Below are 410,645 nucleotides of genomic sequence, written 5' to 3'. Positions count from 1 at the left end.
TAACCAAGGGATCAAGGTTAAATTACCAGTAATAAGTCATTTTGAAGTGATGTAGGCAAAATGGCAGAGTAAGGAACTCCAAAAGTCGATCCCTTCATAATAGCAACAAAAAATGTGGCAAAAACTGTCAGAATCAACTCTTTTTTTGGGGGGGGAGGAAGATTGGCCCTGAGGTAACATCCATTGCCAACCTTCCTCATTTTTTCCTTTTTTCTCCCCAAAGCCCCAGTATATAGTTGTATGTCATAGTTGTACATCCTTCTAGTTGCTGTATGTGGGACGCTGCCTCAGCATAGCTTGATGAGCAGTGCGTAGGTCCGGGCCCGGGATCCAAACTGGCAAACCCCAGGCTGCCAAAGCGGAGAGTATGAACTTAACTGCCACCTGGCTGGCCCCAGAATCAACTTTTTCAGAACTCTGGACACTAACCAAAAGCCTGCAACAACCAGGGGAAGGCTTTCAAGAAAAATCAGCTGAATCTTAGTAAGAACAGTAAGCTTTGTGGTGTTTTAACTTACCCTTGTCCCGTCCCCCAATCCCCAGGTCAGCGGTGGCCTTGAAGAAAGTAGCTGCATTCCTGGCACAGGTACCGTTAAGGAGCAGGTACCTGTAGAGGAAGCAGAATGGACCTCATTCTCAAGGAATTGTGATCGTTTGTTTTGACCTGGCTGGTAGCTCCTTGAAAGACCAGCTCAAGGGTTTGCCTTTATCTTGTCTAACTTGAAACTCTCCACTACTGAGGTAGCTATCCACAGAGCATTTGATGAAAACATTTATAGGCAAATGTTTTAGTCTCTGCTGCCTGGGGCAATGGATAACAGTTGGGGCAAAAAATAGGTTAATCTAAAGCTTGGTAGGAAAGGCTGGGGAATGAGATGCTCTTGGAAATAAAGGCTATGAAAAACTCTGACATATTTCTGGGCAACTAGAAAGCCACATGCATGCCCAGGGCTATGCACATGCTCAAGAAAGACCTGAGAAGGCCCTAAGCTCTCACTTCTGGCTGACCTTCAGGCTCTGCACAAGCAGGAAGTAAAGGCTAAGGCAAGACTGCAAACTGTTTGGCTGAGTGTTAAAGGCATGCCCCAGGGCCGGCCCCATGGCTTAGCGGTTAGGTGCGTACGCTCCGCTGCTGGCGTCCCGGGTTCGGATCCCGGGCGCGCACCGACGCACCACTTCTCCAGCCATGCTGAGGCTGCGTCCCACATACAGTGACTAGAAGGATGTGCAGCTATGACATACAACTATCTACTGGGGCTTTGGGGGAAAAAAAATAAGTAAATGAAATTATTTAAAAAAAAAAAAAAAAAAGGCATGCCCCAAAACACACAGAGCCCATCTGCAAAAACTGGGAGTTTTTTTGGTTTCAGGCATTTAAGGAAATCTGTACTAGATTACTAGCTGAGCATTAAGCTAACAGAAGAGACTTCAGTGGCCACACACAACAAAGAATACAGAATTTACAAAATTATTTCAAAAAAGTCATCAAACAAGCAAACAACAAAAACTACAACAAGCAGCAACAACAAAATCTAGGAAAGGGGGAGAATCTGATTTCCAGTGTTGCCACATTATATTAAAAATGTCCAGTTTTCAATAAAAATCACAAGACATGCAAAGAAACAAGAAGGTATGCCCCATACATGGGACAAAAAGCACTCAATATAAACTGTCCCTGAGGAAGCTCAGATGCTGAACTTACTAGACAAAGACTTTATTTTATTTATTTATTTATTTATTTATTTTAAAGATTTTATTTATTTTCCCCCCAAAGCCCCAGTAGATAGTTGTATGTCATAGGTGCACATCCTTCTAGTTGCTGTATGTGGGACGCGGCCTCAGCACGGCCGGAGAAGCAGTGCGCCTGTGCACGCCCGGGATCCGAACCCGGGCCGCCAGCAGCAGAGCGCGCGCATTTAACCGCTAAGGCACGGGGCCGGCCCATAGACAAAGACTTTAAATCAGCTATTTAAAGTATGTTCAAAGAATATCAATAAAGAGATAGAAGTTATAAAAGGAACCAAATAGAGATTCTGGAGTTGAAAAGTACAACTGAAATGAAAAATTTACAAAAGTGGCTCAACAGCAAATTTGAATAGGCAGAAGAAAGACTCAGTGCACTTGAAGATAGGTCAACTGAGAGTATCGAGTCTGAGGAACAGAAAGAAAAAATAATGAAGATAAATGAAGAGAGCTTAAGAAACCTTCTCGAGTTTCAGAAGGAGAGGAGAGAGAGAAAGGGATGGAAAGAATATTTGAAGGAATAATGGCCAAAAACTTACCAAATTTAATTTCAACACATCCAAGAAGCTCAACAAAATCCAATAGGATAAACTCAAAGAGAGTCATCAAGACACATTATAATCAAACCATTATAAACCAAAGACAAAGAATCTTGAAAGCAAGACAGAATTAGCTTATCATATACAATGACATTTCAATAAGATTAACAACTGATTTCTCATCAGAAACCACGGAGGCCAGAAGGCAGTTGGATGACATATTCAAAGTCCTGAAAGAAAAAAACCTGTCAACCAAGGATTCTATATTCAACAAAATTATTTTTCAAAAATGAAAGGGAAAAAAGGAGAAATTAGCACATTCCTAGATAAACAAAAACTGACAGAGTTCATCACTAGTAGTTCTACCCTAGAAGAAATGCTAAAGGGAGTCCTTCAGATTGAAATGACACTAGACAGTAATTGGAAACCACATGAAGAAATAAAGAATACCATTAAAGGTAACTCCATAGGTAAATATAAAAGACAGTATTATTTTCTCCTATCTTATTTAAAAGATAGCTACATGGAGTAGTGATAATAGTAAATCTGCATTGAAGGGCACACAGTGTGTTAAGATGTAGTCTGTATGACAATAATAGCACAAAGAAGAGAAGAGGAACAAAGGTATATGGGAGTAAAATTTTTGTGTAATATTGAAATTGGATGGCATTAATCAGAACTAGATTGTTATTAGTTAAGATATTAATGGTAATTCCAATTATAATTGTCCAGTTGTACATCATCCAAGGACAATGACTAAGAAATGAACTCAAAACATACAGTGAAAAAAAGACAAAGGAATTAAAATGGTACACTAGAACATGTCTTTTCAACACAAAAGAAGACAGTAATGGAAAAATAGAGTAACAAAAGATGTAAGACATATAAAAAACAAATAGCAAAATAGCAGTTATAAATCCTACCTTATGACCAATTACATTAAATGTAAATGGATTAAACATTCTAATTAAAGGGCAGAGATTGCTAAAATGGATTTTTAAAAAATGATCCAACTATATGCTATCTACAAGAGACTCACTTTAGAGTCAAAGTCACAAATAGGTGGAAAGTAAAAGGATAGAATAAGATATTCCATGCAAACAGTAACCAAAAGATATCTGAAGTGTCTATACTAATATCAGACAAATTAGACTTTAAGACAAAAATTATTACAAGGGACAAAGAATGACATTAATAATAATGATATAAAGGTTAATCCATCAAGAAGATATAACAGTTACGAAAACATATGCACCTAACAATAGAGCCCCAAAATAAATGAAGCAAATATTGATCATATAGAAAGAAAAATAGTTCAACAATAGTTGGTTTTGTTTTGAAAAGTAGAAGAGATATGACCTTATTCCTTACGCCAGTGATGATGCTTGTTTCAGGTCATGCTGGTTACATAAATTAAAACTGGGCTTCTGAGAAACAATTGCTTCATATCTTTTGTCATTGTTTCTTTCCCTGTTTCTTTGGAGACCGGGACTAGGATAGAGGAAAACAGGAATCCTAAAGTGAATAGAGGAGCCCTTATCCTTCAGAGAGGATCCTGTGTATCTTAGTTTTCTGTAAAACGGGACCATGCCCACTTCCTCTCATCACAGGTACACGGTTTTCTCATCATTTGAGACAATTTACTTCCCACCCTTTCCTTCCTTATTGCTTCTTCTCAGTTCCCACAGGTGGACACACAGTGAGTGTTCTGTAATAAATGTTTAGTGACCCATCATTTCTGTTGCTCAGATAATCCATCCTATTTCATAAGAATGAATTTATTCCTGCTCTGGGAGCTCATGATTAGTGACTCGATGCATTTAAAGTGTTTCTTGGACATGCAGATAGTGTCAGGATCTAATTCAAAGGCTTTCCTGTCTCTGTGTCTTCATTAAGAATAATGTATTCTCTCTCTGTCTCATAAAAATAGGTTCAAAGTAATAGATTATAGCTACCCATTTAGAAAGTTACTCAGAATTAGGGCTCTTGTGATAATTACAGAAATAGTCTCAGACTGAGCTTCTGTCCAGCCTTGTGCAAAGAACAAAGGTTTATTTTTCTCTCCCAATTTTTTGTTATAATTCTGTATTCTGCTTTTTAAAAGTTTAACTTTTATTTCATGTTTTTAATGTTGCTATACAGTCCTAAAATATTTTTTTATTTATTTTTTGTGTGTGTGTGAGGAAGATCAGCCCTGAGCTAACATCCATGCCAATCCTCCTCTTTTTGCTGAGGAAGACCAGCTCTGAGCTAACATCTATTGCCAATCCTCCTCCTTTTTTTTTTTTTCCCCCCAAAGCCCCAGTAGATAGTTGTATGTCATAGTTGCACATCCTTCTAGTTGCTGTATGTGGGATGCCGGCCTCAGCATGGCTGGAGAAGTGGTGCGTTGGTGCGCGCCTGGGATCCAAACCCGGGCTGCCAGTAGCGGAGCGTGCACACTTAACCGCTAAGCCACGGGGCCGGCCCTAAAATATTTTTTTAAATATTCACAATTTTCACTTTTAACAGCTGCATTATGGCCCATCAAGTTGACGTAACTTTAGTCATCCCTCAATAGCTAGACATTTAGGATTTTTTTGTTGTCTAATTTTTACCATTATAAAAAAACATTGCAGTGAATATTTTTTCCATTTTTCTTCTTCTTTTCAGTTATTTACTTAAGGCAGATTCCCAGAAGCAGGATGACTGTATTAAAGTGCATAGACATACCTATAGTTCTTGCAAAATTGTTTTCTATATTGGTTGTGCCAATTTATCACTTGGAATTTATTAGTGTATTTATTTTACCATAGCCTCACCAACATGGAGCATTATAATTTTGAAAGTTTTCTAACTAGACTATATATTTTTTATTCCCCAATTTTTATTTTGAAATATTTCAAATCTTCAGAAAATTTCTAAGAGTAGTACAGTAAAGGCTAGATGCCGTTCACTAGATTGAATTGTTAACATTTTACTGTATTTACTTTAACTCTCTATATAGACTATATATTCATACATTTACCTTTTCCTAAAACATTTGAGTTAGTTGTAGGCATCATGACTTCACTCGTAAATACTTTAGCAAGTATCTCCTAAGAACATGGGTGTTGTCTTACATAGCCACAACATAATTATCACCATTGGGAAATTTAACATTGACACGATGCTATATCTAATATACATCCATATTCAAATTCCCCCAGTTGTCCTTTATAGCTGTTTTTGGATCATACATTGCATTTGGTTGGTATATCTCTTCTATCTGCTTTAGTCTAGAACAGTTCTCTAGTCTTTTTTTGGTATTTTTTACATTGATATTTCTCAAACATCCAGGCCAGTTGTTTTGTCTTTGATTCTTCCCTCACGTTTGGATTCAAGTTAAACACTTTTGGCAGGAATATTACATAGATAATATTGTGTCTTTCCTATGTGTATCACATATGGAGGCTAGTGATATACAATTACTATTTCCTAGAAAAGACAATACCCTCCAAGCTACGGCCTGAGAGGAATCAGGCTCTGTTTCAAAAGGGAAGTAAGAAGGAAGTAATACCAGTTGAGTACTTACTCTTTTCGAGGCACCATGCCAAGGGTGTTTACAGAATTAATCCAATTAAACCCTCATAACAACCCACGGGTTATTATCCACATTTCACACAGAAGTAGCTGGGAGGCCCGAGATGCTGCACGTTTCTTGGCTACCACCAGGGGGCAGTATGGCCCAACAGCTTGGAGCTTCAGTTCATTTAGAAATTTAGTTTCTGAGTTCCTGTTTTATGCCAGGAGCTGAGATGGGAACTTAAAAGTATTTATTCACCAATGTCAGGTTCTAATGTTTGTAGAGTGCTTTGCATGGAGGTTGTAATGTACTTTTCTCTTGGCAGTCTCATCTAATACTTACCCAGCGTGATCCCCAAGTATTAGCTTTGGCCCCATGTAGAAATTGATGTTGAAGGTTTTAAGTGAATTTTGTTGTTAGTGCCATGGAGTCAGTTCTGTTACCTCCCAACGTGGGACCTTCTGCTCGCCGCAAGACATGCCAATAGTCAAGAGGCAAGGTGGTAGGAGAAAAAGGACTTTTTTATTACAGTTTGCTAGCAAGAGGGAAGATGGCCGACTCATGTCCAAAAGAACCATCTTAAGGGGACACAAAATCTTACAGCAGTTCTATAGGCCATTGGGTTACTGGGGAGGGGGTTAGGAATGTTGACCTTCTGGTGTTACAGACTGGGAGTGCCACATTAGATCTTTCAGTTTTCACTGATGATGGCTATCAGCATAGATTCTCTGTTGGGAGGTCATCGCATTCCTAAGGAACTCAAAAAAACAAAGTTATCATCTTATCGCAGCTGGGAGGTACATCCACAAGCAGGGGTCGTAAAATCTACAGAGCAGTTAGATCTCCTGGAGGATGCATATCCTGCTGGGTTAGTTTGTCAGAGGTCATTCAAAGTTACAATAGAGTTTTTCTTTTCTACAATATGGCTTCCCTTATGTCAACCTTGTCTTGAGCCGGTATCACTTCTGACTCCTAGTGGCCCTGTGTACAGCAAAGGGGAACCCCCTCTGCCTTTGGCACCATCCTCTCGCCTTCCGGCACTGTATCAGACAATGCTCCACTGCTATTTGTAGGGTTTTCCTGGCCCGTTTTTTCAGAAGTGGGTGGCCAGGTCCTTCTTCCTAGTCTGTGTTAGTCTGGAAGCTCTGCTGAAACCTGTCCACTACGGGTGACCCTGCTGGTATGTGAAATACTGGTGGCATAGCTTTCAGCATCAGAGCAATACGCAGCCACCACAGTATGACAACCAACAGACGAATGGTGTGGTTCCCTCACTGGGAATGAACCCGGGCCACAGCAGTGAGAGCGCCGGATCTTAACCACTAGACCACCAAGTAAACCAAGTGAATTCACTAGACCACCAAGTGAATTTAAGTGAGTTGTTCGAGTTCAAACAGACTGTGAGGGAATCTTAATTTGAACCCAGGGCTATAATCTCCATCCTGTGCCCTCCACTACAACCTATAGCCTTTTGTCAAGGAGATAGGAGCATAAACATATTTAACATAATAATAAAAGTTATGTTAATAATTATTGAAAACCGATGGCAGAATTTCCATTTCAGAAGATGGAAAAATTCTGGAGATGGATGGTGGTGATGGTTGCACAACAATGTGAATGTGCTTAATGCCAGTAAACTGTACACTTAAGAATGGTTAAAATGATACACTTTATGATATATATATGTTACCATGATTTAAAAAGACCAACTACTATATAACATTTATTTATAACAATAGTTAATGTTATATATTAATAGCTGTCTTTTCAAAGCACTTATGAATATATTAATCATTTAATTTAATTCTCACAACCACCAATTGAGTTAGGTATTATTATTATTCCCATTTAACAAATAATTTCATCACTTTGTCTGTCCTTACTCCTCCCCCTGCCCTGCAACGACTCCCGTATAGGCTGTGGTCTGTGCCTAACTGACCCTTGGTTGACCAGCACTGTGAAGTGTGATGGAGTGGAAAGACCATGGTCTTTGGAGCCGACTGACCTGGAGTTGATATGGGCTCTGCTGCTTTACCAGCTGAATGTTTTTGGGCGAGTTACTTAATCTCTCTGAGCCTTAATTTTTTCATTTGTGAAATAAAGATAATAATAGTACCTACTTCATAGGGTTGTTGTGATGAGCAAATAGTATAAATGTAAAACACTTAGGATAGGGCTGGCCTGGTGGCGTAGTGGTTAAGTTCACACGTTCCGCTACAGAGGCCCAGGGTTCTCGGGTTCAGATCCTGGGTGTGGACCTACACACCCCTGGTCAAGCCATGCTATGGCGGTGACCCACATATAAAATAGAGGAAGATTGGCACAGATGTTAGCTTGGGGCCAGTCTTCCTCACCAAAAAATAAAAAATAAAAAAAATAAAATGCTTAGCATAGTGCCTGGTACATAGTAAGCACTTGAAAATGATGGCTGTTCTTATTATTTGTACGTAGTAGTGTGCTCAGAAAATACTAAATAAATGGAAGGGTGTGTCTTGAGAGTACCTGAAATAGTTCCTGGCCCTTCTGGGGGCATTGGAGGGAAGAGTTACACAGCAGAGGGTTTTCAGCCCCAATCAGCTTAGCTCATGAAATGATAGGACTGGATAAGGTTCTTTGAGTCTAACTCTCATTTTACAGAAGAAGCCGAAGCCCAAGAAAGGGAGTAGTTTTGTGCAAGGTCACCCCTTCATGCCAGTCAACCAGGAAGTGACCCTGGGAAGCATCTGGTGTGGTGAGAGCCCCTCCCTGGGAGTCAGGCCTGGGTGGTGATGTGAGCTTCACATTAGCTGGCCCCGGGCCCCTCCCAGGAAAACAGGTTATTATCAATTCCCTTTCGGCCTCAGATCTGTTCTGAGAGGTGTTCACCTCTGCCCTTTTTCTGAAGGAGCAGCCAAGAGGATCATAATACCGGGAACTCAACAGTTTCTCCTAGCTTCTAAGGCAGGGAGTAAGGGGAGAAAGGCAAGGGAAGGGGTCCTGGTCACCTGGCCTAGCAGTGCCTTTGGTTAATATTTATTTTTTCTTCTTCCTTGGCCTGGAAACCAAGGGTAAACCAAGTAGCAGCTTGTGAAGCAGGCTCTCAGGGTCTGTGAGAAGCTTGTTCCTGTGAGAGATGACTCAGCACAGCCTCAGAACCACAGGGAGTGTCCCCCATCCTGGTTCCGCATAGGCCCGTGCTTGTCATGTGGGCCACCGTGGCTGCTACTGTTCATCTGCTCAGGGGAGATTTTGTCTCCTAGGAACCCCAGGATGTCCTGGCCGCCCCTAGGTAATGAGTAGATGGTAGTGTCAGGGTCCTTGTTATGGTTTCACCTCTGAATAATACACTTTCCCTTGAAGAAACACCTCGTGTCTTGCCTGGATTCAGAGACCCTCCTTCTCTCCAGGCTCTCGTCAGTACCTCTAGACCGGACTTTCTAAAACAGATGTCATCAGAGCACTCCCAAAGGGTGCCTCACTGCCTATAAACTGAGCTCCAAACTCTTTTTTTTTTGGTGTGTGTGAGAAAGATCAGCCCTGAGCTAACATCCATGCTGATCCTCCTCTTTTTTGCTGAGGAAGACCAGCTCTGAGCTGGTCTATTGCCAATCCTCCTCCTTTGTTTTCCCCCAAAGCCCCAGTAGATAGTTGTATGTCATAGTTGCACATCCTTCTAGTTGCTGTATGTGGGACACGGCCTCAGCATGGCCGGAGAAGCGGTGTGTTGGTGCGCGCCCGGGATCCGAATCCAGGCCGCCGGTAGCGGAGCGCGTGCACTTAACCGCTAAGGCATGGGGCCGGCCCTGAGCTCCAAACTCTTTAGCAGCATGTGGTCCTGACCAAAATTTCTGCCTCATCCCAACCCTCTCTCCTTCCTCCCACCCTGTACTCTAGCCCAGGGTTTCCCAGTGTGGTCTGTGGACCATCTTCTTCAGAGTCATTGAGGACACTTTTTAAATGTTCAGGCCTACTGAATCAATTGCTCCTGGAGCCTGGGAATCTGCATTTTAATGATGCCAAGGATGATTCTTGTGCAGACTGCTGTTTAAGAACTACTGCTCTGTCAAAGCAGGTTGTTAAGTTTCCTGACTGTCCCTGGGCCCGCAGTGCCCATTCTTATGCTGTTCCTCTTCCTAGAATGCCCTTCCAACACTTCCCAGCCTGGTGTACTCTGCTCCTTCTGTAAGGTTCATCTCACCTGTCAACTCTTCTGTGCTGCTTCCCCCAAATCTAGGTTCCTTTCTTTGTGTTTGCACAATCCTGCTGCACTTTCTGCCTACCTCTGCTCTAGAATATTCATATTGTATCAGGGTTGGCTCCTGTACTTGTTTGTGAGCTCCATAAATATCATAGATGGTTCATTTTTTTTTTTTTTTTTTTTGGTGAGGAAGATTGTCCCTGAGCTAACATCCGTGCCCATCTTCCTCTACTTTGTATGTGGGACGCCTGCCATAGCATGGCTTGATGAGCGGTGTGTAGGTCTGCACCCTGGATCCAAACCTGTGAACCCTGGGCCACTGAAGTGAAGGATGTGAACTTAAGCACTATGCCACTGGGCTGGCCCCTAGATGATTCGTTTTTGAATTATAGGGCCTACCAAAGTACCTGGCAGAAAGAAGGCATGTTTGCTGAGTAAGTGAATGGATGAATGAATGGATGAATGAATGGAGACCAGGTTCCAGTCTAACTCAGAAAGGTAGATTTAACCCATTTTGTAGTTGACAGAGCCAGGATTTATTGTGCATGTTCCTGCTTCACAGTTTCAGTCTGTTACTTGATCTAAATGTTTGGTCTACCTTTGAGGAAGCTATGGATTTACGTTGTGGCAAGAAGTATTTAGGTTTTCGATGAGTTAAAAAATCCCCGAATGTGATTCTTTGGGAGGCCAAGGAACTGGTTTCTCTTGATCTCTTTGAGGATAAAAACTACCAGACTTTTTCTCTGCCCCAGATCTGTTCCTGAGGATCATTCATCTTATAATTCTTGACCTTTTAACTCTAGTGATGTAACTGCCACCTCAGCCAGGCACACCCTGGACCTTCTCATGACTGCTCCAGCTCAGAAATGCTGACATACCAGTTCTGGCCAGAACTTCCTTGCTTTCGGCTTGCTCACTTCCCCCACTTCCAGTTCACCTGCTCTCTGATGTCATGGCTCCCTGGATCTCTTTTCTAAGCTCCAACCCATGAGTGGCCTCTTCTCTTCTTCTCCGTCCACAGGGAGCTCCCCCTCCTCCTGTCCTAGACCCATGCCTCACATGGGTGCTGGACTTCATCCCTCCCAGTCCCTTGGCACTTTGCACCATCATCCTCACCTCCCTTTCCTCCATCTTCAGTCTCTCCTCTGGCTCTTTCCCTACCATACATAAACGTAGGCAAGCTTCTCTCACTTTTATGGCTACCTTCCTCTAGCTATTAGCCAATTAAAGTTCTGGGACCAATTTCAGTGTGTGGAGGTTTCTCTACACCACAAAGCAATTCTTGGACACCAGCTGGATGTCCTGTGATTCAACTCAATTCTGACACTACCTACCTAGAGATAGCATCAGATTCCACAGGTTAAGGGCTCAGTCCCACAAAACTGCCCTCCACTTCAGATGCCAATCTCAAGTCCAGGTTGTTATCTGTACTGAGGACCTACCAGCTATAGATTGGAGGTTCCTACAACCCCCTCCTTGGGTTCAATTAATTTGCTAGAGCAGCTCACAGAACTCAGAGAAACATTTTACTTACCAGATTACTGGTTTATTATAAAAGGGTATAACTCAGGAACAGCCAAATGGAAGAGATACATAGGGCAGGGTTTGGGGAAAGGGCAGGGAAGCTCGATGCCCTCTCAGAGGGCTCCATTCCCCCTGAATCTCCAAGTGTTCACCAATCTGGAAACTCATGAACCCAGTCCTTTTGGGTTTTTATGAAGGCTTCACTACATAGGCATGGTTGATTAAATCATTGGCCATTGGCAATTGATTCCACCTCCAGCCCCTTTTCCTTCCCCAAAAGTCAGGGGTGGTGGGACTGAAAGTTCTAACCCTCTAATCATGTGGTTGGTTCTCCTGGCAACTAGCCCCTCCTTAAGTGTGGTCCAGAAGTCACCTCATTAACGTAACAAGACACACTCTCATCTCTTAGGAAATTCCAAGAGTTTTATGAGCTCTGTGCCAGAAATGGGGATGAAGACCAAATAAATATTTCCTTTTTTTTTTTTTTTTTTGCTGACAAAGATTTGCCCTAAGCTAATATCCATTGCCAATCTTCCTCTTTTTGTATGTGAGCCGCCACCACAGCATGGCCACTGACAGACGAGTGGTGTAGATCCACACCCAGGAACCGAACCTGGGCCGCTGAAGCAGAGTGTGCCAAACTTAACCACTAGGCCACCGGGGCTGGCCCTGAATATATATTTCTTATTATAAGTCACAATAACATACCAATCTTCCAAGTTCCCTTCACTGCATAGCTTATCAAAAGAGTAGGCTCCATTTGCTACTCACCCACTCCCAACCCCATTTCTGTCTTCATCATTCCATGAGTTCTTCCCAAGGCCACAGCAGCCTCCTAATTGCGAAATCTAATAGCAGTTTTCACCTGCTATTTGGCATGCACTGTGTGTGGCATTTGACACCATGAGCCCCTCCTTTCTTCTTGAATCTCCCTTCTTCCTTAGTTTGCAAAGCACTCTACCTACTATCTTCTTTATAGGGCCCTCTTTCTATTTTCAAATGTCAATCATCCATACTTTTCCTTGTGTAGCCTTTTTATCTTGTTTTATTTGCTCCTTCTGATATAGCTCATATAATCTAAAGCTTACCACTTATTAGGCAAGACATCTGATATCTCTGAGCCTTAGTAACAGGGGAGTGGTCATGAAAAATGCACTTATACACATAGAGGGCCCAGCAAAAAGCCTGCCATGGAATAGAGGCTCACTAAGTGGTAGTACTTTGTATTATTATTGTTAATAATAAAATAATGTCTTTATCTCCAGCCTATATGTCTATATCTCTCGTTATTTTTTAAACTTTTATTATGGTGATTTTTGAACTGTCTCCAAAGTAAACAGAATTGCGTAATGAATCTCCATGACCCAGCCCCAACAACCATCATCCCATGGCCAACTCTGCCTCATTCACTCCCATCCTCTATAAAAGATAGAAACTTTAAAAAAAACCTGTAATGCTATCATACTTTTAACAAAAATCCAATCTTCTGAGTTGGATTTGTGTATCTAATTCCTGTGAGATATTGCCACCTGGATGTTTCCCTGGCACTTCAAACTCAACTTGTCTGAAGCTGAACTCATGTACCTTCTCAGAAACCTGTTCCTCCCCCATCAACCTTGTGATTCCTGTCTTGGTGATGGATACCACTGTTCATCAGTCCCTCAGATCAGGACTTTGGGAGTAGCCTTTGGCTCCTCATTCTCTCTGACACCTCATCCAGCCATTCACCTCCTAAAAATCTCTAGTCTCTGTCGCCTACATCATCCCCTGCCACTCTCTTACATTATCAGCCTCTTATTGGGTCTTTGCCCCAGGACATTAGCTTTTTACTCAATGGTGTCCTCATTGAATCTTTCACCTCTCTCTGATCTATTAACGTTATTGCCAATAATTTTTCCCCAATAACTTTTTTTATTGTGGTAAAATACACATAACATAAAATTTACCATTTTAACCTGTGTCAACCTGCAAAAACAGAAACCAATTTAAGAGGCGAAGCATTTATTTGAGATCAAAGAACTGCAATTCGGGGAGCACAGATTCAGGTAGAAACCCAAATAGTGTCCTGCAAGGAGTTTTTAAAGGCAAAGAAGGGAGGTTGTGTTACAAAGAATATAATTGGAGTTGGAGGCAGAGAGTTACTCTTAGCTAAACATTGATTGACTGTTGATTCTATCTTTAGAAAGTCCACAATCTTCAGTCTTTGTGACCAGGATGTCCATTCTTCTGCTGACTTCTCAAACAATTGCTTGTAAAACAATTGCCCATTTGGCCCAGTCCAAAGGTTTGGCCCAGTTGAAAGGTTTGGCCCAGTCCAAGGTTCAAGACAGCAAGGCAGTTTCTCCAGAAGGCAGCTCCAACTCCATTGTAAAATGGCTCCACTAGTGTCAATTTTGACATCTGTATATTTCAGTGGCATCAAGTATATTCACATTTTTGTGCAATTATAACTACCATCTATCTCTAGAACATTTTTATCTTCCCAAACTCAAACTCTGTACCCATTAAACAATAACTCTTTGTTCCTCCTCTCCTAGCTCCTGGCAACCACCATTCTACTTTCTATCTCTATGAATTTGACTACTTTATGTATCTCATTTAAGTGGAATCATACAGTATTTGTCCTTTTGTGACTGGCTTATTTCACTTAGCATAATAAGGTTCAAGGTTCATTCATGTAGCATGTGCCAGAATTTCCTTCTTTTTGAGGCTGAATAATATTCCTTTGTATGTATATACCATGTTTTGTTTATTCTTTCACCCGTCACTTGGGTTGCTTTTACCTTTTGGCTATTATGAATAATGTTGCTATGAACTGGAGTGTAGAAATATCTCTCCAGGATCTTGTTTTCAGTTCTTTTGGGTATACACCCAGAAGTAGAATTGCTGGATCATATGGTAATTTTGTTTTTAATTTTTTGAGAAATTGCCTTACTGTTTTCCACAGCAGCTGCACCATTTTACATTCCCACCAGCAATACACAAGGGTTTCAGTTTTTCCACGTCCTCGCCAACACTGTTATTTTCCGTTTTTTTTTTTTTTACAGCCATCCTACTGGCTATGAGGTAGTATCTTGTTGTGGTTTTGATTTGCATTTCCCCAATGATTACTGATGTTGAACATCTTTTCATGTGCTTATTGGCGATTTGTATATCTTCTTTGGAGAAATATCTAGTGAAGTCCTTTGCCCATTTTTGAATCAGGTTGTTTGTTTTTTTGTTGTCAAGTTGCAGGAGTTCTTTATATGTTCTGGATAGTGACCCCTTGTCAAATATATGATTGGCGCATATTTTTTCCCATCCCACGGGTTGCCCTTTTACTCTGTTAATAGTGCACTTTGATGCACAAAAGTTTTCAATTTTGATATAGCCCACTTTATTTTTTCTTTTGTTGCCTGTGCTTTTGGTGTCATATCCTCCAGTAATCTATTAAACACACAAATTTATGTCTTTCACTGGCCAGTTTATAATCCTTCAATGGTTCCCTCTTTCAGACTCTTGAATGATCTGGTCTCTGTACTTCAATCTCACCCCTTCCTAATAGCTCCACCCAAATGTACCTATCAAGTCATTCTGAATTACTACATAGCTCTGAGCATTCACCATGCTCTCTGACGTCACCCTGTCTTTACATTTGCTAGTCCCCCTTCCTCTCCCTCCTTGCTTGTCACTAAACTACCTTTCATTCACTCTTTAAGACTCCCTTCAAGTACCTCCTCCTCTGGAAAGATTTTTTTTGACTTTTCCCGGAGCTGGTGACTTCCATTGTTATAATGCTTATCAGATTGCATTTTAATTGTTGTTTCACCTGTTTCCTGTCCCTCCAGCTAGACTATAAATTCCTTAAGGGTAGGGGCCTTATCCCTATCTTGTCAACTGCATGCTGCTCAAACTTAGTTGAACAGTTGAACTGGGATCTCTGCCACTGTTTAGTTACTTTGACCTTGAGCAAACTAGTTAAACTCTCTGGGCCTCACTTTTCTCATAAGATTATTGTGAGGATTAACTGAGATTATGTTTGTAAAGTGCTTATTGCTTACTCTGGCCCAGAGGAAATGCTCAACAAAAATGAGCTGTTATCATCAACTTGTTGAATTGACATCTCAAACTCTAATCAGTTGTATGACTTGGGCAAAAATTCTTAAACTCCTGGGGCCTCAGTTTTTCCTTCTGTGAAATGAGTCCTTTGACTTGGATCATCTGTAGCCGTGGTTCTCAAACTAGGCTGCACATTGCAATCATCTGGGGAGCTTTAAAAATCCTGATATCTAGGTCCTTCCCCCAAAGATTCTGATTTAATTGGTGTGAGGTACAGTTGGGCCTGGGTATTTTTTAAAAGCTCCCCTGGTGATTCTAATTTTCACCAGAATTGAGAGCCACTGATCTAAAGTTTCTTCAAGATATAACACAGTAGGGCCTGCCCCGTGGCTTAGCGGTTAAGTGCGTGCGCTCCGCTACTGGCTGCCCGGGTTCGGATCCCGGGCGCGCACTGACGCACTGCTTCTCCGGCCATGCTGAGGCCGCGTCCCACATACAGCAACTAGAAGGACGTGCAACTATGACATACAACTATCTACTGGGGCTTTGGGGAAAAAAGGAAGGAGGAGGATTGGCAATAGATGTTAGCTCAGAGCCCGTCTTCCTCAGCCAAAAAACGAGGAGGATTAGCATGGATGTTAGCTCAGGGCTGATCTTCCTCACAAAAAAAAAAAAAAAGATGTAACACGCTAGAAAGTTGAGCTGCCAGGATTCCCTGGAGGCAGGAGAATGGAATGTCTCTCGGCATTCTTCTGTTATCACCCTTTGTTAGTTTAGCAGGAAGCATTATTGAACAGGCCCACTAAGCTGGAATTCCAAGAGTATTTGCGGATTCCTGAGTGTTTAATGCTAAGCAGCTCACTCCATTCTGGAGAGATCTGGGGGACCAGGGCTCTGAGCAAGAGAAAAAATGGGCTCTTCCCTACCTCCACAGCTCTAAGCCAAGGCCTAGGAGTCTACCCTGCAGGGTTGTACTGTGGAGTCCTAGTCAGGCTGAAGGAGAGGGTGGAGGGAAGGATCCTTTGTATAAACTTAGTAGAGAAACCTGGGGCCCTGACTAGAAGGAGATGGGGCCTGAGAGTTACAAATACTCATTCTTCTACAGTGCTTTAACACGGGATTCACCGCTGTTACTTATTTGGTTCCCCAAACAACCTTGAGGAGTGCAGAACAGTATTACTGCCTCCATCTGAAGAAGAGAAAAACAAGTCTCTGAATGGTTAAGGGCCTTACCAAAAACTACATAGTGGGTTAGCAGCAGGGGCGGCATGACAACCCCTGTATCCTGACTCCCTGTCCTGGGCTCTCACTGTGTCTGGGAAGAAAAACTCTGCACACCTAGTTTGAGATAATAGGAAATCAAATAGGAATTTGGAAATATATTTCCTAGAAATAGGAAAGTATATTGGTCTCTTTCCCCAGTTTCTGGCACAGAGTTCCAGGTAATTTCCTGGGTGATAGGAGTGTGTTTTGTTCTAATGGAGTGGCCCTGGGTGGCCTCCTGGATGAGGGCTGGTCACCCGCAAGACAAGCCATGATTAGAAGCTTGGAATTTTCAGCCCCACCCCCCATTCTCTTAAGAAGAGAGAAGGGCTGGAAATGAAGTTAATGATCAATCATGCCTATGTGAGGAAGCCTCCATAAAAATCTCAAAAGTATGGGGTTCAGGAGCTTCAAGGTTGGTGAACACATCCATGTACCGGGAGGGTAACACACCCAAACTCCATGGGGACATAAGCTGCTGTGCTCAGAACCCTCCTATACCTTGCCTTGTGTATTTCTTCACCTGGCTGTTCATCTGTGTCCTTTATCATATCCTTTAATAAACTAGTAAATGTAAGTAAGTGTTTCTGTGAGCCACTCTAACAGATAATTGAATCCAAGGGGGAGGAGGCCATGGGAACTTACGATTTGTAGCCAAGTCAGATAGAAGTTGGATCTACTACTTGCAACTGGCATCTGAAGTGTGTGTGTGTGTGTGTGTGTGTTGGGCGGGGGGGCAGTCTCCTGGGGCTGAGCTCTTAACCTGTGGGATCTGACGCTATCTCCAGGTAGTGTTAGAATTGAGTTAAATTGTAGGACACCCCACTAATATCACAGAGAATTCCCCACTGGTATGGGGAAAACCCCCACACATTTGGTGTCAGAAGTTTTGTGAGTGTGGTAGTAGTGTGAGAGTAAAGAAAAACAGCAGGAAGGACTGTGAGTTTTTTTCTGAAACACTGGTAGCTCAGAGTTCTTGGCTCCTTGGAATTGGTGCCAAGGTTTTAAATGTCCCCATCAAATGCTATAAGGAATGACTGAAATAATTCCTCCCAATTCCCCTGTGGCCCATCTACCTCTGAGCATAGCAATGCTCTCTGGGATCATTAATAAATGCCTTCAGTTTCGCAAAGTTTGGAGTGTTCAGTACTAGTTTTGAGGCTTAGACATTCAGGGAGGTGTTTAGTTATAATGCCCAGTGTGTCCAGGAACACTCAGAAGGGCCTGTAGAGCAATGTTAGCCAAATGCTGGGTCAAAGACAGGGTTTGGCCCTTAGCCACTGGCTCAAGATGAAATTTACTAAGCTCAATTTAATTTAAAGCCCTATCTTTTATTCTGAGATTAAGTTCTTCCTACTGTTTTAGTGTTAAAATTGCCTTTCATGAAATAGTAATGACAGTAGATGGCAGTTTATTTTAATGTCCTGAATGGCATAGTTAAAAGATGGCCACCCTATGTGAATCCCCAAAATTACTTTTGAAATGTTATTGATCCAAAGAATTCCAAATCTGGTAACCGCTTACCATTTTGGAGGGCCATGTGACCCCAACTGCTAGGGGTGTGGGAGGCCACAGAGAGAGCCTCACCTTGAGAGTGGTGGTAAAATATGGAACAGTAAAAGAATTAAAATGCCTGGAGTTGGGCTTTGCCACCCATAAGTTCATGTAGAAAGAAAAGTTTGGTTTTATTTAGCAAACATTTATATAGTGCTTACTAGATGCCCAGCCCTGTCTCAGATGCTGTACAAACATGATCTCATTTAATCCTCATCAAGCGATGAGGTAGATGCTATTATTATCTCCGTTTTAAAGATGAGGAAACCAAGACAAGAGAGTATTGAGAAACTTGCCCAAGGTCACAGCTAGTTAGCAGCAGAGCCAGAAGTTGAAGCTAGGGCATCGGGCTCTGGAGTCCGTGCTCTTAATCCCTAAACCGTGCTGCCTAGTTAGAAGCAATTTAAGACTTTTGTGGCATGTAATGATCTATTTTCAGCCTCTGATTCCATAGACAGAAGCTACCTGTGGACTAAGCTGCCTGATCTGTATTGAGCTCCTGTCAATGATCTCTTTTGAGTCCTTTCCACAGCACCACTGAGAGAATCAGAGAGGGCGAATGGCCGTTTGACAGAGCCTGGCAAGACGACAGCAGCAAAGGCAATGAACTTTGGATAAGGTTAGCAAGCCCTGATAGCTTGGAACCTGAGTCCATGCAAAGGACTCTGACTTCCGAGAGGTCCTCTAGAGCCAGGACTGGTAGTTTTCAATTACATTTTTTTAAAGCAACCACACCCTTTTTTCAAACAGAGACATATGGGCAGTTAATACACACACACACACACCCCTGTGTGGAATCCCTTCTTAAAACAGATAAAAGTGGAGGTGTGGGATCCAGTTGACTTTACTCTCATCCTTTATGCAGTATTAAGTCACTATCTGGGACCCTAGAGCTTTGAGGAACACAGTTTGAAAACCATTGCTCCAGACCAGGGTTTCCTGAAGCATGTCTTATAAAACATTAGTTTCATAAGACGCTTTGTAGAAAAAAAAATTTCATAGTCAAATACACTTGGGAAACTCTGGATGGTCTATCTTTGCTTTGAGATTTACAGTTACTTATAAGCAGATAAAGAGTCTGAGAAGTCCTGGAAGGGGATGAAACCACTCTTAATCCACATTTCTCCTTTTAAAAAAATGGATGAGTTGTGTTATATTCATACAGTGAAATTCTATAGAACAATGAAAATAGACAAACGATTGCTACATATGGATGCATGTTACAAATATAATGTGAAGCTAAAGAAGCCAGACACAAAGGCATGCATACTGTATGAGCCCATTTATGTAAAGTTCAAAACAGGCAAAAATGCTCTATGGAATTGGAAGTCAGTAGTGATTATCCATGGGAAGTGAAGTAGAGCCTGGTGGGGAGCATGAGGTGAGTCTTGAAGCTTCTAGTTGTACTTTATATCTTGATTTGGGTGGTGGTTACATAGGTCTGTTTAGTTTGCAGAAATGATTTGTACATTGTATATATGTATATAGGTTATCTTTCACTAAAAAAAGGGAAAAACAAAACACACCAACATTGAAAGGATCAAAAAAGCAAAGTACATGAATTTGGCTCATCAAAATATAATTTTTTTTTTTTTTTAATCCAGCAGGTTTTCTGAACCAGGTTACCTGGTTCAAAGACAATGCTCCTGGAAAACTCGTAGGATGAAGGGTTTTCCCTGGACCACCACTAGAGAAAAGGAGTATGGCGCTGAGCAGGGAGCGTTTGTTTGACTCTCGGGTGTGTATCTGTTTCTGGCCTTCTTTCCTAATCCCTTGTGTATTAGTTTCCTATTGCTGATGTAACAAATTATCACAAACTTAGTGCCTTAAAACAACATAAATATGTTATAGTTCTGGAGGTCAGAAGTCTGAAATGGGTTTCAGTGGGTTAAAAGCAAGGTGTCACAGGGCTATGTTTCTGCGTTCCTTCTGGAGGCTCTAGAGGAGAATCACTTTTCTTGCCCTTTCCAGCTTCTAGAGGCTGCAGGTATTCCTTGGCTTGAGGCCCCCTTCCATCTTCCTGGCTAGCAACGGCCAGTCAAGTCTTTCTCACATTGCCTCACTCTGACACTTGACTCTTGTCCTTCCTTCTTCTACATTTAAGGATCTTTGTGATTACATTGGATCCACCTGGCAAATTCAGGCTACTCTCCCTATTTAAGGTCAGCTGATTAGCAAACTTACTTCCATCTGCTACCTTAATTCTCCTTTGCCACCGTCACTATAACATAGTCACAGGTTCTGGAGATTAGGCCAGGATTCTGTTTACCACACCTGCTAAGGGATTAGATGCAGATCCTAGTACTTAACCTATTCTCTCTCCTATTATGGATTTTCTTTCAGATAGTATCTGCTCAAAAAATTAGTTGCAAAAAACTCTTTTGGGTTTGCTGAAAGTAAAAGTAATAAACTCAACTATTCATCACTCAAATGAGAGAAGATTTATTTACTTTTAACCTAATAGGACACTTGTTACAAGAGTACCATGGGGGCCGGGTAGCGGAGGACCTCAGCTTGTGGCAGCCTTGGAAAACTCGGTCTCGGGGACTGCACCCTATTCATGCCAATGAAGTGCAGTTATTGAGGGCTAGTATCTGATGTCTGAAGTGGAGCTAAGAAAGGGTATTAAGAGACTGATGCTCTGAAGGTGAGGTGACGTAGGAATTTATAATCCCTGATCCTGCAACCATGAGTCAGTTTATTTGTTTCGGTCAATTGTATGGTTTCTGCAGTATCAGAAAACTGTTGTTCACAATGGCTCCTTGGCCTAGCAAACAAGGAAGAGACCCAAAAAGTCAGTTTTTGCTTGGACAGCAGGCAGCAGGAGGTGGCTCAGATTGGCTGCTGCCAATCTGGCATGGCAACAGTGATTACTGTCATAAGCAGGCATGAGGTAGATAGATAGCATTGTCAGAGAACACTTGGACCACCTGTATCAGAATTAGCTGGGGAGTTTGTTTAAATTTCAAATTTTGAGGCCACACGGCCAGAGTTTGGAATAGGGTCTGGAATCTGCTTTTTAGAAAGCTCCTCAGGCAACCCTTATTCCTGGTAAAGTTTGAGAACCATTGATTGAAGAAAATAATGCATCTCTGTTAGAAATCCCTCTATAAACCCCTAAAAAGTCCATAATAGGAGAGAGAATAGGTTGGATGAGGCCTCACCTCTTTGGTCTGAGAATTAGAGCCACTCTCTTGCTTACAAAGGCCCAATTTTAAAAAGACAAAGTGGATGTGCTGTCCCAGGAATTTATAATGACAAATATCCAAGTTTTGCAAGTGCTAAGAGTTTAAATAGGCCTTTCATGATTTCTGCAAGAGTGGAACTTTTTTCCCAAGAAATATCTATTAACACGTCACAGAACTAGTCATAACAAAATATACTTTCAGACTCCCAAAGTAAATTTCCCAAATTGGGAAATGCTGTTCACTATCATTGGGAAGGCCTAGAGTGAGACCCAAACAGGAGTCAGCATGAACCAGGACTGAAGAGGGTGGTAGGCCTGTCTCTGAGGTAGATACGACTGAGAGATACCATTCTCTCTCTAGGAAGGTAGGACTGCAGTACAATAATGAACACGGCCATGAATACAGGCTTCCTGATGTTTCTAAGAATCACTGCTGTCCTGAGCCGCTGTTGCTGATGAGGGTGTGTTCTTATCCCTTATGTGGGTTAAAAACAAATGGGTTAGTGGATGTGTGGAATTCAAAGTGTTTTTGTATTTCTCTAATACTACTTGTAACTCAAGGTCTGGGCAGATTCTGGTTTGCTAGTTGTATGAACACTCTTGACTGCCTACCTACCATCCATTCCCCACCCCTTCTCCTGATCAAAAAATCCCAGTTTTGCTCAAATATCCTCTTCATCCCCCAACCCAGGGACCAAAATCTGATTAATCAGTGTATGGTCCTTCCTTGGCAAGCATTATTGGTCCAGGGGGTCTGCTGTGTCCTAATTCATGCCAGTTAGGTTGAAGGGAAGGACTTAGAGTCAGTGGTGGAGGAGCGGGGTCTCTGTCTTTTGTTGACATGAACAAGGAAATTTGTAGCCATCCTACAAGCATGAGGGGGACCTGTTTTAGGATGAAGGCAACTCTGAAGGCTGCAGGATAGAGAGATGAGACCTGTTCCTAGGGCAATGTCGATTACTGAATTATGTACCCTGGAGTCTACTATACCTCTGGACTTTATTGTTTAAGTCTGTGTTAACTGGGTTTCCTTTTCCTTGTGATCTAAAGTCTCCTAACGTCTACAGTCACTGGTTTGCTTTGCACTCTCTGGTTTATGCATTTTATATGTAAAATGTAAAAAAGTAAAAAGAGAGAAGACTAGATTGTGGGCTGAGAGAATCAATGGTCTGTTGGACAAAATTTGTTTCTATAAAAGCTGTTGTGAGTGAGTTGTGTGCTTCTTCCTCTGTTGTCACATCTTTCGTTTCCCACAAGTGTCCACATCCAGAAGGTAAATTAATTAAATCAGCTTCTATTTGCATTTCTTGTCTCAAAAATAATTATATATTTGCTTAGCTTCCTTTTAGCACGGAAAACTGTTTCCTGAGGTTGATGTGGAATGCCACGATGGGGAAAATTCAATCAGTTAGGAAGTGCTTTCACTGACTAATGGCAGAAAGCCTAAACTTACCCGTACTCATCAAAGAATTGGCCTTCCAAATAGACAAGTAAATGCTCTCTCTCCTTCTGACATACTAATACATAGTCTCCTTAGTCTTTAGTTCTAATATGGGCGCTGCTTAACCAAACGTGAGAAATGCTCAGGTGGGCTGCCCTGCTTTATAGGGGGGCTGCCAGTTCTGGTGCCACAGTGAAGAGGTGTTCCATTTTCAGTCCAACAACTTATCACTTATTTAGATGGAGATTTAGAGACCAAGGTTGGAACGGTTGGTGATATATCAGATCTACCTGGAAACAAATTGTATTAGTGTCTCACTCAGGTTCCCGCTCCAGGGGACTGCTGACGACTTCACAAGGGAGAGCACAGGGATGTAAGAATGAGAGCCCAGGTGTGTGTCTTAATAATTGTTTTGTTTTAATAATTTAATAAAACTTACAGCATTGTAAAAGGCATTAAAATAAAATCCACTCACAATCCCACCACACATTCATTTAGTTATTAATTAATTAGTTAAAAAATATATATGGAATCCCCAACGTGCCAGACCCTGGGCGAGGTACTGTATCCCTCAGTGGACAAGACTGACCCTGTCCCAGTCCTCCTGGAGCGTAGTACAGCCTAATGAGGAGGCAGATGTTAAAGACATGTGCACACAAATACTTATTTAATTGCGATTGTGGGAAGAGAAGGGAAGGTACAGGACAGCATGAAAGAAAATACTGGGGTCGGGGGATTGGGAAGGCCTCTTTGAGTGACATTTGAGCTAAAGCCTAAAGGATGAATACAGTTCGAAAAGTAAAAAGAGCTTTTCAGGCAGAGGAAACAGTATGTGCAGGGACATAGGGACCAGGAACTGAAAAGTGACATTTTGGAAGGAGCCCAGTGAACATGGAGGAAATGTATGTATTTGATTTCTTTTTTAAAAGTTTTTTGAATTTTTTTTACTATAGTAAAATATAGATAACATAAAATTTGCCATTTTAAGTATACGTGGCATTAAGTACATTCACAATGTTGTGCAACCATCACCACTATTTTCAAAATTTTTTCATCATCCCAAACGGAAACTCTGTACCCGTTAAGCAATAACTCGACATTCTTTTCCTCCCCCAACAGCCGCTGGTAATTTCTAATCTACTTTCTGTGTCTATGAATTTGCCTCTTCTAGATATTTCACATAAGTGGAATCATATAATATTTGTCCTTTTGTGTCTGGCTTATTTTGCTTGGCATAATGTTTTCAGGATTCATCCATGTTGTAGTGGATACCAGAACTTCATTCATTTTTACAGCGAATAATATTCCATCGTACGTATGTACCATATTTTGTTTATCCATGTGTTGGTGGACACTTGGGTTGCTTCCATCTTTTGGCTACTGTGAATAATGCTACTATGAACATTGGCATACAAGTATCTGTTTGAGTCCCTGTTTTCAATTCTTTTGAGTATATACCCAAAAGTAGAATTGCTGGGTCATGTTATAATTCTATGTTTAGCTTTTTGAGGAACTGCCAAACTGTTTTCCACAGAGACTGCACCATTTTATATTCCTACGAGCATGCAGGATGGTTCCAACTTCTCTACATTCTTGCCAACACTTGTTATGTTACTTTTTTTTTTTTAGTTAGAGCAATCCTAGTAGGTGTGAAGTAGTATCTCTATGTATTTGATTCTGACTCTTCTGTATCCTTAGGAATCCATCTCTCCTGAAACTCTGAAGCTCTTTGGGGTCACTAATCTGGCATTGGGCTTATAATGACCTGCCTTCATGTTTTACCCAAGTGTCTAATTTCCTAAATAGATGTTCAGCAACTCCGGGGTAAAGTGTGTGTGTGGGGGTCAATTTGGCTCTCCAGTATTTACCACCAGGTAGGTGTTCAATAAATAGAACAATTGTGATAAAGGATGCAGATCTTGTCTCTCTCATGTTGTAAACACCCAATGGAAATTTCCAACAGGTACCTAAGAGATTTTTGCTTGATTCAAATGAATTAGTTTTTGTGAATGTATGAGGCAATTGATTGGTTGGTTACATTCCATTTGTTTAAACTGTGGATCGGATCCCTCCACTCCTCTGCGTTATGCCCTCAGTTCCTCTCCACTGCACTTACGGTGAGGCTGCAGATCATTTATATGGTCTACAGTGCCCTGCGAGATCTGGCCCTGCCTCCTTCTGGGACCATTTTTTGCCACTTTCTCTCTTTCTTTGTCGCTTCTGATCATTCTGCAGACACACAAAACTCATCTCTACTTTAGGCCCTTCGTACCTACTGGTCCCTCTTTCAGGAATTCTCCACTCTACCAAGCAAGTCCGTCTCTCACTTTTTTGCTTAAGTCCTACTCATCCTTCAGGTCTCAGCTGAGATGTTGTTTTCTCAGGGAAATGTTTCTTGACCCTCTCCCTACCCCTAAACCCATCCCCTATTTCGTTCTCCCTCATAGCATCTTTTACTTTTCCTGCATAGCACTTACCAAAATTGTGGTAAAATAATTTTTTTGTGTATTTAAAGCCCATCTTCCCAAGTAGTCAGAAACCTCCAGGAAAGCAGAAACTCATCTCTCTGTTGATCAGGGTTAGGCACATGGTGGGAGCTCAGTGCATAATTTTGAAGAGATGTAGGTACTCCTGAGTCTTGCGTGGATGTCCTGCCTCTCAAGTTTGACTAGATGTTTCTAGCTAGACGAGATGTTTTCTGGTTAACTGTCTCCTCGCATAGTGCCTGTACTGGGCTCCTATCACAGTTAAGTGCTGACCCTATGCTGTTAGAGAAAGAGAGATGAAAAAGAGAGGAGACCTCTGAGGGGGCTGATTGGAACTCAGATTGCACACTTCCTCGGAGAAAGATTTCTGGGCAGCAGGAGGCTATTTCTAGGCCCCAGGCCAGGGTGTTGAGAAATGCTTTCATTTTTCTGAGAGCTGCTGCCAGGAAGCAGAAAACTGATGAGTGACCTGTGAATGCTGCTCACATTCTGGGTGACTCAGAGTTTATGGTATTCTGGGGAAAACAGTGTTGATCAGAGGGATAGAACATCCATGTAGGGGCTTGGGCAAGAAGTCTGGTGAGAGGCCATCGAAAACCACAGTGGGATGGCCTCTCTTGCCATGCAATGCTGGGGCCGTTCAGCCTGAGTCAAGTTAGAGACCCCAAGCAAGCCCCTCATGGCTCCTCATTGTTTCCTCAGGCTCCCCAACCCTCTCTTAGAAGGTTGTTTCATAGCTGGCATGGCTTGTCTTACCCCTGAAAGTCATGAGGCCAAGTGTCCTATCCTTTTCTTTCTTTTGCATTTAAAAAAAATAATATTTTGTTATAAAAGCAATACATGAATACATTTATCTTCTAAAACATTAAAACTAAAGCTAATACTTCCTTTAAACATCACCCCCAATCTCAGTCCTTTATCCCTATCTTTAGAGATAATCTTTGATATGAGTTGGCATATAGCCTTACAATCTGTTTAAAAAATCTTTTACAAACTTAATGTGTGATTGTCTTAGTTCAGGCTGCCGTAACAGAATTCCATAGACTGGGTGGCCTATAAACAACAGAAATTTATTTCTCACAGTTCTAGAGGCTGGGAAGTCCAAGAGCAAGACACCAGCAGGTGAGGTGTCAGGTGAGGGCCTGCTTCCTGGTTCAGAGACAGCCGTCTTCTTACTATGTCCTCACAGGGCGGAAAGGGCTAGGATGCTCTCTGGGGTCTCTTTTATAAGGGCGCTAATTCCATTTATGAGGGCTCTGCCCTCATGACATAATCACCTCCCAAAAGCCCAACCTCCAAGTACCATCACACTGGGGATTAAGTTTCAACATATGAATTTAGAGGGAACATAAACATTATCTATAGCAGTGATAATAGGAAATAGTGGTATTTATGTCTGTGTTTTAACTTTTTACTTTGAAATAATTTTAGATTTACAGAAGAGTTGCAAAGATAGTATAGAGAGTTTCAGTATATCCTGCTCTCAGTCTCTCCTAATGTTAACAGCTTCTATAAGCCTAGTTCAATAATCAAAACTAAAAAATTAACATTGGTACAATACTATTAACTAAACTAGACTTCATTAGAACTTTACCAGTTTTTCCACTAATGTCTTTTTTCTGTTCCAGGATCACATCCAGGATCCCACATTGCATTTAGTTGTCTTGTCTCCTTAGTCTCCTCTGATCTGTGACGGTTCTCAGTCTTTCCTTGACTTTCAAGACCTTGACACTTTTGAAGAATCCAAGTTAGGTATTTTGTAGAATATCTCTCAATTTGGGTTTGTCTGATGATTTTTCGTGATTAGACTGAAGTTATGCATTTTGGGGAAGAATTTTTTTAAAATATCAAGACTATCTATATAGATCTATATAGATCTATATAGATATATAGATATATATATCATGCTGAAACTTGCTGTTTTCATTCAACAATATGATTTTGAGATAGATCTACATGAACATATAGATCAAGGTCACTTCTTTTAAAATCTCCACAGAATTCTATTATATGAGTATTCTACATTTTATTTAGCCATTCCTCTATTGGTGAGTATTCAGGCTGATTCCAAATTTTCTGTTAGCAATATTGTAGTAATTAACCTTGTACATACCTCCATATGCACATGGAGTTATGGTAGATAACTATAAGTGGCATTGCTGAGACATGGATTTAATAGATGTTGTCCAATTGCCCTCTAAACCTGCTGTGCCACTTTACATTCTTTTGATATTATTAAGCTTGAAAATTGTTGCCAATCTCAGTTTTAATTTTCATTTCCCTGGTTAATACTGAGGTTGGTCATCTTTTTGTGTGTTTATTGGCAATTTGTATTTCCTTTTCTATGAACTGCCTGTTTATATTTTTGCCTATTTTTCTAGTGGAGTTTTTTTTCCTCATTGATTTGTTGAGTCCTTTATATGTTCCAGATACAAATCCTTTGTTTTATATATTACAAATGTTTTTTCCTAGTCTGTTATCTCTTTTTTTTTTTTTAAAGATTTTATTTATTTATTTTTTCCCCCAGAGCCCCAGCAGATAGTTGTATGTCATAGCTGCACATCCTTCTAGTTGCTGTATGTGGGACGCGGCCTCAGCATGGCCGGAGAAGCGGTGCGTCGGTGCACGCCCGGGATCCGAACCCGGGCCGCCAGCAGCGGAGCGCGTGCACTTAACCGCTAAGCCACCGGGGCGGCCCTGTTATCTCTTAACTTTGTTTCCGATTGTTTTCTTTGTTCTATCTCTCAGATTTTTTGAATTATTTTTTTCTGACTTATTTTTTTGAAACAAAGTTCATGATTATAAAAGTAATATAAACAATGTAGAAACTCTGGGAAATTTATGGAAAAGTATAAAGAAGAAAAGAAACCACCCCAAGTCTGATCACTGAGAGAAAACCACTATTAACATACTCAGTACATATTCCCTTCTAGTCTTTTGTGTGTGCATGCACATTTTTGTGCTCAGTTGAGATCACACTGCATACATATATATATTATTTGCTCAGTGCCATGGTCTTTAGAAACAAACCTTGGCCTTTTCCCAAATGCACTTGGTTTAAAGGTGATGTTAGACTAACTTCCAACTCCTATTCCTTTTTTCCACATATCCTGAAAAATGTAGTACGTGAGAGGCCCATGGCCTGTCCTCTACTGACCTGAACTGAAGTTGGCTCAAAAACACAAGAGAGAGTACAAATGCTCCAGCAGAGCACTTATTAAAAAGTCTTAGAGGGGCTGGCCTGGTGGCGTAGCGGTTAAGTTCACGCACTCCCCTTCAGCAGCCCAGGGTTCGCCGGTTGGGATCCTGGGCGTGGACCTACTCACTGCTCATCAAGCCACGCTGAGATGGCGTCCCACATAAAAGAGCTACAACTCTACAACTATGATATACAACTATGTACTGGGGCATTGAGGAGAAAAAAGGAAAAAAAGAGGAAGATTGGCAACAGATGTTAGCACAGGGCCAATCTTCCTCAAAAAATAAAAGTCTTGGAGGTTTTAGTTGACTGCAAGCTCAATGAATCAATAGTGCCAAGGTGCCAAGAACCTTAGTGCATGAATGCAAGGCAATAAGTCCTATAAGGAGGAAGCTACAGTCCTGCTTTGCTCTGATGGTACCACAAACATTTGGTTCAGTCTTGGGTGACATACTCTAAAGGAGCCACAATCAAACCAACTAGGTACTTGAGGAGAATGAGGACAAAGACCCTCAAAACCAGGGCAAAGGAGGAACAATGGAAGGAATGGGAGATACTGGTCTCAAATAAGAGAAGACCTTAGGCAGAAGTCAAGTATCTGAAAAGTAGAAGTTGGAAGAGACATTAGACCTGGTTGTTCTCTGAGGCTCCAAGGGATAGGACTTGGGCCAGAGAGGGGAAGCTTCAGAAACACTTGCTAACTCGTCAGAAGCTGCTGAGACCAAGGAATGCATTGCTTCGTAAATAGTGGGCTTTCTGTCACTGAGGAGTCTTCTTTTAGACAGGAGTTGGTGGCGGGTGGGTGCCGGGTCCATACAGTAACTAACATTTATTGAGTACTATGTGCCAGGACTGTGCTGAGGACCTTCCCTCTATTTTATTTCATCCTGTCAACACTCTATGGGGTAGGAATTGGGTAGAATGAGGTCAGGTAACCTGCCTAAGGTCACACAATTTGTGAGTGGCAGAACTGGGATTCGAATCCGTTCTGACAAACTCCAAAGCCAGTACTTTCAGTCATCAATGGGATTCATGCGTCGTATGGGGGTCTGGACCAGAAGGGCCTTGAGGTCCGTTCGACTAGAAGATTCTGTGACTCGGAAAAATGATGTCCCCACCCCGCTAAGGGAAAGCGTCGGAGTGTAGGCGGAGAAGCAAGCGCGGTGAGGTAGTAACGGGCCTCGCGGAGGGGCCCGGGCAGGAGGCCAAGGGATGGAGACTTAAAGGACACGGAAGGGTTGTCAACGTGCGTCACCCCACAGCTCGACAACAACCGATGTTCTGTTGTTTGAAGATCCTCGCGCGAGGGACCGAGACGCAGGCCTGTATCGCGGCTCCCTTCTGGTAGCGCAGCCAGGGAGTGTCGCGGCGGCAGGGTTCTGCGGCGGAGCCGGGGGACGGAACGGCGCGCCGATCCCTGGCCGGGCGCGAGCGGGGGGCGGCGCCGGGGTGGCGGGGGCGGGGAAGGCGCGCGCCGGCGGCTGCGGCAGTTGCGCGCTGGGATTGCTGCCGTGCGGCGGGGTCGGTGAGTGCGGCGGGCCCTGCGGGTGGGGTGGAAGGAGCGGGCGAGCGAACGAGGGAGGGAGGGTGCGCGGCCGAGCGCGCGACCTGGGCAGGGGCCGCGGCCTGTCCCCGCTGCGGCCCCACCCGGCTGCTGCGCCCCTCAGGCCCCTCTCCTCCCTCCGGGCGCGTACCTGCGCGCCCGCGGACTCCGCGCCCGCGTCTCTGCACGCCCCGGGTCGCCCCCGCCTCAGAGCAGCCCCTTCCTGCGCGCCGCGGCGACGCCCCCAGCCCCACGTCACGCCCCCGCCATTGTTTCCCGCTGTGGGCTCGCTGGGACCCGCCTCATCCTAGGAACGCGGCCCTTCGCCTCCGCAGAGCCAGCCTCGCCGCGTTCCGCCCATTCCCCCGCCTTTCTCTTACGCTGGGGCAGCCCCCCTCCCGCCTCAGGCGGACACCCCTTTACTGAGGTCTGCGTGTTTTTTTCCGGCCGACTGCGGGCTTCCTGCGCTCCGCACCCGGGGCCCGCCTTTCTGCCCCTCCCATGGGCCTCCCCACCCCCTGCGTGTTCCCGGTACAGCGTGAGGAACTAGCGGGCGGCTGTGGTAGGATGCAACGGTGACAGCGGTTTAGCAGGAGCCACAGGAAATTGCCAACTTGATAGCCCACATGCCAGTTTTGTGTTTTCAGCGCTTTCTGGAAAACTCACGTGGAATTGCAAGCCTCACCCAAAAACCTGCTTGTTATTTCCAAATGGCTCTCGAGCTGACAGGGGTCAGCTGTCTGGTGGCAGTCTATTCCTTCCCTTTCCTTCTCCTGGGGACCCCTGAAGCCGGTGAGAGCCGAGAGTGATGCAGATCTGAGGCCTGAACCATTAGTTGTAAACAGAACGTTTGAGGGGTTTGACTCCGGTAGAGGTCAGCTCGGTGTCAGATTTAGTTTTCCCGTGCGTGTGTTGCGGGATGTAGGTAGAGTACAGCGCTCTGCAATGACTAGTCACCATTCTAGGGTAGTGTGTATGCGCGCGCATATGCGGGTCCGGATGCGGACAGGTTCTTCTGGATTGAACTGTACTTGTTTTATAACGTCTACACACTGTTCATTATGCTTCTTAAAGCAGCGGATGCAAACTCTGCTAACTGTAATGTGAAAGGGAGAATACTGAAACCATGGAAACGTAATGTTATTGAGGTCTTTTTAAATATTTGCCGCGACACTTCAACAATAGTTAGAATTTATCCAGATGAAGACATCCAGGCCTGAAGAGGTTAAGTTTAAGAAGACACAGCTAGTTAGTGGTTAGAACTCCACATGTTGGGTTGATGTTAACACACACAGACTTTATTTCTGAAATGCACTTCCATTGCAGTATAAGCCACTACTTTTCAGCAGTATAGGTTGGCGCATTTACTCTCGGTAATCTAAAATTTAGATTTTTGGAATTTAGTAATCAACTAATCTGTTAAATGAAAGGGCTGAAGGAGATGTTCTGCAACGTTTCATTCAGTTCTAAGATTTGATTCCGTTGTATGAAAATTTGCAATCAGCTACGAGTTTCCAAAAGTTTATAGTTGGAAGATTTATAGATATTTACGTATGGTATCTGCGAGCCGTGGTGGTGACATCAGGTGTATCTTCCTAAAGAAAGCCAAATTACAGTGGAATATTGAGGAGGGATGTCCATTCATCTGTTTCTAGTCTGTTTCTACTCTTTTATGGGGGAAGAAAGGAGCACACAAGACATGGTTTATGAAAAATAACTTCTTTTTATTCCTCAACTCGCTTACCAAAAAGCTTAAGTTAATGAAATTGTAAAAAAAAAAAAAAACAAAAAAAAACCCGACCTAATCATATTGTATTTATGACTGTGCTCTTTTCCAGTTCTTATCTAACCATAATTTTTATGTAGTTATAATTGCTGTTTAAAATTAACAACATATTGTTTTTAGTTTTGCACTTACCCACATTTCTGGAATGTTCATGTATCTAGAGAATTCATCTACTTTTCATTTGTAGAGACTGTGTAACATGCTTTTATGTCCAGTAGTCAACAATGCCTGGCACACAGGTCCTCAGTAAATTTTAGTTGAATGAATGTAGTATTTTGAACTACTTAGACAACATCTACAAACACAAAATGTTAAATATCACAGAGCATATGTTAAGTGACATGTGAGCAGTAAAGGCAGTCAGTCTTTGAGCCAGGAGACAGCATCACATATGTTTAAGGGCCTAGGTTTTGGAGTCTGGGTTTGGTTTGAGACCTGGCTTGCCACTTAACCATCCATGCAACCTTGGAGAACTTAACCGTAACTTAGAGAGTCTCATTCAGTTTCTCTCACCATGAAAAAGGGGAAAATAGAACACATTTCACGAGGTTGTGTGGATTAAATGGGATAATTCCGTTGAAGCACTACTGGCATATCTTAAGTTCTCTATAAATGTTAGCTATTACTGCTTTTGGTTCAGAGTGGAGAGATTACTGTATGTTGTGGGATCAGGGAAAACATAGAGAAGGTGACACTTCAGAGTAGGGAGAAGATGTGAAAGTGCGTATGTTGCGAGTTTAATGAATAGATTGCTCTCACTAAAACAAAGGGTTTGGTAGAGCCAATCGTGTGAGATAAAGCTAGGGAGAGTAATTCTGGTAAACTGTGTACAAGATATGCTACAGATAGAGCAGAATTAATGAAGTAAGATAGCTTTTTGTTTTTGAGTAGTTGGTGTTTGTTTTGTTTGTTTTTTAGGTTCAGACCTGAAAAATTATTGGCTTTAAAGAAGTTGATAGCAAATTGTTATGGAGTGCTAAGGTGTTTGTCATTTGACACAGTAAATCTTATGACTTTTTACCATTTGCAGTTCGATTGTGTTCTATGATTGGTTACCAAAGTTTGCAGTGGCTGTTTCTCCTTTTTTCTTTTCTTTTTATGGAAAACAACTTTAGCAGCAAACGAATAAAAATAGCAAAATTGCCAGCAGAGCAGCAGAACTGCCCTGTTTTTAGGCGGAATACAGAATCAGAAGGATTAAAGTGACTTGGAGAGTGTTGAACTATTTGTTCCTACCCTTTGTGAGTCTTTCTTGGTTGGGAAGCCTCATCAAGAGTGTGAGATGAAAAAGCCTGCTATGTCAGGGTCTGCTTAGAAAGAGAAGACTGAAATCTGGTGCCTGAAGTTTAATGGCTAAAAAAATACATACATATACATATACATATACACGTGTATGTATGTATATGTGTATATATATACATATACATATACACACACACCAGTAAGTTTGCTAGGTATTAGTATGTTTCCGTTTCAAATGTGCAGTGGAATATATGTTCTTAAAAGCTTCTTGGGGCCGGCCCTGTGGCTTAGCGGTTAAGTACACGGGCTCTGCTGCTGGCGGCCTGGGTTTGGATCCCCGGCGCGCACTGACACACCGCTTCTCCCGCCATGCTGAGGCTGCGTCGCACATATAGCAACTAGAAGGAAGCGCAGCTATGACGTACAACTATCTACTGGGGCTTTGGGGACAGGGGGGATGGTGGGAAAGCTTCTTGGTTCAGTTTAATGGGGTTTCTTTAGTGTTTTAATTTAAATTTATTTTAAAAGATGAAATATTTCAAACATACAGAAAATAATGTAATGATCATTTAATCGTAGACCATCATATTTACTTTGGGTTTTTTTTTCCATTTTCTAATTGTCTGCTCTCCCTTTTCAATATATATTTTTCAAAGGGATAAACTTACGGATGTAGTTGAGGCCTGTATGAATCCTTGCTGATCCTGTTCCCCTCTTCTAGAGATAGAGTCATGAATTCAGTAATTATCATTTCCATTATATTTTTATACTTTTAGTAATATATATATCCATAAAAGTACATATACTCTTGTTTAATATACATATGATTCTGCAACTTGGGTTTTTGTTCAACAGTTGTTTTTGATATGTATTCATGTTGATAGATGTATCCTTATTTCATTCATTTTAATTGCTCTATAGTATTGCATTATATGAAGAAACCAGTTTGTTAATGGATATTTAGGTGTTTCTAACTTTTTTGCTGTTATTAACAATACTGTAATAAACATTCTTGGGTGTGTCATCTTGTTTACACGTGTGAGAGAGAATTCTAAGCCTAGGGAATTCTTAGGTCATAGGGTGTGAGGATCTTCAACTTTATTAGATAATGCTAAATTATTTAGCATATCAAAGCATATTATTATTTCCAAAGTACTAAATACCCATCAGCAGGTTGTGAGAGTTTCCATTTTGCCATATCCTTACAAACATTGGTATTATCAGACTTTTAAATTTTAAAATGAAAGTAAATTTCATTTTAATTTGCTCTTCTCTGATTGTGAGGTTGAGCTTCTTTACATCCATTTTTGTAAGTTTTCCTTTTCTGTAAATTGCTATTTATATCTTTAATTCTTTTTTCTGTTGGCTTGTTTGCTTTTCCGTCATTAGTTTGTAGCTCTCTATGTATACTTTATACTAATCTTCCTTCAGTTATGATGTTGCAAATATCTTCTCAGTGTTTGGTTTCTCTTTTTGTTATGCAGAAGTTTTACATTTTTGTTCCAATTTTTTATTTGAAAATTTCAGTTCTACAGAAAAGTGCAATAATAGTTCAGTGAATACACTTACACCTTTCACCTGGATTCACCACTTGTTAACATTTTGCCACATTTACTTTGTCTTTCATTTGTACATTTTTTTTCCTGAACCATTTAAAAGTTAGTTGCAGACATCATGACAGTCCATGCCTCAAAAGATCTACTTGAATATCCTCCTAAGAGCAAGGATGTCCTACAAAATTACAATACAATTATCACATTTAACACTGATGCAACATTATCTAATATCCAATGCATATTAAAAATTTCTCAACTGTCCCAATAATGACCTTTAGAGCTATTCTTCAGCCCCACCCCTGGTCCAGTATCTAGTCAAAGATCATGAATTGCATTTACTTGCCATGTCCCTTTAATTACTTTTAATCCACAACAGGTCCCCAGCTTTTTGTTTGTTTTCGTAATATTGATACATTCAAAGAGTCCAGGTCAGTTGTTTTGTAGAATGTTCCTCAGTTTGGATTTGTCTGATCATTTCCTCGTGTTTAGATTCAGAGTAAATAAGGAATAAGCTTCAAATTTTAACATAGTCAAATTTGTCCATCTTTTCCTTTATGATTTATCTTTTTTTCTAAGAAAGCTTTCCCTAGCTTCATGTCATAAGCCTCTTCATCTCTATTTTCTTCTAAAAGATATATAGTTTTGCTTTTCATATTTATGTTTATAGATGCTGTTAATTTTTTCTGCTTAGTCTACCTTTAATATGGTGTTCAATTTTAGCATTTGTGTTACACATTGTTTTTCTACTATTGTGTTTGTCATGAAATTACTCTCTGTAAATTCCTAAGGACAGGACAGCTTTTGTTATGCTCTAAATTTGGGTGAGGACATTGTGGAAAGTGAAAATTTTGAGTTATCCATTATAGTCTAAATGTTTTACACTAAAGATTTCCATTACTCTACAGTATTTTGTCTGAAGTAATTTGCCTGTAAAGTGTATTGCATGTATTTGACTAGTTATCCTTGAAAAGCATTTTGCGAACTTTTTAAAAAACTAGTTATATTAGAATCTAGTTACGCATTTGTGTATTTCTAGGTTAAGTTTTAGAGCTGCTGAGTAAACAAGCTAAAAGTATATAGGTTAAAATAGCTCAAATATTCTGTATCAGAATTGTAAGAATTTTAAGATATATCTATAAGAATTTAACTGGTGCCATGACATAAATAAGACCAAGATATAACTTGGAAACTTTGGAATCTTTCACATATCTGAAGTCAGAAATGTGGTATTTCCAGCCTGAATTATTTACTTTTGCAGTGGGTTTGATGAGATAATTCTATGGGGAACTAAGAGCTTTCAGGAAAAAAGAAACAAACCTGTAGATAGTAATTAGATTTAGGATACTTAGATTGACATAAAAAAATCTGTGAAATTGTATAGCCTTTGGCACATAATGGGCACTCTGAAGTTTTGACTCTGGAATTAGAAACCTATTATAATGTTCCTCCAAACGTAAAGTACTACATTGTGTAGAGGCTGCAAGTATTAAATGTTATGGGCTCTAGCGTTATAAATAATTTATTAAGCACTATGTGTCAGTCACTGTTCTTAGCACCTAGCACTTATTAATGCGTTGAATCCTTGTTCCAACTCTGACCATTTGGAATGGAAGAAACTGAAGTTATTGTATAATTTGCTGTCCTAGAGCTAGTTGTTGTTGGAGCCAGGTTTTGAACTCATTGTGGCTCCAAAATCTGCACTCTTCACCACAAGTATAATTCTGTGACCTTGATCAAATTATTTAACTTCTCTATGCAGTTTTCTTTGTATAATGAAGATAATGGTATCTAACTCATATGGTTGCTGTGAGAAGTCAATTAGAAAAAGTATGTATAGTGCTTAGAAAAATACATGGAAAAAAAGTGAGCACTCAATAAATGTTAGCTATTACTATGTTAGCATTATTAAGGCATTGAACTTATGCATATCTCTGAATTTTTACCAAATAAATGGACTAAGCCATAAATGTGAATTTATATACGGAAAGGTAGAAATAACTGTGGTGATTATTTGTGTTTCTGATTTTTATTTCTTTATTATTTTGTAAGAGCAAAGATGGCTGCTAAAACAAAGTTGGATGGTGAGCCAGAAGGAGCTCATTGGTAAGAGAATGAGTTCTTTTTGAAATAAATCAGAATTTTTAACCTGCTTTTTAAAGAATATTCAAGAATCATTCCTAAAGGTGCAAAGTATTATGTATTGACTGAATGTAAAAACTGTTCAGCTTTGTTACTTTATGCTTTTGAAAGACCTTGGTTAATTATAGCAATGTTTTGAAGAAATAAATGGCATACTACGTATCCTCAAGTTCAACCGTTAAAAATTTTTTTTTTTGCATGCTTTCTTGTTTGTGTCAATAACCATGTTGTTGTTGAAGGTCTGGTATTACTCAAAACATTCAGTTAGAAGCACCCTTTATATGCTGATGTAGAACAAATATGTAGCATTCTGTGTGATATGGCAGAGGTAATGGAATTCTAGGAGTAGCAGGAGTATAATGTTCAGGAGAACATAACAAAATTCAGGTCTTTTTTGTATGTTTTTGAAACATTAGGAGCATATGAAATAAATTTATATTTTCCAGTTAGAGTTTCAGACTAGAGATTGGAGCATGTTGTTGCTTGAAGAAGAAAATCATATTGTCAAGGCAACAGGTACTGCATTTCTCACTTCACAAGATCTCTTAGTTTTGTTATTTCCCATCAGAGAACAAGGAACCTTTTGTTCCAAGACCTGATGTCAGAATGTTAGCAAAATAGTACATTAATCAAACCAAGAATCTTAAACGTTTCTGAACCAAGAGTAAGATTTCACAAAGATTCATTTAGAGTGTTAAAAGGAACTTGTGAAATATTCTTGCATTTTCAGGTTTATGCAAGAATTAGCTTCTGAAAAGTATAGAAGTGCAGAGGTTTAGGCATTCATCTATTTCTGCCTGTATGTATCAAGTCTACTGCTTAAGGAACTGGGAATACAGCAGCAAACAAAACAAGTTTCATCCTCATGGAGCTTACATTTTAGAGAAAGGAACTGACAGTACGCAAACTGTCAAATATGTTATGTCTGGGAGTGTTAATGTGCAAAAAAGAAAAGTAAAGCAGGGTAACAGCATAGCAAGTGATACGTGTGGGTAGGTAAGTGCGATTTTATTAGTTGGAGTTTGTTAGTCATCTACAAACTATGAATGTGTGCCTTTTACGGGAATGTATAGTACAGCTTGGGGCAAATGATATAAAGAACTCTGAATGAAAATAATGAAATGAAAAATGAACAAAAAACTGTTTGTCATGAACTCGTTAAAAGAGAAGAGGTAATGAAACATTTAGCACAGTTTACACACAACATAGTTTTAAGAAGTCTTCCTTTTTGGGAAAAATTGACATTCCTTCATCTTAAAATATTTTATGTGATTATGTCCTTCCATGTATTACTTTTATAATTAGAAGGAGCAAAATTTACAAAAATACTTTCAAAGCTGTAGTTTATTTCAGAATGCTGTGGTTTTTTGAGTTAGAGGTGACCCTGTTAACTACAGATATTGTGATTTAGATTTTCAGCAGTATTGTTAGAGGAATTAATCTAAACTTGGATCTGACTTCCCTTGTTTTCCAGGGAATGTAATTTGTAAGTAAGTTGGTTTGTGGTCGTATTACAGAGGGGACTCTTGACCGCAACATAATGATAAAACCAACCGACTTACCATGTACTTCACTGGTTTTACTTTGCTCATTTGCCAAGGATTAGGGTTATCAAGGGCTGTGTGTAAAATGTGCCTGCTTTGTATGATACCAGGCATACAGAGAGAGGATATAGCTTTAACTTTTCTTTTTCCATAAAGTACACTAGTTTAATATGTGTAATATGCAATTAAAGTTGTATTTATGAAGATTAAAATAAATTTCAGTCAGGTGAGAAAATCTGAAGAAACTGTTCAAAATTATCCTTTCCATTCACGTTTCAGGGCAGTGTTCAGTGTTCTTAGAATGAGAATGGTTGATTATAAAACTTAAAATTCCAACTTTTGTATTTCGAACACAGATTGCAATGAATTTTAGTAAAACACTGAATGTACATATTTACTTACTGTTATCATTGCCCTATTATCTATATTGACACACTTATTTCATTGAAAAATGAATATTTGATTAAAACTGCCGTGTATATTAAACTCTTTGCCTGATAGACCTGTGCCATTGTGTTTAAGTGCCACTCATGTTTTTCCAAGTGAATTACTGACATGACCTGAAACAGACACGTAAAATGATTTTGCTAACTGGGCTACAGATTGCTAACCAGGCTTCTCCTACAGTTTCAGTTACTCTTTGCTTCCTGTTTTTAGCAGTTGCCTAGAGCTGTTGGGGCAGCTGGTTTCCCTTTCTTTGGGGGAGGGTGATGTTAGTGGTGAAGGGAATTGCGTACATTTTGCCTATGAAATATTTTTAAAGTGTGAAACTACAGTATTTTAAGTGCTTGAGAGTTCATTTCAGTTGTAACTCTTCAGGTACAGCTACTTTGCAGGCTGGATATTTTATATTGAAGCAGAATTATCTAATTGTACCACTATTGTTTGAAGAGAATTAAAATTTGAGCTTTTTATTCAGTATTAGTCACTGTGTTACCACACAGAATTGGGGTTCTCTGCCCAATGTGCATAAAGAAGCCAGTTAATCATGGCATCAGCCTTTGGGAAAAGAGATCAGCTTTATTCTGCGAGATCAATCTGCAGGGAGCACAGGGGGCATGTGCCCTCAGATCTCTCTCCCCGATTCAGGATTTAGGGCAAAATTTAAGAGGTTAAGGAGAACAGGCTGGCACACAGAAACACTGGCGGGACAGGTTTTGACTGATGGGCTTCAAGCATTTATGGTAAGGTTTTAAACATTTATGACAGGGTTCTAAACATTTTTGGTGAGATGGGGAAGGAATTTTAACACTGGATCTTCCTGAATGAGGGACTCCTTGTTTCTGATAAGAGTCCGACTTGCAAGTTCCGGTCCTGTCCCCATCCTTGGGTTCCATGGGAAGGAGGATCTTTGGTTCCGCGGTTGTTTCAGGTCATGATTTCTTCTTCTGTGCATTCCCTGGTTACGTGACTTTGCAGATTTTCTGAAAGGCAATTCTTAATCACTCTGTTGGTAAGAGATGAGGTCAGTTGAACTGGTCCTGGAGGGCCCATGGTTACAAATCCCCCCTTTTTGTTGTTCGTACCTCAGTCTTGAGGTAGGGCGACCACTGCTGTAGGTTCTTCCTGCTGATAAGGGGTGTAGGTTATTCCATCTCATTAAACCAGTCTCTTAGTAAGATGGTGATGCAGGTGGGCTCCCAAAGTTAGGCATATGTTATATAAGTAAGTAACTAGATATTTAATAAGAAGTATTTCTAGAGAAACAAAAAGAAAAACAAGATTAATGGTTGGAGCAAATTATAAACCAGTTTTTGAGCCCAGGGACCAGCCAGTCAAAGGATTTCTAGAGTCAGAGTCGAAGGGTCTTTTGCAGTTTGAAATGTCTCTGATGATGTCACGGAGTGTTTAGGTATTTTTCTCAGTGGCTTGCATAGCAACAGACGTGAATCTCTCTTAAGTTTATATCAAGTTGTCCAGCTTCAGTTTGCAGGGCTTCAGGAAAAAGGGCAGGTTCAGTGCTCAGTGATTCCAAATGAAAATGATGGAAAAAAGTGGGAGGGAGAAAAAAAGATAAATGGGTCAATTCTGCTTGCAAAGATATAATTTACCAAGTTGCTGTAAGTCATAGTTAGCTAAGGAAAAAAAGATTTCCTTAAATCTGCAAAAAACAAAATGTTAAAAAAATCAGCAGTATCTCAAACGAAAAGTCATAAAAATTATAATTATCCTCAAAGTTCATTCAGTCCTGTGTAATTGATTCTTTATCGTAATCTTCTGTTAGCAGTTTCGTGAAGTCATCAGTTTCTCCGTTAGAGTTCTGTAATTTCTTACTCACTTCAGTTTTATGACCTGAAAGTTTATCATAAACCTGATTTCTAGAGTAAGTGTCAGAGTCTTTTCCATGAATCTCTCTGAAGATAAAACATATTTGCAAAAACATCAGAGTGAAACAACTGCAAATAACAAAACACTCAAAAATGGCAATTGACAAAGACACTTGGCTATTTCTGTGACATACAACACTTCAAGATAATAACTAGAATTATGGCTGACAAGCAGGACAGATCAGAATTTTAGGAATATTATATAATTTTTAAAACACTTAAATCAATAACATTTACCCACATAATATCATAGGTCCCTATGAAACAAAGTTTAGTTATCCATTTAACCATGGTGACAAAGATTTTCGGGCCAATGCAGAAAATTAAATAGCTATAAGAAAAACCTTAGCACCTATGATTACAGACCTGATAAAAACAATACAGGAGGGCCGGCCCCGTGGCTTAGCGGTTAAGTGTGCGTGCTCCGCTGCTGGCGGCCTGGGTTCGGATCCCGGGTGCGCACTGATGCACTGCTTCTCTGGCCATGCTGAGGCCGCGTCCCACATACAGCAACTAGAAGGATGGGCAGCTATGACATACAACTATCTACTGGGGCTTTGGGGGAAAATAAATAAATAAATAAAATTATTAAAAAAAAAATACAGGAAATTTATTTTGATAAAACAAAATCCCAACCCTTCTGGTAGGCTACTCAAAGAAAAACCCTGTCATAATCTCTTTATCAAGAGTAGACTCAAAGTTGAAGAAAATTATCCTTTTAAGAGAGAGAAAACCAAATTCTAATTTTGTACCAGCTTTTGACGTTGAAACTCATTTACTTAATTAGATTTACTTCAATCTTAGCCAACTTGATCATGCATAAAACTGTTTTTAAGGGTTCCTCTTCCACAAACCTTCTGTAACTTTTTTTTTACATTCAGAATTTGTCCCATGCCTTCTTTCTTTTCCCTCCTAGTACTTTAACAAATTTATCTTTCTTAACAAACAAAAATATTTCCATTCTTTACCTTCTTTACTGAAAACATACATCTTTCCTTGAATACAAAGATGTTTTCATTATTAATTTTTTAGTAGCTTTAATTACTTATATTATTTAGATTTTTTTTTTTGGTGAGAAAGATTAGCCCTGAGCTAACATCTGTTGCCAATCTTCCTCTCTTTGCTCTGGAAGATTAGCCCTGGGCTAACATCCGTGCCCATCTTCCTCTACTTTATATGTGGTATGCCTGCCATAGCATGGCTTGTTAGGTGGTGTGTAGGTCTGTGCCTGGGATCCAAACCTGTGAACCCTGGGCTGCCAAAGCAGAGCACGTGAACTTAACCACTACACCACTGGGTCGGCCTGTTTTTTGTTTTTTGTTTTTTTTGAGGAAGATTAGCCCTGGGCTAACATCTGATACCAATCCTTCTCTTCTTGCTGAGGAAGACTGGCCCTGGGCTATCATCCGTGCCCATCTTCCTCCACGTTATATGGGATGCTACCACAGCATGGCTTGACAAGCAGTGCATCGGTGCGCACCCGGGATCTGAACCCCTGGCCGCTGCAGCAGAACGCATGCATTTAACTGCTATGCCACCAGGCTGGCCCATTTTAATTAGAATTTTTAACTCTTATAGGCCTTACTTTTTAGTGAAAAGTAAGCAATTACGAACTGTCTTTTACATTCACGTTCTATGGTTTGGCAAGTTTATAAACACATGCTACTTCATAGTACAATTTCCAATAAAATACAAGACATATTTACTAATAGACTGAAACATCTTTTAGTTTCTTTGTAATAAGAAGCCAAAAGTAGATAAACTTAGACATGTTTAGTGATAATGTTTCAGTATATTACCTTATTTGAAAATGACCTAGATGCTCAATGAGTTTTTTTATTTATCATTTAATTTCACCTAGCAAAACATCAAAGTTTCAAGCTACTGGAGAGATTTTGGAAGTTATTTTAAATATACATGCCATAACACATAATTATTGTTAAAAAGTTCACCCAACACTTTTATCTTTTTTCACATCTATTTAGTTTACTCATTCCCAATAATTATTTAGATTGCTTATAAAACTTCATGAGACATTAGACAAAATTGACTATCATTTTAAGTGATTATTTTTGCTAACCAGTTTTGTAATAAAGATAACATCAGCTTATTTGACCAATAAATGTAGAATGAAGGCTGCATGTCTGCATCATATCCAGTGCTAGCAGCTTTGAGGACATGTCCATTTTAATCAAACCAACAATCTTAAGTAAGCTTTCATTTACCAAAGATTAATTTATATCGTGTTAACTTGAAAAACGTTTGGGTTAGTTGCTATTACATTTAGAAATAATCTGTATAAGTGCTTACTTTAAGCCAATTGAATAGAACTCTTTAGAAATTATACTATCTGGAGGTAAGATATCTCACACACACGCAACACACACACACACACACACACACACAGAGATACCACAGCTATTGTTTTAAAATTACTTCCATGAATCAAGTACAGTAATACAAGGCTCCCTAGTTATTAATCCAAATTTTGTTTTAAGCCTTTTTACTAATATTTGTGGAGAAGACACTCAAGATGCTAGATTTTGGGCGAGGGTGCTCTTATGGCCATTTTTATTTTCTTTTTCTTCAGTCCTAGGAATTAGTGATGGGCTAGGTAGTCCCTGGAGGGTTTGCAAGCTCTTTGAGATGAGGGAAATGGGTGGAATCTCAACTGCCTCTGGAGCTGCACTTCCAGTCTTGCAAGGATAAAAGAGATTGACCCACACTTTCAGCTACATTTTTTCAGTTTAGAAGTTTTTCCAGTTTAAAGATCCATCCTCTAACCATTGGCGAGTAGGATCTTAATAGTGACTCAAACCAATAAGCGTTTATGGCTTAACTTTGGACGCAAGAGGTGTTCCTAAAAGAGAGTGCAAAAGAAGCAGCCCTCACAAGATACAGAAAGTTGACTCCCAAAAATAGTCCAAGAAAGCAAAGATTTCTGCTGCACAGGTTTCTAGTGCACTAACAAGCAACAAAGGTTGAGATGACAAAAGGGCCCCGATGGACTGAGACCCCTCATGACAAACCCCCCGAGAGCTGATACAGCCAGACAAAGAGAATGCATCTCGGAACCCCAGTCTACTCCACTAGCTGCCGAGATGCTTGCTGATATGTGCATCCTCCGGATGGTGGAGACCAAAGAGATCACAAAGCCAAGCTCTCAAGACATAGAATAAGACAAAAGAAAAAAAAACCCTCATCTTATATGCACATTAATAGCTTATCTATGCTTTGGGTCTCTCAGAGACAAGTTAATACCTAGGAGGGAGGCACTGTGGGTTTGGGGATTGTGTATGCTTTACACAGTATCTCATTGCACGGATATTTATTTGAGGTTGATGGGGAACCTGTCGTCATCTATCCCGTTCTATGACCAACTTATCCTATCACAGGAGTCTTCTTGAAGTGGCAAGTGCCCTAATGGCTCTTAGCTGCTTGACCTATACCCACCAATTTTGCAGCCTTTTTTGGCTTCCAAGGTGTCCCTTAGCAACAGCTTCCACCTTATGTGTATGTCCATAGGTGGGCCCTACAGTAAAGTTTACTGTGGCGCGCCTGGACAACAGGCTTGTGGAGATGCCTGCGTCTTGCCCTGTGGTTTTTTCGTTTTGTGATAAATGACACAAAAAAACAGACAAGGAAAAATAGTGACTATCTCTGGGAGGAGAAGATCAATAAACCAATGAATACTCAGTAGCTCGTCCTACGTACTCATAGCTAAAAGTCGCCCAATTTGGGAAAATGCAGCCTAAGGGGCTCCAGGTGGGGATTGAATTTGCGTTTCCTATTGTTTCAGAATTTAGACATGGCTGGTCAAGAGTATATGCTGCAGCTAGAACTGGATCATGAAAATTTTGAGCGTCCTCGAAATCAAAACCCTCACAATGAAGGCCAAGCCAAGCCTTCCTTCTGATGGCCCATGTAATTTCCCTCAGGCTGACAGCAGTTTGGTAGGACCCTTAGCCACAAACAGGAGTGCAGTCTGCATTTCTGTTTGACCATCTCTGACTGCAGAATGGAGTGCAACTGTGTTTTTGTCCCACCATAGTTTTGGGACCCCCCCCACCCCCACAACCTGACGATTATCAAGCTAAGCCCTCAGGACACAAGGGCTTGGTGAGATTCTGCAGTTCTTTGTAAACATTTACAGTTGCTGAAAGCTTTAGGTTGAAAGGTGGAGCCCTTGACTCTTTAAATTTTTTTTTATTTTTTAATTTTTTTCCCCCAAAGCCCCAGTAGATAGTTGCACATCCTTCTAGTTGCTGTATATGGGACGCGGCCTCATCGTGGCCGGAGAAGCGGTGCATCGGTGTGCGCCCGGGATCCGAACGCGGGCCGCCAGCAGCGGAGCGCGTGCACTTAACCGCTAAGCCACGGGGCCGGCCCCCTTGACTCTTTAAATATTTCTTTGTTTCTTGGTTCGAAAGCTCAGAAGGAGCCCAGAGTGGCAACTGTAATTTTAAATTGTCCTGGGTTATCTTGCCAGCTGTTTACATTTATCCCCATTTCAGGGGGCTTTTCCTAAAGTGGCTACAGCAAACAAGGTAATTTCTTTTTGCTTTTTCTTTTGGTGAGGAAGATTGGCCCTGAGCTAACATCTGTTGCCAGTCTTCCTCTTTTTGCTTGAGGAAGATTGTCCCTGGGCTAACATCTGTGCCTATCTTCCTCTATTTTCTGTATGTAGGATGCCACCACAGTATGGCGTTATGAGTGGTGTGTAGGTCCACACCCAGGAGCTTGAACCTGCAAACCCTGGGCTGCTGAAGTGGAGCATGTGAACTTAACCACTACACCACTGGGCCACCGCCACAAACAAGATAACTTTTTTTTTTTTTTTAATTGATATTTTAATGGTTTCTAACATTGTGAAATTTTGGGTTGTACATTTTCGTTTGTCCATCACCCCATATATGACTCCCTTCACCCCTTGTGCCCACCCCCCACCCCCACTTCCCGGGTAACCACAGTCCAGTTTTCTCTGTCCATGTGTTGGTTTATATTCCACATATGAGTGAGATCATACAGTGTTTGTCTTTCTCTTTCTGGCTTATTTCACTTAACATAATACGCTCCAGGCCCATCCATGTTGTTGCAAATGGGACGATTTTGTCTTTTTTTATGGCTGAGTAGTATTCCATTGTATATATATACCACATTTTCTTAATCCAGTCGTCAGTCGAGGGACACTTAGGTTGCTTCCACTTCTTGGCTATGGTGAATAATGCTGCAATGAACATAGGGGTGCATAAGCCTCTTTGGATTGTTGATTTCAGGTGCGTTGGATAGATTCCCAGTAGTGGGATGGCTGGATCATAGGGCATCTCTATTTTTAATTCTTTGAGGAATCTCCATACTGTTTTCCATAGAGGCTGCACCAATTTGCATTCCCACCAGCTGTGTATGAGGGTTCCTGTTTCTCCACATCCTCTCCAACATTTGTTGTTTTTTGTCTTGGTGATTATAGCCATTCTAACGGGCGTGAGGTGGTATCTTAGTGTTGTTTTGATTTGCATTTCCCTGATGATTAGTGATGTTGAGCATCTTTTCATGTGCCTATTGGCCATCTGTATATCTTCCTTGGAGAAGTGTCTGTTCATTTCCTCTGCCCATTTTTTGATCGGGTTGTTTGTTTTTTTGTTGTTCAATTGTGTGAGTTCTTTATATATTATGAAGATCAACCCCTTGTCAGATGTATGTTTTGCAAATATTCTCTCCCAGCTGGTTGGTTGTTTGTTCATCTTGATTCTGGTTTCATTTGTCTTATAAAAGCTCTTTAGTCTGATAAAGTCCCACTTGACAAACAAGATAACTTTTAAAGAGAGTTTGTTATAACTACCAAGGAACTCAGTCCCCAAAACAGCCAATTTTAACAAATAAAAAATCAGACGTAGACAAATACAAACAGACACCGAAATCCAGTACCCTGGGACTCTAACCCAGGGTACTCTGAGACCCTACTCCAGAGCTCGGGACTCTAACCCCATCCTTTTTAGTGTCCCTCTGGCTGTAACCCTTTTACGTTGTTTCCTTTAAACCCAGAATCCCAGCCTAGGGACTTTACCCCAGCAAAAAATCTCACCAGTGGGGCCTCTAACCCACAATCCTGAGGAGATATTAGACAATGTTAGGTACAGCTGTGTTTTAACGAGGTCACTCACCCAAAAGACATCTGATCCTGCAGCAGTTTTCTTCTCTCAAAGGTAAAAAAAAAAAAAAAACAACACCTTGAGGCCTGAAGCGCTGCGGCAGGGAGATGGGAATCCAGTCAGTTGAACCTCTAGATGAAATGGTCTAGGTGGCTGCTTAGAGTCGATGAAGAGACTCCACCCCTCACCGGGGATTCCAGAGCCTCGGGCAGGCGATCACAGGACCTTGTCCCTTCATAGTCGCCCGGTGTTACCACACAAAATTGGGGTTCTCTGCCTGATGCACATAAACAAGCCAATTAATCATGGCATCAGCCTTTGGGAAAAGAGATCAGCTTTATTCTGTGAGATCAATCTGCAAGGAGACGGGGTGGGGGGGGCATGTGCCCTCAGATCTGTCTCCCTGAATCAGGATTTGGGGCAAAATTTAAGAAGTTAGGGAGAACAGGCTGGCACACAGAAACACTGGCAGGACAGGTTTTGACTGGTGGGCTTCAAGCATTTATGGTAAGGTTTTAAACATTTATGACAGGGTTCTAAACATTTGTGATGGGGTTCTAAACATTTGTGATGAGATGGGTTAAGGAATTTTAACACTGGATCTTCCTGAATGAGGGACCCCTCACTTCTCATAGGAGTCCGACTTTGAAGTTCCGGTCATGTCCCTGTCCCTGGGTTCTGTGGGAAGGAGGCTCTTTGGTTCCACGGTTGTTTCAGGTCACAGTTTCTTCTTCTGTGCATTCCCTGGCTACATGTCTTTGCAGATTTTCTGAAAGGCAATTTTTAATCACTCTGTTGATAAGAGATAGGGTCAGTTGAACTGGTCCTGGAGAGCCCACTGTTACAACTGCTGTACGTTACTGGAAAAAAACTACTCTTAAGCTTGACACTGGAAACAGGTGACAAATGAAATGTTTACCTACTTATTGGAACTCTCTTTTTTTTGACAGATGATAAAGAATCATCATCTTTAATTTTATTGTCACGTGAAATATAGTTAAGCGTTAGATAGACTGACTCTGGGTAGAGTTCAAAAGTCTGTCATGGGGCCAGCTTGGTGGCGTGGTGGTTGAGTTGGTGTGCTCTGCTTCAGCAGGCTGGGGTTGGTGGGTTTGGATCATGGGCGCGGACCTACACACCGCTCATCAAGCCGTGCTGTGGAGGTATCCCAAATACAAAGTAGAGGAAGATTGGCGCAGAGATTAGCTCAGGGAGCATCTTCCTCAAGCAGAAAGAGGAAGATTGGCAACAGGTGTTAGCTAATGGTCAGTCTTCCTCACCAAAAAAAAAAAAAAGTCTGTCATAGTAATGCTGTGTTAGATAAAATCATAGGAAAACTGTCATATGAAGAGTTGTTTGTAGATGATGATATGAAAATCTCACCCCTTTACCTTCACATAACTGTATAGACTTCGTGGCAGATTCTATCCCATATTAGTGATAATATGGTTATTTAATAATTTATGTTTACATTTTTTAAAAATTTTTATTTATTTATTTTTTTCCCCCAAAGCCCCAGTAGATAGTTGTAGGTCATAGCTGCACATCCTTCTAGTTGCTGTATGTGGGACACGGCCTCAGCATGGCCGGAGAAGCGATGTGTCAGTGCGCACCCGGGATCCGAACCCGGGATCCGAACCCGGGCCGCCAGCAGCGGAGCACACGCATTTAACCGCTAAGCCACGGGGCCGGCCCATATGTTTACATTTTTAGTTGAATAAAGTTTTGTGTGACCTTTTCTGAAACTCTATGACTTGAATTTTTAAAATAAAATATATTTTGTTTAGTCCGTGAGTGAACCAAGAAAGTGCTTTGAATTTTTCCCACAAATAATTTGAAGAAGGTAATAAAAAAATAAAAATATATGGGATAATTACTACCTCTAAATTGTAAGGAAAGAGAAAAAGAAGTCTGACTTTATGAAAACAGTTTTATTGAGGTATAAATACGTACAATAAATTGTACATGTTTAAGCAGTTACCATAAACAAGGTAATGAAGATATTGCCTCCAAAAGTTTCCTTGGATCTCTCCCTGCCTCACCCCTCCACTGCAGGCAATCACTGATTTGCTTTCTGTCACTGTAGATGGGTTTGCATTTTTGAGAATTTTATATAAATGGAATCACATAGTATATATTCATTTTTTTGTCTGCTTTCACTCAGCATAATTTTGAAATTGATTCATGTTCTGTATCAAGGTTCATTCCTTTTATTGCATAGCAGAATTCCATTGCATGGATGTACCACAATTTGTCCATTCATCTGTGCATAGACATTTCGGTTGTTTTCAGTTTCTAGCTATAACAAACAAAGCTGCTGTGAATATTCATGTACAAATCTTTAGTATATGAATATATGCTTTCATTTCTCTTGGATAATTACTTAGGAGTAGAAAGCTTGGAACATAGAGTAGACATATGTTTAACTTGTAAAGAAATGGCAGAATTTTCCAGAGTGCTTGTACCATTTTTATATTCTTACCAGCAGTGTGTTAAGAGTTCTAGTTGCTGTATATCCTCACCAAATTTGGCATGGCCAGTCTTTTTAGTTTTAAACGTTCTGATAGTCATGTAGTGGAATCTCATTGTAGTTGTAATTTGCATTTCCCTGATGGTAAATGATGTTGAGCATCATTTCATGTGCTTATTTGCCATCTATATATCTTTTTTGATGAAGCATCTGTTCAGATCTTTTATCTCTGTTTTAATAATGGGATTATTTGTTTTATTGCATTTTGAGAGCTCTTTATATATTTTGGATACAAGTTCCTTTATCAGATGTGTGATTTGCAAATATTTTCCCCCAGACTGTAGCTTATCTCCCCCTTCTCCCACACAGGAGAAGAGAAAACATTTTAATGGAAACAGTGTGAAAATAGTTTTGTTTTGTTTCGCTTTTAGACCTCTGTTAGCGTGAAAAGGGACCTATAACAAGTTCAGTATACAAACAAGATTGCAGACATAATATTTAATTTCCTAAGGGAATAAAATATTTTAAATATTTTGCATCACTCAGATACATATAAATCATAATGTGCAAAACAGATTAACATGGCTTGTAATGCCAACCTTGTGGTAAATTGATTTGTTTGTTTTATTTTATGTATCAACCCCTCACTTGACTGAGGTGTCTGAACAAATATTACCTCCTCGTAGAGGCCTTCCAAGGTTTTCTTACCTACAATATGACTGTTGTCATCCTTTATTTCTTCACTTTATTTATTTGACTTACACCATGTAGCACATTTCACTGCCTGACACAGTATTATATTTTTGGTTACTCTCTGACTCCTCCACTAAAATATAAGTTCCATGAGGCCAGGAATTTGTCTCTTTTGTTGGTAGCTTGTCTTTTCCTTCTAACGGTGTCTTTTGAAGAACAGAAATTTTAAATTTTGATAGAATCTAATTTATCAACTTTTTTTCTTTTATCGATTGTGCTTTAGGTGTTGGAACTAGGACATTTTTTTTCTTTGCTGAGGACGGTTCACCCTGAGCCAACATGTGCTGCTGGTCTTCGTCTTTTTTGCTTGAGGAAGATTTGCCCTGAGCTAATATCTGTACCAGTCTTCCTCTATTTTGTATGTGGGTTGCTGCCACAACATGGCTGCCAATGAGGGGCTTAGTTCGTGCGTGGGAACTGAACCCCGGGCTGCCGAAGCAGAGCACGCTGAACCCAACTGCTAGGCCACGGGGCCGGCCCCAGAACTAGGAAGTTTTCATTAACCCAAAGCTCACAAAGCCTTTCTCCTATGTTTTCTTTTAGAAGTTTTATAATTTTAGATTTTACATTCTGGTCTATAGTCCATTTTGAATTAATTTTTCTATGTACTGAGAGATGCCTGATTGTACTGGCTAGAACAGAACCATCAGTACAGTGTTGAGTAGAAGTGGTGAGAGTGTACATATTTTTTTCCTAATCTTAGGGAGAAAACATTCAGTCTTTCACCTTTAGTATGATGTTAGCTGTAGGTTTTTGGTAGATGTGTTTTATCATACTAGGGAAGTTCCCTTTTATTCCAGTTTGCTGAGAGTTTTTATCAGGAAAGCATATTGGATTTTGTCTTAAACTTTTTCTGTATCTATTGAGATGATCGTATAGTTTTTCTTTTTTAGATTGCTGATATGGTGAATCACATTGACTGATTTTATTTTATTTATTTATTTATTTATTTTTTTTGTGAGGGGATCAGCCCTGTGCTAACATTCGCCAATCCTCCTCTTTTTTTGCCGAGGAAGATGGCCCTGGGCTAACATCCGTGCCCATCCTCCTCCACTTTATATGGGACACCGCCACAGCGTGGCCTGCCAAAGCAGTGCATCGGTGCGCGCCCGGGATCCGAACCAGCGAACCCCGGGCCGCCGCAGCGGAGCGCGCGCACCCAACCGCTTGCGCCACTGGGCCGGCCCCTACATTGACTGATTTTAGAGTGTTAAATCATCTCAGCATTCCTGGAATCAACTCCACTTGGTCATGATGTATTATTCTTTTAATGTATTGTTGGATTTGATTTTGATTTCTGGGTGGTCATTGATAATGTCCTTGCTTTCATCTGATTCTAATTATTTACGTCTTATCTCTTTATTTCCTAGTCATTCTAGCTAAAGGTTTGTCAATTTTGTTGGTCATTTCAAAGAATGAACTTGTAGCCTCATTGATTCTCTCTGTTTTTTTAATTCTCTATTTTATGTATTTCTGCTCTGATCTTTGTTATTACCTTCCTTCTGCTAGGCTTGGGTTTAGTTTGCTCATCTTTTTTTGCTGTTCTAGTTCCTCAAGGTGTAAATTTAGATTATTGATTTGAGATGTCTGTTCTTTTTTAATGAAGGCATTTACAGCTATAAATTTTCCTCTGAGCACTGCCTTCACTGCCTCCCATAAGTTTTGGTACGTTGTGTTTTTGTTTTCATTTGTCTCTATTTTATAGTTTTCCTCGTGATTTCTTCTTTGACCCATTGGTTATTTAAGAATGTGCTGTTTAATTTCCACATATTTGTGAAATTTATAGTTTTTCTTATGTTGTTGATTTCTACCTTCATTACATTGTGGTAGGAGAAGATACTGTGTATGATTTCAATTTTATAAACATTTATTGAGACTTGTTTTGTGGTTGAACGTATGGTTATCCTGAATAATGTTCCATGTGCACTTGAGAGGAATTGTGTATCATTTTGCTGGGTGGAGTGGTCTATATGTCTGTTAGGTCTAGTTTATAGTGTTGTTGAAGCCCTCTATATCCTTATCAATCTTCAGTCTTAGATGTTCTGTCCAATATAGCGAGGTATTGAAGTCTCCAGCTATTATTGTAGAACTGTCTATTTCTTCCTTCAATTTTGTCAGTGTTTGCTTCATATATTTTGTGGCTCTGTTCTTGGGTGTATATATGTTTATAATTGCTATATCTTCTTGGCAAATTGACCCTTTGTCAATATATAATGCGTTCCTTTGTCTGTTTAACAGTTTTTGACTTAAAAGTCTATTTTGTCCAATGGTAGTGTAGCTACTCCAGCTCTATTTGGTTACTGTTTGCACAGAGTATCTTTTCCTGTCCTTCCATTTCCAACCTGTTTGTGTCTTTGGATGTAACGTGAGGCTCTTGTAGACAGCATATAGTTGGATCTATCTTTTAAATCTGTTCTGTCAACCTCTGCCTTTAAAGTAATTAATGGTAAGGAAGGACTGATTTTTGTCATTTTGCTGTTTGTTTTCTGTATGACTTATATTTTTTTTGTCCCTTATCTTCTCCATTACTTCCACCTTTTTTTAATAGTTGATGTTTTTAGTGAACTGTTTTTATACCCTTCTCATCCACAAATTTTAATAATGTTGTATTTTTATTTTAAGTTCAAAGTAATATCTAATTTCTCCTTTGATTTCTTCTTTGACCCATGGGTTATATAGTAGTGTGTTATTTAGTTTTCAGATATTTTGGAGATTTTCCAGATATCTTTTCTGTTAGTTATTTCTAATTTAATTCCATTCTGGCCCATGAAGATACTTTTTTTTTTTTATAATTTTATTTATTTATTTTTTCCCCCAAAGCCCCAATAGATAGTTGTATGTTATAGCTGCACATCCTTCTAGTTGCTGTATGTGGGACCCAGCCTCAGCATGGCCAGAGAAGCGGTGCGTCGGTGCGCGCCCGGGATCTGAACCCGGGCCTCAGCAGCGGAGTGCGCGCACTTAACCGCTAAGCCACGGGGCCGGCCCCCTGAAGATACTTTTTAAGACTTGATTCCTTTTAAATTTGTTGAGACTTGTTTCATGGCCCAGAATATGATCTATTTTGGTGAATGTTCCATGTGTACTTGAGAAGAATGTGTATTTTGCAGTTGTTGGGTGGACTGTTTTATAAATGCCAATTAGGTCAAGTTGGATGATAGTGTTAGTTCTTTTCTGTCTTTAACTGATACTCTGTCCACTTGTTCTCTATCAGTTATTGAGAGAGTATTGAAATCTCCAGCTATAATTGTGGATTGTCACTTTCTCCTTGCAGTTCTGTCAGTTTTTGGTTCATGTGTTTTGAAACTCTTTTATTAGATGTGCATAAGCATTTATGATTATGTTCTCTTGATAAATTGACCTGTTTATCATTAAGAAATGTGCCTCCTTATCCCTGATAATATTCTTTGATGTGAAATATACTTTGTCTAATATTAATATAACCACTCCAGCTTCTTTTTGATTGGAGTGTTTAGATATTTTAAATTTAATGTTATTTTTTATGTGGTTAGTAAAATTCTACCACCTTGCTATATTTTCCTGTTTATTTCATTATTCTTTTTTTTTCTTTTTCTCTTTTTATCTCTTATTTTGGGTTGATTATTTTTTGTTTCCATTTTATCTCTTTTGTTACCTTATTACCTCTCACTTTTCTGTGTTATTTTGGTAATTGCTTTAGGGCAAAGAGTATGCATCTATACTTTATCACAGTCTACTTTCAAGTGATCCTACACTACTTCATCTATACTATAAGAATCTTCCAATAGTATACTTCCAATAGTATAGCCCAATAGGTAGGTAGGGATACTACCTACATGTTAGGCTATTGCTGTTATACATTTTACTTCCTCTTTTTAAAAATTTTTGTGACGAAGATCAGCCCTGAGCTAACATCTGATACCAATCCACCTCTTTTTTTGCTGAGGAACATTGGCCCTGGGCTAACATCTGTGCCCATCTTCCTCTACTTTATATTGGACGCCACCACAGCATGGCTTGACAAGCAGTGTGTCAGTGCGCACCCAGGATCCGAACCTGTGAACCCCGTGCCGCCAAAGCAGGGTGCGCGCGCTTAATGGCTGCACTGCTGGCCCGGCCCGCATACATCTTCTACATATGTTATAAACCTCACAATACGTTGTTATTACTTTTGCTTCAAATGGTTATCTTTTAAAAAGATTTACTAATAGGAAAAAAAACCTTTTATATTTATCCATTCCTTTATGTAGATTGATTTCCATCCAGTATTGTTTTCCTCGTGCCTGAAGACTTCCTTTAAAATTTCTTTTAGTTTGCTGGTGATGAATTCTTTCAGCTTTTGGTATGTCTGAAAAGTCTTTATTTCATCTTTATTTCTGAAAGATATTTTTGTGAGATTAAGAATTCTAGGTTGACAATTCTTTTCTTTCATTACTTGAAAGATGTTTCTCCACTTTCCTCTGGCTTTTCTGCTTCAGATGAGAAATCTGCTTTTTTCTTATATATAATGTCTTTTCTCTCTAGCTGCTTTTTCATATTTTCTTTTTATCATTCTTTTTAAGGAATTTAATTTTGATGTCCCTTGGTGTAGTTTTCTTGTGCTTAGGGTTTGCTAAATTTTCTTGGATCTGTGGATTTATAGTTTCCATTAAATTTGGAAAATTTTCACCCACTATTTCTTTAAATATTTTTTTCTGTCTTCTCCCTTTCTCTTTTCATTTGTGGACTCCAATTACACATATATTAAGCTGCTTGAAACTGTTGCACAGCTCTCTGATGCCCTTGTTAATCTTTTTAGTCTTTTGTCTGTTTTACTTTGGATAGTTTCTGTTGCTATGTCTTCAATTCACTAATGTTTTCTCTAATGTCTAATCTGCCTTTGAGCCTATTCAGCGTATTTTTCATTTCATATATTGTAGTTGTCATTTCTAAATGTTTGATTTGGGTCTCTTTTTTTATCTTTCATTCCTGCACTTAACATTTTCAGTCTTCTAGTTTTTTGAATATATGAAATATGTTCAATTATAAATTACATATTGAATGATATATTATTTGAATTATGTATTATATGAATTGAATTATGTATTATATATTGAATTTTGTTACATTGTAATGACATTTTTGAGTACTAATTCAATCATCTGTCTGATTTATGGGTTTGTTTCAATTGATTTTTCTCCTCATTATGTGTTAGATTTTCCTGTGTCTTTGAATGCTGCTCATTTTTGATTATAAATTTTACCTTGTTGGGTGCTGGATATTTTTATTCCTATGGATATTCTTGAGCTTTGGTTTTTGACATGTTTAAGTTACTTGGAAGCAGTTCGATCCTTTCAGGTCTTGCTTTGCTAGGCAGGACCAGAGCAGTTTTTAGTCTAGATAATTTTGCCCAACTACAGACACAAACCCCTTCCAACTACTCTACTTAATATGGTATAAATGATGAGGTTTTCCACCTTGGCTGATTGGGGCCAGGAACTTTTCCTAGCCTATGTGAGCTTCAGAGATTGTTCCCTCTAACTCTTTGGCTGGCTTTTTTTCAGGCCTCAGATGGTTTTCTCACCCACATGTGTGCTAATCAATATGCTAATGAAGATTAGAGGGTTCACCCTTTGCAGATCTCATTAATTTTTAAAAAATAAAAAGTAAGAGGTAGACTCATATGAATACTGTTTGAGACTTTTAAAAGTTGGAATGTACCTAAGGTCGTAACGATAAATACATGAGTTTTATTTCCTATGCTTTACCATATGAACTATAATTGCAGTAGAACTCAAGTTGAAGTCTTTCTTTAATGGTGTGACTATTCTGATTTCTCTTAATTCATCACAGAACACAAATTTCACTTCCAAGTCTTATTTAAACTTATGTAAGATATAGTTATGGTTCTTCTCCCAACCCCCACCAAAAAACAATCATTGAAGTTCCATTATAATTCTTTGCTTTCAAAATTTCTCCCTTTTTTGGTTCACAAAATAGTCTGGATTCGCTACAGGATTTTTTAAAATAAAAAAACCCCTCATAGTATATCTAGATTCAGTTATATAATCTAGCAAATAACTTCTCTCAAGTTAATTTTGTATTTTAATAAGATTTTAACTAGAATCTTTTGCAAATACCAGTGCTTTTGTTCTGTAAACAATGTCTGGAAATCTTGATTACTTCAAAAACATTACAGACCTAAGCATATGTCCAAAAGAATTAAAAACTAGTACTCAAGCAAATGCGTTATACATACTTGTTCATAGAAGCACTATTCACAATAGCCAAAAGGTGGAAATAGTCCAGATGTCCATCAACGGATGAATGGATAAACAAATTATGGTCTGCACATACAGTGGAATATGTATTATTCAGCCATAAAAAGGAATGAAGTATCTGAAACATGATACAACGTGGATGAAACTCGAAAACATTATGCTAAGTGAAAGAAGCAAGACGCAACAGGTCACATATTGTATGATTCTATTTATATGAAATACCCAGAATAGATAAATCCATAGACAGAACCCAGATTGGTGGATGTCAGGGGCTGGGGGTTGGTGGTAATGGGAAGAAACTGCTTAATGGGTAGGGGTTTAACTTTGGAGTGATGGAAATATTTTGGAACTAGATAGAGGTGGTGATTGCATAACGTTATGAATGTACTAAATGCCGTTGACTTAATCACTTTAAAATTGTTCATTTTCTTATATGAATTTCACCTCAATAAATTATTTTAAAAAGCTACAGAGATGGTTTATTTAAAAATTGACTTAATGTCATAAATGATGTTAGTATTTTCAAAATTGGAAATAAGTTAGACTGCAGATGTTTTCACAAACATTGGTATTTTAATAAAATGTTCATAAGCTTGTTAACTCTAAAGGGATATTTTTCATCCTTATTTAAAACTATTTACAGATGAAAATTTCAAAAACAGAAGTGAAACCTAGAATAGTACCTAGTGTTAAAGTACTTAAAGACACTTAGCTGCTTGCCTCATTTTAGATGTTTTTTTTTTTTTTTTTTGTGAGGAAGATCAGCCCTGAGCTAACATCCATGCTAATCCTCCTCTTTTTGCTGAGGAAGACCGGCTCTTCAGCTAACATCTATTGCCAATCCTCCTCGGTTTTTTTTTTCCCCCAAAGCCCCAGTAGATAGTTGTATGTCATAGTTGCACATCCTTCTAGTTGCTGTCTGTGGGACGCGGCCTCAGCATGGCCGGAGAAGCGGTGCGTCGGTGTGCGCCTGGGATGCAAACCCCGGGCCGCCAGTAGCAGAGCGCGTGCACTTAACCACTAAGCCACAGGCCGGCCCTAGATGTTTATTCTAATGAGATGAAATGTTTTAGTTTATTTCATAATCTTCTGGTCCCTAGCCTTTAATACTAGCTGAAAGTTTATAGAAAAATATAAAAGCATGATGTAATTAGAAATAAAACATTCATTACTTATATTTGTACCACCATTTATTGAGCTTAGTATGTTGATCAGAATTAAAAAGTTGCTTACTTCACACATTTTGAAACATATATATACTGGAAATTATATATTTTCACAAATCTGTGGTCTTAGTCCCTTTTCTAGAATCTGTGATTAAAGTTAGTTATTATTGGCAGTCATGCTTAATTATTTGAAAGGGATATATGTGATCTTTATGGATAGAAATTATCATATGAAATTACTTTCCTAAATTTACATAGTTTAGAAGTGTTGGTATATTTTTATATTTACCATATTCAGTATGGTTTTCTTTGTGTGTGTGTGAGGAAGATCAGCCCTGAGCTAACATCCATGCTAATCCTCCTCTTTTTGCTGAGGAAGACCGGCTCTGAGCTAACATCTATTGCCAATCCTCCTCCTTTTTTTTTTCCCCCAAAGCCCCAGTAGATAGTTGTATGTCATAGTTGCACATCCTTCTAGTTGCTGTATGTGGGATGCGGCCTCAGCATGGCCGGAGAAGCGGTGCATCGGTGCGCGCCCAGGATCCGAACCCGGGCCGCCAGTAGCGGAGCACAGGCACTTAACCGCTAAGCCACAGGCCAGCCTTCAATATGTTTAAGTAGATAATTATAGTAGGCAATTGCAAGCTAGAGTTTTTCTAAGTTTTAAAAAAAATCAGATATCAGTATACAGATATCAGTATTAAGCTACTAAATTACTCATTTTCTTTTCTAGAATTCAGCATACAATTAAAATAAAATGACTTCCTGGAGTGATCGATTACAGAATGCAGCAGATATGCCTGCCAACATGGATAAGCATGCCTTGAAAAAGTATCGGCGAGAAGCCTTTCATCGGTAAGTATTTTGTCTATTTAATGCTTAAAACAGCTCTATAAAGTGGGCACATATTATCATTCATTTTACAGATGATGAAATTAATGTATAGAGAAGTTAATTTAACCTAGATTATATAGCTAGTTCATGGTTCAAACTCAGTCAGAAGTCTAGACTTTTACCTGCTAGTACACCATACTGCTGCTGGTGCTTTTTAGAAAAATTTTTTTACTTTACTAATAAAAGTTCTTAAGAGCAGAAAGTCTTCAGCTGCTAGAAAATTGCATCTTAGTTAATAAGAATTAAATTCTTAATTGACATTTACCACAAACTGATTATAATTTTTAAAGAGATTTTTAAAATTGTGTCTACTGGCTACTGTGTGTTAGATTGAATGTGGGTAACTCTGGGTATTAGCAACGTTTTCTTATATTGATGTAAGACTTTAAAATTTTCTCTAAATTGCTTTTCCTTTAAAAGTTTAAAATGTAAGTATTTTCAATTTATTTGCCACTTTTAATAAATTCAATTAAATGGCTGCTTCTACCTAAATCTTAAGTAGCTAAGATACTTGGAACTAGATACTGCATTTAGGAATGATTTGTTTTTAGACAGAAATTAGAAGCTTATGCTTTTAGTGATTTTATAGTAGAAAGATCTGGGCCCTACTAGATCTCTCTCTGCCTCCCATCCTGGGAAAGCCAGGAATAAGTAGAAATGCTGGTGTACTAGGAGTGCTAAAAAGTTACATGGGAACTCCAGGAAGTCTACAACAACTCATAATTACTCATCTGTTTCTGGGCTAGAGGAAGGAGGAAATATTACTTTTAAAATCTTATTGAAAGATGGTGAAACTAGTTTATTTTTTATTTTTATTTTTTTATAATTTTATTTATTTATTTTCCCCCAAAGCCCCAGTAGATAGTTGTATGTCATAGCTGCACATCCTTCTAGTTGCTGTACGTGGGACATGGCCTCAGCATGGCTGGAGAAGCAGTGCTTCAGTGCATGCCCAGGTTCTGAACCCGGGCTGCAAGCAGCGGAGCTCGCGCACTTAACCGCTAAGCCATGGGGCGGGCCCGAAACTAGTTTATGCAGATAAGTTTTTGTAAGCAGACAAAAAGTAATTCTGATTCCATTATTCTCTTTGTAGGAAAGCTAGGTCAGAATTAGGTAACATTTTAGTGTTTCAGTAAGCATTAATATTTTGAAGAAAACAGTTACTTGATATAATGTTTTGAAAGTAAATTAGTGTATCAATAGTTGGTTTTTAAAGTAGGCTGGTGATATTTGCCTGATGGTCAACTCACTATGTAGCTTTTATTTTTGATTTACAGCAATAATTTTTAATGATTTCATTATGAAAAATTAATATAAGGATGAATGTTGTAAATACTACTTGTCTATGTAATAATCATTTGGAAACATATCAAGAGCTAGTTCAAGATGAAAAATTAAAAACTGATTTTCAAAAGCAAAAAGCTTTGTATTCAAATCAATTCATGATATATACAAACTGTTATCACTTTTAGGTGAAAACGACACCTTCCTGCCAACCTGTGTCACATTCCTAGAAGTATGCAAAGGGTGAACCCTGAACCTCACAAAATGTGCTAGTTTTTATACGCTGTGTTTAAAACATGGATACTGCCTTTTCCAAATTCCAAATAATCTTTTATTTAGCTTTTTCTTTTTGCTTGTTATGTTCATTGGGAACACTCGTACCTTCTACATTCTTGATTCGGTTTGATCAAAGGGGTTTTGTGTTCTCTTACCGTCCAGAACAATTTCCAGTATTTGTTGAATGGATTGAACAACAGCTTCATGCAATGGAACCCATCCTTTTCTATCACCTTCATCCAGTGAGTATTTATATTTCACATACTCCTGGAGCTCAAGAATATGACTTAAATTAAGCACATGTGCTAGCAACAAATCTCTGTCTTGGGAAGGTGGAATCTCCAGTCCATCCCACTGTAGGCAGTATACCCATTTACCTTGTTTTATGGCCTTTACAGGTTTTCTATTTTGATCACTTGGTGGTACAAATCTAGCAGACAAAGGAAAATAGGCCATATTTTTACTAGTGGTGTACTTCAAGGAACCAAAAGAATTATATTGAGTTTTTGTTCATAATTTTAATAATCAAGATCTACAAGAAATACACACAACTGATTTTGTCTGCTTTAAAAAGTATAAAAGTCTAAGAGTCAGATACAGAGTATATTTATGATATGCTCAGCCTAGGGACATTAGTGAAGATGACAAAATACAAGATTATAATGCTGTCTCTGAAATCAGTTCTAAGCAGTGAAAAAGGAGTAAACAGTTGGAGTCAGAGTCAGAAGAGCTGGGTTCAGGTTTTGTGATATTGTGATGCTGGAGAGGCCAGTTAGCCTCTCTGGGTGATGGTTTCTTCATCTGTAAAATGATGGGATTAAATAGGAAGATCTCTAAGGCTTCTTCCACCTTTAAAAACTCTATGCTCAATAAATGTTTGTTGCTTTGAACTTAATTTCTAATTAATAATTGCTTACTTGGGAGCTTATGATCCACATTGCATGTGAGAGTCTTCAATCAATTGATGCACAAATGAAAACAGGCTGAGCATTTACTGAGCCAACTCCCAGTCACTGGCCCAGCAGGTCATGATTTGAACCCTGATAGCAATTCTCTGGTGTGTGTTTATTCAAAGGAAACAAGGTATTTCATTACAAATTGATTTAACTCTAGTAAGCAGAAACATCTGCTGACTATGTAACTTTTCTAGATGTTTAGGCTGCTGCTGTTCCTTAACCTCTGAAAAAGTAAAAACGTTTCAGGTCCCCATCAACGTCAGTTAGTGGGTACGAATGATCCTCTGCAGTATGTGGGACATGTTGCTAGGTATGCATAGGAATTAAAGTGTAAAACAGAGTGTTTATGTGTATCTGTATTAATAAAACACGTAACATATGCATTTGGAAGAGATTATATAGAGGTGTTTTATACTTTTCAATTATTTGCTTAGTGTTTATGCTATAAAGTATATATCTGATTATGATATACATACTTATCAGTGGAAACAAGCACTAGAATTATGCAATGAAGAGAGATCATCTAGTAAACATAAAGGCGCCTAATTCTCTTTAATATGTCATAGCCTGAGTGTACTTCTGACTCATTTGGAATGATGTTTCCTGCAAGATTTTAGACAGGCCCTGCACCCTACCTACGTTCTTCATGTAGTAGAGTGCAGTCTGAAATAATAGAAACAATAGAAAAAGCATCTTCAAGGGTTTGAAATTTTAGATCCTTTAAAACTTTTTTTCCTTTTTTCTTTTTTTTATTGTGGTAAAGTACACGTAACATAAAATTTACCATCTTAACTGGTTTTAAGTGTACAGTTCAGTGATATTAAATACATTCACATTGTTGTGCAGTCATCACCACTGTCCATCCCCATAACTCTCTTCATCTTGTAAAACTGAAACTCTATACTTATTAAACAATAACTCCCCATTCTCTCCTCCCCCCAGCCCCTGGTAACCAACCACAGTTATACTTTTCTGCCTTTATGATTTTGACTACTCTACCTACCTCATATAAGTGGAATCATACAGTATTTGTCTTTTTGTGACTGGCTCATTTCACTTAGCATAATGTCCTCAAGGTTCATCCACGTTGTAGCATATTGCAGAATTTCCTTTTATTATAAAAAATTGGGTTCTCGAACTCTTGCAAATATTTGCTTTTGTTAATTAAAAATTTTCAATAGAAACCATTTAGAAGAAACTTATTTTAGCTTTCTGTTCAATTTGTAGAGTATTCTGTTTCCAGGGCTTTTTATTAAAGACATTTATTAGACTTGGTAATTTATCAGTTAAATTATGCAGACTGTGATCATTTATCATAAACTGTACTTTGATGCTTTAGAATTCCTTTTTAGAAGAAGCTAAATATTTTTAGTTAAGTAAATAAACATCTAACTTTCAGCTTTTTTCTTGCTTAATATTAGTCTTCTAAATTTCAATAAGGAAATGATGGTCATGTATCATTATTAAGAAATGTATGACGACTTCAGAACGTATGATGACTGTTGTTCTCCCATTTCCTTATTATGGTTGTTGAGTCTTCTAGGCTGGGGATAATCATCAGGCCACACCCTTCATTGGTGTATGTTTTGCTATATGATCAGAAGATAGACTGAGCTGCTCAGACGTTATAGTGGCTTGAAGGAGGCAGATTAGACAATTGTGTACCTCTTAAATAGTTCCTTGTTTAACACCTAGAATATCATAGAGATCAGTACAGCTCAGAATTTGTATCTGTCAAATCCAAGAATGGAACAACTAGATTTTTCATCTGCTCTCGATGTTGACTGTACCCAGGATGCTGAAGTCAGGTATTTGGTTTTACACTTTTAAAGTTTCAATGGTTACAGTACAGAAGAATTTCTGTAAGTGAATTGGCTCTTTCTTTATGAACATAGCTTATGAATTCAGCAGTGGTTTTTATCATGTTGAACTGAAATTTGATAAGAAATTGGGATTGTGAATTTTTGGTCAACCAGTTGTTTACCTTATTTTTAAAGACATTGCAATCATTTTGTCATTGAAGTTCTTTGTATATTTATCTGAAATTGTTTTTTTTAATTGAAATTTAGGCCTCCCAAGCCACACCAGTCTTTATTTAAACCTGTTGAATAACAATTTCTTTTCCAGTCAAAATAAAATTTATTACATATGTTTAAAGAATAAAAAAATTTGTTTACATACATAAAATCATTTTGTAGTACCTGTAGCTTGGCACACTAGTAGAATTAGAAATGTTTATGATTTTTTTTAACCTCAAATTAAAACCAGGTATCAAGTTTTAAGCAGAGACTGCTAGGTTGATGTTTTAATTTTTTTCTCACTTAACTGCTTATGGATATCACATGAATGTCATTTAGCTGTTTAGTTTTGTCATCAATCAAGCTGAATTGTCATTTTAGTGTGGGTTCAAATATTCAAATGGGTAAGTTGTTAAAATTTCAATAGCCATTTTATAAGTTGAAAATCACATAGAAAATATAGGTGTGCCAAGGAGCCATGTTCCTTAAATAATATACAGATGGCATATATCTTGTCAGAATAAGAAGAGTGAGGTTGAGCATCAGAACTGTGTTAAATTTTATTTATTTATTTATTTTTCTCTCCCAAAGCCCCAGTAGAGATAGTTGTATGTCATAGCTGCACATCCTTCTAGTTGCTGTATGTGGGATGCGGCCTCAGCATGGCCGGAGAAGTGGTGTGTCGGTGTGCGCCCGGGATCCAAACCCGGGCCGCCAGCAGCGGAGTGCGCGCACTTAACCGCCAAGCCACGGGGCCGGCCCCAGAACTGTGTTAAAATTTGTTTGTTAGTATATCATTCTAATGCTTTGATTAGTGTTTCACGTTCCTAAGGAATGACAGATGAGGATTCAGGGACTGGTAAGGTGTTTTTAGCCTATTTATTTCGCCCAAAACATTTGTTCTATAGAATACTATTCAGCAATAAAAAGGAATGAACTGTTGATTCACACAACTTCATATAGCTCAAGAAAATTATGCTGAGTTAAAGCTAATCTCAAAAGGTTACATACTGTATGATTCCATGTCTGTATAACATTTTTGAAATGACAAAATTATGGGGATTGAGAACAGAGTAGTGGTTACCAGTGGGTAGAGACTGGGGTAGATGGAGGGAGGTGGGTGTAGCTATAAAACAGTAGCACAAGGAATCCTTGTGATGGAACTGTTTTGTATCTTGACTCTAGTGGAGATTACATGAATACACACACACACACGACCACAAATGAGTACGTATAAAACTGGTGAAATCTCCATAAGGTTGGTGAATTGTATCAATCTCAATTTCCTGGTTGTGATATTGTACTAATTTATGCAAGATTGGGGGAAACTGGGTGAAGAGTACAGGGGATCTCTGTATTATTTCTTACTACTGCATGTGAATCTCCAATTATCTCAACATAAGTTTAATTTAAAAATTATCTCAGTGACATACCTTTTCTTAATCATAGTAGGTATTCCTTGTTTGTTCTAGATGGAAGTGCTTTTTATAATATGCAGTGATACTACGTTATGAAATACAGATTCTCTAAACTTTATTTTTCAAAAGATTATACTGGATCCTGAAACATTCTCAGTTTGTTTCTCTGCCATCATTCCCTTTATACTTACTCTAAAAACAATATATAGCTAAAAGTAAAAGAAAAAAGAAAAGCCATCGTGGCAAGGAAGAGAAAGAATAAAAGATAGCAGATCTTTGACTTAATGAAGTCCTGTAATGCGAATCTCAGGTTGAAGAACTGTTGTTTATATTTAGGTAGCATATTTCACCTTTAAGGACTCTTTTGTGTATGGCTTCTTTTATTCCACGTAATGTCTGAGAGGTAGATTCATCCATGTTGTTGTGTGTATCAGTAATTTTTTCCTTTTTGATTAGTATGTGGCATTTCCCTTGTGTCAGTGTACCATGGTTTATTCATTTTCTGTTGATGGACCTTTGGATTTTTTTCAGTTTTTAGCTTTTAAGTATAAACCTGCTACAGACTGAGAAAATATTTGTAAATCACACATCTGATAAAGTACTTGTATCCAGAATGTATAAAGAACTTTTAAAATCCAACAATATGAAAACAACACAATGAAGATGGGGCAAAAGATGGACATGTCACTACAGAGGATATATGGATGGCATAACAGCATATGTGTAACATCAGTAGCCATTAGGGAAATGCAGATTAAAACCATGATGTAGGGCTGGCCCCGTGGCTTAGCGGTTAAGTGTGCGCGCTCTGCTGCTGGCGGCCCAGGTTTGGATCCCGGGCACGCACCAACGCACCGCTTCTCCAGCCATGCTGAGGCCGCGTCCCACATACAGCAACTAGAAGGATGTGCAACTATGATGTGCAACTATCTACTGGGACTTTGGGGGAAAAAAATAAATAAATAAATAATGAAAAAAAAAACCATGATGTACATGCCTATTACAATACCTAAAATAAAAAATACAACACCAATTGTTGTCAAGGATGTGGAGCAGCTGGAACTCTCATACATTGCTGGTAGAAAGACAAAGTGGTACAGACACCCTGCAAAACAGTTCTGTAGTTTCTTATAAAGTTAGTGACACTTAGCATATGACTCAGAAATCTTATTCCTAGATATTTACCCTAGAGAAATGAAAACTTATATTCACACAAAAAACTGTACATGGGGGCTGGCCCCGTGGCTTGGTGGTTGGGTGTGCGTGCTCCACTACTGGCGGCCCGGGGTTAGGATCCCGGGTGCGCACTGGTGCACCGCTGGTTGGGCTATGCTGAGGGGGCGTCCCACGTACAGCAACTAGAAGGATGTGCAACTGTGATATACAACTGTCTACTGGGGCTTCGGGGAGAAAAAGGGAAAAAAAAAAAAAGGAGGAGCATTGGTAATAGATGTTAGCACAGGGCCAGTCTTCCTCAGCAAAAAGAGAAAGATTGGCATGGATGTTAGCTTAGGGCTGATCTTCCTCACACACACACAAAAAAACTGTACGTGAATAATGTTTATAGTATCTCTCTTTATAATTGCCTCAAATTAGAAATAACTCAGATATCCTTCAATGGGGTGAATGCATAAACAAAATGCAATACATACACATAATGAAATATAGCTCAGGAAAAAGGAACAAACTATTGATACACAGAGCAACTGGGATGACTTTCAAAGACATAATGCTGAGTCAAAGAAGCCAGTCTCATAAGGTTACATACTGTATGATTTTGTTTATGTGACATTCTCAAAGACAAAACTGTAGTGATGGAGAACTGATTGGGTTCTAGGAGTTGTCAGAGGAGGGGAAGTGTGACTACAAAAGGATAGCAAGAGAGTTTTTTGGGGTGATGGAATTGTTTTGATTCCAGGTTGTGATTATTACACAAATCTATAAGTGTGTTAAAATTCTTTGACATGTACACCCAAAAAGTTCAATTTTACTGTATTTTAACTTTGAAAAAATAAGACTAATACTGCTATAACTATTCTTGAACAAGTCTTTTGGTGGGTATATGCCCTCATTTCTTTTGGTTTCTACTCAGGAATGGAATTGCTGTGCCATGCAGTAAACATAAGTTTAGCTTTAGTAGATACTGCAAAACAGTTTTCCCAAGCGGTTGCTCTGATTTACCGTTCTACCTACAATATATGAGAGCAGTGTCACCAGCACTTTAATATTAATCTTTTAAATTGTATGTTTAATTTAAAAGTTATTCTAGTGGATATGTAGTGGCATTTCATTTTGGTTTTAATTTGTATTTTTCTGATGAATAATTAGGTTGCATGCCTCTTCATATATTCACTAGCTATTTGGATATCCTCTTGTGACTTGCCTATTCTAGTCATTTGCTAATTGGGTTGTCTTTTTTTCTTATTGATTTGTCTTTATGTATATGCTTTTAAAAAAAAGCGTTATTGAGATATAATTCACATAACGTAAAATAGTAGTATACAGTTTAGTGGTTTTTAGTATATCGATGGAGTTGTGGAACCATCACCACTAATTCCAGAACATTTTCATCACCCCAAAGAGAAATAGAGTACCCATTAGTAGTCACTCTCCATTCCCTTCTCTCCCCAACCCCTGGCAACCACTCATTTATTTTCTGTCTCTATGGAATTGCCTGTTCTGAACATTTCATGTAAATGGAGTCGTACAATATATGGTCTTCTGTGTCTGACTTCTCTCACTTAGCATAATGTTTTCAAGGTTCATCTATGTTGTAGTATCTATCAGTAGTTCATTCCTTTTTATTGAAATAATACTCCATTGCATATATATATCACATTTTGTTTCCACTGATGGACATTTGGGTTGTTTCCATTTTGGGGCTGTTATGATTAATGCTGCTGTGAACATTTGTATATGAGTTTTTGTGTGTACGTATTTATATACATTGTGGACATGAGTTATTTGTCAGATATATTTATCATTATCCCAGTCTTTGAATGCCTTTTACTCTCAGTAATCTTTTGATGAACAGATGTTCTTAATTTTAAAAATTTAATTATTTTTTATTGAGATAAAATTCACATACCATATAATTCACCCTTGTAAAATGTACAACTCAGTGGTTTTGGTATATTTACAGGATTGTGCAGTCATCATCACTAATTCCAGAACATTTCATCAACCCAAAAAGGAATCCCTTACACGCTAGGAATAATTCTCCATTTCCTCCTACTTCCAGCCCTTAGGAACCTCTAATCTACTTTCTGTCTACATGAAATTGCCAATTCTGGACATTTCATATAAATAGAATCATATAATATTTGATCATTTTATGTCTAGCTCTTTCACTTAACATATGTTTTCAAGATTATCCGTGTTGTAGCATGAGTCAATACTTAATTCCTTTCAATGACTGAATAATATTCCATTGTATGGATATACCACATTTCATTTATATATTCATCTGTTGATTAATATTTGGATTGTTTCCACTTTTTGGCTGTTATGCATAATGCTTCTACGAACATTTTTGTACAAGTTTTGTGTTGACGTGTTTTCAATTTTGGGGGCTATATATCTAGCAGTGGAATTTGCTGGGTCATATGGTACCTTTCTGTTTAACTTACTGAAGAATTGTCAAACTGTTTCCCAATGCAGATGCATCATTTTACATTCCCTCCAGCAATGTGTGAGGGTTCCAGTTTCTCCACATCCTCATAATAGCACGTGTTGTTGTTATTATTTTTTAATAGCCATCCTAGTGTGTGTGAAGTGGCATCTCATTGTGGTTTTTGATTTGCATTTCCCTTATGGTTAATGTTGTTGAACATCTTTTTATATTCTTATTGGCCGTTTGTATACCTTCTTTTGAGAGATATCTGGTCACATCCTTTGCCCATTACTTAATTGGGTTGTCTTTTTATTGTTGAGTTGTATAAGTTCTTTATATATTCTAGATACTAAACCTTTGTCAGATATATGATTTTCAAATATTTTCTCCCATTCTGTGGGCTGTCTTTTCACCTTCATGGTAGTGTCATCTGAAGCACAAATGTTTTTTAATATTGATGAAGTCCAAATTATCTGTGTTCTTTTGTTGCTTGTGCTTTTGGTGTCGTATTTAAAAAACCACTGCTTAATCTAAGATCACAAAGATTTATACCTGTTTTTTTCTGAGAGTTTTATATTTAGGTTTTTGATCTGTTTTGAGTTAATTTTTGCATATGGTGCAAGATAAGGGTCCAAATTCATTTTTTTGCATGTGAATATCCAGTTGTCCTAGCACTATTTGTTGAAAAGACTATTCTTGACACATTAAATGATTTTGATAACCTTGTCAAAAATCGGTTGGCCATAGATGTGTGTGTTTATTTCTGGAATCTCAATTGCATCCAGTTGATCTGTTTGTCTATCCTTATGTCCATACTACACAATCTTGATCGCTGCAGCTTTGTATTAAGTTTTGAAATCATGATGTGAGTCCTCCAGTTTTGTTCTTCCTTTTTAAGATTCTTTTGACTATTCTGGAGCCCTTTTATATACATAAGAACTTTAGGATCAGCTTTTCAATTTCTATAAAAAAGCCAGGTAGAATTTTGATGGAGCTGCATTGAATCTGTATATCAATTTGAGGAGTATTGCCATGTCAACAATATTAAGTCTTCTGATTGATGAATATGGGATGTCTTTTCGTTTATTTAGATCTTCTTTAATTACTTTCAATAGTATTTTGTAGTTTTCAGCATATAAGTCTTACACTTCTGTTGTTAAATTTATTCTTAAGTATTTTATGATTTCTGATGCTAAAGTAAATGGAATTGTTTTCTTAATTTCATTTTTGGATTGTTCACTGCTGGTTTATGGAAATACAAGTGGTTTTGTACGTTGATCTTGTATTCTGCAACTTAAGAATTCGTTTATTAGCTCTAATAGTTTTTTTGTTTGTTTTTTGTGGATTCTATAGGGATTTCTATAAGATCATGTCTTCTGCAAATATAGTTTTACTTCTTTTCCAATTGGGAGGCCTTTTTTCTTGCCTAATTGCCTTGGCTAGAACATCCAGTACAGTGCTGAATAGAATTAGTGGGAGTGGACATCCTTTTCTTGTGCCTGACCTTAGGAAGAAAGCTTGTTGTCTATCCTCATTACATATGATTTCCTCATTACCTATGATCAGCCCTGAGCTAACATCTGATGCCAATCCTCTTTTTTCTGAGGAAGCTTGGCTCTGAGCAGGTTTTTCATAGCTGCCCTTTATCAGGTTGAGGAAGTTCCGTTCTATTACTAGTTTGAGGTTCCTTTCTGTTCCTAGTTTGCTGAATGTTTTTATCATGAAAGGGTGTTGGATTTTGTCAAATACTTTTTCTATGAGTATTGAAGCGATCATGTGGGTTTTGACCTTTTAATGTGGTTTATTATCTTTGTATGTTGAACCAACCTTTCATTCCTGGGATAAATCCCATTTGGTCATGGTGTATAATCCTTTTATTGGGCTGTTGGATTTGGTTTGCTAGTATTTTGTTGAGGATTTTTGTATCTGTATTCATAAGCAATGCTGTTCTATATTTTTCTTTTCTTTTAATGACTTATCTGGTTTTAGTATCAAGATGTAATGACTGGATTCATAGAATGATCTGAGAAGTGTTTTCCTCTTCTATTTTTTGAAAGAGTTTGAGAAGGGTTGGTGCTAATTCTTCTTTAAACATTTGATAGAACTCACCAGTGAAGCTATCAGTTCTCAGCTTTTCTTTTTGGAAGTTTTTTGATTACTGACTTAATTTCTTTACTTATAATAAATAGGTATATTCGGACTTTCTATATTTCTTGAGTTAGTGTTGGTAGTTTGTGTGTTTCTAGGTATTTGTTCATTTCATCTCAGTTAATATATTGTTAATATGTTAATATGTTGGCATACAATTGCTTATAGTATTCCCTTATATTTCATTTTATTTTTGTAAAATCTATAGTAATGTCTCTGCTTTCATTCCTGGTTTTAGTAATTTGAATCTTCTCTCTTTTTTCTTCATGAATCTAGCTAAAAGGCTATTTTGTTGAAACCAACTTTTGGTTTCATTGATTTTTCTCTAGTGTTTTTCTGTTTTGTTTATCTCTGCTCTAATCTTTATTGTTTCCTTCCTTCTGCTTGCTTTGAGTTTAATTTGCTCTTCCTTTTTTTTTTTTTTTTGTGAGCAAGATCAGCCCTGAGCTAACATCTGATGCCAGTCCTCCTCTTTTTTCTGAGGAAGCTTGGCCCTGAGCTAACATCCGTGCCCATCTTCCTCTACTTTATATGGGACGCCACCACAGCATGGCTTGACAAGCAGTGCGTCGGTGCGTTCCCGGGATCTCAACCAGCAAACCCCAGGCTGCTGCAGTGGAGTGCACGCACTTAACCGCCTGCGCCACCAGGCCGGCCCCTGCTCTTCCTTTTCTAATTTCTTACGGTGAAGGCTAGGTCATTGATTTGAGATGTTTCTTCTTTTTTAGTATATGCATTTAAAGCTATAAATTTGGGCCGGCCCCACGGCTTGGTGGTTAGGTGTGCGTGCTCCACTTCTGGCAGCCCAGGTTCGGATCCCGGGCGCATACGGACACACCGCTTCTCCGGCCATGCTGAGGCCGTGTCCCACATACAGCAACTAGAAGGATGTGCAGCTATGACATACAACTATCTACTGGGGCTTTTGGGGGGTGGGAAGGAAAGATAAAGCTATAAATTTACCTCTGAGTACAGCTTTAACTGCATCCCATAAATTTTGGTATGTTGTGTTTTTGTTTTCAATTATCTCTAAGTATTTTCTAATTTCCCTTGTGATTTCTTTTTGACCCATTGGTTATTTAGGAATGTGTTGTTGAATTTCCACATATTTGTGAATGTCCTGAGTTGTCTTCTGCTGTTGATTTGTACCTCATTTCATTGTGGTTGGGGAACATATTTTGTATGATTCAGTCCTTTTAAATTTATTGAGATTTGGTTTATGGGCTAATAGTCTATGTTGTATAATCTTCTATATGTACTTGACAGTATTATAGGTGTATGCTGCTTATTTTGGGTGGAGTGATCTAGAGATATCTTTACCTTTGTTTGTGAAGTTTATTTTCACTGGGTGCACATTCTTATACATATTTTAGAAATCATGAGTTCATACGATCATTCCAATTCCAGTGTATCCCAAAAAGGTTCTTTCTTGTTTACTCCCATTCTGTGTTTGTGTATCTCTTGTTCTACAGTGAGAACCCTGGCTCCCAACAACATCACATATTTACTCATTTGCTCACTCTAATAATACATCTAAAATAGTTTCAGAATTGATTCACCCATAGTATAACAAACAAACCTAAAAAAAGTTCAGGATTTGTTTGCAATACTTCTACTCTCTTACCCTACCCTGCCAGTGGCTAAAGGTAGATAGTCAAATACTGTTTTTTTTAGTTATTTTTTATTAGTTCTTTCTTGCTATTTTTTCCACACAGTGTGGTTGGAATAGTTGTATACAGTGTAATTAAGTTCATTTGTTTGTTTGCTTTCAGTTAAGTGGTTTTTTTCTTTTTTCCATTCTTACTGATTTAATTGTATTATTTGTTATTGTTTAACATAACATATAATGTTATTACATAGTAATACATCCTGTTTCATAACACTATTATTATATATATTATTATATATAATAGTAACGTGCTTTCAAAAGTCAAAACTATGCAAAAGACGTATCAGAAGAGTCACTCTCACTCATATTCCTCCCCAAATTGGTAGGTGATAAACTTTGGATTTCTTTTTATTTATCTTGTTTGGGATTCATTGTCGTTCTTGATTCTATGCTTGTCTTTAATGAGTCTTGTAAATTCTCAGTCATTATTTTTTCATATATTGTCTCTGCTCTATTCTCTTTCTCCTCTCCTTCTGAAATCTAATAAACATATGTTAGACTTGAGCCCTGTGTTCTCTCTTCTCTTATCCTTTTATATTTTCCATCCTTTTTTCTCTCCATGTTATATTCTGGAAGGTTTTTTCTGACCTACCTTCCAGTTTACTAATTCTCTTTTTAGTTGGGTCTGAGCTGAATCTAATCATCACATTTTTAATTTTGGTTTTTATAATTTTTTATTTCAGAATTTCATTTTGGAATCTTTTTTCCAAAATGCTATGTTACTTTTTATAGTTTCCAGTTACATATTAAACATTTATTTAAACCATAAGAACTTTGATTTGAGTCAGAAGATCTGAAGTACTTTCCTGGCTCTATTTCTACCTACCTCCTTTTCAAAGCTTTTTAAAAGAGAACTTTGTTACTACATCCATTAGCATTAGGAAGTTAAACTGTCTCTGAATATGACTACCATAGATCCAAGAAGTAGAGAGTAATACAATCATCAATCCCAAATTGTAATCTCTTAATTATTTTTTTAAAGTGTTTAAAATTATTTAGGTAATACATGAGTAAATTCTTATTACTGCCCCCCCCTCCCCCCGCCCCGTTCTTGTTGATGAACACCATCGGTAGTTTGGAGGTCATTCTTCAGGTCCCTTTTCAATACATTTAAGCATATGTGCACACACATACTCGCATGGATGTGCATGCTTTAATACGAACCTCCTGATCATTTCTAGGTTCTAGCCTGTTCTTTCCATTCCTGATATCACTAGTCCAGGCTCTGGTCGTCGCTGTCCTGGATTACTATAGTAACCCACATTAGGTCTGTCTGCCTTCATCCTTGTCCTCTTCAAATGTGTCTTTAAATCATATTATTACTCTGCTTAAAACTGTCAGTGGCATCACATCCAGCATGCTATAGGATGAATTCTAAGCTCCTTAACTCAGCATTCAAGGCCCTGTGAGACTGATCCTTTCCACTTTCATCTTGAGCAGCTCCCTTCTTCAAACTGTATTCTGTCAGTTCTGAACTGTGTCTAGTTTTTTTTTCACACATCATAATTTCTGTGTCACTCTGCCTTTCATTCATAGTTCCTCTTCTGTTGAAACGTTCTTCACCCCCTCCTTTCTTCCTCGCCTGATTAGAGCTTGGGCCTTGAGTTAGCATTTTGAATTATTCCATTTAATTTCTTTAGAATTACAGTATTTAACTTCTGTAACTTTTGTCATCTACGAAATTCATATAATTTCTACCTCATAGAGTTATTCAAAGATTAAATGAGATGATAGATAAATAAAGTGCTTACTAGCACAGAGTTAGTTTAAAAACAACAACTTGGTCATCCTGTCTTTCAGTAAGACTCAGCCAAGAGAATATAGATGCACTTCTCTGTTGTGCATATCTCTAGCACAGTTACACACTACTTTTTGACTTTTAACTGGACCTCCTCCATTAGACTTTGAACTTCTTAAAATCAAGGACTGCTGTGTTTGTATTACTGGTACCAGGCACCTAGAGATTCAGTAAGTATTTTTTGAATATATGAAGGAGTTTAAAAGAGCTAATCGTCTTCAGACAATGCAGTATTTTTTGCGTAGGAAGCTCATGTAAGTGTGTATACCCTCTGTTCAAGAGAGAAATTTTGTTTTCCTTTCTCTTTGCAAATAGTAAAGTCTTAAAATAGTAATTACGTTTATTTCCACCACACTGAGCTGTGATGCCACAAGCTGAAAATCCAGGGAAGCCATGGGACATTGGCACTCATAAGGATTAGATCATTTTTCCATGTTCAGTTTGTATTCTTATATTTATGGAATTTGGTTTGAGGCTAGTCAGTGAAAGTCCTTCATATTCATGTACAGTCTGAGAATTGGATTTTGTAAAATATTTCCCAAGAGATATTTTGGTGAGGTAATGCTCGACAATCCAGTTGCTTCCCCATACCCCCACCCGCCATGTTACAATAGTTCTTTGAGTGCTTACAAATGATAGACAGTAACCTTACCAGATGTTATCCGTCTTCTATGGATAAAAAATATCAGGCATAGGTTAAGTAACTTATTCAAGGTTTCAAAGCCAGAAAGTGGAGAAGCTGGGATTTAAACCTAGTTGCTCTGGTGCTCATTCTCTTTCTGTTAAAATACATAAATAAACCAAAAATAATTTTAGTTTGAATTTATAGTATTTAATAGTGCTTTTATTTATTTGGTAACTATTTAAACATTTTAATAACTAATAGAGAACTTTATGGTAAGATATTTTGGTAGTATTTAAAGAGAGAAAGTTTTTTTAAAATTGAAGTTTTAATTCAAGTAGTATTTCTTTAAGGTGCGTATATATTTTATTTTTAGTAAATCACTAGTAGGAGGATTTATTTGTCATATCAGTGTTCTTAGATTTTAGCACACTTGTTTATTTCTTCTCCTGTTGCGTAATCCCTATGCATTATATTGGCCAGGAGGCAGGAATGTGACAGATGTTTTTCTTTCAAACTTCAGCTTTCTCTGAGATTTGGAATTAACCTTTAGAATGTTCTGGATTCATCCCCCATATGCCAAAGATCTGTAAATTTCTTTTCACATGAGCTGAAATTTTCAGGTGATTGAGTAAAATATTTGTGAACACAGATGTTTTCCTTAAAGGCAGTTAATGATAAGAAAAAAAGACCTCAGTGTGGAAATGCTTTAGGTTCCTCCTATAATATGATCGGCACATAAATACTTCCTTCTCTTGTAGTTCACATTGTTCATTTTCTAAGGGAAGGAAATAACTAAACTGATACTTAAAACATATTATTATTTATTTTGTTGATTTCTCTTTCCTCTCCCAGAGTAAACTAAAAATGATTTGGACTGACTAGGGCTGCTGCATTCTGTGAAACACACATTGTTTGCGTACTGTTGGCGGACCTCATTAGGGGGTAAACTTGGTTTTTGTGTTTGTTTGCCAGTAACGAGTCCTGTCTCTTATGGGAACTTGCCATTTGGATTGCCTCCTTCCTAAACTGGCTAGTCTTAAACAGTTCAGACTATTAGTTATTTTTCCTGTTCTCCAGTTTTTTTATATTATTCTTAGGTTTTCAAGTATTTAAAGCTGAGGATATTGGTCACTGAGATATTGCCTGGTTAGGGTTCGGCATTGTGCCCGAATGTGTTGGGCCTCTCAGGGCCTTGAGTTCTCTGTCCTTAAACAAATGAGCTACAGTTCTCAAGAGATCAGTGAAGCTTGTTTGTTGATCCTGTATTCTCATCCACAGGAAGTAGATCTTTGAGAATGTCTAAGGAGGGGTAAGTGAGTTTATTATGCTTTTTCTCTCATTTTTCTCAGCAAAGAGATGTTCTAGTCATCTGAGTGAATTGGAAAGATTAATAAGCAGTGCTACTAGACCGAGAGTGGAGATAGAAGGAGAGATTGAAAGAAATTCAGCTGAAAGCGTACGTTATTAACAAATGTTTCATGTGTAATCTACTGTAAAGTTACTGTTGCTATTGTGAAAGACAGCATTGAGGATGGATAATCTTAATAGGAATTTAGTGATAAATAGCACTCTGTTTACCCTGTGGTATATGTTTTGTTGTTTGGTAGAAAGTGTTTATGAAGATTGGAAGCAAACAGTGGTTCCTTACCAAAGAATTTTACATAGAAATGAGTGAAGTTGAAAAATTCAAAGCCATTTTTTAATAATTTGTGCCTTTAGAAAATGGTGTGTAAGACTGAGCAAAAAGCAGCTTGGGATTTTGTTTCTTTCTGGGTAGTGTAGGCAAAAAATAATTTCAGGTAGAACCCACTATTTCTCTTTACTTTGCAATATAAAATAGTTCTGTGTTAGGTTTTTTTATTGTTTTTATATTATTTTCTTTTATGCTTCAGAGTCTGAATTGTTACTGATATTCTTTCTGTGACCACTATAAGAAGTGACATATAAGTTAATGACTGTATACTGTTAATTATCTCATTTCTAGCCTTCAAGCATAACTAGACCTGGTTAATTTCAGAGAGACATTCCCTGTGATTAAATAGGACATAGATCTCTCAAAAAAATCTTCAAAAATACAGTAAAATTTTAATTTTGATTTTTCTGGAAGCTCTTTTTCTAGTTCTTTGTTCTATTAGAAATTTTGAAGTAGTTTCAGAGCCTCAAGTTTATCATTTATTTTAATCTAATCATATATTGATTATGAGCAAAATAAAATTGGCCCACTTTACGGCTATTTTTAAATATCATTCTTGAATGAAGAGAACAGCCATGTGTATAAATAATTCTGTATTATTTTTAGACCTCTTATGACATCACTAGCATTTTGATGTTTCTTTAAATGTGAAAATTATGAAAGGACTGCCTCTTTAGGATTGTATGTTTTCTTTCCTTCCAGCACTAGCTACAAATCTGCAGTTTTTAAACAATTTTTATGATAAAGATTATCAAAGATGCTGATAATATTTGTCAGTCTTGTACACATAGTTTTTTATAAAACTAGTTTGTAGATTTAAGAACTATATTTCTAGATGCAATTAGAATTCTTGGGAAGTAATTAGTACTAATTTTTCATCTATGGTAAAGCATATGTTACCTAAAAAGAGATCTGCATAAACCAAAGGACATTATAAGGGCTGAGATATCTTTTAGCTTTATTTCTGGGGGCCCCTGGGGCAGTTCTTGTACTGTATGAATAAGTAATGAGCAAGTGAGTTTGAAATGCATGGATCATATAAATGAAATCACTTAGCTTTTATTCTCCTTTGCTATCTTTAGAAATAAGTGGATAAATTTTGTACTTTGGGGTGAAAAGAATACTTATATTCATAATTTTCGTATGTGTGATATTTTGACATGCACGTAGTACAGTCTATCATTTGATATCTATGAAATATTTCCCTAGTAGTAATAGGAAGGGATTGTTATTAGAGTTAAATCATCAAAAATTATACTTAAGCCCTATGTAGACCTATGGTAATCGAGACGGTGTGGTATAAGGAAAGACATATATAAAGTATGAAGCCTAGTAGGGAGTTCGTAGACCCACACAGGTATAGTCAATTGCTTTGCAGCAGTTAGGCCAAGGTAATTCAATGGCAAAAGGTTAGTCTTTTTAACAGATGTGCTGGAACAACTGAGCATTCATTTGAAAAAAATGAACCTCGGCCTTTACCTCAAACCGTATATAAAAGATAACAGAGAATGGATCATAGACCTGAGTATAAAAGTTAAAGTGTGGGTGAAAATCTTTATGACCTTGAATTAGGTAAAGATTTCTTAGATAAAACACATAAAAACATGAAAGACAAAATTGATAAATTGGGCTTCATCAAAATTTAAAAAAGGGGGGGGAGGGGCGGCCTGGTGGTGCAGTGGTTAAGTTCATGTGCTCCGCTTCCATGGCCCATGGTTTGTAGGTTCAGATCCCGGGTGCGGACCTATGCACTGCTCATCAAGCCATGCTGTGGTGGCGTCCCATCTAAAGTAGAGGAAGATGGGCATGGATGTTAGCCCAGGGCCAGTCTTCCTCAGCACACACAAAAAAAGAGGAGTCTTGGCAACAGATGTTAGCTCAGGGCTAATCTTCCTGGCAAAAGAAAACAAAAACCTTTGCTTTTTGAAAGACACCAAAAAAAAAATGAAAAGGCAAACCACAGACTGGGAGAAAATGTTCTCAATACATATGTATCTGATAAAGAACTTATATCCAAAATATATGAAGAATTCTTACAACACAATAATAAGACAAACAACCCAGTTTAAAAATGGGCAAAAGAGGGCCAGCCCCATGGCTTAGCGGTTGGGTGCGTGCGCTCCGCTACTGACGGCCCGGGTTCGGATCCTGGCGCGCACCAACGCACCGCTTCTCCGGCCATGCTGAGGCCGCATCCCACATACAGCAACTAGAAGGATGTGCAGCTATGACATACAACTATCTACTGCGGCTTTGGGGGCAAAAAAAAAGGAGTTTGGCGATAGATGTTGGCTTAGAGCTGGTCTTCCTCGGCGAAAAGAGGAGGATTGGCATGGATGTTAGCTCAGGGCTGATCTTCCACACACACACATACACACACAAAAAAAAATGGGCAAAAGATTTGAATAGATATTTAAGACACAGAAAAGATATGGCCAATAAGCACTTGAAAATATGCTCAACATCATTAGTCATTAGGGAAATACAAATTAAAACCACAGTGAGATACCACTGCCCACCCACTAGAATGACTGAAATTAAACACACTGACAATGTGGAGCAATGTAGAACTCACATGTGTTGCTGATGAGAATGCAAAATAAAAAAACTAAACATACACTTACCAAATGTCCTAGTAATTCTACTTTTAGGTATTTGCCTAAGAGAAATGAAAGCATATGTCCACATGGATTTGTATGTGACTGTTCATAGCAGCATTATTTATAGTAGTCAAAAACTGGAACAACCCAAAATGTCCATTAACTGAATGGATAAATAAATTGTGGTACATCTATACAATGGAATAGTACTCAGAAATAAAAGAACTAGTTGTGATACATGTAACAACATGAATGAATCTCAGAAGTATTATGCTAAGAAGCCAGACACAAACTACATGATGTTTGATTTGAAAACTATAGTGACAGAAAGCATAGCTCACTGGTAGCTAGGGTCAGGGGTTGGGGAGGGTTGGGAAAAAGACGTGAAGGAATATTTTGGATTGGTTGTGGTAGTTGTTATATTAGTGTATACAATTACCAAAACTCACCATACTTGACATTTAAAATGGGTGAATTTTATTTTAAGTAAATTATACCTCAATAAAGTTGGTGGGGGAATGAGACTTCAGAAACTCCTCAACTTGCTTACTTAAAATTCTTTTCAATAAAAAGGTTATTTTTTTATTCATTTTCAAGCGAATATATTTGGGGAAGTACAGGTACGCTAGGATGTGTAATGTAGGAAAAATTGCACTCTCCTTTCAGTGTCGTGATTGAACCCTAGTCCTCTTGAGTTGTTAGTATGCCTTTTATTACTAGAGTTGCTGTCTTTTAGGTAATAGGCCAAAGTGAGTTTTACCATTTGCTTTTATTTTAAATTCTGTATTTTGACTTCTCTTTTCCATTATAGGCACAGTCAGTATACTTGTTAATTTGGCTTAATGATAATGTGGATAATCGTATTTTCTTCTCTAATACTTACCCCACAGGATTCAACCTTAATATTTTGCTGCATTTTATAAACTTATTTTTTATACGTTGGTCTTTAAAAAATTGGAGAGAAAAAGTGAGAAAAGAATTTAGAGAAAAATAGGAAAAAGTCATTGGAAAAGGCTGTGTTTAATTAGACTGATGTTTTAGAACAGTACATTTATTTTCAGAAGTACTGATACTGTCTCTGGTTTCTCCTTAATTTGTGCATTGTTCATTTGTTAGCCCTCTCTTTTATTCCCCACCATCCTGCCCTCATTACTGCAGTTTATTCATTTGAGAGTGAAGGTGAAGGGCATTTTAATGTCTCTTCCTTGAGAAGATTCTCCTTAAATATGCTTTGAAATCTTTGGTGGAAAGATAGTATGATCAATACTCTTAGTATTTTATCACTTGTAAGATACACATTTTTTCATATGTAGACATCTCTGAAGTTGGGCTGCATCTAGCAGTATATCACCTAGAATTAGTTCTTCCAAAGGATTTCATTTCTTTCAGTCACCTAGGGGCAATATTAACCATCCTAGTAGTGTAAATTTAGACCACAAGCCTACATGACTTACTAGTTCAAATTCTCTAGGAGGTTCCCCCTCCCTGTACTCAGTGGCAGGGCTGAGATGTGGAAATTTGTTTGTGTGCTCCTTCTCTGTTGCACATTTATTTCTCCTTTTTCCTTGTATTTCAGGTATAGCCCTTTGATATCCTAGCTTTATGAGGCTCTGACTTTTCTCGGGCATTTTTCTTCCCTTTGTTAGTGGCATATAATATGGGTGAGTTTTACAATTGATGGCATCTTCAATTTTAATCATCTTTAATTTTGTTTTTATGCATGCCTGCCTATTCACTGCTTGTCACTGGAACTTTTTTATATTGAGTATTTGAGCGAGAAAATGAGTATTATAATTAATTCGTGTTTTATTTTAGAAATACTAATATGCTTGTTATTCAGACTTTTAAAGCATAGGCTGCTGTTCTCCTGGCACAATCTGATAAACAGAATGTATCCCTCCTGAGAATGTTCCTCAGAGAAAATATTCAGACAAATTAGTAAGAAGTTGCTGGCTAGAATTTATGAAAAAAAAAACTAATGCTGCTAAATGACTTTTGCTTTTATAATCTAGTCGAGAATTTCTTATCGTCTCTGTATGTCCATGGTATTTGCACTTTCTATTTTTAAGAATCCATTTCATAAATTAGAAGGCTCTTACCTGTATTTTTTTAGATCACTAAGCATACTTTTCACTGAAGGATGGGGAAATAACAGCAGACTGAGGTCTTACCATTACATTTTAAAAATAATAGCTTTATTGAGATATAGTTCACATACCATTCAATTCACCCTTTTAAAGTATACAGTTCAGTGGTTTTAGTATATTCACAGAGTTGTACAACCATCATCACTATCTAATTTTAGAACATTTTCATTATCCTCAAAAGAAACCCTGTACTTATTAGCAGAAGGACTCCCCATTCCCTCCTCCCACTGGCTCTGGCAACCACTAACTTCTGTTAAGTTTTTAGTTTAATTTTTAGTTCAGTTAAATATTGTGTCTGCTCTTTACAAGGCCCTGTGCTAGATGCTGGGAAGGCAGTAAATCCTGGTCTCAAAGTTTATAATCCAGTAAAGAATAAGAGAACTACCCGCATCTTTTATGTATATGACAAAATATAGTAAGTCCCAAAATAAAGGATTTTAAATATTCAGACCTCTCACATGGATCACAACTTTATAGAATTTTAGTTGTTGGTGAAACCTCTTCATTAAGTAGAAAAGGAATCTGAGACTCAGAGGCATCACTGTCACATAGTTCTGTGGCACAGCCAGAATAGTTTCTTGAAGAAATCACTTGAGATTGCTGGGTCTTGAAAGATAAGAGATAACTGAGGAGGACATTTCAGGTATAGGGAACAGCATAAACAAAGCCTCAGGATACTTTTAGGAAATAGCAAGTAGTTCATTTTGATTATTAGAGCAAAAGATGCATGATGTGGAGCAATGTGAGATAAAACTGTGGAAAGATGATGAAAGGCTTTGAACTCCTTGAAGATACAAAAATTTGTAATTTATTAGTTTGGGTAGGTAAAGAGGAATGTCTAAGGATTAGTAAAGCAGGCGAGCAATGTGATTGGACCTGGGCTTTAGGACAGTGCTTCTCAAATTATCTATGATGGAGGACCAGTTTTTAAAAAAAATTCCAATCTGTTTCAAATTGATACACTTGCATAATAAAAATGAATTACTAGAAAAATGAAGTGACATAAAATGTAAGTCTATTTTTTATTATTACATTCAACAGACATAAAATTTCTCTGTGAAATTGCTAAAAAGTTGCTAAATACTTGTGATTTCTGTATGTGTCATGTAATGGGTTAGTAACAACTGTTTCCAGTGTTCACAGACCAGCATTGGTCTGTAGATTACTTTTTTTTTTTTGGTGAGGAAGATTGGCCCTGAGCTGACATTTGTTGCCAGTCTTCCTCTTTTTGCTGAGGAAGATTGGTCCTGAGCTAACATCTCTGCCTGTCTTCCTCTATTTTGTATGTGGGACGCTGCCACAGCATGGCTTGATGAGTGGTGCATAGGTCCACACCCCAGGATCCGAACCTCTGAACCACAGGGGTGCCTAAGTGGAGTGCATGAACTTCACCACCACCCCACCGGGTAGGCCCCCTGTGGGCCATATTTTGAGTAGCACTACTTCAAAGCAATTAGTTTGGCATTAGTGTGCAAGCAGAGCAATTGGGAAATGATTGCCAAAGAATTCATGAGGACCTGGACAAGTTGTTGGCAGTGTGAACCTAATGGAAGATCTGGATTTCAGAGACATGTGGAGATTTAAATGAAGGCAAATTAGATGATTGTGAGATGATGTGGATTTGAGGGAAAGGAAATAATCAAAAGATATTAACTAGATTTTAGACTTGAGTGGGAAAAGGAGAGTGCCAATAGCAGAAATGCAAACTAGTTTGGGGAGAAAGATAACTAAATTAGGCTTTCAACAAAAATCAACATTATAGAATTTTTCTATTAAATAAAAACACACATAGACACAGAGAAACATCATTTGGTTCATAATATAAATTTGCAGTTTCACAAAAGCACTTTTTCTTCTCTTTTTTATAACAAAATTTGAGTATAGAATTACACAAACCCATAACCAAAACATGCTCAAGAAGATTTTATACTTATATCCTTAGTCTCATTTGTTGTTGCAGTAACTATTGTTGGGCACTTGGCCAGGAAATTGTGACTCCTAGGCAAGAGGAGGAGCTCGGGATAAAGTTCACCATTGCCAAAGAAATTCTATTCCAAATGGATTTGTGCGGAGCAACAGTGATATCCAATGACGAGTTAAATTAGACACAGAGGGGTTTTCTCCAACACTGTCTCAGAAGATACATGCTGCTGAGGAGCCTGGTTCAGACTAAAACAGTCTTTTTAAAGTTAGGTTAAAGTCACACACGAAAAATTATACTAGAGAGTTGAAGAAGAATTTTGTTATGTGACTTCAAGAATTAGTTGACTCATAGTTTCTCACTTTGCAGAACCGCAACCAGTGACAGATGAGGTAATGCTGCTTTGATTTATGAGTTAAATCTCAAAATCATTAAGAGTTTGCTATTTATGAAATTCCAAATTTAGTAAATTGCATGTTCATGTTCGTTAGAATATTAGATCCCTATTCTTAAAGCACATCATATTGATAGTCTTATTTCTTATGGTTAATATCTGTATTTATTTGGATAGAATTCTTCAAATTTCATGCCTTACTGCAGTGGAATATGATAGTAAAAGCTGTTACATTTGTCTTTGTGTTGCAGTCTGTGCCTGGTTTTATAGTGTTCCTGTGTCTGTCTCCTAACGATTGTTTCTCTTATTAATGCTCAAATCTGTATCTTGCAAATAACTTAGTGTATAGGAATTTCTGGCTGATAATTGCATTTTAAGGTTGGATGCTTAGTTCGGTCCTGCTTTCTAGGGTGGCAACTTTGTGCTTTATTTAAAGCAGGCTTTGGAAAGTTGCACATATGTATACAAGCTCTTGCAGATAGAGGTGGAGTATGTTCCATTGGTTAATAATTTAGAAAAGTGACATAAGTAAACCAGAATTGACAAAAATAGAGTCAAGGTCCTGGGACCAATAGAAATTTTTGGATTCCCCAAGCAGATAAGATCTTTTTGTTTTAAATGTATGGTGGGACAGGAAGCCAGTCTTTTAATTGATATAGTACCTAACACTTTATTTTGTTACAACAGTAAAGAGTGGTCATTAGTTTGAGGCCAAGAGATTAGTTTCTCTTGAAGACTGTATCCTGGAGACATGGTATTTCTGGCTCAAGGCTGCCTCTCTGCTGAAGTCAGTGCATACTGTCAGCATTTGGATGTTTATTATCTTTGTAAATCTTAGCATATATATTATTACAGTTCTCCATAATGCAGCTGTTCTGTTTTGTCATTATAGCTTTGCTTATGTACTTTAGATATTTGCACACGAATTAGATTTTATTCCCTATTGCCCCCTCCTCCCATGTTTTATAGCATAAATTAGAGAAAGAAAAAGAGAGATGAGAATATATGTGAGATTTTTCTTTTTGTTTCGTAATAGGAATGAATTAGAAGGGGAGGCAGGAGTGATTGTCTCTTTTTTAAGTTCAGGATTTGCTTCTGTGGATGAGGGTGTTTAGTTTTGAATGAAAATGAAAAGATAAAGGACATTTGGTAGAAAATCTTCATAGGAAAACATCTTATTTCCTAATTTTAGGTATCTAGAAAGTCTTTCCTAGCTCTGGCTACTGCCTGAAGGACAGCTTCTGGAATATATGTCACAAAATGGTACATGCTTTGTAGTAGGCATTCAACAAATGTGTTGATTGGATAAAGTGACTAATTATAGAAGGGTGCGATTTGATGGATACTTAGCAGTGATTATTTTGACAAAAACAATAGATTTCATATTTCTGATGTCATCCCTAGAGTTTGTATGAATAATACCTGAGGTGCATTATGATCTTTATATCCTTAAAAAATATATGATAAGGAGTACAGGCTTAATCTCTCTTCTGGCCAAGAGAGAAACGGGTAACCTATCTTGCTGGGTCTGTTGATAGTTTCTTTCTACCTTTAGCACTGATTGAATGATATTAGCACAGTCTCTTTTTTCCTCTGATTTTAGCTGTGCTTGAAATCAACCAGCTCGCATCATTCTTCTGTCAGAATCAAAGCTGTTTCTTTTATTATGTGGTTCCTTATATATCTCTCCTGGATTGTATCACAAGGAAGAAAAATCTTCCCAGGCCATTCCTGCCTGAATTCCTGTAGAATATTTTAGGCATGTCAGCTGTTTGGGCTCTGATTAAGGATTTGATCCAGTTGGCCCCCTAGCTTGAATTGCGAATGTGTTTGAAAAGCCTAAGCTTCAGTGGTAACAGTTTCCAGAGTTAGAACCATTACATTGTGTCTTTTCGCCCTCTTGTGCCTTCAAAAGGATTTATGTAACTGGGAAAAGGTGATGATAAAGTAGATGCTCTTATCAGTAAAAGCAATGTTAAGTTTGCTGAAGTGGTAGAAGGGTTGTGGTGATATATTTGGTGTTGTAGGATGTTTTGAGAAAGATTTGGGTGGGTGTCATTATCCTCTAATTCCTTGTGTCTTTCAGCTATCCACTACTCTTTTTCTGTCTCTCATCCGTTATTAACCCAAGACAAAGTAAATATTGATATTCCAGAAGACCAGGTTTTCTTAGGGAAAGAAAGTATAAATATTTTATTTTATTTTACTTTTTTTTGTGAGGAAGATCAGCCCTGAGCTAACATCCACGCTAATCCTCCTCTTTTTGCTGAGGAAGACCGGCTCTGAGCTAACATCTATTGCCAATCCTCCTCTTTTTTTTTCTCCCCCAAAGCCCCAGGAGATAGTTGTATGTCATAGTTGCACATCCTTCTAGTTGCTGTATGTGGGACGGGTCCTCAGCATGGCCGGAGAAGCGGTGTGTCGGTGCGCGCCCGGGATCCGAACCCCGGGCCGCCAGCAGCAGAGTGCGTGCACTTAACCGCTAAGCCACAGGGCTGGCCCCTATAAATATTTTATATAACATATCTCTCAGGGACTAAAAGTTTTACAGAGCTAGTCTAGTGTGCATAGCACACTATGAGATATGTAATGATTTTCCTATTTTTCAGAAGATAACAGTTCCGGATTCAAGGGTGTATTGATTTTAAGTCTTGGATTAAAGTATTTTTAAGAAAATATTTGATTATTTGTCTGCATTTAAAATTGGTGCATACATTCTGAGATGAGAGGGAAAGTTTTCTATTAAAATTTAAAATAGTAATATATGAGTTGGTGAAGAGTTTAAGAGCAGAAATAAATGATATTGAGACCAAAAAAACAGTAGAAAGGATTAATGAAACAAAGAGTTGGTTCTTCGAGAAGATAAACAAAATAGACAAACCCTTAGCCAGGCTAACTAAGAAAAAAAGAGAAAAGGCTCAAGTAAATAAAATTAGAAATGAAAGAGGAGAAATTACAACGGATACCATGGAAATACAGAGGATTATAAGAGAATACTATGAGAAATTATATGCCAATAAATTGGACAATCTAGAAGAAATGGATAAATTCTTAGACTTATACAACCTCCCAAAATTGAACCAAGAAGAAATGGAGAATCTGAATAGACCAATCACAAGTAAAGAGATTGAAATAGTAATCAAAAACCTCCCAAAAAATGAAAGTCCAGGACCAGATGGCTTCTCCAGTGAATTTTACCAAACATTCAAAGAAGATTTAATACCCATCCTCCTCAAACTATTCCAAAAAATAGAGGAAGATGGAACACTTCCTGAATCATTCTATGAGGCCAACATCACCCTGATACCAAAACCAGACAAAGACAATACAAAGAAAGAAAATTACAGGCCAATATCGCTGATGAACATTGATGCAAAAATCCTCAACAAAATATTGGCAAACCGAATACAACAATATATTAAAAAGATCATACACCATGATCAAGTGGGATTTATACCAGAGACGCAGGGATGGTTCAACATCCGCAAATCAATCAACGTGATACATCACATCAACAAAACAAAGAATAAAAACCACATGATCGTCTCAATAGACGCAGAGAAGGCATTTGACAAGATACAACATCCATTTATGATAAAAACTCTCAATAAAATGGGAATAGAAGGAAAGTACCTCAACATAATAAAGGCCATATATGACAAACCCACAGCTAACATCATACTCAACGGGGAAAGACTGAAAGCCATTCCTCTGAGAACAGGAACGAGGCAGGGCTGCCCATTCTCACCACTCCTGTTCAACATAGTACTGGAGGTTTTGGCCAGAGCAATTAGGCAAGAAAAAGGAATAAAAGGAATCCAAATAGGTAACGAAGAAGTGAAACTCTCACTATTTGCAGATGACATGATTGTATATATAGAAAACCCTAAAGAATCTGTTGGAAAACTGTTAGAAACAATCAACAACTACAGCAAAGTTGCAGGGTACAAAATCAATCTACAAAAATCAGTTGCATTTCTATATGCTAATAATGAACTAACAGAAAGAGAGCTCAAAAAGATAATACCATTTACAATTGCATCAAAAAGAATAAAATACCTAGGAATAAATCTTACCAAGGAGGTGAAGGACCTATACAATGAGAACTACAAGACATTATTGAGGGAAATCTACGATGACATAAAGAAATGGAAAGAGATCCCATGCACGTGGATTGGAAGAATAAACATAGTTAAAATGTCTATATTACCTAAAGCAATCTACAGATTCAATGCAATCCCAATCAGAATCCCAATGACATTCTTCACAGAAATAGAAAAAAGAATACTAAAATTTATATGGGGCAACAAAAGACCCCGAATAGCTAAAGAAATCCTAAAGAAAAAGAACAAAGCAGGAGGCATCACAATTCCTGACTTCAAAACATACTACAAAGCAATAGTAATCAAAACAGCATGGTACTGGTACAAAAACAGACACACAGATCAATGGAACAGAATTGAAAGCCCAGAAATAAAACCACACATATACGGACAGCTAATTTTCGACAAAGGTGCTAAGAACATGCAATGGAGAAAGGAAAGTCTCTTCAATAAATGGTGTTGGGAAAACTGGACAGCCACATGCAAAAGAATGAAAGTGGACCATGTGCTATCGCCATTCACAAAAATTAACTCAAAATGGATCAAAGACCTGAAGGTGAGACCTGAAACTATAAAACTCATAGAAGAAAATATAGGCAACACACTATTTGACATTGGGTTTAAAGGAATCTTTTCGGATGACATGCCTACCCAGACTAGGGAAACTAAAGAAAAAATAAACAAGTGGGACTTTATCAGACTAAAGAGCTTTTATAAGACAAATGAAACCAGAATCAAGATGAACAAACAACCAACCAGCTGGGAGAGAATATTTGCAAAACATACATCTGACAAGGGGTTGATCTCCATAATATATAAAGAACTCACACAATTGAACAACAAAAAAACAAACAACCCGATCAAAAAATGGGCAGAGGAAATGAACAGACACTTCTCCAAGGAAGATATACAGATGGCCAATAGGCACATGAAAAGATGCTCAACATCACTAATCATCAGGGAAATGCAAATCAAAACAACACTAAGATACCACCTCACGCCCGTTAGAATGGCTATAATCACCAAGACAAAAAACAACAAATGTTGGAGAGGATGTGGAGAAACAGGAACCCTCATACACAGCTGGTGGGAATGCAAATTGGTGCAGCCTCTATGGAAAACAGTATGGAGATTCCTCAAAGAATTAAAAATAGAGATGCCCTATGATCCAGCCATCCCACTACTGGGAATCTATCCAACGCACCTGAAATCAACAATCCAAAGAGGCTTATGCACCCCTATGTTCATTGCAGCATTATTCACCATAGCCAAGAAGTGGAAGCAACCTAAGTGTCCCTCGACTGACGATTGGATTAAGAAAATGTGGTATATATATACAATGGAATACTACTCAGCCATAAAAAAAGACAAAATCGTCCCATTTGCAACAACATGGATGGGCCTGGAGCGTATTATGTTAAGTGAAATAAGCCAGAAAGAGAAAGACAAACACTGTATGATCTCACTCATATGTGGAATATAAACCAACACATGGACAGAGAAAACTGGACTGTGGTTACCTGGGAAGTGGGGGTGGGGGGTGGGCACAAGGGGTGAAGGGAGTCATATATGGGGTGATGGACAAACGAAAATGTACAACCCAAAATTTCACAATGTTAGAAACCATTAAAATATCAATAAAAAAAAAATATATAAGGCAATAATAAAAAAAAAAAAAAAAAAAAAAGTCATTACCTACATCAGTGGTTTCCAAACTCTTGAGTATTCCATCAGTTAAAATATGGAACATTCGTCCCTGTATGTGCTTATTTATAAATTATACTACTGGGCTTATTTATATATAGTAGAAAACATACAAAAATTAGACATTTTTAAATAATGAAATAAATATAAGAAGATTTAATGTTTTCTTCTTGTATCTCAGTGGAGTCTTCTGCATCCCCTGGTGCAGTTACTCCTCTTTGGAGACTCATTGAACTAGATCATTAGTGGGGGAGCCTAGCTCAGGCATCCTTATTTTTAACAAGTTTCCTAGGTGATTTGTAGCATTCTTATTTCTCGTAGTTACTTATAAAATGAAGGCAAAGAAAAGATTTGCTAATAAGAAGCTAAACCATTTAGTAATTTTGGCCACCAAGCTGGGGATCAGATAGAAAGGGTATCCTTATTTTTAGAGATGATTAAAACTTACCCCAAAACACCATCATGTGATGATCTACCATACTATTACATGTTTAGTTTTTCCTGTGTCTTCATAGTGGTCTTTCTGAAATTTGAATCTGATTATTTCATTTCCTCAAATGTGATAGGGCCAGCCCCAGTGGCCTAGTGGTTAAGTTTGGTGCGTTCCGCTTTGGCGGCCTGGGTTCAGTTCCTGGGCACAGACCTATACCACTTGTCTGTCAGTGGCCATGCTGTGGCAAGAGCTCGCATACAAAAAGAGGAAGATTGGTGCGGATGTTAGCTCAGGGTGAATCTTCCTCAGGGAAAAAAAAAAAAATCTGATAATTTGTTCTTGCCTGCAAGATAAAGTCCAGACTCTCTAATATGGCATACAAAGTCTTCATGATTTTGGTCCCTGCTAACCATTTTAGCTTCATAGCTTTTATTGCCCCCCCGCCCCCAAACCTCCTTTTGCAAAAACACACAGAAAAGCAAAACCAAAGAAAACTCCTCAGGTCCAACCACAGTAAATGTTTTATAGTTCACTATAAACCTTGTCCTTGCTTGGTTATTCTGCCTGGATTGCCTTTCTTGCTTTGTCCTGAAAAACTTCTGATGGTTTAAGATTCAGCTCAAACATCTTACTGGTCTCTAGACAACTGGTGCTCTCTCCTCCGTGTTAGTTGATAGCATTTACTGAATTGCTGTAATTATTTGCTTATAAATCTCTCTCCTGCTAGGCTGAATTCCTCAAGAATAGAGATTGTGAGTTAAAATAAAAGTTCCATGGGCTGGCCCCATGGCTTAGCGGTTAAGTGTGCGCGCTCTGCTGCTGGCGGCCCCGGTTTGGATCCCGGGCGGGAACCGACGCACCGCTTCTCCGGCCATGCTGAGGCCGCGTCCCACATGCAGCAACTAGAAGGATATGCAGCTATGACATACAACTATTTACTGGGGCTTTGGGGGGAAAATAAATAAATAAATAAAATCTTTAAAAAAAAAAACAAAAAGTTCCATGAGGGCAGGTACTCTTTTGTTCCCTGCCATATGGCAGTACCTGGCATATAGTAGACACTCAGTAAGCGTTTGTTGAATGAATCTATTTATATTTATGTCTTTCGTATCTGGCATATGGTAGGATTTAAGTGAACCTCTGTTTATTAAATAAATTACAAATGAATGAGTGAATGAATTGTAAAATCTCAGAAATAAACTTCTTTTATGGGGTCAGACATAGAAAAGGAGAGTGATTCTTTGAAATCTTGAGTACATGGCATTGTTAATACCAAGACATGATAAAAAAATCCACTTATTTTCGTATAATGTCTGATTTCACTTATGGTATAAGAAGGACTTGAATAATTTTTGTTGTGAATCTTAATATTGGTATTTAAATGAGAAGATCTAGAAAGATAGCCATATAATTACATTAAACACAAGAATTTTGTTCTGTTTCATTGTTAATTGAGATATCATTTCTTACTCTTTTCTTTAGGGTGTTTGTGAACCGAAGTTTAGCCATGGAAAAAATAAAGTGTTTTGGTTTTGATATGGATTATACACTTGCTGGTGAGTAGCACTTTCCAATTGCTTAAGAATTACTGCTTTGGATGTAACACCAGGGGTCCATAGAAGGCAATTAATAAACACTTCTTGATTTAATCAAGAGCCGCCAGAAGCTCTTGTTATCAAGCTGCTTCCATTGAGATTTGTGTTTACTGAAATTACCAGATATCCTTGAGATTTAGATTGGCAGAACAGTGCTAAATTATTTTAGAGACCCTGGTAAGAAATGATATGGTAGGGGCCAGCCTGGTGGTGCAGCAGTTAAGTGCATGTGCTCCGCTTTGGTGGCCTGGGGTTTGCAGGTTTGGATCCCAGGCGCGCACTGATGCACTGCTTGTCAAGCTATGCTGTGGCGGCGTCCCATATAAAAGTAGAGGAAGATGGGCACGGATGTTAGCCCAGGGCTAATCTTCCTCAGCAACAAAAAAAAAAAAAAAAAAAGGAGGGTTGGCATCAGATGTTAGCTCAGGGCTGATCTTCCTCACACACACACAAAAAAGAAATGATAACGGTGAAGTTATATATTACTGTATATATTTGGGCCCTTTTACTGTCTTAAGCTGTTCTTCAGGGGTGGAATTTTGTATCGCTTCCTCTACCACAAGGTATACTTTTATCAGTTAAAAATTTTGATGATGTTGTTAACACAAATGGAAAATGTGTTCGTTTTGCATCAAAATGATTGCACACATCCTATGTAAAGACTTTTTAAAAACTAGAGGTATTAGCTTTGTTCATTGTAAAATAGACCTTAAACATCATCACTGTGCTGTTTTTCCCTTCCTATCTCTGAGATACATTTGAAATATTCAATGTATTAGTCAATAGCTGCAACATTTTCAGAACTTATGAAGTTTTTATTAAAATATTTGCAGTCTGGTGAAAATGTCATTTAATTTAAGAAGTAGTAGGGATGAAGGACTGAGTTGAACATGTGTGCATATATGTATGTGCATGCACGTGTGTACAGCTATGACACTCAGAAAAGAATCTTTCAGAAATTTTCTGTAAAAAATACTGTAAGTACATAAAAACTTTCAAATGTATAAATTCACTTATCTTCAGAAACCTTTTTTATAACAGTATTAGAAAACTGACTTCTGTCTCAAATTAGACAAATCTCAATTTGATGTTCAATTTAGGCTACAAATATAAATGAATAATATAGATGTACAAAAATGAACACATGCAGTTTATGGTTACTTGCCACATCGATGTGGCCATGATATTTACCAAACAAGTTATATATTAAAAATATAAACTGACTTGATTTGAATTTCTCTTTCTTCCCCCCATACTGTTATTTATTTGGTTTTCTATTGCCTTAAAGTTGTTTTTCCTGCATTTTGATTCTTTTATATTTCCCTAATTGGACACAGACACTTTTAGGAGCACTTGTCAGAAAGCAGGTGGAAGCACTGTACTTTCTCAGTGTAGATCTTGCTGTCCAAATTGGGAGAAAATCCTACAATCTTTCTCCTTTCTAGAATTCTAGTTCTCTAGGGAAAGGAATGGTGAGGCAGTTCAGTAGCTGGAAGAGATATTATCTAAAGCAGAAATAGAAGTTAATAGGATCAAAAAGTGACAAACTTTTTCCCCTTGGTTATTAAGACAATCTCCTTGTATTGAAATACTTCAATTCAATAAGTGTTTATTGAAAACCTGTAATGTGCCTGGCACATTTTGTCACTGAGCGTTGAGATAACTATATATTCTCACAGAATAAAGAAAAAATGAATTCTCTTGTTTAGTGAAAAAGCCACTGGGTCTTAGTCTCTACACTGTAAAGATACCTTATGGTTTCTTCTTTTTATTTGCTTTTTTGTTTTTTTGTAATCTCACTTCATATTTTATACTTACTCTTAGTCTAGACACTAATATACTTTGCTTATATGTAAATATAATAGTGACTATTAACATTTATTAAGTGCTTATTATATGCCAAGCCCTGTTCTAAGAGTTTTACATTCATGGATTACATGTGATACATGGATTATCTCATTCACACCACTTATTTAATATTTACAAAAACTCTATGAGGCAGATACTACTATTATTGTCTTCATTCTACAGATGACACTAAGACATTAAGGACTTTGTCCAAGGACATTTAGCTATGATATAGCTGAACTAAGATTCAAACCTAAGCATACCTGTATATATATGTACATAATAAGTTTCAGTTCTCATTTTGAATAATGACAATTTATACTGAGGTATAATTTCAAAGTAATAAGCTTCCCCCCTTAAACAAACAAACCAGAACTTAAGCACTCGAAAGGGCAAAGCCCTTTAAAGTAGTCCCCTTGAGAGACTATGCATTATCCCAACAATTCTATGTTGGATGAAAAACATGGTAACTCTTCTTGTGGCGTTGCCTTCACTTTGTAAAGCACATAGGAAAACTATACTTTATACTCTCACCTGTTTTCCAAAATCATATTCATTAAATTTATCTATGAATAACTTTTGGTTTTTTAAAAACCAACCACACCCTTAAGTGCTAAGGACTTTTCATCAGAAGAACGTGCCATGAAGTACAGAGACAAGACTAAAAGAAGTGTTTTATGAAAGCTTTGAGTATTTGGGATAAATATTCCTGGAATAAGTGTAATAGCCTCACAGGGTAAGTTCTTGAAAAGGGTCTGTATTCTTTCTGAAGCCTTCTCTGAGACATTGTCTTTCTGCGCAATCCTGACACCTTGGTACATCATTCTCTCAGAGCAATTTATTTAATTAATTAATTAATTAATTAATTTTTGGTGAGGAAGATTGTCCCTGAGCTAACATCTGTGCCAATCTTCCTTGTTTTGCTTAAGGAAGATTGTCCCTGAGCTAACACCTGTGCCAATCTTCCTCTATTTGTATAGGACGCTGCCACAGAATGGCTTGATAAGCAGTGTGTAGGTCTGCACCCGGGATCCAAACCTGCAAACCCTGGGCCACCAAAGTGGAGTGTGCGAACTTAACCACTACGCCACTGGGCCACCCCCCACCTAACATTTTTTTTTAACTTCTTATTTTGAAATAATTTTAGACCTATGGAAGAGGTGCAAAAATAATAGTTTGCCTTTATTCTCTCTTAATGGTAACATCTTACTTGACCATAGTTGACCATAGTACAATTACAAAAACTAAGAAATTAACATTTAGTATAGTACTGTTAATTGAACTTTAGACTTTATTTAGTTTTTACTGGTTTTCCCACTAAAGTCCTTTATTCCAATCCAGGATCCAATCCAGAATCCCACATTGCATTTAGTTGTCATATTTCCTTTGTCTCTTCTGTTAACAGTTCCTAAGTCTTTCCTGTCTTCCATTGCTTTGATGCTTTTGAAGAGTACTGGTTATGTATTTTTGTAGAATGTTCCACAATTTGGGTTTGTCTGATATATTTTCGTGAATGGATGCATGTATTATGAATATTTGGGAAAAATACCACAGAAGTGATGTGCCCTTTTCAGAGCATAATACCAGGGTACATAATGTTCATAAGTCTTATTACTAGTGATGTTAACCAGTCAATATTATGAAATTTTCCTGTTTCTCTTTAAACTTTTCTTTTTTTGGAAGGAAAGACCAAGTAATAGTCCATTGTATGGGTATACCACAATTTGTTTATCCATTTATCTGTTGATGGACATTTGGGTTGTTTCTAGTTTGAGGCTATTATGAATAAAACTACTGTGATGTACAAGTCTTTTTGTGGATGCATAGTTTTATTTCTTCTGGGTAAATACCTGGGAGTGGAAATTGCCAGATTGTATGTTTACCTTATAGGAAACTGAGAAATGGTTTTTCAAAGTAGTGATACCATTTTAAATTCTCACCCAGCAAACATGAGAATTCTAGTTGCTCCACTCCTCACCTACACTTGATATTGTCAGTCCTTTGAATTTTAGCCATTCTAGTGAATGTGTGGTGTTATCTTATTATGATTTTACTTTGTATTTCCCTGATAACTAGTGATGAAAATCTTCATGTGCTTATTGGCTATTTGTATTTCTTTTGTGAAGTGCCTGTTCAAATGCCCATGTTTTAATAGGGTTGTTTGTCTTTTTATTGTTGAGTGTAGAAGTTCTTTATATATTCTGAACACTGGTCCTTTGTCAGATATATGTGTTGTGAATATATTGGCCAATATGTGTTAGTCTGTCTATTGACATTCTTTTCCACTGATGTAAGTGAATATCACATGATCTTGATTGATTATTGTAGGGTAATAGTCTTGAAGTTAAGTAGTGTTAAGTCCTCTATCTTTATTCTTTTTTGGAGTTGTTTTGATATTCTAGATCCTTATATACATCTCTATATAAACTTTAGAATCAGCTTATCAATTTTTAAAAAGGCCTGCTGAGATATTGATTAGAATTATATCAATTTGTGGAGAATTGACATCCTAACTACATTGCGTCTTCCAGTCCATGAACATGATACATTGTTCCATTTATCTAATCTTCTTTAGTATCTCTTAGCAATGTTTTATGATTTTTGGTGTAAAGGTCTTCCATATATTTTGTTACATTTATCTGTTAAATATTTCATGTTTTTTATGTAGTTTTAAATGGTATTTTTAATTTCATTTTCTATTTTTTTGTTGCTAGCATTTAGAAATACAGCTCATTTTTGTATATTGGCATTATATCCTGTGACTTACTAAGTTCGCTTATTAGTTCTAGTAGCTCTTTTGTAGATTCCTTAGAATTATCTACATGTATGATCATATTGTCTGCAAATTATTTACTTTTTCCTTTCCAATCTGCATATATTTATATCTTATGTTATTTTATTAAAAATTTTTTTGCCTATTGCACCGACTGAAACTTTAGTACCATGTTGAATTAGAGGTGTTGAGAATGGATCTACTTGCCGTATTTTTGATCTTAGGGAGAAAATGTTCAGTTTTTCACCTTTAAGTATGATGTTAATTGTAGCTTGTTGTAAATGCTTTTCACCAGGTTCAGGAAATTCCCTTTTATTCTTAATTTTCTAGGAGTTTTATTTTTAACTTGAGTGTATGCTAAATTTCATCAAATGTTTTTCTGCATCTATTGAGATGATTGTATGGCTTCTCTTTTTTAGTGTAAGGGTGAATTACATTGATTTCTGAATGTTAAACCAACTTTGCATTCCAGGAGTAAATCTCACTTGGTCATGTACTATTCTTTTTACACAGTATTGGCGAATTTGATTTGCTGATATTTTATTGAGGGTTTTGCATTATGTTTATGAGGGGTATTGGTCTGTAGTTTTCTTTTCTTGTAATGTCTGTCTAATTTTGGTATTAGGGTAATTCTGGCCTCATATAATGAGTTGGGAACCATAGCTTTTTCCTATTTTCTGAAAGTTTGGGTAGGATTGGTATTATTTTTTCCTTAAATATTTGATAGAATTAACTAGTGAACCCATCTGAACCAGGAGTTATCTTTGTGGGAAGGTTTTAAATTCTATATTCAACTTTTAAACATAGATATAGGGCTAGTCAGAGTTTTTATTCCTTCTTGTATTTGTTTTGATAATTTGTGTCCATTTCATCTAAGTTTTAAACTTATTGGCATAAAGTTGTTCATAATATTCTTTTATTATTCTTTTTATATCTGTAAGATCTGTGGTAATGTTCTCTTTTTCATTCCTGATATTGGTAATTTGTTTCTTTTTTTTTTTTTTCCTTCCTCAGTCTAGCTACAGGTTTATCAGTTTTATTGATTCCTGGACCCCAAAAAACCAGCTTTGGGTTTCAGTGAATGCATGAGAATAAGGGAGCTTTAAATTTAAAGGTGATTTTAAAGTAGTTATTTCTAAGTATGAAGTTATAACCTGCTTTTATGATAATTGCTGACTATAAAAAAAGTAATTACTTATAAAATTAATATAGTAAAGTACTATCCAAATACTCCAGGCACCATTATCTTTATTTGGTTTATATTTTGTATTAGGACCTAGGGCAGTAAGCACTTTTATTTCTAATTATAATTTTTAAGTTTGTTTTGCTTCTGGGTTCTAACTCTTAGCACCATTAACATTATTTTTTATGTTATTGACCTACTTCCAGTGTTTATGGAAAATGCCAATTTTCTGTGCAGAATGAAATGTGGCACAATGTATTTTCTTTCATTTTTTTCTCTTGTATATTTTGACTTTAGAATTTGGAGGATTCAGAGAAGAATTGGTTTCTTAATTTTTTTCGGTATTAGCTCAGTATATATTAAGTGCTTAATAAATTGTAGCTGTTATAATAAATAGCAACCTTTTTTGTATAGTACTACTATTCCTAATATAAAGAAGACATTCAATAAGCATTTGATTTTGGGGGGAGGAGGAATAAATCAGTAAATGTTACTTTTATTTGAAATGAAATGATTAGATATGCTATACAACTGATACCTAGCATAATCTGTGAATTGGATACTCTGGCAAACAATATTTTGAGTGATACGGAGTTAACCATTTACAGCATAGATGGATTACTAGTTTTCAGAGTTAGAATGTAGTGAAATGGATAGTGAGGCTAGGATTGATGCTTCTGAAGTGTCTGGGTAGGACATCACATCTCAAATGGCATCATGTTTTGGAATTGTACATTCATTGAGAGAAGGTGGTTATTGGCTCAGGGCCTTACCACATTGTAAACTTTGCCTAAATTTGTTCTGAGAAAACAGCTACATAGGTTTCCTTGCAGTTTTTTTTCCCTTGTTTTCAAATGTGGAAAATGTATATGACTTTTTCATGGAAAGTGTAGGCGATAGGATCTAATTTTGGAGATTTAAGCTATTTTCATAAGGGAACAGCTCTGTGTTTGTTCATCTAGAAAATGGCCACAGAAGACCTTCTTTAAGGGGTGGGGTGTCATGGTTTGGTTTGGTTTTGATTTTTCACCTTTTTTATAGTTTATATTTATTGATAAATAAGAAAATTTGCTTTGAATAATCCCAATGTTGTGAGAATGCAGTTCTTCATATCACATGTTGGGGTTGATAGAATTAGTGGTGAATAATCATTTAAAACTTCGATTTGTCACTGATGCGTAAGGAAGAGGATAATTGAGGCAAGAATACATATGTGGACTCTAAGAATGTTAAGCTGTATATATAATAATTTTAAACTTGTAATTTTCCAAAAGTAAGCTATCTAGACCTTTGGCAGAATGAAGTTAATTTGCAGGGGAGGGGAGTTGTTTTTTTTTTTAGTTTGTTAAAAGAGAAATTGATGGCTTTACTCGTATTAATTTTTAAAAATTTTGTGATTTTGCATACCATTTGGTACATTTCTTCCCCTGAATGAAGTGTGTCACAGTGTTCAGTAACGTGATCCATTCTGATGGGAACCTCATTATCTTAATCTCATCTCAATGCCAGCCTCATATCTCAGTCAATTTTTCAGAGAAGATCCCTTTATCATCCGCTGTCTCTGAAATAAAGTGAGCCAAACATTTTTATGTTTTTTTAGTATATTTACAGGGTTTCTATGTAAGATTGACATTTTTATGGAAAATAAAAAGAAAAACCCCACAACAGAAAACTTGTCTATTGACATAAACTAATTTTTCCTGATTGTCTCAGTCCCAAATCAGTTTTTTTTTTTTTTTTTTTTTTGGTGGGGAAGGTCAGCCCTGAGCTAACATCCGTGCTAATCTTCCTCTTTTTGCCGAGGAAGACCGGCTCTGAGCTAACATCTATTGCCAATCCTCCTCCTTTTTTTTCCCCCAAAACCCCAGTAGATAGTTGTATGTCATAGTTGCACATCCTTCTAGTTGTGGTATGTGGGACACAGCCTCAGCATGGCCGGAGAAGCGGTGCTTTGGTGCGCGCCCGGGATCCGAACCCGGGTCGCCAGCAGTGGAGCGTGCGCACTTAACCGCCAAGCCACGGGGCTGGCCCCCCAAATCAGTTTTAATTGTGAAATCTGCCTGTAGAATTAATGCCAGTATTGGTATTTAGCTCCTTATCTCTGTAATGCTGTAGATTAACACTTTATTTCTCTAATGAAATTATGTGCATTACTTATGCTTTAACCAGTTTTTCTACTAAGTACAAATGAGTTTGTATATGAAAATAAGTGTTTAGAATCTAGGTAATACTGAGTCTTGTATATTAGCTTTGCCACTGACCAACAGTGGACTATGTTTTATATAAAAAGTACCTGTCAGGCCTATTTATAATTCCTCTCTTATCCCAAATTACCTTAGCAATGTTCCTTGCACATGATGTATATCAGAAATTGGTCCTTTGCATTTTTGGCTTCCCCTGCTGATATGTGTTTTTCTCTTCCTTTTTTGTGAGGCTTCTTTTTCCTTTAATTAGACCTGTTAGGTGCTCTGGTTTCCTATTTTATTAAGTTACCCTACTGGGGGTCCTTTCTAGACCCCAGTTTTGTTTATGATCTTTATCTGAGATCCTTTTTTTTTTTTTTTATCATGTTCATAATTTTGCTTTTTTTTTTTACATAGTTGTGTATCCTAGTTGTAGGTCCTTCTAGTTCTTCTATGTGGGACGCCACCTCAGCATGGCTTGATGAGTGGTGAGTAGGTCTGCACCCAGGATCCGAACTGGTGAACCCTGGCCGCCAAAGCAGAAGCTGCGACTTAACCGCTGTGCCACTGGGAGGCCTTCTGTCTTTAGCCTTTTTATACTTATGTGGGACAGACAGATGGGTCAAACAGATAAGTGCATTCTCCAACACAAAACAAGCCAAAAAAGATCTTGCAAGTCAACTTAAGATTAGGTCTTCGGATTTGTAAGAGAGCAAGCAAGTTGTTTTTAACGCAGCTATAGTCACGTACTGTATAACGATGTTTCAGTCAATGACAGACTGCATATATGAGGGTGGTGCCATAAGATTAGTACCATATAGCCTAGGTGTATAGTAGGCTATAACATCTAGGTTTGTGTAAGTACACTCTATGATGTTTGCACAATGATGAAATCACCTAATTACACGTTTCTTGGAACATATCACCATCATTGAGTGATGCATGACTATACTTTCTCTCCACACGATGAAGGGACCAATCTATACTATTTGTGAATTTTGTTTGTTTTGTTTGCATAGAAGACTGCTAGAAATGTTATATTGCTGAATGTATTGTTACCAACAGTGGACAGTAGAGTGAAAGTAGAAAACAAAGGGAGAATTGGTATTTTTAGGTTGTTTAGTGCTTTTTCATTTTTCAAGTGGCACATAGGCATAAACAGACCTGTGTTTTCCATTACTCTTAATATTTTGTTAGTTTTGTATCATACCCAGAAATTTATTGCTAAGATTTTTTTTGTTTTCTGCTGAGGAAGATTAGCCGTGAGCTAACATCTGTGTGGATCTTCCTTTACTTAAATGTGGGTCACTGCCACATCGTGGCTGATGAGTGGTGTATGTCTGCACCTGGGATCCGAACCTGTGAACCCGGGCCTTCCAAGTGGAGCACACCGAACTTAACCACTACCCAAGGGGGTGGCCCCCTGCTGAGGTTTTAAATGAGAAATTCTTTTCTGATTAAATGAAGATATAAAGTACTTATATCACTTCCTCATGGTTATAGATCACTATCTGATAGACTGCTAATCTACAAAACGTGCTTTCTTTAACAAGCAGAATGTTAGCCAGTAGCTGTTTAGTGAGAGTAATTTGGGCGTAAAAACTGATTTTAAAAAAAAGCCAGAATAATCCTCTTTCTGTTTCAGAGATCAAGTCCTATATACTCTGAGGTTAGGCCCAGTCTTATTTTTATCTTTACTAGAGACTGTGTGGTTGGAGAAAAAGGCAGAAACCTCAGAGTGTGTTAGAGCTAGGTTTGGATCCCAGCTCTACCTTATACTAGCTCTGGGCCACCAGCATGTTACTTAACCTCCCTGAGTCTCAGTTTCTTCATTTAATCCAAAAAGGGGGGTTGTGGTGGGGATCGACTATTGGTATAAGTTTAAATGAAATAATGTATATAACATGATTAATGCAATGAAAGTAGTTCTGTTGCTCTTACTGATGATACCAAAGTATTAGTATACTGAACTTGAGCTGTAAGGGAAAAATCTAAGGAATGAGGAGAAAAATATCAATATTAAATTCATTTACACTTCAATATATTGTGGAAAAATCTGGAATGCTAGACAGATGGCAGTGAAATATTTAATCACTTTTGTTTTTGAATTTTCTTTTTAAATATTGCAAATGGTCATGAACTTAACAGATAAAGTTCTTTTCTGAGTAGATTTTTAATGACAAGGTATTTGACATCAGATTATGTTTCCATAGAAATTAATCAGTTTTTCCCATGAAGAGTTATTTCTTAGCAGGATCATTGTGAAGGAGTAGGTTTCTGAGAAAAGGTCCTTACTTAAATTAAAAAATTTTTCTTTATGACAAAAATATCACTGCTATGCTTCTAATAAGTGTTAGGGGAGTTATTTGTTTTTTGAAACAATAAGAACTCTTTTAAGTGGAAGGCAGTAGTTGACCTTTGGGTTGCATGAAAGACTGAAATGTGCAGTAAGTTCTGTGGCATTAACGTTGAAATTATATATGTAGAATAATTAAATTGTCAGAAGTCTTTACCCCAAAGGAGAGTAGGGCAACATTTTTGGGTGGGGGGGTGGGTTTATTAATATTTACTTCATGTACTTCACAAATATAGAGTGACTCTTGGTTTAAGATATGAAAATGTATTATTTCTAACTTGATTCATTTAGGAAATTATCTTGATTTTTCAATTAAGAAGGCTGCTTTTTTTTTGGCCCTCTTGGACTCAAAGATCCGAAAAGAGACATCCTGACTTTTTTCCAGCTCCAACACCTGAGCCATTTTGATAAGTACAGCAGTAAGTTCCTTATTTCTGTTACCATTTCAGAACGAGTGTCCAGTCCCTCCCATTTTTCTGAGAAACTGTCAGGAGGAAGAGAGCAAACATTTATTTAGCATATACCATTATGTGCTAGAAAATGTACTTTGTGCACAGTGTGCCTTTTAATCCTCACAACAGCCCACTGAGGTAGGGTATACTAGCTCCATTTTACAAATAAGCCTACCAAGTCAAGAGGTAAAATGACTTGTATGTAGCTAGCAATTGACTTAAGACTCATAGCTAGAATTTAAACCCAGGTCAGTCTCCATTTCTCATGCTGCTCCCAGCTATCGGAGGAACAGAAATTATTTACTAACTTCTAAATGGAAAATCAATAAGAGAAAAAAGCTCAAACAAAAAAGATCATCCTTCATTTTTTTCCAAAAATAGAAATCCTCCGTAGGGCAAAATGCATTTTTCTCTTGCTTTTGAATGTAGTCCTTATCCTTGGAACATAGATAGTTTTACACAATTTTTTTTTGTTTAATTTTTAGAAATAATCAAGAGAATCAAGCCTAAAGAGTACTGTATAAATGCTCTATTCCAAGTGTTGTTAGAATTCTAAAATTGTGCTTTTTTTTTTTTAATGAAAAAATCTTGGGAGGGATTGAAAATATATTTTGCTCTCCTCCCTTTTGAATTTTTCTTCCCTCCTCTCCTTTCTAGGCCATATCATTAGCCACCAGGGATGAAATCCAATTATCCCAGATCTAAGCACTTTGCATTAACAAGCCTAAAGTAGGAAGAGAAGATAGAATAAAGCTATTAAGAGTACCAGGGAAGAAATTAAGAGAAACTAGTTCTTGGTGTTGATAAATCAGAGGGTTGTCCTGCTACTAGCAGAGGCATATCAGGACCTTTGATATCTCATCCTATCCTCTCATGCATAGTAGATGCACTCTGATCTTGTTTTATTGTTACTGGAATTGACACAACTCACTTGACGTAAATGAACATTTTTTGCATGGTATTTACTTGGACTGAAGTTCTGGGCACTCAGATCATGTTTCTGTCAGCTATTGTATATCCTCACCAACTGATTGGCATTAGAAGTATTTAAAGGGGTGAGGAAAAACAACTTAAGTAAAAAGTATTGTACAGTATTGGTGTACTGTCACTGAAGACATCTCAAACAAGGTAAAACACCTTTTTTCCTCCTTTTTTTAAATTGTGGTAAAATATACCTAATGTAAAATTTACTATTTTATCCATTTTTAAGTGTATAATTGAGTGGCATTAAGTACATCCACCATGTTGTGCAACCCTCACCACTATCCATTTCCAGAACTTTTTCATCATTCCAAACAGAAACTCTGTACCCATTAAGTGATAACTTCTCATTCCTTCCTCCCCTCAGCCCCTATAACATCTAATCTACTTTTTGTCTCTGTGAATTTACCTATTCTAGATATTTCATGTAAGTGGAATCATAAAATATTTGTCCTTTTGTGTCTGGCTTATATCTCTTAGCATAATGTTTTCAAGTCTCATACATGTTGTAGCATGTATTAGAATTTCATTCCTTTTTAAGGCTGAATAATATTCCATTATATGTATATACCACATTTTGTTTATCCATCATCTGTCAATGGACACTTGGGTTGTTTCCATCTTTTCGCTATTGTGAATAATGCTGCTGTGAATGTTGTACAAATATCTGAGTCTTTGCTTTCGGTTCTTCTGGGTATATCCTCATTGGAATAGAATTGCTGGATCATATGGTAATTCTGTGTTTAACTTTTGGAGGAACTGCCAAACTGTTTTCCACAGTGGCTGCACCATTTTACATTCCCACCAGCAATGCATGAGGGTTCCAGTTTCTCCACATCCTTGACACCATTTGTTATTTTTAGGTTTTTGTTGTTGTTGTTTTGATAATAGTCATCCTAATGGGTGTGAGTTGGTATCTCATTGTGGTTTTTTTTTTTTTATAAGTTTTATTTATTTTTCCCCTAAAGCCCCAGTAGATAGTTGTATGTCATAGTTGCACATCCTTCTAGTTGCTGTATGTGGGACGTGGCCTCAGCATGGCCGGAGAAGCGGTGCGTCGGTGTGCGCCCGGGATCCGAACCTGGGCCGCCAGCAGTGGAGCATGTGCACTTAACCACTAAGCCACGGGGCCGGCCCTCATTGTGGTTTTGATTTACATTTCCCTAAAGGCTGGTGATGTTGAGCATCTTTCATGTGCTTATTAGCCATTCATATATCTTATTTGGAGAAATGTCTATTTAAGTTCTTTGTCCATTTTTTAATTGGGTTGTTTGGTTTGTTGTTGTTGAGTTGTAGGAGCTCTTTAAATATTCTGGATGTTAATCCCTTATCAGGTATATGATTTGCAAATGTTGTCTCTTGTTCTGTGGGTTGTCTTTTCACTCTCTTGATAGTGTCTTTTGAAGCAGAAAAGTTTTTAATTTTGTTGAAGTCCAATTTATCTATTGTTTCTTTTGTTGCCTGTGCTTTTGCTGTCACATCCAAGAAATCATTGCCAAATTTAGTATAATGAAGATTTTCCCTTATGTTTTCTTCTAAGAGTTTTATAGTTTTAGCTCTTATGTTTAGGTCTTTGATCTGTTTTGAGTTAATTTTTGTATGTTGTGTAAGGTAAGGGTCCAGTTTCATTCTTTTGCGTGTGGATATCCAGTCTTCTCAACATCATTGAAAAGACTGCCCTTTCCTCACTGAATGGTCTTGGCATCCTTGTCAAAATCATTTGACCATATATGTGAGGAGAGCACTTTTTTGTTGTTGTTGTTAGGAAGATCAGCCCTGAGCTAACATCTGCCAATCCTCCTTTTTTTGCTGAGAAAGACTGGCCTTGGGCTAACACTCATGCCCATCTTCCTCCACTTTATATGGGCCACCGCCACAGCATGGCTTGACAAGCGGTGCGTCAGTGCACACCCAGGATCCGAACCCGCGAACCCTGCGCCGCCGCAGCAGGGCGCGTCCACTTAACTGCTTGTGCCACCGGGCTGGTCCTGAGAGCGCTTTTTTTTTTTAATGAAACATATAATAATGTAAACTTTTGTGTCTGTTTCGATGTTTCTTCTTAAAGGAAGATGAGGCTCTTTGCCATAGTGATGAATTAAATTAATATGGAACATCAGCTGAGTTGAACTTATCGTGGAAAGTGTAACTGGATGCATTAACTGGATGCATCTATTTGAAGTTCTTAGTGTGACAACAGGGTCTCTTAAAGGAGCATATTTCTTGAAAAGTTTTTGGTACAAACCAAGGAAGAAGATAACTTTCATCAGAAAGGTCAGAGAAATTCTCATTGTCCCAAGTCATGAGACAGTACTCAGGGCATCCTTCTCACAACTTGGAAAATGTAGAACTTGCACATTACCTTACTTCACGGTCCTCTACACAGATTGTCTGTATGCAAGAATTTTTAGTTTTAGGGAATGAGCACCTCCACATCAGTGCAAGTTATTAACCTATATATATCCTCTTTCTTATTCTAGAGGGATTTATCAGTTTGTGAATGGATCAAATGTGTACAATTGAAGATTAAAGGAATATAAAAATAGATGTAGTTTGATAAGTAAAATGCATTTGTTATCCCCCTTAGTGATCTTTTTTTCTTAAAAGAACTTTTGAACTAGATTTTTTGTTTCTCTTTTTTCTGAAACAGTAGAATAAGGGGATAAGATGAGTGTTTGAACAGAGAAGCTAGAGTAACATAAAAAGAAGAAAAAAAAGTCTCTCCAAAAAGCGATGATCCCTTTCCAAAAAGAAAAAAACTAGGATTGTGGTTGATAAAATTATTAATAAAAATTAATTGGAAAACACCCTCATAAAACCAAACAAAATAAACATCTAATCAGAATATATAATGAGGACTAAATCCACAAAGGAGAATTGTGACGATGAAAAGTGATAATTTAGTTCTAGAGTCCGATCAGTGATTTGTATCAAGGATCCAAGCTTATTAGAATAAGCTGAATTTGACAGGGCCTATGGTTGAATGGGTTTTTGTGTAGCTGGAAGGTTCATTACTTATAGTTTTAACTATAAAGCCATAAAATTTACTTTTATGTAAATCCCCTTAAGAGATTTGAGGTGACGTGCAAAATTGAACACACATAAAATGGGTCAAAACACTAATTTTTATAAAAGAAAGCCCATGAGAAAATATGATTCCAAACAGCTGTTATCCTTCATATATAGTCACCTTATTAGAGAAAACTTATTCCAATATCGCTGTCATTTCTTAGACATTTTAGGAATTCTTTTGGAATTGTTTTCATAGCCAGTTTATAAACCCACAATAAAACCGGCTTCATTGCTTTAAGTAGTCACACCTGTTTTTTAACCCAGCTTGATATCCCCTCTTATTCACTGGTTGCTCTGAATAACATTTTTCTCCCCTAAATTAAATTTATCTGTTGAGAAAGTGTGCCATCAGGGAGGATATCTAGAACAATGTTTTGTAGACTCTGAAAATCGTTTTGAAAGAAGAATTTCAAATATGTTTTGAGTAACGATTGCATTATTGGAATAAGTATATGTTTCCTCAGGAGTGATTATTTTGAATGGGAGAAAGGCTCACTTGGATGAGTAAGTTCTGTTTGTTTTTAAAAGGCATTATTTGGGGAAGAGGTGGGAAAAATAAAAGGCATTATTTTATGTTACGTCTCATAATATAGTTTGATTGTTTTCATTTCAGAATTGGTTTTTTTTTTCCTGTTGTTTTGGGGTAGTTGTCTTTTAGAGACAGAGAACTTATTTGGAATAAATCCAGTGATCCTTAGATAAAAATACTTGTCTTCTTTTTTAGTTTGCTTTTTTAACTGAACTAAGTAAGCTATTTTTTTTTATTTAATTTTATTTATTTATTTTTCCCCCAAAGCCCCAGTAGATGGTTGTATGTCATAGCTGCACATCCTTCTAGTTGCTGTGTGTGGGACGCGGCCTCAGCATGGCAAGCGGTGCGTCAGTGCGCACCCGGAATCGAACCCGGGCTGCCAGTAGTGGAGCGCACGCACTTAAGCGCTGAGCCACCAGGCCGGCCCTATTTTTTTTTAAACTAAGCTATTGTTGATGGCATCCCTAATTTAAAAATTTTCTCACATGTTTACAGTTTAATTTTCTTTGGCCCAACACATCATCTTATGTGTTAACTCTGAATTCATAAGAGTATTAATACATGATAATACTAAACAAGTTCTATCATACCAAAAGATCAGTGCTTTTAGTAGAATTAGTTTTATCAAGACTATAAAATTTACAGCCTTAGTGTAGTTAAAATATTTCTGAGCCTTAATTTGGAAGGCTCTTATTTTAACTTATTGCTGATAAAAGCCCTACTATTGCGTTGTCCTCTAAATGGGAATGATATTTAAGCAGTAATTAAAGGATCACCTGAACTAGTTAATGAAATAATTCTGTATGTGCCTATATATGATACTTGTATACACTTGTGTTATTTAAATATTCTGTGAAAGATGTTTTAAAACTTTTTGATCTGATAAAAGTTATTAAATTGAGGGAGAATAAATTAGGGAGGCTAGATGAAACAAGAATCCAAAATAGTGATAATTGTTAAAAGCTTTGGTGCTGAGTTTAAAGCAGCTCATTTAATATTCTCTTGACTTTTGTGTATAATTAAAAAATATCCCTAGTGAAGTTAAATTAAAAAGTCAGGTGGAGGAAATGGACAAAATGCCAATGAAGTGATTTTTTTTTTAAAGGCATTTAAATTTAAAGGTCTTTAGTCTTTTCATTTCTATTTGAGATACAATCTTTATTTTAGCTCTTCTGCTTTTTCTTAAACTTAAGGATTTTCTTACACTAGCTCCCTCAGGAAATGAAGTACTGTTTCTACAACCAAGCATACTTTTGAGGTCGTCTCTCTATGTTAGGAAATAATTTAAAAAGAAATAATACTCCAGTGCATTATCTTACGTGTGGATATAAGTTCTTGTATTAGTTGAGATAAATACCTTCAAGACTATCATTTTTAGATATATATTTATATTTCATATATATTTCCTATTTTAGGTATATATATTACTTTCTGGAAGCTGTATTATACATATACAGGTCTACACTTAGTTTCCAAGCTTTGATTCACTTCATGTCATTTCTGTATCCCAGTTAGAGTTTTCACTAATTTTAAATTCATCTGTCTGAATTGCAATAATATGAGGTTTGTTCTTAGATTATTAGGAAATTTAAAAGATTGCTTAACAAAACCCAGTTCCATCTGCTGCATTACATGGTGAGTGATAGAAATAATCAATTAGCAGTGTTTATGATCTTTACTTTCCATTGCCAGTCATAAAAGCATTCAAATGTAAGCCAGATTTTTTTTTTTTGTGAGGAAGATTAGCCCTGAGCTAACATCCAATGCCAATCCTCCTCTTTTTTTGCTGAGGAAGATTAGCCCTGGGCTAACATCCGTGCCCATCTTCCTCCACTTTACATGAGACGCCGCCACAGCATGGCTTGAAAAGCAGTGCATTGGTGCGTGCCTGGGGTTCCGAACCTGTGAACCCTGGGCTGCCGAAGCGGAGCGTGCGCATTTAATCACTACGCCAACCGGCCGGTCCCTAAGCCAGATTTTTTTGTGAATAAATGTCATATATTATTATTAGTTGCATCAGTAAAATTACTAAAATGAATCCTTTTTTTTCTTTCTAACATCCCAGGTTATTTTCAACATGGATAAATTTGTTTTCAAAGTAGTCCTAACATAATAGCTACCTTTGATTCATTATCTCTTTTCTGCTTACACATTCTCTGAATGTTTGCTTTATCATGGGGATAATGGCCACTGAGAAAAGGACAAATGATAATGAAGTCAAGCTGTGTAGCGCAGATTTGGGTTAAACCTTATGGGTAAAACCTGCCGTGTCAGGGAACTCTAACAGCTGGTTACCTAGGCAGATCGTGAGGTGATTGTGATTCTTTCGATCATTGGGAACATTTGTTTTGTTTGACAGTCATGCAGAGGAATCAGATTCAGATAATTACTATTGTTGTGACATAATTGTCATGGCACTGTGGTAGGGGACCAAAGTAAGTGACTACATAAAGGTTCCTTTATTTCCTAAGTTTTTTATCCACCCCTTCAATTTTTCCTTGAGATGAATAGAATAACTAACAGCATTATCTAGGACACTCTGTGGTTATTGAAGAATGAATTTATTTCCACCTGGATTTCCAGATCATTAAGCACTAAATTCTGTTTACTTCTTGAAGACTCTTTGAAGAAGAGAGTTATAACATTTCATTTAGATGGGAGAACTTATGTGGAAGTATCTGACCTCAAGTATACACTAGAGGTTGCACACTGGTGGTCCATGGACCCAACTCAGAACACCATAGTTTGGCTCAAATAGAGTTTGTTGGGTTTTTTAATTGAGTCAGAAGTTAAAAATTGAGAGATTACAAGTAAAAATCTAGCTTGGCTATTTTCACACAGTTGGCAACAGTTGGTTGTCATTCTCTCAGGGAAGTCAGCTACAGCTGAATAGCTACTTCCCCCGTTAGGCAAGACTTGCTCAAAGACTTGAGGCCATTTCGCACAGTAATTGACTTGCCTGACCCTGACATAGGTTTGGGAATATATTACCTGAATCTGAGGCTCAGAAAGTTTGGTCAACTTTATAGTACCTTGAGATATTGGTTATAAAAATGAATTATTTGTATAATTATTTGTATAAGCCTGTATAAATCATACATAGTTTTAAGAAAACTTGCTAGGCTGGAGTACTTGGCCCCTTTTCTGTTCATCTATGCCTCCTTAGTCACATTATATTATTGATCTTCTAAAATTTATTATAAATATCTAATTGTATATCCTTGTAGTGTACTATGAGCTCCTTCAGGCCAAGGACCATGAGTTATTTTGGTTTTTGTTCTCAGCATCTAGTACCTGGTACACAGTAGGAATCCAAATGTTTGTTACGTTCCTCTAACTTTAGTACAGGCATTTGATGACCTGTTCTTATTTTTGGAAAAAAAAAATTACATATTAGCTACTTCAATTTTTTTTTATTACAAGCAGCTCCTTTCGTTAAAGAGGATTTTTTGAAGTTATTATCTCAATAATTTTTAGTTTTCTTGTTTTAGATTGAAAAAATACACTAAAGACAAGTTCCTAGTAAATATACAGATTCTCAGAGGGAAAAAATTTGTTAGGTAATTTTTTTTCATTTTATTTTAAAATAAACATTCTTCTAATACTCTTAGTAATCTTAAATAAATTTCATAATTACTATTTAATTTTGCTTTTGCAATGAATTGAAGTTGGTAGTTGAATTTCAAACTCTGTTTACTTATTTACATATCTAGCCATTTGGGAGTTGGTTTTCGTTCATATTGCTAAAAGTGTTGCGTAGTACCTAGCTTTTATATTTTAAGTAAATTAAAATTGAGATAGTGTTTAGAAATTTTCAGTATTTCTTAGATCATTTGTGGTCTCTTGGGTTAGAGATAAAATTTTCGACTATGTCTGTTATTGTGTTAGGGTTCTCAAATAGTTTTGAAAAGTGGGAAAAGTCCTCTAGTATCTGTTTATATGAGAATTGGAAAGATTTTATTTAAAATTTCCTTAACGAAAATGTGAATTATTACCTTCCCTAGTTACAGTCTCAGAGAACCAACATCACGTAGCCTAAACAACTAGAGAATGTTGATGTTGATCACATTGACAGCATAAAAGCAAATAACTATTCTTGGGTGGTTGGGTTGGATTTTTAGTTTTCATAGTGATTGGTGGCGGTGGTTTCTCCTAGTTGTAAGGTTTTTTGGACTTGTAGATATTATACTTGGTCATTTCTGCTCTTCTGTTCAGTACCATCTCCCTTTCACAAAAAACTCGAAAGTTAGAGGAATCTAACCATATGTTTTCAAAAACTAAATGTCTCTAGGGAAAATGACTCCCTATAAAGTTAAACATAATGCACATCTAAAAAGTCAATATCTGTAAAGGATGTATGTACTTTATGAAAGTAGAATAATATAATTCTGCTTATGGCAGGCAAATATCCACTGACAGAATCAAAATAAAAAATTTTCCTTCTATTCCACATTTACACATCTGGTTAGATTTTTAGCAGCATGAAGTTGGTTCTTGTCTATATCAAGATGACAAATTTAGGTGTTGGAAGGGTAGAAAAATAGGTAGATAGTTAGATACATGCAGGTAGACTTAGTTTAAATGGGTACTTAAAAGGCAGATGAGACTGCTCTGGTTTATCCTTTATTTAGTCTGTTTCACTTACTATAGTTCAATTTTAAACACTTTACCAGCTGCATTCAGTCATATAAACCTGAAATGTGCTAGAGAAAATTAACTAAGACAAAATAAATTCATTTTCCTTTTTGTGTTTTGACTTAACATTTCAGGATCAGACTTGGCTTGTATTCCAGGCTCAGGGTGCCAGAAAAGTAAATAATGCACAATACGTAGGCTTATCTTCAGTACTGTTGTTTTGCTATGGCCAATTAGATGAATTTTAGTGATGGTCAGAGGCTTCTAAATAGGAGGAAGGTAACTCCTTTAAATACCAATTTCCAAATGGTGTCTCTGTGTTCCAGCCCATCACAACAGTTTTAAAACCAGTTTTTGTTTTTGTTTTTGTTTTGTTTTGTTGCTTTGTTTTGTTTTTTAACAGGAGAGCCAGTGTAACTCCTTCAAGACTGGAGTGACACTCTGCATCTGCGTCTGCCTCATGTGAGTTCTCATTTTGGCAGCAGCACTCTGCTAGGCTGGAACCTCTGTAGAGGTTTGCCCTTTCTTTTTCTAAAATCTATAAACTACTATACACAGTGTGTCTTGGTGGCAAAGGTAGAAAGTGTATGAGAATTCCAGACTTCCTTGCAGAAAATTTTCAGCTCATTCCAAAGGGACTATCAGTCTCCTCTAACATAGGTTCTATCTTGTCTGTATAATATCTATTCAAAACAGAGCCCTCAACTTTCATCCCCACAACATGCAGTTGATATTTTTTGAAGAGCTGTTTTTTCCTTGCAGATTGTGAAGTAAAGAATATCTTTAAATGCTGTCAGTAGCTTCAGCTTTCAAAGCCTTGGTTGTTCTCTTTATAGTCTAGTTACGTAACCTGAGAACACTGTGTGCTGCCCTAGTGGCTGAAGTAGTCCTCTTTTTTGGACTCTGGCCCTTAAAATAACTTCTTCCTTTGTCTTTGGATATTGGGTAAATTAGGATTGGCCTGAGGACTCTCTCGAAGAAGAAATAAGCAGTGAATGTGTCAGGTTGTGTTTATTCTGAAGCTATTGCCTGTGTTTTGGAAAGTCAGTTGTAAGAATTGAGCTTGAAGCTATGCATCATTTACTTGCCAATTTTGAGAGAGAAATTGAAATTGGAGCCTTTGCAGCTGTGGAGAGGCATAGAGTTCTACAGTCTGAGGTGTTATATATGGTTCCTCACAGATGTTGAGGCTAGTTTTGAAGGGCCTCATTGATTAAAGAAGGAATTTTGCTTTTTATTTATTTGTTTTTCAAGGAATTGTGGTACTTTGAAGGCTTCAGGAATAGTGATTTTTGCCACCAGCTCAGAACAAATTGTGATATTCCGAAGGGACACTTAGAACAAAACATCTAAACTCATGCTTTGTGCAGCTGCAGTTCTGCTTTACCAGCCCTGGTTGTATTATATACCTAGTTGTCTAGCAGATGATTTAGTGACCTGGGAGTTCATATTACTGAAATGATTATCCTGGAAGCTTATGAGAAAATGTCAATAGCTTCTAGGTCTTACTGATTAATATAGAGCTTAGTGAAATAGATAGTGTTGTCAAAGTGGAACTTGGACTCTCTGCCAAATCCATTCCCACCTGTGACTAGAGCAGTTTATTTTGGATTAGATGAAAGAAATTGCAGAGAGAGTAGTGTGTTTTAACACTCAAGGTTTAAGTTTTGATGGCCTCTGTAATCCAGAAATTCATGTTAACAGTGGTGGTATACCCTCCACTGGGGTACCCCACAAAGAACTTGGGGTGAGACTCAGGGAGACCCAAATTATGGCTTCAGCTGATGTTTGTACTTGCTATGTAACTTCAGGTCAGCAAATGGGGAAAATACATCGTATTTTTGGGAAGTACCCTAAACTTAATGAGAGAAAGGAAATTGAAAGTATTTCTTTCTGAAGGTGGAATTTCTAGAAAGTCACCTCAGTTGAACACTTGGAAAGTTCTGCCGTGGAGTAAAGACAATGTGGCAAGTGTATAGTGTTGTATTTTCTGTTATTCTAGGGTTTGTGCTGGCAAAATGGGGATTTGGGATTCCCCCCTCCCCCGCCCCCGTATTCTTTTTTTCCACGAAAAATTCTGAATAAATTGATTTAGGTTTAATCCAAATTGTCTCATAGACATAGATTTTAATCACCATTACTCCATCACTCTGTAATTACCCAATTCTCTAACTAGGGAAAATTACTCATGTAGGAGTGAGCCTGGGTGGGAGTGATTAAGGTTTGTTTTTTGTCTCCTATTGTTAAGGTATATCCAGCAAATTATCCTTCCGAAAAGTTAATAATTGAAAATGTTTTATATGGGCCAAATCTTATAAGAATGAATGTCAATGAATTATTCAAATTACTTAACTATATTGGAATTTTGTTTCATTAAATATTGTTTGAAATAAGTGGGGCTTTGTTAAGATTGAGAAATAATTTTTGTTTCATGGAAATTTTGTTAAAATGAGATTCGCTTTCGGTTGGGGTGAAAGCATGAGATGGGGTGAGAAATGTCATTTTATATTCTTAAAATAGTTCAAATTGACATCAGTGAATACCATGCTCTCCTGGTTGTGTGATAATATACCAGTTCTTACTCTGTTAGTGTATATGAATATATAGCACTTCTTTACCACAGTGTACATCATCTAGATTTAAGAATTCCACACTTAAGCCTTCAAAAGGTTATTTTGGCAGGGGGAGGGGTGAGGATGGGGCTGGAATTGAGGGGAGGAAAAAAATATAGCCAGTTTTGAAAATATTAGCTGGGGTTAGCATTAGCATTAAATTATTGTTACCCCTGAGACAATGAAAGAAATGACAGCTGCTTTTGGCATTGTTCTGATGAGATGAGACTCAAGCATCTCCTGAAAGGACCTTAAAAGTTTTAGGCTTTTTAAATATGACAAATGTTTATTAAAGAATTTTGAAAGCTTACATTGCTTTTAAAAATTTCAATTTAATTAAAGAGAATAGATAAATACATTAGTATGTTACAAGTTTTAAAGGTACAGAAGAGGTACATGAAAATCTCCTTCCTTCCCCGGTCTCTTAGCCACTCAGTTCCCTTCTGTGGAGGCAGCCAGTATTACTGGTTTTTTGAATCTGGTATTTCCAGATATATTCTAAAGGATTGCTTTTGGAAAGGGAAAGTTGAATTGTACTCATTAAAATTTAGCAGTAACTTGGATAGGCAGACTAATTGCAATGAAAAATCCATTTGAGCCATAGGGTATATATTAATTGTAGATAGCAGAACTATAATATTATAATAATAATAGTTGCATTATTGTGAGATTGTAACAAAAGAATGGATTTTTTTTGCCTCATTTGGTATCTAGCAAGATTGCAGGTCTTGTTATTTTTTATTTCTATTTTTAATATGGCTTACCTGCTCCTAGAGACTGATGGAAGGATGCTTACCTAAACATTTCATTTAGAAGAAACCTATTTAAAGGAACAACATTTTCTTTATGCTGAACTGCAGTGATGATTCTACAAAGTTTTTTCATCAGAGAAAATTTCAGACATTACAATAGTAGAGAGAAACTCCCATATTCTAAAATCCATTTTATTTCACCTATAACAAACTCAGTATGCTTCTTTAGCAGATAATATTATACATACACTTGCATATTCCCCTCCTTCCATAATCACATATAATAAAATTAGTCACAATTCTTTAATGTCTAATTCCCAGTTCACATCCCGATTTCCCTAATTGTCTCAGACTGTCTTTTTATGGTTGATATTGCAGTAATAACTTGTAAAATGCGATTTTGATGGCTGTAATATTGTTAGGGCTGATAAGAAAACAAGTGAATCCTGATAAACAGAATTATGCTGATCGGAGAAGTAGTGTAAAGCAACTAACTACCAAGCCAAGCAGGAATTCCAAAAATAGAGTGGTTTTTTAAAAAAGCTCATTTTGAAGGATTCCTACACCAATTAAGCACATCAGTGAAGCCTTCAACATATAAGGACCTCTCTACCTTATTTTCTATTTACTTATATTCTCATGGATAATATCCCAGCCATGCATATTAGGGTTTTTTTTTTTTTTCTGCCTTTAGGTTGTGGGAATGAAATAATAGATAAAGAGAAAAAAGTGTTTGGATAAGGTTTCCTAAGAATGAAGGAACTATTCTGAAATGTCTGATAGTTCATCTTGTTGCTGCTGCTCCTACTATAATATGACCTATTTCCACAGACTAACAGTTGAGTTCTGTGATTACTTGGGGCAGTACAAAACATGGAGTTTGAGGGAAAAGAAGAAAAATGGCAGATTTAGGAAGAAGGAGGAATTGGGAAAGTAGAAATTTGCTCATTTGTCTTCTATTTTAACTGGCTATTCTTTTAATGAAAACCTCCTCTTTGTGCAGTGTACAAGTCCCCGGAGTATGAGTCCCTTGGCTTTGAGCTTACTGTGGAGAGGTTAGTTTCTATTGGCTATCCTCAGGAGCTGCTCAGCTTTGCTTATGATTCTACATTCCCTACCAGGTAATTTTTCAAAATTTTTTTGGATTAAGACCCCTCCCTCTATGCTCAAAATTAGTAATTCCAAATGCATCCCTGACCAAAAAAGAAAAAAAAATACATCAAAAGGTTCTTTGGGGTTTCTCTGTTTGTTTGTTTTTTGTTTTTTTTTTGGTTGCTGATGATTCTAAAATTACCATAGACTTTTCATGTACACCATATCTTTTGTGTTCTTGAATTGAACTTAGTTTATTGTTATTGAAGAAGATCTATTTATAGGAAAGAAAAGGGATTATTAAAACTGATGGGCAGTAATCACAGATGCTCCTACCTTTAGCTATTGGAGAGCAGTTACATGTTTTGCTAATACACTTACCTTGGTAATCAGGAGCCTTCTTGGCAGTTTGCATTTCTGGATTTGATAAGAAAGATTTAAGATTAGGAAAGATGATGTTTATTTGAGATGCCATTGTATATGTACCATATACATCTAGTAGAGGGAAATACAAGCCTGCTCAGTTGTCCAAGGAAATTAAAAGACTCTGTTTTAGAATGGAACCAGCTGTATTAAGAGGAATTATAGTTTATACTTTGATTATAGAAAACAGTTGTGATTATTTATCTGGACAGTAAATAATTTTTAGTTGCTCTGTGATTAGTTTTTAAGATTTTATTCACTAACTTTAGCCTCTAGGGTTATATTGTTTGCGGACGTACTTGAGTTGCCATAAAGCTTGAATAAGATGAGGTTGGTTCATGGTGATTGAGTGATACTACCTAAGATTATCTATTGCCTGTGTTAATTTGCATTATTGATAATGTCTTCACTTTCACATAGGGGACTTGTCTTTGACACGCTATATGGAAATCTTTTGAAGGTTGATGCCTATGGAAATCTCTTGGTCTGTGCACATGGATTTAACTTCATAAGGGGGTGAGTACAAAGAACCTTTAGCCTCTTTCTAGTGTTTTCATAGTCAAACAATATGAAAATGACATCATCTCCCTAAAATGTAATATCCTTTCCTATTCCCTCATCATTAAAGAGCAATTCCTTTATATAAGGCTGCTTAATAGTTATTTATTAGGCAGTTAGGACCCAAATGGACTTATAGTTAGCAGTTACATTTTGTTTAAATTAAGTGCCTTCTAATTATACAGCATCCAAAAAACTAATCTTGAAACTTGCCCAAAAAGAACTATAGTGGCCTTGACTTATTTGAAATTCTAAGATTTTTATTTTCTCCTTTTTAATACAGTTCTCAGGTAGCTGCTCAGAAGAGGTATGTACATAAAAGTGTTTTGAAAAATTTAAAACTATAGCAGTGTAAATGACTAAGATTTTTAAAAGCTAATACATTATTTTTTATATTCTAATGAGTAGCTTCAGATCTTTGATCACGTGGTTAAAATTTTTTAAAACATGGGGTTAAAAATGAATACAGGATGATAATATGTAAAACAAATAAGGATAGGCTTTATTTTCATAATCAGAATATTTCCACTTTTCTCACTAATTTGGACTTTCCACCCTAGTAAACAGCAGATAAAATTTAGTATGTACTATTTTTTGGTAAAACATTCTAATTTTTTCTTTAAAAATCACAATGCCACAATTTGACGATTTCTGTAATTGTGGCTTTATGATTATACATTTTCTCTACTATTATACTACCTAATTTACTACCAGCACTCTATTAGGGTCAGAGAAACTCTTAAAACCAAAATAGGATACATGTCAGTCTCTTGTGTAACTTTTCCATATATTATTTATTCTCAATGGCAAAGTAGTAAAAACCACTGTCTACATTTAAATTGTTAGAGACAGTGTCATTTTGGTAAATACCTTTTGTGATAAGAGGCACAGATTAACTGAAACTGTACCAATTTTCTTTAAATCTGAGGTCACAGCAGTGCCCTACTTGGAACTGAAGTATCTGATCCAAAACTCTTCAGCTGTCATCACGCAGGCTCAAAGATGCCCAAATATACATAGTGAGAACAGTGTGAAGTAAACACCTCACCTTGACACGTCTGGGCAGGCCATGGTTATATCTGCCTTTCTTTCACTGTTCATCTCGTGAGGGGTTTGTTCAAGATCCACAAATATCAGGAGGCAGGATTTAGAACGTGAAGTGATTGCAGATAGTACTAGCAACCTAAGCTATTTCATATATGGATATTGTCACTATAATTCAGAATCCCAATGATGATGAACCAAGATTCAATTTATTACTGTCAGAAAAGGAGTTTTTATGTTATGGAGGGAGGGGTAGTCAGAGAAGAAAAGGAAGAGAATCACTTCTATAAATTAGTACTATAATTAGATTTACTAACTCAAGATCTACAGATCTCCTTTCTTCCCCCAAGTAAGCCAATGAAGTTTCCAAATAGCTCCTTTGGAAATACATTTAATAGTGTTTCAAAAATAAGTCATTTATGAGTTAATGCAGAATCATTCAAACAGCACTTAGCACTGTACAGTCTTTTGAGTCAAAAGGAAAAGCCCATGGAGAAAGGAGACTGAGGAGGGAGGGAAAGAGAGAGTTACTGAAGTGTAGTGGTGGTCAAGGCTGGAGGGAAGTCAGGGCTCTATCAGGCATCACCTTACATGCCTTGCTAATGATTTGGGACCTCTTTTTTGGACAATGGGAAAGTCTTTTCAAGTTTTAGAATAGGATAACATTGAGTTCAAATCTTTATCCTCTGCATCGCAGAAAGTTAGCAGTAGTCTGTACTATAACTTTTCCTCCCAACTCCAAATCTAGCATTCCTTCTTTGATGATACATTACCTCCCCCGAATTAATTTTTAAATTTTTAAATTTTATTTATTTATTTTTAAAATGTTCCCAATAGGCTGAATGCTAGCAAGGTAGCAGGAAAAAAACGTAATGCGAAATTTCTTTTCTGGTCATGTCCATGGCAAATGAGAAACTGCATTCTAAAAGCCTAGGTAATGACCAAATTTTTATCTTAAATATATACTAATATGATTTGACACTTAATTTAAACAAAGCGTAATTGCTAACTGTATTTATAAGTCAGTTTGGGTTCTAATTGCCTAAAAAATAGCTGTTAACCATCCTTATGTAAAGGAATTACTCTTTAATGAAGAAGGGAATAGGAAAGCATATTATATCTAAGGGGACAATGTCATCTTACTAACCTGACTGAGGAAAGCATATCATTACTATTTCCTTCCACCTTAATTTTCATTACAGAGAACCTTGCAAGGCTAGCAGATGAGATATTCTACAAAGTTATTCTTTATTGGGAACTCTTATTTCAGATGAGTGACTTAAGACAGGGAGCTAATGTGATTTTACTGGAGTTTATGCCGTTTGTAGTTAACAAACTCAAGCAGGAATTTACCCAAGTTACTCTGAGTATGAACTTTAAATTGGATGTCCTCTATTTAGATTAGTTAATCTCAATATATTCACCATGAAAATTGTGTATTTTTATATTTTAGTCTTTCTCCTTTTTGATTTCTCTATAATACTTTTATTAATACTATCCCCTTCTTCCTCTTGCAGTGCTTCATTTCACTCTCCAAGCTTCTCATGCATCTCTAACAACTTCTATCCATTTCACTGTTTTTTTTTCTTTTAAACCTTAAATGTTCTCTGTGGTTCTAGTCTCAGTCTTCTCTTCCTTCTCTGCACTCTTAAGTGGCCTCATCTACTCTAATAGTCTTCTTGACTTCTTCTATTACCTGGGCATAGATGATCCCAGTTATCTCTCAAGTCTGAATCTCTGTTTGAAGTTCTTGACTTTTGTTTCTAATTGCCTATAAAAATCTGTTAATTTTGAGCTTAATGTATCCAACATAAACCTCCTTTACCTCTACTTCTTATCTCGTTTTCATATTTCCGTTAATGGTACCACTACCCTCTCAGAGACAACTTAGTGTGAGCATCATCATCTTGGACAATTATGTCTTCTGTCTGCCACGTCCAATCATTGCCTGATCTTGTTCATTTTACTTCGGCAATCTCTCGTGAATACATTCTTCCCTATAATAATTTCCTTTGCCACCACTCTAGGACAGGCCCCTACTGATCTCATCTGGACTACTGCAGTAACCACCTAACTGATTTCCTAGTCTTTTGTCTCTGTGTCAGTTAGCTTTTGCTGCATAATAAATTACTTCAAAACTTAGTGGCTTAAAACAATGAACATTTTATTGAGCTCAAAATTCTGCGAGTCAGCTGGGCAGTTCTGGGGTTGCTCAGCTGATCTAGAATGGCCTTGCTCACATGTCTGGCAGTTGGCAGCCTGTTGGCTGGGGTGCCTCACTGCGGCATATAGCCTTTTATTCTCCAGCAGGTTACTTCTCTCTCATTCACATACATAGTAGTCTCAGAGTTCCAAGTGCAGCAAGAGTAGGCAAGCCACAATACAGTGTTTTCTCAGTTTCTGCTTGGATCCCATTTGCAGCTGATCAAGTCTATACTCAAGGATGGACAAACAGACTGAGCCTCTTAATCAGAGGAACTGCAAAGTCACATTACAAAGGGATAGGAAGAATTTGTAACACATTACATTTCTTTCTCCATTTTATCTAAAACTGCTACTAATTTAATATTTTTACACTTCAGCTCTGATGGTTTTAGCCTCTGCTTAAAAACTGTCAGTGGCAAGACCCTGTCTACAAGAAATACTCAAGAAGGCCCTCAGGCCTGAAAAAAAGAGAAAGGGAATACAAAGCTTGGAGCAAGGAGAAAAATAGGTAGATAAACTCAGAAAAATAGTAGATCTTTACTGGAATAGGTTAGCAACCACTTAAATACTAAAATCAAAGATCAAAGGAAGGAATTCACCAAAAATAAATTTAACCTCATCACTGTAAACACACAGCCACAACACAAGATAGAATAAGGTATAACAAGAACGACTTAGGAAGGGGAAGAGGAAAGTGATTGAATTGACTTAGTATAAGGAAATAGGAGGCCATCAAATAATGGAATATCTCATACACAAGATTTTTTACACAAACCTCAAGGTAACCACTAAACAAATAATCAAAACAAAACCACATATGATAAACAAAAAGAAAACTAGAAGAGTCATAAGACAGAACAACCAAACTGAATTGGCAGTCCGAAACAAATGGGACAAGAAACAAAGGAAACACAAAAGTGACGAAACAGCAACATTAAGCCCTCATATATCAATAATTACCCTAAATGTAAATGGATTGAACTCTCCAATCAAAAGATACAGAGTTGCAGGATGGATTAAAAAGCAAGACCCAACAATATGCTGCCTCCAGGAAACACATCTCAGCACTAAAGACAAGCACAGGCTCAGAGTGAAAGGATGGAAGACAATACTCCAAGCTAATGGCAAACAAAAGAAAGCAGGTGTTGCCATACTCACATCAGACAAAGTAGACTTCAAGATAAAATAGGTTAAGAAAGACAAAGAAGGGTAATATATAATGATAAAAGGGACACTCCACCAAGACGACATATCACTTATAAATATATATGCACCTAACATAGGAGCACCAATGTACATAAAGCAACTATTAACAAACCTAAAAGGAGACATTATCAGCAACACAATAATAGTAGGGGATCTTAGTACCCCACTTACATCAATGGATAGATCATCCAGACAAAAAGTCAATAAAGAAATAGTAGACTTAAATGAAAAACTGGACAAGATGGACCTAGTAGACATATACAGAGCACTCCATCCAAAAACAGCTGACTACACATTCTTCTCAAGCGCACATGGAACATTCTTAAGGATAGACCATACGTTGGGAAACAAAGCAAGCCTCAATAAATTTAAGAAGATTGAAATCATAACAGGCATCTTTTCAGAGCATAATGCTATAAAACTGGAAATGAACCATGAAAAAAAAACTGGGAAAGTGACAAAAATGTGCAGATTAAACAACATGCTACTGAACAACCAATGGATCATTGATGAAATTAAAGGAGAAATCAAAAACTATCTGGAAACAAACGAAAATGAAAATATGCCATACCAAACCATATGGGATGCAGCAAAAGCGGTCCTGGGAGGGAAACTCATAGCGATACAAGCCCACCTTAACAAACAAGAAAAAGCCCAAATAAGCAACCTTAAATTACACCTAACAGAACTAGAAAAAGAAGAACAAACAAAGCCCAAAGTCAGCAGAAGGAGAAAAATAATAAAAATCAGAGCAGAAATAAATGAAATTGAGACCAAAAAAACAGTAGAAAGGATTAATGAAACAGAGTTGGTTCTTTGAGAAGATAAACAAAATCGACAAACCCTTAGCCAGGCTTACTAAGAAAAAAAGAGAAAAGGCTCAAGTAAATAAAATTAGAAATGAAAGAGGAGAAATTACAACGGATACCATGGAAATACGAGGATTATAAGAGAATACTATGAGAAATTATATGCCAACAAATTGGACAATCTAGAAGAAATGGATAAATTCTTAGACTCATACAACCTCCCAAAACTGAACCAAGAAGAAATGGAGAATCTGAATAGACCAATCACAAGTAAAGAGATTGAAATAGTAATCAAAAACCTCCCAAAAAATAAAAGTCCAGGACCAGATGGCTTCTCCAGTGAATTTTACCAAACATTCAAAGAAGATTTAATACCCATCCTTCTCAAACTATTCCAAAAAATAGAGGAAGATGGAACACTTCCTGAATCATTCTACGAGGCCAACATCACCCTGATACCAAAGCCAGACAAAGACAATACAAAGAAAGAAAATTACAGGCCAATATTGCTGATGAGCATAGATGCAAAAATCCTCAACAAAATATTGGCAAACCGAATACAGCAATACATTAAAAAGATCATACATCATGATCAAGTAGGATTCATACCAGGGATGCAGGGATGGTTCAACATCCGCAAATCAATCAACGTGATACATCACATCAACAAAACAAAGAATAAAAACCACATGGTCATCTCAATAGATGCAGAGAAGGCATTTGACAAGATACAACATCCATTTATGATAAAAACTCTCAACAAAATGGGAATAGAAGGAAAGTACCTCATCATAATAAAGGCTGTTTATGACAAACCCACAGCCAACATCATACTCAATGGGGAAAGACTGACAGCCATTACTCTGAGAACAGGAACGAGGCAGGGCTGCCCACTCTCACCACTGCTGTTCAACCTAGTACTAGAGGTTTTGGCTGGAGCAATTAGGCAAGAAAAAGCAATAAAAGGAATCCAAATAGGTAACAAATAAGTGAAACTCTCTTGGGCTGGCCCCATGGCTTAGCGGTTAAGTGCGTACGCTCCGCTACTGGCGGCCCGGGTTCGGATCCTGGGCATGCACCGACACACCGCTTCTCCGGCCATGCTGAGGCCACGTCCCACATACAGCAACTAGAAGGGTGTGCAGCTATGACATACAACTATCTACTGGGGCTTTGGGGGGAAAAAAAATTAAAAAAAAAAAAGAAGTGAAACTCTCACTATTTGCAGATGACATGATTTTATATATAGAAAAGCCTAAGGAATCCGTTGGAAAACTATTAGAAATAATCAACAACTACAGCAAAGTTGCAGGGTACAAAATCAATCTACAAAAATCAGTTGCATTTCTGTATGCTAATAATGAACTAACAGAAAGAGAGCACAAAAAGATAATACCATTTACAATTGCATCAAAAAGAATAAAATGCCTAGGAATAAATCTTACCAAAGAGGTGAATGATCTATACAGTGAGAACTACAAGACATTATTGAAAGAAATCGATGATGACATGAAGAAATGGAAAGATATCCCATGCATGTGGATTGGAAGAATAAACATAGTTAAAATGTCTATATTACCTAAAGCAATCTATAGATTCAATGCAATCCCAATCAGAATCCCAACGACATTCTTCACAGAAATAGAAAAAAGAATACTAAAATTTATATGGGGCAACAAAAGACCCCGAATGGCTAAAGCAATCCTAAGAAAAAAGAACAAAGCAGGAGGCATCACAATCCCTGACTTCAAAACATACTACAGAGCAATAGTAATCAAAACAGCATGGTACTGGTACAAAAACAGACACACAGATCAATCAGTGGAACAGAATTGAAAGCCCAGAAATAAAACCACACATATACGGACAGCTAATTTTCGACAAAGGTGCTAAGAACATACAATGGAGAAAGGAAAGTCTCTTCAGTAAATGATGTTGGGAAAACTGGACAGCCACATGCAAAAGAATGAAAGTGGACCATCTGCTATCGCCATTCACAAAAATTAACTCAAAATGGATCAAAGACGTGAAGGTGAGACCTGAAACTATAAAACTCATAGAAGAAAATATAGGCAACACACTGTTTGACATTGGTCATAAAGGAATCTTTTCAGATGACATGCCTACCCAGACTAGGGAAACTAAAGAAAAAGTAAACAAGTGGGATTTTATCAAATTAAAGAGCTTCTGTAAGACAAATGAAACCAGAATCAAGATGAACAGACAACCCACCAGCTGGGAGAGAATATTTGCAAAACATACATCTGACAAGGGGTTGATCTCCATAATATATAAAGAACTCACACAACTGAACAACAAAAAAACAACCTGATCAAAAAATGGGCAGAGGAAATGAACAGACATTTCTCCAAAGAAGATATACAGATGGCCAATAGGCATGTGAAAAGATGTTCAACATCACTAATCATCAGGGAAATGCAAATCAAAACAACACTAAGATATCACCTCACGCCCGTTAGGATGGCTATAATCACCAAGACAAAAAACAAGTGTTGGAGAGGATGTGGAGAAACAGGAACCCTCATACACAGCTGGTGGGAATGCAAACTGGTGCAGGCTCTATGGAAAACGGTATGGAGATTCCTCAAAGAATTAAAAATAGAGATGCCCTATGACCCAGCCATCCCACTACTGGGAATCTATCCAATGAACCTGAAATCGACAATCCAAAGAGGCTTATGCACCCCTATGTTCATTGCAGCATTATTCACCATAGCCAAGAAGTGGAAGCAACCTAAGTGTCCCTCAACTGACGACTGGATTAAGGAAATGTGGTATATATATACAATGGAATACTACTCAGCCATAAAAAAAAAGACAAAATCGTCCCATTTGCAACAACATGGATGGGCCTGGAGCATATTATGTTAAGTGAAATAAGCTAGAAAGAGAAAGACAAACACTGTATGATCTCACTCATGTGGAATATAAACTAACACATGGACAGCGAAAACTGTATTGCGGTTACCAGGGGCAGTGAGGGTGCGGGGTGGGCACAAGGGGTGAAGGGAGTCATATATATGGCGATGGACAAACAAAAATGTACAACCCAAAATTTCACAATGTTAAAAACTATTAAAACATCAATTAAAAAAAAAAAAAAAAACTGTCAGTGGCACTGTATTGTCCCTGAATGAAGTAAGAGAACAATAGCATGATCTGCCTCAATTCATCTTTCTAGCTTTTATTTTTCTCTGCTCCCCTATGTCTACCCAAATTGGACTCATTTCTGAATTTGTTGACTTAGCCTTTAAGGACCGGATCATATGCCACCACTTTCGTGAATCCTTCCTAGATTTTCCTCTCCTCACTTCCACATGTACTTCTCTCTGCCCTGTGAATTGAGATAGTCTCCCCTTCCTCGGTTTTCTCATAGCTCTTTCCACCTTTCTTGTGGTAGTGATTATTTTTCCTTGTTATAATTGTCTATGTGACTCACCTCCTTTACCAGACTGAGAACTTTTTAAGGGCTGGAACCCAAACCTTATTCATCTTCATAGCTACTCACGTGTAATATTTTGAACCCTGCCTTGCATGTAGCCACCAAAATATTTTTTTTTTTTTTGCAGCAACTAATTTATTCTTTTTTTTTTTTTTAATTTTTTTAATTTTTTGTTTATTGCAGTAACATTGGTTTATAACATTGTAAAAATTTCAGGTGTACATCATTGTACTTTCTGCATGGACTACATCATGTTCACCACCAAAATACTAATTACAACCCATCACCACACACATGTGCAAAATTATCCCTTTCACCCTCCTCCCTCCCCCCTTCCCCTCTGGTAACCACCAATCCAAAATATTTGAATGAATTTTTCAATGACGAATATTTCTCACAGTTATTATAATGTAAATTTTTTGAATGTCAGTTCATTTTAAAATTTTTCTTTCAGACCAGAAACTAGAGAGCAGTATCCAAATAAGTTTATCCAACGAGATGACACTGAAAGATTTTACATTCTGAACACACTGTTCAACCTACCAGGTAGACTCATTCTATGCTTACATATACTGATGCTTTTCCTTCTTTCCATGATCATTTGTCTTTGCTCAAGGGAGATAATGAAATAAGTTTGAATTATCTCATTTATAGCTTATGAATATCTATTCTTCATTTTTTCAGAGACCTACCTGTTGGCCTGCCTAGTAGATTTTTTTACTAATTGTCCCAGATACACCAGGTATGTATATGCTATAATTTTCTTTTTCCAATTGATTTTTTAAAATTAATGTGCAGGGTTTTAGAGAACTGGCCATTGTAGGTCTTTTCTGCTTTTCTGAAGTGAATTTAGTGCTAGTGAGAGATGCAACATTGCCAGCCTGAGAGATGGGACAGCACCAGCAGCTCCATGCAGGCTCTCACCTCCCACACGGCCCCTCTCCTTGCCAGTGTGCTGCAGCCATGTTTGGAAGGGACCACTTCTGATTGGCTTCTCCTGGGAATGAAGACGGCCAGCAGAGGTGCTAATTGTGACAACTGAGTGGGAGGTTTGTGTGATGATTATCTGTCCAAGCAGAATTACACTAAAACCCCCCAACTCATTTCACAGCAGCTACCCAGGAGCCATTCAGGGATGATAATTTAGTTTCATTACCAGGCCCAGCAAGATTTGGTTGTGGAATAAATACTGTTTATCTCCCTGAAGTAAAATTTTGCTTAAGTCTTCAACAAGTTATCCTCTCCTTTTTAGGGGAAATTGTATGCTGAAGGTTTAGCCATATATGCCAGTTTGCTAACTTCTTATCCTCTGTAGGCATTATCCACTTCAAGGCACTAAATTTGGCAGAGTATTAAGTCACTGAGCTAAATAGAAGATAGGCAATACCTTTGTACCTACAGACAACATCAGAAAAGTCAGAGTGGAGAGGACCTAAATTACCAATTTTAAGTTTTAAATGATTCTTTGATGGGAATTGGTTTCTTAAAAGTGACGAATAAAAGAACTTGATATTTTTGGAACTGGCCTTTTAGCTTCCATTCAGTATGTTCTTCTATCACTTTGTATTTGTTCACAATTATTGTATTTCATTGAATACTAGTCATTTCTGGTCGTCAAAATGGATTTTCATTAGGGAGTAATTATTTTCCTAATTAGACACAGCCTTTATCCATGTGATAATGGAAACTTTGGGTCCCCTGGGAAATTCTGATATCATTTTATTTACCCTCTTTTGGATTCTCTGTCATGTTCTTTTCATCTTTCTGTAGCTGTGAAACAGGATTTAAAGATGGGGACCTCTTCATGTCTTACCGGAGTATGTTTCAGGATGTAAGAGATGCTGTTGACTGGGTTCATTACAAGGTACCTAGGAGCTGCTTCTTCACCTGCTCATTCTCTGGCATGTGTTTCATGGTCTGGCATTAACTTTCCAAGTGCAAATAGAGCAGATTTTTTAAAAATCTGTTTAAAAAACAGATTTTAAAAAAAAAAGGATTCGCCCCCCCTAGTGCTAGCTCTCTAGAATACTTTTGTTCTTGTCCTTGGCTGTCCTGCTTTCAGAGGTAATGCTGATCTTTCCTCAGTGGTGGTGCTTGACTTGTAGCTCTTATTTCAGTTTGCATTTCCCAAGGTCACTTAGATGAGATTTAGTGTTAAGATTATATTTACCACATCTTTTGAGGATGATTATGGTCCATTTGTTTTTTCCAAATACCTCTCACTTGACTAATAACATTAACTAATATTACATTTACTATAAATTTTACTGAATAAAATATGAAATGCCTTTTGATTTCTAGTTTAAAATAAAAATAGTTTTATGTTTTGAATACATTTTGAAGGTAGAGTTGTAGCAAATCATACCTGCTGCTTTATTCTGGCCTTCTCTAGTTTATCTACTTTTCCATATTGGTAAATACTTAAGAAATGCATTTGGATTGATAGTAGACACAATTTTTCTTATCAACTGTTAAAAACTGATTTTGTTCTTTTCTTTCTTCCCCTAGGGCTCCCTTAAGGAAAAGACAGTTGAAAATCTTGAGAAGTATGTAGTCAAAGATGTAAGTAATAAGGGGAAAATGGACCTGCATGGTAGCTTATTTTACCTATTAGGGAAATGAATAACAAGCATATTTATAATGAAATGGACAAGGGAAGATATTTCTTTGTTTTAGCGTAATATGTGCTGAGTATAATCACCAAGAGTTTCAGCCAGAGCATAGGTTTTAGTACAGTTTTTCCTGTTTGTTGATAGGCAAGAAGACCCAGTATTTCATTTGTCCTTTTAGCTCCAATTATAATAATAGCAGCTAGAGTGGATACTATGTGCACACATCACTGTGCTAAGTAATTATATGCATTATCCTATTTAATCTCCCATATAACCCTGAGTTAGGTATTATTACCTCTGCTTTATAGATGAAGAAACTGAAGAATAGAGAGATTAAATAACTTGCCTAAGTTCATACAGTTAGTAAGTAGTAAAGCCAGGAGTCACAGCTAAATGTAACCCAAATCATAATCACAACACTAGATCATCTAAAAAATGAACATACATACGACTGTTATTTAAACTGTCTTTAACCTATCAACAGGGAATGATGAGGAAAGCTTTAAAATACCTTAAAAGACATCAGTGGAAAACATAAAATTTTTAAAAATCTGAGGGCCGGCCCCATGGCTTAGCGGTTAAGTGCGCGCGCTCCGCTGCTGGCGGCCCGGGTTCGATCCCGGGCGTACACCGACGCACTGCTTCTCCGGCCATGCTGAGGCCGCGTCCCACATGCAGCAACTAGAAGGATGTGCAGCTATGACCTACAACTATCTGCTGGGGCTTTGGAGGAAAAAATAAATAAATAAAATTAAAAAAAAATTTTTTTTTAAATCTGTAGTTTAGTTAATAGCATTGTGCCAATGTTAATTTTTTAATTTTTATAATTGTACTGTGGTTATGTGAGATTAAGATGTTAATATTAACGGAAGCTGGATGAAGAATATATGGGAACCCTCTGTACTATTTTCAGAACATTTCTGAAGTCTGAAATTATTTGAAAATAAAAAGTAAACACACACACATACACACACAGCCCTAAGATGAGATAATTCTTCCTTTTCATACAGAGTAAAAGTAGCAGAATGCCATATTTTCTCAAAGTACTTTGGTAAAGATTTCTTATTGTTTTTAGTCGTTGTGCCTCCTGTTTCCCCTCCACTCCCACCTCCATCCTTGTTGTTTCAAGAAAGAGCACTGAGGAGTTCAGGAGTGGTCCAGGAGAATTTGAGTGAAGGAATCAGTTTACTGTGGGAGAAGGAAAAGCTGTTTTTTTTTCTGGTCACATCAGGAATTAGAATTTCCTCAAGTATCTGCAGGTGTGTCTGGGCATTTCTAGGTTTCATCCCACACACGTCATTTCATTCTACAAGGTGTTTTATAGAACAAAAGTATACACAATGAAGCAATATCTAATACTCTCCATGTAGAGTATTTTGTGGGTGATGTTTAAAATCAGCTTCTCCTGGTCTTTAACATATCTAATTCACATACTTTAAGAGATTACAAGATAATTTAAACTCTTTCCTGAGGCAGACATAGGAAGGTAGAGATTTTTTTTTAATAAGCATATAATCATTTATATGTATCATTTTGTATATAAATCTATATGTTAAATATACCATGTATACTACATGTGTTATTACATAATTCATGCATAGTGATAGTGTGGTCTTTTAAATGGAAAATTCTGAAACAAACCAACTAACCCTTAAAGGGCATCTCCTATTCCTACTTCAGTGGACAAAAGTCTAGTATATGACTATTCCACAGTGTAAATGAAAATATATTTGTGTTTTAGTGTTTTGCTCATAATCATATTACATTTCAGGGAAAACTGCCTTTGCTTCTGAGCCGGATGAAGGAAGTAGGGAAAGTATTTCTTGCCACCAACAGCGACTATAAATATACAGATGTAAGTGCTTAATATTCATATTGGTTTATTTATACAGAGGAATTATTTTGGCCTAAATAACTGTGAAGATAATGAGGAGGATAGTAGTTCATTAAGTGAGGGTAGATTTTCTTGATTTCCTTTTGAAAGCAGAGTGAAAAAAAACAAAAATATGTAGGATAAGGGCTATATCAGAGTGGTTCTGAAATTTTTCTAAACATTTCTTTTGACTATTGTCCCTGCTTATAATTGGCTACTTGAAAGTTTTAATTTTGGAGTTAAAACATTTGCGCTGATTCAAATGGCTTCTGTGTCTCTTTAGTGCATCATTTATATAAACTTGAGCAGTCACACCCTTTACTGCACATGTGTACCTGCCCTCCCTGCTGTTGAGAATCAGACAGCAGTAGATGGTACAAAGATGTTTTGACTCTTGCCATCAGAATTTACTACCTCTTAACTTAGATTTTTCTTGCCATGATTAAACCATGTAGAAAAGCCGATTTAACTCCTTAACCTCATCTTCCTTTTGCTAAGATGGTTACAAGTTTCTCAGTGCTCCCCAATCCTCTTTATGTAAAATGTTGATTTAGAAATCGATGCCCCTTACCTCCAAATATGTGTTCCAGTCCACTAGGAAAATTGGATAGGGATATATGGATGAATCTGTACAAAAACATTGCCTGGAAGAAGCCTGTGCCCTGCTGAGAATGTCAGAAACTTTTGTTTGTTTGTTATAATGAAGCATTAATTTCTGGCTTCCACTGTCATGATTTCATAAACTTTAGAGGAAACAAGAATGTGATGAATCCTATATTGAAAAAGATATGTCTTATAAAAAACTTGCGTGTGATTTTTTTAGGTGTTATATATCTCTTTTGCAGTAGTAGTATATGGACCTTATGTTGGATGTTTTTTTTCCAGAAAATTATGACTTACCTGTTTGATTTCCCACATGGCCCCAAGGTACTATATGAAACTTAATAGACCATTGTTTTAGTAATAATGAATGCGTTTAACCGTCTTGGAATATTGAGGGTAAGGAATTGGTCAGGACTCATCCAGAAATCTTCATTAACATTAGAAGTAATGCAGGAGCTAGTATAATTTAAAGTCACTAGCAATTTGAAAACTTAGTAGACAGAAATAAGAGATTTCACGTGGTATTTAGTAGGATGGGATCAGAATATTTTATGCCCAACAAGTTCTATGCAGCATTGTTAAGTTTGTGTGGCAATGAAAGGAATTTTCAGGTTGAGGAACATATCTGATTAAAAGAAACAGAGAAAATGTGTATATCCTTGACAACTTCTAGAATCTGCTGTTAACTTACTGCTGAGTTTTGTGCCAAGAGAACAGTTAACCTTGATATTTAGCAGAGAGGTCTTCATTCCTGCAGTATGGCTACTCTTAGGTTTAAGGAATACTCACTGAACTTAGTCACATACTTGTGGAATTTTAGTCCTAGGCTTCTTTGAATAAATGTCGGTAAATGTCCCTGTTTTGAAATCACCTGAAAGCACAGTATGCAGTGCTCTTTAGCTTGACCTTAGAAGGTGAATGCCATGGTTCCATTTCAGGATGGAAATACTTTTAATAGGCATAACTTCTACATTAGTGCTGTGATGAGCCTGCAATATGAGCCAAAGGCCATTGTGTACGTAGAGCCATCATTCTGAGAATATAAACAGTAAAATTTCCTAATAGTAGTTTCATGTTAGTTTGTATACTTCACTTATGCTGATCTGCCTCTTTCTTAATCTATCTCTTGAGTATTGATTTGTATCTCTCCTTAGCCCTTTTGAGTGGGAGCAGACTTTCTTTCATATATTAAAGCTGTGAAATAAGTTAATAAGTAGTAGATGAAATGATTTAAAAATGTAGATTGAATCATTATTTACATTTTTAATAAGACAGTATGTTTTTAATAAAATGGTAGGATCTTCTGATTGTGCTTCATATTTCTACATACCTTGAGTGAGATTAAATAATTAGTGCCTTAAGGTTAGGAGTGATGTTTTGGCTTTTGCTGTTTCTGCTTCATCAGCCTGGGAGCTCCCATCGACCATGGCAGTCCTACTTTGACCTGATCTTGGTGGATGCACGGAAACCACTCTTTTTTGGAGAAGGCACTGTACTGCGTCAGGTGGATACTGTAAGTTGAGAGGATGATCTATCTGCTAGCACATTGTCCTTCATGTTTCCCCTTGCCCCACTCCTACTTTCCCTAAGGACACAGGTATTTTTTAACTTATTAGCCATATCTCTCTTTTGAAATTAAGAGTTTTGGTCTTAATTGAGATAGTCAGATAATTCAGAAGAATATAATTCAAAAGTGCCGCTCATTTGGCTACCTAGCCCAGTAGCATTTTGGGTGGAGATTGTGATAGAATGATAAAGTATTACAAAGTCCATATTCTCTTCTCACAGAAAACTGGCAAGCTGAAAATTGGTACCTACACAGGCCCCTTACAGCATGGCATTGTCTACTCAGGAGGTGAGTCACAGACTTCCCTATTTAGTGTCTTTGCTCAGACCTCACTATGAAAGCTTTGGTGTCCTCCTGGCATAATGCCACATATATTTTTTAGTATTCTCTAGATATCATCTACTGAAGGTAAATACTTGAGTCACCTACTAATGTTATAGGAGTCACGGAGAATAAGTTTGAGTTGTTAGTATGTCCTAATGAATATTTGATTTTCACTGAAAGGATCAGTTTTTCCCCATCCTTCTTTTACCTATTTGAGGCCTTTTCTCAGTGTCCTGGAATCATTTGGGGTGGTTCAAAGGGGTTTTCAAGGAGCCCCTATGGACACAGACACATACTTTGTTGGAGTGAGAAACAGTTGAACAAAGCCAACTTAAAGGAAGATCTTTGATAAGAAATGGTGGTGGTACTTTTGAGGGTTATATTCGCTAAGTTGAGATGTAGTTTTGTTGTTCTTGGATTTGGTGATCAGGAACTCTGATCAGGACAATGGAGCTGAAGGCCTTGGCTTAAAGGCAATAAAAGGAATGATGAAAAAACGACAATAGTGGGTCTCTGTCTTTAAGAAAGTTGAGCCCTTTTTCTAGTCTGTTCCTCGCATAATTATAGGAATAAAATTAATCAGCACAGTATTTAATGGTGTTATGGTACTTGGAAGACTGGTTTTTAATATGGAGACATTTTTGTTTTCTCATTGTTCATTCCACTGTTTCAGGTTCATCTGATACAATCTGTGATCTGTTGGGAGCCAAGGGCAAGGACATTCTGTATATTGGAGATCACATTTTTGGGGACATTTTAAAATCAAAGAAACGACAAGGGTGGCGAACTTTCTTGGTGATTCCTGAACTTGCACAAGAGCTGCATGTCTGGACTGATAAGAGTTGTAAGGAGCCATTACTCTTATTTTATAAATCTTTGACATAGCTAGTTTGTATCTAAATGGCCAGCTGTGAATCAATCCTCTTTGAAGAACCATCACTTTGTATGCAGGGGGGCAGAGGTAGTCAAAAGAATGGCACCTGATATTTGGATACCTCCTTACCATGTAGCTGGAACTCCAGAATTTGAAGAAATATGGAGGTTATCTTGTTCAGCCTTATTCTTGAACCCCATCAAGGATAAGTATAGAAGGTTACTGTCCTGAGTTATATTACAGCAGCAACTAAACTGTGAATTCCACTTTTGTCTGTAGTCCCACATTTGTCCAACCATGCCTGCTAGTTCCAGTCCCTCTGCTACCCCCCATATCTGTGATTCTGGGGCATTGATGGCTCTGAGTGTTAATCACCTCCTGCTGTTTTTTATTTGCTCTTCTGAGAAGTACAGAATGAGGCCAAATTGCATTCTCTGCACTGAGCTGCACTGCGTACACTGAATTGAGCTGTGCATCTAGTCATGTAAAGACGTTTGACACATAAGTTCTCCAACCAGTCCTTTCCTAGCTAGCATCACCTGTAGTGTGGTGAAAGGTACTGCCTCCAGAAACTCAGCCTGCCTCAGGTAGTTAGCCTGGCTCCACCTCTTAGTATCTTCATGTCCTTAGGCAAGTTACTGAGACATCCTGTGCCGTAGTTTCCTCAAATGTAGAAATGAGGAGGATAATACCTGCTTCATAAATCTGATGAGACTTACCTGAGGTAATGTGTGTATAAAGAAGCTAGAAGTAACAACCCTTGTCAACCAAGGCTCCTCGTCTGAACCACAGAACACAGAACATGATTGGAATGACTCTCAGTTCTCCCAAAAATGGTAGACAATAAAATTTGTTATATACAATGGATATGTTAGGGCTTAATTCTCTTTGGGGAACCCAGGTTGAGAAGGACTGGAACACATAGAAAGCATACAACAGATGTTGGCTGTTGCTATTGTTTGTACTTATCAGTGGGATTTTCTGGCTAGCCTTTCATCCACATTTTCAACTTTCCACCTATGAAATTTTAGAAATCTAGGTGATTTGGCTCTAATTCTTGGACTTGTGACTCTGGACAAGTCAACCTAATTCTCATTCTTTCATCTGAAAATAGAATTAACACTTGCTTTGCTGATACACCTAAGTTGGGGTGTGAATTGGCACTTTGTAACAAAAGCTCAGAATCAGCATCCAGTTGGAAGAGAGAGTTTTAATCAGTGGTGTTTAAGTAGGAGGAAAGGCAGTTAAAGAGGAAATTGCGTTCACCTGCTGCCAGACTCAAAGCAGGTCATCAGTGGGTTTTCTGAAGAGGGAAGAGGAAGTCATTTTATACACTTATAACTTTACTTTTCAGTCATGTTTGTAACCTTTTAATTTAGTTTCAGCAGCAATTAAAAACTGGATGCTTTTTATTTGATTTATTTAAAACATTTTCTTTTCCTTCCAAACCTTAACTAGCACTTTTCGAAGAACTTCAGAGCTTGGATGTTTTCTTGGCTGAACTCTACAAGTAAGTTTCCTAATTCTAAAAATTTCTTCCCTAAAAACCATCTACCTTTTTGGGAGTCAATCTAGGTGTAAGAGATGTCCTTTCTAGAGATTCATTGGATTTTTCTTTTGTCTTCAGGCACCTTGACAGCAGCAGCAATGAGCGCCCAGACATTAGCTCCATCCAGAGACGTATTAAGGTATCCAAATGGGATTTGGGAGAAAACTTGGAAAATAAGTTTAAGTGATTTTCATAGTTTTGATTTTATTTGGGGACTGGCCCATAGCCAGTGCTCAATAAGTATTTGTTGAATGAGCTGAGACTCAATCTCATTCTTTGTTTTAGAAAGTAACTCACGACATGGACATGTGCTATGGGATGATGGGAAGCCTGTTTCGCAGTGGCTCCCGGCAGACCCTCTTTGCTAGTCAGGTGATGCGCTATGCTGATCTCTATGCAGCATCCTTCATCAATTTGCTATATTACCCATTCAGCTACCTCTTCAGAGCTGCCCACGTCTTGGTGAGTTAATCCAACCTTAAGCTACTATTTACAGTTAAGATACACTCTTAAGGCTGAGATCTGCAACCAGCTTTGTGGGATGGCACAGGAGGTTTTAGCTCATTTCTTTGTTTTTTTGTGTGTGTGTGTGATTTTTTTTTTTTTGGTGAGGGGATCAGCCCTGTGCTAACATCCGCCAATCCTCCTCTTTTCTTTTCTTTCTTTCTTTCTTTTTTTTTTTTTTTTGCTGAGGAAGACTGGCCCTGGGCTAACATCCATGCCCATCTTCCTCCACTTTATATGGGACGCCGCCACAGCATGGCCTGCCAAGCAGTGCGTCAGTGCGCGCCCGGGATCCAAACCGGCGAACCCTGGGCCACCGCAGCGGAGCGCGCCCTTAACCACTTGTGCCACCAGGCTGGCCCCCCCCCTTTTTTTTTTTTTAAAGGTGCCATGTAACTATTTATTTATTTATTTTTGAGGAAGATTGGTTCTGAGCTGACATCTACCAATCCTCCTCTTTTTTTGCTGAGGAAGACTGGCCCTGGGCTAACATCCATGCCCATCTTCCTCTACGTTATATGGGACACCGCCACAGCATGGCTTGCCAAGCGGTGCGTCACTGCGCACCCGGGATCTGAACTGGTGAACCCTGGGCCACTGCAGCAGAGTGCACGCACTTAACCACTTGTGCCACTGGGCTGGCCCTTAGATCATTTCTTTCTAATGTGCAAAACGTGGTTGCACAAAAAAGAGAAAGTATGATCAAGATAGAATGTTATAGAGTATAACTTTACTCTCTGAAATCTACTTATTAATAAAGTTATTTGAATGGCAAAGAACTTCCTTTTCTGTTAGTACTAATTGAGAGAAATGAGGATTTTATATTTCCGTGTTCTGATACTGATCTATGTTTCAGGACTGTTTTTTGCTGTGAAATAGAAAGTAAGAATCTCTTCTTTCCCATCTTACCAGTTTCAGGCTATAGTAAACAATCTGGGCGGAGTTTTGAGGGTTGGGAAGAGAGAAGATAGGCAGTTCTAGGTAGTTCCAGGAAGATACTTCAGTATCTAAATTGGCTTGGCCTCTGGTCCATTATACACCTTCCTCTGGATGGCCACCTAACAGAGTGAGAGGGGTTACGATTTGGGAAACAGCTATTTTGCTCCACCTGCTTTCTGAGCTTCTGATTTTGTTCTAGATGCCTCATGAATCAACAGTGGAGCACACACATGTAGACATCAATGAGATGGAGTCCCCACTTGCCACCCGGAACCGCACGTCAGTGGATTTCAAAGATACTGACTATAAGCGGCATCAGTTGACACGGTCAATTAGCGAGATTAAACCTCCCAACCTCTTCCCACTGGCCCCCCAAGAAATTACACACTGCCATGATGAAGATGATGATGAGGAGGAGGAAGAAGAAGAATAAGGAGGAAAACCAAAACTCTGAGCACCCATTAAACAAGTTTAGAGGACTCACAGGAGAAAAGGATGTTCCTATTTGGGTTCTGGTTGGGGGAGGGGAGCTCCCTCAAAGGTAGATCTGGAAAATTTCTGAAGACTTGAAAATATTCTAATCATAGGGAGATACTTTTGTTTTAGTTTGTGTGTCTGTACTCTTTGCAGATGGTTCAAAATAGTAATGGAGAATGTATTGGAAGAAAGTAAGGGTAAACCCAGGCTGAATTGCATGCAGATGGCTCCATTGTGGCTTGTGACACTGTTTCCTTGTCTTGTTTCATCATCATTATGTTGTAGTGTATCTGGATACACTAAGGGTGGTGCAGGGTCTCAGAGAAAAGCAAGGAGGATGGGAAGAGGTGATCCAAAAATACTGTTATGTTACAAATTGTGCTTTTACTCCAAAATTCATCTTTTTCAGTGCATTACACAGTATTGTATATCTGTGGTGAAATATATTGTTTCCATTATCATATGTAGTTTTCTGTTAAGGTCAAGGTTCCTTTTACAAGCCTTTAAGTGTCCTCAGTAACTCTGGTAAGGCTGCTGTCTGTCATTGGCTTTGCAGAACTGTTCTCTGCTTGCTATAGGGCTGGTCTGAAACGGACTGCAACGATTTCATTTTGAGGCAAAAGTCTTCATCCATTTCTACATTTTTTTGATGGATAGCAAAAATGCTTATGTTATCCAAAAACATTTTTTCGTCTGGGATAAATCTATAGAAGAATGTAGCTGAAAGAAGACAAGGAAGCAAGCCCCCTGAAAAGAAAAGGAGGAACCTTCTTAAATTACAGCAGAAGTGACTAAAATTCATTAGTGTGGACTACGTAGTGTGGCTCATGCTACCCCATTCCAGCCTCCTCTATCTTGTAGGGTTGATTGCTGTATTTCAGAGTGAGCATTAGAGGATGGGAAGAGGGCTCTGTAAGCCAGAACCTTACTATAAAGCAAAGGGCACAATCCGTGTGAATAAATTCACTTCAGAATCCCAAGTGAAATGACTTCTTGTTGTTTTGAACAAGAAAGGATCATTGCTGTATACTTTAGGGTATTTTAACTGCTCACCAGTACAGTGAAAGTTGTTAAAACATTTTTAACGTGGTGTATACTCTTGCTTTAAACTTCTTATATTTTTTCTGTTCTTATTGTCATTGGTCAGCGTGGGAGGGTAGATTAGCTGCTCTAGAATTCAATAAAGTATAATATTTATAATACTGATTTTGACTCCTTCCTGTAATACAACTGTAATAACTATTGTTCTTCAAGTGGGATGAGGTTTGGCTTAGTGATATCAATTTGACATTCTCTTAAAGGAAATATAGTCCAGCATGATTAATCAATGGTTAAATTTATAGCACTTAAATAGGCCTCAATTTTTTATGGAAAGTTTTGGTAGAGGACTGGGAGGTAAGGCTTTTTTTTTCTTTTTTAAAAATCACTTTATAGTAGGGAACACAACTTAGTAAGTTCGCCAAGGCCACAGTACCTCATCACTTTCAATATATATGGCTTTACATTAAGTCAAGAAACATACTTTCTAACTTGTATCTATTAGGAACATATGCTACTTTAAAAGTATCAGGTAAGAAATACTATTGCAAATAGCATTTAGATGCTGTCCCTGTTTTAAATTTTAGAGAATGTGTTTAAGAATAATTAATAGCTGGGGTGACTACATTCAAGATGGAGATGTTCCCGTTTGACACTTAAATTTTCTCAAAGCCAAATAATTTCTAAGTGACTTATTACAACTACAGAGCTAACTTATACTAGTACATTTACATATTTTCCCTTTTAGAGCAAGGACCAACATGATCACTTTGCTTTAATTTACAACAAGTTTTTTATTGTTATCTACGTAAGATCTTATCTGTGTAAGAGTTTCTTTTTAGCCAGATGTCTCTCTGGCAGTGGGTCCAAAGATTGAGACATAAAAGCACACATTTGGACTAAGTAAGAATTTCACTGCTGGTCACAGCTTTTTCAGAACTACCAAAATATATTTTAAAGAGGTAGGATTCCAAAAGAGTCTAAGACCCAGAGCAGAGTGTTGCTTCTCTGTATACTATTCCTGTTAGAAGAGTGTGCTGGGGAGTAAGTGGGCCATGGGCAGGCACTCAGGGCAGCTGTAATTGAGCTTGTTAAAACATGAATGTGAGTTTCTCTCTGTTGCCAATAGTTTAAGGAAGCCAAACTCAAAATGTATACTTTTCCTTTTTTTTTTTTTAAACCTGAGGCGTCTTAGACTGAGAAGACAGACTCCCAACTCTTCAGAATTTCTTTCCTAGGTACTTGGAAAACACCACTTATTTTTAGGCTGTGTTAGGCTCCAAGAAGGAGCACCAGGCACTCCTTCTTGGGTGGTAGACTGAACTCCCAGTGTTAGGGCATGTACAGGCTAACAGGGACCCTGCCACACCGAGCAGGTGATCAGAGGCACAGCAGACCCCAGCCCTGCTGGGTTCCCTCTGCAAGAGGACTTGCCCCACACATTCATCTCTACAGGGATAGTCAGTTAAAGCTCAGGTAGTGTGTTTCAGCAAAGCTGCTTAAAGCCAAGACAGTGTAATGTTCCCTTTAGACTTTTGGTTTTCTCCTACCATAAGCATAGGTCTGCTGAGAGCTAAAATAAGAAAGCAAGCCCTTCAACCTACCCCTTCCAAATAGAATAACTTAGAGCTGCAAATCCTTCAGTCATGTATTGTTTTTAAGCAACCACTTTAAAAAGCTACTTGCAGTTACATGTCAGATTTAAAAGTACTTTGTCCATGTTTAGCTATTTCTAAAGCAGATTTATTTAAGAAATATTTTGTCAACAACTTTAAAGCCCTGCAATTTTTCCAAGGCTGCCAGAGCATTTAAAAATACTCTGCTTATTCACCACAAATAGCCTGAGACAAACAGCTGCATATTTAAGTCTGCATTAAGGGTAGGAGCCTTGTCCACATTCCATGTTATGGAAACTATTTAACCTTTCTTTGATGGTGGGAAAAATGGTAACTATGATCTAGCTATTGCTATACAGTTAATGGCCCAGTTCCTCACTTGGTTTAGTGGTTTACGTCTCAATACTTAGGTTTCTCATGACATTCTTTCTTGCTGACCAGAGCATTGAGTTGTTCTTAAAGTTTTTCCTCAAATGGAACAATGTCAAATAATACACAGCTTTGGGAGGCCCTGAGAATGAAATCTCTACCATGGAGCTACCTGAGCAGCCTTGAAGATAGAAGAAAAAGGGTGCACTACACCCAAGAACAGGAGGACAATGCACATGCACAGCAGCCAGGAAGCAGAGCCAGGGGACTTCCAGGAACCCACACTGTCCCATCCTACACCTCTGCTAACAGTGAAGTGGCATTTCACACTGTTCTCACTGCTGAGTATGTAGAAATAGCGGAAAGCAAGTCGTCTAAAGAGAATTCATTTGCTTGCAGAATGAACAAGGCAGCTTTTCTGTTTAACCTGACAATCTCAACTATCTTTACCTGTCCTCAGACTCAGTGTCTTCATCCCAAGGCCACAACAATCTGACTTGTCCCACCAAAGGTATGTAATTTTCAAAAATAAAAATATATACAGTAGTTTAAGTCCCTCTGAAGAGCTTTAACACAAAAAGGCACTCCCAATTGAACACAGAGCATTTCGTCTCAAGCTTGCTGTTACTGCAAGTCTACTCTATGTTTTCCAATTTAAAACAAAATGACCAGTTTTTGGTCTGGTCCCTTTATGTTTCTTTGGATACCTTTGCTCTATTTTATTACTAGAAAAAAGGTGGATTAGACAGATTGCTTCATGAATCAAATTAGGTACAAATATGTCCCAAATGCTCTGCTCTCCCATTGAGCTCTTCCTAAAGCCTTGTCTGGCCAGGGCTGTACAGGAGGCCTGAAGAGTCTGCGCCAACATAAACTTCACCACACACACTGGAGTGCAAGCAGCTGGGTGCACGTTCTTCCCATGAAAGACAGCAGTAGTCCTTCCAAGTCTCACAAGTTCCTGAGATACTTGAAAAGAGGATTTGCCAAGCAAACCTTCCCAACACTGAAAAATGTTTATTAAATGTCCAGTCTTGTTTGAGAGAAGGTTCTCACCAGAGGTCATCTTTGACTTGTGGGTGTGGGTATTCTGAAGCAAGTAACTTCATTTTTGGACCCACTGCCCTCAAGTCAATGATGTAGCAGAATTGTGGTAGGGAAGCTGGCTCAATCTAAAAATTCCTCTCATGTGTTGGCCCGTTTGAGCACTTCCCAATCACTAATTCCCTTGCAGGAAAAGCACTTTGACCAAGAATTCTGGCAGCTGATTCCTCAATCATCCACCAGGGGAGATGGCATTGACACCAAAATGTCACAAAGGGCCCTATAGCTATTCCTTTGTTCTGGGACTTGCTCAAAGTAAGAGCACAGATGTGAGGATCTTGGAGGGAAAATGATGAAACAATCATACAAAGAAGGCAAAAGACTTTATTAGCCATCTATATAATTCAACTTTTTGGCTTTAATAAGGAATCATCTCTTTATTAAATTCAATTACGTTCAAAAAGCATAAAATAAGTTTTCAGAAATCAACTCCAGGTCAGTTTGTACCAGTCACTTTCTCTACAAGACCCTCTGATCACACTCTGTCCTCAGAAGTGCTGAGTTGAGAAGAGGTACTGGGGAGTAAAATTTGTTATATGAAATAGAAACCCCAGAGCTTTTTTCACAATACAGCTTAGAAATGAACCGACAGTTGGGGACCCCATGGATGCAGAGGGCAAGTTGAGGCAAATCTCATCCTCACCGTAGGAAAAATCACCTCTATTTTCCTTGGAGAATTTGTCCCAATTTGAGCTCAGGACTCATCTGGACAAAGTGAGTTAAGTAGGAAAACTAAGCAGAGCAGCCAGCTGGGAGTGGATGTGCTGCAGAAAGAAAGACTTCCTCCTCTGGTTCTGCTCTGCTTTCTGCTCTGCTTCTAAGGAAAGCAAACAGGTTCCCCAAAAGCTAACACTTCACGGGAACACAGAGCTGCCTCTTTCTACTTTTCAAGAAATCGGGGGTAATGACTGGGGAGGTGGGAGTGGTGGTTAGGTCAGACAGTGGCTCAAAGCCAATCTTGTCAGCAGTTCGTCACTGAAACGTCTCCATTCACAGGACAAGGGTAAGTAAAATAGACCACAAACACCATGGTTAAACAGTACAGTGGGGAAAATAACGGACCAGTCATCAAGAGGCTCAATTCTCAGCATGATCCTCTTTGGAATGTAAAATAGAGACTAAGAGTAGAGGAAAAAAGATGTGGTCTAGGAATGGATCCCAGAGGGGTCATGAACCTTGACCGGAAGAGCCTCAGGGTCTGGGCACGTGAGTGAGGAGGGTAAAAAGGAACAGAAGACTTGAAAAGAAGTGACGGGAGAGGATGTGGGCCACACACACTGGATTATAGGGGACGTGAGATGCCCGCTGAATCCTGAAGAGCATCTGAACATGACTCAGCTCACTCACACTTGGTGTTTTGACTTGAGGGTGAACCATCTCTGCCTGCTGCAGCCTTTCTTCTGGGCTTCACATAGCAGAGGAGGACCTACAGAGCCCTTTTCATCTCCAAGAGCCAACTGAAAGGCTTGAATGAGGCCTTTGGTCTTGCCTAGGCAAAAAAGAGCTTAGACATGTGCCCAGCTGAACTGTGTTGTATTACTGACGGAGCAGCAAATGTCTGGGGTAATTTGAGTGGATATCCTCAGTGTCCTTATCGAAAATGAACTCATACGGGACAGACTACAATCCTTGCAAAACAGAACAGCCCCCTGGAAGTGGCTGTATCGGGCTGTGAGCTGGAGGCACAGTTCTAGCACCCACTTCTCTTCTGACATAAGACTTTGTGGTGTACATCCAAAGGAAATGCCCTGATGTGTTGCCATGCCGACAACCAATCTCAGCTTTTCGATCAGTAAAGCCATACAATTGGGCAGGGGACTGAAGTTGGTGTTGCAGAGATGAAAGGGGAAAGACGGAACACACATCCGCTAGAAGGGTAAACAGAAAATCATCATTTATCTAAATAGAATAATAGAAATGAACAAAAATCTTTTAAAACAATCAAAATTTACAAATAAATTGGTACAAAATAAATAGGAGAGATTGTAAATCTACAACATCATTTGAATTATAAAACTCATTCATCATGACAATCAGCTCATGAAACCTATACATGTCAATTGTGCTTATTTAGGTTTATGTACACAGCTCTGAATACTGTGTTCAGAAAACTTCACTGCAGAAAAGCATGAAATGTACACTATGATACAGTGAGTAAAGGCTGAGGAAGATGACAATCAGACACAAAGCAGGGTATTACTTGAAGGCCACGGCAATGTTGGCATTGGGCCTCAAAACCAAGAAAAGGCATATCAGAAGCCCAGATGGGCAGGCAGCCTCCATGGCCCAGAGAGATGGATTCTGCAATCCAAGGTGGGAATTAGAGGCCATCACTGTTGTAGGGCCAGGCCACTGACCTGGCTTGAGAGGGTAGGAGTGAGGAAGGAGGCTCTGGTCTCTCAGCCATGCTGTACCACTACATAGAGAATCAACCCAGTCACCAGGAAACCACCTCTAAAGTATTTCGCGGAGGTACCTGAGAGGCCCTGCCACAAGGTAGGAGACCTGACTCCATTCTCATCCCGGACACTGGTTGTCAGGGGACGCTAGGACCAACATAAGAGCAGCAACCTGCTTAAAACAGAAACAAGAACAAAACTGCTGCCCTCTCACCCACTTTGAGACAACAGAACCCTAGGATCCATGGATGAGGGGCTCCAGAACAGATCTTGTCTTCGTCACAGATGATGTACTAACAGTAGAGGCATATGTACATAATAAATAATAATATAAAATAAAGCATATACATTTGTGGATTTAAAGGACTCCAGAAACAAGAAAAGTCAATGAACTGATACACTCCACCTACACAGTAGACTTCAGACAGGGAATAACAAATCAGAAGCTGGACTGGGGCTCTCTGGGGAATGAGAGTCCTGAGGCCTTATTCTTCCCCACTCCTTTCTGTTCCAGGAGCCTGAGACCAGCTGCCTACACCCAAGGGGCTTGGGCCTCCAACAAAAAGGGCAGGCACCCAAGCCCCACCAGGTCCACTGGATAGTTCTCTCCAGGGTTAATCTGAAGAGGACTCTAGCCCCAAAAGAATCACTTCCCGAGTGAATCCATGTTGGTCTGATGTGGGCAAATGCCAGAAGATACTCTGCCAAATGACGCAAAACAATACCCCTGGTCATTCTTCCACTTTGTTCATGTTTAATACCCAGTGGGTATTAAAACTCAAGAACATTGTGTACTCAAGTCTTTCTTATGTTGGATCTGTGTACATATAAACCTTGGCACACAAACTCCTAGAACTTTATTCTCTTGCCACTAGAATCTTTGTTTCCATGTTGCTTCAAGTACAGCCTGGTATTTCCCATCAAAAGATATTTAAAACAATTCTAGTGAGATGATGTCAGTGGCTCTAGCATATACAGAGAGAAAGCTTACTTGAGCTGAGGCAACCACAAAGATCTAAGAAGCAAAGCAGGTCCCCAGCCCAAGATGGTGGGAGGAAAGCTGCTCCAAGCTCTGCGGCTGCTATGAACTGCCGTCTCCTCCTCCGGTCCTTAGGGCTGACCAGGGACTCTGGAATCCTCAGACAGGACAGAAGGAAGCAGAAGGAAAACCAGCACGTAAGCATTTGCTGTGGGAAAAATGCCTGCACGTGGTAGAGGAGGAAGGGCCTCTGTTGCTGCCTTGAGGGACAGGAAAGTCAGCAAGCTTGGCATGGGTGCACCACTCACCCTCAAATGGAGGTAAATGAACCTCAGAATTCTCTGAACTCATCTCTCCTATCAGCCCACTTGAATGCAAAAGAAAAATGAAAAGATAAAGATTTGCAAATGGCCCTGAGGTATAAAAATCCACTGAGTAGGTTGCTCATTGATAAATTTACATCGGAAACATTTCTGAATCCCCAAATCACCTTCATATTGAACTCTCTAAATCTCTTCTAATTCTGGGTTAACCTACAACTCACCCAGATACCCTTGCTGGACAGAAGCACCACTGACTAGGCCAGTGCTCAGAATAGAACCAAACCTGATCCAGCACAAGAGCCTGTATCCTCAGTAAGAAAGTGAGCACTGGTGCCTCAGAAACCTCCACACCCTGAACTGCCAGCTCAGCCTTGGAGTTCTCGTCAAACACCTGGAAGAAAAACCTGTCTCTGGGATCAGAGCTGAGAGGGGAGTTGTTGCCGCTGCCCATGCCACCAGGAAGCATGGGTCGTGTGATGGTACCAGCCAACCCTCCCTGGAAGCCTCTTGCTTGGAATCCCAGGGAACAAGGTGAGCACCTTCCTGCGCCAGCCCAGATGAGTCCTCTGCCTGGGATCACCCCTGGGAAACACTGGAGGAATCCTGGTCTCCTGGGCCCAGGAAAGGCAAAGATGGCCACAGACCCCTGGTTGGTTTTCAGATGATGGGGTTTTGTTTTTGTTTTTGACCAGCCAGGGCCTACTTGGGTCTGTTCCTCAACATGAGAGAATTTGAGGGCAGAAGTTCATGGTCCCTGCTTAGCCTAAATTCCTGTTGCTTTATTTCCTAGGGAATGCAATTCTACTTGTATCTACCACTATTTTTCTAGACTTGTAAAAGCTGGTCCTTTAGTCATACAGCACTGAGGCTAGCACAGGTAAATATATTCACAGTTAATGTTCCATATTAGTGTGAAGTTTTGCATAAAATGTTTGCACAAAAGTTCCTTGAAATAACATTAGAAAATGGCAAGATGCCCTACTCCCTCCCACTTGAGGAAGCCAACCATATCAGCAAGGGCACGGAGCTCTCTTCTGGGAGTGAGGTGAAGAGGGAGGGAAGAACAGAGTTAAATGGGGTGCCCTTTCAAATTCAAATTATGTAAGAACCAAGGCTTAAGCTAGTTAATTAGCACCCCAAATCCATATACAAATCTTAAAGTTCTGTTTTTCTAAGAGTTTAAATATATGACTTGCCTGCTGAATACAGAGCAGAGAGAAATAAAGAGAGGGAACCTCCAAGGCAGTAGGAAAAAAGCCCCCTTCATTTATAAAGAGAAAGCAGACTATCCTGGGAACATCTGGATACTAAGGATCCAGTTACAGATGGAAACTTCGGGATGCGAGTGGCTGCTTAGGAGCCGGAGGAGGCTCCTGGTCTGGTCCCACAGAGCTGGGGCGACAGAGGCCACCGTAGAGGTGTGAGGCCCTGGTCTGACACCAAGGGCTCCATCAGAATTCAGGACCCCGGGACCTGTGTCTGCTCCACAGCCCACTCCCCTCCATGCTTACAAAGCCAGCAGCCCCAGAAGAGGACGACCCACCAGTGGTGCTAAGGACTGCACATTGAGATCTCAACTATTTGACGGTCTTTCTCTGCCTGATTCCCATTTACTTTATAGACATGAACTGCATAAACCTTCAAAGCCAAAATCATTCTGCTGCTGCCCCAGGGAAGCCATGGGCCAGCATTTCTCCTTTGACAGCCCGAAGTTAGTTTCCAGGGAAAGTGGGGCCTGGAAGAGGAATGTGGTCACTCAGACGTCGAATGTTATTTGAAGGGTCTTGAGCTCTCCCCAAAGCAGATGAAACTATAGCCAAATGTTAGCCTTCATTCCTTCAGGGACCAGACAGGAATTATTTTGGATTCCCTGTTATAAAAAAGTGTGCATAATCAAAGGTAAAGAGTGGTTTATAGAAAATAAGTACAAACTTGGGAGGCTAAAATTTCATCCTTTGGGAGCCCCACTGCAAAGCCATCCCTGCCATCTCCTTTATAGAGAGGACTTTTCAAAAAGCCACCACACTGAGCAGATAAGACAGTACTGAGAAGTTATCTGTTCCTCCCTGAAGTCAAGGAGGCAGCAGCTGGAATCCTCTCTCCACTCCCCGGACTCTTACAGAGCTTTAGGATTCCTGAAGGAATAGTGGGGCTCTGAGAAAGATCTGACACATTAACTAACTCGGATTCCAGAGGCTCCTTCCAGGAGCAAGGCACCCCAAGACAAACTGTGTGTGGAGAAGCAACCAGGAGAGGCTGATGGGGTGATGCTCCTGAAGGCCAGAGGAACCACGGCTTGGCAGGCCAGGCTCCACCAGACCACAAGAAAGGCAAGTGCTGTCCGGGCCAAGAGTGTGGCATTGTTGTTGGGGTTGTTGTGAGCCCCCTCCCGTCCCCAGGCCCGGGTTTCACCTCATTAGTGGAAATTCACTTCTGCACACCCTACAGATAGTCCCAGTTCCTGTGTCACACTGGGGTTGTGCTCAGCTAGATGCATCTTAAGAAACAGAGACCTTTTAACTTGGATGGATCTGTTTATAAAAGGGGATACTCACGGTGCAGGGTCCCACTAATGTCAAGCTACACGGTGGGGGATCCATCCCATGGCAGCAGGTTGGATGCCAGCAGCAGGCCACTTAGTCCCCTTAGAAGGCACCTCCCTGCCTCTCTACCAGGTGAGGCCAGCACTTCCCTCACTAAGGGGCTTGGCCCCTTCTGAGGAAGACACTCCAGGACTGACATCCTAGAGGAAATACTGCGCCAAGCATGCATATGACACTGGAGCCACCAAACTGCTTACCAGGAGGCAAGCCCAGCACGTGGCTGGTTATTCTCCAACCATAGCTCCCGCAGCCTGGGGTGCACCTTTCTACCTTGAGGAGGGGCTTCCCTTTGTTCACTGAGACCCAGTGGAGACGATGCTGTCTTCTTGGCTAGTGACTGGATGCAGCGTGGACCGACAATTCTATATGAACACTGTGGTCGGTATCAATTCATTTCAGTGTACGAACGTTGCCAACAAAATGTACACATCCCTTGGGCTAACACTTAAAACACAGATAAGATAGTTAAGAATTCAGTCACTCAAGAAATATCTCCTGACATTAATTCCACTACATGTGATGAATTTGGTATTAAAATAAGATAGAGACACACATGAAATGGCCACAACACACATTTGGTTTCTGAATCCCTGTTTGGGGCCAAACTGACCCTGGCTGTACAGGCAGCCTCTCTGGCGTGGGCCGCATCTGAGGCGGGAGGCACGGAGGTCCTCGGGCAGGGGACACAGCCACTGCTGGGCCCCACGGGCCCAGGGACAGAGGGGAAGAGGGACAGTTGGCTCCCTGGAAGGAGGGGCAGGGGCTGACAGTCCCCAAAGTTCCCTCCTTTAAATACATGGGTCTAGAAATGCCTTCTCGGCATGGAGCACAGAGCACAGCTGGAAGGTCCAAATCCTTTTCTGACAATGACACACATCCTGGTGGGAAGAGGAGGAGCTTGACCTCCACACCACATGTTTACTCAAAAGCCCTGTGGAAGATTTCCATTTGGCATCTGTGTAGCAGCATCTTGGGTTAATAAGAGCAAGGATGGGGAGGTGGGTGATGACACTCTGTAAGCTGGGGCACAAGGCTGGGGAGGAGGCCTGGCTGAGCCAGAGATCCCAGGCTGTAGGAATGTCAGGATGAAGTCAACTTGCCTCTTGCCAGTGATAAACCATGGGTTTAAAATTCATTAACATTCATTTTGGTGATAAAAATTCCTTAGAGTGGGAGCAAAAATCACATTCCAAGCAAATGTTAAACCTTTCTAAGGGAAAGGGGCACAGTTAAACAGTAACTTAAAACAACACTGAGCTCAGAGGCAACCGCAGGTCCCTGTAGAGGCTCCACCCCACAGAGCCGACAGACTCGGCAGGTCCGCAGCAACACAGTTTTCTTCATTCATCCTTCAAGTTCAACAGCGACACCCACTAGGGCACAGGGGAAGGGTGTCCCACCCTGGGAGGGCCAAGGAAGGCCCCTGAGGGGCAGGTCCATCCTATTAGGGTCACATCATGGGGTCACAGCAGAGTTCAGACAGAACAACTTAAAACTCTGCAAAAGACAATTTTAAAAAACATGATCTCTTGAAAAAAATAAATTGCAACAATTCTCAACTTCATGCAAATCGAGGAAGGAGGAGAGTGAGTTATGATAAAAGGTACAGCTGAAAAAATAAACATGATTCTATTCGGGTGGAAGAAGTTCATCTCCAAAATCTCGAATGCCACGCCCTCGCTGTCGATTTCACATCTCTGATTTCCATTCTTCCCCTTTCCATCCTCCTTTGCTGCTTCCAGGAAGGGGACAAAGTCTTTGGTCTCAGGATGTTGCAGGATGCAGCATGGCACACAAGCTCACACTAACGGGATTCATGGTCAGATGAAGGATGAGGCTGAGCGGCCTGGCCTGGGGCCTCGGGGTGGGAAGGGTGAGGGCTGGTGGGGGCGCCCCTAGATGGCACCTTCGTTGTGCAGGCTGTGATTGGCCTTGTTGTGCGTCACACAGTTCTGTTCATTGAGAAGGTTGGCCGTCTCATCTGGCAACCCATCGTGCAGCTCCGTAAGAGTCAATTCAATTTTAGTGTTTTCACTGTCTGAAGACTGAGGAGTTTTGTCCATCCGGGATGCCATCAAGGCATTTTGGTATTGCTGTCTCGAGATCTGGGGCCAGAAGATGGCACAGAAAACAAACCAAGATAATGCTTATTTTTAGGTTCTCTTGTCTCAACATCATATTACACATTAAATCCTTTGAGAGGCCCCTAGTAGTATCTCTAGGAGAAAAATCCTTGAGTACAAACTGAGCCAATTTTGAAAGTTCAAGTTGACTCTGGTGAACAAGTCTGTTTTTACTGATACAAGCCATTTCCAAATTTTGTCTCAAAATTTCAGAGACTGGAAAATGGAGATAGGCTTCTATCAGCTAAAGCTGGTTCGTTCTCCAAAAGACGTCTTTATTTCAGATTAAGAAAAGAACCCTGTCTCCAGGGCAGAAGATAAGCGAAGGGTTCTTCCACCCCATCTGGGCAAGTCTCCTGAGTCTCCGACCTCAGCCGCTTAGGAGCCAGAGCCACTAGCGTCGTGAGCTCATGAAAACTCACTGAAATAGGTTTACTCTTTTCCTCACCATCTCCAGTTCTCGCACCCTGAAAAAGCCACATCTGACTTGGCAGCTCGTTTGATAGAGCCAAGGAGATAAATGTTTTTCCCAACCCAAACCTTGGGCACAGGAGCCAGGGGCAGGGCACCTGCAAAATGGCAAAGGGAAAGCTCAGTGGAGGGGCTGCGGAGCCGAACAACTTGCTGTGGAAGTTGACCTCCACCAGCCAGGTCCAGCCAAGCCCCTCTCTCCTCTTACCTTAACAAACTGGAGATCAGACAGGGCTCGCACTGAGTAATCAGGGATGTAGACTTGAAGGAATGAAGAATTGAGCTGGTTATTGCTGCTCCCCAGCGTCGGTGTTACTGCGTCAATCCGGTCACTTCGACTGAGAGAGTCTGAGTGATTCAAGCCACATGGGCGAGGAGGTGACTTGTTTTCACCTGGAAAAGGAGGAGAAAAACCCAACAACCTTTTATGTGAGGTAGATACAAGCAATAAAGTCAGCTCTTTATTTTCCAAATAATAAAAAAGTAATAATTAATAGACAAGCTCAATCAACTTGTACCAGACGTCTCAGCCACAGGGCTCACCACGCAGGGCCTCCTCCGGCCCTCTCACTGGCCTCCTGTCAGCGACGGGGTCCGTTTAGTTCAGCTGCTTGGCCCTGTTCATATGAACAGACACAACCCTCCCCGAGTCTCCGATAGCAAAACCCTGGGGCTGCACCCCTGTGTCAGGAGCATCATGGAGTGCTGTGAAACGCACAGACCAGGGGAGGCGAGGCCCAGGACACAGAAGCTACTTGATACAGAACATGGGCTATGGGAAGGCGGCACTGCGTTATCTTGCCAGAAGCAAAAGCAAAGGACTCTTGAGAGTCCTTTATAAGTCAGTATATGTCTTAAAGGGATCAGAATAGTTCTGTCTGCTCAGGCTATACACCCAGCCAAACCTATTATCTTTGTCTCTGACCCTGATAAAATCTCCCTGTCAGCAGCCCGAGGATGTCTCAGGACTTCAAGATCACTAGAAGACACCAAACCCTTAAAGGGTTTGATTAAGTTCCCTTAGGTGCTGCGGGATTCTTCAGTAAGACTGACAGTAGTCTTTCATTAAAACAAAGTCAAAGGAAATTCAGGTGAGTCGAAGCAGTGTTGCTCTTAAAGGCAAGTTCACTGTAGTTTCTAACATAAATTTCATTAAAAATAATTTTTTATTTTAAAAATTCCATTTTTGCTTTTCTAATCAAATCTAATGCACAAATATTAACGGGGTGCCCATGCTGGATAGGTCCTGAATTGCAAAATGTCACAGGATTGGAGGGGACCAATTCTCCCATCTGATGGTTGGCTCCTCTTTGCAATGTGTCCCTAACACAGGCTCCCACAGAGGAGCTGGCCTTTGGCTGGTCCCAACCTTCAATTATTGGAAAGTCTGTCATCATGCCCACCAAAATCTTACTCTCAACTTCAAATGACCGTCTCCCCTCCACTCTATGGAGCTCTGAGTAACTTTCATTCCTGTGCTACTCGAAATAGCCCTTTAAAGTCTGGAGATAGTTATGTTCTCCTTCAGTCTCTGTCTCCAGGATAAATACTTCAACTGTTCCTCACCTGACGTGTTTTCCCACCCCTCACTCCATCCTGACCACCGTCTGAGATTCCATTCAGTAAATGTCCCTCTTAAAATATGACACCCAGAATCAAAACACGGTAGGTATTCAAGGAACCTCAGATGACAAGTTCACTTTCTCCTAAATTTTTCATGTCACAACTTTCTCTACAATTTTCATGTCATGAACCGATGGTTTCCACTGCCAGTCAAAACTGAACTCACAGTAGCAGTTCCTCTTGTTGCTTCCACTTATCTTCTAAGAGAACAAGGCAAATTAATAATTTATCAGTTATTTTCTATTTAGCAGAACAGAACTTTGATCAGATGACCCACCCTTGCTAAGCTTCAGATTCCTTATCCATAAAAGGCAGATAATAGTCATACCTACCTCATAAGATCTGATGACGATTAAAAAAATAATGTACACAGTGCTTAGCACAGCATCTGACACCCAATAAGTACTTGATAAATGAGCCTTGTTAACATGATATTCTTTCCTGTTGGCTTCATCCCAGCCCTCTCCACCACACCCCTGCCCTCACGATCAAGCCTTTCCGTACTTGTGATAACTTTACCCAGGCTGACAGAGCGAAGAGTTCTTTGAAACAAGGGATCCCACTGTATCCCTGGGCTTCAGCCCCACATCCCATCACCATTTGTACAGATACCTTTGAAATGGTGTTTACTTCTGTGTGTTAAAATTTAAAGGTTATAAAAACAGAACATTTAAAGAGCACTTTGTTTACTGATCAGACCCTGTGCATTAGCAGGTAGATGTTTCAGGCCTGACATAGTACTTCTGAGTCTCCTGTTACTTTCTCCCAAGAAAGATTACAGGGCAATTTCTCTGGTCTCCCAAGGTATCTAGACAACTTCTTCAGACAGCTTCCTTCCTCTCAACCTGCTGCCCTCCATTTTTGTGAGATGGGCCCTCTCCTTTGCCAGGAGCCCACTGCCTAGCGTCACAGCCACGTCTGGGGAAGCGGACCCTGTTTTCCAGGACGTCTCCTTCTGCAGCTTGAGGCGCACCCAGCATGATCACCATGCAGTGAGGTGTCTGAGTAACCACACCAGGGAGAATAAAGTTTATAAAGTTTAAGTGGCCACCCCTCAGCTCAGGTCATGTTTTGTTGCCAAATATATGTGCCAAAATTTTATGACAATAATTATGAGAAAAGCGTTCAATTTAATTCTTCTCTGCCTTCTCAGAATTGTTTTCTTTCTGCTTTTTGTCGTTTTATTCATCCCACCTAGGAGTCCCTTCTTTTTGCTAGTACGCTAGAAAGATACTATAAAGAAACATTCCCAGCCTCCTCCTTGGAACCACAAGTCACCTTTTGGAACAGGAGAAATCATTGGTTTAGATCAACTCCCATTTATCAGGTATCATATTATTGTAATGCTATCCCTGAAGGCCTGGTCCCAGAAAATGGATTTTTCTATTACTGGATCACTGGGAAGAGCTAAAAAATCTCTAAGTTCTGTGGAAAAAATAAAATGCAAATGATATTTCCATGAGCTTCATCCAAAAGTCACTCGACTACAGCATCTGTGATATTTTAAATGGACAGCAGATGCCAGCAAATAAAATGGGGAGAAAAAAACACAAACATATATACATATACATAAATACATATTTATGTGTATAAATATGTGTGTACATACGTGTCTGTGTGTATATATGTATATTCTGCCAGCTGGTTTGATTCAAATAGCCCTATGAATCATATCTTACCCCCAAATACCCCAAACTTTTTAAGATCAAAGATTTGAGGGAACATTAGCTTCCTTCTAAGACAAGTATCACCTCCTTTACCAAATATCAGCATTTTAGAGTTTTGCTGAAATTGGATTATGAAACAAATTTCATCAGTCATATTTTTAAAATATAAGCTATATGGAACAAAATAAACACAGAAAAGTTGTACTACCAAACATGAAAGCCCAGCAACTTTAATTAAAGAAAGATTAAATCTTCGCCTTTCTTTTTAGCAGCTGGACATATCAGCCAGGCATGACCAAACTCTCCTGCAGGGCAGTAACCAGCAGCTGGTTAGGAATGTACATGGTACTAATTTCAAAACAAAGAGAGGGAGACAGGAGAAGTGGGGCCACCTGCCTGACAGAAAGCAGAAATACATGCAGCCCGTTCACATGGATGCTGGAAAAAGGACCAAAGAGACAGGGATGTGTGGGCCTCTGCAGATGCAGTTCTCTTCTTATTTACCAAGAAAAGTTCATAGTCCTTCAGGCTTTTGGCTGAACGTGTTCTGTAGAAGCATCCTCAGGTTTTGAGGCCCTTGGGGCCTCTGCAAACTCCACACACCATGACTTTGCTGACGTCAGAGAAAGAACCAAAAGCAGCCGCCTTTGCTGCCCTGAAAATCGAAGGTCAGCAGTGTGTTTCGGGGGGTGGGGGACAACAACAGCTAGGGGTCACTGATGATCTACGTCAGAATCATTCCCCCTGCCCATCTTTCATCCCGTCACGTTCCAAGATTCCCTTCCAGTCTCCCAAACCCTTTCTGCATCTGTCGTGGGCTGATACTTCCCTCGATAGCTCGCTATTAAGTCATAGAAACGTGGAGTTTTAGAGCTCAAAGAAAAACTGAAAATGGCCTTGACCAAATAAAGGGAGCAGACCCAGCAGCCAGGCTTTTGTGGGATGAAGGGAGGCAATCAGGAGAACGATGAAAAGGAAGCATGCAGAATTACCTGGAGAACCTGCTGCTAACAACTCTGTTCTGCTGACAACAAAGGTACGAGACAGGGACAAAGGAACTGAAAAATGGAGAAAAACAGGGTGAGACCATATCAAAAGGCAAGAAAGGAGATCTCTGCAACAGGGAAGAGGAGTGGATACCTATTCTACCAATATGAGCATTCAATGCCGGAAATGCAAAAAGCCTCTATGATATCATGTAAACAAAAAGAACACACACTGCTTTCCAGAAAGAGGACTACAGGGAGGCTGAAATCAGGAGAAATCCTATTCATATGCTTCTTTACTAACCTAGAAATCTCTTAATCCGTTAATACCCAATTGGGGTTTGTAGCTCAAAACACGCTCTTCTTAAGGACTTAAATCACAACTAGCCACACAAAAGCGTAGCTCAATTAATCAACCGCCCCCAAGAGCATGCCCAAGCCGCCTGTGCCAGCACCCCAATACTCATTCACTGCACAGCCTACAGCATCTCTACCTGTGGCAAGCACTTAGTTATTCAATTCATTTACATTCTTAATTAGTCTGATTGTAATTCTGACCTGATGCTTGGAATTGCTTTGGAATACATTGAAATTTCAAAATAGAGGAAAGTAAAAAGAATGTCATACACAGATTTCCTGGGAATGGCAGACCAAAGTCACCCTCATCACCCCTGACTCAGAGAGAGAGCTGTAGCTCCATGTGATTGAAAAGTCTCATGGACACTGCCCTACTGGGCAGAAGTCATATTTTCTGGGCAGGTCTTGATAAATGATTGCTGTAGGATTTTTCTAGGCAATCTGCATTAATAAATAGAAACATTATCTTGAGATTACTGTACTAATTGCATCTCTCAATGAATATAACGAAATCTCAATCCTAATTGTAAAGTCAAGTAAACTATTGGGCGTTGTAATAAGTAAGACGCTATTAATGAAATTCCCTTCCTTCCTAGCATTTCCAAATTAGGTAAGGCCACTGCAGCCCTACAGGCTTTCCATACAGAAGGCCGGCTCTTGAATTCCTTTTCTGAGTGGGATTTATGCTTACACAAATCCATAGTTCAATGTGAACTGGGTTAATATTTAGGTTTCAAGAACCAGTAATCAATAAAAATGTACAACTTACTCCTCCAGCTTTCTTTTCAAAGCCACTTTATAAATCTGGTTCCGCTAACCTGGGGCTAATTTTAGGCTGGTTGTCAAACAACTATCACAGTCTCAATACCTAACTGTTATACCAACATTTCCTCTTGTGCTTTAAAGGTCACAAAGCACTTGTGGTAAGTGTCATCACATTCTATTCTTCTAAGAATCACAAGCGGTAACCTTATTATATCCTTTAATAATGAGGAAGCCAAAAGCCTTTCTCAAAGTCAGGCAACCCACATATGATGGAACTGAGGCTGTAAGCCAGCTCTTCTTGGCCTGGTTAAGAATCTCACTGTCTCCTCATTAGCAGTGAAAACAAGATGCCTTCAAGTTTACAGCAGAGTGGGGTTAGGCAGATCCATGTTCACACTGGGTGTTAGTCAGCAATTGACGATGGGGACACTGGCCCATGTGCCTCAAAAACCTGCACCAGGATAGTGAGAAGATGCATCTGGGGCAGGGGAGGTTTAGAAATGGGAGAGAATTCTTGACATTTCCCTGCCTTTCTAACTGTAACATCCTTGGGTATCTGAGACAATGCGTGGCGCAGTAGATGAGAACCATCCCCTCCCCTTTTGAGACTGGTTTTCAGAAGCGACAGCTTTCTTTTAGGATGGGTTATTTTTAAGTTTGAGGTTTGTAGAAGTTGTTTCCTAGCACAGCATGTCATCTGGCATTTTGGCCACAAGGTGGCACTCCAGCACCTCTGTATACCTGCCTGCCCTGTTCCAGCCTGGGTAAGGTAGCAAGCACATGCGCACACACGCTGTAAAGCAAGCAATGACTGTCAAGTCCCATCCCAGAGGAGAACCAGGTATCTGTGTCCATGTTCCTACTAGGACAGACACCGCTTGCTGTCATTTTATGCTCAGAGCACTTCGCCAGTACCCCACAGCACACCCACCCTTAGCTGGATGACTCAACTGGCCAGCTCTCTAGATAAGAGCTGGCTATGGGCAATAAATATATATTTTAACAACCTCATTCATCGTGAGGAAAATGCAAATTAAAAAACCTCCAGGATAGTAAACACTTAAAAGACTCAACATCAAGTGGTGGATGTAGAGCAAATGGAACCCTCGTTAGCACAGGTAAGAGTGCAAACTCTTACAGCCACTTTCAAAAACTGCTGCGCAGTAGCTATTAAAGCTGAAGATACCACGTCCTGTGACCCCGCAATTCCCAATGGAAACGCACACATGTTCACCAAAAGACATGTACAAGCGTGTTGTTCACAGCCACACAGTGCAGAGTAGCCCGAAACAGCAAATGACCCCAGTGTCCAACAGCAATGAAAAGAATAAATGCATTGTTGCATATGCACACATTGTTGTATATGTACAGCAACGAGAAGACAAAAAGTATAAGCACACACAACAATACAGATGAACGTGAAAGAAGCCAGGCTCAATATAATACATCCTGTATCATTCCATTTATATAAAGTTCAAAACTAGGCAAGACTAGGCAATGCTTAGAAGTCAAGAAATTGGTTACTTTTGGGGGATAGTGACTAAAAAGAGAGCGAGATGGTGGGGATTCTGTGGGGTTGATGATGTTTTGTCTCTTGTCTGGGTGCTCGTTTACAGGAGTGTTCAGTTTGTGAAAATTCATGGAGGTATATACTTATGATTTGTGCAGTTTTTTTGTATACAGGATATACTTCAATAAAAGTTCAAAGAGTAAATAAATAAGGTTAGCTGGCAGGTAGAGAGAGAAAGATGACAGTAGAAGGGCATTATTTCCTAAAACACAGCCCTGCCCTAAGAGGCTGAGAAGGAAACTCACCTGGAGAGGATGTAAGGGCCATTACACCATAGTATGAAAAAGCACTGGCTTCAAACTTCATACCTTCTTTCCCAGCTTCTACTTCCACTTTCCCCTGTCAAAAGAAAAGGGGAGCATTTTCAGTCCAATTACATGAACCTATTTGCACACTCTATGCAAGATTTGGTCCTTCCTCACATTTTTGTCTAAATTCCTTTTCCAACAGTCCCAAGGAAATAAGGCCTCAGATAATCTTTCCCACTTAGAATGGTAGATAGAGGAAAGGGTTAATTCATCTTAAATATGAAAATTGGATTTGGCCAGAGACACAGAGATGACAATAAAAGCGTGATGTTTCATTTCTGTGAGTCCACTTAATATTTTCCCAACATCCTTAGTTCATGGATTCTTCCCATTAATAATAAAAAGCCTTCCCAGTAATAAAAAGATGGTGTTCTTATTCCATCAGTGGGACAAACACTGAGAAGACGCTCAGTGAAGGTCACCCAAGCTGTCCTGCAGGAGCCCGAGTTGGAGCAGAGTCAGAGTCAAAGGTCAATATGGTCTGTGGCCATAGAGCAGAGATGACCAAACTGGTTCCCAGGGACAGAACTCACTCTTGTCTCATGGTGTCCTGACCCACTGAGCAGATACCTTGCAGGTCAATCCCTGGTTGTCCAGACTCCCCACAGGTGCTGCCACACCATGGTACTCTCTCCTCACTGTCTTGGAAAAGCACCTTAAGAAAGTCTCCTTCCACCAGGACAAAACCTCTCCTAAAGTTTTCCCTTTTCTTTCCTTTTTCTAACTTGTATACAATTTTTTCCTTCACTCTTTTATCAGTTCCTCTGGGATGGACTAACTACGCCTTATTTATCCCTATAGCCTTAGAATCCACCATAATCCCTTCATGGTAGGTGCTCAATCTGCATTTTCTGGGCTATTTGAAATACTCGGATAAGTGAGTTGCTCTTCTAGATTTCCAAGCCAAGAGTCAGAATGGCTCTTGTTCATATTACCTATAATTGCCTCTCCAGTGAGAGGGTACCTCCATGGCACATCCTTTATAATGGGTAAACAAAAATTAAGCTACCACTTATTGAAGAGGAACTGTGCTAACAATTCACAGTGCTTTACTAATTCATTCAATGCTCATAACTCTATGAAGCAGACACAATTATCGGCCTCCTATGAATCAGGCAAGTGGGGTACAGAAAGATTAAGTAACTGAAGAAAAAGCTCTTAATCAATATGCTACACTATGCCACCCACTAATGGAAACTCTATTATTTTGATCACTCTCTATACGATTCTACACTAAATTCCCAATTATGGAAGACTTCTCAAATCATTTCTTCAGAAAACTATCTGTTGTTTCTCTTTTTGGTTTTCCTTCACTCAATGGAAAGATTGGTTTTACCAACCCCCAACCAATTCTCTTGCTATAAGAAAGGAAGTGAAAACTCCACTCATAATATAAAAATCAATCTGCAGACAAATAGGTGCTGAAAATCCTGACCAGGCAGAGTCCCACAGGGATGCTGTGGAGCCTTGTGAGAAGACAGTCCTTGCCCTCCGAGAGCTTACAATCCAACAGGTAGAGGAGAGGACATGACAGTCAATAATACAAGGCAGTAAACCAAAATTCTATGTGAGGAAAAGGACAATAAGAATATATGGAATTCAGAGAAAAATTACCTCCTGTTCTTGTGTAAAGACAAATTTTATACAGGAAGGAAAATCTGACGAGGAGTAGGATCTGATTGAGCCAAGAGAAGGGAATGGTGTGAAGGAAGGTCTGAGGTCGGTGAGAGCAGACTGCAGGTTCACTGGGTTTGCACAGGGAAGAAGGGGGAGATGGGTTTGGAAAAGCAGTGTGGTGAGCAGGTTAGACTACGGAGCTCCTTGAATGATGATGACAGGCTAATGAGGTCAGGGTCTTGAGCAGAGGAATATGGTTTCAGAAAGATCAAGTCTAGACTTACACTAGGGTGGTAACCATAGGATTGGAAAAAGATTGCTATGAGAGAAGCTATGGACAAGGAATCATCATGATTTGGTGAAACCATTAGGGAGAAAGAAGTGTAAGGGAGGGAGGGGGAGTCAATAATCACAACAAAAGTTTGCTCAGTGACCTGAAGAAGGGACACCAGGCATGGAGATGGAAAAGTTGGGAAGGGGCTGCATCAGTGGTGGGGCTGGAAGCAAAAGACAGATTTCCTTCAAGAACAAGGCCTTTTGAAGAGTCCATCAAAAAGGCTGAAATGGAAGAACGAAGGTCAAGAGAAAGACCAGAACTGGAGATGGAGATCTGGGAGTGGATGAGAGGGAATAAGTGGAAAGAGAAAAGGACCAAACTACAGCCCATGATGGAGAGCAGGGGGAAGACCAGAAACCAGTGTGGAACCAAAGGAAGAGACAGACCAAAGCAGAACTAGACCCCTGCAACAGCAGAGAAACCAGGGAGGGGAGAACCTCATGAACAGAGGGAGGGTCAGAGAGCAACATGACTGAGGAGGCGGTGGCCTTCAGGAGTATTTTCCTGAAGAAATTGACAGCAGAGGGAAAGGCAGAACAGACAGGAGAAAGCGCAGCCATCAGGTCCACAAGGGGAGAAACAGCATCAGGGTGAGGAGGGCAGCCTTGGGGTCAGATGAAGGCTGATTTGCATCAGGGAATCCAGGGCACACGTGAAAGCTGCGAGGCAGGAAAGTCAGTATGGCGGGAGAAGAGGTGGTAACTGAGGGAGCAAAGCCAAAAGCTGGCAGGAGAGAATGGATGCAGGGCAGTGACTGACCTCAGAGGAGGCAGGGTCCCATAGGAGAGGAGAGAAGAAGAGCATGAGTAGGGATAGATAATCCAGAAATGGTGAGCAATAAACACGGAAGTGCCTGATGGTGAATATCTTCTCAATTACTTATCCATTTCTTCATGGACTAGTACCTGATTTTGTATCAGATAGTTAATACGTATGTATATGTTATTTGAAAATGTCTGCCTCTGTAGCTGTAAGCTCAAAAGTGGCTGCAAGACCATCTCGCAACTTGAATTTCTATGCAGAAAATCAGGAGGAGGAATCAAATGCAATAAAGCCTCATAATAACTTTCATCTTTATGGATATCCAGTTGACCTGGATCATTTGTTTTACGAGTTACAGGGCCTTCTGTGTTCTGTGTCCCTGCAAATAGGTGTCAGTTCACAGTTCTTTTGTGATCAACTGTCAGAACCAGCAGGGCAACCATCAGTCCCAAATAAAGGCTGTGAATAACAAACAACACCCCGTCTACCTCTTGGAAAGGACTGTTCCTGGGCAGTACTCATGACTCGGGCTCGGAACCTCTGCCCAGTCAACTCAAAGGAAGTGATCCCCAACCCTTGCTGTGCACTGGAAACAGCTGGGGATCAAAAAAAAAAAAAAAAAAAATACTGGGCCAGCCCTGGTGGCCTAGTGGTTAAGTTCAGCATGCTCCACTTCAGCGGCTTGGGTTCAGTTCCCAGGCGCAGACCTACAACGCTTTGTTAGCAGCTATGCTGTGCTGGTGGCCCACACACTAAAAAAGAGAGGAAGATTTGCAGATATTAGCAGCTCAGGGTGAATCTTCCTTAGCAAAAAAAAAAAAAAAAAAAAGACGTCTGGCGCTCGCTCCCAGGCATTCTGATTTAACTAGTATGATTTAACTAGTATGGGGTGCAACCTCGGCGTTAAGATTTTAAAAAGCTCTCTGGGTGCTGGCCCAGTGGCATAGTAGTTAAGTTCATGTGCTCTACTTCGGCGGCCTGGGGTTCGCAGGTTTGGATCCCGAGCACAGACCTATGCACCACTTATCAAGCCATGCTGTGGCAGGTGTCCCAGATATAAAGTAGAGGAAGATGGGCACAGATGTTAGCTCAGGGCCACTCTTCCTCAGCAAAAAGAGGAGGATTGACAACAGATGTTAGCTCAGGGCTAATCTTCCTCACCAAAAAAAAAAAAAAAAAGCTCTCCGATAATTCTAGCATGCAGCAAAGTTTGGGAATCATTGCTTTAAGGCTCTGTTGGTGAACAATGGCCCTAGCTCTGGAAACTCTGTGTACCCTGGCCTGTCAAGAGACTCCCCCAAAGTCACAACGGCTGTGAGTCTGCTACTTAAACAAGGACACCTGTCTGAAGATCCAAAGCTCTAGACTGGCCCTTTCCCTGATCTCTCTTCTGGACAAGACAGGCCCCAGGCAGGGGATGAGCGGCTATCTTCCTTCTGCATTCTCCCTCGTCCAGCTCCATCAGGCTACAAGGCAGATACACTAGGTCATGGGTTCCTAGATGCTTGGGCTCCAAGAACTAATAAAATGCACCTCCATCCTCAATACTGGGGACGGAGAGAAGGCTGCCAAATTTTTATTTCTTAAAATAGAGACATTTTTAGAAACACAGCTATCTACTGTTACCATTTCATGAAAGACCAGACATTTTAACCCCCCAAATATAGAAAATATACAATTTCAGAACAACAGACAGGTCTTTAAACTGAATACATATAATTTTTTATGAAGAACTCACTGCAACTGTATTTTTCTCACTTTGCCTCAAACTGGTGAAAATTTTGTCAAGTATTGGCATTCAGGAACCACTGCACTAGACTAACTTTACTTCATTTACAAAATTGCAATAGATTAAAGGATGCCTGTGGTTCTTTTAGTTCTAACATTCTATGATTCTACAATTCTAACAGTTTAAACTGCCCATCCCTCAACCCCTCTCTACGGGAGTGAAGCTTCTCTGGCAGGGAAGTTTTAGAAACATTGAGGAAACACAACTTTTATTAATTTGTGTGTGTCAACGGCTCCAAAAAGTGACCATTTTCAAATAAACCTACCTGCAAAATTAGGGCATCCACATGAAGAAATGGCTTGCCTGGCTCAAAATCAATCAGGTATCTTCTTAGATAATGAGTTTTCCCACATAAGGAAGGTGCTACGTATCAATTTTACTTTTGCAACATTCATAAATTTACTCTAGCATATCACCAAAAAATGAGGACAGGACATGATGGACTCCCAAAGTGGGCTAGAGCCTCATGCTGTTAAACTGACCAAAGAGGAAGAAGGCCTCACTGTTCTGAGTGAAATCGGCTTCCCGAGTAAAGTTATCATCACAGAATCCTACCTGTCATGGGAAGAAGGCATTAGATAACTCTTCTCAAAGTTTCTCAGTGTCCACAAAGTACTCAACAGTCTCGCGCTGTACCTGACCTCAAGACGGAAGCCTACACTATCCTAGGCAGCGCAAACCAGATCACGTGACCAACGGATGCCACGGACTCATGGAGACTTCCTCAGACACCATACACTGAGCATCTACTTGGTCTCCCGCTCACTCTTGAGTTTTTTGTTTTGCTTTCATTTTTTAAATCACCATCACAAAGTATTCAGTGGGGCTTGACGCCTGAAAGGAGGTAATGAAATGCCAGTGGTGTGAACGCCAGGTTGTGTTCACCAGCACTGCCCAGCAGTCCCAGTAAGAGAGGAAGCGTGATCCAAAGATGTCTGTGCATGACCTTGGGTGACCCTGGCGCTCAAACATCCTCTAGCACTATTTTTCAGTCTGGAGTCTGCAAATGTAGTCCTGGGACTCTGCAAGTTTGTGTCATAAATGTTTAAAGTTTGAAAAAAAATTTTTGATGGTCAAAATCTAATTTACACATATTTTGGACCATCTAGTTGACCATCTTCTAACCAAGTGCTGCCACCAGATGTCAGTGCCAGCATCTGCCCTGGTGTTCACCATCACACTGCCAAGAAGTTGCCACCCGAATCACCATGGTAAGACTTGCTACTGAATCACCTGGGAGCCTGTTAGAAATGCAGCATCTCAGACTCCACCCCAGACCTACTAAATCACAGTCTGCATTTTAACAAGATCCCCAAGTGATTCCCATGCACATCCAAGTGGGAGAAGCACTGAGCCAAAGAGAAAACAACAGAGGAGGACCAAACACATAAATAATTCAGTCACAATCAGTGGAGGCCAAATAACAGCACAAGACACTGTACAAATATTCAAAGTAGCTCAAACTGAGCAAAGGCTGGAGGGTTCAGTCATTGCTGGGCACCTGGAGACCCAGGTGTGCTGAATGTGCTAGAGCTCCCTGCCACAGTGCTGGGGCCAGTGGCGCTTTCCCATCAGCCAAACAATGTCACTCATACATTTAGAATTTAATGGTAACTGCAAATTTATTTTGGTTTATGGTTGTATATAAGAGTTGTAAGAAAAAGGAGCTTATGCCTAGTTTTATATTTATACATATTTAAGTAGCATAAAAAAAAGTAGGGTCAACCGTGGGTGTCCAAGTAATTTTTTTCTTTAAAATGGATGTGTTATCTGTACTTGACTCAAGATTAAGGATCCATTCTTCACTGGGACACACAGACCCTGCAACTCAAAAATCTGCGAGAAGGTTTGGTATTGAAGGTTTAAATTCCTCTCCTAACAGCAGGTGATACGGTATTCAGTACTGTCAAGGGCTGTGTAAGTTCTCAGATGCTACGGATGCTCTCAGAAAAGAACGGATGATTTTACTCTGTAGGGAAAAATCCCTTTCAAACCCAGGTCAGAAGTCCTAAAAAGAGAGTGTGGATGGGGCCGTTAACAACAACAAAAATCTGAGGCATGAAATCAACAAGAAAAATTAACACCAGAAAAAAAATGTATTCCTTTCTATTGATTATAATTGGCAAAGAAAAAAAACCATTCCTTTTGTTTTCTTATTATTCTTTATTTTACTAAAATCATAATCTGGTGATTTGATGTGGAACAGCAATCCCATTAGTTTTTATTTGCTTATTTAGACACTTTCCTCCCCAAAGGACCAACAAATCCTTCACTATTAAACACCAACTGTATAGATTGTATAGAGATCTATTACTCTATTTTTATTTAGAAAATGGTTTATAATAGTTATAATTACTGCGCACACACTACCTTATTTACTTGACATATTTTTGCATATGCTTTCCACGTCTTTCATTATTACATAATGATCCCTCGAAGGACCATCTCAATTTGATTAGCTTAGACGTATAGACTATTTCTACTATTTCATAATCAATAGATTTGCTATAAATATACTTGCACAGATAGCGTAATAACACAATGATTTCTTTAGATGCACAGGTGGGAGGCATTGTACGTACATATTCCCAAAAGGAGGCTGCCGGTTTAAGGACCTGAGGGCTTTTACAGCACTTTTTCTTTTTTGTTCTTGATTGTGGATTTTTACAAAGATTTTGTTTGTGTGTCTTCTAAAGTCAAGAATGGGTTGCTTAATTTTGTCAGCTGCCTTTCTGATACCTACTGATATGAGCATAAGGATATTTTTCTTTACTGCTCTCCTAATTAATGTGGCATATTTTGGTTTTGTTGTCCTTATTTTAAACCAACCCTGCATTCCTAAGATAAACCTAATTCAGTCTCAGTCACAGTGAATAAGTCTCTGGGTATGCTGTTGTCTGTTACCTGTTACCTTTTTATTTAGGGATTCTCCCACAGACTGGCCCATAACATTATCAGACTTCAGATTAAGCCCATCAGTCTTAAAGAACGCTTTTGACTGTCATACCATCTTGCTCTATTTGTATAATACAGAAATTGAGTTCTTTAAAGTTTCAATTTTTTTCAAGCAATTCCTTTGATTCTAGGTACTTTTGTGAAGAGAGGGGAGAACTTCCCATTTTGTTGTTTTCTCTTTTATCACATTCATTATGCCAATTGAATACCGATTTGGTTAATTTTTTAAAAGAACCAAATCTTGATTTTATTTATGGGTTGTAAGGCTTTTTCACGTTAAAATTTATTTTCATGACAATCTTTACGATTTAATTTGTTCTTCTTTATAGTTTGCTGCTTTGCTCTTTTCCTAGATAATTATAGATTTTTTTCTTAAGTAGTTAGATGAATAAAATTTCTTAAAATTTTGACATACTGCATATATGGTGTTCATATTATTTAACAATAGTCTTTTATGATACTCTATATATTTTCTCTTTAATTTAGTTGCTATTTAGGGTTTTTAGTTTGCCACTAATAACATTTTTTTTGGCTGAGGAAGATTCACCCTGAGCTAACATCTGTGCCAATCTTCCTCTAGTTTGTATGTGGGTCACCACCACACATGGCTGCTGATGACTGGTGTAGGTCCACACCCGGGAACTGAACCCAGGCCACTGAAGCAGAGCACACCAAACTTAACCACTAGGCCCCAGGGCTGGCTCCCCACTAATAATATTTTTAACAATTATTTATCTATTTAAATAGGTAGTACACGCACATGGTAAGAAATTCAAATTCAGAGGGAGAAATAAGTCTCCCTTCCATCCTATTCCCAGTCCTCCAAGTCTCCTCCTTAGAGGCAACCACTGTTACCAGTTTCTTGAGTAACTTTCCAGAGATACTTCATATATATGTGTGTGTGTGTAAAACACAGCTTTTTCCTTTATACAAATGAGAGCCCATTATACACTCTGTTCTTTGCCTTCCATATAAACCTTTGTAAGAGAACTGATCACAATTTTTAAATGGCTTAGTACATTTGAATTATGCATTTTATGTCTAATTTTATTTCATTATGATCTAGGCAGGTGGTTTTATGAAATTTCCTTCTTTCTAAATTTACTAGAATTTACATGTGACATAGTAAATGATCAATTTTTATGGAAGAGTCACACAAAACTTTTTAAAAAGTATATTACCCTGGCTTTATACTTAATTTTCTCCAAATTTCTGTTGAGTTTATTAGTTATGCAATTTAAAACTCTAACATTTTTTCTTGGTATGCTTGCTCCTTTATGATGGTGGAAAAAAATTTCCACCACAATTACATTCCTATCTATTTCTACTTTTATGTATTTTGTTAAGTTATTTAAGGCACGTAGAGCCAATGACATTTTCTTTGACTATTTATTGTACTTGTATCACTGCTTTTATTGATCCCTCAGTACATTTTAGTTTAAAAATCTACTTTTTCAGATACAACTTGAAATTGTAGCCTTTTTATACATATGTAGTGGGAGGTACACGCCTGGTAACTTATAGAATACTCTTTTTTTTTTTTTTTTTTTGTGAGGGAGATCAGTCCTGAGCTAACATCCGTGCTAATCCTTCTTTTTTTGCTGAGGAAGACCGGCTCTGAGCTAACATCTACTGCCAATCCTCCTCCTTTTTTTCCTTCCCCAAAGCCCCAGTGGATAGTTGTATGTCATAGTTGCACATCCTTCTAGTTGCTGTATGTGGGACGCGGCCTCAGCATGGCCGGAGAAGCGGTGTGTCGGTGCGCGCCCGGGATCCGAACCCGGGTCGCCAGTAGCGGAGCATGTGCACTTAACCGCTAAGCTACCGGGGCGGCCCTAGAATACTCTTTTAATTAATCTTACTTAAATGCTTTGCTTTGAACAAAATAAACTTTATTTCAACTCGGGTTTAAACTCAAAGTGATGTGTTTCTATTTATAATTATATTCCAAACATCAATGACTTAATAAAAGAGGTTTTTCTAGCGTCTGCAGAAGAGGGCAGCTCCCAGGCACTGGGGCCAGGAAGGAAAGGCAGATCTTGCTGCTTTCTCCTGATTTAATGCTCTTGAAATGCAGTGGAACATGCTCAATAACCTGGCATGAATTTCCAGTGTTGGATTAGTGACATTTTAGGGTGGAATATGCTTTGTGAGTGATGAGAGCTATGCTGGGTTGACAGGGTATTATGGTATTTCATTTTGTTATACTCTGGATACTTCAGGTAACTGGCTGGCCTGCAAGAACATGATTTTCACCCAACTCTATAGTTTAAACACCTCCAAAAAGCCCTTTTAATCTAGCACGTACACTGTTTATAAAAAACCCCATGACATCGTCAGTTCAACAATTCAAAAAACCTGTCACGTTTATATAAATATTAACATGACATAGGTATTCAAATACAGGTACATATACATAAATGCCTTATCCAGAATATCTTTATTTTAAAGGCTTACTTGTAAATGGACAGGGATTATCAAGTCCCTCTTCCATAAAATCTATTTTTAGGTCCACCAGATAGAAATGGCTTTATATACCAATAGAGCACTACTGAATCACAACTTCATATATGCGAACTACATAAAAAACTGACAATTAAAAGCCACATAGTTTCTAATATTACTACTGAAATTAACAATGTCAATCCTCGAAGTTCTTCTAAATAACCATCCTTAATGTAATTCAAAGTTTGTCTAGGTTTAAGGAATATATTCACATCTAGCTTTTATGAGAAACATGAATGTTTTATCTCCTCAGTGCAGTAAATAAGCCCCCTCCAAGTTTCAAGCTTGTCTACCTCCAGAGAAAAAGAAAAACACACTTCAGGATTGAATGAGGCTAAGATTAGTAGAAGAATCAGGATACTGAATTAGAAAACCTGCCAACAGAAGTTTCCAGGAATGACGGTATGAAAGCAGCATGTAACCAGTTAATCCACGGATTTTTCTACAGTTCCTCATTTTTGCTTCCAGACGCCACAATACTGCCCAAACATGGGGCGTGAACACAGCACTTTCCAGAGTTTCTGACATCTAGGCATCTTATAAGAGTTAGTTTCAGGGGCCAGCCCAGTGGCTTAGCAGTTAAGTGCGTGCGCTCCGCTAATGGCGGCCGGGGTTCGGATCCCGGGCGCACACCAACGCATCACTTGTCTGGCCATGCTGAGGCGCGTCCCACGTACAGCAACTAGAGGGATGCGCAACTACGACGTACAGCTATCTACTGGGGCTTTGGGGAGAAAAGGGGGAAAAAAAGGAGGAGGATTGGCAATAGATGTTAGCTCAGGGCTGGTCTTCCTCAGCAAAAAGAGGAGGACTGGCATGGATGTTAGCTCAGTGCTGATCTTCCTCACACACACACAAAAAAGTTACTTTCAAATTAAAAGAAACTTCTTAATTCATTTAGATAATGGGAACTTGCTGGACTCATGTAAATTATGTGAGCCTGCTAAGTACTAATTATACTCTTTCTTATAATGATAGCTCCAACTCACATCTAGGAAGTAACCAAGAAATATGAGAACGCTTAAGGGGCTAGTATTCTTGTATTGAAATAAACTCAGATTTCCAATAAACCTAATTCTTCAATAAAGAGGTACAAGAAGTCAATAAAACTAGCACTTTATTCACTGTAATGTTCATCTTAGTCTCATGCCAAGGACAGTGTCCTATTAAGTGAAACTGTGATATAACAAGGGCCTCCTGTCAACTCAAGCACCAAAGCCCCTCAAAGAGGGTTTGGAATGAACTGACCTTCCAACCTAACACAGTGGATGATGTTATACTGAGAAGGAATTCAATTACCATGGCCAGGAGAGGCTGTGATTATCACATCAGTTCCTCTGCAAAATAGAGTCTAGTTAGTAAAGTAATAAAAACAATAATCAATCGATTATTTTGATAGTGTTAAGGGAAGAGATAGTAAGATATCTCTAGGAAGCTGTATAAGACCAAGTCCTAATGAGGGGTAGAAAAAAGACAAGATGATAAAAAGAAGACCCAAGGAACTCAAGACACAAATTTCAAATGCCCAGCCAAGATCTGGCCATGTACAGGTAATTCCCCAAACTCTTCAAAAAATGCTAACAATTGAATTCACCATTCTTCATTTGACTCAATGCCTCGGCAACCACTAAAGTGCCCTTCAGTAGTGGAAATTAAAGTAACTAATGACACTGCTTTATACTGGAACTATTTTACAGATATAAAAACAGAGAGATTAAATTCTCCCACTTATAAAGCTACCCCAGAAGTTAAGTACGTAAACCTTGACACCCATTCACTGACACCAAGTCTCCCCAGAACTGGAACGATCGGTACTCAATGAGATCAAACAACTAATGAATAACTCTTCTGACCTGCAGAATGAGAACGAAGTAGTCTACAGGTTTGTTTCGCTGGTAGAGGTAGTGTTCTGGTGCTTTCTTGTTCTTCTCATCATGCTTCAGCTCCTGGATGACATTGGGGTGCTTTAGCAGCCTTAGCAGAATCTTCTCTGACATCTGGGATGGGCTAAATGCTTCTACTTCTATAGATATAAACACAACTTGATATTACACTTCAAATGGATGGAAAAAATTTTACTAGTGATTAAGGTGTTTAGATAACAAGAATACTTAGAATCAAAGTGATACAATATGGATAACGAGACTTCCGTTTGGTGATCCACTGGGGGCAGGTTACCTGGGAAAAATTAGAAAATGCTGAATTCTCATATTTGTTTCTTTTAAATTCTTCCTTTTCAACCTGTCATTTGTTTCAGTTCTCATAAAAATACCCTAATTTTCTGACTGATAACAAATGAAAATCAACCAGAAGCAGGCTCCTTCACTGCCAGGACGCCCTTCAACAGGCCATACTAGTCTGACTGTCCGACGACAGCCAGAGGAAGAAGCGCAGGTCAGGAAGCATCAGGTGTGGGTTAGTACCAGGTGCACAGATGCAGCGCTCCACATCTCACTCTCCCACCCAGCTGCCCTGAGGAAGTCTGGGAGCAACGGAAGGCAGAGATTCGGAATAAACACAAGGCGCGTGCACACGTCAACATGCACTCCAACTTGCCAATTAAAAAAAAAAGTAATGTTGATCTGTATTTATAAAGATATCAATTTTATTTAAAATAAAGAACCCAAAATTACTGATTTAAGGGTGCTATCCTGACACTGGACTTCATGGAATCTCAGAGGCAGAGTAGGATAACATTTAGTTTTAAAGTGTGGTTCTTAAATGATGAAGACTATTATCATAGCAGAATTGAAAAAGAATAATAAGTAAGTTAAAGATATTGTTTATAGGTTTTAAAATTTTTTAAATTATGCTATATGTGAAAATTATAAATTCTGTATTAGCTTCTGTGACTTTTTTGTAATAACAAAATAAGATAGTACATTGCAGACATTTTGGAAAATACACAAAAAGAGGAAAATAAAAATTACCTATAAACCAACCACTCATAACCCTTCTGAGGAATTGGTGAGCATTTCTTTCCAGTAGGCATCTTGCCTAGGTATCTGTGCCTGTGTATACGTGTGTGTACACACAAAATAACAACTATAATCTTACTGTACACAAAGTTGTATATTTCTTTTTTCTCGCTATTAAATCATGAGTATTTTCCCATATCAGAAATATTATACTGTGAGCATTTCCATATATCTGAAAACATGATCTTAAAGAGTGTATAACATTCCATCATGTGGCTGCTGTTAGCCTTCTTTTCAAAATATCTTAAGTACACTGCATGCAGTTGAAAGGTACTGGCTGCCCATCGTGGACACAGACGTCTTCTACAGGCCACTGGGTACTTTCAGATTTTCTCACACGTCCCCTGGCCAACAGAGCTTACCCTTCACCTAGAGAGGCACTCGGGGATGTGAGAAGGATTAGTCAGTCTCTTAAGTCCATTCAACCTTGACCTCTCTGGAGCAGTCAGTGCTGGCCGGGTTGGTGGTTTTAATAATGTGAACACTTGCCTCCTCGAATGGGCCCAAGTTAACAATCTGATTTGAAGAGGCCGTCAAGAAATCCATGTTAGAGTTCTTAGAATTTCTGATTTCGTTAAAACCGTAAAAGATAGATTTAATTTTTAAAATCTATTTTTCTTCTTCACAAATCATAGCACCTGTGTTACCACTGATGTCCAACTGTTCTTCCAAGGCAAGCTGAAGAGAGAATTACTCAGCTGTCCAACAAGCAACGAGGTGGTGTCTGGTTCACACTGTCAGCCTGCTCCACCAGCTGGCTTTCCCCTGGGCTTAGCTGGAAGCAGATGACCTGGCCTACTGTTCACATGCAGTGTGGCACTAACATTCATCCTTACCTTTCAGACCAATTTTAAGTTACTGGTCCACCCCTGGTAAATGTCTCAGAGGGTTCATGCCGACACTGAACATAGGAGAGGAGAGAATTTAAAAAGAAAAAAACAAAACAAAACAAACAAAACAAAAAAAAACAAAAAACAAAACACAAAAGTGGCATTACTTATCACCCCATTTCCCAGTCTCCACCCCCAGCCCACCCCTCAGCGGTGGGTGAGAAACAGGCTCCAGGGTTGGTAGAGATTTCAAACTGTGATAAGCTGCACTTGCCTGTTGCTAGGAAACGGTGCATGGCCAAGAGAAGCTGTGGTGATATTTTAACCTTCATCTCGCTGTCTGTCTGCTTAAAGGCGGAAAAATCTTGCTTTCTTTCACGATGGGCCACTTTCTTTTTCGTTCTGTTATCAGCTGAGGGAAGAATGAGAAAAGAAAAAAGTAAGGAAATGCATTCCATTAAATCATGGCTCTTTTTAAATGAAAATGACAAAATATATCGGAAAGGCTAGACTCTCTCTCCAGATGGTGGGCACTCTGTGTACAAATACCACATGGAAAGAGGAAGGGAGAGAGAGAATCCTGATCACATCAGTGCAGCAGTCATGAGACAATCCAAAGTAAGAAATAACAGGCAACCTGATTAGTAGCAACTATAAACATACCTCATGAAGACCTTTAGAGCCCTTGGAAGTACATTATTGGGCAGCCTTGGACAGAAACCCTCATTGATTCTATACAACCACATAGCAGCAGAGTGTGTAGCCTGGAGCACACACAGTCTCCTGCTATTCAATGTCACCACACCGCAGTGAAGAACAATCTTTGTGCCACAGAAGACCCAGGGAACTGTGTCCCTGCCTTTGAGAGGCTCCTAGCCTCTACCAAAACAAAACACATCAAGAACTCTTTCAAAGAACAATATTTTAATAATAATATCTGTGAGCTTCATTTCTACCCCAGACCATGAGACCCTCAAGGTCAAGCAAATATGAAGAAAGGGATAAAGGTCAGCGAATTTCCTCTGTAAGAGGCTAGACAGTAAATATTTTAGGGTCTGCGGGCCATACGGTCTCTGCTGCAACTACTCAACTCTGCTGATCAGCAAAAGCAGCCATATGTAAACAGATTAGCATGGCTGTGTTCCAATAAAACTTTACTATGGACATGAAATTTGAATTTCATGTCATTTTCGCTTGTCACAAAATAATTATTCTTTTGTTTTTTTCCAACAATTAAAAAATGTAAAAGAAAAACATTCTTAGCTTGTGGGTCATACAAAAAGTGGTGGCAGGCACTTGTGGGCTGTAGTTTGCAAATCCCTGATCTGGAAGGTGTCTAATGCAAAACCTCTAACCAGGTTGCCTGTTATTTCTTACTTTGGACTATGTCATGGCTGCTGCACTGATGTGATGAGGATTCTCTCTCTCCCTTCCTCTTTCCATGACAAAGAAGTGGTCAACAAAACAAAACACTAGGTTAAAGACAAGACCCCAATCGCTTGCTCCTTTCCCAAGAACCACAGGTGTTTGCATTACCATTTCATGCCTAGGTCAAAATGGATGGATTACTAGGCTTGTTCTGGGGAGAAGGCAATTACAACGTATAATTTTCTTGTCTCAAATTCTTTTGAGAATCAGACAGTATAAATCAACACAAAATTTTACAATAATTTTCTAATGGCAAAGGCAGTCATCATCCCTGATCTCCTATCTAGATCAAGAATACATGTGGGCCGGCCCCGTGGCTTAGTGGTTAAGTGCGCGCGCTCCGCTGTTGGGGGCCCGGGTTCGGATCCCGGGCGCGCACTGACGCACTGCTTCTCCGGCCATGCTGAGGCCACGTCCCACATACAGCAACTAGAAGGATGTGCAGCTATGACACACAACTATCTACTGGGGCTTTGGGGGAAAAATAAATAAATAAAATTAAAAAAAAAAAAAAAGAATATATGTGAAACCACAAGTTAGCATTTCGTTATCAGTAAGTCATGGCACGCAACACTTCAGTAGGAAATCAGTCTAATGGAGGTTTAAAAGCTAACTGGAGTGCAAACGTAAGACCTCATCAATGTCTAGATTCTGTCTCCTATGCTGAGGACTACCCCTGGGGAAGCACATCAACACAGAGAGACACACTTGGTGTTAAACAGTCACCAGTTAAACAGACAGACGAAAAGAATGTAAACACACAAATAATATTCTCTATCATGAGACCTCGACCTCCTCCCCAAGTGTCAAAGGATAAAACGCATAGGCACTGGTGTTTTTTAAGAACACTATACAGATGTGAGGAAAAAATAAGACACATTTTCAGAAGCAGGTCATTAGCTAAATATGAAATTCATTCTTTTAAGGGTGCACGGAAGACTCAAATTTAAAATGAGAGACATTCCCTTCTGGTGGGACTGACTAAAATCACTCTGCTTTGGGCAAGGCCGGCTTTGTCCCAGGTGCCCCAGGCCATTTTAATGGTCTATTTCCTCCTCCAAGTCATGTTTTAAAAGCCAAACGGGACAAATAGAGCCCAGATGCTCTTTCTCTATCCCATCTTTGAGAGCCCCAAACATCTCAGGCCTTGGGCCATCTTTGGCATTTTTAAACTCTGGAAAGAGTCTGACTTTGCTAAGGGTGAGGCTGAGGAAGAAGGTTTAGGCTCCACAGTCCAACAATCCAGCTGTGTACTTTCATGAGACAGGATTCAGGTTCAACACCCAGCCCAGGATCAAGCCTACCCTTGGGCAAACAGGTACGGGTAGTCCCCAGCCCCCCACCCATCCCCCCAAAAAAGAAGGCAGAGAAGCAGGAAAGGGAAAAAAATATTCTTATTGTGTACCCTACCCTGTCCTGCCTCCTATACCCCTACCTCGCCACCACTGCCCCAACAAAACTACGCTTGTAACCTCACCTCTACCCTCGCCCATGGCTTCTGAAACAAGGGAATTGAAACAGTTGCTATCCATCAATTTAACAAATCCTCCTCACTTTTTAAGTACTTGAATTACGACCTTAAGTAGAAAAAGAAATTTATCCAAAAACAATTTACCTAGTTGTGTAAAATGAAAATTTAGTAATGAACAATTCTTCTTCCACATGTAAAATAAATGTAAAAACCAAGAGTGGAGTTTTCTGTTCAGGGCAAGTAATGCCCAGCTCAATGGTCAGAAGCAGCTGGCTTTTCAAACAAACATGCCACTTAACATTACAAGATCTGCCTCTTCCTTCTCCCCCCGATGAAGGGGCTAGAATACACTGACAGGTTGTATACAGCCTACACACATGGCACGTAATTAGAAACAGAGGCAAACAACTGGAGAGATGTCAGATGACCCACAAACAACGTGACCAAAAAAGCAAAGGTTTTGGGAAATTACACTGAGACAATGCTACTCACTGTATAAATCTGTTTCATCTAGAATCTCAGATTTGATGATTTCTTCAATCACATCTTCTAATGTGACAATTCCCAGAACTTCATAAAACGGATCCCCCTCTCCCTCATTGTTTACTCGCTGCACAATAGCCAGGTGAGATTTACCTGCAAAGAAAAGAAAACAAAGTTTAAGACGTAATTTTCTGAATTTCCTGAATGAAGCCTTATAGATGATTATGGTAAAAATAGCAGCAAACAGATACCCTATTACCAAAGTTTGCATTTCAGCATTTAAAAAATGTATGGAATGTGGAAATACCACAAACAAATGGAAAAATTTCATGAGCCATCAAAACAAGACCAGTTAAGCCAGAAGAGTGTCACCTTCTACACACACTGTCCTGCACCACATTACATTTGCTTCCTAATGGATTTGGTCTTCAGTAATGGCAGCTCTTCCTTTGTGATCTTTTAGAAACTGCTACTTTACTTTAGGAGAGCAGTTCCCAAAGTGTGGTCCGTGGACCCATAGGGATGTCCAAGACCCTTTTAGGAGGTTGGCAAGGTCAAATTATTTTCATTAGAATACTAAAACGTTCCCGGCCTTTTTCACCGTGTTGATATTGAACCAATGGTGCAGAGGTGCCGAGCACATATCAAGGCAGTGGTAGCAAACTCTACCAGTGGTCACTGTATTCTCCACGACCACGCACGGAAAGAGGGAAAAATGTTAGTTTCTCTTAAGAATATCCTTGATCAAGCAGTAAAAATTGTTAATTCCATTAAATCTTGACCCCGAATACCTGTCTTCTAATATTCTATGTGACAAAATGGGAAGTGTCATGAAACACTTGTGTTGCATTCTGAAGTCTGACAGCTGTCCTGAGGAAAAGCACGTGGGCCATTGTTTGAGGTGCAAGTGACCAGCCACTGTTTTCACTGACATGATTTTTACCTAAAAGAACGGCTTCCAAACAAACTATGGTTATTTAGATTTGGATATTTGGCAGATATTTTCTTGAAAATGAACAAACGAGCCTGTTACGTTAAGGAAACAACAGCAGCATCTGCTGCCAATGATAAAATTTGAGCTTTCAAGGGAAAATCAGAATTTTGGGAAACTTGTATCTACCATCATGAGCTTGAGAGCTTCTCAATGAAGACTTTTCTGGTGCAACAGGTAGTGATATTAACAAATGTGATTTTTTAAAACATTGAATAATGAAATGTGTTAACATTTCAAAGATCTGTGAACCAATATTTTCCAAATGACCATGGTAATGACGTTACCAAATCACGCAGGGGTAAGCGATCTAGCAGAGTGCGAGACATAACAATGGATTTTTTAAAGTAAACTTTTTATTTTGCAGTAATTTTAGATTTACAGAAAAGTGGCAAAGATAGTATGGAGAGTTCCTATATACTCGTCACTCAGTTTTCCCCATTGTTAACATCTTACATTACCATGATACATTTATCAAAACTAAGAAATTGACATTGATACAGTAAGTAAATTCTAGACTTTATTTGGATTTCACCAGTTTTTCCACTAATGTCCTCTTTCTGCTCAAGTATCCAATCCAGAGCACCACACTGCATTCAGCTATCACGTCTCCCCGGTCTCATCCGGTCTGTGAGAGTTTCTCAGTCTTTCCTGGTTTTTTATGACATTGACAATCAAGGAGTACTGGTCAGGTATCCTATAGAATGTCCTCTGATTTGGATTTGTCATGTTTTTCTCATGATTAGAGTGGGGTTACGGGTTTTCTAGTTACCTCATATCAGGGTCTACATGACACCCACATGACGTCACAGGCGATGTTCACCTTCACCACTTGATTAAGGCAGTGTTTCCCAGGTTTATCCACTGTAAAGTTACTAATTTTTTCCTTTCCCTAATTCTATTCTTTGGAAGCAAGTCACTAAGCCTAGCCCAACCCCAGGGAGGGGTGAGGGGTAAGAATTAAGCTCTTACTTCTTGGAGTGGGGGATTATCTACATATATTATTCAGAATTCTTCTGTAAGGAAGATTTCAGACCCAAGGATTTTAATGTAGCAGTGCATCAAAAGTCCACTGGTATAGTATCAAAAGAGAATATCCACGATTGTCCAAAAAGGCTATTAAAATACCCTTCCCTTTTCCAAATACATATCAGTGTGAGGCAAGATTTTCTTCACATACTTCTTCTTCCATTTAGCTAGATATCTAAAAAAGAGATATGCGAAAAGGTACACAATGCCACTCTTCTTACTATTTTTATTTTGGAAAATAGGTTTTTTTAATGAAAATGTAATTTATGTTAACCTGTAATGGATTTATTACTGTCTTTTGAAAATGAATTAATAAGTAAACAAGTAAATGTTTTAAATTTCTCAGGTTTAATTTCAAATACAGTAAATATCAAAAGATATAACCCACAGGGAAGAACACGTGCTCTGAAGTCGAACAGTCCCGGATTTGAACTTCAGCATTGCCACTTATTAGCCATCACTAGCAGTGTGATCATGAGCAACTACACAACTTTTCTAAGCCTCAGTCTCCTCATCTCTAAACCAGGCTCATAATAATGCTGCCACACAGGGCTGTTATGAATATCAGAGATAATGTTGGTAACTGGCAAAGACAGTGCCTGGGATCCACTGGGTGATCAATAAATGGTAACACATTAATTTATTAATATTCTTTCCCAATTCTAAGGCACCATCAACTTATTACCAACTTAGAGGGAAAAAACACTATATTAAATGTACACCTTGATTAAAAGATGCATCTCAATTTCAGAAAGATCTTTTAAAATATCAAATGCTTCTCTCAAATACCAATACTGGTTTTCCCAATCCAAGGCATGCGAGACATCTGAAACATACCCTTAAGTTAAGCCAAGCAGACATGATCTGGAAATTTCATAATCAGTTAACATGTATATTGTTTTTTTAAATGACAGGGTGCGGTTTTTGGGGGGAAAGGGCTGGGGGAAGTCCTTTAAATAAAGTTTACTTAAAACCTCAAATTGAGGGAGTTCACTCAGACACAACCAGCCAGACAAACTAAAAATATGCTGCAGGCCAGGTCTGATCAGGTTCCCAGCACTTACTCAGAAACTGGCTTTGGTTCTGTGGGTTTGTCAGCCCCTTTCCGCTCTGCCTCAGGCCCCTTTATAGGCAACAACGTCTGGAAGCCTAGAAGTTTAGATTATTAAACAATTAGGCATCCTAACAATTTTCATCCTTAGCATGCTCACGCTCAAAGAATGAAAATATTTTGAGTAAATGAGAGTAGGAGGGAAACTTATCAGCAATAGATATAAACATCGCATCAGGTCAAGTCAATTCTAGTTGAGTCAATTCACCCCAGTCAGTTTCTCACATCTGCTTTCCCAAGGACCCAAACATAAGCAGTTAAAAATTCTTGGTGAATGCTGTCTGTCGAAAGTTAAATTCTTTTGCTATTCCCAGCTTGTGATCATTTAAAAGGAATTTTCCAAAGCAAGGTCTAATATTAGACTCAAAATGAAGTTTCCATTCCACTGAGGCGCTATTCTCACCAAAGTAACTACCGCATAATCAGATTGTCTTGGAGCTATTCGTTTAAATGCAGATGGACATACTTGAAATACCAGCTCGATAGCACCAACGGATCTGACTGGAAAGGGCCTTACTCTAGGAGAAATTATGTGAGTTAGGCTTCTTAGATTGAAAATTCTTAAGTTTTCTTCCAAGCTCACATGTAGCCTTCTACACCCCAACCTCCAGTGTTAAAGCTTCTGCATCTGCAGAGTTACATTCTTTGAGCTTGGAATTCCTGGTGAGAAGTCCTGTTTTTTGAACCTTCTTCCTAGTAAGCAGTACAAAATAAAATGACACCCCTCTTCTCTAATCAAGCTTTTGGAGAACAGGGGTACAATGCACCTATCCCCCACTTCAACACTGACTGCAGGGAGTTCAGTTTTCAGCCTCGTCAATGGAGCAATCAAAAGGAAAATGTAAACAACTTGTCCATACAGAAATTCAAAAAATTGAACTCAAATACCATCCTCCTTAACCTGAGTATTGGAGGGATTAAGTCAGGACTGAAAGCAGAAAAGCAACTTTGGGAAACTAATAGAAAACTAAGCCAAAAACTGAAAAAGATTATGAATTGATAGATTCTTAACTTCCAAAGAGTAGAATGAAAATATAGCAATCAATACAATATGCAATTATAGGCACTAAATAACACTAAAACTTTTAAATATATACAGATTAAATAAACTTGATAAACTGTATGTAGAACAAATAAAGCATAATTGCTGTCACAGTTACGGCTTGGAGACGGCCCTTTTTGGCTAGTTGTAAGAGGTCTTGCAGTATTCCAGTCACTTCAAACTCTTCTGAAATTTAAACCCCTAGCCTCTCTCCCCCTATCTGGTCCTAGAAATGGAGGACAAAGGGATCACTAAGTCAGGCCTAAGAGAATCTAAGCAGGGATCTTCAGAGTATAGGGATCTATTAATATAGCTCTATTCAAATTCAGAATCATAAGCAAGTTATTATGAAACGTAACCTAGACTGTTCATCTTTCCTTAACTGCTACGTGCTCAAGGCAGGGCACTTGTGCAGATGAAATTACAAGAACATGTCTTCATTGTGAGATGGACTAAGTAATGAAAGTAATCTATACATGGTAAAAATGGGATCAAATTTCTGCCTCTGCCTGCTTCCACTGCTCCCCAAATCAAAGTTTATTACTGGTATATTCTCTCTGGAGAACCAGCCCAGAAGGGTAGCAAGTTGCCTCATTTGTATCTTTTAACCTTACTACAATGCTAGGCTCAAAGTTTGAATGACAGACACCATTTATATTTTGACAGGAATAATTAACTAGATAGTGATTAGACTAACAAAGGGTACCTGTAACTGCCTGATGAAAATATGGACTCATTTGCTATAACACAAGTTTGATGTCAATAAAGTGAAATGGAACAGTAGACAGACTAATTGAAATAGCTAAGGAAGAAAGCCAAGAGGGTAGATGAAATAGAATGGAATTAGGAACAATTTGACACAGCTGTGCTAATAAAAAGTGAAAGACAGTAGTCAAAAAGACCTAATAATGCCAGTACAAGGCAAACAGAGTCCATGGGGTCCTAAAATGCCACTCAAACAGCAGGAAGAAAATAAACAGAAGATTCAATAATGAGAAACTAAAGCCAAACATTTTACACTCTCCATTACTGCTGTGTTGCACAACTCCAGGGGGCACCATTAGCACAGAACGCAAGGCCTAACGGTTCCTCTGAAGTTGTGCAACACTGTGGCCCCTCATTAACCAAGGGCAGGGCAAATGAAGCATTTGATATGCCTTTGTTTTTAAAGGATTCCCAGTCTATCTAATATAAAAATTATAATAATTCAGTAAGTAGGAATCAATAAAGTTTCTAAGAGTAAGTTCTATGGGACTAGTGATAAAAGAAAAAAATACTCTATAAGCCAGAATTTAGGTCCCACATAACCAAAACAAAATGGGATGGGGGATGTATTTGAATGCGTCAAGAAAGTCAATACACTTTACTTATAATTAGAATTAAATTTAGTCTGATTTACAAAAAATGAACAAACTGATCAAGTGAGCTAATATATATGAACATAATTTATAATCCACAAAATACAATGCTATGCAAGTACCAGTGACCTATAGTCACGCAAATTCATTCATTCACTCAATAAATATTTACTAAATGCCTACCACGTGCCAGGCTCATATCTCAGAAAACAAAACAAAGTACCGATGTACACCTGAAATTTTTACAATGTTATAAACCAATGTTACTGCAATAAACAAAAAATTTAAAAAACAAACAAAAAAAATAAACTGTTGTGACAAAAAGAAAAGAAAAGAAAACAAAACAAAACAAAGTACCGGCTCTCAAGGAACATTCTAGAGGAGGAGACAGACACTAAAGGAAACAGACAATAAAAAAGCATGTCAGACTGTGTAAAATGTGCTGCGGAGAACAAAAAAGCATGGGCAGAATTTTTTTTTTTGGTGAGGAAGATTAGCCCCGAGCTAACATCTGTTGCCAATCTTCTTCTTTTTGCTGAGGAAGATTGGCCCTGGGCTAACATCCGTGCCCATCTTCCTCTACTTTATATGTGGGACACCTGCCACAGCATGGCTTGATTAAGTGGTGCATAGGTCTGCACCTGGGATCTGAACCTGTGAACCCTGGGCCGCCAAAGCGAAGTACATGAACTTAACCACTACGCCACCAGGCTGGCCCCCATAATTATTTAATATAGGATAGTCAGGTTAAGTTAAGTTCGGCACGCTCTGTGTCAGCAGCCTGGGTCGCAGGTTTGGATCCTGGGCGCGGACCTACACCACCTGTTGGCAGCCATGCTGTGGCAGCAACCCACATACAAAACAGAGGAAGATTGGCACAGATGTTAGCTCAGGGACAATCTTCCTCAAGCAAAAAAGAGGAAGATTGGTAACAGATGTTAGCTCAGGGTGAATGTTCCTCAGTGAAAAAAAAAAAAATAAATAAATAATATAGGATGGTCAGGGAAAGGTCTCTCTAATAAGGTGACATTTGAGCAAAGCTGAGGGGCTTTAAGTAGCCAAGTGAAGCAGATACGGGACTGGGTAGGTTAGTTCAGGTGGAGGGAACAACAGAGGCCCTGAAGACGGAGAGGCTTGACGTGCTTGAGGAAAAGGAGGCCAGTGCGGCTGGAACAGAGTGAGCAAGAGGGAAAGAGGCAGGCGAGGGCGGTGTGCAGATCATGTAACCATCACACAGACTTTAGCTTTTACTCTGAGGTGGGAAGTCACTGGAAGATTCTGAGCAGAAGAGTGACATGATCTGTATTGTTTTAGAAGGATCACTCTGGCTGCTGGGGTGAGAAAAGGCTTGGCAGCTGGTGGGAGGAGGAGGGCAGTGGGGAAGGGCAGCCGCAGTGAAGAGGGAAACCCAGTTGGGAAGCTATTTCAGCAATCCAAGCAAGAGGCGATGGTGGCTTGGACCAGGGGGTAAGAGCGGAGGTGACAAGAAGGACGTAGATTCTGAATATGTATTTGAGAGAGAGCCAACAGGTTTTGTTGATCGACTGAATGTGGGCAGAAGAGAAAGAAGAGTCAAGGCTGACTGTAAGGCTTTTTGGCCTGAGCAACAGGAGAAATAGAGTTGCCATTTACTGAGGGAGGACTGTGGGAGGTGCACGTTTGGAAGGGAAATCAGTTCAGTTTTAGACAGGTTAAGTGTGAGACAGACATCCTAGTGGAAATGTCAACTAGGCAGTTACATACCTAAGTCCAGAATTCAAGAGACTGAGAGAGACGTGGGCTAGAGACGAAAGTTGGGGATCATCAGAGCTTAGATGGCGGTAAAGCCGGAAACCGGATGACATCACTGAAGGAGTGGGAGTGGACAGAGACAAGATCCCAGCACTGAGCCTGGGGCAGGCCAACTGTCTGTAGGTTAGGAAGTTAAGATATAACCAAAAAGGAGACTGAGAAGGAGAGGCCAGTGGGGAAGCAGAGATAAAGAGAATGGTGTTTTGGAAGCCAAACTAAGAAAACAATTTCAAGAAGCAGAGAGGAGTCAAAAGTATCAAACGCAGCCCAAAGGTTGTGAAAGATGATTTTGGTGACAAAAGATGCTCAAGACAAGAAAGGTCACAGATGAAGAATCTAAGGATTATCATTTAAGAGCCACGCCCAAGTTCCTGTCCAGTGATTTCCACTACAGCCCTTCCTGTTGCTGACAGAGAGACATGAACCGGCCTGAGGTCGGCTTGTCCTCTCTAAAGTAACACCTCCTCCTTGAGTACCTACTTCTGGAAATGATCCCATTAGATTCCCAATCACTCAGGCTTAAAACTCTGAAGTCATCTTTGCCTCTTCTCTCCCTCATTTCTCCCCACCCTTCTTTTCTTCCTTTTTAATGAAGAATGAATGAATGAATACCTACATACAGTAAAGTGCATAAAATGCACAGTTCAGTGGATCTTTACAGATGTGTGCACTTGTGGAGCTACCACCCAGGAGGGGCTAACAGGAGTCAGGGCAAAACAATGGACTCAGGGGTGAGTGAAGCAGGAGCCTGGGGAGGGGGGCCGGGACCAGGGAAGAGGGAACAGAGAGTGACAGGACGAGTGGTAAGCAGGGTAAGCAGACTTCACATTCCAAGGCGGAAACAGGCCTACCTGTGGCCTCTCCAGTAGGACCTCCTCTGCCCAACCCCTTCTCTTTGTTGAGGCCAGGTCCCTAAAGGAAAGGGAGAGCACACGGTGGTCGAGCAACATATTATCTGATGCTGATGAAGTGGCAATACAATCTCAGAACAAGGTGATTCTCCTACCATACTTAGCCTTATCTAGAATATTGTATTCGGGTCTGGGTCTTGTATTTTACAAGAGGCAAATAGAGGAGAGAGCTACCAAGATCCTGTAAGATGTAAAAACTATGTCACATGAGGAACAAATAAAGAAGCCGGAGACATTTAGCTAGAAGAGAAACCAGAGCAGGGATGAGACATGACAGTAGCCTTCACATCTCTGAAATGAAAAGCAATCATTTGGTTCTTGTGCCTACTCACCCAACAACTTGTTCCCCACACTTGTACCTCAATTCACCACAAGGTTAATCGTCTCCTTGATTAGATCATAAACTCCTTGATGACAGGGGCCTTGGTTTTATTCATCCTTAGATTATTCCTCAGCCCCAGCCCCCAGCCCCCAGCCCCTGCCAAGTCTACACAACACCCAACACTCCAGACCCTTCCCTACTCCTATATACACAAAGGTAAAACTTATTAAACCACAACATAATCACATCATTCCATTACTCAAAAGTGCTCATTTCCCAACAACAATCAAATTAAGGAGAAAACTTCTTACAGTAGGGTTCAAAGACCATCAGAGCCTGGACCCCAACTGCCCCATCCTTCCATCTTGGGTCTCCACCTTCCTCTTCTTATGCTCCCATCATCCAGCCAATCGAATGACCTGACTTTCTCCAGTCATAACCTCCATGGTTCTACTCATCCCTTCCTCTGCTCTCCTCACTATTCTGATCCTTTTTAATCCTTTAATCCTTTTTAATGTTGCCCTTAATTTAGAACTCCACTCAAAACATCACCTTCCCCAGGAAGCCTTTCTGTGTGCCCAAAGGTAGAAATTGTCTTTTCCATTTCTGAACTCCTATAGCATTATCTGAATTTCTCTTAAGGCAGTTGGCACTTTCTGCCTTATGTTAGGTTTGTGATCTCTCCTGCTAGACTGGAAGCTCCTTGCCTATCTCCCATAGCACCTAGCTTGATGCCCACTCCACCTCCACAGAACATGCAGGAAGGAGCCTCTCCCCGGAGGAAGGGTTCAGCAATCACAGCATGCCAACTCTTGCACTCACTGCCCTAACACAACCCACTGGGCCTGCCCTGCCACAACCACACCTGGGCTCTGCCCTGGCCACACCTGAGCCATGCCTTAGCCACATCTGGCCTCTAGTTGTGCCTAGGTCTCTATACCCATGTTACTCTTAATGGCAGATAGGTCCTTTCCCTATGCATTTCCCTCTCAATTCCACAGCTGCAAAATCAAAAGAAAAACAAACCCTGAATTACAAGCCACAGTACACAAACACACAAAGCCATTTTCTCACAGATTTTTGTAAATTAATACACGAATGAATTCTTATACGTGCCTTGCAGGTCTTCAACTAATATGGTACTAGATCTAGTATTAAAATATGAGACAATGGTTAAACTTGCTTAAGGAGAAGCAATACCATTTCATTTAGGGTGCTATCACCTAGCTATATCCGCAATATTTAAAGCTAAAACGAAAACAACAAACTTCATGTGTTTTTTTTTAAGTACTTATTTTACCTTACCACCCCCACCAGGGCTAAGTGCATTTTTTCCAATTGAATTTTCCCACCATAAAATACACCAAAAAAATGTGACACAGATCTTAAAATAGTCCTATATAAACAATACACGAGTATATATATAGAAGTACTTGCTTTATATAGAAGTCACTGGTTTTAAGTGATCATAACTGTTGCTATTCTGGGAGACAAAAGCCCCCTTTTACCAAAAGTTTTACTACTTCCAAAAATTCCAATGGCTGACCAGTAAGTGACTGGCCCAAACCTCCCCGGCAGGACAGGTCCTCTACTCCAGACATGTGGGGGTCATCTCAGTCATCAACAGTCTCACTCCCAGTTAGGTCATGTCCACAAGGAGGTTTACTGGGGTCGAATACAGAATCATGGTTTCCTAAAAATCTAATTTTTTTGGCAGGGGTAGGGGTTTATTTGACACAGATAATATTTCCTAATAGGACCATTTCCTGGATAGAACTCTGAATTAATCTACTAATTTCGTAGATTATAATAGCTCTCAGGGAACAGGCCTGCTATTTTTTGGTCACTCAAACTCAGAGTAAGGAGGTAGCCACTCACTGAGATCCTCAGCCTCTAAAGGACTTTTTGTTTTTTTAAGGAGAACAAAGCAGATCCCTTCCCTGATGGTAACTGCAAAGACCTGGGCACAGTGCACGAGCCCACAGGAGTCAGAGCACACAGGCCAGGTTTCCCAGGGCCCAGCCCCAATGCTGCACCTGGAGCTGACCTCTCATTGTCCCAGGCTTCCTTCTATTTGCTATAAATATTTCTTAACATTTAAACCGAGTTTGGTCCCACCTTCCCATTCTTAACTGTAGTTCCTTATTCTATATCCCCAAAATAGAAATACCTGAAAAGGAGAAAAAAATTAAGTTGAAAATACTTTTGAAGACAATTAAGTTTAAAAGAATTATGTTTGTAGATATCTTTAAATGTTATTATTTATTTATTGTTGACTGGTTGAATTTCACTTCTCCATAAAAATCTCTCATGCAGTAAGATCAGAAATAGTATACACTGAGAAAATCCAATGCATGTGGTTCTCAGCTTTTGATAGCTACATCAGGGGAGATGTGGGGAAGGCATGGCCGCCTTTGAGAACATCACTACTTACATGTTAGGAAAGTTCCTGAAATATATTAAAACTATAGATACCTGCCGGGCACATTGTAGGCATACAAATATTTATTGAATGAGTGAATCCACAAATTTATCTAAATCCTTTATATTTTTATTTTCAATCTATACAACTTTCTAACCTAAAATATTTTATTTGTCCTAAAACTACCTCCTGCACATTTTTACGGCTTTCCTCCAGGTTTATATTTTAGATTTTTGTTTGGCATTATTTTTGAGATTATAACCATATCATCTCTCAGTCATCATCATTATAGAATGAAGACTCCATCATTTTACAATATGCCCAATATTTCATCTAAGAATTTAACCTTGATTTTTACAAAACATTTTTATATTAAACACTACACTCAACTATCACCTACTATTTTCTTATTAGGCATATCTTCTTCCACTCAATATATACTGAGTATGTACTTTATTCCCAGCACAGGGCTAAGAATATACAGATGTCTACCTCCTTAAGAAAACATGATTATTTTTAAAAAGATTAGAAAATGATTATTCACATTATGAAAGGATTCTTTGCTTTATAAAATGGATCATTTTTAAATTAGAATTTTTATTTTGAGATAATTGTGCATTCATATGCAGTTGTAAGAAATAATAGAAAGATGCTGTGTATTTTTACCCAGTTTTCCCCAAAGGTAACATCTTGCATAACTATAGCACAATACCACAACGAGGATATTGACATCGATACAGCTGTGGTAAAGAACATTTCCATCCCCACAAGGATCTCCCATGTCACCCTTTTATAGCCACACACACTTCCCCTCCCACCCCCCAAAGCAGATCATTTTAATAGTTGCTCTGGTGAAGTAAGTGCTCACAAAATGGCAATCAATAGGAAAACATTTCAGTCAACAAAAACTTATTTTACTTGCAACTTCTGAAAACTCAAGAGTGGGTCCAAGCCTAACAAGATTAGCTGACCAGGCTTCCCTGGTGAGGCACACAGCGGGTAGTTATAGAACTGTGAACGCTCAGGTAGGACTGTCTTTAGAGAGGAGTAGAGACACCAGCCTTGATTTAGTAAATGTCTGCAGAGGCACCTCTGCAACAGTATTATTTTCTAGGCAGCTCCTCTTTAGCTTCTCTCAACGTGATGGATTTTTTGATGTGTCAACTTGGATAGGTAACAGTTCCCAGTAATTCAATTAAAGACTTATCTAGGTACTGCTGGGAAGGGATTTTGCGGACCTAATTTAAGTCCCTAATGGGTTAACTTTAAGTAAGGGTGATTATCCTGGGTGGGCCTGACTTAATTAGTGGAAGGCCTTAAAAGCAGAGTGAAGGCTTTCTGAGGGAGAGAAGAAATTCCACCCGTCAAAAACGGCTGTAGACATGCCCGTGGGCTTCCAGCCTACTCATGATCTTCCCTTCCTGATGACCTGTCTTACCAACTGTGGACTTTCCTCAACAGCCCCCACAATTACATAAGCCTGTTCCTTATAATAAATCCCTTAATGAATGTTGTGTGTGTGTGTGCCACTGGTTCTGCTTGTTGAACCATGACTGACAGACTCAGGATCCACACCACAAAGGGATTCAGAAAGCTGATACCAAAAGAAAATTAGCATTATACTAAGTTTTCATTTCCCAAACCCAAGTCAATGGAAGATTGATTGTCTATGAAAACAAACTAATACTTGTGTGCTGTGCTAGAGAGACCTGTTCAAGGAACTTCCTGGTAGAAATAGCAAGTAAATAGCAAGTAATCTTTTGGAACAAAAAAATTAACCTAAACTTTGGCTGTATTTAAAAGACAAGAAGCCAAATCATTTACTTCAATCCATCCAAAGACAGCCCTTTGGTCCTCCCACCTAGGTTAGGATTCCAGGCCCCAAACAATGGATGGGCTCACATTCCCACACCACCACCAGATTATTCTCTCTCTTCCGTTTGTTTGTCAGTCTTGCTGCCAGATACTTTAGCCAGAAACCCAAGTGAGGCAATTAATGTAAGATTCCAGTCATTATGTGACTTGCTTAATGGCCCATCCAAATGATTTGTGAGAAAATCTTGTGAACCAAGAGAACAGAAACTGAAGAGTTTTTTCCATTATTCTCTCTCCCAGAGTATTTAAAGACTTGGATTTTCCCATCTTTTGGGGAAATATTTTCTTATAAATAGTGAGGCATGCCGGGCACTCCACTTCATCTTTTTTGGTGGTCTGTAACACTCACTGTACACTCACTGGAATGTTTTCCTAGTAAACGATTAGCAATGGAAAACATGGCTAAAACAAAAAGATGGCTTTCAGACTGAGATGATGGGAACCTTCCTATCTTTCCCAAGAGATAGGTAGTTCTTCTATAGAACTGTGGGTTTATTTTAGTACCAATGAGTCTATTTCTGTCTTTCCTCAGACTTGGAGTCTTCAGAAGGACAAATGAGGACTGCCCATACTAGTGAGGTAACAGACCAACAGACTAGCAACAGTCCAACATATCCAATAATAAGAGATTTTAAAAAGAGAAGTATACTTCTGCTGCTGAGGCCAAATATCAATGTTTTAATTTTATGATTTGCTCTTCCAGTACCTCCTTGTGTCTTAGTTTTTGGACCAATAATCATTTAGAACTTTGTTTTACAGTCCAAACCTCTTGATTTCAACTAAACTGATTTCTTGGATGATTTCTACAACACTAGTAGACAAGATCGGTAATTACACAAAGTCATACATAAAAACACGATCCTCTTGTGATAGTCACAGTGAACAAAAACTACCTAAGACAATGTGCTAAAAACTCCTGCAGAGCAAACCACACCATACATTTGCTTTAGGAGCAGGAAATTTAAGGACAGGAGTGAGGTCATCAGTTCTTTTTAAACCTGCTTCAAGGGGAAACTAAGGGCTAATTTTGTTAAAAGAAGAAAGACATTATCCCCTTTTCTCACTCAAGTCTCCTGTTTTCACAGAGTCCTGCCTGATGACCTCAAGGTGGAATGAGGATGTGAGATTGCCATTATACAGTGAATATAAGTTAATAATAATTATATATTATTATATAGTTAATAATCATGTGATGAGGCAACAGGGCTTTCAAAATTATCAGAAGTCACTGAGTCCTGGAGTTGGAGAGAAAAAGTCATCTAGTTCAAATTCTTATCCAATGCATTAACCCCTTCTGTGAATTTTGTGCAAATAATAATCTTGAAAAAAAACGAAAGGGTTAAAAGTATTTTGCGGTTTTCCTTATTGTCCTGAGATAAAAGAAGTCCTAGCATTTTACTCATCTGTTTCTTGTCCTTAGAAACCTCAAGCACTTCATTGTCATTATGGAGGAGAAAAACGATGTAATCAGATGACGTTAAAAACCAGACATTTTCTATTATAAATTCCTTCACAATTCCTTCTCACCATCTCCATTATCTCTCTTTCCCCTCAGTATCTCTTAAAAATGTGTTGGAGATATAAGAAAGAAGTTTTTCTATTTCTATGAGGAAAAAATCACCCCCTAAATATCCATCAATAGAAGCCTGGTTAAATAAATTCTAGTATATGCATACAATGGAACACTATGCAGCTTATTAGAAAGAATGAAAGTAGACCTACATAAACTGTTGTGAAAAGTTACCAAAAATACATTATTAAGGAAAAGAACTGGAATACTATACCTAGTATGATCCCATTTGTATAAATTGTATATACATAGAAAAATTCTGACAAGTAGTAGTTAACATTAACATGTTGACTGAAATTTGTAGTAATGTTACACGTGTGTGTCCTGCAAACAGAGTAATTCCGGTAGGTCTCCTTGGTGTGACTCTCATCAAAAAGGAAAAAAGAATGTAGATTTATAATTGCATATACTGCATGACTGTATATAATCCTAATAAGAGAGAATGTTTGACTAAGAACCTATGAGAACAGAATCCTGTCAACATCAGACACCTGTTAAGCGCTCACTTCAAAATCCTCTAGGCCCCACTGCTTACTCCTTCCACTGCCACAGCACCAGTTCCACACAGCTTTGCAGTGGCTTCATGCTCGTGCAATCAGTGCAAGCGACATCACCTCATGACACAGCTCATGTACAGCTCAATGTGCCTCTCACTTCTGCCTTCATTCTTCTCCTGAAACCCACTCTGCAGTTATGCATATGCAATCCAGAATCGGGGAGGAATTAATGCCCATAGGAGGATACTTCCCCAACTTTTGTACTTGAGCACAGTTCTGAGAGCATTTCATAAGGCTCCTCAAAAGGTCCTAGGTAGGATAGAATACCTATTGCCTATAGCCATTGCCAATGCACTACCACATCCTTGAATTTTCTCTCCCTCCTTCCCATTTCACTTTCCTTGTGCTGAACTCTGCTCCTTGGGATCCCATTTCAAATAAACTTCCCTGCATGTAAGCTTTTGTATCAGGCTGACGTTCAGGCTAAGACATCATCAGATGAATGGAAAGTTCTTCTACTAACCAGTTTCTGGCTTCATACCTGTCATCCTCTTCTATTTCCAGGATTCCAGTGCCAAATGTGTTAGGACACATCATATCTTGATACCACGCTGCTCCTGCACTTCTGTGTCACAATACTGGATAAGGTGGCACAGTGGGCAATGATGTGTCTCAATGTCATTCCGACACTGGAATGGCTAGCAGTAACTGAAGTGACTCCAAACCCAAACTAAATGTATCCCCAGCTCAACTTCCCCACAGCTGGATTCCCAAAACTGCCTGGGACATTGCAACATCACCAGACACAAGGAGAGTGAGAGGGTAATTCAAAGGGGCAAGAGAGCAAGTTTGACCAAGTGTACCTAAAATATCTGGATTTTGCCAATTTTACAAAAATATATGACCATGTAAACACATTTGCTAATTAACTTTATGGTAAATCTGCTTTTCACTATGTACTAATCAAGAAACGATAACAAAAGCAGACATAACACATAAACTAAAAACTCTGAGATCTATTTACTTGCACCACCCCGGCTAATCTTCTCTCCTAAACTTCAGATACAAAAATATCCCAATTGCCTACTTGGTCCTCTTCACTTGTCCTGCAAGCATCTCAAGTTCCACACATCCAGAACTAAATCTACCACCTTCTTTACCAAGCGGTTCCTCCACTTCCATTCCTCTTGCTGACCAACGGCCCCAGTATTTAGCAAATGTGAAATCGTGGAAGTCACCTCAGAGGCCTCCTTTTCCTCTGGTTTCACCCTGCTTGACAAATTGGTTACCAAACATTGTGATAAGTTCTAAATTTAAGACTACTTCCTAAGTATCCATTGAATCTCTCCCATATTCTCCGTCCTGGTTACCAGCTCACCCTAGTCACAGGTCCTCATTATTTCTCTTCTGAACTGCAACAACCTTCTAACTTTTCTTTTTTTTTTTTTTTTAAAGATTTTATTTATTTTTTTCTCCCCAAAGCCCCAGTAGATAGCCGTATGTCATAGCTGCACATCCTTCTAGTTGCTGTATGTGGGACTCGGCCTCAGGATGGACAGAGAAGTGGTGCCTCGGTGCGCACCCAGGATCCGAACCCGGGCCACCAGCATCGGAGCGCGCGCACTTAACCACCAAGCCACGGGGCCGGCCCTCTAACTTTTCTTTCTAACTTTAATGTAATCTCCTAAAGCCATTTCACTGATGCCATAGTAATCTTCTTAAAAAGTAAATCTGAACATGTTATTGTCCTGCTTAAAATTCTTTAATGGCTTCCAATTCCCTTTAGGATAGTTTAAACGCTTCAGTATGGCCTACAATGCCCACGATGACCTGATCCTTAGCTCTTGATGAGCCTCATTCTCCTACACCTTTGCTCATTCCACGTCAGAGCACACTGTTTGCCATTCTCCAAACTAGATACCCTACTTCATGGTTCCCTCTGCCAAGAACACCTTCCTCCCCTTAGCTCCTTTACCCTTCCTCTTCCTCAAAGACGCAATTCAATAACCTCTCCTCCTGGAAGGCCTCCTAACCTCACCTATGCCAGCTGGGTTTGGTGTCCTCTCTGTGTGTTCCCATAGAGCCTTCACTAGCTCCATCAGAGCACATATTATCGTGTATTATAATTTTCTCTCTCCTCTACTATACCATGAGATTCTTCAAGGCAAGAGTTCTCTTTCATATCTAAAGCCTCAGAAGGTAGCACAGTGCTTGGTATACAATACTCTCAATAAATGCTGAATAAATAGCTCAAATTAATCAGAAGAAAATGAGAAAGGGGATGAAGATTAGGGAAAAAATGGTATTATCTTTGCAAGCTCCCATCATAATTAGAGATTGTTTTTCTTCCTGGGACACAACGTAGTACATGAGGCTAATCAGTAACTGCTGGTTGATGATAATTTTAGCAACCATTTCCAAGAATACTGACCAATTGTTGTTAGCCAATCTAAGGCCTTGTACATAAAAGACTCTCATTTCTTATTTAATTTAATTATACTGATTTTACTATTTAACTCATAATTGGAGGCAAATTCTAGAAAAGTTGCAATAGGGTGTGTCCCCAGATGAAGCCACCTTGAAAAAACAAGTAGAAATCAAACCCTGTGCTTCTTTCTCTTGAGCTCGAGAATATCTTCAAAGAATTTCCATTGTCTTCTTAAACATACAATAGGAATTTAGCCTGGAAACTGAAACTAAGATACACAAATATGACGGCTTGCAAGTAAAAAAAGATTTGCTTTTAGCTTACTGAATGAATGAATTCTCAAAAGAACTCAATGTTCATTTGCTTATGTAAAGATCTTTAAAAATAGACCATCCTTTTGATGGATCTGCCCCTTGGTAAAAATGACAAGTTTCAAGCTTTCTGGAAATAGTTACTACAACTACAACTACCTGATAAGAACATTATTTTAGTTCCTGACATGACATTCAGAAGAACTACGTCACCCTTGGTCACTGACCCCTCACTAAAAAGTCACAGTTTGTAGAGCTCAAATATGTGTGATGGGACCCTAGAGAATACTGTCAGCGGTTAAGGACCCTAGAGAATATTGTCAGTGGTAAGTGGTTTAGCTTGAACTAAAATTAGACAGATCTGGGTTTGGATCCTTTGGTTCTGCTACATACTAGCTGTGTAACCAAGGACAAGTCATTTACTCTCTCCTGGCCTCTCACTTTAATCATCTGTAAAATAGGATAAACCCTAAGTTTACTATGAAAATCGAATGAAGAAGTTTAGAATTTAACACAGTACCTGGCACGCAGCAAGTACTTAATATGATTATATTATTGAGGTTCTCCTGGTTTTGGAAGCTAAAAATCATCTCAAATGTACATGTATAATACCTTTTCATATCTATAGAAACAGGATCTTGGAATCACTGGGATTATTTAGCTACAAGTAGCTTCTTTTAAAATATAGGTTATTAGTTTCTATTGAAGAGCATAATTTATATCATCTGAGCATTCAACCCTACGTAGGCTTGTTTTGTTCTTCAGTACAGCAACTCCGCAAATTGTTCGCTCTGTTTCTCAAAACCAAAACTCTGCAGCTAGGAGGATCAAATGGGTTATGCAGATTGTCCTCCCTCCCCTCTCACCTCTAGAAGTAGTTGCTCCTGCTTACTGGATGAGGCAGTGGGGCGGGCGGCCCATGAAGGAAGCTTGTACAGCCACTGCCTTTGTCATATTTCCTCTGTGAAGAAACAGAACACTTCAGTTCCTGGGATTGGTTAAGCTCTAGAACAGAGAACTAAGGAACTACTTTGTATTCTCCTAGGAATCTCATCTCTCTTTGTGCATAGTGCCATTGCAACAAAACTGTTAGACATTCTTTGCATCTTTGTCAGGAAACTGGAATGATAATAAACACAGGTGGCTAGCAATACACAAATAAATTGAAGGAAATTGGCACAGAGCAGAGAAAGACTCAAAGACTGAGGGAATGAGAAGAGAAAAAAACCAATGGAAGAATAAATGATATACAATGACCATACCAACTCTGACGTTTGCAAAGATATTGCAAAGATTAGTGTTTAAGATCAGAATTCACTTGAGGTCAATACTGTCTCCTCTGGTGCTCATCATAGATTCACTCAACAAACATTTTTATTGAGCACTCACTATATGCAAGGCACTATGTTAAGCACTAGGGATTAAAACAAAAACATACGAATAAGACTAGTCTTTACTGCCGAGGAACTGGGAGTCTAGTGGGGAAGAGAAGGTAAGTAAAATCACAAAATGATTTCACTCTCTCTTAAGTGATCTCCATGGAACAATTTGCTAATCCACTGACACACTCCATTCTCTCTATAAAACACACTGATGCCCAGAGCACACTACATGCTTTTAGCTAGTAGGCTACTATCTAGTACTCTGCATACTCTACTTCCATAGATTAAGTAGAATGTTTACTAAAAGTTGGTTATTTTTGTTCCCAAACCTATTTGTGACATCTGTACTTGATGCTGCAATTATGTAATTTAAATATTATAGAAACTGATGAGAATAAAAAGAGTTGTTGATTCCATGGAAACTATGATGAATCCTCTAGAAAGAATCAGTAAAAGCAAGTTGCTTTAAAACAAAAAAGGCAGAAACATATTGAATTAGCAGTGGGCAAGAGAATTATGAAAAGTAAGGAAAAATCTAGAAAGATTTGGCAGTAGCATTGCTTCAAAAATGCTCTGCAATGCTCATTCCACTTAAAAAGAAAAGAAAAGAAATTTAGAGAAGATTTAGAGAATTTAGAGAAGATACATCATGGATGTGGGTCACACACCATTATAGGTAACGCCAATCAGTGAACCCACACTCAAAGAAAATGCCTTGGTCCTATATCAGAAGAATACTATTTTCCAATGCCTGTTGAAATAAATTAATACAGGCAAAGAACAGTAATGGCTGCTAAAACCATTAGGGGAAAGGTTGATGGAGAAAAGAATATTCATGTGGTGCCAAAGTGTCGCTCCACGGATTACCATGGATTACTGCGATAATACTTGGAAAGGGGAAGACATATCTTTACAATGGAGACTGCTGGCAGTCACCACCTTAATCGAGTGATCAAATTTAATATCCTTAATAGTGGACAACCAGATTTTATGTGCCACCTGATGTGATGAACTCTGAAGTACTACATTTCATCCTCTACAAATTACTCTTGTTTAATCAAGAATTTGGATCTAACCTGCAGTGCACAGGAAATACAGGAGATAGAGAAATTAGTTAAATGATAATCATGAGAAAACAATCATAGAAACCCAAAATGTAGGACACTCTACCAAAGAACTAGCCTGGATTCTTTAAAAAGTTAATGTCATTATTAATTTGGTTGGTGTTATTATAACATCAATTTGGTTACACAAAATCTCTCTTTTTTTTTTAGAGTTACAAGGGGGTGAAATGACATGATGTCTTGAATTTGTTTTTAAAATATTCTAGAAAAGAAAAAAGATAAATGAAGCAACTATGGCAAAATGTTGAATTTACTGAATCAGTGATGGATATATTGTGGTCCATTGCCTATTTTTCTACTTTTGTATACGTTTGAAATTTACAAAAAATAGAAAACATTCAATGTCATGAAAAAACTGAGGGGGGATTATTCTAGCTTAAAAGAGACAAAAGAGACATAAACAAATGCAATGTACAGACCTCGACTGAATCCTTGTTAAAAAAAACTATAAATGACATTTTGGGAAACTTACAAGTAGAAAAATCTGAATATGGACTGGGTAACAAATGATCTGAGGGAACTATAAATTTCTTAGTGACGATGAAATTAGGATTATGTAGAAGTATGCTGAACATTCAGGGTGAAATGTCATGGCGTCTACAATCTACTTTGAAATGGTTCAGAAAAAAAATTAAGAATTATCAAATCTAGGAGATAGGTATAGGAATGTTCATTACACAGGAATATTCATTATACTAGTCTTTCAACTCTTCTGCATTTTTGAACATTTTCATAAAAGTTTTAAACATTTTGTCAAATGATGGCAAATTTTTTTTCAAAATAATATATTCAAGGTATGTATATATAATTTTTAAAATTCTATACTTCAGTTAACTTTGTTGTTTAATGAACCAACTAAAGGTCAGAGGGGAGAGGTTCCAGACAGTGGGGCACTGATAAATGTTTAACAACCAGCTCTCTGCAAAAACAGCGCTGGTTTGCAGCATTTGCCAATTTCCATGGTGTAAATATCCCTACCATGACCAACTCCAAGTTACTAACATGAGGTCACTGAACACAGAGTTGGGAAGAGATGATGAGTAACAACTGGTCTTTCAAGCAGATAGGAGTTTCAACACACCACTGGATCCAGATCATAACAGAGACACTTCAGCTATACCAGGAGAGAAAGAGAAGATGGTTTGCAGAAAACAAAGCAAGAAGCAAGGGCATCAGCTGACAAGGTGGGATGGGGGAGAAAGAGGTTTAAGCACAGAAGACAAAGTATGATAGTATCTTCCTCAAAGGGCTATTATGAAAATTAAATAAATTATATATAAAATATTCAGCACAACGCTTAGTATACAATAATAACGAACTTAACTAAGCACTTCCTACTACTATTATTTCCTAACCTGATCCATAATCTAAAAGGTCATCTCATCTTTTGAAGAAGTCATACGGTGGCTGCCTCTATGGAGGGGAACTGAATGACCCGGCAACTTGCAGACAGGGGTGGGAGGGAGACACTTCACAGTTTTGAGCCTTTTAAATTTTGAAAAATATGAATGTATTACTTAATCAAACTACAAATTAAATTCAAAGCTATAAATCTTAGGATATAAGTCTCTTGAAAAAGCTCTGCTCTTCTCTTACCTTAAGCCACTAACCTGACATGTAGGCAGTTGTGCATTCTTCCCTATCATTCCTCATATAAGAATTTAAAATCAACAAAGGCAAACCAATAAGAAAAGTTCCAGATCAGTATGCCCAGCTGACATGGTAGAAGCTGGAGTTTCACAAGTCTATTTATATATGGAGAAGTCAGAATCTTTGCTGCCTCAGGACCCATAATAAAATTCACGTGAAGTCTTCAATCACTCAGAATGCCACATTTCACTCAAAAATACATTCATTCAACAAATCTTTACTGAGCATCTCCTATGATTTTGGGCCTAGGAACACAGAAATGAGTAGAACACTCTCTCCAACCTTAAGGAGTTCTAACTTGGCCTGAGAAAGTCTCCTTTACCAGGATTTATCTTATCTTAGCCAAATATCTTCAGGCTGAAATTACTACTAAAATATACACTATATTAACAGTAGAAGCAATTCTTACTTAAATGAATCAATATTTTCTCCTAAGTTTGCTGGAAAACACATTTTGTTAAATGAATCCTGTTTTGAAACCATAAATTAGGGGTGTATTCTTCTAGGGGAAAAAGTCCATAAAATGATTCTTAGATAATTAGCAGTGGTAAGTCCAACTCCACAGGACTCCATGGCTCCACGCAGGAGTCAAGTGAAGCAGCAGAAATCAAGAGGAAATTGCAACACTTGGAGTAAGACAATCCCCCTGCAGGTCTCCTCCATCACTAAGGTCAAGTGGGAGCCCCAGAACTCTTTGTGTTTCTGGCAAGACCACTCCCCTCTCCCCCCTCAATACTCACAGGCTCTTCACCACTGCCTGCCTTGGAACCATCAGGACTAATGTCATCAGGCCCTTTATGGTGGTCATCACAAGAAGCCCAGGACTCCAAGGCCATCCCTTATTTTTTGCCAGTCTTGAGTGGTTTCCTCACACACACGCATTTAATACCCCTCTGCTAAGGACTCAGGAGAACGCCGTGCAGATCTCTGGAGCTCTCTCCTCTCTGATATTCTCTGAATTCCAGTCTCTCTGACCTCCCAGAATTCTCAACTCTGTCTCTTCAACTCAGGGAGACTTCCAGGCTCTGTTCAGGTTACCCCTCCTTGTACTACAACCTCCAGGTAGTAAGCTGTGGCAATCAGAAGGCTCACCTTCTCTCAAGGATCATTTTCCTGCAGTGCCCATGGTCCAATGTCTGAGAAGCGTTGTTTCAATACACTTTATATGGTTTTCTACCTGTTTAAGGAAGAAAGGTAAATCTGGTCCCTGTTACTGCATCATAGGCACAAATGCAAGTCTGTCTTCTAATGTTCCAATTTTCCTTCCTAACTTAATCACTTTCTTCCACGGCTACTCCTTTGACCTTGTCATTCAAAATTACTGCAACCTCTCCAGGATCTCAATTCCAAAGATCTAGTCTCCAACCACCACCTCCTATCTTTTTATATCACTCCTTCTATACCCCAATTCCAACAATCCTTTGCCTCACTTCCATTGTTCCTATCACCTTCACATCATCTTTCCCCTCCCAATCTAGTTCTAATTCATTCCACTGTCAATCATTTTAATTGGACTCTCAACAACTTGGCCCTTCTCACCTCATCTTATTTGCTTGGCTAAACCACAACCCAGGTTAAATCCAACTCACTATCCAAGAAATAATACATATTTTATATTTTCATCTTATTTGTTGTCTTCTATCCCACTAGAAGGAAAGCTACATGAAGGCAGGGATTCTCATTCACTTTGTTTATTGTTGTATTCCCAAAGCTCAAAACAGTCTCCAACACAGGCAAGATACTCATTAAATATTTGTTGATTGGTTTAAACAATAAAATCCAACACTCAAAATAAGTATTCAAATGAAAATACTAAAAGTAAAATGTATCATATCTAGAACATCAAACTGACCATTTCTTGCTGTAAAAGAAGTCATCATTAAAAAAAAAGAGAGACAGGAAATGTATATATAATTTTCATCTCTGTTTTTTTCAACCTGCCCTTTACTGATTTAACAAAAGAAAAGTTATACATGGTTCTGACAAGACGGTAAACTAGAGTGGGCTCCCAACACAATCTTGGAGATTCCAGAGACAGGTTAATGAAACTGTCACACTAACATAAAAGCTGTGAGAAAAACCTCAGGCAACAGAAGGCAGCCAGGTTTCAGCTGGAAAGAGAGGCCCATGCTAGCCCAGAGCAGATGTCATGGAGAAGACTAGGTAGGGAAGAAGTTTCTTTAGGTGTGTCTTTTTCTTTCTTCATATTGCTCATGCTTTCTTTGCCCCCACCGCACACAGCACTCTTTGCACAGTTGGCAGTAACAGCACTCGTAGGGTGGTACGCTCAAGTGGGCTGGCGAGCAGTTAAACACAGGTGCAAGCCACCGCAAAGCACTAAGTGTACCTTCCTCTCCCTGCTCACCTTCACAGCCAAAGTAAGGTGATGACAATTGTCAGAGAAGACTCTTAGAGACACAAGCCAGTGCCTAGGCTTTGCTCAGGAGTCCAGGAATCCATCAGCAGATGAGATGGCTAATGCTCCAGAGAAAATGAACTCACAGAGAAATAGATGAACTTGTCTATAGCACAACTTTATATAGAGAACAACAACAAAATCAAACTGTATCAGCCAAACTCAAGTTAATGGATCAGTATGGAAAACAATAAAGTAGTAAATATCTTCAAAGAGATAACGGACGATAACATGAAATACAAAGCAAGAACAAGAAGTTTTAAAATAAGAACCAACTAGAGTTAATGGTACAAAAATTCTAAGAGCTGAAATAAAGAACCCAACAGCTGGGCTGAATAGCCAAAGAGCAGGTTAATGACTCTCCTAAAAGACATTAGGAAGGGATAAAAAGATGGAAAACATGAAGAAACATTAAGAGATAAAGGACCGAAGTGGAAGTGTCAATATATTTATGTAATAAGAGGCCCAGAGGAAAGGCCGGGGGGGCAGAAGGAGAAAATATTTGAAGAAATAATAACTGAGATTTTCCAGATTTAAAAAAGGTGTAGGGGGGCCAGCCTGGGGGCGCAAGTGGTTAAGTGCTCGTGCTCTGCTGCAGTGGCCCGGGGTTCCCCGGTTCAGATCCCGGGCGCACACCGATGTACCGCTTGTTAAGCCATGCTGTGGCGGCGTCCCATATAAAGTACAGGAAGATGGGCACAGATGTTAGCCCAGGGCCAGTCTTCCTCAACAAAAAAGAGGAGGACTGGCATCGGATGTTAGCTCAGGGCTCGTCTTCCTCACACACACAAAAAAGATGTAGGGGCCGGCCCAATGGTGTAGTGGTTAAGTTCGCGTACTCCGCTTCAGTGGCCCAGGGTTTGTGGGTTCAGATCCCAGGCTCAGACCTACACACCACTCATCAAGCCATGCTGTAGTGGCATCCCACATACAAAATAGAGGACAAGTGGCACAGATGTTAGCTCAGGGACCATCTTCCTCAAGCAAAAAGAGGAAGATTGGCAACAGATGTTAGCTCAGAGCCAATCTTCCTCACCAAAAAGAAAAAAAAATTAAAAACAATTAAAAGAAATTAAAAAGATGTAAGACCTCAAATTGAAAGGACTCACAAAAAGGGAATAGAAAAGGGAAAAAAATTGACAACTAGTCACAGTATAATGAAATGAAAGAATAACAAAAAAAGAAAATTCCAGAAGTCTACAGAAAAAGTAAGTGATTTATAAAGGAGAAACAAGAATCAGATTACTCCAGGATTCTCAAAAGCAACATTGGTTCTAAGTCAATAGAGTGATATTTTCAAAGGTATGAAGAAAAAGACTTCAAACTTAAAATGTATACCCAGTTAAATTATCATTTAAATACAAAGGTAAAATAAATATATCTCAGGCATACACGGCCTCAGAAGTTTTGTCTCACAAAGGCCTTCTTAGAAGTATTCTAGCAAGGATAAATACATATTCTGGAATACGCTATAAAAATGGGAAGTAAGGGCAAGCAAATAACTTATTAAGTTTATTATTGTCTAAACAACGTACAAAACAAAAAAGTAAATCCACAGCAATTCCAGAACTTTTTTTTCTTTAAAAAAAAAAAAATCAAAGCACTTTTTCAGGGGGCAGGTGGAAAGGAAGGTGAGAGCATCTAAGATACTCATCCTTTTTTAAGTGTGGTGGGAGGGGATACATACATTTAAAGGTTTAAAAAAAGTCAATGGGAAAAACAAACATAAGTATGTATATTATCAAGTTAAGGGTTAAGGACAACTACCAAAAGAATAAAAACAGAATGTATAACTTTCAAACTAGGGGAATATTTGATCTATCCAACAGGAGGTAGGAAAAGAGGAAAGCAAAAAGAAACAAACAGAAAACCTGAAATAAAATGGCTAAAAAAGTCACAACACAGAAATATTTTATCATTGATATAAACGGATTGAGCTCACTGACATTATTCAAAACGACTTTTTAAAAAAGGTATAAGTAATATACGCTCACTATAGAGAAAACATGAGAAAGTAATTTGGAAAACAATTAGTCTAATGAAGAAATTAAAAATCACCCATAATCCCACCTTTCAGACATTTTTCTCTGCTAAAGTGTGTATATGTGCATACATATATGTTTATACATATAAAAATATGTATATTTTTCACAAAAAATACCCTCTTTCTGCACTTAAGTCTTGAAAAATCTTTCCACATCTATTAACATAGAACCTTATAATGATTTTTAGTGGCTAAACAGTAGTTCCATCTATGGATATAACAATTATGCCTATAAAACAATGTATGTAATTCCTCTAGGTTAGACGTTTCCAATGTTTCCTTCTTTCACATAATGTTTGATACTTGCTCCTGGTAAAACTTTTCTTCGCTGAGTGCCACCTGCACCTCTGTAGGATTTGGAGGAGGCCCACAGAATTCCATGTGGTAAGACTGCCCCCCCTCCATCACCGGGCTCTCCTTCTCTACTGGAGAAATCTCATTACCACATTAAAAGCCTGAAACATTTCCCATCTTTGAAACCAAAAAACTTCTCCAGAACCCCTCTCTCCTTCCTGCTATCACTCCATTTCTCTACTTCTCTTTATAGCAAAACCCTCGAAAGAACTGTCTCTATTCACTTGTCTCCATTTCTTCACCTTGCATTTTCTCTTAACATGTTCCAAATCAGTCTTGTCCAATGAAACCACTCTTGTGAAGATCTCCAATGATCTTTCCTTTGGCTAAATCCAATGATCAGTTCTTAAACCCTCAACTTATTCAATTTTTGATTACTCCTTTCTTGAAACACTCTCTTTACTTTGCTTCCACCACACTTCCCTGGTTTGTCTCCTTAATGGCAACTCCATCTCAATCTCCTTTGCTGGTCCACTCATTCCCCTGACCTCTAAAAGTCAGAGTACTCTTGAACGTCATTCTTGGATCTCTTCTCTTCTCTATTTGCAGCTGCTCATTTGAGTAAAGATCTCATTTAGTCTCAAAGTTTCAAATATTATCTATATGCTGATAACCCCTATTTATATCTCCATCCAGATCACTCCTCAGAATTCCAGATTTATATATCCAATTGTCTACTTAACATCCCCCACTAGGCTGTCTATCAAGTAGATCAAACTTTATTTTTCTAAATCTGTTCCTCCTTTGGTGGGGGAGGGATGAATCAACATTCACCCTGGTGCTCAGGCCAAAAATCTAGGCTTCATCCTTAGCTTTTCTCTTTCTCTTACTTCTAAACCTCTGAAAAATATCCAGAATTTGGTCTTTTCTCACTATCTCCACTTCTACCTTCTTGGTCTAAGCCACCATTATCTCTCATCTGAATTGCAACAACAGCTTACTAACTGGTCTCTCTGCCTTACTCTTGCTCTTCACAATAAATTCTTTGCAGAATAAGCCAAAGTAATCTTTTTCAGAGGTCACTAAGATTCTGTCACTCTCCTGCTCAAAAACTTCCCAACACCTAGAGCAAAAACAAACCCCTTATCATGACCTACAGGGCCTTACTGATCCCCGCCAATCTTTGTGACTTCAAGTTCCACTGCTCCGGGCCTGGCTTCCTCCTCTCCAAACGCTTCTTGCTGTACCTTTAATATGCCAAACACATTCCTGTCTAGGGTCTTTGCTCTCCCTGTTCACACTGTGGACCACTCTTCCCTGGATTTTCATGTTATTTACACCCCCACTTCATTCAGGTCTCTGCCCAAATGTCATGTCCTCATGAGGCCTTCCCTGACCCTCTTATCTAAAATAGCCCCCTCCTGCCCCAGTCAGTATGTCTTCTTTCTGTGCTACGTGTAGCACTTATCAGTACCTGATATTATATTTCATATTTATTTATTTGCTTACTCTGCTCCTCACTTAAATACAGAACACACAAAGCCAGGGACGTTATCTTAGTGACACTGTATCCTCCATGCCTAGAACACTGTCCGGCATGTAGTGCACCTAGTAAATCTTTTTTGAGTAATACTGACTGAGCATCCTCAGTCTTATCACGCATTCATCTATTAAAAGCTAATGAACCATCTTTTCCTACCCCTCCAAAATCGAGAGTCATCAGAGAGGAACAATGTTAAATATGTTATTACAAAATATTTCAGACATAAAAAACAGTATAAAATGAAACAAACATCCATGTACCTATCACCCAGTTTAAGGGATAAAATATTATAAATATAGTTGAGCCCCATGAATATCCACTCCACTGAGGCAACTTAATATCAGGTTTGAAGAAAACCTAAAGGAGAGACAAGCGGTTGATTCAACTGCTATTTTTTTTTTTACACAGAAAAAACTATTTGACAAAGCAGTAAAGAAAAACAAAAAAGGCCCGGGTTGCAGTGAGACCGGGGTTTTTGGATGGAGAAAACAAAAGAAAGGGAAGAAACAAACACTATGAAGTGGGCAGGAAGCTTCAGAGACCTAGCGGGGTATTCCCAGAGACGCCAAGAGGTGGCGACTGCAGCCAAGAGCAAGGTAACATCAGAGACTGGGGGCTGATCCGAAAGTCTGCCCTACTGAACATATGATTCCAGAACGATTACAAACGAAGCCTGGCTGAGGGATCAGGATCTAATTAGGTACATCCAATTCCATCACAGAAAGTTTAGACAATACTAATGTAATCACATAGTTTGGCATATACATCAAAGTTGGTAAGCAAATGTTGTATGTGACAGAGCGGAAACAAGCTGGTGTCTCAAAACATATGTGAGAAAAAGATGGAAAATCTTCAATGAGAATAATACTTGAAGGATTTAACAAAGTTAGAGTTAAACTGGAAACACCATGACTCATTATAAATAGATCTTTTAGAGCTTTGCCACTAAAGAGCAGTATCAGTAATCCAGCAGAACAATTTGATATGTAATCGAATCTCTGATACATCTAATAGAATCTAATACTATTCTGCCACAAAAGCTACTGGCTCCATGGAGAATGGCTGATTCTAGTCTGGTCTAGGAAAAGAATCAAGATGGGGCTGGAATATCTTGTTTTTGCCAGAAAGTCTAGAAAGGAGCCAGTTTAAAGGGTCAAATGGCAATCTGGCCATTAATTCTGTGAAACTTCATGAGTCTTAATGGTACTTAAAAGGGGAGAAATCTTATGAGCTACAGGGTTCCTGTGGTGAAAAGGACAAGTAGAGGTTAAAATCCAGCCAGGCTTAGCTAGCTGAACCTGGAGTCTTGACCTGGGGCCTTTTTGTAATTCATCTACCTAGAGGGGCAGCTTTCTCTTAATTCACAGAAACTGCTTGTGCCAGAGATGGTTCTGGGTATAGATTTATGTTGTATATGAGTTTCTGATAATATTTATAAAAAATGTTACATATCAATCAACCCAAATTACTTCATATGATTACTGGACCAAGGTCTATCAATGTAAATCAGACAGTAAAGATGCAAGTCGGGGTAGGGTCTGCAGAATCCTGTCAGCTCTAAAGTAGGTAAGAGACTCTGGTCAAAAATTGAATGAGTACAACATACAAAAAGAGGTACAGGTTTAGGGAGTCCCATCGCTGAAAAGGGGTTTAGGCCAATAAAACAAGCCTGGGCAGTTACTGACCGCATCCTATATCTCCAACCCATAACCCTACAGTAGGTTTGAAATGGTAATTCTGTCCATCTTCATTGGGTAAGTAAATGTGTAACTCCTGAATGACGATAATATGCTCCTCAGTGTACGCTTTTTAAAAAATGTTTAAAGTTCTTAAGAGACTATCCGACCTATTAAAGTCCTACCTTAAAGACTTATTTATTTATTGAGAGAAGGTTGAAGTACTTGAGGAAATCATACATTAAATTCGTAAGTATGGTTTAAAATGTTTAAGGAACTCCTATCAAGTTTATAAATGGTATTAATAAGGGAATTTCATCTGTCAAATTTAAAAGCATTTGAGCATCAATAAAAGAAGAAGATATGTTTTGAATATTAACACACAAATAACCAAATTTTAGATTTATTATATTTTAAGTTGTGTTTTAAGGTTTAAAGAAAAATTGTCTTTTAAAATCATAATTTTTGGGCCGGCCCTGCGGCTTAGCGGTTAAGTGCGTGCGCTCTGCTGCTGGTGGCCCGGGGTTCGGATCCCGGGCGCGCACCGATGCACCGCTTCTCCGGCCATGCTGAGGCCGTGTCCCACACAGAGCAACTAGAAGGATGTGCAGCTATGACATACAACTATCTACTGGGGCTTTGGGGGGAGAAAAAATAAAATAAAATAAAATCATAATTTTAATAAGCCAAACTCTGATCAAAGTATAAGTAACTCAGGGGCTGTCTGGCATAGTGGAACCAGAAGCTGCCATTCAAATTCCAGCCCTGCTATCCTACCTTAGGCAAGTTACTTGAATTTTTGTGACTCAGAGGCTTCATCCATAAAGTGAAATCATAATAGTACCTGCAACAAAGCCATTGTAAGGATTGAGGTAATATACACAAAGCACTGAAACAGTTACAGAGCAAACTGTAAGTGTTCTATAGATGTTAGCTATGATTATTACCATCGAGTGATTATCACCTGACAAGACTATGAATGCCCTGAGGACGAGAATACTGTCTTATTTGTCTTTCTATTCCTAGCATTTAGCACATTGCCTGTACCCAACGGGGACACAATAAATATTGTCTGAATTTAACTGACTAGTCTAAAATTCTAGCTATTAGGTTGTGGGCTGCAAGCTGTAAAACTTAAAGGGAATCAACATGATAAATGGCAGGAGCAAAGATAAAAGGGCCAATAAAAACAAGACTCCCAAATTTTATACAGTCAAAAAATACTGTTTCTTGGAATGGTTTTTACTTACTCTCTAAGTTTCTCAAGGTCCAAATTGTACTAAGGGAATTTCTATCAGGACTGGATACTAACAGTTGATCAAAATCTAGACCTGGATCTAGAATTACAGATTCAGTATAGAATTTGAGATTTTGCACACACTCCCCACCCCCGCCAATAAATTTAACCTAACACAGTTTACCGTAGAATGAATTACTTTAACTTTTTCCAATCACCAAAACTTGTTTCTGAATTAAAGTATAATACAGTCTTAACCCATTCAATACAGGGTGCCCTTTTTATTTTCCATTGCTCTTGGATTTTCCAGCAGTTTAGTCTCATTTGGGTTAATTACCAGTACTCTAGATGGAAAATTTCCCTGGTAGGTTGTTCCATTCACAGCCATTTAGAAAGCACTGCTTGCGTCAGACTCCACTTTCTGCTTGGCTAAAGGGGGCTGTTACTTCAAACCCTAATTTTTTTTGGCATCCCGCAGTCACACTTCACTGAGTGCACCCTGTGCTTGCCTTCTACTAATGACCTTTCAAAGCAAAATGCTTTATCTAACTGCCCAAGTTAGCATTACCTTTCCTTAGAGAACAGATCAAGTCCACACAGGCTATAATTCCAATGAACAGACATCACGTGACTGCAGTAGTAGTAACAATAATTCAGAATTATTGAGGGCCTGTCTATGCCAGGCACTGTGTTCATATATCTCATTTAATTATCCAAGAACGCCCTGAAGAAGAGATTACTAATTCCATTTTATAAATCACCAAACTAAGACTTAAAAAGGCTAACTAACCTTCCCAGAGTTTCTGTTCTCCCTTCAAAGGACTTTAGTAGATTACTCAAAACAGTTTTCTCTTGGGGCCGGCCCAGCGGTGTAGTGGTTAAGTGCGCCCACTCCACTTCCTCGACCCAAGGTTCCTTAGGGTTCGCAGGTTCCGATCCCGGGTGCGCACCAATGCATTGCCCGTCAAGCCATGCTATGGTGGTGTACCACGTAATGCAGAGGAAGATGGGCACGGATGTTAGCCCAGGGCCAATCTTCCTCATCAAAGAGAGGAGGATTGGCATCGGATGTTAGCTCAAGGCTGATCTTCCTCACAAAAAAAACCCCCACAACAACAGTTTTCTCTTAGACTAGGGCCCTATAAACTATTGTCCTCATTTCACAAATTAAGAAATTGAAGATCAAAGATTATATAGCTAAGAAGTATACAGAACTAGAATTCAGGTTGGTCTGATTCCAAAATCCATATTGTTGATATTTTGCTTTGTTATCTACACAATTTAATAAGGCCTTTCATAGAATTTCCTTCCATTCTCAGCTAAAGAATGAAAAAATCTGCCTGAAAAGGCTCTATTTATTTTGTATTGTACTTCTCTTTATATGTTTGAAGAAAGATGGGGAAAGGAAAAGAAGAAAGGAAAGGCTATGGTAACTTTTCTCTCCAAAGAGTCTGAAACTGTTATCTACAACAGCAGACTACACCAAACTGGCTTGAGTCAGTGAAATGTCATTAAGTACTGAACCCTCTAGAACATTCTCCAATGTTTTCAGAACATCAGTAAACTGCTCGGCTTGCAGCTAAATAAATTTGACCATTTTTTGCTATTCAACTCAAGATTTCTTTTTCAATAGATGTATCAAGTCATCTGTCTTTTCTCTCAAAACCCAATTATAACAGGTTATTCTATAACATGTATCATACAATGCTCTGCTCAGCTCAGTTTGATTGATGTACTTGCACTCACTTATTTTTAAAGGCTCTCATTCTATAATTTCTACTGGTAGAAAATATTTTCAGAATTCAACCTAGTATTCAATGCTCAGTTTAACTCACTTTAAATAAATTCAGCTATACCAGATTATTTCTTAACAATAGTTATCTCTAGCAACGTTTTGTTGTTTTTTGGTTTTGTTTTGTTGGAGTGTTTTTGTTTTTTTAAATGAGCCTAGAATTTAAAGTGAGAACTTCAAGGAACATTCATGTGTTTAGAAATTATCAAACTTCCATTGAGTTCAATAATTTAATGTCTCCAACAACTACAAAATTATTAAATAACCCTGACCTGAAATCTACAGCTATATATTGTAATCTAATCTTACACAAAAAAAGTACAAAAGCATCTTCATGATTACAGCTTAAAAATATTTATAAAATTGAGCCCAAATAATATCCTAATCATATAAATGAATACCTCCCTAATTCAGGAATGGACTGAGATGAAATTTACTAAGAAAATAGTTTTAGGTATTATATTTTAATAGTATTAATAAATCTACTACAAGTCTATTAAAGAACATTTAAAATAGACAAAAGAAGGTTTATTTTAGAGTTTGATACATATTGCACCAAAATGCTTGTGAGAAAGAATATGTTAACCTAAAAATAAAGAGCCAAAACGAGAGGCAAAGAGGCGTTTATTTTAATCAAAGAATTGCAATTCCGGGAGCACAGAAACCCAGGTCGTGTCCTGATTACAGGAGAGGGGCTCAGGGTTTTCATGGGAAAAGGGGAGGAAGATGAGGTACGTTGTATTAAAGAAGAGTTCGTGGGTGCTAGATGGGGTAAGGCTGGGTTTGTGCTTCATTGATTGGGGAGTGATTCAGTCATCAGCAAAGTCCAGCTCCCTTAGTCCTTACAGACAGGATATTCTTGTCCTTACTGACTTCCTGGAATGTTGTTGGCACTTTGGTCCAGTTTGGAAGATAAAGAGACAAGACGTGCAGGGCAATTCCTCTGAAATGGCTGCTCTGGCTCTATTTTAACATGGTTCCACTCATGTCATCTTTCACAAGTGCAAGACAAAGTCTATTTTTCCATACCTCAACATTGGATTTTGCCCATCTTTGCATTTAATGAAATGTATAAAATATGATGTCTTGTTTTATTTGATTACTAGGGAAATTTAACATAGTTTTTTATGTTTATTGACTACTGGTATTTCTTTTGTTCATATCCTCTATTTTTCTATTGGTGTGTTTATCCTTTAAAATTTTTTATGCAAAAACTCTTTGTAAATTAAATATTTTGTGCTGTCATTTGTTTTGCAAACATTTATCCCGATCTGTGGTTGCCTTTTAACATAGTTTATGGGTTGTCGCCAAATCTGTCAATCTTTTTCTTCATGAATTCTGGATTTTGTATAATCTTAGAAACGCCTTCCCCAATCGAGAGTATGAAAATAATGTATTCTCCTACAGCTGATCCATCTGGATTTTGTTCTGGCACAAGAAGTGGCCACCTGCTTCTTTTGAATGTCCCATATACTCCTAAATTCTAAAATTCTTAATACATGTTGATCAAAAAGTTAGTGTGTGACACGCATATTTTTCATGATTTTATAAAATTTAGTTTTCATATTCCACCCTCATTAGTTGTCATTTGTTTTTCAAAACAGGAATACTTATATCTTAGCCAAGGCATCCTCCTAACTATTTTAGTTACCCTGTTCCAGCTCAATCATGTTTTTCTTGTATTGTTGCATTCAAAACTTAAACCAAGCCTTCAGATGTAACAACATGAGATTTTAATACACGACTAGGATGGTGTCTCTGTTAGGTGTCACATTCCTTCTTAACAATGCCCAGTACTTTATCCACCAAACTATACTGAACCACTGTTTTTACAATATGGTCTACAATAAATCTTAGCTCCTATTCCTCTGACAAAAAGTATATACTTTATCCTTGTCCACACTGAATCTCATTTGTCAAGAGTTTGATCACTCACGTAGGGACATAAAAAATTCTTAAACATTATCAATGATACCTAGGAAGTTATAACATATGCAATCTTTCATACATTGCTGGTGGAAGTGTTAACTACTTTAACTTCATCGGAAGGCAGTTTGACCAAATCTACCAAAATTGCAAACACACATATCCCTTGATTTAGCAATTATATTTCTGGGAATCTATCCCACAGGTAAACTTATACAATGTAAAATGACATATGAACAGAAAATTCTTTGTTGCACCGTTAATAGTAGTAAAAAGTTTGGAAACAAATATCCATTAATAGGAGACTGGTTGAATCAATTGCGATACATTCATAGAATAAATACTGTGCAGCCATAAAAAAAAGAATGAGGATGTTCATTTATGTACCAATATGAAACTATTTCTAAGATATATTTTTTAAAAAGCATAGCAATACACATACAATATGCTATCATACGTAATAAAAAGGAGAATACACATTTTATTTGTGTATTTCTGGAAGGATAAACAAGAATTAATAACATTGGTTGACTTCAGGGAAAGAGTACTGGTAATAGGGGGAAGAAATTTCACAATATATCTATTTGTACTTTAAACATTTTTATAGGGCTGGCCCCATGGCTTGGCGGTTGGGTGCGCGCGCTCCGCTGCTGGTGGCCCTGGTTTGGATCCTGGGCGCACACCGACGCACTGCTTCTCCGGCCATGCTGAGGCCACGTCCCACATACAGCAACTGGAAGGATGTGCAACTATGACATACAACTATCTACTAGGGCTTTGGGGGAAAAAAAAAAAAAGCAGGAGGATTGGCAATGGATGTTAGCTCAGAGCTGGTCTTCCTCAGCAAAAAGAGGAGGATTAGCATGGATGTTAGCTCAGGGCTGATCTTCCTCACAAAAAATAAATAAATAAATAAATAAATAAATAAATAATTGTTTATATACTGTGAATGGATTACCCATGCAAAAGAAAAAAATTAAAACAATAAAATGTTCACCATTGCTTTTTGAATGTTCTTTTTAAACTTATTTTTACCTGACAATCACAACTTGTAGGCTTTTCAATTCATTCTCACACTATTTTTCATTACATATCCTTTGCTTAAAATAGCTTTTTTACATTGCCAATGGTCACAGAATGCTTTTATTAAGCAAAGATGAGATTCCTATCGACAAAACACCTTTCCTAAGTATGTGCAGATATTAACTAGATATCTCCTATGTGCCAAGCACTGTGCTGGATGTTAGACTTAAAAAGACATAGAGTCTCTACTTAAAGTTATGTCACTATTATTACCCTTTTTTTAAAAATGAAAATAGTTTTCCCTGATTACAAAAACATAATATAGGCTCATTGCTTAAAAACAACAACAACAAAGAATAATGGAAAACATAAGAAAATGAAAATCATGTTTAAGCTATCAAGAGACAATGATTATGAATATTTCACGTTTATCTTTCCAAAGGTTTTTTATTTCACATATATCTTTTAAAAAACAAAAATGGCGGTCATATTATACATACATAGTATATATACTATTTGGCAATGTTTATTTTACATTTGAAGAAAATATATAAAAACTTTCCTATATTATTAAATACAATATTGAAATATGTTCTAAATTGTTTTAAATCAAAGTAATATATATATGATTAAACATCTCCTGCTTATTTCTTCCAAAATGTTCCAACTTCTTTTAACCAGTTTCCTTTGGAATTATTTCCATATCTCTAATGTTTCTACCATTATTTCTTTTATGAAATTTTGTAAGATTTTAATGAAATAACCTTTATTAGTGAAGTTCAATGAGATCTTTGCATTTCATGTCTCTACTAATTGTAAAAAGTCTTAACTCTCCTCTATTTGCATGCGACAACTACAAACCCAGACTGATATCGGTATGCTGCATTGATGAAACAAATGCCTTAAGACGAATGGCTGTAAACAGTGTAAACATCCAAAATAGAGAACAGCTGTATTAACTATTTCTTGATTTATCCCTTTTAGACACGGTCTATGGACTTCAACTCAATACAGATCATTTTCATCACCTCCCATCTCTAGTCCTCCCCTCTCCCAATATGGTTTTAATCAGTAGGTGTACATTCTTTTACTGGTTACCTTCATAACTTAAAGTAATATAATTATACCTTTATTTTCTTTTCTATCATTTATAGACAATATCCTTTGACTTACCCCTTTTAAGATAACGATACTGGCACTCCTTTTCTATTTACCTCTCTTCCCCTCCTCTCCCCTCTCAACTTCTATAATCTAAATCTATTCATTTATACAATAGAGTTAACAACATCATGTCTAATGGTTGCACCACTTTCTCTTGTATGGATACACCATAATTTACCTGATTAAACACCTCTACTGAACGGATATAAGTTGTGCCCAATTTTTTACTCTTAAAAGCAATGCTGCAATAAACATTCTTATATACATCTTGTAAACATGTCCAGTTTTTTCTTGAAGACAAACTCTTAGAAGTAGAACTTTCTGGGTGAAAGGCACCTTGTCAAGGCCAAACTATCTTGAAGAAAGATTTACAGAATGAGAATATGTGGATTACTTTTAAAGACTAGCTTTAAAAATTGATTAGACGGGGCCAGCCCAGTGATGTAGTGGCTAAGTTCACAAGCTCCACTTTGGCGGCCCGGGGTTTGCAGGTTCGGCTCCCAGGGGCAGACCTACACACCACTCATCAAGCCATGTTGTGGCAACATCCCATATACAAAATAGAGAAAGACTGGCACAGATGTTAGCTCAGGGCCAACCTCCTCAGCAAAAAGAGGAAGATTGGCAACAGATGTTAGCTCAGAGCCAATCTTCCTCACCAAAAAACAAAAAAGAAATTGATTAGAAAATAATCATCCCTGAACTTTCATATCTTCTTTCATACTTCTTTTTCCCAAAATTGAATTTTATTGAAAGGTCTGGTTCTCATTAAATGTCACATAGCAAAATGTATTATTTATTTACATATATGTGCATTTGAATAATTCCTCTATTATATTCTCAAAAAAAATCACAGAAATTAAAATGTTTGGTTATATTTACATATTCTTAAAGTGGCGCTTTTGACAGTTTATATGAAAAAGCCATATAACTCTTTTTTCAAACATAAATCACAATTTTATTTCTGATCTAAGGTATTATATGATTATTAATGCCTAAAATTAGTCTCAGTAGAAAACTTCTAAATGAATCACATACTTCTCAAAATTTCAAAATTGATCAATCAACTAATTAAAACATACATACACACACACACACACACACACACACACACCCTTAATGAGACCATGTACCTTTTTTGAGCTTAAGAATACACACATTTTCTCCTGAGGATATCTTTCTTTTAAATATTGTCTCTAAAATCTAATTACTGAGCAATACTTCTCTGGTTGAATCTTAATTTTTAAAAGTCTACTCAAATGTCATAAACCAATATGAAATTTTTCTTAAGAATTATTTTTATAAGTGGTCATATTTTTAATAATTCTCAAAATCTTCCCATAGCTGAGTGTATCAGTTGTCTAAACTGAAGTGTCAGTTGTCTAAACTGACAGGCATTTAGCTAATATTATAAACTGTATTATAACTATAAATGGAAGTTTGAAAAATGTGATTTTTCAAATGCTTAGGAATATGCATTTCAGAGTCCACATTTGTGAAAGTACAATGTGAGCATCTGAAAAATTCTTTTAAGAATTTATTTCCGTTTTAATTTCTGACTTAATATTTCTAATTTAAAGCTAATCTATACACAGTGTGACAGCAGAAGTGGCTTCATGGGCATGCGACCTAGGCAGTTGCACAGGGCCCCATGATCTGAAGGGCCCCATGCTTGGTTTAATGCTCTTCTTTTGCTGTCACAAAATTCTTAATTTTTGAGCAAGATACCCCACATTTTCTTTCTGCCCTGGACCTCAAAAATTATACAGCTGTTCCTGGATGACAGTAAGCCCCCCCAATAACTTAAAGCTAAGATAAATAAGGTTTCTCTCTAGAATTTAAAACAGAAACTAGCAAAAACAAAACAAACCCAGCAGTTCTCTAACACAGGAGATTGTAAATATGTAACTGAAAAGATCTGGAACACACAACACTCCACTCAGTGGGATTTAGGAGCAATCTCAGAGAAATAGAGCAATAATGTGATTATTATTTTAGTGAAGAGAAACTTACTATATCCAGCTTTATGAACATAGCTGGAAGGGCAATCCCTTAAAAAAGAATGAGAGAGAAAAAACAAAGAGGGTAAGTTATGCATATCCAGCCATGAACTGCTCATGAGCAAGAATGCCCCCACCACTCATATATTGCTATCATTAAGGATTCATTGGGTTATCAGAGATTAAGGCCTCAAGAATAAAAATCACATAAATATCCATTTAAGTAAAAAAATATGCCATAAGACAAGTTTCAAAGGATTAAAATCTTAGAGTATTTTCTCTAATCACAGTGCCGTGAACCTACGAAGCAGTAACAAAAAGATAAGTAGAAAATCCCAAATACAGTTCTGAATTAACTATAAGTAAAAGAAGAAACCACAAGGAAATTAGAAAATATTTTAAGCTAATATTAAAAATAAGACATATAAAAACTTGTAGAATGCAGCTAAAGCTGTGTTTTAAGGGAAATGTATAGCCCTATAAAAAAGAAGGCTGAAAAATCAATAATTTAAGTACCCATCTCAAAAAATTAGAAAAAGAACAGCAAATGAAACCCAGAGAGACTAGAAGAAAGAAAATAGATAAGAGCAAAAAATAATGAAATAGAAAACATGCAATAGAAAGAGTCAATAAAACAAAAGTTGGTTCTTGGAAAAGACAATCAATAAGCACTTGGTAAGACAAATCAAGAAAAAAAAAGAGAGAAAACACAAATTACCAATGTTAGGAAAGAAAAGGGGCATTAATAACTACAGGTCTTGCAGATATTAAAAAGGTTCTTACGAACATGTTTTGAAAAATTTTCAAGTACACATTTCTGAATATTTTCACAAATACATTTGAAAATTTAAATGAAACAGAAATTCTTAGTAAAACACAAAAACTGATTAAGAAATAGTATAGTCCTGTATCTATGAAATACATTAAATTCATAACTAAAAACCTTCCCTCAAAGACATCTCCAGGCTTGGGTGCTTCACCAATAAACTCTTCCAAACATTTAGAGAAGACACAAATAATGATCTTATATAAACTCTTCCAGCGACAGAAAAAGGGGAATAGTTCCCAATTCATTTTATGAGCCCAGCATAAAATCTGACAAAGATATAACAAGGAATATCACATACCAATCTCCCTCATTAACATACATGTAATAATTCTTAATAAAAAACAGCCAACCAATCCAAAGATATATATAAAAGGGATAATACATCCCAAATTCCAAGAATAGATCAGTTTAACATATAATTCATCATATTAACAGAATAAAGGAGAAAACTCACATACAATCACTTCAATAAAAGGAAAAAGAGCATTTGACAAAATCCAACACCTAGCCATGATTTAAAAAAAACATCACCTTAGGGCCAGCGCGGTGGCACAAGTGGTTAAGTGCGCACACTCTGCTTCGGTAGCCCGAGGTTCGCAGGTTTGAATCCCAGTTGCGCACCGATGCACTGCTTGTCAGGCCATGCTGTGGTGGCGTCCCATATAAAGTAGAGGAAGATGGCCACGGATGTTAGCCCAGGGCCAGTCTTCCTCAGCAAAAAGAGGAGGATTGGCAACGGATGTTAGCTCAGGGCTGTTCTTCCTCACCAAAAAAACAACAACAACAAAAAATCACCTCTTAGCAAATTTAGGAATATAAAGAATTTTTTAATCTGATGAAGGGTATCTACACAAAAGCAAACATCATACTTAATGGTGAAATGGGAAATAAGACAAGGAAACTCACTATCACTTTTATTCAACATTATACTGGAGATCCTAAGCGGTATACTTAGGCAAGAAAAAGAAATAGAGTATAAGGTTTGGAAAGGAAAGAAACAAAACTGTCATTTGCATATGACATGATGGTGTTCACAAAAAAAAAATCCACAGGGCTGGCCCTGTGGCCTAGTGGTTAATTTCGGCACACTCCACTTCAGCTGCCCAGGTTCATGGGTTCGGTTCCTGGGAACAGACCTACACCGCTCACCAGCCATGCTGTGGTGGCGACCCACATACAAAATATAGGAAGACTGGCACAGATGTAAGCTCAGGGACAATCTTCCTCAACAACAATAACAACAACAAATCCACAAGATTCTATATACAAACAATAAAAATTACTAAGTGAATTTATCAATATGCTTGATTAAAGGTCAATATACAAAAATCAATTGTACTTCTACATATCAGCCACCAACAATTCTTAAATAGAAATCTAAAAATAAAACCATTTACAATAGCATTAACAAATGAAATACTTTAACTAGTATAATAAGACCTCTAGACAGAAGACTGTAAGTGTTACTGAAAAAAATTAAAGACCACATCAATAACAGCGGGCAATAACCCATGTTTAGAGATTTGGATATTGTAGAGATACCAATTCTTCCTCAAATTGATCTATAGAGTCAACACAGTCCCAATCAAAATTCTAGCAAGTTTTTGTGTGTGGAAACTGATACTAATTATAAAATTTAGATGAAAATGCAAAGGTCCAAGAAAAGCTGAGACAATCTTGAAAAGAAATACAAAGTTTGAGGACTTTATTAGCAGATATCAAGTCTTATATAAAACTAAGGTAATTAAGAGTGTGGTCCTGAAACAAATAGAAAATGATCGATGCAACAGAATAGGGAGTCCAGAAACAGACTCACATATACATAAACAAAGGAATCTCATACACTGCTGGTAGGAATGTAAACTGACACAACTACTTTGAAAACTGTTTGGCCTCATTTACTAAAACTGAACATAAGTACATCCTATGACCTTGCTACTCAGTGTGGTCAATACAACTGGCATCCCCTTGGGCTGTTAGAAATGCAGACTCTCAGGCCCCATCCCAGATCTACTGAAGTAGAATCTGCTTTTTAACAAGACCTCCAGGGGAGGTCACATCACAGTTTGAGAAGCACTGTCCTATGACCCAGCAATTTCACTCACTGGTATACAGCCACTGGAAATGCACACAGATGTCTCCCAAAAGACATGTACAAGAATATTCATAGTAACACTATTAATAGCCAAAAAAACAGGAAACTACCCAAATGCTGAACAAAAGAATAAATTGTGGTATAATCACAAAATGGAATACTACTCAGCAACGAGAAGGAATACTCTATAACTACAAGGCACAAATATAATGCTGTGTAGAAGCAGCAGACCAAAAGAACACATCTTGTATGTTTTCATTTACATAAAGAACAAAAACAGGAAAAACTATCAGTGTTGAAGCCAGGGCAGTAGTTATTACCTTTAGGGGACAAACAGTACTCCTTCCTACAGTTACTGTTTCTTGATATGCATAGTTTTACATGTAAGGGAAAATCCATCAAGCTGTATACTTGCATTTTGTGAAGTTCATTAAAGGGGCCGGCCCATGGTGTTGTGGTTAAGTTCGGTGTGCTCCACTGCAGCGGCCCAGGTTTGAGGGTTTGGATCCCGGGCGCAGACCTATGCCACTCGTCAGCCATGCTGAGGTGGCAACCCACATACAAAATAGAGGAAGACTGGCACAGATGTTAGCTCAGGGCTAATCTTCCTCAAGCAAAAAAAGAGGAAGACTGGCAACAGATGCTAGCTCAAGGCAAATTTTCCTCACCAAAAAAAAAAAAGTGCATTAAAAAGTACTGGAAGGTTAAATGGGTCAGCTATATAGTATATGAATTATACTTCAATCTGTTATTTTAAAAAAAGTTCTGGAAGGAAGTATACCAAAATCCTAAAAATAGTTACCTCTGAAAAATGAGATTTATAATGCTCATTTTCTTTTGTTTGCTCTTCTGAGTTTCTCATTTCTTATTTCCTTCCACTAAGGACACTAATTTAATAAATTATTTTACAAAGTTTTGTAGAGAAAAACTGGGAGATTATCCCTAGTGGTAACCTCCCAACGGTATCCAAGTCACTTCTCAATGACACTGGGGAACCATTCAAAAACTAAGTAAATTCTTATTATAACTGAACAAAAACATGTTAATTCTAAAAGCTTATTTATGGCACCTATATACAAGGCAAACTAAAACAAATTTATTCTATGAATTACCATAATCTTTTCCAGTTTTTGAAAAGTTCCTAAAGAGAATATGAACCCAGCTAGCTCAGGTAGAGAAAATACAAACAAAATTTCAATGCCTCAAGTTGAGTTCTGCAGTGTTTGAAAAAAATCTTAACCAGGAATATATATGACTTTTATCTTGTTAAGCTATAGTATCTTTTCACGTCAATCTTTTTAAACCTTATCCCTCCCCCTTTTCAAACAGCTTTGACATATAATTCACATTCTGTATATTTCACCCATTTAAAGTATACAATTCAGGGCCTGCCCCATGGCTTAGCGGTTAAGTGCATGCGCTCCGCTGCTGGCAACCCAGGTTCGGATCCCAGGCGCACACCGATGCACCACTTCTCTGGCCATGCTGAGGCTGCGTCCCACATACAGCAACTAGAAGGATGTGCAGCTATGACATACAGCTATCCACTGGGGCTTTGGGGGAATAAATAAATAAATAAATAAAATTATTAAAAAAAAAAAGAACCTCCTCAAAAAAAAAAAAATAAAGTATACAATTTAATGGTTTTTAGTATATTCACAGAGTTGTGCAACCATCACCACTATCTAATTCCAGAACTTTTTCATTAGCCCCCATACCAAAAAACACTTGTACCAATCAGCAGTCACTCCCATCTCCCAACTCCTGACTCCCACCATTAGGCAAGTACTAATTAATATACTTTGTCTTTCTAGATTTGCCTATTCTGGACATTCAACAGTTTTTTGTACTTTGCAGAGTACAAGCTTTACAATTCCTTTGTTAAGTTTATTCATAAGTATATTGTTCTATTGTAAATGAAATTGTTTTCTTAATTTCATTGTTGGATTTTCCATTGCAAAGGTGCATAGCAATACAAGTAACTTTCGTATACTGCCTTTGTATCCTCCCTGCCACTCTGCTGAACTCATTTATTAATTCTAATAGTTTTGTAGTGGATTCATTAGGATTTTCTATAAACAAGATCGTGTCATCTGCAAATCGAGATAGTTTTACTTCTTCCTTTCCAATATGGGTGCCTATCTTATCCCTTTTTTTTTTTGTGAGGAAGATCGGCCCTGAGCTAACATCTGCCAATTCTCCTCTCTTTTGCTGAGAAAGACTGGCCCTGGGCTAACATCCATGCCCATCTTCCTCTACTTTATATGGGACGCCGCCACAGCATGGCTTGACAAGCAGTGCGTCAGTGCGCACCGGGATCCGAACCGGCGAACCCCGGGCCGCTGCAGCGGAGCACGCGCACTTAACTGCTTGTGCCACAGGGCCGGCCCCTATATTATCCCTTTTTAAGGGCTATATATTATTCATTCGGTTATAATCACATTGATGTTTTAAAGACTAACCTGCCTAGAGGCAAGGCAGTATTTTTCAAGTTCTTTGAATTTGTTCACTTTGATTTAGCATATATACATGAGGAATACATGTTATTTTCTGTATAACAATATACATGTTATTTTCTGTAACAAAATAGTAGCCTGAGAATAATACACTATAGTATAATACTTACATGGAGTTACATTTGATAGCCAAAGAAAAGAGTGGAAAGTACTTATCTTTAAAAGTATTGAGTAGCTTGTCAATTATGCATATTGATATGGTTAGCCAGGCCATTCTAATTTCCTTTGCTACTGCACAAAATAAAGCTCTGAGGCGCTTCCTTGTTCTAGATGCAGGTAATACTTTGCAAACAAAAGAAGTATGCATTCACTGAGCATCCACCCCATTGCTTGAAGTCACATTTGCATTATAAGTAAGAAAGCCACAAGGGTGGCTTCAGTATAAATAGGGGACTAATCCTGCTTTTACAAAGCACGATACAAGTACCCATGAAAAGAGCCACCTATCCGTTATAAGAGCCACCTAAGTGGGTACAATTTAACGTAGCATCAAAATAGATTTTACAAACTCTCTCTAACTTAATCAGATATCCAGGACCAGGGGAAAAAAAAAAAATGTAAAAACCCTGGAATGCCGACATAAGGCTATAAATATGATATGTCCTGTCTAGTGCAAGCCATGCTAAACATGATTTTTTATTCTCAAGGAGGTATGTGCTCTAAACCTTCATGAAGTCTAGAGGTAACATCACTTTATTCTTTTATTCTTTCAATGTTTCATTCTTTTAGTTGCTACATATTATGATATGCTCAAAGTTATTTTAAAGGGGGAGGAAATGAACTATAAAATCATGTTAGAAATCTAATGGGACTCCCAAGAAAATAAAAGTAAATGTATCCTTCCTGCTTAATATTGTAGCTTTCTTTATCTCTGGACAAAACACATTACACTGATTTAACTTTGTTTCTAACTGCAGAGAAACTTCACATAGAACCCCACAATGGTACCTTTAATCTATACTATTTGGGTCTTTTTCCTGAAGTGCCTTTTCATGGAAATTATACTTTACAAATATTTCATAGACTTCATTTAAATCTAGGTGCCCTATAGCACATGAAATTCACATTTTAGACAGATGCTGCATACATAAATATTAAAATCAAAAAGCTAGACTTCACTTCAAAGCTAGAAAGCATGTCATTGTGTAATCTAGTCCAGTCTGTTTTCCCATTATTTGAATTATTCATCAGAATTTGAAACAAACTTTTACATACACTCAATATCTAGATTATAAGCCAGCTGTATTCCTAAAAATGTTTCTAAATCAATCAGAAAAAAATTTCCCACAGGAATGATAAGTTGTAATAAGATTTTTCATAAAAAGCTATTTATTAGAGTTGCTAAAATGTATTATTTAAAATACAGTATTGACTCAGCAATAAATATAGTCAATAAACTTTTCTGTGCTGTCCTAGTAATCCAAGCATTAACTATGATAACATAAAACATTATTTTTAATATTTGCTATGGGAAAAAGCAAAGGAAGTTGAAACTTCAGGAACACAACTTTTCTTCTTTACCCCCTTTAGCTATGGCTATGACCATGTGGCAAGAAATTAAGAAAACTGAAGAATGCCCGTATGCACACTGTGGTAATGTTCATGCAAGATGTTCATGAGCCACGTGCCTTTTGTACTTCAGAGTGCCCGTATTCTTTCAAATGGTATTTCAAATTCCAACAGAAAAAACATCTCTATTTTATCTGTCATTTGATGATATAGAAAATACCAATGAATTAATTGTATATGGTCAGATAAACTAAATATATTCACTATCATGAATATACTCACCTTCTTTACTTGAGGAAGACAATTATTTAATAATCTACATTTCCAAATGCTCAATGAGGTTTTTCACTCAGGTGACAAGACTTTTCATTTTTGTTCTCCAAAAAATATCAGGCTTAAAGAGAAGGGCAAACATATGTCAACATAACCTGAAACCTAGTCATTCCTTTCCCCTGGACCTCCTCTGGCATTAGGGAACCTGGATTTGCCTTGGTAATAACAGGCTATTGAGGGACCTGGTGCAATGTTCCTGGAGTGAAGGATCAGATCCCCAGGCCAGGAACAGTTGGTTCCTAACAGGGCTCATTAGCACACTCTGTTCCCTCTGACCTGTGAACCTATTGCTACTGCAGCCCTCCCAGTCACTTCCTCCACAACCTTTCTTACCAAATCCTCAACCTCACTTCTTTCTTTCTCTCTCTTCTCTATCCCTAGCCCTCAAATCTACTTACTGCTTGCCCTAAATGGATACTTTTGATTATTCTGTTTGTTTATACTTTACTACCTGTTGTTTCATAAGTGGGCTCTAGAACTAGAAAATACTCCTCAGGAACAAGGACTCACCTGGAGGTATCATCAAAATGTAAATGTTTCAATACTAAGACAAAAGTGTTATTTTTCACACAGTTATCCTAGAAACCCAGCACTGTGCTGTTAATGGGTGATATGGAGTCCAATTCCCTGCCCCTTGGGTCTGGGCTGACCCTACTGACTCACCAGTAACTACAGAATGAAGCAGAAATGATGTAATTTCTGAGACTAGGTCAGAAAAACCATAGCAGTTTCCTCTTGCTCTCCTGGGATGCTTGACCTCTGGACACTGCATCTCCAAGGCTCCCTGTCCGGACTCCCTCTCTCAGAATACAGCCACTACACTGTGAGGATTCAAGTTACATAAGAAGCCATGTGTAGGTGCTCTGGTCCACAGTCTCAGCTGAGCCCAGCCTTTAAATCATCCCAACCCTGTCACCAGACATGTAAGTGAAGAAGTCTCCAGATGATTCCAGCCCCAGCTGTCTGAGTCATCACCAGCCTTTCAAGTCTCCTCTGCTGAGGCCCTAGACTTTGGAGTACAGAGCAACCCATCCCCAGTATGCCCTGTTTGAAATCCACAGAATCTGTGGGTGTGATAAATGGATGTTTTTAAACCAGTAACTATTTGGATAGTTGGTTACACAGCAATCAATAACCATAACAGAGTTCCCATAGTTAATCATGAATTCTAGAAAGAGAAAACAGAAAGGAGAAAACTATCAAAGCAGTATTTGGAAAAAACACGCAACTTCAAACTAAAATTGCCTACCAATGGCCAATTCAACGAGTTTTAAAAGGTCTATGTCAAGACATATCATTGCAGTCTTTCAAAACATTGAATATAAAATCAGTAACCTACAACGGAACAAGAATAGGATAAGACTGGCCCCTCATCATTAAGACTGGATGCTAGAAGACAATAAAGCAATCCATAAAAATTCTCACAGAAAATTCTTTTTTTTTTTTTTGTGAGGAAGATCAGCCCTGAGCTAACATCCATGCCAATCCTCCTATTTTTGCTGAGGAAGACTGGCCCTGAGCTAACATCCGTGCCCATCTTCCTTCACTTTATATGGGACGCTGCCACAGCACGGCCTGACAAGCAGTGCGCCGGTGCACACCTGGGATACAAACCTGGCCCGCCAGCAGCAGAGCGCGCGCACTTAACCACTACGCCACGGGGCTGGCCCAGAAATTCTTTTCAACCTAAAATTCCATGCCCAACCCAACTAGCCATCATATTGACACACTGAACAAAGGAATTCAAAGTGTACTTTCTTCACATCCTTCCACAGGATGCTCCTTAAGGATATGTTCCATCAACACCAGGGAGAGTGTCAAGAAAGGAGAGGATATGGGATTCAGGAAACAACCTCATCTAGGAAAGCAGTAATGGGAATTCACAGAATGACAGCTATGAAAAAAGCCTAGAGAGGAATCAGTCCAGTTTGGAGCAACCATGGGTTCCATGAAGGTTTCAGGGAAGGGAAGGAGCACAGCACTCAGTAGAATATGTTATATAATGGAGAGTCTGAAAATAATTGAGGATGTAGTAAAGGCAAACACCTCAAACAAGAAAGGCAATTAGAAAAAAAAAAACAATAATGCCACACTACAAGAAAAAAAATATAATCAAGGTACAGTACTAGGGCATAAAGTGAACAGTATTTCTATAGTCATAATAATGTACATGATTTTCAACTTTTAGATTCAACCTATACACAAATCAAAGAAGTCTGAATTACAGTTACATTACATGATGAAATTACATCAGCTTTGATAATATAAAAGTCCTTCACTCTTTATAATAATAAGTAAAAAGAAAGATGTCAGAAGTTGGGATTATAAGACGAGAGATGAAAAAAAGGTAGAGGCACTTTACTGTTCTAACTATTGAAAACAGAAAAACAACAGAGAAAATCAGTAAAACCAAACTTTGGTTCTTTGAAAAGATCAATAAAATTGATAAGTCTCTAGCAAGACTAATAAAGAAAAAAAGACATAACACCAATTATAATATCAGGAATGAAAGGAAAAAAGGGGATTTCACTAGAGCTTAAAAGGATAAGAAGACAGCAAAAGGACAAGAGAATTTTATAAACAATTCTACATACATAAATTCAACAACTTAGATGAATGGACCAATTCCCTAAGAATTCAAAACTATTAAAACTCATCCAAGATGACATAGATAACCCGAACATTTAATGAAATTTAGTTGTAGATAAAAACCTTCTGGGGAAAAAAAAAATCTTCAGACTCAGATGATTTCACTGGCAAATTCTACCGAATGTTTGAAAAAGAAATAACACCAACTATATACAACTACAGAAAATAGAAAAGGTACACTTCCCAACTCACTTTATGAGATCAGCATTAACCTGACACCAAAGCCAGACAAAAACACTATAAGAAAAAACTACAGACCAGTATCCCTTGTAAACTTATATGCAAAATTCCTCAACAAAATATTAACAAATACCCAGTCAAACCTAAACAACAATCCACTCTGGCCATTGGAAATGGATAAGGCACACCATCCTCATAGCAAACTTTACACCACATGAGTTTATCAATGCACACAGGAAGTAAACATAATTATCAGAAATCCAACTACTATGGTAGCCTCAAAGGGGAGTATGCATCATCCATTTATTCAATTAACATTTCCTGAATATCAAGTTCTGTAAGCCAGTTACAAAAACAAGTAAGACAAGGACTATGTCCTAAAAGAACCTACCCTCTAGAGAGAAGATACAGATATGTATGATAATACTTTTAGTGAAATGGCCTCTTTCAGGAAGGCTGATTGTGCAAGGTAGAGGATAAACTGATCTACCCATTAATAGGGCAGAAATCACCTGTTTGCCACTATCAAAAATCTCTCCTAGAGCATCTATACCTGGGGAGGCTGTAATTATGATCCCCATTTTCCAGATCAGGAAATGGAAGCTTGGAGAGATTAACTTGATTTGTTCAAGACAGATCCCACAGCTGGAAAATGATAGCGCTGGGGTTCAAACCCAGGGCTGACACCAAACCCATTGCTTTTATTTTATTTATTTATTTATTTTATTTTTTTGTTTATTGCAGTAACATTGGTTTATAACATTGTATAAATTTCAGGTGTACATCATTATACTTCTATTTCTGCATAGATTACATCATGTTCACCACCCAAATACTAATTACAACCCATCACCACACACATGTACCGAATTATCACTTTCACCCTCCTCAATCCCCCCCCCTCCCCTCTGGTAACCACCAATCCAATCTCTGTCCCTATGTGTTTGTTTATTGTTGTTATTATCTACTACTTAATGAAGGAAATCATACGGTATTTGACCATCTCCCTCTGACTTATTTCACTTTGCATTATACCCTCAATGTCCATCCATGTTGTCACAAATGGCTGGATTTCATCGTTTCTTATGGCTGAGTAGTATTCCATTGTGTATATATACCACATCTTCTTTATCCATTCGTCCCCTGATGAGCACTTAGGTTGCTTCCAAGTCTTGGCTATTGTGACTAACGCTGCAATGAACACAGGGGTGCATGTACCTTTACAAATTGGTGTTTTTAAGTTCTTTGGATAAATATCCAACAGTGGAATAGCTGGATCATACTTGGAAAGGAAGAAGTGAAACTGTCACTATTTGCAGATGACATGATTTTATATATAGAAAACCCTAAAGAATCCACCAGAAAACTTTTAGAAGTAATAAATGAAAATGGTAAAGTTGCAGGATACAAAATCAACATACAAAAATCAGTTGCATTTCTGTACACTAACAACAAAGTAGCAGAAAGAGAAATTAAGAATACCATCCCACTTATAATTGCAACAAAAAGAATAAAATACCTAGGAATAAACTTAACCAAAGAGGTGAAAGATCTGTACACCGAAAACTATAAAACATTTCTGAAAGAAATTGAAGAAGACACAAAGAAATGGAAAGATATTCCGTGCTCTTGGATTAGAAGAATTAACATAGTTAAGATGTCCATACTTCCTAAAGCAATCTATAGATTCAATGCAATCCCTATCAAAGTTCCAACAACATTTTTCACAGAAATAGAACAAAGAATCCTAAAATTTATATGGAACAACAAAAGACCCCGAATAGCTAAAGGAATCCTGAGAAAAAAGAACAAAGCTGGAGGTATCATACTCCATTGCTTTTAACTACGGTGGTAACGGTGTGGCAGGCCCGAGACTCAGGGACAGGCAAGGAATCACACTCCACTCACAAGGAGGTAGACAGCGTACAGCTCCACCTCCCAGCCCTCCCCTGGGTGCATACTCCCCCTCCCATTCATTAGCATCCCATATACAAAGGAGTTGGAGCTGCTCTCAAACAACGCCATCCCCCATTAAGGTGAGTACTTGAGCAAAGTCTTTGAGCAAAAAAATATGTTTACTTTGGGAGTAAGAAGAATGCCTGGGTATGTATGTGATTCCTGCCCTCAGAGGGCTTAGTCTAGTTTATACCCAAAGATTATTTGCTCCAAGTGTCCATAAATATGTGGTATGCTCAGGGACTGTAACACATATGCACATACATATCTATGTGTGTGTGTGTAGCAGATATAATAGTCACATAAATGCACATATATACGGAGAGAAAAGCTGTAGATTTTCTCAAAAAAAAATCCTAGTATTTCCACTCTACTTAATAATGTAATAGTTCATATAGATGAGCTAAATGTACCTTTACCCTATGAGGAAAAAAACCAAGGTTCTCTTTTACTCTTTTACTCTTATTTAAGGGTATAACCAAGACTCTAAAGGTTACTGGTTAAACTTAAGAACTCTTTCAGAATAGCCTCAAGCACTTAGAAGTATCATTTACATGCAAAACTAAGGCTCAGGTAATTGCAAATTCCTTAAGGATCATACTAGGTAACATACTGTGGTTCAAGTTTTTAACGCACATATATGCAAATGGAAATGTAACATGCCTTGAAAAATACTCTGTATTTAGGATTTTAAGCAAGTTTAGACTCCCCTTCCCTCTACTCCCTCAAATATTACAAGTTAGCATGGCTTTACTATACATGGTGGAATTTGAGAAATAAAACAACCAAATTATAATTAAGCAAACCAAACATGAAAAAGTGGGAGATCACCATAATAGAGAAAATTAAATGGCACAATTCAAATCCAGAGATTATAAACCACAATTTTAAAAACTAAGTAATCAAAAAGAAATAAAAATAAATACCCATTTTAATCAATGTCTTATTTTTGTCCATTAATTATTTCCATCCCATTTTAGTTAGGAAGGATTTCATGAGGCAGGCAAAGTAAAGAAAGGGGACACACTCTTTCAAAATCAAAAATTTCCTAGAACCACAATGAAAAATATAAAAATTGGGTCTCAATCTTGGAGATATCTCATCTTACTCTCCAAGAATAATGCAAATTCTCCTTTTAGTTTGGGGATGGGGTAAAAGAAACAGGAAGGTAAATTTCCACAAAGATCTTTCAAGTTCCACACCCTCAAATAATCATTCAAGGCACTGCACAATAAAGAAGGGACAAACACGCTGCCCTCACACCTCGCACATCAAAAAGGGGAAAGGAGGGGCCAGCCCTGGTGGCTTAGTGGTTAAGTTTGGCATGCTCTGCCTCATCAGCCAGGGTTCGGTTCCCAGGCACGGACATACACCACTCATCTGTCAGTGGCCGTGCTGTGGTGGCAGCTCACATACAAAACAGAGGAAGACTGGCAACAGATGTTAGCTCAGGGAAAATCTTCCTCAGCAAAAAATAAAAGGGGGGAGGAAGATAAAGAGTATCAAAATTACACTAGAGATCACTTTGCCACATTACGAAAATCTGGATAAAGGTCAGTGAGGGGTATTCTAGATCAGGAATTAGGCTTGTTCTGTCCTCACCCCTTTCATTGGCCTTTGCCCTGTCTACTTGAAAGCTTAATGAACATGTTACAGTGTTGTTATTCAACAATACTGTTCATACAATCACTAATGACCTTAAATGAGCCAGTAGCGCTATAGTTTAGCAAATGAGTGAAGAGGACATTAAAAAAACTCCCAAGTATCTTTAAGTGCTTCATTTTCTTAGTGCAGTTAGTCATGACTCACTTCAATTAAGAATGCACATAAAGGGGCCGGCCCAGTGGCACAGTGGTTAAGTTTGGTGTGCCCAGCTTGGGTGGCCTGGGGTTCACAGGTTCGGATCCTAGGGGCGGACCTACAACACTCATCAAGCCATGCTGTGGCGGCATCCCACATACAAAACAGAGGAAGATTGGCACAAATGCTAGCTCAGGGCCACTCTTCCTCAAGGAAAAAGAGTAAGATTGGCAACAGATGTTAGCTCAGGCCAATCTTCCTCACAAAAAAAATAAAATAAAATAAAATAAAAGAATGCACATAAAGCAAATATTTTTTCTTCCTTAACATACAGGCCAAGCCTAAATAAAAATAAAAATTTATTTGCTGAAGTAGCTTCAAAAAAAAAAAAAATGGGGGAGATTAAAAGAAAAAACAAGACTATACCTAAGTTTTTAGAAAAGACAAAAGTTACTCAGTGAATGATGTGTAATTTTCTTCAGGAACTGTTCAAGACGGCTGAGAAGATAATGGAAGGTTCCCCTGCTCATCCTGACATCTTGCCAGGGCTTTAGCAACGGTAGTTTGCTTATCTATATAGACAGAAGTTACTCAGTGAAGGGGGACTGTTAAAATTACTCTTATCTACCTAACGGAACTCAATATTCACAATTAAAATTGGCTCTGTCTAGTATATAAAAAACCCAAGAGAACAAGAAAAACTCTGAACTACACAAAATGAACAGTACATTATTATAAAAGCCAATGGAATCTGACAACTAGGGTGACTATAGGCTATTACTTATTCTAAATCCTATACCCAGGACTCCTAATCTGCTTAAGTTTTTAGGAGTCAAAAACTACCCCCCTTGAAAGGACTCATTCACAGGTAACTCCTGGAGCAATTGAGAAAATCGGTCACAGAAGTCATTACAGCCTCGCTTCCTGGAGAACAACCTCATTGACCAAAGCACCATCATGGCTTCGATGCTGGACTCAAGAATCTCGTCTCTAATTATGGATGGAATGCTTACTTTTTTAATGCTACTTTTAGGTATAGTTAACAACTGCCAAAAAAAAAAAAAATGAGAATTTTATGATGGAAGAGAAGCTGAATTCACTTGATGCTCTAGGTAGGCTGCAGGATCTAGATAGCCCCGAAAACTGTGTGCCAAATGGTGTGCATGCATATGTGCATTCTTCTGGGGAAAAGGTCCATACTTTTTGTAGAATTCTCAGAAGGATATGTAAACAAAACTTTTTAAAGAACTACAGACCTAGAAGATTCCTTCGGCGTCGAATGCAAGTGCTTTCACAGTATGGGTGTCACTAACTTTCAGGCAGACCTCTGAGCTTCCACAGGTTTCAGTCCAAAAAGTAATAATACTACTGGTTACAGTTAAGGTTTGGGGCCCTGTCTTTGTCCCACACATTTTCAGTTTTCTAAATCAATTAAGTAATCTGGTGCATACAGTGGGTTCCGAACAATAGGTCTCCAGATTTATCTACTGCCTAGTTCAGGCCTTCACATTGAGGCCTCATAGAGAAGCCGGTGGACTCTGACCTTTGGCTCCTGTCTTATTCTCTCTGGAGCTTCCCTGTCCTCTAATTTAAGAAACAAAATAAGGATAATACTGGCCCGAAACATCTCATACAATTGTTGGGAGGGACAACGTTGAACTAAAGAAGCCAATGTTCACAATACACTGGGCCATCTTGATGCCAGTTTCAGCACAGTGATATAATAACACAGCAACAACAATAACACGTCCCCACAAAACAAAAACTTAAAACAAAAACAAAAACCTAGCACCTCCTTATAGGAGGCTTCTTATAGAAGCATAACACAACTCAGGGCACTGTACCTAGAAATGCTCTTCATACATCAAAATCTCATGGAGTCCCACCTCTCAAGGATACAGCCATGGATTCCTTCTCACCCCAACTAATCTGCCTCAACCTTTCTCTCTGCCAGCCTTTTTTCCCTAGAGAAAAATGCTCATCTCACTACTTTATCCACCCTCCTTTTCTGATTCATTCACCACAAACTGGGGCTAATATCACTTCCCTGGGTGGAAGGAGGGAGAAAAGGAAAATACTACTATATACTAATAATTTTCTATTTTTGCTTTTCACTGGGTCACACGTATATAGCAATGATCTCTGTAAACTTCTAAAGCCTTATAGAACTATAGTAAGGTAAATAATCACCATCAATTAACTCATGAATCGTAATAACGAATGGCCTTCCGTTGAGACTCTCTTTATCAATTATATAAAAAAATTTGTACCAAATACCCAGAAACTCTCTCAAATCCAATTTCACATTACTCACATGTTTAAGGACTTAAAGGAGGAGAGCCTTATCATTTATCTGATAACTAAACCCTACAGCTTACTATTTTCAAGACTCCAACTTTCTCATTCACACACACACACACACACACACACACACCCCATACCCATCTTTTTCTAGCAGTATCTTCAGCTCAGCCTTTCCCTTCAGTCCTACTTGCCTTACTCAGGCCCATCTGTGCATGCTCATGCTGAAGCCTTCCACTGTCACCCCAAGAAGAATCCTCTCTTTTCTATATTCTAGCACATGTTATACACTGAGATGCTGGGATCCCCTTCTTCACGGGAAGGACTCTTATTTTGAAGCTCCAGTATCTGGCAAAGGCAGGCACTCAACATTTGTTGAGCAGTGAATAAATGTTGTCTACCTACCTCTGAGACTCTGATTCATATTTATCACTCTTTTTCAAGCCTTGGCTTCAGATTCATGTTTGTCTCTGAAGCCTTCCCCAATTAACCGACTCTACACCAATCCTTCCACTACTACCAACACCATCTCAGCAATACTTCCTTCAGCAGATATTCACTGAGCCTCTATCACAAGCCACGCATTGCTCTTGGGCCTGGGAATAAAGCAATGAACTAAACAGGCAAAAATCCCCGCCCTCATGAGGAATACATTCTAATAGGGGAGAAACATCTCATATTCAGTTTGAACTTCATTATAATTCACTTGTTTTGATTCTTTATTGATTGAAGTGACTGTCTAGACTCCTATGGTAGACTATCTGTAAAGATAGCTACCAACAATTCCTCCTATCCCTGTAGGCATATGACTGCTCCTCTCATCAAGAGGTAGGGTCTACTTCCTCTCTACTTGAACCTGAGCCAGCCTTGTGACTTGTTTTGATCAATGGAATCTGCAAAAGAGACTGCTGTGGCAGTCCTGGGCCTAAGGCCTAAGAGGCCTGACAGCTTCTACTCTCTGGGAAACCAGACATCATGTAAAGAAGTCCAGGCTATTCTGCTAGAGATAGGCCATGTGGAGAAAAGGCCCTGAGGATGAGCAACCATGTGGCAAGAGAGGACTCCTGGAGGAGAACCATGGCACTCCAGCTGTCAGCCTCTGACATTTAAGTGAGGCCACCTCAGGCCTTGCAGCCCTGTCCCGCCACCAGGTGAATGCAGCCACAGGAGTGAGCCCAACAAATGCCACCTGGAGCAGAAATAAGCCATCCTTGATAAGTTCCTTAACTACAGCATCATGACCAATAAAATGGGTGTTGCTTTAAGCCACTAAATTTGGGAGTGGTTTGTTAGGCAGCAATAGATAACTGAGACATTACCTTAATGAAACTATGCTCCTAACCAAAGTCACAGAAGGTATCTTCTACATTTTTATAACCCTTCGTTATGTCCATTATGGTTAGGCAAAAAGTAAACACCTAGTCGACATTTGACGAGTGAATATTTATAAAACTAAATGAGAGAGAGGATTCTGGGAAGACAGCAGAGTAGGAAGCAGCAGGAATCTACCTCCCTACCTAGACAACAGTTGCACTGGCAGAGTCTATCTGATGTAACTATTTGGGAACTCTGAGGTCTGCTGAAGGCTTGCAACTTCCAGGGGAAGATTTGGATGTAAATCATGGTTAATTTCAGTCAATTTTAGCTCCTAGCACAGTAGCAACTACCCATCCCCCATCCCCACCCCATTGGCAGGCAACCGTACATGTGTTCCTGGAACAGCTACACACAGGTTCTGGGAGCTAGGGTGGGCAAAAAGGACCCTGTCCTCCAAATATTGGGGATTTCTAGTCACAGTGCAGACAAAGAGGTGAGCAGCCATTATTGTTGTACCTCCCCCCACATTGCAAGCCCCTCCTCTTCTTGCTGAAGTGACTTCCAGGGAATTTAAGGGCCAGAGCCCTTTTTCCCTCGTTCATTTTTCACTTTTTTCTCTTTCAGGAACCGGATATTAAAAACTAGAACATTCAAAAACAACTGCATATATGGAGACAATTAGAAAGTGGCTGTGCATGCCCAGGAAAAGGCTCAGAAAAGACCTGAGAAGACCTCACATTTACACCTCAGGCTAATCCTTAGCACAGAGACAGCCTACAACAATGAAAAACCAAAACAAAAAATAAGATAATAAGAAAAAAATGCAAATCTTGGGGCAGGGGCAAATCTGACTACCAGAGTTACCATATCATTAAATTCAAAGGTCCAATGTTCATCAAAAAATCACAAGGCATAGACACAAAGAGGAAAGAATAGCCCATTCAAAGGAAAAATATAAACCAACAGAAACTGTCCCTCAAAAACACCTAAAGGCAGATATAATAGACAAAAACTTTAAAACAACTGTCTTAAACATGCCCAAAGAACTAAAGGGAGATGCCAAGCAAGTCCAGAAAACAGCATATGAAAAAAATGGAAATATTAATAAAGAGACAGAAAACCCAAAAAGAACCAAAAAGAAATTCTGGAGCTGAAAAGTACAATAACTAAAATGAAAAATTCACTAGAGGGATTCAAAGTCAGATTTGAGCAAATAGAAGAAAGACCCAACAAACCTGAAGATGAGACAATGGAAATTGAGTCTAAGGAAAAGAAAAAGAATGGAAGAAAAGCAAACAGAGCCTAACGGATCTGTGAGACACCATAAAGTGGACCAACATACACATCGTGGAAGTCCCAGAAGGAGAAGAGAGAGAGAAAGGGGCAGAGGGAATATATGAAGAAACAATGATTAAAAACTTCCCAAATTTAATGAGATACATGAATACAAACATTCAAGAGGCTCAATGAATTCCAAATAAGAAGAAATCAAAATGACTCACACCAGACACTTTAAAAGCAAACTTTCAAAAGCTAAAAAGACAAAGAATCTTGAAAATAGGAAGAGAGAAGTGAATCATCACATACAAGGGACCCTCAATAAGATTATCAGTGGAATTCTCATCAGAAACTTTGGAGGCCATAAGACAGTGGGCTGATATAGTCAAAGTACCAAAAGAAAATAATCTGAATAGTCTTACAACTAATAAGGAAATTTAATCAGTAATCAAAAATTTCCCAACCAAGAAAAGCCCTGGAGCTGATGCCTTCCCTGGTGAATTCTACCAAACACTTAAAAAACTAATACCAATCCTTCTCAAATCTTTCCAAAAAATTAAGGAGGGAACACTTCCTAACTCATTCTATGAGGACAGCTTACCCTGATACCAAAGCCAGATAAGGACACCACAAGAAAATTACAGACCAACATCCTTTATGAACATTGATGCAAAAGTCCTCAACAAAATGCTAGCAAACAGAATTCAGCAGCATATTAAAAGGATTATACACCATGACCAAATGAGATTTATTCCTGAAATGTAAGGATGATTCACCATACAAAAATCAATGTAATATATGCCACATCAACAGAAAGAAGAAAAAAAAGAAAAAATCACCACATGATCATCTCAATTGATGCAGAAAAAGTATTTGATAAAATTCAACACTCTTTCATGAGAAGAACACCAAACAAACTAGGAATTGAAGGAAACTACCTCAACATAATAAAAGCCACGTGTGAAAAACCCACAGCTAACATCATACTCAATGGTGCAAGACAAAGCGTTTCCTCTAAGATCAGGAACAAGCAAGGATACTCACATTCAGCACTTCTATTCAACACAGTACTGGAAGTTCTACCCAGAGCAATTAGGCTAGAAAAAGAAATCAAGGCATCCAAAGTGGAAAGGAAGAAGTAAAATTATCTTTGATTGCAAATGATATGATCTTATATGTAGAAAACCCTAAAGACTTCGCAAAAAAACTATTAGAACAAATAAATTAAGTAGCAGGATACAAAGCCAACACAGAAAAATCAGTTGCATTCTATACACAAAGAAAAATTTGAAAAGGAAAATTACAAAACTTTGAAATTTCCTTTGAATTTCCTTTGAAAAGGAAATTACAAAACACTTCCATTGACAATAGCATCAAAAAGAATACCTAGGAATTAACTTAACCGAGGAGGAGAAAGACTTGTACAATGAAAACTACAAAACATTGCCTAAAGAAATTAAGACATAAATAGAAACACACTCCATGTTCATGAATTGGGAGACAATATTGTTAAAATGTCTGTACCACCCAAAGCAATCTATAGATGCAATGCAATCCCTATCAAAATCCCAACGCTGTTTTTGGCAGAAATAGAAAAATCCATCCTAAAATCCATATGGAATCTCAAGGGACTCCAAATAGCCAAAACAATCTTAAAAAAAGAAGACAAAACTGGAGGACTCACATTTCCTAATTTCAAAACTTAGTACAAGGCTACCGTGATCAAAATAGTGTGGTACTGGCATAAAGACAGACATACAGCCCAATGGAATATACTAGGGAGCCCAGAAATAAACCCTCGCGTATACAGACAAATGATTTTTGACAAGGGTGCCAAGACCATTCAATGGGGAAAGGACAGTCTTTTCAACAAATGGTGCTGGGAACTGGATATCCACATGCAAAAGAATGAATCTGGACCCTTACCTAACATCATATACAAAAATTAACTCAAAATGAATCAAGTATCTAAATGTAAGACCTAAAAGAATAAAACTCTTAGAAGAAAATATAGGACAAAGGCTTCACATATTGGATTTGGCAATGATTTCTTGGATATGACATCAAAGGCACAGGAAACAAAAGAAAAATTAGACAAACTGGACTTCATGAAAATTAAAAATTTTCTGCATGAAAAGACACTATCAACAGAGTAAAAATGCAATCCAAAGAATGGGAGAAAATATTTGCAAATCATATATCTAATAAAGGATTAACATCCAGAATACATAAAGAACTCCTAAAATTCAAGCAATAAAACAACCCAATTTAAAAATGGGCAAAGGACTTCAACAGACATTTTTCCAAAGAAGATATACAAATGACCAATAAGCACATGAAAAGATGCTCAACATCACTAACCATTAGGGAAATGCAAATCAAAACCATGAGATACCACCTCATATCATGCAGATGGCTACTATCAAAAAAGTCAAAAACAGTAAGTGTTGATGAGGATGGAGAGAAACTAGAACCCTTGGGCACTGTTGGTGGGAATGTAAAATGGTTCAGCAATTGTGGAAAACAGTATGGTAGCTCCTCAAAAAATTAAAAATAGCATAACCATAGCATCCAGGAATTCCACTTCTGCGTATATACCCAAAAGAAATGAAAGCAGGGTCTTGAAGAGATATTTGTATACCCATGTTCATAGCAGCATTATCCATAATAGCTAAAATGTGGAAGCAACTCAAGTGTCCATCAACTGATAAATGGATAAGCAAAATATGTACAATTTTATGTATATTATTATTCACTCTAAAAAAGGAAGGAAACTCTGCAATATGCTGCAACATGGATAAACCTTGAGGTCATTAAGCTAAGTGAAATAAACCAGTCACAAAAAGACAAACACTGTATGATTCCACTTATATGAGGTACTTATAGTAGTCAAAAATAATGAAGACAGAAAGTAGAATGGTGGTTGCCAGGGGCTGGGAGGAGGGGAAATGGAGAGTTATTGTTTAATGGGTATAGAGTTTGTTTTATAAGATGAAAAAGAGTTATGGAGACGGATGATGATCATGGTTGCATAACAATGTGAATGTACTTAATACCACTGAACTGTGCACTTAAAAATGATTATGATGGTAAGTTTTATGTTATGTGTATCTTAAAATAAAAACTAAATGGGAAATACATAAGCATGGAAGACGTACAGTATTTTATTTTCTAGAGCAGAGGCCTCAAACCATATTTTGCCTGTGTATTCTATCAGTTAATTATTAAGCACACCTCCCGCAATATATTTATATGTTATACACAAATATTACTAAATTAATATATCATGAAATGCCCGCAAAAATAAATTTAAGAATATATAAGTAAAACTATTTATATAATATATACTTATGTTTAAATATACATGTAAGTCCTACTGCATCCCAGTGTTTGTGCATGCAACTTACCTTGGGGACTACCGCTTCAGAGTATATAAATTTCTCTGTCATTCTCTAATTCTTTCTTCCTCCTTCAAACTCTCTCCCCTTCGCCTTTGTACCCTAAACTATTCTGGTTTTCTTTTCCTTCAGCAGTTCTACTTCCTCCTTTCACCTTTAAAATACAGGTTTTCATATGTGACGGTCTGCTCTTCTGGGTACACCCACCCTTGGCAATTTCATCTTGCTCACTGACTAACCAACAGCAGAAGTCTTCTCAGCCTGTTCTTTTTCTCTGTATTAGTCTACAACCACTGAACATTTACACCTGAACCAAACATTTACACCTGAATCAAAAGTCTCACCACTAGTATATGGTCTAGCCCACCCTACCCACACTTCAATGCCCACACAAAATCCCTACAATTGCTTATCTAGCTTCTGCTGAATCACCCTCAATACAACTCTACACATCTAGGGGCAATACAGTTTCAAACCGCTCTACTTATTGGAAATTCTACTTATATTAGGCTGAAATTGACTTCCCTGTAACTTCCATACTGGTTCTAGTTTTGGCTTCGGAGGTCTCACAAAATGCCCCACCACCACCTACACTCAAATTTAAATCAAATGCACTATCTTGGAAATCTCTGAGATTCAGTGGCAAGGCATGATGACTTCCTCTAAGTAAAAACAGGGCAGGTGAACTAGTTCATGCCCTGTAAACCAAAACAGGCACTGAACACTACAGGGGAATCAGGGCAAGTATAGAACAATGTCTAGGGGGTAAGGCACAGTTTAGGTAAAGAGATGGTAACACAGGTATAAAAAAACTATGGGTCCCCAAGCTGATGGATAATATACCAAAGTCTGAGCATGCTAACGATTATCATTTGGGAGGTCTCTCCTCAGTTGGCAGGGCATATTTGTTCTCTGTTTATAGAACTAGGAAAGTCCTCCACACTCCTAATTCTGCTTTTACTACTGTCCCTTGATGAGCTGTTGTGAACTGATGACACTGTAGATTAAAGAGCTAGCCCATCAACCCGGTCTGGTAATTTAAAAACAAAACAAAAACACATTATACTGTAGAATAAACCATAAAGTGCTTACCTAACCACCAGGAGCTTTGGGGTACTCACCACTTGGTCATGATGTTGGAGCGGTTGATGGCTAGAAGGAATGTGACTAAGAACAGCCAGTAAGACCCCAAGGAAGAATTTGAAGTACTGTAGGGTGACATGTCAGCCAAGAATATATATAGCCACAGACTACCAAAGGGAAGACAAATAAGACTGTAGTCTTCTGGCCTGTTTAGGGCTATTCATTTGGAATCAAGGGACCATCAAGACTTCTGAGATTTAGTTCTGATGATGGAAACTTGGTAGGTAAAGAAGACTTGAGAGTTCTCAGTGATGTTTTAAGAACACTTGGCTTGGGCCGGCCCCGTGGCTTAGCGGTTAAGTGCGCGCGCTCCGCTGCTGGCGGCCTGGGTTCGGATCCCGGACGTGCACCAACACACCACTTCTCCGGCCATGCTGAGGCCGCGTCCCACATACAGCAACTAGAAGGATGTGCAGCTATGATATACAACTATGTACTGGGGCTTTGGGGGAAAAAATAAATAAATAAATAAAATTATAAAAAAAACAAAAAAAAAACCACTTGGCTGTATCAGACAAAATACGAAGATACAGAGGAGGATTCCTAATTAAGTTAAACATGAGGGTGAGAAGAGGAAAAACATGTTTCAGATAGAAAGAAAGAAAGACATCAACTATTCAAATTCTTTTGGGAAATAGACAAAACAATCTAGAGCAATTTAGAATTCTCAAGGTCTGCCAAGGTTTCCTACACAAAGCAGGCATTTTGTCCAATTGCTACAGAAAGAAAAGATTTTCCCTTTCATATTTCCCTTTCATGTTAGAAAAGATTAACAAAATTCAGTCTTTTTCTGTCCTTAACAGAGACTGTAATTCAAAAAAGAATAATAAGATTATCACACAAACATATTTAAGTTATATTTTGGGCTTGGATTGTCAAAGTAATCTCTTGTTCTAGACAGAGTATTTCCTAAGCCTTTATACATACTTCTTTAAAATTACTGATAACATCAAAATTTGTTTCCTGAAAAAACCTGGTACACATAGAGACTTGGAGCCATTGAGCCATTGCTATAACTAGCATTCCCTTACTTAATGGCTATTGGGAACTATAATAATAGAAATTACTGTTATTAGTGTTTCTCTAATTCTATTAATATATAAAACTTTCTGAAGTCGTCCCACTCTTCAGCTTTCTTAAACTGGCCAATTTAGCCTTGGCTATTCCACTAATTGTATAATCACAGAAGTCTGTAACTCTCTGGTCTTCACTCTTTATCCATAATGTACATTCATTTATTCACTCATTCAACAAATATTTACTGAGCAACTAACTACTGTCAGCCAATGGCAGCCTCATAAGACCTATAGTCCAAGTGCTACAAAAAAATGAAAAGGCTAAACTAAGATGTTATTGTCCCTTTAAGATCTAAAAGTCCATAATTATATATATAACTTGTATATTTGCTACTTAATTGAAGGATCCAAAAAAAAAAACACTTGTCCTTAATAAGAAATATCAATATTTAGACCACATCTGAGCAAGGTCTGTTCCAATCCCGGGAGCAAATTTCTAGCTCTCTCACAAGTTCCAGTCCTAATGATTAAAGTCAATATCTGTGTTGAACAAACAGTGGGTCACAAAAATACGACTCTTTCCAAATTATGAAAAGGCTGGAATGATTAAATAGAACTAAACATCATAGATTGAATGGTTATTTAAATCTAAGTAAGCTCATGTTTGAGGAACAGTTTTTTAATAGTTAGTTACTGAGTTTATTTGTAGAAGGCTTTCTATCACTTAGGTTAGTTTAATTAATGTTAATTTTTCATACATTCAGAAGTTCATACTATAGTATAAGTTTACTGAATGCAATACCAACCACAAAACTCTACTGCAACTCAGTCACTGATGAACTTAGAAACATGTCTTTACTCACTCGTCTGAAATAACAATGAAAGTACTGTATTGTCATCTAATTCAGAAGTCAACAATAAACACTCATATATATCAGTAGGAATACTCTGGTTTCCAGCTGCTTGCAAGTTCCAGAGTCATAATTAATACACTGATGAAAATAATTACTTATATCTGAAAGTCCTAAAGCCACAAAGAACTAACTACTAATCAAAGCTTGACAGTCTTGATTGCACAGCAGAACGCGGCTTGGCCCAAAAAAAAACCCAAAGCGGAGCCAGCTTCTCTCTCCTGCAAATTGGTAATGTTTTCCCTCTCTTTTCTGCCAAATTCTTTTTTTTCTTTTTTTAATAAGGAAGATCGGCCCTGAGATAACATCTGTTGCCCATCTTCCCCTTTTTGCTTGAGGAAGATTGTCGCTGAGCTAACGTCTGTGCCCATCTTCCTCTATTTTGTACGTGGGATGCCACCACAGCATGGCTTGATGAGCGGTGTGTAGGTCCGCACCCAGGATCCAAACCCACGAATCCCGGGCCACCAAAGTGGAATACATGAACTTAACCACTACCCCACCGGGCCAGCCCCTGCCAAATCTTTGAAGAAGGAACACACTTCACATGCAAAGGCTCAATAAAAAGAACCTAAAAATACCTCATATTCCTGAGATTTAATCATATTTATCTGATAAATATTCATTGTGTACTTACTACTGCCAGCTCTAGGCTAATCCTCTGATAGACATGGTCCCTGTCTTCAATGAAGGTTAAGGTCTAGTGGATAGACCAATATGAAACAACCAGTGTGATAAACACTGCAAGAACAATAACAGAGTGCTAATAGAGAGACTCAGAGGAGAATCTAACCAAGGAAGGCAAAGAATACCTCCTTGAGAAAGTGATATCTAAACAGATATCTGAAGGAGGTTAAATATCTTAAATTTTTTCTCTGCACATTTCCACAGATAATTTTTTTTTTTGGTCAATAAAAAGGTTGACTCTAATTCCAAAACAGAATTTTTTTTTTTTTTTTTAGTATGCAGCTGGTATACTTAAAATATAAGAAAAGCACTTATGCATTTCTGTTTGCCCTCTGCCATCACCATGTGAAAATCACACCTTGGCCAGATTGCTGGTCCCCCAAGGAGGATGAGACACCTCAAGCAGAGCGAGGTCACCCCAGTCATGCCAGCAAAGACCATCCTAGATCAGCCAATAGCCAGCCAACTCCCAACCAAGGTCAGCAGAGCCCCCTAGCCAACCACCCCAGACATGTGACCAATAAATACTTATTGAGTACAACTGACGTTTCTCAGTTACCTGCCTTGCAGCATTATTATGGCAGTAGACAACTGATACACAAGATCTAAAAAAATTTACCATTCCCGCATCTTTTCTCTGGAAAGTACTGAAGGATAAGTTCTCCCAAGATAAATGAATAAACCAAGCAAGACTCCAATTTGGGATCCAGAAGTGAAGGATTTAACACAGGAGAAAAGATGAAGAGAATTCTTTGGTTAATTTGTGAAGGTAAGATTCAGGGCAACAGGCCAGTATGGTTCTACAGTTCTAGTCGACAGTTCTAGGAGAAATACCTCGAAAACAACCTAAAGAACTGATATATAAGCTGATGTGTTTGTTTCAGAATTCTAGCAGAGTACGGAGATAATAAGCTAGTGATGTGAAGAAGAGTATGCAAACAAGAAAATAAGAATTATGGAAAATTCCAGAGGAAAAAAAAAGTTGTTGTATAAGAAAAGACATGTGATCATAATATATTACTTGCTCCCAGTGAACAATCTTTACATTCTCCTAATAATGTGAACACAACACATTAGTTTGATATGAGAAGTTAGGGAACACTTCCCTGAGAAAGTCACATCTTAAGACACCTGAAAGCATCTCTTTAAATTTTTGATAATTATACTGGGAAGACAGGGGAAAAGAAGTATGTGTGTGTGCTGGAGGGAGGGAGGAAGTAAGGGCAAAGAAGATCCTTATCTTCTAGTGTAAGAAGCCATTAAATAAGATCTAAAACTGAAATAAAGGAAGTAGTAATTTAACAACAAATTTTAGAAATTTCAAGTTTAATAGCATAAGAAACAGCTAAAAGAGTTGAAAGTATTTAACTTTGGAGAGTGGGAACTGGGAGGTGACAGAAGGTTGTTACTTTTAATCATAAGCCCTGCGTCTTTTGAAGCTATGCATTTATTTTATAAAAATTAATTTGTATCAATTTTTAACCTCATATCTTCCATTCTCTTCAAATTCCTATTTTCACACTTTATGTCTATTACAACTACTCATTTTATGCATTAATTTATTCATTCAACTACTTATTGAGCAGTAGCTACTAATGTCACTGTTTTTGATGATAGGGATATAGCAATTAACAAAAAACAGTCTCTAGTTGGGTGGGGTGGGGGAGACAAATATATCACATACATAACATATACATAATATTTATTTTAGATATATTGAACATATATTACAGATATATATGCCAGGTAGTAAGTGAGAAGAGGACAAATAATGCAAAATAAAGGAACAGAGACGGATAGGAAGGGTTATTTACATACGCTGGTGACATTTAAGCAAGCGCTTGAATTGAATAAGGGAGCAGGCATCTGTAGATATGTGGCAGAAGAACAAAGGAGGTGGAGGGAGCAGCTAGTGCAAAGGCCCTAAGATATGTGTGCTTAGCATGTTCGAAGAAAAGTAGGGAGACCAGGTTATATAGGACCTTATATGCCATTATAAGAACTCCAGCTATTCTTCTGAGTGAGCTGATAAACTATTGACAGGTTTTCAAATGAGGAGTAATAGGAGTAAATTTTTAAAAAGATCACTTGCTAGGGTACAACCACTTTGGAAAACTGTTTAGTAAAATATAAGGCTGAACCTATACATAGTCTACAAACCAGAAATCCCACTCCTAGGTATATACCCAACATAAATGCACACATATATTTGCGAAAAGACATGTACTAGAACGTTCATAGCAGCATGATTCGTAATAGCCAAAAACTGGGAACTATATGAACGCCCATCAATAGTAGAATGGATAAATAAATTGTGGAACAGTAACACAATGGAATAGTATGCAGCAATGAGAAGAAATCAATTTCATGCAATATCATGGATGAATCTCACACACATAATGTTGTATAAAAGAAGCCAGATGCAAAAATCACATATTGTATGATTCCTTTTACATAAAGTACAAAACAGACAATAACCTACGCTCTCAGAAGTCAAGACAGTGGTCATCTTTGGGGGAATAGTGACTGGAAGGGAACATAAGGAGTTGCTGGTAATACAGGTGTGATCAGTTTGTGAAAATTCACTGCAAACTCATAATATGTGCACTTTTATGTGTGTTTATAAATGTCAGTAAAGTTCTTTTTTAAAGATAAACCTGATTGCTGTGTGGAAAATGGATTCTAAGGAGGTGAGGATGAATAGCAGGGAGACCAGTTAGGAAGCTAATCTAATTATCCAGTATAAGATGATGGTGGCTCAGGTGGTGGAGGTACAGATGGTGTCAAGTGGCCATATTTTGGAAACATTTTGAAGCTAGAGTCAGTATGATTTCCTGACAGATTATACATAAGGGTGATAAAATAGAACTAAAGGATAACACCACGATTTTTACCCTGACAACCAGAAAAACAGAAGTGCCTTAACTGAAATGGAGAAGACTGCAGCAAGTGTAGATGTGGAGAGTGTGGGAAAAATCAAGAGTCTAGTTTTGAACATTTTATGTTTGCGATGGCTCCAAGCAGAGCTGTTGAACATATAGTTGGATATATGAATCTGGAGTTCAAGAAAATCTGGGCTGGAAAATAAATTTGGGAGTTGTCAGCAAAAGCATATAGTCAGTTTTAAAACCAAGGGACTGACTACCTCAGCCAAGTGATCAAGGTTAACATCAACAGTGATTAAGTCGTGTTGACAGTACATACCCTTGATGTGAGGTGATGAGAATGGCACTTTACTTTGTGGTCTTCCTCCCAAAACTCTTAACTCCTGACAAATCATTCTACAAAATACCTGACCAGTACTCCTTAAAATTGTCAAGACCATCAGAAACAAGGAAAGTCTGAGACACTGAGGACTGGAGATTCTGTCTATAAGCATCATTCCTCCTGTTCACCTATTTTTCTCACTTCTCTTTCCTTCTTGCCTTCACACTGCCTTTCAGCTCAGAGTGACCTTGCCTCCACTCTGTTTCTCTCTCTGTTGGACAGCACTGTCCAACAGAAAGTCATATGATGATGGAAAGACATGGGCTATATCTGGGCTGTCTAATACAGTAGGCACTAGGCACATGTAGCTACCGAGCACTGACAACATGTCTAATGTGATTGAGGAACTGAATTTTTAACTTTAAGTAATTTTAATTAATTTAAATTTAAATAGCCACATATGGCTACTGGTTATCATTTGGACAGTACAGCTCTAGAGTTCAGGGTCTCTTATTTAATCCTTTCTTTTCCTGACCCTATAACCAGCCATGATACCTCTGACTCTCCATACTTGATTATCTTAGCTCTAGAATATCTTTAAACAATGTCTGAAGCCAGATTTCACTTAGTCTTGGTTCCTATCTTTCTACATCTACACAGTATGAATGGAAAAGGACAGAAGCCACATGGTCCAAATGATTTCCCTCACTAATCTGCCTGTAACTCAGGCCTCAAAGGTCACTAATAGAGATTGATTCCTATGAATTTAAGGAGAGTGTTTCTCAAATGTGAATTTTTTTTGCAGGAAAAAGAAAAAGATTCCCAGTGTTAATTATAAAACCAGATATTAAAAATTCTTTCAGGGGCTGGCTCAGTGGCATAGTAGTTAAGTTTACGTGCTCTGGGTCAGCGGCCCGGGATTCGCGGGTTTGGATCCCGGGCACCGACCTACACACCGCTCATCAGGCCACGCTGTGGCAGCGTCCCACATACAAAATAGAGGAAGACTGGCACAGATGTTAGCTCAGGGCCAATCTTTCTCACCAAAAAAACAAACAAAAACTCTTTCAAATTAAATACAAAATATGAAAATAATATTCAAATTAATGATATCAACTTAGTGAGATGGCAATGAATGTCATCCTGCCAAAACTAAACCACTATTCACAATGTGAATACGGTACCAACTCATACAGCACATACTGCTACCACTTTCCCCTATTCAAACAATTGTAAAATCTTCATTTGTACAGTGTGTCTTTACAGCCATTAGGTAGGAAGACAGCATTCTATTAAGTCCCTTTCTCATTAGCACACAACAATTATGAGAGCATAATTTAGTACTGACCCAAAAATGAAGTGCCAGGGCTCAGCGATAATGTAATCAGCCAGAAGATCCAGAGTACACATACATTAATTTTGAAAGATTATTATTGAAATAAATAATTTTTTTAAATTTTTTCACAAGGAACTCAATGATCCTGAGAGTAAGGTCTCAAACCGAGAACTCCAGTTTGAGAAACAAACTATTCCCAGCTGAAATACAAACATCCATGGAAGAGTAACTAACAAGAGCTTGTCATAATCCAGCTATCAGACGCTTTCCACCCTGCAGTCAGATGAGAACAGCTCCTCACAAAACTACTTTCACAGAGGTTAATGTCTTTATTTTTTTAATCTTTGCATTAGGGACAGAATAACATAAGTAGCCTCCCCATACCCAATACCCAATTAACCAATTACCAGCCTGCAAAGGTTAAGTTTTAATAGCCAAGACAAGTTGCATAGTAAGGTTACCAGCAACACCTCAGAGAAGTGCCAAGACAATGAAAGAGAAGGTAAAGGGGCTCCTATTTATTCACCAACAACATTTATTAAACCCTTACCATATATCCAACCAACTCTGAAAGTCCAAAAACACAAACATGGTCCCTGTCTTCTTGAAGCTTACAGTCTAGGGGGTTTGAAAACACCCAACCAATTACAAAGCAGTTTGATACATGATATAACAGCCAAAGTAAAGTACTAGGTAGGCACCTAACCCAGATTTGAAGGCTGGAGGAAGGTTAAAACATGAAGGATGAGTAGGAGTATGCCAAGGGCCACAATTCTGCCCTCCTCTTTACTACACTCTTCTTTCACTAATCACAGGACTCTACCCATGGTGCTTTTTCTCTTTTTAAATCCACTATCCCTCCAAAGATTTTGCAAACTTCAAAGAAAATTAGCACAAGCATGCATGTTTTAGTCTATACGGGGCTCAGATTGCTTTAAGATCTTCTCTCAGCTTCTAAACCTCTCAGTCTGCTCAATGACCTTATACTCATCAAATATTATTTTCATTAACCACTCTTTTCTGAATTTCTCTCTATTCTACTCTTAAGAATGTCAAGGTTGCTCAACTGAAAGGACCTAGTGAGTTTCTTTCAAGAGAAAGGAGCAGAATTTCACCTCAGACTGAAAGTGGCCCATAGTGCCACTAGAGGGATTTACCACAAGGAGATTCTCTTCTCCCCTGCGGTAAGAACATATTTCAAACCGCTGACTTCATTGTAACTATGATCCCCAAAGCTGTGGCCAAATTCCAGAGGGGCCAATTATAATCCAGCTAAATTTTCTCATAATTTTAATTGGCTACGCTTCTATTACTCCATAACCCTAAATTACTGCCTAGCATTTATTACAAGATCGTATACCAAAGAATTTTACAATTGGAAGGAGTCCTTAGAGATCATTTAGCACAATGGTTTGCAGACCATTCCAGAGAAGTACTTCACAGGCCCTGCCAACATAGACACTCAAATTTTAACATACTAAAGAATTCATTAATTCGGCTTTATGAAGACTCTGGCATAAAGCTCCTCCCTGCCTTCTCAGTGCATGTATACTTGCAAGTTCTTATAATTGTGGCAATGATGAGAAAAGGCTGTAACTCTGTGGGGGACCTTTTGTAAAATAAAAAAAAAGTTTCCACCCCACACAATCCACTCAGGTAAACCTGCTCAAGTAGCTTCACTATCCAGTTCGTTGTCACCACTCTGCTCAGTTCAACGTCATGAAAGGCTGAAGCGCATCTGCTGGCTCATGCTCTCTAAAGGCATTAGTGTCGGTTGCAAAATAAGAAATGAACTTGATAACATGTTAGGTTATGATAGTATATTAAAATTTGAGTGCCAAAATAAACAGATGTTTATTGCCTTTTCAATTTATAATGAGGAAAAGTGAGCAGTTGTTAGTGATTCAACTTAAATCCCCAGAAACATGGCTGCCAAATGATTGGTCAACCAATGCCCGTACACCTCTAGCGACAAGAAGTTTACTATCTTCCACTCAATCGTTAGACAGCTTTCACTGTAAATTATTGCTTAAACTGAGCTTTCTCCTGTGGCTTCCATCCATTGGCCTTAGTTCTATTCCCTGGTACCACAACGTACAAATCCTCTTCCTTTACAAATATTTGATTGTGGTCCCCCTACGCCCCAAGTTGTCTCATCTCCAAACCGAATATTCTTTCAATCATTCTTCCATATATGGCTTTGAGTCCCTTCACCATCCTGTATATTACCTCTGAATATACTCCAGAATCTGTATCCCAGAACTGTCCTGGATTCTACGGTTGTATCCACCCTAGTACAGAATAAAATAGAACTATCATCTCCCTTAATTCTAGATATTCTTTTTTTAATAATACACCTGAGATTTGACTTTTTTGTTGCCACATCTCACTACTGACTCACACTCGGCTGTTGACCAATGACCCAAAGTGCTACTCTAAGCCATATATCCCTCTCAACATCATCCTGTGTTTACTTATGCAATTGGTTTTATGGACCAAAATAGTTAAACTTCATCTTACAACCACTTCATCATCTTAGTTTGACAAAAACATGATTGAATTCCAGTTTGGACATGTACGTGTCCTCTTTATCCTAGACCTATTGTATTTTTTGTGCTCTTTTCTCTCCTTCATTCAAAGGAAAAGCCTGATCAGGTTACCTAGCTTCAGGCTCACACACACTAACCCACACATCATTTCCAACCCCTCCATCTCAAGCCAAAAAGAATCATTTCAAACACATCTTCACCTGGAATTCAGCTCTTCTCCAAAACCACGGTCAGCAAGAGGAAAAGGTGAGGAAACGATATTACCTGATTCCTTCAATATCTTTCTTAAAACTCCCGAGTTCCTAAAAAGTTTCCCTATTCTTTTTCAATAGTTATCTCACCTGCAGTAATTAGCAGCAGCAACTGCATGAAGGACACGGATGACACAGAAGCTGAGCTGTAAAGGATTGGTAGGATTTAAATGGGCAGAGATTTGGGGAAACGGTAGGGAACAATTCCAGGTAAGGATTCATTAAGCAAATACACAGAGGATGAAAAAATGGGATGCATGAAAGATACCGTTAGCTTAGTGACTAAAAAGGTGTACAAGAGGAAGTAAAAGGTTAGGGAGGTAAACTAGTATTTCATTCAAAAGGTCTGAAATGTCAGGCTAAAAGGTCTGGACTTTGTTACAGTTGTTTGTTATTAAAAGTTACTGCATAAAGTAGTAATTGAATCAGAATCATAGTTGGAGAAGATTAATCTGACCGCAATGTATAAAACTAATTAGAGAGGACGAAACACTAGAGGAGAAGAGACCACTCAGAACATGAAGACCAACGTTGAAAAAAATTGTACTGATGTGCTATAGATACAAAAGTGAAAACAGAAAAGTATCCATATTTCATTGAATCTAAGATGATTTTAAGATGCACCACTACCTTATGCACAACTATGAAATAAAAAATGTTGGCAAATAAACTATGATATACTATCATCCCAATTTCACAGATGTTAAAATATGGGGAAAAATGCATTTTATAATCAATAAAATATACCCTATAGTTTTGCATTTGTTTAATATAATTGGCTCAAAATCAAGAAACTTGATTATTTTTAGGGTACAATACACAACAGTTTTTCTTCTTACCAAGTGCATGAAATCTCTCCTTACTAGTTCTTCAGACCTGTCATAGGAATTCAATGAATGCAGGTGAAAGTAACCAACTAGCACCACTCCCTTCATTCTCTTAAAGAAAAAGAAATCTGCTTTCCATACTGTGATTTTTAACCAGGGTTTCACATGAGAATCATGAGGGGAGCTTCTTCCTCTCCCTTCAAAACAAAACAAAACACAGAATTGGACTCCACACCTGATCCACCAAGTAAGAATATCTTGGTTGGAAACCACAGCATATGTACTGAAACACTCTTCTAAGGTACTATGATGCACCTCTGATTAGGAATCACTGAGTTAAAAGATAGTTACACTGAAAATATTAAGGCACAGAAACCCTTTCTAAGCATAACTCCAAAACCAAAAGCTATAACTGCTTGGCAGATTTGACAACATAAAAATATAAAACTTATGTGGGCCAGCCAGAAGTGGCATGGTGGTTGGGTTTGGCGTGCTCCGCTTCGGTGGCCCCTGTTTGCAAGTTTGGATTCCGGGCGCAGACCTACGCCACTCATCAAGCCATGCTGTGCCGGCGACCAACATGCAGAGCAGAGGAAAGACTGGCACAGATGTTAGCTCAGGGCTAATCTTCCTCGCCAAAAAAAATAAAATAGAATAATTAAAAAAAAAAAAAAACTTCTGTAAGGAAAAATTCCACCATAAGTTAACAAGAAAAATGATAAATTGTGAGAAAATACTTGCAGATTATGAGTTAATGTCTATAATATATAAAGACCTCTGATCAATTAGTTAGAAGATACTAACAACCCAAAAGAAAAATAAGCAAAGCAATAAATAGTCAATTCATAAAGGTACAAACAGCTAATATATGAAAAATGTTCAGTTTCACTAAAGAAGTGCAAATTATAACAATGTGCTATTTTTCATTTATCAAATAGGCAAAAATGTTAAAGATGAATAATAACCAGTGTTAGTAAGGCTAAGTGATGCATATGAGCATCATTTGTACAAGCAAGAACCTTAAAATTCATCAATAGTTAAGTAAATTATGGCAGAATCATACAAAGGAATGCTATGCAGTTGCTAAAATAAATAAGGCAAATCTATATGTATGCACATGGAAAAATGTCCACCATATGCTGTGCCAAGTTAAAAAAAAACTTTGATTTTAGAACAATATGTATCCTATAATTTCATTTTTGTAAAAGCCACAAAACTCAACTGGGTATGTTTATAGTTGTACAGAAAAAAGTCTAAAAGTAAACAGACCAAATTCTTAACAGTGATGACCACTAAGAGTTTTGGTGAGGGGGTGGGTGATGTGGATGATGGAGAGACTTAACTCTTACTTTATATACTTTCTCTATTGTTTTAATTTTTACAATGAGTAATTTTTAAAAATTATTTTATTGAGGTCATATTGGCTTATAACATTGTGTAATTTCAGGTGTACATTATTATATATAAGTTTCTTATAGAATGCATCGTGTTCCCCACCAATAGTCTAGTTTTTATCCGTCACCATATATACATGCCCCTAAACCCCTTTCACCCTCCCCTCACCCCCTTTCCCTCTGGTAACACTAATCTGCTCTCCTGATCTACGTGTTTATCTTCCACATATGAGTGAAATCATATGGCATTTGTCTTTCTCTGTCTGACTTATTTCACTTAGCGTAATACCCTCAACGTCTATCCATGTTGTCACAAATGGCACGATTTTGTCTTTTTTTATGGCTGAGTAGTATTCCATTGTGTGTGTATATGTGTGTGTATATATATATACCACATACCACATCTTCTTTATCCATTCATCTGTTGACAGGCACTTGGGTTGCTTCCACAATGAATGTAGGGGTGCATAAATCTTTTTGAATTACTGATTTCATGCTCTTTGGATAAATACCCAGTAGTGGAATAGCTGGATCATACAGTATTTCTATTTTTAATTTTTTGAGAAATCTCCATACTGTTTTCCACAGTGGCAGTACCAGTTTGCATTCCCACCAGCAGTGTACCAGGGTTCCCTTTTCTCCACATCCTCTCCAACACTTGTTATTTCTTATCTCGTTAATTATAGCCATTCTGACAAGTGTGAGGTGGTATCTCATTGTAGTTTTGATTTGCATTTCCCTAATAATTAGTGATGTTGAACATCTTTTCATGTGCCTTTTGGCCACCTGTATATCTTCTTTGGAAAAAAGTCTGTTCATATCCTCTGCCCATCTTTTGATTGGGTTGTTTGTCTTTTTATTGTTGAGCTGTATGAGTTATTTATATATTTTGGAAATTAACTCCTTGTCGGATACATGATTTGCAAATATTTTCTCTCAGTTGGTGGGTTGTCTTTTTGTTGGTGATGGTTTCCTTTGCCATACAGAAGCGTTTAGTCTGATATAGTCCCATTTGTTTATTTTTTCTTTTGTTTCCCTTGCCTGAGTAGACATGGTATTCAAAAAGATACTGCTAAGATGGACGTCAAAGAGTGTACTGCCTTTATTTTCTTCTAGAAGGTTTTATGGTTTCAGGTTTTACATTCAAGTCTTCAATTTATTTTGAGTTAATTTTTGTGTCTGGTGTGAGATAATGGTCTGCTTTCATTCTTCCACACATGCTGTCCAGTTTTCCCAACACCATTTATGGACAACTTTCCTTTCTCATTGTATGTTCTTGGCTCCTTTGTTGAAGATTAGCTGTCCACAGACATGTGGTTTTATTTCTCGGCTCTCAATTCTGTTCCACTGATCTGTGTGTCTGTTTTTCTGCCAGTATCATGTTGTTTTGATTACTATAGCTTTGTAGTATATTTTCATGACAGGGAGTGTGATACCTCCAAATTTGTTTTTTTTCTCAGGATTGCTTTGGCTATTCAGGGTCTTTTGTTGTTCCATATAAATTTTAGGATTCTTTGTTCTATTTCTGTGAAAAATGTCATTGTGATTCTGATTGGGATTGCAGTGAATCTGTAGATTGCTTTAGGTAATACGGACATTTTAACTATGTCTATTCTTCCAATCCATAAGCATGGAATGTCTTTCCATTTCTTTACGTCTTCAATTTCTTTCAATAATGTCTTGTAGTTTGCAGTGTATAGATCTTTCACCTCCTTGGTTAAATTTATTCCTAGGTATTTTATTCCTTTTGTTGTGATTGTAAATGGGATTGTATTCTTGATTTCTCTTTCTGCTAGTTCCTTATTTAGTGTATAGAAATGCTACTGATTTTTGTATGTTTATTTTACAATGAGCAATTTTTTAAAAAATTTCTCAATTCATTAAAAAGTATTGGTTGCACATCATCACTTTCCAAACTTAGTACAAATAGTTAACATGATACCTTCATCTATAAAAGTTCCATTCCCTTCACCCTTCATTTTCTGGGAGACTTTCCTAAAAGGTCCCAGAGACTAACTTAACTCTTCTAACTAGAGCCATCAGCCAGGAAAGAGCTCATTAGCAAACAAGTATTTCAACATTTCAGTCTCTTTCCTTCCCAGGCAGGCAATAGTCTGCAAATGTCCTTGGGTTTTTCTGTAGCAAACTGGAAACCAATGCAAGAACTGAACCAAAACAACATGTCAGTAGTAAAATCTTTTCTTTGACTAGGCAACATCTGGAACAGGTGAGAGAAATTAGAGCAGAAGTCGGCAAACATTTTCTGTAAAGGAGCAGCTAGCAAATATTTTAGGTTTTATAGGCCATACAGTCTCTCTGTCAACACTACTCAAGTCTTGCCATTATAGTATCAAAGCAGCCATAGATAAGTAAATGAATAGGCTTGGCTCTGTTCCAATCAAAATCTGACACTGAAATTTGAATTTCATATACTTTTCATGTGTCACAAAACACTATTCTTTTGATTTTCTACCATTTAAAAATGAAAAAAAAATTCTTTACTCTACAGGCATACAAAAGCAGGCGGCAGGCCATAGGCAGTAGTTTGCATCAGAAGATGATTGTACAAATCTCAAAGAGAGTGAAAACAAGCAAACAACAGTCTCTAGTAAAATACTGTCTGGATTCTTTACATACAAAAATTCTCTCCAGGGTAAAATATATAGCTGGTGAACCACAGAACCAATGTCACTATTTTAAGAGGAGCTTTCTCTCAAATAGCTGACAGAATTTACATTAAAAGGGATCCCTAGTCATTAGAAAAATGCAAATTAAAATCACAATAAGATATCACTACACTCCCACTAGAACGGTTATAATGCAAAAGACTGGCGGTACCAAGTGTTGAAGATGTGGAAAAACCAGAACCCTCAAACATTGCTGGTTTGTAAAACGGTACAAGCACTTCGGAGAACAGCTTGGTAGTTTCTAAAAAGTTAAATATGTACGTACTATATGATCCAGCAATTTCACTGCTAGGTATCTACCCAAGAGAAATGAAAACATATGCCCACACAAAAACATTTATGCAAATGTCCAAAGGAGTATTATTCATAATAGCCCCAAACCTGGACACAATACAAATGTTCATCAACTAGCAAATGAATAAAAATGTGGTTTATTCATAGAATACAATTAATCAATAAAAAGGAACAAACTACTGATACATGCAACAACAAGGCTTAGCCTCAAAAACATTATGCCAAGTGAAAGAAGCCAGACACAAAAGACTATATATTATAATATTCTTCACCCAATTCCAATGTCTGGGGTTTTTTTCCCCCACACCAAGCAATTCTCCAACACTAGCTAGGTGTCCCACAATTCAATTCAATTCAATTCTGACATTATCTATCCGGAGATAGCAAGATATTCCACAGGTTAAGGGCTTAGTCCCACAAGACTGCCCCACTTCAGATGCCAATTACTAGTCCACGCTGTTATCTGTGCTTCTGACCAACTGGTTATACATCAGAGGTTTCCACCACCCCCTCCTCGGGTTCAATTAATTTGCTAGAGCAGCTCACAGAACACAGGAAAGCAGTTTACTCACTAGATTACTAGTTTATTACAAAGGATATTAAAGGATATGAACCAATAGCCAGATGGAGAGATACATAGGGTGAGGTCCCAAACAAAGGAGCTTCTGTCCTGGTGGAGTTTGGGGCCTGGCACAGCGGCACATGGATGTGTTCTGGTTCACCAACCTGGAAGCTCTCCAAACCCTGTCTTTTGGGTTTTTATGGAGGTTTCATTACACAGGTATGATTGATTAAATCATTGGCAGCTGGTGACTCAGTCTCCAGTTGCTCTCCCTTCCCAAAGGAGGTCAGGGGGTGGGGCTGAAAGTTCCAACCCTCCAATCACATGGTTGGTCCCCTTGGGCATCAGCCTTTATCCTTAAGTGCTTTTCAGAAGTCACCTCATTAACATAAACACAGCTTCAATTTGTTATGAATATCAAGACAACTTCATCACTCTTATCACTAAGGAAATTCCAAGGGTTTTAGGAGCTCTGGGCCAGAAACAGGACAAAGACCAAATATGTATTTCTTATCGTACATCACAGTGTCACATTATATGATTCCATTTATATAAAATTTCTAGAAAAGGCAAATCTATAGAGACAGAAAGCAGATCAGTGGTTGCCTGGGGCTGGAAGTGAAAGCAGGGATTGACCATAAATCAGCAGGAGGGAACTTTGGGGGAAGAAGGCAAATGTTCTAAAACTAGATGGGAGGGTGGTTGCACAACTCTATAAATTTACTTTAAAAATCATTGACTTGTACACTTACAATGGGTAGATTTTATGGTATGTAAACTATACCTCAATAAACTGTTTTTAAAAGGGGAAGGAGGGGCCAGCCCCATGGCATAGTGGATAAGTTTGGCGCGGTCTGCTTCAGTGGCCGGGGTTTGTGGGTTCAGATCCCAGGTGTGGACCTACACCACTCATCAGCCATGCTGTGGCTGAGACCCATGTATAAAGCAGAGGAAGACTGGCACAGATGTTAGCTCAGGGCTAATCTTCCTCAGCAAAAAAAAAAAAAAAAAAAAAGGTGGGGGGGAGAAGGGAGACCCTACATAGCCCAGTGGACCTACCAGTCGGCTCGCAGCTCTCTGCATGCTCCCAGGCATTTCCTGATTCTGTGCCTTTGTTCTGGGTACTCCTAGAGGGCCTCCTTAACCAAGTACCTCCTTCTGGAAACTTCTCCATCCCACCTCACTCCCAAGGAGACTGCTTCTTCCTTTGAACCTTCCCAGCACTTTGTGCTCAGCACTTTTTATCTTAGTCTCCCTTATGCATAACCTCTTAATTCTGCGATCAATTCTTTGAGGAAAGAACTGTGAGTCATTCATCTATCTATTCTTTTTTATACCCCACAAAGAGCAGGCACTCAATGAATATTTGTAATATTGAGTTACAAAATCTACGGGATTAGGCAGTTTCTAAACAAAACCCTCCTCTATGTTAGCATGAAGAGCAGCAAAAATCTAAACCTTTAAAACTACCACCCTACCTCGTACTCCCTCCAAAAAACCATTATCTAAATTGCTCCCAATTTTTCAGAAAACATTTCTAGTTTATTCATTCCAGATTTTTTCAATTTAATCAAGCAAAGACAAAAATCACAAACCACATTTCAATGCTGAGCACGAGCAAACTGTTGACAACTGAGTATGAAATCTACAAGTCGAAAAGAACTTGAGAGACAAGAAAATACGGCTCCATATACCTCAACCAAAGCCAAATTTCCACCAGCATAAAATTCCCAAACTAGAAAGAATATCATCTCTAAAATGATGGTAAAATCCTGGTTAAGATGAAGATTCTCAGCTTCTCCTTAGATCCTCAATGATAAAGGCTACCTTTTATCTTAAGAAGTTGTTAGTGCTGGTCACTCTCGCCTAAAACAGAGAAAACAGACAACACAGACACCTTGAAGCTCAGAAACGTTCTAGCAACTACACGACTTCTCAAATGCTGGACCTCAGTTTTTTTACTTCTTATATAAGGGACTTCTGAAAATTATTTGCTCTTACTTTCAAAGAGGGTAAGACAACGCAATTTCTTTTTGAAATCACAATTTGCGTCAGATGGAATTTAATTCTCCCAAAAATGATTCACAGAGATAGAGTATATAAAGGCCAAACACTGATAAGGATAAAAAAGCTGACTCAAGACTAGAAAAACAAGCTTTAAAAGAGTGACCCAGACGCTATGGGGGATTAAAAGCTATCCACTGGTAATCTTCAATGAAGAAATCACTGAGATTTTAAGAAGTTCAGTTTTCAGTGAAACAGCCAGTATTAACTAAGAAAACAGTCTGAAGTGACTACACTACCCTGGATTGGAGGCATACTACTGCAGCTACGGAAAAATGGATTTGCCACTTGTCTTTTCACTCATCTCTGCAAATAATTAGACATCTATATTCAACAGTTGTGATTTTATTAAGTATAAACTCTCTATTATTAAACATCTGTGTTTTTATGAAATAAATACTGTATAAACCATCCCAATTTGAGAGTAACAGGTTCATCTTCAAGAGGGAAAAGAAAGAATATTGAGAGTATTTTTAATTTTTCATCCTTTAATGGCTGATCCTCCAAACAAGCCCAGACATGGTGGGGAGGAACTTCATTTATTGCAAGCTATGCCTCATTTACAATATCTCATTGAATCCTCACCTGAATCCCATGACGTGTTTTAAAGATGAGAAGACTGAGAAGCAGAAAGGAGAAGGAAAACTTAACGCCCAGAGCTGGCAAGTAGCAGAGCCAAAGTTTACACTCTTCCTACTATATCACACCACCTCCCTAGGCTGAGCAGTTTGTCCAGTTAACTAGCTCTAACTGCCAGTTAGTTAATTACAGGACACTTGATACCAATACTACTCTCTTGATTTCTCCATTAAGAACATCTAATTTGGGGCCAGCCTGGCGGCCTAGTGGTTGAGTCCAGTGTGCTCTGCTTCTGCAGCCCAGGTTTGGTTCCCAAGAGCAGACCTTCACCACTTGTCAGCAGCCATGCTGTGGTGGCAACTCACATACAAAATAGAGGAAGACTGGCACAGATGTTAGCTCAGGGAGAATCTTACTCAGAAAAAAAAAAAAAAAAAGAATATCTAATTTTCCCAATTGATTATTTCTATAAGTAACTTTTATTTTTTATTTATTTTTTTTAAATTTTATTTATTTATTTTTCCCCCAAAGCCTCAGTAGATAGTTGTATGTCATAGTTGCACATCCTTCTGGTTGCTGTATGTGGGACGCAGCCTCAGCATGGCCGGAAAAGCGGTGCGTCGGTGCGCGCCTGGGATCCGAACCCGGGCCACCAGCAGCGGAGCGCGCGCACTTAACCGCTAAGCCATGGGGCTGGCCCTATAAGTAACTTTTAATATTACTTTACTTTATGTGTAAAATTACATTTCATTACAATTGGTAGACTACAAACTCCCTGAGGATAGGCTCAATAAATATTTGTAGAATACTTTTAAAAAACCATTAAGCTACTCTGAAGTTCGTTACCTAAAGGATTTGTATTGAAACATCTGCCTCTTTCCTTCATTTATCCTAAAATAAAATAAAGCATACAAACAACAGTCCATTTGTTTAATTTAAAAAAAGAACTAAGGGCACCGGGCCCGTGGCTTAGCAGTTAGTTGCACGCACTCCGCTGCTGGTGGCCTGGGTTCGGATCCCTGGCGCGCACCGACATACTGCTTGTCTGGCCATGCTGAGGCAGCATCCCACATACAGCAACTAGAAGGATGTGCAAATATGACACATAACTATCTACTGGGATTTTGGGGAGAAAAACGGGGGAAAAAAAAGAGAAAGAGGATTGGCAATAGTTGTTAGCTCTGGGCCAGTCTTTCTCAGCAAAAAGAGGAGGATTGGCATGGATGTTAGCTCAGGGCTGATCTTCCTCACACACATAAAAAAAGAACTAAAATCTAATCTAAAAAAGAACTAAAAAAATATGATTCCATGACCAGAAAAAATTGCCTCCTTTGAATTTCCACACACTTTGTGTCTGTCTCTTTAAGCCCTTATCATCTCACATGTATATTAAAATTATTTCTATGCATGCTTTATCTTCTCTACCAGACTTGAAACAAATTTAATATGGTGCACAGCATATAGCATAGCAGATGCTGAATAAATGTTTAAATGAAGAAAATTCTTTCTCTTTTTTCCTACATTTCCATCATATAGATGCTCAGAATCAATGTGGTTAATAAAAAAAAGAAAAGATTTCTACAATAATAATGAGATTCTCAGGGAACAATCAGCCCTGAATCAAAGTTGATTTCTGTCATCAGGTTCTAATTAAGAACGGCAGATAAAGCAGATGGAGAACAGCTTTAATCTTCATGCTAAGTTGATCCTACTCTGGTGAAAACACAGAAAAATTGTTTGGACAAGCCAACTGAACAAACATGATATTGGATGTCTGGAGGAAAGTCATTCTTAAAGAGTCTTCTTTCCACTAGATGGCTATCTGAGCTTTAACCAAGAGAGTCAGTCAAAGGGAAAGGGATCACTTAATGTTACTGTGCATTTCAGCTAGGCCAAGCAAAGTGGGTGGTGGTAATGGGGAAAAAAAAAAAATCCCCCTATTAAAAAAGTTTCCCCTTTTGGAACTACTTACTTAATCCTCTTCCCATTTTACTTGCTTATATCAATATAGAAGTATTTTCATAGAACTGACGAAATGGTGCCAAAGTTCTCATCAAAGGAGTTTAGCATTCACTTACACTGATTTGCCACTTGATTTCTGATGCAAGCTCTCAGGACTTTGTTTTGCCCATCTAAATGTGGAAATTTACCTACATGAAGTATTTCATTTTTTTATGAATGGCTCCAACATAAAGGTAAACATTAAATATTAAACGCTACCAAATAATTTTTCCATTAAGTATAATGTAGTGTGATCCATAGAGTAAAACTCTGGCCATATAAAGTGAACCACTTAGGGCCATTTGTTCAAAATCATTATTCTATACTAATGTTTATTCACTTCTTTCTGATTACAGAATAAATGCTCATGAAATTTGGGGAAACTTTGAAAAAGCATTTTATTTTGTTTCTCTCTAATCTTTAAAAAATTTTTCTATGCAAATATATTGATTATTACAAAACTGGTATAATATTGTAATATATAATGTATATCATATTGGAAAATTTTCCCATGTTATTAATTATGCTTTTAAAGCACATTTTAATAGCTGTATAATATTTCATCATTTGGATATATATTGTTGGACATTTGAACTGTTTCCAATATTTTTCTGGTATGAATAATACTTTGATAACCATCTCTGTGCATAGTTCTATGTCTGACAGGAAAGATGTCCTCAGGAAAGACGACTAGAAGAATAATTGCAAGAATCCCAAACACAAATGTTTACCAGAAAGGGTGTGTCAATTCCCACGAGCAGTGAGTGCCCATCCCCTCATACCGGGGTCAACACTGAATTTTACCATTAAAAAAAATTTTTTTTTGCTAATTAGGCAAACACTGGTATCTTGCTGTTTTAATTTGCACTTCTTTTATTACCAAGTGGAATTTTTCTTCACTTTTTAAATTTTAAGTAGCTTATTTCAAATCAGAAGTCTGTTTTTCATTAGTATGATTAGACAGCCTTCTTTCAAACTTTGTAATATTTCAACTGGCTCTAAAAGACTTTATTCTATACCACAACAGATTTAGCTATTCTTAGACAGATTAACCACTGCAAAGAAAGAGTAACATCTTTAAAACAGAAGTTTCATATAATCTAAGTTAACTTAATTTTTAAATCTTACCGTTGAATTTTACTATTAAAATGCTAAGCTAGTTACACTGCATTAAATCCAGGAGCTAAAAACAATGTAAAATTCCCCATTTCACAGGAAGAAAAACATTTCATTAATGTTTCCCCTGCAAAATGCAAATATTTCTTTTTATAAGATATGCTCAAAGTGAGTTACCAGAGAAATAGCCTCAGCATTGCAAAAAACATAGTTAATCCTTGAGTATAAGTAAATGCTTTTTCTTTTCATATTCCCAGCATCTTACATTATAAATGAGAGATTTCCTGGCTCATCATGAACACTTAAATATCAGTTAAAACAGCAGAATCAAATTATTCAATGATATATTACCAGAGCTTGGTGTTGCCTGTTTTAGGTTACATTATTTGATGCAGAAAGGACAATACAGAGGTAAAAATGGTCTGATGGATCTGGTAGGATGTTTCTGTGTAGCCATTTAAAATTATGTTGAGTTTAAGACATGACATTAAATAGAGGTAAAAAAAGATACAGCACTATAATCTCAATTATGTTAAAAATAAATAAAGATAAATATGCACTGGAGGAAAAAAGATACGTCAAAATGTTAACAGTAGTTTAATCTCTGTGGTAAAAACACAAACGAAGAAAAACAAATGGCATTGCTTGCAATAGCAATAGCGATGTACAACAGTACGCACATTAAACTGGAAAGTGGTACCGAAACGCTCAATATACAAAGCATCCACCATGTTTTAAATGAAATGCAAGCAAAGATAGTGTTTTTTAAAACCACTTTTTCTGAGCATTTATGTGTCAGGCACTGTGCTGAGCTCTTCACATGGATTAGTTCATTTAACCCTCTCACAACCCTAGAATACATTACTACTCTTCTCTCTCTTTATTTTATTTCTTTTTTGCTGAGGAAGATTCGCCCTGAGCTAACATCTGTTGCCAGTCTTCCCCCTCTTTTTTTTCTTTGGGGAAGATTCGCCCTGAGCTAACATCTGTGCCAGTCTTCCTCTATTTTGTATGTGGGTCACCGCCACAGCATGGCCACTGATGACTCACATAGGTCTGTGCCCAGGAACCAAAACCAGGCCGCCGAAGCGGAGCATGCTGAACTTAACTGCTAGGCCATTGGGCCAGCCCCCTACTATTCTCATTTTAAATATGAGAACACTGAGGCTTACAGAAAAGCTAAAGTAACCTGCCCAATGTCATACAACTATGAAGCAGAGGAGACGGGGTTCGAAGTCAGATGTCTGATGCTGACTCTCAGGCTTTTATAGAGAATGAGAGGTTGGCATTTCTTCACTAACTAGACTGAGAGTGTAAGCCACATCAAATATTCCAGACTGAGATTCCAGATACAGATTGTAACTTCCTGGGTTACAAACACACCACCATTTACTCTTCCACAAAAAGCTTGAGAATCCCTCCTAAACAGAATAACATATTTAGTTCACTTTTCTTGTGTAGTTTATTGGTAAATGTGGTATTTTATTGTTCTACAATAAAATGATCTCACTCAAAACTTCCAAAACAAGGATAATCACTTCTGCCTCACAACCTGACAGCACACGTTGCATTCTGGCTATCATCTAAAAAGGGTTTGTAAAAGCACCAATCTGAAATTGCTTCACAAACCAAAGCACAATGTCCAAGCTGCAAAACTGAACACAGGTTGCTGGAATTCAGAACAAGTCAATTCAGACTCAACAGTCTACACAGGAAAAGGGAATCGTTTTAAGATGAAGCCATGCCAAAAACCATTGACTTCAAATTATATTCACTTTAATTCTTTTGCTTTCCACACAATATTGCTTTTTGAAACTAAGTGTAGAGAAGAATCCCAAATTATTCAACATAGGAAGAAAACATGAAAAGCAGACCTTCTAAAATAGCACACAATTCATTACTTCCAACTTTCTCTCCCAGAGCAACTGCTATTTAGTGTTGTATTCTAGACTGTGGTAGGTGTAGGGATTTATTACAGAGAAGGAAAAAGTAACGCCAAAGTGAGCAGTCTACCAGTCTAACATAGTTCAAAATGCCAGATTAATTACTATATGGCACCTCAAACCATATCAAAATTAAACAGAGAAATTAGTCAATGTCTTAAAAAGATGGTTTTCCTCTGTCAGTGCTAGGACAAAAGTCAAGACACCTCAGACCTGTAAGAAATCCTGACCTAAAGAAAGGCTATCAAAAGAGCCATCTTTAGTGACAAAAAAAGCCGTACAACCCTAAAAACAATAGTTTGTTAATTTCTTAATATATTAAGTGACTAAGCATAACAGATGCTTGATAAATTTTAGTGAAAATATAATTACCTAATGCATAAAGTTCAAATCACTCATCCAAGCACTCAAAAACTTTCGCTTCTAGACCAGTTTACCTTTCAGGCCCCATCCCCCACTGCTCTCTCTTCCTTGCCTTTCTTTCCCACTCATCTCTCAAGAGGAAATGCCCTCTCCCACCCCTATATCTCTACCATCGGAAATCCTACTCATCTTTCAAGGTCCCCCCCCCGAAGAGGACTTCTCCTTGAAGTTCTGTCCTTCCCCAAGTGGTTCTTAACAACGTTCTTTTATCTATCTCAAAGCACCAAGTTATCCAATAACTATTGGTAACATCTTTCTCCTCAGCTAAGAGACTGCTGCTAATCCCTGGACCGAACAGGGGGCCAAGATTCCTCAGCTCTGCACCATCCACATAAGCCTCGCAGCTTCGTGCACTGCACAGTCAGCTCAATAAATACTTTTTAATAGGAGATATTAAAGGTTGATCTATATCAGGTCCCTCGCTGTCTTACAAATATTTATTAATTGATTTATGAACTTCCAAAAACTGAACTGTTAAAAAATAAACAATTTTACAAACAGAATGCACCGTGGTTAAGTGTCTTTGAGCAGTTTGAGATTCAATTCCCACTCTGCCACTTACTTACAGAGTAACCTTGAGCAGTTACTTGGCCCTTCTGAGCTTCAGTTTCCTGCCTTGTAGATTAGGAATAACAATCTCTATTTCACTAGGCTGCTGTCAGGTAAAATTAAATACCACAGCACCTGGCACATAGTAAATACTCAATACATGGAGCTACGGTTACTATTACATGAAAACTCTTCCTTTTTCTAGACAAGTTTTAAGTAACAATCTAAATAAAACCTGAAACCAGCATTTTTTATTTTTCAGAACTTTATTTCCCATAGATCTTCCCCGAGAAGTCACACATCACTATCCATGAAGTTCCATAACATAACCGGTGGGATACTGACATTTCAAAGTTCAGCAGACTGACTCAAGAGAATAATTAGTTAGTTTAACACATATCAAAGTCAAATTTTCTTCTCCTTTACACTCATCAGTAGGAAATAATTCCAAGTTTCCTTATAATATACCAATTGACCCTACGATGACATCATCAACACATGGGTCTCTCGCTGACCCTATGAGCACACCCTATGTGTTTCCAGCACAGAACCAGGAAGGCCTTCTGTTTAAGTATTGAAGCAGAATTACTTTTTAGGTACAGTTGCACTGATATATTTAAGAGGCATATAACATGCCCCACAGGGCTTCTACCAGAGGGGCATGGAATACTGCGCTGCCCTAACACCAAGGTTCCTCAGGAGACTAATCCCAGTGTTCCCCAGTGCTATGCTAATAAATCCCAACAGGCTTATCTGAAACAGTACTTATTTAACATTTTTACAAAAAGAGTATTAAGATCAGCACCCAAAAAGTTTAGACAAATAACCACAAAACACATATCAAAATAGAGGAAGATTCAGTTTGGCAAGTTCTCGTTAAAAGCATGCAGGCATGCTCAAAGCCCACAGAATGATAAGTACTTAAAAGAAATAATTTCCCATTGTCCTCAGGAGGAACTAAGATTACAGAAGGGGGAAAAAAATACGAGTATATCTTGCTTAAAGAAAGAGAGATATTCTAGGGGCCAGCCTGGTGGCGTAGTGGTTGGGTTTGAGTGCTCCACTTCGCGGGCCGGGGTTGTGATCCCAGGTGCGGACCTATACACTGCTCGTCTGGCCCTGTTGTGGTGGCATCCCATATACAAAGTAGAGGAAGACTGGCACAGGTGTTAGCTCAGGGACAGTCTTCCTCAAGCAAAAAGAGGAAGATTGGCAACAGATGTTAGCTCAGGGCCAATTTTCCTCACTAAAAAAAAATAAAGAGATATTCTAATAAAGTTTCTGTAAAACAAATACTAAGTGACTTTTATCTTGTAACTCTTGCTTTCTCATCATTTTATTGAAAAAAGTGTCCCCTTAAAATCACAGTTTTCCCCATCAGTTTCAAAGAAAAATAATCGCTTCCCGATAAAATATTAATACCATACAAAATAATCATATGGTATTAACTTTTAAAAAAGTGCACAGTAAAAAATACGGTAAAATTGTTTTTCATGGGAGCCAGCTTGGTGGCGCAAGCGGTTAAGTGTGCGAGCTCCACTTCAGCAGCCCGGGCTTCACAGGTTCAGATCCCAGGGGTGCACCGACGCACCGCTTGTCAAGCCATGCTGTGGCAGCGTCCCACATAAAGTGGAGGAAGATGGGCACAGATGTTAGCTCAGGGCCAACCTTCCTCAGCAAAAAAAAAAAAAAAATTGTTTTTCATATTATTTCCACAAGGTAATGCTTAAAGCAATTTAGCTAAGTTCTTTACCAACCTGAAACTTTAACGCCTATAACTTAAAAACTTTTCATTTTTACCTTAAATGTACTTTCCCCTACGAAATTAATCAATCAACTACTTTCTGGACATCTTGCCTGACAACACTTATACTCTCTTCTTGTTAAGGAAGTATCACCACAAAACAAATGAAATGAGCAGTATTTACTTGGGACTAACTCTCGGCCCAAAGTCCTTCCTCTGGGCTCCCCCAGCATCCTGCGTATGGCTCCACAATGGGAGTTACACTATAATCTATAATCATAGGTTTGAGTCTTCTCCCCTACTAGACAGTGAGTTCTACAGTGGGCATGTTTTAGGCATCTTTCTATAACTAAAACAGTGCCAGGAACAGTATGAGCTCAATAAATAAATATTATCAAGCAGATTGGCAAACTGTGCCTTTATTAATAGGCCTTTTCTCAACCAAATAGTTGGGATGGAGTGTGTTTCCTCATTAGAAGGTAGTAGTGATTAAAACAATATCCAGTGAGCCTGATAAAGCAATGCTCATTGTCAGATAGGAGTTTGCTGCCTAAATTTAGGTTTAATGCACAGGAGCTGAACATTTCAGTCTGTGTGGTGTCAGTCAGAGGATACCTAAGTTCTCCAAACTGAAGGTTCTGCTCCTAAAAAAGGCGGAGTGCCATAAAAGAGAGAACAAGCGGGTTTGAGGTCAAACACCTAACTTCAAGTCCCAGGTCTACTTCTACTTACTGATCAGATGATTTTTGGCTCTTTGGCCCTCAATTTCAGAGATAATACCCATATTTGCCCCTCTCTCAGTACCAGTGAAAAGAGGTTTGGTTAAGTCCTGTCTTTTTCAGCATCTTGAGAATCAGTCCGCCTCTCCCATCCCAACCACCATCTCCTTAAGCCCAGCTGTCATCATCTCTCACTGGACTTTGGCAATAGCCCCCAACTGCCAGCCTCTCCACATCCCTTCTCACTCCTCTCCAATTGGTTTTCCACACAGAAGACAGTAATTTTTTCAAAATGCAACTCTAATCAGGTCATCATATACCCCCAATACTTCAAAGGTACATTACTGCTCTTAGAAGAAATGCTAGAACCCTTAGTATGGCCTGCAATGGCTTGACTGGTATAGTCTATGCTTACTTCTCCAGCTGCATTTTCTGTCACGCACTACCCGCCAACACACACAAATTCTCTGTGTTCCAGCCACACTAATCTTTTTTCAGTTCCTTGAATATACAATGTCACCTCCCACCTTATCATATCATAATATTCTCTTTTCCACACCCAAATTTCCCCTAGTTGGCTCCTACTTATCTGTCAGATCTCAAGTCACTCAAAAGTCACTTCCTTTCCTCACCTCCCACCTGCCAATATTCTCTCACAACACCAAGCACTTTTCCTCCAGAGCACATCCCATGATAGCAAGTTTATGTGTATGATTATTTGATTCATGTCTATCTCCCCCACTAAACTGTAAGCTCCAAGAGACAGCAACAGTCCTACTCATCAATAAGAAATACAGAATATGTTTCAAAAAAGAAATGATTTTTCGAAACTTGATAATAGAAAATTATGAGACAAGTGTTTTTACTTGTGTGTTTTCAGTGTTTTTCTACATTTCTTCTTTGTAAGTATTTCCAAATATTTTAAAAATCCTGGCCGGTATCTAAAATCATCACAATGTGAAACACTCGAAGACTAACACATTTTTCTAAAACATAGAAACAAAGGCATTCCACATCAAAAGCTTTTGCCTGCCTGAACTTATTTATAGCTTTATAACACTGTGAAACATGGCTATTAAATATAAAACTGAACCTTTTATAGGTTTATTTTAAAACCCAGGAGACTATAAAAGGATTATAGCACCTATGAAGTAGTAAGAAAACGATTAAAATGTATGCCAGAGAAGGGATTACAAAACATATGACTAGGGAATTTATGGCAATGAGGTTAGTAACTATAAACTTGTCCAGAAAAGCCAGTATTTATAAGAAAAAAACCCAGTTCTTTCATGGTTCACACTTCCTGCCTTACCAACATTTACTGTTAGCAAAAAGTTCTGGTATTTGGCAAAGAGTTATTCAAAATATAAGAAGAAGTATATTTTAAAGAAAAAAAATGGACACTGATATATTTAAAATGCATGTGTTTTGTTCCTTCTCAGAACACAATATTGTTTTCTCCAAATTGCTACCTCTGATTAGCATGTTGCAGGGTTTTCTCCTTATTTGAAAAGTAAAAAGCTGGAAAATAAGTACCATGTTGAAGTCCCCAGTCGTTTCTCAATAGTGCTTAAAGCCCTATCCTGGATATAAATCAAAGTAGTTAAGTAACTCTTGCAGACTACAGAAAACACTGCAAATTCAGAATTGAAGGAACAATGCCTCACAGGTTTTCAATTATTAATGTACTTCCCCTGAGGCTTAACCTACCTAAACTGAGAGTGAAGACTTTGGGCTAAAGAGTTACATGAGTAGTGGAGAATACTTTAGCTGGAACAACGACTACCACAAGTGCTTTAAAAAGTCCTCATGGTAGAAACTGCTCCAACAAGAGACTTTTCTGGCAATACAAGTGTTCAATTAGGATCAGTAAATGGACCCTAGGTATCCCTAAAAAGCAAAATGGAAAAGACTCAGGACAGCATCTAGTGTACACTATACAGAGGGCAAAGAATCTGAAAAGCCAGTCAAATCAACTGCTCAAATTGCCCCAAACACAACTTTTCTGATTCTATGTCTTTCCCAGTATTGTTCCCTCCAACTGAAATGCTCTGACCCTTATCTCAGCCTTTGGCCTCCTTCGAGACAGCCCTAAGAACACCTCCATCCCCTCATTACTAAAGCACTTCATAATATTCCCTATAGCACCAATTAACTCATCCTGTCTTTCTAAATTTTTATTTATTTTTTTGGTATGTGAGGAAGATTAGCCCTGAGCTAACCTCTGTTGCCAATCCTCCTCTTTTTTGTTGAGGAAGATTGGCCTTGAGCTAACATCTGTGCCCATCTTCCTCTATTTTATATGTGGGACGCCTGCCACAGCATGGCTTGATAAGTGGCGTGTAGGTTCGTGCCCAGGATCTGAACTGCGAACCCCGGGCTGCTGAAGCAGAGTGTACAAACTTAACCACTACACCACTGGGCCAGTCCCACATTCTGTCTTTTTTATAACTACAGTCAGGACTTTACCCTCTATGTTCCTTGAAGACTGGCATAACATATAAAATAGCTTTTCACTTTCTGCACTGTCTTGCACATTATAGGTCAAGTATTTATGGAAGCTGTCAGAACTGGAGGGACTTGGAGGTCTGAGTCTCAACCATGTCTTTATGGTAAAGCAATCAATGATGACAGAGCCAAAATGGCTTCACTGATAAAGCAAACTTCGATTGAGCACTCTAGGTGGCAAGCCCAGAGATGAACTAAACAAAATTCCTGCCCTCAGTGAGCTCACAGTCCAATAAAAGAGAATAACTGTAAACAACAATTACCAAAAGAAAAAAAAAGATCCATACGGTGATATATGAGGTGTGAACAGGGTCCTATAATAACAAAAGAGGGCACCTAACTCAGCCTGCTGGTGGGTAGTTAAAGGCCTCCTCTGCAGAACTTAGCTCATGTAATAAAAAGAGAAGGGAAAGAGGGGAAAGCCTCCTTGACATTGGTCTTGGCAGTGATTTTTTGGAATTGACACCAAAAGCACAGGCAACAAAAGCAAAAATAAACAAGCAGGACTATAGCAAACTAAAAAGTTTCTGCACAGCAAACAATCAACAAAATGAAAAGGCAACCTAGGGCATGGGAAAAAAGTATTTGCAAACCATATATCTGATAAGGGGTTAATATCCAAAATATATAAGGAACTCATACAACTCAGCAAAAAATCAAATAACTGGATTTTAAAAATGGGCAAAGAAGACATACAAATGGCCAACAGCTCAACATCACTAATCATCAGGGAAATGCAAATCAAAATGACAATGAGCTATCACCTCACACCCATTAAGATGGCTGTTATCAAAAAGTCAAAAGATAAGTGTTGGTGAGGATGTGGAGAAAAGGGAACCCTTGTGCATCACTGGTGGGAATGTAAATTGGCACAGCCATTATGGAAAACAGTATGGAAGTTCCTCAAAAAATTAAAAACAGAACTACCATATGATCCAGCCATCTCTCTTCTGGGTATATAACAAGAAAAAATAAAATCACTATCTTAAAGAAATATCTGCACTCCCACGTTCATTGCACCATTTTTCACAATAGCCAAGATATGGAAACAACCCAGGTGTCCATCAACAGATGAAGAGATAAAGAAAATGTTATACACACATACACACAAACACACATACACACACAGAGGAATATCATTCAGCCTTAAAAAAGAAGAAAATCCCGCCATTTGCAACAACATGGATGAACCTAGAGGATATTATGCTAAGTGAAATAAGCCAGAAACAGAAAGAAAAATACTGCATCTCACTTATACGTGGAATCTAAAAAAAAAAAAAAGATTGGAACTCATAGTAACAAAAAGTAAAATGGTGGTTACCAGAGGCTGTGGCAAGAAAAGGGGAGATGTTGATCAAAGGGTACAAACTTTCAGTTGTAAGATAAGTTCTGGGGACCTAATGTACAGCATGGTGACTAGAGTTAATAATATATTGTATACTGAAATTTGCTAAGAGTAAATCTCAAGTATTCTCACCACACATACACAAAAAAGATAACTATGGGAGGTGATGGATATGTTCATTAACCTGATTGTGGTTATCATTTCACAATGTATACATATATCAAAACATCATGTTGTATACCTTAAAAACATATAATTTTTATTTGTGAAAAATAATTCTTTTTATCTAAAAAAATAAAAATAAATTTAAAACAGAAGGGAAAGAAGAAGGCAAGAGGCCAAAGGAACAGCACATAGGAAGACAGAGGTGAGAGAGCACAGAGCTCTACTTTAGGCTGGCTGGAGCTTAAAGGATATAGGAGGGGTGGGGTGGGGAGAGGAGGCTGTCTGCCTCTTTTGAATAAACGAATAAAGGAATGCATGCAAAAGAAAAACTAATACATGCTTTCTTTCTACTTGCAAAAAATTTATACTCTATTTGAGGTAATACATATTCGTTTTGTGTTTTGAATTATTGGTTAAGAGGCAGCTGGAAACAGCACTATATTAAGAACCAGGAAACCCAGATTCTAGTCCTAACTTTGTCACTAACTACACAATTGCTCTTGGGCAAAACATTCAATGCTCATCTAGAAAATAAGATGTTTGAACTAGATCCACTACTATCTCTTCCTCTCTCAAACATCTATCTTCACACTAGAATGGAAGAAGGGACAGATTACTACAGACAAAGACGGACAAGGGAGACTTGGCAGAATGACACTTTTTAAAAGGAGAGAGATGCCAAACCCATTAGATGAAAGTTTGTGGGGGTCCAGGATATGTATACAATCTCAAAATATCACCCCACAGATTACTGATTAATTATTAAGGGAGCAGGGTACTTTACAATGTATTATTCTTGCCAAAAAAAACGATTTAACCTTGATTCTAATTATAAGGGAAAAATCAGACAAACCCAGATTGTGGAACATTTTGCAAAACAATTAGCCTAGACTCCAAAAATGTCAATGTCAAGAAAGAAGAAAAGGAAAGGGAACTATTCTAGATTAAAGGAAAGCAGGTAAGGGTTGCAGTGGAAGGGCTGAAATTGTAGATAGGAAGGCCATAGGGAGCCTCACTGAAGTGATCTGAAGGAAGAAGGGAACCATAAAGCTGTCTTGGGAAAGGATGCTTCAGAGAGCGGGAACAGCAACTACAAGCGCCCTAAGGCAAGAGGACGCCTCGAGTGCCTGCAGTGTTCAAGAAAGAGCCAGGCCAGTGTGGTTGAAGCAGAGTCAGGAGAAAAGGAGTAGGAGATGCAATCAGAGAAGGGGTCCTCATCTCACGGGCCCTTGATGGCTGCACATTATCATTTTTTTCTTTTCTCTTCTTTTTAATTGTATTTTATTATGGTAAGAATTCTTAACATAAGATCTACCCTCAACAAATTTTTAAGTGTACAATACAGTATTGTTAACTACAGGTACAACATTGTACAGCAGACGTGTAGAACTTATTCATCTTGCTTTTATCATTTTTTCTATCTTGGCTATTTTGACACGTAAAAAGATCATGTATTTGTCTGCTTGGGCTGCTATAACAAAATACCACAGATGGATGGCATAAACAACAGACGCTTGTTTCTCACAGTTCTGGAGGCCGGGAAGCCCAGGATCAAGGTGCTGGCCAATTCAGTTGCTGGTAAGAGCCCTCTTCCTGGCTTGAAGATGGCTGCTTTCTCACTCTGTCCTCACATGGTAGAGAGAGGGTGATCTCTCCCTCCTCCTCTTCTGATAAAGCCACTAACCCCATCATGAAGTCCCTGACCTCATGACCTCATCTAACCCTAAGTACAACCCAAAGGCACAATCTCCAAATACCATCACGTTGGGGGATTAAGGCTTCAATATATGAATTTAGAGGGGTACACATAGCAGATAGTACCTTATTAATTATAGGCTTTTGATAAACTGGTAAGATGAAAGACATGTTTAAGGAAGAGCAGACTGGCAGAGGTATACTTGATGAAATAGACAAAATAAGGGAAGCCATATTACAAGTTTTACAATAACCAAGATAGATAGATTGATTCATTCATTCAAAATGCATTTATAGAGCACATAAAACATAGTAGGCACTGAACAAGGCACAAACAAAAGGGACTAAGGGCTGGAGTAGTAGCAGTGGGAATGGAGAGAAAACAAAAAAGGTAAGAGGCATTTTCAAAATAAGTCAATTAAATTTGGTAATAAGATATAGGGGAGGAAAAAGAGTATAAATTCACATGTATTGCAAGTTACTTGAGAGCAGGAAATATATCGAATTCATTTTTACATCCCACACAGTTCTTTTTATGATGCTCAATAAATGATTATGGATCAAAGATGAGCAAAGAAAGTTTTCTAAAGATAGGAAAAGACCACGGAAGGGAGAGATAAGGACAAAATCTTGGAGAATGCTCAATTAGAAATAGAAGGAAGATTTAAAAAAAAAAAAGAAATAGAAGGAGGAAATCAGGAACCTAACAGGAGAAAGACGGGAGTCAGCAAAACAGGAGAACCAAGACTGTGCTGTGCTGTGCCGCAAGAGCCAGGCTGGTTACAGAAGAGGCATCCTCGCCTTAGTGCCAAAAGCAGCAAAGGAGTCAAAGACGCTAGGAAGGATGACAACCAAGATGTGGATTTGGCAATAAAGGAAGTCATTGGTTGTGACAGGCTGAAGCCAGTTTCTACAGGATTAAAGGTGAAGCCAGGGGCAAGGAAAAGGAAGCAACTATCTATTCCTTAAGAAATCTTGCAGTAAAAGAAGAAAGGAAAAATAGACAGGTGATGATTCCCTAAGACATAGAACTCTGCCACAAATGCCTACATCAGCCTCTGAATGTGCAGTGAGGCTAAGCAAGCCTTAAGGAAGTATTTACAACATCTGACCTAGTTGGGAGCCTCACACAACAGGTGAGTTGAATGAATACATGCAAGATTCTATCTTTATACCATGTATGAAGAGACAGCAAATCTTCACATTTGTTACTAATAGCTGGTTTGGTAAGTGGCCTTAAGAGGTCACAGAGAAAGTAATACCTGTAGTAATAACTGCTGGTTTGCTGGATTTTAGCTAATTCGTGCTAAACCAGCTTAAGTCAATTAAGGTTCTTTTTTCTGTTTGTTTTAGTCTCACTAGGAGACTATTAAAGGCTCTCCTCAAACATCCAGAGATGTTTGGCTGTCCACTCATATTTAAGAGGCTTACACTTAAATGCTGCCTGGAAGTTCTGTGTCAACTGATGAGCTTCACTGTAGAGTAACAAACTTTTATATATTTTTAAATATCAAGGAACTGAATAAATAATAAAATTGACTGTCTAATATGTATGGGACTATTTAAGAGCAATAATGTTTTTAAGTAAAGAAAATATCAAATTCTCTTCCTAAAATGCTTAGTTTCCTTGGGAGGTTAGATAAAGGAGTAGAGGCAAAATCCATTGTCATAATTTTATGTCATTTAAAGCAGGACTTTAGGAAAGATGTCTAAATGACAGCTAACATCCTACAAATAAATATAAAGTTTCTGTATACATTCAGGAAAAAAAAAGAAAATCATACCTTTTTATCTGTCTGACATAAATGATGTATAACACATGCATAATTTTATAGGAATATAATCAAATCAAATAAATACCTGATCCTCACCAAAGTTAAAATGTCTTTATTTTAGCAAAATGTATAAGATAGTCTGGAAATTATTGAGCTTCAAGCATGTGTGGTTCCAGAACATTCCTTTTATTGTCTCCATTTAACAATCATCACTGGATTTACAGTGACGTTTTCTACAGATAAAAGAAAACATCAGTTTCCAGAATCTCAATGTGCCCAAATGAGAGATATCTTGGGATTACAACTTTATGCAAAAAGTACAAATCTAGTTGAAACTCAACTACTTCACCAATCTTTATTTAATAAGGACAATCAATTAAGTATCAAACAGCTTCATTCCAGGCAGCCCAGATACAAATCTAAACAAACTGGATTTTGTCACCTAATAACACGTTTTGAAAACAAATGCAACTCAAAAACCTAAATTCCTTTTTTTCACATGCAAAATTATTATTTTACTAAACTGTTGTGCACGCACACACACAACCACACATGCACACATATCTTATGGGCTTTAAAATCCTATTCATCGGGGCTGGCCCCGTGGCATAGCGGTTAAGTACACGCGCTCTGCTGCTGGCGGCCCGGGTTCAGGTCCTGGGCATGCACTGACGCACTGCTTATCAGGCCATGCTGTGGCGGCGTCCCACATAAAGTGGAAGAAGACCAGCACAGATGTAGCTCAGGGCCAGTCTTCCTCAGCAAAAAAAAGTGGAGGATTGGCATCAGATGTCAGCTCAGGGCTGATCTTCCTCACAAAAAAATAAATAAATAAATAAAATGCTATTCATCTTTCACCTCAAACACTAAACATTCTAATGAGAGGGATAAAATGGCACAAATGATAGCATGCCTGTACCATAACAAAATATTCCATATTTCCTAAGGAAAAAAAAGGATGAATTTCACCTAAATACACTGAATTTCACTTAAATACCTAAATCAGTGGTTCAGGTTACAAAATTTATACTTTCAATTAACATTTTAATGGATTTTGTTTCCCCCTAAACATTACAAAATACATGCTTAAAAAAAAAAAACTTGAAGCAACATAGAAAAACATACCTCCTCCCCTAAAACCCACCATCAAGAGGTAGTCATTGTTAGTTAACATTATGGTTAATATTCTTTTAGTCTTTGCAGGTAAATGTATGTATACAGGAACAAGGAAATAAAAATTTTAAAGAAAAAACCTAAGCAGATGGTCCACACGATATGATTATAATAGTACTTTATCTAATTGACTTGCTTCCAGCAGAATCTCACCCCCTGACCCCAATCAATCCCATGCCCCTAAAGTATAAGCACTGGAGCAAGAAAAATATCTCTGCTCAGTAATCAACACTACAGAGACCAAATTAGTCCTGCCACACCTTAAATCAAGGAGGTACACTAGTGACTAAAGGAAATAAATCTTGAAGGAAACAAGAGAGTATGTTGTCTTGTTCTAGCTGTTTTTAATGTTACCTCTTAAAACCTGCTCAGATATTTCCATCTCTTGCATGATTCTCAGGACTGCCTAAGCCCCAAATGCCATTCTGCAGAGGCTCCGAGTTGAGTCAGCACATTGTTTTTATGATTGCAGATGGGCAAATGGAAAAACTGAGGCTTTGCACACTCGCATAAAGATCAGATGATGCCCTCAGTCTCTCTTTGCTAGCTTGGGAAAACATTCTCCCTCTCAGATTACCAAGCCCCCACTCCCTTGCACAAAAAAAGAAAGAAAGAACAAACAAAAAACAAGCCGAGTTTTATTTCCTCTCTTCTAGTTACCTGGTACCCAAAAACCTCAAGGATCATACTGATGATGGCAGTATGAAATGCAGAGTAACTAAAAGTCAGGGTTTTTTCTAGTCTCTGTAAAAATGACCCAAAGAAGACCCTTGATAAAATGGCCTGGAGAAGAAAGGCACTACAAAACCGTTTAGATATTAAGCAAACACAGCCTTTTCTGTGCTCATCTCCTAAGCCAAATCCCAAATCTGATACAATGCCACTTTAAATAGCAGATAGAAACAGATCAACTTTGAAACTCCCAAACTCCAGCTAGTTATAACTTTGGTCTCTTTGACTGAAATATTTCAAACAGCCTATTTCTTTTTTTCCTATATCTAATCTGAGATAGAAAATTTACTCTTTCCTATCAAATTTCCTAAAGAATGACATTGTCAACAATGAACAGCAGGTGCTTCACTCTATATATATGAAACTGGCAAGTAAAATGCCTACATTTTTTTAAAGAAAAAATAAAATCTACCACACTCACATAAAAAAATCACATAAAAAAAGATAACTGCAAAAAAAAACTCACGTTTTTTAAAAGCACTTTTATATTTTGAGAAGTATTTGTTACCCAATAAACAAGTTCAGCAAGGTTGCAGGACACAAGATCAATATACAACAATCAATTATATTTCTATATACTAGCAATGAACAATCTGAAAATGAAATTAATAATTCCATTTACAATAGCATCAAAAAATAAATTTATTCCTAAGTATTTTACTTAACAAAAAGATTGCAAGTACACTGAAAACTACAAAACATTGTTGAAGGAAATTAAAGACCTGAACAAATGGAAAGATATCCCATGTTCAGGGATGAAAGATTTAATATTGTTAACACTGCAATACTCCCCAAACTGATCTACAGATTCAATGCAATCTCTGTCAAAATTCCAAGTGCCTTTTCTGCAGAAATAGACAAGAAGATCCATGAAAAATTCATATGGAAATGCAAGAGATCCTGACAATAAGGAAAAAGGAGCACAAAGTTGGAGAATTCATACTTCCCAATTTGAAAACTTACTACGAAGCTACAAGAACCAAAGCAGTGTGGTACTGGCATAAAGACAGATATAGACCAGTGGAACAGAATTTAGAGTCCAGAAATAAACCCTCATGTTTATGGTCAACTGACTTTCGACAAGGATGCCAAGCCAATTCAATGAGGAAAGCAGTCTTTTCAACAAACAGTGCCGGAACAACTTGATAGGCACATGCAAAAGGATGAAGTTAGACTCCTATCTCACACTGCATACAAAAATTAACCCAAAATGAATTAAAGGCCTAAATATAAGAGCTAAAACTATGAAAGTTTTAGAAGAAAATATAGGCACAAATCTTTGTGACTTTGGATTAGGCAATGGTTTCTTAGATATGACAATAAAAGCACAAGCAACAAAAGACACAAAAGAGATAAACTGGACCTCATCAAAATTAAAAATTTTTCTGCTTCAATGGTCACTACCAAGAAAGTGAAAAGACAACTCACAGAGTGGGAGAAAATATTTGCAAATCATATATCTGATAAGGGACTAGTAACCAGAATACATAAAGAACAATGACAATTACAATTCAACAATAAAAAGACAACCCAATTTAAAAATGGGCAAAGGATCTAAATAGACATTTCTCCAAAGAAGATATACAAATGACCGATAAGCACACGAAGACATGCTCAACATCATTAGCCATTAGGAAAATGCAAATGAAAACCACAATGAGATACTACTTCACACCCACCAGGATGGCTATAATTAAAAAAAAATAAAGGACAATAACAAGAGTTGGTGAGGATATGGAGAAATTGGAACCCTCATACATTATTGGTGGGAATGTAAAACGGTTTCCAAAAGCAGCCACTTTGGCAAACAGTATGTCAGTTTCTCATGGCTAAAAAGTTACATATAACCCGGTAATTCTACCCCTAGGTATATACCCAAGAGAATTAAAAACATGTCCACACAAAACTTGTATACCAACGTTCATAACAGCATTAGTTACAATGGCCAAAAAGTAGAAACAGTCCAAATGTCCATCAACTGATGAACGGATAAACAAAGTGTGGTATATCCATAAAATGGAATATTTTTTGACCATAAAAAGGAATGAAATACTGATGCATGCTACAACATGGATGAACCTTAAAAACATTATGCTAAGTGAAAGAAGCCAGACACAAAAGGCCACATTGTGTATGATTTCATTTATATGAAATGTCCAGAATAGGCAAATCCATAGAGACAGAAAGTAGATTAACGGTTGCCAGGGACTGTGGGAAGAAGTGAATGGAGAGTGCTTGCTAATGGGTACAGGACTTCTTTTCAGAGTAATAAAAATGTTACGGAAGTAGGCAGCAGTAATAGTTGCACAATCTTGTGAATACACTAAAAACCACCAAATTGTACACTTGGAAAAAGTGAATTTTATGAATTATATCTCAATTTTTAAAAACTTAAAAAGAACCATTTGTTTCAGCAGTAAAATGTTCCTAAGGAGAAATGGAATGAGTTCCCTAATATGAGCAAAGGTTAGTTTTCCCAAGATCAGGACTCATAATGTTCTCAGCAGATTTTAATTTTTTCCAGGTATATTATTGTACAAAGTTAACAAAGAGGTTTCTGCAAAGACTGGCTATGATCTTTCTAACCTACCACATCAAGTATTTTCACTTTTTCCACGTTCTCTTCTAGTCTGTAGACATGTATATTTTTACATGTCTATAATCTGTGCAAAATAATCAGTATAAATTTTCTCATATTGCTATACGGCCTTCAAAATTATCATTAAACGGTTGCAACTGGTTGACATCTACAATTTTCTTAACTCCTTTCCCTCCATGCCCTGCCTTGAAGTGTTAGATATTTAAGTTATTTCCAGTTTTCTACTATTTATAGGTAATGTTGCAATATACATGCAACATGAAAAGCCAACATAGCTCTTTTCTTCTCTTGAATTATATCATTGAATTAAGATTTCCAGGGGAAAAAATTATTAAACCAAAGAGCAGGACATTTTTATGACTCCTGGTTGCCTTCCAAAAGAATTACAAATCTACCTTGTTATACATGACAAAAACTTGCTATATTAGACATTACCATTTTTTATACTTTTGATATAATCAATGTTAAAAGATTTTATCAGAGTAATTTGAGATCTTCCTTTAGTCTTCAATCTCTCGTTATTTAAAGGGCTTCCAAAATTCATGACTACTTGCTCTATTTCTTTTAAACTTCATTGTCTTTTTCACTTATAGTTAAGGAGAATGAAGAATTTTTTTAAACTCAGTATTCTAACTCGAAGGAGAATAGAACATGTAATCAATTGTTCTGTTTTCCTTAAAAATATATACGCATGTGGCCATGTCATCAAGTAACAGCAACTGCTAGAAAAGTAACAAAGCCTAGAATTCAATCACAATAGAAAGGAAAAGAAAAAACCTACAATATTTAAGCACTTTCAAGATTTCAACATCCCTAACAACTATAAGCACAATGGCCTAAGGTGTATTCTTGACTAGCAATCTCTAGCCTAGAGAGAGACCAAGAACAATGAAGAGCCTATAGAATCATCATGATAAAAATAATGGTTAACTGAGCACTAAGTGCCAGATACTATTAGAAGCATTTTTACATTCATTATCACATTAATTCGAACTAAATACTCTCTGAATTAGAAAATATCCCATTTTACTGTGGAAAAAACTGAGGGCTAAAGAGGTAAATTACTTGTCCAAGGTAGATCCAGAAAGAGCACATTTTTCCTAACCTTTGCGTTGGCAGGTGGTATCCTCCCCACAGGGTGTGAATTCAAAGAGAAACATTCCTACCTAGATCTGAGAGCAAGGAGGGGTTAAGGATGAAGAAATGAGGATATCACCATCATTCCAGCAGTGTTTATGATCAATGGTAGCAGGAATGTAAAACGGGGAGTGTTAGCATGCCCATTATCTCCATCAACTCCTAAGTCAGCCTAATAAACATATTACCTACAGAGGGTTCTTGTTATTAGTCCCCTAGCTCCCCCTTCCAGAGCGTGCCACCCCTAAAATCCCTCTATGTAGACATTCTGGAGTTGCCAGTGTATGTGATGCTGAAGGAAAGAATGCTTCTTCTTGTCTCTGCTTTTCAATGTTGGAGGACTTGAAGTTTCTTGTTTGTGTGTTCTGAGAAAAAGAAGATGAAAAGATAATACTAAAATTATATTCAATCCTAGTCATCCATTTCCATGTATTTAAATTTAATAAATATTCTTTATATGCCAAGCAAACCTTACTGGAATTGAAATAGACTACCAATAAAATACATGCATTTAGAAGGAAGGGCCCCTTAGAAAGACATATACTACTTTATATGCAACTAAAGTAAACATCTAATTAGAGTCCAGAGGTTTATTCTTAAAAGTTTAAGTAACCCAAAAGCAAATAAAACCATACAATATTATGTTGGTTCAGTCTATTTTGTGGGTTTTCCTGGTTAATAATATTTTAAAGTGTGCTTAGATTTGCTAATAATTAAAATTAACCAGTCTCTTACAGTAATTCGGAATGTTTCAGAATTTAAATAAGTCTGAGGCCTTTTGTGGGGAGGGGACAGGTGCTGTGTAATCCCCATAAAAACCAAGAGAAAAAGCAGAACAAGGTCCTTTCCTGTTTCATCCACATCATACCAAGTCAGAGCTGGTATTCAACTATGGTGTCTCCTGACCTAAGAGGCTATGCTCAGGCTTCGGTGATCCTATTAACACAAATAACCTCCAAAAACCAGACACAATTCTCTGTAAGAATTTAACTTGCATTATACAAAAAAAATTTTTTTTAAAAACTGAAAAAGGACACATAGATGCATGAATGGGACACAGGCTTCAAATGTTTTGATGAATATCTCAATGGAAAATTTACAGACCTGTACCGCAAACAAAAATTAAAAGAGCCAGGGGCCGCCCAGTGGTGCAGCGGTTAAGTGCGCATGCTCTGCTTCGGCGGCCCTGGGTTTGCGGGTTCGGATCCCAGGCGCACACTGATGCACTGGTTGTCAAGCCATGCTGTGGCAGCGTCCCATATGAAGTGGAGGAAAATGGGCACAGATGTTAGCCCAGGGCCAACCTTCCTCAGCAAAAAGAGGAGGATTGGCATTGGATGTTAGCTCAGGGCTGATCTTCCTCACACACACACACACACACACACACACACACAAAATTAAAAGAGCCAAAGAAGTTTTACCTCACAGTCCCAAATCCAATCTTCATTCCTCTCATAGAAGAAACAACCAAAAAGAAAATACATCACTCAGTGACATCCAAAACAAGTTAACTGAAAAGAAACACCTTACTTAACTACCTGAGGCTTCAAGCAAAATAGATATCAATACCCATTTCCTAAAATACCCTCCTAGTCTGACCTTAGCAGAGTAAAAAACTCAACTAAAGTAGGCTAAAATAAAACGAACTCACACATTCAGACTTATTTTCTAAGAAACAAAATGCCTGTCAAAGATGGCTTGAATCCAGCATATCAAAAATATTGACATCAAAATCACGAGACAAATAAAAACCAATGGCAAACCTGAATATTTGCTTTCTCAATGATGCAGCTACCTTCAACTCTGGTCAGAGTTAAGGTACCTTTAAGTTGGGACCAGAAAGCCAGCTTGTTGGAGTGGAAAGAATTCTAGTCTAGAGTCAGGGACACGGGTTCTAGTTCTGTTGATGCTACCAGCTAGGTGAGTAGCCTTAAGCAAGTCACTTAACTTTCTCACCTTCTCAGGGTTTACTTTTCTTATTTAAGAGGTTAAGTAGACCAGTGTTTCCTAAACTCACCTAACCTCAGGTTAACTGTTAACAATATGGATTCCAAGGCCCCTTCCCTGGAGATTCTGCTTCAAGAGGTCCCTCTGAGTGAGGCCTGGGACCTATTCTTAATAAGTGATCCAAGTAATTCTTATCATCTGCTAAGTTTCGCAAACAGTGGATAGATGATCCTCGAGTCGCCTGCCTTCCAGCTCTGATTCTATACTCTGGATATTTCGTAATTGTGTTCTAAAATCACACAAAATTAGAATAGCCTGAAGTGTGTTACTGCACAAAAATAACAAACGTACAAGATCATAGAAACAAATACATCTCCCCCCATACCCAACATCACTCATACCTTTAAACACCAATAAAAACATCCTCCTAGATTCTAGGAGAGTGGAACATTTTATTCAGTGAGAAAAAAGTTTTTATTTATTTATTTATTTTTATTTATTTTTAAATTTTATTTATTTATTTTTCCCCCCAAAGCCCCAGTAGATAGTTGTATGTCATAGTTGCATAGCCTTCTAGTTGCTGTATGTGGGACGCGGCCTCAGCACGGCCGGAGAAGCAGTGCATCGGTGCGCGCCTGGGATCCGAACCTGGGCTGCCAGCAGTGGAGCGCGCGCACTTAACCGCCAAGCCATGGGGCCGGCCCGAAAAAAGTTTTTAATGTTAAACTCTCAACACATTAATGTGAAAAGATTTGTTGTGTTATAGGAAGAGACAATTGTACACCTAATGTTTTAAGTAAAAACTATACATTGCATTCTTCCCTTAAAGGACATTATCTGGTGATCCTACCTGCTCCTAGCTAAGAAAAAGCCAGGAAAAGCCTGCCTAAGTCCCTAGCAGCTATAAAACAAGCATCCTCTGTAATACTGGAATGCAATTGTTACAACACTAAAAGAAAACAAAACAAAACAACAATAACTGGTTACTAATTCTTCAAATTCAACCCCAGTGTAGACAGCTGGGTGGCTAAGAGTCCACAACGTTTGTTAGGAAGGTTTTATCAGGTAAATGGAGAGCTTCTGCACACAAGGTAGCAATCTTTAATTTTGTGTTTCTTTCCTCTACACTCTTTTAGACAGTTTTTCTAAAATTCTCATAATCCTCTAGGGGGATTTACTTTTATTCTTTTAGATTTATAAGTAACTACAAAACTAACAAAAGAGAAAGACTGATTGCATGATGCACAGGGGCAGAGCTGTAAGGATGGTCATTAGCAACCAATTATTATATAGGTGGCTACAAAAAATGTAAATAAAATCAAGATTAAAACACAAAACTGAGTTTGAGTCACCTTTGCAACAGAAACAGATAAGAAACTAAGAGTGAAACATTACTACATACCACTTTAGCTGTTAGAAAAACAGTTGCCAGGTAGTCCACTAAAGTAGCACACTAGTATACTATAACTTTAGGATTAAATGTTTCAAAATAAATCTTGATGCTTGATGTGGAAATGTGGTAAAGAGAATTCTTTAGATTTACGATCACACAGGCCAAAAAATTAATTTATTTTAATGGCAAAAGTGGGGACACCAATTGTTATGTACATCACAGAACCACTGAATTTAAAGCCATATATATGTTTAGAGGCATTTCTGTATCTGTTGCCCAACAAGCTCTGAGGCAATGTTTTGACAAAAGACCAAACCTCACACTCACTTAAAATAGAAATGTGAAAATCAGGATCCAGAGGACCAGAATACTAGAATGTGAAGAGCGCTGTCACACACACCTTAGTTAAAACCCCAGGTCAACAAATTGCTGTGTGACCTTGAACAAATCATTTAACTGAAGGCTCAATTTCCTCATGTGCAAAATTGAGATAATGCTTCACTCAGCCATTATCAGATTTAAACAAGGTGATTCATGTAAAGCATCCAGCCCTGTACCTGGCACAGAGCAAATAACTAAGAAATAATAATAATAAGCTAACTGTAAAATTAGCATAATTACTGTCTTCCAACCTCAAGTAAAGCTAAGAGTTTCCTGGAAACCAACCAAAAAGTTCTAATTGTCAGAAAGACAACATTCACATATGCTTATATAAAGGTAGTTTTTCATTTCTTTCCACATTACAGAAACTTTCCCCTCCTTAGTAAAGAATAACTGAGACTAATGATGTACAGCCATATACAGGAAGGGCTGCATGCAGACATTCTTAATTAGGAAGGGTAATTTTCAATGAGATCCGGATTAATGATCTAACCAGTTTTGGGGACTACAGTTGGTATTGTTAGGAGAAAGAGGGAAAGAGAGGAAGAAAAAGCCTTCAAACCATCACACACACCACTATTCAATAGAGAAAAATAACAGACAGTTGACTGTTCACATTATTTCATAATTGAATTAGAAAATGAAGAAAAAAATTAAGTGAAATATTTTACCTCATACAGAACAACGAACTAACACAGCTGTTAGTAAGGTTAAAGGGACCAAACTCATCAAGAAATCAAGAAAGGGAAGGTGAAATAGCAATTATTCCTATAGTTTAGTAACAATGTCCACTCTATCCCTTTAAGATCATGGCTCAAATTTTCCGTTTGCAACCGTCTTTGCCTGCTCTTCCGAATATGCCACTAGCTTGAATGTACCTTTAACTTGTACTATGTTCTTAACCAACTACATCATTCTGATTAAGGACAAAAATAAAATCCTGTGTATTATTATTCTTCTGGAATTCATGGGAAAATATTAGTAATCCAATCATTTAAAGAATACATGTCAAAGAAAATACTAGAGAGAATTTTGGGGAGAAAAAAAGTTCCTCATTAAAATAAATTAGTCCTAGGAAAATTGTTCAAGGTCAACCAAAAACAAGTTTCAAAATAATGCAAATTTTGAAATTTTGGGTTGGGGCAAGATTAATGAGTTGTGAGGTGCAGAGCTAAATTCTCAAAGAAAAAAGATGCAGAAGTGAAGAAAAGACGTCAGCAGGGAGTACACACCAGTGCTATCGATCCATCAGCAGACGTGCAAAAATTCTGAATAATAAAAAAAAACATAGAATAAGTTATCTGTATCAATATTGGGCAATTTAGCAACAGAATGAAAATAAAAGTACTATTTCAGAGGCATTTTCAAACATTTCAAGATAACTTTCTGTATTTCAGATATTACTGCAAAATGAAAGAAGAGACTCGTTAGATACTCTAATTAACAATTTAGTAGTGAAAGAACAATGACACCCCAAATGAAGTTCTGTCACCTAGAGATAATGGACATTTTCTTTTTCCTGTTTAAGAATCCGGAAGAATGTCCTTCTGCTTTTAAATGCAAATTACCAATCTTCAAAGCACATTCTGCTCTATTCCTTTATCTGAAAATTACTGCAATGTGATCCTGTTCCAGAGAGGACACCATTCAGGCAGGAAAATGGAATTAGGACAACCACATACCCTGTGAGTATGTTCAGATCATCACATCCAGTGAGCTGTCACCACTCACACATCGCCATTTTCAGTGAAGAAACCACTACTGGTGCCCAAAATTCTATTTGAAGAAGGAAAACTTAGTTTTGAGGACTATCAGGTCGTTAAAGGTTACATACACATTTTAATATGTGTGCAAGGACGAGCATCATAGCAATTCAAACACTCAGCATCCCTTGTTTTCAAATAACAACACTAGCTATTTACTGGAAACATTTTTAAAGGTAGAATATCAGTAACAATAATATGAGTTGCTATTTACCTGTTCAGTACATGGTAAAACAAACAAACAAAAACCACCACGATGCAAACAGAGGTGAGAACACCAGACTCTGCACTTCTCTTCCCTGTTATAACTCCCTGGAACAGTGAGCGCTGACTTGGAGACATACTTCAATTTCATGTACCAGGTGATTAAGGTTAAAAAGAACACTTTTAAATCCGAAAGACTCAAGAAATAAATAACCATAATAAGGGGATTCATCCCATCGTTAAAGGTTCAGGCTTTCTGCCAAAACCACACTTGATTTGGGAAATTTTACTTGTTGTCAGAATATAAACAAATAGTGAAGAAAGCTAGACAAGATAAAGCCTCGTAAAAGGTTAACTTACCTCTAGCCTTTCCAAGTTATATATTAATAACTAACTTTAGTTAAAAAAAAAAAAAAAAAACTCGTTTCTAGCTAAGGCAAGTCACATCCAAATGAGTGAATTCTTTTGGTGATATATGGCTCGCTCCATCCCCTATCCTCAAAGGCAGACCTCAATCTTCCCCATAGGTCACCAGACAACCAGGAACAGAGCTATTGAAAATGCACTTCCAATCTCTGAAACATCAGTGAATGTTTAAGGAGGAGGAAAAGGATTGTATTTGGTTTAGAAAAGCTATTTAAATGTTTTCCAAATGCCTGCGGTTAGTACATATCCACCAAATGGCAAAGCATGACATCAGCCGGCCCCTACTTGCATCTACCCACTCAGAACCCGGGCAATGAATGCAGCAGACCCCTCAAGACCAGAAGGCTGGGCAGAGCATCATGCACAGAAAACAGGAAGCCTGCTTTTTGATATGGGAAAAAGCAAGAGAAGCCAGTCTTGTGCTTTTATAGAACCTAGAAGCTCTTACTAGTTTAATCCATCCCCAAATCCACACCACCCTTTCAACTCTGCAATTAAGAGAGAGGAGAAATTCCGGTCAGCTCGCCTTAGAGGGTTGCTCTGAGGGTAGAGGGCTCAAGGAGGGAGGAGGATCGAGAGAGAAAGAGCAAGGCAACGAAAGATACCAAAATTTCCCACCTTTCTTAAATTCTTCCAGCATAGCATCCAACTTGGTGTCATTGAAAACAAAGTGCAAGGGGTGGTTATAAAATTTAGTGATGGTTTTCAGGGGAGTACAGTCATCTGGATCCACGAAGGCCAAGTCTTTGACAAAGAGGAGGTCCACGATGTTGGAGCGCTCCCCCTCAAACACTGGAATGCGAGTGTAGCCGCTCTCCATGATCTCCGACATGGTGTTGAAGTCCAGAATGGCTTCGCCGGTGATCATGAAGCAATCCCGGAGGGGAGTCATCACGTCCTCCACTGTCTTGGTGCGGAGCTCCAGCGCCCCTTGGATGATGTTCAGCTCCTCCTTTACGAGGTCGTTGTAGGGGTCGGTGACCCGGAGCATCTCCAGCAGTTTTTCCCGGTTATAGACGGTGCCTATCTCCTGGCCCAGGACGCAGTCCAGCAGCTTGCTGACCGGGTAAGAAGCGGGGAAGGTCATCATCATGAAAAACTTGGTGAGGAAGATGGTGTTGGCCCCTACAGCCAGGCCGTGTCGGGAGCAGATGGCCTGGGGCACGATCTCCCCGAAGATGACGATGCCGATGGTGGAGACCACCACGGCCACGAGGCCTGAACCGGCGATGTCGTCGAGCAGGATGGTGAGCGTGGTGTTGACCAGCACGTTGCCCAGCAGCAGCGAGCACAGCAGGTAGTTGCCCTGCCTGCGCACGGGCTCGATGCGCTTGGCGTAATTTTTCTCCTTCTCCGTGCCGCAGTTCTGCACGATGCGCAGCTCCATCGGGTCCAGGGCCATGAGCCCCAGGTTGAGGCCGCTGAACATGCCGGACAGGCACAGGAGCAGCGAAATGAAGATCACCTGCAGCCAGAAGGGCAGCAGGAACTTCTTCTCCTCGCCCACGATCATCTTGGTGTCCTCGCCGTCGTGGTAAATCCAGGTGGTCTCAGCCCACGGGGGCGGCGGGAGCCCGGCCACCCCGGAGCCGCCCTTGCCTCCGACAGTGCCACCCGCGGACGCCGGGCCGCCGGCGCCCAGGGCGGGCGTGGAGAGCGACGTGCACAGGTAATAGGACTTGCTCTTCTCCATCTTGCGCAGCGGTTTGATCTCGATCTCAATGATGCCCGATGTACGGCGGTTGAGAACGATATGGGGCAAGATGATGATATCTGAGGTACGGATGCCGCAGCGCTGGGGGCCGCTGTCCGGCTCTGGCGGCGCCGGGCCCCCCAGCCCGCGCTCGCCGGGGCTGTGGCGCTGCCGCTCGTGCTCGGTGAAGGCGATGCGGGACCACGTCTCGTTGTTGATGTTCTGCCCGTACACCCGCAGCTTGACCCGGGTCCGCTCGCTCACCCGCAGCGCCCCCCCTTCCATGAACGACACGTCGTTCGTGTCCTCCAGCCGCAACCCGATGATCACCGTCTCCTCGTTCTCGCCCGCCGCTGCGCAGCCGCCCGCGCCGCAGCAGCAGCTCAGCAGTAGCAGCGGCAGTAGCCGCCCCGCCGCCTGCAGAACCCACCGGCCGCGGGCGCTGAGGCTGCGGCGCGCGGCCATCTTCCAAGTGGGCAGTGCGGCGACTGCCTGCCCGCCCGCCATCTTTACTTCGGGTTCACAAGCGCCACAGCCAATCATACGGTGGCTGCTCCAGCTGCGGCTTCATCCTTCCCACCCGACGGCGCGAGCGCAGGCACCGGCCCCTGAGCGAGACTGCAACAGAGCGTCCGCACCCAGCGCTCAGCAGCCCGCCTCCTTGACTGACACTGACTCGCCCTCCGCAAGCCAAGGACCCTCGAGCTCGCGGGAGGGGGGAGAAGGAGGGGGGAGCGCCAGCCCCTCCCGCGAGAGGCAGGCCAACCAGCCAATCACGAGCGGGCGCCCGACCTCCCAGCCAGGGGACTGGGATGGGGGCGTGGTCTCGAGCGGCGCCGCGGACCAATGGCAAGGGAGGTGGGTGGGGCGATGAGGGGGGCGTCCTCCCCAGCACGCCAAGTTTCCAACTGAAAGGCGCGTGACTCTTGTGTATGTGCGAGGGGAGGAGGTGTGGCCAGCCGGGCCCGAGAGCCAGTCACAGACGAGAGCTGTACGAAAGGGGGTGGGGCCTCCAGTCCGGCTGCCAATGAAATGAGGCCGTGCACAGCTCCGCTGCTCCTTGAGGGGCCTCGCTAGCAGATCCCCGCGCCTGGGTCGGCGTGGTTGGACTAATGTCCCGCGGGGCGAGTCGACCGGTTCTGCCTGTACTGCTCTGCCGGCTCCCCAGTGCTCAATACCCGTGAAGAGAGGGCTGCGCCTTCCTGCCCCAGGAGAAGCCCACTCGGCACGGCTTAAGATGCACATTAGCCTAAAAAGAATCCGGGGTGCTTGACCACGCCACCCTCCTGTATCGTGCGCGCCGCTCCGCCCGGGATAAGCGGCGGCCGGGTGACCCCAGCACCCACCGACCAGCTCTTCTGGATCCTCTCACTTCTTACAAGAGGCGCGCACTCTGCACCTGGCGATCAGGTGGCGCCACCTGCCGGCCTCTTGGGAGCCCTGCAACGCTTTCCAGGTCCGCGGCAAACTCCAAAATGTGTGCTCGAGGTGGGGAGGTTAGAGTGCAGCAGTTTCCCAAACCTCCAAGTCATAAGAATGCCCTCGTATTCTTGCTGAAAATATGTATTCCCTGGACCCCCTTCCATACGTGCTGAAGGGGTAGAACCCAGGAAAGTTTAGGAAATGGGAGAGGGCAGACATCCTAAGTAGACCCATAAAGGCGCATTATTAATCACGTTGACCAAACCCTGCTGGTTCATAGGTCGCTCAGGAGAAAAAAATCTTGAAGACCTAGCTCCCCAGGACTCCCAAGCCCACTGTCTGGAGGAGACGTGGTAGCAGAGTGGCTGCCAAATTTGTCTTTTTCTCGCAAGTTAAACATCCAAGAGATAATTGCTTTTTTTTTCTTTTTATTCTGCAAGCACATTTTCATCCGTTTTTGTAAACCAATCGGACGTTTCTGATCAATATCTTGTAGAGATGATTGCAGTGACCTCCTAACTGGCCTCTCTTCTACACCTGCCTCCTTCCCTTCTCAACCCAGCAACCAGAGTGGTTTTGTTAAATCAGACCCTGTAGCTCCCTTGTTTGAAAACCTCCACTGGCTTCCCCATCTCATCACAGTAAAAGCCACAGCACCCAACAATATCCGAGGAGGCTCTCAACAGTCTCCTACCTCCCCTTACTTCTCTGACATCATCACCTGCTGCTCCAGCCAGATTCTCCCAGCTGTTCCTCCTCTCCAGGAGTGCTCCCCTGGGAGCTTGTACACTCGCTGTTGTTTCCTGTGCCCGGGACTCTCTTCCTCCAGGTGTCGACATAGCCCCTTAGTACACCTCCTTCAAAACTGCTCAACGGCCACTTTTTTTAACTTGTAAACAAATACTCCCTATACTCCATCTCTGCTTTATTTTCCCTAATTTAGTTTATCTGTCTCCTTCTGCTAGAACTTGACCTTCCTAAGGTCAAGTTTTGTTCACTGCTGTATCACCAGGACCTCTTAGAACAACTGTAGTTGTTCAAAAAAGTATTTGTAGAATGTTAAAGAAATGAAAGAATTTTTATTCCGATTATTTCAAATAATGTCCCAACTCTAGTTTCCAGCCCTTCAGTTTCTGCTGCTGCTTCTCCCACCCCCAATTCTCATACTGCTATATTTGGAAAATAAGTTCAGAAGAAAAAAACCCAATTCACAGACTTGGCATGCATTTATAAAAATAGCGTTATCGAAGTTGAGAAGAAAAACTGAGATTTTTAGGGATATCTGACAGAAGTTAAGGATAGATATGGTCCTTCTAAGTCAGCTGATTGATAATGAAACTGTTTTAACTTCATAAAAAGTTTGAGTACCAGTGTGTTTAAGGGAGCTAAGAGGGAAGATGATTAAAGGCTCTCAAATGCTGAATGTACACTGTGGGATAGGAGTATGGACAAAGGGGTGGGGGAAAGTCTGCCAAACCTGCAGACATATCCTGTGGAGCTCAGAGAAAGCTAGAACAGTCAGGAAAGTGTGGCATTCAGCAATTTAGAAGCAAGTTAGAAATTCAGGGGGCTGGCCCAGTGGCATAGTGGTCAAGTTCGCACACTTGACTTCAGTGCCCTGGGGTTTGCAGATTTGGATCCCAGGTGTGGACCTATGCAGCACTTATCAAGCCATGCTGTGGCAGCCATCCCACATATAAAGTAGAGGAAGATGGCCACGGATGTTAGCCCAGGGCCAATCTTCCTCAGCAAAAACAGCAAGATTGGCAACAGATGTTCGCTCAGGGCTAATCTTCCTTACCAAAACAAGAGGAAAAAAGAGAAATTCAGGACTTTATAGCAAAAAGGTCAGAAAGGACTGACCAAGACAATTTACAATATAAAATAAGCCAAGCTCTAATTTACACAGGGGATTGTTGAGTGATGTTTATCCTGGGTGGTGGGGGTGGGTCATATTCATCATGTACACCCCAGACACAGAGCAATCTAGACACCTAAGCCAAGTCATTTTTCCTTAGCAAGAGGGATCTTCCTTCAAGTCTGGAGGATTCTTAGCTCAAGGATTTATCCTCTCTTTAGCGAGGGGCTGCTGGTGCAGGCTTATCCTGACTTCCAGGGACTTCCCAGTCTGTCCATCTGGATGAATGCAGGGCAAGGGCATTCATCTTCTGGGGATCTCTTTTTAAATCTGGAAGAAAAAAAAATATGACAAAACTCTGAATTCTGATCATATTTCACCTCCAAAAAGGGTTACAAAAGGTCCAAGACTGCTAAATGGTTGCTGCAGACGTCTAATCCTAGGTAGGTTCTGACTCCGACCTTCAGGAAGTCATTTAGGTAAAGCCGCAGTGTCCTAGCAAATACCTTCCCTAACTCACTGTCTCTTGCCAGAATCCTTCACTGGATACTACAGGGGACGAGGGACCATTCAGTTCTCTCATCTGCAAAGGAGAAGCTCCCACGTCTGCAGGTTCCGGGATTTGGGCGGGCACTGCATCCAGACCTAAAAGTCTTTTAGAGTTTGATTTTCTTAAAGATTGCAAGTAAAACACCAAATGGTTCTCTATACATTTTGTTTCTCAACAGAAAGCTCTAATTTTATAAAGAAGCGTCCCCTCCCCACCCCCACCCAAAATTGCCTACCTGTAGAAAAGTATTCAAAGTTATTCCTTCAACAGTGACATTTTAATTGCTCCAAAGCACCAGGTCTTCTGAGGAAAAACAGGAACTGGGCAAATGCTGGAGTTTCCCAACTTTCCCTAAAACCAAATAGTCCCCCTGAGAGAGATTTCTCAGAAGCAACATTGTCCACTTGTTTAAATACATAGAGCTCTTTTAGCTCAGATGAAAACTTGCCACAACGGTGGGCAAAAAACCCCAAATCAAATCAAATCAGCAATGCCGTTTACCCTCTCTAGAGGACTTTTCAGGCTTTTTGTTTGGGGCTTTCCTATTTCTTCCTTTTTTAGATATTTTCTGGACGTAGTCACTGGGGTAGGAAGAGAAAGAAAAATGTGGCTTTTTGACGGAGTTGTGAGAAAAGCTTCCTCCCTTGAGGAGGGCCCAAGCTCCTCAGGTGCAGCCCTTCCCGGGAATCCCAAGTCTCCAGGGTGCTCAGGTGGGTGCGAGGGAGCCACCCTGCCGATGGCGGGTCACCCCTTGCCACTTCCACTCTGCCGTCTCCTTCCACCCTCCCTGCACTCCCTGGGCTCCCGGTCCCTCCGAGGTGCACTGGATACTGCCGTTCTCCCAGGCAGCCTGCCTCTCCTGACCCTCCCAGTGGGGCAGCCCCAAGAAGTCTCCTGCGCTCTGTGCTGTCACCCACTTCCTTCCTCCACTGCTCTCTTCCTTGACCTTCGGGGCTTTCTCTCTTTTTTTGGTGAGGAAGATTAGCCCTGAGCTAACATCTGTTGCCAGTCCTCCTCTTTTTGCTGAGGAAGATTGGCCCTGAGCTAAGATCTGTGCCCATCTTCCTCTATTTTATGTGGGATGCCTGCCACAGCGTGGCTTGATAAGCCATGCGTAAGTCCGCGCCCGGGATCCGAACCCATGAATCCCGGGCCGCCGAAGCAGAGCGCACAAACTTAATCACTATGCAACTGGGCCAGGCCCCCGCTTCTGGGCTTTCTGCTGCTAGAAGCCCACTGTTTGCCCTGTGCCATGACCCCTGTCCTCCTGACTGCCAGGCCCTGCAACTTCAGCACTTTCTAGACTCTTTTAGGTTGTTCTTTCTGACTGCTGTTCCATCTAGTTCCAGCCTCCAGCTCAATCTTGGACAAGGAAAGGTTCTGAGCTTGATTATCGTTATCACCCTGACTGAAACACTCAACCCAGGTTGAGATTGTAGGGAAGTTCTTCACTTACATAGTTTTAAAGTGTTGACCCATGTGAGTATTGCCTGTTCAAAAATCTAAATTTAAAAACCACATGTGGGGAGTGAGGAAGAGGAGGGAGATAAGGGAGACTCTGACAGGAGAATGGTAGCTAGAAATGGGACCGCAGGGGAAAGAACAGATCCTGGACATCCAATTCTGACCCCTCCCATAAGATTCAGACCTGCATGGGTCTGATACAGAGCTTTAATTTATGATCATGACTCTAGCATAAAATGTCAGTTTTCTCATAGCAGCTAAGTTCATTCTCATGGTCTTTTTTCCACAACCTCCAAAGCTGGAGCAAAAATTCTACTCCAGTAATAAGTCCAACCCCCCATGTATAGACAAACAATATGTCAGATCTCAGTGGAAAAAAATTCTGTGCCGATTTTTAGTTCCTCTGAGATACCTAGTTGTTTTATTTTAAACATGATTGAACTAAAGATTTAACTTATTTCTCCTCATTTGTTAATACCATGTCTCAATTCTCTGCTTCCTCTTTAAATTTTAAAGTTTGTCTTATTTCTCACCCCATTTTTTCCTCTTTCTTTCACTCATTCAATAAAATATATTTTATATCTAATAGGCATTGTGGAGCTGTAATGCTGAATCAGAAGTTACCCAAAAAAACTTACTAGTATGGAGGCTAGGAAATGTGTATATAAATAACTACATAATACAGGATAGAACATCAAATATCTTAAAAAGAAGTACAAATAAAGTGGAGGAATTGAGGAAAGCTTCATGGTCCCTTAGTCGGTCCTTGAAAACTAGATAGGTTTTAGATCTGCCGATGTAAGAGCTATTCCAAGAAGGGTGTCTTAGTCAGCTTGGGCTGCCAACAAAATACCACAGACTGAGTGGCTTAAACAACAGAAATTTATTTTCTCACAGTTCTGTAGATCAAGGTCCTGCGGGGTCAGTCTCTGGTGACAGCTGTCTTCCTGGCTTTTGTCCTCACATGGCCTTTCCTCTGAGCACGCAAAGAGAGAGGGTGCAAGCTCTCTGGTCTCTTCCTATAAGGACACTAATGCTGTTGGATCAGGGCCCCAAGCTATGACCTCATTTCACCTTAATTACTGCCTTAGAGGGCCATCTCCAAATACAGCCACACGGGGAGGGGGGGATGGGACACAAACATGCAGTCCATGACAAAGGGACTGAGAGAGAAGAAAGAGGAAAAAGACATTCTAAGGGGGGGAGTGTGAGGTGAGGTTGGAAAGGGAGCAGCAGTTCTGGAATACCATGTGGCTGAGTTTGATTCCACAGCCCTGGAAGAGGAACAGCAGGAATAACATTGGAAAGTTGGTCAGGGTTGGTTTGTGGTGGGTTGAATGCCAGGTTTAGGAGTTTAGATTTCGTTGTGTAGGCACTCAGGAGCTATATAAAGTTCTGAGTAGAAGAGCTGTATTATAGGCAGATTCACTGACAGGTCCCACTGCAGTGATGCTGGCCCCTGCCATTTAGGGATTTAGGGAACTCCTGCCACTCAAAGTAGAAAAAAGCTTCACAGTTCACAAAGCACTTTCTCAAATACTACCTTGGACTGACCTTGACAATTAGGACTCAGGGCTACACCACTCTCCAGCCACGTGTAGGACAAAGAAACAGAGATAACTATCTCCTGCCACAGGAGCCCCCAGAACACCAAGATGGGACACCACACCCTCTGTTCTGGAAGTCCATACCTGAATCATAGCTACTGCCACTGTGGTCTGTGCAGTAATCATGAATCTTCAAGCAAACATAAGGTTTCCCAGGTTGGCCTGGCCTGCTGGTCATGAGTCAGACTTTCCGATATATTTTTTTAAACTTTAAAAAATTTTTGACATATAATAGACATACATAAAAATGCATAAAACATAAATGTGTAATAGGTGGCCATATAATTTGTCGTCCAAAACGACCCATTTGAGAGTGAAAAAGGGTACTATTAATAATTAACCTAGTTTAAGGCTTAAACTGGGACAGTCCCAGGCAAAGATTATGTTCACTTTATAATAATTTATACTGGTAAAGGGAACCACCCCCTAGTTGAGAAAACCTCTATATATGCCTTCTCGATCACACTCCTCTTCTCTACCCTAGATGTAACCAGGATCCTTACCTTTATAGTAATCATTTCCCTTTGTAATTGCTGTATTTTTAAATTTGAGAATTCCATAAAGGAGAGAGCAAGGACAAACCCCATGATGCAATGGTAGAGGAGTCAGAAGACCTACTTCTAGTCTTCATTCTAATACTTCTCAGACTGTACTCCCACCGTGCAAGATTTAAATATCCTCAGCCTTGGCTGTCTCTTCTGTAAAATTAGAAAAATCAGCATCATGAGGGAGGTGTAAGGGAGTTATTTTCAGTAGAGAAACAACTTGGGATATTTGGCACGCTTTATATCCACACAAAGCAATGAATCTTCCTCATTACCATGAGAGATCACCAGTTTTAAAGGGTTTGGTAGGCTTTATGGGCTCCTGTTAGATTATTTAAAAGCAAAAATAATAATACCTCCTTCACAACATTTCCCTAGTTAGATCCAGTTGAAAAGAATAATAAGGTTAGTAAGAAAAAGAAAATAAGGACAGTTAATAGAAAGATTAACCACTGAGCCTAGACGCCACACAAGTCCTTCTGCACTTGCTGTGCAAACCTTTCCTCCCCAGCAACTTGACGTTTTGAGGCTTTCCTTTCCGGAGGATGCTCATTTAATATTCACAAAGAAAAGTCTGTGAGGGAAGCTTGTTAACTCTGGGAACAGAGAATAGACTGTCCAGGCCACCTCACCTGACACAATTAGCCTCTGAGTTATATGTCAGATTACCATAAGCAGCTCCGGCACCCTTTGGTCCCCTTCTGCAAGCATCCCCGCAGAGCTCCACGTGCCCTGCTTGGCTTCTGCTTGTAATGAATTAAATATATAAGTCAGAGTCGTAGATTAAGCGATAGACCTGCCATCATTTGAACTATAATGGGAAAAAAAAACCTCACTTGTAACTTTGATGAAACTGTGCTATTCTAGTCCTAAAACAGGGCCATCAATTCAAAAGCCTACAGGGGCAGTAAAGTTGATTGGTAGGGATGGTGGCAAACTGTCTAAAGGGACATGCCCCATCTGAAGGGGAAGCCATTACTTACTCTGGCCATGGCAGCTGTGCAGAAATGCAGGGCTAATGTTGCCGGCATTTCCAATTTTTCCAGAGAAGCCAGAAATTCATATTTTATGTAAAATCTTCTGATTTATACATGAAGGCAACTAACTCAAACAATTTAATGTGACCTCCCCAGAATCTAGACCTATAAATCTGTCTCTAAGCCTGGAAGGGAACTTAGATTATGTCGAGTTCCGCACTCTCATTTTACAGATGGGAAAAGAGAACCCCAAAGCAGACAAAGGATTTTCCTATGGGCAAGTAACTGGTTCATCAGCAGAGCCAGATCTAGAAAGAATACCTGCTTTTTGTCACCTGTATCATGTTTCACTCCATGAATGAGAAGGTTAATGGCTTTAGGCCTAGTGTTAAAAGTTAGCAGACCCAAGTCTGGCTTACAGTGCACACAGAACATCATCAATTTACCATTCTACTTTTTTACTCTCTCTGGCTTCTGGACAATGTATTGAGGCATTCTGCTATTATATGAGGCAATGGAGTAGCATTAGGGCAGAACAGTTTTGTCCCAAATTGATTTCCCCCTCACCTGGAGCACATCACCACTGCAAGGCTCTGCTCCATGAAAGGAGGGTCTAGCCTGTCCCCCTTGGGGAAGGGGATTGGTACGGTCGTCAGTCCAAGACAAGCAAGGCTCCCTCAGCAGGAGAGAATTAAATACAAAACTTACATTCACATAACACTCCCATTAACCTCAGTGGGAGCTGTGCTTACAGGAACTGCAGGATCAGCAGTTGAATAGAGACTGGAATGAACCAGTAAAGCTCAAGTCATTGTATAATTGCAGCTTCATATTTGCAAAAGAGTTCATTTTTATGATCTAGTGAGATCTCCCTCCACTGAGTCTTAGGGCACGGTCTATAAAAGAACCCTTGTTGAGACCCAAATTGTGGTGTGTGTGCAACTGAAGAAACTTGGCAAATCACAGAAGTTAGGACAGGTGCCAACAAAGCTTAGAAAATATGCTTAGCTGTTTTTGTCTTGTTGACCATGCAGTTCATAATATTCCATTGCTGGCTATCCATGCCTAGGACAGTGCCTGGTACACAGGAGGTACTTAATTAATATTTAGTGAATAAATGAAAGTATGGTTGGATAGGTTGACAGTCCTTGCTAGGCTCACTTAGTAGACCTCCCAACATAATAGGGCAGAATTAGTCACTGCCTTGGCTACTTCCTTGGAGCCATCCAAGGAAAGGCCGAGAATCAATGAGGAGCAGGTTCTGCTGTCTTCTTGGCACAAAGCCATGACCTTTTCAGCTATGCATGGCTGGAAGTGAGGGTGGGGGTGAAGGTTCTATTTAGGCCACTGCTGGGGCTCCCCCAGTAGGTAAACTGAAAAGCCTCTGCAGGCTTCCATGATTTTTAAATAAATCTCCCCCTGTGATAATGAAGGACTGAAAATACTGTATTTGATACAGTGATCAATGAAGAGAAAATCTGCTCCTTAAACATCTTTTGAAAAGGGTTTGTGGCTAGGGAAGAATTAGGCCCCTGTTTCTGTGGCTCTGTATTAAATGATGGCAGAAGGTTAACAAGGCTATAATCTAGGTGGTGGGTAAATGGGTAGTCACTATAATTCAATACACTTTTCTGCATATTTGAAAGCTGTCTCAATAAAATATTGGGGGAAAAGTCACCTGCTGTCAAAAGAACTACAGGCAGCTTCCTAAACCACGCTCTGGCAGCAAAAGCAGCATTGGTCTTTAGGTGGTCCTGACATCGCATGCTGGTAGCAACCACAGAGATCTAAACCAGTAATAATCTAAACCGTGTGCCACGCACTCTTTCAAAGAACTTCGAACAAATGAGGAAACAAAGGCACAGAGATGTTAAATAATTTTCTCAAGCCCAAAATGCTAAGTGGCAGAGTTAAGAGGAAAAAAAAACTATCAAGTTTGGCATCAGGTTTTTGCTCCTTATCATCATTCATACCACCTCTCACTCTTAAAGGAGAGATATCCTCACTTATAAGGGTTGTACGTTCCTAGTTGTCTATTTCACCTATTTTGAATATTTAAATAACTGCTTATAGCATTTTTCTGGACAAAACGTCTACTTTAATTTTACGTTGTCTAATATATATTTTTTCTAGATTCCAGGTCAAATACAATTCTTAAAATGTATATTTTTGTTGGAAAATAATGTATAAAGTATGTTACTCTTAGGAAAAGAATACCATGAATTTCCATATTCCAGCTCAATCTCCACTCAACATCTTTTTGGGAGAACTGAGAGTTCAGAATGACAAATGAAAGACTAATATCTCCTCTCTCTAAATTCAGAAAAGCCCGATAAACCAAGTAACCAGAACATCCTTTCTTTTCATCATTTCCCCTCTAGCGGGACCATCTTATGCTCATGGATACTGAAGTATGCTTAATCCCAGCTGTACCATTCTAACAAATGCTGTCACTAAAGTAGGTAAAGACTGGGTAGATACTGAACTCTAGAACCAAGAAAGCACTGTTTAGAATCAAGGTCACTGAGTTGAATAGGGCTTAAAAGATACCACCCAGGGCTGGCGCTGTGGCCTAGTGGTTAAGTTTGGTGTGCTCTGCTTTGGTGGCCCAGGGTTCGGATCCTGGGCATGGACCTACACCACCCGTTGGTGGCCATGCTGTGGCGGCACCTCACATACAAAATAGAGGAAGACTGGCACAGATGTTAGCTCAGGGAAAATCTTCCTCAGCAAAAAAAAAAAAAGATACCACCCAGTCCTCGCCTCAGTCTGTAGCAGTAAGTCAGCGTCTATAGCTGAACCCACTCAGAAATCTGAGAATTTCTCCATTTTTTTACAGCTTTTTTAAAAGAGGAGTCTGGCCTGTAGAATCCATTCCAATGTTTTACAAGGCCTAAAAATTCTCATACCCCTGAATAAAAAATTTCTTGGGCCATGCCAGCACCCCCCTGGTTCTTTTTGCATTGAGCTCAGAGCAACTGGCTGAGATTTTCATATTAAAAGTCTTCATTGCTTAAAGGTTGTTATTACAAAACTGAACTATCAGCTCCTAATGACAAGGACCATGACTTATATATGACACATACCTTTCTGTGTCCCCTGACAAAGTCTTCAATTTATTTAATCATCCTTGAAACTTTCCTTAACGTTCTTCATTTCTAATGATGTAATCATCCTTGAAATATTCCTCAATCTTCTTCTTTATGGAAACTAGAACTAAATCTAGGGGCCAGCCTGGTGGCACAAGTGGTTAAGTGTGCATGCTCCGCTGTGGTGGCCCGGGGTTCGCCAGTTGGGATCCCAGGTGCACACTGACGCACCGCTTGTTAAGCCATGCTGTGGCGGCATCCCATATAAAGTAGAGGAAGATGGGCACAGATGTTAGCCCAGGGCCAGTCTTCCTCAGCAAAAAAGAGGAGGATTGGCATCGGATGTTAGCTCAGGGCTGGTCTTCCTCACAAAAAAATAAAATAAAATAAAATAAAAAATAAATAAATCTAATACTTTCCTGAAAGTTTAACCAGGGCACCTTGTAAAGGAAAAGAAATCCACCATTTAAAAATGTAAATATCTCCTAGCTCTTCTTTTTCTTTTTTTTAAGTATAGGTTTTGTTTGTTTGTTAGAGGAAGATTGGCCCTGTGCTAACATCTGTTGCCAATCTTCCTCTTTTTTCTTTTTTCTCCCCAAAGCCCCAGTGAATAGGGGCTGCATTGTACATCATAGTTGTAGAGTTGTAGCTCTTCTATGTGGGACACTGCCTCAGCATGGCTTGATGAGCGGTGTGTAGGTCTGTGCCCGGGATCTGAAGCAGCGAACCCCAGGCTGCTGAAGTGGAACACGTGAACTTAACCACTATGCCAGCAGGCCAGCCCCTTCCAACTCTTCTTTTAAAAATTATCAAACTCTTTTCCTGATCCAGTTCGGATTTACTACAGATAGTCACTATGTTGTCATACATTAGGGTGAATTGAGGTTAAAGATTATTCATTTGTTTTCTTCATTCAATTGCAAATTTACAAAAAAGAAAATCTATTTGGGGCCGGCCCCGTGGCTTAGCAGTTAAGTGCGCGCACTGCGATGCTGGCAGCCCGGGTTCAGATCCCGGGCGCGCACTGACGCACCGCTTCTCTGGCCATGCTGAGGCCGAGTCCCAAATACAGCAACTAGAAGGATGTGCAACTATGACATACAACTATCTACCGGGGCTTTGGGGAAAAAAATAAATAAATAAAATTAAAAAAAAAAAAAAACTATTTGATTTAAAAGACCAGTTACCTCAAGAGCACTCCTACCAAATGTGATTTGGCAGTCTTTTGGAATGATTAGCATGATTTCAGTAGGAGCCTGGTTTAATGAGCAAACATGGTGAAAAGTCCAAAAGGTGCTATGCAGGTCCAAGGGAAGATGTTCTTCCTGAGACCCTCTGCCAACCATTATTTCTAAAGGCTTCTTGCCCACTGGCCTTGACTGAGTCTCAGTTCCATTTCTGACCAGTAAGTGGCACCAGAACTTTGAATTTGTTGAGATAGAGAAATCTCAGCTTAACTAGTCTTTAGGTGATTTGCTGTGAATTTTTAATTAAAACCTTCTAAAAATGATTCATTTATTTTTATCAGTGATCTAGAATATGGTGCTTTTTGCCGTTTATTCTTTCTTGTGGTTGTGCTATGGGGAAGAGCAGGATAAGAGATATATGTAACTCATTCCTTCGCCTCCTGCCCACTGTCTTCTGGTCAGCAGTAGTTTTAGCAGCTTTTCTTTGTGCCACAGCAGCCGCTAGCAACATCAGGGGCACATCTGGAGCTCATGTTGTCAGACACTTCTGCAAGTTTGAACGGATCTGTGATTACATCCTGTCAAAAGGCAAACCAAAATGAAAGGACGAGTTAAAGGTGTTTTGATGGACCCAAACATAATATTTCAGTTTGATTTAGGTTGATTTACCCAGAAGGGAGATAAAACTTTGCAATTCCTTGGGGTCCTGGGAGTAGCATCAGTCATTCAGCTATAAAGGTAGCCATCTTCTTCCTAAAGCTTCTCATCAAGTTCTTACTTTCAAGGTAAACTTCATTTAAGCTTCTTAAAGGTAGTCCCTATTGATCCAGGAGAGTTGATTTTGCATTGTTTTGTTTTGTGGGAGTCCCATTTGTATGTGCCTTTTACCCTTTTGGAACTGAGATACTGAAATACTGGAACTACTTCCCTTTCCTTACTCTAATCTCTAGAAACATATGCAAGACAAGAAGGTAAGTCCCAGATACCAGGGCATCGTTAGCAATTGCTGATGTCCAGATGTTGAGCTTGCCAACAATGGCCAGTAAGATCTCAGGGCAGAGGAAGTGGAATTTTCAAAAGATAAGACGGCTGTCTTTATTTTTCCTCCTTTCACCTCCATGTGAGATACCTCCAATAGCAGCAGCACCAGTGGGGCCAGAGAAAAACCAGGAACAAAGACAGGAAATCAAGAGCATGAACAAGCCCCCTTAAATAATGATAATGAATTCATGAAACATAAATTTACACTCTTACTATTTATTGCTGGCACTGAAAATAGAAGGGTGAACAAGACAGGCGCAGACTCTACATTCATGAATGACAGTCTTATGGACCACTGCCTTTACTGAAGTAACTTACTAGCAGCCTTGGCCTCTCTGGCCCTCCATTTCCGCCTCTCTAAATGAAGAGGTCTGCCTGGATATGGGCTCCCTAACAGGCAGACTAGCATCTGCCAGGGGATCGTAAAGCCTGGGAGAGGGCTGGCTATGCTGGTTGCTGCTGCCAGGCCTTCACAGCCATTGTATTTCCTCCACTCAGAGCATTGGAATTGCTGGTCAGAAGAGTTAGCTTCTCCTCTTTTTCACCCAGGAAACTGATTTTCCACACTCTTCTTCTCACTCCATGTCCTCTCTACCACTAGGAGATAGTGATATCAATATCACTTCCAAGTGCATGCTCCCAGCCCTAAAAGATCTCAAGACTGGAAGGAAATAAAAGGTGGGATAGCTTGATAAGCAGTCCTTCCCAGCATCAACATCCTGTGATTCTATGAAAAGTATAAATATGAGAGGTAGTACAGCATGTTGAGTAAGAATGTCAGCTCTAGAAGCAGACGTGCGTTCAAATTCACCACTTTCTAGCTATGTAAAATTGGATTAGTAAATTAATCTCTCTGAGCCTCAGTTTCTTCATCTGTAAAATGAGGATATTAAGGGTTGTTGTGAGGACTAAATGACATGGTGCCCAGAACATATTAACTATTCAATAAAGGCTAGGTCCTCTATATTATTACTATGGTTGTTCGTGTTATCACTACCACTACTATTTACCGAAGCAAGACAGCACATAGCACAAATCCTATTTGCATCGTTTCAGATGCTGCAGTGTTTTAATAATGTAATTCTTTTAATAGCAAAATATACTTTGCTTGTCAGGATAAGAAAGGAGGAGGAGGAGAAGAAGAAAAAAGAAGAAGAAGAAAGACTCTCAAAAACAGTCACTATTGAGTCAGCCCGCAGTAAGAAGCAGCACTTTTCATTCCCCATTGCAGCAACTGGTAGGAAGACGTAAGGAGGAGCATTCCCTGCCTGCCGTCAGCCTGTACTGCACTCTAGGGTTTATCATAAAGGTCTTCTATAAAACAGATAGGAATGTCCTCCCCAAGAGCCCAAGGTTATATTTCTAGGACACACAGCTGTTTCATTCTTTAAATCTTCCTTCAGTGTCCATTATTCTCATTTCAAAATCTTGGAGCTAATCTAAAGGCATTGGCACATCTGTAGGCTGACAGAAATGAAGCAGAATAGAAAGGAGACTGTTGGGATAAACCAGTTCAAATACATAGAATGTTACCATTGGTATCTGAGGTCAAGAACCCTCCTGCACAAGCCGTGCATGCACACCAGGGGGGAACGAGAAGAGCGATGCTGGGAGAAAATGGTCTTCTGCAGAAGCAAACTCATTTGACTATATTTTTTACAGCCACAGTACCCTGGAAATGCTGTAGCTGGAGGAAAGACTCCCTTTACGTGTAACTATAATCTTCTGACAGCTTTTATAGTTAGTACTCAGGAGACCAGGTTACAGGAGAATTAGAGTGACGAAAATATTTCAAAATAAACATTGATTCCAGCCAGCAAGGTTTTGTTATCAATAAACTCCCAAGAGTTTCAAAATACCAGTAACACGTTTGTGACATGTTTAATATACTGAAAAATCAGAAGTCAAATTTCTCTACTTTCCAAAAATCACCTTCTTAGAAAAACAGAAGAGTAACAATCGCAGAGTGCTCAAGAATTTAATAAAGCAAAGAAAGTAAATCACTCTCCAGCTCTATATTGAGCTTGGGCTGGATTCATGCTGATAATAGTGGCCAAACAAGAACATGTTAGGTTTTTTGACTCTAGGATTCTCTCCTCTTGTATTCAATTAAACTTTCCCAACTGCAAATTTACCTTTTGGAGAGTGATCTCTAAATAAGCTTTACTCTTAAAGATTGCTGACAAAATAACAAAAGGAAGAGAGAAAGGCACAACAGTTACTTGTATATCAACTGTATCCAAAATTACTACAAAATACAAGCAACAGAAAGCAAACATTCATGGAGAAAGGTTACAGAATTTCTGAGCTCAGGAGAAAGGGTATATGGGAGAATGATAAAAGAGTCCTGTAAAGGTGGTTAGAACTCAAATACTTAGAACCCAGTTCCAAGCGACCAAGAATCTTAATAAGTACACATCCATAACTATAACTGCTTCTATTTCTTGAGTACGTATTATGTGCCAGGATTGGGCTAACATTTTACATATGTTTATTGCTCCATTTGATCCTGACAACCTGAGGGAAAAAGGGTTTAGGGAGGTTGGGTAACATACCCAAGGTCACACGTTAAGTGGCAGAGCCAAGATCTGAACCTAGTCTATCTGACTCCAAGCCCATGTACTTAAACCCCCATCTTGCCACAGCAACATTGGTATCTCATTTCCCTGGCCTCCCAAAATTCCATGCCTTGAGATGCATCACTGTTACGACTTTGGTGAGTGTTAGAAGTTCTGTCAGCCAAAAGAAACTTGAAATCCATCACTAAGCCTGTTCTAAATAATAAAATATTATCAATTAATAAATGGATTAATAAAATAATTATGATAGCATGAATAGTGGAAAAGGTACAAATATATAAAGAGAGAAAGGCAAAGAGGGATGCTAATATCTGTTACAACTACCTATCTGCCTTCTTCATAGGGTAGTTGTGAGAGATGACCTGCAATAAATTGTGAGAAAATGCTTTAGAAAATGCTATACCAATATTTCAGATGCTAGAATAATTATAAATATGAATCTAAAATATTTTAGAAAATAGTCATTTTAGATTATAGTGGAATACTGGCTCAAATATACATTTAAGAAATTAGGATTGAGAGAAATTAGCATTTCAAAACTGTGGAGAAATGATTTAATAAATGAATAGGAAAATTTGAACTAGTTAGTATTTGGAAAAATAGTCACACTCTACTTCAATATCTATGCTAAAATAAATTCCAGATGGATTAAAAATTTCAATGTGAAAAACAAAGCCATGAAATACTAGAAGAATCTTCATGATCTTGGATTAAGCAATGGATTCTTAGCTATGACACCCAAAGCACAAGTAATCAAAGAAACAATAGATAAATTGGACTTCATCAAAATCAAAACCTTTTGTGCATCAAAGGACACTATCAAGAGAGTGAAAAGACAGTATACAGAATGGGAGAAATTTTTGCAAATTATATATCTGATAAGGGTCTAGGATCCAGAATATATAAAGAACTCTTAACAACTCTACAATAAAAAGACAAACAACCCAATTAAATAATGGGCAAAAGACTTGAATAGACACTTCTCCAAAGAAAACATACAAATGATCAGCAAGCACATGAGAAGACGCTTAGCATCATTAGTCATTAGGGAAATGCAAATCAAAACCACAATGAGGTACCACTTTACACCGACTAGAATGGCTACAAACAAAACAAAAGAGAAAATAACAAGTGTTAGCAAGGACGTAGAGAAATTCGAACCCTTGTATATTGCTGGAAGGAACGTAAAATGGTGCAGCCACTGTGGAAAACAGTTTGGTGGTTCTTCAAAAAGTTAAACGTAGAATTACCATGTGACCCAATGATTCCAGTCCTAGGTAGAGACCCATACGAATTGAAAACAAGTACTCAAACAAGTACACGATGCATATGTGCATGCATGTTCACAGCAACACTACTTACAATAGTCAAAAAGGGGAAACAACCTAAATGTCTATCAACTGATGAATGGATAAACAAAATGTGATATATCTATATAATGGAATATTATTCAGCCTAAAAAGGAATGAAGTACTGATATATGGATAAACCTTGAAAACATTATGTTAAGTAAAAGAAGCCAGACACAAAAGGCCACATAGTGTATGATTTCACTTACATGAAATGTCCAGAATAGGCAAATCCAGAGACAGAAAGCAAATTAGTTATTGCCAGGGGCTGGGGAGAGGGCAGGTGACTGCTTAATGGGTATGGGATTTCTTTTTGGGGTGATGAAAGTTTTCTGGAACTAGAGAGTGATGACAGTTGCACAACCTTGTAAATGTACTAAAAGCCATTTAATAAATGGCTACTACCACTAAAATGTACTAAGTTGTACATGTTAAATGGTTAAAATAGTGAATTTTATGTTATGTGAATGTTACCTCAATTTTTAAAAAGTACAAAAAGAAAATACAGGTAAATTTATAATGTTCATATTAAGCAGGTCTTTCTAATCATAACGTCAGAGGCAGAAACCATAAGGGAAATGACTACCTGTACATAAAAATTGAAAATGTCTATTTGGGGGGGAAAAAAGCAAATAAAAAGATAAATGACATGCTGAGAAAAAATATTTGCAATATATAATAGACAATCTCTTATAGAGCAATAAAAGGCAAATACCATTCTAATAGAAAATGGTTAAAGGAATTATATAGGAAGTTCACAATGGATGAACTATAAATTGTCAATAAATATACCAAAAAGTTCAATATATGCAAAATAAAACAACATTATTTTCTGTCTATTGGACAAGCAAAGATTTTAAAAAATAATACCCAGTATTAGTAAGACCACAGGGAAAAAGTATCCTCATATGTTGCAGGTAGGCATGTAAACTGGCACAATCTTTCTGGAGGGCAATTTGACTATCTCTATTAAAAGACTTAAGAATATGTATGTATAATTTGAATAACTTTTTTCCAAGGTAGCTCTTAACCTTTTTTGTATCTGGACCCCTTTGAGAATCTGATGAAAGTAATAAATAAACCCTTTCCTGAGAAAATACACATGTAATTTCCTGGATGTCCTGAAGTCCATTTATGGGCGCACCAAGTTAGGATTGAAAAAAATGAAGTTATGAAATTAATTCAAATCATTTTATAGATACAAATATGCTAGAAACAATTTATGGTGGCCAACTAAAAGAAGAATGATTTGTTTCTTGCTTTAGTCGTCTGTGGCAAGCATAATGATTTTTGAAATGGTACTCTTTGAGGGTAGGGAATTGAAAGCCAACCAAACCTTCGATTCTAAAGCAGAACAGCCTCCTCCGGTTGGCAACTTCTCTCCAATTGATTTGATCAGAAAATCTTGGGCAAATCGTGAGTTCTTCAAGATAGCCGCTGTTTCTTCATCCACTTCAACAATTTCACCTTCCTGAATGGTAGCATGAAAAACACATATTAAGAAATGCCACTTTAGTCTCAATAGAAGAAAATGCCCAGAAGTTTTACTAATGAGTGGCATTTTGGGATAAAAGACTATACTTCTGACATGGTATTCTCTCATGTTCAGACCCTGCTGCTACTTCATGCTCATTTCAAGATAGAATTGACCGGTGTCATAATCAGTTTTTCTTTGGTGGCAATGTCAAAAAAAGGACATTTATTGCTCCAGTATTTAGTTTCTACTCAGAAAGAGATGTAGAAAACCACTGTTCTCTGGGCTTCACCTTATTCATCACTAAAATGAGAGCTTTGGACTAGTGGTTTTTAGAATGTATTTCCATGAATACCAGGGTGCCTGGGAGCTGTGTAAAGGGCCCACAACTTGGGAAGCAGGAGTCAGCACAGGAGATTCTGGGCTATCACCTCTGCTCGCATCAGGTATACTGTGCTTTTATCCCTTCAGATATTGGGGTTATGTAAAGGAATGCCTGACACATAGTAAGTATTGGTGTTTTAAAAAGATTTTGCTTAAAAAAATAATTCTGCTATTAAAAATGTTTTTTGGAAAGCCACTAGAGCAGAGAAATGGTTTCAAAGACCCTTCCCACTGTGATTCTGTGAATCTGCTGGAGCAGGCAGTACATCAAGGGCCAGTATATCAGTGAAAAAGCACTCATGGCTCCACTGCACCAGGGAGTATTTAGGAAATCTGAAGATGCTATTTGGACCAAAAAATCAGAGGAGCAAAACAGTAGGTCCTTCCACCTTTGGGACAAATAACAACTGTATCTTCTATTTACTAAGTTCCCAGTATGTACCAATGTTGTGCTATATTATTGCTAATCTTTATAGAAATTCTGCTAAGTAGATATTATTATCCCTATTTTTACAGTGGAGCAAACTGTATCTCAAAGAATTTTGGTGACTCATTCAAGTTTACCCAAGTAATAAATATAAAGCCAGAATTTGAACCCAGGTATCTGATTCCAAAGCCTCTACTTTTCTCTTTGAGAAAACAAAGCCTATTCTTCAAAGAGTAGTAGAAATTCAATGTGTCATCATTAAACACTAACAATTCCTTAATTCCACGATACCATTATGCAGTACTCCTATTCTTTTCCATCCTGCTTGTCTATAATTCCATTAATCTGACATCTGAATGATGCCATGAAAAATTTTCGTAGGTGTGATAATGGTATTGTGGCTACATAGGAGAATATTCTGTTCTTAGGAGATGCATGCTAACATACTTAAGGGTAAAATTTCATGAGGTCTGCAACTTACTTTTAATGATTCAGCAAAAGTATATATACACACACACACACATACACATAAACCCCAACATCAGAAAAGTGAGAAGCAATACAACATGAAGAAAAGGTACCTAGACCAAAGGTAAGAGTAGAAAGAATGGGAGCTGGCCCTGTGGCATAGCCGTTAAGTGCGCGCGCTCCGCTGCTGGCAGCCCAGGTTCGGATCCCGGGCGTGCATCAATGCACTGCTTGTCAGGCCACGCTGTGGCGGCATCCCATATAAAGTAGAGGACGATGGGCACGGATGTTAGCCCAGGGCCAGTCTTCCTCAGCAAAAAGAGGAGGATTGGCATGCATGTTAGCTCAGAGCTGATCTTCCTCACCAAAAGGAAAAAAAAAAAAAAAGAGTAGAAGGAATGTGAGAAGGCATGGAAATTTCAATGTACCTTAAATGTGAAATTTGCATCAAATATTAGTTCTTTTTCGTGTCCAGTGATTCCTCCATTGTAAATAACTTGGCATCTTTTGGCTGGTTCTGTCTTAGGGAGTTTGAAGAGGCGAAATGTTGCAGAAACGAAACGACAGTTACCTAAAAACAGAACTTACTCAAGCTTCACCTCCAGCGCTCGAACAGCTAGCTATTGGTTTGCTCAGCAGATGAAGAGTGTACATATTATAAAGATGATTTTCTTCTTCGCATGCCATCAATTATCTTTCTGGGCACTTCACTCTATTTACTGAGTAACTTCAAAGTGCTTTATTAAATATCAAACTTTGGTTGCCATTAAACAGGAGACAAGATGGAGATTTCCAGATGATACAAAGTCTGCCTCAATGAAACACTTGCTAATCACCAAGTTTGAACCATTAGGCGTGCAGTTATAATATTCCCTGCCATTGTTTCTTACCGATCACTCTTTCTAGGTCCTTGTTTTGAACTGTAATGAGATTGGCAGTGACCAAACGTGGAGGGCAGAACCCAATTTTCTGGGCAAGGATGGCAAGGTCCTTCCAGTACAAAGCACCACCCAGGCACTCACCTAAAAAAAGAAAAATCACAGACCAACCAATATAACTAGGTATTAAGGGAATTACTCTTCTATATAATTGATTAGGATATGGTATTAGTTAAAACATAGGTCCTAGAAATAGAAGAACCACTTGAGTGTCCCCCAAGATCTAGAAAGCCAGGGTCAAAACTAACTTTGCCAGCTAATGGTCTCTGGGGACCATTCTTCAGGCCCATTCTTCAGGAACAACCTAAATTATCACCAATAGAGAAATGGTCAAATAAAGTATAGTACAGTTGTGTAATATAAATATTTAAAAAATGTTTTAAAAAATTTTAGGCATAGGAAATATGCTAAATAAAATTAGAATACTAAATTCTATATATAGCATGCTACCAATTTTATGATACACACACAGAAGAAAAAGCTAAAAGGATATATATTAAAATGTTAAAGAGGTTATTGCTGGGTTATGTGATTAGTAGTAATTTTTTCTTTTTCTTTTTGTATTTTCCAACTTTTTAACAATATCCATTGATTATTGTATAATAAGAAAAAAGTTAACATGACTTATTTTAAAAGTAAGAAGTTTTGGGGCTGGCCCCATGGCGTAGTGGTTAAGTGTGCACGCTCCGCTGCTGGTGGCCCAGGTTCGGATCTCGGGCACGCATGGATGCACCACTTGTCAGGCCATGCTGTGGCGGCGTCCCACATAAAGTGGAGGAAGATTGGCATGGATGTTAGCTCAGGGCCAGTCTTCCTCAGCAAAAAGAGGAGGATTGGCATGGATGTTAGCTCAGGGCTGATCTTCTTCTTCAAAAATAAATAAATAAATAAATAAAATAAAAGTAAGAAGTTTTGATTCCCTAGTCAGACCGATCACATGCATGCATTTATCTCCTCAACTTCCAAAGACTCCCTTAAAATGAAAATAAAGGAATAAACAACAAAATGATGATGAGAACATTAGGCGGTTAGAGGGCATCAGTTCTGGACCAGTTGCCCTTATATCCACACTACAGTTCTCAAAGTATTTTTCACATTTATTACCCCATTTAATCTTCATAACAGCCCGATAAGGCAGATTGCATTATTATCTACATCTTACAATTTGGAAACCGACTCAAAGAGATTAATTAAATTATCCAAGGTCATACACTTTTGAGTGGCAGAGGAAGACTGGAACCTAAGCCCCCTGACCTAATCCCACATACTCCCACATCACAAAGTCTCATCCTGGGTTTTGGTAGAATGGAGCTCTGTACCTGAACGAGAAGAATCTGCCTTAAAACAAAATAAAAAAACACTTACCCCATAAAACTTTGTGCGTCCTGATTTCTTCTGGCAATTCAAGGCTAGCATAGACGTCACTGAAATATAGCTCCCCACCATGCTGAAACAGCAGAATTAGTCCAAACAAGGTTAAAGATCACATTAGTCCCAGATAGCAAAGAAAGGAATGAGGGGATAAAATCAATTTAAAAAACCAACGGAAGTGCTCGACCTGAACAGCTGCCTCCCTGGTTATGATCAAGAGCCAAGGGCCAAGGTAGTTTTCAGTGACCTCCCCAACAGGTAATAAGATAGCTTGCCAAGAGTGTCTCTCTCCTAAATAAAGATACTCAGGTTACCTAAATTTTTAGCCAATCTGAACCAAATGCAGCCCCAGGTTGTAATTAACAGAAGTAGAAAATAGTATTCATAAACTCTTCTCCCTTAAAAATTATATAACTTTTTGTAATGCTGCTGTTTACTTTTATGACAACATATATTTTTTAATATTTTTAAAATAATTTTAACACATTTTTTCATATGCCTTAAAATCTCAGGCATATGAGTGATCAGGAATTTTAAGATTTATTTAGCTCATTTCAAGAGTATGGAGGTCTAGATTCTACAATAATGTCTCTACCCTTTACAAGTATATCTTGGTGAAGACAGTGAGCTGGTCTACAAAATGACATGCTAATTAAGACATTATTAAATCATTTCTACATAGATATTCTTATTTGATATCTACGTCAGCCCTGTAAACAAAAAATCTCAGAATATCTTCTATCATGAAGATACCCATCTCATTATACACATGGAGAGTGTGGAGCTCCTGCAAGTTTTCCTTTTAGACGTAAAAGTTCCATCTTCTTTGACTTCCCAAAGATCTGGAATCTTGATAGGTATGAAATAAGTAGCCCTGAGAAACATTGTTTGAGCTAGAAGAGTATATTCATAGCAACCTTTAGTAGTCAGTCCAAAGGTCCCTGCAGCTCTGCAGGTGCGGTCCTAGGATCAGGTAGAGCAGCAAACAGGAGGAGAGACAGCCAATAAAACAAATATTTTAACACATCCAATGACAATCAGACTCTCAGATTTATTACCTTCTGCAACCTAAGAGGATAAAGAATCCATATCTAGGGTATTTCTGCCACTCCTCTGTTGTGCCACCTCTTTTTAATTTAGTGGATAAATTAAGAGAGTTTGAGCTCTGAGCTCAAGGGGGCAAGAACAGGACAGGTCCCACCTTGTCCCCCTCGTCCCCTCACCTTTAACACTCGATGTACCTCCTGCAGCACTTGTTGTTTATCAGGCACAAGGTTAATGACACAATTTGATCTGAAAAAGAACAGATGGAACGTCAAGCAAATCTGCACACTGGTCAGAGATCTCTAAATCCTTTTAGTCCCTCCACATGGCTCCCACCATCTCCTCAAAGCTACACCATTCTTCCTGCCTCCCTCCTCTCTTCACCACACTCAGCTTCTTCCCACAGTAAGGGAGACGGACAGAGTGTTTAAAATCTCAGTAAATTGGTAGCAAGTTTGAGTGCACAGAAAAAAATATCAGGGGGCTGGCCCCGTGGTGTAGTGGTTAAGTCCAGTGTGCTCTGCTTTGGCGGACTGGGTTCGCAGGTTCAGATCCTGGGTTCAGACCTACACCACTTGTCAGCCATGTTCTGACAGTGACCCACATACAAAATAGAGGAAGACTGGCACAGATGTTAGCTCAGGGGGAATCTTCCTCAAAAAAAAAAAAAGAAAAGAAAAAGAAATCAGGCTTACTTTTTACTTGTTTATGCCCTGGTGTTCACCATGCAACAAAATGACCCGGGACCAGGTGCCTACTGCACAAGGCATTTCTTCTGCCACATGTAAACAGGCTAAGTTCTTCAAGGCAGCTTTATTAAGGCTGATTTGGGCATTATTTGACAACAACAACTCAAAGGAAAAAGAGAAACGCAGAATCCTATAATTTGCAAATATGCTATAATTTAATAATATTAAAGATAACAGGTCACTGTGTATTGTATGAGCAGACTCTGTGGTCTTGGTGGTCTTCTGGGCTCACTGGTTTATGATTAAGTTTAAATAAGTTCTCTCTTGGGCTAGTATGTTCTGCAGCTGATGGGCTACAAGAAGCTCAGACCAGCTCCCTCCGTTTCTTAACTCATGCTAAGTCTAACTGAGAGTGTAAAAAGTGACGACATCTGTGTGTTCAATAGGAAATGGGCTATATTCATACCAGTAAGGATATAGACCTACATAACAATATCGTAACTCTCATTCTTGATTCCAGCCTCTCCCAACTTCTCTATGTAGCCATGAACAAAAGTCACATTGGGTGCCCGGAAGCCATATTTTTCCATGTGATAGTCAATATACTTTTTAGCCACTTCCACCTAAAGGAAGAAAAATATAGATTTGATAATCATCATTTTGTAAAATACACTAGTTTTTTCCTAAAATCTTCCCATTACTAATGGAATATATTTCCCCCAGACTATTTTGGGTGAGTATACAAGGTTCCTCTGGGCATGTAGGATATACTACACCCGAGAACAACTCAGTGGGGCACAAACTCCCTGCTTGATACATGAGTTTTGCTTGAATAAACTCTTCATTCAACAACAAAATCTTGTAGGAAAGATGGCAGAAGGAAGGAAAAGATCTAACTCCATTGGGTCATCATGATATTCATATATCAGATCAAACCTCTGACTCTGTGTTCTCCCAGAAGAGCCCCTAACTGTCAAAGTTCTCAGCTTGCAGGGCAGGAAGCATTAGTGGCACACATGAGCATTGCATGTAGCAGCCTTCTTAAGTTATCCTTGAAGAGTCACAAAGGAAACAACTTTATCTCTAAAGGAACGCTTCCAAGAATTTTTTCCTCTTTGTCCTCCAACCATTGCCTTACCTGACCTTCTGTCATGTCTATTCCAGTGACATGTCCCTTCTCGCCAACCAACTGACTAAGTGCATAGCAATCTCTGCCACTTCCACTACCCAGGTCCAAAATCCAGCAGTTTTCCAGGCTCTCAGGGATGACCAGACCACAGCCATAATACCTGGGAAACAGAAAATACATATATACGTATTTTTTCCCTCTGGAGACTAGAAGATGTAGAATCACTAAATCTTATAAATCCTTCCTCCCTCTCTCCTTTCCTTCCTTCCTTCCATCATTTATTCCATTTCTATTTCGGCGTTTAGTCTCCTCCACTAAATTGGAAGCTCCATGAAGGCTGAGACTCTATCTGCTTTGTTTACCATTGTATTGTTGGGCATTGTGCTAAGACACATAAGCCATCTAAAATATTTGTTGAATAAATACATTTACGCATTAGCTGAGCATCTAATGCAGGTCCAAGATTGTGCTAGTTATTGACAAAGAAATGTCAGACAAGAGTCCTCTCCCCTAGATGTATTTAACTGGGGTGGCACACATGAGCAAAGAAAACATTTTCCACGATTTACTGATAAACTGAGTGGCACAGGCAGTAAGCGCTGTAGTGGTTTGGAGAAGGGGTTGCTCAAGGATTGGAGGAACCTTCATAAAGTAGGTAGGACACCAATGAGGTGTTGGGTGGGCAGGATTTGGAAGGTAGAAAGGAGAGGGAAGGCATTCCAGATTGATAACTGCATGCTAGGCAAGCAGAAATCATCTTGGCAGTGCTGACGGCAGGAGGGGGTCTGGCCAGCGTAGTATATAGTGCATCAGAGGGAGCCAAGGTTGTTCAGGAAGTGAGGGTCAAACTACTGGACGGTCTTGAATGTCAGGTCCAAGGAGTGTGAATGTATCCTGGGAGTAAAGGGAGGTGGGGAAGGTCACTGGGAATTCTTAAACAGAGCAGTAAGGTGACCAGTGCTGTGATTTAGGAGTTTTATGATAGACAAGGCCAGAGGGATGGATTGGAGGAGACCAGTTAATTCCCTAGTGACTGGCATCACCATGTTTTGAGAAAGATGCTCTCTGGGGTCTTCATGGGGGCAGCACAGGGCAAGCTACCTCAAGGCCACTTCCTCATGTACATTCTGCAGGGCTTCCCGGATGTGCTTGGGGAGCGGCCCGGCTGCGGTGACACAGGCATTGGTCTGGAGGTCGGCTCCTTTCTTCAGCACCTGCCCATAGTAGGTCTGACCCAGGGCCAAGGGCGGGATGAGGCGTGAGAGAAGAGCTAGAGCTGGTGTCCACGATGCGAAGGTTCCCATGCGCGCCACCGGCCCCATCCCCACCAATCCAGGCCTGGCCGGCCTTTGCTCGCTGCAAAGCTCTGAGTCCAGACTCTGCCCTGCCCCCAACCCAGGGTTCCTGGGGGCGCAGGGGCGCTGGCGGGGCCTCCATGAGCCTAGGACTCCCACCCAGCCCAGGATCCACCTCGGCCTTTCCAGGCCCTACTGCTCTCACCTGCACGTCCTTCCAGATCTCAGCGTCGCGGGGGGCGGCCACTGCCGGGAAGGGGAAAAGGTAGCTGAAAGGCGAGGGTGCTGAGCAAGGGCATGGGGTAAGGGGTGCGCCGGGACAGAGCGGGGTTAAGAGGCGGGCGGCAGGCCCGGAGCGCTAGCGGTGGTGGTGGTGGAGGGGGAGACAGAAGGCCGGGGTCCTGCCCTGGGGGCCGGGGCGGCACACTCACTGTCCCCTCGGTCTGCGGACTCCAGGACTTTGGTCCCTTGCAGCCCGCTCCGCAGGCCGAGCGCGCCGGAGGCCCCGCCCCGGGGCAGGCAGGCCCGATCCCCGGCCGGGCGGGCTCTGAGCCGGCCCGCCCGGGGGTGCAGGAGCCCACGGCCACTTCCAGCCCGACGCTCAGCCGAGCGCAGTCTCACCACCTGTTCTCTTGCTGCGCTTCTGGCCCTGCTGGGCCCAAAGTCATCTTAGCTGTCTTTAATCTTTCCAACCAGGAAGAGGATATTACTATTAATTAGCATCTTCCTTTACTGCTCGCTCTGATTTTCATTTTATAAATCTCCTATTCTGACTTAAACAAACACCCGTATATGATTTTTGCCCCTTTTGGAAATGAAATCACCTTTCCTCAATCTATTTTTTAAGGTCAGGTTTATTGATACATAATTTACATTCAGTAAAATTCACCTTTCTTTAGTGTACAGTTCTGTGAATTCTGACAAACGTATACTTCACCACAATCAAGACTCTCACCCAAAAAAGTTTCTTTGTGCCCCCTTGTAGTAAATCGCTTCCTCCCACCCCCAGCTCCTAAAGAACTATAGATCTGTTCTCCCTCCTTTTCTAGAATGTCACAGAGATGGAAACATACAGTATGTAGCCATTCTCCGTCTATTTTGAATTACATTTAGGAAAGCAACTTTGCTAACAATTTTTAACCTCTAGTAATTTTTGGTCAATTCAATTGTGTCTTCTAGGTATCGTCATTTCATCTTCAGAAAGTTTTTTTTTAATTTATTTTTCCTTCCACCGCTATATTTGTATATCGTGTTTCCTTCTGTGGTTGTAATATGCATTTCTATTCATTAGGACGGTAAGGAGATATGGGGTTCCAAGTGAAAGGATATCTAAATGGAAGATTTACTAAATTATACTCATTTTTCAATCTCATCTGCCAATAATGATCTTCCCTGATGTCAATTAGTTCTTGTTAAATGTTAATAGGAAGGTGTTATATATTTATATTTTTAATAAATTAAACCCATGGAAACAATCTTTCTTGGAATATTTTTATGTTAGAATATTTCCAACTACTAAGTGTGTAAAAATAAGTGTTTTTATAGGTATCAGTTTTTTGACAATCATATAACAGTGAAAACACTCCTAAATATCAGTTTTCAAGATACTCTCTCCATGAAATTAGTTCCTCTAGAAAAGCTCTTTCTCACTCATTGTTAAAATGCTATCTTTATCTTGAAACGACAGATTAGAGGGAGGTTGAGGAAAGGGCTCGATCATTTCCTACTTGTTCACTCATACTTGCTTTATTATATTATCTTCAATTTGTAGTTACTCACAAGAACCATTTGATAAGCCTTAAATCCACTTAACCACACACAAATAAACTGCAATAAGGCAAACCACCATCAACCAAAATCGAGTTATTCCGTTTTCCCTCAGGGCTGATTTTGGACCTGATGGCTTGTGACCATCATCCATACTGATTGGTCAGTGCCTCAACCACAGTTTCTTGTTTAATATCACCCCTGTTAAATGATACGTATGCTATGTGGATCCGTATGCTACATAGACCAAATTAGTGCTCTCATATCAAGCCATATTTTAAATATTAGCAAAAGCTAATTTTCTTTTAAGATAAAAAATAAACATACATAGAAATTTTCATATTTTCTTCCCTTACCTCCAAGGATGGCCTTGTGCATGCCTCCACATATCCCACCTTGGAAGCTACTGGTCTGACAATTCTAGGATGGTCCAGAAAGCAGATTTTGGTTCAGCACACAGAACCATCTTTCAAGAAGTAGAGCTTTCCAAAATGGCCAGCATCCCTAAGTAAAGGATTCTCCAAACACTGGAAGCATTCAAGCAGAATCTAGTTGACCAGCTCAAAGTTTACTTGCCAGAGGTGCAGCAGCAGGAGTAAATGGATTGGATTCAATTACTGCCAAGATCCTTTCTTTTGTATTATGTTAAATACTAGAAATGACAGGTAGCACGTCTGTCTATTCATAAGGGAAGTAACAGATAATAGAGAGCTAGATTAGTAGTTAAAAGATCTACCATCAAGCTCACTGACCTCGGCTAAGTCATTTCATCTTCCTGGCTATGTTTTTTCACCTGTAAAACATGGGGCCAGAATTTAATAACTTTTGAGGCCCCAATACAGCTCTAATATTCTGGGGTTCTATGATTCTTTCTTCTTCAGCAAATATTATGTTGGTTCTTGGTTTTTAAAACATACTCTTTTAGAAAGAAATTCCCTTTTTTTTAGTTTTAAGTAAAAATAGAAATTGAATTTTTTTCAAATGCCTTTTTGGTGTACGTTACAGCGAGATAAGATTTTATTGTTTTTTATTAATTGTTTTTGCAGCTGTTATATCACCTTTGTGATTCTGGAATTATGTAATTCTTCAAAATATTTCTCTATTCAATTTTTTGAGATTTTATTAGGATTTTTGCTGTTAATAAGACTCTCCTAAATTTCCTTGTGTCGTCTTGCTTTTTATTTTTTAAAAGGAAAATTACATTTACTTCAGCAAATGAATTGAGTATCTTACTACCATTTTCTATACTTTATTTTTGTGCTTGTGCGTGTGTGAGAGGAAGATCAGCCCTGAGCTAACATCCATGCCAATCCTCCTCCTTTTTTTCCCTCTTTCTCCCCAAGGCCCCAGTAGATAGTTATATGTCATAGTTGCACATCCTTTGTAGTTGCTGTATGTGGGACGCCGCCTCAGCATGGCTGGACAAGTGGTGCGTCGGTGCGGGCGGGGATCCAAACCCGGGCCGCCAGTAGCGGAGCACGCGCACTTAGCCGCTAAGCCACGGGGCCGGCCCCAATACTTTGGAAGTATATGGAAATGATTTGTTCGTTGACAGTTTGGAAAAGTCTCAGGAAAACCATCACAAGCAAACAGTATTTTAATTTGTTATTCTTTGACAATTTATGGATTATTTCTCATAATGAGTCTGGACATATTCTCTTTTAAATGTCAGTTTTGTAATATTATATCTTTATAGGGAGCCAGACATTTCGATACTGGTAATCAAATTTTTAGCATCAAGCTGACAGATAACTCTTTTCAAATCTAATTGATTTATTTTATGTATCTCCCACTCAATTATAAATTTACTAATTTGTACTTTTATGATTGAGCTGTCACTTTACCAATTTAATGTATAAGAACCAATTAATGGTTTCATATATTTTTCTAATTTTTGTCATTCATTATTGATTTTCTTATTTCCATTTTGATTTCTTTTGTTCTCTTTCTAAATTCTAACCATATACCCCTTAAAAAATGAAAATGTTTATTTCCACCCTTATCCCTAATATAGAGATTTAAAGCATGATTTTTTTTCTTTATAGCACTGCTTTGGTATCATCACATAAATTTTCTTGCATGGAATCTGAATTTTCATTATCTTAAAAATAATATCCTCTAGGGAAGGGGGGAGGGAGGAGGGTGAAAGGGATAATTCGGTACATGTGTGTGGTGATGGGTTGTAATTAGTATTTTGGTGGTGAACATGATGTAATCTATGCAGAAATAGAAGTATAATGATGTACAAAAAAAAATAAAAAAAATAAAAATGCATTTACACTCACAAAAAAAATAATAATAATATCCTCTAGTATGTCTTCTATAACCCAGATGTTATTTAAAGAAGAATTTATTTCCATATATTTGATCACCAGTTAACTCTACATAAGCTGTTCATTTCTATAAAAAACAAACTATCAAATTATGTATATATTTCTGCCTGTTCTCACATTTCTGGCGACTTTTCTTTCATGTATTTGGCATTATGTTCTTTAAAATTACTAAATTCAGTACTACTAGGTTTTCACTATTTAACGTAAATTTTATCTTTATTTACCACTAATATTTTGATTGTGAAATTTATTTTATCAGATACAATGTAAGCAATCATTGCTTCTTTAATATTTTTCTAGCATGATGAAGAAAACTTAGATCATAGCTTTATTTTAATTTTCTTTTCATCTTAAGTATTTCTTTGCTTCTTGTGTACTTGGATGATTAGACTTTGTTTTGTTTTCTAAATTGGCAACCCTTCTTTTTAAAGGTAAATTGAGACCATTTACATCTAATAGTTGTAATAAATGTTTACAGAATGAATGCATAAGTGAATTCCTTCATACCTAGGTTTTTGGGGTTTTTTTTACCACACGTTAATATGCATATGTATAAAGAGGGATAAATGCAATTTGATATGCTTGGTCAACCTGACGATATACAATATGAATTAAGATGGACTCTTGTTTGCTTTTTTTTCCTTCAGTGAAAACACCATTTTCTTATGTCAGATTTCTCCCAATCCCTTAGAAAATTAAGAACTGAACTAGAACAGTTTTAAATTCAAACAAAGTTAAAGATATTCAGACTTCACAGGAGACAATGGTAATGCCATTTAACAAGATGCATTCAATGAACAGAGGTAAATGTCTACAAACATACGGTTTCCACTATGGCACAACCCTACACTGCAATTACAGGAATTCAGCTGCCTTTGCATTTGGCAACAACGTCATACAAGTGAATTTGCTGATGATTAGCAAAATTACAAAATGAACTCAAGGCCACTTAATCAAGAGTCACAACAACAAAGAAACACTAGGAATGCAGGTCAAGGCAGGAGGGAATGCAGGTCAAGGCAGGAGGTTGCAGCTGCCCGGATATGATACCATTTGCCTAATTTTCACTTGGGAATTTGCTACAATGAATAAAACAAGTATCTCTTCTGAACTACTAGAAAAGAAAACAAAAGGTATTACCTATCACCATTCTGTGACCATGAAATTAAAATATTTTCTGAATGTATGATTAAAAGAAAAAAAGTCTAAAAAGCAAATTAATCATTCTTATGTGTTCACAAAAGAAGCTCTATTTGTGAATTTAAAACATTACTCAGTATTTGCTTAAGGATCACATTCAGACAATATGGCTTTTGACATATTAAAGTTCTAAGACATCTTTTAATTTTGCTTTAATATCAAACTAAACAGAACAACTTAAAAACTCAATAAGGGCATGAGTTAGTCCAATTCAAGAAGTGCTTCCAGAATTCAAGCACCTAGCTTCTTTGCAGGAGAAACTAGACATCACCACAAATCGTTTCTCATTTAACTTTTGGAGGAGAAGATGGAAAACCAAACCCACAGCACAATGGCTGTGTAAGATATTGCCTCCTCAGCATCAGTGCTTTAGCCCTCTTATAAGCCGTTCTATTTCAACAGATGATTCAACTGGTCCTGTAGATCTGATGACTGCTCAACACTAGAAATTAGAATAGAGAAACAGGTTTATCTGGAATGAACAGTAAAGACATCTCTTTGTACAAACCATTTGTACTTTAATGCGTAAGTACTGCTAAAGCTAAATGAAATTTATATTGGCCCACTAAGGTTCCAGAAGTGTTTAAACTAGGAAGAAAAGTTTTGTAAAGCCAATTAGTAGTGTAAACAATATTGCAAGGGTCAGATTTAATCCACTTAAAAAAAAAAAGGCTGTTTAATGACTTTAGCACATTTACTCTACTTAATGAATATTACCAAGGTAAAAGGATTTCTACTCCTTAAGGTTGGTTTCTACACCCTGTAACTTTTAGAAAGCCTTTACTAGCAGTGAATTGACTTACTGCACGTCTTTGAAATATACTGTCCCAAATGAGGTATCCCAGAGCATATGTCAATTTAAGGGCATATGTCAAGCAGAGTTTTTCACTGATCCTAGGCCCAGCAGTATAATTCCCCCTAGCCTGCTTCAGTTGGTCCCCCACTCCCCTACCTTTGGGGTTACTTACTTCTTCTGAATAGCTTCTTGCCTAAATCAGAAAAGGAAAGAGGAAAATAAATATAAGAAAACTCAGTGAACTAGCAGAAATTATTTGTGGCCAGACATATATAGGCAAAACAATTTCCAGCTTATGTCATATCCTATATTTCTGTCCATCCTATCTGAAGATTGTGCTATTGAACCCCTGTTCAAGATTTGAGTGGATGGATTCCATGCTGAAAGGATGGATTCTAAACTTCAAGAGGTAATAATACTCTATCAGAGTGAGGAATGTGTCCAACAAACTACATGCATGGCTCAAATTCAGCTTGGATATGTGGAGTCAAACGGTCAAATATCTGATATGTACACATCCAAAGAATGAACATCTAGCTATTTAAATATCAAGAGTTAAATTCCCAATCATACATTTCCAATAGGTACATAAATATAATATTAACTACATAAAATATGAAACAAAATGAAGTAACATGAAAAGCTAATTAAATTATAATTTTATCCAAAATTACAATAAAGAAGTCATCTCTGTATTTCCAAATCTCCTGGATGATTTACATGTAGCTAGGGCTGGGTTACATGTGAGGATGTAGGTTTCAGGTCACAATTACACTTGATTCCCTCGTGAAGGAACAAATGCCCCAGGAGAAACCTCTCGGGCACAGTCAACAAATACTGATTAAGTGCCCACTAGGTGTCAAGCATTGTGCTAACACGGTCCTGGCATGGGCCCTGCCCTTATGGGGTGTACAGTTTCTCCCGCTGAGGAGCCCTCAAATGAACACAGAGAGGTTCACAAAAGGTGGTCCCTGCTCCAGATCTCACCTCCTACCCCAACTTCTGCAGTCTCAGGCATCTTTTCCAGAGGGAACTCATCCTTGACTAACCCTACCTTTACTCCCAACTCTTGCCTCCAGAAGAAAATGTGCCAAAGCACAAAGGCAACGAGCAGCAGCCTGAGGATAATGACTTTGTAGCAAGTAGTCACTGGAGAGAGCATACTCACTGGTATTGAAGATGTGTTGTTATTATTGCCATTTTCCTTAAACTCTGCATTTAAAAAAAAAGAGAGAAATAGAACATTCCAATTCTCTTGTAGCCACATAAATGATGTATATAAAACCCAATTCATAAAAGAAATTGTTTCTTACATCTTCTGAGTGCAAGATGGCATCTTCCTGTAGTACCATGTTTCGAGCTGCCTGACCCAGCAGCTGGAAGACAAAAATAAAATGGTAATAATCAAAATTTCCAAACTTCCTGTAATCTTCGCTCTACAGCTGTTATACCACTGCCCTCTCCCCTGCCCCACCACCCCACCCCATACAACTACAAACACTCCACATGTAACAGAGGATAATTTTCCATTTGTTCATGTTGAAAATTCATCTCGTCACTATGGCAGTTCTGGCATGGGGTCGACATCTGTTCCAAAGGCCACTGCCTGAGAAATCAAGAGCCCCATAACTGCTGAGCTCTCTGCACAGCTTGTTACTCAAGCGCCGAGAGGAGACGTCTGCAAAAAAACTTTGGCTCCACAAGCCCGGGGAGAACCGAACTTCTGATTCTTTAAGACCAATTTGAGATTTGGGATGGTTTGACGGGAGTGAGGGAGCAAGACTTAGGGTAGGATTGAAAAGGACAAAAGGAATGTAGCTGTTTAGAAATGGAATGAGAGGGCCGGCCCCGTGGCTTAGCGGTTAAGTGCGCGCGCTCTGCTGCTGGCGGCCTGGGTTCGGATCCCGGGCGTGCACCAACGCACCGCTTCTCTGGCCATGCTGAGGCCGCGTCCCACATACAGCAACTAGAAGGATGTGCAGCTATGACATACAACTATCTACTGGGGCTTTGGGGGGAAAAAAATAAAATAAAATAAAGAAATGGAATGAGAGAGAGAGAGAAAAAAGTGGCATGGGAAGAAGCTTGGGGTTTCAAGTGGGAAACCACTACATGAAGGATGGCCAGATCGGGCTGGGGAAGAGAAAAGAAAGGAGAATGTGGAAGCAGATTTTCGTGAGTTCACTGATAGTGGGGCCCCGAGACCAAGAGAGGAAAGCTGGGGTCTGACTCAGCAGAGTGGCCCATGTTAAAGGAGACCTGACTCAATGAGCACTGAGAGGCAAGAAGAGATCAGCAGAGGTTTCTGGCCTACTGTTGCACCCTGTTCATGGCGGACATGAAGTCCAGCCATGTAAAGAGAGCTACTGTTACGTGTATCCTTCTCTGTTCCTTGGGTCAAAGAGATTCTCGTGAAAGGGGACACTGTTACAGGCCCCAGATTCCTTCCCCCACAGCAACTTTTATTTATTTATTTCTCTCTTTCTCTCTCTTTTTTTTTTTTGTGCGGAAGATCGGCCCTGAGCTAACATCTGCCAATCCTCCTCTTTTTTTGCTCAGGAAGACTGGCCTTGGGCTAACATCCATGCCCTTCTTCCTTTACTTTATATGGGATACCGCCACAGCATGGCTCAACAAGCGGTGCGTCAGTGCGTGCCTGGGATCCAAACCCGCAAACCCCGGTCGCCGCAGGAGAGCACACGCGCTTAACCGCTTGCACCACCGGACCGACCCGTCTCTCTCTTTTTTTTTTTTGCTGAAGGAGATTCGCCCTGAACTAACATCCATTGCCAATCTTCCTCTTTTTTTTTTTTGTTTGAGGAAGATTCGCCCTGAGCTAACATCTGTGCCAATCTTCCTCTATTTTGTATGTGGGTCGCTGCCACAGCATGGCTGATGAGTGGTGAAGGTCTGTGCCTGGGATCCAAACTTGTGAACCTGGGCCACCAAAGCAGAGTGCACCAACTTAACCACTACGCCATGGGGCCCGCCTCAATTTATTTCTCTTTTTAATGTAAGTTTTAAAATTAATAAACACTTACATGCTTGTAAAGTCAAAATAATAAAATAAGACCTTCTAACTCTATGCCTTTCCCTCTCTTTTTTTCCTCTCTCCTATGCATAAATATTTTTATTAGTTTTTGGTTTATCTTTCCGTTGCTGCTTTTTTTTTTTTAATCATATGAAGTTCGGGATTTTTTTGTTTTGTTTTGAGGAAGATTGGCCCTGAGCTAACATCTGTTGCCAATCTTCCTTTTTTTCTTTTTTCTCCCCAAAGCCCCAGGACATAGTTGTACATCCTAGTTGTAGGTCCTTCTAGTTCTTCTATGTGGGACACTGTCTCAGCATGGCTTGATGAGCGGTGAGTAGGTCCGCGCCCAGGATCCGAACTGGTGAACCACTACGCCACTGGACCAGCCCCCATTGTTTCTTTTGAAAACAATGGACATATGTAAATATTCTCCCCCTCCCTTACTTAAAATATAACATACTATTCGCCCTCTTCCACACCCTGCTATTTTCACTTGACAATACATCCTAAGATGGATCTGCAGCAATATATATTGAATCTCCTCATTGCTCTTTTATAGCTGCAGAGTACTCCACTGCAAAGATGTCCCATAAGATTATTCAACCAGTCCTCCACTGTGGACTTTGGTGCTGTTTCCAGTCTTTTGCTATTATACGTAGTGCTACAAAAAATACCTGATATATTTTTGCCAGCATATCTTTGGGATAGACTCATAGAATCGTGATTGTGATTGCTGGATCAGAGGGTTTTAATTTTGCTACATATTGCCAAATTCCCCTCCATTAATGTTATACCATTTTACATTCCCATCCGCAAAGAATGAGAGTGCCTATTCCCCCTTGTGGCCACTTCTAAGTGGCAAACTCCAAACTCCTATAGTTGAGGGATGGTGACTGACAAACTGATGGCAGAAAGAAAGAGTTCTAACAGAATCTACCTCATTCATTCACTTAGTCATCCAATAAATATTAAGTGCTTATGATATGCCAGTAAGAGACATAGCCCCTGTCCTGAGAGGCTCATAATCTGGGGTAACAAAGAGGACACAGGCACTAGAATGACTACTTTGTGGTAAATGCTGATGGGGAAGCACTCGATGCCCTGGGAGTGGGGGGTGCTGGGAGTGGGGGGTGCTGGGGGTGGGGGTGGGGTTGTCTAACCCATTATAGGAGTAGGTGTTTAGGGAGGACTTCCTAAAAGAAGTGACTTCTAAGCTGAGATCTGAAGGCTGGGGTTTAGAATACCTCTTAAGTGTAATTTTACAGAAAAGTAGCATGATCAGATTTACAGTGTAGTAAGCAGAATGGACTAGAGGGGGGAATGAAGGCAGAGAGATTGGTTAGGAGAACCTTGCAGTATTCTAGGCAAGCAATGAGAGTGGCCTGAGCCACAGAAGTGGCAGTAAAAAAAAAAGCGGGTGGGGGGGGCGTTGAGAGACATTTAGAAGATAGACTCGGGGGACATGTGACTGCCTGGAATGCAGGGGCTGTTGTAAGGCCAAGGCCTTTTCTTTGATGACAGATGTATTCATTGGCATTCTCCATCATTTTGTTACATAAACCAACCACGCACATAACATATCATCTAAGATTTCCAGTTTTGGTTTCTTTAAAGTGGAACAACATCTTGAATACACCTGTAAAACTGTCTGAGTACAGAACTTTTTAGATTTCTACATATTTTCCCCCCAGGCTTTTACCATTGTCTTGCTCATAATTAACTCAATAGCAGTTTGGCTTACTACTCATTTTCAACAAGTATTTCTGATTTTTAACTTAATTTTCATAGCAATAGCAACCCTCTTTTTGCACTCATATTTCATCATTTTCCACATTATTTCATTAACTAATGTATTGCAATAGCAAGTATAAGTGCCTTACATCAGTTTAGAAAAACACAATGGACTCTTACTAAGCACACAACTCAACTGGCAGAGCAGATGTGCAGGTGTCACAAGCATTCACGGTGCTGTGGGCAAAAGCTGGTATGTTTTCCCTCACTTTGTGCTCCAGCCATACTGGCTTTCTTGTATTCCTGCACACATTCCCATTTCAAGATCTTTGCATTCGCCACCTCCTCTACTTGGAACTCTCTGCCTCCAGATGTCCATATGGCTTGTTCCCTCACTTCATTCAAGTGTCTGCTCAACTGTCACCTCCTTAGAGAACCCTTCCCTGACCACTCTATTTAAGGTAAACCCTTTCATCCCTCTATTCCCAGCTTTCTTTTTGTTCATAGCATTTATTACCACCTGATTTTTTTGTTTCATTTGTTTGTCTGTCTCTTCACTAAAATGTAAGCTTCTAAGTACAGGGACCTAGTTTTGTTTACTGCCCTCTCACTTGTACCTAGAACAGTTCCTGGCACATGGCAGACACTCAATAAATATTTGTTAAGTGAATGCTGTGGAACGAGTGTTTTACACTTGGAAACTGTCAGCTAATCAAACAAAATAGCTATGTGGAGACTGCTAGAGAGAAGAAATGCTCTGTGGGCTAAGAAGGATTGAAAATCAATAAGACACTCCAATAACCTCATAGTCTAGTAAAGGAAATGGCAAAAATATACAAGTAACTATTAAAAAAGGCAATATGGTATGTGACAAGCGGCATGTAAGAGATCTAGTAAAAAGATAAAGTTCAGAGAATTGAGAGATGACATGTCAACCCTGTCCCAGAAAGCTGGACTGATTTCAGTTTAACTCAATCCACCCCCTTACTGAGCACCCACTCTAAATCTACTACAGAAGAAGCCCATGTGGAAAATACACAAGGGAGGGGAAGGAGTAAGCATATTAGGGCAATCAATAATGGTACAGCGGCTTTTTGGCCACTTAATCCAGCTAGTACCACAGGAAAGGCGGTGCCCAGGAGTATGGGCCTAGAACCGGTCACCTAGGTCTGAATCCTAGCTCTACCCCTTCCTAGCTACTGTGTTACCTTAGACAAGTTAAATTCCTCTCTATATCCTCTTTGTAAGAAAATTACCTTCTTATTAGTATTTGTAAAGGACTTCATGAATTAAACTACAGAAAACACAGCAGTGCCTAGCACACAGTAGATACTCAATAAACGTAAGTTTATTATGATGAATATGGATGTTCAATACATACTGGTGGTTAACTGTAAACACCATCTATTTTTTTACATTTATATATTTATACTATTTCTTTGAAAAAAGATTCAAGGCAACTTATACCAAACCAAATACACGTGTGTCTGTGTGTATATATGTATATGTATATACATATATATACACACACACATATTTACACACACACATTATATATATACATGTTTTTTAAACAGAATCTAAAAGCCATGAAAAGGAGAAGGAAGTAAATATGTCTACCACTAAAACTGACATAGGAACTTCTGTGCAACCAAGGCAAAAAGTGAAACACAATGAGTTGCATAATTCTTATTTGGTAAAAGGGACTATAACTATTCTTCAAAAAAGATACTTTCCTCTGATACTGAATCCTAAAAAAAGCATATCATGTGGGGACCTCACACAAAGCATATTTGGGATCACCAGATCAATGACTTCAACAATAGCCTTATGGTAAATGCAAAGACTTTCTTGTAGCCACTATCAATAAAAGCTAAGGACATAACACGAAAGCTAATTCTACAAAGACAATTCTACCAGACCCTAAACTAAGATGAATAAAGCTGCTATGAACATTCATATACAAGTCCAAAGACTCGTGCACATATTATTCTTGCTACTACAACTATGTAACTTGATGAAATAATATAGAAACTGATGAAATACGAGTTTAAAAAGAGAAAGTTGCTATGGTTATGAAAACTAAATTGAAATCAGAAACACCTGTTGAAGATAAGTAGCTAAGACACGCTGCTATTGAGTTAATTATGAGCAAGACAATAGTAAAGGCCTGCAGGAGAAATTCAAAGAAGTCTAAAAAGACGTGTACTCAGATTTTTTTACAGGGGTATTCAAGATGTTGTTCCATTTAAACAAACCAAAACTGGAAATCTTAGATGGTATGTATTGTGCATGGTTGGTTTGTGTAATAAAATAATGGTCATGTTTTCACTTCTCTTGGGTAAAAATCTAGGAGGGGAATGGCTGGATCATTAGACCCATTTTGTTTGTGGATGGGCATCTAGGTTGTTTCCAGTTTGGTGCTATCACGGATAGCATCATGTATCATAGTACATGCTATGAACATGTACAAGTCTTTGTGTGGGCATATATTTTCATTTCTTTTAGGTGAATATCTAGGAGTACAATGGATAGGTCTTTTTTTGGAGAGAGACAGAGTGTACACATATCAAGCTTTCTGGTGTGAACAGCCATCAAATAATTCCATTCACGGAACCAGCCAGAGGATGATGAGGGGGAAATCAGGGCAAAGGAGATAGCTAATCTAAAAAAGAGAAACAAGAATGTGGGCAGAAAGAAGTTAGAAAAGAATAAATCTATAGACAGATGATGCACAAAAGTGTGGAAAGAATCTGGGTTGTTGAGGGCAAAATCATGCGGAATTTGAGGGCCGAAAGGGACAGATCTTCACTAGCGACAACCCCGAGAAACAAATGAGGAACTGGTTAGGACTTCTATCTCATTCACCGTCGGGCGGCAATCTCCGCTTTAAAGCACAGACTCCCATGATCTCGTTTCTTTACTCCCATACACCGCTAGTCCGACCCAAAGAACTACAGATCCCAGAATGCAACACGCGCCCTCCACGAACGACTTCTAGTCTCCCGCACCAGTTCGCAGCCTACAATTCCCACGCTGCAACGCGACCCTCCTCCCACAGCTATGAAAAGTGGGGAGTCCCTGGAGCATTAGGCCTGGAGAGTCCACTCCCAGCTCACCTCGGAGCTCCGGGAGCCCTTCAGCACTTGCTTGGTGAGCGCGATCACGTCAGTACCACAGGTGTTCACCTTCTCTGTGAGAAGCCCCTTCACAGACTGGCCGAATCGCGCCTGCGAATCCGGCGTTCCAGTAGCCATCACCCCAACTAGTGAACGCCTCCGCACAGGCGATGGCGAGTCGCTGGGGCCAAAAGACCGGCAAAGCGGAAGGGAAAGAGGAGGTCTCTCTTTTCCTACCGTGGGAAAAGGGAGAGACGCATGTGCCCAGCGGCCGTTGACCTTTGCTACCTTTAAAGTCGTTTGAAATATTCAGCTGATATCCTGAGGAGGAGAGGGCCCAGGCAAACATCTTGGAGGGAATGGAGGACAATATCAGTAAATCCGTGGTTTAGAATCAGAAGGGCTGGATTATAGTCCCACTTCTGCCGTTTACTTGTGTGACTGCAAAGTACTCAAACTGTGCATGTCGTCTGTAAGATTGAAGTAATAATGTTAAAGTCTCCAAAGGGTTATGAGAATGAATTAAGATCATTCAGATCAATTTTAATAATCATTTCAAGAACTAAATATCAAACTGTGCTAGGCTGAGGGTAGAGATAGAAATGAGATACAGTCCTTGTCTCCAGGGAGCTCCCAGGATAATGAGGTTGTTACTGCCCAAAGGGGCCTCATCTGCCAGTGGCAAGACATGCCAATAGTCAAGAGGCAAGGTGATAGGAGAGAAAGGAATTTTTATTACAGCTTGCTAGCAAGGGGGAAGATGGCCAACTAATGTCTGAAAGAACCATCTTCCAGAACAAAGACTGTAGGCCAGTTATATAAGGGGCTGGTCTCTGGGTAGGGGAAGCATCTGGTCTGTGGGTGGGGGCATCCATCTGATCTCCGGGTAGTGGCAGACATCTGGTCTTAGTTCCTGATAGTCTTTTGTTTTACTGGATATGGGTCAGAGACCACAGCAATGCCCTATACCCTGATCTTTGGGTTGTCATTGATAATGGCTATCAGCATAGACTCTCTACCCCAGGGGTCATCACATTCATAAGGAACTCAAAAGAACAAAATTATCAACTTATAGCAGCTAGGAGGAGCCATAAAATCTACAGAGCATGTCTGAGTTAGTTAATCAGAAGTATTCAAAGTTACAATAGGGTTTGTTTTCTACAGTATGGCTTCTCTTATGTCAACCTTGTGTAGAGCTGGTGTTACTGCACCAGGTCTGTATTTGCTTGCAGCCCGAAAAGCCAATCACCAAGATGATGAAGTTGCAGAGAGAGAGAGGGTTTAATCACAAGGCAGTCAAGTGAGGAAAATGGGAGAACAAGTCTCAAATCCACCTCCCCAGAAATAGGGACTCAGGGATATTTAGGGGGTAGGGGGCAAGGTGGTCTGAAATGTGGAAGTAGATGATTGGAGGTGAGGAGAGGTGAGGTAATTGATGATCTGCACAAGCGTAGTCAGACTTCATGCCTCTTCATAGGATGCATGTTCACAAAATGGCAGCGTTGGCATGATCTGAGGGCGGAGTTTTTAGCCTCTTGACATCAAAAGGTTGCTTATCGGACATCTGTGTGGGCCCAGTTGATGAGTTGGTGGTCTCAACAGGCCTGAAGTGGACAAGGAGTTCTAATTCCTGAAAATCAGCTCAAACATCCATTACCATGGTGACCCAGGCTTCAAGGAGATGTTATCTATAGGAACCTAGTGGGAGTCAGCATATTGCCTAAACAGCACAGTTAACAATGGGCAGGGGAACAACTGAAAACTACAATCAGTAATTGCAAAAAGGAACAGAAAACTTTAGTTCCTAGCTACTTAATCATCAACAGCTAACTGTTTGCCGGTTTCAATCTCCCCGTTCTTTGGTCATTCCTCATTCTTGAGGGATTTGGGGTGACGACCGATCTAGCTACTTCCTGCTGAACTGGGGTGTAGATAGGGGTTAGAGGAATGAAACTGTTTAGCACTGATTTGGAGATACTCCCTTGTTGCCAGCTTCAGGTTGACATTTTGCATTACTAGAATTTTTGTACTTTGCTCAACAGTTTTAGAACAACATCTAAAGGTGCGTTTTATAATCAAGTATCCAACCAGAAGGATAAGAAGTATAGATAACCCAAATGTTAATAGTCTCTGAAAAATAGACCTAGCCCTTGGGGAATCCAAGAAAACAGTCTTGAAAACCAGTTTGGACCCGGTACCTCTGGGGATATCTGCTGATGAGGGGCATAGGTCATTCTATCTCATTGAACCAGTCTCTTAGTAAGACAGTGATGCAGGTGGGCTCCCAAAGTTAGGCCTATATTATATAAGCAAGTAACCAGGTATTTAATAAGAAGCATTTCTAGAGAAACAAGAAGAAAAACAAGGTTAATGGTTGGAGCAAATTATAAACCAATTCCTGAGCCCAGGGGGCAGCCAGTCAAGAAGATTTCTGGATGTCAAGGTCAAAGCATCTTTTGCAGTTTGAAATATCTCTGATGATGTCGTCAAGTGTTCAGATATCTTTCTGAGTGGCTTACACAGCAACAAACATGAATGTCTCTTAAGCTTATATCAAGTTGTCCAGCTTCAGTTTGCAAGGCTTCAGGAAAAAGAGCAGGTTCAGTTCTCAATGACTCCAAATAAAAATGATAGAAAACAATTGAAAACGTTAGTTTGGAGATTTGTAGCCAGATAGTTCAGGAGACTAGAAGAATTCAAGATCTGTTCCAGTTAACAGATATGAAACAAAAACTTCAAAGACAATTATCAGAACTAGATTCTAATATCCATGAATGTGTACTATAGTTTCTATTGAAACATGATTTTTCTCTCTAAAATCACCCTCCTTTTTACCAAAGGTAGCCAAATTAGGACTAACTGGTTTGCAAAATAAGTCTAGTTTCAATAAAAATTGATTCAATTACTTACATAAGTGCAGCAAGAATAGCAACTGATCATATGGGGTCTTTTAAATCTGCTTTGCTGGAACTCTTTATAAGGCATCTCAGATTGAACTTTAAAGGCCTCTCGAGGCCAGGAAATCCAAGCCGAGGATTTTGTCATGAGACTTCGCCTGCAATACCTACAGATTTGGGTGAATTCCTCTCTTTTTGAGGTTCCTCAAAATATTTTGAGGTTCCTTGCACCTGCCAGATAAGTGACATTCTTTACTTCTCCAGTAAGTGCTGCTTGGAACACTGAACATAAGGTACCAGGCCAATATTTCCACGTGGCTTTATTCCATAAAGTCCAATCTTTGTCTCTCAAAAGCTGCTTTGTCATATCTGAGTCTGTATGTTTTTCTCAAATATAATATTCCAGTCAAAGCTTTGGTAATATAACCAATTGTGTCTTCTTATAAGGAGAACAGATTCTTATTGAACTTATACAAGTAACTATATTGCCATGAAAACAATACTCACTTGGTAAGAGTTTCTAAATCCTGGAGAGATCAGGTAGGGAGAAAAAGATAAATGTTTCAATTCTGCTTACAAAGATATAATTTACCAAATTGCCATAAGTCATAGCTAGCTCAGGAGAAAAAAGAAAAAGTTTTCCTTATATCTGAAAAAATAAAACATTAAAAAAAATCAGCAATATTTCAAACAAAAGTCACGAAAATTATAATCATCCTCATCAGTTCATACAGTCCTGTGTAATTGATTCTTGACCTTAATCTTGTTAGCAGTTTCACAAAGTTATCAGTTTCTCGGTTAGAATTCTGTAATTTCTGGGGTCAGCCCCATGGCATAGTGGTTAAGTGCGCGTGCTCCTCTGCTGGCGACCAGGGTTCGCATCCCGGGCACGCACCAACGCACCACTTGTCAGGCCATGCTGTGGCGGCGTCCCATATAAAGTGAAGGAAGATCGGCATGGATGTTAGCTCAGGGCCAGTCTTCCTCAGCAAAAAGAGGAGGATTGGCATGGATGTTAGCTCAGGGCTGATCTTCCTCACCAAAAACAACAACAACAACAAAAAGAATTCTGTAATTTCTTACCCAGTTCAGTTTATGATCTGAAAGTTTATCAGAAACCTGTGTTCTAGAGTAAGAGCCAGAGTCCTTTCCATGAATTTCTCTGAAGATGAAACGTATTCTGCAAAAAGCATCAGAGTAAAGCAATAACTATCTGTAAACAACAAGACCCCAAAATGGCAATTGACAAGGAAATTTGGTTAATTTTGTGACATACAACACTTTAAAATAATAACCAGAACCAGTCTGATAACCAGGACAGATCAGAATTTCAGTAATGTTATACAATTTCAAAACACCTATATCAATAACATTCACCCACACATTATCATAGATCCCCATGAAACAATGCTTAGCTATCCATTCAATTAAATTGACATCAGAAACAGTCAAGGCCAAACAGCGAGTTAAAACAGTCAAAAAAATCTTAATAGAGAGACCTCAGTCTTTTGAACATAGGAAATTATTTTAACAGTTTTTCTGTCTTTTAGGTAGACTTACTCAAAGGTAAAGAAAAACCTTTTATTACCTCTTTATCAAGTTCAAGAAAATTATCCTTGTAAGAGAAAGAAGACCAAACTAATTTTGTACCAGCTTGCTTCTGATATTAAAACCTATTCACTTAATTAAATTCATTTTAATCTTAGCCAACTTGACCATGCATAAAACTCTTTTTCCAGAATTCCTCTTCCATAAACCTTTTATAACTTTCTTTTTACATTCAGAATTTGTCCTATGCCTTTCTTTTTCCTCCTAGTACTTTGGGACAAATTTATCTTTATTAACCAACCAAACAAAATATTTCCATTCTTTGTACCTTCTTTACTATATACATCTTACTTTTCTTGTATACAGAGCTGTTTTCCTTATTTTTAGTAGCTTTAATTACATATATTAATTAGAATTTTTTTAACCCTTACAGACCTTAGTAAAAAGCAATTATGAACTGTCTTTTATATCAGCATTCTAAACACTTTTCATAATTTCTAGAAACTATGCTACTTCATAGTACAATTTTTAATTAAAAAACAAGACTTGTTTACTAATAGACTCAAACACTTTTTAGTTTCTCTGTAATAAGAAGCCAAAAGTAGATAAACTTACATATGTTTAGCAATAATGTTTCAGTATTTTATCTTATTTGAAAATGACCCAGATACTTAATGAACTTTTATCATTAACTGAATTTCACAAAACTCTAAAGTTTTGAGTTACCAAAAGGAATTTGAAGCTATTTTTTTCAAGTATACAGATGATAAAACATAATTATTGTACCCAAAAACTCTTACTTATTTTCATCTATCTAAATCGTTTGTTTCCAACAATTGTCAATCAAACCAACAAACTTAAATCAGCTTTCATTTACCAAAGATTAATTTATATCATGTTAACTTGAAAGACATTTGGGTTAATTTCCATTACATTTAGAATTTATGTAAGTGCTTGCTTTTTTTTTTTTTATGATTTTATTTATTTATTTATTTTCCCCCCAAAGCCCCAGTAGATAGTTGTATGTCATAGCTGCACATCCTTCTAGTTGCTGTATGTGGGACACGGCCTCAGCATGGCCGGAAAAGCGGTGCGTCAGTGCGCGCCTGGGATCCGAACCTGGGCCGCCAGCAACGGAGCGTGTGCATTTAACCACTAAGCCATGGGGCCAGCCCTATAAGTGCTTGCTTTAAGCCAATTAAATAGGGCTTTTAATTTTGGCCATACCATCCGGAGGTAAAATATCACACATATATAACATACAGATAGACACACATACACAGAGACTGAACAGCTGTTACTGCCATGGATCAAGTACAAGCCTCCCTAGTTATGAATCCAAATTTTTGTTTTAAGCCTTTTTACTCATATTTATGGAGAAGACACTGGAGATGCTGGATTTTTGGCCAGGCGCACTCCTATGGCCGTTTTCTGGCCTTTTTACTTTTCTTCAGTCGTATGAATTAGTCATGGGCCAGATAATAGTTCCCAGAGAGGTGAGATGATAATCCTTTTCGAGATAAAGGAACTGGGTGGAATCTGAAGTGCCTCTAGAGCTGCATTTCCAGTCTTGCAAGGATTTTTTTTGAGGACAATTGCTCTTAATTTCTCAGAAATTGGGTCGTAACTTAAATGACATTATAGGTTGAGCTCTCTGTCCAGCTACAGCATAAAGGCACAGAGAAACCACTCAAGTTTTTCCCGAGATGGAGTTTCTGGGGCATAACCCATCCAATAGAAAGTGTTTCCAATTAGTTAAAATGCACCAGAGGGGTGAGTCTCCAGAGATGTTTGGGGCGTTCCCCATGGTGGTAAAGCAGGTGTCCCACTGACAGCAGAACAGAGAAGGGTGCAGAGCCCACTGCAGGCATCAATATAGCTATAAGATTTAGTCAAGTCCCACTCAGCCTGGTCACTTAGTCCCTAAGCCAGCACAAGGCAAGCCAGGGAGGCAAGAGGCAAAAGCCTAGAGCAGGCTTGGGGCCAGGGCTCCCAAGGCCGGGGTTGAGAGTTAGGTCCTTGGCAAAAGGTTTTTGAGTTTTCAATTTTTACAGAAGGTCCAGGTTCTGCTCAGGTCCAGCCTGAACTTAACCTTGACTTAGTGACAACAGAGGAGGTGATGAACAAGACAGACACAGAAGGGAAAGAGGTGATCAGGCCTTGCCCTCATGGCCTCATCCCAGGGATTATCAAGATAAAGGTCACACAGACAACAGTTCCTGGGCAGGAGAGTTTACAGAATAAATTACAGATCTCCTGTCCCCATAACTGACTCAGTAGGTGCCTAAAATACTCAACAGGTTCTTGACAGGAGACAAAACAGGGTTCCAGATTGTCAGTCAAATGACTGATCCAGGTGCCAACGTGGAATCACTCCAGGTGCCCAAAAACCAGAGGAGAGCTCCCAGAGGTGGAGCACGGACTCTCTGAAACCAGAACCCAGAGGAGAGCTCCCAGGGGTAGGGGTGGGGTGTGGAGCTTTCATTGCCATCTGTAAGACCACAAGAGGAGGCTGAGACTCCAAATTTGACTAGGTTCTTAAAACTAGTCATTGCAAGAGCTCTCTAACTGTGGCCATGTGGTGTTACAAAAAAATACCATCTTTTCCTTTTCCATGGACTCGTAGCTGAAAGTTACCCAGTTTTGAAGAATGCAGCCTAGAGGGCTGCATGTGGGAGTCAAATTAGCATTTCCTATTGTTTCAGAATTTAGATACTGCTGGTCAAACTATACTTATGCTGGAGCTGGATAGAACCAGATCTCGAGAATTTTGAGCATCCCCAAAAACCAAGACCTTCACAATGAAGGCCAAACCAAAGCTCCCTTTTTGGAAGTCACGGAGGGCGTCCCCTCCCAAACACAGTCAAGAGAACTTCTGTGAGCAGATCCCCTAATTCTCCCTTAATATTGGGTGTCCCCAAAACCAAGACCCTCACAATGAAGGCCAAACCAAAGTTACCTTTTTGGAAGTCACGGAGGGCATCCCCTCCCAAATCAAGGCTTCCTTTTCCAAAGTAAAACCAGAAGGAAGAAGAAATAAGGATCTGGTCACTTGTACCGAAGTTACTCACCAAAAGACATCTTCCAAACCCAGAAACCGTCTCTCTACTGCAAAGTGAAAATATGAGTCAAGGAGTCGGCAGCACCAAGCCAGGAAAAGAATCCCTGAACTGTCCCAAGAGAAATGCTCCTGGTGGCCACTGGACTCATCCACAGGTTCTCCACACTGGCAAAGGGCTGATGAGTCTCGGGCAAAAAGGTCCACCTGGACTTTGCTCCTGGCTGGCTTGCAAAATTGTTGCCAAACCAGGTTTGTTTTTGCCCACCGCCCAGAAAGCCAATCACCGAGATGACAAGGTTGCACAGAGAGAGGGTTTAATCACAAGGCAACCAAGTGAGGAAAATGGGAGAACAAGTCTCAAATCCACCTCCCCAGAAATAGGGACTCAGGGATATTTAGGGGGTAGGGGGCAAGGCGGTCTGAAATGTGGAAATAGATGATTGGAGGTGAGGAGAGTGAGGTAATTGATGATCTGCACAAGCGTAGTCAGACTTCATGCCTCTTCGTAGGATGCATGTTCACAAAAGGGCAGCGTTGGCATGACCTGAGGGTGGAGTTTTTAGCCTCTTGACGTCAAAAGGTTGCTTATCGGACATCTGTGTGGGCCCAGTTGATGAGTTGGTGGTCTCAACAGGCCTGAAGTGGACAAGGAGTTCTAATTCCTGAAAATCAGCTCAAACATCCATTACCATGGTGACCCAGGCTTCAAGGAGATGTTATCTATAGGAACCTAGTGGGAGTCAGATAGCATATTGCCCAAACAGCACAGTTAACAATGGGCAGGGGAACAACTAAAAACTACAATCAGTAATTGCAAAAAGGAAAAAAAACCCTTTAGTTCCTAGTTACTTAATCATCATTGGCTAACTGTTTGCCAGTTTCACTGGTATCAATTCCCCCCTTTTGTTGTTCAGTTGTGTGAGTTCTTTATATATTACGGAGATTAACTCCTTGTTGGATATATGATTTGCAAATATTTTCTCCCAGCTGGAGGGTTGTCTTTTCATTTTGATCCTTGTTTCATTTGCCTTGCAGAAGCTCTTTAGTCTGATGAAATCCCACTTGTTTATTTTTTCGTTTGTTTCCCTTATCTGAGTAGACATGGAATTCGAAAAGATCCCTCTATGACCAATGTCAAAGAGTGTACTGCCTATATTTTCTTCTAGGAGTTTTATAGTTTCAGGTCTTATCTTCAAGTCTTTGATCCATTTTGAGTTAACTTTTGTATGGCAAAAGAAAATAATCTACTTTCATTCTTTTGCATGTGGCTGTCCAGTTTTCCCAGCACCATTTATTGAAGAGATTTCCTTTCTCCATTGTATGTTCTTAGCTCCTTTGTTGAAGATTAACTGTCTGTAGATATGTGGTTTTAGTTCTGGGCTTCAATTCTGTTCCATTGATCTGTGTCTGTTTTTCTACCAGTACCATGCTGTTTTAATTATTATAGCTTTGTAGTATATTTTGAAGTCATGGATTGTGATGCCTCCAGCTTTGTTGTTTTTTCTTAGGACTCGCTTAGCTATTCAAGGTCTTTTGTTGCCCCATATGAATTTTAGTATCCTTTGTTCTATTTCCGTGAAGAATGTCATTGGGTTTCTAATGGGGATTGCATTGAATCTGTAGATTGCTTTGGGTAGTCTGGACATTTTAACAATATTGTCTCCCAATTCATGAACATGGGATGTGTTTCTATTTATGTCTTAAGTTCTTTAAGCAATGTTTTTTTAGTTTTCATTGTACAAGACTTTCTCCTCCTTGGTTGAGTTAATTCCTAAGTATTCTTTTTGATGCTATTGTGAATGGAAGTGTTTTGTAATTTTGTAATTTCCTTTTCAGTTTTGTAATTTTCCTTTTCAAATTTTTCTTTGTGTGTAGAAATGCAACTGATTTTTGTGTGTTGGCTTTGTATCCTGCTACTTAATTTATTTGTTCTAATAGTTTTTTTGTGGAATCTTTAGGGTTTTCTGCATATAAGATCATATCATTTGCAAACAAAGATAATTTTACTTCTTCCTTTCCACTTTGGATGCCTTTATTTCTTTTTCTAGCCTAATTGCTCTGGGTAGAACTTCCAGTACTGTGTTGAATAGAAGTGTTGATCTTTGTGCTGATCAAAGTGGATATCTTTGCCTTGTTCCTGATCTTAGAGGAAACGCTTTGTCTTGCACCATTGATTATGATGTTAGCTGTGGGTTTTTCACATATGGCTTTTATTATGTTAAGGGAGTTTCCTTCAATTCCTAGCTTGTTCGGTGTTCTTCTCATGAAAGAGTGTTGAATTTTGTCAAATACTTTTTCTGCATCAGTAGAAATGATCATGTGGTGATCTTTTTCTATTTTTCTTCATTCTGTTGATGTGGCATACTATGTTGATTGTTGTATGTTGAATCATCCTTACATTTCAGGAATAAATACATTTTGGTCTTGAGTGTAATCCTTTTAATATGCTGCTGAATTCTGTTTGCTAGCATTTTGTTGAGGATTTTTGCATCAATGTTCATAAGGAATATTGGTCTGTAGTTTTCTTCTGGTGTCTTTATCTGGCTTTGGTATTAGGGTAATGCTGTCCTCACAGAATGAGTTAGGATGTGCTCCCTCCTTAATTTTTTGGAAAAGTTTGAGAAGGATCGGTAGTAGGTTTTAAAAAGTTTGGTAGAATTCACCAGTGAAGCCATCAGCTCTAGGGCTTTTCTTTATTGGGAAATTTTTGATTACTGATTAAATCTCCTTATTAGTTATAGGACTATTCAGATTATTTTCTTTTGGTACTTTGACTATATCAGCCCACTGTCTTATGGCCTCCAAAGTTTCTGATGAGAATTCCGCTGATAATCTTATTGAGGGTCCCTTGTATGTGATGATTCACTTCTCTCTTCCTGCTTTCAAGATTCTTTGTCTTTTTAACTTTTGAAAGTTTGCTTATAATGTGTCTTGATATGGGTCACTTTGATTTCTTCTTATTTAGAATTCATTGCACTTCTTGGGTGTCTATATTCATGTATCTCATTAAATTTGGGAAGTTTTCAACCACTGTTTCTTCAGATATTCCCTCTGCCCCTTTCTCTCTCTCTTCTCCTTCTGGGACTTCCGCGATGTGTATGTTGGTCCACTTTATGGTGTCTCACAATCCGTTAGGCTCTGTTTGCTTTTCTTCCATCCTTTCTCTTTTCCTTAGACTAAATTTCCATTGTCTCATCTTCAGGTTTGTTGAGTCTTTCTTCTATTTGCTCAAATCTGCCTTTGAATCTCTCTAGTGAATTTTTCATTTTAGTTATTGTACTTTTCAGCTCCAGAATTTCTTTTCGGGTTTTCTCTCTCTTTATTGACAGAAGACAGTTGTTTTAAAGTCTTTGTCTAGTATATCTGCCATTAGGTCTTTTTCAGGGACAGTTTCTGTTGGTTTATTTTTTTCCTTTGAATGGGCCATAGTTTCCTGTTCTTTTGTATGCCTTGTGATTTTTTGATGAACATTGGACATTTGGATCTAATGATATGGTAACTCTGGAAATCAGATTTCCCCCTTCCCCAGGGTTTGCATTTTTTGGTTATTATCTTATTTTTTGTTTTTGTTTTTAATTGTTGTAGGTTTTCTCTGTGCTAAGGATTAGCCTGAGGTGTAAATGTGAGGTCTTCTCAGGTCTTTTCTGAGCCTTTTCCTGGGCATGCACAGTCACTTTCTAATTTTCTCCATATGTGCAGTTGTTTTTGAAGGTCCTAGTTTTTAATGTCTGGTTCCTGAAAGAGAAAAAAGTGAAAAATGGATGAGGACAAAAAGGGCTCTGGCCCTTTAAACCCCCTGGAAGTCACTTTAGCCAGAAGAGGAGGGGCTTGTGACATGCGGAGACGTAAAACAATAATGGCTGCTCACCTCTTTGTCTGCACTATGACTAGAAATCCCCAATATTTGGAGGACAGGGTCCTTTTTGCCCACCCTAACTCCCACAACCTGTGTGTAGCTGTTCCAGGAACACATGTACAGTTGCCTGCCAATGGGGTGAGGATGGGGGATGGGTAGTTGCTACTGTGCTAGGAGCTAAAATTGACTGAAATTAACCATGATTTACATCCAAATCTTCCCCTGGATGTTGCAAGCCTTCAGCAGACCTCAGAGTTCCCAAATAGTTACATCAGATAGACTCTGCCAGTGCAACTGTTGTCTAGGTAGGGACGTAGATTCCTGGTGCTTCCTACTCTGCCGTCTTCCCAGAATCCTCTCTCCCATTTAGTTTTATAAATATTCACTCATCAAATGTCGACTAGGTGTTTACTTTTTGCCTAACCATAATGGACATAACAAAGGGTTATAAAAATGTAGAAGATACCTTCTCTGACTTTGGTTAAGAGCATAGTTTCATTAACGTAATGTCTTAGTTATCTATTACTGCCTAACAAACTACTCCCAAATTTAGTGGCTTAAGGCAACACCCATTTTATTGGTCATGATGCTGTAGTTAAGGAACTTATCAAGGATGGCTTATTTCTGCTCCAGGTGGCATTTGTTGGGCTCACTCCTGTGGCTGCATTCACCTGGTGGCTGGATAGGGCTGCAAGGCCTGAGGTGGCCTCACTTAAATGTCAGAGGCTGGCTGTCAGCTGGAGTGCCATGGTTCTCCTCCATGAGTCCTCTCTTGCCACATGGTCACTCATCCTTAGGGCCTTTTCTCCACATGGCCTATCTCTAGCAGAGTAGCCTGGACTTCTTTACATGATGTCTGGTTTCCCAGAGAATAGAAGCTGTCAGGCCTCTTAGGGCTTAGGCCTAGGATTGGCACAGCAGTCTCTTCTGCAGATTCCATTGATCAAAACAAGTCACAAGGCTGGCTCAGGTTCAAATAGAGAGGAAGTAGACCCTACTTCTTGATGAGAGGAGCAGTCATATGCCTACAGGGATAGGAGGAATTGTTGGTAGCTATCTTTACAGATAGTCTACCATAGGAGTATAGACAGTCACTTCAATCAATAAAGAATCAAAATAAGTGAATTATAATGAAGTTCAAACTGAATATGAGATGTCCAGTGTACTCTGCTTCTCCCCTATTAGAATGTATTCCTCATGAGGGCGGGGATTTTTATCTGTTTAGTTCATTGCTTTATTCCCAGGCCCAAGAGCAGTGCGTGGCTTGTGATGGAGGCTCAGTGAATATCTGCTGAAGGAAGGACTGCTGAGATGGTGTTGGTAGTAGTGGAAGGATTGGTGTAGAGTCGGTTAATTGGGGAAGGCTTCAGAGACAAACATGAATCTGAAGCCAAGGCTTGAAAAAGAGTGATAAATATGAATCAGAGTCTCAGAGGTAGGTAGACAACATTTATTCACTGCTCAACAAATGTTGAGTGCCTGCCTTTGCCAGATACTGGAGCTTCAAAATAAGAGTCCTTCCCGTGAAGCAGGGGATCCCAGCATCTCAGCGTATAACATGTGCTAGAATATACAAAAGAGAGGATTCTTCTTGGGGTGACAGTGGAAGGCTTCAGCATGAGCATGCACAGATGGGCCTGAGTAAGGCAAGTGGGACTGAAGGGAAAGGCTGAGCTGAAGATACTGCTAGAAAAAATGGGTATGGGGTGTGTTTGTGTGTGTGTGTGTGTGTGTGAATGAGAAAGTTGGAGTCTTGAAAATAGTAAGCCGTAGGATTTACTTATCAGATAAATGATAAGGCTCTCCTCCTCTAAGTCCTTAAACATGTGAGTAATGTGAAATTGGATTTGAGAGAGTTTCTGGGTATTTGGTACAAATTTTTTTTATATCATTGATAAGGAGAGTCTCAGTGGAAGACCATTTGTTATTAAGATTCATGAGTTAATTAATGGTGATTATTCACATTACTGTAGTTCTATCATTCTTTAGAAGTTTACAAAGATCATTGCTATATATGTGTGACCCAGTGAAAAGCAAAAATAGAAAATTATTAGTATATAGTAGTATCTTCCTTTTCTCCCTCCTTCCACCCAGGGAAGTGATATTAGCCCCAGTTTGTGGTGAATGAATCAGAAAAGGAGGGTGGATAAAGTAGTGAGATGAGCATTTTTCTCTAGGGAAAAAAGGCTGGCAGAGAGAAAGGTTGAGGCAGATTAGTTGGGGTAAGAAGAAATCCATGGCTGTATCCTTGAGAGGTGGGACTCCATGAGATTTTGATGTATGAAGAGCATTTCTAGGTACAGTGCCCTGAGTTGTGTTATGCTTCTATAAGAAGCCTCCTATAAGGAGGTGCTAGGTTTTTGTTTTTGTTTTAAGTTTTTTGTTTTGTGGGGACGTGTTATTGTTGTTGCCATGTTATTATATCACTGTGCTGAAACTGGCATCAAGATGGCCCAGTGTATTGTGAACATTGGCTTCTTTAGTTCAACATTGTCACTCCCAACAATTATATGAGATGTTTGGGGCCAGTATTATCATTACTTTGTTTCTTAAATTAGAGGACAGGGAAGCTCCAGAGAGAATAAGACAGGAGCCAAAGGTCAGAGTCCACCGGCTTCTCTATGAGGCCTCAATGTGAAGGCCTGAACTAGGCAGTAGATAAATCTGGAGACCTATTGTTCGGAACCCACTGTATGCACCAGATTACTTAATTGATTTAGAAAACTGAAAATGTGTAGGACAAAGACAGGGCCCCAAACCTTAACTGTAACCAGTAGTATTATTACTTTTTGGACTGAAACCTGTGGATGCTCAGAGGTCTGCCTGAAAGTTAGTGACACATACCGTGAAAGCACTTTCATTCGACCCCAAGGAATCTTCTAGGTCTGTAGTTCTTTAAAAAGTTTTGTTTACATATCCTTCTGAGAATTCTACAAAATGTATGGACATTTTCCCCCAGAAGAATGCACATACGCATACATACAATTTGGCACACAATTTTAGGGAATATCTAGATTCTGCAGCCTACCTAGAGCATCAAGTGAATTCAGCTCATTAGTTACTAACTTCACCAAGGTTGCTTGAATGAGTTGAAATTCTCTTCCATCATAAAATTCTCATTTTTTTTTGGCAGTTGTTAACTATACCTAAAAGTAGCATTAAAAAAGTAAGCATTCCATCCATAATTAGAGACAAGATTCTTGAGTCCAGCATCGAAACCATGATGGTTCTTTGATCAGTGAGATTGTTCTCCAAGAAGCAAGGCTGTAATGACTTTTGTGATCAACTTTGTCACCTGTGAATGAGTCCTTTCAAAGGGGGCTGTTTTTGACTCCTAAAAACTTTAGCAAATTAGGGGTCCTGGGTATAGGATTTAGAATAAGAAATGGCCTATAGTCACCCTAGTTGTGAAATTACGTTGACTTTTATAATAATGTACTGTTAATTTTATGTAGTTCAAGGTTTTTCTTGTTCTCTTGGGTTTTTTACATACTAGACAGATCCAATTTTAATTGTGAATATTGAGTTCCAGGTAGATAGGAGTAATTTTAACAGTCCCCCTTCACTGAATAACTTCTGTCAATATAGATAAGCAAACTACCGTTGCTAAAGCCCTGGCAAGATGTCAGGATGAGCAGGGGAACTTTCCATTATCTTCTCAGCTGTCTTGAACTGTTCCTGAAGAAAATTACACATCATTCACTAACTTTTGTCTTTTCTAAAAACTTAGCTATATTCTTCTTTTTTCTTTTCATCCCCCATTTTATTTGAAGCTACTTCAGCAAATAAAGTTTTATTTTTATTTAGGCTTGCCTTGTATGTTAAGGAAGAAAAAATATTTGCTTTATGTGCATTTTTTTATTTTTTTTTGGAGAGGAAGATTGGCCCTGAGCTAACACCTGTTGCCAAACTTCCCCTTTTTGCTTGAGGAAGAGGGGGCCTGAGCCAACATCTTGTGCCCATCTTCCTCTATTTTGTATGTGGACGCCGCCACAACGTGGCTTGATGAGTGGTGTAGGTCTGTGCCCGGGGTACGAACCTGTGAATCCCAGGCCGCTGAAGCAGGGCTCGCCAAACTTAACCACGGGGCTACTGGGCCGGCCCCTTTATGTGCATTCTTAATTGAAATGAGTCATGAATAACTGCACTAAGAAAATGAAACACTTAAAGATACTTGGGAGTTTTTTTTAATGTCCTCTTCACTCATTTCTTAAACTATAGAGCTCCTGGCTCATTAAAGGTCATTAGTGATTGTATGAACAGTATTGTTGAATAACAACACTGTAACAGCCCCTTATATTTCATGTTCATTAAGCTTTCAAGTAGACAGGGCAAAGGAGAGGGGTGAGGACAGAACAAGCCTAATTCCTGATCTAGAACACTCCTCACTGGCCCTTTATACAGATTTTTGTAATGCAGCAAAGCGATCTTTAGTGTAATTTTGATACTCTTTATCTCCTTCTCCTCCCCCCTCTTTTTTTCGCTGAGGAAGATTTGCCCTAAGCTAACACTTGTTGCCAACCTTACTCCGTTTTGTATGTGAGCCACCACCACAGCATAGCCACTGACAGATGAATGGTGTAGGTCCGCGCCTGGGAACTGAACCCTGGCTGATGAGGCAGAGCATGCCAAACTTAACCACTAAGCCACCAGGGCTGGCCCCTCCTTTCCCCTTTTTGATGTGCGAGGTGTGAGGGCCGTGTGTTTGTCCCTTCCTTACTGTGCAGTGCCTTGAATGATTATTCGAGGGTGTGGAACTTGAAAGATCTTTGTGGCAATTTACCTTCTCATTTCTTGCACCCCATCCGCCAACTAAATGGAGAAATTGCATTATTGTTGGCGAGTAAGATGAGATATCTTCAAGATTGAGGTCCAATTTTTATATTTTCCATTGTGATTCCAGGAAATTTTTAATTTTGAAAGAGTGTGTCCCCTTTCTTTACTTTGCCCCCCTCATGAAATCCTTCCTAACTAAAACAGGATGGAAATAATTAATGGACAAAAATAAGACATTGATTAAAATGGGTATTTATTTTTATTTCTTTTGGATTACTTACTTTTTAAAATTGTGGTTTAGGGCCGGCCCCGTGGCTTAGCGGTTAAGTGCACGCGCACCGCTGCTGGCGGTCCGGGTTCAGATCCCGGGCGCGCACCGACCCACCGCTCCTCCGGCCATGCTGAGGCCGCGTCCCACACACAGCAACTAAAGGGATGTGCAGCTATGACGTACAACTATCTACTGGGGCTTTGGGGGGGAAAAAAATAAATAAATAAAATCTTTAAAAATAAATAAATAAATAAATAAAATAAAATTGTGGTTTATATTCTCAGGATTTGAATTGTGACATCTAATTTTCTCTGTTATGCTGATCTCCCACTTTTTCATATTTAGTTTGCTTAACTTATAATTTGGTTGCTTTATTTCTTAAATTCTATCACGTGTAGTAAAGCCACGCTACCTTGTAATATTTGAGGGAGTAGAGGGAAGGTGAGTCTAAACTAGCTTAAAATCCTAAATACAGAGCATTTTTCAAGGAATGTTACATTTCCATTTGCATATACGTACATTAAAAACTGGAACCACAGTATGTTACCTAGTATGATCCTTAAGGAATTTGCAATTACCTGAGCCTTGGTTTTGCACATAAATGATACTTCTAAGTGTTTGAGGCTACTTTGAAAGAGTCTTTAAGTCTAACCAATAACTTTTGGTTATACCCTTGGTTATACCCTTAAATAAGAGTAAAAGAGAAAAAGAGTAAAAGAGAACCTTAATTTTTTTCCTCATAGACAGGGTAAAGATACATTTAGCTCAGCTATATGAACTATTACATTATTAAGTAGAGTGGAGCTACTAGGATTTTTTTGAGAAAATCTGCAGCTTTTCTCTCCATATATATGTGCATTTACGTGACTATTATATCTGCTACACACACGTAGATATGTATGTGCATATGTGTTACAGTCCCTGAGCATACCACATATTTGTGGACACTTGGAGCAAATAATCTTTGGGTATAAACTACACTAAGCTTTCTGAGGGCAGGAATCACATACATACCCAGGCGTTCTTCTTACTCCCAAAGTAAACATATTTTTTTTTGCTCAAAGACTTTGCTCAAGTATCCACCTTAATGACGGGCAGCATTGTTTGAGAGCAGCTCCAACTCCTTTATATTTGGGATGCTAATGAATGGGAAGGGGAGTATGTGCCCAGGGGAGGGCTGGGAGGTGGAGCTGTGCGCTGTCTACCTCCTTGTGAGTGGAGTGTGATTCCTTGCCTGTCCCTGAGTCTCGCGCCTGCCACACCATTACTGCTGTAGTTAAAAGCAATGGCTTTGGTGTCAGCCCTGGGTTTGAACCCCCATGCTATCATTTTCCAGCTGTGGGATCTATCTTGAACAAATCAAGTTAATCTCTCCAAGCTTCCATTTCCTGATCTGGAAAATGGAGATCATAATTACAGCCTCACCAGGTATAGATGCTCTAGGAGACATTTTTGATAGTGGCAAACAGGTGATTTCTGCCCTATTACTGGGTAGATCAGTTTATCGTCTACCTTGCACAATTAGTCTTCCTCAAAATGGCCATTTGACTAAAAGTATTATCATACATATCTGTATCTTCTCTCTAGGTGGTAGCTTCTCTAGGACATAGTCCTTGTCTTACTTGTTTTTGTAACTGGCTTATAGAACTTGATATTTAGGCGTCGCCCCGTGGCGTAGTGGTTAAGTGCGGCACTCTGCTGCTGGCAGCCCAGGCCCGGATTCCGGGCACACACGGATGTACCACTTGTCAAGCCATGCTGTGGCGGTGTCTCATATAAAATGGAGGAAGATGGCCACGGATGTTAGCCCAGGGCCAGTCTTCCTCAGCAAAAAAAAAGAGGAGGATTGGCATGGATATTAGCTCAAGGCTGATCTTCCTCACAAAACAAAAAACAAAAAAAGAACTTGATATTCAAGAAATGTTAACTGAATGAAGAGATGATGCATACTCCTTTTTGAGCCTACCATAGTATTTGGATTTCTGGTAATTATGTTTACTTCCTATGTGCATTGATAAACTCATGTGGTGCAAAGTTTGCTATGAGGATGGTGTGCCTTATCCATTTCCAATGGTCAGAGTGGATTGTTGATCTGGTTTGGCTGGATATTTATTAATATTTTGTTGAGGAATTTTGCACATAGGTTTACAAGAGATACTGGTCTATAGCTTTCTTATAATGTTTTTGTTTGGCTTTGGTATCAGGTTAATGCTGGTCTCATAAAGTGAGTTGGGAAGTGTACCTTTTCTATTTTCTGTAGATTGTATATAATTGGTATTATTTCTTTTTTAAACATTTGGTGGAATTCAACAGTGAAATCATTTGGGCGTGGAGATTTTCTTTTCCCCCAGAAGGTTTTTATCTACAACTAAATTTCATTAAATGTTCAGGTTATCTATTTCATCGTGGATGAGTTTTGATAGTTTTGAATTCTTAAGGAATTGGTCCATTTCATCTAAGTTGTTGAATTTATGTATGTAGAATTGGTTATAGAATTCTCTTATCCTTTTAATGTCTTATTATCCTTTTAAGGTCTGGAATGAAGTCTCCTTTTTCCTTTTATTACTGATATTGTAATTGGTGTTATGTCTTTTTTTCTCTGTTAATCTTGTTAGAGATTTATCAATTTTATTGACCTTTTCAAAGAACCAAAGTTTGGTTTTACTGATTTTCTCTGTTGTTTTTCTGTTTTCAATAGTTAAAACAGTCATGCCTCTATCTTTTTTTCATCTCCCCTCTCATAATCTCAACTTCTGACATCTTTCTTTTTACTTCTTATTATAAAGAGTAAAGGACTTTTATATTATCAGAGCTGAAGCAATTTCATCACGTAATGTAACTGCAATTAAGACTTCTTTGGGGCCGGCCCCGTGGCTTAGTGGTTAAGTGCACACGCTCTGCTGCTGGCGGCCCAGGTTCCGATCCCAGGCGTGCACCGCCGCACCGCTTCTCCGGCCATGCTGAGGCCACGTTCCACATACAGCAACTAGAAGGATGTGCAACGATGACATACAACTATCTACTGGGGCTTTGGGGGAAAAAAAAAAACGAAGAGGATTGGCAATAGATGTTAGCTCAGAGCCGGTCTTCCTCAGCAAAAAGAGGAGGATTAGCACAGGATGTTAGCTCAGGGCTGATCTTCCTCGCCAAAAAAAAAAGACTTCTTTGATTTGTGTATAGGTTGAATCTAAAAGTTGAAAGTCATTTACAATATTATGACTATAGAAATACTGTTCACTTCATGCCCTAGTACTGTACTTTGATTACATTTTCTTTCTTGTACTATACCGTTTATTGTTTTCTAATTGCTTTTCTTCTTTGAGGTGTTTGCTTTATTATATCCTCAATTATTTTCAGATTCTCCATTACATAACATATTCTACTGAGTTCTATGCTCCCTCCCCTCCCTGAAACTTTCAGGAGCCCATGGTTGCTCCAAACTGGACTGATTCCTCTCTAGGCCTTTTTCGTAGCTGTCATTCTGTGAATTCCCATTATTGCTTTCCTAGATGAGATTGTTTCCTGAATCCCATATCTGTCCTTTCTTGACATACTCCCTGATCTTGATGTAACATATCCTTAAGGAGCATCCTGTGGAAGGATATGAAGAAAGTACACTTTGAGTCTTTTTGTTCAGTGTGTAAATATGATGACTAGTTGGGTTGGGCATGGAATTTTAGGTTGAAAAGAATTTTTTGTGAGAATTTTTATGGATTGCTTTATTGTCTTCTAGCATCCAGTCTTAATGATGAGGAGGCCAGTCTTATCCTATTCTTGTTCCATTGTAGAGAACTGATTTTATATTCAATGTTTTGAAAGACTGCAATGATATGTCTTGACATAGACCTTTTAAAACTCGTTGAATTGGCCCATTGGCGGGCCATTTTAGTTTGAAGATGCATGTTTTTCCCAAATACAGCTTTGATAGTTTTCTCCTTTCTGTTTTCTCTTTCTGGAATTCATGATTAACTATGGGAACTCTGTTATGGTTATTGATTGCTGTGTAACAAACTACCCCAAAAGTTACTGGTTTAAAAACATCCATTTATCACAACCACAGAGTCTGTGGATTTCAAACAGGGCATACTCTGTATGCCCTGTATGGGGATGGGTTGCTCTGTACTCCGAAGTCTAGCACTTCAGTGGAGGAGACTTGAAAGGCTGGTAATGACCCAGACAGCTGGGGCTGGAATCATCTGGAGACCTCTTCACTTACATGTCTGGTGACAGGGTTGGGATGATTTGAAGGCTGGGCTCAGCTGAGACTGTGGACCAGAGCACCTACACATGGCCTGTTATGTAACTTGAATCCTCACAATGTAGTGGCTGTATTCTGAGAGAGGGAGTCCGGACAGGGAGCCTTGGAGATGCAGTGTCCAGAGGTCAAGCATCCCAGGAGAGCAAGAGGAAACTGCTATGGTTTTTCTGACCTAGTCTCAGAAATTGCATCATTTCTGCTTCATTCTGTAGTTACTGGTGAGTCAGTAGGGTCAGCCCAGACCCAAGGGGCAGGGAATTGGACTCCATATCACCCATTAACAGCACAGTGCTGGATTTCTAGCATAACTGTGTGAAAAATAACACTTTTGTCTTAGTATTGAAACATTTACATTTTGATGATACCTCCAGGTGAGTCCTTGTTCCTGAGGAGTATTTTCTAGTTCTAGAGCTCACTTATGAAACAACAGGTAGTAAAGTATAAACAAACAGAATGATCAAAGTATCCATTTAGGGCAAGCAGTAAGTAGATTTGAGGGCTAGGGATAGAGAAGAGAGAGAAAGAAAGAAGTGAGGTTGAGGATTTGGTAAGAAAGGTTGTGGAGGAAGTGACTGGGAGGGCTGCAGTAGCAATAGGTTCACAGGTCAGAGGGAACAGAGTGTGCTAATGAGCCCTGTTAGGAACCAACTGTTCCTGGCCTGGGGATCTGATCCTTCACTCCAGGAACATTGCACCAGGTCCCTCAATAGCCCGTTATTACCAAGGCAAATCCAGGTTCCCTAATGCCAGAGGAGGTCCAGGGGAAAGGAATGACTAGGTTTCAGGTTATGTTGACATATGTTTGCCCTTCTCTTTAAGCCTGATATTTTTTGGAGAACAAAAATGAAAAGTCTTGTCACCTGAGTGAAAAACCTCATTGAGCATTTGGAAATGTAGATTATTAAATAATTGTCTTCCTCAAGTAAAGAGGGTGAGTATATTCATGATAGTGAATATATTTAGTTTATCTGACCATATACAATTAATTCATTGGTATTTTCTATATCTTCAAATGACATAAAATAGAGATGTTTTTTCTGTTGGAATTTGAAATACCATTTGAAAGAATATGGGCACTCTGAAATACAAAAGGCACGTGGCTCGTGAACATCTGGCATGAACATTACCACAGTGTGTATACGGGCATTCTTCAGTTTTCTTAATTTCTTGCCACATGGTCATAGCCATAGCTAAAGGGGGTAAAGAAGAAAAGTTGTGTTCCTGAAGTTTCAACTTCCTTTGCTTTTTCCCATAGCAAATATTAAAAATAATGTTTTATGTTATAATAGTTAATGCTTGGATTACTAGGACAGCACAGAAAAGTTTATTGACTATATTTATTGCTGAGTCAATACTGTATTTTAAATAATACATTTTAGCAACTCTAATAAATAGCTTTTTATGAAAAATCTTATTACAACTTATCATTCCTGTGGGAAATTTTTTTCTGATTGATTTAGAAACATTTTTAGGAATACAACTGGCTTATAATCTAGATATTGAGTGTATGTAAAAGTTTGTTTCAAATTCTGATGAATAATTTAAATAATGGGAAAACAGACTGGACTAGATTACACAATGACATGCTTTCTAGTGTCGGGGGAAGAGGGAGAATCCCCCTCTGCCCTTTCTTTAAGGTTCTTATGGCTGGCCAAATAATCAACAAGACAGGTTAGCAGGAGAAAATAATACCAAGTTTAATAACATGTATACATGGGAGAAACTCAGAAATGAGCAACTTGTCCCTCTGTCTAAGCTGCTTGCTTAAGTATTGCAGCTAAAGGCGAGGAGCGTGTTGGGGGTGGGTAGTGGCCTGGGACTTCAGAGGGCAGGAGGACAATTCTTTTTGGGGTCATCTATAGCTAATGTGATCAGGGAGAGACAGAGTTTTTTGATAAAAGAGGCTTGGTGCCTTTTCTATTGTAACATTTATCCTACATTATCTTTATAGCCATCATGATAGAAGATCTGTTCCAGGAAGGAGCCACCATGTCAAATTCTTTAGGCAGTTAGTGGGGGAGGTCAAATGTCCTCAGAGAAAACAACCAAGGTGAAGAGATAGATTTCAGAGTGGCCAAATCTTGATCTCCCACAGCAGCATCTGTCTAAAATGTGAATTTCATGTGCTATAGGGCACCTATATTTAAATGAAGTCTATGAAATATTTGTAAAGTATAATTTCCATGAAAAGGCACTTCAGGAAAAAGACCCAAATAGTATAGATTAAAGGTACCATTGTGGGGTTCTATATGAAGTTTCTCTGCAGTTAGAAACAAAGTTAAATCAGTGTAATGTGTTTTGTCCAGAGATAAAGAAAGCTACAATATTAAGCAGAAAGGATACATTTACTTTTATTTTCTTGGGAGTCCCGTTAGATTTCTAACATGATTTTATAGTTCATTTCCTCCTCCTTTAAAATAACTTTGAGCATATCATAATATGTAGCAACTAAAAGAATGAAACATTGAAAGAATAAAAGAATAAAGTGATGTTACCTCTAGACTTCATGAAGGTTTAGAGCACATACCTCCTTGAGAATAAAAAATCATGTTTAGCATGGCTTGCACTAGACAGGACATATCATATTTATAGCCTTATGTCAGCATTCCAGAGTTTTTAAATTTATTTTTATTTTATTTTTTTCCCTGGTCCTGGATATCTGATTAAGTTAGAGAGAGTTTGTAAAATCTATTTTGATGCTACGTTAAATTGTACCCACTTAGGTGGCTCTTATAATGGATAGGTGGCTCTTTTCATGGGTACTTGTATCGTGCTTTGTAAAAGCAGGATTAGTCCCCTATTTATACTGAAGCCACCCTTGTGGCTTTCTTACTTATAATGCAAATGTGACTTCAAGCAATGGGGTGGATGCTCAGTGAATGCATACTTCTTTTGTTTGCAAAGTATTACCTGCATCTAGAACAAGGAAGCGCCTCAGAGCTTTATTTTGTGCAGTAGCAAAGGACATTAGAATGGCCTGGCTAACCATATCAATATGCATAATTGACAAGCTACTCAATACTTTTAAAGATAAGTACTTTCCACTCTTTTCTTTGGCTATCAAATGTAACTCCATGTAAGTATTATACTATAGTGTATTATTCTCAGGCTACTATTTTGTTACAGAAAATAACATGTATATTGTTATACAGAAAATAACATGTATTCCTCATGTATATATGTTAAATCAAAGTGAACAAATTCAAAGAACTTGAAAAATACTGCCTTGCCTCTAGGCAGGATAGTCTTTAAAACATCAATGTGATTATAAGAGAATGAATAATATATAGCCCTTAAAAAGGGATAGGATAGGGGTCAGCCCGGTGGCACAAGCGGTTAAGTGCACGCGGTACGCTGCAGCGGCCCGGGGTTCGCCAGTTCGGATCCCGGTGCACACCGACGCACTGCTTGTCAAGCCGTGCAATACGCATATTGTATGCATATTTCTATGCTTTTTAAAAAATATATCTTAGAAATAGTTTCATATTGGTACATAAATGAACATCCTCATTCTTTTTTTTATGGCTGCACAGTATTTATTCTGTGAATATATCACAATTGATTCAACCAGTCTCCTGTTAATGGATATTTGTTTCCAAACTTTTTACTACTATTAACAGTGCAACAAAGAATTTCCTATTCATATGTCATTTTACATTGTATAAGTTTACCTGTAGGATAGATTCCCAGAAATATAATTGTTAAATCAAGGGATATATGTGTTTGCAATTTTGGTGGATTTGGTCAAACTGCCTTCCGATGAAGTTAAAGTAGTTAACACTTTCACCAGCAATGTATGAAAAATTGCATATGTTATAACTTCCTAGGTATCATTGATAATGTTTAAGAATTTTTTATGTCCCTACGTGAGTGATCAAACTCTTGACAAAAGAGATTCAGTGTGGACAAGGATAAAGTATATACTTTTTGTCAGAGGAATAGGAGCTAAGATTTATTGTAGACCATATTGTAAAAACAGTGGTTCAGTATAGTTTGGTGGATAAAGTACTGGGCATTGTTAAGAAGGAATGTGACACCTAACAGAGACACCATCCTAGTCGTGTATTAAAATCTCATATTGTTACATCTGAAGGCTTGGTTTAAGTTTTGAATGCAATAATACAAGAAAAACATGATTGAGCTGGAACAGGGTAACTAAAATAGTTAGGAGGATGACTTGGCTAAGATATAAGTATTCCTGTTTGGAAAAACAAATGACAACTAATGAGGGTGGAATATGAAAACTAAATTTTATATAATCATGAAACATATGCGTGTCACACACTAACTTTTTGATCAACATGTCTTAAGAATTTTAGAATTTAGGAGTATATGGGACATTCAAAAGAAGCAGGTGGCCACTTCTTGTGCCAGAACAAAATCCAGATGGATCAGCTGTAGGAGAATACATTATTTTCATACTCTCGATTGGGGAAGGCATTTCTAAGATTATATAAAATCCAGAATTCATTGTCGGGGGAAGAGGGAGAATCTCCCTCTGCCCTTTCCCTTAAGGTTCTTATGGCTGGCCAAATAATTAACAAGACAGGTTAGGAGGAGAAAATAATACCAAGTTTAATAACATGTATACATGGGAGAAAGCAGGGACACTGCGTTTCTCAACACAATAGTAGAAATTCTCGTCTTAAATACCATGTCCAACCAAAGACAATGAGGATGTTGGGGGTGGGGGTGTCAGTTACAGGAGATTACCACTAAAGCACACTAAACAAGAGTAAGGTTATTATGCAGCTTTAAGGCCTCAACTCCCACATTGATAAGCCTCTAGAAATGAGGCCATCCCCTTCTCTTCTCAAAACAGAGAGGGAGATACCTTTACAAATGGAGATTTCCCTTATAAATGTAAATGATTGTCTGGCAACTCCTCCGCAGGGTCATCCAGGGTCATCCAGAGAATGTGGCCAGAGAGACAGAACTTCTGATGAGAGGGGCTTGTTGGTGCCTTTCCTATTGTAATCTCCATCCTACATTATCTTTATAGCCATCATGATAGATCTGTTCCAGGAAGGAGCCACCATGTCAAATTCTTCAGGCAGTTAGCGGGGGAGGTCAAATGTCCTTAGAGAAAACAACCAAGGTAAAGAGATAGATTCCAGGGTGGCCAAATCTTGATCTCCCACATCATGAAGAAAAAGATTGACAGATTTGGCGACAACCCATAAACTATGTTAAAAGGCAACCACAGATCGGGATAAATGTTTGCAAAACAAATGACAGCACAAGATATTTAATTTACAAAGAGTTTTTGCATAAAAAATTTTAAAGAATAGACACACCAGTAGAAAAATAGAGGATATGAACAAAAGAAATACCAGTAGTCAATAAACATAAAAAACTATGTTAAATTTCCCTAGTAATCAAATAAAACAAGACATCATATTTTATACATTTCATTAAATGCAAAGATGGGCAAAATCCAATGTCGAGGTATGGAAAAATAGACTTTGTCTTGCACTTGTGAGAGATGACATGAGTGGAACCATATTAAAATAGAGCCAGAGCAGCCATTTCAGAGGAATTGCCCTGCACGTCTTGTCTCTTTATCTTCCAAACTGGACCAAAGTGCCAACAACATTCCAGGAAGTCAGTAAGGACAAGAATATCCTGTCTGTAAGGACTAAGGGAGCTGGACTTTGCTGATGACTGAATCACTCCCCAATCAATGAAGCACAAACCCAGCCTTACCCCATCTAGCACCCACGAACTCTTCTTTAATACAACGTACCTCATCTTCCTCCCCTTTTCCCATGAAAACCCTGAGCCCCTCTCCCGTAATCAGGACACGACCTGGGTTTCTGTGCTCCTGGAATTGCAATTCTTTGATTAAAATAAACGCCTCTTTGCCTCTTGTTTTGGCTCTTTATTTTTAGGTTAACATATTCTTTCTCACAAGCATTTTGGTGCAATATGTATCAAACTCTAAAATAAACCTTCTTTTGTCTATTTTAAATGTTCGTTAATAGACTTGTAGTAGATTTATTAATACCATTAAAATATAATACCTAAAACTATTTTCTTAGTAAATTTCATCTCAGTCCATTCCTGAATTAGGGAGGTATTCATTTATATGATTAGGATATTATTTGGGCTCAATTTTATAAATATTTTTAAGCTGTAATCTTGAAGATGCTTTTGTACTTTTTTTGTGTAAGATTAGATTACAATATATAGCTGTAGATTTCAGGTCAGGATTATTTAATAATTTTGTAGTTGTTGGAGACATTAAATTATTGAACTCAATGGAAGTTTGATAATTTCTAAACACATGAATGTTCCTTGAAGTTCTCACTTTAAATTCTAGGCTCATTTAAAAAAACAAAAACACCCCAACAAAACAAAACCAAAACACAACAAAACCTTGCTAGAGATAACTATTGTTAAGAAATAATCTGGTATAGCTGAATTTATTTAAAGTGAGTTAAACTGAGCATTGAATACTAGGTTGAATTCTGAAAATATTTTCTACCAGTAGGAATTATAGAATGAGAGCCTTTAAAAATAAGTGAGTGCAAGTTCATCAATCAAACTGAGCTGAGCAGAGCATTGTATGATACATGTTATAGAATAACCTGTTATAATTGGGTTTTGAGAGAAAAGACAGATGACTTGATACATCTATTGAAAAAGAAATCTTGAGTTGAATTGCAAAAAATGGTCAAATTTATTTACCTGCAAGCCAAGCAGTTTACTGAAGTTCTGAAAACATTGGAGAATATTCTAGAGGGTTCAGTACTTAATGACATTTCACTGACTCAAGCCAGTTTGGTGTAGTCTGCTGTTGTAGATAACAGTTTCAGACTCTTAGGAGAGAAAAGTTACCATAGCCTTTCCTTTCTTCTTTTTCCTTTCCCCATCTTTCTTCAAACATAAAAAGAGAAGTACAATACAAAATAAATAGAGCCTTTTCAGGCAGATTTTTTTCATTCTTTAGCTGAGAATGGAAGGAAATTCTATGAAAGGCCTTATTAAATTGTGTAGATAACAAAGCAAAATAATCAACAATATGGATTTTGGAATCAGACCAACCTGAATTCTAGTTCTGTATACTTCTTAGCTATATAATCTTTGATCTTCAATTTCTTAATTTGTGAAATGAGGACAATAGTTTATAGGGCCCTAGTCTAAGAGAAAACTGTTTTTTGTGGGGGTTTTTTTTGTGAGGAAGATCAGCCCTGAGCTAACATCTGATGCCGATCCTCCTCTCTTTGCTGAGGAAGATTGGCCCTGGGCTAACATCCGTGCCCATCTTCCTCTACATTACGTGGTACACCACCATAGCATGGCTTGAGGGGCAGTGCGTTGGTGGGCACCCGGGATCGGAACCTGGGAACCCTAGGGAACCTTGGGTCGAGGAAGCGGAGCGCGCGCACTTAACCACTACACCGCTGGGCCGGCCCCAAGAGAAAACTGTTTTGAGTAATCTACTAAAGTCCTTTGAAGGGAGAACAGAAACTCAGGGAAGGTTAGTTAGCCTTTTTAAGTCTTAGTTTGGTGATTTATAAAATGGAATTAGTAATCTCTTCTTCAGGGCGTTCTTGGATAATTAAATGAGATATATGAACACAGTGCCTGGCATAGACAGGCCCTCAATAATTCTGAATTATTGTTACTATTACTGCAGTCACGTGATGTCTGTTGATGGAATTATAGCCTGTGTGGACTTGATCTGTTCTCTAAGGAAAGGTAATGCTAACTTGGGCAGTTAGATAAAGCATTTTGCTTTGAAAGGTCATTAGTAGAAGGCAAGCACAGGGTGCACTCAGTGAAGTGTGACTGCGGGATGCCAAAAAAAATTAGGGTTTGAAGTAACAGCCCCCTTTAGCCAAGCAGAAAGTGGAGTCTGACGCAAGCAGTGCTTTCTAAATGGCTGTGAATGGAACAACCTACCAGGGAAATTTTCCATCTAGAGTACTGGTAATTAACCCAAATGAGACTAAACTGCTGGAAAATCCAAGAGCAATGGAAAATAAAAAGGGCACCCTGTATTGAATGGGTTAAGACTGTATTATACTTTAATTCAGAAACAAGTTTTGGTGATTGGAAAAAGTTAAAGTAATTCACTCTACAGTAAACTGTGTTAGGTTAAATTTATTGGCGGGGGTGGGGAGTGTGTGCAAAATCTCAAATTCTATACTGAATCTGTAATTCTAGATCCAGGTCTAGATTTTGATCAACTGTTAGTATCCAGTCCTGATAGAAATTCCCTTAGTACAATTTGGACCTTGAGAAACTTAGAGAGTAAGTAAAAACCATTCCAAGAAACAGTATTTTTTGACTGTATAAAATTTGGGAGTCTTGTTTTTATTGGCCCTTTTATCTTTGCTCCTGCCATTTATCATGTTGATTCCCTTTATGTTTTACAGCTTGCAGCCCACAACCTAATAGCTAGAATTTTAGACTAGTCAGTTAAATTCAGACAATATTTATTGTGTCCCCGTTGGGTACAGGCAATGTGCTAAATGCTAGGAATAGAAAGACAAATAAGACAGTATTCTCGTCCTCAGGGCATTCATAGTCTTGTCAGGTGATAATCACTCGATGGTAATAATCATAGCTAACATCTATAGAGCACTTACAGTTTGCTCTGTAACTGTTTCAGTGCTTTGTGTATATTACCTCAATCCTTACAATGGCTTTGTTGCAGGTACTATTATGATTTCACTTTATGGATGAAGCCTCTGAGTCACAAAAATTCAAGTAACTTGCCTAAGGTAGGATAGCAGGGCTGGAATTTGAATGGCAGCTTCTGGTTCCACTATGCCAGACAGCCCCTGAGTTACTTATACTTTGATCAGAGTTTGGCTTATTAAAATTATGATTTTATTTTATTTTATTTTTTCTCCCCCCAAAGCCCCAGTAGATAGTTGTATGTCATAGCTGCACATCCTTCTAGTTGATGTATGTGGGACGCGGCCTCAGCATGGCCAGAGAAGCGGTGCATTGGTGCGCGCCCGGGATCCGAACCCCGGGCCACCAGCAGCAGAGCGCACGCACTTAACCGCTAAGCCGCGGGGCCGGCCCAAAAATTATGATTTTAAAAGACAATTTTTCTTTAAACCTTAAAACACAACTTAAAATATAATAAATCTAAAATTTGGTTATTTGTGTGTTAATATTCAAAACATATCTTCTTCTTTTATTGATGCTCAAATGCTTTTAAATTTGACAGATGAAATTCCCTTATTAATACCATTTATAAACTTGATAGGAGTTCCTTAAACATTTTAAACCATACTTACGAATTTAATGTATGATTTCCTCAAGTACTTCAACCTTCTCTCAATAAATAAATAAGTCTTTAAGGTAGGACTTTAATAGGTCGGATAGTCTCTTAAGAACTTTAAACATTTTTTAAAAAGCGTACACTGAGGAGCATATTATCGTCATTCAGGAGTTACACATTTACTTACCCAATGAAGATGGACAGAATTACCATTTCAAACCTACTGTAGGGTTATGGGTTGGAGATATAGGATGCGGTCAGTAACTGCCCAGGCTTGTTTTATTGGCCTAAACCCCTTTTCAGCGATGGGACTCCCTAAACCTGTACCTCTTTTTGTATGTTGTACTCATTCAATTTTTGACCAGAGTCTCTTACCTACTTTAGAGCTGACAGGATTCTGCAGACCCTACCCCGACTTGCATCTTTACTGCCTGATTTACATTGATAGACCTTGGTCCAGTAATCATATGAAGTAATTTGGGTTGATTGATATGTAACATTTTTTATAAATATTATCAGAAACTCATATACAACATAAATCTATACCCAGAACCATCTCTGGCACAAGCAGTTTCTGTGAATTAAGAGAAAGCTGCCCCTCTAGGTAGATGAATTACAAAAAGGCCCCAGGTCAAGACTCCAGGTTCAGCTAGCTAAGCCTGGCTGGATTTTAACCTCTACTTGTCCTTTTCACCACAGGAACCCTATAGCTCATAAGATTTCTCCCCTTTTAAGTACCATTAAGACTCATGAAGTTTCACAGAATTAATGGCCAGATTGCCATTTGACCCTTTAAACTGGCTCCTTTCTAGACTTTCTGGCAAAAACAAGATATTCCAGCCCCATCTTGATTCTTTTCCTAGACCAGACTAGAATCAGCCATTCTCCATGGAGCCAGTAGCTTTTGTGGCAGAATAGTATTAGATTCTATTAGATGTATCAGAGATTCGATTACATATCAAATTGTTCTGCTGGATTACTGATACTGCTCTTTAGTGGCAAAGCTCTAAAAGATCTATTTATAATGAGTCATGGTGTTTCCAGTTTAACTCTAACTTTGTTAAATCCTTCAAGTATTATTCTCATTGAAGATTTTCCATCTTTTTCTCACATATGTTTTGAGACACCAGCTTGTTTCCGCTCTGTCACATACAACATTTGCTTACCAACTTTGATGTATATGCCAAACTATGTGATTACATTAGTATTGTCTAAACTTTCTGTGATGGAATTGGATGTACCTAATTAGATCCTGATCCCTCAGCCAGGCTTCGTTTGTAATCGTTCTGGAATCATATGTTCAGTAGGGCAGACTTTCGGATCAGCCCCCAGTCTCTGATGTTACCTTGCTCTTGGCTGCAGTCGCCACCTCTTGGCGTCTCTGGGAATACCCCGCTAGGTCTCTGAAGCTTCCTGCCCACTTCATAGTGTTTGTTTCTTCCCTTTCTTTTGTTTTCTCCATCCAAAAACCCCGGTCTCACTGCAACCCGGGCCTTTTTTGTTTTTCTTTACTGCTTTGTCAAATAGTTTTTTCTGTGTAAAAAAAAAAAATAGCAGTTGAATCAAACACTTGTCTCTCCTTTAGGTTTTCTTCAAACCTGATATTAAGTTGCCTCAGTGGAGTGGATATTCATGGGGCTCAACTATATTCATAATATTTTATCCCTTAAACTGGGTGATAGGTACATGGATGTTTGTTTCATTTTATACTGTTTTTTATGTCTGAAATATTTTGTAATAACATATTTAACATTGTTCCTCTCTGATGACTCTCGATTTTGGAGGGGTAGGAAAAGATGGTTCATTAGCTTTTAATCGATGAATGCGTGATAAGACTGAGGATGTTCAGTCAGTATTACTCAAAAAAGATTTACTAGGTGCACTACGTGCCGGACAGTGTTCTAGGCATGGAGGATACAGTGTCACTAAGATAACGTCCCTGGCTTTGTGTGTTCTGTATTTAAGTGAGGAGCAGAGTAAGCAGATAAATAAATATGAAATATAATATCAGGTACTGATAAGTGCTACACATAGCACAGAAAGAAGACATACTGACTGGGGCAGGAGGGGGCTATTTTAAATAAGAGGAGACTTGAAAGGCTGGTGATGACTCAGACAGCTGGGGCTGGAATCATCTGGAGACTTCTTCACTTACAAGTCTGGTGACAGGTTTGGGATGATTTGAAGGCTGGGCTCACCTGAGACTGTGGACCAGAGCACCTACACATGGCCTGTTATGTAACTTGAATCCTCACAGTGTAGTGGCTGTATTCTGAGAGAGGGAATCTGGACAGGGAGCCTTGGAGATGCAGTGTCCAGAGGTCAAGCATCCCAGGAGAGCAAGAGGAAACTGCTATGGTTTTTCTGACCTAGTCTCAGAAATTACATCATTTCTGCTTCATTCTATAGTTACTGGTGAGTCAGTAGGGTCAGCCCAGACCCAAGGGGCAGGGAATTGGACTCCGTATCAGCCGTTAACAGCACAGTGCTGGATTTCTAGCATAACTGTGTGAAAAATAACACTTTTGTCTTAGTATTGAAACATTTACATCTTGATGATACCTCCAGGTGAGTCCTTGTTCCTGAGGAGTATTTTCTAGTTCTAGAGCCCACTTATGAAACAACAGGTAGTAAAGTATAAACAAACAGAATGATCAAAGTATCCATTTGGGCCAGCAGTAAGCAGATTTGAGGGCTAGGGATAGAGAAGAGAAAGAAAGAAGTGAGGTTGAGGATTTGGTAAGAAAGGTTGTGGAGGAAGTGACTGGGAGGGCTGCAGTAGCAATAGGTTCACAGGTCAGAGGGAGCAGAGTATGCTAACGAGTCCTGTTAGGAACCAACTGTTCCTGGCCGTGGATCTGATCCTTCACTCCAGGGACATTGCACCATGTTCCCTCAGTAGCCTGTTATTACCAAGGAAAATCCAGGTTTCCTGATGCCAGAGGAGGTCCAGGGGAAAGGAATAGGTTTCAGGATATGTTGACATATGTTTGCCCTTTCTTTTAAGCCTGATATTTTTTGGAGAACAAAGATGAAAAATCTTGTCACCTGAGTGAAAAACCTCATTGAGCATTTGGAAATGTAGATTATTAAATAATTGTCTTCCTCAAGTAAGGAGAGTGAATGTATTCATAATAGTGAATATGTTTAGTTTATCTGACCATATACAATTAATTCATTGGTATTTTCTATATCCCCAAATGAAAGATAAAATAGAGATTTTTTTATGTTGGAATTTGAAATACCATTTGAAAAATATGGGCACTCTGAAATACAAAAAGCAAGTGGCTCATGAACATCTTGCATAAACATTACCACAGTGTGCATACGGGCATTCTTCAGTTTTCTTAATTTCTTGCCACATGGTCATAGCCATAGCTAAAGCGGGTAAAGAAGAAAAGTTGTGTTCCTGAAGTTTCAACTTCCTTTGCTTTTTCCCATAGTAAATATTAAAAATAATGTTTTATGTTGTCACAGTTAATGCTTGGGTTACTAAGATAGTAACATTTGTTATATTTGCCAATATTTTGTTGAGGATTTTTGCATCTATGTTCATCAGCAATATTGGCCTGTAATTTTCCTTCTTTGTATTGTCTTTGTCTGGCTTTGGTATCAGGGTGATGTTGACCTCATAGAATGTGTTAGGAAGTGTTCCATCTTCCTCTAATTTGTGGAATAGTTTGAGAAGGATAAGTATTCTTTGAATGTTTGGTAAAATTCTCCGGAGAAGCCATCTGGTCCTGGACTTTTATTTTTGGGGAGATTTTGATTACTGTTTCAATCTCTTTACTTGTGATTGGTCTATTCAGATTCTCTATTTCTTCTTGATTCAGTTTTGGGAGGTTGTATGAGTCTAAGAATTTATCCATTTCTTCTAGATTGTCCAATTTGTTGGCATATAGTTTTGCATAGTATTCTCTTATAATCCTTTGTATTTCTGTGGTATCCATTGCAATTTCTCCTCTTTCATTTTTAATTTTATTTATTTGAGGCTTCTCTTTTTTTTTCTTAGTGAGTCTGGCTAAGAGTTTGTCAGTTTTGTTTACCTTTTCAAAGAACCAACTCTTTGTGTCATTGATCCTTTCTACTGTTTTTTTTTAATTTCAATTTCATTTATTTCTGCTCTGATTTTTATTATTTCCCTCCTTCTGCTGACTTTGGGCTTTGTTTGTTCTTCTTTTTCTAATTCTGTTAGGTGTTGTTTAAGATTACTTATATGTGAATTTTCTTATTTGTTAAAGTGGGCCTGTATTGCTGTGAATTTCCCTCTCAGGAATGCTTTTGCTGCATCCCATATGAGCTGCTATGGTGTATTTTCATTTTCATTTGTCTCCAGATATTTTTTGATTTCTCTTTTAATTTCTTCAGTGATCCATTTGTTGTTCAGTAGCATGTTGTTTAATCTCCACATCTTTGTCACTTTCCCAGTTTTTTTGCTTGTAGTTGATTTCTAGTTTCATGGCATTATGGTCAGAAAAGATGCTTGTTATGATTTCAATCTTCTTAAATTTATAGAGGCTTGCCTTGTTTCCCAACATATGGTCTATCCTTGAGAATGTTCCATGTGCACTTGAGAAGAATGTGTAATCTGCTCTGTTTGGATGGAGTGCTCTCTGTATATCTATTAAGTCCATCTTGTCCAGTTTTTTGTTTAAGTCCACTATTTCCTTGTTGACTTTCTGTCTGGATGATCTATCCATTGATGTAAGTGGGGTCTTAAGATCCCCTACTATTATTGTGTTGTTGTTAATATCTCCTTTTAGGTTTGTTAATTGTTGCTTTATGTACTTTGGTGCTCCTGTGTTGGGTGCATATATATTTATAAGTGATATGTCTTCTTGGTGGAGTGTCCCTTTTATCATTATATATTGCCCCTCTTTGTCTCTCACTACCTATTTTATCTTGAAGTCTACTTTGTCTGATATAAGTATGGCAACACCTGCTTTCTTTTGTTTGCCATTAGCTTGGAGTATTGCCTTCCATCCTTTTACTCTGAGCCTGTGTTTGTCTTTAGAGCTGAGACGTGTTTCATGGAGGCTGCATATTGTTGGGTCTTGTTTTTTAATCCATCCCACCACTCTGTGTCTTTTGATTGGAGAGTTCAATGTATTTACATTTAGAGTGGTTATTGATATACAAGGGCTTAATGTTGCTATTTTATCACTCATTTTCTGGTTCTTCTGCATTTCCTTTGTTTCTTGTCTCATGTGTTTCAGCCTACCAATTCAATTTGGTAGTTCTGTATGATGGTTTTCTTAGTTTTCTCTTTATTTATCATATGTGTCTCTGTTCTGATTATTTTTTGGTGGTTATCATGAGCTTTGTATAAAAAAATCTCATAGATGAGATAGTCCCTTTTCTAATGGCCTCTTATTTCCCTAGCCTATGTCAATTCCATCCCCTTTCCTCTTCCTCTTCTAAGACATTATAGTCACAACTTATTCCATCTTGTGTTGTGAGTTTGTGGTTAAAGTGATGAGGTTGTATTTATTTTTGGTGTTTTCCTTCCCTTTATCTTTGATGTTATAATTAAGTCTTTGCTAACCTGTTCTGATAGAGAGCTGCAATTTTTCTGATTTTGTCTACCTATTTTTATCCTTGCTCAAGACTTTGTATCCCCTTTCCCTTTTTTTTTTTTTTTCAGTCATAAGGGCCTTCTTGAACATTTCTTGTAGTGGGGGTCTTGTGGCAATGAACTCCCTTAGCCTCTGTTTATCTGGGAAAGTTTTTATTTCTCTATCATGTCTGAAGGATATTTTCACTGGATAGAATATTCTTGGCTGAAAGTTTTTGTCTTTCAGAACATTGAATATATCATTCCACTCTCTCCTAGCCTGTAAGGTTTCTGCTGAGAAACCTGCTGAGAGCCTGATAGGAGTTCCTTTGTACTTTTTTTTCTTTTTTGTGTCTTGCTGCCCTTAATATTTTTTCTTTGTCATTGACTTTTGCCAGCATTACTACTATATGCCTTGGAGAGGGTCTTTTTATGTTGATATAGTTAGGAGATCTATTGACTTCACTCAATTGTATTTCCAGCTCCTTCCCCAGGTTTGGGAAGTTCTGAGCTATTATTTCTTTGAACAAGCTCTCTGCTCCTTTTCCTCTCTCTTCTCCTTCTGGAATACCTATAATCCTTATGTTGCATTTCCTAATTGAGTTGGATATTTCTCGGAGAATTTCTTCGTTTATTTTTAGTCTTAGCTCTCTCTCCTCCTCCATCTGGAGCATTTCTGCATTCCTATCTTCTATATTGCTAATTCTTTCCTCCATATTGTCAGCTTTATTCTTTAAAGATTCCAGATTTTGTAAATCTCCTCCATTGTGTTTTTCATCTCCAACATTTCTGATTGGCTTTTGTTTATAGTTCTAATCTCTTTTGTGAAGAAGTTCCTGATTTCATTGAACTATCTGTATTTTCTTATAACTCATTGAGCTTTTTTATGATAGCTATTTTGAATTCTCTGTCATTTAGGTTATAAACTTCTGTGCCTTCAGGATTGATTTCTGTGCACTTGTCATTTTCCTTCTGGTCTGGAGATTTAATATATTTTTGCATACTGTTTGATGGTGTAGATTTGTTTTTCCTCATAATGATAATATCTGGTCTCAGCTTCCACCTGCTGCCACTGGTGGTGGTCAAGAGCTGTGTATTCTGAGCCTGCTGCCATCTGCGGGCGCTCTGGCCGACTGGCTGAGCTGAAATGCCGGGCGGGGGGAGAGGCGCTTTCTTTCGCCTGCCTGATCCCAGGGGCTTCTCGCTCTTCCCTCACTATCTGCTCTTCTGGGGTGCTAGCTTGATGAAGACGCCCCTGCAACAGTTCAGTCACCTCCGTGTGGGAGTTTCCCACAGGCTGTGAGGGAACTTGGAGAGTCACAGTTTTCCCACGGAGGGCTGCCCCTCTCCTCTCTCTCTCTGAGACCCCTGCAGTCCCAGTCCCAGGGTTGCTGCCATTGGGCATGGAGAGGAGTTCTCCTTACGTCCTTCCACTTCCTCTGGGGGGTACAGCACCTCCACCTTCAGATGTATGGCTGTGTGGGTCTCTCAGACATCTTTTGTGTTGTGTGAATGTCCTCTGTTGGTATGTGAATGTTCTTTTTGTTGTATCTTAGCAGGGAGATTCTAAGGGGAGAGCTCAGTCCACCATGATGCTGATGTCACCAAATGCTGGAACTTTTTATAAGGAATCTCAGATTGAACTTCAAAGGCCTCTCAAGGCCAGGAAAGCCAAGCCAGGGACTTATCATCAGATTTCACCTGCAATACCTACAGATTTGGGTGACTTCCTCTCTGTTTGAGGTCCCCCCAAATGCTTTGAGGTTCCTTGCAACTGTCAGAAAAGTGACCTTCCTTAATCACCTATAAGGTTGCTGGGAACTCTGTAAACAAGGTACCAGGCCAATATTTCCAAGTGGCTTTATTCCATAAAGTCCAGTCTTTGTTCCTCAAAATCTGTCTGGTAATATCTAAGTCTAAGCCTGTTTCTCTGAAATATGACATTCAAGTCAAAGCTTTGGCAATATAACCAGTGTTTCCAATTGTGTCCTATTATAAGGAGAACAGATTCTTATTGAACTTATGCAAATAACTGTATTGCCATGAAAACAATATTCACTCACAAAAAGTTTCCAAATTTTGGAGGGATCTGGTAGGGAGAAAAAGATAAATGTTTCAATTCTGCTTACAAAGGTATAATTTGCCAAATTGCTATAAGTCATAGTTAGCTTGAGAGAAAAGAGAAAAAGATTTCCTTAAATCTAAACAAAAATCCAAAAAATTTTTTAAAAATCAGCAATATTTCTTTTTGGTTTTTTTTGGGGGGGGAGGATGGTGAGGAAGATTGGCCCTGAGCTAACATTTGTTGCCAATCTTCCTCTTTTTGCTTGAGGAAGATTGTCACTGAGCTAACATCATGCCAATCTTCCTCTATTTTGTATGTGGGATGCCACCACAGCATGGCTTGATGAACAGTGTGTAGGTCCGTGCCCGGGATCCAAACCTGTGAACCCTGGGCCGCCAAAGCAGAGCACATGAACTTAACCACTACGCCACTGGGCTGGCTCTCAGCAATATTTCAAACGAAAGTCGTAAAACTTGACTCATCAGTTCATTGAGTTCTGTGTAATCAATTCTTTTTGTGTGTGTGTGAGGGAGATCAGCCCTGAGCTAACATCCATGCCAGTCCTCCTCTTTTTGCTGAGGAAGGTTGGCCCTGAGCCAACATCCATGCCAGTCCTCCTCCTGTGTAATCAATTCTTGATCTTCATCTTCTGTAAGCAGTTTTATGAGGTCAACTTTTTCTCTGTTACAGTTCTGTAATTTCTTACCCAGTTCAGTTTTATGATCTGAAATTTTATCAGAAACCTATATTCTAGAGTTAAGCACCAGAGGCCTTTCCATAAATTCCTCTGAAGATGAAACATATTTTGCAAATCATCAGAGTAAAACAATAACTGTCTGTAAACAACAAGACCCCAAAATGGCAATTGACAAAGATATTTGGTTAATTTTGTGACATACAACACTTTAAAATAATAACCAGAATTATGACTGATAACCAGAACAGATTAGAATTTTAGGAATGTTATATAATTTTTAAAACACTTATATCAATAACATTTACCCACATAATCCCACCTAAGAAGATTTATCATCACTTATTTGACAATGCTTCCCATGTAATTTAACAGACCAAATAAGCCTAATTAGTTTAGTATCTTCTTCTTTATAGGAAGAGAGAGAACAAATTTCTTTGAGTAGTCTAACTGGGCTAATTGGAAATTCTCTAAGTTTCTTTTTTTTTAAGTCAAAAGACAGACTTTAATTACATACATTAATTATAATTTTTAACCCTTACATATCTTTAGTAAAAACTAAAAAGCAATTATGAACTGTCTTTTTTTTTTTTTTTTTTTTTTGTGAGGAGATCAGCCCTGAGCTAACATCCGCCAATCCTCCTCCTTTTTTGCTGAGGAAGACGGCCCTGGGCTAACATCGGTGCCTATCTTCCTCCACTTTATATGGGACGCCGCCACAGCATGGCTTACCAAGCAGTGCGTTGGTGCGCGCCCGGGATCCGAACCAGCAAACCCCGGGCCGCCGCAGCGGAGCGCACGCACTTAACCGCTTGCGCCACCGGGCCGGCCCTATGAACTGTCTTTTATATCAGCCTTCTAAACATTTTTCATAATTTCTAGAAACTATGCTACTTCATAGTACAATTTTTTAATTAAAAAACAAGACATGTTTACTAATAGACTCAAACACTTTTTAGTTTCTCTGTAATAAGAAGCCAAAAGTAGATACACTTAGATATGTTTAGCAATAATGATTCAGGATTTTATGTTATTTGAGAATGACCCAGATAGTCAGTGAGTTTTTTTATCATTTAATTTTACCCAAGAAACTTCAAAGTTTTAAGTTACCAAAAAGAATTTGGAAGCTGTCTTTTCCAAGTATACAGGCCATAAAACATAATTATTGTACCCAAAAACTCTTACCCATTTTCTTCTATCTAAATCATTTGTTTCCAACAATATATTTAGATTACCCTTGAAAATTTCATGAGACGTTAGACAAAATTAGCTATCATTTAAAGCTATTTTTGCTGACAAATTTGTAACAGATAACATGAGCTTATTTGACTCGTAAACCTAGGCTGTGTGTCTGCATCATATCCAAATACAACTCTGAGAACATGCTTATTTTAATCAAAGCAACACTTAAATAAGCTTTCAGTTACCAAAGATTAATTTATATCATGTTAACTTGAAAGACATTCAGGTTAAATTCTATTACATTTAGAATTTATGTAAGTGCTTACTTTAAGACAATTAAACAGAGCTCTTAATTTTGGCCATACCATCCAGAGGTAAAATATCACACATATATAGCATACACATAGAAACACATACACAGAGTCTCCACAGCTATTGTTTTAAAATTACTGCCATGAATCAGGTACAGTAATATAAATCTCCCTAGTTATGAATCCAAATTTTGTTGTAAGCCTTTTTTTACTAAAAGACACTCAAGATGCTAGACTTGGGGCCAGCTCCATGGTGTAGTGGTTAAGTTCTCGTGCTCCGCTGCTGTCAGCCTGGGTTCGGATCCCAGGCGTGCACCAATGCACCACTTGTCAGGCCATGCTGTGGTGGTGTCCCATATAAAGTGGAGGAAGATGGGCACAGATGTTAGCCCAGGACCAGTCTTCCTCAGCAAAAAGAGGAGGATTGGCATGGCTGTTAGCTCAGGACTGATCTTCCTCACAAAAAAAGATGCTAGACTTTTGGTGAGGGTGCTTTTATGGCCGTTTTTTGGCCTTTTTCCTTTTTTTTTCTTCAGTCGTAGGAATTGGCGATGGGCTAGATAACACTTCCCAGCAAGGAGAGGCAATAATCCTTTCTGAGATAAAGGAACTGAGTGGAATCTGAACTGCCTCTACAGCTGCATTTCCAGTCTTACAAGGATTTTTGTGTGTGTGTGTGTGTGAGAAAGATCAGCCCTGAGCTACCATCTATGCCAATCCTCCTCTTTTTGCTGAGGAAGATTGACCCTGAGCTAACATCCGTGCCCATCTTCCTCCACTTTATATGGGACGCTGCCACAGCATGGCTTGATAAGCGGTGTGCTGGTGCGCGCCCAGGATCTGAACATGTGAAACCCGGGCCGCCGCAGCAGAGCATGAGCACTTAACCACTGCACCACCGAGCCGGCCCCAGGTTTTTTTAAGGACAATTACTCTTGATTTCTCAGAAATTGGGTTGTAACTTAAATGACATTATAGAGTGGTCTACCTGTCCAACTACATCACAAAGACACAGAGAAACCACTCGGGTTTCCTCCAAGATGGAGTTTCTGGGGCATAACCCATCCAATTGAAATTGTTTCCAATTAGTTAAAATGCACCCAAGGGATGAGTCTCTAGGGATGCTTGGGGTGTTCCCACGGCAGTAAAGCCAGTGTCCAACTGACAGGGGCCCTGGAGAAGGGTATGGAACCCGACTGCAGGCATCAATATAGTTATAAGATTTAGTCAATGCCCACCCAGCCTGGGCACTTAGTCCCTGAGCCACACAAGGCAAGCCAGGGAGGCAAGAGGCAAAGGCCCTCCATGGACTGACCAAATCACGCTTGCGAATCTGGCATCCCAGTCACCATCACCTCAACTAGTGAACGCCTTCACACTGGCGATGGTGAGTCACCAGGACCAAAAGAGCAGCAAAGCAGAAGGGAAAGAGGAGGTATCTCTGAGACAGGAACCAGCCTAACAAGACAGGGCCATCTGCAAAACCCCTGGCCTAACAAGATAAGGCCCCTAACTAATCGGCAAGCTAAGAGAATCAGATAGAGGCCACCAAGATCCACATTCCGAAGCCTCCAGACTCTCCTGGGCTTATGCATGCACCCTAGCACCCAGGAGTCCACTGAAGGTGACCCTAGCCCCATTACCATAGTAAAAATCACACCCAGGGGTGGAGAGCTAGCATGCTAATGACACATGCATCGCATGTGGTGGCATATTGAACAACAGCACAAGTGCAAGCACAACCCCGCCTCTAAATGCCATGACAAAGCACTCCTCCCCAGCCATTGCCTAATAAAAAGCCCCACAGTCCCCCTCCCTAACGAGCCAGTCACCTGCCCCTTTCCTTTCCGCACTGGCTCCCTTGTGCCTCTCCTGTGCACAAGCTAATAAACTTTTACTTTTCTACTCCCATTTGTTGTCTCTCTTGATTTCCATCCTGGGGAACAACAAGGACCCAATGTGCCAGTAACATCTTGGCAACCCAGATGAGACCTTCTTGAGTCCCAGTCAAAGATTGGACAGGCCAGCACTGGACTGGCCTGGCTGCCCGGATATGGACATAAGTGGCCACAGCCGAACCTTTGTTTCAGGCTCCAGCGTTCAGTAAGTCAGGTTGAGGCCTGGGAGCCAGTGCCCTCCAGTCCGACTAACTTTCTTAAAGTCTCCCTCTTTTCCTTCTCTCTCTCTCTTTTTCCCTTTTATCCTCTTTAGGAGAATCTTCTCTCCTCTGGTTTCAGGGGCACCATGAGCCCCTGGATCAGTCATTAGCCTGACAATCTGGTTTTTCTAGTCTCGGAGAGTCTGTGTTCCACCTCTGAGAGCTCTGCTCTGGTTCTGGGCCTGATCACCCGGGAGACCTCAAGTGAGGTGCCCTCTCTTGGCAGTCCTGGTTTCTGTTAATCTGTTTGGGCACCTGGAGTGATTGCAGATTGACCTGTGTGTCAGTCCTTTGACTGACCAGGCTGCAGTCTCTGTTTTCAGAGAGTCCGCATTCTACCTCTGGGAGCTCTCCTTTGGTTTTTGGGCACCTGGAGTGATTCCAGTTTGGCCCCTTGCTCAGTTATTTGACTGACATCTGGAACCTTGGTTTGTCTCCTGTCAAGAACCTGTTGAGTATTTTAGGCACCTAATCAGTCAGTTATGGGGACAGGAGATCTATAATTTATTCTGTAAACTCTCCTGCCCAGTAACTGTTGTCTCTGTGACTGTCATCTTGATAATCCTTGGGAAGAGGCTGTAAGGATGAGGCCTGATCACCTCTTTCCCTTCATTGTCTGTCTCGTTCATCACCTCCTCTGTTATCACCAAGTCAAGGTTAAGTTCAGGCTGGACCTGAGCAGAACCTGGACCTTCTGTAAAAATCAAAAACTTGAAAAACTTTCTGCCAGGGATTTAACTCTCAACCCCGGCTTTGGGAGGCCCGGCCTCTGGCCCGCTCCAGGCCTTTGCCTCTTGCCTCCCTGACTTGCTTTGGGCCAGCTCAGGGATTAAATGCTTGGGCTGAGTGGGACTTGACTAAATCTTATAACTATGTTGACGCCCACAGTCGGGCTCTGCACCCTTCTCCAGGCCCCCTGTCAGTCGGACACCAGCTTTACCACCACGAGGAACACCCCAAGCATCCCTGGAGACTCACCCCTCAGGTGCATTTTTACTGATTGGAAACACTTTCACTTGGATGGGCTATGCCCCAGAAACTCCATCTTGGAGGAAACTTGAGTGGTTTCTCTATGTCTTTATGATGTAGTTGGACACGTAGATCAACCTATAATGTCATTTAAGTTACAACCCAATTTCTGAGAAAGCGAGAGTAATTGTCCTTTAAAAAGTCCTTGTAAGACTGGAAACGCAGCTGTAGAGGCAGTTCAAATTCCACCCAGTTCCTTTATCTCGAAAAGGATTATCATCTTGTCTCTCCAGGAACTGTTATCTAGCCCATCACTAATTCCTAGGACTGAAGGAAAAAAAAAAGGAAAAAGCAAGAAAAATGACCATAAGTGCACCTTTGCCAAAAATCTAGCATATTGAGTGTCTTCTCCACAAATATTAGTAAAAAGTGTTAAAACAAAATTTGGATTCATAACGAGTATATTACTGTATCTGATTGATGGCAATAATTTTAAAACAATAGCTGTGGAGATTCTGTATGTGTGTGTCTATATGTATGTTATATATATGTGGTATTTTACCTCCGGATGGTATAATTTCTAGAGAACTCTATTCAATTGGCTTAAAGTAAGTGCTTACATAAATTCTAAATGTAATAGAAATTAACCCTAATGTCTTTCAAGTTAACATGATATAAATTAATCTTTGGTATCTCCAAGCTTAAGTTTGTTGGTTTGATTAAAATAGGCATGTCCTTAGTTATCAGCATCGGATATGATGCAGACATGCAGGCTTTATTCTACATTTATTGGTCAAATAAGCTGATTTTATCTCTACTACAAAACTGGTTAACAAAAATAACTTAAAATGATGGCTAATTTTGTCTAATCTCTCATGAAGTCTTGTAGGCAATCTAAATAATTATTGGGGCTGGCCTTGTGGCTTAGCAGTTAAGTGCCCAAGTCCGCTACTGGCGGCTCGGGTTTGGATCCCGGGCGTGCACCGACGCACCACTTGTCTGGCCATGCTGAGGCCGCGTCCCACATACAGCAACCAGAAGGATGTGCAACTATGACATACAACTATCTACTGGGGCTTTGGAGAAAAAAAGGAGGAAGATTGGCAATAGATGTTAGCTCAGGGCCAGTCTTCCTCAGCAAAAAGAGGAGGGTTGGCATGGATGTTAGCTCAGGGCTGATCTTCCTCACAAAAATAAATAAATAAAAATTTTTTAAAAATCTAAATAATTATTGGGAACAAGTAACTATGTAGATGTAAAAAAGATGAGTGTTGCGTAAACTTTTTTTTAACAATAATTATGTGTTATGGCATGTGTATTTAAAATAACTTCCAAAATTTTTCTGGTAACTTGAAACTTTGAAATTTTGCTAGGAGAAATTAAGTGATAAAAATTCACTGTGTATCTAGGTCACTGAAACATTATTGCTAAACATGTCTAAGTTTATCTACTTTTGGCTTCTTATTACAGAGAAACTAAAAGGTGTTTGGGTCTATTAAAAACATGTCTTGTATTTTATTAAAATGTTGTACCATGAAGTAACATGTTTTTTAGAGATTATAAAAGGTATTTATAACATGCCGAGCCACAGAAAGCTAATGTAAAAGACAGTTTATAATTGCTTACTTCTTAGTTTTCACTAAAAATTAAGGGTTAAAAATTCTAATTAGTATATGTGATTAAAGCTACTAAAAATTAAGGAAAATATGTTTGCATGCAAGGAAAGATGTGTTTTCAGTAAAGAAGGTATAAAGAATGGAAATTTTTGTTTGGTTAAGAAAGATAAATTTGTCCTAAAGTACTAGGAGGAAAAAAAGGAGGCATAGAACAAATTCTGAATGTAAAAAGAAAGTTATAGAAGGTTTATGAAAGAGAAATTCTGAAAAGAGTTTTGCACATCATCAAGTTGGCTAAAATTAAAATAAATTTAATTAAGTAAATGAGTTTTAATATCAAAAGTAAACTGATGCAAAATTAGAATTTGTTTTTTTCCCCTCTCTTAAAGGGATAATTTTCTTGAACTTTTAGTTTGCTTTTGGTAAAGAGATTATAAAAGGTCTTTCCTTTGAGTAGTTTACCAGAAGGGTAGGGATTTTGTGTTTTATCAAAATAAATTTTCTATATTGTTTTTATCAGGTCTTTAATAACAGGTGCTAAGGTTTTTCATATTGCCATTTAATTTTCTGCGTTTGCCTGACAATCATTAATTGTCACCATGGTTAAATGAGTAACTAAGTATTGTTTCATAGGGACCTATGATATTGTGTGGGTAAATGTTATTGATGTAAGTGTTCTAAAAATTATATCACAATACTAGAATTCTGATCTGTCCTGGTTGTCAGCCATAATTCTAGTTATTATCTTGAAGTGTTGTACGTCACAGAAATAACCAAGTTTGTCAATTGTCATTTTTAAGTCTTTTGGCATTTACAGTCAGTTATTGTTTTACTCTGATGCTTTTGCAAATGTTTTCATCTTCAGACAGATTCATGGAAAGGACTCTGACACTTATTCTAAAATACAGGTTTCCGACAAACTTTCAGATTATAAAACTGAACTGGGTAAGAAATTACAGAACTGTAACAGAGAAACTGCTGACTTCCTGAAAGTGCTAAGAGAAGATTAAGATCAAGAATTGTTACACAGGACTGAATGAACTGATGAGGATGATTATAATTTATATGACTTTTTGTTTGAGATATTTCTGATTTCTTTTTTTCTTTCAGATTTAAGGAAAACTTTTTCTCTTCTCTCTTAAGCTAACTATGACTCACAGCAATTTGGTAAATTATACGTTTGTAAACAGAATTGAAACATTTATTTTTTTCTTTCTACCTGATCCCTCCAGAAGTTGAAAACTTTTAGTAAGTGAGTATTGTTATTTCATGACAATATAGTTATTTGCATAAGTTCAATAAGAATCTGTTCTCCTTATAACAGGACACAATGGGAAACACTGGTTATATTACCAAAGCTTGGACTGGAATATCATACTTGAGAGAAACACATAAACTCAGATATGACCAGAAAGCTTTTGAGGAACAAAAATTGGACTTTATGGAATAAAGCCACTTGGAAATATTGGCCTGGTACCTTATTTACAGCATTCCCAGAAACCTTACTGGGTAAGTAAGGAAAGTCACTTTCTAGCAGGTGCCTGGAACCTCAATATTTTGGGGAACCTCAAAAGAAGAGAGGAATTCACCCAAATCTGTAGGTATTGCAGGCAAAGTCTGATGACAAAGTCCTTGGCTTGGCTTTCCTGGCCTCAAGAGCCCTTTAAAGTTCAATCTGAGATTCCTTATAAAAAGTTCCAGCAAAGCAGGTTTAAAAGAGCCTACATGATCAATTGCTATTCTTGCTGTACTTATGTAAATAATTGGGCCAAATTTATTGAAAATAGGTATTTTGCAAACCACTTAGTCTTAATTTGGCTATCCTTGGCAAAAATTAGGGTGATTTCAGAAAAATTATGTTTCAATAAAAACTATAATACACATTTGTGGATATTAGATCCTAGTTCTGTTAATTGTTTTTGAGGTTTTTATTTTCTACCTATAAACTGGACTGGACCCTGAATTCTTCTAGTCTCCTGAAATATCTAGCTACAAATCTCCAAACTAATGTTTTCATATTTTTTCCCCATTGTTTTCATTTGGAATTATTGAGAACTGAACCTGCCTTTTTCCTGAAGTGCTGCAGACTAAAGTTGGACAACTTGATATAAACCTAAGGGAGATTCATGTCTGTTGCTGTGTAAGCCACTCAAAAGATACCTGAACACCCATTGACATCATCAGAGGCATTTCAAGCTACAGAAGAAGCTTGAACCCTGACATCTAGAATTCTTTTTGGCTGGCTGCTCCCTGAGCTCAGAAACTGCTTTATAATTTGCTCACACCAATAACCTTGTTTTTCCTTTTTGTTTCACTAGAAATGAAGTATGTTAGTAACTCAGGGAAGGTTGAGTTATTAACTTAAGAACTGGGAAATCTATGAACAAGTGTCCTGGCTTTACCGATATAACCAAGGAGCAGACCCCAATCAGGCGTGGTCACTGATCGAGGGTACCCTCCCATCCCTCACCTGGTTCCTTCCCTTCTTGGGACCCCTGGTAATCATCCTACTCCTATTAATTTTTAGTCCCTGTCTTTTTAACCTTCTTGTCAAGTGTATGTCCACTAGGCTCCAACAATTCCACGTTAAACTGATGGCCATGCAAGGATTCTAGCCACTTCCAACGGCCGACCCACCTGGTCCTCATTCTCATTCCTACCGGACCCTGCAACAAGCCGAAAAAGATTTTTACTTCTCCTGGATGTAAGGTCCCCTTCTCAGTGCCCCCTGTCAGCAGGAAGTAGCTTCAAAAGAAGAGACCTTCGCTCATGATCCTTAAGATTAAGGAGGATAAAATCTCTCGGGGGTGAAGGAGACAGAAACCAGTCTAATGAGACAGGGCCATCTGCAAAGCGCCTGGCCTAACAGGATAAGGCCCTTAACCAATCGGCAAGCCAAGAGAATCAGATAGAGGCCACCAAGATCCACATTCTGCAGCATCCAGACTCTCCTGGGCTTACGCATGTGCTCTAGCACCCAGGAGTCCACTGAATGTGACCCTAGCCCCATTACCATAGTAAAAATCACACCCAGGGGTGGAGAGCTAGCATGCTAATGACACATGCATCGCACATGGTGGCATGTTGAACAACAGCGCAGGCACAAGCACAACCCCGCCTCTACATGCCATGACAAAGCACTCCTCCCTAGTCTTTGCCTAATAAAAAGCCCCACAGTCCCCCTCCCTAACGAGCCAGTCACCTGCCCCTTTCCTTTCCGCACTGGCTCCCTTGTGCCTCTCTTGTGCACAAGCTAATAAACTTTTACTTTTCTACTCCCATTTGTTATCTCTCTTGATTTCCATCCTGGGGAACAGCAAGGAACCAATGTGCCGGTAACATCTCTTTTCCTACCAGGGGAAAAGGATGCATGTGCCCAGCAGCTGTTGACCTTTGGTAACTTTAAATTCATTTAAAATATTCAGCTGATATCCTGAGGAGGAGAGGGCCCAGGCAAACATCTTGGAGGGAGTGGAGGACAGTTTGAGTAAATCCGTGGTTTAGAATCAGAAGGGCTGGATTATAGTCCCACTTCTGCCGTTTACTTGTGTGACTGCAAAATTACTCAAACTCTGTGTCTTGTGTTCCTCATCTGTGAGATTGAAGTAATAATGTTAAAGTCTCCAAAGGGTTATGAGAATGAATTAAGATCATTCAGTTCAATTTTAATGATCATTTCATGAACTAAATACCAAACTGTGCTAGGCTGAGGGTAGAGATAGAAATGAGATACAGTCCTTGTCTCCAGGGAGCTCCCAGGATAATGAGGTTGTTACTGCCCAAAGGGGCCTCATCTGCCGGTGGCAAGACATGCCAATAGTCAAGAGGCAAGGTGATAGGAGAGAAAGGAATTTTTATTACAGCTTGCTAGCAAGGGGGAAGATGGCCAACTAATGTCTGAAAGAACCATCTTCCAGAACAAAGACTATAGGCCAGTTATATAGGGGGCTGATCTCCAGGTTGGGGAGGCATCTGGTCTCTGGGTGGGGACATCCATCTGATCTCCGAGTGTTGGCAGACATCTGGTCTTAGTTCCTGATGGTCTTTTGTTTTACTGGCTATGCCTCAGAAACCGCAGCAACGCCCTATACCCTGATCTTTGGGTTGTCATTGATAATGGCTATCAGCATAGACTCTCTGCCTGGGGGTCATCACATTCTTAAGGAACTCAAAAGAACAAAGTTATCAACTTATAGAAGCTAGGAGGGGCCATAAAATCTACAGAGCACATCTGGGTGAGTTAACCAGAAGTCATTCAAAGTTACAGTAGGGTTTGTTTTCTGCAATATGACTTCCTTTATGTCAACCTTGTGTTGAGCTGGAATCAACGTGTGTAAAGCGAGGAACTAGGAAGAAAAATTCAATAGAAAAACTGGCAAAGGACACAAATAGGCAATTTAAAAAAATCAAATGGCCAATAAATGTGAAAAATGCTCATTGTCACTAGTAATTTTTAATGATAAATGACCTCTTTGTTCTATTACAATCAAACTGATTATCACCTTGGAAAAGAATTACTATATGAAATGTTTCATATAGCTCTATTTCTTTTTTAGCTAATGCATAAGAGAGATGAGATTGGTGTTATGTTGCAAATTTTGTTCAAACTCACCGGTACTCAATGTCAACATTACTTTCTCTTCCAAGTGTCTAGATTCATATGTCTGTTGATTCATTTAATTCTTGTTCTTAATCAATTTTATTGAGGTATAATTTATTTGCAATAACTACATTCTTTTAAAGTGTACAGTTTGATGAATGTGACAGATGTGTATACCTGTGAACCACCCCTAAGACACAGAACATTTTCATCATGCCCAGAAGTTTCCAGGTGCCCCTTTACAGTCCGTGTGTCTCTCACTCCAGGCAACAACTGATCTGCTTTCTAGCACTGCAGATTAATTTGCATTTCTATAATGTTATATAAATGGAATCATACAGGAAGCACCTTTTTTTGGTCTGGCTTCTTTCTCTCAGCATAATGATTTCGAGAGTCATCCACATTGAGTGGATGTATCACCACATTGTTGGGTGTATCACTAGAGACGTTCCTTTTTATTGCTGAGAAATATTCCATTGTATGGATATGTAGTATCTCACATTGTTTATCCACTCACCTGTTGATGGACATTTGGGTTGTTTCCATTTTGGGTCCAGTATGAATAAAGCTGCTACGAATATTCATATACAAGTCTTTATGTGGGTTATTTTCATTTAGCATGGGTAATATCTAGGAATGGAATGAATGGGTCATATGGTAAGTGTTTAACTTTTCAAGAAACTGCCAAATCATTTTCCAAAGTTAATTATCATTTTACATTCCCAACAGTAGTGTAGGGGACTCCAGTTGCTCCATACCCACAAACTTAGGAAAAGATTGATTGTTCTGTAGCCATGGTAACAATTAGCCACCTGTGGTAGACAGATTAGCCACTGACAAGTGGTTTCCATGATCCCCACCTACTGGGTTCATGCCCTTATGTGATCCCCTTCTCTTACATGGGGGCAGGACCTGTGACTTGCTGCTAACCAATAGTATATGCATCAGTGACGGGAGATATGTGATTACAGATACATGATTATGTTACATAAGATTGTAAGACCCAACTTGGCTAGAGTCTCTCTCCCTTGCTGGCTGTGAGGAAGCAAGTGGCCATGTTGGAGAACTCCAAATGGCAAAGAACTGCAAGCAGCATCTACTCACTGAGGGCTTAGCTTCCAGCTGACAGCCAGCAAAAAAATGAGGCTGTCAGTCAAACAACCAAAAGGAACTGAGTGCTGCTAACAACCAGGCAAGTGGAGAAGCAGGTCCTTCCCCAGTTGAGCCTCCAAATAAGAACCTGGCCCTGGCCCACACCTTGATTTCAGCCTTGTGAAACCCTAAGTACATGGCCCAGATAAGCTGTACTTGGATTCCTGACCCACAGAAACTATAAGATAATAAATGTGTGTTGTTTTAAACCACTAAGTTTGTGATAATATTGTTATATAGCAATAGAAAACCAATATTCCACTAGAACTTGTTTGAAATCTGTTCAATCAGTCAAGGACAACTCACCTCAGTGAATCCCTTTTTCAAACCAAACAATCAGAGTCTGCTCCTCACTTCTGAAAGTCAGTCATTCAGGGACAGATTAATGCCAATAATCACCCCTCAGAGTGCCAATTAATCAACAATAGCCTTCCTCAAGTAACCACGCTTCTACAGATGATATCAACATTTTATGTCCATCAATCCCTCAAGTCCATGCTTCCCAAAAACTGTTATGATCAGCAGTCTACTCTGCGTGGAGAGACTGCCTGCCCTCCTTTATTATAGTAAACAATAAATTCAGTTTTGTCTTTTTATTTCATATATTGAACTATAGTCTTATCTTTTGACAATTATAGAAGTTCCACCAAGATCATTTTGAAGACCCTCACTGGGCACCATTCCAGGAACCCTCAGATCAAAAGGTACACTCACTGGACCTCTTGTATTCTATCCTTCAGATCACCTGCCATATGAGTCAGTCTCAATAAGAATTTGAATTTTGACTAGTTTTATTCAGCTTTTGTTGCTAAATTAATTTTGTTATCCAATGATATGTAACTAAATAGGTCTTTGTATAAGGTTATTAGACTCAGGTCCTTGTATAAGGTAATTGGGCCTGGATCTTATTTTTTTTTTTTAATGTTTTCTCTCTTTATTTCCAATATCAACTTTTTTTTTTTTTCCTCGAGGAAGATCAGCCCTGAGCTAACATCCACGCCAATCCTCCTCTTTTTGCTGAGGAAGACCGGCTCTGAGCTAACATCTATTCCAGTCCTCTTCCTTTTTTTTTTTGTTCCCCCAAAGCCCCAGGAGATAGTTGTATGTCATAGTTGCACATGCTTCTAGTTGCAGTATGTGGGACGCGGCCTCAGCATGGCTGGAGAAGCGGTGCGTCGGTGCGCGCCCAGGATCTGAACCCGGGCCGCCAGTAGCGGAGTGCACGCACTTAACCGCTAAGCCATGGGGCCGGCCCCAGGCCTGGATCTTTATATTAAGTAATCACACCTTTGGGTTTGGTGATGCACCATTTAGTTAGTAAACCTAAGTCTTTGTATAAGGTTATTAGACCTTTTGTTTGGACGCATATTGTTTGATAAATATTTTTGCCATTAACATGATTATTCTCCTGCTGCTTGCCTTGCTTTTGCTGTTGTTAGTCTCTGTGTACAAAGTTAAGTTTCAAGGGCTTTTGCTTTTTCCAGGATCATCTTGTTTCTTTCGAATGTATAAAGAAGTGTTCTGTAGAGAATGGATGGAGTCATAGGCCCGATAGTCTCCAGCCCTATCCAAGCTGGCCCTTGAGGGTTGATGGTTGAGGCCTGTTAGAAAAGAGACTGGCTAATGTTATGACATGGTAAATCTGTTTTGCTAATTAAAACCACTGAACATTTTTCTACTAGCTGATTAACTAATTATGAATTATTGTTACTTTCTCCATCTCATATTATCATTTACTGGTGTAACTTTCTTAGTCCAGAAACTCTATAATCTTTACCAATAAAAGAGAATCCTTAGGGGCCGGCCGGGTGGCGCAAGCGGTTAAGTGCGCGCGCTCCGCTGCGGCGGCCCGGGGTTCGCTGGTTCGGATCCCGGGCGCGCACCGACGCACTGCTTGGTAAGCCATGCTGTGGCGGCGTCCCGTATAAAGTGGAGGAAGATAGGCACTGATGTTAGCCCAGGGCCGTCTTCCTCAGCAAAAAAAAAAAAGAGGAGGATTGGCAGATGTTAGCTCAGGGCTGATCTCCTCACAAAAAAAAAAAAAAAAAAAAAAAAGAGAATCCCTAGATTGTGTTTCTTGAGTTCAAGAAGTTTCCATGACCAGAACAGAATTTTTGGACATGCCAGTACTAAATCTTGATGCAATATTGTTTGTTGATTGACTTCTTAGTAAATATAAAAAGTGACAGTACAAGGCTTGATACAGGTAGTCCTATATCAAGTCATGCTTGTAAAATCCTACTCCTCACCAGAAGTCAAATTGTTCAAATGACTTAACTGTGGCCCTTTCAAAGGCATATCAAATCACTCAAATAAAAGAGTAGACAAGTACGTAATCTAATAGCTGGTATACTTTTAAAAACATTAACTTCTTTAAAGTGCTATTTTAAAAGATTTTTTTTAACTTCCTCAGAAACTCTTTAAAAATAAGGGGCTGGCCCCATGGCGTAGTGGTTAAGTTCGTGTGCTCCACTTTGGCGGCCCCAGGGTTCACGGGTTTGGATCCCAGGCACGGACCTATGCACTGCTCATCAAGCCATGCTGTGGTGGCGTCCCACATACAAAATAGAGGAATACCAACACAGATGTTAGCTCAGGGACAATCTTCCTCAAGCAAAAAGGGGAAGATTTGCAACAGATATTGGCTCGGGGCCATTCTTCCTCACCCCCAAAAATCAAAGAAACAAAAAAGCCACAAACTAGAAATATCATTGACTAAAACCTCTGACCTAAAGTCCACCACCAAATAAAACAAAAATATTTAATAAATAAATAAATAAATAAACAACAAATGTGAATTACCTGATGCTTCACTACTACCTAAAATAATTGCTGGTCCTGAAGGGTAGAGAGTCACAGTATTGTACTATAGAAGCTAGTATAATACTACAAACATACTTTGAAGTTCATCATGCTAAACAGGCTGCTGTGATTAGAAGTTTATATACAAGAACCTCATATAAAACAACAAAAATAATAACAAATTCATGGAGAAGTTAAAGGATTCAGTCATAAATATGCAAAATCTGACCCACCAAATTCTGAAAAAAGAAATGCTAGGAACAGTGAATTTAAGACTCATGAAGACAAGATCTTTAAAAATCAGCATCATCACCTGGTACCACCAGATAAAACCTCAAACTGACACTAGATGAAGTTCTCCATGAAATATCTCCTTTCAGGAGGTACAAGTTGGCCACAATATAAAACATGGTTTGGGAAAATTTTTCTAGGATAACAGAGGATGTGGCCAGTTCATGCCTCATCTATAACTAAATTAATCTGCAAAAATTTATGAAGGTATGATTCCAACTATATGACATTCTGGAAAAGGCAAAACTATAGAGACTGAAAAGATTAGTGGTTGCCAGGGGTCAGACGGAGGGGGATGAATAGGCAGAACATAGAGGATTTTTAGGGAAGTGAAAATACTCTATGATACTATAATGATGAATACATGTCATTATACGTTTGTCCAAACCCATAGAATGTACCTCACTGAGAGTGAACCATAATGTAAACTATGGACTTTCAGGGAAAATGATGTGTCAATGTAGGCTCATCAATTATAACAAATATACCACTCTGGTGGGGCATGTTGATAAGGGAGGAGGCTATGCGTGTGTGGGGGCAGGGAATATACAGGAACTCTATACATTCCCCTTAATTTTGCTGTGTATTTCAAACTGCTCCAAAAAAAATAAAATCTTGATCAAAAAAAATTTGTAAAGGTGAGGAATTGTAAAGGACTGAAAAGTTGTCAAAGACTGAAATCATGCCTAAAGGCCATTTTGAACATCTCCAAATGGATTTTATAAATTAACAACTTCTATTTTATATATATAAATATATATATATGTACTAGTAAGAATGCATTTACTTCCAGGGTGAGATGAAGCATTTCCATATTGGAAAGCCACAACAAGTACAATGGCTAAAATACTATTATATTTAGTCTTTTGCACCTATTTAGTTTCTACATATGTTTTCTACATTCCAATTTATTGATCCAGTGATAAGGTGACACATTTAACTGAAACAGTTATTCATAAATTTAAATTGTGCAAGACTTTGCCTTTACTCAAAAGCAGTTGTCGGGGCCGGCCCCGTGGCTTAGCGGTTAAGTGCGTGCACTCCACTACTGGCGGCCCGGGGTTCAGATCCCGGGCTCGGATCCTGGGCACTCACTGACGCACCACTTCTCCGGCCATGCTGAGGCCGCATCCCACATACAGCAACTAGAAGGAAGTGCAACTATGACATACAACTATCTACTGGGGCTTTGGGGGGGGGCGGAAAGGAGGAGGATTGGCAATAGATGTTAGCTCAGAGCCGGTCTTCCTCAGCAAAAAGAGGAGGATTAGCATGGATGTTAGCTCAGGGCTGATCTTCCTCACAAAAAATGATTAAAAAAAAAAAGCAATTGTCATCATCATTCCCAAATCCTCTGGAAAAATGAAAGAGATTTTAATAGAACTGGAAAGTTGATACCTGCTAGAGATCCTAAATTGAGGTCTCCAGATAACTTTTGAAGCAGTTAGTCCAAGGAAGTTGATGCTAACCCAAGAACGTCAGAACAAGCTGATAAGCACATGAACTAAACAGCTACTGCCCGAAACCATTGGAACAAGACTCTTCCATATGTCACACTCTTCATCCTCTGGTTTACTCATACTTTTTTTTTTTTTAACTGATGTAAGATTCTATATTTATGACTTATCTTGTTCCCCTTATCAGTAATAATAACTTGCCTAAGCCTAGGCTTTACTAGAAACAATCATCACACAAGCTTTCAAATTTAGTTCTCCCCAGCTATTGCTAGTAGAGTCAATTTGGAAAACAACATACCAATAATGGTACTCTTTATAAAGTCCTTACGCTAGAAGAAGTGCAAGATACAATAATAAATATTTGTCACAACAATGCCGAGAGACAATATACCTCAGCTCCATCAAGGTTGATACACCTCTCGTGCAGCATCTGGGTTCTATTTTGTATGTTGGAATTAGACTCTTCAATGCCAATCCATAAACAAGGTTAATTATTCTGTACAGCTATTCCAAGGATATGACTCCCTAACACCCTCTATGGACTATATCTCTCTACAAAGTCCAAAAAGAATAAAGCCATTTCTGGGAAGAGGCTCTTCTTTCTCCCTTGCTCACAATTTCCTCTGTTAATAACATTTTGAATTCCTGTGGTATATTTGTTACAACTGATGAACCAATATTGGTACATTACTATTAACTAAAGTCCATAGTTTACGTTAAGATTCACTCTTTGTGTAGTTTAGGTTATATGCATTTTGATAAATGCAAAATGTCTTGTATCCACCATTTACAGTATCATACAGAATAGTTTTGCTGCCCTAAAGATCCCTTGTGCTCCACCTATTCATCCTTCCTCCCCGCCCCTTCAGCCCCTGGCTCAAATGCTTTTTACTGTCTCTCTAGTTGCCTTTTTCCTAAATGTCATATAGTTGGAATTACACAGTATATAGCCTTTTCAGACTGGCTTCTTTCACTAAAAAATATGCATTTAAGGTTCCTCTATGTCTTTTTGTGGTTTGATAGTTCATTTATTTTTATTGCTGAACATTATTCCATTGTACGGATGTACGGATGTACCATAGTTTGTTTATCCATTCACCTATTAATCAATGGTTGCTTCCAGCTTTTTGCAATTACAAATAAAGTTGCTATAAACATTCATGTGTAGGTTTTCATATGGACATAAGTTTTCAACTGATTTTCTTAAATACCTAGGAGCACAATTGCTGGGTCATATTTTTTTGTTTGCTAAAATATAAATAGCATAAAAGTTACCATTTTAACCATTTTTTTAGTGTACAATTCAGTAGCATTAGGTACATTAACAACGTTGTGTAACCATCACCATTATCTATTTCCAGAACTTTTTCATTGTCCCAAACAGAAACTCTAGACCTATTAAACAATAACTTCCCATTTTATCCTCCCCTCAGCCTCTGGTAACCTCTATTCTACTTTTATGTCTCTATGAATTTGCCTATTCTACATACCTCATCTAAGTGTAATCATACAATATTTGCTCTTTTTTGTCTGGCTTATTTCACTTGGCATAATGTTTTCAAGGTCCATCCATGTTGCAGCAGGTACCAGAACTTCATTCTTTTTTATGGCTGAGTAATAATCCATTGTGTATATATACCACATTTTTTTTCATCTATTCATCTGTTGGATACTTGGATTATTTCCACTTCTTGGCTATTATGAATAACGCTGCTATGAAAATTGGCATACAAGTATCTATTCGAGTTCCTGTTGTCAATTCTTTTGGGTATATACCTAGGTGTGGAATTGCTAGGTCATCTGGTAATTCTATGCTTAGCATTTTAAGGAACAACCCAACTATTTTCCACAGCGGCTACAACATTTTACATTCCTACTAGCAATGTACAAGGGTTAAAGTTTCTCTACATCCTTGCCAACTTTTGTTGTTTTCTTTTCTTTTTATATGTATAATAGCCATCCTACTGGGCGTTAAGTGGTAAGAACATGTTTAGTTTTGTAAGAAACTGCCAAATTGTCTTCCAAAGTAGTTGCACCATTTTGCTTTCCCATTGGTGATGAATAAGAGTACCTGTTGCTCCACATCCTTGTCAGCATTTGGTATTGTCAGTTCTCTGAATTTTAGCCATTCTAATAGGTGTGTAGTGGTATCTCATTGTTTTAATTTGCAATTCCCTAATGACACATGACATTGAGCATATTCTCCTGCGCTTATTTGCCATTGGTGCATCTTCTATGGTGAGGTGTCAGTTCAGATCTTTTGCTCATTTTTTAATTGAGTTGTTTGTTTTCTTACTGTTGGGTTTTAAAAATTCTTTGTATATTTTGGATACAAGTCTTTTATCAAATATGTGTTTTGCAAATATTTTCCCCCAGTCTGTGGCCTGTCTCTTTCCTTTTTTTTTCCATTGGTTTTTTTTAATTGTGAAATTTTTGTTGTACATTATTGTTTATCAGTCACCATATAAGTGCATCCCTCCACCCCTTGTGCCCACCCCCCACCCCCCTAGCCCCTGGTAACCACCAAACAGTTCTATCTGTGCGTGAGCTGGTTTATCTTCCACATATGAGTGAAATCATGCCCTGTTTGTCTTTCTCTTTCTGGCTTATTTCACTTAACATAATACCCTCCAGGCCCATCCATGTTGTTGCAAATGGGATGATTTTGTCTTTCTTTATGGCTGAGTAGTATTCCATGGTATATATATACCACATCTTCTTTATCCATTCATCAGTCGAGGGACAGTTAGGTGGCTTCCATGTCTTGGCTATGGTGAATAATGCTGCGATGAACATAGGGATGCATAAGCCTCTTTGGATTGTTGATTTCAGGCTCGTTGGGTAGATTCCCAGTAGTGGGATATCTGGATCATAAGGTATTTCTATTTTTAATTTTTTGAGGAATCTCCATATTGTTTTCCATAGAGGCTGCACCAATTTGCATTCCCACCAGCAGTGGATTAGGGTTCTCATTTCTCCCCAGCCTCTCCAGCATTTGTTGCTTTTTGTCTTAGTGATTACAGCCATTCTAACGGGTGTAAGGTGATATCTTAGTGTGGTTTTGATTTGCATTTCCCTGATGACTAGTGATGTTGAGCATCTTTTCATGTGCCTATTGGCCATCTGTATATCTTGTTTGGAGAAGTGTCTGTTCATTTCCTCTGCCCATTTTTTGATTGGGTTGTTTGTTTTTTTGTTATTGAGTTGTGTGAGTTCTTTATGTATTATGGAGATTAATCTCCTGTCAGATATACAGTTTGCAAATATTTTTTCCCAGCTGGTGGATTCCCTATTCATTTTGATCCTGGTTTAATTTCCCCTGTAGAAGCTCTTTAATCTGATGAAATCCCACTTGTTTATTTTCTCTTTTGTTTCCCTTGTCTGAGTCGACATGGAATTCAAGAAGATCCCTTTATGGCTGATGGCAAGTAGTGTACCACCTATATTTTCCTCCAGGAGTTTTATAGTTTCAGATCTCAGCTTCAGGTCTTTGATCCATTTTGAGTTAATTTTTGTGTATGGTGAAAGAAGGTGGTCTACTTTCATTCTTTTGCAAGTGGCTGTCCAGTTTTCCCAGCACCATTTATTGAAGAGACTTTCCTTTCCCCGCTGTATGTCCTTGGCTCCTTTGTCAAAGATTAGCTGCCCCTAGATATGAGGTTTTATTTCTGGACTTTCAATTCTGTTCCATTGATCTGTGTGTCTGTTTTTGTACCAGTACTATGCTGTTTTAATTACTATCACTTTGTAGTATGTTTTGAAGTCAGGGATTGTTATGCCTCCAGCCTTGTTCTTCTTTTTCAGGATTGCTTTAGCTATACAGGGTCTTTTGTTGCCCCATGTTAATGTTAGTATTCTTTGTTCTATTTATGTGAAGAATGTCCTTGGGATTCTGATTGGGATTGCATTGAATCTGTAGATTGCTTTAGGTAGTATGGACATTTTAACTATGTTTACTCTTCCAATCCAAGTGCATGGAATATTTTTCCATTTCTTTATGTCATCATGGATTTTGCTCAATAATGTCTTATAGTTTTCATTGTATAGGTCTTTCACTTCCTTGGTTAAATTTACTCCTAGATATTTTATTCTTTTTGTTGCAACTGTAAATGGGATTGTCTTCTTGAGTTCTCTTTCTGTTAGTTTGTTGTTGGTGTACAGAAATTCAACTGATTTCTGTAAGTTGATTTTGTACCCTGCCACTTGGCTGTAGTTGTTGATTATTTCTAATAGTTTTCCAATGGATTCTTTAGGGTTTTCTATATATAAAATCAGGTCATCTGCAAACAGCGAGAGTTTCACTTCTTCGTTGCCCATTTGGATTCCTTTTATTCCTTTTTCTTGCCTAATTGCTCTGGCCAGAACCTCCAGTGCTGTGTTGAACAAGAGTGGTGAGAGTGGGCACCCTTGTCTTGTCCCTGTTTTCGGAGGAATGGCTTTCAGTTTTTCCTCATTGAGTATGATGTTGGCTGTGGGTTTGTCATATATGGCCTTTATTACGTTAAGGTACTTTCCTTCTATATCCATTTTGTTGAGAGTTTTTTTTTTTTTTTTAATTTTATTTTTTCCCCCAAAGCCCCAGTAGATAGCTGTGTGTCATAGCTGCACTTCCTTCTAGTTGCTGTATGTGGGACGCGGCCTCAGCGTGGCCGGAGAAGCGGTGCGTTGGTGCGCGCCCGGGATCCGAACCCCGGGCTGCCAGCAGCGGAGCGCAAGCACTTAACCGCTAAGCCATGGGGCCGGCCTTGTTGAGAGTTTTTATCATAAATCGATGTTTGATCTTGTCAAAAGCCTTCTCTGCATCTATTGAGATGATCATATGGTTTTTATTCCTCGTTTTGTTAATGTGGTGTATCACATTGATTGATTTGCAGATGTTGAACCATCCCTGTGTCCCTGGTATAAATCCCACTTGATCATGGTGTATGATCTTTTTAATGTATTGCTGTATTCGGTTTGCCAATGTTTTGTTGAGGATTTTTGCACCTATGTTCATCAGCAATAGTGGTCTGGGTTTTCCTTCTTAGTATTGTCTTTGCCTGGCTTTGGTATCAGGGTGATGTTGGCCTCATAGAATGTGTTGGGAAGTGTTCCATCTTCCTCTATTTTTTGGAATAGTTTGAGAAGGATAGGTATTAAGTCTTCTTTGAATGTTTGGTAAAATTCTCCAGAGAAGCCATCTGGTCCTGGGCTTTTATTTTTTGGGAGGTTTTTGATTACTGTTTCAATCTCTTTACTTGTGATTAGTCTATTCAGGTTCTCTATTTCTTCTTGATTCAGTTTTGGGAGGTTGTATGAGTCTAGAAATTTATCCATTTCTTCTAGATTGTCCAATTTGTTGGCATATAGTTTTTCATAGTATTCTCTTGTAATATTTTGTATTTCTGTGGTATTTGTTGTAATTTCTCCTTTTTCATTTCTAATTTTATTTATTTGAGGCTTCTCTCTTTTTTTCTTGGTGAGTCTGGCTAAGGGTTTGTCAATTTTGTTTATCTTCTCAAAGAAGCAGCTCTTTGTTTCATTGATCCTTTCTACTGTTTTTTTAATTTCAATTTCATTTATTTCTGCTCTGATTTTTATTATTTCCCCCCTTCTGCCCACTTTATGCTTTGTTTGTTCTTCTTTTTCTAATTCTGTTAGGTGTAGTTTGAGGTTGCTTATTTGGGCTTTTTCTTGTTTGTTAAGGTGGGCCTGTATTGCTATGAGTTTCCCTCTCAGGACCGCTTTTGCTGCATCCCATACGAGTTGGTATGGTGTATTTTCATTTTCATTTGTCTCCAGATATGCTTTGATTTCTCCTTTAATTTCATCAATGATCCATTTGTGGTTTAGTAGCATGTTGTTGAGTCTCCACAGCTTTGTCACTTTCCCGGTTTTTTCCTTGTAGTTGATTTCTAACTTCATGGCATTATGGTCTGAAAAGATGCTTGTTATGATTCCAATCTTCTTAAATTTATATAAGCATGCCTTGTTTCCCAACATATGGTCTATTCTTGACAATGTTCCATGCGCACTTGAGAAGAATGTGTAATCTGCTGTGTTTGGATGGAGTGCTCTGTATATGTCTATTAAATCCATCTCATCTAGTTTTTCATTTAGGTCCATTATTTCCTTATTTATTTTCTGTCTGGATGATCTGTCCATTGATGAGAGTGTGGTGTTAAGATCCCCTACTATTATTGTGTTGTTGTTAATATCTCCTTTTAGGTTTGTTAACAGTTGCTTTATGTACATTGGTGCTCCTGTATTGGGTGCATATATATTTAAAAGTGATATGTCTTCTTGGTAGAGTATCCCTTTTATCACTATATAATGCCCCGCTTTGTCTCTCATTACCTGTTTTATCTTGAAGTCAACTTTGTCTGATATAAGTACGGCAACACCTGCTTTCTTTTGTTTGCCATTAGCTTGGAGTATTGTCTTCCATCCTTTCACTCTGAGCCTGTGTTTGTCTTTAGAGATGAGATGTGTTTCCTGGAGGCAGCATATAGTTGGGTCTTGGTTTTTTTTTTTTTTTTTGTGAGGAAGGTCGGCCCTGAGCTGACATCTGCAAATCCTCCTCTGTTTTTTTTTTTGCTGAGGAAGACTGGCCCTGGGCCAACATCCATGCCCATCTTCCGCCACTTTATATGGGACACCACCACAGCATGGCTTGACAAGCAGCGGGTCGGTGCACGCTTGGGATCCGAACCGGTGAACCCTGGGCCGCTGCAGCGGAGCGCATGCACTCAACCGCTTGCACCACTGGGCCGGCCCCTGTTGGGTCTTGTTTTTTAATCCATCCCACCACTCTGTGTCTTTTGATTGGAGAGTTCAGTCCATTTACATTTAGGGTAATTATTGATATATGGGGGCTTGTTGTTATTTTATCACTCTTTTTCCAGTTGTTTTGCATTTCTTTTGTTTCTCATCCCATGTATTTCAGACTACCAATGCAGTTTGGTAGTTCTGTATGGGGGTTCTCTTAGTTTTCTCTTTCTTTATCGTGTATGATTCTGTTCTGATTATTTGGTTAGTGGTTACCATGAGGTTGGTATAAAAAATCTCGTGGATGTGATAGTCCATTTTTTGATGGCCTCTTATTCCCTTAGACTAAGTCGATTCGATCCCTTTCCTCTTCCCTTTCTATGTTATTGTTGTCACACCTTTTCCTTCTTGTGTTGTGAGTTCGTGTTTAACATGATGAGGTTATATTTATGCTTGGTGCTTACCTTGCCTTGATCTTTGGTTTTATAATTAAGTGTTTGCTAATCTGTTTTGATAGAGGACTGCAATTTTTCTGGTTTTGTCGACCTATTTTCCTCCTTGTTCAAAACTTTGAATCCCCTTTCTCTTTTTTCCTCAGGAATGAGGGCCTTCTTGAGCACTTCTTGTAGTGGGGGTCTTGTGGCAATGAACTCCCTTAGTTTTTTTTTATCTGGGATAGTTATTATTTCTCCATCATATCTGAAGGATATTTTCGCTGGATAGAGTATTCTTGGCTGAAAGTTTTTGTCCTTCAGAATTTTGAATATATTGTTCCACTCTCTCCTAGCCTGTAAAGTTTCTGTTGAGAAATCGGCTGAAAGCCTGATAGGAAATCCTTTGTATGTTTTTTTTTTTTTGGTCTAGCTGCCTTTAATATTTTTTCTTTGTTGTTGACTTTTGCCAGCTTTACTACTATATGCCTTGGAGAGGGTCTTTTCGTGTTGATATATTTAGGAGATCTATTTATCTCATTCACTGGTATTTCCAGCTCCTTCCCCAGGTTTGGGAAGTTCTCAGATATTATTTCTTTGAACAAGTTCTCTGCTCCTTTTTCCCTCTCTTCTCCCTCTGGAATACCTATAAGCCTTATGTTGGATTTCCTAATTGAGTCGGACATTTCTCGGAGGGTTTCTTCATTTCTTTTTAGTCTTAGTTCTCTTTCCTCCTCCATCTGGAGCACTTCTGCATTGCTGTCCTCAATATTGCTAATTCTTTCCTCCATATCGTCAGCTCTGGTGCTTAAGGCTTCCAGATTTGTCTTTATCTCCTTTATTGTGTTTTTCATCTCTAAGATTTCTGATTGGTTTTTTTTTAAAGTTTCAATCTCTTTTGTGAAGAAACTCCTGACTTCACTGAATTGTCTGTCTGTGCTTTCTTGTATTTCATTAAGCTTTTTTATGATGGCTATTTTGAATTCTCTGTCGTTAAGGTTATACATTTCTGTGCTTTTGGGGTTGACTTCTGGGTGCTTGTCATTTTCCTTTTGGTCTGGAGATTTAATATATTTTTGCATGGTGCCTGTTGGTGTTGGCTTACCTTTCCTCATAGTGAAAATATATGGTCATAGCTTCCTCTTGCTGCTGCTGGGTGGAGGTCAAGGGCTGTGTATTCTCGCCCACCTCAATCCGTGGGCACTCGTCGGCCCCTGGATGATCTGTGGTTTGGCTGAGTGGAAGCTGCTGGAGGGGAAGCATGGAAACAGCTGGAGCTGGAGCACAGCTAGGCCGAAGCAGCTGAGGCTCAGGTGCAGGTGGGTTGAAGCAGCTGCAGCTGAAGTGCCACTGGGCCAAAGAAGCTGGAACTGGAGTGCGCTGGGCCAAAGAAAGAGGAGCTGGAGTGGCACTGGGTTGAAGAAGCTCGAACTGGAGTGCGCTGGGCCAAAGAAGCTGGAACTGGAGTGCGCTGGGCGGAAGAAGGAGGAGCTGGAGCGCTGATGGGCCAAAGAAACTGGAACTGGCGTGTGCTGGGCCAAAGAAGCTGGAACTGGAGTGTGGTGGGCTGAAGTTGCTGGTGCCAAGTCAGCTGGAGCCTGCGCACAGGCCAAGCTGAGGCAGCTGGAGCAGGGGGGAGTGGGGGCGGTCAAGCTGAAGGAGCTGGGGGCGGGGCACGTTCCCGCCAAAAGAGCTGGGGCCGTGGCATGGTGGAACAGGGGAAGCTGGGGCCATGGCTTGGTCCAGCTGGAGCAGCTGGGGCTGTGGTGTGGTGGGGACTAAGCTGCCGCTGCCTCTGGTGTGGGGGCACAGGCTCACCCTGCTGCTGGTCAGGCCAGGCGCCTGGGGGCCGCTGCCTCTGGGGACGGGGCTGAGCTGAAGCGTCACTGTGCTGAAGCACCAGTCGGGTAGGCCAGGTGGGGGAGAGGTGCTTGCTTTCACCTCCCCAATCTCAGAGGTTTCTCGCCTTGCTGTCGCTCTCTGCTCTCTTGAGGAGCTAGCTTGTTGAAACTACTCTTGCAACAGTTCTGTTCCCTCTGTAGGGGGATTCCCTCAGGCAGTGAAGGGTCTTGGAGAGTGCCGGTTTTCATGCAGCGAGCCTCCCCTCCCCCTCCTCTGAGAGCCACATGGTCTCAGTCTCTGGGTCGCAGTCCTTAGGGAAGGAAGGGAGAGCCTCTCACCTCCTTCCACTTACTCTGGAGATTCCGGCACCTTGGTCCTCAGGTGTATGGCTGCCTGGGTGCCTCAGATGTCCCCTGTGTTCTGTGAATAGCTTCTGTTGGAATATGAATGTCCTTTTTGTTGTGTCTTAGAGGGGGAGAGTTCAATGGGGGAAGCTTACTCCACCACGATACTCTATTTTCTTAACAGTGATTTTTGCAGTGCATTTTTAAATTTTAATGGAGTCCAACTTATCGATTTTTTTCTCTCATGGATCATGCTATGGGTTATGTATCTAAAAAGTCATCACCAAACCCAAGGTCCCTAGGTTTTCTCCTATGTTATCTTCTAAGAGTTTTATAGTTTTGTGTTTTACATCTAGGTTTCCAACCCATTTTTAGTTAACTTTTGTGAAAAGTGTAAGATCTGTTGTCTAGATTTTTTTTTTTTTTGCATGAGGATGTCATTGTTCCAGCACCATTTGTTGAAAAGACTAGCCTTTCTCCATTCAATTGCCTTTGCTCCTTTGTCAAAGATCAGTTAACTATTTTTATGTGTGTCTATTTCTGGGTTCTCTATTTTGTTCCATTGATTTTTTTTGTCTATTCTTTCACCAGTTATACACTATCTTGATTATTGTAGCTTTACAGTAAGCCTTGAAGTCACATAGTGTCAATCCTCTGACTTTGTTCTTCTTCAGTATTGTGTTGGCAATTCTTGGTCTTTTGCCTTTCCATATAAACTTTAGAATTAGTTTGTTGATATCCACAAAATAACCTGCTGGGATTTTGATTGGGATTGTATTCAATCTATAGATCAAGTTGGGATGAACTGACATCTTTTTTTTTTTTTTTTAATTTATTTTTCCCCCAAAGCCCCAGTAGATAGTTGTATGTCATAGTTGCACATCCTTCTAGTTGCTGTATGTGGGACATGGCCTCAGCGTGGCCAGAGAAGCGGTGCCTCGGTGCGCGCCCAGGATCCGAACCTGGGCCGCCAGCAGCGGAGCGCGCGCACTTAACCGCTAAGCCAGGGGCCAGCCCAGGATGAACTGACATCTTAACATGAGACATCTGACATGAGTTTTCCTACCCATGAACATGGAACATCTCTCCATTTATTTAGATCTTTATTTATTTCTTTCCTCATTTAAAAAATTTCTTTTACTTCTTGTACATATTTTGTTATATGAACATACCACATTGTATTCCTTAGTACTTAATTTTTTTGGCTAAGAAAAATGGTATTGTGTTTTAAATGTCAAATTCCAATTGTTCATTGCTGGTATATAGGAAAGCAATTGACTTTTGTGTATTCACCTTGTACCTTGAAACCTTGCTAAAAGCCTTTATTAGTTGCAGGAGTTTTTTGTTTGTTTGTTTGTTTGTTGATTTTTTGGGATTTTCTATGTAGACAATCATGTCATCTGCTAACAAAGACAGTTTTATTTCTTCCTTCCCAATCTGTATACCTTTTATTTTCCTTTTTTGTCTTATTGCATAGGTAGGACTTCCAGTACTAAGTTGGATAGAAGTTGGTGAGAGGGGACATCCTTGCCTTGTTCCCAGTTTTAGGGGGAAAGCATCTAGCTTCTAACCATTAAATCTGATGTTAGCTGTAGGGTTATTTTAGTTGTTTATAAAGTTGGAGAAGTTCCCTTCTATTCCTAGCTTGCTCAGTTTTTATCATGAATGGATGTTGGATTTTGTCAAACGCTTTTCTACATGATATAATCTTGTGATTTTTCTTTTTTAGCCTGTTGATGTGATGGATTACATTGACTAACTTTTCTAATATTGAACCAGGCTGCATACCTGAAATAAATCCCACTTGGTCATGGTGTATAATTCTTTTTATACATTGTTGGATTCAATTTGCTAATTTTTTTGAGGATTTTGCATGCTTGTTCATGAAATATGTTGATATGTAATTTTCCTTTCTTGTAATGTCTTTATCTGGTTTTGGTATTAAGGTAATTCTGGCCTCATAGAATGAGTTAGGAAGTGGTCCCTCTGCTTCTATTTTCTGGAAGAGATTGTAGAGAATTGGTATCATTTTGTCTTTCCTTACATGTTTGGTAGAATTCACCAACGAAACCATCTGGGCCTGATGCTTTCTGTTTTGGAGCATTATTAATTATTGACTCAACTACTTTAATAGATATAGACCTATTCAGATTATCTGTTTCTCCTTATGTCAGTTTTGGTAGATCGTGTTTTCAAGGAATTGGTCCATTTCACCTAGGATATCAAATTTGTGGGTTTAGAGTTGTTCATAGTATTTCTTTATTATTCTTTTAATGTTTTTATTAACATTAGTTAACATGGAATCATTAATCCCATACTGTATCAGTATCATTAATCCCATAGTGATCCATTGGATTTGTAGTGATGGCCCCTCTTTCATTTCTGGTATTAGCAATTTGTGTCTTCTGTCTTAGAAAAAAAATCAGATTAGCATGGCTTGAGGTTTATCAACTTTACTGATCTTTTAAAGAACCAACTTTTGGTGTTATTGATTTTCTCTATTGCTTTCCTGTTTTAAATGTCATTGATTTCTACTTTAATTTTTATTATTTATCTTCCTTTGCTTACTTTAGGTTTATATTGTTTTTCTTTCTCTAGTTTTCTTAAGTGGAAATTTAGATGATTGATTTTAGATATTTCTTCTTTTCTAACATAGGTATTCAACGCTATAAATTTCCCTCTAAGCACTGCTTTCACTGCATCCCACAAATTTTGATAAGTTGCATTTTCAATTTTATTTAGTTCAAAATATATTTTTTGGGCCGGCCCCATGGCTTAGCGGTTAAGTGGGCGCGCTCCGCTGCTGGTGGCCCAGGTTCGGATCCCGGGCGCGTACCCACTCACTGCTTCTCCGGCCATGCTGAGGCCGCGTCCCACATACAACAAGACGTGCAGCTATGACATACAACTATCTACTGGGGCTTTGGGGGAAAAAATAAATAAATAAAATTATAAAAAAAAAAAAACAAAATATGTTTTTTAATTTCAGTTGAGATTTCTTCTTTGATTCATGTGTTATTTAGAAGCGTGTTATTTAATTTCCAAGTATTTTGAGATTTTCCAGCTATCTTTCTATTATTGGTTTCTGTTATTTTGTGTTCTGAGAGCATACTTTGTATGATTTCTGTTCTTTAAATTTGTTTAGGTGTATTGCATGGACCAGAATGTGGTCTATCTTGGTGAATGTTCCATATGAGCTTAAGAAGAATGAGTATTCTGCTGTTGTGGATTGAAGTTGCCTATACATGTCAATTAGATCCAGTTGATTTGTAGCTAATGAACACTAATCATCTGGGTCAGAGCAACTACAACACTGCCTAATTTTGGCTGGAAATGGGATCAGAGACAGCATGTATGAAATTTGCTTGGATAAATACAATATCTAAAAATATCTATATGTTCTGAGAAGATTCCTGCTTTTGGCTAAGATAGAGTAACAAGAATTAGATTTACTCTTGTACCTGTGATGGGGCTCAGGGCAGGCTGCCCCAAGATGTGCCACTCTGGTATGCTGATTATTTTGAGCTGAAGACAATAAAGGCTCAGAAGAATCATGAAGGACATTTGACCTTCCCCCAAACTGCCTAAAAGAATTTAAGATAAGAGGCCTGTGCCCAGGATAGGCCATCACCATAGATAACTCTAGGTATCGATAGATTGTGAGGGTCTTTACTAAGCCCATTCTTATCAAAGTTCTGTTTACCAAACATTTACATTTGTAAGGGAAATCTCCATTTGCAAAGGTATCTCCCTTTCTGTACTGGGAAGGGGGGGAATGACCTCATCTCCAGAAACTTGTCAATGCTGAAGGCAAGGCCTTAAATCTGCATAATAACCTTACTCTTGTTTACTGTGCTTTTCTGGTAATCTCCCATAACTGACTCCCCCCATCCCCAACATCCTCCTTTGTCTCTACCTGAATCTATTTAAGAAGAGAATCTCTGCGATTTTGTTGAGATACTCAGTTTCCCTGGATCTCTCCCATATATACATGTTATAAAGCTTTGTTTGATTTTCTCCTGCTATTCAGTCTCATGTCAATTTAATTTGTAACCCAGCGAGAAAGGACCCAGAGTGGGTAGAGGATAGTCTTCCTCCTCTTCACCTGAAACAAATATATTTTAAAAAGCAGATAAAATATACAAAACAACAGTTTTTAAGACATTGGACATCATACAACGAAGGCTAGCCATCGCTGAGAGATGGGAAATGAATGAGATGAGTCCAGTGATTTCTCCAGCTTACTGCCTAGACAAAGTTTACAGGCTATGGCACATGGAAGGGAAATCTAAGCCGAGCCTGGTGGAGGAGACAAAGCTGTGAGAGGAGGAGACAAAGCTGTGAATCTGGGGAGGTCAAAGAGACTAGAGGTCACAGGGCAGAGGAGAGAGCTTTACAGAGAGAAACTCTAGACGTCTGCAGAGTGGTGCCCTTGAATCTTTAACAGAGTCCCAGTAAGGGCATTCGTGTGAGAGAACTACTCAAGGCCAGTGAAAGAACCATCCGAAAGGATTAGAGGAAACAACGTTTGTTGCTCCCACAGGGCTGGCGATAGCTCCTATTCCCATTAGCCGGAGTGGAAACCTTAGTAATTCACGGGGCATTGCACAGAGTGCTCAGAAAGGTTTTGCCTTAGTCATGAGGCAAAATTAGCTCTAGACTAAATACTACTGCTCTGGTCTCTTCCAACAAGTCAAAAACAAGACCCAAATGATCAAACCAACAAAGACGATAAAATGCAATCATATATATTTGGGATTTTTGTTTTTATTTTGAAATGGTATCTTTTTTTACAAGTTAATTAAAATGTAAATTTTTTAATAAACTAATATTTTTCAACAATCAGATGAAAGATGTATCAGTGACATCCAAGGATGAAAAGTGAAATGTACAGTCAGACTGCACTGTGACTAGGACTGTTAAATCAGCACGTGAGATCACTGCCATCATTGTTCATGATGGTGCAGGGTCAAGTTCTCAAGACAGGAATTTGATTAGCTTAACCCAGTCTGAGAACTGATTCCCCTTTGGCCATAATCCAGTCCAATCAAGGTCACAAGACACAAATGCACAAACTGTGGGTGAAGCCAGATGAGTGAAGGAGGCAATGATTGATATCTCTAGGATAGGAGTCATACATTTCCGTCATAATCTAGTCCAATCAAGGTCACAAGAGAAATGCACAAACTGCATGAAGTCAGATGAGTATAGGAGGCAATGATTGATATCTCTAGGATAGGAGTCATCCATTTCTGAATTCTGTGAGGGTAAAGAGCAGTGCCTATTTGTTAAAAGCTGGATATTGTTGATAGTTAAAACCATGAGAGGGGTGAGATCAGCCAGGGAGAATGCAGATAGAGAAGGGCCAAGGACAGACTACTAGGGACCCTTGACATACATGAGATGACAGTGGGAACGAGGAGGAACAAAAGATTTACAAAGAATCCAGAGCTATGTGGTATTTCATATTAGAGGATTTAAAGAAGATGAAAATAATCAATAATGCTAATGGATAGTTTTTATACGAGAAGGTCTGAAAGACATCTAATGGATTTGGCAACATGAAGGTCACTGTTGACCTTATTAATAGCAATTCCAATAGTGTTGTGGGACCAGAGGCCAAACTGGAATAAGTGTACAATGAATAGGGAATAAGATAGAGACACAAGTGTCCATTATATTATTCTACCAAGAAGTCTGATTGAAAAGAGAAGAAGAGAAATTAAAGGAAAATTAGACAGGAATGTGGCATCAGTGGAGGATTTTAAAATTTTATTTGGGATAAAAGTCTTCAGCATATTTGTCAGCTGAGGAGAAGAAGCCAATAGACAGGTTGAGTTGAAGACGCAGGAGGAAAATGATGAGAGAAACAAGAATCCGTGGGAGGTAAAAGGGAACAGGGTCAAGGATATAGGTGGAAGGGTCAATCTCTTAAAAATATATTGTTTAATACAGACAGTTAAAATATTTTCTATCTCTGTTCCTCTCTTCTTTTTTCTTTTTTTAAGTTTTAACTCAACTTTGAAATGGGTAATACATTCACAATTCAAATTTTTTTAAAGTTACAAAAGAGTATACACTGAAAAGTCTTCCTCCCACCACCCCCTAGCTTCCTCATTTTTCTTCCCATAGACAACCAAATACATGAGCTTCTTGTGTATCCTTCCAGAGATATTTTATGCATATACAAGCAAAAAGGTACATTTAGTATTCTCCCTTCTTTTTACACAAATGGGAGCATTCAATACACACCATTCTTACTTTTGCTTTTTTTAAATCTAACAATATATTTTAGAAATCTTTCCATAACAAGCACACAAAGCGTTTCCTCCTTTTTCTGACTGCGTTGTAGTCCAGTCTCCTGTTGATGGGGGACGTGTTACTGGCAATTATAAACATTGCTGAAATGATTTGTTTTGTACATCAAACTGTGAGACATCTGCAGGATAAATTGTTAGAATTGGAATAATTGGTTCAAGATATTTATACAAAAAATTTCAGTCTATATTATGAGAAGCAGAATAGTATTGCAGTTAAGAACTGAGAGCTTTAGACTGCTTAAATCCCTACTTCATCATTGACTAGTTGTATGGCCTTGGACAAGTCCTTGTGTCTGTTTCCTCATTTGTAAAATGGAGATGGTGATAATAATAGCACCTACCTTATAGAGTTTTTATAAGGATTACATGAGATAGTACATGTAATACATGACAAACGCTCAATAAAGTCACTATTATTTTGCCAAATTGTTAGAGGAGTTGATTAGAAACAGGAGTAGCAATTCTTTATCTTTAAGATTGAAGGAAAGGATGTTAGAAAGTGGAAATTAAGGGAAATTGAATTTAATGGCCTCAGTTTCCTTAAGTAAGAGGTAAGAATATCTGCTGAGCATGAAAGGAATGGGGTTGAGAATGGGGCTTGAAGTTTGGAGGAGTAATTGAAGCGGAAGCAAGGATGAAGGGAAGTAGGGATTTGATGAAAGAAGGAACTGTGAGGTTGGGATGTTGGCGGATCATCCCCCATGGACTATAAAGCCATGCAGGATGATGGAAGGATGGAAAGGAAAGATGTGAGCCTGGTGCCCAAATCTTAAAATGAATCTTAAATGAAAATGAGCAACAGGAGGACAGTAAGTAATTGTAATAACAGAGGTTTGAAACTGCAAAGGAGCAAGAATTCATACACGAAGGTGAAGGAGTGGTGGTCTGGAGGCTGTGGGGAGTGAAGAGAATATCAATTCCATTGCCTAACCTGAGCATTAGGTGTCTTCATTCAAAACGACAGCGGAGAAAGGGCTGTCCTCAGAGAAGAGTCCAGTTTAGATAAGGCAGGAGATAGAGAGAATATTCTACAGCTAGATAAGGAAAAGAAGGAAGTATGCTTATTCTAGAAAGAGAGAATACCAGAGGGCTCAGAGAAAAGGTTTTGGAGAGAAGGAGAAAAGCAATTGGAGGATGGGTGGAGTAGAAGCATCATTAAGCAAGATGGGGATGGGAATAGCTGAGGACACAGGGAACCTTGAGCCAATGGTGAAGTCACTGTTTTGAGAAGCTGATGAAAGCTATGATCTTCTCTCCAGAAAAATATATATTTATAAATACACACATAATTTGCATACAATCTCAGGAAGATCACAAACTCTATAGACACCCAACTTTTTAAAGTAAACTTTTTATTGAAGTATAACATACATACAAATAATTGGTGTCCAGCTCAAAGTGAACATACCTGTGTAACCAGCAACTAGATCAAGAAGCAGAACATTACCTGCTCCCCAGAAGCTCCCCATTGAGACCAATTTCAGCCACTAACCAACCCCAAGGTAACCACTAACCTGACTTCTGTAACTATAGATTAGTTTTATCTGTTTTTGACTTAAAACCATACATTATGCATTCTTATGAGTCTAGTTTCCTCATGCAATGTTATGTTCGTGAGGTTCATCCACGCTGGTGCATGTAGTTGCAGTTCATTCATTCTCATCTCTGTATAGTATTCTCACCTCTGTAAAGTATGATGTATGACAATTTATCCATTCTACAAATCAAAAACTATTTGGTTTTTTCCTAGTTTGGATGATTACAAATAGTGCTGCTATGAATGCTCTTGAACATGACTTTTGGTGAACATATGTACACATTCTGTTGGTTATATACCTAAGAATAGAGTTCCCGAGTCATAGGTTCAGCTCTAGTAAATAATGGGGCTTATGGTTTAGACAAGAAATGAGGAAAACAGGGATGCAAGGGAAGTGAAATTCATACAAGCTTTCTGTCTGAATTCTAGTATAAAGTTACACAGGATATTTTGCATTAATCATTTATCAACATTGAGACCAAATTAAAATCACAACAATCAAAGACTTGAATAAAACCAAAGGGAAATTCTTTGAAAATATTAATAAAACTTCTGACAAGCCAAGTCAAGAAAAAAATAGAAAACAAAATTTTAAGAAACATTAATTGCCATAATTGACTCAAGAAGACTGAGAAGAGTTGAGGAGACCAATAACTATTGAAGAAACTGGAAAATTATGTTAGAGAATTCTCTCTCCAAAAAAGGCCCTAGGACCTGAAAACTTCTTTCAAGTCTCAAAGAATAGATAATTCCCATGCTATTTAATCTGCTTTAGGATATAGAAGAAGATTGAAAGTTTCTCCAATAACTTTATAAACCTAGAAAATCATAATACCAAAACCTGACAATGCATAAATAGGAAAATTACAGCCTAATTTTTCATATGGCTAGAGATATAAAAGAAAGAAAATCCTAAGTAAATTACAAAGAGAATCCAATTCTATGTTTATTTATTTATTTATTTATTTATTTTTTGTGAGGAAGATCAGCCCTGATCTAACATCCGTGCTAATCCTCCTGTTTTTGCTGAGGAAGACCGGCTCTGAGCTAACATCTATTGCCAATCCGCCTCCATTTTTTTTTCCCCAAAGCCCCAGTAGATAGTTGTATGTCATAGTTGCACATCCTTCTAGTTGCTGTATATGGGACTCGGCCTCAGCATGGCCAGAGAAGTGGTGAGTCGGTGCGCGCCCGGGATCCGAACCTGGGCCGCCAGTAGCGGAGTGCGCACACTTAACTGCTAAGCCACAGGGCCGGCCCCTCCAATTCTATATTAAAAGAAGACACTCTGGATAAGTTACTATTATTCTAGGAATGGTTGGATACCAAGAAATCTATTAATATAATACATCTCAGAAATGTCAGTATTTGTCACAAGTCTTTAAAATATGTATACATAGCCTTTGACCACAATTCCACTTTTAGGATTCTATCCTAAGAAAATATTAATGGTTATGCACAAAGGTTTCACTACAAGGCTATTTCTTAGTGTTGTTTATATCATCAACAAAGACAAAAACAGAAACAACCTAACTGTCCAATAATACAATATAGTATCAGTTAAATAAGCTACGCTATACATATGATATACATACAATGGAATAATACGGAGCGATTAAAAATAATGTTGTTGGGCTGGCCCGTGGCTTAGCGGTTAAGTGCGCGCGCTCCGCTGCTGGCGGCCCGAGTTCGGATCCCGGGCGCGCACCGACGCACCGCTTCTCCGGCCATGCTGAGGCCGCATCCCACATACAGCAACTAGAAGAATGTGCAGCTGTGACATACAACTACCTACTGGGGCTTTGGGGGGAAAATAAATAAATAAATCTTTAAAAAAATAATAATAATAATGTTGTAGAAATGTCTTTAATAACAGAAAAATATCAATGTCCAAAAAAAATGCAATATGGCCTCATTTAGGTTAAAAAATACATTTCAAATTTTTCATTTATCTTTAGCTATCCACATTTTCCAAATTTTCTGCAGTTATCATGTATAGTTTTTATAAGATAGTGATGAGGATGTGAAACAGTTTTTTTAAAAAAATTCTCATTTTTTTACAAAATATTATAAGCCAATATGACTCAATAAAATAATAATAATAAAATTCCCATTTCTTGTTTGTGGTATGAGGTGAAATATCAGAGAATCACCTTGGCATTCACTTTAGGAATAGAAAGTTCTCATACATATTTCTCTACCAGCTGGTTGACACCACTTAGGTCCCTGTCTAGATCATGGGACTCAGGCCTCCCTACTTCTCGCCCAGCTGTCAATTTTACACAAGATCTCCTCATCCAGTCTACCTTGGCACTGATACCAGATTCACCTCCTAAAACACCACTGTCTCCTTTTCACTCCCTTGCTGCAGAACTTTCCATAGCTCCTCCATCCTCCCTAGCCTTCCATTTCAGGGCTCAGAGCCTGATTCAATGCACCCATCAGATCTTATTTCTGAGGGATCCCCACAGCACCCCTCCTTTGCATCTGCAGTCAGGACCACCACCATCCCACACACATCATGCCCCTTCCAGCCTCCGCCTATTTGACTCTGCTGCTCTCCCTTCCAGCAGAGCCCTTCCTCACCCAGTCCCCACACCTCTGCCTCAAAGTCCTAACTCTCCTTCGAGGCCTAGCTCAAATCTCCTTTCTTTCAAGAAGGTTTCTCTGACTACCACAACCCAGACCTCTGACCACAAATGGCCTTAAAAGTCTGAACCACATTTGAACATTTGGATTAAAGGGCAACCAGACAGTCTGGCTTACAAGACCTTGCTGGCTCATCTTCATCATGAGCTCACCTACCTGCTGCCTTCCTGCCTAATTCCCACAGCCCTCACACCATTCTGTACTTCTCAAAGTACAGACACTGGCAGATCACCCCAGAGAGCAGCAGAAATTCCATCTCCCAACTTTGCGAGTCTCACTCCATGAATCCTGGTTGCCTGTCTGAGGACCTACCTCTTCTATGATAATTGACACCAAGAATGTCCACTCCCTTGGGGCTGTGACTTCATCTGGTAATATCAAATCATTGATAGATACTGATTGAGCCACTGAAGGTTTGCAACAGAAGATGAGGATTTTGTCTGTCAAGAATATCTACTAATAAGAGCTCTGGAAAACTAGGAAGCTCATTTTGATCTAATAATGATAAAAGGAAATATTGAATGAGCATTTATTTCATGCCAGGTATGCATTATCTCATTGAATCACAACAACCCTGAGAAGTATATTCTATTATTATTCTCATTCATAGAAGAGGAAACTGAAACTTAAAGAAGTAAACATAAAATTACCATATGATCCAGCAATTTCACTCCTAGGTATACACCCAAAAGAAGTGAAAACAGGAATTCAAACAGATACTTGTACACCCATGTTCATAGCAGCATTATTTATAATAGCCAAAAGGTAGAAACAACCTAAGTATCCATCAATGAATGAACACATAAACAATATGTGGTATATCCATATAATAGATGAACAGATTCATCTCTGGGGGTGATCTGCCAATGTGCATACTTTATTATTCAGTCATAAAAAGGAATGAAGTTCTGATATGTGAGTTCTGATATGTATCTCAAAGACATTATGCTAAGTGAAATAAGCCAGACACACAAAACCAAGTATTATATGATTCCACTTATATGAAATAGGCATATTCATAGGGAAAAAGTAGATTAGAAGTTACCAGGGGTTGGGAGAGGGGGAAATGGGGAGTTATTGCTTAGTGGGCAACAGTTTCTTTTTGGGGTGATGAAAAAGTTTTGGAAGTAGATAACAGCAATGGTTGTAAAATATTGTGAGTATATTTAATTCTACTGAATTGTATACTTAAAAATGGTTAAAATTATAACTTTTATGTTATGTATATTTTAACATAATAAAAACAATTTTTTAAGAAAAGTTAAGTAACTTGCCCAAGTCATATAGCTAGAAAGTGGCCAAGCTAGAATTTGAACCCAATCCTATCTGACTCTAGGGCCCATGCTCTCAAGCCTAGGGCTTCACGGCCTCTGGAAAGAGCAGCAAACCAGGAGTCAGGACATCTGAGTTCTTGCCGTCACTGTCTTGTGTGACCTTATACAAGCCTGACTTTTCAAGGCCTCACTTTCCTTAGCTGTTAAATGATAAGACTGGATAAAATATCTTTGACAGTCCCCGCTGGTTGTAATCCTCCTGACGATGTTGTCTGCCCACTGATTTTGATTTACAACATGGAAATTCCCAAGCCTTGATTCCTGACCCAGATACCGTTTGCTTCAGGTGCACCCTGGGGACATTGCCTGATGGGGAACACCAGGGAGGAGGAAGCTGTCCTCCCCTTACCTAGGCCCTCCTCTAGACATTTGCCCTGGAGTTGAACCAGTCCTTGAAAAGGCCTCCACTTCTCATTCCTCTCTCCATCGTGGGAGAGGGCTCAGGCCTGGCTGTACTCCAGGATAAACGTCCACAAGGCAAGAGATAATACAAAGTCAAGGTGAAGATTAGGGCAGCCCTTATAAAGGCCTCCTCGTGCCTGAGTGTGGCTACAGTTCTTCCACTCCACAGCTGTCTGTCCTGCCTGCCAAGACCGGCCACCATGTGGGAGTTCTTGGCTTTCTTGCTGTTTGCCATAGCCTATTTCTTTTGGCCCAAGGTTAAGTGCCCTGGCGCCAAGTACCCCAAGAGCCTCCCGTGCCTGCCCTTGGTGGGCAGCCTGCCGTTCCTTCCCAGACACGGCCATCTGCACGTGAAATTCTTCAAGCTTCAGAAAAAATACGGCCCCATCTTTTCCTTACGTATGGGTGCCAAGACTACAGTGATTGTCGGCCACCACCAGCTAGCCAAGGAGGTGCTTATCAAGAAGGGCAAGGAGTTCTCCGGGCGGCCCCAAGTGGTAAGCAGTGCCTATCATCCCTCCTCTCTCACCACCCCCTGCAGTTGTTCAGTTCTTCAGCCAAGACCATGCCTGGAAGGACCCTTCCAGCTCCAACAACCTATAATTCTTCCAAAAACAGACTAGCAGGGCTATGGGTGGGCAGCGACTCCTCAGACCCTACCCAGCTTCTAACCAGGCAGGAAGAATTAAAAGAAGACCTAATTCTCTGAGCTGTTCAGGAGTGGAGTGGGGTGGGAGTCTGAGGGGTTCAGGGAGCCCTCACTCCAGTCATCTCACCCCTAAACTGGGTAATGATCTCTCTGAGCCCAGACTTCCATAATTAACTGAGATAGTGCATATAAAGGCCTTAGCTCAGAGCCCAGAGCAGTAAGTGCTCAATAAATAGCCTTTATGAAGTTACTCTTCAGGTGGGAAACGGGGGTAGTAATTGCTGCCCCCTGTGGGAAGGTGCAAGAGAGAAGTAAGCCGGCTCTTGGAGGGCTGGGATTGCTGTTGTCCTGGGGCTGTCCACAGCTGCTTCAGCTGATCCACAGTAGCATTTTAGGGATGCTGATGATCCACCCTACAGAGCTTTCTGTGGTGCTCCTGGGGGAGAAATAGGGGGCTAACCATCCAGAAACATTGCCAACGCCCCATCCCAGCGCCGTGCTGCTGAGTTCTCCCCTGAACACCTCAGGAAGTTCCCCCAGCCACTCATCTTGGATCAAGCCAAGGGTTGATTCATTTTTTCTTGAACCAGTCAGCCAGGTCTCCTGGCCAACTATCTTACTTCCAACTCTACTGAGCTCTTCTCTCCAGGGCAAAGAGGAAGGAGAAGGCTAGTCAGATGCGGGTCAGGGGATAGAAGAGGTGAGGCTGTGAACCTTCATGCTTTTTGGGAAGAGGCAGCTTGGCCCAAGTCCAGACTGGGTGGGCAAGACATTCACACTCTCCAGATGTGGCCTTGTGGTGGGCACACAGCCTGGCAAGGGAAGGGTCAACACGAAGGAGATGAGCTGCTATGCCTTCTGCACTCCCCAGAGGGGCCAGGGAAAGGCAGAGGGCTGGGCGGTCCTCAGTCTCCATAAGCCCACCTGCTCCTTCCCCCAGGACAGGCACAATTCAGAGCGCATTCGTAGCCACAGCTGCCTTCACCTGGACAGAAACTGACGAGGAAAGAGAGGCCCAGAGATCACCCTATCATTGAACTGAACCCCAGGACCCCTGCATTCTAATTCAGGGTTCTTTCTTTCTCCTCACTCTGTCTCTCCCATGGAATTGGGAGTAGAGGGGCCTTAGGCCCTGCCCTACCAAGGCCTTAAAGTCACACGGAGTGGAGCAGAGATGCCCCCGGGGGAGTCAGCATGGCAGGTACCTGCCTTCTCCCTCGGGAAGGGGAACCGGTTGTAGGAGGCCCAGGGCAAGTGTGAGTGGGTGGTGTCTAATTTCTACAGCCTTTCCTCCTCTCCAAAGGAAACTCTAAACATCTTGTCAGACAACCAAAAGGGTATCGCCTTCGCCGACCACGGTGCCCCCTGGCAGCTGCATCGGAAGCTGGTGCTGGCCACCTTTGCCCTGTTCAAGGACGGCAACCAGAAGCTGGAGAAGATTAGTGAGTGCCTGGCTGGCCCCTGGGGCTGCTGGAGAGAGACAAGGGCTGCGGAGGGGAAAGGGTGATGGGTGGCTCAACCTAGTGTTTTCTTGGCTATTGCTGCCATCTAGTGGCCATCTGCTAACTGTCCCTGGCTACTAGGGAACTGGTAGAGAGGGGGTGAGGGTGTTGCTTAACTCTCCACCTTCATGCCCCTGTCTCCCCTCAGTATGTAAGGAAGTCAGTTTATTGTGTGACTTCCTGGCCACCCAGAATGGACAGAGCATAGACTTGACCTTGCCTCTCTCCCTGGCGGTGACCAACGTCATCTGCTTGTTCTGCTTCAACTCCTCCTACAAGAATGGGGATCCCGAGCTGAAGACCATGCAGAACTACAATGAAGGCATCCTGCACAGTCTGAAACAGGACTGTATGGTAGACATATTCCCTGTGTTGAAGGTGAGGAGAAGGCCAGGCCCCACCTTCAGATCCCAGCAGGCCCTGACAGTGTCCCCAATTCTTCTTTCTTCTTACCGCCCAGCTCCAGACCCACCTTTTTCCTGACCACCTCTGCCACGGTGACCTCTGCCTCTTCTGACTCTTAAAACCTTGCAGCTTCTCTACATAAATAGGTTTATCTTTTTAATCATGCATTTTAATACTCATGGTAAAGGCTCTCATTTCTTTACATATTCACAATTGCCATGTCCTAGTATTAAGCACCTCACATGCATTAATCATGGCATTCCCCTTGGAGGTAGGTTTTATTACCCCCATACAGATGAGAATACAGGCTTTGAGAAGTTAAGCAACTTGCCCAAGGCTTCAGACTCAAGTCTATCTTACTCCTAAGGGCTGGGCACATGGCATAGTCCATTAAGTAGACCCTCAATCAGTGCTTGATGTTTGATTGAATGGGGAAGGGGAGGTGGAGACACTCCCTTCTCCCTTCTTTGGAATTGTCCTAGTTGTCATTGATGGTCCCATTCTGTGCCCCCATCCTGCCTTCCATTTTGGCTGAAGGTTGGGTTTGGAGTGGGAACTCTCCAGAGACAGAAAGCTAGTATCTGCCTCCAGGAGCAATTCTGGTAATTGGAGAACAAAATGGAAAAGGAATGGATTTGACATTTCCTTCTACTTTCCAGATTTTCCCCAACAAAACCCTGGAAAAGATGAGGCATTGCGTTAAAATACGAAATGAAATGCTGAGTCAAATCCTTGAAAAACATAAGGTAGGTGATGGAGCAGAAGAGATTACAAGTTAGGTTGAAAGTGTCGTGAGAGCAAGGCTAGGGCCCATTTTGGACACTGTAGGATCTCCAGCACCTAGCAGAGAGCCTGGCACACAGTAGGTGCTCAATAAAAACTGACTTAACATGAATGGAAGTGGGAAAGTGAGGAATTGAAGAAGATCCTAGAAGGGACCCACCTGTCCCCTAAATTTAAAGAGAGCCCAGTGCTGCCTCCTACCTCCACAAGCTCATAGGTCCTGCCTAGCCCCACTCCACTTCCTCACTTCCAAGTGGAAGAAGACTTTGTATCTCCAGTCTGGGAGGGAAGGATGGCAGGGTGCTGCAGACGGGGCTCCTTCCTTATCACAGTCTTCCAACCTTACCCAACCAGGAGAACTTCAACAGTGACTCTATCACTACCATGCTGGACGTACTGATCCAAGCCAAGAAGAACTCAGACAATAACAATGCTGGCCCAGACCAGGATTCAAACCTGCTTTCGGATAAACACATTCTCACCACCGTAGGGGACGTCTTTGGGGCTGGTGTGGAGACCACCACCTCTGTGCTGAAGTGGATTGTGGCCTTCCTGCTGCACCATCCTCAGGTGGGCTTCTTCCTCCTCCAGTCTTCCCAAACACCCTCAACCCCAGCCAGCCCCGCCTCTGGCCCCAGCAACAGGGACAGGTAATATCTTCAGGCTTTCTATGCAGGAAGACTGGGCTGCCTTGCCCCTTACCCAAGCAGTGATTGGCTCTGGCCCTAGGGTGGAGCTGCCCCATCTTCTGGAAGCAGGGCCTGGGCTGCAGAGCCTTCAGGGAGAAGGGTCTTGGCCAGCTCTTTTGGGTATGACAATGGGATTCTTCCAAGCCCATGCTTCTCCCCAGCTTAAGCATGCTGGTCACATCCACCCTGCTCTGGCCCTCAGCTGAAGAAGAAGATCCAGGAGGAGATTGACCAGAATTTGGGTTTCAGCCGCACACCAACTATCAGTGACCGGAACCGCCTCCTTCTGCTGGAGGCCACCATCCGAGAGGTGCTTCGCATCCGGCCTGTGGCCCCTATGCTCATCACCCATAAGGCTATCGTTGACTCCAGGTGTGCCTTCCCTCCCCATAACATCCATGATGCATTCAACACTGCTTGCCAGCCCACCTGGTGCCTCCTCCACCACCCTGCCTTCCCAGCTTGCTAGTCAACCTATAGTCAACCATTGACTACCAATCATCCTACCCATAACCCTACTGATCAATGTATCCACCACCCACTGACAGCCATTGACTAATCCACAGATCTACCTGACCTCCCTCAGAAGCTGCCTGCTGCTTGGAAACACGTGGTCTGGGCTGAAAAACCAGGTGCTCTCTGCTCCTCCTCAGTCCAATAGCCACAACATACACACATATGCACCAGCTCAAAACGCATACCCATGAGCCCTGACAGACACAGACGTCCACACACACGAGTGTTGATACATAAGTGCTTGTCATGAAGAGAGGGCCGCAGGAGGGCTGGGTTCATATTCCATCTGGCAGAAGCTGAGAAAAAGATGAGGGAGTGGGTATGAGGGAATAAAAAGCTCTTTTTCCCCAGGGTGGGGAACTGTGGAGCTTGGGGCTGAGCAGGTAGGGTAGGACACTATTCCAGACCCCCTTTATCTCTCCCTCTCTGGGGCAGCATCGGCGAGTTTGCTGTTGACAAGGGCACAAATGTCATCATCAATTTGTGGGCACTGCATCACAACGAGAAGGAGTGGCACCAGCCTGACCAGTTCATGCCCGGTGAGTCCCTGTTCTGTCCTGCTCCCAAGCCGCCCAGCTAGCCTGGGCTCTGCGCTCCAGGACTCCAGCACCACTTCCCCTCTGCCACATTTGCTACTAGAAAACTCCTGGACCTGCTGACACCCCCAACCTACCCTAGACTCACCCAAACTCTTCACAGCTGGGTTTCTCACTTTCTCCTCCCACCAACTGCAAATCTCCTCCTCCAAGAAGCCCTCTAGGCATATGTCTCTCATTCAGTTGGTCCCCTCTCCCCACAGATGGTGGCATTTTCATCTGTTAATACCACCTCCTTGTCATCCTTCCTGAATATTCCATTTCCTCTGTGTGATCACGGGCTACCTGAGAGCAGGGCTGTATCTCTCCTCGGGCTGGGGTTCCCGCAAGTAAGGCTGTCCACCTCCTCAGACTGGGGCTCCCCAGGCAGGGCCGTGTCTCCCCCTATCAGGAAGGCAGCACTCCTCGACTTTCTCCTGCCCTGGCCACTGGCTGACGTCTCCCCATGTCCACAGAACGTTTCTTGGACCCAACAGGGAGCCAGCTCATCTCGCCGTCCTTAAGCTACTTGCCCTTTGGAGCGGGACCCCGCTCCTGCATAGGTGAGATCCTGGCCCGCCAGGAGCTCTTCCTCTTCACGGCCTGGTTGCTGCAGAGGTTCGACCTGGAGCTCCCGGATGATGGGCAGCTGCCCTCCCTGGAGGGCAACCCCACGGTGGTCTTTCTGATTGAATCTTTCAAGGTGAAGATCACCGTGCGCCAGGCCTGGAGGGAAGCCCAGGCTGAGAGTAGCACCTAGAGGTTGTACCTAGCCCCGCCCCAACTCCACCCTGTGTGGCCCACAGCACAGAATCAGAGGTGCTACTCCACCCTCCCCCACCACTCCTCCCTTCCCCCAGCCCACTCTGCCTTCTTTCCCAGCCTGCAGCCCTGGCAGTAACATAAACTAAATTGTTTTTCTTCAGAAGGCCCCTGAGCAGTTCACTCATTTATTCATTTGTTCTTTCATTATTTCAACATTTTATTGAGCATCTACTATGTGCTACTCACTGTGCCTGGACACTCGAGCTCCCTGGTCTCATGAAGCTTACATTCTAGTGAGGGCTGACAAACAAATAATGATTTTAGAGACTCTTACGTGCTTTGAAGTCAGTTCCTTTGGGTGATGGCAATGTGAGAAGAGAACAGCAGAGGTGTACACGGCAGTCAGGGAAGGTGTGAAGAGACCTGGGGAAAAGCGTCCCAGGCTGAGGGAGCGGCAGGCGAGAAGGGCTCAAGCGAGGAGAGGCCAGTGTGGCTGAAGCAGAGCGAATGAAGGGGAGAGTGGTCCCTGATGAGGTCAGAGCGGGAGACAGGGGCCAGGTCCCATGGGGCCTTTGTAAGTATCAGGATGGAGTTTAGGTTTTTATTCCAAGTATGAGAGGAAGTCACTGGAGGATTTTCAACACGTAAGTAGAAAGGTGTGCTTTATATTTTTAAAAGATCACCCTAGTTGCTGAGTGGAGACTGGTCTGTAGAGGGATGAGAGTGGAGGCAGGGAGAACAGTTAGGAGGCTGTTGGGCTGGTCTAGGAGAGCAAGATGATGGCGGCCTACATGCTGGCGACAGCAGTGGAGATGGCGAGAAGTATAGGACCGAGTTTATATTCTGAGAGGAGAGCAACAGATCTTGTTTGCTTTCATTCAAACAGGCATCACTACATGTACCTCAAAGGTCTGACTTTGGAAAAGTGTGTAATCCACAAACTCAATCTACCACTGCCCGTCCTTCTGGTCTTGGTCCCCAAAGACTGAGAGGTCTCCTTTTCCTCGCGCTGTCCGGGGTAAACACTGCCAGGAAAGAGCATCCACAGCGGCCTTCTGCTGAAGCCCCTGGGCCCTGCCCCTGCTCCCCACTCCAAAACCCCAGAAGTCTGTAAATGCCTCACTAGAAAACGGAGGCCAGACTTGTCCCGAGACACCCTGGGAGAAACTGATCCTTGTCCTCTAGCCTAGAGGGAGGCCCCGACCCCAGCTCCCTGGCACCAGCTAGACCAGGGTCAGATCATCAACAACCCAGTCCTTCCCCTCTGACTGGAGGAGGGCTCTGGAAAGGTCAGCAGGGCAAGGCTGAAGCCCTGCCTGGCCAAGTTTTCAGAAAGAAGAAATCAAGGGAGGCCCTGCAAGGAGGGAGGGACAAGGTTTTCCATTACAGCAGCACCTTCTTCCTTCAAAAAGCTTTGTTAATCCAGTGACAGTAGACCATTCCCTACTGTCCCCCCAAATCAGTCTTTCACTGGCCAGTGATCCCAGGGTCTTGCTAAGGAGCCCATAGGAGAGTTTGTGGGGCAGCTATGGCTGACCCCAGCCCCCATCACAAGCAGCCTGGAGAGATGGTGACAGGACAGTGAGCTGATGGGGAAGGGTTAAACTGGAGGTGGCCCCCTCCCTCTCCCAGGTTCCTCTACCCCCAGCAGCTAGCTGCTAGACTCGAGCCAAGCTACTCTCAGCTCAGAGTGGAGAGGAGCAGATTGGCTGGAGGAGAGTTAAGTATTCCAAATTTGCTCAGAATTTGAAAGGCATTTTGCAGGCTAGTGATGAACAGATAAACAACTAGCGGAAGGCCTGCATCTCCTGCAGAAGCAGTAGGTGAGTCTAACTGGGATGGAAACATCCATTCTCTAACTACTGAATCAGATCATTGAATGGCAGGGAAATGAGAGACTAACCCTTCATTTTGAAGATGAGGAAACTGAGGGTCAGTGGGGCGGTGGGGGGGTGGGGTGGGGGAGTGATGGTGACTTACCGTTAAGTCACACAGCTACTTAGCAGCAGGGCTGGGACTAGAACCCAAGGTTTCAATGATGCAGGATGAGGAGCCAGCCATGCTCTCCCACCTGTCTCCTCTGTCTGTGCGGAAGGGCTCTCAGGTGTCTGGCCAGGGAGAGTACAAAGCTGAGTGTCCTTTCAGGAAATGACCTCATGAACTCTGACTCCTGCCCAAACTGCCCTTCCTCTGCCTGGAAGGCCTCTTCCTACTGGCCTAAATCGTCCCACCCTGAGGCTCAGAGTGAACGCCCTCCTCCAGGACATATCTCACAGCTCCCAGTCCACCATGGTTGTCCCCTTTTAGCAGTCAGCTTGTTCCTTGGTACTGAATCCCATGTGCATCTGAGCATATACCCGGGCTTAAAATGGGTGTGGTATCCCCCAGGGACTCTGTCCACCTCTATATCTCTGGAGTTCAATACTGAGCCTTCTCACGTTCTTTATCCTGCACATCAGCACCTGACAAGTGGAAGGTTAGACACACAAGAAGGCTGAATCAAATGCTCTAAATCACTTGGCTAATCAGTCCAGCGATAAATAGACTCTATCTCCTTATGCAGAAGGAAGCCCAGATCTTTGGCGAAGCTGGAAGGTCTTTGCCAAGACCCCACAGTCACCTTTCAAGCCTCATACTGCCCTTATCTAGTGGTGTGATGGCAAATAAACGTTGAACAACCAGTTCTCTGATGGGGGGTAACAGCCCTGATTTGTACTGTTTGCCAATTACTGTGATGTAAAAACTCCCATCGTGACCAATTTCAAGCCACTAATGTGATGTCACTAAACACAGAGTTGGGAAGAGATGCACAGTAGCATTATATGTTATTTACCATATTATATAGTAAATACCATGATGTGGTATTCCTACCATATATAAATGTAAATAACCTCAAGGGCATAGATAATAGTAACATGTAGTCAAATAATTAGGAAATGGTCAGTTTTGAGTATTTATTACCTTTGTTTTTAACATAATTTATTCAATTGTAGGTTTATATAGTTTTTTTAACGGTTGCTTAATAAACAGCTCATAAAACTCCTGAAAATTTAATAATCAGCTCTTGTGTGCCGTAAGAGCTGGCCCTCCCAGGAAAAACAGGCTGCCCTTGCCCTTCAGAAGACTGGTTCCCCAGGGTCCCCATTCTGAGACGAGGGGACCCCTTTCCTGTTAACCGTGGTGTGGAGTGTGGGTGGGGGAGAGTGCGTGAATGCTCTGGTGGCCTCTACTGGCCACAACACCTGAAGCAAATGAGAAGGCCTCTCTCCAGTCACGCTCACAGGTATAAACACCCATCTCTGGAGGACAGGAAGCCAATCCCAGAGGTTGGAGAGTGGGGTGGGGAGAGGAATGGATGAGGAGGACCCAGGATCTGGTCCTCAGCCTGCTCAGTTTCCTAGCCCTGGATCTTAGGCCCATTGTTAGCTTCCTGAATCTCAGTTTCCTCATTTGTAAAGTGGAGTAACTTACATCCGTGCTGCCCATCATCTGAGGCTCTGGTGAGGATGAAAAGCAGAAAGGGCTGTGTGAATCGGAGGGTTCCACACCAGTGGGAGTCACAGAAGATAAGTGGTCAGGCTGTGGAGGCAAAGTCTCCCAGTGTTGTCATGTACAGACCTAGTGACCATGGGCAACTTACTTGGCCTTCTTA

General features: G+C 39.2%; 5 protein-coding genes and 1 non-coding gene across 14 annotated transcripts; 2 read left to right on the top strand and 4 right to left on the bottom strand.

Moving 5' to 3' along the window:
* Window positions 1-30,157: 30,157 nt before the first annotated feature.
* On the top strand, window positions 30,158-137,598 carry NT5C2 (5'-nucleotidase, cytosolic II). 6 transcript variants are annotated; one of them, XM_058543905.1, is made up of 20 exons: window positions 30,188-30,220; window positions 36,872-36,925; window positions 58,343-58,464; window positions 90,786-90,859; window positions 115,278-115,395; window positions 116,210-116,305; window positions 116,631-116,654; window positions 125,529-125,620; window positions 125,759-125,816; window positions 126,845-126,938; window positions 127,583-127,636; window positions 129,458-129,541; window positions 130,445-130,486; window positions 131,568-131,675; window positions 131,951-132,017; window positions 132,727-132,897; window positions 134,386-134,437; window positions 134,555-134,615; window positions 134,762-134,938; window positions 136,119-137,598. In XM_058543905.1, the coding sequence occupies exons 3-20, from the start codon at window positions 58,367-58,369 to the stop codon at window positions 136,350-136,352; spliced, it is 1,704 nt and encodes a 567-aa protein (XP_058399888.1). In that variant the 5' UTR covers window positions 30,188-30,220; window positions 36,872-36,925; window positions 58,343-58,366; the 3' UTR covers window positions 136,353-137,598. The 6 variants fall into 6 exon arrangements, with proteins under 6 accessions (XP_058399889.1, XP_058399888.1, XP_058399892.1 ...); XM_058543906.1 differs by lacking the exon at window positions 36,872-36,925 and having other exon boundaries at window positions 30,158-30,220; XM_058543909.1 differs by lacking the exon at window positions 116,631-116,654 and having other exon boundaries at window positions 30,196-30,220.
* Window positions 118,214-118,335, bottom strand: LOC131407770 (small nucleolar RNA SNORA32). The gene has a single exon (XR_009220635.1). It is a non-coding gene; the product is annotated as a small nucleolar RNA SNORA32 (small nucleolar RNA).
* A 3,741-nt stretch (window positions 137,599-141,339) lies between the features above and the next one.
* CNNM2 (cyclin and CBS domain divalent metal cation transport mediator 2) lies at window positions 141,340-284,619 on the bottom strand. 3 transcript variants are annotated; one of them, XM_058543902.1, is made up of 8 exons: window positions 282,803-284,619; window positions 173,862-174,005; window positions 170,745-170,882; window positions 168,516-168,685; window positions 156,635-156,728; window positions 153,704-153,769; window positions 149,630-149,814; window positions 141,340-148,932 (listed from the first exon to the last, which is right to left on the bottom strand). In XM_058543902.1, the coding sequence occupies exons 1-8, from the start codon at window positions 284,418-284,420 to the stop codon at window positions 148,723-148,725; spliced, it is 2,625 nt and encodes an 874-aa protein (XP_058399885.1). In that variant the 5' UTR covers window positions 284,421-284,619; the 3' UTR covers window positions 141,340-148,722. The 3 variants fall into 3 exon arrangements, with proteins under 3 accessions (XP_058399885.1, XP_058399886.1, XP_058399887.1); XM_058543903.1 differs by lacking the exon at window positions 153,704-153,769 and having other exon boundaries at window positions 282,803-284,618; XM_058543904.1 differs by lacking the exons at window positions 141,340-148,932; window positions 149,630-149,814; window positions 153,704-153,769; ... (2 more) ...; window positions 170,745-170,882; window positions 173,862-174,005 and adding an exon at window positions 275,282-276,435 and having other exon boundaries at window positions 282,803-284,609.
* Window positions 284,620-296,572: 11,953 nt separating this feature from the next.
* Window positions 296,573-312,919, bottom strand: AS3MT (arsenite methyltransferase). Its single transcript, XM_058544379.1, has 12 exons — window positions 312,888-312,919; window positions 311,196-311,413; window positions 310,970-311,010; window positions 310,571-310,698; window positions 309,479-309,629; window positions 308,827-308,963; window positions 307,831-307,900; window positions 306,602-306,683; window positions 305,189-305,320; window positions 304,727-304,869; window positions 302,882-303,016; window positions 296,573-297,154 (listed from the first exon to the last, which is right to left on the bottom strand). The coding sequence occupies exons 1-12, from the start codon at window positions 312,917-312,919 to the stop codon at window positions 297,047-297,049; spliced, it is 1,377 nt and encodes a 458-aa protein (XP_058400362.1). The 3' UTR covers window positions 296,573-297,046.
* A 3,252-nt stretch (window positions 312,920-316,171) lies between these two features.
* Window positions 316,172-324,900, bottom strand: BORCS7 (BLOC-1 related complex subunit 7). 2 transcript variants are annotated; one of them, XM_058543899.1, is made up of 5 exons: window positions 324,742-324,900; window positions 318,174-318,236; window positions 318,029-318,072; window positions 317,033-317,053; window positions 316,172-316,506 (listed from the first exon to the last, which is right to left on the bottom strand). In XM_058543899.1, exons 1-5 carry the CDS (start codon window positions 324,877-324,879, stop codon window positions 316,455-316,457), a joined length of 318 nt encoding a protein of 105 aa, XP_058399882.1. In that variant the 5' UTR covers window positions 324,880-324,900; the 3' UTR covers window positions 316,172-316,454. The 2 variants fall into 2 exon arrangements, with proteins under 2 accessions (XP_058399882.1, XP_058399884.1); XM_058543901.1 differs by having other exon boundaries at window positions 316,452-316,506; window positions 317,017-317,053.
* Window positions 324,901-401,114: 76,214 nt separating this feature from the next.
* On the top strand, window positions 401,115-407,151 carry LOC131407400 (steroid 17-alpha-hydroxylase/17,20 lyase). The gene is made up of 8 exons (XM_058543898.1): window positions 401,115-401,606; window positions 403,062-403,200; window positions 403,409-403,638; window positions 404,325-404,411; window positions 404,803-405,018; window positions 405,340-405,509; window positions 406,089-406,192; window positions 406,705-407,151. Exons 1-8 carry the CDS (start codon window positions 401,310-401,312, stop codon window positions 406,986-406,988), a joined length of 1,527 nt encoding a protein of 508 aa, XP_058399881.1. The 5' UTR covers window positions 401,115-401,309; the 3' UTR covers window positions 406,989-407,151.
* Window positions 407,152-410,645: the final 3,494 nt, after the last annotated feature.

This window comes from Diceros bicornis, chromosome 6 (genome assembly GCF_020826845.1).
Source record: "Diceros bicornis minor isolate mBicDic1 chromosome 6, mDicBic1.mat.cur, whole genome shotgun sequence".
In the NCBI taxonomy this organism is placed as follows: Eukaryota; Metazoa; Chordata; class Mammalia; order Perissodactyla; family Rhinocerotidae; genus Diceros; species Diceros bicornis.
This window is presented reverse-complemented; position numbering and strand designations above follow the sequence as displayed.

Bases quoted from the DNA above. Each gene is read 5' to 3' on its own strand.
- LOC131407400 (XM_058543898.1), top strand. From the start codon at position 401,310: ATGTGGGAGTTCTTGGCTTTCTTGCTGTTTGCCATAGCCTATTTCTTT. The intron at 403,201-403,408 runs GTGAGTGCCTGG...GTCTCCCCTCAG, and splicing joins CCAGAAGCTGGAGAAGATTA to TATGTAAGGAAGTCAGTTTA. The intron at 403,639-404,324 runs GTGAGGAGAAGG...TCTACTTTCCAG, and splicing joins ACATATTCCCTGTGTTGAAG to ATTTTCCCCAACAAAACCCT.
- CNNM2 (XM_058543902.1), bottom strand. From the start codon at position 284,420: ATGATTGGCTGTGGCGCTTGTGAACCCGAAGTAAAGATGGCGGGCGGG. The intron at 174,006-282,802 runs GTGGGAAATTTT...TTTTCTTTGCAG, and splicing joins GCTGGAAGAATTTAAGAAAG to GTAAATCTCACCTGGCTATT. The intron at 156,729-168,515 runs GTCAGAAGAGTT...TTCTTTTGACAG, and splicing joins ACTTCGTTCTCATTCTGCAG to GGGAAAGTGGAAGTAGAAGC.
- BORCS7 (XM_058543899.1), bottom strand. From the start codon at position 324,879: ATGGCTACTGGAACGCCGGATTCGCAGGCGCGATTCGGCCAGTCTGTG. The intron at 318,237-324,741 runs GTGAGCTGGGAG...TTTGTCTTCCAG, and splicing joins AGGGCTCCCGGAGCTCCGAG to CTGCTGGGTCAGGCAGCTCG. The intron at 317,054-318,028 runs GTGAGTATGCTC...TTTCTGATTTAG, and splicing joins ACAACACATCTTCAATACCA to GCAAGAAGCTATTCAGAAGA.
- AS3MT (XM_058544379.1), bottom strand. From the start codon at position 312,919: ATGTGGAGGCATGCACAAGGCCATCCTTGGAG. The intron at 309,630-310,570 runs GTAGCTTGCCCT...TCTGTTTCCCAG, and splicing joins CATGAGGAAGTGGCCTTGAG to GTATTATGGCTGTGGTCTGG. The intron at 306,684-307,830 runs GTGAGGGGACGA...CTGCTGTTTCAG, and splicing joins AGGTACATCGAGTGTTAAAG to CATGGTGGGGAGCTATATTT.
- NT5C2 (XM_058543906.1), top strand. From the start codon at position 58,367: ATGACTTCCTGGAGTGATCGATTACAGAATGCAGCAGATATGCCTGCC. The intron at 134,438-134,554 runs GTAAGTTTCCTA...TTTTGTCTTCAG, and splicing joins TTCTTGGCTGAACTCTACAA to GCACCTTGACAGCAGCAGCA. The intron at 134,616-134,761 runs GTATCCAAATGG...TCTTTGTTTTAG, and splicing joins CCATCCAGAGACGTATTAAG to AAAGTAACTCACGACATGGA.